Source organism: Pseudochaenichthys georgianus, chromosome 23 (genome assembly GCF_902827115.2).
Source record: "Pseudochaenichthys georgianus chromosome 23, fPseGeo1.2, whole genome shotgun sequence".
NCBI classification, from domain to species: Eukaryota; Metazoa; Chordata; class Actinopteri; order Perciformes; family Channichthyidae; genus Pseudochaenichthys; species Pseudochaenichthys georgianus.
Window position 1 is genome coordinate 12304641 of NC_047525.1, and position 576716 is coordinate 12881356.

Genomic DNA, 576716 nt, shown 5'->3' on the forward strand with positions numbered 1-576716 from the left:
TCATACATACACAATAGTTGTTAACTTTTGGTCTATTTTGAACACATATTACATAAGTCTTGAAACAAATAGAACACACATTTAATTTCCCCCAAATTAAAAGTAAACAAATCAGCCATATTGCATTGTGCCTCACTAGTTCTTTTTGAATTTCTTTGTGTTAAAATTGGGGAACTGCAGCAAAGTTCCTTTTATTTGCACGACAAAAGCAGAAATGAGGAGGAAAGAGTTGCAGAAGTAGTCTTTTGAAAGTTTTGTGTGTCTAAGAGTGAAACATTTTGTATTTAGATACTATTTTGCATACATTGGCAAGACTTGCTACATCCAGTTACTCTGACCAATCAGAATCTCTCTCTCTGTTTCAAGCCTGACAACTTTTTCCATCCCAGCCTCTGCGACAGGGGTCAACAACCACTTCATGTACACAATGCGCGCAAGGCCAAAACAGATGCCCCCTTTAACCCCACACCCAATCATTCTGGAGCTTGCGTGTGGGCTTATACCAGGTGAGCTTCCAGCGCCTGCAGAGAGCATCGGACCTGTGTGGGCGAGCTCTTCACCCTCTCTTCACGAGGCTCCAATCTATGAGCCATCTGCTGTTATCTGCGGAATGTTCTCCGCACACTTCATGGACATATATGTACCAGGGCTTTGACATCTTTGCTATTTTTAGCGCAGGCCCGCCACTGGAGGTTGTTATGATGATGTCAAGCAGGCTTTTTAAAAATAAATCAGATTGTTTATCTTGGGTTATACTTCCTGCCTGCTTTTCATGTTGTGTTTGTTTGTGTGCATGTGTGTTCATCTGGCAAATTGGTTTTATTTTGGGCCTGGGACTTGTTTTGCCTGAAGTATATCTACATTTTTATGGTATTCTCAAAGTATGATCAACACTTTTAAATCAGAGTTTCACTTTGAACTTCATCCTTCTATACTTGTTTAAAGTGATAAATGTATTTTTAATTCTTGGCACAATTAAAAAAATATTGATTTGTCCCCCAATATTATATATAATCTATCCCAAGTGTATTAGGCACCCAAAATCCAAAAAGTGACATTGTACACATTGGTTTTTGTACGGATTCAAAAAAACAAGATATACCATGTGAATTTAAGGGCATTAATATAGATTGTTACCTTTTGCAACCGAGCCACGCCCCCCCCCCCCCCCCCCCCCCCCCCCCTGTTTCCAGTCTTTATGCTAGGCTAGGCTAATCAGCTGCTGGCTCTGGCTACATGGGATATTTAAAGTTCATGAGGATGTTGTCAAACCTAACTCTCGTCAGGAAAGTGAATACGCATATTTCCCAAAATGTCAAACTACTTTAGGGCACCAACAGGCCTGAACTCTGAACATGTTGGTCTGTTTCCAGTACACCAGACAAAACCGGATTGTGCTAGCGTATGTTAATCACATGTGACAGGTGATTTTTGCTCTGTTGTGTCTGTGCTTGAGGCTCAGACATGGGAAAGGGGAAGTCTTCCTCGAGGTGTTTTGAGGCAGTAAAGTAGATTCTGCAAACACCAACACCCCCTCTGCTTCTCCTCCCATCTCCAATCACCCCCACCCCCTCTATCATCCTCCTCTGCGGCTCAGGTAGGAGCAGACTGTTGACAGGTTCCTCATGTGATGAACAGCGTCCGTCGTCACCTTGTCAGCTGCGACACAGACACACCTTGCTGTGAGGCCCATGCCCAGCAGATAACAGGCCTGGATCAAACCCTACAGTAGGTCACTGCAATATGACAGTTTCCCTAAACACCACAATCAGTCATGTTGTTCGGGACAGGCATCCAACCTTGTCCGGAGTTCACGATGCACTTAATTTACATCCCCCAGAAGAGAGAGCAGCATTGTGAAAATTACCACTAAAACTGCCGTGACCCAATTTATACTCTAAATTTAAAATGCATTACAGATAGCAGTCCACTAAACAGGCTCCCTTCTCTGAAACAGAGAACTACATCTTTCAGCACTGGCAGCTAAACCATTGTAAGAGTCTTGATTCGAGGTATATAAAGAATTACATCTAAAGCTCCTTACACACGAAATTGACACCAAAGAACACATCCCGACAGAACGTCGCCTCACGTCGCCTCACGTCGCCTCACGTCGCCTCACGTCGCCTCACGTCGCCTCACGTCTCCTGCGTCTTGGCCATGTGTCGCATTGGAACACACTGCAAAGACTTCAGCCGACGGCCAAGTTGCACGTACGAACTGCGCATGCGCATGTGAGTGGCAATAACTCTCCTTACCAGCAGGCGTCAGTAATGTGTATTCGTCATTCAAAAGAGGCAACAACCGGAAGACAAGACGGCATGATACACAGAGAGAAGAAGAACAGACTGCGTGATATAAACAAACAACAAATAGCATGTGCGTTCCATTTTCACTCTACAACGAGAAGCTCATTGGGCTTTTCCCAAACCTGTGTCGAGAGCTGGAGTTAAATTAATAGTTTGTTTGGGCCCCTCATTTCCGTTTTGCTTCTCATGCACTGATTCGCTAAACTGAACAGCCAATCAGAGTGATTTCTTTGGCCGGCAGCCTACCGATTCAACATGTCGAATCGGTTCAACATGTCGAATCGGTGGCGGCACGGCCGAAAAGACACAACGGTGCAGTGCACACCAATCTGAGTAGGGTGACACGACGCTCATCGACGGCCCGACATCTAGCGACGACGAAAATCGGCTCGGTGTGTAAGGACCTTAACCTAACAGTATGATGGATTGGTCTTCTCTCTTTTCTGCGATGTTACAGCCATCCATCCAGTTTGCTGCAAAAGCTAGTGCTGTTAATACTTTCAGATGGCTGCATAAAGGGTAATAATCATATGTGGGTGGCTTCACTGCAAGTGGGAGAGTAGCACAAGTAACACTTATCTATTTTTAAGCTGCTGCTTGAGGGCTTCCTTTGTGAAGTGTGTGGATGGAGCTTAACTGAACACCATTTCTGTGTGGTATAGGGAGAGTTAAAATATGGATTGTAATACTGTTTGAAGTTTTTTAGGTCTGAAATTGACTGGATTTGTTTTGTTTAAAGTCAATTATTGCCAAATGACCTTCTATGAGTGATAGAATTCCCTCCAGAAATGCGATCCACATAAGATATCTCTGGATGGAGGTTTTATTCTCTGGCTGAAACAAACTGAATATGATTGATGCCAGTCATTGAAACATTGTATTAATTATAACTTGCAGTATATCTAAGGTTTACTAAGGTCGTGGGAGATGAGCACGGTTAGGAAAATAAGATATTTGACACCTGTTAATTGAAACGTGAACCTATCCACATATGAAGAGCCTTGAAGTTCAGCCCATGACAAATGAGAGGGCCTGTGACCTTTGACCTCGGAGAATGCATCCCCTGGGCCTGCACCGCCTGATCATCCACAGGGTTGAGTTCAGTTCACAATGTGTAAGTGGTATTTAAACCTCATAGGGTCGAGGCTTTAAAGTCTGAATGCGGCTCTGTGTTTCCGTTCATGCTTCTTTTCATCAAGGTGAATGGAAATAATGAGGGCAGAGGGTTTCAACGGCTAAATCAAGAACACTAAAACAGGAGAACCAAAGCTTTAAATTGATCTAAGAGCTAAATTGTGCTAATTTAAGAAGGGGAGTATCCTTTTCAGTATTCATGGGAATCATTTCGTGGAATTTATGAAACGGGTGGTTACGTATTGTAACCCCAGTAATATAAGCACAGGCGGAGCCCTCTACTGGACTCTATGGTTACTACTCTCTACCATGCTATGTGAGCATTCACCTACTGAGTTGCATAAACGTAGCCGGCCAAATGGGGCGAGCCTACCTGAATGCACGCGCAGGCCCACAGTATATAAGGCGGCTACGCCTCCTGATTGCCATCATACACCCTCTTCAGCGAGAGGCATAGGAAAGACAGGGCCCCCAGGTAGAGGGCTCTGCCTGTGCTTATATGCTAGGGTTACAATACGTAACCCCCCGTTATATATCACACAGGCTCCGCCCTCAACTGGACTCTATGGGTACAGTGGGTGGAGCCCCGATGTATAAATGCCCTGTCGTCCAACAACATCGACCCATCACACTGCCCCTGACCGGCCTTTGGTTAACAGCCACCGCACCCCAACTTCCTCTCATCCGGTTGTGACCGTGGAGAAGTCGGGGCCGCAGCTTGGATAGAGCACACTCACACACGCTTACCTCGTGTAGAGTGTGCATGGAAAATAGTGAGGAAGGCTCTCCCCGCCCGCCCACAGGCAGACAGGGAGAGTCCTCCAGCCCTGAATGGGGCTTACCGTGCACCATGTTTCCCGGGTCCCTAAGGAGCATGGGGAGAACGTAAGTGCACCATGTCCACCACACTCACACACGCTTACCTCGTGTAGAGTGTGCATGGACGATAGTGGGGAAGGCCTATGGGCAGGCGGGGAGTGTCCTCCTTAATGCGCACCATGTTTCCCGGGTCCCTAAGGAGCATGGGGAAACATAAGTGCATTATGTCCAGGTGGGGGGTCAGTAGGTATACCTGACCAATCAGAATCTCTCTCTCTGTTTCAAGCCTGACAACTTTTACCTACTGACCCCCTCACCAGTCCTGTGTTGCCCCAGCAAGCACTGACGATGAAAAGGAGCCAGACATGTCCAAAGATAAAAACCTTATGAAGGGGCCTGGCGTAGACCAAGACGCCGCCGTGCATATGCCCTCCACACTCACGCCGTTGAACAAAGCTGTTGATACAGCCATAGCATGTGTAGAGTGTGCATGGATCCCAGTGGCTCTCCCCGCCTGTCCATAGGCATGTGAAATACACTCGCAGAGCTATTCTGTCAGGCGTTTCTTGGAGAGCTTTACCGGCCACAACATCCCAAAAGCACACAAACAGCTGTTCAGTGCGCCTAATGGCAGCCGTGTGCTCTACATAATATGCTAGCGCACGCACCAGGAAGAGGAGGTACAATTTACCCTCCCTGGCCCCAATATGGGGTGGAAGATTAAAGCCACCTAACTGAATAGCCCTTGAACGAACTCCTTAGGCTCTTAATAGCAAAGGAGGGGTTCGGTCTGAGTGTCGCCCCGCTACGGTCACCCCGGATCAAAAGACAACTTGGGTGCACCGACAGAGCGGTCAGCTCGGACACTCTCTTGGCCGAAGTCAAGGCAAGTAGCAACGCTGTCTTCCATGACAGTGCTTTCAGGGAGGAGAGCTCCAGAGGCTCAAATGGTTCTGTGACCAGAGCCTCGAGCACCAACGGCAGGTCCCATTGCGGGGAGGAGGCGTGCACTACTGGGCGCTGCCTCCTGACCCCCTGCAAAAACCGCGACATAAGCGGCTGACTGAAGGCTGACCTGCCTCCAAATTCCTCATGGCAGGACGAAATGGCTGCTGCATACCTTAATTGTGGAATGAGCCAGCCCCCTGTCCACCAGTATCTGTAAGTAGGACAGAATGGAGACCAACGTACACGATAGAGGCTTTAGACTTCTTTCTTCACACCATCGCTGGAATACCGCCCACTTCGGCCTGTAACAGGCTGTGGTGGATCCTGCTCTTGCTGCCTGGATAGTCTGAATAACTTTGTCAGACAGTCCCTCCCGTCTCAACCTGTCCCTCTCAGGAGCCAAGCCTGGAGAGCTTGGCCCAGAGTGGGTAACGCCCCTATTGCACCTGCGGTGGAAAGGCATAGAGCAGCTACCTTGGCCATGGCAGGCGGCGGAGCTGACTCCGTCCTGCCTGTTGATGTAAGCCACTGTGGTGCGATTGTCACTCCTCACCAGCACATGTTTGCCCTGTAGTAAGGGTTTGCAGTGCTGTAGGAGCAGTACTACTGCCCGTAGCTCTAGAAGGTGGTTGATGTGCCGAGTTTCCGTCAGAGGCCAGCCACCACCTATAGCTCTCTCTAGGCAGGTCCCCCCCCATCCTGTTACGGATGCACAGTATCGGAGGTTGCCCTCCACTGGGGGGGGGGGGGGTGGTCACCAGACGTCGTTTGTGCCTCTTGGGATCTAAACCACTTCCGGCAAACCACTTCTGCAGGCGAGTAAGTAAACCCAGCGGTACCACGAGGTGAGCAGCCACCATGAGACCCAGAGTCTGCATGATGGTCAAAGCTGTCACCGTTGCCCCCTGTCACAGTCTGCAAACTGCCTGAAGCAGGGATGCCTGTCTGCTCTCTGACAGGGTGGCACGTAGTCTGCCTGCATCGAGCAAAATCCCCAGATACCCCACCTGCTGGTGAGGTATGGGACTGCTCTTCTTCCAATTGACCGCAATCCGCTTGGATAAGTTGGGCTGTGTTTTCCTCTTCCCTGGACCTGGCCATGACTATGAGGTCGTATTAAAAAAAAAACATGCCATTGTTGCGAAGCGGCTGAAGCGCTGTGGTCACACATTTGCTGAACGTGCGTGGGGATAGGGAGTAGCCAAACGGTAGTCTGTATTCGTAGGCTACCCCCTGGAAGACGAAACACAAATACATGCTGTGCTTTGGAGCAATTTTCGACATGAAGGTAAGCGTCCTTCAGGTCGATGGTTGTGAACCATCGCCCCAATCTGATCAACGATGACATGTATAGCCGCATGTCATAATTTCAGCGCTGGTTGTCTTGGTGGTGCCCAGCAAACAATGTGGGCTTCGTAAATAATTGGACAGCATTCTGGGGAAAACCTGGTCTGATTAAGAGAGACGGCATTCATCCTACTTTGGAAGGTGCAGATCTCATTTCGGCAAACATTTCAGGGCTTTGTGGACTTAATCCATGACAAACTTGAGTTGAGACCAGGAGGCGGAGTTGCAGTCTTACACGCTTCTCTGCGCTCTCTCCTAGGCAGTCATCCATAGGAATCCCGAACCCAATAAAATACCCAATATTAACGGTGTGTGTGTCTGCCCAAGGACAATTTAAGGTAAAACCTAATAGAGGTGTCATACATAATAACCTAGTAAATGTAACAACTACTACAGTGCAACAAAACAGGAAGATTAAATGTGGTCTCTTAAACATAAGATCTCTAGCATCTAAAGCAATATTGGTAAATGATTTAATATCAGATTATAATATTGATATATGCTGTCTCACTGAAACTTGGTTGAGACATGAAGAATATGTCAGCATAAATGAGGCCACTCCACCCAGCCATATCAACACTCATATTGCTCGAGGCACGGGCCGAGGAGGTGGAGTTGCAGCAATCTTTGACTCAAGTTTACTTATCAATACTAAACCAAAATTAAATTATACCTCCTTTGAAAGCCTCGTTTTTAGTCTTACGCATCCACCAGGTCCTTATTCAGAATTCTTATCAGAATTTTCTCAGTTTTTATCAACTTTGGTACTTAAAACAGATAAAGTAATTATCGTAGGTGACTTTAATATTCATGTTGCCGATGATAAAAATAGCCTTACTTTTGCATTTAACTCTATATTAGATTCTGTTGGTTTCTGTCAGAGTGTAAATAAACCAACCCACTGCTATAATCACACTCTCGACCTTGTTCTGACTTATGGTATTGAAATTGAGCAACTATTAGTCGAACCGCTTAATCCTGCTTTATCCGACCATTTCTTAGTAACTTTTGAAGTACTATTACGAGACTACAAAGCATTAGTCAAAAGCTCTTGCAGCAGAAACCTATCTGTTAGTGCTATAGCCAAATGTAAGGAAGAGATTCCACCAATACTTAACTCGATAGCATGTCTGCATGTAAGGGAGGAAACTTATACAAAATGTATACCACCCCAAATTGATCATGTTGTTGATATTGCTACAGATGCGCTGCGAATAAAATTAGACTCTGTTGCTCCTTTGAAAAAGAAGAAAATAAAACAACATAGATTAGCTCCATGGCATAATGCCGAAACCCGCAAAATAAAGGATATGGCGTTCCACTAAACTTGAAGAATCTCGTTTAATTTGGCATATTACTCTCAATGAATATAAGAAAGCACTGCGTAAAGCGAGAGCAGCCTACTACTCTTCATTAATAGATGAGAATAAGAATAATTCAAGATTTCTTTTCAGCACTAGGCTGACAGAGAGCCACAGCTCGATTGAGCTCGATTGAGCTCGATTGAGCCTTCTATTCCCATAGCACTCAGTAGTAATGATTGTATGTGCTTTTTTAACGATAACATTGTTACTCTTAGAAACAAAATTAATGACCTCTTGCCTTTGACCAGTATAGTGTTATCAACAGCTCCCGGAAACGTAAGTTCTAATATTACACTAGATAGTAAACTAGAATGCTTTTCAGCCATAAACCTTGAACAATTAAATTCAATGATTCTCTCTTCTAAACCATCAACGTGCATGTTAGACCCAATTCCAACTAAGCTGTTGAAGGAAGTTTTACCATTAATTAGCACTTCTTTATTACATATTATGAATATGTCTTTATTATCAGGCTATGTTCCACAATCATTCAAAGTAGCAGTGATAAAACCACTTCTTAAAAAGCACAACCTCGATCCAGAGGTTTTAGCCAACTATAGACCTATTTCTAATCTTCCGTTCCTCTCAAAAATTCTTGAGAAAGCGGTCGCAAAACAGTTGTGTGATTACTTAAAAAACAATGATTTATTTGAAGATTTTCAGTCTGGCTTTAGAACACATCATAGCACAGAGACAGCTCTGGTTAAAGTCACAAATGACATTCTAATAGCCTCAGACAAGGGACTTGTCTCTATTCTTGTTTTGCTCGATCTCAGTGCTGCATTTGATACTATCGACCATGATATCCTATTGCAAAGACTAGAGCACTTAGTTGGCATACAGGGAACTGCTTTAGGCTGATTTAGGTCCTATCTATCTGAACGCTCTCAGTTTGTACGTGTTAACGATGAATCTTCCACGCAAACCAAAGTTACCCATGGAGTGCCACAGGGCTCAGTGCTCGGACCTATTTTGTTCACATTATATATGCTTCCGTTAGGCAATATTATAAGGAATCATTCTGTAAACTTTCATTGTTATGCGGATGATACTCAACTATATTTATCAATCAAACCTGATGAAATTAATCATCTAAATAAAATTCAAGACTGCCTTAAGGACTTAAAAACGTGGATGACCTTAAACTTTTTGATGTTAAACACGACCAAAACTGAAGTTATTGTACTTGTACCCGAAGAATCTACGAAACAAATTATCTAAAGATATACTAACTATGGATGGCATTAATTTGGCCTCCAGTGAGACTGTAAGGAATCTTGGTGTTATATTTGATCAGGATTTATCCTTTAACGCCCACATAAAATCAATTTCAAGGACCGCCTACTTCCATCTACGTAACATTGCAAAAATCAGGCATATCTTGCCTCAAAACGATGCAAAGAAACTAGTCCATGCATTTGTTACCTCTAGGCTGGATTATTGTAACTCTTTATTATCAGGGAGTACCAAGAAGTCAGTCAAGTCGCTTCAGCTGATTCAAAATGCTGCAGCTCGTGTACTAACCAGAGTTAGGAAAAGGGACCACATTACTCCTGTTCTGGCTGCCTTACACTGGCTCCCTATAGAACACAGGATAGAATTAAAAATTCTTCTTCTCGCCTACAAAGCCCTTAATGGGTAGGCGCCATCTTACCTTAAATAACTCATTATACCCTACTGTCCTATTAGGGCATTGCGTTCCAAGAATGCAGGGTTGTTGGTTGTTCCTAGAGTCTCTAAAAGTACAATGGGAGCCAGAGCCTTTTCTTATCAAGCTCCACATTTGTGGAATCAGCTTCCAGTTTGTGTTCGGGCGGCAGACACCCTATCCGTTTTTAAGAGTGCGCTTAAGACCTTCCTTTTTGATAAATCTTATAGTTAGGGCTGATTAGATTCAGCCCCTTGTTTTGCTGATATAGGCTTAGTTTGTCGGGGGACATCTTACTTCTTCCTTCTCTCTGTCTATACCTGTGTACTCTCATGTTCCGATTAACCCAGCTTCCCCAAATTTCTTTCTTTTTGGTGTCTATATACGCCGGGATCCGGAGTCATGGATGATCCTGCGGTCCTGTGTCCTGGATCGCGAGCCCTGGATCGCGAGTCGTGGCTGTGGTCCTGGATCATCGGTCCTGGATGGATATCCTCGTAGATTCATCTTCCTATTATACACACATGCATTTCCAAACATTTGGACTACCTATGTTGCAAATGTATTATCTTTTCAATTTACACACGGCATCTATTGCACGTCTGTCAATCCTGGGAGAGGGATCCCTTCTCTGTTGCTCTCCCTGAGGTTTCTCCCATTTTCCCCTTTAAACTGTGGGTTTTCTCCGGAAGTTTTTCCTTGTACGATGTGAGGGTCTAAGGACAGAGGGTGTCGTATTGTCATACTGATATTCTGTACACACTGTGAAGACCACTGAGACAAATGTAACATTTGTGATATTGGGCTATATAAATAAACATTGATTGATTGATTGATCGCCCGGCTGCCGTAGTTCCAGTAATTGGTTTACATATGGAACTTTTCGCAGGCAATGTGCTGATTCAAGCTGCGAAGATCCAGAATGGGTCTGAATTCTCCTGTCTTCTTGGGAACCAGGAAGTGCATGGAGCAAAGCCCCTTTTCTCTGTCCTGAGAATGCACACTGTTAAAAGGAAACCTATCTCCTCCTGGATGATAGATTTGCCTGAATGGAGGAGGGACGCTGCAAAACTGGAGAGAGTACCCCAGTTTCAGGTTCCTGTCCGTCCATTCTGTCAGACAGTACACAGCTGAGCTGTGCACGCGGCACGCTCATAATGCCGTCGTCACACAGACGGTGAAATGCATCAATCGGAGCTATTACACTAGAGGAGGTGTGTTTTCTTACAACAACATGCGATTTTCTTACAACAACATGCGATTAATAAAAGTCCGTCTTAATGTCGCTGCACCCACATAGCGCTTTGACAGCACTTCCTGCGGTTAATCACACTCACATGCACGCGCCTACTGGCTGCCTCCTTTACTGGAGTTACAACTGGGGCGGCGAGTGGGGAATTGTCTCATAATCGGATGAAGCGGATCTTGCCGATTTCAACAAGACATTATGGGGAAATGTGAAATTGTGGAGAGAGATGATTCTTACTCTGGGATAAATGCAATCGTTTTTACTGAATGCATTTTTCACACACACATCACTCTAGGACTAGAGTTACAATATGTAACCCACCGTTCTTCTGCAGAGGTCCTTGAACGCACCGCGGCCACTCTCACGGGGGCCGCGCGCCTTCGTATTAACGCTCTGTTTCACATTCAACGGTGAAACGCATTAATCGGAGCTATTATACCAGGCAAAGTGTGTTTTCTGACAACAGCACGCCGGCAATGGCATCTCTCGAACCCGCACAATGCTTTGACAGCACTTTCTGTGGTTTATTCCACTCACGTGCGCGCGCCCAACTGCTGCTCCCTTTACTGGAGTTTACAGCGGGGTGGCAAGTGTGGGACAGTGTTCTGTCCTCTGAGGACTACTCCTCATCCACGTGACCAAGGAAATCGATCCAAAGAGCCCTTCCGTATACACGGGTCTCCCAGGAGATCATCACGGTCTTTTTGGAAAGTGCCATGCAGCATGATCCCCCAGGGACATCACACGGCAAGCCGCGGCGGCCACACCGTAGACTAAACTATTAATTCGGCCGATGCTGCAGCCAAATAATCGCTCTGATCCGGTGAGGTGGGGGCCTCTTGCGGAAGAGCAATGATCGAGACGCCCAACACACCAACAACCGTGTTTATTTGCAGCCGCCCTGTCACGCGGCAGCGGGGCAGAGGCTCTCTGCCCGGCCTGCTGCCTGCTGGGAGCAGATGGGCTGCCACGCTCCGCCGCCATGGTCATCACCTAGGGGGAAGTACAGACCTGGGCGGTGGACTTCCATGGACGCCGGACCCTGAAGTGCCCGACAACGAGAAGTCCTCGTCATCCTCCTCCCCGGCAAACGGAGCCATCCGCCCCGCTGGAATAGCGAACGTGAATGGCACCGCCTCGGCCATATCCTGGTCCCCCAAACACTCGAAGCAGAGGTGGTGGGGATCGGCGCCCGCTAATAAGCCAGGGCACGAAGGACAGGCCCGGGTATCTAGAAGTGGCGACTTCATGAAGATAACTCTTTCTTCTTCTTTCAAAGTTTTACTTTCTCTGGCAATTGTTGCTCGCTCGCTGAAGAGAAAAAGGATCGCAGTCGGGAGGCGTAGCCGCCTTATATACTGTGGGCCTGCGCGTGCATTCAGGTAGGCTTGCCCCGATTGGCCAGCTACATTTATGCAACTCAGTAGGTGAATGCTCGCATAGCATGGTATATAGAGTAGTACCCATAGAGTCCAGAGGGCAGAGCCTGTGTGATATATAACTGAATTAGTACCTATTAACTAGAACTCTTAATACAACCAACCAGGCTGTTCTCTAACGCTGTACTCACTAATGTCAACCAAAAGTAGTGCACTATAATTTGTATACAACCTATGTAATTGTGATCCAGGACGCACATGGCTGCCTCTTAAGAAGTCAGTTGATATATAAAGCAACACAAACTCCACAAGGAGGTGGATTGGTAAAAACACAACACTGTCTGTGATGCAGGAGACCATTGTTTTATACATTCTACCCGCAGGCACCTGTTTTCTGATGACCCTAATGCACGTTACCTGCCTAGCAACAAATGGCAGTGAGACCAGGGGGGTATACTGCGAAGCAGGATTTTCGCTTAGCCGGCTAAATTCAGGGAAAACTCCGGCTTTCCGGTCATCCGAAGCTGGTTCTCTTTTTAGCAGGCTAGATCTCCATGGTAATATATGCTAAGCAGCTAACCTGGTCGGGACCAGGTTAGGTTGCAGGCTAAGAGCTCAACTCAGTGAAAGCACCGCCTGCTGACCAATCAGAGCTCAGTGTGCGGAGTTTAAAGCGATCAAGTCATATTACAGGAGAAAGGAAATACAGAAAAACTGCCGTCGCAGGAAAGACGGCCGGCAAAAATCACCGACTGTGTGAACGTGAACATTAATAGAATATCACCTCCCATCTTCAGAGCAATCTGACTATTATAACATTAGCGTTAAGAAAGCTTACTTAAATATCGGCCACAACATAAGTAACCGGATCAGAGTACATTAAGTACAGTCCGCGGCATATCACTTCATAATGTATCACATATCTCCTTATCTGAGTCAGCTGAGCCGTATCTGGCCGTGCAACACTCACAGTGTCACATACTGTATGCAGAAGTATTATTTTAAGCAACACATAAGTTGACGAAACACTCGAGACAAATGTAATTAAAGTCAGATCGTGTTTTAGACGGGGCAGTGATATCATAAACCTGTTAATGTACGCATTCAAACACTTTTTCTTTTACCAGCTGTATTCACCTTGCAGGTGTAGCTATGTGGCTTTTATCCTGGATAAAGTGTTTAAGTCATGGATGTTTAAAGTTTAACTTCTTCATTTTTGACTAGTATTAAAGTTCACTTTTCATTCAGGAAGTATGACGCTGCGCTGTCAGTGCGCTTCTCCATGTTTGTGATTAGTCGAATGCTCCAGATACCACCCCTTTCATGTGAACGCGCACCTAACTAGATAGGACACGGCTGGCTTGAGCGATCCACTTGATAACCAGCGTCGTAGGACAGTTTAGCGAGAGCGCGTATGTTTTGGATTAGGCCAACCGGCTAACTCAAACATATCCAGGTTAGGTTGAACCAGGTTCGCAGTATAGGCCCCTGGTTAGCAACTAGCTTGTGTACAAAGTGTACCATTTAGTAGCTAAAGTGGCAGCTATTTCCCTCAGGAGTTGGTGAAGACGAGACAATGTATGGAGCGTAATTTCAATTAAAACCTTTATTTATACAGATAAAATCCCATTGAGATCATTGATCTCTTTTCCAAGGGAGACCTGTTCAAGTAGTTCCACATGAAACTGTAAAATGTAATGTTGATTTCATCAGGTAAACACCTACACGATTCCAAATGAATGCTAATGCTGTATCTGTTGGATATAAACATAAGCAAATGTTTGCTAAAACATCATAAATATATATAGCAGATATATACATATCTACTATATATATATATCTACTATCTAAGGTAATAATAATAATAATAATAATAATAATAATAATAATAATAATAATAGAATCGAAAGGCTGTTAGGGGAAGCAAACCAAATCAATTAATGCAGGTTTAAAGGTTAGGTTCACATTTTTTAAAGCCTTTGGTAGGCCTACTATAAACTAAAAAGGCTCTTTCCATGGCAGATACCCAACACATTTGAGTGGATTCAATTAAATATTCTTCAGCTCACTTTAAAAGGACACTTTAAGTGGATACCGCCATTACAGAAAACCTCTTTTGTAATGTACATATGGAAATGGGAGAAACGTTTTATGATACATTTTGAAGCTATCCGACTAATAGTTCCTGTACGGTAATTTGTAATCTTGTTATCTGTTTCTTTACAAGCTCCTCCACAATCTTGTTCATCAGTTTAAACAGATAAAACAAGATCATCTTCATCCAGCTGGAACATGATATTTATGTTTTGACAGCAAAAATTGATGATATTTATTTCCATGGCTTGCTTGACCGGAATGATTCATTGTAGCTTTTAGCACTAGCCTATTACAGGCATCATCGCAGCTCCAGATTTTGGCCTATTATTAGCCTCTTTTCTCTAGGAAACAAGGTCACTCAAATAGCCTTGTCTTATTAGGCTGTCACTTTTCATTCGGCCTTAAAGAAATCCCATCCCGAAATGAAATATGTCTGCATCATATACTATATATAATTCCACTGTTTATTTGCACATAACACCGTCCATTCGAATTGGGTTAGCACAATTTAAACATCCATTGTTATCATGCCAGCATAATGGCCTGAGATTGAAAGAAGCATGAAGGGATGCTCCAGCTGTACAGCCCCTGCTAAGTGAAAGCGGCGGCCCTATTTCTGTCCAGGGTTGGAGCTCAGCTGTCGTCTGGGAGGAGATCACCTCATGAACACTCCCCAACCCTGCCATGCCCTGTACCCCAGTTTCTGCTGGAGGGCGTCTTTACAAAGACATAACCTCATGTTGCACTGTCTGTCATGAAAATATTAATATGAAATAGAAGCAACATCCAATAAAACGAGGTGTGTCTCATTTTTCCAGTGTAGTATTGCTGCATTCATTTGGAGCCACTGGGTCACACACATGGAAGCTGTTGAAATAAATCAGACTTTAAAAATTCTGCTGAATTTTCATACAGATATTCATATAGAATAGAAGAAGCACTGAATTCCAAAAAAGGATCTTATCAAACTTGTCCAGTGTAGTTATACAATGCTGTTTTGATTTAAATTCATGTCACCACGGGTCCCATAATATTGAGGATATAATCCAATAGTTTTCTATTAAAAAAAACTGCTAATTGTTTCATAAAATGTTTCATATAACACAGAAGTTGGTCTAAAATCCAATAAAAAGGGGTGTGTCCTATACTCATCCCCTCTACTATGCTGCATTGATTTGGAGTCACTGGGTCACATGGCATGGAAGCTATTGATATGAAATGTGACTTTTCATCTGAATTTCAATTAAAAATAAATAAATAAAAGGTAGACTAACATTCTGTAAAAATACGTGTGTACTACAGTACTTGTCCAGTGTAGTGCACAATCCTGCATTTATGGAGTTCACATGACATCAAAGTTTTGGGAAAAATCTAGACTTTTTAATAAAAAAAACAGCTGACGTTCAATACAAATCTAATAGAAAACAGAACAAACATTAAAATCCAATAAAAAGAGGTGTGTCTTAGAAGCATAGTGAAGCCAAAATATATTTTTGGATTTGGAGTCATTTTTACTAACATTTTGAATGCATTAATTTCACCAGAGTACTCCTTCCACTTTTGTTGCCTGATTGTCCTGGGAAGGAGTCTGCTTCCTTATTCCACTCTATACTTTTTGGAATAATGTGGAATACTTTGACAGTGGAAGCCCTGAGCGATTTAGGATGGGGAGGCGAATAACTATAAACATGCAGTTAAATGGAGGCCTGTTCCTCAATAATGACATTCAGGGTTGAGCCCAGTGCAGCACGAGATGTCACCTTGGGGCTCCATGGTTAAACTGTTCTTAGAAGAATATTTTTATATTCCATCTGGCTTTGCACTGTCTGTAGACTTGCTAACTCTCACCTGATACTGCAGGCCAGGACAAGCTTTTGAGTCCACCAGTGACTAATTGAAAGTGTCTGAAGGGCTAAGCCAGCACTCTCAGGGCAATTCTCAACATCACTTTTTAGACATCCTCAGATAACATCAAAGCATGACTATTTCTATCTGTTCGATAGCGCTGTTGTCTGGACCCGTAAATTGGGGAAAGAGATGAGTGTGTCGGTGTCGCAGGCGCCAACAACAGGCATTGGGCGACATGGGAGCATGGGAGCAGAGCTTCTGTTTTCTCTCAGATGGGACTGACTTGTCCACACTTCAACAGTCACCGCTCTGTGAGTGCTGCTTGTCTGAGTCACCTGCATTGACTTGCTGCTGGATATGACTAGATACAGCAGCTATATGACAATGAATATCGTTTTGTATAATGGCTTCTGAAAGGGCTTTTAATAAAAAAGCCTAAACAGACACCAATTGTTTTGATATTCAATATATTGTTATTTATGGTATACATTCGGTAAACTTAATTTCCTTGGCCAAGTTTGGCCAAATAGTGTAGTTAACAAATGCTGAATTAGTTTAATACCGTAATTAAACACAGTGTTTTTGTTTAATAAATCAGGTGTTCACCAACTGCAATTGAAAAAACATTAAAATGAAGAAAAACTAAATAAATTTAAGAGTAGCCTAAATAAACCAAAAATAATAATCTCCTATATACATTTTATTTTATTTTAATGTATTGGACCATTGTAATCCTGTTTGTAATCCCCATTTTATTTAAAAATGTAATCTGATTAAATCTTTTTTTTAATTGTAACTGTAATGGAATACAGTGACCCTTTTTTGTATCCTTATTACGTAATCCTGTTACATGTAATCCGTTACTCCCCAAACCTGTATTTTAACAGACATCTATGTAAATTGTAACTATTTTCTTATCTAACTCTTGGTAAGAAAGCAAGTATGCATATTTCCCAAAATGTCAAATGACTGCTTTAATTATGTCAATAATTATTTGACTCAATCAACATTTTATAAGACTAAACAGACTTCTACTGTAGGTCAGATATAGGCACTTCCAAAATATCACATCACCTCTTTCCAGCTGTCTTTCCAGAACACTTGACTTGGACACCTCATCTGGTTTCCCAAAGCGCACCACAGAACAGTCCCTTCGGAAACACTCAATTAAAGCTGTAAACACAAGCTTCCTCTAAGAGGGATCGGTCATAGGTGCCCAGGGATCTGATGGTGAGCCACTGAGAACTGACTACAATGACATTACTTTTATATCTGTCTGTGGGTTTTAATCAGCTCGCTCATGTATGTCTCAGTGGCTGAAGACAAACACAGAGAGTGTGCCGAAGTGTATCTGTTTCACTGATACACTTGAGTCACTCGTTTATCCTCTCAAGGATCAGAAACAACAGCAAAGAGTCATCGCAGATCATAGTGAAGGGTAATGAAAAACAGGAGTTTGTGAAGTAGTCTCATGACACATGTACTTTCAGAGGTGAGGCTGATCAATTGTGATTTTCCTGTGTTGTTTAATGTATTTCCTGCATTCAATCAGCTACAACAAACATTAAAAAACTTGTGCATTCTCTGGCATAACCACATTTATTTGCACTGATTGATTTAATCTGCAGGAAATGTGGCAGAGTAATTTTACTGACAGTGTCCTGATAATTCAATGTAAGGTTAGTTAATTCACTCTCTAATCCAATCTCCACTCAAACAAGCCATAATGTTCTGTATATCTCTGTAGGAGGTAAATACAGCCGCTGAGGGGGGGCCCCAGGATGCATAAACAGGATGCATTACTGTACATCCAAGATATGCGTTACAGCGTTAAGTGGAGTATGCGGATATACATTGAAGAGTTTTCATGCCTTCAGTGAGAGGCCTCTCTTACATAACTATGTTAAACACACTGTAGATTTGATTGGTTGAAAACACCTGTAGGAAATATTCAAATCCATTTTAAACTCTTATAGTTTGATTTCTAAATGGATTCAAACTGTTTTTTTAGGCCCTGAGCTGCACACAATACCTTATATTTACAAGCATTTTTGGTAGGGCCGTATCATTGTTTCATTTTAATCGTAATAATTAATTTGTGTATATTTCTGACAAAACATATGGATGTGATATTATTTTAGGGGACAAAGCTTTGGAGAGTTTATTTAAAATGTGCTCTGAATCTGATTTATTTAGATGGATATTTAATCTGATGTTTGTAGCCTCCATTCTTGAAACCTGCTATTTAAAAGCTACTTATATACAATAACAGGTTAATGCAGGATGTGCCAAAATATGAATAGGGCACACATATTCAGAGGCCAAAATAATGATAAGATAACTGTTGCAATATTTATTTTCCACGGGTGTATGACATTAATAATTGAAATGATGTGTTGATATTTAAACATTTGAATTAAATAATATATCGAAGCAAACTTTTGCAACCACTCAAGCAAAAAGATAAGCACTGCTCTTTGTTCTGCAAGTAATAATAAAGTCTGCAGCTCTAAAGACACACAAATACCTACACAAAGTACACAGTCACTGCGTTCAGAGCTGGATGGGGCCCACATGGCTCTCCTTGTGCTGTCAGTCACTTTAAGGTTGGCCCTCCTGGGCAAACAGCAGCTTACACATCAATTTCCATCAAACCCTCTAGTTATCAGCTCGCTCAAGCCTCTGGCCAACTTCTTCCTGACACTGATGCTGTTGGTGTTCCACCATCCCCCTGATTCAGAGAACAACAGTCATTTCCCATTTCTGTTACATTAGAGTCAGTATCAGTGGAGCTGGTCGTCCTCTCTCTGTGTGCTGGCTCAGAGTCCCAGTTACTGGCTATAAATTATTCAAATGCATCCTCATTCAGGGTCAGCAACATGTGGAATGGTTCCGAAATAAGAAAATGGGGATTGAGTGACTTCAGTCAACGGTTCATCACAGCTATAAATATTTTTGATGACGATTTGGCTTATACAGCTTGTTAAAGAATGATAACTTCACGTTCAGTAGGTGGGTGGTAATCAAGCTGCATCATTTACACTCTTTGAGATGTCTTTAAATACAAAAATAACATTATTATCATCTGTAATGACACTTTGAAGAAAGAAAGGGGGCTGCATGGCTCACACCACTTGCGTATGAGGAGGCAATACCACACTTCCTGCTGAGTACACATGAGTGTCTGCCAACAATAACACGTGGCGTTGCCAAAATAAAAAACACTTTATGCCTGGTCACCTTGTTTTTACTCCAGGTTGAGTTGGACCACCCCGGTGCTCAAGTCCACTAGAAATTCCCCGCAATTCAAATGTTACCCATCAAATCATTACAGGTACTTTGTGGTAAGAAGGCTCTCCCACAGAGAGTAATGTGTTTTTATTAGGCGTATATTAAACATAATATGACAAAGTTGCAATATAGCAATTTCATTTCCTATTTTCATCAGTTTTATTGTTGCTATTATTGTTTCTTTACGTAAATGTGCTTTTATGTGTCCTGTCTGGGTGTGATATGTGTTAATGTATCCTTTTTGATATCAGATTTTGCACATGAAAATAAATACTTTTTTTACATGCAAAAGTAGATCTCTGAAATGGAAAGAAAGAAGATACAGCAAGGCATGTCTATTTGAAAAACCCTGACATAACTAATAAAAAAGCATATTATAGGCAGAAGGGATGCACATTCCTTTGAATCACTAGAAATGATAATGTGATCTAAAAGATTGTGACAGAAACAATAGAAACATTTGACACAAAAGCAATAACACAATTTGTGATATGGAGATACAGTCTTTAGTTTCTCAACAGTTGTATTATAAGGTTTGGTTTTTACTAAGAAAATTAGAGCTTCCTTTATAACATTGTTTGCATTAAATACTGTATAAGAGCGGGTATACAATACATTTGACAGGCTTGATGGAAGAATTAGAAGGCCTTCATATATTGAGTTTCAGAAAGATAATCTCCACAAAGTCAAACATCTCCGGATAAAAGTAATCCATCTCCTTGACAACTGAGCAACTCGGAAAGTAGAAAATGAAATTGGACCTTGTGTAGAGATTGTGGGCAGCTATTGATATATTGTATATGATGATAGCAGATGTTATTATTAGGAGAAGCCTGTTGATATGCGTTGCTTTAGTTATATCACAGATGTAGTAAACATGTTATGGTTGAACTGAGGGTGAACTTTTATTATGTACCCCCAGTAATATCAACAATAGCCTATAAAAAGGAGCAGATAGGAGATGGTACAAATATTTGAAACTGTATGTAGTGTTTACAGTGCCTCCCTCTCTACAATAGCAAGCTAGTTGAATATTATGTAATACATATTTTCAAGTACCCTTGTCTTCTTTGGTGTACACCGTACGGTCCATAAGGGATTACCCTGCTGCTCACTCTCTCTTCATAATCTGTTGATGATGACGTTATACTGCAGCTCCTGAGCTCCAGATCTCGCGAGATTATGGGAAACAATCCAGACGCTCTCTCTCTCTCGGTTTCCCCCTCCTCCCCAGCCCTCCCTTCCCACGCCCCAGTGCGCTGTGGGATAGTGGCACTATAAAGTATATCCTCTCTCGGAGAAAGATAAGAAGCCCGAGACAGGAGGGGGATGAAGATGGCGGACGCCAAGCAGAAGAGGAATGAGCAGTTAAAGCGCTGGCTGGGCTCGGAAACGGACCAGGAGCCTCCTGTTCTGAAAAAGAAGAAGACGAAGGTGAAGTTCGATGATGGCGCCGTGTTTCTGGCTGCCTGCTCAAGCGGCGATACCGAGGAGGTGCTCCGAATGCTTGACCGGGGCGCTGACATCAACTACGCCAATGTAGACGGTCTCACCGCCCTCCACCAGGTTAGTGGTAGCCTGCTGTATGTGTCAACGTCATTCACTGGCCCTGCCGATACTATAAAGACATACATATCGTTTTGCTGCTAGCAACTGCTTGCTCTGGAACACCTGTCAAATGGAAGCCATTCTCATCCCGTTGTTTACCTACCTAGCACAGCCGTCCTTTTCGACGCAGAGCAACGTTATAGATGACCACAGGGGCTACTCTGTGAGCTTGGTTGTGGGATTTCTAAAGTCATAACAGTGCTAACTGTGTATGCAGTTTTCAGAGAGCAATCGACAGTAAGCAACAAAGTTAAACGCTTCGCTTTCAGAACTACTTTTGCCCCAGTAAACTTGCCGGAGCTATTATATCCCCCATCGGTGGGGGCAGTCTAATTGCTGTACTGCTGCACTTCAGATTGCAACGTTGTGTTATTTATGTTGTAAATTGTATGGTTCATTGATATTGTTGGCTAAAACTAATTTCGGGTGCTACAATCCTGTCATGCTATGAGTTCAACGCAAATGTTGTCATTCATTGAGACACTGGTCCAAACAAAAATGAAATCCAGAACGATGGCTATTACCTGGCTAGCAGTAAAAGTGGTTTTGTTGATAAACCCTCCACCGCGACTGCGGCTAATCTCTGGAGGAAGCATAAGCTAACTAGCTTTGGATGCTTACAACGTCATTCGATTACAGTCTTATTTTATCCTTTCACAGCCTTTACTGTATGCGACATTTACGTTATATAAACACTGTGGACAACAGGGTATGGTATATGACTTCAAATGTCATTAAGTTGTTCATTATGTTAGAAGAGTATGAGCCAAGCGGAATGTATGCTAACGCTTCATTAGCAGGGCAAGCTAGCTGTCGATAGCTGTTTTGGAGATTTAGCCCAGGTTAATTCATTCGTTAGCTGGCTTGAGAAGCGACGTCAGCGATTATCGTTTTGTCTCCAAGTTTAACATTCTGTGACATTATAGTTACGAGAACATATGAGTGCCAAATACGTTGCTATTTGGCTGGAATGTCAGCAGCTAAGCTAACTATTTGCCCGCTGCCTACGGTAGCTGCGTTTACTAGCCTCTACTTTCAAAGCCGACTAATGAAAATGGCAGCCTGTCTGGGCTTTCGTAAGTCAGTTACACTGTGTGTGAGTCAGATACACCTAGTTTTAAAATGCCTGTCCATGGATAGGATTATTATGGTTTATAGAAGGTGCAGTAAACGTTTCATAAAGAAGAGTCCTGATGTGGCCAAGTTGCAGTCAGTGATGTGTATTACTGTACATACAACAGAGTAGCTTGACATAATTGTAATTGAAGTCATTATGAACAAGTCAGTTTAGTTAGGAATTCCTGTATTGTCTACTACTTGATTCTTTATATGCTTTTCTCTAGATGTTAGCTATTCTCTCTACCATTTACTGTTAAATAATTGGTATTATCCAGGAAACTATTACTGTACTGTTATTACATTTAGTGACAGTTGTTCTACATTAAATATATAAGTATAGTATATCAACACTATCAGCATTTATATACATACACATTTGAAAGGGATCTTTTAACTTGTATCTGGGGGCACAGGCTACATAGCTGCTTTTATTATGAACAAATCTAAGTTCTAGTTATTGCAAGATTACATGTATTCCACATGTACCACATTTCCACAGTTAAGAAACTTCCTCCCCCTATTTATTTGCATAGCAAGTGCTTGAATGATCTTTTATAATTAATTAAAGGTTATTATTTAATTACAATTCATATTAAATGCTTTTTTATAGATTTCTAGTGATGTCACCTTATGACTCATTTCTAAATGTCCAGTGTAATGCTAAGAGCGCCACCTTGCTAGACTTTGTTACACCTAATAAAAGTTTAAAAGCCAGATTTCTGAAATGGTTCATCATAAGCTTTATCTTTAGTTAGTGAGTTGATCTGTATTTTTCTCAGTTTGCTTTTTAATGTTGTTGTTAAATCAACCATCATTTGTGCTCAGTCAGCTATAATGAAACTTTGAATAAGCATGGCCTCCCCATGCAAACTCATTGGGTGGAAACACTGCCTTTTTTTGGGCTGATGTCCAGGGATGAGCTAGAGTGAGGAAAGACTTGCCGCTCTTCACACCTAACCATCTCTGGAGACAAGTAGCTGCCTGGTGTGTTTTTGTTGTAGGCCAGCTTGTAAACCTGGGGTTTTGAGATCTAATAAAAACAATTGTAGAAGATGAGGGGTATCTGTTTAAAGTCCTTATCCAGAATGTCAGCAAGGTCAAGGTAGTGATAGTTTCCAAAAATTCAAGGTGAAGAGAAGAAGGACAGTCAGAGGCATGCATGGGATGTCTTTTATGATAACTTTGTTGTGCTTTTGTTTTTAAAATACAGATCATACATTCATAACACGTTTTTAATTGGATCATTTAAAGTGAACTGCCCTATTCGGTTGTACGACTGACCTCCTGCTTTGTTGTGAAGTGTGTCATGTTGTTGCATGAGGACTCACCCCACTCTGGGTGCAGCGATATCACTCCCAGTGCTAGTGACCGGTGCAGGGTTATAAATAACCAGCGCCACCAATTCTCCTAACTGGTTTTCAAGAGATGATACTAAGTTTGGGTATGACTCAGAGTCTGTAGCTCTGCTTTGTAGTGCTGCCCTGGCATAAGCTCACAATAAGGCCAGAGGTTGTTCCTTTATGCGAGGCATGGGCCTTCTGTCACTGGAAAAATGACTTCTTTCAGAAGGACCCGTAAACATGTTCCCGTCTGTTGTTGTCTCTACGATGTGATTCATGATTGTCATTACAGGCCCGCTTGCACATATGGACGCTGTTAGGGATAAGGTTTGGAGAATTCACCAATAATAATCTGTGACTTCACTACTCTTTGATCGAGTTAAGAGCTTTATGTAGCTTTTTGTCATTTCCAAATCAAATGTCCCTTTTGAGATGTGATTGACTGAGACAGATTGGTTCTCCCAAATACAGACTGCATGCACTGGATGGTAAAGAGTATACAAGTGAATGGCGGGTTCAGTAGACAAGTGGAGATTCCAGATCTCGTAGGCTAAACTCGTCTCAGAGAGTAGCATTCCTAGTCCTGTCGTGCTAGCCCATGCATTCCTCACATGACAGTCGCTGGAAACCATGGCAAAGAGAGAGCAGAGCAGACATTCCTCAGCTGTCACCTCAACCCCTCCCCTCGAGTCCTTCTCTCTCTGGCTTGCCTCTCCCCATACAATGCCAAGGCCCAGCTGACTGTTGCCCACTAAACTCCATCAAGGCAATTAGTCCGGAGGTAACCAGGGCTTGTCGCTTCACACAAGAACATCTCCACCATGACCCTCACCTGAACTTTTTGTCTTTAGCATGCATGGCCTTTGCTGATCCCCTACGACCAAGGTGACAAGACTCAGCCCAGCTTAACAAGTCAGAGTAGGGTATTACAATGCCTTTGCTCTGTTGACATTACACACCCTCATTATGGCCCTGAAGTCTATGAACATTATCTCGCACTGTCTCCATAACGACGACTCGGCGAAGGTTGCTAGTCACTTGTGTTGGTGGATTTGCATGTACAGAGTGGGAGTTGCATAACACTGAGCAGAGAAAGAGTCTTTGGCAGCGCTCAGCAGTTTGAAATGAGAATCAGTTTCATGAATTTAGCAATGGAATAATTTTAGAGCATGTGGTGGAAGATGATGAGGTGGCTGTGTTTCTTTTTTTTTTACAGACCAGCATCAGTCATATTAGCACATTACATAATTGCTGTGGGTCTCTCATTACAGCCCCAACCCTGAGATTCTCAGCTGTGCCTGAGGATCGCAGTTGGCCAGTGAGAGGAGCAAAAGCAAGTGCGTTTGACCTTTTACCTTGCTGAGGGCATAATGGCACCCTCTTACAGTCCCCAAACCTCCTGTCTTTCTGCCTGAGGGAGAACATCCCTCTATCTCATGTGCTGAGGCCCCTTGGCCGAGACAAGCAAAGCATCACGTTGTACCACCGATCTTACCTGTTTCTCTCACCTGTTTTGCTAGCCCATACAACAGGTTAGTGATTTATCAAAAAAGGCTTAATCCACAAAAACAAATGTTACAGCTGCCTGCTGAATAACTCCCAGATTCGATGACTTAAAGATTACCTAAGATTACATTTTTTGAGGGTGAAATGTAATACACACAAGGCTCTTATCATCTTGTGGGGTTTATAAGGGTGTATAGCATGTGGCCCAACATGAACCCAGATGACGAAGAAATGCTCTTTTGCATGAAGATTTGAATGGGAATCCTGCTGATATTTGGACATTTACATAAAGTATTAATATACTGAATTGCAGTCTTTCAGTCGATATGTTGTCCATTGTTCAAGTGTCATGACGTTGTTGTGTACAGGTTACTTGCAACCAGGATGCTTTCAAGATTCAGAGAAGACTGTGTGTGGATCCAGCATGCCTGTTTCTTTTGTTGGATTTATGCAAAGAAAACCAGTACCTCAGCTGCTGCTTCTATGCTCTAACTAGCTGAAGAGTAATTGCAGGTAGATTACCTTTTTTAAAGTCAACTTGAAAAGGTAAACTGCATTTAAAATAATGGCTTAATAAAATGTAAATTACTCTAGGCTGTAACAAGATCTCGCTGCCCAAATTCCTGAAGACAGTACGAGCATTAGATATCAGTCTGCTTTAGAAGATGTCTGCTTTCACATCTCTTTTCTTGCAAAAGGTTTCTGGGTTCTTTGTTATGGTTTAAGGCCATCTTACAGTAGCAGCTAGTCACTCATGCATTTCTATCCTATTGCAGAATACATTAAAATGCAACTTAATAATTCATGCTGAGGAATCTAGACCGTCTAGATTTGATCGTTCTTTGTTTAGTTAACTGCCAGTCCTCCATGCAAATTATTAGCAATTGTCACATCATGCTGTAGTTATTAGAGATGTCCCGATCACGTGATCGGGGATCGGAGCCGATCACGTGATTTTCAAAAGATCGGAATCGGGAGAAAAAATCGGACATCGGGAATTATTTTTTATTTATTTTTTATAAAATATATTTTCTTTTATTTAATGTTACAAAACAAAAATGACCATGTTCACATCTTAAAGTCATCCTGAGGACTTAGTTTTGGTTTAAAATTACACAACATCATGTATGTGTTGCTTCTTTTGGGCTTGTTTTCAGACCTGGTTGCTTATTTCTCTGAAATCTGGCAACAGAGTGGGCGCAGTGTCCAATAGTAGCAGAAAGCTAACGAGAGGCTACGTTCAGCTGGTGACTCGGGAGTCGGGACAGAGAAAATATCAGGAGTTTGGAAGTATTATAAAATTGAAAGCGAAGGCAGTGTAACAGCCAGATGCAATGTTTGCAAGGCAGAGGTTCCGCGTGGTGGAAAGAACAGAGCTACGTTCAACACGACCAATCTAATACGCCACCTGAGAAACAAACGCCAACAACAACAGGACGAGTACACAGCGGCCACTCAGGTAACGGCACTGAAACAACCAACACTTTCAGAGACTTTTAAAAGGAAAGAGAAACTGCCCCAGAACAGTGAAAAGGCCAAAGAAACAACAGCCAAGATAGCTGAATTCATCGCGTTGGAGGACCAGCCGTTATCTGTTACCTTTTTTTTTCTCTTAATGCATTGCATAAAGATCGGATCGGGAAAAATCGGTATCGGCAGATTGTCAAAATCAAATGATCGGAATCGGATCGGGAGCAAAAAAAGCTGATCGGGACATCCCTAGTAGTTATTGTTTAGACAGGAGTTATGATTGTGCATCATTTAAGGACATTTGGTTCATATTTAAATTCTAAAAGCAGGAGCCTACACTGACTCATGTAATTTGGTTGTTTTCAATGCAAACTGGAATAGAATAATTTGTATTCAGATACTTTGTGCACTTACTTATTTTAATGAATGATCCACTCTCCAAACAGCATCACAGCTTTGTAGGTTCAGTAGTGGAAACATTATTTCATCAATCATTTGTGAACCACATGAACCAAAACAGGTCTGGCAGAAATAAGTTGTAACCTATCAAATGAGATCAGACGGATGGTAGGAGCAACATTATGACATCAAGAGAGAAAACATGTCTGGATCAATATGGATTAAAGCAACTGAAGAAACGGTAAGATGGAGGAGAGGGAAGTTTGATTAAGGAATGTTATGTTCGATTTTCTGCCAGTATCAGCCATTTTACATTTGAACAACAATCAGAATCAGTGTTTTGTGACCAGTACTGAAGTGCTAAAATGTGTGTTGAACTTAACGCAGCAAGCACCCGTGGGTGTCATGTCCCTGTGAGCTGCTTTGGGGGCAGTGCATTTGTCTGTAGATTCACAAATAGGAGATTAGCATGATGTCCTCAATTTCCTTCTTACATAAAAGTATAATCTTACATAAGTAAAAATGAATTCCGGTCTGCAGTGAATCACTGTAGCACTATTGTATCTTCGGTATGCTGCATGACAGATGTTACATTTTGAATTGGAGCCCGAGAACATGTATATATTACCCGAGTATAATTAGCAGGTTGAGCTGGCTCGCGCAGTTTCATTCAGCTTTCACCAACCCCATAATCAGCAGCAGGAAGTTCTTGTGGTGTTGTGCACGTCAATGCTTCGCAACATGCCTGGTCATCTGCTGATTGTGACGTGTTGGTGTTTTCTTTTACAATCACAATGAGAACATGTATATGACTTTTGAAAATAGGTAGCCACAGTGTAGGCAAAACAGGTTGAAAGGATAATCTAATGTCTTGCGGTGTAGTTTATTTGTAGTATTTTATAATGTAAATCAAATGTTCATATTTATGTCCAATGTATTAGACTCGTAAACCAACACAAAGAGTCTAAAGCCACTGAATTGTGACATGTTACATGGATACATGAGTATTGTGTCTTGAGTGAGGTGATGTACGATCTCATATTTATTTTCTTTCTGTTTGCTCAGAAACTAAACATGAAGCTGCCGTTCACAGGAAGGACGGTACTGTAATTTACCTCTAAAATTTAAAATCATGCATATCTCAGTTGATTCTGGTCTACATACGTCTCCTATTCAACTCTATATGACACTGCTGTGATAACGCATAGCAGGGATAAAATGCCAAAGGCATCCCCACCAGAGGATCTGGAGCGGTAAGGGTTCTCTGAAGTATGTCAGACGAGCGTTGCTGCAGGTTGGAACTGGTTCACCTGGGGTCGTATGGAGAATTCCTCGGAAGAGAAAACCTGCTGCCACGTATATGATCTGTGCTGACTTGATGGCAAATCTATGGATTTAAACTTGACCTTGCCCAAAAGCACATTGTTGGGTAGTTTTTATTTTTTTATTATCAATATCCCACTTACCTTTTTTAGCCAGATGGAATTGACTACATTCATTCACAAAATATTTTCTTTTTCCCCTTTCTGTTGAATGTGTTTTGTTAATGGCCACTATTTATACCCAAACATAATATTTTAGTTCTTATCGTGGCAAGGTTCATGTTGTTGAGAATTAAAATGCAAGCATAATTGCCTGTGAGACTTTTGTTTTGGAACGGGTAAAATGAACCTGCTATGTGGCTTAACAGATAAATGCCCACCACTTGCTTTGCTGTCTACCCCCACTTTTTCAAGCCGTGCATAGTATTGAGCTGCCGTGAAATGTTTGTGGGATGACTTCAGCTTGTTTTTCCTCCCGCCCCGTGGCACATAGTGTCTGTCTTCTACTTCCGCCAGGTCTTCTCGAAACCGTACTGCTGTTGTTTGCTTGGCGGCAGTCACATGTCTCACGCTGAGTGTTTTTTATGAGCTGTGTTTTTGAACTGAAAACACCTGGTCACAGAATTCCTCATTGTCTTACAGAGCAGCAAGTACAATTAAGTCACAGAGCGCATCCATTTGTTGTCTGTGGAAGGGTGAGGTTACATTCTTTGCATTATTCTCAAAATGGCTGCATATTCAGCTGACGAAATTTGCCCATTATACACCGTCTACATGTTGTGTTGTTAATACTCAACGTTTTTATTAGGGATGGCATTATCTCATTGTTGCTTCCACCTGGCATGTATATCACCAGTAAACCTAATATTTTACTGATGCAACATTGGCTTTCAAAAGCGAATTCAGCTGACAAGCTTTTACATTGCTGCATCTCAAAGTGTAAGGCTCTCTTTATACCTGATTGGCATTGATTTTTGTTAGCGCTGAGCCAGGAGTGGACATAAGATTGAATGAACCTGCTGCTTTCCATGATGCTACCCCATTAGTGTTCTTGTGAATAAGCGCATGCGAGTGAGATAAATAGCAGTGTCAGTAAAAGGGCCTGGACCATGACAGCCTGAGTACCTTGGCTCATGATTGAAACAGCCTTACATAAGTATAGCCTCTTTGTTAGCTTGTGCTTTTTCTATTAGTATGTCTGTTTTTTATGTTTGAATAATCCACATTGTTTTACACCTTGCTGCCAAATGTCCCTCGAGAAAAATTAAGATTTTACTGGCTAGCTAAACATTTGTCTTTTACTAAACTCAACGTTTCTTGTTGGCGCCATACTAGATTTTGTTGACGGAATATATTATTCATGAGAACTCTTAACAATATACTCTTGATACAAGATATGAACTCACGTTCTTGATTGAAATCAGGTCTAGTGGAAAAAAAGCCTTTTGTTTATCAAAGAGAGGCTATACAAATCTTACAAAACCAATTGGAAAGTAAGATGCAGTGAAATGTATGTATTTACAGTGCCCTCAAACAATATTTTATCACCATGTTTTATAGAGCATAAATGTCAGGTTGAGACGTTAATATGCAAATGAATAATTAATGAACCACAACCATTTGTGCTAAAACACAGTCAATGTACAATCCTCAAGGTCTAGGCCCCTGGTTGTTTCATAATTGATTGAATGTATACATGGATTATCTGATACAGGGAAAAAGAAAAAATCCAAAGGAAAACCTTTGTTTCCAGCATGGGTCACAGATTTAGTAAGACAAAGGAAAATACTTGGCATTCAACGTAAAACATTTATACAAAAACAATCACCACCATTTCAGATGAATAACAATTAATGAACATGTTAAATGTACATGCTTGAATTTTGCTCCACTGTGCAGGACTCTTATTTAGTGATACATCATAGTTTTCTGTCTCCTATCAGAGTTTACTAACTGACAAAGTTTGTGCAACATCATTTGTCATCTCTCGGCCACTCTGTTAGATTTAAAAACGCTGACATTGATCATTAAAGGTGGGGTAGGTAATTTTGGAGAAGCCAGCTCGAGTGCGCTAGAATTTGGAAATACACAGCCGGAAGAAATCTGCCACTTCCTTACAGAGCCCCTCCTCCAACACACAGGAACGCGCACATGACCAATGAGGGCACGAGATAAGTTTGTGCACAGAAGGAAGGCTGACAGGCAGGTAGGCCATCCAGTTATTTTAGCCGGGCCGGCTAAAATGATTGGTCGTGCTTTTTACAGCGCCACGGCTTCCACAGATGAAATGTTATGTATTTTTTTGTCAAAGCACTTAATATATTCATTGCTATTGGGATGTTAAGAGCATTCCATGGAATATAACAAAGTGTTTCTGAAATAAATTACATACCCCACCTTTAATCAATTATGTGTTTTAACCGTCACAAAAGTGAACTTGCCTAATATATATCCATCCATTGTGTGTTGTTCAGGTTGTTGCTCTTGTGCTGTGCGTTTTCAGGCCCAGAGCTCGGGGAGCTCGTCTTTCCTTACTGAGGTAGTGATAGTAGGAGTGGTCAGGGTGTTGGAGATTTCAGGCCAGAGAGGAACAGGAAGTGGCTGTTTATTTTTCTCATTTCCTCTTTGAGGCTCCACTAGTGAGCATGCTTCTTCCACTCCCTCTGCCTTCATATCTGACATTACCCTAACATAGACACATGAACACAATGTAAGATGAAGCTATCTGCACTGCCTTGCCTGATGATTGACATGAAAACAGGCAAACAAATATGCATCCTAAAAGTTACTTATATGGAGCAGCCTAATGTCTGTTTTGTAACGGTATATTATCGTCTTTTATTTGAATATAATTTTATGAATACAATTTCCCTCCTAGTTGAGTCTTACTCTGGACTGAAGTGTTTTATATAGCTGCACAACAGATGAAAGCAAGACAAATAACCTTATTGACAAGATACATTTCCAAAATATAAAGTAGATGTACAGGTTTGTTCTGCTTCTTTACATATTAGCACTGTGACTAACGTTCATATAATTTTGTATAGATGAGATAATATAATTGACAGATCTGTATAACTGAGTTTCTGCAGGAAAAGTCAGGGAAAAACACTACTTTTATATCAGTTTATTAAAGATGTGTCGATACACAAAAAAAAAAGCATAGAAATCTTAGTTGGCTCAGAACAAAACAGCCAATTTGTCAACTAAGAAGTGGCAGCCCTATTACATGAGGCAGATGTTAAAGTAGACATTACATTATAATCATTCTATTTTAGTCCAATCAAAACTGTGAAATGAGTCTCTCCTTTGTGACTGCATACTAGTGGTTCAGCATTTGTTGTGATGCATTGAACTTTTGTGATCCATATTTGTGCTGGTAATGGCTGTAAATGAGTCGAATGCCTGCAGGGCAGACCCTTGCACCCACATACTATCCATTTAACCTCTTTGGCTCAGAGCTTGTTGGCATGAGTGATGGGTGCCAGTACACTGGGGTAAGAGGAGGGGGGTGCACTGTGGACCAAACTCGATGCCTCTTTGGTAGATCGACTGTCAGTGAGTGCTGACTGAGCTTTCTACTGTCCTCAGTATAGTAGCTTCCACATAAGGGTTCTATTATATGGAAATATCAACGGAGGTTGTATTCTCCCATCTCTCCGCGGCTATCTGACCTCTCTTCCCTCCCCGGTGCCCCTTCTCGCCTTTGGACCCCTCACATGGAAACTCATTTGGCTCTCAAGTGGGGCTATTGTTTTGGCATCGAGCAAAGGCCCAAGTGAAACATACAGTTACGATCTTGCCGGCATCCCCCCCCCCCCCCCCCCCCCCCCTCTCCCTCAATCCTGGTCTGTTTTTTCCATGGGAATCCCAGGGCCATATATGGTCGTCCTCAGTAGCAGCGGCAGCAGTTAGGGCAGTGAAGGCTGTGTGTGCATGTGTGTAGTCTGGTTACAGCTCCCAACAGGCCTCATCTAGTGGAGGGACCCAGCTGGTCTCCCCGCAGCGCTCTAACCCTCCCCCTCTTACCCTCTGGCCTCATGAACCCTGCCAATAGCACAGGAGCTGCGAGCTCTTTGTCTCAGGCGTAAACACACAGAGGTACACCTTTTTTTTATATAGAATGAAAATTCACACTAAAATCTCACACAATTATACATGGACTATTCCTTATTGAATTGCTTTTTTATTAATGAATGTATTTCCACTATGATTATTCTCTTTTTTACCACATCTCTCATTGTCTGGGCTGATCAGTCTATCGCACACACACATGCAAATGCAGACAAATAACGCACTCATACTTACATGCAGGCGGTAAGAAGGAATTCCTTTTGTGGAAGTGGCTGTGCGCCTCTGAGCTGATGACGTAGCCCATAGGAGGGGCCAAAGCGCTGATGCCTGAAGCCCCAAGGCTAGGAGTATTACTTATCTGGGAATTTCTCCACTGGTATGCTAGTCCAGGGCCTCACTGCTTACTGGTTCAGCTGGTTGCAGATAGAGTTGTACTAGTACAAGAAGGGGGAAACGAGTAAAGTACAAGTGAAGAGAGAGAGATGCCAGTTTTGAGCTCTCGAAGACGCTATTGTTTTGTAAACATGGGTGCTTTCAATGGGAGAAAACTGCTCTTTCCATTTAGAGGAAAGACAAAATTAGCTTTGTTGCAAGCGCACATTCTGAAAGCCCACAAGCTTCTTTTTTCCCCTCCATTTTGTACATGCAATGTTTGAGAAACATTACACCACAATGCCTAGATAATGTTTTGGCTTTCCTGACAGATACTAGAGGATTTCAGCCCTCATCCATCTCAACACAGCAGTTTCACTCCCCCCACATCCCCCAGAGAATACAACTGGAGAGGGCTTATTGAAAGCACCAGGTGATGGCAAGGGATGGCACACATTAGTAAAGTTTATCATGTTTTCCTAGAGAGAGTGCTGGTGATATCACCCTTCTCCATGTGCTGTGTTTTTAAAAAGGCACTGAGTTTGCTGTGGTTGTTTAGTTGCTTTGATCCCAGTCAAGTCCTGATTACATTTGAAGGGAGAGTTATTCGAGCCTTTTGCGGTTAGGGGCTTTAAGCAGCTGTTACCCTTCTCTTTGATAATCTCTTGTTTGTTGCTGTTGTACTTTTACATTTAGCGAAAGTAGCTTAATCCACAGACATCTCTTTGGGGAGTCTTGGTTGGAGCTATTTATTCAAAAGAAAATACATTTTTCCTTCTAAATAGGGCTGACAGGTCGATGTCTATGGATTATCCTGAGGAATCTGGACATTGTTTCTGGAAAGACATGTCACTGAAGAGTTGAGTATGACAGTATTCAATGATTTAGCACTACAAAAGAAATTCCATTGGCAAATAAAGCCCGAACCTATACTATAATGTGCTAAGGTTTAGATGCTATCAGGGAAAGTGTGTAAAAAGTGTTCAAATGTATGCTCAGGGTAAAACTCACTCATGTACATTAAACATCTTCAAATGATGTGGATACCTAGTTTCTGATGTCTTATTTCTATGTACACTGATTTATCCTGCAATACAGGTACAAAAAGCACAAAGCAGTAACGTGCATTTGTTTAACACATGGGTGTATTATTGTGTTTCCCAAAACTGTATAATGCTACGTACATCAAAGACTACATCATAGTTGCCTAGATGCCAGCATATGCCATGCCATGTATAAATGTTTGACTGAATAAAAATAGAAGCAACTGATTCACCGGTGAAACCTTCCAAAAGCTTCATATGAACTATTTTGGAAATGTGTCCATTAGACAAGAGTCTATTTGGGCTTTTTGAGAATAGGTGACACTGACTTGTTTGTTTTTGTGCTGCTTTAATTGTATTTGTCTGCATGTTTTTCTATGTAATGGCTATGATGGCCCCTTTTTCACAGACCTACAGTCTGAAATACACTTTTTGATTTTTTGATACCTTGCCACATGAACACACTGTTGGGTGTTAATGATGGCCATGCACCGTTAACACTGTCATTTATTGTAGAATAAATGCTAACAACACTATGGGGTAAGCTAACTGCCTGTGCCACTGGGTTCCATGCCACTCAGCAGTAAATGTGCAGGAGCCTGACAGCAGCTTTCTGCAGGGTGCCTCGAGTTGGCCGTCTCAGTGTGCTACTAAAGGAAGTCAAGGAGGGGAGGGGTCTTCAAGTGTCTCCTTGATGTGGAGTGCTGCTAAATGAAGCTCGGTGCTCTCTGCCTGATGGCCCCGAAGATAATAAACCTACCCTTTAATACACACACAGTAGCTATAGGCCTTTACTATAGCATGAATAGACTTCCTATTTAAAGTGTTGTGTCTGGGCTGTCTGACTTCGGAAGTGAAGCATGAGGTGCAGAATTTATGCATGTTGGTTTTGTTGCTTATTGGTTGAGCCACTTCTATTAATCGTTGCAGCTTTAGATGTTAGCCACATCTACATTTTTCATTGGATATGTATAAAAGACACCGGCCTTTTTACTGCAATAAGTGGAAGTTACTGTACTGTGAATTTAGAACACATTAGTTACAGTTTTGGGTGGCTTACTATCACCCGCTGGCTCCTGTATTTCTTTAAGTGCAGTTTGTTTTGAATGATTCAAATCGAAGACAGTGGCACCCACATGATCACATAACAAGACACCTCTTCTTTGCCAGAAAAGGTCATGAGAATCTCTCCAATAACGTGTAAAAGTCATGCCTGCAAGAGATTAAAAAGAAAAAAGATACCTCAAGATACTCATTTCAACTTTAGTTTTTTTGTATGTTTTCTCACAGCAGATTTTCGTGCTGCCTTTAGGGGCCATCCGAGCAACCCCTGGGTGCTTTAAAATGAAGTCCTTTCTCTATTTATTTAGGTTTCTTACAAAAGCCTGACAAGGCCTGAACCCATGTTCCCTTTTTGGCTTTGTTGTCATGGCAACATACCGGCCTCCTTTCTTGGGTGCTTGTCATGGGTGCATTTTTGGGTCCGCTCCGAGAATGGCTTAGCCCATCTTCTTTTGCAGCACTGGTAGGGAGTAGGGCTCAAATTCCTCCATATTATTTCAGGATTAGACTGGTGCATACGATGGACACTGTATTGTTTCTGGCCTAATCTTCTCCATATTTATCCCCGCTGGCTTGGAGAGGTTTATTAAGTTAATCTCTTGATAATGTCTATAATCATCCCCACACTGGTGCAGTTAATTGATGGGGTGTTTGAAATGGGACATATGCACATTGTTCTTCCTTGTTTTATCTTTCTGTTTCTGAATTTGTTATCCAATTGCCGCTCTCCTTTTCTTCTTTTTTTAACAACTGAGGCATTTATATATATATATATATATATATATATATATATATATTAGTGCTGTCAAAATTATCGCGTTAACGGCGGTAATTAATTTGTTGAATTAATTGCGTTAAAATATTTAACGCATTTAACGCATGTGCAGAATGGCCCGCCCCATACGTGCCACCAGTGGCAGCGCCAGGGTATGGCTGGGGTAGGCTACAACCATACCAAGAAATGGCTCAGCCCCACCATGAAAAATGATGTTAAAGTAAGCAAAATAAAGTCTGCCAACTCGCGCGGAGTAAATTGCACAGACAGCCGTTAGTAAGATTGATTTCAGTAGCCACGGTTTTGAAAACTTTTGTCACGTAGTGATCGTCTTCTCAATAGAACATCTTTGATAACGGCGCGGTGTTGTTGCAGGAAGTCCCGACGGAGAATACTCTTGCTGTAGTACAGGGCAGAGCCATATAATAGTAATAGTAATAATAATAATAATACATATAATAGTAATAATATGGCTCTGGTACAGGGGTGCACATAACTGGTACGCAGGTTATGTGCGTAATCTGAAATGCGTACCGTCACTTGTGTCACAAAGCGCATTTGCGTACCGACGTACTTGTGAAGCTTTTCCAGAAGGCGGTTAGATCACCGGACGACAGAGTCGGTCTCCGTGTGCACAGACAGGGCTGCTGTTAACGTCGGTCTGTACAACGGAACTGTGCCAAAACTACCCCAACCGGCTGCGGAGGGAGACTCCCCCCTTCACTGGAGAACTGCGCTAAAACAGCTGATTTCTTCCCCCCCCCCCCCCCCCCCCCCCCCTCTGTCGACTTTCCTGAAGTACCCCCCCGTTGATAGAAATCAACACGTAATGAATTAAGACCCCACGGTTTGATGATTGATAGGTGTGTGGGTTGTCTTTCATTTTGACATGCAGAAAAATGTTATAATAAACATAGATACTGTATGTTAAATGGATATATCCGCCTTCTTCCATTTATCTTTACATTCCCATAACAATATACATAAATAAATGGAATATTTTGGACATAGTTCGAATGGTGATTAATCATGATTAATTAATTTTTAAGCTGTGATTAATCTGATTAAAAATTGTAATCGTTTGACAGCCCTAATATATATATATATATATTAGGGCTGTCAAACCATTCGAACTATGTCCAAAATCAGCTGTTTTAGCGCAGTTCTCCAGTGAAGGGGGGAGTCTCCCTCCGCAGCCGGTTGGCGTAGTTTTGGCACAGTTCCGTTGTACAGACCGACGTTAACAGCAGCCCTGTCTGTGCACACGGAGACCGACTCTGTCGTCCGGTGATCTAACCGCCTTCTGGAAAAGCTTCACAAGTACGTCGGTACGCAAATGCGCTTTGTGACACAAGTGACGGTACGCATTTCAGATTACGCACATAACCTGCGTACCAGTTAGTTATGTGCACCCCTGTACCAGAGCCATATTATTACTATTATATGTATTATTATTATTACTATTATATGTAATGGCCATATTATTACTATTATATGGCTCTGCCCTGTACTACAGCAAGAGTATTCTCCGCCGGGACTCTGCAACAACACCACGCCGTTATCAAAGATGTTCTATTGAGAAGTCGATCACTACGTGACAAAAGTTTTCAAAACCGTGGCTACTGAAATCAATCTTACTAACGGCTGTCTGTGCAATTTACTCCGCGAGTTGGCAGACTTTATTTTGCTTTAACATCATTTTTCATGGTGGGGCTAAGCCATTTCTTGGTATGGGTGTAGCCTACCCCAGCCATACCCTGGCGCTGCCACTGGTGGCACGTATGGGGCGGGCCATTCTGCACATGCGTTAAATGCGTTAAATATTTTAACGCAATTAATTCAAAAAATTAATTACCGCCGTTAACGCGATAATTTTGACAGCACTAATATATATATATATATATATATTCAGCATTTTGACTGCCTTTTATTTAGAAAGATTTGGCTTGATGACGTGTTAATGTTTTTCTATACCAATGTTACGTTTTTTCTTTTATAAGGCATGTATATGTTTATTGTTGTTTCAGGCTTCCTTGGGGTGCATTACCTTAGGCGCGTTCACACCAAGTACTTTTCCCAGGAACTTAGTTCCGACACCTCCTCATCACGCCACCGCTCCCATGTTTTCTTTTGTGTTGCCATAAGTTAGTCTCTCTCCGTTGGTGCGCTGGGCTAATGCTAATGCGAGCAAATAAAATGTCGGCTTCACAAACCTTTTCAGAGTTTTACAGGGCGTGGTTTGTAATTCGCCCAGCCAATCAGAAATGTGAACCTTTTTCTCCCCAGGAAAGTCCCTGACTAAAAAGGGGTGAAAAGGTTCGCAAAAAAAGTTCTAGTTCCAGATCTTTTTGGTGTGAACGCAAAATCCCAGGAACTATCAGAACTATTCCTGGGAAAAGTACTCCGGTGTGAAAGCGCCTATTAACTCCGGATGGCTAGGGACTACTTTCTCTTCCCTGCTTTTTCAATTGAGGCAGGTTTTCCCTTGACACCTATAGGCTGACCACCCAGTAATGTCTAGCTTTAAAAAAAAAAAAAAGTGTATGTGCTCCTGTCAGCATATACTAGCTTATAAACAAAGAAGACACATTTTGTGATTCAGAGCCAATGTTTTGAAGAGTTGGAAACGAACATGGTAGGAGCAGTCCTGTGTTGTGAAATAAGATGCTAAGTGGTCTGTCACTACCTCAAGGGTCAAATGCGTTCCGTTGAAGCATTGCAGTAGATCCTGCTACACAGTGCTTTCCTACTGTAAACCTAGAGAGCCTGTCATTATGTTTCAGCCTTACATCACGGTTTAATGTGACGTGATTCACTTAATTTTAGTCTCCAGTGGGATATTGCCAGCAGCGCTCTCTCAGGGAAAACGGTGTAATGATACCTACTTTATGTGGATTATGGATTTTCTTTTTTATTGAATTTGACCTTTCACTTCTTATGACCACTGAGTTTTCAACGTTTCATAACAATGAATTTATAATTAGGATTTTCTTTTTTACTGCATTGTTGCTTCACTGCAAACCAAATCCCAAAGCCTAATGGATAAACTGTTGTTTTTTCCAGATGCTGGTCCACATAATGTACATTAAACTCAATCAATTAAATGGAGCGTCCTGTGTCCATTGATTAGGTTACTACTTGCTGCTATGTCAACTTCCCAGAAGCCTCGGTTTCCATTAGAGACATCTTTATCGGAGAGTCAAGGCTGATGCTCTAGTCCTCTATGGAAAACTGATGGGATACATGTCTAACATGCAGTGGAGGAATGGAGTTTAGCAAAGCAGTATCCTGTCTCAATTAAATTCAGGTTTTTTGTAAGTCTACTATACGTGTGATATTGTTTCTCCAAGAAGGAATACAAGTATAGGGGACATCATCAGGTGTATAAAATGTCAGAAAATAGCTAAATATGGCCATCCAAGTTTTAAAAGTCCAAGGTAATGTCTTTTTTTTAATGTCTTTTTTAACCAGGAAAAAAAGCAGGAAGTATCTATTCAAGAAGCTGAAAGGGGTATTTTTTGTCATTTAAGCATGCAAATTGGTTTTCAATTATAAAAAATGCTTTGCATCATCGACTAATCGCAGGTCTAATGTAGAATATTCTGTATGTGCTTGTGTGATTTAACGTAGGTTTGTTTTATTTTATTTTGTTGCCTTTGTTTTTTATTCCTTGCAGTACCGTCCATCTTATTCCATTTATGATTTACAAGGCATCTTCTCTTCTCCCCCCTCTCACACACACAGGCTAAACAGGTTTAAATGTCAACGTGTCTGCTCGAGAGTGAGTCATTACATGTCTGAATGTTTGACTACGAGCACCACACAGCTCCTATATGTCATTCTGGGGCTGATTGGAGTGTGAGAGACAGGATTAAGCCCCAATGTTTCTTAATATAACTTAAATTAAGGGTCAAATCCCCTCCTCTGAGACGCCTGACACACTCCCTCTGCGTGCTGTCAGATATACATACCATTTTCTTTGTAGATTAACATGGATTTAAATGCAAGTGTGTTATCCCCCCGTCGGCAGAATATTTGGAGGCCGCCACCATTTTAGAGGAATAAAACACAGTAAACACCATGATACTTTCTTCTTTTTCTCGTCCCTCTGGCTACTACACTGTGCATACTCTTGGCACCTGTCAGCCACACACAATTACAGCCATTAAGGGATTACCTTTGTTGGGCTGTAGTAGTTGCTGGGAGGGGCCAGTGGAGCCAGGCTGGTGACGCACTGAAGGGGGAGGTCACCGGCAGCACTGAGTTCGCCTTAAGGGGCTTGTTTCCATTCTTGGAGAAGGAGAAGACTTTGAAGAGATAATAAGTGTGTGGGGAATGACTGAGGGGGAGGATTTAGGTAAGGGCAAAGAGGACAGTTCTCAGATGAGGCAGAAAGCCGTAACAATCCTTTGTTTCAGTCCCATTTCCGCTGTGCTTTACATGTTAGCGGTACCTGCTACACTAATTCAAGACTGAGTGATTTAATGCTTTGTGTTGCATGAATCACCCAATGTCTTTCGTAACAAAAATGTATTTTAAAACACGGCAAGGAATGGCCCTCCTGCATTTACACAAATATATAACCAGTCAGTATTGTGTATTTATTATCCCAAAACAAATGCAGAGTGCAGACTATCCCACAATTTAAAAGTGATGCAAATTGAAAACATTTCTGATTGAAATAATTTAGGATTTGTATTATGTGTTATTTCGCTTGTCTGAGGAGAAACGAAAGACTTATAAGAAAGTCTATACTAAAAAGGTAGTCACTGACTCCCCTTGCTAAACAGCCAGAAGGATAGCTTCTGTTCACATACTGTCTTTTTTGCCAATTCATCACCCAATGGTGCCACTTCATTTTTTTTGTTTCAAATCCCTCAAGGAAATGAAAGGCTTTTTGAATGAATTTTCTGAAGGACAAAACATAAATGTGAACAAAGATTTAAAAACAACTACCTTATCAAATGTATCCTCATAATGAAAACGTTAAATGTGCTAAGAGTGACAAGACATATCCTTATTAGTAGTCTTGGGTGTCCTGATACTTAATTTGACCTACAGGTCTGCCTTTACTGACATTACCAAAATGTGTTTTTGGATGTGAACCACAAGCTGCCGTGTGTTGGCACAGTGTAACCACATATGTGCAATTAGCACGCCACTTGACATGACCTTTCACTTGTCGTGAGAGTTGCAGTACTGTCAAATGTAATATCTGGCATAGTTGTCCGCCCTGTAACAAAGTCTGATGAACCCAACCTGTTAACAAGTCAATCTGCACCTGGAGGAACTCTGTGCCTTCACACACACACACACACACACACACACACACACACACACACACACACACACACACACACACACACACACACACACACACACACACACACACACACACACACACACACACACACACACACACACACACACACACACACACACACACACACACACACACACACACACACACACACACACCACACACACACACACACACACACACACACACACACACACACACACACACACACACACACACACACACACACACACACACACACACACACACACACACACACACACACACACACACACACACACTGTCAGATAAGCTCAGTGAGGCCTTTAGCAGGCACTCTTCAGCTCTGGCCATATACGGCGTTGTAAACGGCCCAAATTTGGACAAGGATTCCAGCCAGATAGTCGTGTGCCCCGAACGTGAGGCCGCTGTGTGTTCATGTGTATCTGTTTCCCTTGTCAACGCTTGTGTTGTCATAGTAACCCCAGGAGAGGAGCGAGACAGTCCAGGCTCAGTGGTGAGGGGATTGGGGTGGCAAAGTTTGGTTTGGATATTGCTTAGTGGCAATTGGTCTTGGATTTCAAGTGTTTATTTATTTCAACAGCTGCCAGTCAATGAAAGACACTGTTGTCTTTTCATTTCCATACAAATATGTATGCAAATGTCCATCCAACAAGATAAATGTATTCTTCAAAATATATAATCATGTTTTTCTGGATAACAGGAGTAGTTGAGTGGTTGGCAGTATTTCCCAACAATAAAAAGGGTTTTTACTCGAGACATTTGACACTAGGGCAAGTCCTTGGCAGCATATGTTTTAGGGGAATTGTCTCCTTCATTATACCGGGAACCAGAGAAAAGGGACAGGAAATGTGGGACTGGCGATGACCTGCAACAAAGATTCATGGTGAAACCTGAACAGTGGAGATATTGAGAGAACATGTTTGGGTTCCTCCTCGGCCAACTGAATGCCACCAGAGACATTTTGCTTGGCTTTACACATTGTTTTTTCATTCATTATGCAGAAACCTATAGATATAACAATCAGAATACCTTTATTAGTCCCACAGAGGGGACATTTGCATCGTTACAGCAGGAAAGAGCCACATATGTTACATATGTTAAAAGAAAAGTGCTAAGTTATGATATATAAAAAAAAACCTTTTCAAAATACAAATCCTGTAACAGTTCTTAGGATTTAGCAGCCAGGTATATATTACAGTTATTAATGGCATATCAGTGTTTCCCACAGATCTGAAATATAATTGGGGTGGGGGGGATTTGAGGTATCGTGCAACAACATAAACCTTTCTGTCGGTCGCTTGTTAGCAGACCCTTCACGCAATGGGAGAGCACACGGGTACAGGCAGGGCCCATAGTGATAGCCCTATAGTTTAAATCTACTACCCACAAATAAACATATGGACATGGGTTACTATTTTAAACTAATTGTAAATGTATTTAGGAACCTATCCATGTGATTTTAAGTGGGGGTGGATCTCAAATCCTCCAAGGGGGTCCGGTAAGATTTATTTTTAAATGCATCAATCTGGTGCATTTTGAGGGGAAAATAAAGAGACTAGATCTATGGGACCACCTATATGAAACAGAACTGTATACATTTCAATAATCATAAAATTATGGCCATAACCAATAACATACCATATCCAATACAAAAAACATTGAAACTTGTTTATTTATTTATAGTTGTGAGTGTGTCTGTACTCCTGAATCAGCCTCTCCTGTCTCGCTCTTCTCCCCCCTGCTCCTCTTTGAGGCAGCAGCAAAGACTAGTTTTAGCTCTCAACAAGTTTTAAAAGTGTATCTTACCTTTTTTCACCTAGTTAACTTTATTTTATTCATGCATATTTTACTAATCACTACCCTCTCAAATGGAAATATGTGTTTACATAAATGGTGACCAAACCGTTTGAGACCCTCTGAGAACTTTGACTAAGTTAACTATCTAAACACAGAGAGTCCATTACCTCACCTGAGCTGAGGTTATCCCGAGCTTGAATGACACACAGAGACCAATCAAGGGCTTTGATTTATGATCTGTATGACAGTGGCCATGTTGGCAGGCCACATCATGTAAACAGCCAGTAACCCTGTGTGAGGCAGGCCCACATTTGCGCAGCGTTGCGTTCACAATACATTAAAGAGAAATCAAAAAATCCTCAGGCCAGTAGGCCACTTAACAGGCCAAGCCATCGTGAAACCCCCCGGTCCTCCCGATGGCCAGTCTGGGACTGGGTACAGGAGGAGTAGAGCGAGGGATCATTGTCCACAAGTTAATCGATGACATCGTGGTTGCAAACGAAAAATAAAAATAATAATGATAACAACATTTTAAAAATACCTAATGGGTCGCGAAATATACTTGGGCGGCCGTTAATATACCTGTGCGGCCCGCCCAAGTATAGTTTGTGTGGGAAACCCTGCATATATGTATATGATGATGTATGTATTGCACATAGTTTGATGGTATTTAACAGCAGCAAGTGTTATACAAACAATGACTGTACAAAACTTGCTTGGTGCAGATTAGAACTTTTTAAATCATTGTTTGCCTTTCAAACCTAGGCTGTTTTGTTTCATTATGTAGGTAGAGTCACAGCATCTCCCTCTTTATATGTCACCGAATCCAAAATGAGATCCCCCCCCCCCCCCCCCCCCTGTATGTATGTAATCTGACATGCCCTCTGCGAAAAATGTAGTGAACCTTTTTTCAATGTAGAGCTCTAATGGTTTTACTTTTATTCAGATTTTCCTTGAGGTGCTCCAAATGTCCTCTTTCACGCCCTCATGTCTTTATCCAAAAGACTGGTGTACATTCTGAAGGCTGTCCCTAGAACAAAAAAAAAGACGCATATTCTAATAAAGGAAGGAATAATGGAGAGGAGCTCATTTGGGGGGCAACATTTGCTGGCAAAGAATGTTTTACTTTTGCTTAAACATAGATATTATCACACGAAAGAAATGTGTTTTTAATGTGCAGTTCAATGAGTGATAAGCAAACGCAGTCTTTGAACATTTTTTAAATATTTACTTTTTGTATGAAGCAGCAGTAAATAGACACAACGCCTCCATCCATCAGCAGTACTACGATATGTGGTATTTCAAGCTCCGTCTGCAGAAATAGCCCAACAGTTCTGAACGCTCATAGCAATGCTTTTTCAATGCAAGCTGATTGTAACCATCCTACTGACATAAGCTCATGTATTTGCACACACACACAACAAGGGCAGTACCTTACTCACCTTTTTCTTTTTTTCTTTTCTTTCTCAGGCATGCATAGATGACAATGTTGACATGGTTACTTTCCTGGTGGAGAACGGAGCTGCCATCAACCAGCCCGACAATGAGGGCTGGATCCCCCTCCACGCTGCAGCCTCCTGTGGATACCTGGACATAGCAGAGTGAGTATCAAGAGGCCAGTTTATTCCGTTGCTAAGAAGCAGCAGTAGTATCTGTTTCATCATGTTTGGTTTCAGTTAGCTAACCCTTACATCCTTTTTTTTTGTAACTGTAGCACTCTTCATTGTTGCTTTCAGAGGTCCAGCTGCTACTATACAATTTATTTGGATTGCAGTGCACAAAGTGACACAATGGCCGGCACTGCTAGGCTCCAGCTGAGGTCTACACTCTCCTGTCACCTCTCTAAGACCCCCATTAGTGACCTCTGTCCTGTCTCTGGCAACAGATTGTCTACTAAGAATGGCCTAGTCTTGCAATGTCAAACCCTTTAATATAATCTTGTTTTTACCTCAATTAAATGTGTGCGCATATTCAGCATTTGTATCAGTCAGGATCATTTGAGCTCGCATGGCAGAATCAACCAACATAAGCAATTGTTCTCCGTAGCACACAGTTCTTGTCACATTTTGACTGCAGCAGCGGCCCATCTGATAGCTCAGATATAGTTAGTGATGTAATCAAATATGGAGAGATCAGGCGGCTATATCTGGAATCAAGCTCTAGAGTTTCACTGTAGTATTCTCTTGCCCCTAGTCCTTTTCAGGTAAGAACTCTGCGCTCAGGGCACAGAACACAGAGATGTTATCGGAGTATATTTAAACAGGCTGAAGAGCTCAGTTGTACTCATTGTTCAGCACATAGGGAGTGTGCTGTGACCTGCTTTACTTCTGTGTTACATTACAGGAACATGAAGATGTAGCCTTCCTATTGATGTCTCCCAAAGAGACTGAATGTAGGAATATACACACCCATTTAGAGATTCTTTCGAGTGAAATTCTCTGAATCTCTGTGTCCAGTAGGCCTCATGAACTCTGCATAGGCACTGGGCTAGTTTTACAGAAAACAAGAAGTTTTTTGTTGTCGCATAATGAACGAAAGGGCAAGTGTTTGGCCTGAAACTGGTGACTAATGGAGATATCATGTCATGGAGAGAAACTCTGCTGCTTGTGTGGGTGGTGCGCTCTCAGTAGACACATTTTAATCCCAGCAGGACTCTATCTCTAAGCTCCCAGTGTCACCACAGGTTAAGGAGCCCACAGTCAGACTCCACACCCCAAACCATCAAGTACTGCTGTTATATAGGCAGAATTGAAAGTCCAATTAAGAAGATATAAAACTTTGTAGCGTAACTGCGTCAGTTGGTTGCCATTTAGGGGGGGGGGGGGGGGGGAGTCGTAAGCTCTGAGCCCATCTCAAGTGGTGTCGGCCTAATGAGAAGGACCCGAGTCTCACCACAGCTTAATTGGAAGCAGCTGAAGTCAAGATGTTGAATGGGTGAAAAGGCCTTAAATCTCTGCTGGGGGGAGGACACAAATATAAAGCGTTAAATCAGTAAGGCATGGTCCACACACATATGTTTGTATTCTTTCAAACTGTTTTTGCAACTTAAAAAATGATAATGATATTGCTTGAAAGGCCAATGAGCAGGTTCTCACACTCTCACACCACAGAGACATGCAAAAGGTGGGTTTTCAGTGACCTAAAAATGCCATGTGGGTGTGTACCAAAGGCCAAAACGCATAGAAGACGCCAAGTTTTGGAAAAAAATAGTTGTTGACTTGCCATTGAATGCTGTGTTTGGTGCTTATTTTGATTGTCTGCTTCCGTTACGGGTTTTAGGGTTCAACTCCAGGTCTTTAAAAAAATTATGCAGACAAAGACTTATGATGTTTAAACTACATCACCAATAACATTTCCACAAATTGCCCGTTCATGTAATTGGGGTACACTTTTCGCTTGGGTGAACTCCACTTAGCACCTCGTAATTTGTTAGGAGACCACCTAGTTGATCCTGAGTCTTAAAATTCAGCACTAAAATGGGAATGAATGCTTCCATTGCATGTAGTAGCAGTTATGACTTACTAGATGGTAGTTTTTTTTAACAAACAGCCACACACCTATCGGGATTTGTGCCACTCCTTATTCATTCTCCTCTTTTTATTTATTGTTTAGGTGTGGCATGCTCACTCTGTTTGCACAGCCTTAGGAAGACCCTCTGCAACTTAAATACCAACATGTGAGCCATTTGCAAACACATATTTGAAGATGTGCTTTGGTTATTTATTTACCCTGTGCTACACACGAGCAAAAGCTTGCGGCCTTTTCTTTCATCCCCCACAGAATTTTTTTTCAATGTTGTTGGGAATTTGTGACACGCAAAAGAGATGCAGACTGTAATGTGTGGTCAACTAATGTTGGCACTGAACCAAAAGTAACATTAAACAGCTCCTGTCCTTCAACTGTTTCCTCATCAGAGGAAGTGACAGTTGACTCTACCTACTTCCTTTTCACCCAGACAGAGGCTACAGTTTTACCTCAAACTTTTCAGTAGAAAAATCGACCAGACTACCTCTTTCAGGAAAAACACCACTTTGGAAAGTGTTATAAGGATGTCTATATACATATCATGCAGGGTCCTATGTAAAATGTGTGTGTGGTTTTTGTAGGTATCTCATCGCCCAGGGTGCCAGTGTAGGAGTTGTGAACAGTGAGGGTGAGACTCCGCTGGACATCGCAGAAGAGGAGGCGATGGAGGAGCTCCTTAAGAATGAGATCAACAAACAAGGTACAGTATTAAAGACATCTTCAACTCTGCTGTCTGGTCTATGTTTGACTGATGGGTCTCCTTTCTCTCCCAACTCAAAGTATCAAAAAAAGTGAGTGAACACCTTGGTATTAAACCGTATCTTATATAACTACTTGGGTTTGGATATTTTCACCTGAAGTCCAATACTCAGTGTCTTCCACATTTTAATTTAAACTATAAACAATATTTTATTTTATTTTGTAGCTGTGTTGTTGGTTATGCAAGCTGTTAAAATAAATGTACCCGCCTGTTTGCCGGTTGAGAACAGTTATTGTTTTGTTATGTACGAGAATGTTGTCCACAGAGTTTCCATCGAGTGTCAGTCACCTGCTGTTTTGCACTTGCTCGCTGGAATAATTCTTACATAATATAGAATAGTGATCCAGCTGTGAGCACTCAAAACTGATAAGTCAAGTTTTTCTATTCTGGGATGGGGCATTCTTAAGATAATGAAGGCCCTCCCTTATGGTTAAGGGCCACGCACACACGTGTCAACTGGCCACAGGGGTGCACCTCAGCTCACTATTTGCCTTTTTTATAAAGATAGCTTTACATTACCATATTGTATGCTACATTTTACGAGTGCTCTGATCTGCTAGCAGTCGTTTTTTGAAGATTTTTGTTCTCAATAGTTTGATCACCGATCTTCAAAAAGGCGCATCAGGAGAGCCTATCAGATGACTCCTGAATCCTACATTTTAAATGTTTTCAAAACTCAATTCTCCAAGAGACACACACACCAGCAATTGTTGGAATCGTCCCAGAAATACTGATCTGAGCAACCTTACTACATTTATATACATGGTTATTGATGGAAGGTGTGCAACGCAACTGTGCACAGGTTTCCTATCATGAGAGCCCCATTAGAAATGTGTATAAGCACATTTCATTATGTAATATACACCATAATGCCTCCTCTGCAATCATACTTTTTCAAGTGTATTGTGCTCTAATGTTTACTTTCTAGTATCTGTAGCAACCCTTAAATACACATTCTCCCTGTAACTGTCAGTCTCCTCAGAGTTCTTTAAGTCGAGTGTTTAAAAGCACACGGCATACAGTGATAATTACACCCACGGTGCTGTTTGCATATTACGCTCCTGGTCTGTGTTGTATAACGGCGGTGAGACATGCAATCAAGCGAACCTCAAGTATCTTGGCCAGCGGCAGTTGTCAGCCTTCATTTGAGATCCCTGAGTGATGTGCTGCGCTGCCTCCTATAAGATCACTGACAGACCCAAAACCATACTTCATTTTCATTGTTCATACACTCATCAAAGCCAAACTACTGAATACCTTTTCATTATGTATTCAAGTTTGAGCTTTCTTTATTCTTCAATGCAGGCTTGCGTAACACTGCTTTCGAAGACACAACTTCAGTGAAGAGTGAATTTGCAATAATCCTGGCCTCAGGGCAGCTGCAGACAAACCGCAGCTCAGGCCTCTGTGTTCGAGGAAGCAGGCAGCATTATGCAACCGGCTGTTGTGTAACGCTCCTGTATGATTGTAATGTGATTTTCTCCTCTCAAAGACATACAAGTCATGGGGTTAAACTTATTAGTAAGTGGCCATGGTTTCTCCTTGGCTGGGACAACCTCTAGATCCTCTCCTTGACCCTGATTGGGTCAATTGACTGGACAGCCACCCAGCCTCCCCCTCCCCTCCCGTTTAGCTGCTTAATGAGAGCTGCTGAATGTCCTTGTAATGGGCTGAAGGTGGACAATCTCATTAGGGCTGCACGATATCGGAAAAAAATGACATTTCGATTTCCCCCCCCCCCTGCGATATATATTGCGATATGAGAACATACAGGAATGGAAGAATAGACCGTTTTTTTTCGCAAACCATCCTTTCTTGAACTTTAATGCTATACAATTGGTATTTTTGTAACCATATTTAACCGCATGAAGGATTTTAGTCACGGACGTCTGGATCTTAAGTTATCAGAGCAACAAGCTGAGCTAGCTCGGTTAGCAGCGCCAAACTGCCCTGGAGAAACACATGAAACTACTTTATTCAGTGTTTTTACCTTTTTAAGTTTGCTTTGGAGATTTGATTGTGATTGGTGGTTTGCTGTGCATGCGGAGCCTGCATGTCACTCACTCAAGTACCCCTGACATGAGAGCCGCGCAAGTTTTCCTTTTGTAGCAAGCAGCAACAATAATTGTAACATGACGTGTTTGAGTTTATTTGCCTACTTAAAGGTAGGGTATGTAAGTTTGAGAAACCGGCTTGAGATACACTTGTTATATTCCATGGAATGCTCTCAACATCCCGATAGCAATGAATATCTTAAGTGCTTTGACAAAAAATCCATACAAAAAAGTCATCTGTGGAAGCCGTAGTACTGTAAAAAGCACGACCAATCATTTTAGCAGGCCCGGCTTATTTTGTGCCCTCATTGGTCATGTGCGCGTTCGTGTGTGTTGGAGGAGGGGCTCTGTGAGGAAGGGGCAGATTTTCTCCGGTCGTGTATTTTCAAATTCTAGCGATCTGGAGCCGGTTTCTCAAACTTACATACCCTACCTTTAATATCACAAGTCCTAAAAAATGTGCACGTCCTGCGATGTGAATATCGCGCATATCGCGATTATCGTCACGACACGATATATCGTGCAGCCCTAAATCTCATACATGTTTCCACATCACACTATGGCTTGTAGCGAGAGGACACAGGGTTGACTTGTGTTACTGACATTATTTACCTTATCTCAAAAATAGTTGTTTTGCCCTTTTTTCAAAAAAACAATACCTCTGAGAATCCTTGTAATGCTTCAGGCTAGATTTCTGTACATATATTTCTCCAGAAATACTGTAGGTATATTGAGGTGAAGGAGGAGGAAGGTCCTTTTTAGGTCTATTGCATTTTCTCCCTATCTTCTCGTGTAGGAGATGTGCTGTTCTCTTGTAAATCTCATCTTTGAACCGCTGCCAACTCCTACACTCGGCTCTTGTTCTGTAGTCCTACTTAGAGACCATTAGGCCCCCGGCTTTTTATAGACTCAGTGTAGGCTACTTCCCAAGAGATCACGGGACGGATCTCTACCTGGACGTCTCCCATTGCCTACATTAACTGAACTGCCATAAGGAGGTTTAAGGTTAATTTCACCACATAGCATTTATGCGCTGTACTTCCTCCTATTTGTAAGAAAATACATCCCAACTCAGTTTGAATTATAGCATTTCTGTGGTGTCCCACCTTTAATGCCGGTAATTTAAGAATTACACTTTATATTCCTGGCAACGTATGTTCTTAATCCAACATTTAAAATGATGCATTTTGAAACCACTGCCCTACTACACCTAACGAAGCTGCAGTTTTGTAAAAGTTTGATTTATGATTCAGATTTGTATACCCTTTTTTTTTTAAATAAAGGAATGTTTACATTTTATGACGTGGATTACTAAATTACAGCTACTCTGATCAGCCACCCATGTTGAGGCAATGGTTCAAGCTGGGTTTGAAATGTGAAGAATGAAACTTGGAAACCAGTCAAACATAAACTCAGACACTGAGTCATCTTCTTCCCATTCGTTTTCACTTTTTTAGACTTCAGCCCACTAATGAGAAACATGTCCACCAGTTTAAACAAGTCAAATAATCCCAGTGCTTTGTTCAGTTTAAGCCAGTGTGCTGTAAAGTGGATTGTCACTGATTTTGAGGCCAATTGTCAAAAGATTGAAAGAACAAAAAGCTTCTAGCAGGTGTCTTAGTGTCTTTGTTATGGCTCAAGTTCCCTCTTCGTGCTTAACAGACCTTCTTGTGCTCATCTCCAGCTAGCAATGGCCAAACCCCTGAGTAGAGGAAGACCTTTCCTCTTCCTGGCCTTTTCTTAAGCAGAACTCGCAGACACAGATGTCCTCTTTCATTGGTTTAAGAGCTTGAAGCAATCTTTAAGCTTTCTTGAGTGTCAGGAAATGAGCGATGATGTATCCTCGGGAGTAGAATAAAAAACCTATACAATCAGCTGAAGTTCTGGCTCCGACCCCAGAGCTCTTCTTGGATCACTGTTTATGTAGTTCAACACAGTTAACACTCACGCAGCAGTACATTTCAGAGCGTCTCGTGTTCCAGCCAGGTATCAACAGGACAATACCGGCCTGTTTTCACTGCTGTACTGCACGCAGCTTATGGCTTAGACATATTGACCCACTTAAACGGCTGAGGCCTGCGTTTTGCAGCCACTATTTCTTCGACAAATTGACAGAATATTGGCACATAACCGTTTGCTAAAGTGCTTTACAACACCCTCTAGTGTTTAGAAAGGATGCCAGAATAATATCATGTCTGTGTTTCCTCTGTTGAGCCTTAAATGAAATGGATAACATTAATGGAAGCACTGGGGTTCACGGGTTGAATCTTGTGTAAAAGACTGTCATAATTGCGGTATCATGGTTCCCATGTGTCCTGGAAAACCTGGAGAGCAGTTCATAAATGTTTCAGTCGTTGAAAACACATGGGAAAGGTAAACCTTGTTGCCATGGAAAATTATTTCAACATTTGCTATTTTCATTTGGCTGAGAATCAACTACAAGGCTCTTTAAGTGTTACTAAAAGGGAGTAGTTATAATATAGTTGGATAACAATTAATGGGAAAACAACTATATGTAAGTTAAAGACTAGCTAATTGCTTACTTTTTTTCTTTGCTGGCATTTTATCTTTAAATGCTGCATTGTTTAGGTCAAACTGACACATGACTTAATATATTAAACTTTTGTTTTGCTAGGGTATTTGCTTGATTCTATGAATGAATCTTTCCTCCTTTCTATGCATTTAAGAAATTATTTTTGTATATTGTAGCCAAAGACTACATGTCTTTCAACAGACTTCCATAAACAATAACATGGTGGTGTTTTTCCTATCCTATCCTATCCGTCTACTAGGTAGATCCTCAAAAAAGATGAATAACTTGCTCTTGAAAACCAAGCAAATATTTAACTCATGGCTTTGCATTGAACTATTTAGGTTATCTCTCAACTGTGATCATTATTGAAAATCTAAAATAATGTATCCAAAACACTCACATTTTAATCTAGATGTAAAACGAACATTTTCCTTGACCAATACCTTGAGTGTGGCATGTACACGTTCCTCCATTGTCTGATCTAGGAGTCACAGCTTGTTCATGAGTAGCAGGTAATCCTCGAATGCCTCGTTGACCGTCTCTCTCTCTCTCACTCTCACTCGCACTCTCTCTCTCACATCAGGGGTGGATATCGAAGCAGCCCGGAAAGAGGAGGAGCGGATCATGCTGAGGGACGCCCGGCAGTGGCTCAACAGCGGCCAGATCCAAGACAGCCGGCACACCAAGTCCGGAGGAACGGCGCTCCACGTTGCTGCTGCGAAAGGATACGTCGAGGTTTTAAAGTAAGCTTTTGATTTCACAGGTAGAAGAAAAATATAACAACCAACTCTTCTGTTACACAAAGCCCTAACTGTAAGTCTCACTATATAATTGCTATCTATGTTAAGGCCTTGTGTCGTGTGTTTCCTTCGTTAATGCCAGACATATCTTGGTCTATGCATCTTGTTAGTGATTTGTCTCAGTGGGTTGTTAATAAGCTCCGCTGCTCGAGGAAAGGAACTGCAGCCACCTGTCCATCTGGTCTGGGAACCTAGCCAGCACACTTCATACTGCCATAGAAAGCTCTTAAGATCTCCGATGACTCAAATATACACAAGACAGCGATCTAAATGTTTCCCCCATCATAACACATTTTGCCAACCTCATTCTTTTCCAGTTTAGGGATGATTTAAGATTATCAGATTATGTGTTTTGGTATCTCATAAATCTGACCCAGGGTTACAATGCTGACGTACTTCTAAAATCCTGGACTTTATCAGCACCTTTTTTTACATATTATTTTACAGAGAGCAGAGAACCAGATTTTCAAATTCTAATAAACTTGTTTTTGTCTCTCCTTCATCGTGCAGGCTTTTAATCCAAACCGGGTATGATGTAAATATTAAGGACTTTGATGGCTGGACTCCTCTCCATGCATCAGCACACTGGGGCAAAGAGGAAGCATGTCGGATACTGGTGGAGAGTCTCTGTGACATGGACCTCATTAACAAAATGGTGAGCAAATGGAACAGTCATGAGTCCTGTCATTAAGAGATGTGCAATCCAGATTTTAGATACATTTTATTTCTTTCCCTCAGGGTCAGACTGCTTTCGATGTAGCAGACGAAGATGTTGTGGGACACTTAGAAGAACTACAAAAGAAACAGAATCTGGTAAGTCATTATTGTAATCTAATCAAATATACATGTTATTTTTTACAAGATTGTTTTGGTGTCTAATATTGTATGCTTTCCTGTCTTATCTCCTGTTGTATATCCTTTTTTTATTTTTATATTCCAGCTGATCGGTGACAAAAAAGACGTTAAGAAATCTCCTCTGATTGAAATGCCAACCACGGGGGATAACAACCAATCACTGAAACCAATCAAGAGGTATGTGTTTAAAGATTTATGGTGATAAATTGAAACTACTGACTTACTTAGTGTGAGGATTACATAAATATAACTAAATACGAGGCATAACTAAATACTACATTCTCTATCTACGTCTTGTTTTCTCCCTGTTACTGAATAATGTCCCACACTGATGCTGTAGTTCTGTACTGACGGTGTTAAATGTATTTGTTGCAGCAAAGAGACGCTGCTTCTGGAGCCAGAAAAGAGCGCCCTACGCATTGAGACCTTAGAGCCGGAGAAGGTGGATGAAGTAGAGGAGGGGAAGAAGGACGAATCGAGCTGCTCCAGTGAGGAAGAGGACGACGAAGATTCAGAGTCGGAGACTGAAGCAGGTAATGTGTTTGAGGGTAGTATTCAGATCCAGTACTAATGCCATACTGTAAAAGTATTCTGTTACAAGTAAGTACTTGGGTAAAAGTAAATAAGTGCAGTCAGCAAAATGTAGGAAAGTATTAAACGTAAAAGCAGCCAAGACAGAAACGATTTAAAAAAACACAACTAAATAACTCAAAATATTCAAATACATTTGAAAATAACTTTAATGTTTGTGGATGCCAATTAGTTATCTCTCAATTGGCTAGTTGATTAAAGGACTTTGTTGGGTTTCTATAGTCTGTTGGCTAGTATGATATTATATTGTATAAACTCTTGCGTTTTTAATGCAAATGTAAACTCTTGTCTTTTTAACTAAAGATACAAATAAATGTAGTAGATTACAGCATTGCGATGTTTCTATAAATTGCAGTGGTAAAGTACATTGACGTATAAAAAAACCATTATGCAATTCAAGTTTATCAAAATTGAACATAAATGCAATACTTGAGTGAATGTACTTATAGGGGTGCAACAACTAATCGACTTAATCGATTAAAATCTGTATTGTCTTCATTGTTAGTTTCCACATGCCTAAAACAACCTCAAGCTAAATCTAAAAGTTGATAAATAAGCTAAATAAGAGCGTTTGAGAAATTGGGCAAGGCATAATAGTCCGAATAGTCGATTAGTCGTTTCATTCATCGATAGATTAATCTATTATCAAATCAGTCGTTTGTTGCAGCCCTATGTACTTAGCAGTTTGACTTATTTTAGACTTCAATCAGTTCTCCAGACTTAGAATTGACTGGTTGTTGGTTACATTTGTATTTCATTCATTCAGCTCTGTCTTTCGATGTGTGTCACCAATAACAGGTTCCATACTTGTTTTGATTCATTGTTGTTTGACTCTCGCTCATTTCTCCCCCCCTCCAGACAAGAGCAAGCCTGCAGCATCGGTGAGCAACAGCACGACGCCCGCACCTGCCGACATCACCGTGTCGCCTCCAACCAGCCCAACCAACCAGGTGACAACCCCCCCCTCACCGGTGAACATGGTGCGACCTGGTGGACGAGCATTTATCATCCTCCCCTGCGCCGACAGCTGCCACAGTGCTGGCTTCAAAAGAAGCAAATTGATTTTTAAAAAGCCCTGGAGTAAACTAGCAGCTGATGTGATCATGGCGCTCCCATCAAAACACCAAGAGCAGTATCACATCAACCGTGTTCTACTGAGACACAGTGGTGCCTCACTCGATACACAAATCAGTGTAATTCACCATCTAGTTAGTTTTTCTCCAACTTGAACGCAAACTCCATTTCACAGCTGACGGGAGATAATGGGGATTTACATAAATGAGTTTGCCGTTCACACTCAGGGGCCATCACAGCAATAGTTGTCCCTGCTTGTGATTTGCTCTTCATGTCGCAGTACAATGAGCACACACTGCTAACAAATGTCACGGAGGCCCTGAGAGTGACATTTAAAAGTAATTGTTGGTGGCGTTGAGGGCAAACACTGCAACAGGCTGAGCAGTGGGGATGCTTAATGGCCATTATTCTGGATGATGGTAACAGTTCATCATAAGACGGGAAACCAGGAGGCTAAGAGTGGTTTAGTTTTTAGAAATAAGGCTTGCATGGGAGTGCTGATTTCCCACTTTTGAGTCTGCTGCCCTCTGCTGGCAGGATGAGGCCAAGCACTTAACTAACGTTGCCAAAGTGGACACATGTGCTTCAAATATCTTGAATTTAGCCAAAGGATATTGTATTCCATATATTGTTGTAAATACTCATTGATATTATTTGAAATATTTGTCAAATTATATTCATTTACATTCACAGATATAAAACGGATGCTATAAATATATATGGTTGTATTTAAAGATTGGAACCGTATTGATACTATTTAAAAGTGAAGTAATAAAATAGTTTATGAGATTATTATATTGTCTTGGGCAAATTATTCCCAGTGAAATAATATAATGCCCATCCCAACTAGAAACTTTAAAATCTACCTTCATCCCCCTCTCATTCTTTTGTATCTTCCTAAACCTCTCATGTATTGGATACACAAAAGCGCTGACGCCCATTCCTTAAGTTATTATCATTCCACACTCCTGAATGCAGCCTAGATCTCTTTTTCAAGGGAGACCTGCAGCATATAGATTCCACATGAAACATAAAACAATAAAGGACATTATACATTATATTTACAGGATACATAGTTATAGACATTTACAAGTGCCCATTGTATCAGCAAGCATTTCATTTACCCTAGCTTTAAAAACATGCAGAGGTACACAAGTAGGCCGCCTCTCCAAAACGTCCTAAATGTTGTTTATTTTCTCCTGCTTCTGTTCTTGCGATGATCTCCTTGTTCCAGTCCTCCTTTGAAGCCTAGTGCTCACACATCACAATGTCTTCTGTCTAACAAGAGTGAGCAAAACATTAACAACGTCCAGTTTCGACACTACCAAATGTTTGTTGGACCGGTCACTTATTCCAGCTGAAAACTATACCGGTAGCCCCCCCCCTGGTTTGGCAGTAAGCATTGTGTGGTGTGACTAGGTCTTACAAATCTGTCCTTGCCATGTAGTGTGTTTCTTTTGCTGCTGCTTCGGTCTTATTCTGGCTTTTTTCTGTCTCAACCTCCTCCCTGCCCCCCCCCCCCCCCTCCCTCCGCGTCTTTCTCATCCTGGGCTCTTGTTGGTTGGCTTTAGTTTGATTGTGTTACTCCCCTCATGCCTGTGGCGGAGCCAGGCTGTCCTGCATTGTGGCGTCAAGGCTTGCGCAAAACTGGCATATCTCTGTTGCCCAAAAAACTGATGGTGAGGCATTGGTGTGCACCGGAGTTGTTCTCTCATCCTACATGCACCTGTGCACAAAATTAAAGTATTTTACACCTCCCCCCGCCCCCTTCTAACCACCCTGGTCTGATCCAGGCGACGCAGAATGAACCCTCTAACGCTGGCGTCCACTCATAAACCCTCCATGGTGTCGTTTTCACTTGTAATCAACAAATGCACTCTCCTGGTCGTCCTTCACCGTGTGTCTGTGTGGCGTCTGTGTTCTGTTTGGTTGCTCATGACCATGTATGCATCTTTAGATAGTGTATCATGTGGCCAAACCTGAAGTCCATCAACCGGAGCCTAAAAAACCAACATGTTTGATCGGTTTACTCAGAAATAACTTTTAGTATTGGTCGTCGTTATGATCTCTTAACTGGCATGCCCGTCCTCAGCCCCTGGAGATTAATCCAAATGGTTTTTGACCTGATGTGTTACTCACCAATATGACTCAAAATCTCCTAACTATTTAAATGTATAGAGATTTTAGCTTTGCATACTTAACCCCCTGCCCCTTTCCTCTCCCTCTCAGAACCCTCCCCCTGCCGGAAAGGTCACATCTAAGGTGGTGGAGGACGACAGGAAGGACGAGTCTCCTGCGTCGTGGCGGCTGGGTTTGAGGAAGACGGGCAGCTACGGGGCGCTGGCGGAGATCACGGCCACCAAGGAGGCTCAGAGGGAGAAGGACACGAGCGGGGTGATGCGCTCTGCCTCCAGCCCCCGCCTGTCCTCCTCTCTGGACAACAAAGAGAAGGTCAACTCTAGTATAGAATGTAGAAATATGAAAATGCTGTACCTTTTTTTTTTTTATGAGAGCTCACTGAAGACTTGTATCCCTTGTTTGACGGTTTCACTAATGTTGGTCCTTTTTTGTCTGCAGGAAAAAGATAAAGGAACTCGGCTTGCTTACGTTGCCCCCACCATCCCCAGGAGACTGGCCAGTACTTCGGACATCGACGAGAAGGAGAACAGGTGAGACCTTTGGGCCTGGCTCTGTGCTAACATGCATTGGTTTGAGCGGCTCCTGCTGCCCACTGCTGTGTGTTGCAGGCAAGATGCCTCAATGCTATGCATGCTGTGTTGGCCTTAGAAACTGGCTTTCATTAGGATGTTATGTTTAGTAAGACAAAGAAGGGTAGATTTCATACAGGGTAGACATGTATCTACATCAGATCTGTTTGAGGAAGATTGAGGTACTATTGCAGTGTAATCCCCAGGGACTCTACTGCTCTGATACGTAGTGGCTCGTACACCCGGCGACGCTGGGATGATGACCTGAAGAACTCCGAAGGAAGCGCCTCCACCAACCGAACCCCCACCTACCAGCGCAGGTCAGCCTCTACTGCGACACAAGTCCCATCCCCCCTCCTCATCAGAGCTCTGCTCCATCTGATGTCATGTGTTTATCCATTATGAGGTGGACTTGCATAGTATTGGAACTAATACCACTGTGTAGGAAGCATTGATAGTTGTTTATCAGTCACCTACTGTACATTTGGCTCAGATTATGTCATCAGAGATATGCACGTACATGCTTCCATGCACAGCAGCAGCTGCTGAGAAAGCACCTTTTCTCTATCACTGCCACTGAGTGTGTTGCATGACTGTACCTGTCCTGTCAGGCCACTGAGTCTTCATAGCATTACTCAGTATGACATTTTAACAGGCCTATATACCTGTCTGACTACCAGATAAATCTAATTCTTAGAGTTGTTAAAAACCTAGACATGGACTCAAGCTGCATGCATGTCATATGGGGAAATCCTGGATCCATGATCTATCTTAAAATCTCTAAATATTCCTAGTTTTTACCTTAGAACTTGACTGTTCAAGGTGATTGCAATCATCACAAATCTACAAAAATCTTCATTCATGAATTCTCCAAACACTCCTGACAGTTGCTATGATTCGACCTCTATCCCCATATGACATGAATGCACAAATAGTGTGTGTATAAGCTTAATACCCCTTAAATATGTATGTGTCCTGTACTATATCTGTTTGTGTGTGCGCCTCCACCGCTAACGTGCCTCTCTCGCTCCCACCCGCCTGCCAACACGCAGCACGTCCCACACGCTAGCACTAGGGCGGAGCGGCAGCACGCGGGACGTGCCAGCCAAGTCTTCGTCCACCTCCAGCTTGGACCCTAACACCTGTAACACTAAACCCTGGCAGCCACCCACCTCCCACTACCAGTCTTACAGCATTTACCGCAGGTATACCCGCCGCCCCCCCCCACCAGGGCACCGCCGTCTCTACACCCTCCTGTCCTCTCTGACTGTCCGTGCTCTGCTCACTGCCTACCATGAGTACTGTGTTACATTTAATGTCCATATGACAAGTCTGCAAACCTTCAATGTTGATGATATGGAGGAATAGTACGACAACCCAGTACTATCAAGGAAATTATGTTCAGATCAAACATTTTCTGAAACAGTAGTATTTTAAATGTGCCTTTTGAGAGCACAGGTAATTTTTTTTCTGTTTTATTATTTTACTCAGCCGCCCACATAATTTCTTAAAAATTGGGGCTTAGGAAGTGCCTTCTGTGCTTCTTTTTTTTTTACAAGCAGATATCCAAATACAAAACGTATCAGGCCGCTTTGGCTAAAAGTAAAATGTTTCTTAAAAATGATGTTGAAAATTGCAAGGTCAGAGTGAAACTCTTCAAGAAAGGTCTCATTACTTGATACTCAAAAAAGATATATAATTTAAATCATGTCACTGGTCATTTATGAACAGATTACTTGAACCATTCTTGGCACAGCTATTGGCTTTGCAAAAATAAAATTGAGTAGTCTCCAAAAGACTGCTTCTTTTCACAAAATGTGTGAAAAAAAGTTATCTCTAAAGCTTCCTCTAGTCTAGAGGGTTTCTCAAATAATATATAAAGTGTCTGTGAAATTTGGGTATTTAAATAATACATGCCGTGCAGTCATTAGTATCCGCAGAGGGTTAGATACGAAATACAGCTTTCAGACTGACTGTCAAACCTCTGCTATTAGAAATGCAATATGTGTCTGAGAAGTGTGAAGCAAATAACAGAAAAAGAGTGCTTACATCGAATAATCAACTAATTATCTCTACAATAACTTAGCTAGATGCTGTGGTTGTTAACATATCGGTATTTGTATTCTGCTCTGGTTCACTGGTGACCCTGATGTGTCCATGTCTGACGTTTTGTCCGCCAGCGGCTCCTTTGGCAGAAGGAACGAGGACTTGGGTTCCTCGACCACCACCTCGCCCTCTTCAACCACCAACACCACCACCACCACCACCACCACCACCTCTGTTACCTCGCCCACAGGCCATCGCGGACTGCTCTCCAGCCTGGGCTCCTCCTCCACCCGCACTGGCTCCACCAGTCTCACCAGCAGGTAATCAACAGCTTGTAGATATTCCACTAGTTATAACTCAGTTTTTTTTCCTCGGAGAATGTTTATTCCATTTGTTCTGTATACACACTACAAACAGCATAGAACATTAATACACCATAGATCAGGTATAAATAAGACAGAATTACAGAATTAATATATTACAGAGCATTATTGACAATTTTATATACTATGAATGAACATATATGAGTATGCCGTAGAAAATATAGATTTATAAATACAGTCCTATTTAGGAAAGAAAATCAGCAAACCGTTTTCCCCACCTCTTCAGAGATTAAAAAAAGGGACTTAATGAAAGATTGTCCTGGCAAAACACTTATTTTCACCTGTTCTAATGTCATGGACACAGGTGAGAAAACAACTTGTATAAGTCTGGACCACCTTCATTCACCTTCAAAGTATTTTATGCTGCAGTACCTGACCTCCACAGTGGCTGCCAACAGACATGTGGCCTCATTTACAACCACACATTTATGTTTTATAACAAAGCCATTGAAACTGGATCCCTCAGTTTAAGCACGTTTCTTGTTCTGTGTGAACAGGTACTGGTCAGAGGAGAGTGCAGACAGGGAGAAGGAGAAGGAGTCTGCCGCCGTCATCCCTACTATAAACACTGGCTCCACGACCACCTCGTCCTCCACCACCACCACCGCCACATCCACCACCACTGGCATTGTCACTGGCTCTGAAAGACGCAGGTAACGCATTAAAAAGTCTACAAAACTCATGTATATCCAAACTATTGTCTCACCTTCTGATATGTCTTTATACATTTACTAAAGGCAGCTCTAACATATTTTGGCACTAGCATTAATATTGTTCCATCAGTCAAACAGTTATCCGGATGCGCTTCCTTTGTTTGAGAACAGGGTGTGTGTGTGATCTTGAACTCTGTACACACAGACAGACAGACAGACAGACAGACAGAGAAAGTCTCTCTCCTCCTCCACAGTGTGACAGAGGGAGCATGTATTTGCACGTGTGTGGGGTCGAGTGCACGTCTTCCTGTAGCAAACGCTGAAGTAAGCCACCTGTCATAGTTGGAGTGAGGCGGGACTGTTTCAGAGACTGGATTGCTGCAGTGACTTTTCCTTTAAAGGGAGGAGGGCAGAAGCTGCACATTCTCCTCAAGGCCGAGGCTCCAAATGCGCTGAATGAGTTCATGATTCAGTAGTAGTGAGGAACACTGACACAAAGGGCTAGATTAATTTACAGTTTTATAACTCGGAGCCTTTTGAGCCTGGTACTGTTACAGCAAAAGGTTGAATGCAAACATAACTGAATCCTATTTCACCACAGTAACTTTAAGAAGGATTAAGAGTTGTTTTAGGGCACAAATGTTCTTCATAAATCTGCACTCTTACTTTTGGCAAGTGGAAGCCTACATTCCGTCAGCTTTGGCCACTCGTAGTGCCTTATGATTTTAATATATTAACTTAGCAGTAATTATTGTTTAAGATAATAGTTATTTTCTTCATTTCCCGGCTAGTTCATAAATGAAAGCGGCCATCTTGCTGATCACAAGCTACCTTAAACACATTTACCAGATATATTAATAAAATACATTTAAACAAACATATTTGATTGCACTTTCCCCATCTCAACACTGATCTGATTCTGGATTGAAGTATTTATGCTTTTATTGCCAGATGAATTAACCCTGTGTGTGTCCCAGGTCATACCTGACGCCAGTGCGAGACGAGGAGTCAGAGTCTCAGAGGAAAGCTCGCTCCAGACAGGCTCGACAGTCGAGGAGGTCCACCCAGGTTAGTTCATTTCAAAGTGTTGAGCTCGTTCTTTTCCTCCATCCCACCAAAAAAAGGCACACTTTTTGGTACCAATAAGTCTCCTACGTCATGGTGACTTCTAGTTGTTCCTGGCCATGTGTGTTTATATGAATGTTGTCACACTGGTTGAAATGCCATGTTTTGTGTACATAGACACCACTTAACATCCAGGCCTGTACAAAGAGCTGACTGTTTTACTAGCTGACATTTATAGGACAACAAAGAACAAATTAAACATTGTAAATCACCAGCTAGACTTTTCACTGCACAGCTGCTAGGAGCTTGGTTTGAATAATACAATTATGTTTATAAAGGTCTAAGTCAAGCCAATAATAAGAATTCTAGAGATCAAAGATCATTTGGGAAACCGTGTTCATACTTTTATGATCTAACTCAAGAACTGTTCTTAATTTGGCTTTGAATTAAATGTTATCTATTAGGTTTAATTCATTCCTGTCTTAATTGATTTCTGTTGGTATTATGTTTGCTTTTTTGGTTTCGGCAGCACTTTATTTTTCCTTCTGTGTATGAAAAGTGCTATGTAAATGAAGTTTAATTGACCGATGTTGTATTGCGATCTCGTTCCAGGGTGTAACTCTGACTGACCTGCAAGAGGCTGAGAAAACCATCGGCAGGAGTCGTCCCCCAAAGACCCGAGAGGAGGAGAAGGAGGAGAAAGAGAAGCAGGACAAGGAGAAGCAGGAAGAGAAAAAGGAGATGGAGACTAAGGAAGACGATTACCGGTCGAAGTACCGCAGCCTCGAAGAGGTACATCTCTGCCCTGCATGTAATAACTTCCACACCCTGAATATTTGACTACAATGTCCCTCTAACCGTTCGCCTTTCTCTCTACCAGCGCTACCGGCCTTCGTCTTCCTCCTCTACCTCCGCCATTTCCTCGGTCAGCACTGCATCCACCCCGTACTCTAGCACCGGCTTGTCCTACAGCTCCAGCTCCCTCAACAGGCCCAACAGTCTGACGGGGATCACCTCCTCCTACAGCCGCTCCTCCAGAGACACGGAAAAAGGTCCGTACCATTCCCATCAGAATACACCTCGAAATCCGCTATATGGCCTATTAAATTCCTTTATTAACGATAGTTATATATCAGTGGCGAGCCCTCTCTGAGGGCCTAAGATATTCTACAAGATAATATTTAAAAACATTAAAAAAGAAAAGAAAATTAAAATATTTATTTTGTTCTACCAAAATAACTTGATTTCATTGTATTTAAAATAACATTTCCAAAGAAATAAATCCTTCGAATCTGCCTGTTCAGTTTCTGTTTGAATGTGAAGGGTTAAATAAAAGAAGCTCCGTTAGCCGTCTCTGCGAGTTACTGTGAAGACGGGAGCTGATTGGTGGTCCTGCTGTAAATTCACAGAGGGCCCGCTATAGTAACTGAACGAGAGAGCAATGTCAAATGACAGTACAATTGACCAATCATCAGTGATGTACCTGAACGCGTTCAATGAACGATCGTTCATGAACGCGTTCATATTTTGGGCGAACGTGAACTGAACGTACTGTATTTCCGCTAGATGAACGTAATTGAGAACGCGTTCATTCTCAGCGCTGTATAACGGCGTTCAAAAGTGCGTTCATTCTCAGCACTGTATTATAACGGCGTTCAAAAGTGTGCCAGATTTCATATGCCTTTCAGCCGAAAACCCAGTTAAAACACACCGTAAACAGGCTTCAAAATAATGCGGAAAACCACCCAATCTGGCAACAGCAAGCTGCCTGTGACACGTACGCGCCTGTCACCCCTGGCTGTCGCACTAAAATATAAATATACTAAATATATCAGACTCCTCACAACAAACAATGTGGAACCGCGGAACCGGCGAGCATTGAATGAATGAATGAATTAGTATGGACGAAGCCGAGAGCAGAGCTCTGCAGCAGCACTCGCTCAGAGTGAGACTCTACGGCAGGGGTGGGAAACCTCCGGCCTCCGGCCGTATACGGCCCGCGAGACAATTTGGTACGGCCCTCGAGGTAATTTATAAACACACGCAAAAAATAAAAAAATGAAACAAGCGAGTGCCTGTTTTTCCTGGCCAAGGTCAGGGTCCTTGAACACAACACGAGCCTAACGTGTCATCACGTGGTATATATCTCGACTGACAGGGGTGCAGTTCTGACGGAGAGCACCAGAACGCCACTCCAGCACTTCAGAAATTGCAGTACCGATAAGTCCATACACATGCCGCAGTTTCTGCGTGTCTGTGTCTTTAGTTGAAAGCCCAGTGGCGATCTGCTCATCTGTCATACAGTCAATAACTTTGTTGTTATCATTAGCATCTGGTTAGCTAGCTATGCTAACGAATATAAGAAGCTTTGTCTACAACCAGTGAGGTAAAGGCCCATCTTTATATGATCATTATAGTTATAAAAAAAATAAGAGAATAAAGTAAACAGGTATAAAATACTATATGACAGTTATTAATAAAGAAGAATACAGTTTGAAAGGGGAGTGATTTGTCAAATATCCATAAATTAAAAGAAAATCTGCTTACAGTTGTGTTTGGGTGTTGAGAGATGTGTCCATAGATCTCCTAATGTTGCTCTCAAAGTGCAACAAATCTTCCCAGGGGAGCATGCCCCCCGGACCCCCCTAGAGGAGGTTAGGTCCCCCCCCACTTAAATCATGTTCACATGGATAGGAAACTAAATACATTTGCACACATCTTGTGTCCATAAATTATCTTTCTGTTTTTGTGGTCACGCCACACCCTGCACGTGCATGCATACGCGAGTCATGGTGAGATATCTGGATTAAGAGGTTGCTTTTTCTTTGCACAGAATGAAATGAATGGGCTGTGATTTTAGTTTTTTTAAGCAGAGGTCAATAACTTGTACGGCCCTCTGAGGATATTGTAAACATTGAAATGGCCCATTAACATCGTACAGGAGACAAATGATAGCTCGCAGCAACGTATTGAAAAAAGAACGATGAACTATAAATTAGTTCATTTTTGAAACCATGAACTTTAGTTCAACATTTTGAATTATGAACTATGAACTGAACTAGTTCATTTTAAAATGTGTGAACTGTGAACTGAACTAGTTCATGTAGAAAGTGAACTTTCCCAACACTGCCAATCATCTTCCCTCTAAATGGGTGGGTTTTATTATCGCAGACTTTATGACAAGTTCCACCCGCTGTGATGCTTTTCTTGTTTCCATAGCATCAACAACTTCCTGTCAACAGCGTAAACTCGCCTTCAAAATAAAAGCATGCCAAATTACACTTAAGACATACAACTGCAATGAAAGTAACAAACACAATGCAATATCCTTTTCAATTTCAAAGAACACAAATTGGGTTATTTACAGGTGTTGTTTTGTGTGTTGAGGGTCGCTTTCATTGATGCGTTTTGCACCCCGGGCCGTTGTTTTGATAGTCCGCTGAAGTATACGCTGTGACTAATAACATTTTTTTTTTTTTTTTTGAGGGAAGGGTTGGGGGTCAGAGGGCCTAGGTCAGGGATGGGCAAATGGCGGCCCGCGGGCCGCATGCGGCCCCCTCCTCCTCTTTGTGCGGCCCTCAGATTAATTTATAAACAACGTAATTAATAAAAAAAAAATAATAATGTTTTTACTTGTAGTACTGATACCGTCCACTAGACTCCTAGTTACGTCGCGAGCTGTGTACATGATTTCAAATACCGCAAAATAATCTGTGACGCATTTGTGTGTATTTTGTTTATTTCCCGGGGAAACCCTCACAAGAAACACCGGCTGTTAAGTTGCCTCTTGTAATTATGCCTTTACAAGCAGAAAAGTTGTATTATCATTTGAATTTGGCGAAACAAGTTTAGTTTTCTTAAAACCAAGACTTTGTTTATTTGAAATCAGATGAAAACAAACCCTGCCGTGTTATCTATGATTACTATGCTTTTCATTCATAATTTCAGCGGGAGGGAGGGGGAGTGGTGCTGAGGAACAGCAGAGTGCGGGCTGACAGGTGTCTGTGTTGACATTCCCCTTATTGTGGAATAAGGGGAATGCAGAGACTGGCTACAAGTGTTTCAGGTTCAAGTTAGACAACTAATGTCTGGGGTAGTGTTCATGACTTCATGTGTATGTCATCTTAATGGTTAATCTCAATACACACACATTTTCCGTGCTTTCCAATAGTTTAAAAATACTTTTATTCCACTGTTTAATAACCTGTTCAATACAAACATGCCACTTGTAAAAATGAAATAACATTTCTGTGAACTGATATTTGTTTAGTGAGCTTATTAGGGGATGTTCCCATTTTTTGGGGATGTTCCCTTTGATTGTAAAATGTCAATGAAGATGTCAGACTTAGTATATTTGTTAATAATTACATACAACACATGGAATTGTTGTGTGTGTGTTCCAAGTGAATCTGCGGCCCCCTGGTGGCCAGTACATCAATTATGTGGCCCCCACCACCATCAAAGTTGCCCATCCCTGGCCTAGGTATACAAGTCATGGCTCGCCACTGTTGTATATACACACAGAATGCAGATTAAAGTGCTTTAACAATTGCACATAACAGTAGACAAACACAAAATATGATCTTTAATTCAATTTAGGTTAAAACATATAAGCACAAATCACATGATTTCCAAAAATGTAAAATATCCACACAAAAATAAATAAAAATACAATCAAATAATAATTAAAAAAAGATTAAAATAATTTATTATTAAATAAAAAAGAGCCATTTAAAGAGGATACCGCTAATTAAAGCATGTTTTATACTATGGATTAGATTTAAAATGTCTACAGATGAAATGGTAAAAAAACTGGTTTTGGAAGATGTGTTCTAACCAACACATTACCTTAACTATCCTGAAACAAATATTTATTCAGTGCTATTCTCACCAATATAAAGCGATAAAGGCGCAGCATGTGGACTTGTCTGGTGTCAGTCTCCACAGGTTCACATTCACATGGGCAAACTGCCACATGCTGACCAAGTGCATCCAGACAGAAAGGGATTGGGTTGTGTCTCAAAAGAAGTCACTCTTCTCTTAACAAATAAATCCATGAAGCATCCCTGGGAAAACAGAAAGCCATTTTAATCTGTTCAACTGACGGAAACACTGACCTCTTTGTTCTCCCACGACCACAACCGTTTCTCTTTTTTTCCCTCTGAACTCGAGCCAAGTCGAGTTGTTGTCCTGAATGTGCTTTTGTGAAGTGAAATCATGCCTTATTTAACATTATCACGTTTAATCCGTATTGAAATTACTGTATGGCTATTTGCTTACTGTTGATACAAACATTTTGCTCTTGTAAAATACAGAAGCAGAGGATTTATGGCAGAAACAGATATCAGTTGTCATTTTAATATTATGGGAGAAATATCACGTGTGTGTAGTTGACCTGCTGTCCTTCTACTTGATTGGACAGAAATGGACAAAAGGGAGGAGGAGAAGGAGGGAGAGGACAAGTCTCAGCCTCGCTCCATACGGGATCGCAGGCGGCCCCGCGAGAAGAGACGCTCCACCGGGGTCTCCTTCTGGACCCAAGAGGTGAGACACTCAATGACAGGAGTTTCAATTTGTATTCGTCGCATTCTTCATAAGGGGCAGCTGCTCGCAACCCTCAAATGTTCTCTTTCATCATTTGGACGTTAACCCTTTTATCCTTATTTTGTATTAAAGGGTGACGACCCTGACCAGCAGTCAGACTCGGAGGACGGCAGCATCAAGGGAGAGCCACAGGTAACTCTCTCACACACACACACACACACACACACACACACACACACACACACACACACACACACACACACACACACACACACACACACACACACACACACCAGGAAGTAGGAAAAAAAATACTCAACTGACAGCCAAAAGCAAACTTACCCTTTGGCTTTTCTTGTGTGGCTTGACCTCCGTTTGATTCTTGCCCTTCTGCATTTCCTCTCTATTCTCGTCTTTCCTCTCGTCTCATCTCGTGAAGTCAAGGCCAAGCGAGTCTGGCAGTCTTTGATATTCAGCGCTCTGCCCTGTGCAGGGATGATTTCCTCCCCTGCCACTTATCTTTCAGTCTCACCCTCCGATGCCTTTGAATTTTCTTTACATCTTCGGGTGATTGACTGGGTGACCTTGAACACCAAAAAGTGGTATCAGACATGGATCAGTGGGTTTTAAAAACATGCAGACATGCAAAGGAGAGGAAGTCTGGGTCACTTGGGTCAAAACACACACGTAACAAGATGGTGGAGAGTTTTTCAGATTTGGAGATGATATTTAAAACTGTTCAACCCAAAATGTATGCTATTTTGTGCTTTTTCTTTTTTATACATGAACTCACTGTTGATGTCAATTTGACCCAGTGATGAGCTAAGTTAACGGGTAAAAAAGGAATTAACCGGTCTTCCAGTCCCTTAAATAAAAAAAAGCATATATAAGCTCTTATTTAATTGTGTTTATACTATCCATGGAAGAAGCAGCATGGGGCAGAAAGGGCAGTGTTGTGGAAATATTGCTGGCTGCTGAACATCCTGTTTAAATGGGAGTGTCTTTTAATAGCAGACAGTAGTCGCAGCCTTCAACCATCACTTTCAGCCAGATAGTAGAGAGGGTGGAGCAGCAGCAGCAGAGCACTGAATAGGAAACAATTATCTCTTCATGGAGATTGGAAAGCGAACAGGAAAAGCGTTTGAGTCTCTTTCTTTCCTGCCTGACACTCATTTTTAGACAACATCACCAAGACTCAACTTTTAAATCTCTGAGGATGCAATTCAGGATCATTTTTGTAATTCATTTCCTAGTCTTGCAGTAAATGGAGGCACACTGGCACACTTTAAAGCTCCAGGGCTTCTTGACTCAGATGGTAGCGTTGTTGTGTCACCGCCCTCTGTCCGCCTCAGGAAGCTCACTGTCATTTTAGAATAGCTGGAAGCCCCGCCCTATCTGACGCCCGGCCCCGCTCTGAGGGCCGCTGCTGAGGCTCTGCACAGCGGGCCCGGAGACGCATCGGGCACTTAGCTGCTAAGGCGTGTGTGTGTGTGCGTGTGTGTGTGTGTGTGTGTGTGTGTGTGTGTGTGTGTGTGTGTGTGTGTGTGTGTGTGTGTGTGTGTGTGGTGTGTGTGTGTGTGTTGTGTGTGTGTGTGGTGTGTGTTGTGTGTGTGTGTGTGTGTGTGTGTGGGTGTGTGTGTGTGTGTGTGTGTGTGTGTGTGTGTGTGGTGTGTGTGTGTGTGTGTGTGTGGTGTGTGTGTGTGTGTGTGTGTGGTGTGTGTGTGTGTGTGTGTGTGTGTGTGTGTGTGTGTGTGTGTGTGTGTGTGTGTGTGTGTGTGTGTGTGTGTGTGTGTGTGTGTGTGTGTGTGTGTGTGTGTGTGTGTGTGTGTGTGTGTGTGTGTGTGTGTGTGTGTGTGTGTGTGTGTGTGTGTGTGTGTGTGTGTGTGTGTGTGTGTGTGTGGCAGGCAGAGTCTGAAAGTATGACATTAAGTTTCAAATGAAAAACATATCTCATTTTATTCTTCTACTTAGTTTTGCTGTATGTATCTGAAGGCAATGTCTGCGTTCGGTTTCATTAAGTGTTTATTTTTCTTCTGTATCCACATGATCATATCTTTCATTTTTGTTTTCCTACAGAGTGACAGATTGTCCAGGTATGGTTTCCCCTCTTTATATTATTCTATTTTGTATTATTATCTTTTATATGCTGTCCGTGTTATAACAATTCTAATTGAATTACATTTCTGTCGCAGGAACGAGAGCAGCACTTCAACCTTAGATCGCAACGACACTCTTTATAGCCGCGGCTATGGAGAGAGTCGGAGGACATACTCTAGCCGACTGGACAGAGACGACACCACTGACTATAAGAAGGTGTGTAGTGTATTTAAAACGCTATACAAACTGCTGCTAGAGATCAGTTGGGTTCCTGGTTTAATTCTGAAGACTGGCAAATGATACAAAATGTGTTTCTTTTTTAATGCAATTGATTATCATTGCTCACAATCCGTAGGCCCGATTAACATATAATACCATTAAGTATTATTTTACAATCACCCTTTAATAATTGATAGCTCAGTCTAAAAAGTACCAAGTGATACAACATTTTAAAGGGACAATGAATATTTGTCTTATCTTTAATGATATATATCAAATTGTTTTGGTGTAAGTGTCGGAGATAATGACAGTAAAGATGTCGGCCTCATAAAGACATTTATTAATAAAAACAATCCAATAAATAGCAAGAGTAATGTAAACAAAACGAGTTCCTGCTTTTGAGCTGGACAGCCCCTTTAAGGGGACTGAGAGAAGTTTGGATTTGCTACCCTCAAAATGTGGAATTTACACAATACTAGGTATTTACAAATGACTTGCCTATTACACCTGCTGACTGTCTTTGTGTATTTCCTCCCTGCAGCTCTACGAGCAGATCTTAGCTGAGAACGAGAAGTTGAAGGCCCAGTTACGTGACACAGACCTGGAGCTGGCAGACTTGAAGCTACAACTAGAGAAGGCCACACAGGTACACTGACCTCACACCAATTCAGATCTATCGTAATAATAACACAATTCCTGATGACTGATGTTTTTCCCCTCATTGCAGAGGCAGGAACGCTATGCCGACCGATCACAGCTTGAGATGGAGAAAAGGGTAATGACAGTTCAATAACGCAACTCACAAACAAATGTCCTTCTTACACCATGACTGAAAACATGATTAACTTCTGTCTCTCAAGTTCATCTCTAATAAACACAGAACTCAGATCTCTCTGATAAATCCCTGCTTTAAACATGATGGTAACTCCACCAATGGGTTTTTATCTGAAGGTTACAAGCAGGCCCCAATTTCAACTGGGTGGTGGTATGATCTTAACCTGACTCTTTGTATCAGTCTACTCTCTGCTGCTGTCTGCGTGTCACACATGTAGTCGGGGGGGGGGGGGGGGGGTCAAAGGGACTTCCTCCCTCCTCTCCACCCAGAACACCCCTCCCTTCTCTCACCCGTTTTAAAACCTAAGAGGCAGCGTGTGGTCACCTCTTCTCAAGATTGCTTATTTTGTTATTTTTGCGTGCGTGTTGAAGTGTGTTTATCTCAATGTATGCAGGACGACTGGAGACGGTCGAATGACTGTTGAAACAACTTGTGCATGCGTGTGAAATGACAGTCAAAGCATGTGTGTGTTTTCATCATTTTCCACTCATTCAATTATTGACATCTTCAGTTGCAGATGTGTCGCAATGAAACCCTACATTTGTAAAAATCCATCCATTACTTTCAAAACCCATCCTCCATTTGTCTCTTATAGAAGAGACAAAAAATGACATTCTGTCCATGTTCACGAGTCATTTACTTAGCATCCTTAACTACCTCTAAACATCTACGTCCCCATCCCTTGACTCATTCATTTCCTTACATATGAATTATTTCTACATCACTGAATATGTAAGTGAACTGGCTGTTGCTTGCAGATTCCTCACAAGACATGCGTGTGTTCCAGTGTGTGCTGTCACCCACCCTCACCATCCTCCACACCTTTCTGTATGCAGTGTGTCGAGTGTGCTTTCTGCTATCTCTGTTCAAAGTCCTGAGTTAACCTGCCTTTCCTCCGCCTGCAGGAAAGAAGAGCTCTAGAAAGGAAGATATCTGAGATGGAGGAGGAACTTAAGGTATAAACACACACATTATATGTTCTGTTCATGTACAGTGGGGGTTTTAGAAGATAGGAGTCTATTAGGAGTGGTGAGTCACCTCAAATGCCATGGTGCGTAAAAGATCATATGCAATTATTACAGACTTGATTTATTTTCATGGTTTTGCCTTTACTCTAACAAGGAATCTATCCTCCGGGAATGTGAGCAGATCAGCCGCCTTCCCGTAACTCAGCAATTCCCATCTGGAGTATTATAATAGAAGTAATAGTGGGTTATCTGGTTGAATACAGAATTGTATTTTCCTTAAGATACTCTGTATGCACATTATATCTTTTCCTAAGGAGCCCCTTGTGGATCACATTTTTGCCTTTTTAAATTTAAATGTAATAGATTTTTATGGCATAGATTTTGGCAATGGTGTAAGGTTTTTTTATTCCTTTTTTTATAATTCCACCTTGACTCCTATTATTTTTGAGGCACAAGGGTGAAGCAGGACAATCGTGATATGGTCAGCTGTTGTAATCCATGTTGACATTGGGGGGGGGGGGATAATGTATTAAATTCTAGTAAGCAGGTGTTTACCAGAATGGGTTGTGTCGCTGTGATTACAAAGTGTGTTTACTTTTAGGCAGCTCGCTGATCTTATCAATTTGACCTACAAGCATCATGCTGAGGCGGAAAGCTCTTAATCATTCCTTCGGTTTCCAAAAATCTGTCCCCATTTTCTAACAATCTTCCTTTTCTGTTTCCCCTCTCTCCTTCCTCTCGGCCCCTCTTCTTCTCTATTCATTTATACTGTCCTGTCTTTCATTAAACCTTTCCCTAACCCCTCATTTGTTTATTGAAACTTCCTTTTTCTGCCATTCTGTCCCTCTCTTCTCCTGTCCTCCTCCTCCTCTCTTTTTCTCTGTCTTCCTGTGTTGTGGTTGTCCCCCCCCCTGCAGAACCTCCCCCAGGTAAAGCAGGTTCAGGCCCTGCGGCAGGTGAAGGAGCGGCTGCAGGCTGAGAACCGGGCCCTGTCCCGCGTCTTGGCAAAGCTCTCGCAGTCCGCCTGCAGCCAGCTGCCCACCGTCGACCTCTAAGCCACGTCCGTTTGTCCACCACCATCTCCTCCTCCTCTTCCTCCTTCTTCTTCCTCCTCACCTCCCCCACCCAACCCCATTCTTCTCATGCTCCATCCGTGCTCTGCCCGCTCACATAGACAGGCAGGTGTCCAGCCGCCCAAACATCACTGGTTTTCTAAAACTCCCCTTTCCAGACCCCTCTGCCTCCCCAGAGCTTTTGGTTTTCAGATTGGGGAGGGTGCCTTTTTCTTTTTTTGGTTTGGAGTTTTTACAACAGGACACTCTCCTTTTTACAGTACACAGCTGGAAGGGGATTTTCACACATTTCGTCATATTAAAAACAACTTTAATATGTCAAACTAACTAGAGAAAAAGCTTATTTAAGTACAATTTAAAGTTGGGGTAGGCAGTTCTCTGAAAAATGCATCATTCATTCATTTAATTTGTATCGTCATCCCTATTTTTATTCTGATCCTGATGCAGTTTTCTGAGAATTTATATTCTGTTTTTTTAGCAAACTTCTGTATAGCCGTACTATGGTGTAGGGCTCTTGCTAGCTATAATATTTGCATAGCATTCCAGAAAATGAGAGAAAGTTGCTAATAGTTTAGCATTTTGCTAACCGTAGCCGTGAGCTAACCACAGCTCCGCCCCTTTGTTTACATTTAGCAGACGAGTTAAACTTTTAGCGACTTGTTCCCTCCATTTCTCCAAATTGCATTGAATCTATTTTTATACTCCTCTAAATAGTCTTCCAGCCAATCGGAATCCTTCTCTCTGAAATGACCTGTGATTGGCCTGAATCCCCCTTCACAGGCTGTTTTATTAAAGATGAGAGGGAGGAGTCTATTACTTCGTCTCTACTATATTTACAACATGCTCCAAGGTGTTTTAGCTCATTTAAAAAAGCTGCCTCCCCCAGAGTTAAAGCCGACCGGTTTCTAAATGTACTTCAAGTTTTATTATAAACAAACGCACCGAGTACTGTGAAGGAAAGTGTCCTCTGTGTAGTTTCTGGTATTGATGCTTCCATTAGAGGGGGCTCTGGTTCAGTTTGGCTTGACCTGGCTTCTCTGCATGAAGTGGCTTCCTTTTTTATGCATCCACTTTTTGTCCCAAATCTTCAGGGAATGAAATGTTTTTCTTTCTCCCTCCCACGTTTGAATTTGACAGATGACATGAACAAATGTTAGCCGCATTGTGCCCGATCAGTATTATGTATCAAGTCAAGGATATACTTCAGATGATCACTGAATAATTTAAACCTACAGTTGATCATCTCCTGTAATCAATGAATGCGTTTGTTTTAAAGGGGACTGAATCTTTTGTTGGAGTGTCACTGATGTAATTGATTTCCACCACAACACCAGTTAAATATACATATTTATAACCGCCTGGTTGAATATATATGTAATGCAGCTTATACAGGTGAATTTAAAGGAGCAATTACATTTTTTATAGGAGATATTATCCTTTCTTTCTCTACTTTTTCCAAAATCAGCAAACCTAAATTCAAAGTCAGAAGTGTTCATATAAAGTCTGTACACAAATGCATCACTATACACATCCAAGGAGAGTGCTGTCAGTCTGTCATGACAAGTGAAGCATTACTGTAGATGCTGTGGAATCAGGGAGGTGTCGTGAGAGGAATATAAATATTTACCTTTTGCCTTATCCAGTCTGTTTGTTTGTTCATGTGAGCACTTTCGAACAATACTGGACCAAACCCTTTATTTTCTAACGTGTCATTTACCTATTTGTAAAAAAAAAAAAAAAAGAGTTCCTCCTGACACCCGGCAGTTTAAGATAACACACAAAGATGTCACACAAGATGTCACATGTTCTGTACGCTAGATCAAAATAAAAAAAGCTCTTTTGTTTGCTTTGTATGTGTGAGCAGCTGTTCAGATCCTGCATGGCTTTCTCAGGATCTCTGGCCTGTGGTGTGCCCGCTTTTTTTTTTACTTCTCTCTATCTTGACTCGGAACTAGGAGGTCAACTTTTTTTATTGAAGGAGAAAATAAAACATGATTGATGCCGTGTGACTCCAAAGATTTGCTTTGTACTCAGGCTGCAATTAACCGTTTGTGAAACTGGTTTAACAACAGCTGAATGTGTGGAGACTCGTCTAAGCCTTCTCTTTCTGTGTCTCCTCCTCCCTTCCCTGTTTCCTTCTTATTCCCTTTCAGACGCTCCCAGACTTGAAAGCAGACAACCAGAGACTAAAGGACGAGAACGGAGCGCTCATTCGAGTCATTAGCAAGCTTTCCAAGTAGAACAGACCCCCCCCCCCCCCTGCCCCAGTCCTCTGCACCCCCCCCCCAGTCCCCCATGGCAGTGACTAATGGAATTGCACATTTAGATATTAATTGCAACAGACATCAGAGACAAGACTCCTTTTTTTCCCCCGTTTTATCTCCTCGCAGCTCTTTATCTCCATTTTGCTCCTCCTCCTCCACCACCTCCACCACCACCACCACCGCAGCAGCAGCAGCAGCATCCATCCATCCCTCCATCACTATTACCCATAGAACCACTGAGTTTACAGAGCAAACGGAGTTGTGTGATCAGCATGTAAAAGCATTGTGGGTGGGGAAGCCTGAAAGCTATTTAACCAATAAGCCTTAGTTGTACATAAAGAGAAAAATAAAAAAACACTTGCAGCGATCTCTTCTATCTCTCTCTCTCGCTGAACGACAGATATTATCCAACACTTGATTTTATTTGTGCCACACTCTCTCTCTGATGTAATTATCTTTATTTTGTGTTTCCTCTCCCTGTGTTAGTGTTGTGTGCTGTGCAGTTTCTCCCCCCTTCCTTTTTAACCCCCTCAAAGTGCCACTTCCAAGCCTCATATCAGCTCCTTGTGGCCCCTCATTTTTACATTTTTACCCCCTACACACACATCACCAATGCACACCCTTTTTTGTTACCTCTGCGTGTCTTCCTCCAAGAGGGAAAAATGTTGAAATCTCGCTCTAGCGAAACGAGGCGGACCTGGTGGAATTTAAGCTTTCACTGTATGTGCAATATGCATTTCTTCTTCTTTTTTTTTTTTAATGATGAGTCCATCACAAGTAGGATTTTCACTCTTCCACCGCTTCCATCGCTCACCTTCCTCCTCCTCCTCTTTTTTGTTTTGTTTGTAGTGTAGTCAGTTTATACTCTGTATTCTCACTTTGTTTTTAGCAGGTACTGAGTGATGCTGTATATACCTGTATTTGTTTGAGAGCAGCACATGGCATGCATTTATGGTTCCCGTCTGTTACTATTAAAAGTATACAAATTCCAGAGGACAAAGAGGTGTGTTTTTAATTATTTGATAGTCTAAAGACATTGGATACAGTTCAGTAAAGCCTCGGCTGGCAGTGTTCAGTGATTTCCTTCTTTTTTTTCCAGTTTAAAATAAGTGTTCACATGAATTGTGAGATTTAAAAACAAATAATCGCTTCACTACATTTCACTTTCATTGTATTCAGTATCTTGGAAGAGTGCTGTTAATTTTGTTTCCGATTTTTTTTTTTTTTTAAAGCTGTAGTATTATAGCCAAGGTGTTGTCACTAAAAAAAAAAGAATATCTTAGGTATCGCTAACCCAGTTTTACAAATGTCTACATGCACTGTCAATGCCATGTGAGGAGTCTTTATGTCAGGTTTAAGCAACGCCACCATCACATATTCCATGCATCTGAAACATTTTATGCATTTCAGTGGCCTTTTTTAAGGATATTTTAGTAAAAGAAGTTTTAAAAACAAAGTCAATGCAGGCGGGCTGATGACCATCTGCTCTGGTTTAGACTTTTTGTTTTGTTTTTTTCTTATTTTTTTCCCGTCATCTTGTAAAATAGGTGTGTGGCTTAATACATGCAAGCTGTGCTGTGACTACCAACCACTGAAGAGTTCATTACAAAATAAACTTGTACATTGTAAAGTTCCCACGTGTCATTTATTTACTAAAATGTTTATATAGTATACTGATTTATTTTTGCCTTAATTAAATGGCTGAGTTCACCCATTTTCACAATTTGTGTGGTGAGTTATCCTCGAATGTTGGGAATATCTCGTCTCATTGATTTTGATTGGGTGGTTTATATGTGCCGTTTGTTTCATTTTTATGATGTCATCTGTGAGACGATTGTATTAGATTTATTCAGGATTTTAAAATCACATCTGTTTAATTTAGTTTTGTAGTGTCTGTCTTTATAATGTGTTTACTAACTTATTTCTTCCTTTCTTGAACAGGATAAAACAGATGTGTGGATCTAAGGCTGAAGCTTTATTGGTTAAATTCATTTGAAATAAAATGGAGAGGAAAAATCAACCTTTATATCTATTTCCATAACAATACAATGGGGATTAATATAATGTAGATATTTTGTTTTTGGACGACTTAAATATCGAAAGGGAGCAAAGAACCAATTCCCTGTTACACCATCACACCAGTAGATGGGGCACATCTTTACAGACCGTCAGTCTGCACCGAACATCATTTTACAATCTTTCACAGTTACAGTGGAAGGCTTTCTTGCATGTCTGAATATGTAAGGTAAGGATGTTATACTGAAACAATCACATTCATATAAATTGGCTTCATCAGCTGCATATTAGGCAAGGGACATAAACATAAATGTGCATTACAATAACTCAAAACTGAGGGCATGAACAGAAAACTAAAATATGTTTTAAAGCAAATAAAAAAAAAAAAAACGAATGCAAAACAAATGGTCACTCAGGAGTTAAGGTGTTTAGAAATGTGTTAAATGTATGGCCTTTTTTACTTTTGCACAATTTAATAAATTACATTTCATCAAGAAAAGCAATACATACTGGGGAAATGATTTTAAAAAAGCATTCTACATCAAAAGTAAAACTCGTAACATTATTTATACAGCACCTTAAAACTGAGGGAGCAGGATACACAGAAGGCGATATAAAAAGGAAAGTCAAACAATGAGGCAAGTTACAATTTTAAAAAAAGACAGAAAATAACATGCAGGGAAAAGACAATGATAACGTAAAATAGATACTTTTTCTTTAAATGTCATTAACAACGGACGTGGCTTAGAGGTCGACGGTGGGCAGCTGGCTGCAGGCGGACTGCGAGAGCTTTGCCAAGACGCGGGACAGGGCCCGGTTCTCAGCCTGCAGCCGCTCCTTCACCTGCCGCAGGGTCTGGACCTGCTTTACCTGGGGGGGGGGACAACCATAACACCGGAAGACCGAGAGGAGGAAGAGTAGGAGGACAGAAGAGAGGGACAGAATGGCAGAAAAAGGAAGTTTCAAAAGGATAACCAAAGCAAGTCAAAATGGATTTAGATTAAATCAAGAGGACACCAATTCTACGACTCATTTTCTCTGGCAGGTTGTTCCAAAATTCTAAGGGGACTGATGACAAATCCACGGTCAGATTCAAACTGAGAATCAGCCAGAAACAGCGCATCTGAAGGTCTCAGACTGCAAACCGCCTCATATGCCGCCACTAGTTCTGCTATATAGTTTGTTGTTAATCACAATAATACTTAGAAAGTGATCAGTAGGCTACAATCTTAAATGTGAAGAGGAGCCAGGATTAGGGTAATGTGTCTGGAGGTACAATGCTGAGTCTGTTCTCCCTGAGTTTAAATCCCTTCAGATTCTTGGTATTCTTACTCAACTGTAAGTCAGGTTCCTCATCAAGTGATTTATATGACAGCGATAATGGAAGTTTAAGCTCTTATTTCTGCTTGTTTCACCGGGTGTGTCCTGCTCCTGTGATGTAGAGCTCCCCCACTTTCAGATTAAGTTTTCAAAATAAACGCTGCTATCTGCTATAATTGCTCCGAGACATGCACAAAAAAAAAGACTGTTCTGTTTTTTCGTTGCCTCAGCACGTGGTTAGGAAATCTGGTTCGTTTTAAATGTGACATGGACAAGCTTCATTAACAATCCCTGAACAGAATGTCTTCATCGGGTCAAAAAACTACTTTTTGACACATTCCTGGCCTTATAATGAACCCCATTATTATAGGAACAAATGGTTTGAATACATGCAGCCATTTCTTGTTGTTTGGCAGACTCAAAGGAAACTCTTTGCACGTGAATTTGAATTCAACTACAGAATTACTTTTAGTGTCATAGAAATCACAGCAGGAGTATAATGTGTCTTTCCTGACAGCAGCTCCACCATGAGATGACGCGCTGTGCTTTTCTGAGCTGGAAATCATCCATAAAGAAGGAATTAGATCGCTGTCTCACACACAGACACTCACTCTCCTCTTCTCCTGCTCTTTTTATTTCCACCACGGCCTAATCTGCCTCTCTTATACCGTAAAGTGCAGCAGGCCAAACAAACCTCCTTCCCCAAAATGCAATTTTTAAACACACCACAGATGAGACTTAGACACGCAGGATAAGCAAATACCCCTCAGATTCGAGCAGAAACAGCAGCAGGGTGTCTCCCTCGCTGACAAACAATGACAAATCGTGGCGTCCTGATGAAGTGACAGCTCGAGTCTGTCACTGAAACTAAGACGAACCCTCGGTGGGAAAAAAGAAGGGATTCAAAGCAGCGGTGGATCTGTGAGGATGGGTTTAGCGAAGAGGAGACAGCTCTCTCTCTTTGTTGTGTCAGCAGCTGCACTGTGATGCATCATGGGTAGAAGAGGTCACACAAGGAGAGGACAAATGACTGTATAGTGCTAAATTATATACCAATTAAAACAGTGTGATTACTGGTGATGACTATTATTGACTATGATTATAAAATACCGTACATTTTATAAAAAAAGAGTCAAAAGTTGAACATTGAGGAGTCTTACAAAATGAAAATTATGACAATTTTGATGAGTAATTCATTTTTTCTGTCAATATTGTGACTCCAAATGTCCATCATAAACTTACAATCCATTATTATAATGAATGGGCTGTTTTGAAACTGTTTCCAGCTCCCAATGCTTTTCTACTTTTATGAAATGCTGGTTTAACAAAGCAAACAGCTATGGGACGTTACCATGTGTTGGGGGAGTTTACAATGACACTAATTATAAAGCAGTTCCTGGTTTACTAACTAAAAACATGACTCCTCAGTCTCTCTCTCTGTGTTGAAGGATTCATAATATTCCTAACCTGACTACAGTGTGTGGTAACTGCAGACATAACGTCGGGGAGGCTCTGGAGAAACATTTCTTGAATACTTAAACTATTGGATAAACATTTTCACGTGGGCGTGAGCTCCCAGCGTAGACTGCTCGCTACACAATTACCCATAATGGATTTTGACTGAAACATTACTGTCAGATAAATGAAAATGTGTGAACGCAAGAGTGCCCAGCCATTACACTGTTATGTTAAATATGAATTTCAGATTACTTGGCATTGCTCATTTAACAGTCGAGCAGGCAATACATTTTCACCTCAAACGTGATATGTGTTACAAAACGCATGATATGGCTATTGAAGAGCATTTAGGATTAAAAACATTAAGTCGAAACACTTACTTTAGGAATGTATCTCTGGGATGGGATTTTTTTGTGTTGGCATGGAAGGAAACCCTTATCCAAACCAGTGTGCCTTCTCACAATATTTGCCTTCCTCAAGAGCAGACAGAAATATGCTGAATATGTAGCAGAGTGACCTAAGTCAATAGATCAGGGTTTATTTTTAGGAAATGCGCCTTACTCCCTTTGCTCCACCCAAATGTTCTCATTATCTGCAACAGGGTTGGATGGGTGTCACATTTTTTGGCATGTGCAGCAAATAGCAGGCAAGAAAGCCTCTTTCACATAAATAATATCGTGTTTGTTTTTATTCAATAATTGTTTCCATTTATTTTGTTGCAAGTCTGTGCATCAATACAATAGTACACGTAAACAGTACGAATAAATAATAATAATTTATTAAAAACAAACAAATACAAAAAACCCAAAAATAAGGGAGAAATACATTTAAAATAAGAGGGGTCGGGGTGATGGGGCTGTAATGATGCCTTTAAATTCATAAACATCCACATTAATCATAGAAAATTACATTTTACACACATATACACAGTGTTTCTGAATCAATATTATTTACCAGTCCATGATGCCACTTCCTGTTTCAATCATATTTTGAAATAGCACGGCTAATTTAATACAATTTTTCCAATGGAAGTACTAGTTATAGTTTTTTTCCATGGCTGGTTGATTATTTTATGTATTGTAGTTTTGGCTGTATTTAATTTAGTTTTGTATGCTCTGTAACCATTTCATTTCTTAAAAAATACGATAAAAGAATGTAGTCCGAATATTCCATTGTGTTAGTGATGTTTTTCTTGTTTGCACCAATTATAAAGTATGAATTTTCCTGCTAGAAAAACGACATATATAGGTGTTATTTGTATATGGGGAATACAGTGACAGTCCTTAAAGTTGGTGTACACTTGGCTGCACTCACATCTAACACTATAGGGCTGATACCCTTTACTGCAGTTAACATATAGTGCTTTTATCCTTGCATGAAATGAGTTTTCTTACAGTAAGCACCTGTAGGAAGGTTAAATTGGAGAAACCTGCTCGTACAGTGAGGTAATGGCACAAATATTCAGAGACTGAATATTTGTGCAGAATGTTGAGTTAATACAATGGAGCTTTGCATCAGTGAGCGGCGCTGACTTGCAGTAAATTAGATTAATTATGTTCCCACTAAACTGGGGTCATTACGCAGGAGAGCTGCAGGAGGGAAGGAAGCGGTATGAATGTTTTTTAGTTAAACTGAGATGGAAAATGATATTATTAATATTAATATATTTTTATTTGAATGTGCACTCTTCCAAAACTGTGAAAATTACTTCAGAAAAACACCAATAATAGAACAAGGTAAATTAACGACTTTTTATAGTTTACGTAATATGCACTATAAAACCATGCAATTGCAGACATACTATAATGAAAAGCTCAAAAGTATGATAAAGTATGCTGATATATAAATCACTGTCTTTATGGGAACAGTACAGACCTATCATAACATACTTTAAATGTCTTAAAAGTACCACTAATAACTATAGACACATGAAAAAGCCCATGACAGTGACTATATTTACGTGCTGAGCTCGGCTGTTGCTTCGGCTTCAGTCGGAAGTGCTCGGGTGTTTTCGGTATCACCCGGAGCGACGGAGGGCAGAGCGAGCGAGCTCGGCGCTCGAGACAGCGCCATTCATCCAAGAGGACCGAGAGCACACCTGGTCGGACCGCAGAGAGCAGTTCAGCGTCTGAAATAACTTCCCACAGGTGAGTTTCTACCTGACGTTTCACTTCTGCTCTTTCTTGTCAACTTTTGCACACTTTGGTGAACTTTTACGCGGGGAAATATCATCAGAGAGACACAGTTAGGTGCAACTTCTACGCATTCAAGCTAGCAGCAACTACCTGTTAACCTGACGTTAGTGGTTAAGAGTAACGAGGTAGAAAACAAACTTATCTGGAAAAAGAGCTGAAATACAAAGTTTTAATTGTCGTGACTTTGTTCTCTTTACCTGTCAACAGCACCCCGGCTAATCACTTGAGGAATGCTGTGGCATTAGACCCGAAACTCCATATAAACTTTAGGTTCATTCTCACCAACTTTTCGATAAAGGGATAATGGCAACGGGTGGATTTAAGTCAAGCGCCACGACTGACTTTTTGGAGGAGTGGAAGGCAAAACGGGAGAAAATGAGAGCCAAAATGCTGGGGGACATAGCCGCAGCGACTGGTGCTCCTCTGGTTGGCAATAACCCAAACAGTAACCGCCACACCGAGCTCACCAATAACGGAAACCCGGAGAGAAGCGCCTCTGCTGGGAACTGCCTCCCCTCCTCCTACACGGTGGCTCGGTCCTCCTCCGGCACGGCTTTAAAGAGACCCGAGGAGGAAACGCACCACCCCGCTGCCCAACCTGCTGCCCAACCTGCTGCCCAACCCGCTTCACCCACCCCGCCGGGGAGCAACCTGAAGAAGGCCCCGCCTCAGACGGAGAAGGATCAGTGCGCTTACCCGGACTCCAGCCCCATGGCTTGCATTGACAGTGACAAGGGAAGCCCATCGCCCAGTAAAGTGAAAGAGAAGAATAGCTCTGGCCCCAGTGCTAGGAAGGGGAAAGGACAGATCGAGAAGAGGAAGCTGAGGGAAAAGAGGAGATCAACAGGTGTTGTCAGCATACCATCAACTGAGGTGAGTCCTGCAGCCATTGTTGTATGTGATATTAATGTGAATCTCCTGCAGGGAAATCCCATGTTCTCCACCTGAAGTTAATGGATACAAAACAGATTCATTTTGGCAGGTTTATGGCTTACTTTTACTCTATTGGATGTTGGGTCAGATCTACACAAAGTGGGATAATATGACCAATGTGGTGATAGGGGTGGCTTTCAAATGATTACAAAGACCAGGTGACAATTGTTTGCCATCTTAAGTACATCTAAAGTCAGAACACCTTAAAAGTTGCATTGAGAGTAGTAGAGCATGACTGAGATTTGCTGAGCCAATATCAATATTAAAAGAATGTAATAATCATTTATCAGCTGCCAATAGTTTTTAACATGACATACACAAGCGTTCTGGATAAAAACCCTTACATTTACTTGATAATAAAAGTGTGTGCGGAGTGGAAGATTTTGCAGTTAAAAAGTTCATCTATGATTTGTATCATCATATATCATCTATGAACCTGTCAATCGTTTTTTTTTTAGATGACTGTCAGTATTTTAGTCTATATATTGAAATTGATGTTGGTTAAGTTTCTGTCAATTGTCTACATGATGAATGGTCTAATCTTTTGAGTGCTCAACACAAATAAACAGTAAATCCAAGATAAACAAGACTAAACTATGACTAATATTAGAAGTGTGTGGTGTGGACAAGCTTAATTTGAGATAGCCTGTCCCCAATGATTAATGCGTCTTTTTAAATGTATCCATTTACCTGTAGGCACTACACACTTGTCACGTTAGTCCTGCGATTTCTTATTACTTATCAGGTGACATGTATGTAGATACTGATACAATTGTGATACGCTAACTTGAGCTGATAATATATATTTCCCCTGTCAGTCAAACAAAAGATAAGTATGGTCCATTTACCTGTCAATCATGGCTATAACACCACGGCCAGTGTGTGTTCTTATGTAAAGGAAAGTAGAAAGAAGGCCAACTGATTTATACTAAGTATAATCTTGTCCAAAAGGAATTATGGGCCATGTGTTTGGATCAACGTGAAAGATTATTAGTAAAATGTAATTTCCTTGGGTTTGCTTTGTTAGATTTAATTATGTGTACTCTAAAGGGTTATTTGTTACTACTGCTTTTCTCCTTCTATAACTTTAACGTTTCTTGGCAGCAATTCTAACAAACATCTTGGGACCTGTTTGAAAAAAATGTCTCACTTAAAACACATTTTTCCTTGGAACCTGCGTGTGTGTTGTAGACGTAAATAATTAAAACCCAAGTAAAGCATTTGTTTTCCCACAAATTCTTCAAATTCCTCCCTTACATGTGTCTGGTCTAATCGAGCCTCTGTAGCAGGAAAAATATAAGCAGCACTCATTAAGGGGAGGGGGAGGCAAAACCAAGGGAGGCAGGGGTTGTCGACTGGTGATGGAGGTGTGTGTTTGTGTGTATGGGAAGGCGGTGTTGGGGCTTTCATTGTTATTGAATTGAAATCATGTCACAGTGTTGCCTGATTCTTGTGGTTCTGATACGGAGCCTGCCAACAAGCACTCTTGGCGAGCACTGTGACTCTGCACACTCAAATTATACCAGCATTGTTGGAATAAATGTTTTTTCATTAAGGCGATGGCAGTGGCACTCTTCCCGCATCCCCTTCTCTTTTATTTGATAGCCACCTAGAACTAGGTGCCCTCGAGGCAACTCAACTACGAGTATCACCCTTTTTTCACTTGGCGCTCTACATCCTGTTATTCGACGCTCTGCAGGGCTGTTTGAAAACTGGTCAGCAGCCAGGCTGTGATGCTGGGCTTCAGTACTCAGGTCTCAGGACCGTGCCAGTTTTGTTAGATCGAGCCCATAGGCAGCTGATTATGCAGTAAAGTGGCCGAACACACGATTACTGGGGCGGAGGGGAGGTTGGAAGAAATCTGATGAAGTTCGGAGCTGGATTGTGTGAGAGAGGCCGAGGGAAAGAACTAAACGTATCTGATCCACAACTTAATGCTTTGGTTTTAGGACCGTTTGTTGAAATGTCCCCATCTCATGAGACAGCTCATTATGTGAGATACACTCAGTATGTTTATATGTTAGCTCTACAACTAATGATTATTTTCATTAGCAATTCATCCGTCTATTTTCTTGATGAGTCGGTTTATTAGATCTCAGAGAAAAAAAAAATGTTTTAAGTTGACTAATATGTGCGGCTCTGTTACATGTGCAGTAGTGTAACGGTTATGATAAGGCTTTTGGGGCGTTCCTCCATTATCTCTAAGTGCATCAAACATTTCAGAAACCTGGATAATCCCTTAACCTAATATTGATAAACCCGATTATGCTAGTTTGAATTCTGAACAGCCATGTGTGCAGCTCTCTTATCAGTTTTATAGTAGTCTCTAAAGCAGTGTATGATTTGTAAAAAGAATGTAAAAGTCAACGATAATACATTGGTTGGATTTTGGACTTTTGTTCAGACAAAAGAAGCAGTTTGACAACACTGGAGATCTTCCAGAACTTTGTGAAATCTTAAAGATCAAATGATAAACCATTAAAATAATTGGCAGACTTTTGCAACAGTTCCACTGTTACATGCAACACTTCCGCATTTAAACCTGTAGCTAGGTGAAGCCCCTGACTCTAAATAACAGCTCAAGTTTTATACGTCCACTTTATTAATGGAAGCTTTATCTCTCAGATTTTCTTAAACTGAGAATCTGCCAGCTTTGGAAATCAGAAAGAAACATACAAATGCAACAACTGGCATCACAGCAGAGATGTATTCCTTTTGTCAGATGCTTCCTCTCTCCTTCGGTTGCATACAGAGGACCAAACTATGCAAATGGAGACTCTCCTCACACAAGCCCTCTTTGTGATTTGAATGTGAGCGGACAGGTGTGAAAAGAGATGCATGGGATTATATCCCCGCTCGTTCTGTGCAGAATAAAAGCTTTAGAGCGGGGTTTCAGAGCATCAGGGGAACCCAATCTTTCCCTGTTGAGGGTATAATGGCCTGATAACAGCTCCTGCTTTACTAGAGAAAAGACACTTCTGCAGAGCATCAGGCATCAAGGTGTTTCCTTTCTCTCACCCTGCTCTCTGCCTCAAACTGGAGGCCATTGTTGTTTATGCTGACCTTCGACCTGCTCACAAAATGCTTATGCAACAGAGGAATGTGGAAACGAGTGATTTTAGAGAGATTGAGCATCTTTGAAATGTTGGGTTGTGATGTAAGCATGTTTCCAGAAGGGCACACGATTTGTACGACCTCGCTGAGTTATGAGTTTGTGGTGGGACGCCGGAGTCAGGAAGTGTGAACTTTGTTTTCATGTAGATGGCTGGATGTGCCGTAACAGCTTTTTGTCTGCAGCGTCACCCCCCGAGAGGTCAACAGGTTCAACATGCAATACTGTGCCGTGCGCTCAGGCAGTTAACACTCTGGTGATGGAAAGACATGCAGACAAGAGGGGTCCTTGTCCAACCTGATTCTTTGTTCACATGTTCATGTTATGTTTTACATAAACATATTAACCTCTAAAACATCGCCTATGCTTTGCCGCCAAGCTCCGCTCAAACCCTCTGCACTTTATTTTAGGTAGTGGAAAGCCGAAAGTTTCCAAATAAGCCAAATATAATCTGCTGAATTTTACACATTTGTGGGGTGGAAGCTTTCACTTAGAATATTTATTATTCTGTTTTATGATAATGTGCAGCCATTAAAAACATGTGTTATTGTCAGAAAGCATAAATAATTGACTTTTATGACCGTAAAGATTATTAAGGGAGTAATTCAAGGGAAAATATGTTATTTTTTGTCCCCTTTTGACAAGTGTAAAGCAAGCTCTTTTTCTAAATATTTAGATTCCCTATAAAGCATTCTGGCATTTAAAAAAATTTGATTCATTTCTTTCCAAAGGAGAAATAAATGAAGTCATTTTACAAACATGTTGCCCTTTTCCAGCGCTTTGCATGTTGTGTGAATGTCTGTTCAGGGTAATGCATCTCATGTCCTATAATTGGGCTCTTTGCATCGTTGAGTTTCGGCATCAATTCTTTCCTCTTCTCTCTTAAAAACGGGCTGCACTGATATTATTATGTAAATCCCCCATGCCTTGTGTGTTTCTGCTCCAGTTCAGCGGGGGGTGGAGTTGTACTGTATGTTGAAGGAAGGGGCATGCTGAGAGCAGAGACAACTTGGATCCTGTTTTAACACCGTTGCAGACAAGGCATGGTTTGACACTGGTTTAATGAAATGAGCGCTAATGTGTCTGTCTGTGTTGCCTCTCCAAAAAGAGCAGCTCGATTGATGAGAAATGAAACTCATTGTCATGGGAGGCCTTCACTACTACTGCTGCTTTTCAAGCCCCCCACCGTAATGTTTAAACCCACATATTTACTCTTTTGCCACATTACTTTATATCTGAAAGTACAGGCATCTATTTTCGTTTTTAAAGCTTTCTAAAGATGGTTAAACGTTGTATATTAAAAGATTTAAGCAACTAACTGTCCGTGGAACTTATGATATAACTTGAGACACCTTGGTAACAATCCAAATCATTCTCTTTGTGACTTGATTCACTCCCTCACAGCGGCTTGTTTATTAGACAGAATAGGCTCTGAATTGCACAGCTGTCTAACAAAATCCAAGAATGTGAATGTGCATGTGGTGGAGTGTGTTTTGCTTGATGTTAAACCCTCTCCAAACAAGGTCACATCATTACAGTAAATACCACAGGGATTTTATCATGGACTTCGGGAAGCATGGAGCTATTTAGGCAGGGTGTTGTGTTTCCTTCCCTTCTCTTGTTAGTTAAACAACAAGAATGCTACATTCTCTAATTGAAACACGTGTTCTTTAAAGTGACATATCCAAAGCCAGTAGCCCCGGTTCCCGAGAAGACCATTTTGTTTGTTTGACTTACTGTATTGAACTCTGGATTGTTTACGAGGCCCACCGTCACTGGAACATTTTCAAAGGGGTGACTAATGGAGATAAAAGTCCCAGTTGAGCTGTTCTGTGGAATTTAAGGGAATTCCAAAGGAAAAGGAAAGAAAAGGAAGCGTTGTCTGCTTCTGCCATGAAGTCTCTGCTGCCTCGGTCTCTTTCCATGCAGATACCTGGGAGTCTCTCAGCGCCTCATAAAACACGCAGCACCAATTTAATGGGCCGCGGCACGTGGTTTTGTTCACATTGTAAGAACGTTACGTAAACTTCAGTTCCAATTAAAGGGACCCCTGACTAGATGAGTGTCCATTCTGCTGTCAGGTGGCGTCTGATTACAGGGTTAGAGCCAAAGAAGCTGTCAGAAGGATTTATTGGTATGTCTAGTTAGTTTTCACTTGTGGCAATGTACTACCTCACTTTGTTGTTGTCTTGAGAACAGCATCAAACATCAATACTTTGTCGGAAGTGATCAAGATCTGTCTGTAGCACAACATATCAAGAGTACCGTCTCAGAAATCCCAATTTAACGAGTTTAGTATTTAAAGAGTATTCTTGTAAAGCTAATTGTCCTTTGAATACATTTTGATAGGTTTGTCTTCCATTGTTTAATGACCAAATGTAGAAAAAACGGTTTGTTTTCCTTAATATATAGCCTTATACTCAGATGACACAAATATTCAAAGTCCGAACTTCTCTATTGCAGCAAAACTGTGTTTGATATTTTCTGTTTGCACACAAAGTCCAAAGTCCTGTTCTATCCAGGTCACTGCTCTTCAGTTACGGCTGTTTAAGAACTATGCGGAACAGAGTGTAGATTATTACTTAAGAGAAATGTACCCCCTGCACAGCATGCTCAGGAATGCACAGTCATGCAAAGCCTGAACTGCCTCTGAACGCTGACGTCGCTCGCTCTAATCTCGTGTAGAAGAAGTGAGAGCCTCTCTATTGCCTGCAGGGCAGCCTCACTCTCCTCACTCAGTGCAGCTCAGCAGTTTCTAGCTTTTAGATCTCAAGTGTCCCAAACTCTGGTCAACTAAGGGTCATATTTTGAACTTCAGCATGGAGGACCACTGAAACGCTTTCCCAACCAAAAAGCTTCGGGGCTCTGCGTACGACAAACTCGCTCAGCTAGTATTTGACACTATTGCTGTCTTTGTGGTTAATCTTTAACTGCCCACTGTGGACATATGCAGGATATACAAGCTCGGCATTATTTAACTATCATTGTGTCGGTGTCAACTTGAAATTCTAAAAGAAGCCCCTAAATGGAGCACAAATGACAGAGCCAGTGGAATTTGACAGATGATAAAAAGACAGTCCTGAATAAATAGTTAAACCCAATGTGCTGTAAATATTTAACCAAATCCACTTTGACTGTTGTTTCTGTGGACGCAAAACAATGTCCTCGTCTCACCCTGGATTCAGGCCATTCATTTGGCGATAAAGTTTGATTTTGATCATCTTCACTCCGAAATGTGACACCTTTTCGAAGAGTTAATTTGCTCATCTTTCAGAGCATCTAAGAATATTCAAGTTCTTGTATTTTTATATACAGCATTCACGCTGAGAACATTGACACAATATATTTTGGTGTGCAATGCTGTTTGAATTCTTACTGTTTGGGATTTGAAATGTCTTTGTTTTTCGGAGGCATGCAGAGATTAGTTTTTTTCATTCGGCCTTTTGGAAATAAGTCTCCCTCTGCTGTACGTTTGTTGGGGATCATTCCCATTCGGCTGCCAGTGTCTCGTTAGTTGAAACACACACACACACACACACACACACACACACACACACACACACACACACACACACACACACACACACACACACACACACACACACACACACACACACACACACACACACACACACACACACACACACACACACACACACACACACACACACACACACACACACACACACACACACACACACACACACACACACACACACACACACACACACACACACACACACACACACACACACACACACACACACACACACACACACACACACTGCAGGGGGTGTTAAGCAAGAGAGGCCTGGATTAGAGGTGTTGGTGAGTGTAAATTGTGATTTTGTGTCAATTGTAACCTATGTGTTGGACATTCCTGTGTGCTCGCTGACCACTGTGGGGAATTCGTGAGTCGGTCCTAATCAGGCCGCACTGCATGATGAGGCATTTGGCAGCCAGTCTGTTTGTATTCATTAAAGTGGAATTACTCGGAGAACCCAGACTCCGCTTTCCCACTCAGTTTAAAATCTGCTGCACATTCAGTACGCCTGTTCCTCACTTTTCAACACCGTCGTCTATGCTCTGCTCTGGAGGAAGAAATCTGACTTTTGTTCTTTACATGTACTACCTTACTTTTGAAATAAGAAACAACCTAATCTTCCTCTTATAAATCACATCAGAGAGAAAACTGAGTCTACCTGGGCTAATGTTATATATGCACATCATTATAAGGAGGTTTTTAAAGCAACTGACACAGCGTCATCTTGGGAAATAAAAGCTCATTTCAAAATGTCCAAATGAAAAATGGCCACATTTAGGTTGAAACTGATAAAACTAGGAACTGGAAAGCTCAAGTTAGAACATTTTAATCCAGTCATTTGCATGTTTTCAAATGCTAGAAGTTATCAAATGCATCTTCCTGTAGCTTTGGTCAACATCTGATCAATTATGTCTCAGTTATCACTTTCGACTCATTTCAAACATCAGCTATAATCAATTATTCAAAGCAGTGCTGGCTGAAATGTGCTGCTGCCACAGTTCTCTGCTCACTCTGCCGTTTTACTGCATCAGGGACAATAAGCCTCAGTTATATTTGTGTGAGTGAATGCACACCAACAGCCTGATTTGTCTGCAGTCTAACAGGTTTCACGAACTCTGTGTTGTGTCACCATGGATCTCACTCAAACAGCTTTCTCCTGATGATAAGCATTAAGCATGGTTTCACACGTGTTACCAAACCTGCTTCTGAGGAGGGTAAAAAACATCACGGTCCTCCTCTCGGGTAGAAAGGGAAAGCAAGAGACTCAGACGGAAACAAACTTAATTTCCACCGACTGCAACAAAGATATTTCGATATTGAACCCAAATGGTGCTCTTGGCACTTTTGTTCCCCTTGAATGAAAACAAATAGCATTTATTAGAACAAGACATATGAAGATTCATGCGGCAATTTACGCCAAAGTGAGACTATTTCCAACAGCAGCACATTCATTTAATTCCCCTACATTTAGACAGCCTGAATATTAGATAGATGTTCCCCTCGTGGCTGTTTACAAAGTTGCACATAGGCCACAGAAAGTTTCACTTCAAAAGGGCACAGTATTGGAAACACAGCTCTGAATAACAGCCCAGGAATGCAGGTGAACTCTAGAAATGGAATAAATATGTGGCTTTAAATTGCCAAACGCACGAAGCCTTGATCTTTAAGCCTTTATTCCCAACAAAGAAACCTGGAAGCTGCTTCGGTCTGGAGAAGCGCCTTCCTATTATCAAGCCTCTCTACTTTCTTTGTGTTTGTGCATGCTGTGTGATGTGGTAATGGGGACAGTGTGCCACGTGACACACACAGCTGGAGGAAGTGATCTTGTACTGTACCACCTACACATGCCTTGTTTCTCATTCCAGCTCTTTTACTGACTAATTGCTTTTATCCTTTTGTTTTGAGGCTCTGTTTCCTTCTGTAATGCCATCTTAGCACAGCATTTATTAACCCTTTATAAGGACAAGTGGTAGCCGGCAGTACTCAACACCGCAAATAAACTAAGAAACAAAACAAAAAACAAAAAAGACATTTTTTTTAATAATAATAATAACTGGGATTTCTATAGCGCCTTTCAAGGGACCCAAGGTCGCTTTACAGGAATAGGGCAAGCACAAACAAAACAAAACAAAGGTCAGACAGACAAAACAACAGATAGATTTAAGGGCCGAAAGCCTTGATGAACAGATGGGACTTGAGGGTCCTTTTGAAGGCGTCCAGTGTGGGAAAAAAGCCATTTTATTTTCCACAGCATAATACAAATGTAAAATAAGATTGCCTGTGCTACAATTACAAAATATCAGTACAATGTTCAGTATCTGTAAACAAACTTTGCTCAAAAAACGTTTAAAAAATATCTAATCTAATTATAAAATATCCCTCTGAAATTGGAATGCAAATATAGTGCCCATAACTCAAAATATCCGCTCATGAGAGTTCAAGGCCTCAGAACATGCAAAATGACGCTTTATAAGTACCTGAAATCACTAATGCAGTACTTAGCGGTAATGATGCCTGGACCAGTGGATAAGTGAACACCTGGGTGTGATTTTATTTGCAGGCTATGCGTGACGTATAGCCACAGTTGACGCCATGAGACTTTATGTTACATTGAGATATGAGGATGGTCAACATGGTGCTCTAGCAACAGACACATACATAATGATCAGTGCCAAGTTGTCACACCCTCTTAGTGAACAGTGCGAACACAGCGTCAGGACAGTCATGAGTCTTTCATTGCTTCAATACTGTACAGCAGCGCAATGAATTGTCTTGGACAACCATTTCGGTTTTAAAAAGACAAACAGATCTTGTGTTTCACAAAATGTGTGTATTAGTATTAGGAACTTTTTATTTAAAGCTAGCATTCACTTTATTTGAGTTTATGTAAACTTGTCAAAGCTATGAAGAGGGTACAATCTATAAAAGGGCTACATTTGCTACACTTTAAGATACTACACTGTTGGATCTATTAAAGCACCACAAACAGTCTGAAACTACAAACAAGATGCATCACTTCTAGCCTTCCTTCCTTCCTCAGATGACAACAATAACATCATGGATCATCAGAGGTTTGCAATGTTTTTGAGAAAGTCTGACTCATTGTTTTTCTTTACTATTGCTGCACTGCTGGTTTTGATGCAATGACTTCCCTGATATGTGGGTGTTAACCTCCCGTTGATAATCAGGTCATCAGAGGTTATTGCTCCAGAATGTCCTTCATGTTGACCGAAACCCATTTCTAAACAAGGCATGCACCAAGGGTTGCAAAAGCTGTTATTAATTTATCTTGCCTCTCTGACATTATTTTGTCAAAGTAAAACAAAAAATTAATATTGCAGCCGAAAAAGTTTTTCTACAGTGATGTAGCTCTCCTTTTATACACCGTGTATTCTGCCCTCACACAGATCACATCAGAAAGGAAGGTCAAGGCGCAGAGCAGGAACTAGACACTTTGATGTGCGTTAACTGTGAACTCGGACCTTCACACATTGGCCCAATCAGCAGCCTTCTCTGCTCTCACAAAGCTGATAATGATGATTTAAAGTGTTGGAAAAACAACAGCACTAACAGCCTTTACCCTTTTTAAGGTGCTGCATTTTAACCACTTAACTAAGTATCATCTATCTGCTTTGGCTCTTTGACACAAACATGAGCACTTCAGATCTGTAATGTATTGGAGCGTCTTGTATTTAGACCGTCAGTGAGTGGCAGACAGAGCATGTCATTTCCTCACTGTTTGTTTACTCAAGGGTCTGTTGACTCAGCCCTTTTCATTTTTCATCTTCAAAGCTTTGTACTGTAAACTGTCTATAAGCAAAGATCCCAGCAAGGATATATGTCATACCCCAGGGGAAACACTCTTGGATTATATGCAGTTTATTCTCTGAATATTTCCATCTATGCCATTTTTTTTCCCCCTGCTTTCTCCCCTCACTAAATAGCAACATATTGTATAATTGTTTTTGACTTGTTGCTGTCCTGCAGAAAAACTTTAAGTTTTTAGACAAGTTGAGGCATTTTAGTAATGCAGTTATATTTATCATTGTGGTCTCTTGTAGCCCCTCTCCTCTGTGGGTATTAGCCTTTGCCTGTGTTGTTGAAGGCCTCCTAAAAGATTCATAGCCAATGAAAGGTCTCGGTTCAGCGTGACGGATTGGATTTTTTCATCACAAGCTGCTCCTTTATCCTTCTTCTGGTATTTGGCCTGCAGATGCATATGGTTTGTTTTCCCTTTTCCCTTTGTTCTCTCCTTCTCCAATTCTAATAAAAACCCTGCTTTCCTCAGCTATCTCCTCAAACAGCTCATTATTAAATCAGACCACGATGCTGCATGCACCCATAGTCATTCCTTCGCAGATTGCTGGCTTCGAGCTCATAAGTAAACAAGAGGTATAGTTGTGTGTGTGGCCTGTGTGCCCCCTTTTCTCTTTCTCCCCTGCTTCAGTTTTCCTCCTTCCTTGTTTTTCACCATTGGTCCAGTCGTCTAATGTGAAGCTGTCCAGGGTAGGATGAATGGCCTGGCATCACCAGCTGTATCTGTCCACTGGGCTGGATTTACCTTCCTCGCGTCAGCCTGAAAGGTCGCACAGTCAAGTGCAAACAGTCAAGTGCAAACAGTCAAGTGCAAACAATCATTGGACTGAAATTATTTTTAAACAGTTTGTTTTTGTAGCGCAACAACTTCATGATTTTAATAACATGCATGACAGTTCTTTAATATGTGATGTTCAAGTTGGACAAGGTATGATGTCTACATCCAAATAGACCTGTCTCAGTCATCACAAAGCCATTTGAGCCACTGCAGATTGGGTCTATTCTCTCTCTTCATTATGTGATTATTGTGCCTCAAACAAATAGGAAATGACCGATTGGTGGCCACAAAATAGAGCACAGTTCTCTATAAACTCCCTTTTTCCTGTAATAAGGCTGTATGCTAACATTAGTGCTACTCCCATGATGCCATGGCGTGCTGCCAACCAACCAAATAATTCAGTTTGATCGTCATGGTAGTGCCTGGCAGCAAGGGCTGCATGAGAAGTAAGATTCTAAGGAAAGCTTTGGCCTCTAAAGATACCAAATAAATTGTTTGTTGGAATTGAGTCTTGATTTTTAACCCCTAAAGTATTTCTGTATCAATTTATTTTCATATGGAAAACTGCATTCTTCCAGTGAACTGTTTTATACATTAAATTGAGCCCTAAATAACATTATGATCAATCATGAGAATGCTGTGTCATCTTTAGCTATTGAACGTCAACATTTTCAGTTGCCTGTTACTTTTATATTTGATTATCCATTGTGGAAGTAGATTGTTACTGTTATGTAGATAACTTTCTCAATCCTGTCTTGTGCCTCCACCAGGAGAGAGTGTAGTCGCACTATAAAAATATATCCAACCTCAAAATCTGAGGAATCCATTTCTGCAGCTTACAGGAGAGCAGCCATGTGATGTACCCGCAGTGACACGTGAAATAGAATTTCCTTATTTGCAGGGCTTGTTTTCTCACAGTAGCAAGGTACTTGAAACACTATGTACATACTGCATGCTTCTCTGCTGGTAACCGGTTTTTCATTTCATAGCTCATGTACTTGTGTCATATCTCATGCTTGTCTGCTGTCAAATGGAACTGTAAGAGTATACTCATGATTTAGAGATGATTCAAACAGGCTGTAACCTTTCCCAGCCCATGCTGTTTGTTGCTGGTGGGCGAGTTCAGACTGTGCTTAGCATGACTCACGGTCTGGTTTGGTGTCTGCCGGCAACACAATGGCTTCTGTACACAATAGTCCAGCCTCTCTCCTGCTGGAATGCAAAACATGCTTCAACGGTTTCCGATACTGTTTATCGGAGGATTGTGTTACTCGGCAGGCAGGCAAGGTGCATTACACATTCTAAAGACGCTAACAGAATGCATCCTTTTAAACTGCTCAATATGGCACGATATACAAATCATTAAAAAGGCCAGTACGTACAGTAAGTATCAAAATAGACCTTCATCAGTACACTCCGATTCACAGATGTATTTGGCTTTTAGTGTAAGTTTGACATGTCATGAAATGAACCTTGGTAAAGTAAGAGCAGTTAAGGCTCACATCTGAACACAGCAAAGAAAAGACTGTCATTGATCAAAAGAGAATACACTGGAGAGAATAACAGTCCACATAATGAATGAAACAAATACCTAGATGTTCTCATGTTTTATTATATCAGTTGTATTTCTTTTGAAGTTGAAAAGGATCATTGTTTGAACAGGAAGCCTAAACATGAGGCAGGTGTCGGTGCCTGGAGGTGCGGCTCCTCAGGGACCTGTGGAACATTAGTGTGATTATTATGGTGGTACAGCCTGAAGAAGCAGCCAATCACATGCCACCTGTCAGGCTTATCCTCATGTGCTCAGGACTTCCTATACTTACCATTTCTCCGGGAGACTACTTCTGGGTGTTTCAGTGGCTGTTGACTTCCTCTGAAACACCAGGAGAGGTAATGACTCGCCTTTGCGGTGTCACATCACTCATGGCTGGCTCCTCAGCCATCTTTATCGCTACTCCACCCTCCTCCCACTCACTCAGAGTTAATGGGAGGCCTGTCGTTGGTGGGAAAGTGTCCACCCTCCACTTTGAAGTTTGTCCTCCCTCCATAGGAGTTCTTTAAGGGGAGTATTCAGGTTGTCTTTCTGCGCGGTGGAGAGGAGGATGTAGCTAAGAGGGAGGTTATGCAGCAAGAGCCATGCTTATTGTGCATCATCTGAACACCTGCCATACAAATCCCGATTACACATGGTGGGAAATCGATTTGCCCCCGGGATCACTTCCATAATGTTACAGTTATGCATGAGCTGTCATGCAACTGAATCTTTTCACATGAGCCGCAATGACATACGTCTGCCAATTTTTAATCAGTTGGATCATTTTGGATTTCTTAGACAAGTCGCATGCTGTGGGATTTAACGTCTGGATTATTATTTTGAGCAGGAATCAGGCATGTTGTGTGACTTGACTTATTGTGACAAGTGTCTGTTGGAGATCTGCTGAGAGCTGTGTGTGAGCGAGGTGCTTTCAATTAACCTGGCCGTATTTTCCAGCCAACTTCCTCATTTGCATGCAAAGCTCTGCGTCTCTCTCTGTCTCTCTCACTTGAAGCTTAAAACTGCACTTGTGACGCTTCAACGACCAGATAAAGAGCTTTAGTCCTGAATAATTAAGAGGGTGTTATCAGCCGCCTGTATTTATAATTTATGTTGCAGGTGTTGTAACTGAATATTGTCTCTCAGGAGGCATCGCCTTTTCAAACTTAAGAAAGTTCTTTACAGGTTCGCATGGCAGAAACTCTTCAACATCATAACTAGGCGTTCAGTAGAGATAAAGGGGAATATGTTTCTCTCAAAATTGTTTTGCATAACAAACATTGGGCTCAATGGGCTGGAGTTTAGACTGAGGGAATGCCTGAATGCACATTCTTCTGCTTTGTATGCTTTGTCTTCTCTTTCTCCCTACATGCCCCCCTCCATGCCCCGATGAGCGTGTGGGCTTCTTCCAAAGATATCCATTATCGAAATACTGAACTAATTCTCCCACTCAATCTCTTGCTTTCTCTCTTTCTCCCCATCGCCCTCCTCTTCTCACAACTACTGTCCTCGTTTTTCTTCTTCTCTTTACTCTGCTGAGCAAGATAAGACACAGCGGAGCGCAGGGGCGCGGAAGACTGTGGATTGACGGCAGCCATTTCTGTCCAGCGGCCGAGAAAAAGCAGTTAATTTGTCCATTATAATTCTCCCAGAGTCTCACGAGGAGAGCCAGCGTTCTCATGAATAACAAACACTGACTTTCTGCCTCTCTGCTTTCTCACCTTAGAGCTTCAGGCTGCTGATGAAAGCCCCACAGAGTTGATGGCACATTTCTGGGGTGATCCTCTCTGTGGGATAGGCTTAAGAAAAGGGAGCAGCGGGATGAGCATGTTCGAAATCTGCCTGCTACAATTGAACAGCAAATACAACAACGATGCAGGATGTTTAGCCTCAGGCAGTGCAGAGGATCCCTGATATGCTTCTCACAGGAGGAAGTAGCCAATGTGGCATGCACAAAGCTTTATTTAAAAGACTATTGGCCTCCTTTATGTTCAAAGGCAGTAATGCCGCTAATTCTCATGCATTTGTCATGATATCCTCTTTGTGTTGCCTAATCCAGTTTAAAGGAGGCAGAAATAGCTCTGTGGCTTTTGTAACCTGACATCACCACCGCTTTTTGATTCTCAAATCAAAAGGTAAAAACTGGCGAATAAGCAAAGAGAACTGCATGGACGCAGATGGAGGGCAGGCAGTGATAATATATATCCCCATCCTTTCCCTTGTTTGTATGTAAATACTGGGATGAAGCAATGCCTTGAATCAGCCCTTTTAACTAGAAGGGAATGGAGAAGGAAATGTTATTGTTTCTCTGAGCTGCTCCACTGACTGTGTGCTGGTGCACCGGGTGGGTGGAGTGGTCAGGAATGCACTAATCACGCTACTGTGCTGCCCTGCCCTTGCCAGCCACATTGCCTTTTGTCTCTACTTGGAAAGCACAACAAAAGAACTTGCAAGGTTTCAACCATTTAGTTCTTTTTGTACGAGTTGTGGGAGAAGGTGGATACAGGAGTGGGACATGTTCTTTGTCTGGGTCTTCCAGGAAGAAAGGATCGCCCCGTTCTTCCCGATCGTATGGTGCTTTCTTCTCTTGCTGTGATGGGAATGTTGTGACACATTCAGTAATCCAGGCCGAGCTGTACCAAAGAGAATGAAAGCTCACATTCACTTCGCTCTACTCTCTCTCAGTTTCTAGAACTCCTCACCTGTCCCAAATGTTGTACAACATCTGCAGAAAGCAGCTTTATTCAGCATTAGTTGCGACTCGTTGTTTCTCCTGCAGTATGCAAACTAGGGGTGTTGTCAGTGTTGTCGTAGGGGTGTGTCGTTTCTACGATGCATCGTGATGCGGACGTGGACGATTCTGCATCGATGCAGGGACAGAACATAATCGATTATAGCGTAGTAACGTTGCTTCCTGATCTTCCGGCCGCGCCTGGACAATAGCATTTTTTTTTCCTGTCACACGAATAGCAAATTGGTCGGTGACGCAAAGATCAGGGAACAGAAGTGACAGCGGCACAGCGCCTCCCAACACGGAGCAGTCTGCTGTATCCACCAACACAAGCACCAGTCCAGAACCAACAGCAGAATGACTCGCTCTGAATCGAGCCGTGTCGCTGCGGCTCAGAGACACACATCACATGTCAGGTTTTTTGAAAACACTCGTTGTCGTCATGTCAGGTTTTTGGTGGATTTAATCAAGTCTTGGATTGCAGAGTATGAATGTCCTCTTGCTATTTTCAGTTGATAAATACTTGTGTAAAGTTTGTGAAGGCAGGAGGAAAGCTTCCGCAATCACAGTCTCCTCTCTGTTCCTCCAACCCCCCCCCCCCCCCTGATAAGAATGAGTGACAGGCTGATAGTAACCTGATAGAAACTTTATTATTCACTTACAGTAATCACTGATTGAGATGATGATGCTAATTTAATCTCCTACATTCATGGGATTAATGTAACAGTAAGACAGAGAATGTAAGTGAGCACCCACATGCACTATTTTAGTTTTGATATGCTGCTGTAAATACTCCTTTTGTCTGCTGTGTTCAGACTCAAGTCCTGTGTGTGATGCCACATTCAGGACATTCAGTGTCCTTTCTTAACAGAAGACTGTTGCTAGAAGCTGCAGCTAGACTGCAGAAGCATTAGCTTTTTTGTTTTTGAGGATGGAACAACTTCACACACAGATATAGGGAGGCTAGACCTCTACAATTAGTTTACTTTGGTTTATAATTTAATGTCAAGACATTTATGTTATTGATTTCTGACACACTTTCTAAATAATAAAAAGGGAGTTCATATTTATCTTACTGCATGTATTCATTGATGAAAAAGAAGCCATGTGCAGTAATATAGAAAATTGAGGATGCAACGCATTGTTATGCATCGGGATATTGAATCGAATCGTTGACCGGATAATCGTAATCGAATCGTGAGACCAGTGAAGATGCACAGCCCTAATGCAAACAGAAGCTGGTTGTTTTGTAAGTCCTTGGTGTACCTACCTACCTAAAAGTATTTAATAAGACAATAAACAGTTAGAAACTGCACACATCTTCTGCACAGGAGCTGCATGCTTTGCATAGCAGAGAGAGTTCCTCGTATTGTTTCCTAGAACATGATGTGCTCTACTTTCCTGCAGTATAACTATACTTCTACTCCGGTGAATTGATATAATGTTGTAACCAGTTGCATTCTTACAAAAATATATCTTAGACTGCACATGGTTTGATGGTTTGGCCTGAAGGCAAGCCAAGCACATTCTTCATTAGGCTTATGTTATTTCCCTCTAGTGTATTTCTCTGATTTGTTTCCATTTGCAAATGAATGATTGACAGCGGAAACACAGACAGCAAAGCTTTGAGGCACTGGGAACTTTCTGAATGTTTTGCTGAAGGCACAGACATCAAATTGGCTTATTGCTATTTTGCAGTAAGTTAATTGTATTTGTTTTGATTTGCATATTTGGTTCATGAAGAAGCGAGCCATCCACTGATTAATTTGACATATTAAGTCCCATCACAAATGCTATAAGAGTTTATTTTATTTTCCAACACGTTGTTTAAGTATCTGAGAGTTTTGTTGCACAGACAAAGTTCAGTATTACATTAATCTTCCATCTGCAAACTGAAGTGCTGCCCTACTGCCAAAATTGAAGGCAGTTGATACTTCTGTCATTTCCAGATTGACATTGTGACAGTAAAGCGACTGACAATAGGGGAATTACACCCACAGATTTATTCAACAGTTACACTGCTATTGAAGGTTGGTTAAAATCAGCGTTGTGTGATAATACAAAATAATACAATACAATGTTTCTGATTAGGAAACGGAGTTATTTTCTCGCAGATCAGGACCTGATTGGGCTGTTTGTCTCTTCCTTTCCAACTTGTAAAAACCCAGAAATGTTTCTTTTATTGTGACAGTGACGTGCTGCTCTTGTTAGTTACTTTGAATCGATCAATCATTTGCCTGCTGAGCTGAATCCTTTAATCTCATTATCAATGTAGTTTAATGACCATTGAAACAATGACCTCATTCATTAAATACCTGGCCCCTGCTGTGTGATGTAGGGCCTCCTCCCTAAATCCGCAGCAAAATGTAATCCATTTCTCTAGTGTAGGAAGTTTCTCCACTATTAAAAACCCTGCTTGAATATCTGCATTATGTATGTGAATATGTTATGGATGTTTTATTACTTAGTGGATTTATTCTGTGCCTGAAATTAGTATCTGCAACTCGGATTGAGAGGATTGCTCATGTACATGAACGTAAAGCGTAACTCTATTTTGCCAAGATTCATAATTAGTTAAGTGCTTCCACAACAGCTATTTTATGCAAGCCAACAACTCAATGATTGAAGTACAAACAACCAATTATTGTTGTCTTCAAAGTGCCACTTCTTCTTTGTCTTTCTCTTGGTTTGCTCCTCTCTTGGTTCATATTTATCAGACTTAAGAGTCATTAGTGTTAACTGGAAGGGAAGATTAAAGAAAACACAAGTACAAATGCAATGTCAGAGCAAACTCACACTCCAGTTCCCTGTCCTCTTCAACCGTCTGGTACCAACATGTATTAGATTACAGCTGAGACAGTGTCCGGTAACTGAGGATTCACTTTGTATTTACTGCTGATTGGTGCTTTGTGCTAATTTAATTTGATAGCATCGGGGATTTACAGCATCTATAAATACATGAAGCTGTGCACAGAGTATTTTCATGTAATAGAACACAATCATATCAACTGTGTGGAGAGCAGGACACATAAAAGCATACTTCTGAAACAAAACCAAATATAACCCAGGTAATTTTTCCAAGGAAGGCTCCAAAGACAACTTCATTTGATGGAGAATAGTAAAAACATTGGTTAGACCAAATCCAAACGATCTCTGCTGTGTTTGACTTAAAGTTAATCCCAATAACAAAACTGTTACAAACACTAATCACTGGCTACATTTGTTCAACGTTAAAGTTAAGATATGTGACAACAAAGCCTTTATGAAGCCTTCAAAAGGGAATATTAATGACTAAAGTTGACGTCAATGTGATTCTGGAAATGTCCTGTGATGACTGTGTTTAGGAGCTTTGCCTAATGTGAAGATACTATCACGTCATTTTCCATAGAACCTGCTTAACCAGTTTGAAATGTGTGTAACTGCCGCAAGTTTCTTTCCAAAACGTGCTGCTTCCCTTGTGTTTCTCACCAAGCATGTTAGGATATGTAGGTGACCTGAGCCAAGAGTCGAGATGTTTTGGTTTCTACAGTCGACATTCGATTTTGTCCACAGTGAAATCCATTTAGTTGAGTTTCATGGTTGGAAAGATTGCACCAGACTGTTTGCCTTGAGGAGAGCAGATGGTAGCTTGAAGTTTTCCTCAGCGAGTTATTACCCTTCAGGGTCGAGGAAGGAGGGCTTTTGCAAAGTCAGCCTGCTTGAAAAAAACAGACCCCTGCCCTAAACAGATAAGGGCCCGTTTTGACCCCATTAATGCCGGGAAGGATGTAATCTGTGAGGAGAGGGAGAGAAGGGCCGCAGGCATGCAGCACTAAGGCTGCGGCCACACGAGGACGAAAACGGCTAAATGCATAGGATTAACGCAAATGCAATCGCAAAAAAGCTTCCGTCCACACGCAATAGTTATCCGGATAGAGTCTGTCCACACGAGACCGCTCCGTTTAGCTCCAACCGCTGGAGAAGCTGCAGTACATATGTAGGAGCCTGTACGTGGCGCTGTAACTTCCTCCACAAAAGCAGCGAAGAAGCATGGTTGTCATGGTTGCCCTTCTGTTTATTCTCCGCGGTGGGGGCCGAGGGAACCGGGCAGAGTTTTTCGCCAGTCAACGTGTATTAAAGTTTAAATCTTCCGGACAAAATTAGAAAAGTGCCGGTCAAAGGTCTTCTTTGTTATTTATTGAGCTTTAAAACAAATGAATTACGACTCTATATAATATAATAATAAAATACACGGAGCCTCTCTTTTTCCTCCTTCTCTTAGGACAGCGTCAGTGTCTGTGTCATGCAGCAGCTCATCCAGTAATGAGTGACCCGGCCGACTGTAAAAATAAACATATTTATAACTAGTTTAGGGAGTTTGAGAGGTAATTAAAATAGCTAAGGGTGATGATCTGACTTGAAGTGTGTGTTTTGCTGCAGCGGGAGGAGCTGCAGGTGAGCAGAGCTGCGTGTCTCCGTCCTGTCAGATTAGACTTCACTCGCGTTTAGGTCCATATCGAGAGAAAGATAAATAATCTGAATTCTGTGTGCAGTTTACTTTGACGCGGGGGTGAGCAGCAGAGGTGGGGAGAGGCGCGGCTATTGCCTCATCATTATCAGAAAATGATCGTATAGGGCGTACACACGGAGCCGTTGGACCCCCCAGAGCGTTGCGTATGCCGTTCTATCCACCTTGGGATCCGTTATCGTTTCCTCAGTCGTTTAGTGCCGTATTCGGTCGTCCTCGTGTGGCCGAACGGTCTATATGACACTAAACAGTAACGCAAACGACCGTTTTCGTCCTCGTGTGGCCGCAGCCTAAGAGGCAGACCATTGTTACCTCAAGTGGAAATGACATAACATAATCATAGGGTACACACACACCACACACAGTTTGCCGTGTCCCAGTTTATGACTTCATAGGAATTCTGAGCAGGTTGAGTCAACACTATTTGAATTTACTCAAGGACGTCACTATGCATGCCAAAGTCAAACAATAGTTTCGGCAATGGTGAGAACTTTTCCCGTTTTATTGGCAGAAACCAAAGTCACCTTTTTGAAGCCAGTCACATTTTGCATTTTTCCTTCCACAAAACCATAATTTATAATTAAAGTAACGGATAAAAGGGGGGGGGGGGGACTCAGGACGATGGACAGACATACAACAATTTTCTTTGTAAAAGATACAAAGTGTACAGAATAGAAAAGTGAAATAACAGTATTTAGAAACGGAATGACAATATTAGCTAAATAAAATGCCAACGTAAAAGAATAATTTGTATCAGATAAGACCAACTCTGTACCACAGAGAGCCGTAATGCATTCTTGAAAACTGCATAATCAGTATCTGAAATGATATATTGTTATGCTGTATATTGAAATTGAGACTGATTTTGATGGAGTTCACACCATATGCGCCGCCGCAGGGCAACTTTATCTGCCTTTTATCATCCCTAACCAACAACGAGCATCGAAAGCTAGAAGATAATTGAACATGTGTCTTTTGTGCTTATATCTCGACTTGGTTAAATGCCAATCTCTGCAAAACGTCCTTTGTTTGTACGGCATGCAGAGAGCCCACCAGTGCACAAGAAAAAATAATTCACTCATCTCTGCTGCATTTCTCGTGTTTTGATATGTGTCTGCAGAAGTAAGATAAGACTGTACCTGCCAGTGAAATGACTCTGCTGTCTAAGTCTGTTTATTGTGAGGCCTTAGATAATATCTCCTCACTTATTGAACACTGGTTCTGTTCAAGGACCAGCAGCCTGTCTTGTCGTATTGATCTCCCGCCATGCATTGCTTTCAGTGGAAAGTCAACACGATAGTAGCTCTCTTGGCTTTGACAAAGTACTTTATATTTCACTCTACTAACTAGAACATCTGCAATGGGAAACTCCAGTTTGGCTCGAGTGGTCAGTGGCCACACAAGATTTAACGTTCCCCCAGATGTCATTTTCATGTTCGTCCGCTGTACAGAGGGGAAAGAAAGGTTTATTTTCCTAAGTGTCTGCTACTCATCTCTGCTGGCGAGAAGAGCGGACTCTGGAGAGTATGGTGTAACATGCCAAAGCAAACCCACAGAAACTTGATGAGCGTCCCACTGCCGTAGCTCTGGGGATAAACTAGCAGTCCATTGAAATTCCTCTGATATTGGAACCTGGCTCGCCGCTCAGTGCTGACTGATTATCCTTTCCACCAGAAGTACAGGCTCACACTCGCACGCACCATCACGGCTTTGGCTCAATTCAAAACAAAAAACTGCTGCCCTTATTTTTCATGTCCTTTATCTAGCTTATGTCCTGCACATTATTATTCTCTATTCTGAAACTCCATTTAGTGGTAAACTCAAATTATCTGTTTCTTTTTTATTAAACCATAAGCCTGGTTTACTTAAGGAGGGAACTTATTAAGAAATGGACCCAGTTGAGCTAGATTGTTTTAGAAGAAACCTACATTTTGAGTTAAACGGAGGCAAAACTACAGCTACTTATATAAATATAAACAATTGGCCACTTTGGACAACATTGACTTTTAAAGTGGATTATGCTCCTGTTAAACAACTCCATGTTATGCTTCATTTTCATTTATTTCGCTTTTTACATCCCGATTATATTGTTTTGTTGTTGAAAAAGTTGACGTATTTTTTATAGCATCACATCTTTTGAATTTAGTCGAGCTATCATTAAATGTTCCTGATGGAAGTCCACATGCCTCTAGCTCATGTCGACACATCACTTTTACAACCAGAGTAAATTAGTCAAGCCCTTATGGACTCTCTGTAATTGTCTTGGTTAACAAAGTGACGACAGGGTAAGAAATGCATACTTATGGTCTTAAATGGTACCAAATGGTTTGGGAATGTGTTGTTGAAGTGAAGTTATTGCCTGGCTTTCAGGCTCAACATGTGTAAAACTAAACGAAGCACTCCATTAACATCTTATTTTATTATTCATACCAATCATTACAAATAGGAACTCTGAGGCTGTCATTCCCTTCTTTTATTTTTATTTTAAAGTTTGATGTATCCATCATCCAGCTTCAATTGCATGCACCTGAAATGGCCCTTTTCTCAACAGGAGGCTTCATGAATAGAAATGAAAAAGGGAAATGGGATTGCATGCTGGCAGAAGATGGTGGCTTTAAATAGAACTATTCCCTGTGTTTTCCACTCATTGTTTTTCTTTCTAAGGTGTGTCAATCACAGCTACAGTAGTCCCAGAGGCCCCTCGCCTGCTGCGCTGTGCGGTAGGTAGATGGTATTCAGTCTGCTGTTTGTTTGGAAGAGCAATTCCTACGGGCTATAACCGGGTTCAATGGGAATTCCACATATGGGTTCAGCCATGCAGGTTGTCATGCAATATGAGGCACATATGGGAACTGAAGGTCTGATATTAAGAGGCACTTAAAATGTGGCATCAATCTTTTAAGTGATTTAATATCTAGCACATTTTGAGTTTGGCATGGGCTGGAGTACATTTTGGATTCCATATAGACAGATATATCCTATCAACAATTATAGCGACAACTATCTCAACTCATCCAAGGAAATGTCATGTCCTGGGATTGATCGTGCTAAACTGTATTTCCTCCCACAATAAAAGATCTATAAGCAAATAACAGAGGGTACAATGTACACTAGAACAGATGGATTCAGTTGTTGTGGTGTAGGAGGACCTCACAGTTGTTACAGATGTTTCCAGTTAGTCTGAAATGATACATTAATAGACTAGTTTTACAGGGCGTCTCTTTATGTCTACAAACAGCACCTTACTGTATACTTGTTGCATTCCCCTGTTAAAGTTCTTACAGCTATAAAACGGTGTATACTGTGACTATAATGGGAAACTATTTTAGATGTATTCTCTTATTGCTCACAAGACAAAGAAGACACTTTATTTTCTATAAAGCAGCCTAATCCCATTGCTGCATTTCATTTCACTCAAACAGCCCTCGCCAACCGAGACGTCTAAAATAATTGAATTGTGACCAGCTCTAAAGCTGCAGGGTATGCTACTTGCCAGAGGTATTTATGTTGCTTCTACAAGATACTGTTTCCTTAATTAGGCTGGGATTTGAGCTTAGAAATTCCTCTCCAAAATGCCAGACCCAGCAATCTCATGAGCAAATCATCAGGAAGCCATTCTTCTCAAATGAATGGGTCAAGGCTCTGAGCAAACAAAAATACCTCATCTCTCTGGCATTTTGAGCGGAACATAGATCTTTTGGGGTTGCTATTTGATTGAATGCTAAATGTGTCTGGCCTCTGTTGTTAAAGAGACAACATTCCCTTCGGACTTAAAGTATGTACATTCCATTAGGGCTGCTCGATTATGCCAAAAATCATAATCTCGATTATTTGGGTCAATAATTGATATCACGAATATTAAAAACGATTATCCATTTACTTTGAAAACATCAATTTATTGGAGAGAAAAAATGTGAACAGTATGTTTTTAACAGTTGATTACCCTGAACTTTAAGTATAACTCAACTGAAAAACCAAACAAAAAAAATTATAAAAAAAGAAGTAATAATACAAATTAAAAAATAATCGTTTTATTTCGATTACGTTGTTTTCGTAATCGTTGCAAGCCATAATCGTAATTGCGATTAAAATACGATTAATTGAGCAGCCCTACCTTCCATAGGAATGTTTTTACCAGCAATTTGTTTTAAATTGGTGCCAGACGTTTTCTGTAGCTAAAAGTATGCTTTGATACTTGGACGTAACAAAAGCACAAATAAACTTGGAAATTATTTGTGCAATGGTTATAAAAGTAGAAAGTCACAGGCACTAATCCTTGGTCGGCGGATCTGATTGTCCATTAAACTGCCTAATTGGTTCAGTTTAAAAGGTTAATTCTGGGTTGATTCTGTTTGGCAATGCCCCCGAAAGTGGCATCACATGAAGCCTTTGAGCAGGTTGCAGAGGTGAATAGATTTCCAGGTGATATAACAGACCCAAGGCCTTCTTATTGGAGAATAACTGCATACAAATAGTTCAATTATGTGCTGCTTGTTATTTGAAACGGGTCTGTAAATCTAATATTGAACTGCTTCTAATGTATGATCATTTAACCCTCTGGAGTCTAAGGGTATTTTCTCGAATTGTTGATGTTTTCTTAAATCCCCTTTTTTAAATGTGTTTCTTCTCACATGGCACCCCATGTGTTAAATATCAAAATGTTCAGGACAATCTCTGGTATTGCTATATATGCAAATTACTCACCTTAGAGCACTGTTTGATGAGATAAGTAGCTCAAAAGCTTAAAATGTTACATCCGATTTTCAGAAAATCTTCAAAACTCTTATGAAAACACAAATTTACTCATGTGATCGAAATGTTTTGGTGTTTTAGATTTGGTTACCAAAGTCTTAGGATCACAAAAGCAGTGAAATATTTGAATTACACTGTATATAAATGTGTAATTCATGTCTAAAATGAAAAAAAATGTATTCGAATTTTGAGTAAAACAAGTGTTTATCACTCTACTTTCACCACAGCAGGGACTGAGATACATCAGGACTGAATAATGACTTCATATTACATACCAAGGTTCATGTGATGTGTACAAATACAAATTGAGCATTCAACCTTTTTTTTTCAACCAACAATTTATTACATGAATATAGAACAAGACAATCTAAAATTAGATTTTGCATCAACAACATTCTTTGACATGAGCAGACTGCAAATGCGTACCGCCCATTCAGCCACACCTGTGTTTTCCACGCTGCTTGTTGATCTTTCTCCTGTGAAACTCCATAATGGCAGCATCTGAGTTTGCCCGGAGATGTGACACGACCGCAAACCGTTTATTGCCAGGTGTGTCGTTCAGGTGTTGGTCGGGAAACAGGATGGTTAAGCACTGCCATCAGGTGCCCTCAGGCCGCTACTGCTCTCCAGCTGCACGCACGCACACGCACGCACACACGCACATTATAATCATTCACTCAGCAGGTGCAGGCCGTCTCAGTTATAGTCTTTGTGCTGTGCAGAGTCACTATTATTCCAATCAGCAAAGCATTTCTACTTTTTGTCTTAAAATCTAAGACAAATATTCTGCCCCACAGCACTTGAGTGTTCTGTGCTTCTTCTTATGTTTATGTTTATGTTACCCAAAAGCAAACTTCTGTTTTGGTTTTATTGTCAAGGTTATTCTCTTGTTTATAGATAAATCTATTTATATAAAGCCGTTTGTCCGATACAGGGATTGTGCAAACCTTTTGATAAGGGTTGCATTCTTGCAAGCTTTGAGCCCCAGTATCAGATAGGTGGGTTATTTGCTTATCAAAACAAAGGTAACTTTCTACATTTTGGAGGATGCTTGGCAGTATTATTCTATAACAACCCGACAATGTGTGAAAGCCATTTGCACTGTGGTTACTGCTGCCACTTTCATAGCTTCCTGGATGCTGTGGACCTGGCTGTACTCCTGCCCAGCATGGCTGTGGTTCTTTTGATAGGTCTGTGAAACCTGAATAGTCCCCGAGTTGTTTGAGCCATGAATGAGTGCGAGGCCTCGGCCAAGAAAACCCAGCATCAGCAGCCAAAAAACACACGATGGGCTGGCAAAACGGCAGCGAGCACTGACTGGCTCTGAGCTCTTGTTCTCATTAGAAAAACCCAATCGACAGAAAAACAGCACAGATGTCTGCTACTCGAGTGTCAAAGCTCAACAATGGCTAAAGACATGCTTTCTCTTTGTGAGGCGGCCATCGTGAGGAGGGTCTGCTTTCACAATACTTCTCTGTCCAAACTCTCGGCTTGTTTCTCCTCTGACAAATGGACATGCTCAGTCCATGCCAGGTTGCAAGGCAGACCAGGGCCAACACATTAAAGAGGCTGTGTGGGTAAAGTAGAAGAATGTTCTGGAATACCAAAAATAGCCCATTGTGCTGTGAGATGGGCAAGGATCGGCTGTTCACGTGACGAGATACCAGACATTCCAAGGAGGACGTTTGGGGAGAAATGGAGGCTCCAGGTCAGGGTTCACTTTGTCGTCTGCTGATAAAATGCCTATGTGATGAGCAGTTATTAACTCTGAGGAACAATATGCCTTCCTATCCATCTATGAAACAAGTGCAACATGCGCACAGTCGGACCGTAGAGGACATGCTTTACAGGTGGTGCTCATACATGATCTCAATTCATTACTCTGGCTCATGGTTTGATTTGATTTTCAAGATATCCTATCATATTATGCTTGTCAAAATTACTTTTCTTTTTTATATTCATGCTGATCTTAACCTTGACATGTTGAGAAAGCTCGGGGGAAATAGCTAGTAAGTGAACATTGCATGAATACTTTATGAGAGAGCCTGCAGTAAAGGGATGTCAGGAGATTGAGAGGTGCCTTCATACATAAAGCACCAAGATACCACGTACCAAAGAGGGAAGAGGCTGAAGTGTGATATAAAATACAGCAGAATGTTGGATCATGCCTCTTATTTTCATCCTTCTTTCTCCTTTTTGTATGATGTCACTTGTTTCTCCTATGTCCTACCTATATTTGGAATACGGGCTGTAAGTAGAAATTGGGTAAATCAGTGATTTGTTCTGCCACAAATGCTGCTAGAAAAGTCAAAGTGTTTCGAAGACCTCATTTGTGCAGCAGCTTGTTGGGACTGGCGATTTCCTCAGGAAGGAAGAAGATGTGGTCATTCCAGTGCCGGGGAGAAAACGAGATTAGGGGTTAGACAAAACATAGGACCCACTTCCCCCTCGCGGCCTCCGTATGGCACACAGCAGGCGACCAGTTATTACTGCTGGTTTGCAGGAACAGGATTCATTACCGGGATGCAGGACTCGGGAGAGGTAGGCGGGATAAACGCTCTAGCAGCAGTCACCCCCGGCATGCCCCTCCCCTTTTCTATCTGGCTTGAGTTACAGATCTGTGGTCGGGACACACAGATGTAAAAGCTATCTTTCCAAAAGGCCCAAAGCTCTTGTCCCTGCTGAGGAAGAAAACAGTTATTACTTAATGTCAAGTATTAAGAGGATGAGCCTCAGTAAGGGCATTTCAGAGTCACTAACCCTTGTATATATTTAAACCTCTTAAGCTATTGACTTTCTTCCTAAATATACCCTTGATATAGGGTTCATATGGTGTTCTTTTTAGGTTTTGGCTTAGTTACTTCAAGTGTACGAATGCTTTCAAGTCAGCCATAGATTTATATACACTAATTTGCAGCATAAAAAACACTATGGCTGACTCCAAGCCGCATCTTCTGCATTCAGAATCAAATGTAGCATTGTTTATAGAGGTAAGGCTTGAGTAATACGGAAAAAGATCAATAGCTACTGGAGAACTAAGCCTGCTCTCAATTTCCTGGGATAAAACAGTTGATACCTGGAAGAAACAGAATACAAAAACAGGCTTTCTTCAGGTTTAAGGAACTGAAAGCAACGTGTTTGACTCCCACACTGATACACTTTCCTTATTTCGATCTTTCTTTTGTACGTTTTTACCTCAGGTGGATCCATGACTAAGATTTATTCACATGTGCTGTAGAACACATTGTTGAATATCCCTTATTATGGCAGGCCAGGTGTAGAGGTGATTCGTCTCGAGAGGCATGAAATGGCGTTTGAAAAACAAATAGATTTGACATTTTCTTCGCAGTTATGTAAAACCAATCTGTTATGCATAAAGTCAACTACTAGCTAAATATTTATCAGGTATTCGAGGCCTAACCATGTAATTACACAATTATCCATGATCCTGAATGATTTCATGGCATTAACCATAATCAGTAAATGTCTTCCATTAGCTATGTTTCACAATGTTACACTTCCTGTCATGAAACCCTTCATTTTGCTGTTAGACTCATTAAGTGACGCTTAAGTGCAACTTTTAATGTCACCTGCCTCTTGATTTCACTTCCTTCATTAAGCACTTAGGATCTCATCCAGAGCTGGATCCTGCTTTGAATTCATAATAATTGTTTTGCACCTGAGGCTGGCAAGAAAAATGCTGCTGTCATCAATACTGATTAATTGGATAACATTCAGCTATGGAGCTTTTACAGTGCAGTGGTGTTTTAAAAGCTTAGTAAACTACCGTTACTATAAAAGCCGATCAGTTTGTACATGCAGAGGTGTCACAGTCACACAACTATTATGGTCTGCTGAGGGTCAGAGGCACAGTGTGGCCTTCAATAAGCCTGTGTAAAGCAGGCAAAGGTTATTGAAGGTCTTCCCCTGAACTATTATAGACTTCACTGTTTGTAATCCACGTTGAAAAGCTCTCTTAAAGGAATGGTCCACTCATTAGATAATTAATCAAAACTTCAGTATTTAGTGAAACATTATGTTTAAACCATACCCTGAAGAAATCAGCGATATTCCCCGGTAAATAATGATTTTATAGCTCTTTTTTATCAAAACCTGTATATTCCGTCTGGCCACCGCCATTTTCAGTAGTCACGTGATGGTCGTGACGTCATCCATGCGTTCACTTTGTCAACACACGGAAACATGTCGGAGTATTTGAGTTCGGACTCGTCAGCAGAGGAAGAAGTTTTGACCAATGTGAAGAGATTGGATGGGGGAATTCAGCCATAAATATCAGTATGACAATACGACACCCTCTGTCCTTAAACCCTGACATCGTACAAGGAAAAACTTCCGAAGAAAACCCACAGTTTAAAGGGAACATGGGAGAAACCTCAGGGAGAGCAACAGAGGAGGGATCCCTCTCCCAGGACGGACAGACGTGCAATAGATGCCGTGTGTAAATTAAAAAGATAATACATGTGCAACATAGGTAGTCCAAATGTTTGGAAATGCATGTGTGTATAATAGGAAGATGATATAAGATACTATATGTATGCATGTAGTACCACCCTTGCTAGCGATTCCCTCTCTAGTTTAGCATACTCAGCTTCGTTGTCCCTGGCCATAGAATCACGATTTTATGGGGCCGGAAAAAACTGGGGGGAAATACACACTAGCCGGTACTACGCTATATGGAAAGGCCACCAAAAACTGTCCTGGCCTGGACGCTAAAGGACGTTAAAACGGGGCTAGCCGCTGCAATGGAAATGCGCTATAACATTACCTTATTCTTACTCCGCGCACTACTTCTGCTCCTCCGTCGCTTCACACTTGCAGAGGGCGATTTCTCAACTGGCCGAACTGGTGTCCTGGTCGGTGATGACACCAGAAAGACCGATGGTACTGCATCTCCATTAAGTAATGGTTGTTCCATAAATCCCATGTTATGTTTGATCATACTCTCAGAGTAGTCGTCCGGATATTTGAAATGTTCGCTGCATACATGAGCCTGTAAATCTCTCGGTTCGGGCCGACCACATTTCGCTAGCCACTGCCTCCGAATGTACTTCTTACGCTTACCTTTTGCCAACAGATGGAACCGAGCATTCCGTGGATTGTTCCTATCAGAATTGTGGCAATATTTCGCGATACAGTGAGGCATATTTGAAGAGAGAAACTACAGTAAATAACATGGAGATCAACGTGTCTTCGAAAACCAAACGCATGGTTTACGTCACGTCCGGAAAATGGCGGCGCCCACAGTGTTGATGTTATTTCGGTATATAATCAGTTTAAAATCACTGATAATGTCGTCGGATTAAAAAAAAAAAAAAAAAAGACTGGCAGAGACTGGTCTGTTTTATCGGATGATAATTATTTAAAAATGAGTGTCATGAGCATACCATTCCTTTAAAGAAAGCTTTTTGAAGGCAATGACTCACAGTTGAGTCCTTAACCCTGATATCGTTATGAAATCGTCATACAAATGTTGCAAATTAAATATTTACGACTGCTATTTTCTGCATATATTCCCATATGCTGAACCAAATATGTCTGTTACAGCCCCGTATTGGCCTGCTAATGTCTATAAAGTATCAACATTGTGATATATAGATAACCTCTTACATGTTGGATATTGTAATATTGCATCATTGTGTTTTTCTTGTTTTAAAGGCTGTATTACAGTCAAATGGTGCACTTTTTTTAAATTAACCACATTTACCTTTACCCCCTTTAAATCTTAAAATCATTAAATCAATGTTACTTCTTATCAGCACCAATGGTCAACCCTAGAATATCATTCCAATCAATCAACAACTTTATTAATCTCGCAAGGGGCAATTGGTTATGAGCAGCAGCTTATGTCATGTACACAGGCAGGAACATACAAGAAGAAAAACACACGGATACACCCGGGAGCACAGATGTGGATAATTATTATAATACACTATACATAGTTCAAAGAATCACAATAATAAATAAATAAATAGATAATCAAGTTAAAAGCCGTTTCAAGAATTTAAAAGTTTGAGTGCAGAAGGGATGAAGGATTTAGAAAAGCGATTAGTCCTTTGAGCAGGTAGAGTATATCTTCGCCCTGATGGCAACAGACGAAATTCATGTGAGAACATGACCTGGAGAGTTCAGAATGCTCTCTGCTTTCCGCAGAATCTGTTGGTTACAGAAGGAATTTAAGTCTCTCTGTTTCACGCCGATGATCTTGGAGCAGGTTTTAACAATGCTGTTCAGGCTGTTCCTGTCTTTCAGTGTAAGGCTATGGAACCAGCAGATAAAAGAAAAACAAATAAGGCTCTCAATGAATGCTTGGTAAAAACGACAAAGAATGAAAGGCCTGACAGAGAAAGAGTTCAGTTTGCGAAGAAGGTGCATTCTCTGTTGACCCCGCTTCACAATACACATCAAATTTGAGGTGGTCATCGAAAATGGTGCCCAAGTATTTGTATGATGTGACAATTTCTACCTTGTCATTGTGTATGATGCACTCCTTAGGAACATCCTTGTGACGTCTAAAATCAATGATCAATTCCTGGGTTTTAGAGACATTTAAATCCAGAAAACTGTCATCGCACCAGGAAATAAAATCGACAAGAGCACACTCGTGGCCTGATTCTGAGCCGCTAAGGAGGGACAAGAGGGCGGTATCATCAGAGAATTTAACCAAGTAGCTGTTGTCTTGCATGCTCCTCCATTTATCAGTGTACATTATAAAAAGTAGGGGCGAAAGAACGCATCCTTGAGGCGAGCCCGTGGAAGTGATGACCGAGTCAGAGAGGCGTCCATTGACAGACACCTTCTGCTCTCTATTAGTTAGAAAGTTTAAAATCCATTAAAAAAAAAAACAAAAAAAAAAGACATCATCGCGATGATCCGTCTACAGATATTTATTTTCATATATTGTTGCCCTTCATGCTGCAATCGGCTGTACTACGGTTTATTTTTTATTTTTCCAATATCGGTATCAAGGTATTCGGTCAAAGATACAGTGAGATATGGTTTTCTTCGAGGAGGTCGCAGCGTGGCGCAGCGCAGACGCTCCTGGTGCGTTTAGGGGGTTATCGTCGGCTCTAGTCTTAGACTTCTTGCCAAGGCCAATGTCTCTGAGCAGAGGACTGAGTGGGGGCCGTGTGGTTTTCTGTGGATGTCTGCGGTGTGGAGTGTAAAGTCCTCTTTACACAGAGTGAACCCCCCTCAAAGCTGCATGTCCTCTCAACCCTGCACGACACCACTCTTTATGAGCTCCTTCAAAGTGCTGATCGTTCCAACCTACTGAGGAGGTCACAGACCGGAGAACATGTTTTGCTAACTATTTGGAAGGCCGTTTCCCACACTTGTATTGAAGCTTTTTCAGACGGTCAGAGATCTGGGGCCCGCCCTTGCTGAGCCTGAGTCCTGCCCTCAGGCCTCGGCCACGTCTGACCCATCCAGAGGAATGCTGATGCAGCTATCTCAGGGTCAGCAATCCCTGTTTGTTTTTCAAAAGCTTTTTTTTTTTTATCTGCTCCCCACGTGTAAAGTGGACTCATTTTGAGGTCTGGTTCAGTTGGAGTGAAAATGAGGGTCAAAAAGACTTCAAGTTCAACTCTACGCCTTCACTTGATAAACACATGGATTTGAAAGAAAGCAACCCGCGGCTGTGTGGCCAACACAAGCTTTGATTCTTTTCAGAATGGCTTGTACGCTGTTTGACTCGACTCTGTCCCCAAACAACCCTTTCATAAAAGACCCTGTGTTGCAATTCTGGAGCTTAATCAAATGAAAGGGCATGAGAAATAGAAAAGAGTGAAACCAGACTATCAGGATGATAAATCTTGAATAGAAAAGTGACAATGTGCGGCCTCACTGTAGCAATGTTCAGCTCTAAACTATTTTTTTATTAGATATTTGATCAAATAAGGCCAGGAATAAATAACCTTTCACTTCTAAACCTTTTGCTCAAACTATACCAGTAACATCTTAATGATATTTTAACAAAAGAAAATCTTATTTTTTGTAAGTCAACATGAGTACAAATCTTATTTCTCTTGTCAGAAATAATTATAATAACTTTGCCACAGATCAGTGGCGGTCCAGTAACACTTTTTGAGGCTGTCATATATGATGTCTCACTCCTGCTCAGTTAGCACGCCCCCCTCGCCCGGACACTGACCTTGGCAGTCTGTAGTTTGACATTAATCAGCAGCAGCTCGGAGGGGGGGGGGGCGCACTTTGATCTGTGCCATACCTGATGCAGCCTGTCCGTATTGATGTCTCTGCCGGTGACTCGCTGACTCGCAGTCCTGGTTGAACATGGTGGACATCAGGCTGCTCTTCTCTAATAGATCATCTTAATGAAGTCACTGTGCTGTGACCAGTGACAGGTGGTTAATACACACAAGTCATTAGGCCGGCTGCATATATATATATATATATATATACAGTATATTATCTACTATTATATTACTGTATGTACTCTATTTAACCTTTCTTATTTTTCATGAAGAAAATCAGCAACTCTGTCCCGGCACAATCCTGCCATGTCTAAGTGTACATTAAGTTGACATGAGCCTTTGACAGCCCATCACTTTGAACCTTTGTTATATTGTGTATAGCTTCAGGTCTACTGTCACACAATGTACTCGGCTCACTCAAATTAACCACAGCATCCCTTTGACAGTCACTTAAACGGCAACTCTCCGAGAAGGGGAGTTAAAGCAGACTGCCTGCTGTTCTGCAGACAAAGAACCTGATGCCTTCAGATATCTGCAGCCAGCAAAAGAGCATCATAAAAGATGACTGATCCTTTTCCAACCACAACACACACTCCAATAGAGGTGAAGCTCCAGATGTATCTTCTTTAATTCTTCTTGTGCAGAGTGACGGACTTGACTCTGGAGTTTGGTGCAGAGCAGACCAGGATCTGCGTTTGACTTGTTTCACTAAAGCAAACTCTGTTGTGAGTTCCTGACTCTTGGCCCTGCTGTAAACAGGAAGCAGAGACAGTTCTGGAAAGCTGGCTGCTAACGCTCATCTTTTTAATCTCTTTGATTTGGCACGTATCTTCATAACAAGAACCCATGTTCCTCAAGTTATGTGTATTTACTTTAGGCTGTATTTCACATTCATAACCTTAATTGTAGTTCATTGGTGGGGCAGTATACATGATATGATTAATTAACATGCTATTAAGTGTTTTGTATATTGTTAATCAGAAAGTTCTGGCGTGCATTAAAACGTGTCCTCGTGTAATCAGTTGAATCTGGGCAGCATGCACCAAACAAAACAAATGTAATTCATATTGAGTGTAAAGCCATAAAAGACATTCTGCAAATATTGCTATAAAGAAACAAAATACACTACATGACATACAATACAAAGTGTGCTTTCTTTTACAAGCTTTAGGAGAATGATCTGTTAGACGTGTCATTAAAAACAATGCTTTGTATCTCTGACACTATTTATGTTCAAAGTTATCCAATTTGTTCTAACTCCCTTTGTTTGGATTAAATCTCAACAAATCCCTAAAACATTTCAAGTCCAAGCATCCTTCCACACGTTCCCTGCTTGTGTTCATGCTTCATGGTAAGAAAACTGCCATAAGAATCCACAGACCCATTCTTATGAATTCAGGGGCAAAAACATCCCTTATATGGTTACACTCGGACCCCCTTCCCTTTTTTCTTCTGGAATAGAAGAAATGCAAAGCAATTTGGAATACTAGCAAACAGACTGCATGGCTATCCAACAAAAACTTTGAGATTCCCAATTCTGCGTTTCAGGCCAGTTTTCCCATAGCAGAGGGGTTAGTCACTGTGCCATTTACTTTGTGTTGACGCAGACAAACCTCTATTTCATTTCAGTTTTTAATCTCCAAAACCTCTGCCATTTTTTACCCACATATTGTGAGTACACGTTCAAATGCTGAGTGGCAATGCAAGAACACCTCATATTATGCAAGTAATAGTATCTCTGACATAAAAAGGTGATCATTAATGCAGTGCTGGTTCCTTTTAGTGTGTCCACCCCTGTGCACATGCATGTTAGAGATGGAGAGAGGTGGTGAGTGAATTTAGGAGGAGAGTGCTAAACTCTGAGTCAAAAGAAAAGGGCAGCTGATAACCCGTTTGGCAGGAAAGGACTGCATTCCTTGTTAACCTTGTAAGGCTATTTTTACCACTAAAGGGTCTTTTGAGCGGGCACCTTTTGTTCGCCCTGCAGCATGAAACAGGAAAGACTGGTTTGCATTGCAACCCTCTGGGAGCTTGGCTCCAATCTCCGTCTCTCGTCACGATCCAACCCTCCATCCTAATGCTGATCTCTGTTTACGCAATGAATCTTCAGGGCTCCCGACACATGAACCCGGTAACTCCGCTGCACAGTTCACTGTAAAGTAATGCAAATAGTAAGCTGAGGCTGTGCACATAATTCACGATAAAGCTAAGATTACAGGAAGAAAAGTTGGACGTTTTCCCAGGGAATGTGAACAATCTGTGCCTAAATAATGAAAGCTAATTCCCCACTCGTCTGTCCAAGTTGTTTGCTCGGTGTATGTTTGTATATGTATTTCATTGTTTTTTCAAGGGACATTCCTCTGGTCAGAAATCCCCTCTGACTGTCCCCAAGAGGGGAAAGGTCCGCAAACAGGCCGATTTCCTGTTGCCTGACCAGAGAGTCCATGTAGTGTTTGAGCTGCAGCTCCTCAGGGATTCCTGGCAGTGAATGTGATCATGTCCTAAGAGGATTAAGAGGAGACCCTGGCTGCAATGAGCCAGAGGTCAACATCGCTGTGATGGTGGGAATGACCTCGTCGGTCACCACACATCTGTCAGTGTGCAATGTGTACTGAAGTGACCAAGCAACTGTCGTCAGGGACCTGATTTCTTTGCAGAGTGTAAACAATACATTTGATTTCTCAATACAAAAAACAAGAGAAAGACGTTGAAGACAATCCTACAATGTTACGAGATCCCATGTGCATGACAAAACTAGAAGTGGGAAAGAGTATCTCAGTCAGAATTTATTAAATGATTAATGGGAACTTCAATACACACAGCTGTGCATCTTTGTATGCAAAATAATAAAAAAGAAACTGAAACGGAAACAGTTGCATGGCAAGAAAATGGGAATGAAGACACAAAGCGAGTGCAGATGAAAAAACAACTAACTATTTAAATATGCAATTAAATGAAACAGCCATATTTCAAATACACTCTGGTTAGAAAATAAATGATATAACCTGCATTTAGACATAGTTTTTATAGTAATCTTGGGCCTCTTTTACAAAGGCAATTTTCTTTGAACACAGTAAATATCATGGTGTCCCATTTCACGAATGATTGCTGACAAATGTGCAAGGCCCAAAGGGCTTCGCATGCTTATTCATGGGCTGCCGGCATTAGTGAAATCTGCCAAAACTTGTTCTCCGATTTCTTCTGTTTTTTCCCTGTAAGCTGACTTCTTGTGTTGCCTGTGAAACATATTCTCTGGGACTGTACTCGAGCCACCAGAGGCTGATCAAAACTCATCCATCATCTTCATCTTCTCTCAGAGCCTGGATGAGCTGGAGGATGATGACGCCGTGGAGAAGAACAGGAAGGAGGAGGAGGAGGAGCTGGTTCAGGCCAACACTTTCCAGAACGAGGCCATGGCGGCTGACCCCGCCACCGGACACTTAATGGTAAGGAATTACAAGACAGGAGGTAGGAGGACAGAGCTGCGCATCTTTTCTCACCTTTAATGGTATCTAGCTGAAATGTCAGCCTCAATACAGTGAAGATTTAATATAGAAGGGTCCCATAACATGGTCTTATTTTCCACCACACTCTACACAAGCTAGATATTGTACATGGTTACTGCCAAACAGAGGCACTGTTGCTCAGAGAGTTTGTGTGACAAGCTGCAGTGATGCAAAACCCTAAGGTGTCTCTGCGTTTCATCATCACTGTGAAATCGGTTAAAAGAAAAAGAAACATATCCTTAAATCCTCTTAAAGCTACTAGGAGAGACTCACACTCCCATGTTAGGTTTTTGGTGGTGTAATTGTCTAATTCCTAAGGCTGTTGGAACATACGGAGTGTGACATAAGCTTGAGATGTGTCTAAAGCAGCTACTGTTAAAGTGACTCTATGGAGAAATGGATTTTCATTGTATCAATATTAGCAGTGAGATGAATTTCCCTTAATTTATTAGCTGACTGACAAGCAATACATTTTTATAATCAATTATTAGTTTGAGTCATTAATGGAGCACTATCTTCAGCTTCTGCGGTGAAATATTTGCTGCTGTTTTCTATCCTTGTAAACTGAATATATTTTGGTTTTCGGGATGTTAGACAGATAACTTAAAAAAGTCACCCTGCGCTTTATAATTGTTTTAAAACCAAATGAGTAATACATTATGCAAAATACCAATTAAGAATTCTAGATAATGAAAATAACAGATTCAGAAACAAGTATCCGGTCTTTCACACTCTCACATTCTTTGTGCAGCTTCACAAGGTCCAAAGCCACATCAATCCAACATTATTTGCGAGTCAGGGTTAGTGTGCTTTTGTATAGGGTGTCTGGTTCTTAGCAGTGTGAATCAGTTACTGTTACAAAATAAGTCTTTTAATCTTGGCAAGCTCGTGCAGAGACAGTCTGCTCTTCCTACAAATAAGTCCAGGAAGTGTCTGAGGAGTAAATCAATTAGTAAAAGTAGTTCATATTCAAAAGTGCATTGGGTGCAATTTCAAACTCAACTTCAAACACACTCAACTTCCAACACACGGAGGGATTTCCAATAAAGATTTGAGCACACGCAGGAAATGAAAAGCATCCAGCTGTGTACGAACGACTGAAACCTCCTCTCAGTTTGTATTTCGGTAAAACATCGTCTGATTTACATGAAAAATGTTATTCGAGAGGAATGGAAGAAATCAAATGGCTGCTCCACACAGTGACAGCTCTCATGGATGCTGCTCAGAGTTCCAGATGGATCGGCTGTTCTGCATCAGCAGGGCTCTTTCTGATTCAGGCTGGAACCGTCTGAGGCTGTTTACTCGAAGCGAGGGGCTTGTGTATGAAAAATATACACAAACACCGCACTAACAGGAAGACTGTGACAGCACCTGCTGGGATGTAGAAAATAAAAAGCAGAGGATTTGACTCTTTACATAAGGTAGTCTAGTGAGGAAATAAACAAGCCATTCTGTGGAATCCGTTTCCTGCAGCTTCTCCCCTTCCCGAGTATTTATAGTAGGGATGTAACGATATATCGCGGTAAATAAATGTCTCAATACCGTCGTGAGCAGTGGCGGCTGGCGGAAATTATTTTAGGTGGGGCTTTTGAAATGGTGAATAAACCACACAGGGAACATTTTGAGAAATGACCCCTTAAATTATGACTTCTGGTAATGTTAGAGATATGAGAAGACTGATCAATACCTCCATAATCTTCAGTGTGGTTAGCTATGAATCTTCCAAAACTTCCAAATACCTTGTCCTGGACATAGTTTCTACAGTAAACTGTGCAACAGTACAGTAGGTCCAAAGAAACTGCAGAACACCGGTTCTTTGGGAACACTCAAATGATTTAATTCCCATTTAAAATCAGGAGACTAAATACGAACATTATATGCAGACACAGACGTGGTTCAGAAACACAGAAATATTAGAAAACAGACCATTAAGGCAAACAAATCTAGTTTGATGGATGCTGTCAAAACTCAACTATATACAATAATGTGTGTGTGTGTGTTTATTTATCGTGATAAATAAATATATATATATATATAGGCACATAGTATCTGACCCCGGCTGTTTGAAGAGCAAGCATGGGAAACAAAAGACAGCGTTTACCTGTTTGCATCCAGCTAGTCACACACGCAGTTACAATCACACTCCCTGCAATTTACATGATAGATAGTTTAGCTTCTCACCATCATTTTCTGTGGCCCACTGATGTTAACTATCGTAACTGAAAGGCTGCCTGTCAAACGTAAACATTCAGCCACGTGACTCGCAAACTCTCGCGAGAGTTTTACACAAGACGGATCCTTTCTAGCCATAACCAACTCACTGAGTTTTTGTGTGTCTAGTTTCGGGGTTATTTTGCTGTTCTGTCCTCCCTGTCGTTAGTTTCCCTGGTGTGTCTAATTGTCTGATTGTGTTCACCTGTTGCCCTTGTGTTTCTCATCTCGTGATTACCCCTCCCTGTATTTAGTCTCGTCTCTTCCTGTGTTGGTTCATTTATTTGTCGTTCATGTCTCCCTTCATGTTGGTCACAGTCCCTTTTTGTTTGGATGCTGCCTTGTACCTATTCATGGATTCATGGAGAATGAACCAACCTCTGTCAGGGTTGGTGAAAAATAGGACCCAAATACAGAATGAGGAGGGAAGCAGGTTTCAAAATGGAACAAAAGGCGAGCTTTATTCACAAAAAGCTGAAAAAACAAGAATCCATGACAAGGCACGAGGTAGCATCCAAACAAAAAGGGACTGTGACCAACATGAACGACAAATAATGAACCAACACTGAACACAGGAAGAGACAAGACTAAATACAGGGAGGGGTAATCACGAGACGAGAAACACAAGGGCAACAGGTGAACACAATCAGACAATCAGACAATTAGACACAGCAGGGAAACTAACGACAGGGAGGACAGAACAGCAAAATAACCCCAAAACTAGACACACAAAAACTCAAACCCTGACACAGACTGCATCGGGCGCTGACATTGCTGCCCTTTGAGCATCAGATCTGACGACTCTGATTGGCTGAAATTATGTTTCGGCGGCATAGTTTACAGATAGCAACAGTTAGCAATGTGTTGGCTGCTGCTGCTCTGGCTGAGGGCTCCTTTCTTTGCGCCTAGACGAGAGAGGGTAATGATACGCTCCGGCCAGGCAGGAAACATGACTTATCAGTAACTTTAGACATCGTAACACAATTTTAAACAAGATTTTATTTTGGATTATACATTTTACTGATACCAACTATATAATATTTACCTTTTTTCATTAAAAATAAAAAATATATATTTTTTCAATATATTTTTTATTTTATTTTAAAGACCATCAAACATGTGAGAAGAGTGGGGGCGGCGCCCCTATGGGCCGGCCGCCACTGGTCGTGAGACTGACAAAATCTACCGCGATTTTATTTAATTTAAAAAAAAAAAAACCAGATGGTCCCATTGAGATCATTGATCTCTTTTTCAAGGGAGACCTGTCCAACATGGCAGCAAGTAGGTTACAACATGAACATAAAACAACAGATAACACAAAAGGACATCGTATTTACAGGGCTACATGTACACACCTAGAGACATTGACAAGTACCAACAGTATATTTATATCTCGCCCTGTCAATAAGCCTCACCTTCTTGGCAAAAACTGTATTGTTTTTGAAGTGGTGGAGAGACGATGCACAGTTTGACCCACTGCTGTTACCCATGGCCAAAGCATATCTCTCTGTCCCAGCAACATCAGTAACAAGCAAGAGAGTTTTTTCCACAACAGGGGATTTTGTAAACGCCCAAACATCCCAGCTTCTACCTGGAAATGTGGACATGCTCATATTCCTAAAAGATAACCTTGATGATGCTGAGTGAGTGAGTTAGAGTTGAGTTACTTGAAAAACTAAAGTGAAACTTGATTTATTCTATTGCAGGGTCTGATTATTATATTGTTGACACTTTAAAATACTACTATCCTACTAAAATGCTGTACAAATCAGATGTATTATTTAATAAAGAAAAAAAAAAAAAAGAAATTCACATTTTCTTTTCCTCTTATTTTTCAATATCGCGATAAATATCGTACCGTGGACTTTTTATTGCGATATTATCGTACCGTGAGTTTTTGGTATCATTACATCCCTAATTTATAGTGAGAGATTCTCAACATCTGAAACTGAACATGTCCATTTATGAATGCCGAATCTATTCTCACAGCATGTCGTCTATCGCACACCAGATGTGGTTTAGCCTTTAGATGTCTCACTGTCACTCATATGACATTCATAACCTGCTGGGGGTCCGGTGCCAGCGTGCTCATAAAGAGGCAGTCTGGGAGAAATAAAGAAGGTCCAGTGTGGTCAGCAGATTGACTACAGAGCTGTCAGCTTGACATCTGTAAAGATGGAGCATCCCAAAAATGTGCCGCTCCTCTCGGGCCCCATTTATCAACGAGAGACGGAGATTGCCATGTCAGGCCTGATATGATATACGGCGTCCAGTCAGGCCTCTTGGCTAGTATCAAGATATCTGGACAACATTTTTTTTCTAGAAGCTCAGTTCAACTTGTGTTCAGAGCTGTAGGGCTGTTAACAGTCTCAGAACATTTCCCAACACAAACAAGCTGTTACTCCTCTGTTTGCAGCATAATGGAAACACAAAGGATCTGAATTAGTTTATCAGATGTTTTAGATTCTGTAATGATGTGTATTTTCCATCTCTTTGTGGGACATGTGTTCCACCGCACATTCTATCAACAGAAATATGTTTATAATAGTGCAACTTTTCAAATGAAATGAAAGATAAGCCATTTGAATAACCTTTGTGCGATTATGATGGACATTGTTGACATTTTATAAACTCAAGTAAACAACCCAAGTAGGCACAGACATTTTCTGCAAGGTTAAATCTGACAAACTAACTCCTTTAATCTGTTTTAGTTAGTTATAAGTCTGACATTTGAATAAAATACACATCACTGTTCGACTCAATTCTTGATAAGAGATACGTTTTTAGAGAAGTACTCATCTGGCTTTTCATGTCCAGCCATGGCAGCTGTTTATTTGCTTATAAAGTCGATATCTGTGAGTGTGTATTTGTGCATGGACAGGACACACACCTTCTCCCAGTGAGACAGGACTAATGTATCTGATATGTGCCGGTGCGAGAGGCCCTCTGCAGGCATGTGGTCCTGGTTATCAGGCCTTACCTCCCTCCGGTATGCAAGTATTACATGAAACCTGCTTCAGTGATCCTGCAGTCAGACCCATACGTAACATTCCTCGGGATCATCTGCATTTAATGTGGCGCCAGGTCCACTGCAGAGCAATAGAATTTATTTTTGTACCTCTCTATCACATGCAAAACACACACTGTTATCAACCCCCTTCCAGTACTTTTTTAGCAAGCCTAATTATCATTTTTAATTAGCACCTTTCAATCAAAAGAATGTGTGCTAATGCAGAGCATGTTGCCTGAACAGCAGGGAAATGTTCAACACCATCTCTCGGCATTTCAGCCAAGAGCAGCAGCCCCGGTGATGACAGCAAACGCAGTTTCATCGTTTAGCTTGAAACAATATTTGATCACCCTCATAACTGTTGATTCAAGATTGTTAGGATTACAGTTATATAAGCCGACTGAATCGCAATCATATTTATCTTCGACAGGACCGATACCTGCAAAAACACTTAAGCTATTTGGTGAGAAAGTGAACTACATTTGTACAAAACAGGGTCCCTAAGCCACTTATTCAGATCTATTTTAAAACCTTAAAAAGAATATATTAAGAATGATGTCTTGTTTCTTCTAGTACACACATTGCAAGTAATGCTAATGTAAGCAAATAAAATGCCTTTGAATAATACACATGCAACAGATGTACAGGGTAAGAGGTTAACATGATTTTCTGCAGCTATTTGCTTCGTAGACTTCAGATTAAACTTTATTTTTATTTTCAGCCTTCCGTTAATGTTCCAGTTTGGCCTTTTGACAATTGTTTCTTCAGCCAGCATCAAAGGCTGAGACAGTGAACCTAGCATCTAAATGAAAACAGCAAACACATCTCTTTCATAACAATAGACGTCGCAGTAATGTTTGCACATATTTGTCACAAAGGTACACGTCATAAAATGAATTGCAGCAGTAAGCAAAGTAACAAACAACACTCACCTGTGATCTTTCCCAGGATAGGGACTTTCATCAGCATGGTTTGCTGGTTCATGCATAAGGTCTTTTTTTTCTAAATGCCAGTCATGCATGCCTATTTGAAGAGCACCTCTCAATTGAATTGACTGAATGCCTCCAGTAAAATTGTGATTTTTATCAGAGAAACGCGTTCAGAGAAATGTTTGAGTACTTCGCTGTAGGCAGCTGGATGGAAAGCCAAAGATCATCTGTTCATGGAATAAAACGGCATTCCTTCTGAATCTAACAAGCTGTCGACACAAATCGTAGACCCCGTCAAGCTGTGAAAAAAAAGACATTTGTTTGAATTACACATTGAAAGTGGCCTGGAGTGTTCCTTACACTACAAAGAAATGCACATCGTGTAGCAATCTACTCTAGCTCAGGGATAAAGCACTTGTTTTATTGTTGATATTTGTCTCTGTATTCTTACTAGCTCTGCAGCCGGGGCTTATGGGAGCTGTCAGCGCCGCTAAAGCATGATAAATAAAGTTGCACAGGCTTTGTATTGTGTGCAGTGAAGAAGTCGCCCATGAATTACACTGACCTTGTCTCGCAGATACCTATCCCAGACAGGAGGTGTGCACTCTGTGAAACACTGCCAAAAAGCTGCAGCAGTAATGGGATGTTTCTGAAAACACAATATGCTTTTATTTTCAGAGGGATATCGGTGATCAGTTTATCCCTTAGTCATAGAAGTAATAATCAGAATCTGAATACGAGGGGAATTATGTCAACAGTTGATCCATTAACAATAAAATGATCCAGTAAAATGTAAAAATATTTATAAAAACAAGTTAAATAAAAGGTGTTTCGAATGAATAATATAGAACAATAATATAATATATATGTGATGTAATAAAGATATGTTGCTGAATTGCACAGTGTATGATGGTCTGCCATAATTTAGAGCCGTTTGATATTGCACAGTTAAGCCTGTAAGGCATTAATTTGTCTTCTGCTGGTTAAAAATCTAACTTATTTTCTAGGATTTCTTTCATACCAGTTCCATAAGGTTTATTTATTCTCACGCGAGCCACAAGAAGCAGGAGATAACATCACTGTGCTTCAGCTTCAGAGTCTATTCTCAGAATCACATACAAATTGTTTTGACTGTTACAGGATTGGCATCGCCTCACAACGCCTGCTGACCGCTCTGACCTCCCCTCATATTGTTGCTTTGACTATTTCAACCCCTTTTCAACTCGGAAAATAATCAATCCAGTCCACTGACCCTTTTCAGAAGGCAAACAGACTTTGAATATAGAACTTGCCGGATCTTACAAAAACAGATTTATTAAAGTTCCTTGGGACATGTGAAACCAAGCAATTGTTTCCTATGCAGTCAGCCTCCTGTGGGAAACCAGACAACTGGGTTTCAGGTCAATTGTGTTTTCAAAGAATCCTGTTGGTTTTATTCAAGTTACACTGGACTGTGGCATCAAGAGAGTAAACATACATTTGCATATAGACAGCATTTTTTATTTATTCCCTGTGTTCTGTTGACTGGAGGCTTTCATAGAGGTTGACTACTGCTTGAAAACAATATTATCCATTACAGCTCAACAAAAAATGTGTTATGTGAGGATACAGACTTCCATTTTTTCAGTTTGGGTTTACATGACTGATGCATCCCCTTTACTCTAGGATCGGGATGTAGTAGTACTGAAACAAATAGTTCAAAGAATATCAAAAAAAGAAAATGTTGACGATTCATGATTTCAACTTCTTAAATCAAACAAAATATGACTTAAAATATTTCTTTTTACATTTGAAGTCCTTAATCTAAGGGGTTAAAGACATTATTGTCTATAACCCCAGTATGCAAATGCTGGACATCAACCGTGTTTTTTCTGAAGTCCAATAATATGTATTACATTTAATGGGTTTTGGCCAAGTACCGATGACAGGTAGCACCATCTTTCTGTCTTTTACTAAATTCCTGCAAAGACGGATTCTGGAAATACTGAGCAGTGTCAAAACAACTGGCTTTTCAAGTCAAGCCCTTGCAGCTGTTGGATTACACCAAATCCTCAAAAATGTCAGTTTTCTAAAACGGCATCAAGCGCTCTTAAATCCAGCTGTTGCTTGAACCAGGTCAGGTGCTCAGAAGATGAATTATTTATCATGTGACCAGACTGCCCTCTTACTGTCCTCCATCTTAGTAAATCTATCCAGGCTTGAGCTAGGGAGGAGATGAGGGTTCGGTATCTCATCCAGGAGTAATAATAATAATAATAATAATAATACATTTATTTTGGGGGGCGCCTTTCAAAACACCCAAGGACACCTTACAGGGTTACAGATTTACAATTTACATTTACAATTTTACCTTACAAATTAAAACAGTGGATTTAGTGAAGTATCAGCCGGGGTAAGACAAGACAAACAACAGGAAATTGACTACAAAAGGACACAAAAGGACACAAAAGGACACAGTGTACAGATTATAGAGAAATGGATGATATGTCACTGAGACAGAGAGGCTGGTGCATGCTAAGAGGCGGGCACGACGTTTCCTCCTCGCCAAAGCCAACTTCTGATTGTCGCAGAGCCAAGGACCCTCGATCAAACCTGGGACCCTTCACTGCACAAGACCTTAGGAGAGAGGAGCTGCGTATTCCTCTCACACACCTCATTTTTCCAGGGAAATGCTCTTTTACCGCAGGCCATTTTCAAGGGAGCATCACTGCTGTATGATCTAAGCAACCTTTAGATCATACGATAATGGGAAAAGAAGATAAACATGTTGCAAGACAAGATTGCCTTCCACAACTTGGGGCAATAGGGCTCCTGTAGGACTATTAAATGGAACAAAGCTCATCTGTATAGACGCTCAGCAGCAGCGATTCACAAACAGTCACACACAACCTTAAGGCTTTCTATAAATGGGTCTCCGTCCTGATACATTTCTCTTATCCTGTAGATGGAATTCTTTTTTTCCTTTTTGCTGAACCTTCTCCACCCAAGGCAGATGAACACAGCAAATGATATCTAAAAACTCATTCTCATATCTACTGCTTTATGAAATCAGAGTCTGCAGAGCACTACTCTATTCAAAGGATTTAAAGGCTAGTTTTGGTCATCTTAAGTCTTCTTCTTCGAGAATGCAACATATAACATACTTAGCATAAAAAAGGGCAATAGACAAAATGTTGCAGGTAAGGAAAATGCATACAAAAAATATAGAATACATCACACATAATGATAAAGCAAATATATCTTCGTGTAATAAAACGTTCTTATTATTAAAACGTATTGTATTACCGTAATAAAATTAGAATCTTCAGACTCTTCTGTTATTGTTAGGTACGGTATAGGTGATTCTTTCCTTTCTGTTTCAGGAAACCTCCAGATCTGGGAGCGGCCGCCACAAGAGGTGAGTCTTTTTTCTTGTTTTATTATCCGGACACTTAGAGCTCAGTTTATCTGCCTCAGCATCACTAGTAATGTGTCAGGAGGCAGAACAGAGGCCGGGATGAGAAACACACTTTGTGTCATTCCCTCTGAAGGGGTCCGAAGCCCTTTTCCTGATGTTGTCACCGTGGATCGTTTGCCTCCCTGCTGCTCTTTTCATGTTTAATGGCTCAAGAAAGATGCCTTTTATTGACATATTTGAACAGTGGTTGACAGGACACCATCTGGACCTCGTAACCACAATTTGTTCACTGCGTATCTGGTAGGGTGTTTTGAAGAAAAATCATTTGCTTTGAAAGGATTGGAGTCTAAAATCTGTGCTTCATTTCGGCCAAGATTGCACTTGATAAGGGGCTTTCAAACTTCAAAAAGATTGATGCTTGCACCAACAACTCCTCCTTGACAGATTTTTTTTCTTTTGATTTCATAGAATTTACTGTAGAAGTTTTGGCAGAGAGCACAGAAATGGTGGACGAAATGAAATATGCTTTCATCTGCTTCCATTATACTTCCCTACAAATTAAATAGGAGTGACTAAACTCTTGAAGAAAATTGTAGTAATTAGATGAAGCCTCACAATGCAGCCTGTAACACACGAACATTTTAACAAGTGGTGAAGTCCTTTTGAGAACATTGGCGTGTCCAGCATGAATTTAGCTTGTTTTTCGTGAAGCTGTCGCCAAACAACAAAGTTCGGCAGCTGACATTCAGTCTGGCCTGTAGTCATGGCGGCTGCTCTCCTCAGCTGGCCCGGCTTCACATGGACGCTCCACAGTTCTGCAGCAGAAAACCCGCCAGGTGGGCCGGGCAGCACCAGAAGTCTGACAGAGCAACTTTATCGATACGTGTCGAATTGACTCTTTTTTCGAGCCTCTCCTGCTTTAGTCCCTTTATCTTGTCTCTAGATTCAAGACATTCATCTGAACAGTGTGTTCATACTCTCCACAAAAACACCCTTTGTAATAAAATGTCGCTTTTTGTGCAGCTCCGATATATCCTATCATTTGTTAACCATATCTCCTGTTGATATATTGATATGAACTGTACGTTTTTTTATGTCTTACTTATTTCAAACCAACATTTTAATTGATAATATACATGTTTTGGGACCATTTAGTAGTTAGGGTTTGTTTAGTTTTGATGGTATTTGGTTAGAGTTAGGTGTTCTTAGCTTATAAACGTTTCTGTATAATACATGAACTCCCCTATTCTCAACTCCAGCTTATCCGGCTTTCCAATTTCCAATACCTCAATTATGTCTGTATTATTCTGCTTGAATGTTTAACCCTTTGTGAACACAATTTGGAGATAACTTGAGGCATATTCAAAAAGAATCCCCAGACTTGCACATTAAAAAGCAACAACTTTTAGCATAAAGCTGCTTAATTCCAGAGCTAAGACAGAGAAGGGTCAATAGATGATCGAGAAGTAAACCTAGTACTGCTTAATAAATAAGAAATATATAATCGACTTTTACTGTTGTATGTTGAAATGAAATTCTATTAAAATATCTAGGACTTGACATTGTCTGCTTTTTCTGCAGATGAATATGTTTGATAAAACGAATTAGCTCATGCTGCTTATTAGCTTTTCAACCCTTTTTTGTGTGTCTGAAGCTCGTTCTAGCTTTCAATTTATTAGCTAAACTATCTACCAATCATACCTCATCTTGAATAGTTTGGGGGGGTGAGCTATTGAAGTCTTACAAACCAAAATACACCTGGGCCAGCCCTGCCTACTTAACTTAAAGGGGACATATCATGCTATATTTGAACAATATATTGTAGGGCCATACCTATATAAATATATATATATTTTTTCAAAATACCAAACAGATCCTGCATTTTAGCCATGCCTCATTTCGCTCTATTTGCTCTTTCCAGCGCTGTTTTTGCAGGGGGCTGATTCTGTGAGCTGCACCACGCCCCCCTGCAGGAGAGGGGAGCGTGCTCTGAGATCAGCTGCTAGGCTGCAGCGGGGAGAAGAGGGGGAGAAAAAGAGATATCCGTCCTTTGTGTTTTATTCTTATAGAAGTAAGAAGAGAAGTAACGGGGCAGAAACTCTCCTTTTTACGCAGCGGTCCAGACACAGGCATCAAACGGCGACACATATTCAGTTGTCAGTTACTTTGGCATTAGGGCAGGGATATCTAGATACTTTCCAAGGTTTGACATAATGAATTGTGCTACTTTTAAAGCAAGCAACGATGTTTTCAAATCTGTAATCAAAAAGCTCCTCAAAAACACTATCGAAGCAGTTCCTGCCGTTGCTACGTTAGTTCAAACAGTAACAGCGGACTATTTTTCTTAGCGGATGCATGTCCATTTAAATCAATACATACAACTATTTTCTAAATCCATAAAAGCATTTCAATTAATATTGGGAGTCATGTCGTTACTTTGTCGAGAATGTGGCCATGTAATAAGCGGGATAATGTGCACATTGCATAATGTGCCTTCATGCCGATCTAGATCGCTCCGCTTCGCGTCGGGCTCCTGATCAGCCTGTCGGTGTTCTGTTCCCCATAATGACCGCGTCGCTGCACATTATCCCTTACATATGATTATATAGATTCATTATTCATTTGTTTTTAAAGCAGGAGGCGCAAAAGCTTGCCTCGGGGAGGGAGAAAAAGAGCCACAGCGGAGAATAAACAGAAGGGCAACTATGGCAACCATGCAAGGGAAGTCTTCTTCGCTGCTTTTGTGGCAGACTACAGCGCCACTTTTGCGGCTTTCACACCAGCGCTTTTCAGTTTCTAGCTCCGACCGGGAGCTTTTCTGGTTCAGCTCCGGTTTCCCTTTTCAGCTCCCGCTCTGTTCACACCGCCCACTGGCGCCCCAGAGCTGCCCCTGCTGCGTCATGACGTCACCGTTTACATCGCTGATTTGCCCCCCAACGGCAGCCATTACGGCAGCTCACAACAACAACTGCGTCGGGTCGATGATCGTGTTGCTTTTAATCACACGAAGCCAGAATAAATTGAATAACGACTTCTCCAACCTTATACTTTTCTCCAGAGTGCCGTGGTTAATTGTTTATTAATGTGTTTCTGCAGCATTTACCGACCGCTGCAGTGTTGGCTGCTCTTCCACGGGAGTGTATTCTCCCGTTAGCTCCCGGTTAGCTCGCACTGCAGCGGCCGCTCTAAAGTATTCACTGTCCGACTCACACAAGCAGCTGATGCATATCCCCAGTTCCCCTTAGCCTAAGTGAATGTGTGTCCGTCTGAATTGACACTGTTTGGTATCACAACGCTGTTATGAAAGTTTCTCTGGTATAAAACGGGTGATGTTGGCATAGCAACCGAAGAAGCTAAACTGACTACTTGCATCCGATAGCTGCAATAATACAAAACAACACGTCTGCCTCTCTCCACAATGATCGATAACAGTGAACGGATGGTCAGAGTAAGGTACACATAAACAGAATCACACGAAGCCTGGTTAGTGTTGCCTGACTTTATAAAGTGTGTTTATAGGCACTACTGCTTGTAGGCAGGCATAACAGTCGACCCATGGGAGGTGGGTTTAGTTTCCTGCACGCCTCGACGTAACGGCCCGTCCACACAGCGGCGTGCGCTGACGCTTGCCGGCGGGCGTGTCTGAAACTCGACCAACAACCAATCACATGAATCTCCCGCCCCTGACACACAAGCAGCGGTTTGATTGGCTAGAGCTTGTACTGGCATATGATTCAATTGGCTGACGCCTCACCGAGCCATCAAAAGTTGAACATTGCTCAACTTTTGCAGCGAGCCACGCCAGCTACGCTCCACGTCGCTTCCCACGATGCATTTCGGCTAAAAGTGACGTCACCCCATTCAAAGTGAATGGGGAAGCGTCAACGCACGCCGCTGTGTGGACGGGCCGTAAGAGAGACGTAAGCGACATCACCTCTTAGCTCCAAAGCTCTTGCCTCTGGACCGACAATTTTTTGGAGCTGGAAATGAAGCGGATTCCGGAGCTAAGAGCCGGCGCAGCTCCGGTGTGAACTGGAAAACCCGGCGCTTTTCAGGCTCTAGCTCCGAGCCGGAGCTGAAAAGGCACTGGTGTGAAAGGGGCATTACAGGCCTGGCATATGTACTACAGCGTCTCCAGCGCTTTCGAGCGGCAATGGCCGGCTGTGGCCCAACCTCTCATTCCCCTGATAGGTGGAGAATTGACCAATAAGCGGAGCACCCCTTTTGTGACGTAGAAAATAATTAAAATCTGGATCAGTCTGTATCAGATCCGTTACAGCCCCTTTTTTAGAGATTTGGGTATAGAGGAAAAGAGAGAGGGTTGTGTTTTCTGACACTTGGTGAGTTCTCTGACACACCGGGGACACATATTCATGTATAAAAGATGTACAAGAGTGCATTTTGCATGATAGGCCCCCTTTAACTTGAAATCTCAGCAGCCATTGAAATAAAATGCAGTGGCTGGCGTGCACTTGCAAGCCTCCAGCGATAAATTACAATCATTTTATGCAAAGGGTCGTAGAGAGATATAAGTGATTACTTTAGCAGCTCAAAACAGCTCTGAATTGCTTGATGTTTTCTTTATTTTAAGGATTGGCCTGTTGAGGCGGGTTGTTCATCTGTTGTTTCAGTGCTGCATGTCGAGGTTTCCAATGTTGTTTTTGGACAAATTGACACTTGAGTTTGTAGGAGACATAGTTCTACCTGTGGCTGCTGCTGTTATTTGCTCTCCTGTCTGAGCTTTCTCCTCTCCCACCCGCTGAGACTCCCGAGGGCGCATGATTGGCTCAGCCTCTCTCTCCCCCAGACCTCACGCTGCAGGGTGCTAATGGGCCGCGGTGTGATATTTAGTTTCGAGGCCATGGATGTTTAGGCTTAGCTTTATCACCTGCTGTGTGTTGTTTGTGTGTGTGTGCAAACAGGGAGATGTTTCTTGAATCACGATGACATGCAAGGATGTTGGCACGCATGCCATGACACTCTTTTGTGGCTTTTTTTCAGCCTCATGGAGAGGGGAAGCAGTCGTCATCACGCCTTGTAATGTATACGTGTTTGTCCATGCAAAAGCGCTTTGCATGTGTGCTCGTGCCGATAACGACTACCCATGAAGACTGCATGAGAGAGACAAATAATACACACGTTATCTTGGCGTAGGCGAGTGCCAAGGAGAGCGTTTGAAGGACTCCCTCTTGATCATAAATGATGTTCCTGCACTGTGTGGCTCTCTGTAAAAATAAGCAAGACAAAGCCGTTGGTCCTGTAAATGTCACATAACTGAAAAATGCCCCTTCTGCTTGTGTAGTAGAAATGCCACAGTAACCTCAAAGAGGACGGAAACTGAGAGAGGGGAGTCAAGATTTTAATCGTATGTTTACATCATGTGGCTTTTTACTCAAAACCAGGAATCCTATATTCGATAAAGGCAAAATAAAATTATTAAAGGAAGAGGTCTATAACAATATACAGTAATAAATCGAACAATCAAATTGATTCGCTGTGCGTTTTTGTCCACAATAAATAATTGTTTGACATTTATATTTTTGCCTTATGATTTCAGAGGGAATGATAGTTTCATAATTCTCATATTTATTGAAAATCATTTAATAGATCATGGTGTGATTTTTTTCTTTTCTTTTTTGCAGGATCTGTTCAAAACAAAGTTTTTTTTTTTATGTCTCTAGAATATTATTTGTAGACCAAAGTACTTTGTAAAGTTGTCTAATAATGGGAACATCGTAGTTGGCAGATCCTGAAAAGAATGCAGATTGTACAAAGGAGTTATATTTGTCCTTTGTCTTGAAATATGCAGACAGCCCCCTTCAGACAACCCAGTGAAGCCCACTGACGTACAGAATCATTTCATTCCCAGGGAGGTTTTATAAACCTGGCACAATGTGTTCCTACCGGGGAGAGTTGGTAGTTGTGTATTAGTGGGTGTAGAGCCAGCAACTCATTCCAACTTTCCACGTCAATAATAATTGAAATAAGGTCAGTAAGAAAATATACTGCACATGAATATTCTTTCCTCGCTGCCCCGGAATCCGTCTCTAAGTAGCGAGAAGGTGAAGAGGAGATGAGGTTAATGTTCTGCTCGAGCTGCATACAAAAACCTCTTGTTTTTTCCCCACAAGCTTAAGAACAGTGACGCACGAGTGGCCACCGCCATTCTTGAGCCTATTTAAAGTTATAATACGTAAATTGTTTCTTAACCAGAATCCTTTTTGCACCAACATTTCAAATCCTTGATGGCCTTTTCTCTCCAATAATGGAATAAAAGGCACAGGGTTGTTAATAATGCACATCTAATTGAAAGGGCATGCAGAAAATGTTCCCACCTGTTCTTTAATGATGGATGTGTCATCATCCATCCCTCCATCTTCTCCCGCTTATCCGTGGTCGGGTCGCGGAGGTAGCAGTTCCATGTGTCATGATATTGAAGCTTAATAGTGTGGCTCTGATTCCTACCTTTAAACAGTGTGAACACGGTATTGGACAATTTAAATAGTGGGAATAGCCACTAAATGCCCAAGAAAGGTGATGTTCATTTGTCACATTGCAGATTTTTTTACCTTAACTCTTAAATAGAATTCAGTTAGATGGGCACACTTTTATATTGTATTGAATGTATAGAAATATATTCCTAATAGGTGTGAGAGCTCCTCTCTGCCATCAGGAGATATATATGGTGAAGAGAAATAGCAAGCATAGTATTTTTGTGTAGGTCTATAGAGCCTATATTGAATAAATGAACAATCTGGTGCCACTAAATGTTTTTAAAGCTCGGTTGGATGCTACTCAATCGGAAGCTACCTGTTTATGTGGATAATTATGTAAATGATGCTGGATGATGTCCTTTTGTTGTTCTGTTTATGTTTTTATGTTTCATGTGGAACTACTTGAGCAGGTCTCCCTTGAAAAAGAGATCAATGATCTCAATGGGATTTATCTGTATAAATAAAGGTTTGAAATGTAATGAAAATAAAATGGTCTTTTCCTTAAAGATGATTTGGAATTGGGGAAATAAAGTAATTTAATATGACGTTTATCCTGTTCAAAGAATGTTATTTTAACCTTCATTATTAAGAACTATTCAAGAATTAAAACTAAAAAATAAATAATTGAGCATTTGAGTTGCATCTAATTTTGTATTTCTGTTTTTGTGTGTTTGTAACAGCTCTTCAGGGCCGGGTTCTGAGGAGGAGGCGGGGGGGAACAGCAGACAAGGACACAACCGTCACACCAGAGATGAGACTTTAGAGAAGAGGATGGAGGAGCTGGAGGCGGTGCGTCTTCTGACCCTGGGGTCATATTACTGCTCGGTTCCACTCATTTTCCACAGAAACTCAAGACGGTTACATTGTGTTTAAAGGAATAGACTCAGTTTATTGTCTTTGATAGTTTACTTCATAAAGGATGCTATTAGACTTAAAACACAAACATCTTTGCTGATGGGAAGGTGAGTAAGTGTTGGCATCTTATCTTGGTCCGGATGAGTCAGAATACACACTTTTGTCAGGTTTGATCACCTCCCTGCTGTGAGAAGGTCAGTGCTGTTGTTCTTGAGGGTTTGATTGATATTTTTGGAACATTTTGCACACTTGCTGATTATCTTTTAGTTATTACTTTGGCTAATGCGTTTCAGTGATTCATACCACCAGTTCTTCCTGCTGCTTTTAATAAAAATAAGGTTTAATTACGATGGAATAAGAACAAACTGTTCTCTTTAATCACATTTTCTCTCTGTTATTTTTTAATTAAATTATAATCCATAATTTCAAACAGATAGCAAATGAGCAACTCATTACATGTATGCCACGTTGAATTATTTTTTAAATTATATAAATATTCTTTTAAGTTCTTCATGTTCTTAACTTTATTTCCCTGCACTCAGGTGTAAAAGCTGATTTGTGATTCAAAGTGTCAAGCATATATGTGTGTGAAGCAATACAGATGTTCACTATATTGATATCATTTATAACAATTGAACATATTTCATTCAAACATATGTTTTATGTGTTATTCAAAGTCAGCTTCATGTTTGAAAATCAATACTGAGGAGAGTACAGCGCTGCCCTGACATGAACAAAAACATTTGTTCCTTGAACATGCTTTCTTGTGGCGTTTCATTCTCTTCCAGTATGCCCAGTGAGTTACCGTCAAGGTGTCAGATTCACCCTTGAAATAGAAATCCAACCGAAGAAATCACAGCAAGTGAAAGCAGACCTGAAGACGTTCACTGGGTTTCCTTCCTCTTTTTCCCTGTGTGTAACCAAAGATAAATCAACCCCAACCACCACGGAAATATAAAATCACAGAGGAATCATCCGTTATATATGCCTTAACTTCCAAATCCTATCAACTTTTCATTGCCTTTTTTTTTTTTGGAAAGTCCATCCCAAGTTCTGAGAGCCTTTAACAGCTGCACTTTGTTCAGTCGAAATGTCACTTTGAGACCTTTGATCGGTTGCCTGAGTTGTGATTTAATGGCTGGAAAGTGTAGCTCAGAAATCCTCCTCAGTGTTGTTGAAGCGATAACCTTTTACAGTGCAGATATGTCTTTTCCTCCTACACCACTCTGATCTGACACTCAACCCCTCACTGCTGCTACTGCAACAAAAACATCTCTAAATAAAATGTCACTTGGCTGGGTTTCGGAAAAAAGCTTTTTAAAGTAAGAACTGCTTTGACCTCAGTGGCTTGGAAGTATTTCTCTGAGTAAAAGCTCTGGAATCATTTATAAAATCCCATTTCATGCACTTATTTGTGTGCATTGTTTCCCCGGGCGGGGGTGGGTATGTCGAAGGTTGGCTCGTATGACATTGCTGCCAGGTAAATCTCTGAGTCTCCAGCCTGCAACGTTAAATCCTTAGACAATGCTTACATAAGTCAAACAAGTACCAACATGAACAGTATGTTTAATCTTTAGAAACTATATTTCTCACAATGAAACCTGTTCTACAAAGCCAAATAATATCAGACCACAACCCAGAGTGGAAGGAAAGTCACATGGCAAGTTCAGATGAGCTCAGGTTTATTATAGGATTACACAGGAATTTACTTTGGAGCATACGTTAACATAGTAAGAGGAATTAAAGGGGCCCTATTCTGCTCATTTTCAGGTTCATAATTGTATTTAATGCCTCTACTGTGACATGTTTACATGCGTTACTGTTCAAAAAGGGCTTTTTTTAAATTCTCATTCATGCCTGTGCTACAGCACCTCTTTTCACCCTCTGTCTGAAACCAGAGCCCAGTCTGCTCTGATTGGTTAGCTGGCAGCTCTGTTGTGATTAACGATGTCACTATGCAACATAAGTAAACAAAGGAGTCCAATGGAGGCGCTTCAGGTTAGCTCGGTACAGTTCGTACGTGCAACTTGGCTGACCGGCTGAAGTCTTTGCCGTGTGTTCCAGTGCGAAACATGGCCAAGACGCAGGAGACGTGAGGCAGCGTTCCGTCGGGACGTGTTCTTTGGTTCAGTTTGGTGTGTAAGAGGCTTTAGAGAAACTCCCTCTGAATGGAACATTTTGTGACCTTTAACAAAAACCTTTAAGTTGTTCAGACAAGGACATGTGTTAAGAGTCTTTTTAAAAACACACAAAAATATATAAGAGTAAATGTTTACTAGAAAGTAAATACAATAAGAATATGACATCAAATAGTTCTCATTCTCTCCCTAACATACCAACTCTCTGAAGCTAAGTAGTTTCTAACCTCAACCTTGTTGTGAGGACATGTCATAGAGCCAGGTCACATGACGCATTCAGAGAGAAACAGCTAATATACATTTGGCTTGCGTTACTATTAAGGAGTACATGAGATGTATGTTCTTATACTGCGAAGCTGCATTTATCAGTAGTTCCTTTTTAAAAACAAGAATGAATAGAGTTTGCGGTTGCATTTATGTCCCCTACATTAATGCTTTGTACTGCAGAGAGATGCCAGACCTCTACTCAGGACTTTATTATAATATTCTAAACCACATCCCCGAAAAACCTTTTAAAACATGTTATTTTGAGTTTTTCCTTTCATTCAGCAATGCCTCAGTGAAAGTGTTTTGAAACTGACAATAACAGTTTCCAATACAACTGAAATAATTACAGTTTTAAGTAATTGTTTGAACCTTTTCCTCTGTAAAACATATCTATAATTGATGCAATCATGTTGCCCGTGTGTTTCCAGGAGCTGGTCAGAGAGCGCCAGGAGAACGAGCGGCTGCTGAAGGCTCACGAGGACAAAGACGACCTCATCGGGAAGCTGAAGGAGGAAATCGACCTGCTGAACAGAGTGAGTCCAGTGGTGTCTGATATTTTGAGCGCTCCTTTGTGGTTTCATGTGTGGGCGGCCTGTGTGGGTTGAACATCATCATGTGGCATTTTAGTGCACTTTTCTATAAAAGCTTTGTGTTTTTCTACACTGATTATTTATTAGACACAAACAAACAGTTATGTTTGGATCGACACACTTACACGACGACAGCACACATTTTACACAGAGGCATTGTATGTGCAATTTGTATTCTAAAAACTCACCGGAGGTCTGATGACATTTCAGCCTCATAGTTACTGCCTCCCAGTGTTGCATGTAACATTAATGTCTTATTGATTTCTCCACCAAAACCTAATGTGCTGCCTGGTGGATACAAATCTCAGATTGTACATCTCAAGCTAATCTGAAAATATATATCTTTTTGTTTTATTAGGCAGTTCACCTCCCAGGGTGTTTTGACAGATCCTTTTGGTGAATAAATCAAAGAAAGAAAGAGATGGATGTGTAAGAAAGTGTGCAGCTGAAGGCACCGTATTTAACACAGTCTTCAACTTTAAAAAACAATCATTTACTTTTTCAGTGCTGTGAGGTAAAATCTCTCGCTCTACTTTCATTTGATTCACTCTCAGGCAGTGTGTTTTATGGTACTCTCAGAACTAGCTTACAGTTTTCATAGCGTGCAACATTCAAAGAAGTTAATTCAAACCTCACATTCAGTAAGGTAGAGCCTCCAACTCATACTTGCCAACCCTCGCGATTTTCGCGTGAGACTCCCGATTTAATTGCCCTCTCCCGGTTTCCTCCCGGGGTCATATTTCTCCTGCATTTCTCCCGATTTCTGACAAAATCAGATTTACTCACAACTGTTTCCACTCGGACTTTAATACAGCTACACCATTGTTTGGTTTCCATGGTAGCGCGTCTCTTTAGCAGCGTGCGCAACTCAAAGTCTGAGAGGGTGAAGAGTCACAGAAAACTGAACATCAACAACTCGACCCTCTGCTCACTCTTTCCTGTACAACTACAATAAGCATGTTAATGTTAAACTAATACAGCTCCGGCGATCCACTAGCAGACTGACAGAACAAGGGGAAAACATAAAGAAATCTAAAAGAATTGTACACTAGTTTTATTTCTTCATGAATTAGTCATTATGCATTATATTATTAGTAACAATTATTAATTATTCTTGGTTTAAGAATACTTTTTGTGACCTACAATATGAAGTATATTTAATTTTTCATTATGCATTACTTGCATTTTAAGAAATGATATTGTTACAGGTCGTACACAACAAAATGAAATAACCAAATCTACTTTTTAGCATCTCTAAAGAAAAACATAGCTGGGGAAATAAAACACTTTCATCTGTAATGTCCCGAGAACCGCAACGAGGCCAATAAACGTTGCTGGGTTATTATCTCGCCTCTTCAGTCCTCGTGATACACACTGCTACCGCTCTGCAAACACTGAGTGCAATATTGCATCCCGCTGATAGCATCACAGGGACAGGAAGCTGGTCCGAAGGAGAAGGCCTTTATGTAAGGACGGTAAACGTGGTGATAGCCATCAGAAATGGCCCCAAGAGAGGCCCCCGCAAGGCCTGATGGGAAAGCAGGAGATAACAGCTGATCCAGTCTCTGTGCAGAAGAAGATTGAAGCCTCAGTGAAGTTTATTTGGAAGACAAAGAAAAGATAACTGTTGGACTTAAATCTCTTTCTCTTCATATACTGTGAAGAGAGAAGTCCTGCTCTCATCCCACATACATCAGTGTGATTCAATCTTCAAACTTATGAAGAAGTAAGTTGTACATTTGGTATTTTCAAAGGTTAAAGGGCTAGTTCGGATTTTTTGAAGTGGGGGTTATATGAGGTACTTTCATTCATAATCAGTGTGTACCTTCAGTAGAAGGCAAAGCAGAGACCTGCTTTATAAAAAATGTATTTCAGCTACCTAAAAAAAGGTCTGCTTCTCTAAATTGAAGGCAAACCATGTAATAATAATAATATATTTAATTTATATAGCGCTTCTCATCTGCCAAGACAAATCTCGAAGTGCTTATTACTGAGTGTAATACGCTGAATATGTATACTATACATTATACAACCCTACACTATTATTGTTTCATTTTTGGCCACTTGGAGCAGTGGAAATATGGTGAAAAAGCGACATAAATACAAATTGATAAGGCAAACTTTTAGCACAACTATTAACACATTCAGTAGATTAGGAGGAACAGTATTCTTAGTTTGAAACGCCGTTTGCAACCCTTTGCTGAGTGTAAATCCAATATTCTCTCTTTTTAGCACTGTTTTTGTCTCACTAGCTACACGCAGTGTGAGCAGGCAGTAAACAGTGGGTTTTGACATGAGGTCAAAGCAGTGAGGATAAACCAAAACAGTACAATTGCAACCCAGATCACCAAACAACTAACTGAAGCTCATTTTAAGACGCCATAAAGCCAAGGAGAGCCTCAAATTCAGGTAATACCCCTCTATAGGTTCACCACTACAATCTGCATCTTTCACATCGTCACATTGTTATCCCAAGAATATCCCTTATGGTTGCCTTCAACACAAAGGTCTGAAACTCGTCTGCACATCACTCGTCAGCATGACGACACTGACCTCCTCAGTTTGACTTTCTCTCTCTCTGTGCTGTTGATCTTGTCTCAACAGCCACGATCATGATCAGTGATGGAAGAAAACAAAAATAAGGAGTGTCACAACCGAGAGCCTTTCTCATTTCTACTAATTAGAGCTGCTAATGTCTCATTTGTTGCCATTAAGGCTGGCTGTAGGGGGGGGGGGACGCACACCAGTATATTGTAATTGACATGCTATATATAGAAGTACAAAGTGTAAGTAAGTAAGTAAAACTTTATTTATATAGCACCCTTCTCAACACGGATGTACAAAGTGCTTTACAGTACAGTACACAGGACACAATTCACAGTACAACTATAAAATGTAGAATAAAAGGCATAAAACAGCAGCAGGTAATACATAGGATAAAACATACGACAAAACACCCATAATAAAAAAAAAAAAAAAGTGCACATTTTTACCTTAATTTCTATATTTATATTCATATTTTCATTCTATTTTTGTATTTTATTTAACATTATACTTAAACGTCTTCTATTCGTACACATATCTTTATTTTATTTTATATATATTATCCTTATATTGCACAACCTTACTTAAACGTCTTACATTTATATACTGTACATATTTGCATAATTGTTTTGACATTACACCTTAATGTCTTTTGTTTGTATAAATATCTTCATTCTATTTAAATGTATATTATTTTATGACTAACTTTTGAGATGTTTATATCAATAAATATATATATTTGTATTTTATTTAATAAAAAAGTGGAGCAACTGTCAAAAACCCCATTTCCCCAGGATAAATGACCTATTCTAATTGTGATTATTTAACACTGGCCGGAGCCTCAAACGTACGGTGGTTGTTGTGAATATTCTCTTTAAATAATACAGAAAGTATTAACCCGGTTTTGCCTTTTTTTCTCAGGACCTGGATGACATCGAGGATGAGAACGAGCAGCTAAAAGAGGAGAACAAGACTCTGCTGAAGGTGGTGGGTCAGCTAACGAGGTAGAGACCCCCCCTTGAAGATCTGCTTCCTCCTGACCCCCTGCAGCATGTCCTTAAATCGGTTTAATTCTGTCTCTCTGTGTGTAAGAGGTGAAACTGTAAAGTAGAGGAGCCTCACAGCCCTGAGTACATCCCCCCCCGAGGAGGATTTATCCCGTTGTTGGTGAAGGCTGAGTGAACTAGAGGCAGTCTCACGGGATCGATTGTCATCGTATACATATTTAATGTAAATGTATTGTATATAGGCCATTTAGATTGTTCATTTTGGGGGGATATTTTTTTTGATAAGGTCTATAAAAGCAAAGGTAAAATGAATGTATGTGCTCAAAAACAAGCACACAAAGTCTTTTGAAACTTGTATAACGGTTTAATGAAAAATCCTCCGTATCGCAGCCGTCACCCAGGTAACATGAAATCACCAGTGTTATTTCAATTAAGAGCAGTTTTATCAGTGTAACAATGGAGCTTCTTTTGAGGACCAAATTCGACATCACTGCTACTGTACCGTCAGCCAAAGTCTCGCAATACATGTCGGGGTATTCTGACATTTCTATCCAAATAATGTTTTAAAGCTTGGTGCCATCTAATTGAACATGAGTGCTAGAGTTACTTCCATCCAATCATTTCTCGTTAGACTAAATTCCAATTCGGAAATCTACAAATGAAGAAAATTGTATTAAAAATCATTCCAGTTTTAACGTTACCAAGACTTTATATGAATCATGTGCTTTACGCATTTCATTCCTAACATCTGAGTATTATACTTGTCCTGGGGGTCTGACCCTTCTCGGTGTGTGTGTATATATATATATATATATATATATATATATATATATATGTATATGTATATGTATCTGGAATCTTTTTTTAAAGCTCTCTGTAATTGGTTTACAAGTTATGTCTTTGCAATATTTGATAGGCTGCTCTGTTTATGGCATCTAAGATGTGTGGAGTGATCTACAGTGCATTTTTGTGTGTATGATAACCAAATGAACTGAAGGAACATACTATTTGAAATGCATCTCTTTTTGTTTACTCAAGGGAACAGGCTTGGCTGGTAGTGGCATTTTACTTTCTGTATTTAGAGCAAATAATCTGTAGGTTTTAGAAGGCTCTGCTTCCACAAATATCACGTGTTTTGGGGGTAGACGTAATCCCCTCCGCAGACAGTCATCACAGATCTCTTTCCATGACATTATACATGTACAGAAGATTAAGTCATTTAATAAAAGTTTGATTATCTCTCTCAGTCGACTCGCTTCTGTTCATTAAGACTAATTTGATGTGAGGATACCATGCCACTGAGTCGCTAATGCAATGTGACGGTGGCGGGGGGCTCAGTTCCTCTGCCTAACACACACACACACACACACACACACACACACACACACACACACACACACACACACACACACACACACACACACACACACACACACACACACACACACACACACACGATGATTCAACGTGCCAATCACCATCCTGGGACAGAGAGCTCCACAGAAGCTGTATTAGCTTCTGAAATGCAGTCCTTCCCTCAACTGGCAGGACTAATGTCAACTAAGTCTCCAGATAATGGCCTCTTTCAGCTGCAGGCTCTCTATAACCCCCATTAGCATTTTTATGAAAAGTTGTATAGGGTCTGTCATTTGGAGGGCAATTCATATCTGTCTCTAGTCACAATGGGCTTCTGGTTGGCTCCTTACGGAAACATCAAGACATCCTATAGAGTTCACAGAGCGTCTGATCACTCAGGATTCTAGTTCCACTGGGTGTGAGTGTGTTTTGAAGAGTGGATCTCTCTTTTTGTTTTGGATGGTTGCAAGAAAAGCCATGTATGAGACTTGTTTTCATATTGTAATCTTGTTTAGTGTGAAGAAAGCATTAGACTTCACTCAGGTCATGACTTTAGTATTTTGTCTGGTGATTAAGGGGTTTTTACATTCTAAATAGCTTTACCACTTTAAATTCATCAAAACTAAATGATGTGTAACTTTGAAAGGCATATCTTTTATATGATATAATAAACCATTAATGTTTAAATGTATGGGGCCTTTTCCTATTTACGTCATCATATTAAGGCTTTACATAAGAAAACTTATATAATGAGAAAAATGTAACTTAATTGTTCTGGGACGTTATGAGGTCATAGGTTTACTTTACAAATAATCAAGTTGTCTGAAATTAAAGTCTCACATTAACCAGAACAAATATATATATTTCTCATGGAGACACATCGCTCCATATAAGGAGGTGCATCAGTATTGGACATAAAGATATCCTTAATTTTTTTGCAAGTTTAGCATGAAGTATACCAATGATTGAACATTTAGAATACCTTTTTTACTGTGATTAAGTTGTGTGTTGGGGTGACCCAAGTACTCCTGATGAGCGTGTGTTGATATCACTTGATGATGTGCTACAACCCTCCTGTCAACCACTTAGTGGCAAAACAAGCCTTATATGGGCGCAGTGGAGTCAAACCATCATGCTCCTGACATTCCAGATAGTAAATAGCCTGTGGACATTGAATCATGGCTTCCTGACACATTTATCCTTTGAGACCCCACTCAACAGTTGGACATAAAACAGCTGACAGTAACTAAACCACTCAACATCTGAAACAATATGGCAATACCTAAATTAAAACATTGCTTTAATATATTTGCTTATTTTGCTGTGTGCCTTTGTTAGTTAAATGTGTCCTCCACCAATCCGCCATTTTCCTTTCTGTACCATCCAAGCCACACTTACTTTGTTTTGCTGTATGGTGCCTTGCAATGATGAGCATGTGTCCAATCTAGTTTGTTTCTGTATGTTCTGCTGTGAACAGAAAGGTCTTCCTCCTCATCAGATCCTGAGAGGCTGATAGCGGGACACAGATGAGAGGCAGGCCTTATCTTGTTCTTGTCGAGACCCGGCCATATTTCATTATCAGTAGCTCTCGTGCTCTTGATTCTCCGGCCAATCTCCTCCATCTCCAGGGTCTGTGGTGCGGGGAAGCACTCATCCACACGGAGGATGGCGGGGGTCAGAAAGAGGACTGGACATATTTGTTCAATTTCCTCTGCACTATTCCTCATGCTCCACTTTGCCACAGCAGCCTATTTTTTATCTGAAAATGCACCTTTTACACCTCATTATCTCCAAACTAAGTGATATCTGAGGTGACACTTTGAAGGCAAAACCAAATTGAAGTGTCCTGGGAGGAAGGGGAATGATTGTATTCAGACCGCTCATCCCAAGTCATAATGTCACACTGTACCTCCAGCACAATCACTTTCAAGTAAATGTGATTCCTTCTTCTCGCCCCCGAAGTGCTTTTTGAAATCCCGCTGCCAGTGCCGTTTTCCTGAAGACAAACAGCGACGGTGCCGGAGCTGAAACTGCAATAACGAGACTTCAGACGCCTCGCATGCACTTCCCTCCACACCTGGACCACATGTGGATCTGCCCTTTGTTGAAATGCCCTGTAAAAGTCAATGTCATACTAACAGAGTTCACAAACTGAGAGGAATCAACTAATGGCTCTCCAAAGGTTTGACATTTACAAAATGGCATAATTTAACTCTTCAGACGACATACTGAATAGGAGGACAAATGGGTTTGTATTCACCAGAAAGGATAATAAAACAGCTTGTTTTTCTATAAATGTAAAATGATAATGCTACATTGCTTTTGCTTTATTATAAGCCAGGATGTCATAGTTTTAAAGGCTTTATTCCATTTTCAGCCCATTTAGAAGACATTTTGACGACTGACTATTACTTTATCCGGCAGCCATTGCATTATCAGGTGCTCTAAGGCACATCCAAACAGTTTCTATCCGCACCATTTTATCACCACGATTACATAAACATCCCTCTTATGCCTAAATGACTCCTATCTATCCTTAACACCCATTATCCTAAAAAAAGGGATCTATTTGAGACAGTACAACAAACCCATATTCTGCTCCTGTGGTGCATTGGTTTGGATTGTATATCTATATCCCATCTTCTGTTTTTAAGCTTTAGACCAGGGTTTTCCAAACATTTTTCACTGAGGGCCGCATACAGAACAAATATATGAAGGGCTGGGCCCCTAAAGGTGAGGTATATTGCCTCATAAGTTATAAGTTAGCTAAATCAATCAAATTAAGTTCAATTAGGCTAGATACTTGAATATGCTATCACAGCTCTCTATAGGGTTTCATTCATTTTGTTACAAAAAGTGTTGCAGCTTATCCCTTAACTCAGAAGCCTCAGATTGCTTAAAGTAAGGGGAAATAGGAAGGGTATATTTGAGGCTTACTATATAAATAAGTTATTAGGCTTTTTTTATCAACTAAGATTGACTGAATTTATTTGAAAAACTACGTTTAATAACACGTGATTACTGGATAATATATATTTTAGAAGTACAACAAAAGGCAAGCACACATTTCATGTGAGGGCCATTATACTTTTAGAATTTGCTGAGGGCCATTTCAAAATGAACAACGGGCCGCAGTTAGTCCCCGGGCCGTAATTTGGACACCTCTGCTTTAGACTAACTTTGTCCAGTGGAGTCTTGTCCATTGGGCTTGAATAAAGTAGTTCTTATGTGGTAAGGCTTTTATAAAGACGTGGAGTAGAATAAATAAGAATCAATTATCTTCCTGACATCCAGAAATGTATTCTGCTACGGTATAAAAAACTTTGTGAATATAATTATCCAGAGACACTTTTTGATTTGGACTTCCATATTCATGAGGAAGCTGCAGAATAAACACGGAGCACCTCCAGCTGACAGAGTATGCAGGGGGTTGACTTTTCAATGCACTTGAAATGAACAAAAGACAAATATAACCACAGTTCAAAGTCACGGTCAGATTAAGTCACTGTGGCCCCCGGGGTCAAAACTGAGTTGTTGGGGGCCCCAATTAGCTTTCAACACAGAAATATGGAGAATTTTATGGTGACACTTTATTTGACCAAAACCTTAAGGACCATGGATATAGAGAAGCAGTTCCCTGGTTGTTCATCTGGAAAGCTTTTACATTTCCTTTCTACATTTATTTTTTCACATATTTCCATATAATGTAGTTTCTTATCAAAGTAGATACACATCCAAATTGATAAAAACAAATTTTTTGCGTAAAATGTTGAGCATTTTGTTCCTGTGAAAGCGGCCTTTTCATGTTCAAAATATGTTTGTCTACTTTAAATGTGCGTATGCAGAAATTCCGATTAGGTCAGATAATCAACACAATACACTTTTATTACATTTATTTTAGGATAAGAAGTATTGATATTGTTATAAATAACTCTTCAAGAAAGAGATAACATATTTATCATAGGATTCTTTTTTTGGATTTATAAAGAATTAGATTAATGGCCCCACGTGAAAAGTGTATTCAGTTCAATAGACCTGTTCAATTTGTTGTGACACACACACACACACACACACACACACACACACACACACACACACACACACACACACACACACACACACACACACACACACACACACACACACACACACACACACACACACACACACACACACACACACACACACACACACACACACACACACACACACAGGCAGAGGATGACAGACTTGAGTGGCTTGTTTCTCCTTTGGGAATTAAGTCATCTGTTCCCGGAGATCTCTTTCTCAGGGCTCCCGGGGTTGTCATGGTAACGAGATAAGACTTGTGTGTATCCCAATCAATCCTGTAAAAAAATGAAAAAAACGTGTGTCCAATCACATCCTTTCAAGTGAGTGCGGACCCCCCTCCATTGCACATCCACACACAACCCCTCTTCCTGTAAACACCCACTGAACACACACTCATACACACACATACAGGATTTATATAAAACCATCACACTGTGCAGAAAATGCCAATGTATTGACTCGGTGACTCAGACTTACTATGAGAGTGATGGCAAAGTGCTGCTTTACATGTGCCCCCCCCCCACAGCTTCCCAGTGGCTGCTGGGAACATTATTGATGCTCTATCTTTTCACTGCGATCAACTAAGTGAATTGTACGATGATAAACAACACGTTTTATTGTTGCAGAAACTAAACCAGCCAACAAGTCATCCTGAAGGTGGAGAGATTCCCCTCCCAGCATGCATCACTTCCTCCAGTGGGTGGCAGTGTTCTCAGCTCATTAGTGTGAAACCAGATGAAGTCTGTCATGCTTCTGATGTTGTTTCCTGCTGGAACACCCTCATAATTTAACACATAGGCAGAGGAGAGCATTCATTTATTAAATATATTGTACTTTTTTTTTCAATTTTGTATTTAATTATTCATTTATTTGTAGGAAACAAGTACAGAGAAACATTGACAGTTGCAGAAGCATTGCCCAAAGTCCTGTATTCTAATTTCCAACACAAGTCCCCTGATGTGCATTGCTATTTTAAGTATGCATTCAAATGTTACAGTTTAAAATCTTTTATTGAAAACATATAATGTAAAAATTATAACAAATACATTTAAATAGTTGAATCAAATAAACACAAATAATGACTTTTTCGAATAACTTTTCTAAAATCTCGAGCTATCACTGCAGGACATGACTGTTGCGGAAAAAAAAAGTTATTCCTAAAAGTTAAAAAACACGTAGCGAGGGGCAGCCTTACATTTTTGTTAAAATATGTTGAGATTGATGTTGTAGACACTTACATACTTGTAAAATTGGAACATTTATTGACATTGTTAAAAACAACTTCAGGTTGAAGCAATGTGTGTTTTTTTAATACAGAACTTTGCTTTCTTGGTTGTTATGGGATGTGAGTGGTAAGCAGTGTTTGATTTGATGAGACCACCTGTAGTGGAGCTTCTTCTTAGTCGACATTGATGATCTTCCTGCACAAAACATTGATGTACTGTTACATAACACTCCTGCTTCCTCCTGCTACTGTCTGTTAATAACAATATATTAATGGAACACATCACCCTTTTATCCGGCATGTTCCATTATCAAAAACCTCATTTATGCCGCATCTTTTATCTATAATGTATTTATGATTGACTATGGTAATCAGGTTGCACAAGCTACAAAAAAGCTGTTCAGCTGTTGCCACTTCCATAATTCCCCCCCCCCATTTGGTCTTCCATTTTAATAAGCCCAAACCTCCAGAGAGGGAGCATGTGAATCTGAATGTTGTTGATGACTCACAAAGTCCGTGCCAAGCAGAATAGGAGGCGGCTCTGGGGAGCATCAGCAGCCTCTGAAGGTCACTCTACGCTGTTACCATGACAGCGCCGGCCTCCCTCGGAGAACTTGGGAGCCGCTTGTGTTGCGTGTATCGTGATTTAAGAGGGGGAACCTGCGTTGGGATGCGAAAACAACAACTCCTGCTTGGCATGTGTGCACATACAAACATGAAGTCCCCTGCCACCCTCCTCCTCCTCATCATCAGCAGCAGCTAGTCAGTAGGGGGGAGGCAGAGGTGCTCATTCTCTCCTGGGAACGACATACACAAACATTGAGCAGGTCGTTAAAAACATCTATATTAATCGTTCAGTTATATCCTGGGTGACTGGAAAACAAAGTTTGACTACAAACACTCATCATCCATCTGTCACCTACACTTACTCTGAAAAATTCACTGAAACGCGGCCGTCTCCATCCTCTTTGTCCTTCCATTCACATGTCAGCCATCACCACCCACGGCTCTTTGCCCTATCTATGGAAAAACATGTGTTGGCAGGCGGTACACAGGCGGTGTATGGCTGAGTAGGAGTGTGCAGTTCATCCATATATGCATGACCATTCTCATGGCTGCTCACTGGGGAGCGCACTTCCTAGGCAGTCCTAACAAGGCAATTATCCCTGTTAGGTTTCATTTGACTCCTGATAAATGTGCACTTTCCTGCAGGGGTTGGACCTTGTATACAGAAAAACCTCGGTCTCAACTTTGTTAATAGCAATCCTGTAAATAATGTTTTTACATTTTAAATGGGGCTAAGGGAGCTAGGGAACGTTTTAAACCACAACACAAATATGTACTTTTTGTCCACTAGATTAAATATTTTTTAACATGTAGCAACCTTGCATTAATCTAATGATTTACAATGAATTTAAATCATTTGGCCACTGTCTCTTATGATTATGTATATTATTTTAGATTTTGAAAACGTGAAAATACTTTGTTGCAAGTGAACAAGATTCATTTTCACGTTTAAAGAGCCACATGGTTGTGGGTGCTTTAGCACATTAACTTTCAATTGCATTTCATGCGAGTATTTTCTCAAGTTTAATACTGTCAAACACCAAGAAGCAGAAGCATTGACCTGAGGTCCATCCAATTAACATGATGTTGCTTTAATTTTGTGTCAGAGTGTGGTCACCTTCACATGTGAAATCACTTTTTGGGGACACCTGCTATGCTGATGATCTTACTTGGAAGGCAAACACTAAAAAAGAAAATGTGATTTAAATTTATGTTTCTAAATATGCATGCCTGCAGCTGTTATGAATGCAACAATTGCTCTTTTCGTATGGAGCCGGACCCACAGAGGTTTGATATGTGTGCCTCCCTTGAACGTGTGTTATCCATGAGCTGTGTGCAGCCTTCTGTCCTGTTTGTTTTGGTTTCCACAACTATCATTTAATTGCTGCCAATTATTTCCTTGTACAACTGTATATTGTTTAACCAAATACTTTCCAGCTGCTGCATAAAAAATGAACCAAGTGTGTACTTCTGACTGTTTGTGTTTGTATGTGAGTTACTGCGTGCTTCTGTGAGTCCAATATTTTGCTGTGATCCTCTTTCCCTTATTTTTTGAGCTTGCTTCAGTGGAGCGTTGTGAAACACACATTCAGACCCCGCTATGCTGAGTGGGCTTTCAGGAGCATCATGGGCAGGTGACACATGGCTGAAAAGGTCATTCTCCACGTGGTGCTATCCATGATCCCATAATAGCAGGAATCATCCACTGGGCGCATGGTGGTGCTGTATAGATCCAGGAAAAGCTGTATGGCTGGTATGGCCTTCAGAAAGGTATGTGAAGTATTGACATTTAACACAAAGAAAAAGCAAAACAGTCAGCACCCACCTATAACCTTCCATTGTGTGTCTTTTACAACAGCCTGCACATTAAGATTGTTTTTCTCAAAACCATGACAGGATCTTGATGTGTTCTGAAAATCTGGTTGTCACATCAGATGTTAAGATCTCTGCCAATCCACAAGAGACCTCCAACTTTGGCATCCGTCACCATGAAAAAAGGTCATTGTGAGGCGACATATGGGATTGGGGAGACAGAGAGGGAGCAAGAATGGACTGAAGCAGCATATTTTCTACTCTAGTTTACATAATGGCTGGCTGCTAGGGCGATATTGCAGGAAACGTTGGGAAACAGCAGTGTTGATGGTTTTGAAACTCCTCTCCAAAGCCATTAGTGATTAAATAAAGGGTGTAGATGGACTTGTAATGATGCTCTCCTGCATGTTCTCTCTCTCTTTATCTCTCACTTCAACCAGATGAAAGACACTCTCTAGGCTGTTGCTGTGGACATTAATTTACCCTAACAGGCACTGTAAGGCCACTCCACCACCTGCTATTGCACATTTCTGCTTTAATTACGGAGTTTTTTTTTGGTAAGAAATAGGAACTTGAATAATGCAGATTCTGAAATGAAGTGTAACCGGAGCTCGTAGGACCACTATATTACCACTATATTACCAGATTTGACAAACATGTAGCCCAATCAGAGCCTCAGTGTTTTTAATTTGGGATGTTGGATGTTTTTGGCCTTTTGGTAATCCAAGGCCAAACATTTTAGATATCTTTACATTTCATTGTATAGGCCATAGGCCTATAACATGTGATACGTTTTCATCAAAGAGCTGAGTAGTGTAATTTTTTCAGTCTACATCATTGATGTAGCCTATTAGTAGAATGTAATTAAATGTTTTTGCAACTTTATACTATTATGCCACAACTATTCAAAGGCTACATTGCATTTTTTTCTCCACTGAACATGAATTGCATAATTTGTATTATGTATTATTATTTTCAGGTTAATAATCCTCAATTTAAATTCACAAGTTACAGAGCAGTTACAAGCAACTATCAGCTTTGTCAGTGTCAAAAAAATAAAATAATTCCCGCCTAATCAAACTAAAAATAAACTAGTGCAGAAAAACTTGAATGCACCATTTCCTTCCAAATGAGGTGTTCTTTCCAGCTGGTTGATTTCTTCCGCCATGTTTTTCGGACCTTTAATTGAGTGGCTTGCTTGCTGCTCACACTGTTGTTTTTTTGTCATTTAATAAGAACGTTTGAATACTTACAGTCTGAACATGTCCGTTTCTGGAAGAAGTAACGGTGTTTGTGCTGCTCTGTTAATGGTTAGCTTCACTGCTAAACGTTAGCTAATGTTGGCTAGCTAACATGCTAATTAACATCGATGAGTCAAACTAACTTCAACTGTCAAACTCGCCACTTCAAAACGGAAGAAGAGTTTTCCTGTCCTGCTCATGGTCCTGCTGACGTCGTGTTTCCCGAAACATGAAGATGTAAACTGCATCAAAAGTCCAAGGTAAGAATATGCTGCATTTGGTAAAACAATGCATTTTAATAAGACTGAATGAAGTCTGCCATTGAGTGCTTGGCTAATATATTAATTATGTAAGCTAGCTTCGACCTGCGTGAGCTATTTTCTTCATAAACTTGTATGTAATGTATTAATAATTTTCTTGTAGTGGCTCATTTTTGTTGTTGTGTTTGGAACTTATTTTGATGCGTTCATGCTGTTATTTATTTATTTAGTGAGCTTGTTACTGGCAGTTCATATTATTGAGAATATAGAGATAGGGAGTCAGAGGCGGTGCAATGAAGGTGCAAAAGGGAACTTTATTTGAGAGCAGCTAAGGTCATGTTGTCCGGTTGCAGTCTGGGAAGAAGAGTGAGAAGTCAGGAACACATATATAGTAACCTGTCCGTGTGGGAACAATACCCCCAACTGTAGTTCCATGTATGAATTATGTCCCAGTGTATTAATAGGACTGTATAGAAATATAGTGGTTAACTGGCCTGCATGTCAAATGCGTTGGTTACAATTAGTCTTTAATAGTCTTGTTTTGAGGTGGTTTGTCACAGGTTGTTCCTTTCTTTTGGTGATTTTTCTATGGGTTTAATGTGATCTTGCATTTCCTGTAAAACTAGACATGTTTTTTTTTTAACATTAAAGGTGGGGTAGGTCAGTTTGAGAAACCGGCTCGAGATCGCTAGAATTTGAAAATACACAACCGGAGAAAATCTGCCACTTCCTTACAGAGCCCCTCCTCCAACACACACGAACGCGCACATGACCAATGAGGGCACGAGATAAGTTTGTGCCCCGATGGAAGGCTGACAGGCAGATAGGCTATCCAGCTATTTTAGCCGGGCTGGCTTCCACAGATGCAATTTTTTTATGGATTTTTTGTCAAAGCACTTAAGATATTCATTGCTATCGGGATGTTAAGAGCATTCCATGGAATATAACAAAAAGTGTATCTCGAGCCGGTTTCTCAAACTTACCTACCCCACCTTTAACATTAAACATCAGTCTAAGCATACATTACTGAATATATATTTATCAGAAGTTTGCTTGGCACTTATTTGGAAGGTTGTCTGCTGCTTGAGCTGCTAATTTTTTTTGTGAGAAAAGCAAAGGCAAAGAAAACATTGTAAATTGTAAATTGTGTACTCGAAACTCATTTACTGTGCCTAATTAAAATATCTGTAATTGAGAGGCATAATGTGATATTTGCTGCTAATTTAGTGCTTTATTTGCAACTGGAGCAATTGATGTGTGGAAATGATATCTAGAACTTAGTGTACTACCTTGGGAGCCCTACATTTAAAAGAGAGTTGTTGGAAATGTATTCCAGTTAATGATATGGCACACTACAAATGCTAGAAAACCAACCCTGGCCTTGTACACATTTAATTTATTGGCTGTTTATTATTACATGGACACAATGGATATTTTTAGGATTTTGGCAGTTCTCTCATGTATTCCCCATGTAATGTCCATTTTCCGCAGCAGGTGCAACTTGCATCAGTCACTTCACTTAATCATGAGGAAATGGCTTTAGCGGAAAGCATCATTTTGCTCATAACGCCAAAGCGTCGGGATGGACAAATATATTGAGTCGAGTGCTTTACTCCAACAGTTTAGAGCGTGCAGGCTGCGGATTCGCAAGCGTACCTCCATTACTTTTAATTGTGTTGTAGCCAGGATTGCAGTGCATGCTAGGAGATGCATCTATAGCAGGGGTGGGGAACCTTTTTCCTCTCAAGGGCCATTTCAATGTTTTCAACATCCTCCGAGGGCCGTACAAATGATTGACCTCTGCTTAAAAATACTAAAATCACATTCCATTCAATTCGCCTTTCTTTCATGTTGTGCAAAGAAAAAGCAACCTCTTAATCCAGATATTTTACCATGACTCGCGTATGCATGCACGTGCACGGTTGTGGCATGACCACCAAAACAGAAAGATATGGACACAAGATGTGTGCAAATGTATTTAGTTTCCTATCCATGTGAACATGATTTAAGTGGGGGGGACCTAACCTTCTCTAGGAGGGTCCGGGGGCATGCTCCCCCCCGGGAAGATTTTTTTTTTTTTTAAATGTTGAGGTTAAAAGCATCAATCTGGTGCACTTTGAGAGCAACATTAGATCTACGTATGGATACATCTCTCAACACCCATATGAAACATAACTGTAAGCAGATTTTCTTTTTCTTTATGGATATTTTACAAATCACTCCCCTTTCAAACTGTATACTTGTTTATTAATAACAACTTTTTTTTACTGTCATATAGTATTTTATACCCGTTTACTTTATTCTCTTATTTTTTTATAACTATAATGATCATATAAAGATGTGCCTTTACCTCACTGATTGTAGAAAAAGCTTCTTATATTCGTTAGCATAGCTAGCTAACCAGATGCTAATAACAACAAAGTTATTGACTGTATGATCAGTATGACAGATCGCCACTGGGTTTACAACTAAGACACAGCCACGCAAAAACTGCAGCATGTGTACGGCTCCTTATGGGTACTGCAATTTTTGGAAGTGCCGGAGCGGAGCTGCGTTCTGGTGGTCACTGCTCCCCGTCAGAACTACACCCCAGTCAGACGACATATATACCACGTGATGACACGTTAGGCTTGTGTTGTGTTCAAGGACCCTGACCGTGGCCAGGAAAAACAGGCACTCACTTGTTTAATTATTTTGCGGTCTAGATTTCTTTAATTTTTTTCTTTTTTGCGTGTGTTTATAAATTACCTCGAGGGCCACACCAAATGGTCTCGCGGGCCGTATACGGCCCGGGGGCCGGAGGTTCCCCACCCCTGATCTATAGGATCCAAGGACTGCACAGAAGTGGAATCTATAGGATAAGCTCAGCTCTGAGTGTATGGGGATGGAGACTCGGCTATAATGGCATTGTACAATGGCACCTAGCTGTAGGCACAGGATAGCGAGAGCGGCTGATCACGTGATGTCACACATCGCATTTCCCTCAGCCTGTCCTCATCTGCCTTTCAAATGATAAGCCTCTGTCTGCCTCACTGACCACATGTGAATGGAGGCTCTAAACAGGCATAGACGAGTAATCGACTTCCTTTCATCTTTTCTACAACTTTACTGATCTGAAGACTAAAACAGTGATGAAAAAAGTGGCAGTGGAGACAGCCACTCGACCATGAGCTGCATTCAGTAACACTTCCAGCTGACGGCTGCTGAGCTGCATCAGCCCTGCTTCTCTGACTGAGGCCCAAATCCAAACCACACCCTACCCACTTCCCCTCCGTGATGGAGTGAACTCTGTTTGTAGTCACACTCGCAGCTAGGGATGTCCCGATCACCTTTTTTTGCCCCAGATCCGATTCCGATCATTTGATTTTGACAATCTGCCGATACGGATTTTTCCCGATCCGATCTTTATGCAATGCATTAAGAGAAAAAAAAGGAAAAAAGCATTCAAGTTGTCCCTTAAGGTTATTTTTTGTATTTAAATGACAGTACCCAACTATCCATTCTATCCAACATGGATATAGCTTCTTTTTTTCACAGCAGCATTGGATCAGTTCAGTTGTGCAGCATTGGATCAAAACAAAATAAAGCTTATCAGTGGTCCACCACAAAATAACCATGTAAACAAATTGAGTGCAGATAGTGCAGTAACAAAACAAAAATAACTCTACTGGAAAGAGGTAGCTTGACTAGCTTTACAAGTTCACATTCAGTCACAAATAATACAATAAAATAAAAATGTGGCTTAGTGCAGAATTCTAGCCTTAAGACTTAAAGGTGGGGTAGGTAAGTTTCAGAAACCGGCTCGAGATACACTTTTTGTTATATTCCATGGAATGCTCTTAACATCCCGATAGCAATGAATATCTGAAGTGCTTTGACAACAAATCCATAAAAAAATGTCATCTGTAGAAGCCGTAATACTGTAAAAAGTACAATGGCCTACCTGCCTGTCAGCCTTCCATCTGGGCACAAACTTATCTCGTGCCCTCATTGGTCATGTGCACGTTCGTGTGTGTTGGAGGAGGGGCTCTATAAGGAAGTGGCAGATTTTCTCCGGTTGTGTATTTTCAAATTCTAGCGATCTCAAGCCGGTTTCTCAAACTTACCTACCCCACCTTTAACATAACATGAATAAACAAAGTATTATATTTCCATCTTACTGGAGTAACACAATTCAATAGTAATCAGCAGCAAACCACTTTTTGTTATTCTACAGTATTGTTGTTTTATAGTTATTTGTTAATGTAACCCAATTTGTGTTCTTTGAAATTGAAAAGGGTATCGCATTGTGTTTGTTACTTTTGTTGCAGTTGTAGACGGCTATGTGTCTTAAGTGTAATTTGGCTTGGCTTCCTATTTATGGACATGCTTTTATTTTGAAGGAGAGGTAGCGCCGTTGACAGGAAGTTGTTGTTGCTTTGGAAACAACGTGACGGAGATTAACGGAGAAAAGTAATATCTACATATAAAGACGGAGAAAGTAAACTATAACGTTTATGGTTAAGTGTTAGCACCCCCCGAAGAGGCACAAGCTCTTACGTTGATATTGGAGATTTCAATAAATTAAATAAATCTGTTCTTTTCACCACGTGGAACCTCCTTCTTGCAAACATTGCATCTGGCTGTTACACTGCCTTCACTTTCAATTTTATAATACTTCCAAACTCCTGACATTTTCTCTGTCAAGACTCCCGAGTCACCAGCTGAACGTAGCCTCTCGTTAGCTTACTGCTACTATTAGACACTGCGCCCACTCTGTTGCCAGATTTGAGAGAAATAAGCAACCAGGTCTATGAAAACAAGCCCAAATGAAGCAACACATACATGATGTTGTGTAATTTGAAACCAAAAGTAAGGCCTCGGGATGACTTTTAGACATGGTCATTTTTGTTTTGTAACATTAAATAAAATATTTTTTTTAAGGATTCCCGATCCCCGATCTTTTTCTCCCGATTCCGATCTTTTAAAAATCACGTGATCGGCTCCGATCCCCGATCACGTGATCGGATCGGGACATCTCTACTCGCAGCTTAATGAGGCTCCCTCCTTTCAGGTAGAGGGTGTAAATACAGTGGCAAGCTTTGAGACAAACTCCCCTCTCTAGCTGAAACAGGAAATGCCATAATTTTTGTAACAACGGTTTCAAATCAGCATCTCTTGGATTAAAAAATAACAAAAATAAAACCCTACAAATCTTTTATGGCATATATTTTTTATAAACATATTTTTGTTTTAAAATCTGATGTTTATAAGCTGCTTAGTTTTTGCAAAAGTCCGTGTAAATGTACACAACTTTACTGTTTTCTAGACTAGCCATGAGTAAATGATCCTGAGTTTAAACAAATACGAGGTAACCATAAGGTTGTTAACATCTGTATGAAGATATTAAATGGCTCTTGTTGTGCAGTGTATCAGTGAATGTTTCCACGGAACGGTTTGTAAACAGCGTGTTTCATGACGGACGGACACAGCGTTGAGTCTAGTGCTGGGGGGAAACGATTATTTCGAAAACGATTAATCGGGCGATTATTTGATCGATTAGTCGACTAATCTAAAGATTATTTTTCTGTTGTTCAATTCATAAAAAACGTAATGTAAAAAAAAAAATGTTCACGATACTGTGTCTCAGGTAGGGATGCACGATTATCGGTCCGATATTAGGAATTATGACGTCATCCCGATAAACCCGATAACAGTATTAATAGCCCCGATAATATACAATATATTTTTTGGGTAAAAAAAAGAACAAAATACTGCGGTGTGGGTGGATTGGGATGAGGGGCGCTTGTTTTTCACTCGGCTCCTCCCGTTTTGCCAGTACTGTGGTATTAGTGGTTTAGGAAGAGGGGAGTTCTTCACAAATCCAGCGCTCCCTAATACTTCGAACCTGATCAGTCACCTGAAACATCGCCATCGCTACGATGGTGTGTTAAAAGCATACGAAGACAATAATACAATACAAAGTGTGTGTGTGTGTGTGTGTGTGTGTGTAGTTGTGGCGAAATGTCGCTCCTCTGTTTTCATTTAAACAGCTCCTTATATCCGTTAGCGCAGCTAGCTAGCACCAGATGCTAACAACAACAATGCACGTAAGGTCTCTCTCTCGCTCGCTCGGACCACACATACACACACCCTCCCGGTCCTCCAGATGGCCAGTCGGTGCCTGCCGGTGAGCGTGGAAGTGTGGTCTGCCACAAGCGGGCGGCAGGAGCGGGGACTGTCAGCATCAGCTTGTAGATGGTATTTTAAACTCGATGCGCTCTGAAACTACGGGGCGGCCAAGGAAAAAAAATACACATGTGTTAAAATAATTAGTGGCATAAAAATTGTTTTTATTATCGGTTATCGGTATCGGTCTTGAGAAGCAGGAAGTTATCGGTATCGGTATCGGTTTCAAAAAACCAATATCGTGCATCCCTAGTCTCAGGGGATCTTAATATTTAAGAACCTATTAATGTGTTATACCAGATTAACGGAAATAATCTCAGCTAACTGACAATACAAACCATTTTTACCAAAACAAAACACAAGTCTCATAAGAAGCATCTAAATGACCCATGAGCGAAAAATGCTAACGGAGATTGGCACAGAACTCAAGATAAAAGTACCCTTATTACTTATCGTAGCTGCACATACAAGATATCCGATTAAAGCTGAGACTCCACAGATTATGTAGGTATATAGTATCATCACTGAGTGATCCAGACTCGCGACAGGGGAAGCTAATACAGTCATCACAAGACGTACCTTTACAGAGCTTCTAGGGAGATCGTCTCACCACCGTAGCTGTCAATCTGATCAAAAGACGTGTTCAATGGCATTAAAATGAAAAAAAACGCGGCTGAATCTGTTAATCCATAGGTTTTTAACGTCTATGTATAAAAAAATGATTGCATTTATAATCCATAATTCCATTTTTATGTAAAAATCGGAGAGCAAATGCTAGCTGCTAATGGTAGCCACCACAGCTAGCTGCCGCTTTAAATGTTCCAACATAGCCGTTGTGCTTGTGTGATATGCCAACTCCATTTGGCAAAGACTGCAAATGACAATATCTTTGCGTTTTGGACTAACTTTAAAATATTCCCATGCTTTTGAAGACCTAGGGCGAGATGTTTTCGTTTGAGGGCTTCGTGCGCAATCCTGTGAGGTAGCCGTTTCAGTCTCCATTGTGTTTGAAGTGCGATTGCGAACTGCTTGTTGCTTTGGGTGACCCACGTGTGTGTAGCGACGCGTCGACGCGGAAATATGTCGCCGACGATATTTTGAAGTTGACGCGTCAACGTCGCCGACGCGTCGTTACAGCACTAGTTGAGTCCGGTCAGGTAGAGCAGCAGGTGAAGTCAGGACCGATGCAGACTCGCTGTTGGAGGGCTTGATAACCCACTCCCCCTCCACACTCGTTGGTTTGGAACAGCACTTTTAATGTGGCGGACCCTCTGCGCAAACGTAGGGGTAGTTTGTAGGGGTAGTGTGTAGGGGGTGGTTTGGAATTGGGTAGGGATCGACCGATATGGCTTTTTCAAGGCCGATACCGATACCGATTATTAGTAATCAAGGAGACCGATAACCGATATTTGGAACCGATATACATTTGCAGTAAAATCAGAAAATCTTGGTGTCAAAATGTAGAATAACACAAACTCCAACACAACTTCTTTGAAATGCATTTAAGCATAGCCTATATTATGTTTAATGAACTTTTAAAACATCTTACAACTGGTTTCCTCTCTGTGCCCTTTTCTTTAGTGCAGCCATCTGCAATGAGTTAGAGAGACAAGAAGTGGGGCAGCAGGCTGACATGCTTAACTAACAATAATGCTTAATTTATTATATCAAACCAATGCCTGTCTGTCTAGCATAAAATCCCAATAAACTGCTAGCAACTGCAAAACACTATGCTAGCTAATGTTTTGCAAACTATTAAAAGTGAGGCTATTGCAGTAGACCTAACGTTAGACTAGTAGCCTCACTTCTAATATTTTGCTAAACATTTGCTAAATACATGTTGGCTAGCTAATGAGCTTCACATATCAACCTGAAAAACTGCGAGGCTTCACTCGCAGCCCCCCCTCCGCACCACAGTTCCGCTGCAAGACGCTGCACGCTGACTGACTTCCCGCGTCCCTGTGTAACTGGGAAGCTGATAGAATTAGATCAATAGATCGTGCTGTTTTTGCAACTTCAGCATAGGGGATTGGGATGTTTATTGAACTTCGGCTTTCAACTGATTTACCTTCGAAACACATGTATGGCTCTGCCGCTCAGCGCTGCTGCTTGCCTCTGTCTGTGTCTGCGTTCTTCGCACCTGCCTGTAATCTGAGAAGGTCCCGCCTCTATGGCTGGCTCCCGCCCGGAAAATCTTCAGTGTTGATTGACACTTCAGTAATAGCCTATCAGATAGCGCTGTGGGCGGGACATTGCTCGTGTACAGAGAGTGGTGACTGCAGACAGAGAAACGGCCGCATCAGAGCCAAAGTGTTATCGGCAATTTTATAAAAAAAAGGCCGATACCGATAATCGGTCAAATGATGAATATCGGCCCCGATAATCGGCCTGGCCGATAATCGGTCGACCCCTAGAATTGGGCCTATGAAACAGGACTGAGGTGATGAGTGGTGAGGTATCAGCCTTATGAGAAAGAACATTTGCATCCCATTCTTTAGTTCCTTCCTCTGCAGAGCTTCATGCCAAACGTTCACAGATTGGCAGTGCTCAAAGGCTGTAATTTCCACTTTTTACGTATTAGTTCCAACAACATTTCTTTATTTCCATAGGCTACCTCTTCTGCGTATGACATTTCATAAACTAAGCATCTCAGCGTTTTCTCAGCAATTTCCTGTTCACCTTTGGACTGTAGTATACATTTTCATTTCTGTTCTATATCACAGTAATTTCTTTATTTATATAGGGTTGAGAGGCTCTCTGTTGGAAAATGATTTGAAATTATACATATCTTTTACCGTAGTAGTAGATGTCAACCTTTAGCTGAGGCTGTTCTCCTAAAAGCCTATGAATGTGCAAAGTGAAAATGCTCTGGTAAAGTCCCATATCTAAAGAATACTGTAAGTGAAAGAAATTGCTTTATAATCCACATAAAATGCAGTTTAGTCCTGTATGTAATGAGTGTTTCTGTCATGACAATAAAGAATAGGCAACTACTTACTCTGTGCACCATGGGACGCCATCCTTACAAAATGTAAAGGAAGTGGATTTTATGAAAATACAACCAGATCTGGTTGTATTTTGATGTAACTGTGCTGTATTGGATGATAAAACAGGTATTTCTTTGTAATTATGACCACTTGAATATAAAGCTTTTTATATATTTCTATCACACTCTCATTGGACAGTTTTCTTTACGTGTTGGGGCCTTTATCCTACAGTCTGCAGTCTGTAATAGTGTGTATGCAAAGAAAAAGGCTGCTTTGACTCCAGACATCCCATTTTTCATAACCAGAATCAGAATATTCATTAACAAAATGACGTAAAATCAATATACAAACATAAGAAGTTAAACTAAGAATTTGTAATAAAATAAAGATATTTAGAAAAACAGAAGATATTTTTAATAAAATATCAACAAAAAAAAAGAAAGAAGAAAAACTTTTATATGTAAACATATAAGTTTAACATTCACAATACATAAATATCGCATTTATCATAATATATACAGTGGTGTGTACTTTAGCTGCTGATGGTGAAGTAAGTCTTAGTGCCAGTCCTCTGCTGATTTGACACTGTAAAAACATTAAGGAATTTAAGTTTTACATCACAGCTTTTGGATAAAGTGATGGATTTTTCTCTTTCTCTAACTTTAGTTAGCAGGTTCTCCTCTTTTTATTTTCCCTCAACTCTGACCATTGAAACAAAATATCTTTCTAGTGTGGGTTTTGGGTCTGTTAACCGTGACTGATATACCGTGGATGTTTTGATGAAATGACAGTGCCAGCAGCCGTATCGAGCAAGGTGGCATGACACTTCTTCAGAGAGTGGGTGAAAAAGTACCTAATAAGCACATTTCAATGATGATGATAGACGTCTCTGAGTGTTATGTAAAGGCTTAATTATGCATAATACTGTCCAGAAAATGATAAGCTGTCAGTCGCTCCTGTCATCTCTACTGAACCATCCGGTGATGAACTGTTCTGGCCTTTAGAAACTTCTCTGCTCCCTACAGGTGTGTATGGATCTGCTTTGCAATCCAAGCTTTTTATACTTGAGAACACCTTTAATTGTTTTGCTCAAGTTTAAGGTAGTAATCAAAGCATGAATTGCATACTGCTACTTTATAAATGCAAGACCTCTTCTGGATGTTTAGTGCCTTTAAAAAAAAAAATGTGCATAAAAGTTTATAATTTCATCATCAACTTCAAAAGTAATAGAAATTGAAGAAATTCCAGCAATACTAGTGGAAGTTTTCTCCATTTAACCAGCAGTAGTCCGTTTTCTTTGCACCTTGGCTTTTACACGCTTCACCTTGGATTTTGCATTCGTTTTGTACTTGAACACCATAACGCATGCATTCATTATTCAAACACCCTCAAGTGATCCACCTTCAATGTTCTAATTCATAATTCATAAAAGGGCTAATAGTTCTGAACCAGAACATTTCCACCATCCTTGGAAAATAAGTAATTACAATAACCCTTTTTTTCTTTGTGATTGTTTCCGAGTGACTCTTAATCAAAAGTGTGGGTTGATCGCTCATTATAAATTACAGAGCAGGGCAAAGTTGGTGGCCAATTCAAAGGCGAACAATCAAATTAAATATTTTTAGTAATAAATGCCGACTTTTTTCATTTGCTGCGGTGCAATTACACATCTAAAAAGACTGCTGCCACAACAATATGACTGAATGAGCCATTGTTTGAGTGCTTTTATAAATTATGGTTATTTGTTCACTGAATTACATCACTATTTGTCAGAAATATAGTTCTACATTTCCACACAGTAGGTACCAAGAGGCTATTTTTTAGTCCAGTGTAAAAATGTATGTGGATATATATGTTTGGATTAAGCATGGTAGCATGGATTAAGAAGATCTAACTCAATACATCCGGAGATCAACGGGATGCTACTTCATTGTTTCATGGTGGGAGCTGTGGATCTGTAACATGCTGTAGCACTAGCCTACAGCTGTGAGACTCCACGTCACGTGACAGCCTGACTAAAAATAACCTTCTCTCCAACACATGATGAGGATGATACCAGCACTAAAAATAGGCCCTCCGGAGGGAAACAAAATGATAGTAAATCATGAGTGAAGCTGTGTCTGCAGTGCAATAGAGAGACGGTTTAATCATTTGGCCGTGAAACAATACAATATCAGCAAAGCCTGTGACGGAATGATTTGCTCTGTAAAACTATTGTTTATTACATGTCAGGTATGCTTGTTGCTAATTGACTTGGTATCTATCAGGTATGCACGCTAATAATTGACTGAGGGAGTGATCGGTAGGAAATGAATCTAGCTGTCACCTTCTATTGGCTGGGAAAACAAAGGCATCATTTTAAGGGGGGCAATTAAGCAGAATAGTGTGCTTACTATTTTATATTAATTAAATAAGACTGTAGAAATATTGTAGAACAGAAACATGCTCATTGTATTAGTTTAAACCCAAGCTTTCTCTAATATCTTACTTCTTCCTTCTCTCTGTCTATACCCGTGTACTCTCATGTTCCGATTAACCCAGCTTCCCCAAATGTCTTTCTTTTTGGTGTCTATATACGCTGGGATCCGGAGTCATGGATGATCCTGCGGTCCTGTGTCCTGGATCGCGAGCGCTGGATCTTGAGTCGTGGCTGTGGTCCTGGATCATAGGTCCTGGATGGATATCCTCGTGGATTCATCTTCCTATTATACACACATGCATTTCCAAACATTTGGACTACCTATGTTGCAAATGTATTATCTTTTCAATTTACACACGGCATCTATTGCACGTCTGTCCGTCCTGGGAGAGGGATCCCTCCTCTGTTGCTCTCCCTGAGGTTTCTCCCATTTTTCCCTTTAAACTGGGTTTTCTTTGGAAGTTTTTCCTTGTACGATGTGAGGGTCTAAGGACAGAGGGTGTCGTATTGTCATACTGATATTCTGTACACACTGTGAAGACCACTGAGACAAATGTAACATTTGTGATATTGGGCTATATAAATAAACATTGATTGATTGATATCTAATTGCTTTTTTCACCCAATAATCCTATCCAAATGTATTCATTTAACTATCATATAAGACAAAGTATATTTGAAGATTTGCACACCTTACAGACTGGTACTAGGTCATATTTTATAAATAAGAAATGACTTAAACAATCAAGCCTTTATGTTCAACCAGTTATTATTATACTTTATTATTTTTGGAGAACAGTGTTTCTGCTCACCTGTATTAACTGGATTTTGACTAGGAAAATCTTTTTGAAGTTCGAAAAATGTAAGTGTAAATGTCTCCCATTAGGCTGAATCATTACATTATTTGTGAACATATTGTAGTGGACACGTTGAACGGCAGCTTTCATTTATTTATTTAATCTTTACAAAACGTTGCTATATACACATTTACACCTGTAATTATTTTACCTTTGTGTCCATCACAGAAGCTAGATGAATTAAGAATGCATATTTCAAATATTTTGGAGCTAAACTGTATGACCAAGATCCTTAGATACTGTAAGGATTAACTTAATGTTTTTCCTCTTTATTCATTAGTAGTAGTGTAGTGTATGATATATGACATTACATATTGTCAAGACTTAAGGACCACAATTTCTTTCTAACACTTATGGTATGAAATCGACAATACACGCATTGACTTATCACATGTATGGGGGTAATTTGTTGCCCTTGGGTAAGAAGAGAAACTCGAGAATGCAATTCCTGAAGAAATTGCTAGTGGGAATGCTTTGTGCTGAAAAGCTGACGCTAAACTGCTATGCTGAAATGTAATGTGTAAGAAGAAAGTGAATCATTTAGATTCAAATGAAATGTGTAAGAAGAAAGTGAATAATTTAGATTAAAATGAAATGTGTAAGAAGAAAGTGAAGAATTTAGATTGAAATGATACATGAACACTGGGGGCTTGAATGTGTGATGAGAGAAGAAAAGAAAGTAAAAAGGCTTGGAAAAGCAGCAGAATATTTGAACCGCAAACTTCGGAACTAAGTTGATCTGTCGCCATGGCAACGGCATTTGATGACACCCCATAATACGCTCAGATGCGTTAATGGCTGCATCGTTACCAAACCTGTGAAGTCTTGGGCTGTTTGGAGTAATTTCACTGAAGTTATGAGAAAACCGTGTTTCAAGGCGAGCATTTTGTTGACATGGCAACGACATTTGAAGAAATCTCAAAACTGTCCCGGAGATGTCTTCACGGCTGGACTGTTAGCACACATGTGAAGTTTGAGCACTTTTTGAACATTTTCATAGGAGTTATAGCGACATAATGTTTTATGGCGAGGGATGCGTTTCCATGGAAACGGCATATGGTGAGATCTCAGATTTGGCGTAGAGCTGTTGAGGCATGGACCGGTGATATACAAGTGAAGATTGGGGGACGATTGGACCGTGTCCATTGGACTTACAGCGACATCCTGTTTCATGGCGAGTGGTCTGTCGCCATGGCAACGGCATTTGATGACACCCCATAATACTCTTAGATGCGTTGATGGCTGCATCGTTACCAGACCTGGGAGGTTTTGGGCTGTTTGGAGTATTTTCACTGAAGTTATGAGAAAACCGTGTTTCATGGCGAGCATTGTGTTGCCATGGCAACAGCATTTGAAGAAATCTCAAAACTGTCCCGTAGATGTCTTCACGGCTGGACTGTTAGCACACTGCTATCTGAAGTCTGCTGCTCTGAGCATGTCAGTTGGAGTGATGACATCATCGTGTTCCATGACACAGGTGTTTATATTTGAGCTAAGGAGGCGTCCAGAGATCAAAGGTTTCCATTGTTCTGAATGAGAGATAAACCTCTTACATATGAACATTTTGTGGAAGAACCGTAACAGATATCTGTGAAATCTCAAAACGTGAAGCATGTCAAGGAAGTTGAGTATCTGAAGTGTAATTTTTGTGTAGTCTCGGGTTAATAATGTGGCCTTTTTGGCAGTTTAACTAAAGGTGTGCGGCTGCTACCGTGAGGAAATATCAGCCTGAAATTACAATGGGCTTTAATGGAGGCATGTTGAAAGTTGTTGTCACTTCATGCCCTCAAGAGGCATTTTGTTTAATTATTTTTGCTTAATTATTTGTAATTTTTCAAGCTACGAGATGTTTTCCTACGTTTGTCATGATACATTATGTCTCAGGAATGTAGGGTTTGGGAATTATGGCAGTTTAAAAAAAATATATGAAGGCAAATTTCAAGATTTTCTACCCTCTAGCTGTGACATCACGCACTCTAGTTAATGTTAAAATCTGAAGAAAACCTCTTTAACAAGGTCTGAACAATGTTTAATATCTCTAAAAGTAAGAATCAGATTTAAAAGTTGTTTTACACGAATAATGTCAGAAATATGTGTAACATTTTAAAGTTAGAATGAGGTTTCTGAGTGAAAGTATGAATGAACAGTTAGCAGTTGAAGTCGCATGAAGATTTGTTGAAGTTGAAGAATTTCTCCATTGACTTCAATGTTAAAAATGTGATGCATTATGGGATGTATCTCTGGAATTATGAAAGTTATGAATGAGAAAAGTAATAGCAATCGATTCCCGACCGAGCTGAGCGTTTTGATGTTTGAACGGAGTTTCTGCGATGTTCAATGCGGGAAGAGAAGAGGGCCAAAATAAGTCGGTGGAATAATAATAAACTTTTCGTGCGTAGAATAACAGTTAGTTGGAATGCTGTTAATAGCATTCCCACTAAAATATCCTGTGTATCAAAGGTCAATTCACATTAGTGTTGCACGGTGTACCGATACTTGAAAGGTACCGCGATACCCTTTCGTTAAAAACGGTACGATTCCTCCGTTTCATTAGTATCGGTACTTTAAGAATGACGAGGAAAAGTACTCCCGTGAAAAAGCGCCGTTTTAATAAGAGCCGCGTGTGTTCAGCGCTCTGCTTCCACTCCCTGCACTGCAGCCGTGCCTGCAGTCCCGCTCCTCTCAAGCACGTTCTAAGTCCCTCCCCTCTCTCGTGCACGCGGCCACGCGCTAGCTGCCAGAGCATGTGAGAAAACGAGAAGCATGGCTGCAAGTGGGAGTGCAACTGCCGCTGCGCCTCGGCTTGTTGACAAAAAAGACGCCAGAAGTCTGTGAACGGGCCGTTCAGGTGTTCAGAGCAGAGCTCCCTGTCGGAGCGCAGAGCGTGATGTGCACTGAAAAGTGTTTCTGTCGCAATATTATCGTTGAGCAAACTTAACTAGCAAACTAGCATTACTATCTGCTAACGTTAGCTTTAGCCTTCGTTTTCTATTAGTCTTTTTCATAGGCTATAAACGGAGGTGGTATAAGTATATATCTTGTACTTGAGTAAAAGTAGAAGTACCCGGGTCTTGTACTTGAGTTAAAGTAGAAGTACCAGAATGTACGAACAATCCTGCAATCAAAATGTTCCTCAAATAAAAGTACAAAAGTATTATCAAAATATAGTTAAAGTAGCGACAGTAAAAGTAGAAGTACTCGGGTCTTGTACTAGAAGCACCAGAGTGTAGGAATACTCTGTTACAGTAAAAGTACTGCATTCAAAATGTTCCTCAAGTAAAAGTATTAAAGTAGCGACAGTAAAAGTAGTCATTGTGCAGATTGGTCCATTTCAGAATAATATATATGATGTGTTTTATAATGATTGATCATGAAAGTGTTCTCAAAGCTGGTGAAGGTGCAGCTAGTTTGAATCTTGTGGATTTACTCCAAGTGGAACTAAAGTCTGATTTAACACTTGGTTATATTTCACATCATTCATCTGTGAAGTAACTAAAGGGATTAATACATGTAGTGGAGTAAAAGTACACCATGTACCTCTGAACTGTAGTGGATTAGAAGTACAAAGTAGCAAAAGAAACATTGAAATACTTAAATAAAGTACAAGTATCTCAAAATTGTACCCAAGTAGTACTTGAGTTTATGAACTTAGTTACTTTACACCAGTGGCTATACAGATAGAAAGACTAAGCCTTGCACAGAGGCATGAAAATACATTTTCAAAATGCTCAACAGTGCTGCCAAAATGTTAAACTCACTGCTACACAATTAAAATAAATGCTTTTATATATATTTATATTAGATGTGACTCTTTGGCGTTTCTGTTCTTAGTAACACTGCTGCTTTAGTTGTTCTGACTGCTAAAATCATCTGTTATTCCTAATTTTAAAGCCGATATTCCGTGTTTCCCTTTTTTTAAGAAAAGTATCGAAAAAGAATCGGAATCGCAATTCTTGACTTGGTATCGGTATCGAAACCAAAATGTTGGTATCGTGACAACACTAATTCACATTGTATTGAACCATAGTGCTGCGTATCAGTGTTTCCAACAGCAGTGGGGCAAACAAGTATTTAGTCAGCCACCAATTGTATAAGTTCTTCCACTTAAAAATATGAGAGAGGCCTGTAATTGTCATCCTAGGTATACCTCAACTATGAGAGACAAAATGAGAAAAAAAAATCCAGAAAATCACTGTCTGATTTTTAAAAATGTATTTGCAAATTATGGTGGAAAATAAGTATTTGGTCAATAACAAAAGTTCATCTCAATACTTTTATATACCCTTTGTTGGCAATGACAGAGGTCAAATGTTTTCTGTAAGTCTTCACAAGGTTTTCACACACTGTTGCTGGTATTTTGGCCCATTCCTCCATGCAGATCTCCTCTAGAGCAGTGATGTTTTGGGGCTGTCGCTGGGCAACACAGACTTTCAACTCCCTCCAAAGATTTTCTATGGGGTTGAGATCTGGAGACTGGCTAGGCCACTCCAGGACCTTGAAATGCTTCTTACGAAGCCACTCCTTCGTTGCCCGGGCGGTGTGTTTGGGATCATTGTCATGCTGAAAGACCCAGCCACGTTTCATCTTCAATTAGGGCTGCAACAAACGACTAATTTGATAATCGATTAATCTATCGATTAATGAAACGATTAATCGATTATTCGGATCGTTAAGGTTTTAACTGTACTACTACTTATATCGATACTGCTTATCGATCCGGTCCTTTTAACGATAGTATTAACGGTTCTTTTGACAAGAAATAAGGTAAACTAACTAAACAAATTGTGAACAAAACTAACATCGCTTTTTATTTTAATTAAATGCATAATATTTCACATCAAAAGAAACAACAATGTTTTAACAAATCATATTAAATAATGTGATGACAGAACTGTAAACAGAATAGCTGAAACTTTAACAAAATAAATAACTCAGTTACCTCTAATCATTAACCTATGTTTTTATAACCGAGTTAACTCTGTGTGTTGCTGCTAGCATACATAACACCTGACGTGGAAACGTTACTCGTGGACGGGGCTACAGAGCTGCTAGAAAGACAGTGGAACCCGGTGCATTTCTCCGTCTGGATCTGGAGCACTTTTGCTAAATGTTTAGACAAATTGCTCATGTTACCGCCCTTACATGATAAACTGTTATTGCACTTTTGGTAACGAGCATTGTCCACATTGAGACGGCTAAAGTTTAACCACACCTCGGAGCGCGTTCTCTCCGCCATCTCCTCCGTGTGTGTGTGTGTGTGTTGCATGCATGTAGCAGCTGCGTGTGTGTGTAAACTGCCCCGCCCCCTCGCAAACAGGCGGGGGAGAGATCTCTCGTCTGAATTGGGAAGATCGAAAATACAGTATAGACGCATTTTGTAGTCATATTGCATATTAGAAACGGAGTTGGTGACACTACGACTGCGATATAATGTTTATGTTGCAATAATACATATGACATATGTTTTAAATGTCTCCTGTACCGATAAAAAAGAGCGATAACGTTGGAGCTTAACGTGGTGTAGAACACATGTGATGACGTCACCAACGAATCGAAGACTGAATTAGTTGCCAACTAATTTGGTAATCGATTTTAATCGATTAAGTCGATGAGTTGTTGCACCCCTATCTTCAATGCCCTTGCTGATACATGGCCCCATTCATTCTTTCCTTTACACGGATCAGTCGTCCTGGTCCCTTTGCAGAAAAACAGCCCCAAAGCATGTTGTTTCCACCCCCATGTTTCACAGTAGGTATGGTGTTCTTTGGATGAAACTCAGCATTATTTCTCCTCCAAACACGTCTAGTTGAGTTTTTACCAACAAGTTCTATTTTGGTTTCATCTGACCATATGACATTCTCCCAATCCTCTTCTGGATCATCTAAATGCTCTCTTGCAAACTTCAGACGGGCGTGGACCAGTGGCAAGCGGTCAGGGCCCTCTCGGCCCTCTGTGAGGGCCTAATATATTCTAAAAAACAATATTTGAAAACATAAAAAAAACCCATTTTTAAAAAAAAATTTTTTAAATATTTTGTTGTTACATTTTTCATTAGTTTTACCAAAATAACTTGACTTAATTGTTTTTAAAATAACATTTCCAAATAAATAAATCCTTCGAATCTGCCTGTTCAGTTTCTGTTGGAATGTGAAGGGTTAAATGCCGTCTCTGCGAGTTACTGTGAAGACGGGAGAGCTTGGTGGTCCCTCTCTACATTCACAGAGGGCCAGCTATAGTAACTCAACGAGAGAGTAATGTCAAATGACAGTACAATTGACCAATCATATCTTCCCTCTAAATGGGCGGGCTTTATTTTCGCGGATTTTATGACAAGTTCCGCCCGCTGCGAGGTCTATGCAAGTGGTGCAGTGACGCGTCCTAAAACCCGGAAGTAAGCTGCGCTCGGATTCTCTCGACAAAAGAGCAATGGGATTTCTCCATAGGATTTTGGAAAATAGCTTGTAATAAGGTCTGTGGGAAACGAATCTGTTAGATAAATGCACGTTTTGTTCAGCCGGATAATATCCACATGTCTACCCTACTTTTATTATTTTCGAATCTTAAATCTAATCGATAGATTTATGATTAGCATAAATTCGTTCATGATGGCTCACTTCAGTGATAGTGATGACATCGTTTGCAAAATTATTAACCGAGACATTTTCAAGATTGAGTTACAATGATAAACTGGAGTGGCAAAGGATCAGCTGCATGACCCCGCCATCAAGTGCTTCATCCAAAAGGACAGGAGGATGGACTTTGTGTTTAAGTGATTTGACCATCAAAGGTAGGCCAAGTCATTTTCAATGCGGGCCGCCGTGCCGACTTAATTCATTTGTAATTGTTACTTGGCTGTGGGTGCCCTGTCATGATAGGTGTTTATATAAATGGTGTTGTTTTGTGTGGTAGAGGGTCGCTCTCATTGATGCGTTTTGCAGCCCGGGCCGCTGTTTTGATATTCCGCTGAAGTATACGGTGTGACGTAATAACTCTTCTTTTTTTTCGAGGGAAGGGGGGTCAGAGGGCCTAGGTATAAAAGTCACGGCTCGCCACTGGCCTGGACATGTACTGGCGTAAGCAGGGGGACACGTCTGGCACTGCAGGATTTGAGTCCCTGGCGGCGTAGTGTGTTACTGATGGTAGCCTTTGTTACTTTGGTCCCAGCTCTCTGCAGGTCATTGACTAGGTCCCCCCGTGTGGTTCTGGGATTTTTGCTCACCGTTCTTCTGATCATTTTGACCCCACGGGGTGAGATCTTGCGTGGAGCCCCAGATCGAGGGAGATTATCAGTGGTCTTGTATGTCTTCCATTTTCTTATAATTGCTCCCACAGTTGATTTCTTCACACCAAGCTGCTTACCTATTGCAGATTCAGTCTTCCCAGCCTGGTGCAGGTTAGGGGTGCAACAACTAATCGACTTAATCGATTACCAAATTAGTTGCCAACTAATTCAGTCGTCGATTCGTTGGTGACGTCATCACGTGTGTTTTTCGCGCCGTTAAGCTCCAACGTTATTGGTCTTTTTATCGGTACTGGAGACATTTAAAAAATATATGTCATGTATTATTGCTACAAAAACATTACATCGCAGTCTTAGTATCGCCAACTCGTTTTTCTAATATGCAAAAAGACAAACAAATGCATCTATGATGTATTTTCGATCAGACGAGATCTCTCTCCCCCGTCTGTGTGCGAGGGGGCGGGGCAGTTTACACACACGCAGCTGCTACATGTCACAGAACACGCTCCGAGGTGTGGTTAAACTTTACCCGTCTTGATGCTCGTTGCCAAAAGTGCAATAAGAGTTTAGCATGTAAGGGCGGTAACACGAGCAATTTGTCTGAACATTTAGCAAAAGTGCACCACATTCAGACGGAGAAATGCACCGGGTTCGACTGTCTTTCTAGTAGCTCTGTAGCCCCATCCACGAGTAACGTTTCCACGTCAGGTGTTATGCTAGCAGCAATACACAGAGTTAACTCAATGATACACACATGGGTTAATGATTAGAGGTAACTGAGTTACTCTTTGTTTTGTTAAAGTTTCAGCTGTTCTGTTTACAGTTCTGTCATCACATTATTTAATACGATTTGTTAAAACACTGTTGTTTCTTTTGATGTGAAATATTATTTATTTAATTTAAATAAAAAGCTATGTTAATTTTGTTCAAAATGTGTTTAGTTAAAGGTGGGGTAGGTAATTTTGGAGAAACCAGCTCGAGTGCGCTAGAATTTGAAAATACACAGCCGGAAGAAATCTGCCACTTCCTTACAGAGCCCCTCCTCCAACACACACGTTCGCGCACATGACCAATGAGGGCACGAGATAAGTTTGTGCACAGATGGAAGGCTGACAGGCAGGTATTTTGATTGGTCGTGCTTTTTACAGTATACTGCTTCCACAGATGAATTTCTTTTATGGATATTTTGTCAAAGCACTTCAGATATTCATTGCTATCGGATGTTAAAAGCATTCCATGGAATATAACAAAAAGTGTATCTCGAGCCGGTTTCTCAAACTTACCTACCCAACCTTTAATTTAATAATATATGTATTTTTGAATCAAGTATTCATCTTTATTGTCTTCATTGTTAGTTTTCACATGCCTAAAACAACCTCAAGCTAAATCTAAAAGTTGATGACTAAATAAGAGCGTTTGAGAAATTGTGCAAGGCATACAGTAATAGTCCGAATAGTCGATTAATCGTTTCATTAATCGATAGATTAATCAATTATCAAATTAGTCGTTTAGTGTACCTAGGATGAAAATTACAGGCCTCTCTCATCTTTTTAAGTGGGAGAACTTGCACAATTGGTGGCTGACTAAATACTCTTTTGCCCCACTGTATATTACCTTGAGGGCACTTAACGTAGAGTTGGCTGATCTGTCACTGGGAGGCAGCCATATTGGCTCCAACAGGTAGACGATGTGCTCTCAGGCAAACATGCTAGCCCCATTTATCAAGCACCTGAAAATGACTGGACTGACACAGGTCGATGTATGATCAAAGATGTTATCATGTGTTGGTGCATGGCTAGCCCAAACATCTTCGGGGCTGTGGGGGAAACTTCTGAAGCAATTGGAAACAGGACTCAGAGAGACACAAGGAGAGCTGGAGCTTTGATGGCAAACACTGATGGTTTATTTGGAGTTACGGTCGGAGAATTGACAAGACAGGTGGTGTGTCACAAGTTGACACAGCGGTTGCCAAACCAATTCTGAAGAACTCTTCTGCAGCTTGAGGTTTTAACTAGTTCGGAGTGTAATAATCAACATTCTTTATCAGTGAGACTAAACAATTATGGACCCTGAATCTAACTAGAGCTCTCGTCCATAGAAAAGAATGTGCGCCAGGGAACTTACATCCCTGAACAGTAAACTACCTTGTGGCGGCTTGTGCTCTGTCATAGACTGGCAACAACAATGCGCCCAAGCTGCTCCTCCTTAAGAGAGATAGCAGCAATACCCAAGGCCGTAGAACTATGCCATGGGAAAAGAGACAGTAAAGAGAGAAAACAATGAACTGGGTCGAAGGTTGAACACCTAAGCAAATGATTCCCTAACAGGGGCAAGTCTGGCGATAAGGTTTGTTGGAGGTCTGGATGCACCGATGAGAGGAAGGGGCTCCCCTTCTACTTGAATGACCCCTAAAAGGATCTGCGGTGAAGGATGAGCATGTTGCCTCTAGGGATGGGTATCGTTTGAAATGTATCGTTTCCGATTCCGGTTCTGTTTATCGATTCCGGTTCTTATCGATTCCAGGTTTCGATTCCAAAATTGTAAAAGAAAGAGGTCAAACGTTTAGACTACAAAAATATCTTTATTCTTTTAAGCTTTAACTGACATTTTTACAAATAAAAAAATATACATTCAATACAAATGTATTGCAAAATAGCTGTGCTTTATTTGAACTGAGCTATGCCTGTGGCAAGCTATTAACAGGCATTGCACTGTGCCTTGTCTTTTTCTTTTTTAGTGTAGTGGAGCCTCACTTTAGAGCGTTTACCGTGATCCATCTTTGGTGTTATGAAGTGACTGAGCTCGTGAACTGTCTATGGGAGGGCGGGGGGAGCCTCGCTGCGGGGCAACTGTGGACCTCTGTCACCTGTCAGCACAATTTACATGATGCCGTTTAAAAAAATTAAAGGCGGTGCCGGCCGTCAGCAAACCGAGCCGGCCCACTGCCGGCCCGCTGACTAGTGTTAATTTCGTCAGCTTTTTTTAATTTAGTTTTAGTCTTAGTCCTCTGTTAAATGTCCTTTTTAGTTTTAGTCATATTTAGTCACCTTCATCCTGTTTTTATTAAGTCAAGTTTTAGTCGACTAAAAGTCGGAGCATTTTAGTCTTATTTTAGTCGACTAAAACAGTAACTATTTTAGTCAAGATTTAGTCGACTAAAGGTCTGAGCATTTTAGTCATATTTTAGTCTACTTTTTGTCAATGAAAACTGTTGTCTTTTTTAGTCATCAGATTATATAGAACATTTTAGTCAAACTAGTCTTGAAAATACCAATAATTTGTCATTTTAGTATATATAAATAAATAAGATTATATCTTTAAAACCTGAGCATGTGCGACTTTATGTCCCAAAATACAGCCAACACTAAAGATACAGGCCGGTCTAAATATTATTACAGTCAGTGATGCGCTTATAGTGTATTTAGAGAATTACTTCACCATGTCTCAGCTTGAAACTAATCTCCACAACTCAATTTTGCCATAACAAAAGAAAACCATTAGTAGGCTCAGTGATGAGAAAACATTACAGGACTTTTTTCCCCCTCAGGATTCTAAGATTTGTAAAGTGCAAAAATTGTTGTCTTTGTCAATTTATAAACATTAATGACTTAAAATGTCGATTATATATTTTCATCTGCTACCAATTAAGATGTCAGAGAGGGAAGAAATATTGAGTGACAATCCGTCAATTCCTTTGAGGCTTAGTCTATAGTACAGGAGTGGCCAACCCGCGGCTCTTGAGCCGCATGCGGCTCTTTGCCCAGTCTCATGCGGCTCCTCAGTTCATATCGAAGTTTTTTTTTTTTGCGCATATGTATCCCAGTTCACAAAGGGTTAACAACACACAAGTTCCAGCCCAATCGTTACACAGAGTTTTCAACAAATAAGTGCTTTAGCCAATCAAAATGCAGATCCTGCAGTACTGGAGGCGGGCTTTACTGCACTAGCGATGTGACAGTGAAGGGAGAGATCTGCTTCCGATTGGCAGAAATATAACTCGATAAAACTGATAACTCAATATAATGTTGTCAAATCAAAACGGTAACAATTTGCAGTTATATATATCCCGGAAAGCTGGCTACTGGCACAGAAGGGCTCCCGAATTTGGTGATTCGTGGTAAAGAAATAAACAAGAGAGAAAGTGCATCTCTGTCAGCAGGGCTTCTGTCAGTCAGAGGGTTAGGTAAAAGTTGAGATGTCATGTGAGGAGAATTAACAAAAATACACTATTTACACAATACAATATTTATTTTCATTTATTTTTAAATGACTGTCATGAATCTGTGTGTGAGATACAGACAGGGAGAAAAAAGTCGCAAAGATCGCAAATGTGCCCTTTCATGCATTTGAGTCCCTTCCACATCCTCTGCACATTTCAAGAAGCAACATGCATATTAAGATAACTACTTTTTTCAAATGTTTTTAACTGAGAGTTTGTGTGTGAGACACAATATTAATGGTTGACTATAACTGGCCTCTGGTCTTAATATTGGTAGGAGAGGTTTAAGTCAATTTCTGTCAATATCATGGACTGTGACATTTATAGGAAATCTGGCTGAGCGGAGGTATGTGTTTCTGTATGTGAGTGTGTGTCAATTATTGTTCATTTTTAGATTTTCATTTTGTATGTGTGAGAGATAGAGAGGAAGAGAGTGAGGGAGCACACAGAAAGGCTGAGAGCAAAAGAGAGAAGGAGAGAGAGAGAGGTCGGGGACATAAAAGGGACAATAAAAGGCATGTGTGCCTGTGTGTACTGTATGATGTGGCTCTTTGCAGTAACACAGGAAAATTATTGGCTCTTTACCTCTGATTGGTTGACCACCCCTGCATATTTCCAATAAAATTAGGTGGAAATAGCAGGTCAATGAAGCCACGGCACTGGAGCCTCATTGTCCTGTTGTAAAGCAGAGGCCACTTCCACTGGGACAGCAGAGAGAACATGACAAACTCCACTGGGGCGATTGCCAAGAGACATCTGGCTGCCTTCAAAAGCGGAGCCTGATTCTAGGAGAAATAAGTAACTGATGACCTCTGACAGTAATCATTCACAGGAGAGGAAGTGAACAGTGGCAAAGACGATAAAGTGCACCTCTATTGATTTCCTTTTCATCTAAAAAAGAATAATTGTGATCACTTGCAATGGTTTTACACAAAGACCTGGCTGTGAGTTTTCAGCCTTCAGCTGCCATTTTTCAACAAACGGCATGTTTTCTGCAAGTTTGAATGCAAATAATAACAATTTATCAGGTGCAACATAATCAAGGTGGAAGAACATCATTGATTTCCCTTGTTGCTGTGATTGAGAATCAGTGAAGGTGTGTGAATCTTTGTCATTCGAAATGTACTCTAAGCCAAATGGCCCTGTAATTGGCATATTTTCCGTGAATATGTGGATGGAGAGTTTAAGTGATGGCAGGGTAGGTACAATCAATAGAGAAAGATTGGTCCACCCAACAGCATACAAAACGTTACTTAGAGCTGTTTACTTGCTACAGATCTGGGAAATTGGCAGATAGATTAAGCTCTTAATTTGAATCTCAACAGGCCTATTACCCAGACTGCCTGATAAAAACATCCATTGATTATGTCCAGTTTATCCATGTTTCTCAATTGCAAAAGCCACATTCTAATTAGGTATTGACTGCGACATGATGGACAAATATTTGTATAGGTTTGTTTCTCATATATTTTGATAAAGAGCATTTCCTTTATGAGTAATCGTGCTTAATATTGATGTGATTTAATATGCAGCAGCATTGACGAGTAGATGGCCATTTGTTATGCATAGCATTTTCTCCAGAGTATGACCAGGCTGTGATCTTTCAGACAGCCGGTGTCCATAAGTTGACCATGGCAGTAATTTCCATCCAGCTCTGTCAACTGTCTTTTCAATATCATCTTGAGATGAGTAATTTTTTCAAGGGTGGGCTTGCTTATTTCTATGCAGATTCATCTGGCATCTTCGTGTCCTGTCACCTCTATTTGTCACCCATCACGTCTGCTCTCCACCACCATCATCTGCGCCGGGTCTAGCCTTGTCACCTGGCCGTTAACAATCAGGCGAGCTGACAGCCGCCTACCACTTACCCAGCAGGCATTTTCTCTACATACACATGCATGATTTGGAAGAAAGGTGCAACTTTTAAGCCCAATCTTCATGCTTAACCACGCACGCACGCACGCACACACACACACACACACACACACACACACACACACACACACACACACACACACACACACACACACACACACACCACACACACACACACACACACACACACACACACACACACACACACACACACACACACACACACACACCACACACACACACACACACACACACACACGCACACGCACACATCTCAACCTCAGGTGGTGTGAGTGGGCGAGGGGAGAATGGGGAGGGGGATTGCAGGGATGACAAAGTGGTGCATGTGTGTCACATCATCCATCAGTCTGTCACAGGCTGTCGCCCTGCTTCTCTCAGAGATGCTGTCGATCTGTAAACAAGAGAAAGAAGCACCAGGCTTCCCGGGGCCCTGTGTGTGCAGACAGTCAGGGCAGGGCCCGCCCGGCTTTCCGGGGCCCTTTGTGTGCAGACAGTCAGGGCAGGGCCCGCCCCTCCCTTCATGAATCAAGGGTTGCGTTCCAATAGTCCATTTAGCTTAGGAACCTTCCTAACCAAGTGAAATGACCCAAAAGTCCCTCAGTGGCAGCCATGATAAGAGTGCCGTTCCAATTCTCCAAATGAAAGGAAAGGAGGTTTTAAACTTCCTTTATAACCTCCTTTAGCTTAGGAACCACTGGACCTACCTAACCGAAAGGAGAGGAGAAAATGCTGCCCCACAATGCATTGCAGCCGCAGCATTTGCCGTCACTCAACAGTCGGCCGTTCACGGAAACAACCGATTATGACCGAGAAATGATATCATGAAAGTTACGGTGCTTATTAAGCATTTTAAAACGTATGTGGTAAGTTGCCAAAGTGCTTTTTTCTGAACGTTCATCAGTATTATAATCAAAAAGAGAAATATGAACGTGAATATGAATATGAACGAAATTATCAAATAAAGTCAACATCTCACAGTTTTTACTGAGCTGTGTGGAGTTTGTTCAACTTTTAAAAGATGTTTGAATGGTGATAGACACAGTGATAGATGGTAAGGACTAACGTTTATAATAAATACATTTGTATTGATTTTAAGATATTTTCATACAATCATACGTATTGGGATCATTTGTATTAATGTGGACCGGAGGGAGAGGGTGACGAGCATAAGTTTCACTTTCCTTTTTTATTTCAATTCCAACTTTGGTCATGAAGAATATGTTTCTCTGTTGTCCACGTTCATAAAGCAAAGCAGCAGCATCAGAGCACGGTGCAGAGTCTCTAGATGAGTTCACAGTAGTCCGTGGTTCTTATTAAACATCCATGTTGTAGTCCGCTGTATAGAAAACTGTGGTTTCCATAATTTCCCCACAGCAGCAGACGCACATTCATTACGTCCGCTGGCGCATTATAAACACGTCGGATAGTGAAAGTGCATTCGGATTCTCTAAAGTACCGCAGTCTCTTCTCCTAAGTCCTTTTTGAATTCTCCTATCCACTATCCCTTAACCCCGTGACGTTTCACTCAGAGGTCAAGGAATAGGAGATAGGGTTAGAATTTAGGAGCTGATTTTTGGATTATCGGAACGCAACCAAGTTCTGGCAGAGCGCTGATGTCACCAGTGGGTGAAAGTGGGGTTTTGATCCACACAGCCAGGTGTGGATGGCTAATGCCTTTTTGAGGAATAGACTGGTACAAGAATGAGTCCTTAAGAGTTAGCGTTTTAGCATCTCCGAGTTCCCTTGTCTGGCAGTCTATTATTTTTTTTAATGAGATTTTGGTTAGATTCCTAAAATCAGATTGGTGGTAAACACAAGCTTTTGAGATTTTTACGTTTTTTTCTACTACATAAAATATGTCAGTAAATACCCCACAGTTGCACTGCTGAAGCTTTTATGTTTCCTTAAAATGGCGGTTGTTGACTAGAGGCTGAATAAGACTTCTAAATGTCATCAAGCAGAACTTTAGGAACTTTAGGATCATTCTCATTACCATAGAATGTGATAATGAAATAATCATTTTGTGATTTATTTTTTTAAGAAGATGTGTACCTGTTTGTAGAAAGAGACTTATATTGTTATCTATGTAGCACCACAATCTTCCATTCAACATTGTTCTTCATGTAGTTTGGATATTCCACTAGTCCATATTGCAGTGTCAATACATTTCCTGTTGTGCATAATACTAAGTTATTATTTATGTGGAAGTGATGACACTAGTTAGATGGATTGTATTGATAGTAGGGATCGACCGATATGTCTTTTTCAAGACCGATACCGATTATTAGTAATCAAGTAGACCGATAACCGATATTTGGAACCGATATACATTTGCAGTAAAATCAGAACATCTTGGTGTCAAAATGTAGAATAACACAAACTCCAACACAACTCAACACAACTTCTTTGAAATGCATTTCAGCATATATTATGTTTAATGAACTTTTAAACATCTTACAACTGGTTTCCTCTCTGTGCCCTTTGCTTTAATGCAGCCATCTGCAATGAATTAGAGAGAGACAAAAAGTGGGGCTGCAGGCTGACATGCTTAACAAACAATAATGCTTAATTTATTACATCAAAACAATGCCTGTCTATATAACATAAAATCCCAATAAGCTGCTAGTAACTGCAAAACACTAGTGCTAGCTAATGTTTTGCAAACTATTAAAAGTGAGGCTATTGATTTACAGTAGACCTAACGTTAGTCTAGTAGCCTCACTTCTAATATTTAGCTAAACATTTGCTAGATACATGTTGGCTAGCTAATGAGCTTCACATATCAACCTGAAAAACTGCAAAGCTCCTCTTACTCTTCAGTAATAGCCTATCAGATAGCGCTGTGGGTGGGACATTGCTCTTGTACACAGAGTGGTGACTGCAGCCAGAGAAACGGCCGCATCAGAGCCAAAGTTTTATCGGCAATTTGATAAAAAAAAGGCCAATAACGATAATCGGTCAAATGCGGATTATCGGTCGACCCCTAATTGATAATCACCTTTGCTGGCTGAGCTCGGGTGTCTGTAAACTAATTGGCTACTGATGGCCACATTCAAAATCACCCCAGCATCCTCTCATCACTCACTGAGCCGAGCGCTATTCTGCTCTATGTTGGAGGGTGGGGGAAGGGACTCCTTTATTGGCCCTCTAATTATTTTCCCCACCACATGATTAATATTGTCACTTTGATTTTGTTCTGTGCCCATTCAATGAGAGACTCTGTGACAAAGGACAGCGCTTGTACAGCGAGGGGTCAGCAATATTTGCTCCCCCGTCATGTCCAGGCCTCAGAGCCACCTCTGTCCTCCAGGATGGAAGGTCTCAGGGCCCGGCTTGTGTAGTGCTAGCTGCCTGGTGGGGGAGGCTGAATGGTACAGAGCCAGAGCCACAACAGGGCCAAACTAATGCTGAAATGGACCAGGGAGGTTGCAGCTGGTGTTCCTGTTGTAGACGATGTCAGGGTGCCAGTGGAGCCCATCCAAACCAAGGAGCTCTTTCATATCAAGACAAACTGCTATCAGGGCCAATTGGCGCTGCACAACCCACGGCTCTCAAGGACAAGAGGTTTAACTTTGGCTGGAATTTTTTGTTTTTGGTAGACTGATACACGGACCTATTATCAGGCATTGCACAAAGGTAAACATTGCCCCATCAATACTGCAGTCAGTCTATTGAGAAGGAGAAGTTAAAGAACTTAGTTTTCTGAAAACATTCAAACTCTGCCTTAATCAGCTGTTAAGAAACTAGAATACATTAAAATAGGTACAGATCAAAATATTCAAAATTAAATCAAAAAGGATCTTGGCAAAGTTAAGTTATTATAAATCAACAGCAATCAAACCGAGTAAAGATTATTCTTCATTTTAGAAATGGCAGTTTTAGGTGCACATATTTGGTACAGTGTAAAGGGCACCCCTAAAAAAATATACAATTTCATATATTTTTGGAACATTATTTGTACCTTATGTGTATGTTGGGTATAGGATATGGTCACAATGTTGTGAATGAAAAAAGGATTCGTTACTATAAACGGACTATTGATTATTGGATTCCCTTGATAGAAAACGTGCAGAGGAGGATGACATTTAAGTGCAGGTGAAATAGAGATAACCACAGAAGCCGAGTATGTGACTGGAAATAGTCAGACTCTCTTATTTTTGGTTTTAGAGGGGACCAGACTGATGAGATAAAACAATTACATGAAAGAAGATAAAGAAATAGATTGCCTTATGCAGAATGATTTACACTGATATACAAAACAATTTTTTTCGGTTACAATTTCCATTTACCAAGACTTAAATGTTTAAAGAAGCAAAAAAAAAAAGTTCGTACCATCATCCCACCAATTATACCAAAGGTTAATCAGCCCATGGTTTGGAATTCATTTAATTCCTTTAAATTCTACTTCTGTCATTGCTTTGAACCGATAATGTTTGTCATATCATTTTTGATGTCCACACCAAAATTTGTTTTTGATACCGGTGTACATTTGAATTTGATTTATTTGCCTCATACTGTATTGGCATTGTATTACTTTACAGCAAAACACATTTTTAAATCCAAGTGCTTATTAGTTTCCATATGAGTAAATGAGCATAAAGGATCTAGCTGTAATTGCATTCAATAATTAAACCAAACCCACGCTGACACCACTCTTTTGATTTAGATTTATAATGTATAATAATTAATTACCATTCCATCCATCCATTATTTATACCCGCTTATTATTTGCGTAGTGTCGCTGGGGTCCCGCCTTTGACTTCACATTCAGTGATCAACCCTTTCACACCCACAGGTGTTTTTTCAAATATAAAGTCAACATCGGTTTTACCTGCATGGCAACACCTCATAAAGCTCCTCCTGAATAACTGCTCACCTCACATGTCATGTTTTCATGAGAAAACACAGGAGAGAGAGCTCTATTCATTCTGCTGCAGGTTTCTGTCTGACCTTTGAGTGCAGCTGGGCGCTACTTATATTCTGATCTCTTGTGCAGCCAATGGAAAACATTGAATGCGGCCTGGGGTAGCTAGAAATGGCATTACTGGTAACCTCCATATTCATGAATCAAGAGTCACCTGATAACTTTTCTTCTAAATTCTTAAGTGGTTAATTTCCTGAATGGGAGCATATATGTGACTTTTAAGGGTTTAATGACCATAGTATCTATATATGATGGAGAAATATACCCGACCTGGTTCAAATCCGACCCGTGGCTCATTGCTGCCTTAACATCTCACCTCCATATAAAAAAAAAAAGGCCAAAAGAAGAATCCTTAAGCATACATTAATACAATCATCAACATTAGAATGAACATTATAAATCAACTCGTATGTATAGCTGAATCATTCAAAATCAGTAGTGTTGAATAGCATATTGGATCTGATTTTGTCTATACTCACTAAAACCTTTCCATTGGTGTTGAGGTCAGTTTGACAACATATTCAATTACTCTAATGAAACACTGTCCTTGCAGGTGTGTTGTGTGGCTGTTCTCGGGGGAAATCATCTTCCCTTCAAGTTCTTGTAGGGTGGTGTGTGTGTTTGTTCATGTGCAAGGGCACGTCACTACTATGAACTCACACACAGAGAAATGCTCCCATGGATACTAAGATCTGAGGGACGGGGATCTTTTTGTGTGTCCTTGAAGGTGACGGGTTCCCAGAGGGGCAGTGTAACACAAACGGAGCATGTTAATATGTGCAGAAAGGGTCATCTTAGGTTACACACTGTTGCCCAACATCCTTTGGCGTCTCCCCACTACCTGTCCAATCACAGCCAAGGAATCAGTGATGCAGTGTCCCTCTTACTGGAGGGATTCCTAGGAACTGCCGTGTGACGTTGCCGGCTTAACACCCCTGAGTCTCTCCTGTCTTTCTAACACCTCCTCCTCCTGTTCTCCGCCCCCGGGTTTTCTGTCTCTCAGACTTTCACGATGTGCATCCGCCGCTTTGGTTTGAACAGAGGGGCGATCTAGCGCCATCCAAACTGCTCCCACAAGACTGGCTGTATAGACGGCAGACAGAGCCATCATCCAGCCCTCCCTCTCTCCTCCAAACCAAGCTCCACCTCTCACTTTATTCCTCTCTCTCCCTCTGTTTCTCTCCAAGCCTCACAGTCACACACAAACATACTCTCTCTCTTCTAGACTCCTTTCTCCTACTCCAGATGCGCGTGCCTCCTGGTCAGGGCGAGCAGATTTGGAGCTGAAGGTGTGCTCTTGTTGCCAGGTAGGAACCCAGCTTTCCTTTTTTGGGCAACCCCAGAAGTTACAAAGAAATGGGGTGTCCCTTGTTGTTTGTTGTGGGTGTGTTTTGTGGGCAGGTTGGAAGTGTGTTGATGTATTGATGACATAATCGGGAAGGGTGGGTGCTTCGAAGGTGGCACAGGGGAAGTACACTTTGCTACAACTCCCAGCCCCTCTTCATGACACACAGTTTTTGGCGCCCTTTTTTCCCCGCACCTTTCACAGCCATGTGCTACAATTGTCTTTTAGCTTGTTTGCTTGTACACTGGTGTAGGTACAGGTTGGAGCGCAGCTGGTGTTATCAGATTGGCGGCAACATATAGAGCATGTCTCTGGTTGCGAGGGGAGACCACGGTGTGGATGTGTGGGCGGATGGAGAGACAAGGAGAGGAGGGGTGGTGAATGGAGACAGACGAGCAGCTGCTTTCATCCCATAGAAGCTAATCCCTCCGTTTGTTCACCTCTCTTCATCAGATAAAATGGGCCGGCTGTGTCTCTCATGCCCTGTCCTTTTTATCTCCACTATCCTCCATCCTTCAATTGTGATGGGTTTATCTCGGGAAAGGAGGAAAGAGGCAAGCTATTGATTGGGAAATGAGCTGTAATGCCATTTGAAAATGGACCTCCCTCTGTCTGTGACTTTTTCTCCAGCATGCGTTTGTTCCTCTCTGCACCTTCTGCTTAGTCTCTTAAACAAACTCACCAGCGATAATGAGTACCTGCTCATTGACACAATCCTGTAAGCTGAGGAATCTATACAATGATCAGATACCAGAGCCACTTAGTTGCATACCCAATATCTCTGCTGCTGTTGTGATTGGTGGGCACCCTTCTTCCTGTAAAGGAGGCTTACAGTATCACCTCCCACAGGTTTTCTGATAGATTGTCGAATAGCTACTGCACAGCACACATATAATGTGTGACTCCTTGCTCTCTGCAACCATGTCAAGCATATCCGTGGTGATTGTAGCGTGGCTTTGCTGACAAATAAGGTATCATAAAAGACGGGCGGCCTATCACCTCTCGCCTGCTCTAGGATTACCTAATATCTCAGGAGGCTGGATCAGCCAATGCAATGGGAGAGAATAGAGAGGCAGGGGGTTGGGTTTGGGGTTGCTCAGGTGTTGCTGTTTAGCCTCACACTCAGAATACATTAGCTAGGAAGCTCCCATGTGTCAAGCTGTTACCAGGTGACAGAGAGAGTGAGAGCAAGGCAGCACTCTATGCTTCCCCCACCCAAATCTAAATGACCCCTCAGCTCATTTCCCAAGGCAGAGCTTATGTTTACATACTCTCTGGGAGCTTCTGCAGATGCTCCATTTCATAAGCACTAACTGAATCAGAGCTGAGGCTGAGCACGAACTGATGGATGCAGCATGGACTGTTGGCTGGCAATAGCCTTTTGAAACAGGCAATGAGCATTTCTTATGTCCTTGGGTTCCGGGAGCCCTGACCGGTTGTCATAATTGCCCAGGACTTTTTTTAAAGTTGCGTGATAAAGCTCAACAGATTGTGAATTCCTCTTTTTGGCTGTAAGAGCTCAACACATCATCTCTTAATGTTATTTACACAAAGACTCAGAGAGTAGGGGCAAATGTTGACCTCCAATTTAATCACGTGTCAGCTGTCACCCGAGGTGTTGTCTGCTTGTATCGGGCTTGTTAAAGAGCTATTAATGAGTAGTACAGGCCCTTAGTCCCGAGCCTGATGTTCGACAGACGCCCACCTTTCACCTTGGCTGAAAAATCTTTACCTTATAGCCAAAGGCAAGGATAAAAAGGGCATCTGCCAGTATTTCTTTGCATTTGACTGAAGCCTCTCATTGTTAAACAGTTTATTGCTGTAGAAAATGGATAAAGAGTGAAAGGAGCACAAGTGTAACTGAAGCAGCAGGTCAGAAAAATAATGCAGGAAGTCTTTGTTTTTGCTCTGGATAGAAAATACAAAATGGAGGTTATAAATAGCATCTCTCTTTATGATTTGACCTTGTGTGGCTATTTGGTAGTGGGTGCCTGTGAGGAGGGACGTGCCCAGATCAGTGACATCGTTACCAGACAGTGACACTGAGTCATTCTGCTGGAGATGCATGCCTCTGGGCTAGTTTTCATGCTCTAATGCTAGACTTGTTTTCCTTATAATCACAGTCTCCTTATCCGTGTATCACATAAGGCTGATTAAAGTCATTGTTCACTAAAACTTAGACTATTTTTTTACGCCTAGTTGAGAAGTTGACCTCCATTTTTCAACAAGTAATCATGCAATAGCATCACTTTAAATCTTGTGTTAACAGAGTAGTGCTCATCAGAATTTTTAGAAATGATTCTTTCTGCAACTAATTAACATTTGAGGGGGCAGCCTTATTATCATCATAATCAAGAGCGGATAACAAACAATGCATAATGATGTGAGGATGTATTACAGGATTATCATGTTTTAAAGAATTCAGGAAAATATGAATTCATGATGTCCTTTTGGATTTGATCAATGATTTGCACTACAGTAGGATAAATACATTGCTTGAATACTGTAAAAAATATAAATATGCTCAATATAATGGGGGAAGTAATCAAACGTATCTTTAAATGAGAACAAAAGACACAGCAGTCAATCATAAATCAATCTGTCCTTCAAATTTCAAACTTCATATATTCAGTAGCAGAAAGAGAGGAGTTTCTTTCTCTGTACAAACAAAAAAAATGATGTAAACATGCAGCACTTCTGAAATGTAACATTTATATCATTAAGCATGAAATCTCCCTAAATTAACTTGCTCAGTGTTTCAGTTCCTCCAAATAAACATGGCTGCACCAGTAGCGTGGGGTGGGGGAAAATGTAGGGGAAGCCAATGTTTTTGGGTGGGGGGGGGGGTGTTCAATAACGTAACCAGATGAGTGATTACAGCGCCCGGTAACATTTGACACACATTTGTATCATACAGATGCAGGACTTGTACACGCCTGTTATCTAAGCAACAGGTCCGCACGCACTCTCCAGCTGAAACTCTCTCGTCTTAAGCATTTTCTTATTAATTTATGCCAACCTCCCCCCACCAATGCAATACCAGCCGCTCAATGCGCAGTGCAGATTCGGTAATTAATAAATAAGAAGCATTCATTCACAAACTAAATCAGGAGACCTTTAAAGTGTTACGTTCACATCAAAGTATCAGTATGCGTTGTGTTGATAATGGACTAGACCCGCCGAGTCAGCGTAAAGTTGAGACGATCTCTGTTTAATGTCTGAATCTGATAACAGATAAAATGATCAGTTTTACATACATTTCCCTCAGTGACTCCTCTCATTGCTTGGAACGTTTACAAAAAGGGAAGAGGAAACGTGAGGGACACAATATATACAAAAAGTAAAATCACAAAGAAAGAAATGAAAGTCCTCACAACAATAAACTCCTGAGCACAGCTCTCCGACCTTGCCAGGTATTTAACATTCAATAAAATGAAGAACACAGAATAAAATAATATAAAACACAGAATGTGTGTGATTATACAAAATTAAATTAAATAAACCCCACTGCATATGTACATCTGTTACACTAACACACACGGCAAGTGCAGCAACAGTCCTCGTCTCTGTAATTAGTTCAGTCCGTAGTCCAAAAGTAACACAAAAATCAATGCACAATAACCAACAGAACCACATCAGAAATTGCACACATAGCTACATGGGCAGTTCAGGCAACAGGTATGCACAGAGAGAAAGGGGTGTGCATTTCACTCATCCTATTTGAAGAGGAAGGCCATTCTCCTGTCTTTCATGGTAGCGAAGTGGTCAATAACAATGTCATAGAACTTCCCAGCGGCCTTTAGGTCCTCCACAACAACAGAGTCAATGGATATTGTGGCTAGGTTGACAAGTCTGTCCTGTCCACACGTGTTCCTCAGATACGTTTTGATCCTTTTTAGACAGGAAAAGGAGCGCTCTGCTGATGTGCTGGTGGCTGGTATCGTTAGCATGAGCTGGAGCAGCTTGTAGACCTCGGAGAGTGTGCCCTGCTGTAGGTCATTCTCAATAAGAAGCTGTATCAGCTCTCCTGGTGGCTTGTGAAACAACCTGTTGTTGTACAGCGTGTGCAGCAATCCTGACGCGTCCAAAAAGCTTTAATTTCACAGCACAATCTATATGATTTTTAGATTTACCGTGCCTCTCAATTGCCCGTGACAGGTTGGCAAGGTCGATGAATCCTGAAGTTGCCCAAGGATTGTTCAGGGAGCACGAACCCTTGTCAAAAAGAAGACATGGCCAGCAAAATAGACGCTGAAGTTTAGCGCTTCCAGTTAGCCACTCCCTGCGGACATAATTGTCCTCATTGAACGTCCGATTAGATCCCTTATTCCTCTGTGTACACAGCTCGAGTGTGGGCGTTGTCCTGCCATCTGCTTTAATTTTTAGTTGCTGCTGTAGCGGAAGTTTAGTGAAGTTATGCTTAATTAAGTACGCCAAATCTCCTCCCTCCATAATGCTTCATTTGCTTGATAATTTCTAACGGCGGTGATGACAGTTACAGTATTACAATTGATGTTGATGTGATTGGATGGCAGTGTCCAATCAAATCGCCAGCCGCCCCTGAAGGGAAGCTAGAGGCGGCTGGCTTCCCCTGGCATGGCCCTGAACAATCACAGGTTGGCAGGGGCATCATGTGGGCCTCATCTGATTGGTTAATCCCTCAATTTTTTTTCACCAAGGGAAACTAGATTCTGCTGGCCTCCTCTCTCAACAGTGAATGCAATCTACTGTTTCACCATGACATCTAGAGGGGCGCTGTTTCACTCTTTGTAAAATACTCAATGAGAATGGGGGAGAGACGGAGAGACGGTCCGGCAGGAACACACATGAAAGGAGAATTACAGAAACAAAACAAAGTGTTTTTATTTATTTATTTAAATTATAACTACAATCCGAAAAAACAGGGGAAGCCTGGCTTCCCTTGGCCTCCGGGAGAAAATGCCACTGGGCTGCACACAGTTTTCTAGTAACTGTTTGTTTTCTTCTTGGGAATGAAATATTGAACATCGCCCGTTAGCAAGCCGGCATGGCATCAGTGGGTGAGATCATTTTCTACAATGTTGTTTTGCACATTAACCACTGCATTGTCTTTGGATATCAACTTATTGTGCGCATAAACACTTGTTATATGCTTTCTATGTAACACTTTACAATAAGGTACACAAAATGTGCTTAGTTACTGAGTAGTGAATAAGGAACGACTAGATCAGGGGTCGGCAACCCCTGGCACGTGTGCCACCGTAACCAGTGGCACAATAGGAATAAGTGGAATAATAATAATAATTCATTTATTTTATATAGGCGCCTTTCAAGGCTCTCAAGGTCGCCGTACAAACACATAAAAACAAGATACACAATACCTAACACCAGCATAAGAAACATAAACAAGACAATGCAGTATATAACAAATCAAATAAATAAAACAGAGGATGTGTGATGGATAACGATCAGGGTGGATATGCGAGTGTGAAGAGATATGTTTTGAGGCGTGATTTGAAAATGGGGAGAGAGTCAGTGTTGCGGATGTCAGGTGGGAGGGAGTTCCAGAGGCGGGGTGCAGAGCGGCTGAAGGCTCTAGACCCCATGGTGGTTAAACGGAAGGGGGGTGCAGTGAGGCTGAGGGAAGCAGAAGATCTGAGTGTGCGGATGGGTGTGTTGATGTGCAGGAGGTCGGAGAGGTACAGAGGAGTGAGGTTATGGATGGCCTTAAAGGCGAGGAGCAGAATCTTAAAAACGATACGGGATTTGACGGGGAGCCAGTGAAGTTGCTGAAGAACAGGAGTGATGTGGTTAATGGAGGGGGTTCTGGTGATGATGCGGGCGGCAGAGTTCTGAACCAGTTGAAGTCTGTGGATGGATTTGAGAGGGAGACCAAAGAGAAGGGAGTTGCAGTAGTCGATGCGGGAAGTGACCAGGGTGTGAACAAGAATGGCGGTGGTCTTAGGGTTAAGGGACGGGCGGAGGCGGTTGATGTTGCGTAGATGGAAATAGGCAGACCGAGTGATATTACTGATGTGAGATTTGAATGAAAGTGTGCCGTCGAGGATGACACCCAGACTCTTAACCTGAATAAGTGTGCAAAATCTAAAAAAAATCTTTTCGGATCCTGAACGAGACCGCCGCCAGAGCGCATCTCCCCGTTACCTGCAGAAGGAAGCCATGCACGCAACGAAGCCCCGCTCTCTTTAACTCCAGGCGACTTTCTGCCGCTTTCCTCCGTGGTGCAGTGCTGATCGTTTCACCACAGAGGAAAGCACTTCACAAATTGCAGTACCCATAAGGAGCTGTACAAATGCCGCAGTTTTTGCGTGGCTGTGTCTTTAGTTGAAAGCCCTGTGGCGATCTGCTCATCTCTCATCGAAATAATATGCTACACAGGGGCGGACTGGCCATCTGTGTGTTCTGGAGAATCACAGAACGGACGATCGTCCTTATCATTATGCCGTTTAAACAAATTATTTAAATTTGTTTGTTAAATTCGGCATCATGTAAGTTGCGCTGACACACTGCACACTGCTTCCCCGCAGCGAGGCTCCCCCTGCCCTCCTGTTGACAGTTGATGAGCGTCAAGCTTATATAAAATAAAACAAAACCCAAAGCTGCACTCTTCTGCACTTTAATTGAAGAAGAATAAGAAGATTCAACTTATTGTCATTACGTAGTACAGGTACTATGTAACAAAACGGTTTCTCTGCATTTGACCCATCCTAGTGTTAGGAGCAGTGGGCTGCCATTATGTACGGCGCCCGGGGAGCAGTGTAGGGAACGGTGCCTTGCTCAGGGACACCTCGGTAGTACTTGGTCTTTCCGGGACTTGAACTGGTGACCTTCCAGTCCCTAAGGACTTCGCCAACACCACTAATTATGGGCAAATTTAAAAAATCCATCAAAAAACAAGAGAGCATCAATGTTTTAACGGGTCACAACCATACTTGCCAACCTTGGGACCTAAGAAATCAGGAGCATTTCAAAACCACAGCGGGGGGGGGTGCTAGTGGTACGTCGGAGGTGTTAGATTAACATTAACATGCTTATTGTAGTTCTGAGTGCAATGCCTTGCGGCCTGTAGCACCATCCTCTTGATGGAGCATATATGTGTGGGCTGGACCAGGAAAGGAGTGGGCAGAGGGTCGAGTTGTCGATTCTTGTTCTGTTTTTCTGTGACTCTCTAGTTGCGCACGCTACTAAAGAGACGCGCTACCATGGAAACCAAACAATGGTGTAGCTGTAATAAATTCCGGGTGGCAACAGTCTTGTGTGTAAATCAGATTTTGTCAGAAATCGGGAGAAATGCGGGAGAAATATGACCCCGGGAGGAAACCAGGATAAGGCTATGAAATCGGGAGTCTCCCGCGAAAATCGGGAGGGTTGGCAAGTATGGTCACAACTGCAGGTGACTCGTTATCAATAGAGTATGTGGAAGAATGGACATCTCCTATGTCATCTGGCATTTATTCTGAGGACAACAAATACACAATGTCCTTTAACATCCACATTGCACGTCACTGCTCACGTCACTGTCATAGTATATATATACACATATTACAGAATCGCAGAATAACTATGAAATTGCCAAGATAACATTACCGTATTTTCCGGACTACAAATCGCACCTGAGTATAAGTCGCTCTTGTCAAAAAACGTGTCGAAAAAAACCCATATATAAGTCGCTTCGGTGTATAAGTCACATTTATCCACTGAAGTCTTTATCCTCTGTGTCGCTGTGAAGGTCTCACTATCACCGAGCTAGCAATCCATCCAGTTAAACACTTTCAAAGAAACTCCAGCACAGATGTCAGCTTTACTGAAGTTTAATGAATTGGTGAAACTGTAAACACAATACAGACATGGCACACTGTTATTAACTGCCCGACTGACTGAGCTGAATAAACAAAATAATCCACACAATGAGCTTTATACAGTCGCTGTTAAACACTTCCGCCAACTCCGGTGTCGATGAAGCAGCATGTCTTGCTCCGGGCTGTGCTCAGACTCTCCATCAGAATCAGCTCCGATTAGACCTTTCTGAATCCCGACAGGATGGTGTCGGTCGTCACTGAAGCCCATGCTGTGTCGATTCATCCCAAAACATCCTGGAAAGTCACGTGACTTTTTTTTCTTCGCTGCTACAGCAGTTTTCAGTTATCACATTGTATATTGTGCCATCTATTGGCCGGAGTTTGAACGCAAATTCAATAAATAAGTCGCTTCGGAGTATAGTCGCAGGATACAGCCAGACAGGTAAAAAAAACGCGACTTATAGTCCGGAAAATACGGTATCTTTGAGTAACCAAATATAATACAAACATACCTGAGGACAACAAACACACAAGGTCCTTTAACATCCACGTTGCACGTCACATCACTACAAAAACAGAAGACAGGAAACTCAGTTAGTACAGAACTCATGGTAAAATACCCTTATTACTTATCGGATCTGTACCAACAAGATATCGATTAGCAAGCTGAGATTCCACAGATTCCAGAAATATAAGTATCATCACTGAGCGATCAGAACATCACACAACGTAGCTTTACGGAGCAAACATGGCCAATTTGGCTTATCTTTTGCTGTTTCTGATCAAAAGTTGTAAATAAAAAACATCTATATTGATTCTGACTCTTCTACATCCAACTCACAAGTTTATCATTACTTTGCGAAAAAAGATTATTAATTTTCCCTGTTTAGAAGTGAAGATGAGTCAATTGTTCTGGGAATGTCATTTTTGAGCCTGAGGCCTGAAAAACAGGCTCGGGGCTCAACTGGTTGATGAATAATTCATTAATACAGTACCCCTCAGTCTGTTTACCAATAACTAACCATCAGTTCTTCAATCGCAGTCACTGAGGAGTTCCTCATTAACTAACCATTAACTATCTAGTCATTCCTTATTCACTACTCAGTAACTAAGCACATTTTGTGTACCTTTTTATTGTAAAGTGTTACCCACACATTTCAAACGCACTGATCATTTCTGTCCAAAATCTCATTAGCTGCTTCTTGGCAAAGCTACTCCGAGGGAGAATTGAGATTGAACTTCTCCAAGGATTTTGGTCATAGTCAACCTGATAGAAACGATTCAGTTATGAGGACAAAAAAAGAATGATTCCACCTCATTATCTGTTTAGTTTGACACTAACATCAGCGCCTTGCTTATGAAAAACATTTCACAAAGACCACCCTAGTTACATCATGAGTAAAGTAATAAGGCACTAATTGGAAAAGGTCCACCACACAGCTTTTATTGCTGGGCTATAAAAGCTGTTTTCGAGGCCTGACACTGATAAGCTCATTATCTTGGTCTAAGTCCTGATTTCAAGCTCGGTGTTTGACAGGCTGTATAGAAGTCAGGACTGCTTGATCTCTGTAGACCCACCGAGATAAGACTCAGATTACATGATCAATCCACTCGCACATCATCTCACAAATACACACATTCACATTGTATTGACACAGCTTAACAATGTCACATACATATTCATTACAAAAAGTTTTTCTTTACATCGTGTTATTTTGTTATCGTTTGAGCCAAAGCTATCAAAGCAAAAAAGTCCACCTGCCAAGCTTTATGAATTTAATACAATTCGGCTCCATCACAAAGCTTTTGTGACAGTGCGGCATCACATGGTGTAAAGAGATGGACATTTGCTCCCAACGCAATTTGTGCGGATGAACCAAAGCTTTGTTCAGTTCAGCCAAAAGCCCATTCTTCCAGCTGTATGCAACTGCATTCAAACTCATATTTGTCTGCTGCAACTTAGCCTTTACAGTTGCCGTTTAAGTCGCAGTGAGTCGGAAAGGATCAGCCCCACAGCGTGAACAATGTCTAATGAAGCCAGTCAAAAAACAAGTCTGTGTTGGATATACTACGTCTGCCTCAGTTTGCAGTCTGCTTAATTAAATACACATAAGTGAATGTAATCAGAAATGGCAGAATTAATTAATGTTAAGAAATAGTTTTACTGGATGTTATTCATTGAACCCTTTCATTGTGTATTTAAGGATTTTTTTTTATTTCCTGGCTTTGTCTCGACTGTCTGTCAGAGAGATTTTCATTTACAGAAGTTATCTTGGGTGTACGCGTATAGCGATGGTGGCGGAGGGGAGCTGTTTCATTGTGATAGGTAAGGATGAGAAAATGGTTTTATGGCAAAACCTCTAGTCTGAGAGCTGTAATTTTAAAATCTCCTTTAGGGGGAAATTGCTTTTGCCCTCCAACAATTTTTTAATATCCTGATTCATACTTAGTGCTGGTAGAAGGCATAATCTACCCGTAGTATCTTTCCTGCTGCTGCCCGAAGGTGCTGTGGGGGGAAGTTATTAGAGATTAATACCATCTGGGTGTGTGGGACTACTCAGGGACACGAGCCAGCCCTGCCCTGTGTGCTCCTCGTCTGTCCTCCTGAGCCCCCAGCCTCGCCTCTACATAGTGGGCGAAACATCCCCTTTGCTTGATGAAAGACTAGATTAATTATTACTGAAGGGCAGGCAGTATAAAAAAAGAGGCCCTGGAGGACAATTTCAATGTTTCATGAATGTAATGAGTCGTTTTAAAAAAAACTCTCCCTGTGCTTACCTGAAACGCTCATGCACATCCACCCAGCCCTAAAGACACATGGGGGCATCCCATGATGCACCTGCAAGACGTGCTGATATCAAGGCAGTGACTGACTGGGGAATAAAATAGAGAAGGAAGTGAACATCACCCCCAGGGTAATGTCAGTCATAACCTTACCAACTGCTGTTCTTTGTGTAATTGTCTTTTTCGCCCCCATTGTTCAGTCTTTTTGTCTGAAATGATTAGATTAGAGGTGCTCCACTATTTCCCCATGTTGATTTAGCCTCTTCACTTTGGCAGTGTTAGTGTCAGCATGGAGATGAGCCTGGAATCTAAATGACTAGTGTAGTGTCCATTCTTCAGCATCTCATTCATGACTTTGCAAGAGTAAAACAGCTGCCATTTTGCTAATAATTGGGTAATGTGGGCCGAGTATCACATAGTCGAACGCATCAATTTTAGCAAAAATTACACATTCACTACTCAAATCATAATGCTGAGTCTAATCTGAGGCAGAAAAGGCTAATTGTGGTTTTACAGCCCAAAAATGCACCCCAGAATATTTCAGCACAACAAGGGGAAACGGAGTAAGGGATGTCCAAGTAAGTCTTGCTGCTCCTGAGAACCCTTGGAGGATTCATGAATCATAAAGCTACACGACACCCAGCAGTGTGTGCAAGATACAGTGGCACGGAGGGATACACAAAGCAATTAAAATTGGTGACACAAATGACCTTGGTGGATTTAAAATGTGTCACAATAATTCCAACATGTGCTGGAAAGCATGAGTAGTTGTCACAGATATACAACGTATTGCCTCTTTCATTGCCCATTTCCCTGCCAAGAGAGTGCAAATTGGACTGAAGAGTGCAGATTTTTCAAGTGAATCACATCACTGTATACTCTTGCTACCAATCAAGGTCATTGCATGCCAATTAAATTCACTGTGGATGGATTGGACAGAGTCATCGTACAAAATGATTGTTGCAGCCATTATATTTTCAAATGACCCTTGTGTGAAGATGGTTTTATTCTCCTCTCTAATCCAGCCATGCAAGTGGCATAAACTGTTGAACCAGTCCTTATTTCCTCGTTGGAAAGGAAACCCCCTCTTACACTATAGCTCAGCCCTGCTGTGGAAAAGAGATTGCGAAGGAATGCCGAGAGATAAGGAAAGAGGCATTCCTCCTTTCACCCCACCTTTTCTCATCTCCTGGCCCGACAATTCTCCATTACTGTTAGTCGAGCAGCATTTGTGCCCTCCGCTGCAGACCGCTGAGATTTGCCTCTGATGCAAACATCCTTGTTTGTCACCATGGCAACCAAGTCTCCTGCCTGCTGTAGGTTGTCATGCCAGCCGCCTCCCCCCTTCTCTTCTTCCTCAGCCATTAGCACTGTACTGTAGATGACACGTGCGAGAAGATGCCTCTACCCGATCGGTATAGTTATCCTCCTAAGCTGCTCTCATGACGTTTCATTGTTTTCCATGCTACTTTTTGAGGGGGCCCTCTTTTTCCAGCAGCTATATACAAATATGTTGCATAGTATTTCAACCCTCAACTCCAGGAATGTTTTCACTTGAGAGAACTGCCAACCAGCACAGCCAGATTCAATTAGTGGTATAATAACACAACCAGCAAAAGCCCACAGCTCAAAGACGGAGAGATATAACAGCACGCGGCCTCAATTTCCACTCTTCTTGTATACTCTACAAACCAATTCATCCTTGAAAAATTGAGCAGTCTGACATGTTTGGGGCTGCCATGAAGAATGATGCAAGTGTGGAGGAATAAAGGTTTGTGCTGTGCAGAGTTCATCCTCAAAGCCAAGCTTTTCTGGGGGGCAAACACAGGCCTTTCTTCCAAAACATGTCCACCCAGTCTTACGACAAAACACTCATTACCACAGTGCCATGGGCCAACACGGCCCACATGGGGATAATAACTAGGCATCTGCTTGAATTTGATGTAATGCTGGCCTACTGGGTAGTCTGGGGTCTGCGATAGAGCAGAAGTTATTGTGGTCTACCCTCCTGTTATGTCCGGGTCAAATCTGACCGATTTACTACTTTCATAACTTTTTTGTTTTACATTCGATTGCATTAAGGCTTTATGATATCCTTCACAGTAGACATTTGAACATATACAATTGCTCGATGTAGTCCTGCCGGAGTGCACCGGAACGAACGACACACACACACACACACACACACACACACACACACACACACACACACACACACACACACACACACACACACACACACACACACACACACACACACACACACACACACACACACACACACACACACACACACACACACACACACACACACACACACACACACACACACACACACACACACACACACACCACACACACACACACACACACACACACACACACACACACACACACACACACACACACACACACACACACACACACACACACACACACACACACACACACACACACACACACACACACACACACACACACACACACACACACACACACACACACACACACACACACACACACACACACACACACACACACACACACACACACACACACACACGTTTTCCCGCTCTTATGTGCCCATCCCCCCACATGGATCACACCTGGCACACGCAATACCTGTTCAGTGTCTATTCTTTGTATATTTACTGCAGTTTTTCATATATACCAGTAGTCGGATACAATATTTACAGTTTGAAAGCGTGTTAAATGACATTTGGTGATGATTAATGGTTTTTGTGTTAATGTAATAGCAGTTAAAACAGGACCGGTCAAATTTGACCGAACACCAAAGTAAGGGGGGGAAACATACAACAGGAGGGTTTCATTTCATTTCATTTCAAACCTTTATTTAATGAGATTGGTTCCATTGAGATCATAGATCTCTTTTTCAAGGGAGACCTGCAGCATATAGGTTCCACATGAGACATTAAACAATAAAGGACATCATACATTATATTTACAGGATACATTTACATAGTTATAGACATTTACAAGTGCCCATTGTATCAGCAAGCATTCCATTTAGCTTAGCTTTAAAAACATGCAGAGGAATGAGATTGCTCAGTTTAAATTATTGCTGAAGATTGTTCTAAGCAAGTGGAGCTGTGCACATAAAAGCTGTCTTACCTGAGACAGTCCTTTCTCTTGGCACATCTAACAAGACTACATCATGCGATCTCAGACAATAGCTGCTTGCAACTCTCTGTGTGATCAGAGAGCAGATATAATACGGGAGTTTACCCAACAAAGCTTTATAGATAAACGTGTACCAATGACTGAGCCTCCGTACAGTAAGTGATGGCAAACCTGCCTTGGCATACAGGGTACAGTGATGTGTAAGCGCTTTACAATTTGTGACAAATCTCAGTGCACTGTGATAGGCGGCATCTAACTTGTTCAGGCAATTGGCAGGTGCATTCATATACAACAAATCACCATAGTCCAGCACAGGTCAAAAGGTCACAGTGACTAGCCTTTTCCTGGCCTCAAGCGAGAAACAGGACTTGTTTCTAAAAAAGAAACCTAGTCTAACCATCAGCTTTTTAAGCAGGTAATTGACATGAAGTTTAAAAGTAAGTAAAGCTGTTTGACTCCTGCACTTTGCTGTTTTAGCTAAAGCATTTGAAGAAACCCTACGTTATTCACACCTGAAGGTTCAATGGGATTTCTTCAATGCAGCCTTAGTATAAACTTTCCAATATTTTTGAGATAATTATTATCCCTATTGACTGCTCTTTAGAGAACTGAGAGCTAACACCATCATGATAATGAGTGACTTGTCTCCCTCTGTTGGATAGGTTGGGCTTGAGGAGCCATTTTGCTGCTGAGACATTTCAGAGATTACATTTGCTGTTCCTTATCTCCTAAATTAACTCATTACCTTGATATCCTGCTTTCCCTTCCTGGGAACAGATTGGCCTTGAATTTCTATTCTATAACACATAGGTTTGAGCAAGCTCTCTGATTGGTCAATAGGCGTGTTTGATTCCATGATCAAACAACGATTAAATAGAACGTGCCTAATCACAAAGTATCCAGTGGCCTACACACGCCACTAGCCTACCGAAACTACTTCCATGAGCCTACATCGTGTGATTTCCATAGCGATGTTTAGCGACACACAGCCGTTACACTGTTATACATTGTCTCTCGTTGGAAATCGGTAGCTACAAAATGATTTTAAAGTTAATTTTGATTTGTTGGGGGGCCTCAGTATTGATGAATGGTTGGACATGGACACAGACCACAAAACCAACGAAAGATTTGCGTCAGAAGCACCTGCATACAGCGGCTGGCGGAGGCAGGGTTGGAGGCCAGAGAAATCATGTCCGTTAGTGGACATAAAAACGAGTCATCGCTTCGCAGCTACTGGGCTCCATCTCTAGACAACAGAAAGATGTGGAGCAACGCGCTTTTTGCCGGTCCGGGACACGCCATGAAACGGCCACTGGAGGAAAGCTCTTCCTATAACGTAGTCCTACCCGTGAACACCACAGCACCACCTGCAAAAAAGTCTGGCATGGAGTTCATGGAGATCTGTTTCAAGAATTGCACTTTTAATGGCAGCATGAACATCCACCTTCATTCTGAACCCAAAATGTTTCAGCACCATGGACAGCCTGATTTGATTTGTTCCGCTAATCCCACACAGTGATTACTCAGATATTTAAATAGCCTAATTCAAGAATTGTTTTCAATAAATTGTTTTTAATAAATTGGTTAATAATATATTATTTACTATAATTATATCGATAACTGTAAGCGGGGTAGCAGGAGTGTTCGATTGATCGGCTATCGTTACCATGGGAACTACTTTCTAGGAACTACTTTCTGACGGAGATTAACTCAAGCAGTTCAAAAAGGCGCTGGGCGCTGTTCAAAAATGGCAGCCCACTGCTCCTAACACTAGGATGGGTCAAATGCAGAGAAAGAATTTCCCCACGGGGATTAATAAAGTATATCCAATCCAATCCAAGCAGAACGCGTAGGTTTGGGAGCAAATTAGCCCACATTATGAAATTATTTTACGATATTGTTGATTACAATGATAGTTTGTGTAATAGAATCGCAATCATACACTTGAGGCCGTTCTCGAACGTCATTATTGGTAGGACAGTACTGCGGCAGAACGGACTCTCGTGTATGATTGCTTAAATGAAACATGGCTGTCCCCTCACGTCCCACACGGACAACTAGATGAATAAACTTGAGTAGGGGGCGAATACTAAATGAGAAGACGAGAGTGGTGGCAAAATATGAATGCTGTCCATGTCCGTCTGTGTCGCCTCTAAAATGAAATTCTTTCAACTGTCAGCAGGATTTTCCAAAATCATAAAGCTATCCTGAAAAATGTGCTGGCGCAATTTTGCAATACCGACTGACAAGCCAACTTTAGCAGATGGCTAGCATCAGCCACATTGCTATTTTAATGTGAACTATTCTTCCTCCAGCAGAATGATGAAATGCTGCATGTTTCGAGGTTTTTCGGGTTTCAGAGATCTACATTTCTGATCACTTTGGGTCACTTTTTACCCAGCTGTCCAATCACTTTGGAGGAGGAGCCTCATTCGATTTCTTGGTTTTGTATTTATCAGAAATTTCATTTGTTTTGAATTGTTTGTCAGGATAAATGAAGGAATTTACAATATTTAATTGTAATATTGTGCTATTGAGCCAATCATTGTCATTGCAGGGGAAATATCTTTACTGTTACGGCCCGTCCACACAGCGGCGTGCGTTGAAGCTTCAACGCTTCTGCCCATTCAATGGGGTGACGTCACGTTTCGCCGAACTGCATTGTGGGAACGAAGCGTAGATTTGCTCGCGTTGCTCGCGATGAAAGTTGTTCAAATGTTCAACTTTTGAAGCTTTGGCGGAAGCGTGAGCCAATCGAATCATATGCCAGTACAAGCTCTTCAAACCGCTGCTTGTGTGTCTGGGGTGGGAGATTCAGGTGATTGGTTGTTGGTCTAGCTTCAGACATGCCCGCCGGCAAGCGACAACGCACGCCGCTGTGTGGACGGGCCGTTAGTGTGAAGGTGTTCTCCCTGTGTGCATCATAAAAGTGGAAGTGTGGCAAGACAATATTTTTCCGTGGGCCAACAAATTGGTGAGCAATTTCTGTCCCTCAGAAATAATTTCTGCAATAAGGGCCTGGAGGTCAACTTGTCAATTAGCATTGTCATTCTATATCTGCTGTACTGTTGCGAAATGGCTTGAGGGGTACAATGCGCAAAACACTTCCTACTGTCTAAATTGGGTTCAATCGGACCAACCAGGCAAAAACATCTCAGTCCTGTCAATCACAACCTCTCCTTGAAGCGTACACTAATTGCATATGCAAATTGCCCGAGATTATGAGTTTGCACTCGCTGTAGGGTTTGGTGATTGCGAGTTGCGATAATGATGGATTTCCTCACATTCATTTCTTAAACGCTGGTAATGAAGAGGCAGCCACTTACAAATGCGGATTATGCATGCACTGTGCATTGGGAAACAAGCACAAGCACAAGCATTCCAATTAGAAGTGGCTGAATATTGTTCAACCTTAATGTTTTGTATTTCTGAAGAAAACATGTAATGACTGGTCACTTAAGCATCTGTTAATCCAGGGAAAAAGATTTGTTAATATGCAAACATTACTTTCGGTGCTTTGAGTGACACAAACAAAATGTCTATCACATTAGTTTTGTTAGACTAGAGACCAAGCTAGAGTAAGTTAACACTTTAGCAGGAAAAATAATATTTGTTTTTCTTTTTGGCTCACCCTTTAACCTGTTAAACCCCATGCCCCCACAACACAACAATATTCACGAAACTGTGTCTCAGGGCTTCTTAACATTTAACAACCTATTCATGTGTCATACCCACTTAACGGAAGAAACTCAGCTAACTGACGATATGATTTTTTTTTACCTAAACAAAACACAACTCTAACGCCGAGCGTCTGAATTAGCACTAAGCTAAATAGTGCTAACGCACTTAGCACATAACTCAAGGTAGCGATCTTTTATACTTCATGCAATCTAGGGCTGAACGATTAATCGATTTTAAATCGAAATTTTAAATTATGCGATTATCAAATCGCAAAGCCTGCGATGTTTTTTTCTTTTTTTTTCTTCTTGTGTGTCAGTCATCCACACCAATCAGAAGTGCTGTGCTCCACATGTACCATTCATTGTTAACCAATCAGAAGTGGCCCATGATAGAAGGTGATAGACAGATTGAGCCAATCACCTGCCAAGTATTTTTTTAAAGTGCCTGCCCTTTCCCAATGGCTTCCATTGGAGCTTTTCCTAGATGGTCAGGTTAGTGATGCTCCATCACATGTTTTACATCTATTACAGGGTGAATCTTAAACTGAAGCTTGACTTTAAAGCAACCCAACGGAAGTTTCATATAAGTTTAGTTCTTTCACTCGTAGCTCGGGCTGCGGGGGTGCTAGAGACGGGAGCACGTTGATACGACCTTCCTAGCCGGAGATATGGCCGCATTTTACAATAAACTTCCGTTGGGTCGCTTAAAAACAAATATCGCAAATCGAATTTCAATCGCAATATCTGTCAGAAAAACCGCAATTAGATTATTTCCCCAAATCGTGCAGCCCTAATGAAATCTGCACAAACTAGATATCATATGAAAGCTGAGATTCCACAGACTCCATGGATCTGCTTTTCCTCATATTTTGCTCTTGCTACTATGTGGCTTTGAATTATTTCAGTCTGGTGTGCAATGTACTATTTCCTGGAGGACAAAGCGTGACAGTGACCATGGCTGCTGGTGGAATTCTTGTGGTTATTTAGACTCAGTGGGGGTGCGTGAAGATTAAATGGGTAACTACATCCCAGAAAACCACAAAGTACAACAAGAACTGTTGCAGGGGAGCAGCAACAAAGGCATCCGAAGGAAAATGAGGATATGGAAGCCATGTGATCAGTTGGGAGGTAGAGACATCCTCTAAGCTCAGCAGCTGGTTTTCTTTAAAAATAGCTGACAACATGTTAGCACTGAGATAACAACAACAACGAGTCATGAACAAGGAAAGCTAAAACTTCTCCATCAGGCAACACAGATAATTGTGTTTACCAATGTGAACAACTAGACTCATTCAGTTAGCAGGACTATTACACCAAAATCAATCACACACTTTTTTTGTGGTAGAAACATGTGAAGTGTCCATCGGCAATACTATTTTCCAAAACCCAAAATCCTTTCTATTTTTTTTTTTGTATAATTCGATCTGTATCCCTCTGGGCATAATGGGCCATTTCTGGCATTACAAATACACATTTGCTATTCTTAAAAAAAGGAATGGAAAATTCTATTTTGGAGCATCTCACACAAACAGTCCTGCAGCGCCTCTGGACCTGATCACAGATTACGAGAGGCTTCAATCAATAACTCCTGTGCCGATCCTCCCTCTCTGGCTGGCTAACATGCTAAGAGGCAGAAAGATCCAAACACAGAACAAATAAAGGCAGGTATAAGTAGAGAAAGGCACGTTTTAATAAAAGTAAATCTGTAGTAAACCAAATTAAACACACAACTAAAGAAGCAGACAGACCAAGACAAAAACAGCAAAAAAACAAACAAGGAACAAACCAGAATGGCACGAGGAACAGAGGAAGTTAATCAACAAGAGAATACTCGGGATAACCCAGGGAATAAACACTGGAAATGTGTAGAGCAGATTCACACCAGGGAAATCCTCGACGGGAAATATAGAAGACGAGACGGAAAGACTCGTAAAGATAGTCATATATAAAGACAGGACTGATCACATTGACAATACACAACTAAAGAGGGTAGGTAAAGACAGGGTATTACAAATAGGTGGAAAGAATAAGAGTAGGGCTAACAATCACAAAAGACAGGAATAAAAAACAGACATGGAGAGAGGGAGAATGAAACATCAAAAAAGAAGGACAAAAATGTCTCTAATGGAGCTCCGAATGATCTACCAGGGGATGTTTGCTATGCAGATTCGGAGCAGCGGGTGCGATGACTTATCACAGCCACTATATACCGATGTCATAAAGTTTGGCAACCAGCGAGAGCCAAGTGCTGTGTAACAGACTCTCCCATCAACACCTTCATCTGTTCATCTGTAAATACCTAAGAATCAGACAAACACGGATAGCTCAGTGAGAGTCCACAACTTAAATAATAATAATACAATCCTTCATCCCAGCCTGTTTGAAATATTATTTTGTTTTGCAAGGAAAAATTGACGTGTAGATGATCAGCGCTAATTAAATGTCTCGCAATTAAATGTCTCGCAATTAAGTTTTTAAATAACCTGTGAAGAAGTTGCTGAGCGTCAAAAACTGCATCATTGTTGACACATTACTTTCTGAGGAGCTGTTAACATCTCTTAATTGGCCTCAGTTCCACATTGGTGCACACAGATTTCCATTATGCTAACACCAATGACGCTATAACTTGAAAAAGCATAATCAGAATACTGTGCTTTGATCAGCAATTCACTTCTGACCCATCTTGCGGTAAACATTTATTCGATTGGTTGGGAGTCTTTTCAGCAGAAGCTTGAAATCCCAGAAATGTATCGCATCAGGCAAATTAAGTTGCTGTTTGGCTTAATTTCCCATCAGTTGATATTTGCAGGTTGTGTGAGCTGTTTATAGTAAAAAGTAACATCCTCTGTTCTCGCATCCTTACTGAAAATCACCAGTTGATGATTGCTCACGTATCTCAGAGGTTTTTCAGTAAATGATGTTGTCCCTCTGTGTTGTCCTGCCGTCTCTTCTCTGTGTACAGTAAACACAGCCACTGACTCATGACTCTATCCCCAGCTTTGGGGTCACTACATCCTAACTTGCTCTCTGTTTACCCTCAGTCTACCTCCTATCCCCTGCACTCCTCTTTGCTATCTCCCCCTGCCTCACTTTGTCCACCAGTCTCTTTCTCTGCGTAAAATACTTTTTACACACAAATACTATTTATAATAGGATTTGGTGAAAACAGACAGCCACAGGGCAGTGTCTGGCTCATCGAATTTGTAGAAAAGAGCTCCAAATGAATACATTGAGAGCAGGGAAATAAAGAAATATCCTCACTGGGGGTTAATGTAAGTCATTTATTAAATTGCTGTTTTCTCAATTGACCTGCTTTACCAACTCTAATGTTTTTACACATGGTTTTTGAGCTTGTGCCTCTGAGGCATCATTGCAGATTTCTTTGAATGACTGGAAAACAGGCCATATCTGTGTTAACATAACAGACATAATATTTATTGAATGTGACTCAGATTCTCTAACAGGATTTGGATCATTGGGGGGTCTGCACAATTACCCAGGATTCAGAGAATCCTTCTTTCTTGATTTTTGTGTTTCAAATCCTTAAGCCCAGTTTCTCTTGTAATCTTATTCAAAACAGGATTTGGTGTGGTTTAAAGGCTTAAAGGGCCAGTGGTTGCTGTAATCTGATACAGCCAGTGAACTAGTCTTTTAAGGCGAGCGTGTCAAAAACATCGTTTTTCAAGTACTGGTCAATTTTGAGATTTTGTGCTATTTTGATTCCATAACATGTTTTCTTTCAGGCTTTTGGAAGGAAAACGTACAAAATACACATTTAAGTGTTTATTTTACTATAGTTTGTCTATTTGCGTCTGTAGATTTCTCCTAAATTCACCAAAAGTTAGCATTCTAACGTAACATAAAGTACCGCGAGTGCACCATGTCAACAGAGGTATCGCTGTAAAGCTGTGTCTCTCCTGCACAATCTCATCGGATTCAAATATGGTGATTTCCTTTGTATCAGCAACCAATCGTGAAAGCACAAAGGGGTCTTAAACCAAGAAACGAAATCTCATTGGCTGGTGTCAATTTCTGACAACGTGATTCGTTCAGATGCGTCACGTAGTGTGCTAAAACACTTCCTGGTTAGCTTTCCGCTAGAAATTGAAATCTCAAAATGGCAAAAGAACGGTGAAAAAAACGTTCACGGAGAAGACGACAACAATTGTCACTTGCACGAAGCAAGGTTATACAAAAAACAAATGACCCCGAACATGAAATACCTTCACGGAGTGCGTCGATGCGCAAGCTGTCATCCAAAGAACAGGAGGGTTTAGCTAGCGCCTCAGTAGCACGTAGAGACACCAAACCTTCCAGTTATATTCATATCATTATTATGAAGGCTTTTACAGAAGGGTTTGTTCATATATAATTCATAGCCTGAGTTATACAACATTGTATACCTAAAAATATGGCGGAAATTGATATTTTAGGGCTGTTGACAGTATTTTCTGATTTATGGAGTGATAAAAAGAGATATCCAATATCCCTTCTGTAAAAGCCTTAGATACTAATATGACTACAAAATGAAACAAGAATTTTGAACCTGGCTTTATCCAAAGTTCAGATTTCGATTCCTGAAATGTGTTAAAATATGTGCATATTTAATGAGATAATGGATAATTTGCATATTTAAACATGATATTTCAGAAAACTTGTAATACAAAAGACAATTGCCTTATTGTAAGTAATTAACTGGAGACATTTCTAGCTGATACCTTTAAGTTAAAAAAATTACCCTATTCACCTGGGGTGTCTCGCCTTAAACGTAAAATCGATATGTTGCTAAGTATGCTTGGTGTTGGCTCTTGGTGGTGTGCCAGCATGTGGATCAAAAATGAGGCCTTGCTGTGTTTGGTTTTATTTCAATCTTGTAAGAGCTGCAATACTTTCTCACTCCCTATGTGGTTGACCTCCACAGGCCTGGAGAGGCCTTCTGTCACGAAGAGGAAGTGTGGTAATGACATTGTGGGATGTCGTTACCAGGGAAAATAACCTTGGCTGCTTTAAATGCTAACCCCACCAAACAAGCATTTATTATCTGTGACTCAGAGCAGGTGATAATATAATGCTTCATATACATTAGTGTAATATATGCGTACTGATGGGTCCTAAATTGAAGTAAGAGCTGAATAAATGAGCAGATGGGCATAATGATGGTCTGCACAGGGCACCAGAGAGGGGTCGCTTAATGGTTTGATGACTAGGAAAATTATGTGATTCTAATCCCGTAAAAAAAACTTGGTAGATGTTTTCCTGTCTTGATAAATCGGATTTTCACCTACTGTCGTCAAAAAAGAACAAATGGGAAAATATCTTTTAGAAAAATAGATGTTACCCCTTTAGTTCCAACAACTTAAAACAATGATATTAGAAAACTTGCAAGCTGTATTGATTTACGTCTTATCTTGACATGAAATGAAAGAGACAACGAGATAATTAATTGGATGTCAAGTTCATTGTAAAGGGTAAAATGCCAAAAGGGTAAACAAACACTAGTTTAGAACGACTTTGGTTAGCTATATACATACAAGCTTCAGACGTTCACCAATAGGGTAACAAATCAGGAAAGTATTGTTAGTGTGTGTTAACCACAGATCTTATTTCAGAAATCTAATCAAAAACAAATTAAAAAACCATTGACTTCAAGATGGGGGAACCCAGAAGTGCTAAAATGCTAACTTGTTTCCGGGTTCAGGAATTATTTACTACACCAATGAATAAGAGGTAGGAACATAGTCATATTCAGCACCACAGTCTAAAGGACAGCTCCCTTTCTCGCAGCAGCAAACTTAACAAAACGTAACTTTGTAATGGTTCGAGTGTTTAGACCCCAGCTAGTCCTAGATCCTTTCTTCTGCACCATCAGCCAGGGTGTCAGATGTTTTATTCAACACAGCTGTGTGTATATTTAGATCCTGGCTGCCTCATCAGAAAGAAGGGAGATTTGTTGTGTGTGTGTTGCGGGTCTCCAGAATAGGGTCACGATTGCTCCATGTTTCCAAAGCTGCCGGACCACCGCAGGCTAACATCAAACAACCAGAACACCTGTTTTCAGACAGAGTTCCTCGTTCAGTCGCTGCTCAGATGAAAGGAGCGGAAAGTTTACGACTCAGGGGGAATTGCAATGACATCAAAGCCTTAGCATTGTTTAAATGGCGGAACAGAGTGATTTTCAATTGATTAACTTTTCGGGGTCTGTGTGTGATGTGAAGTTTTTTCCAAATTCAGACAGCTTGGTTTGTGATGAATCAAAACTGCATTTGAAGCGCTTTTTGAGATTTTTTATAGCTGAAAAAGAATATGTAATACCTGTAATGTGTAGAAAACAAGGGGTATTTTGGAAACTGTATGATTGATGACAAGATATTACATAATTACTGTGAAGTATTTTATTTTGTATGTGATTCAAAGTCTCGGTGCCTAGAAATCCAGGTTCTATCAGTGTGGAGTTTGTAGGTGTAATTAATTACACTTTATTTAACAAATAAATTGTAATCATGTAGGCTAAAAAATGTATCCCTCTGCGTTTGTTGTTCTGGTGTTGTTTGTAATGTAGTTAAGTTCAGCCAAAAGACACATCAATAATCAGATCTTCCAAAATGTTGCATCATTTTCATCTTTGGACCAAGTCTCATGTATTCCAATTTTAGTAACACTCAAGTCATTTCATTAATACACAAAACGCCATCTACAGTGGGGCAAAAAAGGATTTAGTCAGCCACCAATTGTATAAGTTCTCCCACTTAAAAATATGAGAGAGGCCTGTAATTTTCATCCTAGGTATACCTCAACTATGAGAGACAAAATGAGGAAAAAAAAATCCAGAAAATCACTGTCTGATTTTTAAAGAATTTATTTGCAAATTATGGTGGAAAATAAGTATTTGGTCAATAACAAAAGTTCATCTCAATACTTTGTTATATACCCTTTGTTGGCAATGACAGAGGTCAAACGTTTTCTGTAAGTCTTCACAAGGTTTTCACACACTGTTTCTGGTATTTTGGCCCATTCCTCCATGCACATCTCCTCTAGAGCAGTGATGCTTTGGGGCCGTCGCTGGGCAACACGGACTTTCAACTCCCTCCAAAGATTTTCTATGGGGTTGAGATCTGGAGACTGGCTAGGCCACTCCAGGACCTTGAAATGCTTCTTACGAAGCCACTCCTTCGTTGCCCGGGCGGTGTGTTTGGGATCATTGTCATGCTGAAAGACCCAGCCACGTTTCATCTTCAATGCCCTTGCTGATGGAAGGAGGTTGTTACTCAAAATCTCACGATACATGGCCCCATTCATTCTTTCCTTTACACGGATCAGTCGTCCTGGTCCCTTTGCAGAAAAACAGCCCCAAAGCATGATGTTTCCACCCCCATGTTTCACAGTAGGTATGGTGTTCTTTGGATGCAACTCAGCAATCTTTCTCCTCCAAACACGTCTAGTTGAGTTTTTACCAAAAAGTTCTATTTTGGTTTCATCTGACCATATTACATTCTCCCAATCCTCTTCTGGATCATCTAAATGCTCTCTAGCAAACTTCAGACGGGCCTGGACATGTACTGGCTTAAGCAGGGGGACACGTCTGGCACTGCAGCATTTGAGTCCCTGGCGGCGTAGTGTGTTACTGATGGTAGCCTTTGTTACTTTGGTCCCAGCTCTCTGCAGGTCATTGACTAGTTCCCCCCGTGTGGTTCTGGGATTTTTGCTCACCGTTCTTGTGATCATTTTGACCCCACGGGTGAGATCTTGCGTGGAGCCCCAGATCGAGGGAGATTATCAGTGGTCTTGTATGTCTTCCATTTTCTAATAATTGCTCCCACAGTTGATTTCTTCACACCAAGCTGCTTACCTATTGCAGATTCAGTCTTCCCAGCCTGGTGCAGGCCTACAATTTTGTTTCTGGTGTCCTTTGACAGCTCTTTGGTCTTGGCCATAGTGGAGTTTGTAGGTGACCAAATACTTATTTTACCAAGGAATTTACCAATTAATTAATTGCAAATCCTACAATGTGATTTCCTGGATTATTTCCCCCCATTCTGTCTCTCATAGTGGAAGTCTACCTAGGATGAAAATTACAGGCCTCTCATCTTTTTAAGTGGGAGAACTTGCACAATTGGTGGCTGACTAACTACTTTTTTGCCCCACTGTATATACTTAATAACTTCCCTTAAAGTGGACCTATTATGCTATATTTGAAACATATATTGTAGGGCCATGCCTATATAAAACATGTCTGTGAATTATTATTTTTTTAAATACCGAACAGATCACCCATTGTAGCCATGCCTCATACTCATACTCATGCTCATACCCCTCTTTTGAAGCCCTGTTATAGAAATGCAGATTTTGGGTCCTTAGCTTGAAAAAAAGAAAGAAGAGGAGGCGGAGCTAATGCCTGATCAGAATTCTACCGGAGATAAAGTTAAATTCGGTTGTGATAAAACGCCAAACTGTTTAAACCACGTCAAGGATTATTTCTGAAACAGTATGGAGCTCAAATGCTTTTTCTCTTGCAGGTTTACCACAAGGTGAGTTCCTTTTTTTATTTCCTGCTTTTTAAACGCATGTGCTCTCTAGGACAGGAGTGTTAGCGAGGCTTGCTAATGTAAACAAAGACGAGATTACGTCCAAAACACGTCAGGCATTGTTTCTGATAGCAATTTTCTGTGGGTCCCCCGCCGAATTGACGTCAGTTCGGATGGAATCTGTATCTGCTCGTTGTACACCCGTTTTTAAAAGATTTGGATACGGAGGAAAAGAGAGAGGGTTTTATTTTCTGACGCTGCGTGAGTTCCCCGACGCACCGGGGACACATATTTATGTATAAAATACATCACAAAGTGCATTTTGCATTATATGTCCCCTTTAAATACAGCCAGGTAATTTTTTGCTGAAGGAAATAACGTCTTTAGTACAACACACATCGGCAACCTCAGTTAGGGTTTAAATGTCAGCAATTGAAGCCTGTAGCACACACTGGATGGTCTCCACAGTCAAAGTAAATGTATACTGGCGGACCTGTGCAGGTCCTTAGCTAAGTGAAATCACTCTGAAGTTACTAGGATAAAGCTTTTCTCTTTAGAGTCTACCTGAGTTAAAGCTATATAGTCAAAATAAACTGCAGACCCCTTCTCATCCATAGAGGACCAGCCTCAAAGCCCAATGCTGAATTCTTAAGCCAAAGAAATGTCAACATTTCCATGTTGTCACACACAGAGAGAGACAGGCACTGGCTGAATTTCACGGTCATGTGTTTGAAGTGCACCCCCCTTGAGAGAGAAGATGGCCTTCACGCTATCTTTCATTTCCTTTTTATTCTTTGTGACGTTGTCAGCAAAGTGAAGAGAAGCCAGTGAAACTGTTGAGTCTTATAATACCAAACTAATATCGAGGCAAGCAAATGCACATAATGATTTAGTGGGCACCATCATTTGCTTCTTGAATACATGGTTGCTAAGGTACTACTCAATAAATGAATGTGACCTGTTCTAACAACAAAACAATGAATTGCACATTTCAATAAAATGACACCCTACTGTGAGAACATTAATAACATTTACCAAACAGTGCATTAAAGAGATAAAAAATAACTCCACTTAGTGAAATCAGTCTTTGTTCCATTCCATTATTTGTTATGGAATATTTCCATATCAGGCCCCGAAAGACAAAAGATCAACAGTGTTTTGCTGCACTGATGATGAGTTTGTTTGAGAGGATTTGAAAATTGAGCAAAGACAACCGAGCATGACATGTCATCGCATCAGGCAAGATCTCTGCAGTGGCCAAAACATAAAATGCCCGCTCTTCTTTTAATTCACCATAAAATGATTTCCCTCCCCCCTTTGTAGAGTCTCCACTGAGGTTAGCAGCCACGGTTCCGCAAATATTCATTAGGCGTAAATACAAAATCAGAGCCATTCTCTGGCACAGGTCACCTTATGCCCTATCAATTTGAATGCAAGGCATATCCGTAATTCATTCTGCTGCAGTAATGGGATTGCACCACTGTTGTAGTGGCAACCTTCAATAACTGCAACTCCAATAATGGACTGAACCCCTTTCATCCTCAGCATGCCTCACACCAACATCAATGGTAATGACTTTCATCAAAGTGTAAAAATACTATATCCAGGCCGTGCATTTCTCTCCTGACATTCATTAAGTCTGCCTTTAACCAACCTGCAGATCTTCTTTGTACTCCTGCCTCACATATTTCTGATTATAAGAAAGCATGTGCAGTGTGGGATGCATTCAAATGGAGTTCAGACTATACAAGGTCCTATTTTCAGTCAGCTTCTGTTGCACAATTCAGTCTACTCTACCTCTTTTTAGTAATCGGTATATTTTTCAAGTGCAAGATGTCCCAGTAGATATCTTAGACGATACTCTTAAAATAAGAACTCAATAATAATAATAATACACTTTAAGCACCTTTTGCTTAATACATAACGTTTATTAAAGTGCTTTCACATAAAAACAGAAACCTTCAAACTCTTAAAGAAAATAACCAGCAGCTAAACAGACTTTTAAAACAATGATAGTAAAACACACACACATAGATAACATAAACAACATGTCTTAATTCCCCGTTAAAATCGCTCTGTTGTTTTAAAAAGGCGGCGGTTCAATCAGTATCTGAATATTGCTATTGACCTTCAAAATCAAGTTTAAACAAATAGTAATAAATAATATAATTTTTGTGCAGAATCAATTACTTAAAGATAGTAAACAAAAACAAGCAGAATGCTTATCATCTTTTTAGAAAATACTCAATAAATGTTGATATTTGATGGCCAACAACCTTACAGAGATGAATGTAATGTGTTGGCTTGTCAGGTCCACTATGCCTCAGTTGTCAGAGATATCGAGGTCCTGCCAAATGTGCAAAGGGAAGAAATGGAAGACAGAGTGTCCATGAGCAGGTGATGATGAATTACGCGGTGGAGGGTTTGATTAGCTTTTTATCTGCTCACAGGACTCTTGGGGATGTTCTGAGATTGATGAGCTGCGGAGAGCTAACATGCCGTTGTTTATTTGGATGCTACATACTTGGCTACAGTGCAGTGTGCCTCAGAGAGGGGACCAGCAAAGGCTAATCTGTTAGTACGCATTAAACAGCCCTCTGTAGTACACTCATATATCTTGGTGATTTTTGTAATTTTAGGTACGCTGTACAACCATACGATGTAAACATATAAGCAGCAGTTTTGTGAATCGAATCTGTGTTTGAAAACCAAATGTTTCCTTCCCTAATCCCAGGATGCTCACCTGGAAAGGGCAAGGGAGTGTTTTAGTGATGTACATGTATGTTGTAGTAATCCAAAAATCAATGCGTAAGAACATTATTGATCTTCCGCATTTAGTCTCATGATGTTCAGGTGTTATCTCTGCTGCAATATAGGGAAGCACTTAAACCAGGCCATTGATTTTCTTCAAGGTTCAAGGTCACCTTGAGAAACACAGTCTTCATGAAAAATAATCCAGGGATATGATGCAAGATGATGATTGAAAGCAGGTTAAAGATATACTGTAGGGAAATAAATGCCTTTGAACACCTAAAGCTTATTTACAGTGAGCCAGAAATAATGTCAAGATAATCACATTTGAATAACAAGCTTTGAAGGAAAATATTGGCAAAAAAGTCCCTTTTGGAATAAAGAAACTGTGTTGAATGATAATAATTAATCGTACAAACATTAATTTTAGACGCAGTGAATCTTAAAGAAAAAAACATGAATGACTTGGCATGAGTTCATACGAAGCCTGCAATGAGCACTCTGCCTTTTGAATACATGCTTAATTGTGTCATTAACATAATTGACAAACATGGCTCTCACATTCATATTTACTCAAGGACTTTCTGGTTGAATGAATCTATGAAACATGAGGAAATGTACATATGTTAGAATTTTTGGAATGTAGAGTGAATATTTAGCATTGTTTTACTGGTCTTTAAATTGACCCAATGCTCCCAGAAGCCCAATTGGTAGCACTATAAGAACATCTTTCAGAGATTTTTTTATTGATCCTAGGGCCGATTCATCCAAAAACTCAAATTAAACAAAATGTATGAAAAACAAAATACTTTTTCCAAATACATTTGTCGCGAGTAAGAGTAATAGTGTTGTGTCTTGGCGGTGTATTTTGAGTACATACTGATTAGAAAGTAGGGCTGCTCGATTGTGGCAAAAATCATAATCTCGATTATTTGGGTCAATAATTGATATCACGATTATTAAAAACGATTATCCATTTACTTTGAAAACATCAATTTATTGGAGAAAAAACATTTGAACAGTATGTTTTTAACTTTAAGTATACTTCAACTGAAGAAAAGAAAAGGTAATATTATAAATATAATCGTTTTATTTCGATTACGTTGTTTTCGTAATCGTTGCAAGCCATAATCGTAATTGCGATTAAAATACGATTAATTGAGCAGCCCTATTAGAAAGGGGGAGCAGAAAGGGAGGTGTAATGTATTTACATGTTTCTGCTGAAGGATATGACCCAATATTTGTGCATTCACTGCCTTAATTGTGTAATTCTAAAGAGATACAATCAAAAAGGAGAATAAATGCTGGTTTTGAAATGTAGCAATATGGCAGAAGCACCCTCCACTGTGTGTGTGTGTGTGTGTGTGTGTGTGTGTGTGTGTGTGTGTGTGTGTGTGTGTGTGTGTGTGTGTGTGTGTGTGTGTGTGTGTGTGTGTGTGTGTGTGTGTGTGTGTGTGTGTGTGTGTGTGTGTGTGTGTGTGTGTGTGTGTGTGTGTGGTGTGTGTGTGGTGTGTGTGTGTGTGTGTGTGTGTGTGTGTGCAGTTTGTCAACATCCATTTCCTTCACTTAGGCCTAATACTCTGTATTGAGCAACAAGCAGGCGAGCTCCCAACAGAAGCCAGAGCTAAATAACCATGCCTAATAAAGCCTAGTATTTCCAAAATGGGAATCAGTGCATCCCGAGTGTTTGAAACTGTCGGGCTAATCTGCGTTTATTAGTTAGATAAGTCAATGTGCAGACCTCACATCTCCTCATAGATTTACCCAGACAGGGTTCATATGCTGGTAAAGTGGATATGGATTGATACTACTCACAAAGGCTGATCACAGACACATATGAGGAGAGATTATAACCCTCTGATCACTGTAAATACATTTTAAAACAAGTTTACTGTGGATTTAAAAAGATTAGGATGCATCTTGCAGAATCAAACCTGACAAGGTTTAGTTCATATACCACCTTTATAGTCTTTAAATACTGTTTTTTATTTGTATTCGTCATATGGTAATATTTCATAATTTCAATTTACATCTCAAACCAAAAAGGCTTTTTTTTGCGTCAAAAGCATTAGTTTCAGCCTTAATTGTAGGTGTTGTATTTTAAAGAGCATACTGTAATTAAACTAATAGCTAACTTAACAATAATATTCAATTTCTTCACTTGAGACAGTTCTACCTTATAATTTGAGTTCAACTGGTCATTTGTTCTGCATTTGCACTCCTTGTCATGTTCTTTTTAGATTAATTGGCTTGTAAAGTTCTTTCTTAACATTTTTAAGAAATATACTTTATTTTGTACTTTTCTCGTAATTGTTTCCGTTCTTGTGCTGCTTCAACAGCTGCACTTTCCTTCTGGCTTATCTTATCTTAATATGAAAACAGCACACATTCATCACAAAATAAAAGACATTTAAACTGTGCAAGTGTTTACTACAGCTAAGTTGGCAGCAGAAGCAGCAGGATCTTCCCCAGAGTCTGTGGCCTATGGGTGTGATTAAGCAAAGCTCAACACTGGCATGTATTCAAGCAGTGCATTTTGACTCCGTCTAACTGTTGGTTCATGTTCAAATTGGTCATGTTTATCATGCCCTTATTGTGGTTTTCAGTCACGCTGAAAATGACTGGCTTCTTTATCATAGATGAATTTCAGCCCTGTTGGAATTTAGTTCCTGCTGAACTGATAGATGGTCAAACAGAGAAAAAGCCTACTTCTGAATTGCATGAAAGATTGGATTTCTTTGTCTATTTGATCTGGAGCTCACTTGGCTACTTGAAGTACGTATTGGCCAGTACAGACTTAAATGCTTGATCTCACTTGAGAAAAGCTACGTTTCAGATATAAAATTGAACTTCTTTAAGAAGACTCTTTCAAAGATGGCTTATTTGGTGCATGCAGACTAGTGTCACAGTCCTTGATTTATTTGCAGATGCTGTTTTAGTTGACTGTCAGTATACGTTTTATTGTTTTCTAATCCTGCACTTTCTCATCTCAGCTGTTACAGTTTAATGTTACAACAGTGCTTTTTGGTTTCTTTAACATTTCAGTTTTTAAAATAACTCCTTTTCATTGTGTTGAAAACTTCCCAGAAATGTTGTATCAGTACCAAGCTGATTTGTCTGAACTTGTGCCCAACTCTTTTCAGAACATCCGTGATAAGAAAGCTAAGTAGTCCCTGAACTCAACCTTTTAGCGAGGTGATGAAAATGTGCTTCTCCTACTTTTGATGAGCACCAAATGAAGCCATGTTTCTTTTAGTATAACCCACTTTCAATTTCCTGTGGTATATTTTTTGTGACACCACTCCACAGAAGATGTAGTTTTAGGTTGAAAAAGAAGGTTAGCGTGTAACACAAGATCACCCTCAAAGTGCTTAGTGGTGGGATTTGATGTTGAGCACAACCCATTTTCAAATCTAACCAGCAAAAGCTGCTGCTATGGTTTCTTTCATTGGGCTATAACCGGACCCCTTGACCCATAATATAATAACATAATACAATATTCATCAGGCAGCATGCTGTTGACAAACTCGTCGATAACCACACTATTAATAATTGAAAAGTGCAGACATTCAATGCAAACATAATGGCAAGGCTCCATGCATTGTGTAGCAACGTGTCAAATTAAGGTGTTTTCACTGCCTGTAGGAAATAAAAAAAGATCATTAATGGGGTTTAAATGATGCATACAAGCCTGTTTTTTTTGCGATTCTTGTTACACATACAGTATACCCCATAACATTAAAAATACAAATAAAGTGAATAATGGATGCAGTAAACAGACATTATTATAATTACCCGAGAACAATACTATCAAACACATAAATATACAAAATTAGTGAGAGTATTTAAACAATTTTCTTATGGATGTTAAACTGTCAATAGTTTTTAAAAGTTACAAAGCTGTTATCAAGAAGCTTTAGACTTTCAAGTCATTTCTTTAACTAGAAAAGGTCGCACCTAGAGCCTTTCCAAAACATTTAAGAATTTCCCCCATATTTTATTTATCAGGCATCAGGTCTTCCTTCAATAGTAACACTTTTCTTTCGCTCCCAAAAGACAGATATTGTATCTTAAGCTTGAAGAAAAAGCATTTTATTAAATTTTTTGTTTTAATACACAGTATATATTTTTTTGGCCATAGATCTTTGAGGATGAAAGAAAGGTATCAGTGGAAGGAAGCTGGGAAATACGTCCACATTGAAACAGTGGTCAAACCCTTCACCGGTCTCCTGTAATTCTTATGACTGCTGGCCAGGCCTGTCAGCATTTATAACCCTTACAGTCCGTTGTGACGTCCGTTCTCCTTCTGGGAGAACATGGGGGGGCGGTGATATCAGAGATCTGAGGTGCTTCCAGTTCACCACAGGCAAGAGTTTTCTCCACCCAGCCCGCTGCTCTCCTTTTGGCTCCAAAAGTATCAGTAAAAGGGCAAAGCATCCTCTGCTGCCTGCCGCGTTATTTGCTCTTTCTGCTCGCTAAGATCCCCCTTTGACCTCCAGTCACATTCCCTTCTTCTCAACTGAACTCCTGCACTTTTCATTTATACTACAATATGCGCTGTTCGCTATTTAAAAAAATATATTCCTAGGAGGATTTTTATGCCTCTGAGCCATTGACAATCGCTGTGCAGTGGTTCTTCAAATCTGATACAAATGTAAATTTTTCCTCAAGGAGAAACTGATTGTGGTCAAGGGTCAATATGACCTCAGGTTGATCCTATTCCAGAGAATGCAATATTTCAAGAAAGCCTTTTATCCAATGTCTCCATTCAACTCTATGGTGTACTGTATTTCCAAAGCACATAATCAATATGTTTATTGAAAAAAAGTCGTATTAGTCTTACAGCAATTGGGGCCAATCTAGGTAAAACAGATTCAGCCTTTTTACTTCCCTGTACTGTATGTATATTGAATTTACCAAATCATAGCAGACTATTATGAGAAGGATTTTGAAGCAGAGATTATGCAAACAATATGACAACTAAACAATATAATCACGTATCCCAAAATGTGGTAGTTTCAATGTCTTGAAACTATTTACTGTGCTGATATTTCTCATGATACCAAAGCTGTGATAAAGTTGCATCCATCCTTATTTGACTGATGCTATACTTTCTACATGTGTCCCTGTTAGTAAGCTGTTCTCTCTATCCAGGGTAATCTTTATCATTTGAACATGGATCATTTTCATTCTGATATCAACATTCTGAATCCTAAACTAGGATGATATTACCCAGCACCCTGGATATTCAATCCTAGCGTTCATTGCAAAATATGTATTGAACAGGGGCGAGCCGTGACTTTTATACCTAGGCCCTCTGACCCCCCTTCCCTCGAAAAAGAGTTATTACGTCACACCGTATACTTCAGCGGAATATCAAAACAGAGGCCCGGGCTGCAAAACGCATCAATGACAGCGACCCTCTACCACACAAAACAACACCATTTATATAAACACCTATCATGACAGGGCTCCCACAGCCAAGTAGCAATTACAAATGAATTAAGTCGGCAGGGCGGCCCACATTGAAAATGATTTAGGCCTACATGATCAAATCACTTAAACACAAAGTCCATCCTCCTGTCCTTTTGGATGAAGCACTTGATGGCGGGTCATGCAGCTGATCCTTTGCCACTCCAGTTTATCATTGTAACTCAATCTTGAAAATGTCTCGGTTAATAATTTTGCAAACGATATCATCACTATCACTGAAGTGAGCCATCATGAACGAATTTATGCTAATCATAAATCTATCGATTAGATTTAAGATTCGAAAATAATAAAAGTAGGGTAGACATGTGGATATTATCCGGCTGAACAAAACGTGCATTTATCTAAGAGGTTCGTTTTCCACAGACCTTATTTCAAGCTATTTTCCAAAATCCTATGGAGAAATCCCATTGCTCTTTTGTCGAGGGAATCCGAGCGCAGCTTACTTCCGGGTTTTAGGACGCGTCACTGCACCACTTGCATAGACCTCACAGCGGGCGGAACTTGTCATAAAGTCCGCGAGAATAAAGCCCGCGAAAATAAAGCCCGCCCATTTAGAGGGAAGATATGATTGGTCAATTGTACTGTCATTTGACATTACTCTCTCATTGAGTTACTATAGCGGGCCCTCTGTGAATGTAGAGAGGGACCAACAAGCTCTCCCGTCTTCACAGTAACTCGCAGAGACGGCATTTAACCCTTCACATTCCAACAGAAACTGAACAGGCAGATTCGAAGGATTTATTTATTTGGAAAAGTTATTTTAAATACAATTAAGTCGAGTTATTTTGGTAAAACTAATGAAAAATGTAACAACAAAATATTAAAAAAAATATTTTAAAAAAAATGTTTTTTTTTTACGTTTTCAAATATTGTTTTTTAGAATATCTTAGGCCCTCACAGAGGGCCTAGAAGGGCCTAGAGGGCCCTGACGGCTCGCCACTGGTATTGCATGATGACCGAGATACTGTAGCCCAGAGGTGCCCAGTACGTCGACCGCGGTCGACCGGCAATGCTGATATGTTAAAACATTGTTGTTTCTTTTGATGTGAAATATTATTTATTTTATTTAAATAAAAAGCAATGTTAATTTTGTTCACAATTTGTCAAGTTAATTTAATAATATATGTATTTTTGAATCAAGTATTCATCTTTATTGTCTTCATTGTTAGTTTCCAAATGCCTAAAACAACCTCAAGCTAAATCTAAAAGTTGATTGCTAAATAAGAGCGTTTGAGAAATTGTGCAAGGCATACAGTAATAGTCCGAATAGTCGATTAATCGTTTCATTAATCGATAGATTAATCGATTATCAAATTAGTCGTTTGTTGCAGCCCTATTATAGTTATCCCATGTATAAATAAAACGTGTTATTCAGCAACCCTTGCAATTTGGGATTTTATTTTTGGTTGGTAGACCTCTGTGAGCTGGTCATTTCAAAAGTAGCTCACCAGCCAAAAAAGTGTGGGCACCCCTGTAGCCCCACCTGCTGTACAGGAACATACAATGTCCACCCATGTTTAAGACACACACAGGGGAGCAGGGGAACACATCATGGCTTTTTATTTTTGAGGCTGCATGCTTCTGCTCCTCTTCTCTGTAATTAAGCATGCAACTGGCACATGGCAAGTTATTTCTACTGTGGAGTGTGTTGCCCAACTGCCACGGATCTTCTGATTGGTGCAACTGCATTTTTCTGGGTCAGACGGTGGATCACACACACACACACACACACACACACACACACACACACACACACACACACACACACACACACACACACACACACACACACACACACACACACACACACACACACACACACACACACACACACACACACACACACACACACACACACACACACACACACACACACACACACACACACACACACACACACACACACACACACACACACACACACACACACACACACAGACACAGACACATATTCTCTTTCTCTCTCAGACACAGCCAAAAGCTTCCAGTGAGGAAGGTGATGTGCATTATATGCCTGGATTCTCCTCTTCCTCCCCAATCTAAATATAAACATGACTCAGAGCCAGCGATGGCACTTGCACTGATTCGAGATGGCGGCATACCTTCAGTTGGTCTTAACTAACTCTGACAGTTCCAACCTTCAAGGATACTTTTTACATCTTGCTTTGATGTATGGTTGCTTCTGCAGAGACACACCCAAGCTTTACAGTATGTTCCTGTCTGTCAATGATAATTGCTGTTGCTTGGGAATAATCTATAGGTAATAAACAGGGCGCTGTCAGCTGTTGTGTGCTGCTTAGCTACACCCTGGGGTGGTGATCAGGTGGGTGCTGTTAGGAGATTTGGTAGACAACTTGTCCACTTTCTTAAATCTCCTCGCGTTCCTACAAGCCGTTATCTTACAGGAAGGAAACCCAGAACCTACAAGTAACCGTTTAACAATAATCCACTTTAATGGTAATATACAATGCAATACAATCAAGTACAATCAATACAGTACAAATTACATACAGTTCTGTGGGATCCCACATTTACCTGATACTCACGTGAGCCAGCCAGCCAGCCAGCCAGCCAGCCAGCCAGAGGAGAAAGAGACCGAACACAGCGGGGTTTCTGTCTATATCCCTCGCTGACCCAAGGAGGAGTTATCTGCGCCTCCCTTCCAGACCAGTGATTGGCTGCCCAAATTATCATCAACACCCCACATCTTAAGTCCCCAATCCCAGTGGCTCAGCTTCCTTATCACAGGGATCTGAGATGACTATGTCAACTCCACACCTTCCCCCTCTTCCTTTGTCCTCACAAAACCACATGTTAGCAGGCCCAAAACCAGCCCAGTTTTCTACACAAATCATTTTCCCTTTTTAAGCATCTTGATAGTTTACTAACCTGAATACATACAAATATTTCTTTACAATTCCCTCTTTTGCACTCTTAAAAAAGAGAGTGCAATTTACACAAGGCACTTGCAAAAAACTGCATCCTTGTCTGCTGAGTCTCCATACTTTTTATTCTCAGTGTCCACAGTGAAGGGCACTCCGTCCAGGCTCTCGTTGCAGATGACGCAGCGGAAGCAACCGGGGCGGTAAGACTTCCCCAGGGCCTGCCGGCCTGCATGTCCATGATTAGATGTCCACCTGCGTTGCACTTGTCTGCAGACTGCTGGAACCCAGAGTACAGAAAGTCCTCTTCACAGAAAACCCTTCCTGCGTCATAGTAGAACGCCTTCCCTCTCAGCCTTCGACTACAGGCGCTGCAGGTGAAGCAGCTGTCATGGTAGAGGCTGCCCATAGCTTGGCAGGCCTGGCTGGCTCCATACACCGTCTTGTTGCACTTAACCCACACTCCTGTTTCAGCGGAGAGTGGAGTCCCCTGTGCCGTCCTGGCTTGCCGTGTCTTTGTCCCCTCTGATCCGCTGATGGCGGCTTCCGAGTCGATGCTGAATAGATGTCCTCCCGATCTTCCTTCTCCGGTCCGATGATGATGCCTCCCGGGACGACTGCTGGATGGACGATGGATGTCCTTCTCCTCCAATCCGCTGATGACAGCCTCCGAGTCGACCTCCCTGATGAGAGCCCGATCCGTCCTGATGTCGTCTAGGGTCCTCGCAGGTGTTTTCCCCCGCCGCACACTGGCTCCGCACAGTGGTACCAGTTGTCCCCCTTTTGGCATCAACAACCTGTGTGGAGAAATCTGATACAAATCCCTCAAGCCTACGCTCCGGGCTCTGGGGCCCTCGGCTGTTTAACCCAGTGCGTGGCAACTTGGAGCCTGTTGGTGGGGTATCTTAAAACAACAGACGTGTGTGCACAGGTTTTCTAAATTAATTGTGCTGCTTCAGAATCTTGGACTGTGCCCACTAAATAAGAACCCCAACATCTTTAGGTAAACTAAATAACATATTTCAATAGCTCTGAATTTCTGACAAGCATCTGTATTTATTTTTAAATGAAATCCCTGAGATCCCATTAAAAATCTAAAAATATGATTTGAACTGCTAATGTTTCTGGTAAAGAAACACACTAATCTTATGGATTCAAAAACAACCAAAATCACAATACTAACAAAGTGAATGGCTTCCTGGTGATACTGCTTCTACCCGTCAGTGCTTAGATATTATCCCACTGAAAAAATGAATACAGAATTCCCACCAACTGTCATCAAATGTCTTTCTAAATGTAGATGAAATGTATATCCCCATAATGACCTAAACAATAAAGTCTATGGCTTTTACTTCTTTACCAGACTAGTTACATGATGTTGTCCAAATTACATTGTGTCTCATTACATTACTATGTTTTAGCTTAACTGTAAATATGTTCTTTCTACATTTCAAACCTCAGTTACTTTAATACCTGTTGAAACATTAGTTGACACATTACTCACCGGTCAGCCTCTCCAGTATTTCATTCTGGACTTACATCTCTCTGGTAGCCCCTTGGCCACTGATTCTCTACCTGTGCTACCTGCTGTAACTCAATCAATACTAGAGACATGTCAACAGTCACCAAACAGCCTCTTATCCCCAAATATGGAGCAGGTCAATTCTAAAACTGTCAATCAATGGTCAGATTGAACAATGGAGTTGGGCAGCAGGTTCCTTTCAGTCCCTAAATGAAAAATGTACATTGTAAAGTTTACACTCCCCCTTTTTTACACATTCTCTCATGTGTAAACAAAAACCTGTATGGGAAGAAAACCTTCAGGTCATAATGGATTATAAGACAATACCAAACATTTTTCCCAGTAAACACTTGAGAGTGTTTCTCTCCATCATTCAGTCCTAAAAGAAACAGAATTCCAAATTTCCTAGTTTGAGTTTCACATTCTGCAAACAGCCACCTCCTGTGGGAGGGAAACATCATCAACCAGATTAGATACGGTTTCCCCTTTTGTGAAATGTTAGGAAAGCTCTCATTTCACACATTATTATCACACAAAAATAATGTGTTAGTCCAAAACATGCTTGATTAGTCATCGTTTCAAATCACGCAGTTGCACTGATCAGGTGCAGACATACACACACTCACACTCACACTGTCAGGTTGTAAAGTCAGGTTTGGTCAGGTTCACCGCAGAGTCAGTCATTGACAGTGCCTTCCCAAGTTACCCTGTCGGTCAGTTGGTCTCAGTCTTTTTGGCCATGTGTTGTGCTCTGCAGAGACTTTGATGTTCCAGCACAGGCCAGCATCCTCCGTCTATACAAATCTGTATATATGGAGCGCCATCATTTATTAATTCACAATTACAACTATAATGTTCAAGATATCTCCAACCCCTCCTTGCTGTTTCCCACATTCCCTGAAAAGTGTCTAGCCAAAAAAATGTCACTTCCTTATTGTACTATTACTATTACTGCAATTCATTTACACCTAATTAGTATTAAAATGACTAATAGATCTATTTCAGAAACATGTGTACATCACTATCTTGTGTAAAAACATTACTAGGATCTGTAAAGCTCTACTATTTATTCCATAACTCATTCTATCAATTTATCTTCAATTCTGGTGCACTTAAAGAACAATGTTACCCTCTTTCACAGTGCGTGGAACTCTGGGTGTCTGAACATGAAACCAGTACCTCAAATTGAAATACTATATTTTGTTTAGAACCAGCTTTCCCTTCAACATGACCTATATAAATAAATATTTATCTGATCTTATAGAGCTGTTACTAAAACTCTCCCTTTGAACTGATCAATACTGTAACAAATTAAAACACTACCAAATTCACACACGAATAAAAAATCCAGTGCATACTTCCTTCATGCCCCCCCCCTTTTTTTATCAGTGTGTATTAGACTGATTTTCCACTTCCCTTTAATAGTTCCCCTCTTTTCCGCTATTTTTATTTACCACTTGACTAATTTATGGGCCATACATCTTCTTATCTTCACTTATTTATCAAGTCAATTCAAGTTCTTTACAATACATTAGTAGATACCTTGTGGAGTCTTCACAATAACTAAATCCCCTCTAGGATATGAAATCCATTCATCTTCAAGCAGATACTATGTCCTTATTTATGTTTTGTTCACGATAACAATGGTATAACAACCACATGTCATCCATTCTGGTCCACCTAAAAACCAATGTTAAACTCTTTAGCAGTGTGTGGAACCCTGGATGTCCGAACATGCAACCATTCCTCCCTCCTTTATCAAGGATTTAAAAACAGAAGTCATTTCATATTTCCCATGGTAATAACTATGCTACAATGGTGAAATCAATTATTTAGATTGGAATACTATATCTGGCTTGGCACCAGCTCTCCCTTTAACATTATTCAAACAGATAAAGATTTGTCTTATAGAGTGGTTCCCAAAACTATCCCACTACTTTATTCACACGTGAATAAAAATGTCAAAGAATATTCTGTTAACCTGATGAAAAGATTGAAGAATATGGTTGTACTTTGTCATGTGGCCCCCTTTAACCCTCAGTGTGTTCTCATTTTACTCTAATAGTTTACTGCTATTTTTAATTTAATAAATCTTTCTGTCTTTACGTATTTATGCTTTAAATGTGCGTTTTGTGAATAAGTGTGTTTATGTGTAAACTCACTCATTCCCGTTTTCCTTTTCTCCTCCTCTGGTTTTCTCAAGCCGTGACCCCGGCCTCCTCACTTCTAATTGACCATGCCAACTCCTCTGATTCTGTGTTCTCTTCAGTCCCTCAGCTGTAACTTCATCCGCTGTCAGCCATTGGCCCAGTTACCTCTGCATGCCCCATCTTGCACTGCTTTGCATTTTATCCCCTCCTTTACAGTCTCTCTGCTGTTTTTATGGAGGGCAGATTCTGCTCTCATCTCCCACACTTTGCTCTTGTGCTCAGCTTGGAACTTCATGGTCCTGTCTGAGGGACTGATGAGCGTAGATCTCTGCCCGTCAGCATGCTGTCTGGTTCTGGATGCCACAGGCGGAGATAGTTCTGGCTGCAGTCTTGTTGTTGTCGTTTCAGCTCTGGTTCTCTGTCTGTTCGATGGAGAAGGAGGAGTTTCCTGTTGGGTTAGGTCTTTTGTCTGCTTGGAGGGTCGGGACCGTAGCCTTTTCTAACTCAGAGGGGGAGTCCAGGTCTCGGGACGCATTACCTATAAAAAAATCTAGCACACTGAGGTTAAATAAATCCAACCCTTTCCACTCTTTGTAATCATACTATCTGTCTTAATTGTTAAATGCCATCTAAACAACCTAATTGATGTCTACAAATGATATTACAAAAACCCACTCTAAAAATTGTTTCATCCATTGCTACATATGTACCCAACATAACTCTTTCAGGAAACCATTTTCTCCTATACATTGAAAAACGTACATGTTTCCAGCATCACATATTCCACACACCACGAAAGAGCATCTACATATTTTCTCCAATATTTTAAGCTAGTTTCTATAACAAGATTATCACGTGTGACATAATAATCAGATGTCTTGTTTGCTAACCAAGAATATTAAACTTTAAAATGTCTTTTGGCCAGTTGAGGTCCTGCTTACTTCATCCTTAAACTCTACTTTAATTTGAAACCAAAAAAGGTCTTCCTTCTCCACCATGATCCTATCTCTATATCAAAGTCCAGACAAACTGATGATTTATCTTTATAAACCATGAGGAATGACTCATAAAACACTATTCTCCCTTACTTCAGTTCTAAATCAAATGAGCCAGACAGGAAACCCCCTTTAACCACTTGCTTATCCTATTATTTTGATCAAAGTGGTGTTACAAGCAGGTTAGATCTGTAATGAATTAAAATCAATATTTAAAGACGCAATATAAGTTAAATATATTGTTAAGGTAATTACTGTTTTATTGTGAAGGCATCTCTGGCGAACAGCGGCCTTTGGCTTTTATTTTGAAAGGCCGTTCCGGAACAGCCGTGTTCCTAGAAACACGGCAAATTGACAATCGTTCCAATGCATTAACTATAGTCGTGAAAGAGACAAGGAGGGGGAAGGCGTGTGGAAGCAAGCAATGAACTGAAAATGCCACCAATCCTGTTTTAACGTGATGGCGCACATTGAAAACCTAAACGCCTTGTCATAACTGACAAGCGTTCAAAAACCTTTCTGCTTATCCCTTAGGCCACTATTTTTGTCTTATTCATAACCTAAAAATACAATTGTGATGAATAGCTTGCTTTTGTATCATTACATTTACCAACATAAAACAAGGTCTGTACTAATCAACAATGACAACCCACAGACAGCTCATTTAGTTAAATATACGCAATATATTGACTTCGCTTTTATTTATCTGACTTAATTAACGTGCTTCCCCCCCTTTCAGCCACTAGATGGCAGCAGCAGAGCACAAATTAGCTTCACTCTTCTGACTCAATGTCTGATATCCATAGACAATGCTCATACAGGTTATTTAGGTAAAAATCACACAGATTTATTCCCCTTACATTTTGTCCGGCTTGATAACGTGCTTCATATGTCGTCACGCAGGACTCTCTGCCTACCTTGCGATCAACGTTATGTTTACGTCAGCCTTTCAAATTAATTTTTACAGACAAGGGAAACGGGAGCCGGTCTCGTCACAATGTAGGTGACGTTAGCGCTCTCTCCCAAGGATTTAACAGATAAAAGTCCGCTGACACTTTCGCTTATTTGGTCTTGGACTCTTATTTTACCCCCAGTTATAAACGGCGGACCGATCTTAAATATCGATCATCCAGGTTACGTCGTGTGGGACTCACACCGCACATCCCACGAACTGCACCGCTCCTACGCCACTTCCGGACTAAACTACCTGAAGATCCACGCTAAACTGCTCTAATTTCTTGTTACGCAGGACTCTCTATACCTGACGATCAACGTTCACGTGTTATATATAACTTTCCTAACATGGTAAAAAAGATGCATTGTATACTCCATTCAAACTTCAAAAACACTCTGAAACGCCTACAGACAATCATACATGGCCCTGCTATTGTCCGAGGCGTCTAAAAGTGCTTGTTCCCGACCCAGTGTGGTCCTCTGAATCCTTCCACAGCCCTGTCTACTCGGAAACGTCGGAGATCACCATTTGTTAGGAGATTTGGTAGACAACTTGTCCACTTTCTTAAATCTCCTCGCGTTCCTACAAGCCGTTATCTTACAGGAAGGAAACCCAGAACCTACAAGTAACCGTTTAACAATAATCCACTTTAATGGTAATATACAATGCAATACAATCAAGTACAATCAATACAGTACAAATTACATACAGTTCTGTGGGATCCCACATTTACCTGATACTCACGTGAGCCAGCCAGCCAGCCAGCCAGCCAGCCAGAGGAGAAAGAGACCGAACACAGCGGGGTTTCTGTCTATATCCCTCGCTGACCCAAGGAGGAGTTATCTGCGCCTCCCTTCCAGACCAGTGATTGGCTGCCCAAATTATCATCAACACCCCACATCTTAAGTCCCCAATCCCAGTGGCTCAGCTTCCTTATCACAGGGATCTGAGATGACTATGTCAACTCCACACCTTCCCCCTCTTCCTTTGTCCTCACAAAACCACATGTTAGCAGGCCCAAAACCAGCCCAGTTTTCTACACAAATCATTTTCCCTTTTTAAGCATCTTGATAGTTTACTAACCTGAATACATACAAATATTTCTTTACAGTGCTCACCTGGTGTCTGCAGAGGCAGGAGGAGACTTGGCTCTGCCCCATCACCTCTCTCTCTTTCTCACTCTTTCCTTCACTCTGGTTGGTCTTGAACCTGTTGGGTCTGACAGGAAATGGAGTAAAAGAGAAATATATCAGATCAGATTTTTGCTGTAACTAAGACTAAAGAAAATGGTAATTGAAGGCTTGTTTAGAATGTTGCAATGATGATGTGACAGAGAGTTTGCATCGCAAGGGCTCCCTATACAAATAGCAATTTGATTTTCCATTGGATTTTGGGATATTCTGGAAAGTAAAATCTTTGGCCCATTCTGTTCATCAGGATTATCCCCTATATAAATACAACTTTCCTGATTTATTTAAGCATACTTATTATCTCAAAAAGTACAAATCTAGCATATGGTAAACTACAAATCAGGGTCACATGACTTCACGTCACAACCGCTAAGCTACAGGCAGCTAATTTTCGGCGCGTTGACATTAAGTATTCTCATTTAGGACTTTATGAAACCTAGAATCTTTGGACAAACACAAGTGGGATATTTACTGCCGTCTTATATGTTGTAGATCAAACGTGAACATCTCTTCAGCTTGTGTTAACATGTTCCAAAAACCTTTGACTTAGAAACCAGGCATCTTTGGTATTAGTGTGAGGACTCATTGCAGCACTCCATCCATTAAGATGGACCAAAAACATACTTCTTACCTTATATTTACCCAATTGATAAAGCTGTTCCCTAGTACTCACTGTAACACTTCTTATCACAATACTTTATTCCAGTAGTGTTGTTACTGGTCCCCTAAGAGCCACCCAGTTTCAGTCTGACCTGTTGCTCTGACTGCTTTGGCACCATATCGATCATCTCAACACCAACAATGCCTCATTGGTCATCGTTTCAACCTTGGACGTTTTTTTTATTTTCTGCACTTTTATCACCTCCATCCATCACACTTCATGCAACACATCCCTTCTCCCGGCCTCACAAAGTAGAAAGATATAAAGAGAACAGGTTTTGATGAGTTTTATTTCATCTTATCCATCTGTACTCTGGCTCAGGTCAGACTTGCGCTGTTAATAACTTTGTCAGAATTTCCCACAATATGAAAGAAAACAGACTTTTATGTTAAAGCTCATGGTCACAATGTATTCGCCTACAGCCTCAGTGGGTGAGGTCAGGTTGTTCACAATCCAGGCGGACTGGACTCCGCAACTGAAGCCGCCTGAAGGAACGAAACCTTTAAAGTGCTCTCTGTCACTTTACATTTCCAGCTAACATTGCAGGCTGCAGAGCCAGGGACACACGGGAACATTATCTTCTACTTAAAGCAGAAAGCCTTCAGGCTAAGATAAAGTTCATAGGGTTGACCACGAGCGTGACACCCTGTTCAAGTTTTGTTAAATACAAATTAATTACAGCATGTTTAATTATAACCTGATCACATCAAATACTTCTGGATTACATGTCTCATGTTTATTTGCCTTGTCCTTCTCAACTGTTTATTCTGCTTTGTCTTGCCTTGTTAGAAGAAAGGATATTAGGAGATGATTACATCTCTGAATTACTTTTGGATTTGGAAAGATAAACATCAAGGGTGAGCAGATGTCCTCCATTCTTGGATGTTACACAAGATGATACACGATGAAGGTGCTTCTTTTAAAGGCAGATGTTGTGCTTGGTGAGACTTGCCCTTCTGATTTCTTTGCATCCAATCGATGCGTCTCCGGTCAAACTGTTGACATCCACCGTGTCTCAATCCATTCGATGAGCAGAGACCGTAAAGCAGGGGAACTTTAAAAGGCGAATTCTGAAATAGAAATGTACCAGAACAGTGTGTTCAAATAAGAGACGATGAATCAGGTATATCTACGTGTACAGTGATCACACCTTCGTCTGAGTGTGTTACTTAGAAATTGTGATGTCTCTGTGTGTGTCTGCATGTTGCCACATGAATAATTGAGGACTATCTGGTATACACCAAGCTGACGTGCATTAATGATGTATTCTGCACTGCGTGGTTTGTAGTGTCCTCAAAGATTTCAAGAACAAACCGTTGAATATGATTTTCTTTTGGGAACATAACACAGCCCCCAGCCCCTTCCTCCCTCCACCTTCTCACTGGTGTAGCGGTGCAATCTTCACATGCAAATATCCTGGGAGGTGGGTGGGCAGTTGGTGTGGCCAACTTGGGAACACAAATTACATTTGCATGTGATTTGAGTGGAACACACTGCTCAGTGAGAGCTGCTCTGCTGGAACGAGTCAGCAGAGAGACTGATTGCACTCCTCGGTTCCTCTCTTCAAAATACTTATTGTTTGTCCTTACTCTTACTGTCATTGTCTCATGGTTTGGACTTATTCGGTCACACGTCAAAGTCCAGTTCATAAGGTTTACTTAAGGGGAAACTAATGCAGTCTCCTACGACTACCTTAAGGACTATTGTGGAACTTTAAACTGTTTTAAGGAATGATGATTTGACTTGAAGGTAATTTTGTCGTTTTTGATGCCGTTGACTTAAACTGTAATAAGTAGGGTCATTATAGCAGGGTGCACTGGAGCCAACAACACTGGCAACCAATGACTGATGGTTTTTCAATCTTGTGTTTTTATTTGTTACATTACTGGCTCGTAAAGCCTCAAATCTATTGTAATATAATATGTATACTTACAATACATTGCAAACATATAATCCTGGTTTCAATGCCGTAGTGGAGACACTTTTCTTGTGAAGAACACTGAGTTTAAATCTAGAAAAAGCTGATATCGTCTACTGTTTTTTCAAATTAAATGTAAATCACAAAATATGAGATGTAGATAAAAGCTGTTATCTGAATATTAACATACTCCCTATTTTAAGACATGTGGATTGTGCATGTCATCACAATTTAATAACTGACATTTTACCCAGGCAGTGTAAATTGAATCTCATTTAGTGCTTAATTGTTATTTCAAACCATTTCTGTCACATATGTACTAGGGCTGTACCCGAATATTCGACTATTCGAATATTCGTTCGTTGGCCAACTATTCGGGTTTCAATTTCATTATTCGGATATTCGTTTTTTGTTTTTTTTCCAAACAAAAAAATATTTTTCAAACAAATTAATATATTTTTCTAAATGTATGCTATTAATAAAGGCGAATTGCCATATTCTTATACTATATTTATACTTTTGAATTGCACTGTTAAAATGCGGAAATATATACAATCTCAGCCTGTGCTCCTGACATTGCGTTCACTGTTCACAGTCACGAACGCAAACGGCACGCTTCACCTCGCTTCACCTCGTTTCACCCATAAAATGCCGAAGACTTCAGCTGTGTGGGACCATTTTAAATTGGACGACGGTAAAAAGAAGGCAGTGTGCCAAATATGTGATAAGAAACTGGCCTACCACGGTGGCACAACAACTCTGAAAAGTCACCTGGATGCTGTAGCCTAGCTTAGCTTAGCTGTTGTGAAGTTGCCATGATGAAGCTGCTTTATCCGCCGTTTAAACAGTAACGTTAAACATGATAAAAACGTGCACTTACTTTGCTTGGAAAATAGTTGCAAGCAAGCAACCGAATTGTTTTTTTATATTAGTTTTTTAATTTGATCAGCATAGTGAAAATAATAGGAGTAATGTGGGAACATCTGGGGCTAAGGCAATTATTGGCATAAAGTTGAGTAGCTCAGCCTAATAATACATTGTGGCCATAGGTGCATCCCCACGCATCCCAGCCATCAACATCCTCAACAATACAGCAGACCCTACAGTTAAAAAAAACGATAACGGAGAAAAGAAAGATAGAGATAACAGATGCCATAGTACATTTCATCGCTATGGATATGAGAACCATTTACATAGTCGAAGGCGAAGGCTTCAGAAAATTAATGAAGAAGATGGAGCCCGGCTACACTGTCCCCAAACGCTCCAGTATTTTAGATGCCATGTCTCTGAAGTACAGCGATCACCGAGACCAAATTGTAACTCAGATTGAAAACTCAACTGCCGTAAGTTTTACAACGGACATTTGGACCTCGGTGCGTTTGGAGGCGTATATGGCTGTCACCTGTCATTTCATAACTCGCGAGTGGAAACTCTGTAACTTTGTTTTGGAAACCAAAGTAATGGAAGTAAACCATACGGGAGTAAATATTCAATCAATCAATCAATCAATCAATCAATCAATCAATCAATCAATCAATCAATCAATCAATCAATCAATCAATCAATGTTTATTTATATAGCCCAATATCACAAATGTTACATTTGTCTCAGTGGTCTTCACAGTGTGTACAGAATATCAGTAAATATTGCAGAACAGCTTGGAGAAGTGGCGGACGCCTTTGCCATTCCGAATTATAAGCGAGTAGCCGTTGTCCACGACAATGCCAGCAACATGAAGCTGGCAGCTGAAATATGTGTTTTGTATCTTTGTTTGACTGTTCAGGTTGTAAAATGTTATAGACGGAATGTGGAACCAGATTTGGTCCCCGGGTGCTGCGCTGGGTTAAATGCAGAGGACACATTTAGTTGTAATGTTTGCGAGTACTGATACAATAAATACATATAAATCGTAATAGTATGCTCTATCTGCGCTTCTGCTTAACAGCGTGTTGTCAGGTGTCTCGGATTCGGAGCGTGTTATGAAACCTTTTGGGGAAAAAAAAAAAATGTGAAAAAAAAAAATGTGAAAAAAAAATGTATTAAAAAAAAAAATGCAAATCTCTCCGCACCGAATATTCGCTGCTGATTACTACCGAATATCCGGAGCCCGAAAAATGGTATTCGGCCCTAATATGTACATGCCAGCACTGTCCAGCACAGACTGGTCCACACGACACAACAGGCCACCTTATGTAACACACATCTCTGCTGGAAAAGGAGCAGCCAATCACAGCCTCCCTCAGAGCTCATCACCTTTTTTAAATGTATTTATTTAAATAAGATTGTCTTTATGCATGTGCAGTAAGCATAATCAGAAGAGTCATTTCACTTTCCAAGTAGTGGCGGGTACGTTTTTATTAGGCACTAATTAGTGATCAATATATGATTTTCCAAGTGAGGGGTTTGTTATTGCTCCGGTAATTGCTTCTTATGATATTCTGAGTTGTACATGGAATGAGACTAGGTCTGAAGTTGTGGGCTGACAACAATGGAAGCCTTTGCTTATGCATTGGTAATGAGAAATTGCAGTCCACATTTTAGCATCCCATATGGACATGAAGTTCCAATTAAAAGTGGAAATGAAGTGACCTGAAATGAAAGCATTGACTGACATTGATTATATGCACGATATAATGCCATTGAAGAACCAATTTAACACCCACATTCTAAATTAGCGTCCTAATATAAGAGACATGATAATCAAAATGGTACAGGTTTGCATACAGATGCCCAATGAAAGATCTGTGGACATAGTGTTTATTATGGCCAATTGACAGAAATCTGATTGGGTCCTTCATATTTCAGTTACTTATCGAATTGAATGTAACAAATCAACAATGATTGTAACTGTACATTTGTTTAAAACAATCTAGATCAGTGGTTCCTAACCTTTTTTCCCAAGAGCCCCCCCAAATGACTCCTGTTGGAAGTTGCGCCCCCCCCCCACACACACACACATAAGGGGGGGGGGGGCTGCAACAGCGGTAATTAAAGTTTCAAAATCTCAAAATGCTACAACTACTGTCACAAACTGGATGAATGTGAAGTATTTTGTTAAAGGAGGATGAAAGCGTAATTAAGGGGCACGATTGGAGTGACTTTGATGGTTATTGGACTCAGGATTAATTCATTTGGATTCCCGCTGTATGAAGAAATGAAAGGACGCAATTCACAAAGGGATTAAACTGTTTGAAACACATGCTCAAAGTAAGCCGGATTTTGCCGATGTGTTTATGTGAATTCAAAAGTCGTAAATAATCTACAAAATGGAGGAGACCGATCTGATCGGAGCAACTGTGACAAATAATCCAACTGAAACCGGCATGGACAATGACTATGTTTTAAAAATGCGCTTATCCAGACAAGCCCGGTTTGGACACTTAACGCGCAGAAGAAACACTTATATTAAAGAAAAAATTATACATTTCTGTCTTTTTATGCCTACAATAGCTAGTAACTTGAATTTGTATTCAAATTAATTAGTCAATTATTTTTTATATTTTATTGTAATGTAGAGACAAGGCTTTTAGTGACAATCATGTATTGCGTTACAATTATATGTAAAATAAATAAATAATCTAAATATGATATTTGGCCTCAAATCATCTGAGGCCTGGCGCCCTCCCTGCGATCTTTGCAGGTTGGGAACCACTGATCTAGACAATAATGCTTTTCAACATTGAATAGGTAGCTGATTCACACAAAGGCTACATTTGATTATGCTGTGTGCTCATTTCACCATTAGCTGTAATCTAAATTGTGTTTTGTGAATTCCTGATTCACTTTTATTGAATGAAGCACTGTGAGGTGATGAAAATGCCTGAAAATCAATAGGTCGAATTAGCATATAATTTCCTGCAAACAGCAGCTCATATTCAGAAACCTTCTCCTAAATGTTGCCCTTTAAAGGAAGCTCTGTTTTCTTTTCTTTTGTGCTGCTTCAATCATCAAAGGATCACCTACATCTTATTTACTATGTCACAGAAATAATTCAAAGGTAATCACATATGAATAACAAGACTCAAGCAATCGAATAAAATATTCAAGGCTTCTCTGCAATTTTGAGTTCATTAGAAAACATTTTCTTTTAAACATTCTTTTAGGAACCTGGCCAAAACCTCTTGCTATTTTGTGGCAGACAGAAATGATGTTCCCTTGGTAACAATACATCAATCAAATCCTGATTCAGTTATATTTACTGTAATGATGCTGAGAGATCCCGGAAAAAAATTAGATTAGTCAGTTTTCTGCAAAAAGTAGCTCAGTGTTCACTAAGTTTCTCTTTCGCTGTTTAGAGAAAGCGAAAAATATATATTTTTTCCCATTAAAAAATAAAATAAAAATCTGCTTAAATAATGACCGAGGTTTCTCTAACGCAACCTGCTGAGTCTCTCGGCCTCTTCTGCAGCCCTCTGCTCTGTTAATGAAGGATAATGAGCGTGAGCAGGGGAGGTAGTGCCTTTCTGCCAGAACAAAAACAACTGATTAGGCCAAGCAAGCTGCGTCACCAACAGGATGACGGTCGGCCACTAATCACACTGACTGGTCTTTTCGTCTTGCGTCAAACTCCAGAGGATCAGATTTCACCTCTGAACGTACTATTACCTTTTCAATCTCAATCATAGCTGTGGCTTGAAGGCTCCCAGAATCTGGCCTTTTCATACGTCAATACACATTCATACAGACTATGCCAACTTTGATTGCTGCCCATTTTCATTGTTTGTTTTTACTGCTTTTTATTAATTCTACCGTGTTGTGTACTGTTTTTATTTTGTTCCATGTTAAATGCTTGTAGCACTTCGGGATATGAAGTGCGTTATACATTAAACCCATTATTATTATTATTACTATTATTTAATAACCTATAACAGCGACTACCCCCTATTCTTTTCAAAAGAAGTAAATCCTGGGTTGAAGCTTTCAGAGACCATGGTCATTTTTGTTCAGTTTGACATCCTGGACGTGGTGCTTTGACTTCTCAATGAAACGTAAAGGTCATGACATTTTTTGAATAGCTTGACTCAGAAAACTGAATATATTTGCACCCTGCTGGCTTCAGCGCTATCATAGACTGGAGGTGGAACAGGCCAATCACTGGCACTGGACTCAAAACCATATGTACTGTCCACACTTGAGAATGTAATGAAGTCGTCAAGGTGACTGATTGCCTGTTTCGCATTCTCATTTCCCCTGCTGTGAAAACACCTTTCACATATAATTATTATGCACATGAGTATTTTATCCTTTGTGGAATATGTATGTTTTATCCTAGGCATTACACTATATAATGCACTTAGGCTCTTTGTTTTGGGGATACATTTTTCTTATGATCAGAAATGTTGGTAACATTTGTTTATTTGTATTTTCAGGTACAAATCTATGAAAAAAACACATGTTGTATTAACCATATGCTCCCATCACATTTCTCCCTATTCTATTCTGCAATATTAAGGATAATCTTTCCTTGAAGGTCCAGGTTTATTATACTCTTTTCACTAATATATTATAGGTCTCAGATATATACAAAACATGTCTCTGAATCATTTGGCTCTAAATACCAACAGACCGTGCATTGTACTGTAGCATGCCATACTGTATATACCCCTCTGTTTCAGCCCTGTTCCAAAAGTGCTGATGCTGTGTCTGTAGCTTTAAATGCTAATGGTCAGAAATACATGAAAAGGTGGATTTTGCATAATAGGTGACCTTTAATACTAAGGAAATGTTCAGTGCCCATTGTTTTTACTGTATTGTCCTCAGTGGGACTAATTCAATGTGTCTGTCCTTTGCTGCCAGCTGCCCCAGTCAAACCATGCTCTCATCAAACAAACCTGATTAAAACAGACTAACCTACGTGAGTGCTGGATGATGCAGTGTGTGCGTGAGTGTGTGTGTGTTTGTGTGTGTGTGTGACCTAATGTCCTGACGTACAAGAGGACCTTCAGTTAACCATTTAAATACTGACAGAGGAGCCACAAATGAGCATGTAGGACACTGAGGGTCACAGACAGCCCCCTCATTGACATTCCCTTGGTGTTTTTTAGTTGGAAACATTTAGTTTTTCTGTATCGAGAGGGAAGAGTCTGTTGCATTATGCACTATATTCAACTGGACCTTGAACATTATTATGCCTACAACTTATTATTCTGAAAGCTTAATTTACTCTAATGTCAAATTGTATTATTATTTATATAAATTGCAACAAGACAGTAGATTTCATACATTACTTAAAGTAAAGTCTTGTTACAAAGGTCCAGGCCAGAAAAACAATTATTACAGTGACCAATAACTCTTTAAACGCATGACTCTTCAATAAAATCCCTTCTGCATGACTGACCCTAATAGTGTAGAACACTTAGCTTATTAATAACTTGTGTCACACAAAGACCATTCTGCTCATCTGAATAATGGTCATGTCAAGTGGCTGTAAGGTAATGACTGAAAACCTGCACTTGGCAGCTTCTAAAAAAAAAATCTAATTGTCTCATTGTAGTGTGCATGCACTTTAAGGGAAAGGGAGAGGAGAAATAAATGTGTGCCCGGACACAATGAGGTATCTTGTGTGGAAACCACATTTCATGGGAGCTCATTAGACAAGCCACTTGAAAGATTCCCAAAGAAAGAATTGGCGAACAGGATGAGCACAACATTGGATTTTCTCTCCTCCCTTAAGTACAAAATACCCGGCGGCACTCAATCGGAAACTAATGAACTGGATCTGGATGTGCTCTATGTGGTGGGGATCAAATAAATGCAGCCACAGTAACAAGGGCAAACTTCGCTCTAAAGGTGTATTGGTTATTTTCTACCGTCCAGTCTAGAAATGAAAAGAATAACTAAGCGTCATTGGGGAGTGTATTTAAATGAAGTCTAGTGTGTGTGTGCATGCGTTTCAGGCGATGGTGGGCGATTCATGCTTATCATAAGGTTACAGTTGCTCATTTCAAACACTAAAAACTGGATTTTCTATAATAACGCTTCAGTTGAACAACAATTTTCTTCTTCTGTTCCTTTTTGTTTTTAAAGCTTTCACATCTGAGGCAATAACAAAAGAAATAGGCATTTCTTTCAGTAATGAAATGCCTGTGATGGAGTCAAACACCAAGAGTCCTTATCGTAATGCAAAAATACAGCAAAGCAATATGTGAGCAACTTAATTGAATGGTTTTAGAACCTTCTGACTCTAGCTGTTTCTCTATAGATAATGTTGTATTATTTTAAGATATTTTCAGCAGACATAATGGAGTTTTATAGCATAACATGTTAGGGCGATCGGAAAACTTCAGCTGTAAAAATATGTCATTCTCAACCCTGGAGTTTCCCCTGATATTCATCAACATAATGGGACTTTTCTCTTCCTTGACCAACCAACAATGGATCAGAATACAATGCAGCGATAATAAATAGTCAGGCTTTAGTGTGAGGCACTGTAGCTCTATGTTCCGCACCCTCAAGTTAACCCTGAAGAAAACAAATTCAAGCCAGTATGACAATCTCACTAAAGTAGATGTTCTCCTCTAAGTTTGTGGAAACTGTAATGATGACCACAAAGTGCTTTTTCATACTGTCCATGAAAGACAATTCCTGTAATGTTCTGAGCATCAAAAAGTGAATCAAATAAATACGTACAACAGTAGTTATATGTTTGGCAGCACATTATAACCCAAGGCTGTCATTGTAAGTACTCCTAAACTTTACAGCTGATTTAACAGCCGCCTGTACTTTGTATATTTAGGTTCACCCGAGCAGTACGTCAGGTGTTAGTGCTCCTTCCCAAAATGTCCCAACAGAGATCTAATTTCCTCTGAGCAGATGTTAAACTTTGGGCTGATACATCCCTTCTCTGACTCAATCAGTGGAGCATACTAATGAGTGTTGCCTAGCGACCGTTAAAACAGGGCCGGTAAAGTCAGAGTTGGCAAAAAGACTCCTGCTCAGCAAGATCTGTTTCTTTTCTTCTCAACTTGCTATTCATGTGCCATCTGCTATCAGTAACAATGGCAGTTTTACACATTGACATCAGGGAGGTTGTCTTTAGAGCTTCACGATTCAGAAAACATAACTAATTGGGATTATTATGACTGATATTGCGATTACGATATAGCAGGATAATTTTGCATCGATATTAATGGAAACATTTATTAAAAGGATCGTGAAGGATCTGTACCAAACATATTTGGTTTGATACGTCTTTAGAAAACGTTTTTTAGAAAGATGTGTCTGCAGTTTCAACACATATTTAGCCTAATTTAGTCCATTTTGCATTTGAAAATGTTTATTATTGTGCAGCCATACATGAAGTTGTCTTGTTCTGCCTCGGCTTAATTGCGTTGTTCACCTTCTGTTCAAAGCATTATCATGGAGGCTCTAGATAAATGTGAAGCCGGTCATTTATAAATAAACTATGGATAAACGATAGTATTTCACCCTTTGTCTCTTTTCTCATCCTGAATAATATCCTGCTAATAATAATATATTTTCTGTCCATGCAATCACACCAGTTGATTATGACCTGAGGGCCGGACGGTATATGTTTTATAAATGAATTTTACAATGTGGCACTTCGGAGAATTATTATCACTGAAATTGTAGTCTCATTACCACACATTCAAATATGGAGGAAACCCTCATGTTGATTTCCACAGAGATCTGTCGAGGCGAATGAGCAAAATACGACTCAAATTAGCCTCAATGGCAGATGCTCCACATTGGCTTTGCACCTGTGGAAGCCAAATAATGCGATCTGATTGCATGATTATCCCGAGTGCAGACTCTGAGTGCTGTCATTCAGTTTGATTGTGTTACATGAGAGGATTGAGTCCTGATCAAACCTGAGCAGGGAGGAGGGAGAGTTCAAAGAGAATCTCATCCACTTTCTAGATTGGCTCCTATTGTGTGAATGTATAACATACATTATCAGCAACCAAGGTTTCCACACTATCTCGCAGTCCTAAAGGTACAGTAGTGGCACTTCAACATTGTCTTTCCTTGCATTATGGATCCCGGTTTAACCCTACAGTAAGAGCATTGCCTTAAACAGCTTACCCTGAGAAGATGCTCTATTTCAAATGTAACTTTGTTTGATTGATGTTTGGCTCAAAGTGGGTCATCCTGAGCGGGGAGGTGACCGGTGGTCATGGTTGTCTCTTCCAATCAACTGTGTGAGGCTTCAAGTTATGCAATGTCTGCTTACTTTTTAACTCCCACACTAAGAGGGAGTCGTGTGTCTCAGGTGCAACAATGGATGCTAGGGTTTCTTTGAACTTTATTTAGCTTTTCTGCCTTAAATGTCATGCATCCGTTATCTAAAAGACAAAAGAATAACAGAAACACAGATACACTGGGGGTTGACGTTAAAGATGATATTGTTTCATAGCAGTTTGAGAGACAGAATGCAAGACTAAAGAGGGAGAGAATGTTTCAGGTTCAATATTGATTTATTGTGACATATTTATATATACATATTTGCGTGACATATTTGACATATTTAGGCCTAATAAGTTAACAATTTACAAGAACCTATTCACATAGATGCAAGATCAACCCTCCCTCCTCCTTTCCTCCGGCCAAAGCCCACCAACCAACCCCACCTGGTCTGACCACTCATTTCTTCACAATATTCAAAGAAAAATAAGTAAAAACGAAAGGGATAATGAGGAAACATTATTTTAAATAAAAAATGTAGTTACAGGGAAGGATAACTGATAACATTTTGAAATACAACAGGCTTTGTTTCTCGATTTAATCTCGAAAGCTGGATACAATTAATAAATGAAACAGTTACAAAAACACTGATACGACAGAAATATCTGCAAACATGAAAGCTGTTTGAATCTTAACTTGAATATATAAGTCATCTAGAAAGTGGATGAGATTCTCTTTGCACTCTCCCTCCTCCCTACTCAGGTTTGATCAGGACTCAATCCTCTCATGTAACACAATCAAACTAAAGTAAAAGCTACTTGAATATACAGTATAAGTAAGTAGCTTTACTTAACTTGAATATATAAGTAAAGCTACATCTCCTTTGTATAGTCTCAAGGTTAACCCTTCAGGTCATACATGATCTATTCATTGGGTTGTCATTAGTCCATCTTGCAAATGTAGGTGTGTCTTTACTTTGCAACCGTAGAGCAATGATGAAATCAATCAACAAAACAGGTAAGCCATTGGTTGGAGTTGAACTAACTTTGTAAATAAGGAAGGTAAAGGGTTTTGTCCTTCAAGGGCAAAGCACAGGAGAGGCAGGGCTTGCCAAGGCTGTGTCATCATCATGCAGGGATGTTATTATGCTGTCTGATTTGAGTGCCAGCTTCAAGGTCATCCTACTCCACACAGACGTCATTGAAGTTTTTGTAGCACTCAATCAAACTCAAACAACATTTCATTTATAGAGGAAAAGCATTTCTCTTTATTTACTCAACCCTTAATAGGTTTGACCTCATTTACTTAATGCTAAGGGCTCACATTTGCTCCATTCATCTGGGATGCAGCAGTGTTCATGATGATGGCTCTAAGGTTCTCGCTATTCTCTGTCTCCATGAGTGGAACATATCTACAGTTTAAAGAGTCTTTCCGAGTTCTGCTAATTAAATGTCCCTTTCTGACCAATCTAAGAGCCTTTACAGGAAGATGATCAGAATAAAAATGGGGTCAAATTCATTTTGAGGGTGTTTATCGACTGTGCTCAAAAGTCCTTTAGTGGTTTGAGAATTAAACATATGTTTGCCATAGAAACAAATCTGCACAATCAGAGTGACAAAACCGTTTCATCAGCTTATATTACCCCTCTAAACAATCACACCAAAGCCATGGATCGACACACTGAACACGCCTGTTTCACAGATTCCTGTCACATATTCATTTTACATTCACATGCATCCAGCTTTGATTGTTACTCTTGCACGTTAGGCTTAGGAAATTGGCAAAAATGCAATTTATTGTTAGATGTCATGCAGTTTAGTCCAATGACAAAGAGACTTGTCAGGCAGCATAATGAGTATGCACAGAGCTTCTCTTCTTTCCCCACTCTACTGCGTCTGTAGCGGCGTGATTATCAAATGTTTTGATGTCAAGAGAGAGAAATGTTGAGTGACGGGCCTGCCCTGACTGGAGCAACAGATCATACAGTAACTGACAGCAGAGATCCATCCTTCCTCCTTTGCACAGAAAATAAAGCAAACAAAACATTTCATTATTCTTCCTGCCTCAACGGACCAGGGGCAGAGCAGAATTGATGCGCAGAATTGAATTTGGCTCGTCCATTCTTATGTGGTTTCACTGTTGTTGGAGTTTGAAACTAATACCTAAGAGACCTGCCCTAGTGGGGAAAAAAACGGTTCAATGACAAAGGGTTGTTGATCATGCATGAAATATGTGAGAAAACTTCTTATTCTATTCACATAATCAGCATCGAGAATATATCTACCATTTTAGTAACGCTATAAACGCTATCTTTTTGTGGTTTCAGCTGAAATAAGTTATAAGTTTTAAGTGAGACTTAGGGTGCATTCACATGCATTCACATTCTTCATGCCGATCTAGATTCCTCCGCTTCGCGTCGGGCTCCTGATCAGCCTGTCGGTGTTCTTTTCCTGCTTATCCATGAGACGTTCTGCAGAGGAGGGGCGTTTCACCGACGACAGGTGTTCTTACTTTTATGTAGCTGACGGAGAATTTTTACTTTACATGACACTGTTCAACACTTAATTCTGCTTTACTCTTTAACTAAACAACCGCGGATGTCTTGAAAGACTCTTTCACTAAAGATTTGTTAAGATATCCGCGTTCTTGTGACACGTAAATACTGCGCTTCCTATGTTTTGGTGCGGACTGCGTTCACACCAGCAATGAACCGCTCCAGAGTTCGCAAGCAAGCGCTCCGAGACCACCTATTTTAGCGGATCAGAGTCCGGTTGTTTAGTTCACTTAAGAGGTCTCGGACTGCGTTCACACCGACCCAAATGAACCGCACCAAGCGGCTAAACGCACCAGGGTTCGATTCAACCGGACTATACAAGGCAGGTGTGAACGCACCCTTAAAGTTCATGGGGATTTTGTCGTGTTAGTCATTACCCCTATTTTTGGGTTTATAAGCACTGTGAACAGTTGTGGAAGAAGTATCCAGATTAGCAACACTACATTGTAAACATAAGCTATTACAAGTGAAAGTCCTGCATTCAAAATGTTACTTAAATAACAGTACAAAGAAGTTTACAGTGAAAATACTCAGGTAGGTAGGTATAAGTAGCTTCAAATGGTTCTATAGTACAATATCCAATCTTTATTACAGACTCAAGGTCCATATCACAAAAAGACAAAACACTCATCAATAAATAAGATAAAAAGCTAAACACAAAACAGATAAAAACAAACAGATAAAAACATAAAATCAGTCCAATCACAGCGAGCAAACACATGCTCACCGTCTGTAGAGGCTGTTGCGCCAATGTCTCCAAATCATGGAAGAGAACCGGGTAGAACTCTTCAGAGGGTTAATTAAAATCGAGATAACATTATTGTCCGAGTCTTCCAGGCGACACATGAATCTGTACATTAACTTTCTTAAAAGTGCTTGACAAGTAGGTACCCGCAAGTTAACAAACAGCTGTCTGGCACTGTGCCATCTCGGTACCCTCAGCAGCAACCGTAAAGCATCGTTGTATGCAACTTTTAATTTTTGCATGCTTCTAGCCTTGTAGTTACTCCACAGGTGAGCCATGTACAATGGTGTACAGAAAGCTTTAAAAAGTGATACCTTGACATCTACAGAGCACTTGTGAAACTTCCGCATTAATATGTTTGCCTGGGCATACAGTTTTCAGCGTTGTCTATGGATGTCTTTGTCATCTGTGAGATCATCAGAGATATAATGACCAAGGTACTTAATCTCACTGCACACAAGAAGAATGTTGCTACTGAGAATAACATTAGGAAATACAGCCTTTTTATCCACTTTACTTCTCACAATCATGATGCTACTCTTCTTGGCGTTATACTTAATATTAAAATCAATGCCATACTGGTCCTCAGAAGCTGTTGTAAGCCAGCACTGCACTACAATACTTAAAGAAATATACTTTATTGTATTTTGAAGGCCTCCTGGGTCCGCTGTTTTCACATTTACTTTCATGTTGCCTGGGAGAGATTCAGACGTCTTTTCTCTGTGTCTCTCTCTTCTAAAGCTGATTTTAAATATCAGTTTTACTTGGAGTCTACATCTGAGATTCTGGCCAGGATATGCGAGAACAAGCATCAAAGGCTACCTGCCTGCTTTGGCCAGATGGTGCGTTAAAGATTGAAAAATAAGCTTGACCTTCATTGACCACAGCTTGTTATAATTGGGAGATGTTAGGATGTCCTTCTGTTATTTCTCAAGGCTAGAGTACATTTATCTTGGATAGACTTTTCCATCAGTTTGAGTTGTGTGTACTTTCAGATTGTAGGGGTGTAACGGTTCACAAACATTTTGGTTCGGTACGTACCTCGGTTTTTAGGTCATGGTTCGGTTCGGTACGTTTTCGGTACAGCAGAAAAATTATCACAAAACATAAAATATGTTTTTGTTTTTTTTAATTATTATTAAACTGTGAATAATGTATTCACTCAAATGAATACAAAATATAATAAAATAAACATTAAGGTGCAGCATTTCGATGAACTGAAATAATCTGTATTTGAACTTTACTGTACTAGTACTCACAAAACATAAACTATTAGTTTTGGGTTTTTAATTATTATTAAACTGTGAATATTCACTCAAATAAATACAAAATATAATAAAATAAACATTAAGGTTCAGCATTTCGATGAACTGAAATAATCTGTATTTGAACTGTACTGTACTAGTACCGAAGCAGCCAGTTTGACATTATGACTTGCTTGTCATTGTATTTTCATGTTTTTTTAAAGAAAGATGAACTTGTCCACATTGCTTGCCGAAAGGGCAGATCTGCTGGCACTAACAATGTCTCCTGCTGTGGAGAACACCCTCTCGCTAGGGACAGAGGTAGCAGATACAGCCAGGTAGCGCTTTGCTAACATGGCAACATAAGGATATTTGGCATTTGTAAAAGCTTTGGCTCGGTCTAAACTGTTTGCGAGTGGTGGAGGCTTAAATGCTAGTGGGAGTTGGGTTTGCACTTCAGTCTTTTTTCTTTTGGTACCAGTGATATTCACGTTCGGGTGATGCCTTTTCAAATGAGTGTGTAAGTTTGATGTATTGCCAGCCGCGTAACCAATTTTAGTTGAACAATGCCGACAAACAGCTTTGGTTCGGTCCACCTGTCTTTGTCCGTCATCCTTGTACGTAGTTCTGCGAAACCAAAATGTTCCCAAACCGGAGACTTCAATGATGCTGGAGGATTTTCGAGCTCAACTTTATCTGCGTTCGCCATTTCGACAGTTCCTCAAATTACTGACTAAATTTGAACGCATCCCTGTGACCAGCTCTCATAGTATGCCTCTCGTCCAATGAAATGACTTGGTCGCTCTAAGACGCGTTGAACCCAATGTGAGCAAATTACTCTGAATGCTGCGACGCAGCACCTGAGATTACTTCCAAAAAGTTGTTCACGTTCCCAATTTTTTACGTTTAACATTATATTCGTTCGGTACACTACGGTACACGTGTGTACCGTAGAACCAAAGGGCCCGTACCGAATAATTTCGGTACGTGTACCGTTACACCCCTATCAGATTGTCACTACTACTACTACTTAAAATATTGAACAGTTTGCTGTGTGTCACTTGAAAAAGGTTTGCCAAAATATGCTGCTTGAGAGCTTTTCCATGCTAACCTCTGGGTCAGCCTACAATAAATAGCCATTACTGCACTACTCTTATTAGCTCAACCTAAAACATTTGACTATAAAGTTGCCTTTACTGCTAAAGATTCCACCTTTTAAGAATGTGTTCCACTCTCTATGGTAGGCACAGTTGTCATCATCATTTACAACCAATATCTGGCATTCCACATCAGCCCTGTCCGACATGTTAACAGCTGAAAAACAGGGGGGATGGCAGATGGTGTCATACGGCAGTCTCATTGCCTCCCACATAAATACAAGTGCCCTTGTGCAAAGGGTTGGCAGGATGGAGGTGTCTTCATCTTCTGGGTGTTTGCTCGCAGCATGGTTGGTCTCCTTCTGCCAAACTCTTTTAGCCAAATTCAAGTGGGCCTTAGACGTGGCTGTAGCCGAGGCTGCCTGTCTGGTGGGAAAGAAGCAACCAGCATCATGAAAACAAAGGAAGTGGCTCCATCAACGCAGAATGATGGAGGCTCTGTCTTCCCGGCGGTAATATCTCAATGCCGGATATTGGCTTTCTGTCCCTGCCGCCAAACAGAGAGGCCACCATTGTTCCTTAAACATTGGTCCCCTCAGCTTCTTATTAAATAGATTTTAGATCTAATTTTGAGTCCAAGCTTAATATTGTTTGTCTCCTTCAACAGACCTATTCCATATGAGTTTTGCAGTGTTGTGTACACTGGAGAATATTTGACGTGTTGTCTAGAAGAGCTAGATAAATGGACACTGGGATGGTCTGTTGTCGTTATTTCAATACACAAGGAATGCAATATAGTCAGACCAATGGCTACGATGAATAAGCCAAGATAATGTATTCAGGCTTTGAAATATTGTATCAAAAAAGGCCTCTTTTATCTATTTTTCTACAGTTCATGCATTAAAAGCAAACATAAAGAAATACAAACTCTTTTGTGATATGTGATATTTATTAATTTATTTTTCTGTGATGCTTTAATGGCTCCGAACACAAAAGTGTTGCCCACATTTGGATGGGAACTCTACTATTTAAATTGTAATGAATTCAAGCTATCACCATGATGTTCTTTTAATGACACCCATGCACTCTCAACACTCTTTAATCACTATCACATAACAAACATATCAGATATCATATGTATTTACCTTAAGAAATGAATTTTTTGACAAAAAAAAAAAAAAATTAGCTTTCACACTGAAGAGATCCAATGTTATTTATTTATTCTACCTTGCTGACCTTTCTCTTCCTCAGACTCAAGTGGAAGCTTTGCAGCACCAATTTAGCAGCTGATGCTGTCCCATTATGTAATCACGTGCACTGACAACAAGTTGATAGACATAAAGAAAAACAATCTACCCAATACAGATGTTGTCTTTATTGGTTTTTACTAGAGCCGGGACTCGATTAAAAAAAAAAATCTAATTAATTAGAGGCTTTGTAATTAATTAATCGAAATTAATCGCATTTTTAATCAAATATACATATTTGACCTGAGAACAGTGAGAAGCAATTTTCACATGGATTTTACTCCAAGTGGTCTACAGTCGGGTGCAGTCCAGTGAGCCAGGGAGTTGGTTATTTTCTCAGACGTGGACTTACTTATCCTGGCCCTGAAACCAGTCATCTGGTTGAGTGTGGGTTGGGTCAGGGTGTGGTTCCTTGCACTCGGAGTCGGGCTAACGTCCACGCTAGCTGCTACATGCTTTGCATTTAGGTGATACTTTAGGCTTGATGTGCTGCGGTGATATGCAAATTCTTTTTTGCATAATTTGCACACAACCGTGCTCTTGTCGACGCTTCCATCCGTCCGTTTTTTAAAACAAAATGTCCCATCCACGGGGCCGACCAAAGCGGTCTCATCAGTTTGTTCGTTCATGTTTGACTATTGTTCACCTTGGTTTGTTGTTGTTTGAAGTCCCATGCTGAAGTCATGAACGTTAGTTGGTGCTCCAGTAGAATCGGTACGCATGAAACTCATCCAGTGAGAAACGTTCCGCTGTGCAAAAATAAGTGCGATTAAAGTGTGATTAAAATGCGTTAATTTTTGTGTAATTAATTAATCTTAATTAACGCGTTAAAGTCCCGGCCCTAGTTTTTACATAATTCCCATCATAATATTTGACAGTTAATGCAACAGAAAGACCTGAATTACCTCAGAAAGGACACATAATGAAGAGACGAGGACACTCCAGTCTGATGAGACTGATGGTTTCGTTCACTAAACAAGCACTGAAATCTCCGCCATAATAATGTTTGAGCTCCCCACCAGCATGCTCCCTGGATGAATGTTTGCCGCTGATATTAGTGTGTAGAAAGATAGCATCACATATCTCCTTTCAATACGAGAGCAAAGCATGGAAGACAGCCTACCAAAGTTGGGATGGTGCAATAGCTATGTGCAAAAAGAGTAAAACACATAGATGTTTATTTTGGAAGTTGTTTTCCTGTTAATGGCTAAATATGTGTTAAAATATCATATTGATTGAAGTATTGTGGAGCAGCAGAGATATAGCTGCATAAACAGACGTTAGAAATAATGATGGAAAATGGTCATCCCCTCCGATATGGTGAATCATTTAGCAATCAGTCAAAGATATCTCAGTAAGGTATTTATTCTAAATCCCTTTGGCCTCATTTCAACTGTAACTATACGCTGCTTTGCTCATTTCAATTTAGAAAGTCATTGTCTTTTAAATATATTGAGATGTTTAAAAAAAGCTGTGATAAATATGTTTAGTCTTTTATAATAGTTGATGACATTTTTTTAAAGTATAATTTTTTTGAATGCCCTAGACTTCCTTTTTCCATCTTCCTGGGAAGGTTTCTTAACCAGCTTTTGAAGGGCTCCTGTAGGAGGACATATGGTGATTGCACTGTCTCTCTCTTTCTCTCTGCTATGCACATAGATAATTAGCATTCAACTAAAGTATAGTGAAGAACACCATTTTGGTTGATTTCAGGGAATTTCCTGCTTATGAATTTAGTACAGACATTTAATTGTATGTGTGTGTCATACAGTGAAGTGTAGCTATATTGCCCTTATACTTGGGATCAAGGGTGTTCTCTTGACTCCTCTACTGTAAACATAGACATGTCCTCAGATGTCTTAAGGCCCTGTTCATCTAGCTCACTGTGTTTCAATGACTGCCAGTGATGCTGACTGGTGTCCCTGTGCAATTGAGGACTATATTTGGACCATGTATCCCAAGGTGTTTGTTTTTCACTGTTGCACACTCATGAAACACCTTTTCAGTGAAAGCAGAGAGTTGGCTTTCAAAGCCCTCCTGCTGTCTGCTGGAAAATATCAGCCTCTAATTAGCTGCTGTTTATATCTTTCACAGCATCATCTTTTGGAAGGCGGCAAAATATCAGCACCAGAGCTGGTCTGCTATTAGCAATCAATGGACAAAACGTCCTCGCTCTCACTGTATATTTATATCCACAGAAGAGGGGATCGGTAAATCATGCTTTTATCCACATGTTGGCAAATGTTGTGTTTTTAAGCTGCAACTAGAATCTCTTTACCCTGTTTGGTCGGGCGGTAGACAGAAACCCAACCCCTTGTGGCGGCCTCAATTTTGTTGACTTACTGTAGAAGGCTGAAATTGAGCATGAAGGTCAAGTGTTTGTGAGGTTATGTGCGTGTTGAATGGGAAAGAAGCACATTTGCGCCTCTTTTATTGTGAGTTGAAGAAGAAAAATAAACTTTTGGAGTTCAGACTCATATTTGCCAAACGTTTCTTAGTTAGGCTCATATCTGTAAGCATTAAGAGAGAGAAGTTTTGACTTTCTTATCATTTATATAGGTTGTCTGTTCTATTTACCCATCAAAGTGGCCTGACATACTGCATATTGTTTTTGACTGCCTTATACATCTGCAGAGGATATAGTTTGTAGTATCAATGATAGAAACCTGAATGGTTCAAACTAACTCAACTTAATGATTTCTGCCCTGTTTCACTCCAACTGTGCTTCTAAGGTATACTTTAGGCCAAAAGGGAGACATTTTTGGCCTATAATTTATTTTTAAAGTAAATGATGAAAGACAAAAGATCAACGAAGGTAATAATCATTTACAAAGTTTCCCATCTGTCTATTATGAATGACATTATGTTCGTGTTTCTTGACTGATGACATCTGCTTGAGAAAAATAACTTTTATCTCTCCCTACAACAAGTCAACACTTCTTTCTACAAATAAATGTTTTTTAGAAGGGTGAAACATATCCTCTCAGTCCATCAAAAAACATGTATGTCATAGTGAATTATTTGATTAATTATTATTGGATATCATGCCACCTCTCTGGAGAATCAGCCTAAACTTCAATTAGACTGAAATGTAAATGAGTTATTACTTGTTAACCACTGTAAAGTCCTGCCTTCAGGCGCAAGTAGTTTTTATTTAAAAACGTTACATAATCAATTGAGATTAATACTGGACATCTTTGTTAAAAAGGCTCATTGTCCCACTTATTCTTTTTCGTGGACTCATTTGACACTTTTAATTACACAGTGTCTGGATACTTCTGGAAACTGACATCATTTTGTTTATTCTTTTAGTGGACTGCCATTTGGAAAAGAAGACAGGAAAGGAAGAACCCCTTCATCTGAAGAAATTGTAAGTGTCTAGCCATTTGCAATCATTGAATCATGTGACCTGTGTGTATATAAGGGACACTATAGCATAGGTCATTTACAGCATGCCTCAGAATACCCAATCTCCCCCAATTGTATTTGTAAAAGTAGCCTGATTACATTTACCTAAAGGAACATCTTAGCCTCCTGTTGCACCCTGACACACACACACACACACACACACACACGCACGCACGCACGCACGCACGCACGCACACACACCATCAATCAAATCAGTCAATCCAACAGGGAGTCAGGCTGCCTGATGGCCTATGGTCTCATTCGAGATGCAGACGTTGTCCTGTTGCTTCCTTTAATGAGATCTGGAGGCGTGCAATCTAATATTCACCACCGAGGCTCCAACATGGCCCCCGAGCCTGTAGCCCAGAAGGCTGTGTGCTAATTCAATGGAGTTAAGTCAGCTGTGATCAGAAGGACTGGAGTGGTCATTCACTGAAAAGGATGAGAGGCTTTTTTGGTACCACTTTACAATAAGACTACCCTTATAAAGGGTTTACGAATAGTTTGTAATTCATTTATTAATTAGGTTGTGAACACTTTATAAATCATTAGTACGCTTTTGTAAGACATGAGATAAACAGGGCACCTGTGACCGGTTGCTTGCCAAATAGTGAGCCCACATTTATCTGTACTGCTAAGCCTTATATTGACTACCTAGCTTACTTTTATAACTGCCAAAAGGGAGCCTTATTGTAAAGTGTGAAACACATCACCATCTATTGATGAGTCACTAACATTTATAACTAATGAAAGGGTGAGAAATTCAGGACTCAAAGTAATGACTCTTTAGTATGACTGATACACATTACATTTCATGTATACACATATTTAAACATAAAAGCTTTTCTCAGACATAAATGAAATACTTGGTAAGACGTACTGTAATGGTACTCAGACTGGAAAGGCTTTGTGTATATCCTTGAACAAGCATCCAAGCAGTCCATCGGGGCAAGCTTAGCCAAGCCAAGATGACCATTCAAGAGAACCTTGAGGTGTTTCTCCAACAAACTCTCTGTACGGACATGTCCTTTGACGGTCAACCTATAGCTCTTTCTATATGTTGGATATTAATGCCAGTCTGGGGGTTCACAAACCACCTGCTGTGGTTTATGGTATAGTGGTTGTACTCCATGTTACTCAGCACTTTCCTGTATGCCCTCCACTCATCATTAATAATGCTACTTCCTGACTTTACATGCCGTCTAATCAGAGGGACAGGTGGCATCTTGATTGTTTCTCCACTAGTTTCAACACTAGTCTCCGCCTTTTGTCTTTAACTCCCATCATTCCGAAGACCCATTTCTTCCTTCTCCAGGTATGTCCAAAGTGTCCACGTGCATACTAACACAAAAATAAATCATAACATAATCTTAGTTAACAACAAAATGCACACAAATTACAGTAGCAAGTGTTGCACATCCTGTTTCAAAATGCCATACTTGTGTATTAGGTGAATTGTATAACATAATTTAAGGATAATTATACAGTAATGGTCTATTGATTTAAAAAAAAAAAAAAGATTCCCATTTACAAGAAAGCCCAGTCTATAACTGCCGAACATAGGAACTGGGTACAGTACCTTCTCCCGGACACAAATACTCAAATAAAAATAGTTTATTGGTGTTACCAATGCTTACTATTTATTTGATACCAATATGTAGGGTGTCCGCGGGGTATTAAAAGTATTATTACATGGCTTAGTTGAATACTCGATTCTGATTGGTCAATTCAGAACACGTGACACGTTGTTAATACCGAACAGACAGACCGCTGTCAAGGACTTATTGACCGTTGTTAAGGACGCTCACATCTTCAGAAAGAAGTCCGGTCGATTGAACTGTATACAGTTGGGCCGAAAAGCAAACTGCATGCAGTTTGCTTTTGGAACTGGGACAAGAAAAACTGCGGAGAAGTAACGGGGCAGAAACCCTCCTTTTTACGCAGCGGTCCAGACATAGACATCAAACAGTTACTTTGTCATTAGGGCAGGGATATCTAGATACTTTCAAAGTTTGACATCATGAATTGTGCTACTTTTAAAGCAAGGAGCGATGTTTTCAAATCTGTAATCAAAAAGCTCCTCAAAAACGCAAGCAGGTCCTACCGTTGGCTTTTCAAACTGACAAGAGACGCTGTAACTGTTTTTCAAATGTAACAGTTTGAAAAGCAAGCAAACTGTCTGATTGTCTTTAGTTTTTCGCTGTCGTGTGAGAGCAACATGGAGGATTTTAACATTCATTTTAATATATTTGGAGAGCACAGTAATTTGGAGTAATGGTTAGTGGCTGATGAGTCCCCAGTGAAGAAAAGAAAAAGACAAGAGGGACAAGAAAACAGCGGAGAAGTAACGGGCAGAAACCCTCCTTTTTACGCAGCGGTCCAGACATATACATCAAACGGCAAAACATACAGTGTGCAGTTACTTTGGCATCAGGGCAGGGATATTATTAGATAGAGGTTTGACATCATGAATTGTGCTACTTTTAAAGCAAGCAGCGATGTTTTCAAATCTGTAATCAGAAAGCTCCTCAAAAACGCTATCGAAGCAGTTCCTGCCGTTGCTACGTTACTTCAAACAGTAACAACGGACTATTTTTCTTCGCGGATGCATGTCAATTTAAATCAATACATACAACTATTTTTTAAATCAATAAAATCATTTTCTAAATCCATAAAAGCATTTCAATTAATATTGGGAGTCATAACGTTACTTTGTTGAGAATGTGGCCATGTAATAAGCGGGATAATGTGCTGCGACTCGGTCATTATGGGGAAAAGAACACCTTCATGCCGATCTAGATCCCTCCGCTTCGCGTCGGGCTCCTGATCAGCCTGTCGGTGTTCTTTTCCCCATAATGACCGCATCGCAGCACATTATCCCTTACTTAAAAGTTGATAAATCAATTTTAGCGAAACTTAAGGCTACTAAAAAGTATTAAACGGCATTTTCCAAGGTATTAAGAAGGTCCACAGCAACAACAACATGAAACACCCTTTAATTTACTGAAACAACATGTCGGGAAACCCCCTCAAGGTGGCCCCATGCATAGCGTGCCATAAAATGCTGCTTCTCATTTTAAGTTTCGTTGCCTTGCTCAGTTCTGTGGGGGGGGGGTTATCTGCTGGTGGACTACCTGAGAGATATACAGCAGGAGAACACGCCGTCCACCGCGGAGAATAAACAGAAGGGCGACCATGACAACCATGCTCCGGGGTCTTCTTCGCTGCTTTTGGTGTATTTTGTGGCGGCAGCAGCGCCACTTACAGGCCTGGCATATGTACTACAGCCTTTCCAGCATTTCCAGCGGTCTAGTGTGGACGGACACGATAATGAATCGAATGCGTGTGAACTAGGGGTGTAACGGTATCCGTATTCGTCCCGTACCGTCACGGTTCGGACGTCACGGTTCGGACGTCACGGTTCGGCACATGCAGTCACACGGCGAATACGCCTTTTTTTTTTACGAGTGGGAAAAAACTCTGTCATTCAGGGCAGTATCCACTACAGTATATATAATCCAGGGGATGGTATTGCGCCTAAAAGCTGTTTGCCAGCCGCCCTTAAACAACAAATGAAGAACAAGAAGAAACAACAACAAAACGAACTAAATACAAGAAGAAGAAAAGTTAGTATGGCGATTTCAGATAACACACAGGCGCTAGAACCCACCTGCTTCTTTTAAATCAGCTGTGTGGGAACATTTCGGTTTCCCTGTGGACTACAATAACGATGGAGTGTGCGAGTGGTGGATCGGAAGAGGATGGTGTGTCGGCGTTGTTCGATAGCGGTGCGGTATGCTAATGGGAACACACGCCAAACATGCTAAATCATATCAGAAGGCATCACCCAGATTTGCCAATCACCGGAGCCCGGCAAAAGACAACAGCAGTTCAACAGCTGATCCCCGCTGTTTTTAATAAACCAAGAGACATGAAAGCCGTGAGACCAAAATAAATAACGGAAGCTTTTGGCATAATGTTTTTCAACGACTTTGCGCTCTGGAAACACTTTCTTATTATTTATGATGTAATATTTTCAAGACATTCTTTTTAGTTTTACAGCTTGGTGAAACCTTTTTGTTTGACATCAGCCATTATAGATAATATGGCCATCTGAGTGTGTGGTGCTGTTTGTGGTTTGTTTTATTCAAAATGTCAGAGTTCCTTATTTTGAAACTGAAACTTGCACTACTGTTCAAAAATAAATAACAACAAACCTGGAATTACGCATTTGGGACTTTTTTTTTGCTTTTTCTTGTTGTACCGAACCGTACCGAACCGTGACCCCCAAACCGAGGTACGAACCGAACCGTGACTTCTGGGAACCGTTACACCCCTAGTGTGAACGGAAGACTTTTTTGCGTTTGCGTTTTACTGTATGCGTCCTCGTGGGGCCGGGGTCTAAGCCAAACTATATCCGGTCACAGAGATCTGCTATTTTAAAGTAAGGTCAACACATATCGACCCTAAATATAGTCTATATTAAAAACGAGAAAAGTCTTAACATATATATCGTTTTTTGTAAACGTATGACAAATGTGTGAGGGTGATGACGTCAGAGCATCGTCCTATGTGCCGGGCTTAGCCCCGGACAGCCCCAGCATTACCCCGCTGAAGCTCACCAAAGTTTAATATATTTCATAGTTCAAAGTTTTGTCAATTGTTTTGTGTATTGGTCAAATACTGGTTTCTAATGGTTTCTGTGGAGTTTTACTGGAATGAAAGAGCACAGAGTACAGAAGCAACAAAGCAGCATACTGCATTAAACCTGACCTTCACAGAGAGGTTGAAGTTCATGTGGAGAGGAGGCTTCAGTAGTCTGTCTGGACTCTGTTTAGTTGTGCTATCTTACAATCAATATAGTAAATGTGACATAAATTGTGTCGCCAATGTAACCGGTTAGAACTCGAAGTTGCGATGAGGTCTTAAAATGTATGGAAAGGGTCTTAAAAGGTATTAATTTTGACTTCAGGATTCCTGCATATACCCTGATATGGTAATACAATTAATACAAATAACAATGTTTGGGTTCGTTCTTCAGATATGACTGTGACGTTAACGTGCAAGCTCAATAATGAACTCTAGCTCAACCAATCATATTGTAATATCTAAGTAATCATCTTGACATATGACATTAATGTTTGTAATAGACACACATCTTATTGTGAGGTTAATTTCACATACACTACGCTGTTCTTCAACACTACTTTGACGTTAGCTTGTCTACATACTCGAGCATAGCACATTTAAATTAACCTTATCAATGCATAAAGTTACCTACCTAATAAAATATCTCTCTAACTTACAAGAATTACCTTATTTTACCAACCTCAAACAGAAGCCGTTTTATAATAAATACCTTATTAGCCCACTTAATGCTTAACACTTCTTTATTACGTTTTAACTTGGAGGCTACGATTAGCATCGTTAGCACAGATGTAGCTACTGCTTGCTTACTACATACTAACCCAAGCCTTAACATTCATTAACGTTAGCTGACTAAAAACATGAGCAACACATAAATAAAGTACTCGAATTTCACTTACCGTAAAACTGCATTCATGCACCATCTGTTTTAAACGCGGAGCGAGTCACAATAGTCCGATATAAGCAGGGGTGCACATAACTTTTTTGCCCTGGTTCTCAAAGGAGCACGTGGAGATGTTGCTTGGTGCTCATCCTTAAAATGAAATAAACCGTAACTTTTGAGGGGGTCTTGACTTTATTTGCCAGACACACGGCACTGAACACACATGCAGAGGTGAACACAGAACACACATGCAGAGGTGAACACAAGACAACATTAGCACGACCAGTAATCCTACAAGCTGTCTACACTACCCTCCTCACTGTTCTCCTCACTGTCTTCCTCTCGGTCACACATGGTAGCTGATGATGTAGGCCTACTACTTTCTCTCTGGTTGAGTCTGTGATTAGCTGCTGGTTTTGGGTCGAAAGTCTCTGTTGTCATCTTAGACAAGTGGATGTAATCAAATAAGTATGTGAACATAACCAATAACCTACCATAGCCAATAACAAATGAATGTAACTTATTTTATTTGTGTTGTTCATTCATATCTTATTTTACCTTAACATTTATTTATTTATGCATTTTTTTTTTTATCTCCAGTTTTAAAGGATATCTTTGGTTAATGCCCTATAGTATACATTAGAATGATTTCAAACCTGTTTATCCCAATAATTATAAAGGAGTGCCTTGGAAATATGTGTTTACATAAATTGTGACCAAACCGTTTGAACTTAGACTAAAGTTAAACACTCAGAGTCCTTTACCTCACTGAGGGGGGCACAACAAATGCAGGACGAAAAAGACAGTATGAAGTAATTGCGCATACACCTAAGAAAACAATGCAATACAGTTATTGGTATTTGTTTCATTACATATTATTATACAGTATGCTTACCTTTGTGTGCTGTTTGGGTCTGTGGGACCCGTTTTCAGTGTTTACTGAAAGAAAATGTATGCAATTTAATTATTTGAACCTGCTTTATTTGGGGGTGGACCTAACCTTCTAGAGGGGGGTCCGGGGGCATGCAGCCCCAGGAAGATTTTTTTTTAAATGTTGAAGTTAAATGCATCAATCTGGTGCACTTTGAGCACAAAATGAATGTATGGATACAACTCTCAACACTCTGAAAGAGAGCTGTATACTTTTCAATAATCAAAACATCTTTAGAATATGATCACAACCATTAACAAATCATGTAAACTAGTTTATTCTTATCTTATGTTACCTATAGTTAGTATTCTTTCTTTTTATTTATGCATATTTTACTAATTACTCTTCTTTCAAACTGTTTTTTTGTTTTACTGTCCTATAGTACACATTGGAATGACTTCTTGATTTTTTACAACACATTAAATAGATAAAGGTGTGCTCTCTCTAGCTCTCTCTCTCGCTCATAGAGGCTGTGTGCTCCTCCGTGGCGATGACGGCTTGCGTTAAAAAACACATATTTGTAAAGTGGGGGCTATTGAGGGCTTGCGAGATACCGGTAGCTCGGGATCGACGTGTTGGAGACCCCTGCTCTAATGGGTCCGACTAGAATGACAAATATCGTTACTTCCGCCTATTCCGTCAGCCAAGAAATCGTTTAATCATTTTTAGGGGGGCCACAGGGGGGTCTAAAGTCAGTGTTAGGGGGCCCCTAGAACCGCCCCTGTTCTCTCTCTCTCTCTCTCTCTCTCTCTCTCTCTCTCTCTCTCAAAATGTTGGTACGCAAATGCGCACCAGTGATGTGCTGCCCTGGATATAAGCATGAAGAATAGTCCACAAGGCACCAGCACAACAAACACGGCCGAGTTCAAGTTATGTTCCCCGGATGAGTTGAGCAGGTTGAGCCCCTGTAGCTTCACGGAGCTGCTAGCAGACAGGAAGCAAACAACAGCAGTCACTGGAATGACCTGCCACTCAATGTGACCACGTCCTCATTTATGCAGAACTTTAAGGCTTAATATAACTTAAACAAATTATAAATGGTTGTAACTCATTAATAAATGGGAATGTGTTTTACACTTTACAATAAGGCTCCCTTTTGGCAGTTATACATGTTGGTAACTCATAAATAAATGGTCATAAGTGATGCCAAGAAACATCAAGATGGATGGGGGGGAATCAACTCAGTGAACAACAGATACCAAGGATGCTGGCTGATGAAGAAGATGAAGTAAGCTAGGTAGCCAATATAAGGCTTAGTCATCTTGCCAAATAGTGAGTCTGTGTTGATGTATGAAAACTACGTTAGAACTGGTTTATAAATGGTTCTTAATGATTAATAAAGGGTTTACAACCTAATTAATAACCTAATTATAAACCCTTTATGAATCCTTTATAAGGGTAGTGTTACGGCTGTTGCCTTCCTGGTCGTCTTAACTGTGTTAATCTGTGTGATATGTAAATGAACTGTGCGGTTGCCCTGACGTCATTGGCTGCCATCTCCTGGTCCGCCCCCTGAAGATTGTGATTGGAGCACGCCGGGTCTGACGCACTCCAATCGCAGCACACAGATGGCGCACACCTGCTGGAGATGACTACAAAGCCTGGGGACAATCATCACTCTGGAGGCTCTGACATGTGGACAGACGCCTCTCGCTACTTGCTCTTAGAGAATTCTGTTAACTGTGGTAAAACTTGTGTGATTAGTAGTGTCTAGAGTAGCTTAGTTAGAGTGTATAGTAGCTTAGTTAGTGTCTTCGATTAGCTTAGGATTTTGTGACTGTTGCCTTTAGTTTAGCTGTGTTTTTGTACAGACTCTTTTTGTTATTTGTACCACTTTTAAAGTGAGGTTTTCTTTTGTTTCTTATTTAGTGTATTAGTGTTTATTCCCTGTATGCAAGTAGACTCCTTTATTAGAGTCCTCATTTGGTTTGGTTACTTGTCAACCTGTGCCCTTTTGGCTACTTTGTTTGTTCAGGCTGCGTGCCTTCCATTTTGTTTACCACTGCTATTTAAAATAAACCATTTATAATTATACCAATTCCAACTGGTGTGTGTTGCATGTCCTCATCCCTAGTGGGGTCGTAACAGGTAGTCTTATTGTAAAGTGGTACCGCTTGTTCTATACATGATAGCCCAATAGCCCACATTGGTGTTCACTCTTTATTTAGTAGACCCGACTGGACTTTGAAAGGAGGAGCTTCAGGGCTGAATTATCTTAAAAACCAACACCGGTTTGCCAACAAAAGAATATAAAGCCTGCATATAAATAGCCCACAAATATGTTGCTGAGGGAACATTTTCATAACAAACATTTATGGAAAAAAGCTTTTAGCCACTGTTGCCCTACACTCTGCAACAGTCTCCATCTCCGTGGACATTTCTAGAAAAACAAGACATAGTACTGTGAGAGTGAGAAGCTTAATAAAAGTGAATACAAACACATTTCAAATCCAGACACTGCTGGCCTTGAAAATAAACCTAAATTTACTTCACTGGTTGAAACTGCATTCTGTGTGTTAAGTTTTGATTCCACTCTCATAAATCATAAATGGTGTTGAATGTCTTTAGGGAAGCTTTGTTAATGTATTGAATTTTCAGACAAATGTGGAAAAGCAGTTAGGATTGTTTGAATAACGTTACAGTGGAGTAGGGTTTTCTCTCTATGCCACAAATTGAGTTTTTCATCACGTATTTACATCATTGAACAATGGTGTCCACCCAACAGAATGTGAGACTATTGTTGTCTAAATCTAGTTTGTGTTTTGTTTTAAAGCATGTGTTTGTAGTCCTATCATGTCAATGCAACACAGACCTGGAAAGTTGGCGGAAGGTGGCCAGATGAATAGTGTAGGGCTCAGCAGATTTGCATTGTCCTATAAACCAATACATACAAAATAAAAAAGAGAAACAAAATTATACAGGGACTTAATATAATAATTAATTAATAAATAATTAATAGATTGTTGAAAATGTTTAGTTCAAATAAGTTGCAAGAATAAGTTACTTTACTTGATAATATAACAATGAAATGGGTTCTGCTGTCTTCACCATGTTTAGTTAAACCATCATTTTAATTGTATTATTCCTGCACCTTATAGTACCCACATTACCTCTTATATGGGGATTGATGAATACCAATTAACACATTATCTGTTATGTTGCATGACAATTCTTCTTTACCTTTAGTACCGTTTTTTTGTTTTGCTTGGTTCCTGATTAGAGGCCTTTATTTCCAGATATTTCTAATTAACACTGTCTGATTTGACGTAGTGGAGCACCCACTCCTCTCTGGATGATGGAGCTTCGTGCGCTCTCACTGCTGTCAGCAGTGATTGATGCACTGTGCACTTCCCACCTTCACTCGCCAGTGTTCACTGCTGTTTACGCCTCATACCTGATCTCACATCCAGAGATGCCTCAGCCTCCTCCTATTAGGAGGCGTATTAATCATCCTTAATGCGGGTTAAATTCCCAGTGTAATATGGTTCCACATTTTGCCTGAGAAAATAGCTTTTGTATCTTTTTTTACATTAGCAACCACTGCGAGTCCCCAGAAACATGGCCTCCTGCTGCAATCCTCTGTTTCCTGTGGTTCAAAATACAAAACAAAACAAAAAAAGGTCAGAATGCTTTGACAAAATTATCCATGTGAATAAAAGACAAGCCCTAAGTGCTCCCAGCATCTTAATGTTGTTGTTTTGCAGTACTGATTTATTTTTCTATCGCTTATAGTAAACATAATTTATAGGGAGCATTTAAAAACCTTACCTCCCATTTAGTAATTTGTTCGTGTAGACAGCAGGGTTTGTTAATGTTTTGCTAATTTGCGTGTGTTTTGAAGAGATTGACCCAGAAAGCTCTGTAACCTGCTGATATTTTCAGTGTGCATAAACAGATAGAAGTATGCAGATTGAATAACTTTACACACTTTAAGGACTCAAAGATGGCTGCTATAGAGACAGTGCACATTCACTACACCACAATGGTGTTATGTGGTTTGTTGTTGCACAATAAGTACACACAATTTAAACATGAAAAGTTATGTTGTTCCTTGTTTGGTTTGGTACTGTCTAATTCAACGTAATAGCTCTTAGCCAAGTTGATGTGATTTTTTAAGGGCAAAAAATAAATTAAATAATCCATAGTTACCACTTCACTGTGACGTAGAGTAAGCATTTGTGTTACTACTGGCGCACACAAAAACTGATAGGACCCAAATGCACGACTCCAGAAAACAGATGATTTCAAAAAAGGTTTTTACTGTGGTGATAAGCAAGGTAATCCATTCTCAAGGTTCAAAAACGATCTGGCACTGAGCACAGGGAACACGCAGAATAAATACACAAACAAGGAACTCTAAAGGTGCAAACAATAAGGGCGGGGCAGGTAATCAGGTCCGTGAGCATAGTGGACGAATTACCTGAAAATGAGAAAGGAAATGGCAAAGTAAAACAGGAAATGGCAGACAACAAAAAGGGTAGCAGACACGGACTTAAACTAAACAGAGAAATAATATTAACAGATCTGCCGAGACACAACAGTACCCCCCCCTCTACGGCAGACTCCGGACGGCCCAGAGTCCTGTAGATTAAGCCTGAAAAAGTCCTTTATAAGCTTCTGATCCACAATAAAGCTTGCGCGTACCCACGACTGATGTTCTGGACCGTATCCTTTCCAGTCTACAAGGAACTGTCGGCCGCGTCCTTTCTTCCTGACTGCTAGCAGTTTTTTGACGTCGTAGATCAGACCGCCGTCTAACATCTGGGGGGGAGGAGGAACCAAACGACTCTCCCGAACCGGTTTGACTTTGGCAATGTGTGAAGCCACACATAGGGGTAGATCTCTTGTAGATAGCCAAACCTTCTGCCTGGGTCTGTAGGCAGGTGCCGGACGATGATGTCGATCTGCTGCCCTCTTCATGCGAGCAGCACTCTTCAGGAGAATCTGGCGAGCTCCTGCCCAGACTCTGCGACACCGCCTCACCAGGGCATGTGCTGATGGTACAGTCACTTCCTTCTCTACTTCTGGAAACAGAGGAGGTTGGTAACCATAGGCGCAGTGAAAAGGGGAGAGACCCGTGGCAGATGTAGGTTGGGTGTTGTGGGCATACTCCACCCATATCAGCTGCTTGCTCCAAGTTGTGGGATTCTGAGACACCAGACACCGTAAACACGTCTCCAGTTCCTGGTTGATCCTCTCTGATTGACCATTAGCCTGTGGGTGGTAACCAGATGTGAGGCTGGGAGTGGCTCCTATCAGGCTGCAGAATTCCTTCCAAAACCGGGAAACGAACTGCGGCCCACATCGCGAGGAAATTCATGCAGCCTGAAAACATGAGACAAGAGTGCTTCTGCTGTCTCTTTAGCAGAGTGCGATTTGGGCATGGGGATAAAGTGAGTCATTTTAGTAAATCTATCAACAACAGTGCAGATGGTGGTGTTACCTGCAGAGGGCGGCAGTCCAGTGACACAATCTAGCGAGATGTCAGACTTGAAATGGACAAAGGTTGCAGTAGACCCATAGGAGACTGGGTAGAGGTCTTATTCCGAGCACAGGTAGTGCAGGCTGCCACATATTCAGTAACCTCCTTCTCCATTTTAGGCCACCAAAACCTTTGCTTGATCATGTACATAGTTCGTTTGATACCTGGATGACATGTTAATACAGATATGTGAGCCCAGTGAATCACGTCAGAGCGGACAGATGGGGGAACAAAGAGGCGGTTAGGGGGGCCACCACTGGGTACGGTTTTTCCCTCTAAAGCTTGATTTACCTTAGCCTCAATTGGCCATATCACCCCTCCTATCACCTGAGTGGGCGGTCAAATGGATTCGGTCTCCTTGGAAAGAGCCTCTGGGTCAAAAAGCCTAGATAACTCGTCTGGTTTGGCATTCTGTGAGCCAGGACGGTAGGAGAGAATGAAGTTAAACCTATTGAATAATAAGGTCCATCGTGCCTGTCTGGAGTTTAACCTCTTAGCAGTGGCGGCCGCCCCACCTCTTCCCACATACAAAATACAAATAAAAAATATATTTAAAAAAAAATATTTTTTATTTTTATTTTTAATAAACAAGGTACATATTATATAATTGGTATCAGTAAAATGTATAATCTACAATAACATCTCGTTTAAAATTGTGTTACGACGATGTCTAAAGTTACTGATAAGTCGCATGTTTCCTGACTGGCCTTGCCCATGTGTCATTACCTTTATATGTCTATGGTCATTACCCTCTCTCATCTGGGCGGTAAGAAAGGAGCCCTCAACCTGTGCAGCAGCAGCCACTAGCAGCTGACTGTTGCTATCTGTAAACTATGATGCCGAAACATAATTTCAGCCAATCAGCGTCGTCAAATCTGATGATCACTGGGCGTCAATGTCAGCGCCCGGTCCAGTCTGTGAGTAGTTTGGACACTAGTGACTCGTATCCGGTGGGGTGACGCAGTATGGCAGTAGTTGATGAGGATGGCTTCATGTGCAGGTGGAGTCTCCGGACCTCGGTCCCCGCCCAATTCCGTTCAAGAGCTAATCTCCAATCCTTTCAAAAGGAGAAGTTTAGGAGATAAACTGTTGCTGGAAACTTTGATTATTTTGAATATGTGGCCCTTCAGCTGAAATGCTCCTCTCAAGCTCTGTTCCTAAATATCTATAGACCACCCAAATACTGTGCAAGCTTTTTTGATGACTTTACTGAACTGCTGTCTATAGTGTGTATTGACTTTGACCGTCTAGTCATTGTTGGTGATTTTAACATCCATGGACCCCCATGGACAGAGGGGAAAAATAACTGTTTTGTGTTCTTGATAGCTATGGACTGACTCAGCATGTGACGGAGCCCACGCACAATAAGGGGCGAACTCTGGACTTAATTATCTCAAAGGGTCTGAATATCTCTAAGGTTGTGGTGACTGATGTTGCACTCTCTGACCATTCCTGTGTTTTCTTTGAGAGCTCTATTTCTGTTCACAAAAATGTTCAAAAAGAGATAACCACAAAGCGATATTTAACTGAAAATACTAGGGAAATGTTTACTCAGAATTTTTCTTCCACACTTGCCCCTGCTAACATCTCAGTAAATGAGCTAGTAGATCATTTTTAATTCAAAAATGTTATAGATGCCATTGCTCCAACTAAGGTAAAGGAAGTGTCTGGCAAGAAAATATCTCCATGGAGAAAGGCCATGACCGTGAAAACAGAAAAAAGAGAATGTCGAAAAGCTGAACGCAGGTGGCGAAAAACAAATCTCCAGGTTCACTTTGAAATCTATAAAGAGAGACTTGGCCTTTATAATTTGGAATTGAAAAACGCACGACAATCATTCTTCTCTGACATCATTACCAAAAACAAAAACGCACGTGTCTTGTTCGCTACCATCGACAGACTAACTGACCCCCCAGTGTCAGTAGCCTCTGAATTTCTATCCACCAGGGCGTGCAATGATTTTGCCTCCTTTTTCACTGACACAATTCAGAAAATCAGACAAGCAGTCAGTGCCTCTGCATCAGGAACAGCAAATGTGTTCTCTCTGTGTCCACTTAACATCAATTCAGACATCATGACACAATTCCATCAGATTAATGATAAAAACCTAGAGGACATTATACAACTTCTGAATTCCTCCTCCTGCTGCCTTGATATTATTCCAACAGGATTTTTCAAAGATGTTTTGCCTTGCATGGCCTCAGAACTACTTCATATAGTAAACAAATCTCTTCACTCAGGTGTTTTTCCACAGGTCCTGAAAACTGCAGTCATTAAACCGCTCTTAAAAAAGAATAATCTAGATGCTTCAGTAATGAACAATTACAGGCCCATATCAAACCTCCCATTTCTAGGTAAAATCATTGAAAAAGTTGTTTTTCAACAGTTGAGTAATTTCTTGCATTTAAATAACTGTTTCGATGTGTTCCAGTCAGGCTTTCGTCCAAACCACAGCACTGAGACTGCTCTTGTAAAGGTCTTTAATGACATCCACTTAAACACAGACAGTGGCAGAACTTCAGTGTTAGTATTTGTTAAGAATGTCACGAGGCTCAGGACCCAAATGCACAACACCAGAAACAGATCAGAATTAACAAGGTCTTTTAATTAAGGTCAAACACAAAACGCTCACTTGGAGGATCAAAAACTCTAAACCAAAAAACATCTACATGACTATCAAAAATATACTTCACACGATCAAGGGATGACTGGCAGGCTTGACGAGACGAGACGAACTGACACAAGACAAAGGGAGACACAGACTATATATACACACTAGGTAAGGGGACACAGGTGGCAACAATTAAGGGAGGGGCTGACAATCACACTGGTGGGAAAAACACACCAGGGCAGGAATGCTCTGAAACGAGAGGGAAAGGTTACTACAAAATAAAACAGGAAATCACAAGACAAGGCAAAAGACAAAAGGACTGAACTAAATAAATTAACTTAACACAACTGTCTAGACACCACAGTACCCCCTCCTTTACGGACGGCTCCGGACGGCCCAGCGAGTTCAGGATGGCTTTTGTAAAAATCCTTTATCAGGTTCTGGTCCACGATGAAGCTAGACGGGATCCATTCCCGCTCTTCCGGTCCATAACCCTCCCAGTCCACTAAAAACTGCTGACCCCTTCCTCGTTTTCTGACCTTCAGCAGACGCTTGACAGTGTAGACTAGACCTCCATCAATGAGCCTGAGAGGAGGGGGGGGCTTGGAAGTGGGAACCATTTTGCTTTCCTTGACCGGCTTGAGTTTGCTTACGTGGAATGTTGGATGAATGTTGGACTCTGAGTGATCTAGGCAGGCGCAAACGAACAGACACAGGGTTAATACACTTTTCCACAGTGAATGGGCCTACAAATCTTGGTGCCAGCTTCCTAGAGACTACGTTCAGGGGCAAGTCTCTGGTGGATAGCCACACTTTCTGACCCGGTCTGTACACAGGTGCAGGACGGCGATGCCGATCAGCCGCTTTTTTAATGCGGGCCGAAGTCCTAAGGAGGACCCGACGTGCTGAAGCCCAAATGCCATGACAGCGCCTGACCAGTGCGTGTGCCGAGGGAACCATGACTTCTTTCTCTGTCTCTGAGAACATGGGAGGTTGGTAACCGTAGACGCACTGGAACGGGGTCAATCCGGTGGCAGAGGTAGGCAATGAGTTGTGGGCGTATTCTACCCACGTGAGGTGTTTACTCCAAGAAGCTGGGTTTTGGGACACCAGGCACCGGAGGCAGGTTTCCAGTTCTTGATTCAGTCTCTCCGTTTGTCCATTTGATTGGGGATGGTAGCCGGAAGAGAGGCTGACAGAGGCCCCGATGAGGCTGCAAAACTCCCTCCAGAAACGGGAGACAAACTGAGGACCCCGGTCTGACACGATGTCCCTGGGAAAACCGTGGAGACGACAAACATGGTGCAACAACACTTCAGCCGTTTCTTTGGCCGATGGCAGTTTAGGCAAAGCAATAAAATGTGTCATTTTAGAGAATCTATCCACCACCGTGAGGACGGTGGTGTTACCTTTGGATTCTGGCAGTCCGGTGACAAAATCCACTGAGATGTCGGACCAGGGCCGACTGGGGATAGGCAGCGGCCTGAGCAGACCCATCTGGGGCCTGGAAGAGGTCTTATTCCTGGCGCAGATGGTGCAGGCGGCCACATACTCCTTGACATCCTTCTCCATAGATGTCCACCAGAACCGTTGCTTGATGACGTACATGTTTTTTTTTACCACACAGTTTAGTGGAAGGACGAGCTTTGGTTCCTTTGCCGAGGGTTCAGGATCAAAAACACGAGAGAGTGCATCTGGCTTGACATTTTGTGAACCGGGTCTAAATGACAAGGAAAAGTTAAAACGAGTGAAGAACAAAGCCCATCTTGCCTGACGTGAGTTCAGTCTCTTAGCTTTTCGGATGTACTCAAGATTGTTATGATCCGTCCAGACTATGAATGGTTGCTCTGACCCCTCCAGAAAGTGTCTCCATTCCTCAAGCGCTGTTTTGACTGCCAAAAGTTCTCTGTTGCCTACATCATAGTTGCGTTCAGCAGGTGTTAATTTACGTGACAGAAAAGCACATGGGTGAAGTTTGCTGTCCTTGGCTGAACGTTGTGACAACACAGCCCCAACTCCATCATTGGAAGCATCCACCTCCACCACAAACTGCCGTAGTGAATCAGGAGTGATGAGAGCAGGAGCAGAGGTAAACCGTCTTTTCAATTCCTGGAAAGCTTTGTCGGCCTGTAGAGTCCACAAAAACTGAACATGGGTTGAGGTGAGTGAGTGGAGAGGTGCAGCTATGGAGCTAAAATGTCTTATGAAACGTCTGTAGAAGTTAGCAAAACCGAGAAATTGCTGTACCTTCTTCCTGTTGGTGGGTGTGGGCCAATTTGCGACAGCACTGACCTTGCTTGGATCCATCTTGACCTGGTCCGGAGCAATGATGAAGCCCAGGAATGAGACAGTGGTCTTGTGAAATTCACATTTCTCCGCCTTCACGAATAGTTGGTTTTCCAGAAGGCCTTGGAGGACCTGGCGGACATGCTGAACATGGGACTCTTCATCAGGAGAGAATATCAATATATCATCCAGGTAGACAAACACAAAATGATTCAAATATTGTCTGAGCACGTCATTCACAAGAGCCTGAAATACAGCAGGAGCATTAGTTAGCCCAAATGGCATTACTAAGTATTCATAGTGGCCACTGGGGGTATTGAATCCAGTCTTCCATTCGTCCCCCTCCCTTATCCTGACCAAGTGATAGGCATTCCTCAAGTCAAGTTTAGTGAAGATCTTAGCTCCTTTTAACAGTTCAAAAGCAGTGGAAATGAGGGGGAGAGGGTACCTGTTTTTTACCGTTATATCATTCAGGGGAGAGTAGTCTATGCAGGGTCGGAGGGATCCGTCTTTTTTACCCACGAAGAAAAATCCGGCGCCAGCAGGAGATGACGATGGACGAATGAGGCCCGCCTTCAGAGATGAGTCAATGTAATCCGTCATAGATTGTCTTTCAGGACCAGAAATTGAGTATAGACGTCCCTTGGGAATGGGGGCACCTGGTAGTAAGTCAATTGCACAGTCATAAGGTCGATGAGGAGGCAACGTAGAGGCCCGAGTCTTACTGAAAACCTCCCTCAGGTTGTGGTAACAGGAGGGAACATTGGGCAGGTCTGGTAAGTCAGAGGCATGGTCATGAGTTACTTCCTTCGTCTCCACCTCACTACCTGAAGTAACCCTTCCTACAGACAGCCCTTCAACTTCTCCTGGTGAAACCAAACATGTATGATTACATTTTCTTCCCCACCCCTTCACCCTACCAGAACGCCAGTCAATGTGAGGGTTATGTCTTTTCAACCATGGGAAGCCTAAAATCATAGGGTGTTGTGCGGAGTCGAATAAATGGAATGTCATGAATTCTGTGTGGGTGTGATTTATGATAACCTGGACGGGTTCTGTGTGGTGAGTGACTTGAAACAATAATCTTCCATCAAGGGCGCTGGCATTTAAAGGTTGAGCTAAGGGCATGGTGACAATGTTCAAGCTTTTGGCAAAATTCCAGTCCATAAAACTTTCGTCTGCTCCTGAATCAATGAGAACCTTCTGTGTTAAGGTTTTCTTACCTAATTGTACTTGGATAGGAGTCAGCGTACGAGGAGAGTAGTCAGAAGTTAGTCGGCTCACCAGCGCCCTCCTCTTGCCTGGGGAGCCCCGTCTTTTAGTGAGCAAGCGGCCATCAGGTGTCCACGATGCCCGCAGTAGAAACACAGGCCCTGGCGGAGGCGCCGTTCCCACTCCTCCAGTGAAAGTCTTGCTAGGCCAAGTTGCATGGGTTCCTCTGATGTGGTGGATGGCGTTGTCAAAGGAGGCTTGATCCAGACCCCTGGAAACGAATCCTCCCCCATCCGGATGCCACGAGGAGGCCCCCTGGAGCTTGGTGAACGAACTGCAGGATGTTCTCTTTCTTTTTGTCTATCCCAGAGTCTATTATCTATTCGTATAGCCAGAGCAATCACAGAGTCTAAATCTTCTGGAAGATCTAATGGGACTAAGTGATCTTTGACAAGGCCTGAAAGTCCATTTACAAAGGCGTCCAGCAAGGCCAGATCATTCCAGCCACTGTCTGCTGCTATTGTCCTAAACTCTATGGCATAATCAGACACTCTTTGATTTCTTTGCTTGAGTTGGACTAGAGCTTTAGCCGCTTCTCTCCCTGGTGCTGTACGATCACAAATCTTTTTAAGGGAATCAGTAAACAGTCCAAGTGATCTGCAAAGGGGAGAGTCTCTAGCCCATTCTGCTGTAGCCCACGCTGCTGCTCTACCAGTCAAGTGTGTTATCATGAAAGCTATACTAGACTGGTCTGTTGGAAAAGCAGAAGGCTGATGTTGATAATGCAGGTCGCATTGGACTAAAAAAGGACGACAGTCACCTGAGTCACCGGAGAATTTCTCTGGAGATGCGAGACGAGAGCATGAAGAAGGAGTAGGTCCTTGGATCACAGCCTCAGGCAGGGGTGCAGCCGCGGAAACAGTTTGAGATCCAGCTTCCAGGTGGGCAAGGACACGAACAAGCTGATCTGCCAGGTGGTTTACTTGGCTGTTCACAGATGTTTGGAAGCTTTCTTGACGACCACTCAATTCTCTCACTCCCTGGTCAATTGATTTCAGCTGGTTGTCATGCTGAGACAAAAGCGTGCCTTGTGAGCGCAGAGCTGCTCTGAACCTGTCTGGGTCGGCTGGGTCCATTCTTTGGTCAGTTCGTACTGTTAAGAATGTCACGAGGCTCAGGACCCAAATGCACAACACCAGAAACAGATCAGAATTAACAAGGTCTTTTAATTAAGGTCAAACACAAAACGCTCACTTGGAGGATCAAAAACTCTAAACCAAAAAACATCTACATGACTATCAAAAATATACTTCACACGATCAAGGGATGACTGGCAGGCTTGACAAGACGAACTGACACAAGACAAAGGGAGACGCAGACTATATATACACACTAGGTAAGGGGACACAGGTGGCAACAATTAAGGGAGGGGCTGACAATCACACTGGTGGGAAAAACACACCAGGACAGGAATGCTCTGAAACGAGAGGGAAAGGTTACTACAAAATAAAACAGGAAATCACAAGACAAGGCAAAAGACAAAAGGACTGAACTAAATAAATTAACTTAACACAACTGTCTAGACACCACAGTATTATTAGATCTCAGTGCTGCGTTTGACACTGTTGACCACAGCATATTACTAGACCGACTGGAAAACTGGGTGGGTCTTTCGGAAACAGTTCTAAATTGGTTTGAATTCTACTTAAAGGACAGAAACAACTTTGTTTCTATAGGTAAATACTAGAGCTGTCAGTCGATTAAAATATTTAATCGCGATTAATCGCATGATTGTCCATAGTTAATCGCGATTAATCGCAAATTAATCGCACATTTTTTATCTGTTCTAAATGTACCTTAGAGGAATATTTTTCAAGTTTTTAATACTCTTATCAACATATGAGTGGACAAATATAGTAGGCTATGTCACATACACACAAACTTTTTGGCCCCCCCACTTCTGAAATGAATCCGGCGCCGCTGGAAAGCAGTGTTCACCTTTTTGGAAGAAGAATATCAGGTTGTGCGGAGACACGTACCCACAAGATGGTTGAGTCTGTGGCCTGCTGTCAAGAGGCTACATGACAGCTGGAGAGCTATCAAGAGCTACTTCTTGTCACTGGGAGAGGATAAGTGCCCAAATTCACTGTGGCAGCTGTTCAAAAATGATGAGGATGGTGATGGGAAACCCCTAGAGCTACAGGTGTACCTGTCCTTCCTCAATAATGTGATGTTGTGCTGCTATTGGAGAGAGAGGATGGGACCGTATGTGAGCTATATGACATGATGCTCACTCTCAAGACAAAGCTCCAACAACGACAGATTGATTCCTTCTTTGGAATGGAGACCAGTGCTATCCTCCAACAGTTTCCAGACCAAAAGGCAGCAGCAATCAAACATGATCTTTCCAAGTTCTACCAGGCTGCTCTCAACTACCTTGAGAAGTGGTATGACTTCACAGACAACAACTACCAGAAGAATGTTGCAAGCTTGGCACTGAAGAGCAAGTTCACATTCTCCCATCTCTGTGATGCAGTGGAGGTCCTACAGATAAGGGGGAAACTAGACATGGATGAAATGTATGATGAATACTGTGTGACTTTGCCACGCTAGCAGGACGTTGTGGAGAGAAGAACTCCTGTTGTGGAGAAGTGGTCCACCTTGCTTCAAGGCACAAACACACCAAATCTGACTGCGGTGGCATCCTTTCTCTTAAGCATCCCCATCACTAATGCTTCGGTAGAGAGAGTGTTTTCCCTCATTCAGCGTGGACTGACCAGCTGAACCGGTGCTCTGTGGAGCTTATCAAGTCTGAAATTCAAGTCAAGACCAACTTTGAATACAGTTGTAAGGAATTCTACACCTATGCACTCAAGGAGAAGGCCTTATTGGAAGCTGCGCGCTCAAGCAAAAAGTACAAAGTCAAGAAGAGCATCTAAGTTAAGATAAACTTTGTTTAGAATAAAGACTAAGAGTAGGATATTGTGGGCCAATGTGGTGTTAGATTTTAATACGGTGCTGCTATTCTTGTCTTTCTGTTTCACTGCCAGGTGCTTTCCATGGTGCTGGAAGTGCATAGCCTGTGTCAGAGTCCTGCACGGGTCTGATTTTCAAGACCCGCTCCCGCCCCGCACCCGCAACGTGCAATACCGAACCCGCCCCGCTACCCGCACATATTGCCAATTAGTTCCGCAACCCGACCCGACCCGTCGGCACAAGATCCGCAACCCGACCCGAACCCGCATAGCCTAGCCGATATATGAGTAGTGAAAACGTGCAATTATTAACACATGCAGTTGCATATTTGTCTCAAAAAGCGTGGGATGTTGGTTCTTTTCTCCATCTAGGATGACACCAAAAGCCTCCCAGACGTTGGATTTCGCTCTTGAGGAAGTGTTATTGAAAATGCTGTATTCTCCACTAGAGAGCTTCACCTCAGCCATTTCGAATGTGGCGCGCACAGCAGCAGATTGATGCGCTGCAGAGGTTATGATTATGCACGGTCCCGCGGGGGAGAAGTCTGAGGATTTAAACATTAAACTAAATTATTATTATTTTAATATATTTATTATGCAATACCCGCGACCCGACCCGCATCATCTTTGTTTTACCCAGAACCGAACCCGGAAAAAAGCGTTTGAAAAAATACCACCCGCGAATCACCTTTTTTGCGGGGTACCCGACCCGATGCAGGACTCTGGCCTGTGTGGGGGGGGCCACCTGCTGTTGCTGTGACAAAACTGAAAGCTATTTTATTTTATGTATTATTATGTTTTTGTTCCCTCCTGGCCAGTTTTGATTTGTATTTATGGTTTTATTTTATCTATTAATTTATGTTGTGCCTACTTTTACAGGTAATACACTAGTTGAATTAGGAAGATACATTTCTAAACACTTGAAGTGAATAGTGCCTGCTGCCTTGGTTAGCCTTAGTTTACTTGTTACTTGTTACTGCATTTTGACTGCACTTTCTGCTCTGTTGCTATATATTTGTTAAGTTTTTATCTGCACTGATTAGTGGATGCTGTTGAATAAACCAAATGAAACGGAATAGAAATTCATTTTGTCCCACATTGTCCCACACAAACATACTCCTTGTCCCACATTTGGTTTGTTGGGACCTGGTCACCCTAGTTGAGCCTGAGAGCAAAGCGCTGCTCTCAGGGTTTGAGAGAGTCCATTTGTTGGCCAGATCGTAATGTTACGACTGGGGCACACAAAAACTTATAGGACCCAAATGCACGACTCCAGACAAAAGATGATTTCAAAAAAGGTTTTTACTGTGGTGATAAGCAAGGTAATCCATTCTCAAGGTTCAAAAACAATCTGGCACTGAGCACAGGGAACACGCAGAATAAATACACAAACAAGGAACTCTACAGGTGCAAACAATAAGGGCGGGCAGGTAATCAGGTCCGTGAGCATAGTGACAAGGTAGGAGACGAACTACCTGAAAATGAGAAATGGCAAAGTAAAACAGGAAATGGCAGACAACAAAAAGGGTAGCGGACACGGACTTAAACTAAACAGAGAAATAATATTAACAGATCTGCCGAGACACAACAATTTTCTATTGTACAGATACAAATGTTTAGCTACGATTTTTTTAAGGTGTCATTAAATGCAATTTATAAATGTGTGGGTTTTTTGATCCAAACATACAAGATTTTAACACAAAAAACTAAAATAGTGAACATGATTAACAATATACCCAGTAAATATCAGCAAGTTAGTACCGTTCAATGCACTGCTGTGGTAAAGGACAACCATATAGAGCTGCTAGCATGGCTGTGGACTCTTGGTCTTGTTTCTTTTTAAATGCTCAATGAGTCAAAAATCGCAATAACACCAATGCACATAGTATTAAATCAGACATTGATAAAGATAATGATAACCCCAGTTAGGTTTAACCTTGTGTATATGTAAAGTAGGGCCTACAATGGCCTAATCAGAGGTGAAAAGATAACCCCCTATTAGCATTTTCTAATTAAAAGGCTTCCATTTAAGTAATTATTTCATTTTTGCTAGCAACGTTATATAATCACGATTCCCACAGCGGACTGGACCTTTTTCTGTCATTTGGCTGGCAGCACAAAATGCTCAAGAGTGAAGGTTAGTGTTTAGCCATGTTTCATTTCTGAGGGGACTGACAGCACTTCCTGTTCTCTCTTTTTAATCTAGCTGTGTTGCTATTTCATTTCCGGCCTTTTCCGGCCTTGCTCATTCTATCAGTGTGATCTTGCTATTTGATAATGGTTGGGTGACACCAGGCAGACACAATTTCGTGTCATTTGCAGACTTGGGATTCTGTTTCAGGCACATGCTCACTGTATTCCTGTGCAATAACGGACCATTACTGTCGTTACCTTTTTGGTGATCGCACTATTTTCCAAATAAAGTGTAAGCTAAGAACTACTCGCTCTTGCTTGTTGCTTACAATAAGTACATTCGACCAGGAAGATACAACCTTGAAGAAAACAGAATCATATAGGTACATCAGGTTTCATAGAGCCAAACATTTCAAGTGCTACTCAACTTGATTTATTTTAGGATATGCAGCAGTATACAAAGGCTGAATCCCACATTGATGGATATATATCATAATGAACAAGGAAATGGAGCAACCACAACATAAACTGGAATTTGTCTTGAAAGAAGGCCCCAATAAATGTCAAAACTGAAACCCTATCAAGAACATGCAAATAAAATAAAAATATTGATGCATGCTATGGAGCAGTGTATTGTTAGTGTGTTTATCACTTGGGAAAAATACAGCATCAAATGTATACAGCTGTATATAAAGCAGTGCATACATTATTTGAAAAAGGTCAGAAACAGCATAATATAATTTATTGCAACTGTATGCTCATGTGCAGAACAGTTCCTCACTGACTGTGGCGTGCGCTCGAGGCTGCCACTCAGTGTTTAGTAACCATCAGACGCGGTGTCTTGTCTCTGTCAATGCAGCTCTATGATCCTTTTAATGGTGGAAAAAGCTCCCCTCTGGATAAGCTTAAGAGCAGACAACACATGAGGGAGGATGGCCTGGTGCATTCAAAATGGCCACAGGGAAGCCATTTCCCACAATGCTCCAATTCCCCTGGTTCCTTGGTGTCGATCTGTCCTTTGTGAGCCAAAGTGTCTGAGACACATTGCGGTCACCATGGGCTGGAGGAGATATGACAAATACAAAAGACAGACCCTGTTTGCTTCTCTCCCTTGAGAGAAGAACGTCTGGCTCATTGATATTGTCTGAGCTTAGCCGTCAAAGACACTTTTGGTTTATTCACAGCACTGTCAAATTCATTAGTTAAGTTTCACTAAGGTAGCATACATAGATGCTAAAAAAAGAGGTCTTATAAAGGTATGAATTATTTTAACTGTATTTCATGCAGTAATTCTTGCATGGATAATGAGGAACAGTTCAACAATCCATGCTGAGCAGCAGGCTAAATCCATTTAAATATACAGTCAACTTATTACAAATGTGATATTTTAATTCAACATCTCAAATGTTAACCTTGAAATAAGACTTGTGAGAGATGTCTCAGAGTCTCACACTCATGTCTTCCGTGAGGCTCAAACCTGCTTTCTCTTGTTACATCAACATGTCATCTGTTGTACCATTTCTTTCCCACCATCAAATTTCACCTCACATTTCCTTAGCAGACATTATTCAATTGACTAGGCGAAGGGTGTGTTTTTAGAAATCTAATGTCCTTAAAGAAGCCAATAGACAAGCACAATATTGTCCCCCAACGTGAAGTGACATGATATTACATGACAGTTTTTAATCTATTGATAGGTCCGTTTTCCTAACTTAACTATCATCTTATAAATGATTCTACGACCTGTTTACCAACTATGATTTGCTTGAAATAAACCAAACTAAGTACACTGCTAATGTGACTGCACTGCACCCAGTATGCTTAGAAAACATCAAACATATGTGCGTACAACACTATTTCTTTATGGTTGAGAGCCTGAAAACCGGTAACTGATTACTGAAAACGGCAAATCTTCTCATGTACCAAAGGTGGCAGAAAAGATTGAAGGCATCATATTAACAAATCCGTTTCATTTTAATCTGTTCCTTGACAGTGTGAAATATCTGGGCCGGGGAAGCATCTGAAACTGCTCTTAGATCAGCTTCTGGTGACTCATCAAAATGCCTGAGCCCAAGGCACTTTCAAACCGAGTCAATGTCAATACTAAGAAACATTTGTTTGGTGTAGCACCACAGGGAGGCTAAAACATCTGAGTTTTGGGAAATGTAATACTGTGAGTGGGCGGGTATGGTTGTGTGTGGGTGTGAGGTAAAGACTGTGGTTCATATCTCTGTTTCAGCTCTACAGGGAGTTTTCTATTCTTTCTGTAGGGGGATTAAGCTGTGGCGGGGTAAAGACTCAAAGACTAGAAGAAGGCCACTCTTACTGCCTGAAGAACATACCGTACAAATAATGCTCTAAACAATATCTGCTCTCCACATTTCTCTCTTTTTTTTATACAATTTCTGTTTTAAATATGATAATAGTAAAGATAATGTTTGACATCCCACATTTTTCTTACATTTCACAAAAACCCTACTCAGACCTGGTATTGTGATACTGAGAACACAACTCTAAGAACAGATGTGAATGCACCTAAGATGCATTGAGGATCCGTTGAAATCTGGTTGCATTATTTTGGCACTGTATTAGCAGCCTTGCCATATTGCAGGACCTCCTATTTAATTGACGTCAGCTGTGTGGGAAAAACAAGGGGTTCAGAGTACAAAGCTCTCTGTTTTTATTTTTGAAAGTTTTTCTCATGGCACAGAAAATAACGAGAGTGAATTTTGTGTTTTGGATGTTATTTACAGGCTGTTGGTGATGTGTCGCTCTCCTCGTTCCGGGGCTCTGCACAGCTCTGACACCCCGCGTCTGCTTTTATCCCCAGCCTTAGGTAGTGAGCGAAATGTGAATCCATTGACAACGTTCATATATATAATAACCTTACATTTTAAGTTCATAAAATCTAATGAACTTAAAATGTAAGTTCATAAAATGTACCCAAAGATCTAAAAAGGCATCACATGCTGATGTCGAGTAGAGAAAAGTAAATCCATAGGCACATAGAAATGACTGAAAGCTTCCTTTGATACTTTATATGATTTTTTGCAAAATAAACTACTATGATTGTACACAAAACACACCAATAAGAAAATAGAGTTTGTACAATTGTGTACATGCTTATTTACATATAGACAGGAAAGTAAAACCCTATCATAAGTGGTCACTTTGGATGTATGTGGAGACGCCTGCTCATGCCCGGTCAGAACAGGGCTTAAGATACATTTCGTAGTTTTCTTAATGGTTTTATTCATCTTTTGGAACTTTTCCTCCAGTTGTCAGTACCACTGAAGTGTGACCAAAGTTTGAGCTAAGCAGACTTTTGGACATCTCCTGTCTGCAGGCTTCTTTACATTTTACAACTAATGGATTGATAGGCTAACTCTGGAGCAATTGAGCTGCCTCTCATCTCCAGTAAGGCCCATCTCTCCTCCTCTGTGATATAATGACCAACAGCGACGCTATCATAATTGCGCTGAATTGTGTGTTTAGCAAACTTAATCTGGCAGGGTAATATTTGAACAGACCACCGGGGTGAACTCAATCATGCTGATGATGCCGCTTCAGCTCGTGATTTTGCATATGCCCAAAAACTGTCGGATGGATTAGTGCGACTGGTGGAAATCATTATCAGTTTTAGACAGGGATTTTCTGATTTGGCTGTTTTTCTCTCAGTTTTCATATCATGTATAATTCGCTCCTCTCGGGTGCATCCCACGAGGTCACTCTGTTTTTGTCTTGCAGATGTCTAATTCCCTTAGTATTGAGCTGAATGGTTGAATGGTTCTGGCTCTTGGTTGTTGTTTCAGCGTCTCGTAATGTCTGGTGGTTCCGCACCAGTTTGGCTTGTGATGAGGGGCCTCATTTATAAAGGGATATACACTCAAAAAATGGCGTACGCCAGTTTCTACGCAATGTTTGCGATTTATAAAATACTAACTTGACGGGAAAACATGCGGTCCTCCACGCAAACTCTAACCCATGCGTACGCACTAAGCACAAAAACGGGAGAGACGAGAAACTGCGACACCGTTGGCAGAAGGAAGAATGGAGAGAAATATGTGGAAATAATACCATAAATAAAATGTTACCTCTCATTTATCATATATGAGGAATTCATTTTCACAAATTGATTAAAGCCAATCTTAAAATGATTTAACAAACGCCTATTTGTGACTCCTCAGTGCACACAAAAACATAACTTGGAGAAATAAATAAATACGGATGTTATTTAAAACCACCTCGAATATGTTGTGTTAATGTTATGAAATGTTTTCTCATAAATGATGCGGTAAGCAGGAGGACAGAATTACGTCTAAATTGACGCAGTTTTGCATTTCTATAGGTTGTAGATACGAGCATGGTTTTATATAGGCTTACTATCACGTTTAATCGTGTTTTATGCCGTTTGCCAAGACTTGATAAGTCGCTCGTTAAACACAGTAGGTATGGAAACTAAGAACACCATATGTGGTCAATTGTACAGCTAATATAACACAACACATTAGTTGTATTTCCTTTAACTGGTGGATATAGGGTTGCTGCGGGGAGGGGGGGGGTTGAGATGCACAGGCTGCAGTGGAGACGCTGCGCACGGCTGATCGACAGCTGGGACACAAACCACCAAATACAAAAAAATTATTCAGATCCAGTCGTCATGACTCCACTCCGGAGGGATTCCCCGATCACTTCTTACAGTTTCTTATAAATGAGGCCCCCAGCAAGGAAAGTGCGTACGGCACTTCCTACGCCGGTTTCCCTTTATAAATCACAATCGACTCGAAATGCGGTGCAGCTTTTGCGGACTCCACGTAACGCCCATATTTGCCTATAAATAGTCAAAGAAACGCCCATTCATTCATTCATTCATTCATTCATTCATTCATTTTGACTGACTGCATGAAGAAGATCGCAGGAAATGACGACAGAATAGCTAAAAATAAGACATCTCACACCGTGTCAGATTGTGGTTATTTTGGGGAGGTCGAGATAAATCATATTGTTTGGTGGATGCCGTTTGAACCAGAGTAGCAGCATGGAGGTCGGGTCGTCACCAAAATAAATAAATAAGTGGTCCGAAAAAAGTTAATGACAAAAAAAATACACATAGCCTTCCTCAGGCAGTGTGTTTGTACCGGGGACTGGAGACCCCCCTTTAATTCAAACTGTAAGAAATGATCGGGGAATCCCTCCGGAGTGGAGTCATGACGACTGGATATGAATTATGTTTTTGTATTTGGTGGTTTGTGTCCCAGCTGTCGATCAGCTGTGCGCAGCGTCTCCACTGCAGCCTGTGCGTCTCAACCCCCCCCCAACCTATATCCACCAGTTAAAGGAAATACAACTAATGTGTTGTGTTATATTAGCTGTACAATTTACCACATTTGGTGTTCTTAGTTTCCATACCTCCTGTGTTTTACGAGCGACTTATCAAGTCTTGGCAAACGGCATAAAACACGATTAATCATGATAGTATAAACCATGCTCGTATCTACAACCTATAGAAATGCAACGGCGTCAGTTTAGACGTAATTCTGTCCTCCTGCTTACCGCATCATTTATGAGAAAACATTTCATAACATTAGCACAACATATTCGAGGTGGTTTTAAATAACATATCCGTATTTATTTATTTCTCCAAGTTATGTTTTTGTGTGCACTGAGGAGTCACAAATAGGCGTTTGTTAAATCATTTAAAGATTGGCTTTAATCAATTTGTGAAAATGAATTATTCATATATGATAAATGAGAGGTAACATTTTATTTATGGTATTATTTCCACATATTGCTCTCCATTCTTCCTTCTGCCAACGGTGTCGCAGTTTCTCGTCTCTCCCGTTTTTGTGCTTAGTGCGTACGCATGGGTTAGAGTTTGCGTGGAGGTCCGACCGCACATTTTCCCGTCAAGTTAATATTTTATAAATCGCAAACATTGCCTAGAAACTGGCGTACGCCATTTTTTGAGCGTAAATCCCTTTATAAATGAGGCCCCTGAACAGGTGGAATGCATGATTGGAGGAAGGTGAAGTGATGTTTTCTTCTCATATTGTTTCGTAAGAACGCTTTCTTCATTTTGAAGGTGTTAAATGGTGTAGTCTTTAATTTTGTACGATTGTTCTAGAAAGTTTCCAGAAAGAACCATGCTAAATACTAGTGATGGTTGAAACCAAAATGAACAATGATAATAATTAATAATAAGAAATATTAATAATATTAATATAATAATATTAAAAACCCTGGAGATCAACAACTTAATGCAGAGTCAACAAAACTAGCTTAAATATCTCATAACTTTTGTCTTTATTCATTTTACTTATAGAAAGTACCAGCAAGGACACATGTAAATAACTAGGAGGCAAAATAAAAAATAATGATCAAAGAGACACATAAAGTACACTTTTTGTGTCTTATTATCATTTTGTGACCTGTTAGATTTGGAAGATCCAACACTGTTCTAGTTGTGAGATTAATTTGTCCAAAAGTTACTCCTACACTAATCTTCTGTTGTTAAAGAAGAGACAAAACAAATGAAATCTCAGTATTATTATGCTTAGTTCCTCCGTGTATCATAACAAAGACTTAAATGACTGGCTACTATTATAGCACCATTAAGCAAAACTAATGGACTCGTAACTAACAACCTGAAAGGTATTTCTTTTTCATTTCATGGTGCGGCCTCGGATGTAGCTGGGTCTCTGTGCTGAGCCTGGGAGAGCAAAAGAGATGTCTCTGTCTAGCTGACGGCAGCCTGAGCCAAACCACCCAGATGCCTGCTTAATGCTGCATAGTGGGCTCTAAATTGAACATGGAAGTATAATTCTGGGTGTCTGTTTGTTGATTTTAAATCACCGGTGAACCTTCTGCCTGTGCGGCTTCATCAACGCTCCCCCACTTCAGAAGGGATTTTTAATTCCTCCCTCCTGTGGCTGATGCAATTGTTCCAATAGAGAATGAGGAAAATATTTCTATGTGGTATCCTCTGTGCACTATATCTGTCGAGACTACTTCACAAAGTCTATTTAGTTAATGTGTATCTTCATCATTAACACTACAAAACTAGGTTTGCAGTCGAGTTGCTAGGTAACACGACGCCTCCTAAGACTAGGCTGTTATTTCTGAAAACTACGTCAGGTTTTTTCACTCCTCTAAGAATAAACACTGTTCTCACAAGCTGCTTTGTTAGACAGACACATTGAGGAATCCGGGCAAAATAAAGCTAAAATATCATCATCTAATTTATCAAGGAGAGCGAATATGATATCTCAACATACAGAAACCTACTGTAGATGTGAGAACACAACATTTAATTGAACCTAAATACCTTGAGCAGAACATAAGGGACACGCATCGCTCTCCTAAACATACTTCAGTGCAAGAACACAACATGACACTGTAATTGTTGCAGAGTGATGTGAATGACGCATGTGATGTGAGCCTCTTAGGTAGAGTCCAAACAAATTCCTGAGTGCTTTTCCCTCAGGAGGATAAAAGCACCAAAGCCCACTCTGCCCCTCTGGAGTAATTGTCACAGTGGGAGTCAACTTGCCACCGCAGTTCCTGTGAGCCGGGCCTATCTGCACATCGGCAAACTTTCGTGCTTTCTTTTTTAAGCCCACCCAAGTACTCATCTTGAAAAGGGAACAAAATGACAGCATTTAAAGTAATTTTTCCGCTGCTTTCTTACTACAACCATGTCCCACTTAAAGGTGAACAAGCAGCAGGCGTCTTTCAGGGCATCTACTCTCGGTAATAGCAGTGAGGCAGCAGGAGCAAATACAAGCTCAGTTTGGCCCTCAGAGGCACGGACGAGAAGTTGCTACACTCAGTCACGATGTTGAGTCAGTTGAAAAAGAAAAAAACACTTTCAAAGTGAAAGCTTATTGATTTAATTTTTCCACCAAAAGACATGACAGCTGGAGAGCTATCAAGAGCTACTTCTTGTCACTGGGAGAGGATAAGTGCCCAAATTCACTGTGGCAGCTGTTCAAAAATGATGAGGATGGTGATGGGAAACCCCTAGAGCTACAGGTGTACCTGTCCTTCCTCAATAATGTTGATGTTGTGCTGCTATTGGAGAGAGATGACGGGACCGTATGTGAGCTATATGACATCATGCTCACTCTCAAGACAAAGCTCCAACAACGACAGATTGATTCCTTCTTTGGAATGGAGACCAGTGCTATCCTCCAACAGTTTCCAGACCAAAAGGCAGCAGCAATCAAACATGATCTTTCCAAGTTCTACCAGGCTGCTCTCAACTACCTTGAGAAGTGGTATGACTTCACAGACAACAACTACCAGAAGAATGTTGCAAGCTTGGCACTGAAGAGCAAGTTCACATTCTCCCATCTCTGTGATGCAGTGGAGGTCCTACAGATAAGGGGGAAACTAGACATGGATGAACTGTATGATGAATACTGTGTGACTTTGCCACGCCAGCAGGACGTTGTGGAGAGAAGAGCCTGTTGTGGAGAAGTGGTCCACCTTGCTTCAAGGCACAAACACACCAAATCTGACTGCTGTGGCATCCTTTCTCTTAAGCATCCCCATCACTAATGCTTCGGTAGAGAGAGTGTTTCCCTCATCAGCGTGGACTGACCAGCGGAACCGGTGCTCTGTGGAGCTTATCAATCTGAAATTCAAGTCAAGATCAACTTTGAATACAGTTGTAAGGAATTCTACACCTATGCACTCAAGGAGAAGGCCTTATTGGAAGCTGCGCGCTCAAGCAAAAAGTACAAAGTCAAGAAGAGCATCTAAGTAAGATTTAAACTTTGTTTAGAATAAAGATTAAGAGTAGGATATTGTGGGCCAATGTGGTGTTAGATTTTAATACGGTGCTGCTATTCTTGTCTTTCTGTTTCACTGCCAGGTGCTTTCCATGGTGCTGGAAGTGCATAGCCTGTGTCAGAGTCCTGCACGGGTCTGATTTTCAAGACCCGCTCCCGCCCCGCACCCGCAACGTGCAATACCGAACCCGCCCCGCTACCCGCACATATTGCCAATTAGTTCCGCAACCCGACCCGACCCGTCGGCACAAGATCCGCAACCCGACCCGAACCCGCATAGCCTAGATATATGAGTAGTGAAAACGTGCAATTATTAACACATGCAGTTGCATATTTGTCTCAAAAAGCGTGGGATGTTGGTTCTTTTCTCCATCTAGGATGACACCAAAAGCCTCCCAGACGTTGGATTTCGCTCTTGAGGAAGTGTTATTGAAAATGCTGTATTCTCCACTAGAGAGCTTCACCTCAGCCATTTCGAATGTGGCGCGCACAGCAGCAGATTGATGCGCTGCAGAGGTTATGATTATGCACGGTCCCGCGGGGGAGAAGTCTGAGGATTTAAACATTAAACTAAATTATTATTATTTTAATATATTTATTATGCAATACCCGCGACCCGACCCGCATCATCTTTGTTTTACCCAGAACCGAACCCGGAAAAAAGCGTTTGAAAAAATACCACCCGCGAATCACCTTTTTTGCGGGGTACCCGACCCGATGCAGGACTCTGGCCTGTGTGGGGGGGGCCACCTGTGTGCTGTGTGACAAAACTGAAAGCTATTTTATTTTATGTATTATTATGTTTTTGTTCCCTCCTGGCCAGTTTTGATTTGTATTTATGGTTTTATTTTATCTATTAATTTATGTTGTGCCTACTTTTACAGGTAATACACTAGTTGAATTAGGAAGATACATTTCTAAACACTTGAAGTGAATAGTGCCTGCTGCCTTGGTTAGCCTTAGTTTACTTGTTACTTGTTACTGCATTTTGACTGCACTTTCTGCTCTGTTGCTATATATTTGTTAAGTTTTTATCTGCACTGATTAGTGGATGCTGTTGAATAAACCAAATGAAACGGAATAGAAATTCATTTTGTCCCACATTGTCCCACACAAACATACTCCTTGTCCCACATTTGGTTTGTTGGGACCTGGTCACCCTAGTTGAGCCTGAGAGCAAAGCGCTGCTCTCAGGGTTTGAGAGAGTCCATTTGTTGGCCAGATCGTAATGTTACGACTGGGGCACACAAAAACTTATAGGACCCAAATGCACGACTCCAGACAAAAGATGATTTCAAAAAAGGTTTTTACTGTGGTGATAAGCAAGGTAATCCATTCTCAAGGTTCAAAAACAATCTGGCACTGAGCACAGGGAACACGCAGAATAAATACACAAACAAGGAACTCTACAGGTGCAAACATAAGGGCGGGCAGGTAATCAGGTCCGTGAGCATAGTGACAAGGTAGGAGACGAACTACCTGAAAATGAGAAATGGCAAAGTAAACAGGAAATGGCGCAGACAACAAAAGGGTAGCGGACACGGACTTAAACTAAACAGAGAAATATATTAACAGATCTGCCGAGACACAACAATTTTCTATTGTACAGATAAATGTTTAGCTACGATTTTTTTAAGGTGTCATTAAATGCAATTTATAAATGTGTGGGTTTTTGATCCAAACATACAAGATTTTAACAAAAAAACTAAAATAGTGAACATGATTAACAATATACCCAGTAAATATCAGCAAGTTAGTACCGTTCAATGCACTGCTGTGGTAAAGGACAACCATATAGAGCTGCTAGCATGGCTGTGGACTCTTGGTCTGTTTCTTTTTTAAATGCTCAATGAGTCAAAATCGCAATAACACCAATGCACATAGTATTAAATCAGACATTGATAAAGATATGATAACCCAGTAGGTTTAACCTTGTGTATATGTAAAGTAGGGCCTCAATGGCCTAATCAGAGGTGAAAGATAACCCCTATTAGCATTTTCTAATTAAAAGGCTTCCATTAAGTAATTATTTCATTTTTGCTAGCAACGTATATAATCACGATCCCACAGCGGACTGGACCTTTTCTGTCATTGTGCTGGCAGCACAAAATGCTCAGAGTGAAGGTTAGTGTTTAGCCATGTTTCATTTCTGAGGGGACTGACAGCACTCCTGTCTCTCTTTTTTAATCTAGCTGTGTTGCTATTTCATTTCCCCGGCCTTTTCCGGCCTTGCTCATTCTATCAGTGTGATCTTGCTATTTGATAATGGTTGGGTGACACCAGGCAGACACAAATTTCGTGTCATTTGCAGACTTGGGATTCTGTTTCAGGCACATGCTCACTGTATTCCTGTGCAATAAACGGACCATTACTGTCGTTACCTTTTTGGTGATCGCACTATTTTCCAAATAAAGTTGTAAGCTAAGAACTACTCGCTCTTGCTTGTTGCTTACAATAAGTACATTCGACCAGGAAGATACAACCTTGAAGAAAACAGAATCATATAGGTACAATCAGGTTTCATAGAGCCAAACATTTCAAGTGCTACTCAACTTGATTTATTTTAGGATATGCAGCAGTATACAAAGGCTGAATCCCACATTGATGGGATATATATCATAATGAACAAGGAAATGGAGCAACCACAACATAAACTGGAATTTGTCTTGAAAGAAGGCCCCAATAAATGTCAAAACTGAAACCCTATCAAGAACATGCAAATAAAATAAAAATATTGATGCATGCTATGGAGCAGTGTATTGTTAGTGTGTTTATCACTTGGGAAAATACAGCATCAAATGTATACAGCTGTATATAAAGCAGTGCATACATTATTTGAAAAAGGTCAGAAACAGCATAATATAATTTATTGCAACTGTATGCTCATGTGCAGAACAGTTCCTCACTGACTGTGGCGTGCGCTCGAGGCTGCCACTCAGTGTTTAGTAACCATCAGACGCGGTGTCTTGTCTCTGTCAATGCAGCTCTATGATCCTTTTAATGGTGGAAAAAGCTCCCCTCTGGATAAGCTTAAGAGCAGACAACACATGAGGGAGGATGGCCTGGTGCATTCAAAATGGCCACAGGGAAGCCATTTCCCACAATGCTCCAATTCCCCTGGTTCCTTGGTGTCGATCTGTCCTTTGTGAGCCAAAGTGTCTGAGACACATTGCGGTCACCATGGGCTGGAGGAGATATGACAAATACAAAAGACAGACCCTGTTTGCTTCTCTCCCTTGAGAGAAGAACGTCTGGCTCATTGATATTGTCTGAGCTTAGCCGTCAAAGACACTTTTGGTTTATTCACAGCACTGTCAAATTCATTAGTTAAGTTTCACTAAGGTAGCATACATAGATGCTAAAAAAAGAGGTCTTATAAGGTATGAATTATTTTAACTGTATTTCATGCAGTAATTCTTGCATGGATAATGAGGAACAGTTCAACAATCCATGCTGAGCAGCAGGCTAAATCCATTTAAATATACAGTCAACTTATTACAAATGTGATATTTTAATTCAACATCTCAAATGTTAACCTTGAAATAAGACTTGTGAGAGATGTCTCAGAGTCTCACACTCATGTCTTCCGTGAGGCTCAAACCTGCTTTCTCTTGTTACATCAACATGTCATCTGTTGTACCATTTCTTTCCCACCATCAAATTTCACCTCACATTTCCTTAGCAGACATTATTCAATTGACTAGGCGAAGGGTGTGTTTTTAGAAATCTAATGTCCTTAAAGAAGCCAATAGACAAGCACAATATTGTCCCCCAACGTGAAGTGACATGATATTACATGACAGTTTTTAATCTATTGATAGGTCCGTTTTCCTAACTTAACTATCATCTTATAAATGATTCTACGACCTGTTTACCAACTATGATTTGCTTGAAATAAACCAAACTAAGTACACTGCTAATGTGACTGCACTGCACCCAGTATGCTTAGAAAACATCAAACATATGTGCGTACAACACTATTTCTTTATGGTTGAGAGCCTGAAAACCGGTAACTGATTACTGAAAACGGCAAATCTTCTCATGTACCAAAGGTGGCAGAAAAGATTGAAGGCATCATATTAACAAATCCGTTTCATTTTAATCTGTTCCTTGACAGTGTGAAATATCTGGGCCGGGGAAGCATCTGAAACTGCTCTTAGATCAGCTTCTGGTGACTCATCAAAATGCCTGAGCCCAAGGCACTTTCAAACCGAGTCAATGTCAATACTAAGAAACATTTGTTTGGTGTAGCACCACAGGGAGGCTAAAACATCTGAGTTTTGGGAAATGTAATACTGTGAGTGGGCGGGTATGGTTGTGTGTGGGTGTGAGGTAAAGACTGTGGTTCATATCTCTGTTTCAGCTCTACAGGGAGTTTTCTATTCTTTCTGTAGGGGGATTAAGCTGTGGCGGGGTAAAGACTCAAAGACTAGAAGAAGGCCACTCTTACTGCCTGAAGAACATACCGTACAAATAATGCTCTAAACAATATCTGCTCTCCACATTTCTCTCTTTTTTTTATACAATTTCTGTTTTAAATATGATAATAGTAAAGATAATGTTTGACATCCCACATTTTTCTTACATTTCACAAAAACCCTACTCAGACCTGGTATTGTGATACTGAGAACACAACTCTAAGAACAGATGTGAATGCACCTAAGATGCATTGAGGATCCGTTGAAATCTGGTTGCATTATTTTGGCACTGTATTAGCAGCCTTGCCATATTGCAGGACCTCCTATTTAATTGACGTCAGCTGTGTGGGAAAAACAAGGGGTTCAGAGTACAAAGCTCTCTGTTTTTATTTTTGAAAGTTTTTCTCATGGCACAGAAAATAACGAGAGTGAATTTTGTGTTTTGGATGTTATTTACAGGCTGTTGGTGATGTGTCGCTCTCCTCGTTCCGGGGCTCTGCACAGCTCTGACACCCCGCGTCTGCTTTTATCCCCAGCCTTAGGTAGTGAGCGAAATGTGAATCCATTGACAACGTTCATATATATAATAACCTTACATTTTAAGTTCATAAAATCTAATGAACTTAAAATGTAAGTTCATAAAATGTACCCAAAGATCTAAAAAGGCATCACATGCTGATGTCGAGTAGAGAAAAGTAAATCCATAGGCACATAGAAATGACTGAAAGCTTCCTTTGATACTTTATATGATTTTTTTGCAAAATAAACTACTATGATTGTACACAAAACACACCAATAAGAAAATAGAGTTTGTACAATTGTGTACATGCTTATTTACATATAGACAGGAAAGTAAAACCCTATCATAAGTGGTCACTTTGGATGTATGTGGAGACGCCTGCTCATGCCCGGTCAGAACAGGGCTTAAGATACATTTCGTAGTTTTCTTAATGGTTTTATTCATCTTTTGGAACTTTTCCTCCAGTTGTCAGTACCACTGAAGTGTGACCAAAGTTTGAGCTAAGCAGACTTTTGGACATCTCCTGTCTGCAGGCTTCTTTACATTTTACAACTAATGGATTGATAGGCTAACTCTGGAGCAATTGAGCTGCCTCTCATCTCCAGTAAGGCCCATCTCTCCTCCTCTGTGATATAATGACCAACAGCGACGCTATCATAATTGCGCTGAATTGTGTGTTTAGCAAACTTAATCTGGCAGGGTAATATTGAACAGACCACCGGGGTGAACTCAATCATGCTGATGATGCCGCTTCAGCTCGTGATTTTGCATATGCCCAAAAACTGTCGGATGGATTAGTGCGACTGGTGGAAATCATTATCAGTTTTAGACAGGGATTTTCTGATTTGGCTGTTTTTCTCTCAGTTTTCATATCATGTATAATTCGCTCCTCTCGGGTGCATCCCACGAGGTCACTCTGTTTTTGTCTTGCAGATGTCTAATTCCCTTAGTATTGAGCTGAATGGTTGAATGGTTCTGGCTCTTGGTTGTTGTTTCAGCGTCTCGTAATGTCTGGTGGTTCCGCACCAGTTTGGCTTGTGATGAGGGGCCTCATTTATAAAGGGATATACACTCAAAAAATGGCGTACGCCAGTTTCTACGCAATGTTTGCGATTTATAAAATACTAACTTGACGGGAAAACATGCGGTCCTCCACGCAAACTCTAACCCATGCGTACGCACTAAGCACAAAAACGGGAGAGACGAGAAACTGCGACACCGTTGGCAGAAGGAAGAATGGAGAGAAATATGTGGAAATAATACCATAAATAAAATGTTACCTCTCATTTATCATATATGAGGAATTCATTTTCACAAATTGATTAAAGCCAATCTTAAAATGATTTAACAAACGCCTATTTGTGACTCCTCAGTGCACACAAAAACATAACTTGGAGAAATAAATAAATACGGATGTTATTTAAAACCACCTCGAATATGTTGTGTTAATGTTATGAAATGTTTTCTCATAAATGATGCGGTAAGCAGGAGGACAGAATTACGTCTAAATTGACGCAGTTTTGCATTTCTATAGGTTGTAGATACGAGCATGGTTTTATATAGGCTTACTATCACGTTTAATCGTGTTTTATGCCGTTTGCCAAGACTTGATAAGTCGCTCGTTAAACACAGTAGGTATGGAAACTAAGAACACCATATGTGGTCAATTGTACAGCTAATATAACACAACACATTAGTTGTATTTCCTTTAACTGGTGGATATAGGTTGGGGGGGGGAGGGGGGGGGGTTGAGATGCACAGGCTGCAGTGGAGACGCTGCGCACGGCTGATCGACAGCTGGGACACAAACCACCAAATACAAAAAAATTATTCAGATCCAGTCGTCATGACTCCACTCCGGAGGGATTCCCCGATCACTTCTTACAGTTTCTTATAAATGAGGCCCCCAGCGAGGAAAGTGCGTACGGCACTTCCTACGCCGGTTTCCCTTTATAAATCACAATCGACTCGAAATGCGGTGCAGCTTTTGCGGACTCCACGTAACGCCCATATTTGCCTATAAATAGTCAAAGAAACGCCCATTCATTCATTCATTCATTCATTCATTCATTCATTTTGACTGACTGCATGAAGAAGATCGCAGGAAATGACGACAGAATAGCTAAAAATAAGACATCTCACACCGTGTCAGATTGTGGTTATTTTGGGGAGGTCGAGATAAATCATATTGTTTGGTGGATGCCGTTTGAACCAGAGTAGCAGCATGGAGGTCGGGTCGTCACCAAAATAAATAAATAAGTGGTCCGAAAAAAGTTAATGACAAAAAAAATACACATAGCCTTCCTCAGGCAGTGTGTTTGTACCGGGGACTGGAGACCCCCCTTTAATTCAAACTGTAAGAAATGATCGGGGAATCCCTCCGGAGTGGAGTCATGACGACTGGATATGAATTATGTTTTTGTATTTGGTGGTTTGTGTCCCAGCTGTCGATCAGCTGTGCGCAGCGTCTCCACTGCAGCCTGTGCGTCTCAACCCCCCCCCAACCTATATCCACCAGTTAAAGGAAATACAACTAATGTGTTGTGTTATATTAGCTGTACAATTTACCACATTTGGTGTTCTTAGTTTCCATACCTCCTGTGTTTTACGAGCGACTTATCAAGTCTTGGCAAACGGCATAAAACACGATTAATCATGATAGTATAAACCATGCTCGTATCTACAACCTATAGAAATGCAACGGCGTCAGTTTAGACGTAATTCTGTCCTCCTGCTTACCGCATCATTTATGAGAAAACATTTCATAACATTAGCACAACATATTCGAGGTGGTTTTAAATAACATATCCGTATTTATTTATTTCTCCAAGTTATGTTTTTGTGTGCACTGAGGAGTCACAAATAGGCGTTTGTTAAATCATTTAAAGATTGGCTTTAATCAATTTGTGAAAATGAATTATTCATATATGATAAATGAGAGGTAACATTTTATTTATGGTATTATTTCCACATATTGCTCTCCATTCTTCCTTCTGCCAACGGTGTCGCAGTTTCTCGTCTCTCCCGTTTTTGTGCTTAGTGCGTACGCATGGGTTAGAGTTTGCGTGGAGGTCCGACCGCACATTTTCCCGTCAAGTTAATATTTTATAAATCGCAAACATTGCCTAGAAACTGGCGTACGCCATTTTTTGAGCGTAAATCCCTTTATAAATGAGGCCCCTGAACAGGTGGAATGCATGATTGGAGGAAGGTGAAGTGATGTTTTCTTCTCATATTGTTTCGTAAGAACGCTTTTCTTCATTTTGAAGGTGTTAAATGGTGTAGTCTTTAATTTTGTACGATTGTTCTAGAAAGTTTCCAGAAAGAACCATGCTAAATACTAGTGATGGTTGAAACCAAAATGAACAATGATAATAATTAATAATAAGAAATATTAATAATATTAATATAATAATATTAAAAACCCTGGAGATCAACAACTTAATGCAGAGTCAACAAAACTAGCTTAAATATCTCATAACTTTTGTCTTTATTCATTTTACTTATAGAAAGTACCAGCAAGGACACATGTAAATAACTAGGAGGCAAAATAAAAAATAATGATCAAAGAGACACATAAAGTACACTTTTTGTGTCTTATTATCATTTTGTGACCTGTTAGATTTGGAAGATCCAACACTGTTCTAGTTGTGAGATTAATTTGTCCAAAAGTTACTCCTACACTAATCTTCTGTTGTTAAAGAAGAGACAAAACAAATGAAATCTCAGTATTATTATGCTTAGTTCCTCCGTGTATCATAACAAAGACTTAAATGACTGGCTACTATTATAGCACCATTAAGCAAAACTAATGGACTCGTAACTAACAACCTGAAAGGTATTTCTTTTTCATTTCATGGTGCGGCCTCGGATGTAGCTGGGTCTCTGTGCTGAGCCTGGGAGAGCAAAAGAGATGTCTCTGTCTAGCTGACGGCAGCCTGAGCCAAACCACCCAGATGCCTGCTTAATGCTGCATAGTGGGCTCTAAATTGAACATGGAAGTATAATTCTGGGTGTCTGTTTGTTGATTTAAATCACCGGTGAACCTTCTGCCTGTGCGGCTTCATCAACGCTCCCCCACTTCAGAAGGGATTTTTAATTCCTCCCTCCTGTGGCTGATGCAATTGTTCCAATAGAGAATGAGGAAAATATTTCTATGTGGTATCCTCTGTGCACTATATCTGTCGAGACTACTTCACAAAGTCTATTTAGTTAATGTGTATCTTCATCATTAACACTACAAAACTAGGTTTGCAGTCGAGTTGCTAGGTAACACGACGCCTCCTAAGACTAGGCTGTTATTTCTGAAAACTACGTCAGGTTTTTTCACTCCTCTAAGAATAAACACTGTTCTCACAAGCTGCTTTGTTAGACAGACACATTGAGGAATCCGGGCAAAATAAAGCTAAAATATCATCATCTAATTTATCAAGGAGAGCGAATATGATATCTCAACATACAGAAACCTACTGTAGATGTGAGACACAACATTTAATTGAACCTAAATACCTTGAGCAGAACATAAGGGACACGCATCGCTCTCCTAAACATACTTCAGTGCAAGAACACAACATGACACTGTAATTGTTGCAGAGTGATGTGAATGACGCATGTGATGTGAGCCTCTTAGGTAGAGTCCAAACAAATTCCTGAGTGCTTTTCCCTCAGGAGGATAAAAGCACCAAAGCCCACTCTGCCCCTCTGGAGTAATTGTCACAGTGGGAGTCAACTTGCCACCGCAGTCCTGTGAGCCGGGCCTATCTGCACATCGGCAAACTTTCGTGCTTTCTTTTTTAAGCCCCACCCAAGTACTCATCTTGAAAAGGGAACAAAATGACAGCATTTAAAGTAATTTTTCCGCTGCTTTCTTACTACACCATGTCCCACTTAAAGGTGAACAAGCAGCAGGCGTCTTTCAGGGCATCTACTCTCGGTAATAGCAGTGAGGCAGCAGGAGCAAATACAAGCTCAGTTTGGCCCTCAGAGGCACGGACGAGAAGTTGCTACACTCAGTCACGATGTTGAGTCAGTTGAAAAAGAAAAAAACACTTCAAAGTGAAGCTTATTGATTTAATTTTTCCACCAAAAGAATGTGGAGAAATTGCTACCTTATTCCGTTTTGTGTTCAAACAATTGATTTTTCTTAAGCTGTTTACTGAACGCAGCAGAAAGCCAGAACTGAGTACATTTTCATTTCTGTTTGATTATCGTATAGATTATTGTTTTTGCATAATTTAACATAATGGCACATTTTCCTTACGTTGTGCAGCCCTGCTTTCCGTTCCATGCGCTGTGTGAATTCTGAGCTTTGTGATCTTCAAGAGACAAAACCTTTGTGACCTTTACTTCCTGAAATAACATAATTAAAACTGACATCATTCTCTTGGACCATTTTATAGTAGTTTGCATGTAAGGGATGAATAATGCATCTTTTTATTTAGAAAAATGCCAGGAAAGGAAATATAATTAAAAACAGAGAATATCACTACAAGTCGCTGGCATTACACAGGTGCATCCGGCTCTTTTGCTGTCACCATGGAGACGACCCCCCTCTGGCCTACTTTAGTTAGCCTGCCCTTCCAAGCACATAAACATGAATGCAGTTCACACAGTGCTGCGCAAAAGCACACACACCTGCTCTCACATCATGATTTACATTCTGCTGCGATGAACCTGAGGAGGGTAGAATACATGATCTCTTCAGACATTTTCGTCATAACATCTACTTATCACCCGGTGGGCAAAAGGACTCGTACTACAAGGTTGTTCATACATGATGCCCATGAAGGTCATAACAGCTTTATTTTTGTAGCATACTTCATACTACAAAGGCTTTACAATAAAAGTGAAAAAACTAAAAAAATCAGCAATTCAAAAATTAAAAGAATATATTTGTTTTATAAAAATGTAAAAATAAATTGATGTGTACAGTGTCTCCCACAGAATAGGCCCCTTAACCTATTCGGGTGGTCCCCCCCTAAAATAAGATGTAGACAACGTTCTTGTAGCTCTGTGTTGCGTTGTTAATAAGTGAAACACACCGGAGTTGAGGATCTGTGGGGTTTATTCTCCCAAAAATATAATTTAAAATGTAGGCATTTAGCAGACGCCTTATTCCAAAGCGACTTACAATGACCAATTACAGGGACATTCTCCCTGGAGTAACCAAGGGCTAAGTGCCTTACTCAAGGGCAAGTGGTGTTCCAGGCAGGATTTGAACTCGCAACCTTACGATCATCAGCCCACCTCACTCTATCCATTAGACCACACACAAAATAAAATAAAGTAATAACAATAATAATATATATATATTTGTTATCAAATCAAATCAAGTTGTATTTATATAGCACATTTATAAACGATTTTTGGTCGAGCCAAAGTGCTGTACATATAAGCAGCTGTATATCTTGACTGAAGTGGTAAAGGTGTTCCTTGATGTTATCCTAGATCTTTTTTCTTTAATGTTATAGCCACCTTCCCTCCTCACAAAGTGGCTGTTTAGGGTCCCCGGGCCAGTGTGAGGCTTCAGGCATGTGTATGAATAACAATCATGTTTCTTCATGCAGCTATAAGAGTATTTCCTCCAGTGGATGGATAAACCATTGTGGGACATGACAGAGAATGAGATAGGAATCAGCCATCCTTAGTCAAGATGGAGCCCACTCTCAAATGGCGGTCTGCCAACCAAACGCACAGCCATCTCTCCTGCTCCGGCAGCTGCACAGCACACCAGACACATGTCCACATCCATCATGATCATATGTGACCTAAACTGGTCTTCTCCATGAACAATGTCTATATGGAGGCAGTAGTACACAGGTAGTGACACTGTAAACATTGCCCCAGCAAGCATCAGCCTGTATATCAGCATGTAAGTACTTAATGGGAATACTCACTGAGAAACGAGATTTTAGTGTAGCATTGGAGATAAACCTTTGCATATGTTGTGTTGAGGTTTGAGTGGTAACTAGCTGCCATACAACATAAATATCTTTAGGGACTCCATGGCATCTTTCAATCCTTTTCCCTACAATCGAAGCTCCTCCTGACACATTGTGATTATAGTATGTATAGAATGTTTAATGATCAGTGTTAGAGTCAAACCAACGTACACCTTTCTGCTATCATAGTTACTCACTAGAGCACACACATATGTACCCATCCATGATTGAAAGTGGTCCCTAACATCCCCCTTTTATTACTGTTTAACAAGAATGTGATATTGCTTCAACATAACCAGTTATGTTGGCAATTACATTCCTTACAAAAGGAATTTACAAATGAAATGTGTGTGTTCATAGAAGACAGCGTTGGCTTGAGTGACACAGTTGGCTTGTATCCACTGAGTGGGAATGTAGTGTCATTTGAGGACCCCTACATAATAAACACAATACAATGAAATAACATACAACCAAAACCGATACTGTAAATATACGTACTGTATAATCTTCAACAGCCTCCTTAAAAATTGTAGTTATTTGAGACTCACAGAAACTCTGAATCATTTTGCTTCCAATGTCCTCAGATACCTGAGAGCTGCATCTCATCTCCGAAGTTTCTCCTCCTCACTGACAGCGAGTCACCCCCAAAGTACCTTGACACAGTGAGTAAACAAGGCTGCCTCTGTTCATCAGGGTAATCTTGTTTGCTCAGAAGGCAGCAGCACACTGCCACAGGGATAAAGCCCCACGCTGGAGATATTGTGATCCGCTTGTTCATGCCTTTAAAGGAGACGGGGTAGAGTGGTCTTGCAGTCGGGCATGTGTGGACACAAATCTGCGCTATGCTAACCTGCCAGGCTTCATCACAGAAACTCTAGGAGGCACAAGTGAAACTGAACAGACAGAGACAGAAAAAGCACAAAATAACCACAGACTCCGACAGCTCTGTTGTTAGGATTTAAGATGGCCTCTAGCTTGAATACACAAGTTAATGCATTGTGTGCGTATTACTCCAATGACTTACCTTTTTGTTAAAACTAACCCCTGACTGCTGTAATTTGAAACACTGCCTCCACATGTGGCGAGCTTAGCTTTCAAAGTGATCTCTGGGGTTCATAATTACTCTCCCAGTGAGCCGCCATCAGAAGCAGAAGGAGAGTATTGCAAATGTGTCACGACAGAATAACTCATCCGCCAATGCCACAGCTGCTGCAGAGTATACATTCTGCCCAGGTGCAGCATTTCTCCGCCAAAGTCGTGCTTCAAAACTCTTCGGTGTGAATAACCGCGGACCGGGGTGATGGTAGATACGGGGGTAAGAGTCACATAGGAATAGGAGTTTTTCTTTCAAAAACACAAGTCACATGAAAACTGAATGACGCTTCTGGGTCGCAGCAAAGGGAAAAAGACGATAAATAGATAGAAGGAATATAGCAAGAAAAGGACTCGGATTGGAACAGAGTCTTTGTGTCTGGCGTCCTATTTTGAAATAGTATAATCCTCACTACCTGCTAACTTAATTATTTCACTAGGTTTCTGTTACAATTTTGAGTTAAGTGAGTTGGAGGACGTAACAAAATAGCTGTTTGATTAGGCTGCCATGATGCCTGGAGACATACTGTACAGAGGCAGTGTAGTTTAAGCTTTAAATATCTTCACAGTTTGCCCAGTGGAAGTGTCTTGCTTTGAGCAGATGGTAATCCTGGTGGAGACCTATGCACATAGAGATCTGCCTTATGTACATGTAAAGTGGAGCCTGGTTGTTGTGAAGCATGGCGGTTGCTAAGCACTTCAGTTACTGTTAACTGTTTGGAGACACATGGATGGTTTGTAAAGACACACAGGCTTTCAGCATGAGTCTCCTTATTAATGTACAAAGTATATGCTTTTAATGACTTGCAATATGTCAAATATTATTAAGAAAATACAATCTTTACCATCATCTTTCTGAAGTTATTAAGCAATACACAGTTTATTTGTATTTCTTTGTTAGGATCTAATGAAATTCCATAAACACAATTCTGTTTTGACACAAACAATTCAAAACTAAATTGAAGGAGAAGGAGGCATTAATATCAGCTCATGTAAACTGGAAAGCTATGCAACCCTTTTTAAGAACGGCATTCTTTCTGTTTCTGTTGTTTCTTGCCAAATAAATCTGGATTTTAAAATTAAAATACTCAAAGTTGAGCATTATATCTTCCATCAAACCAAATCCTTATTTGTGCCTGGTGTAAAGCATGCATACATTATACATAACACATTCTGGTGTTTTAAATCACACCCAGTTAAGTGTTGAAAGTTGTTTCTGTTGAGTCTCCACATCACTCAAACATCTGGACCCAGCTGACATATCTGGGGCTCTGCTCTCCGCCTGGCTGCCTGTCAGAGAGGAGAAACACTCTTTTGATTGACAGGTACAACTCTTCAAGGTCAGCTTGCTCTACAGCTCGTCCTCTCAGTGTAGATTACTGTGGTAATATCTCTCCTGTCGAGTGTCCCCCCCCCCCCCCCCCACTGCTTCTCAGTCTACGCTCAGATCTAAAGATTGTGTCCTTGCCTCCTCATCATGTCGTAGCATAAGCTACCGCACAGTTTGTTGAGCATGGAGATTGGGCTGTATGTCACATTGCCATATCTCCGAGGCTCATGTCATTCCTGCTGGTGATATCAGTGGTTCTGGCTGAGGAAAGGGAATGGGATGTGGTTTCATGGTTGCAACATAACACATTAGCCACATCCGACTCGGGTCAATATTTTTCATTGGATTTGCATAATTTCAGCTCACTTTTAACAAAGATTATTATCAAATGATCTTTTCTTAAGTCAATTTATGATCAGAATCAGAATTCCTTTTATACAAAGGGGAATTGACATGGTTACATCAAAGTAAAGATATAGACAAAAAATAAAGTGCATGCATATGATAATTAAAATAAAAAGAAGGCAGCCAGTAACAATAGTAATTTGAACTAGGTACATACATATTACACATAAGTGTTATTGAACAACAGTAGTATCATAGTCTTTGTTTGACAGAAAGTACCTGGGTGGAATTAAAGTAAATCTGTTAAAGAAGTGTCAGCTTCATAGTTGATTGAGAGCCCTATGCATCCAGGGAGATGGAAAAGAGTGACCAGTGAATGAAGAAAAAGTGATGAGCAGAAGGATTGGAGGAGAAAATGTGAAAGAACACAGCAGGAAACAGGAACTGTGTTCTATGAGCCTCACAAAAGGACTTGTACAGATGGCTGCTGAAAGCCACAAAGGCAAATAGTCGGTTGCTAGCGACTACTATCACGATGACATGCTCATTGTGTACTCATCATACTATTTGTTATGCATGCATATTTAGCAGCTCATTTCAAATGGGTGACGCATCATTGATTCGTGCACAGGATTGTGTTGTGACTTGCCTGCACTCTGTATGTGATTTACATGTGAGAATAGCTGGAGAGTGTTGAGGGCAGCCCATCAGTGCCCAATAGGATGCCATTTATGATTAATATGAGATCAAAAAAGGCCAACATTGTAAACAAGCATAACATGTTGATCTGGTTTGTCACTATAATTCAAGGACACATTAGAAATTATTTTCATATAAAAAAGTCTGGATGGAAGGATGGACAATGGACAGCTTTACTTTGTAAAATGCTACTAAATGCAACTCAAATACTACAGAATGAGAAATATATAATATTAAACTATATAATATAAATATAATTGTATATTTAACTACTTTAGAATTCATAATGGCTATCATTTGTTACTAGTAATTGGAAGTTATGAAATCAAACGCAATGCATTAGAAGTTGTATTGAATGTGTCTAGTGCTATTTAAAATGGAACTGTTTTACTTTTCCACTTTCCATCCTAATCCATGTTTTCTGATGAGGAATGACAGGTGCATTGGAATATGAATGAATGCCATGCCTGCAAATGATATTCTTTTATACTCCCCTCAGAGAGGTAAGAGGTAATGTGTGTGTCAGTTGGCAGTTAAATACACTTTTCACAGTGTGAGGGGCAGAATAACAGGGCAATCATCAGCAGTCATACTGCAGTCACTCAACTTCAGTGCAGAGTGGTCTTTATAGTGTCACCTCCTACTGTGCTGCCGGACTATTTTTCTAATGTGTGGGTCGTTAAAGCAGGGTTTTTTAATTGATTTTGATAAAACATGGATATTCATGTTCCCCAGAGGATCATTCAGATTCAACAAGTGAGCCAAGATACATCGAATACATGAAAGAGCTTTGACGTTAGGTATTTATCCGTTTCAGAATTCTTCAAAACTACTGCATCTCTGAATCTCTTTAACCAAAGCACACACATTAGGCGTTCTATGTATTTTTTGTAATATTCTTTCAACTTTGCCATTTAAAGGCCTGCCTACCACTTTAAAAACCTCTGATTTAGGACATTTATTTACATTTCACTCCAACCCATATGTAGGCCTTAGCTCACTCTTAACCAACAAAAAGGTCAACCAATGCTGGGGGTTAGTTATAGTCCCTAGATGATGAGACATATTCCTTTTGGCAACTGTCTGAACTTTTATTAGGCTCTAGTATAGTTCATGATTTACCAACAGATATGGTTGGGAAAAGTTATCTTGAATACAAACGGCCAGATTTAGATCATTTTAAATTGTACACATCCACACATCCAGCATTTCAAACGTTTTTTAAATGCCATAAAACACATATTTTTTCTCTTACATTTAAGAAGCTTTAAATCAACTAATTGATTAATTGACTCCAGCTAATCAGTTGAGTTCCCCCCGTTTTTTTTAAAGGATTGTGTCGTGTTATCAGCCTTGAACAATAGGACAGTGAGTGCAGACAGCACCCAGACCCCACACCCCCACCTGGGCTGCACTGTAAATCCTCCCACACCTCCACAGCAGGCAGCCTCTGTCTGGAGCAGATCCCCAGCTGCTCTCCGTCCCAGGTTTCCATCACACGGATGCTCCCCACTGGCAGTTCTCTGAATATGGCCAATTGTCTGTGAAACCAGTCCATCGATAATGGATATCTACCACTCCACCGCGGACATGCAAGCAGTACTGCGGTGATGGAACAATAAACAGGGGGAAAAGATGTAGGCTTATTCATCTGTCTCTGGATCCAGCCCACTGTGCACTTTGATTCTTCAAAGATTTCAAATGTGAAGAAGGCCCTTTGTCTTCTGTACCTGCAGATATTTCTTTGAAGTGCTCCCTTTCTGTTAAAGTGTTACCTCTATATGCTTGTATGTGCAAACCAACTTGGTAATGAACCTGATATTGAATCCGATTGAGAAGTGAAAATGTTGCCATATTCAATCCCAAATATCCCAAAACGGATACAGAGTATATTCGACAAGCAACCCTTATGCCTATTTTATGTTGCTTATGTTGGCTTTTTACAAAAGAAAATCTCGAGCAAGCATCCTATGTGGTGATGACGATTTATTATACCAAACAAAGATTTGAAGACATTTGTGTGTTTGTATGCACCACATATACCAAAGCAAATTCCTTCTATGTGTAAACCGATTCTGATTCCGATTTCTTCAAAGAACCCTTGGAAGTATCTCAGGACCACCTGGAGCATTGCGTGATGAATGTTTTTCTTTAATTGTATACCAACGACGCACTTCTCTTCATTTCCATCTCCTTTAGATCTGAGTGGCTGTCGGTGAGTGTGGAGGAAGCATCTAAAGACACACGGCAGCAGGCGTTGTTCAAAGGTAAGTCTCTGTTGTGTTTGTTCCAATATAAACATGACGCTAATATCTACGGTGGAAGTTCTCCTAATCAGTTTCAAGCCAATGTAAGCATCTTTGCTCCTTCTGCAACTTTTATTTTCCACATCTCAACTCCATTCCTTTTGTTGAAATAGGATTCTACTATGAAATTCTTTATATTAATAACTTCTTTATTGTTTTATAGTTTTCTCACATTTCCTAATGTAACACTAGTTTCCCCATGTCGACGATGTAAGTTTCTCTTAAAACTATTCAACTGTTGTCTTGCACTGACGTGATGGTGTTCATGTTTTATGTTACATTGAGAACTTTAATGGTCCATAAAATGTTTTGTACCCAGTGGAGAAACTTGTACGGTGCATTTCAAAATGCAGTAAAGTAAAATGACAGCTTTGTGGTGGCATTTGAATATTATATTTTATATTCTAAGGATATATTCCTCAGAACGTAGGCATACCTATTTTAAACGGTGTGCCACATGCTTTTCTTCACAATCCATTTGGATAAAAATGCAGCGGCACGTGTGGGAAAAGTTATTTTCTCTTCGTGGAGTTACTGAAGCTTCTTAATTGCTTATTTAGCTACTTTGATTAAAGCTTACTTGACTGGAACATCCTCAGCCCAAACGCAGAGTTTACAGTAAACCCAGAAAGAGGCTCACGCTGTGAATATATGAATACAAATGAGCAAGTCTACTTTAACCCTAAAGCACAATGCTGCTGCTGCTCTGTGGACTAATGCTCTGTCAAAGAGAGTGTTTCTACCTGTCCAATGCATTTCGGTTGAATAATATCTTATTGATTTTCACCTAATCTCAGAGGGAAATACAATCACCGTACAATACATCCACCTGTCATAGTACAAGCCGTGTTATCAGGATACAAAAAAAGATGAATCATTTGGCGTCTGGGACTCTGATGGCTACTGTTTCTCAGGCTGAATACTAATTTACTGAGGCGGTGTGAGTGATTCTGGCCTTGCTAAATCCTGTTTTATTTTGTGAGCGTGGAGCTCAGCCTCCTCCAGGCCTGTGAAGGTGGAGGACGGAGCCGACTGGGGACCCAGAGAGCGGTCCAATTTTTCATCCTTATTGCCTGTGACATATCCAAAGTGGGAAAGTGCTATCCACGGAGAGACAGAGGAAGGGGAAAAGTGAGACGCTCGCAGCTCAGATGGACTGGGAGAAGTGTATTTCTTCTTCCTCCTTCTGTAGTCCCCAATTGTCTTTGCTTAAACAATGCAATTCACCAGGGCAGGCGAGGTTAAACTAAGAGTCCCAGGGTTCCTCACTCGTGTTAGTTTAGCCAGAGAATACACGTGGGTTTGAAGCTGACAAACAGAGAATAAAGAGTCTGTTAGTGTCTTACTCCATGACACTGACTGAAGTCACCCTCTAACCCCGTCTTTACAATGGCTTTCTACAGGCTTCAGCTTCCATCAAATAGCATTTGTTCTCCTGGGGATGCCCATTGACTTGTGATACTTATAAAACTATCTGTGTAAGGTGTGCAATTGAAACATCTCAAGTATAATCCAATACCAAATGCCGTATTGTATTTAAAAAATAATAATACAAATCTGAATCACCTTATTCTTTACAGCACTCAAATATACAATAATATACATATTTTGAAGAACTTATTTTCAATGGATTATTTTGTTTACAAATGCACATGTATATACTATTGCCTTTTTTTAAGTAAAGTTGTAATTATAGCTTGATTTTGCTTTTTGGTGTGGTTACTACTTCTGTAATTTTATGCTGTAATTCCGATCCTGTGCGTCTGGTAAATCATGATTTTGATCAGGTCCTTGAATACCAGTCTTAAAAATTGTTTTTGTGTCCTCGTGAAAGAAGGAATCAAGTGTCTTGAGATCTGTTTTTTTAGGAGTAGGTAGTGATGGGAGGGCCATGAAAGGCACTCTCAAGGTGACTCTCTTTAGGGGGGTGTGACATCAGACAGCGTTTGTGACTGGGAAATGTTCCCGTACATAGATTCCCCCCACCCCACCCTACTTTGCTTTCATTCTCACGGCTAAGATTAAGATCTCTTGTTGTAATTATTGTTCTGTGAGGCGGCCTAATTCTGCCGAGTCGATAGCATCGCAGCCGTCAGGTGCCATAGCAGATATCTGGCAGCAGCTCCTCATGTCCTCTCCATGTTCCAGTGGGCTGCAGTGGAAGGTAATGGCAATGATATGTGATACACGTCTGCTGATCGACTGGCTTCTGGAGAGCTGCCAATCCACCCGCTTCCCGCCAGTTAGCGCAGAAAAGATGATGAAAACAACTGAAAAGAGACAACAAAAATAAAAGGACAACCCCGGCGTGGCTGACATTTTAAACACCTAGTGCACAATAAAGGCATCAATCATTCCGCACAAGAAACATATGGCTGTCCGCTTTCCCCCCCAAACACAGGTGGTAGACAGACAGTGTCAATTCTGCCTAATGAGCAAGTGGGCTGCCATGTTCTGTATGCTATGTTTGGCACAGAAATATACACGTCCAACTAGACTTACTTCATTAGCACGCAGACAGAAAATGATTGAGATTTAATACAATATGATATTGGTAATACTATGTTGTCAGATCAACTCTGATATTTTTCTTGAATCAGAGCAGTTCCATTTGCAACTAAGGAATATACTAATGTTATTAGATATCTGTCAGTCATTGTGAATAGGTTGCTAATGTACACCCCTGTAATTATGTTGTGTGATGTCTGTTGTTTTGATGTGTAACCAATGTGCTGCAGGTCTCCCTTGAAAAAGAGATCGTTGATCTCAATGGGATTTTCACCTGGTTAAAGAAAGGCTACAAACAAACAATCAAAGGACAAATAAGACAAGAAACAAGACATTTAACATACAATTCAAAACATTTTCGAGACACTTTAATGACATTTGATCTAGGAATGAACTAGGATTACCGGTGCACAACATGAGATTAACTTTATTTAATTGTGGAACTTTGTATCTCCAATTTGATGTTTACAATTCATAGTTTGGGCTCAAAGACGATGATAATATATGTGTACTGTATGGTAGAGTTGATTAATAGAGTCTCTCGAAGGGTTGACCCATTTTTGAGCAGATTTTCATTTTGCTGGAGCAGTTTTGACATTTATACGATTGCAATACTGAAGAACACTCAAAGTGACCTATCAAAGAAGTGATATGTAAAAACAAGCCAATATCTTTTCAAATGTGAGGATTGGCTACTTTTATTTGTCTTACGCCAGAGAATAAACTCTACCCCCCGGTCATCACTACCAATAGCAAAGCATGTATTTCCAAGAGGAACTACCAGCTTGAGACTCTGATGTGTTTCCTTCACTCGGCAGCAGAGTAGTATCACTCATCTAGCTTCCTGCAAAGAGGTGAGTTCAGATAAGAGAGGCCTTTATTATAAAGCTTGAATGAATCAAAGGGAATGAAAAGAGGGAGAAGTAAATGAATGACCTAAGTGTGTAGAAATGACAGTAAATGAATCACATTACTGGTTAATAATAAGGCTAATATCACTTGCTAACAGTGTAGGTCTGTGTCAGCGGGGATGCTGTGTGTTGAGTGTGTAGGTGAGTGCGATGTCACATGTCAGTGTGCATGTGTGTTTGCACGGCTGCTCGTGCAGGATGTAGGAAGGTTTGGGATGCTATCTTCCTTCTGCAGCTCCTGAATGTTCTCAACTGCTGCATGTTAATGGTGGGTGACTGTCACACAGCGCAAGGTTGAGCAATAAATGAATTTAAAGTAACACACTCTAAGCTTTGCAGGATGCATTTAGTACCTCCTATATTAACCAGGGACGGTTACCTCACTGAAATGCATTAATAGATAGAGTTGTGATTAATTTGCTTCCATTTCTCTACAATTAAAGGTAATTAATTGACTGCACGCTCCCTATTCTCCCTCCTTATTAGCTTTATGGTTATTTTAATGGATGCTTTGCATTATCATGCTGGTCATTTAGATGTGCAGTGGATGTGAGATTACATTTCTGCGTGTGAGTTGCTGTTGGCGTGTTTACTGTGTATGTCAGTTTGGAGGAGCGAGTGATATCCAATGGTGGATCGTGACTTCCCTCCCCGTGTGGGAGTGCTGCTACTCCCACATCTCTCTCTCTCTCTCTCTCTCTCTCTCTCTCTGTGTCTCACTTTCTTCTCTCCAAATCCACTGGTCTTTAACCTCAGCTCATTTCTCACTTAACCACAAACCTACTCCGAGGCACAACTTCCATCCACTAAAGAAATGGTAAGTTAGCCGTGTGATTGATGCCTGATGCAAGTTCCACTTCAGAAAAGCTCATTTCCGTCATGCATTGAACCGTAAAGCACGCAGCTTGATCTCTGCAGTGCTGGCATTATACTGCTGTGACCGGGTTAACAACATACTGTACCTTGAGCACTCACACTGGCATGGCGTTTTCCATAATGTGCGATAAGAATTGCACGAGGTATGTTTTATGTTAATGGTGGGTGACTTAACTGAGAAGTACATACGTTGCATTATGCATGTGATACCTTCTCATGATTTCAATTTATATGCTAAAGCTGTGAGGGTAACCGCACAACAGGTGAGGCTTTCTGATGACAAACACTTTCTGCAACTTCTGATATTCCTCTCTCCGACCTCTGAGCTCTGTGTGTCTGGCCAGTAACGGGGTTGCTAAGGTAATTTAATTACCAGACCCTCTACGAGCAAGGGTAATTACTGCTCACAAAATCCCCACTAATCTCCCCCCTGAGTCCCCGACACACACTCGGGCCGGGGCTCTAACGGGCAGTGCTGACTTCCTGATCCCGTCCCACGAAGGGACCTTCCAAAAAACACAATGCTGTTCCTGTCAGCACCAAGATGCTCCGTAGTGTCTGGATCTGTGTTGAGATGTGTACTCTGCATACTGTACTGCGTGTGTCTCCTTCACTACAGAGGGCTCCAGTCATCAGTCCCAATACATTCCTCTCACGTTGCTCTCTCCACCTCATGTGTGGGACTCGAGGGGACTCTCAGGTCGAAAAGGCCACTCGTCTCTCCATCAGAATGTCGTAATTGTCACGGCTGCAATGAATGAGACGTGACCTCTGTGAGGGAGAAGAGGAGGAGGAGGAGATAAAGGATGATGCCTGCTGGGTTTATGTTAAGTTGAAAGTAATTAACAATAATGAAGTCAGCTTATGAAGCCTGGGTGTGCATGTGTGTCGCATGCTTTGTAAAGATCCACACTGTACATTGTGTGTGCATGTAATACCTTCCAGCGACCACGCATTTCACTACAGGGTGGATATTCATTTGGGGACACATTCATCGATATTTTCTAATTATGTATCAATAGGTGGCAGGTTATCACAAAAACACTTGTTGAGTTTCTTTTTAAACGAGTCTCCAGAGACCTTCACATCCTGTTTAATGCAAGAAACAGCCAAATGATTGAGTTGATATATATTTTCCAATAACAAGATCCAATGATGGACCCGCAACATATTCCATGACATCAAATGCACACCACAATAATGTATTTTTCCTCTGCCCCCTTTGTACCCTCAGATGCCAGCCCAACATCTGTGTGACATCAATGGGGTGGGCAAGTGTTAGTGACCCCAGCAGGTGTTGTGTCCTGGATGTCTGTGTGTGCGTGTACAGTACGTGCAGCATGCCGGTCATTGAGAGGAACCGGGTGGTGGTGAAAGGAGCACCTGTGTGTATTGAGTTCTCTGAATAGCTCCATATTTGAACAGCCACTTAACCACCGATAAAGCTGTAAGTGGTTCATGGCAGCATCCTGGGGAGAGCAGGAGACTCAACGAGAGCGTCGGCTGTAAATAGGGCTACTCTCCTACATTTGGTGGTGCATTTCTCTGTCTGGTGGCCCAAATCTATACGTGAAATGAAGGGGGGGGGAACACATCATGATTTTTACAACCCGATGCCACAAAAGGTAGTGACATATAGTATATGCAAAGACTGATACGAAGTTAGACAAGGGATAGTCATTTTGTAAATCACAGCCAAGTGTGCAGAGTGATTGGTGAAAGTGTGTTCAGTATTTCCGTGGTGCATATTGGTTTCACATGTGTGCGCACACACACACACACACACACACACACACACACACACACACACACACACACACACACACACACACACACACACACACACACACACACACACACACACACCCACACACACAGATCAAATGACATTAAGGCATTTGATTCATGAGCATTTGAGTTACACTTTGTCAAATACTTGAAACAGACTTTTTTTAATAAGTAGTAGTAGTAAAATCGACACCTCGATGACCTTTGCTAGCCCGTAACTTACAGAGTTCGAATAAACTCAATGGTCGTCATTGAGCAACATTTTCTTAAATGTTTCCTTTTTATTTTCTCTGGATCTACTTTTAAGGAGAAAAAAGATAAGTCCAAACCAGATGCACCAAACATCTGTGACTGTCCACCCATGGACCTTGTTTTTCAGGCATGATGGGCAATCTTTTCAGGAAATATCGCCTGTTCCTTTGCACACTGTACATACGGTATACTGCGTTGAACGCATATAAAGATACACTCACAACTCTTTGGTATTGAGAAATGAAAATGACAAAGGACGTCATTGATTCGCATTGTTGTCCACATGTTATACCATTTAGATTTAATAATATGTGTTTATTTAATGCAAAGACAAGAGTTTGTGTAGTTGCGGAGATGAGTGACAATTGCTACTTCCTGTTGTATAACCCCTCTCTTAGTGGTTGAATAAGTACAGTTATTTTCAGTGTGCAAAGGTGCCCATTCAAATGCTCCTGACATTTGGGAAATTGTCCTTTTTGTTCCCTCCCTTTACTTCACCGCCTTTTTCCTCTAAATGCCAGCCCACCCTATTCATTCCTCTTTTCCGCCCGTTGATCCCTCTCCCCCATTTCCTTTATGCTCCATCCGGCTTCCCCTGACAGGCTCCACGTATCACAGAGTTGCTTTTGTTACATTCTCTGTTCATATGCCATGTCCATTTCTATTGAAAGGGCATGACAGTTTTTTCACATGGCTTAAAAAGTGTTGACTTCTCCTGGATGGAAAAAGTTTTTTTAAAACATAAAGTACTCATGCAACATTATAAAACATATTTCTCGTCATTGTGACAGTGTAATCGTTTATTTATTTTATCAATGGTTAATAAAGTCAATCATCATTTCCATGTGTCATGTGTCAATCAAACCACCATTTTCTGACACCTTTTTGTATTGATGACATTTGAGTTTTCTTTCTAAATAATTCAGGCACAAATTCTAGCAAAACAAAACTGCTCTTTTTATTAAACTAAACGGCAAATCCCAAGATACGAGATATACAAAAAGACTGAGAATGAAATGGATTCTAGTACAGTGTGCGCCATCACTCTCAAGGTTTCTGTTTTATTACCGAATGATTCCCTCTAGCAGCAAAGAGACATTTTACAATCATATTCTCTTGGTTATTTATGAATGCTGTGTTAACATACACAGATAAGTGCTGGACCTTTGCAGCTCAGTGACGTCCGCTGAAGGCTATCATCTGCAACCCGAGAAACAGTTCAGTTATTAGCGATTTACAGCCGCCTTCATTTCTTCTGTTTAGAAAGCCATTACTCTGAAAACAACAACTTCCTAAGCTGTTCACTCTTTCTCAGAGACAGTGTTTGGCCAATGCTATAATGCATCTTCCTGCCAGTTTACATTTGCAAGGGAGAACAGCTGAGAGGTGTTCCATTTTCAGCCCCTAAGCTGTGATAGTGGATAGCCTCTGCAGTGGGGTAGTGTGTATTTGGCAAACTTTGTTTAAATAGTATTCTCCACAGCAAACTGGCCTGCTCTTCACAGCAAGGTCACCCTTATTTCTCTCACCATTAGGGTCGAACAGTAAGACTCCTTGGCCACAAATCCGCACTGGCCACAAATCCGCACTGGCCACATCACCTAACCCAGCAATTCATCCCCCTGTGGTCACAGAGCACACACAGCACACACAGCACACACAGCTCACACAGCACACACAGCACACACAGCACACACAGCACCAGTGAAGAAAGGCTGTTGTCCAGAGCAGCTGACTGAGCAGAGAGCAGGCAGGGTGTTAGTTGCTAATCATTAACACAGACTGCCTGTTTGCTTTGCCTCTGCCCAGCTAAATGTCTGTTAGCTTTTACGTGTGTGTGTGTGTGTGTGTGTGTGTGTGTGTGTGTGTGTGTGTGTGTGTGTGTGTGTGTGTGTGTGTGTGTGTGTGTGTGTGTGTGTGTGTGTGTGTGTGTGTGTGTGTGTGTGTGTGTGTGTGTGTGTGTGTGTGTGTGTGTGTGTGTGTGTGTGTGTGTGTGTGTGTGTGTGTGTGTGTGTGTGTGTGTGTGTGTGTGTGTGTGTGTGTGTGTGTGTGTGTGGTCAACAGGGCCTCACTGCCCTTTATTTACCCGCTAGCTCTCTCTGTAGACACACATGTGTACATACCATACACACATGTAACATCTGTCCACGCCCGCGGCTGTGAGTCCCTCTGAGTTACACTTTGCTGCAGACTTCCTGTTCTCTCGCAGCTCACACATTAGCGTAGAAGACAGATGTATCGTAGAGGAGAAAATGCCAACTGTTCACTTGCCTCATCATGAATCCGTAGACAAAACGAGCAGACACAAAGAACTCGGTCGGACATGCTCCGATCAATTGGATTTGATTAAAATACTTCTGCATGTCATGCCAATAAAGCACCATTAAATAACCTAACCTCCATCAAGTTACTCCACCGTTTGGCCGGTTCTTTCCGCTGCCTCTCCACCTTTGCCTCTGCATCTGCTGCCCCCTCTCTGGGACACCTAAGGGGCCACATCTGGACAGGCAGAGAGTCTGAGGGGACGCCATGCAGCTCCTCCTGGCAGTGCATTAGCATACACTTACTCTGGGAATGCCCTTCACTATCTGTCTGAAGAAAGGGACGTGAGCAGCATCAAAGACACCAGCGGGACCCGAGGAGAGACGGGAATAGATGGAGTGAGACAGAAGGACGGGGGGAAGATTTAAATGACACTTATTCATCAATCACACCATCTGATGTTATACGGCTTTCACAGTGGACTTATCTAAGAGGGAATACTGTCTGAAATGTTCCACTAAACACAAGTCAGTTTGCGAATGCACATCTTATAACAACTTCAATTGATATTTATTTTCACGGAGCGGGAGTTGAAGGAGAATGTCAGAAAATAGTGAGCTGAGAGATTGGGGAGGTGTGCATTTTGTCTGACAGAAGAAGGGCAAGCAAGGATGAGATAGAGGAAGAGAGAACTTGGGGGAGGGGGCTGGAGAAGGAGGGCGGGAAGAGAGGAGGCGAGTGTCACAGAGAGAGAGAGAGAGGCAGGGAACAGCGAGCAGCTCGTTGTCGGAGCTGTTGACTGGGTGCTCGAGTGTGTGATCGCGAGTGCTTCTTGAGCCGCTGTGTGTGTGTGAGAAAATAAAAGGAGGACACTGCTTGTTTTTTAAAAAGCCTTTTTGTTTCTTCTTTAAGTGTCTCATCGAGCTCCCTCGGTGAAAGCAGAACTTGTGTGAACCCCTTCCGGGGATTGTTAAGAAGGACAGCGTGCTGCCAGGTAAGAGACAAACAAACAACAACAGAGGATAGCACTGTGGTGGTGATGACAACATGGTTACAGTCACATGAGAGCTCTTGGTGTTGCTGCTGCTTTGAAATGTCATGGTTGAAATGGAGCTGCTTTTGTGTGTGTGCACGTGTGTGGCTCGCAGGAAGCTGGACTGTAATTGTGACAGGAAGAGTCATTATGGAGGAGGTGTACTGTACTGTGTTTCTGACTGCAGCTCATCCAGCATGGCAGATGTCGGAGCATATCAGATTTACAATGACAGGGTTAGTGGAGAGGAAGAACATCACATTTCAGAGATCAGATCACATTTGGAGAGAGAGTGAAAAGACACACATGTGCAACAGTTCCTTCCCTTCATATAGTGATGGTTAAACATCTTCATAGAGATGACGAAGATCGTGTTTTGTACAGTAGTGGAAAACTGGTAGCAATTTTGGTTTGTGGGAAATCCAATGTGTGCGTGTCCACCTTTGTGAACGCGTCCTGGCTGGTCGTGGCTCCACAGCTGATGGGATCCGTGGCATTAGCTCCAGAGTGTCAGCTTCTCCTCGGGCTCAGCATGGCAGCAGTAAAGTGTGTGGAAAGAGAAAGAAAACATTCCGTATTAGTTGTGTCTATAGCAAGGCTTCCTATCCATGGGCTTGCTTTCTTTGTCATCTCAGAAGAAGTTAGACAGTAATGGAATCACTGCGCTGTTTGTCATGTCCTCTTTGTCATCTGTTATCTCTCCCTCTCTCTGGAGTGTACTTCTCTCAGATTCAGCCGAAATGAACTCGTCCATCTCTTCCTCTCCATTCATGCACGCTGACGGACAGTAGTGAACACAGTCTACAGGTCCAGAGGCTGAACAAAAGCTTCTCTGTCCCGAATAACATTTGCCCTTTTCTTTTTTCTTCTTCTCTCATTTGGGAACATGAAAGAGGTGGTGCATTGTGGGGCTTCAAATAGCCCCTGTTTATTTGATCCCGTTGTCTCGAGCTGGAACCAGCTATGAAAGCCAACAGGCGGCTCAATCTTTTCAAACGCAAAACTAATTCAGTTGGATTTCAGTCCCATTTTGACTTCATTTGTCCACCGCCTTCCCAGTCCTTTATTCTCCTAAAAGGTTCATTGAATCCTATTCACATCCACCGCACAATGTTCCAAGGCTCCATTGCAAGTGTATTTCTACATCCCATAGTGGACCTGAACAATATACACCTTTCGTATTGTTACCATTAGATTGAGAGTGTAAAATAAGTCATTTACGTAATCATAATGCATTCATTTGTCTTGAAGGACACATCCTTTTATTGTTACACAGTTTGCTCACTGGCCTTGTCGTGTGATTCAACAACTGCTCTGTGTGTGTGTGTGTGTGTGTGTGTGTGTGTGTGTGTGTGTGTGTGTGTGTGTGTGTGTGTGTGTGTGTGTGTGTGTGTGTGTGTGTGTGTGTGTGTGTGTGTGTGTGTGTGTGTGTGTGTGTGTGTGTGTGTGTGTGTGTGTGTGTGTGTGTGTGTGTGTGTGTGTGTGTGTGTGTGTGTGTGTGTGCAGCTGTGAGATTTCCCATTGCGTTAATAAGTGTCTCCATTCACACGGCCCATTGACACAATGTTTTGTTCATCTAACGGGTGGAAAGCCTTGAGTGACACATGCTCTACGGTGCTGTACCATCACCAAGTTAAAACGCTGTAATCTAGGAAATACGTTGACCTTCACACAACCTTGCAGTGTTACAGTGGCTGTTTGGTTAGGTATTAGGGGTGGTGACAGTTGAGAGTAATGACAACTCTCATATGTCTTATAGAAGAGAAAGGGAAGGATTGAAGTGTATTGACTTTATATCTGTTATATCTTTTGTTATTTATTTTCTAAATGCACTTGCTTTTCTTTCATGTAAGTGACCGGATCACTCCATCCACACACGTTACAGTTCTCCTGCCCAGGAAGCTCCTTCCAGTCCGTTAGATGCAGTCCGCGTTCTCCGTGACTCATTGTCTCATTCACTCTGATTGGCTGTCTTTCTCACTCGGGGGGGAAAGACAGGACGCAGAGTGCTTGGCCTCTCGTGAGCAGGGTTCAGCCGTTCTGTTTCACACAACATCCCTCTCAATGCTCATTCACAATGTGCAGGTTTGAATGCCAAAACACAGGCATAAAGTCAGGGTGAAAAGGGTTGGGGGAATTCTTTTGATCTCTCTCTTTTGTGTCCGTATGCAACTGCCTGTGACATTCCCACAGTTCATCAAAACACTCATCCAGCCCCAACCACAGTCGTGTCTTATATCCATCTGTATGCAGGCCTCCTTACAGCACTCCCCTTCTTTGTTGATGACGCTGTCACATGTGACAGCTTTGGAGGAAACAGGTCGTGGAGCTCCTGCCTGCTGAGACATGTTTGCCTCTGACAGACGGACCCGGCAGAGACCAGGTCCAATCTGCTCCGCCCAGTAACCCTGCCAAGAAAAAAAATCATATTTTCCCCCCAGTGGGCAAAGCCTCTGTGCTCACGCCACGCAGCGCTGTTTCAGAACCATGGACAGCGCTCCCGCTCAGAGGGGAGAAGTGGACACAAGCAGAGGAAGGAGCAGTTCAGCACCACCTCTTGTGGACAGCACCAGGAATGAGTCTTGGACCTTGAAATAAGTCAGCCATTCTACTTCCAGGTTTTTTCATCTCGAAATAAATGGTTTTTCACATGTGGTTAGAATCTTGAAAACAAGTAAATGTCTGTGGTATGTAACGAAGGCTGAAGAGATTCTCATGTTTTGTTATATATCATGAAATATGTCAGTAAATATCCGAATGAAAACATTTTGTGAATGTCTAAAGCCTCAATGTGGCTCAGGTCAGTTGCTAACAAGTGGCTTGATAAGACACATCATCAAATACAAATCCAGCTCACAGAGTCAAGGCAGATACAGTACATGACGACTGATAGATCCATCCTTGTGTGTGCAGATATTCATATGGCGATTAGATAATATACCAAGGGGTTTTACATTTTGGTTGCAGAAGGCATTGTTGCTGATAGGAGCAGGCAAAGCAGTGTTTGAATATGTATCAGTTTGAATCTATTTGTGTTTACGAACCAACACTGACTGTCAGTCGAGTTTGCGGGCAACAGTGTTCCGCCAGGTAGCCAGAATATCAAAGCTTACTGACAGGATGTGTGCTTGCCTTCCACAGTGCATGCAGTTCACTGGAGCGTAACGCCTCTGTTTGCTGGCAGTCAGGTATACAGTACCCATTTATATCTGCGCTTTAAATACTCTGTAGACATGGCACGAAAAACTACAAAACTATTATTAAAATGTGTATTGAAGGCAGTCAGCTGACAGGTATACGTTTTATTTATTTCTACTATAAAAAAGGACTTTCTAATGGAAATTCTGTTTTGGAGAAAACCTCTCTCTCTGTCCCGACTCCAGATTCAGCAACTGTTCTCCATTCTAAAATGTCTCTGCTTTTCCCTGCTCAGCAGCAGTGCTTTCTACCCAAGACGAACCCATTCCCATAGCAACATGCTTCATTTCACACTAGAAATCATTGGGAGTCAGTTATGGCTTTGAAGAACCGTGATTTGAATGCATGGTTTTAGTATGTACATACGTGCAAAGCATGCTAAGATCATAGTCTATGATAAGACATATTGTACACTCATCGATACGATAACGTTTTTTTAGTTATCTGGGGCTGTGTGTGCTGCAGCTGGTTGCAAGTCACCCGGTTTCAATGAATTGGATGTATCTTTCATCTTGTGTGTAATAACGGTTAACACAGTAAGAGAGTGTGAAATCCGACGTGTTATTTCTGTACAGGCTGTTGGATGAAAGCGCACTGTACACTGCTCTCTGATCAGCGGTGATGGCGCTCACAGGAAGTCTTGATTGTAGCCACGTCATTAACACACTTAGAGGAGCTGGAAAGATAAATGGCTGCTTCTGTTCATGCATGTTCCCTAGCACACACACACACACACACACACACACACACACACACACACACACACACACACACACACACACACGCACACGCACACACACACCGACATGCAAAAAAAGGCTCAGCATGACATTGATTTTGTGCCTCGCTGCATGTCCCCCAAGTACAGAGGGTCTCCGGCCCCCTCCCACAGAAACACTAAGAGCTGCACAAGTCTCACCCTGAGGCTTCTGTTATCACCACCTGTCACTCCTCTCTCTCTTCTGCACCCCCATACACATGCCCCCTAATTGAGAGGGCTAATAACCAAGCGGGGTCATTTGTATATGTACGCATTAGCATAATTGAATAGGCATGAGTTAAGTGTTTTCCGCTGGTGTGTTAATAACATGGTCTGAGAAAGCACATGCATGTGTTCGCCTGTTTGTTAGGCTTGCGATGTCATGACTTGGGAGGCATCCATCCGTTCAGTCTCCTCCTCTCTGTCCTGCCTCCATTTCTTCCCTTAACTGTCAGCGCCAGAAATCTAAGGTGTGGTTATTATGTCCTTGGCTGTGTGTTGGCCAGAGCTAATAAACGGGGCTCTGTACCAGTTTGAGAACAGGCATATGTGGCCGCTTCGACAGCTTTCAGACTGCTGGACAGTGAACATTTCTCTGAGTCAACCACACAGGGAATGTTCCCCTCTGAGCTGCCCACAGAGGTTTCTTCTGCATCTGCTAGTTCCTCTTCAAGTCCTCCCTCCATCATTAAACCCTGCTCCCTGCAGATGAGCCCTTATGGCAGGAGGTGGGGCACATGAAGAGTTGAGTGCCTCACGGGAAGAGAGGGATCAATGTAGCAGGGTGGCGAGGATATCATTTCCATCTCGGTACGCCGCGGCTGTCGTCCTTGTCACTTCGATGTGTAAATCAGGGTGCTGTCTGCTGCGACCTGAGCGGAGAGAGGAGCAGCTTTGTGCCTCCTCCTAACGGCACAGAAGAGACCTCTGTGTACAGAGAGCTGACAGCGCCTTGAAAGTGCACATTCTTTACAGCACTCAGTGGAAACTTGAAAATAGCACACATCAAACATATTTAACTGTTGCATAGCAACAACCTAGTTTTGTCAGTAGTTGAAGCATCAAGCAAAGCCTTGTTTTGTGTTAGACAGAATGTGAGATAAAGGTAATAGAAAGGTGTGGGAAAAGGATAAGAACTATGAACATCACTTTCATTAGTTTCATGATCATAACATATTGAACTGAATCCTGTCTTCTATTATACCCAATGTGCCCAATGTCTTCCTTTGCTTCACCTGGAAGGACGTTTTTCAAGATCCAAAGTCATTGATGCAAAAGTTTCAGCCTTTAAACCGATCAAAGTTTAAATGAATGGAAAGACATTTCTACGATATCATTCCCTGGGTCAGACGGATGATGAGCAGAAAAGATCCCTACTTTTTGATAAAATCACATCAAAGTTCAAATTGAGATTATTTAAAGACAAGAAAAGTTTGTACGGAATATAAACCCATTAACCAGCCCACAGGATGCTAGCACTGTGGAGACTTTTGTGGACACACAAAACAAACTGTTCCTCTGAACTGACCTTCATGTTTGGTGAACAAAAACCAATTTCCACTTGTTGCCCTCCTCTTTTGTTGGTTACTGTTGCTCAGAATCTTAGATGTTCCCTGTAACATCAAGGACAAACCAAAGTCTTTGTCTTGCACTCACGCTGCAAGTGTTTCTAAAGAATGTGATTTCCAGCGGTTCCCTTTTTCTATGTCCCAGGGCTGGTGGTGTCACTATCTCTCCGTAACCTTCCAGTCAATCCTGGTTTGCTGCAATGAAAGGATCCATCATGTTAAAAGGCTTTCACAGGAAGAGGCCAGGGGGTTATCTTCAAATCAGGCATCTTCTCCAAACTCTGTCCTTTGGTGCATCGACAGGCCCTGAAGGAGAGCAGGCTCGCTAAATGGAGGGCTAATCTCTGCTCTTACACGTCCACTCAGGAGTGTATTATCAGCTGGCAGTGGTTCTCAAACTTTTTTCAATAATGTACCCCCTTTGAAAAAAAAATTCAGCCAAGTACCCCCTGATCAGCACAACAACAATTTGTTAGGGACAACATGCCTATATCAAGAGGTACAGCACAGTGCTGCACCATCGGTGTCTGATTTATTAAAACAACAACATTGTAACTGAGAAACACTTGAATGCTACATTTCAAATGTTTACAATCCATCACTAAATTCATGGCAAACCAGTTTTAACATCATGCAATAACAATGAGACGACATTAGTTTCATTGAACTGATATTTTTAATAAGTTGTACTTACAATGTAGTGAAACATGGGCTTGTGCTTCACTGAGGACCTTTGTCATTCTGACAGGGAGGCCACTGCAGTTATTACACTTCACGTTTTGAAATATGTATAACTCTGTTAATATAAAACCCACACTGCTCAAACTTCGTTACTTTTCCTAAAATTGGTATATTTATTTATTTATTTTGGGGCGTGGGGAATGACGAGAAAAAAATATATGAGCATTTTATGAGCATGGGATTTTAACCCCTCATATAAACATATGCATAATGCTGCGCTATACTTTGCGGCCACACGCCGTTGTCAAGCAACGCTTATTGTTTAGGTGTCCTTTGATAAGCAGGCAGTCATATAATTAACAAGAACTAGCTAGATAGATTTAGACATAGACGCGAGTGAAGTCTAACCGGACACGAGAGAGAGATCAGAGAGCCGATCAGCTGCTGCTGACGGAGAACACGCAGCTCTGCATGATCACAGCTCCGTCCGCTGTGACGGATCGTTGAGCCGAGCAAAATACACTAAGAGTTAGACCTAACACACTTAGCTAGTTAGTCTACTCTGGAACTAGCTAAACTAGTTATAAATATATTTATTCTTTACTGTCGGGTCACTCATTACAGGTTCAGCGAGCTGCACGAGACTGACGGGCTGTCAGGAGAGAGAGAGGAAAAGAGAGCACCCCGTTTATTTTTCCCATTTTATTATCCAGAATTACTGTAAACCTTTGAATAAAGTAGTTAATCTACTATTAGTAGTTTGTGTAAATGCATTAATTATGTTTTTTTTTTTCATTAAAATAAAATAAATCTCACGTACCCCCTGCAATACTCCAACGTACCCCTAGGGGTCCGCGTACCCCCATTTGAGAACCACTGAGCTAGCCCATGGAGAAGACCCACTATGGCCAAAACACACTTACATGGCTTGCACAGAAATAATTAAACACCCATGCAAATGAGCACTGCACTCATGTGCAAAGCTGGGATTCATGACTGCAAGTCTGAGGAAGAAAGAAGCGGCGGATACATTTGACAGCTTTTCAAGTGTCTTCCTGCTCGCGGGTCATGCACAGTGCTCCGTGTGTGAGCGTAAACTCACCTTTTACCCTGCATAAGTTTGGTGAGGACTTGCACAGAAGCAAGGTTTGAAAGCCTGATGAAATGCAATCAGTGCCTCCCCCCCCCCCACCCCCACTTGCCCATAACACATGCACTTTGTGATGAAAGCCAGGATGAAGTCGCAGAGACATAAAAGGGTAATGTTAAAGCAGTTCTATTCCACTTTCTTCATTCCTTTATGTCTCCGCCCGATTTCACATCACCTGCTCTCAGATCAGAGGAGGAAGGTGGAGGTGTGTGTTTGTGCGGAGATATAGCGATGTGTGAGATGACTGTGATTAACGGCACTGAGCTGATGCATTATTCATCTGTCATCACCTTCACCCTCCGCCAGAAGTCGTGACTGAGTTTTCTTTGGGGGTGTAGCGAGTTGTTCCTGTACATTTGAAGCCAAAATCTGCTCTTCCAGCAAACATATGGTGTTAATCATCGTCTATCATCTCTCACACGGTTCATTGTGTGTTAAAGAGCCTCTGACACGAGTTCCCCCATCATCCAAACCCATCAATTTGAGTAAATATTGTCCCCTTGAAAATTGTTACTGAACTCATTTTGGATATTTGTACTTTGATAACCATTAATCTGCCTTCAATGTTGACCATTTTCTGGATCTTCTCGGGGATTCTTCAAGTCCCGCCACATTATGTGTGACGTCATTGCGGGCACAGCGCTCCAGCTGCACCGTCCAGGATCCCAGCATCTGCATGTAAACCTTTATATATATACAGTCAGATGTAAACGCACGACGGCGCACACAGCAGCAAGCTCAGACAGCGATGACAGGTTAATGTTGAACGTGTCTGAGAGCTCATATGAGGCTGAAGGATCGGTTTATGTTGTATCTGTTAGAAGTTTAGGAATGAGGTGCGTCAATATGGGCGATCATATGGTCATGTAGCCAGTGGTGGAATGGGACTACAAATCATCCCGGGACTCTCGACCGGCCCACTTCGGTACCGCTAGTAAATTGTCAACGGGGGGAGTGGGGGGTGTGCTAGGCAAGGCAAGGCTAGTGACTTATCCGACCGGTCCACTTCGGTACCGGCCCATCGGGATTCAGCCCAGCCCACGTAAACTGTCAACGGGGGGAGCCTCGCTGCGGGGAAACGGTGGACCTCGTGTCCCGATCGGATTGGGAATAATAATAATAATAATCCGTGCATTTTATCCATTAATTTCCCCAACATTGTGGTAAAAAAAACACACGTTTAATCCATGTTGTTGGTGTACTACTACTACAAAAAGCATCGGTTTGTTTTCTCATCAGGAAATGCAGACCGGCTTCAAACAAACGATCATTTAATGTATCATATGTTCGCCCGAATTAACGTGAAAGCACTAATAAATGTAGTTTCATCCACTTTAGTTTACAACTACAAAAAGAATCGATTTTGTTTTTATATCACATCCGACGGGAGGAAATTCAGCAGCTCTCACTACCGATTTTTAATCCTAATTTGATCATCATCATCATCACCACCACGATCATTTATGTTTATGTCGCCGAATTGACATGAAAGCACTGACACATATGAATATACTGTAGTCAACTTCATTAAAACGTTATTAACGTGCCTAATCTCAGTAATTCACCATTTCTACGCATACAACACACTGTGTCCGTGTTTGGCTCTCTCGCCGCACAGTGAAGCGTTCCCGCAATTGACGTCACTTCCGGCTTCCCCCAAAACTTCAAAATGATTGAAGGAATTTCCCCGCGATGTTTGAAATTATTGATATTTATTGAACGGTATCGCAACTTCAGCAGAAATATTTGTTGTTCTTACAATGGGCTGACTGTTGGTGTTAGGAATGCTTATGTAATTAGTCACTTTATCTCTATACAGTATTTTGATATCCATATTCGTTTTCACATCTCTTTATATCTTGTTTGCTGATTTAGGATTTGATTGAGTGAGTGATTAAACATTTGAATTGAAAAAGCAACCCTAAACTGTTTTGCAAGCATTGGCTGGTTCCTGCTTTAGCGATGACAGCGGTCACCTTGGGCTATGCGTAGTAATGGGCTTTTGATTGAAAGAATGATTACTGGTTTCTTTTCTCAAATTGAACATGGACACCATAGTTTATTGTAATCCCACACACACCTTCTTGCTGCCTGAAATGCTCACTAGAGAACCAGAAATATAAAAGAAATGGCTGAAAGACAATTTCCATTTTCTCCTGTTCAAAACTTCTGAGTCTTCAATGAAACAATGATGTTTGCGATCTGATCATAATGCCCCGAAGGAAATAATGGAGTTCACATACAGGGTCTTAGTCAAAAACGTTTAAAAAAAATGGACTGTGATTTGTTGAAAAGAATACAACACAATTGTCATTCAAAGAGCTTATTTGGGGTCGTGAAGAGATAATTCATTGTCCGTTCATCATTATAGCACAAATTGTTATTATGTCTAAAGGAGGCCACTCCTACAAGGTGCCGCATGCTGATTTACATGTAATGGACATTTTTCAAATTAGTTTTGTCAAACAATCACTGAAAATGTGGCATGTATCATAAGTGACAATATGAATACAACACAGACACTGGCAAGGAAAGGGAAACGAGGGTGCAGGAGGTCAGTGTTTAACAACGGCTCTGTAATTGGAAACACAATGTGAAGTCAGTCACGTTATACCCATCTGAAGAAAGGAGAGTGGATTGTGTGGGGAGCTGAGGTTTAATAGCTGTGAGTGAAAGCACCCTGTCAGTATTAAGTCAGACTAGATTTCTCACAGGTTAGAAGGTTCACAAATACAATACCAGTCAATGTAAATACACAAATAATATTGAGTTATGCCCCAGCTCTTTAGCTTCCATATCCTTTAGTCATAAGGGCTCCTTGATGAGGCTTTAAATCCCTCATTTTGGTTAAGAAAAATCCTTTTGTTCGCAGGCATGCGTTATCTTAGCCATGCTGTTTCTGCAGCTGTCTATATTTACGTAATTTAGCCAAATTCTGTTTGTGTTTACAGTATTAAGAAACGTGGCATGAAACGAGTGAAAGAGCATGCGAATGCACCAGTTTGATCAGTGACAGCTTCTCAGCTCCTCTCCAGTGCACGGCTCTTACCCCTCCTGCATTTCTCCCTTTGGTCTATCAATCACTCCAGCCAGCATCACGGTCTAGTAAGCTTGAATGGCACTAAGCAGGGAATCTAACCTTAGAGACGCAGTGTGGTGCCAGCCAGCTCATTCAGAAATACATCCACTTTTCTTATTCGTTTGACCACTTTATACAGTAAATTGGCTTAAATGTAGACGGACAAATGCAACTAAAGTAGAAGTGAAACATTTATAAATATATAGATGTAGGTTTACAGGGACTTTCAAACCTCCTCATTAACCCCTGTACTGATTTAATTGATTACATTCTGTTTCCTTTGATGTGTGGCTTTAAAAAGAACGCTTGAAACGGCAGCAAACTGAGATCTATCTTCCTTGTTGAGGACGGTCATCGTGCTGGTCAAGGACCTTCCTAGTCAGGTCATTTCGCTCTTAAAAACTCAGACTCTTCTGAGCTTTTAATGCTCACCGGGCACCACTCTAATTGATTACCACATTGATGTTCATTCATCCAGGCCTCTCTGTTTGTCCCTGAGCATCCAGGAGACATCCTATCATGTCTGTGTGCGCATTATTATAACTCTCGCACAGAAACTGAGCTGCATCCTCTCCTGTCACAGCGCTCAGAGTCTTTTGTTGTACGCACGTGTACATTGAGCGTTGTTTGTGGCCTCGAGGCTGCACTGTTCAAGCTGATGGGGGGGGTCAAGGGTTCAGGGTCGACCCTCGGTTGCATTTCCGCGTAAATGAGCGACCTGGACACTGTCCCTCTAATGATTAAATGCATCATGTTGCTTTCATCCCGTCAGTGTGCTTTACCAAATTCTTCCTCTGCACGCCGCTCTTGGATGACAGGAGAATAATGGGTGTTTGGGTCCATAACTGATGACTTTTTAACCAGGAGGTAATTACAATTAATTTCTGACTACACATCTAGATTAGATTGTTTTATGCCTCAGTATCAGCTGTAGTTTGTGTTTTCAGACCAATTCTTTGGAATGCAATCTAATACTTTCATATTTGGCGCTCACTTTGGCTCAAAGAGGAATGTGAGTCAACGGACAAGGTCACTTTGACCTTAAGAAACAGGTTTTTGTCATTACCTCAATAATTCATATTGTACCTGTAATGATGATGTGAGAACTGCAACACCTCTTCCACGCAGACTGAAAAGCCACCTGTCTGCACCTTTGCCAAAAAGTATATAATACCAAAACTCACTTTTGTACGTAAGCACTTATAAATGTGTGTTCCGATTTGAAGCCAATGCAGGAGCACTCACAATGGCTTATTGAAATCTAATGCACTTGCAGGATTCTTGCTTTTTGAGTTTGAATCTTCAGGGTTACAGTAAATGACTGATTGTAAGTTGGTTTGGATTTAAGCGTCAGCTGACTGAAATGTACTGGAATGTAACTTGACTGGTTGCGAAGACGACGTGCAACTTCAAGGAAGCAATTCCATTCCATTCTTCGGTTCATTGAAATGTGTGAACAAGGAATGTCTTTAGAGGGTAATAAACAGGAAGGCTATCCACGTTGATACGCTGCTATAAATTAGAGCTGCGACAGGCTTTCATTTAGTCAAGTTAGTACCTGTTTGCCAAGGGAATGCAGGAGGACGGAAGGAACGGAAAGGAAGAGTAGATACCGATGACAGAAAGGAGACAAAGAGAGGATGGAGAGGTGTGAAACAAACGTTCCACTCAGAAGCTTTCTGCAGCTCGCAGATGGCTGTCCTCTCTCTTCATCTCCTCTTCACAGCATTGTTTCCATCTCTCTGGACCACTCTCCAAGAAACATGAGAGAGTCCCCTCAGACTTCCCAGCCCTTCACACAGTACACACTGGTCGTATTGTGGGCGGCAGAATGTTTCTTTTTTCTTCAGCCAGAAGAGATTCTCACAAAACGTTGTCCTGTTTATAAAATGTACATATTGATGAATAAAGTTAGGGATACCATACCAGGTCAATTCCACCATGATATGAAATGATCACCCTGCTCTGCAGCTTTCATATGCGTTAGTCATTAGCACTTCTTGAAGAGGCGTTAACTAAATAAATTGCATATTTTTGGTTATTTAAATGCTTTGTTCCGGCCTACATTTGCCATAGTAGCCATGCTGTGTCTGCAGCTGTCTATATTACTCTAAGTTGGCCAAAATGGGCTTGATTGAAAGCAGATTCGATCTGTTTAGTTGTTGTTAGGAAACATGTGGCATAAATTGGTGGAAATGGCGGGACTAAGGTACTCTAACCCCCTGATCCCACCAGAAGCGTCTGCTCTGCGCTGCGACCGCGCCGCACTGCGACCACGCCGCACTGCGACCGCGCCGCACTGCGACCGCGCCGCACTGCGACCTCCTCCTGCGTCATAACCCACCAGGCGTGTTTCAAAACGTTGCGGAAGCGGAGCGTCGTGTGTGCAGCCTCGCAGTTGTTGGATGAACGTTCCACTTCCTGCCTGCACTGCGCCGCGTCAAAAATAGGATTCATCCTATATTTTAGAAATTCCTTGCGGCGAGGAGCTTCTGGGACGCTTCGAGCCGCGGCGCAGCGCGGCGCGGCGCAGCGGGTCTGGTGGAATAGCACCCATTGACTAGAGTGGCCGCGATCGCTAAAAACGCCGCAGACGCTCCGGATTAGGGTGGGGGTAACATGATTCAGTTTGGAGTCTGTCCTGCAGTATGTCCTCACTTCAGCAGTTGTTACAGCCTGTTCTTTCCCAAATATTCTTTCAGACATTAATAATCATTGTGCAATTATAAAAATAAATGACCGGCAAGCTGTTCTCCCTTCCACCTCCAGGCTGACGGCAAGAGAACAGAATTCAAATGTATCAACGTTTTCTGATAGGAGTGTTATTTATTATATTTAATATATTCACTGTGTCTGAGACAATTTAAAGCCAAGAACTTTGATTCAACTATTACATTGAACCAAATCACACAGTCCTTTCAAATTTTATTAATTTCCTGACACCCTAAGAGTATTGATTATTCCTCTCTGAATCAGCACTGCACCTTTTTATTTGTGAAATACTAGCTCTGTGTTAACTAGAGTAAGCGACAGGTTGTACAGTATGAATGCCAAACTTGTAGGGCTGTCCCGAATACCATTTTTTCGGGCTCGGATATTCGGTAGTAATCAGATTTTCTTCTTTTTTTTTTCAAAAAAATGTCATAACACGCTCCGAGACACCTGACAACACGCTGTTAAGCAGAAGCGCAGAAAGAGCATACTATTACGATTTATATTATTTATTTTTCTCAGTACTCGCATACATTAAAACTAAATGTGTCCTCTGCATTAACCATAGACTGTGTTTAACCCAGCCGCAAGTGGGGACCAAATCTGGTTCCAAATTACGTTTTACAACCTGAGATCCAAAACACATATTTCTGTTATAAAACAATACTTTTAATAACATAGCCGTACAGTAGGCTAACAGTGTAATACTGTTACCGATACAGTAAACATTAGGCTATTTAAATAAATGAAGAACGAAAAAAATAAATGAACGAACTGTATGCCAATAATTGCCTTAGCCCAGATGTTCCCATCATTGCTCCTATTATTTTCACTATTCGGATAAATTGAAAACTAATATAAAAAAACAATTCGGTGCTTGCTTGCAACTATTTTCCAAGCAAAGTAACGTGCACGATTTTATCATGTGTAACGTTACTGTTTAAAACGGCGGATAAAGCAGCTTCATCATGGCAACTTGACAACAGCTAAGCTAAGCTAGGCTAGTATTTACAGCATCCGGTGACTTTTCAGAGTTGTTGTGCCACCGTGGTCGGCCAGTTTCTTGTCGCATATTTGGCACACTTCCTTCTTCTTACCGTCGTCCAATTTAAAATGGTCCCACACAGCTGAAGTCTTCGGCCATTTTGTGTTCAGGTGGTGTGAAACGAGGTGAAGCGAGGTGAAGCGTGCCGTTTGCATTCGTGACTGTGAGTGAACGCGATGTCAGGATCCTGCACAGGCTGAATATTGTATATATTTCCGCATTTTAAACAGTGCAATTCAAAAGTATAAATATAGTATAAGAATATGGCAATTCGCCTTTATTGATAGCATACAGGAAAAATAAATTGAAAAAAAAATAAAAAAACGAATATCCGAATAATGAAATTAAACCGCGAATAGTTGGTCAACGAACGAATATTAGAATAGTAGAATATTCGGGTACAGCCCCTACCAACTTGCAGGCTAAAAAAACACAAACACGGTCAGACGCTTGAGAATATCTCCAATACAAAAGACAGAATTGGTCACATCTTTATTTTAAGGGAGCTGAAATTTCACACTAATTCCCAATGTTCTGGGATGTGTAAGGCTGGCTTAACACCATGCACCATCCTTGGTTTCCATGACGACTGTGATCCCTGTATGATGATCGGATTCCCCACTATAGCTGTGAAAACACTCATCCCGCCTGATCCAAGAAGATTCTAACATGAAGACGAGTGTGTGACGATGAACAGGCGAGTGAAGAAATGCTTTGAGGCTGCAGGTCGGAGAGTCTATTCATACCTCCATATCAACCTCAGCTGTACGGTGAGGAGAAGGAGCCATCTACTGAACAAGAAGGATGGAGGAGGTGTTAGCAGCGCCCGCTAAACAATCCATTTGTGTGCACTTTGTTATTAGAGGAAGAAGAGCATTAGTGGGAAAAAGGAGAGCACTACATGTAATGTGAAATAAGGAGAAGCACCAGGAGCCATTTGGTTCGTGGGTTTGTATAGAAAGTATTACGCTCTTTTTTACAGATAGCCTATTTTGTTTAGTTTTTTCCTAGTATAAAGCAACTAGAAGCCCATTGAGATGTAGGGCACTTTGAAAGCTGCAGTTTGGTTTGTTTGTCAAACCAAGGACAACAATGTCATATAAAATCCTGGGGTTGGTCTAGTTTGTTTTACTTTGGAGAGCCACATTTGATTAGTGCAGCAACTATTTCCGTTACCGATTAATCAGAAGATATTTTTTACTTTTTTTGCAAATAACTGATATTTGTTTTGTCTATGAAAGTAAAATTATTTGCCATTACCTCTTCCCAGATCCACACAGACATCCTCAAATGTCTTTCTTTATTCAACCAAAAGTCCAAATACCCCAAATATTTAGCTAATGACTAAACTATAGATTATCTAAATAAATATCTTTGTTGTCAAACAACTAAACGATTAATCTACTAGTCATTTCAACTCTAGTTGTTGGTATTGACTTTCTTACCATCCTAAACAAAGTGAACTATGCAGTATGAGCAAACTTTTTTTATGTATTTTTTATCCAACCAAACACGTTAATCCTTAATTTTCAAGAGATCTTTGGCTGGAAATAAATACGTTATGAAAGTATATACAACACAACTAAAAGAGAGTGAGAATGTGGGCTACAAAAGATCATATTCCCCGTAAAGCTAAATGTTTTCCAGAAGAAACTGGATAACAGACGATTCAGAGATTTTAATTGCATTCTTTTTGTTTCCAGACGCTTTTTTTTACAAACTGAAGCTGAGACAGGAAAGGCTGGACTGCGTCCATTCTTTTCCCGGCCACAGTCTTTGCCTTTCACATTTCTCTCCAGCTCAGCGTATGACACCTATAGATCCTCTCTCCTTTGCACAAGACAAATGACCTTATTACTGCAGAGGACCATTCCAAATAGGATCATGTCAGGCGTGGCAAACCGCCTCTGAGAAAACACACACCATTGTTTCTCTGGGAAACCATCAAAAGCACATTTTTATATCCAGACGTTTACTAGAGAGCACCTTATGCTGAGGCTGAGATACTGCTGAGGGCATGAATCACCATAATGACGTGTTTCTGTGTACTGACGGAGATATGCCTGCAGGGCTCTGGTTTACAGTGTGTGTGTGTTTGTGTGTACGGGCTTTTGCCCCTGTGTTGTCATAGCACTAAGGGGGCAAGAGAGACAGCCCAGGCACACAATGTTCTCCCTTGTGGGAAATGAGTGTCCACATGCATAATTACAGGATCGGATAGGATTCATTTTCCTCGGTACATACAGACCTGAGGCCCTCTATATTATCTACAGATCACTCGAACTTACCTCGTTAAATAATTAATGTTTCCAGCTGTGTGTGAGTGAGAAGGTGTGATGCTGTGCGAGGATCCGAGCATTTCGGTGCCAGGTTTTTATTTTTTATAATTAGTCTTATGCAATTTTAATTACGGTAACTTTGATGCTTCAAAGGTCACACATCTGAGTCCTTTTTAAAAAGTGGAGCTCATTGATTTGGATCTGAACGGATCCCCTTAGAACTGAAGAGGCTAATGGGCTCAATATATAGCAGCCAATCACAGACCATCAAGCCTGATTGTAATGGCAGACCTTAATGGCTGGACTGAGGCTAATAGACCAATCATGGACATGCAATCAACAGGTGGATTTAAAAATAATCAAATAAAAAAACATGAGATGGTAAACAAACTTTTTTAGACAAAATAAATCACACAATACACTTTTTTATTCATCAACTAACTTTTAAAGTAACTTTAAAAGTAAAATTGTATTTAAAATGTAAAAAATGTGCTTCTATCTTTGTATTTGTCCATATCCACCTGAATATATATCTGACAAAGAAATACATTTTGAGACATCACTTCGGACTTTTAGATGCTTTAAATCATATTTCTACAGACATTTCCAGCATTTCAAAAATAACTCAATTGTCTCAAACTGTCAATAACAACTTGGGTGTTTTTTTGTTGTAAAATATAGAAAGTCTGCTGCAAAAAACAACGGGTAAACCTTCCGGGTGTATATGTCCTTCACAGATTTAGCCCAGTCAAAGTTGTTCTCCTCTGAGAGACTCTCCAGATTATTCACGCCGGGTTCGGCCCCTCGGGTCAGCCCGGCCCCTCACTCAATGTTTATGCAGCATGTCAACACCTGACAGAGGACCCAGCAGTGCTGACAGTCCGTTCCCCTTTGCCTGATCAGTGAGGACTGTTGGCCCTCAGCTGAAGGTCAGGACAGGGCGCGCGCACACTCACTCACACACACACACACACACACGCACACACCCACGCGCATGCACACCCTCATTGACATGATAATCAGGCCAATTTAGGAGCAGATTTATGGAGGAACCAGCAGACATCTGGAGGCAGCTGGAGGATGTTGTGAGTAGTCCAATTAGACAGAAATGTCAGTTTGTTTAAAACGTAGCAGCGGATCATAATATCTGAAGATCAAAGCATTTGCTGAGGATATTCCTGCTTATATTATTCAGACGATCTCATATTTATAAAAAAAACACAACGTGAATGCTCGAATTACTAGTGAATAATCAGAATGTGTCCGATTTGGGAAGCTTTAGTGATGGTTTTACATTAGTATCATTTCAACTAACGGTTATCAATTAATCGTTTGGTCCATAAAGGTCTTTTTCAAAGTCCACAAGCCAAAGATATTCTGTTAATAAGGTATTCAATAGAGAAAAGCAGGACATATCACCTTGTATTCAACAACCCTCTCAAAGCGACAGCAGCCTGTGTAGGGAAACGTGACATCACTGCATCTAGAAGGAAACAATGAGCCAGACTCATTGACATGCATTTCCCCCCCGGCTGGCGTCACAGCCAAGTGCCACCAGATAAGCTCAGATTCTCCTATATGCTTTCACTGCTCATGTGAGAGCTATACACAATGGTTCCCCGTGTCTCGGCTAAGCTCTTTAACAGAGACAAAGCGGTTGTCATTTCTCCTAACACCATCTAATTCCCTTGAATGTCACAGGAACACATTCGGCAAGTGCTGAATGGAAGCAACAGTGTCGAGCTGCTGTTTCCCTATTTGGTGTTTTTTGACCCCTTGGCTTCTGTATATTCTTCCTCACATGATAACATCACAACGGTTGTATTCAGTAGCACACGTTCACCCATGTCCTTTAGTTTTCTAGTTCTCCATGAGGCAAAAGTAAAACGTTGTATTATTACTATAGCAGTGAGTCACAGATCACTACTGCCTTAATACTACAGCTGTCGCTTGTAATCAATCAGCACATCGTTACTGACATCCTGAGTAGATTTCTTTCTCCCCCTCTTGCTTCTCGCTCGCAGTAGTGCCTTCGTACAGGAAAGTCAGTTCTTAGCGATATTTCCCTGCCCTCCCTCGTGAGATAACTAACAGCTTGGTCAGTCAAGGGTTATCAGCTGCAGATGGCTGGAGACAATAAACATGATCAAACATGGGGGTGGGTATTTTGAGGCAGCAAGTCTTACGCCAAGTCATAGTATAACGCTATGATGCCCTTTTTGCAAGTTGTCCTTATTTTCTTTCCCACTCACATCTTTAGGTTTTCATCAGTTTGACGGACAGGTTTAAGGCTAGACATAATGACTCATAAGCAGCCATATGTGATTGAATAGCTCATGAATAACAGCGCAGGCACAGCTTCTATGCCAACTATAAACAATCGGACTTGTGTAATGAGATGTGTGCGCTGCCCCTCAGCATTAATGGCTCCTATAAATCACCTAAGTATCTGACTAATGCTGAGCTTCAGCCTCTCTCTCTCTCTCTCCCTACAGTGAGCCACCTTAAAGTTTCCTGTCCGGTAATGTTGATTTATTCTGTTTACCTGCGTGCACTCATTACAGAGAATGGCCGCTTTCATTTCAGCAGACAACGCCTTGGAGTTGAGGGGCTGACCTCGATCTGTCTCTTTCTTCTCACGGTTTTCAGTGAGCTCGTGCAGGGAAACAACAATTATATTTCACTCAGTTGATTGCTCGGCAGCATATATAATATCGCATGTCGCTTTTTATAGATCCCTGGAAATAAATCGCAGTAAATAGCATCTCCATTTGCGTGATGATTGTGAAGGAGAGGGTCCCACTTCAACTACAATGCTGCCTGATTGTATGCTCCTTAGCATCAGCACATATACCTCGTGCAGGGCTTGCATCATTTAAATCTTCTTCATTCATAGATAATATCTCCAAGAGAGCATTTATTCTTATATTCTCGTCCAGCTGTTAATCCTCGTCTTTCTCCTGATCCCCTCGCTTAACACAGATGGCAAATCTGGGGAACAACTATGCCACTTATGTGCCTTTTTGTGCAGTTAGGTAAAGTTGTGTTGACGTCCCTGATTAGGCATGATGGCGGCTTCTCTGTTGTACTTCAATGAGTGTAATGAAAGTGAAGAACAAGCTGCTTTCATACAGCAGCTGGAAGGCTTAACGTGCAGTAATAAAATAATTCTTTGCTCGACATAAGAGGCGATCCATCTTTATAATCACGGCCAGTCAGAGCTGAATGCACTATCAGCGGCAATTTCATACATTCCATTTGAGCTAATCATACTCGCTCCATTCCTATTTTCTACTTAAGTCAAAGGGACCAAACTGATTAAGGAGATATTGTTAAACAAGCTACAAATCTTTATGAGTCATTCTATTACAAGACCGATATAATACAAGGTCAGACGGCTGAATACAAGAGTTGGAATGTGTCTTTATTTGGTACCTTTCATTTGTCATACTTTCATACATAATAAAATCAATACCTTGAGTTGTTCAACATGATGCTTTATTGAGTATTAACAAATACTCAATAACGTATTCTCCTGCATCATGTTCCCAAACGTGTACTGTAGGCCTGGCGGTCACAATGTGTAACATGTACTGCTCAGACTACAAATGGAAGAGACAGAAGAAAGCACAAAAAGGGAAAACCCTTTAGCGCTTGGCCTTGCCACTCCCTCCTACACTGATCTCAATGGAGCTCCGTAATGGACCAATTTCAGCTCTCAAACCAGTCCCTTCATTCATGTACTCCGGTCTCTTGGCCAGATTGCACAGGCCTACGGAGAGCCCCCCCCCCCCCCCCCTCGCAGGCAGGATACAATGAAAGAAGATGGTCATGTTTCTGGAAAGGCGCAGCAGAGAGCCCACATTATGGATGCTAATGGACTGTTTGTGTGCACGGCTCCCTCCACGCCTCATATTAGTAGTTCTGAGTTCCCAGTGAGCTGCACCTCACTCCCAAGGTCACAGGGGCTTGGTTAGAGAGGGCAGGCCCCCGCTCAGAGTATGTGGGTCCCCCTGGTGGAGCTGGACAGGTCTGAACGCAGCGAGATGTGAGTTAATAAGCTCTCAGGCTGACGGGAGGAGGACAAAAGGGAGCTGCAGCCTCGTATTCAGAGCGTGACGGGGGGGGGGGGGGAAGCATGTGTTGTTAATTAAACAAATGTTGGAGAAAGAAATGTAAGAATCAGAGAAGCCTGAGGGTGAAAATACATATTTAATAACAGCAGTTTAAATGCACTTTATATTCCCATAATTGTTGTTGTCTGTGCCTTTTATATAGAAGGGTTGGAAAGCTATACGGCTATTATGCTTAGTGCTGCTGTGTATTCAAGAAATGGAAGTAATGCATGCATGTCTGTTACCCACAGTTTAATGAATATTTATTATTCTTTATGTCAGACAAACATATATTAGAGGAGCTGTATTTTGTTCATAATTGGTTATAGGAATAATAGGTCCACTGCTGCTTCTGGTGGTGCACAGTAATCCTATCCTAAGGGCTATAGGGAGAAATACAAACAGTAGCACATTGACTTAAAACATATCAATGCACAAGGAAAGAGTGACCATTGGCTGGTATAAGAACTAAGGAACTAGAGCAGGTTTAAGCTGAGTATGAGCAGCGGCGGCGGTATTGTCAGAAATAATTAGTTTATTTATTTGATCTTGATTTAACTAAGGAATCTCTTGAGACACATTATTTAGAGAGAGACATGGGCGAATCGCAGCGTCAATTGCTAACATGAAAACACACACAGTCAGATTATAACATGTAGAGAATAAAACACTACCTGAACAACAGAAACAAAACGAAGAAAAGATAGCCTTGCTTGGTCAAACAATTGTTTGTTGAGTGCAGTGTTTGAATGCCTACAGTATGGCCCTTAATAAACTCTGCCGTGTGGATTATTCCAAGATGAGGGTGTTTAATAAGCAGATGCTTTTTTGCTAGTTAAGAAAAGACTTAAAATAGACTCTCGGGACTTATACAAAATGTGATAATTAAGAATGCCTCACTGTCTTTATTTAATGATTTGAGAATGTACTTGCGAGTTTGGAAAAGTTAGACAATTAATTTTCAGACCTTGAAAAGTGAAAAGCAATGTGTGTGAAAGTGTCATTTTAAAGCTACTTTGCAGCCTAATGCTGTCGCCACACGAGTCCTGTCAGTCGGGGACCAGCAGGGAGGGTTTGGATGTTGGCGTGTTTCTGTGTGCTCTGATCTCCGCTGGGCCCTTGAGTTTGGCTCCGTGTGGCGGCCTCTTCTCTGTCTGATCGGATTGGGCCCCAATTGAATGACACAACTGTTTGCCCAGCGGAGGCCGACTGGCATTAAGCTGGTGCCAAACTGGCTCTGCTGAGACGTCTCACTGGGAGAATATCCCTCCATCCAGCTCCACCTCCCAAATCTCCTGCTGTTTACCAAAAATAAGATTATCACAGCAGCACACCCTGCCTCACATTGTCACGTCTCATAATTTGTATTATCAAATAGCACCCATGCTTAGTTAATTCAATTAAAATGTTCAAGTGTCCTGATTTTAATAAGACATTTAGACAAATCAGGCCAAAACTGACAGGGTGGTAAACAGCTAAAGACAATTGACTGCTTTTGCTTATGCTTCATTTCCTCATTATAGATCTAGTCAGTGCATCATGGGGAGCTGCCAAACGCATTGATAGTGGTGGATTAGCATCCCCTCTAGACTTCCTCTTTGTGTTGTTGTTTAGAGACTTTCCAGCTGCAGCGCTTTCTACCCAGAGTCGGGAAAATGGAAAGCGTCAGGGTAGATTGTTGCCGGGGACGGCTGTCAGGAAGAATCGCACACTGAAGCCGGCGAGCCCTGACATGCCGTCCTCCATAAGAAGAAAGTAATTGGCCCCCTAATTGCTCTCAGAGGTATGTCTCTCCCACCGAGCCAGTTCCCTTCAGACTCAGTACAAGTCCAGAGTCAGCCCTGTGTGATCCGACCTGAGCAGAGGAAAAGGCTTCCTCTTTCCTCCCTGTGCCATGAGAGTGCAGCCGCTCTGTCACTCTGTGTCTGCAGCCCCGTTTATCTCCCTCAGGGGGCACTCGCTTCTCCAGCCAAACACCCCAGTCACTGAGCCGTTCAATCAGACTCGGATCAATAGGAATTACACTTCTACTGGCGATGTAAGAGTCGTCACTGCAGACGCACCTGCACGATGTTGTCTTCAGCTTTAGTCTCTTCAAACTGCATTAAACAATCTGTTACGTACAACTCCACTTCTTTTGTAATTAGAGCTGAAATCCAACAGAAACACTTAAAGACATTTGAATTCTGTATCGGATGTAATTATATGGAACAAAGTCATGGTGATTTGCGTTTTTAGGCTTAAATCAGGCCTTATTCTATTTTGATCTATATATAGACATTTGTATTCATTGGGATAAACCCCTTGAGATGCACCATCTCGTTTTCAAGGGGGTCCCGAAACCCCCTTGAAAAAGTACTAAGTGGTGAGAAAGACAGTTTTCAAATTGGAATGTGATGAGTTTGGCTTCAAAGCCTCAAGAAGGTCAGTTTGTAAAGTTCCCCACCTGGATATACAATGAATATGCATCAGTGTTAACCACATGTCCCCCTAAAACTCAAAATTGTTGATTTTGCCCTGAACACTAAGCATTTTTAATGTTCTCCTTTAATCCTCAGCACGTTGACTTTAAAGAGTGGTTCATAGTTCTGCTCTGGATTTAAGTATGTAGACAAAAGGCTTAAGTGTTTGCAGCATCTGTTAGGCATCATCACGTTCATCATCTGTGAACGGTTGTGTTCTGCATCTCAATGAGCAAGCAAGTGAGTTCATGTTTGTTCTTAGTTTAGAGAAAGGTGTTGATGGAGCGGCTATAGACGTGGGAAAGGTAAAGTCAGAGACTCATGAGAAGCCATGACAGGGAGGTTTTCACTGGTGGGGGGGGGGCGGAGGATTCAAAAGCCTGCTTTGAATTGAGACGTGCAGTGAATTAGGATGTGTCTGTGGTTCTGGGCCGGGCCTGATCCACTGTGACAGGGAGGTGTGTCAGATGCAGTTCTCTGCAAAGTTACGCAGATCAGAGTTTACTTACTGGGTTTCTCTGGAGGCAGGATCCATCTCAAGTGCTGTGTAACTGAGCCGGCAGAGCCAAACAAAGTCACCACTTTGTACAAAATGGCTGCTGAAACATTCTTGGAAGGAGAGGAGTTGTTCTAACTGAAATATGTATACTGTTTTCCACCTTTCTTATAATGTGGGCTCATTACTTGTTGTTTGTTCATGTTTCTGTATGTTGTGTCTAAGGATCCACTGAAAACGACAGGGTTCATCGCAAAGGGTTTATCCTTAAATTGCTAATGTTTAGTTGTTTATTCTACAGGATATAGCCACGTAGAAATGTGCTTCTGCCAAATATTAACTTGATTAGGCCTTAAGCTGTGTTTAAATCACAAAACAGTCATCATTAATTAGTATTTTTTTAATTATTTTGTCACGATGCATACATGTGTCTTTGTTAAGTATGAAGAGCGCCTTTCCTCTACTACAGTAACACGTAAATCATAACTCTGGGTTACTTGATAAAATCAAACTGCTTGTTAGTGTTAAGTTACCGTGACAACAAAGAAAAATACAATGGTCATTTAGCTCCAGCTGAAGATCACTTTCCTCACCGGAGAAGCCTCTCTGCAGCCTCTTCAGCACCAAGGACAGCTCCCTAAAATTACAGATTTAGGGATCATATTATATTAAAAACACACTCAGTTAAATGATCATTACTAAAACTGGCCGTCTTGATTTAAAAAACAAATCCAACCCCACAGACCTCATTTACTTGAATCACAGGACCATGCAGAAGCAGAAGTCAGTGAAGCGTCGAAAGGACATGGGCAGCATGGACGTCTCGGACTCAGCCAGCAGAGATAATTATCATGTGGGCTGTTTCCTGGAGGAACTACCATACGTACCAGATGTTTGGGTTGGAGTCTTGTGTCTGCTTAAACTGAGATCATGATGAGTATGTCTCCAAGTGTCGACACTAGTAGTGAGTGGGTTAGAGGTTAGGTGTCTGAAGCGTTGCACCCGTATGTCTACATTAGAGGCGAGAGAAAGCTCAAAGAAAAGGCTTTGTATGTAAAATCCCAGGTTAAGCTGAAAGGATCAGGCAATTCGTTAACAACAGCCGTTATAATAACACGTAAATATATTTTAAAGTCGTTTTTAAAGCAGAGATCCAAACTTTCAAGCTGTTTCGCTAGTTTCACGTGTATGACTATATATGACTATATATATTGGTTTGTTCTAAGCAATTTAAAGATATCAAATTGCACCGTTTTTATATACCAGACAATAGCAATTGATTCCAGCCGACCTTGTGTGCTTGGAGAAAAAAAAGAGCGATCAAGGGTCAACTTTACACCTTTTAAAAGCTTGCAGGCAGCGATTATATTGTCACATTTATACCCTCTGTATATCGGCAGACATCCATTGTAGTGCTCCGTCTCTATATCGCTCTTTCATGGCCGCAGACTGTATTATTCAAGAGCAATTTCAACCCAATTCCGTGGGCTGTCTTGATATGCCTGCATCGCATCCCATTCTACAGACTTCATACTTGCAGGAATAGAAATATCTTTGATGGTATCAAGTCTGGAGTGTGTGCCATATGGAGGTCTCTGTAGCTAAAGCCCCATAACGAATATGCCATAGCCCATCTCTGAGCTATGGAGAGGATGATATATCAGAGAATGGAATATACAGACACATCTGTCTTTTCGCTCTCTTCCCCTTCCTGCTCCGTCTGTCTGTACCACTGGAGCTCTTCACAACCTGTGGTCACGGCGATACAAGCTCCATGTAAATGACAGAGAGGAAATCTAAAGCCATGCTAATGCAGAGGCTGAAAACGATAGGCTGAAATATTGTCGGTCACAATGCCCGTTTGTTTCAATGTCACCCTCACAATGTTATCTATCAAACTGCCACGACTGCCGACGAGTTGAGTCTCACTCTTCAGGCCACCATGGCACTGTGGAGAATGATTGAGGGACGCACGTTGTGTTAAATGGTAGTGCCAGCAAGATCCAATCTGACAGCTCACTCGGGTTCAAAGATAGAAAACGACGGCATGTTTTATTTTGCTGCCTCTTTCAAAGGTCAAATGCCTCTCACTGGATATCCATCAGGTGCCTTTGTTGTCAGTTTGTGCTGCTGATACAAAGAGCACAGCTTACTTTTATTTCACGACAATTATTAAGCTAGTTGGACATTGAGGCAACAGCAGATCAGTCCATGGGGACCTGGCTTTTGGAGGTTGGTTGTTCAGGTCCCCGAAGTACAGTTCCAGTTTGCCAATTAGCCTCTATGTTTATATAGAAGCTGCCCGTTGCTCATATTACACGGATGGTCCTACACTCGTTTCACTGTGTGTGCTGTGTTCATGTGTGATGGCTAAGAGTGGATACACATCCTCAATTTACATCCATTAAATATTGGAGAGCCTGTGGGCGTATGAAAGGATACCCAATGGGAAGAATGCTCTCTAATGGACGGACAAGGAGAACGGGAACACATCAAAGTGTGCGAGGAAACAGGCAACATGAGGAGATGCATGCATTATGGGTTTAAGTCAGAACGCCAATGTGAAAGCTAGCATATAAAGCGTAATCAGCCTAGTCATCTCATTCTCCCCCATTGTGCCGACGTTATCTATTTCACATCTGCTTAAAATGGCAGATCGGTGACACTTGGACTGTTATTTCCGAAGCTGAATTATTTGTCACCTTCTAATCACACTCTCGCATCACTCCATGACACCTTTATGGGCTTAGCAACCTGTCAGCGTGGCGTGTCTGTGTGATTGTGTGCATATTCAAAAGTAGGGGTTTCATGGATGCTGTGACTCAAATGTGAAATCCGACCGCCAATCTGTTGCAAGTGTCAATTAGAGTCAGGAAGTAGGTGTTTGTGGTGAAGAATATCGTCACCAGCTGATTTATTCCATCACTCTGAATCCGAATGCTGATGTTTGGTGACCTCGGAAATCACCCAAACTGAATTAGGGTCTGATACCGTGTAGTTTAGCCTCTCAGCATATACTCCTGAAACTCACTTCATTCCACTTTTAAGTGGAATCAGATAAGGAGTTGATAAGTTGTTTTTTCCCCTGAAAATGTCAGTAAAAGTTCAAATGTGTTTTTGGGCTACTGCAGGAAAAGGATGAGATGCCTCTACAAAGCTTCAAATAATGCTTCCTGTTGCATTTAGAATCACTTCACAATTTAACTCTCAAAAGATGATACGATACAGGAACCTCAACTTTAGACCAAAACATATGAAAAGCACAGAACAGAAATGATTTTAGATATGTTTTAACGCTGTTATATATGTTACCTGCATAGTTAGAAAATGTGCCATTCCTCTCTTATGCAAAATGCTTTTGAGGACCAGCCCTTAAGAAACAAAGTACTTCTTTATACACATCTCTTCAATAGCAAAATGGTCATCAGTTGTTCAAACTATGCTTAAAGTCCTTATGTCCTCCTCACCCCACCATTGTTGTAATACTGTGAGGTGTGCAGCAACAAAGCCTTTCTAAAGAATGTGCCTGCGTCTGCATTCATAATCAATCGCAGAACAAAATGTATTTTGAATCACTTTTTCCAGCGATAAATCTGATGAGACAGCTCTTATTCCTCCACTTACTCACCCGTTGCTTTTACATTTCTTGTTTGCGCCAATTCAAGACAACATCATCAGTAAACTGCACACACTCCACACTTGAACAGAATGAAAAGGTCAGCTGCCAAGTGTCTGGAAAGAGCACTTGAAGGGCCGTCTGTTTGAGAACTTGAACAGCTCTAGGGACGCGTCTTTTGACATGGACTCCGTAGACAATGACTAAGGGCTATGTCAACAAGTAGGGAGGTGCAGCGGCTCCATCTGCTACGTCAACTGTAACCGAGGAAACAACTAACAAGGAACAGGAAACAAAACCTCCCACTTCCTCTCCATGGACATTTCCCAGATCTACAAACATTTACAGAAAGTCTTTATTTGTAATGTGGGGACTCATTTGTGAAACAACGATGAATAGTGAGAAACTGGATCTGATGACGATACCGAGTTGTTCCATTAAAAGGCTTGGCCAAGGAGAAACTGAAAATATACAATACAAGCAAATCCAAGTATGCAGTCGCATTTGAAGGCACCATCGATACTGCAGTCCACCCATTCTCTGTCCCCATGTATCCTTAACAGCAATACACATCTTTATCTCAAAATGAATCATTCCGATGGCTCCACAAATCCTAGTCGTGAACATCGGTATCTCCTCGACCTTGCATACCAACGCACACTGTCTTAACTCTTATCGGTTATGGGCAGCTTTGCACGTTAATACGAATATATTTTTTGGGGGATAAACTTTAAGGCTGTGTACATTTAGATACATTCATATAAGAGATATGAAATCGCTCACACGTTACTTAACACTAATGACCTTTAGTATTCTATTAGTTGCTGCCTTTTGTATAAGTCCCAACTTCGCAGAATAATTCCCCTCCTGATTACTTGCCTTGATAAAGCGTGTCAGTGTGGCAGTGCCCCGCGGGGGGCAGGTTCTGCAGAGGCAGGCGTGAAAGAGTGGGCAGGAAGCTTAAGAAGGTAAATGAGATCAAAGCGATGTTGTGTATGAGCATGTACTCAAAAACATTATCCTTTCTTATGACAACTAGATGAACCGATATATAATTGAGAGATTATTTACAGAATGAAGTACTCTCTAAAGCCCCTTGGAGTCTATTGCCCTGCTCTAAGGGTCAGTCCTTGAACGTTAAAACCCCACATAGCCTCCCTTTTCGGGTATGACTCACCTACCAGTAGTCGCAGCATGGCCCCTGGCCTCGCCTCTACATCAGACTGATTCCAACAGACACCACTCCCCAGGCGCTGCTATATTAGCCCCGACCCTCGACCCCCTCCCCGCTGCCCCCTCCAGCCTCGCTGGAAACTAAGCACGCAACCAGGGCTAACAGTCGCTAAATGTGGGGGGTGGGTTTTTTAAGATCCTTCAAACTGTATCTGTAATGGGAAACAGAAAAGGAGCCAGTAACTGTAGTGAAATAAGACCGTACAGATCCCCAGCAGTTGCTGAGTGAGTGAATGGTAAGTCATGTGCATTTGAAGGCTAACCAAAGCTAAATGTTTAGATTGTGAAATATGTTCTCTTCTTTGCTGAAGGCTTTGCTTTTTTGATAGAAAATCAGTTAATGTAACACTAGATTGGAATCTGGAAGTGTAGCAATGGTTTGAGAAGGAATAATGATGTTGTATCACAAAATGGAAACCTTATTTATCCCATGAAATAATTGGAAAAGTGCCCGCTTTGTGTGTCTTTTCACCCTTCATTAAATAATAGGTTTATGTATCCCCCTGAGGGCAATTACACCTCGCAGCTCAAACATTGATGATAATAATAATAATAATAATAATAATAATAATAATAGCTTGGATTTATATAGCGCCTTTCAAGGGACCCAAGGTCGCTTGATGATAAATAAAAAAAGCAAAAACAAAAACATTAATGAAGAAGATTTTTTATTAATAAACAAATACATAAATATTAGGTAAAAATATCAATTTTAATACAATTAAAATAAATTGTGACTTCAATAACTTTGCTGTTAAATTGTCTCAATATTGATTTAATCATAGAAACATGATTTAGTGCCAGATTCAGCATCCCAAAGTATGAACTCTACTCTTCACCCTCCTCTCTACTCCACTGCCTCTCATTCAGCCCCAGGCTAACAGACTCATTTTCCAGTGGGTGTGCGATGTTTGTCATACAAACAGACCGAACATATCCACCAACGACTCGGCGGTGTGTCAGAGCTCCTCTGTACAAAGAACAAGAGTAGATGATAAGAGCCGCTGAGTTCTGGGGCCCCTGAGTCCCTCTCCCCGGCTTCTTTTTCTAACTTTCCTCCGCGCTTTGGAAGCAGTAATTGAAAATGGGGGAATCTTTGTGCGCTGGCTTAATAGAGCCGTCATGCCTTTGCTGCAAAGCGGGGTTAATAACTTTGTCCAGTTCCATTACCCCCTGAGATTGGCTCCAGGTGAGTAAGGAGACTGCACTGGACAAGGGAAGGTGGCCCGGGGCCTCCTCTGCCTCCTTTTATCTCTGCAGGCAGCTCACCTAACAATCCTTTACGTGACTTATTATTATTATTATATGCATAAAAGCCTCCCTCCTTGTGTGTATTTATGGTTGACCACAATGTCTGGGAATCCTCTCGCAAATGAGTTTCCAGCAGATGGTGGTGACTGACAGCCAGTCGTTCATTGTCCAGTTCACTAACTCCTGTCCTCCTCATGCACTTTACTAAAGTGTAGCAGCACTGTCAGGATTTCCACTGCATTCATCATTTCAACTAGTTGGACTTTTCTGCCTCTGATGTTCTTGTCAGTTCATTGGGCTGAGCAGGTTTCATATGTGGCTTGTGTTTGCTGCCAGTAGACTCCATAAAAGATGTCTTTTTCTTGTTCATGTGATACAGCAATGGCATGGCAATTGGTCTGCTGCTGATGGAGAGAGAACAGACGGGAAAGAGGGAGAGGAATCTGAGAGTTCATCCGAGGTGGAGGCTTCATACGTGAATTTCATTTCATTTTCATTTCAAACCTTTATTTATACAGATGAATCCCATTGAGATCATTGATCTCTTTTTCAAGGGAGACCTGCTATGCTCCAACAGACAGCTACGCTTGAATGCACCACGTAGTCATGTTCTTGGATGTAGCTTTGGTTAACTGAAGGGCTGCCATTAGGGAAGCAGATACTTAACACTCCATCTGCAAATGTCCATTACTTTTTGTAGTTTGCTTGTAATCTGAGAAGAAAATGACTTTTTCTATTCTTATTTTATAAGTTTATTTTATGTAAATTAACACAGAATTTAAAATACAGCAGTTAAAACATTGATATTTGTGTGAGATGTAAAAGGAGCTCTTCCTAATTCAAGCACTTCTCAACAACAGGACGTAAGATCTGAACCCTTTATAACACGTTAACAATTCTGCCATAAACTATAGCACATCGTTTCCTTATCAATAACCTTTTTATTAAGTTTCGACAATGCATAATCAAGGTTTGGCATTTAGCAATGTAAACCACATGTATATATGCATATACAAATGAGACAATGGTTTGTACTGTTTATATGTACAAAGATAAAAAGAAAGAACACCGAAAAACCCAAACAATGACTAAAATAGTTCCCTCCATCCACTGCCAGTGAGCCTCAAACACCAATATTCATCAGAAATGTTGTTAAATGAATATATTTGCTTGTAATACATACAGTATGCATATACAAACATGCAACATACACATATACTGTATACACACACATACATATACCGCAGATAAGCTATACCAATAACAGATCGTTTTACCGAGTGTACACATAGTTTTAAGGGCAGACCTGCAGGGCACTTTACTTCTAAGTATGCCACATGCAAAACAAAATCCCATTCAATAAAGATTACTTGAGTCATAATTGTTGGATAACAAAATGGTCTATAAAGCATGGAATTACCTTTTAAATCTAATTTATCAGCTTAATATCTCCCCAGTTGGAGCACGCTATTGTGCATGCATCTCACACTTCCAGCACTCCCTTTGGATCAAACAAGTGTCCTTTATATTATTATTCTTTTATCCAGATCTAAAAAGGCCCTACCTACGTTTCCTCCTGAGGATACTTTAAACAGGAATAAGCTTTCTTTAAACCGTAAATAAACCTACAAATAGTTTAACATTTCTTGGCAACTTACCGGTAAATAATCAAGACGGTTAGTGTCATAAAGCACATTATATGACTTCATTAGCAATTCATTATTGTGAGCGGAATACAAAGGACTCACTCTGGATTCAAATCAAAGTGTGCTTCAGCTGCTGTAACAGAGAAGAGTCTTCATTTGTGTCTGACTCTTTAGTCAGAACCCTGCTATTGATCCTGACTATTGATCTCTGCAGCACGGAGGCATTTGTGAGTCTCTTCATGCTTTGACTAAACATTAATGACCCTCTACTGTGAGTCTGCTCCTGTTTAAAAAGTAAAAACTCCGCCTTTACTGAAGTCATTGACATGACCAATTTACTTACTTCACTTAGAGAATGGTTCGATTATTTGATAGCAGCTTCTCGAAAAAATAACGTTTCAACAAATGTATATAAATATATTTAACTGATTTATGAAATTAGACTTTTCTTATTGACTCAATCCGATGTTCATCTGGTGCCTGTGCATTCATGAACTCAATTGGTATAAATTGGTTTGACATATAACAACTGCCAAACCATTTCCCCCCCGACAACTAGCAGATCATTCTTGATAAAATGGGTTTAATTGGTCATTTACTGGGTGATTAACTCATGAAACCCAATCAAATAACAAGAGGGACATTATATTGGCAAAAGGCCATCTGTGTTAGGCTCCCCTTACTGTACAGCACGGTTCAGCTGTGATCTATGGGATGTATTGAGTTTGGTGACGGAATGGGCATTAGACCTCGGTTGGGCTGATTTTTGGCAGGTGTATTACTTCCTCAAACAGTGCGAGATGTAACACCCGGCACACTGGAAAATAAGCCAAAAGTGGAACCAGTGAGGAGCTTAGCAATCCACATGATACCTACATGCTGTCCAAATCTGAGCTCAAGACAAGGGGGGGCATCTTCAACATCTCCAAATATGCTCAATCGATCCATAAGTGGCGCAGGGATGACATACTTGTCTAGGCTGACCCTGGAGTTAGCATCACGAGGGCTCCCGCAACGAAAAGCAATGTTTTTTTTGTATTGGATTTCGGAATATTGCAGAGAATAAGATCTTTGATAAACACACGTCTATGATGCTTACACATTTCGATCTGCAAGATAATCTCCATATGTTAATACTAGTTTTTGAACAGTTTAAACAGAAACAAAACGTAGGCTTCAAGAAGGGGGAATCAGATGTGGTCAATTCCAACTCATTTGATTAAAGGACTCATTCCTGCACCACTCCATCAGCTTGATTTAAAAAGACAAGGCTGTGGAGATCCATTGATGGAGGAGACCAAGGAAGGGGAAAAGCAACATGAAAGGATGATGGAGGAGAAAGCAGCAGGAGGATGGACGGAGGGAGCTGACCTAGTTAGATATGAAGAGAGAGCACCAGAGGAAGGTGGAGGGAAGGAGGTGAGAGGAGGGAGCTGTGTGCCTGCCTCCCCCGCGGGGTGGGGACCCGCTGGGCCATCTGGCGGTCCTGTAATTGGGTTGGGACTTTGCACCTGAGCGGCACACCTACAGAGAGATGGTCGTAGCAAAAAATAGGAAGCGAGGAAGCGGCGGTGTTTTGTCCCACAGCGTAGTGAAGGTGGAATAACTGTGATGGGTTGGATTAATTCCCACTGTAGTGACTACTAAATGTATATCATTTATTTTCTAAAATAGGCATTTTGCCACACAGGGCTGCATGAACAAAATGTGTTCATGTGCTATTTTGACTGATATTGCGATGACGAAATTGATGATATGTACTAAACAAATATGTTTTCTTTAGTCTGTATAATACAATTTATAGGCTTTGATATTTCAGAATGGTATTTTAACATATTTAGCCATCAACAAATATTGTTTCCTGCAATTTCAATATGCAATATCGATAAAAATACTATTAATTGTGCAGCCCTACCCACAGTTCACTACGTTTAAAGATAAAATCGACATTTCATTATTAGAGAAGAAGCTACTAGTGCAACAGTAAGAAGAAAGCACAGCCATTTTGTGCAACAAAAAAAGAACATTATTCAAAGCTGTCATCCATAAAAGTGGCATTTACATTAGTGTTGCAGTGGATATACGGTATGATTACATACTGATGACTACTCTCTGAAAGGTAAAAAGGTCAAGGAGGCAGTCAGGTTCTTCCATAAAGATAAATAAGCTCTGATGCACTCGCTCTTCAAGTGGACCGCCTGCTGTGAGCTGCTGCAGACAATGGAGATACTATGTAAGTTGTCATCTTGTGCTTGAAGAGGCAAGTAGTCATTAAGGTGCCAATATGAGCTGAATTACAATGTTTCATTTTCGCCCCTGATGTGATGCGAGCAGCGTACCGACTCCATGGGTGTTCCTCCACACACACCATCGCTTTCTTTGACATTTTGTTCGGAGATTGAGACGCATCAGCCGTACACGATCCTTAAGAAAAAAGGAAATAAGCTTGGAGCATTATTTTAATTCAGATGCACATTCAGAAAGGTCTCTGATTCTCTGGAAATGGTATCATTTACATAACAATTTGCCCCCACAAGCTGATGCATTCTACATGGTAATTATTCCTATATATGAAACATCTTTGTACAAGCTCAGTGAACCACCACGTTTGCATTTGTATCCCTCACGTCAGACAGAAGCTCGTTAGGAAATATTGAGTGAAAGCCTATGTGCGCCCCCCCATCCCGGCACGATCAATTATGTTTCTATGGAGGAAGCCTCCCACATGCACTCTGCAGAGCATCATTGTGCTCCCTAAAAGTCCTCGTGTGTGTTGAAGTATCCCTGTCATTGCCAAGCATGCCTCTTAATGGCTCATCCCCCACACTAACCTTGCAGCATTTCAAAGGGAGTCCAAAGGGAGGCTGAGTGAACGTGGACATGCGTAGGCGTGTGAGCAACAAAGGGGGAGGTTGAGAGGGCCGAGGTAACCAATGACAGCGTTGTTCACGGCAGGAGAAGGTTCATTGCCACTCTTTACACAAAGTGAAATCACTATTACGTTTTTCTTTCTAAGATTATACTTCTTCATTACTGTAGTGTTTCTCTCTCTGGAAGAATGTGTTGCAGCAGTTTAAAAAAAATATCTGTTGGTGACAGACTGAGATGTTGTGTTAGCGAAGTGTTAAAATCACAGCTGCAGAGCGCGGTGAGACAGTAAGCTCTCGCAGTATGTTGGGAAGCAGCAGCTAGTTATCATGAAAAGATGTTGGCAGAGTTGAGCACCAAAAACAAGGGATTTCAACTTTATTTCAAAATGCTGATTCTCCCAAAAACACAGTGTGTCAGTTCAATGGAGCTGTGTGCTGAAGTGACATCTCTACACTCATATAGAGCCTTGGAAATGATTTAGTAAGTTACACAGGATAGGAACCACTTGATTATTCTGTTAGACAAAATTAAAGCAGCATCATATTTGACATAGTATCACATTTACAAGTATCGAGTTAAAACAAATGAATGAATAGTGTCTGAAATAAAATGAGGCACCAACTGTTTTTCTTTTCTTTTTTTATCAATCAATGAATGCTAAATATGAACTCTACTCTCTTTGCATTACGGACCGCTGCTCAGAGAAATCCAGACTTCATGATGATCAGTTTTCAAAATGTTTAGACATTTAATACAACAATATTTAGGTTTATTTTTGGGTACACGTAACACAATAATGCCATGGAGTATTTAGTGTCATAGTTATCCTTTTTGTTAAGGCAGTATGGACATATTGTGGAAGCTGTATGTTCTTTGTGAAGTGATGATAAGCATGCGCAAAATAGTAAACAAATATGACTGTATCCACATAAACACACACACACACACACACACACACACACACACACACACACACACACACACACACACACACACACACACACACACACAGCACCGTTTAACATTACTGATACATGGTTTCCTTCTTCCCCCTCACAAAAACACCTGAATGTAAAGTAAACACACCTGCTGTGTGCAGAGAGCAGGGTGTGATAAGATATAGTACTCCTTGAAACCTTATTTACTGACTTCCCGAGCCCCGATGTTCAATTAAGCCGGTAGCAGTGCCAGGATGTGCTGCCTGTGTTGTACAACAAGAATAAATAATAATGGTATCTTTGCTCTGTGATGCTAATCTGGAGTTTAAGCAATGAGTGAGTAGCTTTGTTCTGAATTCAGCGGGCTGGCCAATTCATCCTGGACCCCAGCTGATGTTTACCCAGCCTGAGCCAGCAGCTGCTCACACGCTCTGCCTCCGACATGCATCTGTCACAGCGGCAAGGAAAATAAATCTAAGCCACTCTGTTTCCCCTCCCTCCTCTGTTCAGTATCTGCCTGGCTGCCCAGCACCGCCACCATGACCGAGGGTCGGAGGGAAGCACTGGCGGCGCCGGCGCCCGACTCCACCACCGCCTCCATATCCGGCTCCAACATGACCAACACCGGCCCGGGCACCGGGGAGAAGGACGAGGACTTCTCCAAGCTGAAGAACAAGTTCATGAATGAGCTGAACAAAATCCCATGTAAGTGTGACTAACTTCTCGAGGATAATTGTGATGCGGAAACAAGTTAAGAAGCAACTTCTTTGACCATTGATTTTGCATAAATGCCCCAAGAAATACCGGTACTCAGCACATGGCTGGAGTGCAACATTTGTTTAACTTTTGTTTAAAGACATAATGAAAATAACATGAAGAGATGCAAAATTACACTAGTTTTAACTTAGATTCATTCAATCAATTCTTCATTGGTGATAATACGTTTAGTTTTACATAAACTTGAGCAACACACTATAAAGACTGCTTAAAATACTCTTGCAACCCTAGTGAATTAATTATACAATAACTGTAATATTGATCAAATACTATCCAGTAGGAAAAAAAAAAACCTTGACTCAATTTTATTTCTGTTCATTTAAAAAGAGGGCTTTATATATTTAATATTTAAAACTTGATGTTATACTACTCTGACCCAGTTCGACAAAGTCAAGTCAAAGTCAACTTTATTGTCAATCTTTCAGTTTCAGAGATCGAAATACCGTTTCCCACAATCCCGAATATAAAAATTCAAATATGTATAAAAAGATGTATAAAATATGTATATCCTACAATCAACAGACACATTTATACATGTTCACACATTAAGATAACAAAACACAGCAATCAATATACAAAATAACAGTCACTTCAATGTCTTTGGGAATGTACATTAGTACAAGACTGTCCATAGCAACGTAAAACTATGGATTTGTCTGCTCAAACGTCAAAAGAACAATCCTTCACTGAGTATTTCAAACATTTCTATCAAATAAATGTATAATATAACCCACCCTGCAGGGTTGACACCTGTCACTGAAGCTGTTTTCTCTGTGATATGTCTATAATTACACTCCCTGTGATTCACACCACTCAATCCACTCAGTGTGATTTTACTCTGACCATGACTCAGAAATTATTCATGTGCTAAAGAACTGGTCGATGACGCACAAGACAACAAAACCTTGAATATTGAAAAAAGACATTTGAATCAGGTGAAATAAAATAAGTTAAATGCAATGCTGGAGTCAACAAAATAAATGTAATATTTCAGGCATTAAATAACTTCTTGAAGTATTAAACACGATAAATGATGCATAACTGGCTAGCCAGACAACTTAATCTTCCATTTGGATTTCACCAATCCGAGCGCATTTTCTTTTGAAAGACTGAATAAAAAAGATCAACAATGTTTGGTATTGTTATTCAGATACAGGGCTTCTAAGGTTGACGTGTTCTTTACCTCTCTATTGCAGATGTGTTGCTACTCCCACCATATCTAGCAAGGCCTGACAACCCTTTTCAAATCATCTGAAGTATTGACATTGCAATCTGGAGAAGAAAAACATAATGCGGTCTTCTTTTGTGTACCCTAGGCTGAAAAGTCATCCGAGAGCTCCCCAATGAATATCTGTCTGTTACACAGGCTCCTAAATTACTGTTTTCTCACCTCATCCACTCGATCAAAGGCAGTGTTTGCTCCCCAGTGCTGCCAAGTTAATAATGAATGCCCAAAGACTTGTTTACTCCGTGGAATATCGATACTGTCTGGAGAAAGTCAGGCAGCGGATTTAACGAGGAATATGCAAGAGGAGACGCTGCAAGCTCAGCCGATGCTCCAGCAGGAGGTTTTCTGCTGGGCTTATAACCCAGTGTAAGCCCTGCAGGCTTTGAGGCTGGACGCAAAAGGCTCTCTGACTGGACTACGTTTTTGCTGAATTTCTGTCCATCAGGATCTGCAGGACATATCTCTGAGCCGGGGATATAGCCTCGGCCTTCGTCAGAAAACCAGCAGACTTTATCTCAGCCTTCCCGCTCTAACTGTCTGCCTTCTTTCATTTTTCGCTATAAACAGTCCCAAAGATAAAGTTTGGTGAAATCATGAAAATAGTTTTTTTGCTAGGGTTTAAATATTCTATTCGATGAGCTGCAGGTCTGTAAATAACAATGATTCACTTTTTTGTTAAGAATTTCTCAATGAATCTGTTCATTGATATGAATTGTCTATGAAATGTCTGAAAATAATGAAAGAAGGCCGTCATAAGTTCCCCGAGCTTGAGCTAACTTTTTCAAATTGCTTCTTTTTTTTTTTTTTTTTGATCACAGTACAAAACTGTATTATGTTCAAATAACAAAGTCACTAAATAAAATAGCTCCGGCAGAAAAAGAGATAATGCACCCACTATGGGAACCAGATTCAAACATAGTAATTGTAATATGATTGTGTTGCTTGAAAACAATCATTCCTTCTGCAAAAATGTCGGAGTTGTCTAATCAATTTGCGAATGATAAAGCCATCCCAGTCCATAGGAACATGAGCACACACACACACACACACACACACACACACACACACACACACACACACACACACACACACACACACACACACACACACACACACACACACACACACACACACACACACACACAGGTCCGACTGTGTGATCACACTAAACCATTTGGTTCCTTCTCTTTGAGCGGAGAGCTTGCCTCTGAGGGAACCAGCGTATTGAATGTCTTAGTACGTTTTCTAAACACCCAAGGCTTTACTTCCCGATAACAATTAACCTCTGAGCACAGAAGTGTTTGATCCATGACTGCTGGCTCCGCCAGCCATTACTGCAAATAACACACACAAGCATTGACATTTAAGGGAAATAAATATTGGAGTTTCTTTTTTCAGGGGCTTTGTGGTCTCAGGCAGGCAAAGGCAATGAAACATTTTAGAACCTGCAAATAGATAGCATTGAAATCATGTTTCCCCTCTGGTGGTCATAGTATGCATAATTTAAGATAAGAAAACTTGAATCTTGCATTGTAAAAAGTTACATTTTTAGTAATCCATTTGATTTGAATTCCTTTGTTTTTAGTTTTTTTTCTGTGTCCCACAACATGACATATACAAGAAAGTGTTATCTTGTGCACTCTGGGACAACATTTTAGGACGGAAACTCTTTTGGGACTGACTGTAACATGACGCAAAGGAAAAATACAGAAATATATGTCAGAGCCTGAATGTGTCACAACTTGTTTGACTTTGTGGCGGCTCACAGTCAGCAGACAGTAAAGAGGATTACGGTGGAGGATAAGCAGTGGTCTGTCTCTTCCTGCCTGCTGCTCTGGCGACACGCCTGGCTGTCCACTCTCTGCCCTCGCCGTGCAAAAGTTTGCCTGCAAGGAGACACCATGAGGGGCTGGTCAACTAGCAGCCCCTTCCCTCCGAGTGCAATCATAGGTCGACTATCTTCTCAGAGAGTTGTTCAGCTTTTCAGAATCAAAAGTAAATGTAAAATTCAGATATATATGCTTACTCCTTGTGCTGGAGCTTGTATAAACATGATTAACTTTTCTGCAATTTGCCATAGTTTTCCATCCGTGAATATTTAAAAATAGTAAAATACGACCAGTTTGTCTTCCTTTTGTTTAACCAAGTTCTTTTAGCGCTTAAACGATATCTAGCTTTTGGACAACAGCCATCCTTATGGAAAGCTCAAATGTCTGACCCCTTTTGAGAACATTTTCTACACATTCAAATGGCAATTTATCCAATAGTTTCAGCCTCAGACGTGGGGCTGGATTTAGGTTCTGCTGTAACAAAACAATTTTGCAATGTGGGATCAATAAAGAATACCTAATGTAATCTAATTATCTCCCAAAATTGCGTTCCCCGAAGTTGATGCCTACATGTCATGTTCCAAAAACTCCACAATATAGCCAAATTAGCTGAACTAAAGGTGTATAATTAAATCATTCACTCACTCTGAATATGCCGTTGCTCTGAAGCTATAAAAAGAGCCGTCCATTCTTCTTCAGGCACCACATTAATCTGCACTTTTCTCTGTGCCTGGAAATTACAATCAGTGCTCTTCCACCTCGTGTTATTATCGGATCTATTGTTGTTAATCCACATAATGTACTGTTAATGTAGTGCCACTTCACTCATAGGATTTCCAGTAAGTGGGTTTTCCTTTTCAAGTAATATTCAGAATAATGGACCGCTCTTTTTTTGGTATAAAAGGAGAAACTTGCACACTGGACTTTTTTTTAATACAGTATTATTATCATCAGTTTCTATGTAACCAGTTGCTCCAAGCTGCTGTCATACGGTTCTCTTAAATCAGCCACAGCGGGGAAAGGGCACGGACAGTGATGCTCTCATAAGCATAACAAGATATAATGTCAAGGTTAATTGTCCAACAGGGTCCTGTCACATTGGGTTAGTGTGGGCTGCAGGAAGTGGATATAACCAAGATGCAATATTACACCCACTTACAGCGTACACACCCTTTGAATTCATCCATCAACCTCCATCTAGTTCATAAAAGCTTTCCGTCAAATGTAAAGTGCTATTTATTATCGAGAGGAGGAGATGTGCAACAGAAATTCTCTATAAATACAGAGTTGAGTAAGAGGAGAAAACCTAATAAGACTTGAAGCAATCTTTATGACATTAGTTTGACAAATTAATCATTGTCAGTGGCAAAGTCCAGAATCACAAATGTACTTTAATAGCTGAATACAGTTCCCTCTATCCTTGGACCCAAAGTAGAAGCAAACAATGTGGAAAGCCCAAAGGCAAAGTTGTAGAAAGTATAGTGCAACGAATGTGACTCACTGTACTTTGAAGGTTTCTGACGGTACGTCCACACAGCAGCTTCAGAAGAATCTTCCACCGCTTCCAACGCTTCTCTGCCCATTGACTTTGAATGGGGATGACGTCACTTTGCCTCGCTTTTCGCCGAACTGCATTGTGGGGGAGCGAAGCGAAGATTCCCAGGATTTCCAGGATTCAAAAGTTGAGCAATGTTCAACTTTTGAAGCTGAGCTGGAAGCGCCAGCCAATCAAACACGTTTATGCAAATCTGACAGTAGAAGCGCTAGCCAATCAAACCGCGTGTAAGCAGGGAGAACCAGACCGCAGTTCATTTCCTCATATTCCAAACGAGAAATTACGCTAGCAAATCACCCGGTTCTTTACGACCAGAACTATTAACGGGATACAAACCGGAGGAACCAGGCATGGAGGGAGGTGGCAGAGACAGTGGGTGAAACTGGTAGGTTTTCGCCTGTTTGGGGAGTTTATATATATATATATATATATATTGCTCGCATAAAATCCCCGGGGTTTTTTGCTTTGTATGTCGGGGGCGGGAGATTCATGTGATTGGTTGTTGGTCGCATTGCTCGCAAAAAATCCCCAAGCTGTCAGACACGCCCAGCTCCAAGATATTCAAGATTTTGAACAAAGCTGCTGTGTGGACGTACCGTTATTGTTTAGTGCTCCGACACCATTCAGTTTCAATGACAGCGCGGAAAAGCGATTTCATCCTTGAGGAACAGCCAACGTTTTCATCCAAGCCCCCAGGAAGTGCGCCGGAGTCTGATGAGAATATTCCTTGTGGCCAAACGGTGGTACTACACTTCCTTTAGGTTGCTGGGCCCGGAAACACTTTTTCCCATTGACTTACATGGGGAAAGGGTGGTCTGTAACTCATTGGATAATTTTTTTTAAACTAAATAAACAACCCAGTATGAACACTTGTATAGCCCTTATTAAAAACATTCGTTCCTCAAGTTGTAAAAATGTGCTAATAACGTTATTCTGAGAGTTATTTCCCTCTGCATTATGAACGCGCATCTAACCCACGGGACCGCGCCGCCCGGCACGTTCATGTTACGTGTTCAGCACTACATGCGTTTATCTCAACCATACAGTCTATGATCTCAACCCATGGATGCACAATAACAACGGACCCATATCGCCTTACTGCCAGCCCACGGAGCTGTAATAATGGATATATTGCACATGTTTGCTGTAATTCATCATTTGTAAAATATTATAGCCTACTACATGGGCTGTATGATGTAAATCTTGTACCGTAAATGTTGTATTAAATAAAGTTAATATTACCGACGTTAGATTAACGTCCCTGTAGCTTATTATTGCACTAAGAAGCTTATTGCACTGTATATGTATATATATATATATATATATATATATATATACAGTGCAATAATTATTTCATGCTAAATGAAGCTCTGTTGGATATCACTAGATCCTGTTACAGCGTAATATAAGTAGCCTACATAACGATTGATGTGTACATTAGCATAATTACTAGCTAGCCGCTAGCTGCTAACTGCCGCCTCGTTAATATCAAATCCATCATAATAACAATCTATTACCATGCTGTCATGAACGCGCGGTGCTGTTACGTGTACGCAAATTGACGTGCTTGATGTGAACGAGCATTTTGGTTAAAGTTGCGCATGCTCTATGAGTGCACATACGGGTACTTCTCAGGCATGCCGGGTAATCTGTGACGTTTCACTCTCTCAAAAGTTGGGCCATTTTATCATCATGCGCTCATGAGCAACTCTCATAGGAATGAATGAGGCCCCGCCTCCCACGCTGTATCCAGTTCTTATTATACATCCATGGTTGGGACGGGTGGCGCAGTGGTCTGTGCATCTGATCATCGGATCAAGGGGGGTGCTGGGGAACTCCAGTTCGAAACCCGCTCCTGCCGCCACTGCGTCAGGCCGTTGTGTCCTTGGGCAAGACACTTCACCCGGATTTGCTCCTGTGGGTATTGTCCACAGTACATGTATGATACCAATGTGTACTTGTAAAAGCGCCTCGATGACCTCGAGTCGTGAAGATGGACGGTGTGGCGCAGTGCACTGTGCAATGATCATCAGATCAAGGGGTGAAACCCGCCGCTGCTGCGTCTGTAAAGCTGTTGTGTCCTTAGGCAAGACACTTCACCTGAACTTGCTCCTGTGGGTATTGTCCACAGGGACCATTGCATGTATAACAAATATGTGTAATGTGTATTTGTAAAGCGCTTTGAGCACTGGAAAAGCGCTTTAATAAATGTAAGGAATTATTATTATTATGGTTTCATCATGCGCAACCCACCCATTAGAAGAACTCCATTTACCACGCCATGTAGCTCTGCGGAACAAGAGATTCGTGCTCAGAGTTGAAGTGCAGTTTGTGTGCTACCCATAATCCCTCTCGCTTTCTCTTTCACTTTTTTTAACTCTATTTCCCTGTCTCAAGAGAGAGAGAAAGAGAAAAGACACTCACACAATGTAGTTGATTAGAGGATGCTTTTATTGCTTTCTGGGACTCGGGTTTCTTTAATCAAGGAACACAGAAGGGCCTTTCACTGGAAGACGCACGCTTGATGAATAAGATTAGGGCTGGGTTCATGCATTGATTTGCACTGTAACTGGCTAATTTAAATCCCATCAGACGTCGTGAGCTTTGATAAAATGCAAGAGTTAGTATAGAGTGACATACAGTAAGCATTTTGGTTTCATGGAATAGAGAGGTACCTGTGTGATTTCTGTTATAAAAACTTCTATTTGGTTTATCTGCAGAATACTTTCAAGTTTTAAAAGGAAACTGTCAGTTTTGGATGGCTCATTGTAAACGAGTCCCATCCAGTGTCACCTCCATCAGCACAGGGCTCCGGGGCGAGGCAGAAGCTGTAGATCCTGAAGTTATTTTAGAGCATCACTCACTGTTTTTCCTTGGAGGAGAGTGCTTATTGATTTTGTCAACAGAGCATCAATTTCTCTCCCCTCTCTCTCTCTAACCTCGGACCTTGGCGAAGAAACCACAGATGAATGCTGGCGAACAAAAACCCCAGAGAGATAGAATGAAATATACTTTTCTGTTTTGATGGGTCTTTTGGGGGGTTTTCAGATAAAGGTCTTCAAATAACTTGGCTAGACTCATCAGTTGCATAGTTGGATTTATGACCACTATTAGGTTTCTCCCTGAAAGGACAAATAAATAATGCTCATAAAATTGTCTCATTTGTTTGTTATTCGTCTCTATTAAAATGGGGGATGGGCTACCAGGTGTTTGGTGTCTGCTGAGTAGAATGACAGAGCAACGATTATGACTGCTGAAGGGAGAAGTCTGTTGCGAGTTCTCATTATTTTCCATCTGGACTTTATGTTGTCTCTCTACTCGCTACTTAAAGCAACCAACTTCTCCCATCGCTGTGTTAGTGTGTAAGTGTGTGTGTTGGCTGTCTGTGGCTGAGAAGGTGTGCTGGGATGGCAGCAGACATCACCGAGTTGGAGAGACAAGTATCTGACAGGTGGTAGGTGACACAGATGATGGCTGGTTGTGTCATTTCTCCAGTCAGGTCCACACAGTGCAGCGACAACATATGGTGGAAGGAGATACAGTTGCAATTGCAATTATTCAACCCCCATTGCACATTAGGTTTATTGGATAGATATACAATGTCTTAGCTGTTTGCAGTAAACAAATTACACAAGAACTGTTAGACATAGTGAAACTAATATTACAGGGTTTTTTATCCAAATGCAACTTTTAATGACTACTGCAGTCTCAAAAGTATTCAATTGAATAATTTCGATTGCAACTGTACGACTTATATGCTTCTTTTAAGGTCTTAAAACCAGCATATTTACAGCATTGCAGCTCTTCAACAAGACCAGAATTTAGTTTCCTAAAATAAATATATTCAAATGTTACAAAGAAATTGTGATTTTAGCAGGAACTGATTGATACATTGTCATAGACTAATAGTACTTGCATAAACAGAAATTGATAGAAAGTTACAATTAACATAAAAATGTAAGATGCATTGTAAGGAAAACGATTAAGAGTTATACATTTCTACTTATTAGAGTTGTGTTCAGATGTTTTGGGAATATTGACGTGTGAAGTTATTGCAGTGAAGATTACTGGATATGAAGTTAGGGCGGCTACTCTTCAGGTGAAATGTGAATTATAGCTCAAAGACTACCTTCCCCCAAGCAACTGAAAACACCATCAACAAACAGCTGGCCTTTGGGGTAAACACATCACAACAAAGTGGCATGGTCCAAAGTCAAAGAAGACATCTAGTTATTTTAGGTGATCCTAAATCCAAAATGTAGCCGAAAGGTAATAACACCTGACAAGCTGTGTGAGTAGTGATTGGTCGGGCCGGCTCAGTTCTCTGGAGGGTTCAAATGAAATGTTTTGACAAAGGCATTATTACTGAGAAATTGATTGAGAGATCACCACATTTTAAATGAAAGAGACCCTTTCACTATACTTTCTGCTTGACTGCAATTTAACCGGCGAAATTGGGCTTTTCTTTTTAGGATGAAAAGCTCCGCCTCTGAGAAAAGGATTTTGTTTAAAACGGCAGTGTATCTGTAAGAAATTCTAAGCCTTGAATCCCACACAAAAGAGCCCTTTCATACAGCTTTTTAAAGGTAATGTAGGAGCAGGGAGCATGTGAACAATGTGTGTCAAACCCTGTGAATCTGTTTGATTTTCCTGCATCATTGACCTGTCATGGTTCTTTCACTGTTAATGCCTCTAAAGCCCACCCTGTGCAATTTTCTTCACTCTCACTTCTGTGTTGCCGGTGATTGCCGTGAAAGTGTCAGCCGTCGGAGAATCTTTTGTTTAAATGGCAAGTGGAAAATGCCAACATCTGTTACTTCCACTAAATTGGCTGAAGCTGTTCAGTCGGGTGTTGTCCTGCGACTCAGGTCCGATCGTTAGGAGTCTGAGGAGCTTAGGTCTCTCTCTAGGTCGTCCTCAGACGAGCCCTCCATCGTCGCTTCCAGTCATCCCGGTTCTCCATACATCTGGCCAGTTCATTGGTACTTTGTGCTCCTGCGTCGTTCTTGAGTACGTCCACGTGCTGATCCAGTGTGTGCCAACCCTGCAATCACACACATGTTCCTGCCTTCATCTCACTTCAGTCAGTTGCAAGGCAAGGCAAGGCAAGTTTATTTATATAGCACCTTTCAAGTGCTTTACAAAAAACGAAAGACATTAAGAAAATGGCATTTAAAATCAGTCATTAAAAAGAAAAGATAATAAAATAAATGAAAGAATAATTCCATCAAATTGTGCTTTGGCCCAGTTTAGAGAAAAGTTGTTTCTTCTCTGCAATGTTTTATTTCTCCCAGAATTGTAATCCAAACGTCTTCCTGTCTGCTCTTTCCACAGTGCCATCATGGGCCGTTGTCTCCATTGCCTTTGTGGCTATCATTCTGGTGTTGGCATGCTGCTTCTGCGTCTGCAAAAAATGGATTTTGAAGAAGAAAAACAAAAAGAAGGGCAAAGACAAGGGCAAGAATGCCATCAACATGATGGATGTCAAAGATGGAGCCAAAACCGAGGTAAGGCTTTGAACTTTTGTTCCTCCAAATTCAGAAACACATTTCTTCTTAGATAATACAAGCGTACGGCCAAAACGTTTATTTTTTAATGGATCCTCTGTGCATTACTTTACGCTAAAGTTAAGGATTATTTTCTCAACTATGGCCAATAATGTTTAGTTTTATTACATTTTGGGCTCTGGTCTAAATACTCTTTTAAATGTTTTTTAATGGTGTATCATGACAGATGTTATTGATCACATTTGCAGTAAGTCCATCAACACACTTTAGGTTATGTTTTCAACAACAGTATGAAACTAATTTTACTAATTGTCGAAAACATCCTTATTATTTATGAAACTACACTGCTGTATGTATTTTGTATGTCATATTTGGTAGTTGTTGCCAAATAAATACATACAGAAATAGATATTTTAACATTTTATTAAACAATAATGCAGTCTAACTACATGAGAGTTAATGGAAGCCATTTAACTGGCGATTTCCAAACTCTCTTTTTTCTCCTAATTTTGTGTTCCTGTGAGTCTTTCTTTTTGTCATATGAGGACCTGCTCACATGTTGAAGAGTGTGAGTAACATTTGCCGTGTAATGAAGTGGTATCCACCCTGAGAAATGACATCACCAAACGATAAACAAATAGGAGGCAATGTAATTAAGCTCTACCTTTTAACTGAACCGAACGGAAAGCAGTGAAACCCTGACACTTCAAATGGAGTCAGCACACTAATTGCGCCAGCGGAGAATCATTATACCCCCGTCCTCTGTGGAATCATGTACAAAGAGTGTTTAATTTGCTGCAACACCTCTGCTTTGAGAGGTGGATTCAAATGTAGACACAAACCAGTGACACTGTTTTCATACTTAATGATACGGTAAGGAAGTATAAATAAGATGTTAATAGCTAAACACTTTATTCATTTTACAGCAAAGTCAATCAGATTGCCGCGGTACAGCACAATTGACCCTTCATTTCCAATATTCTTGCTGCCTTAGAACTGTTTTTTTTTCAATTTTCAAATAGTCATTAATCAAAATGAATAATCTCATCTCTGAGAATGGTGAATCTGCCACTTCCGAGGCAAGCGGTCATTTCTCCTGGTGGGCCCAGACTCTGGTGTGTTAACTCCTGTGTGTGGTTGTTTTAATTTGTGTTTCTTCCTTCTATGTCCTCCTTATCTGTGTTGTGTCTGATGACTGTTCGGGATGGTCACTGGCGGTAGGTTCCCAATTGCTGTTGGATCTTCTTAAGCCTGCTGCTCTGATGTTTTCTTTTTATAGCCTCTTGACAACAATTTACTCCCATAGAACCAAATATATGTAACTATGCATTCAGTACATGTATATCTACTGTATATATGTGTGTACAACCTGCATATGCACATATATATATGAATGAAAGAAACACTGGGTGCAATGCATTGACATTTGACAAGGTTGAACCATGCTGATTTTGTGCCAAACTAAAGTCTGCTGCCTTTTGAATCTTTAATTTACATATCAAACGAGTGGCGTCGAGCTAACGTAGAATGATTGAGAGGCTCTACAAGTAAATAAAGAAGCTTTTGACGTGCAGTAGGATTTGCATTCGCATCTGTCAACCCGGGTGAAAATAATAATAGATATCCTGGAGAACAGATGCGTACAAATTGGATTAACCTCATATAATCATGAAAATTACCTGTTTGATAAATCAGGGGATTTCATTTCCTCAATCATTTTACCCTGCTTCCTTTTTTTACGTGTCCTTAAAAATACGAAATTTCTGATTTTTGAACAAAAGGCAGAGACCAAAGTGGCGCAGCAGAAAAAATCAGATGCAATCAGTGTTGTTCAGCCTTTTGCTTTCACATGAGCTACTTGACAAACTAATAGGAGCACCTACCCCCCACTGCTGGCATGATGCTTCTAGCTACCATCGGCGTAGGGGTTAACTTTAAAGCTTCAGGGGTTATGATGACAATGCGACTGAATGTCTTGAGGGTGTAACCAGAGTTATGGGAATGGGGAATCTCATGAGAGCACTGGTTTGTTCAGAGAATGCTCTGCATGCCTAACAGAAAGAGACATCTTGGAAGGCAACTTTTGATGCTGAATGAATGACCTTGAGAGCTAGTTTTTGCCTCTTCAATCGCATGTTGGTCTTAAAACAAAGTCCTCCACCTCCACCCCTCCTTCACCCCCACCACCTGCTACCCTTACCTCAGTGCCAAGCTAGCCAAAGGGCAGTGGTGGAATATGTACTCACATCCTTTACTTAGGTAAAAGTAATAATACCACAAATATGAGTATTAGCATCAAAATATTATTACCAAAACTACACTACTCACTCAAATGAATTGCCATTTTTGGTATATTATGAACTGTATCATATTACTGGTTTTATTTGTTGATATCATTTTAATTATGCAGCTAGCGAAGGTGGAGCTAACTTTAATGACTTGTTATTCTGCCAGGTAACTTCATCTACTGTACCATATCATATTTCATCAGACAATTTTTTTATATTAATAATATATAAAATCTAAGAACAAGTAACATACAAAATGTAAATAAGTACAGTACTTGATTACATTAACTTAGTCACTTTCCACCACTGCAAAAGGGAAACTTCACTTCTCACTGCAGACTCTTCCCAGTTGATATGCCTGAAATAACATCAAACTTTTCCAGAAGTATCTTCTCTCCTTCTTTCTGTCCTCTCTCTACCCTCCTCTCCTTCTTCTTCTCTGGTGAAATCTTCCTCCCTAGACAGACACACCCAAAGATTAATAGAAGAGCATCACCAGGGGACCAGTCGAGGGGCTTTAGTGCATCACAGAGCATGTCCTGGTGTTAACTGCTATGATTATTTAGTGCTTGCTTCCCCTCCCCTGTTCTCCCCCGTACACATCATAAAACAAGTGGCAGCTTTTACAGGAGTAGGTCCGCTGGCAGGACCTGGGCAGGAACGGCTGGCTAGGTGCTAGCGCCAGCGACAAACAGGCGACACTGACTCTTGGTGGGTGTCTCCTTCAGGCCTTGAAGGATGAGGAGGATGCAGAGACAGGGCTGACTGAAACGGAGATAGAGGAAGAGCCCAAGGAGGACCAGAAACTGGGCAAATTACAATACTCCCTGGATTACAATTTCACCGAGAATACGGTAAGGCTCTGTTCTCCAAATCTCTCTGTGTTTGTCGTTGTTGAAAGGTCCTCCTTCGTAAGTATTGTCATACCAAACTTCTCACCGGGTCCAACGTTCATCTCTCCAAAGATTAAACAGGACCCAACCCAGGTGTTGCACAACATTCTCCTTCTGCTGTAAACACTGTTCACACACTGAAGCTTGAGAGCAATCTCACAGGGATTTCATGGTGGTCGACTTTGTGCGTTTGCTACTGAGCTTTGTAAAAGATATAGCACACTATTGGGATTTACAGTAGCTTGCCTCTGGTTTTGTTTGTTCTTTGCTTTCTACATGATTGAAAACAGCCCCTGCAGATACCCATCTGCTTCATTCTTCCAGCGGCTGAGTTTTAAAAAAGCCGAATGAGGAAGCACATCAACTTCCTGGCGCCAGATGTTGTGTGACAGATAATAGACACGGTGCGTGAACACGGCGCTGTCCCTCACCAGGCTATTAGAAACACAACTGACAGCCAGAGATTCGACAGTAACACTGCTCCTATACACACTGGCAAAGGTGCATCTCGCTTATCTGCACGAATAAACTTTGATCGGTACAAAAATGTTATCATGCAGTTTGTGTGCCCTTCAGATATCAACATTTTTAGCACTTAACCTGCGCAACATTCATCGAAGCACAGATTGTAGAGTCATAATGAAGCTAATAACCTTCAGCACCATTAGTGTTCAGTCAACCATTTCTTTTGTGGAAGTATTGAGTCATTTTATAATATATGATGTGGACAGAATTACATTTTACAAAGGGACCTGTCATTTAGTGGGAGGCCGCTACAGGTCTTGATTACACTGGTAATAAGCTCCACTGTGGAGTGTAATAATGAATGGATGACAGTTTTCACCTTTAGTGGCAGTAACCTGGGAGCAGTCGTGCGCGTGCTGTTCCGACTGCCTCTGAATTTAATGAAGCTCACAACAGAAATACCTAAAACCCGGGCAGGCAGCTGTTAATCTGACCCGTTTACACTGACAGAATCAGGCCTTCAGGACATATATATATATATATGTTTTTAATCCCCAGGCTTTGATGCCTACACTATCAATGCTAACACTATACAAAATAACTGACACAAGTGATTGATTTATTGCATGGATGAAGTTTTTTTTTACATTTTCTGTAGACGTGGCAGCTGAGGCAGAACATTTAGCCAGGGACGATATTAAATCACAGCTTAACACTAAAATGGTACTTTCCAGTGTTTCCATGATTTATTTGTTAGAGGAAAATGTGTTTGAACCAGTGTCCCTAGTAATGATTGTCATATTTGATGATTACAGGACAAGATTTAAAGCCAGAGTATTCTTGATATGAAATGTGTTGTACAGTATGACTCGTTTAAAGGCGAAAGTGTTCATATATTTACAGAAGGATACACTCAAAGTGATGCCAATTTATCATAGGAATTCAGTGCCAGTGCATTATGTACTATGCACTTTTTGAAGTAGGCTGATAAAGGTTTAACCATCATATTTGAGACTTCAGTTTGAATCCCATTACAAACCAAATCTTGATATATTTTCTTTGCCCCCGAAATATCTTTCTCCGTAATTTGACCGTTATTAGAAACCTTTCCTAATTTAAAGGACACCTTATCTGTCGTGCAAATGCAGTGTACATAAAATTAAATAAGATACTGAGAGATAAAAGTCAAACATTTTCTTCATGTAATGTGATATGCAGGGTTTTTCAGGATTGTCAGCTATAAATCTTCTGTCTTTGGATGGGGTTGTGAAATGATATTGTGTATCTTCTTATTGCGGCTTTGTATCCTGTTTATTCTGAAGAAATATGATGTCAACTGTAAGAGGGAAATCCAAGGAGCATGTCATGTAAAGGTGCTTTTGGATCCCCAGAAACTATGTGACATTTGGTGAAATTAAATTAAAACTAAAAAATTAGTTAAGCATCTGCCCTAAGCCCTAATAAGTCATAGGAATTTCTTAAGGGATTTGCCCTTTGTAGCCTGAAAGCTCAGTAGTTAAATGTTCCAATCTGCCAATAAATAAGTGGCAAACACTGGGGTGTGTGTGAACAGAGACTGAGGCAGAGACCTGCAGATTAATGTCAGGTCCTCATGGCAAAGAGTCTCAGCTTTGTTTCTGTCTGTTAACCACCATAAATGGCTGCTTCCCCTGGTGTTGATGACTCCAACACTAATGAGACAAAAGGTTTTGTAAAAGATCCAAATCACTCGGGGAGCAGCGGTGCGGCTACATCAGTCAAATACACAGCAAATGAAGCACAAAGAGCCCCCTCAGAACAGCAGGCGGAGGATTATAATGTCATTCCTACTTTCAACATCATTACCATAGTCATTGCTCTTTTTCAGGTCAAGACCAGGGCTATTGCATTGTGTCCACTCAGAGTATTTGAAATCAGTCATTAAGAAGAAATTAGTTTATCTCAGATGTTCCCCCTAGACAGTTTATTCTAGAAAAGAAAACCAATCCTTGTTTGGTAAATATGAGTCAGGTCAATAACTATTAGTCGTCTTTGGAAGTGTGTGTGAAGCGGTCACAGCAGAGTCATGATGCGTTGCGGGACAAAGCAGTCCGCGATAACCTGAATTACCATCCTGAACCCATTCTGGTCAGCGTGCTGCTCTCACTCACACACACACACACACACACACACACACACACACACACACACACACACACACACACACACACACACACACACACACACACACACACACACACACACACACACACACACACACACACACACACACACACACACACACACACACACACACACACACACACACACACACACACACACAGAGGCGTTAATACTCTCTGAGTTACACTGAATCCCACACACAGATGTGCAAACACACAGCAACAGGTATTTATTTTAGTTTTACTCTCAAAGCAAAGATGTTCAATAGTGAGGAGTTAATAATAAAGGTTTAGTTAGTTGGTTATTTGACTAGTAACTATAGTGCTGGGAAGTGAGAAGAACCACTGGTATGTTAGCTGTTTTTAAACAGCTAACATACAAAAATATGTATCATTCATTTAGACATGTTTCCTAAATGTCATTTCCTCTGTATTCAGCAGACGATGGTATAGAACTGTGTGAATTTGTAAGAATTCTGTTGCATTATATTTATTGGAAAAGAAGAAATGCAAAGGAGTAAGCAGCTGATCTTTTAAAAAAATGGGGTTGACATGGACAAGATTATATTTGTTTCCGTAGTTGGCACTATTTAGAGGCCGGGGACGCTTCACTTTACATTAAATATTATTGAAAAAAATGCCTCCGGAGCTTCACTATGGTTCAAATGATTAATTGAGAAAAAATAATCGATCATTTAGTTGACGTTAAAAGCTCTGTCTTCAAAGTGTTGACCTCACATACAAGAAATATTAGAGTTTAAATAGATGGTAACAGCTGGAAAATGACCATGTAACACCATATTACTCAGTTGTTGTAATTGAAGGGGGCTTTCCAAAGTCACTTCCTTCACTTAACTACATTTTTGAGAGAATCAGGATGAGTAAGTGAATGACATTAGACAAACAAATATTTGGGTTATGGAACATTTTAAATGTAGTCTCTGCTTGGTTTGGGAGCAAAGGTGTTTTGAGGTATAAACAGGATTTGAGTTGAGTTGGACACAATCAGCTGAAGTGGCTAACTACATTTCCAACCACGTCCTGCTTTTATCTGTCTTCTGAAGCACCAGTGCCTCTGCCAGTAAAGATCATGTGACTTTCTGTCCCCAGAGTCAGAACTAAACATGGTAAAGCAGCGTTCAGTTATTATGCTCCAAATATCTGGAACAAACTCCAAAGAAACCTGCAGGTCCGCTGCAACTCTGACTACTTTTAAATCCAGGCAGAAGACTTTTCTTTTTGTCGCTGCTTTTAATTGAACTATTCACATCTTAGACTGCACTGTAACTTTTATCCATGTACTTTTTCTTTTAATGTTTAATTGAACTATTCATATCTTAAACTGCACTGTAACTTTTATCCATGTATTTTTCCTTTTAATGTTTATTTTATTAGCTTTTCTTTTTTATGCTTAATGTCTTTCATTTTTTGTAAAGCACTTTGAATTGCCTTGTGTTGAAAAGTGCTATATAAATCAACTTGCCTTGCCTTGTTGCTGATGGATGGCTTAAAATCAAAAGGACAGCATGTGAGGATTAATTGCTACACTTAAAATGCTAGAGCCACTTAATAGCCCTAAAAGAAAATGGTGACGGAAGCTAACAAGATTGTACAGTTTAATTGTGTTTACCCTTCGAGGCATGTAAGAGTTCCTGATAAGCTACATGCAGATGTACATGTATTGAAGTTATTTTTATGTCAAAGGGATCCATTGAAATCTTGACAGTCTCATTTCAGTATTTGCAGAAAATGTTGTGCTTAACCTGGGGATCATTAATAATAATGAATCAATGAAACTCCATCCTTTCCATGATATTCTCGTGTCGTGTTCACTATTGTGTGGTGCCTGTGTGTGAATACTGTGTAAGTGTGTGTGTATGTGGTACATTTACAGAAACTCGCCTCCATCTCATGAAGACCTTTCCCTACTGGAATCACACCAACATCTAATGCAGATCTGTGGTACTTTATACTGTAAAATAAGAGTATAATTAACCTGTGCCGTGCCCCTGATTTTGATAAAACTGTCTAGCTTGTGTTGGTTTCCTTACTTAAAGACAGAGATGAAGAGAAGGGTCACATAAGGTCCATTTAGTCAATTTGGGTTATATATTTTATTATTGTTATGTAAACAAATAAATTGTCTGGGGAAAAGCTGCTCTGATGGCAGAAATAATCTCATTAGTCCAATTAAACATTATTGCGTGAAAGCAAAATACCAGAGTTCTTAAAAGCAAAATACCAGAGTTCTTAAAGCTCAAACACCAACACAAGCCAAGAAGCAAAGCTAGAACTGTGAATGTAATAGAAACATTTAAGAAAAAGGAACAACACTGGTCTAAATATTGATACCAGATCCAGAGGTTAGCTTAATAGCTTAGCTTTCTAACCTAATGGCCCAGCCCCAGTATGACACTGGCAAAATCAAACCAATCGCAACTCTATGTACGTTTACCTTTATCGGCAGGAGTCTGCATTACTTGAGTTGGGAATTTTTTGTCATAAGACTCTTTCCCAGCTTAAGAATGGACTTGAATGCTGAGGCCTGTACTACGAATCCAGTTCAACATACCCTGGATATGTTTGAGTTATCTGGCTTAACTAACCCAAAACAAATGCGATCTCGCTAAGCGGTCCTACGACGCTGGTTATCAACTCGGTAACTCTGTCCGGCTATTAGCGCGTTCACGTGAAAAGGGCGGGGTTAGCAACATTTGACCCATCACAAACACGGACAAGCGTACTGACAGCGCAGCGTCATACTTCCTGAATGAAAAGAAAACTATAATATTAGACAAATATTAAGAAGTTACACTTTAAACATCCATGACTTCAGGATAAAAGCCACATAGTTGCAGCTGCAAGATGAATACAGCTAGTAATAAAAAAAGTGTTTGAATGCGTACATTAACAGCATGGGCGGCGCCAGAGATTTTCTGTTGGGGGTGCTGTGGGGTAGCTTGCCGCTTCATAGAGGTTTCACAAACATGTAGGGTTTCCCATTAATGTAGCTATGGGCTACAGTGAAATGTTCTACTGTAACACTCCCCACGCGCACATACAGTAGGCTACACCCACGACTGTTACAATGAAGGCTCGATAATCAGCTCACGGCATATAGGAAGAATAAAGTGCTATTTTTTTATAAGTGGGGGCGGACCAGCCTACTAAGGGGATCTGGGGGCATGCTCCCACGGGAAGATTTTTTTTTTTAAATTATTATCTGGTGCCCTTTGAGAGCAACATGAAGAGATCTATGGATACATCTCTCAACACCCATATGAAACAGAACTGTAAACTTTTTCTTTATGGATATTTTACAAATCACTCCCCTTTTAAACTGTATTCTTGTTTTTCTGTCATATAGTATTTCATACCTGTTTTTAATGTATTCTCTTATTGTTTAGCCTAACTATAATGATCATATGAAGGTGTGCCTCGGAAATACTTGTTTACTGTACATAAATGGTGATCTAACTGTTTTGAGACCCACGGAGATAACTTAGACTAAAGTTATATCTACACACTGAGAGTCCTTTACCTCACTGAGCTGACGTTATCTGACAGGAGAGGACTTTCCTTTCACTTAGTTGTAGAAACAGCTTCTAATATCCGTTAGCGCAGCAACAACAATCTTGCGCTCTCTCTCTCTCTCTCTCTCTCTCTCTCTCTCTCTCTCTCTCTCGTGTGCTCGTGCCACACACACGGAGCCGAGCTTGAATGACACACCCAGAAGTAGGCTACTTGTACTGTACTGTATTCAAATTATGAATTTCACATATATATAAAAAACCCATACATGTATTGGGGTTGCTTAGAAGTTGCTAGGCCAATTGTTGGTGTTGCTGCAGCAACTGCAAGCTACCGCCTGGCGCCGCCCCTGATTAACAGGTTTATGATATCACTGGCACCCCGTCTAAAACATGAGTGGATCTGACTTTAATTACATTTGACTCGAGTGTTTCATCAACTTAATGTGTTGCTTAAAATAATACTTCTGCATACAGTATGTGACACTGTAAGTGTTGCACGGCCAGATACGGCTCAGCTGACTCAGAAAAGGAAATATATGATACAGATGTGATGTGATATGAATGATAATGGGACACATCGACGTCTGCACTCACAGTGCCGCGGACTGTACGTAATGTTACTTTGATCAGGTTACTTATGTTGTGGCAGATATTTAAGTAGGAGCTTTCTTAACGCTAATGTTATATTAGTCAGATTGCTCTGAAGATGGGAGACTGTGATATTCTATTAATTTTCCCGTTCACACAGTCAGTTGATTTTTGCCGGCCGTCTTTCCAGCAACGGCAGTTTTTCTGTACTTCCTTTATCCTGTAATATGACTTTAAACTCCGCACACTGAGCTCTGATTGGTCAGCAGGCGGTGCTTTCACTGAGTTGATTGCAATCTAACCTGCTCCGGAGCAGGTTTGCCGTTCAGCATACGTTACCATGGAGATCTACCCCGGTAAGAAGAGAACCAGCGTCGTACAGTAGGACCAGAAACCCAGAGTTTACCCCGAAGTTACCTCGCTAAGCAAAAATCCGGCTTCGTAGTACAGGCCTCTGGCCTGCACTTGATTCATTGTTGTTTAACCTGCAAATACCTCCAAAAACGTTTTCTTTTGAATGATGCTTGACAAAAAAACTCCACACACTGAAAATGTAAACGTTGGCTTTAGGAGCAGGTCTGCTTCTGAGAATGTCTGAAGCATTTCAAAATCCTAACATTGTTCTGTAAGAAAAAATAAAACCATCAATCTATAGTTTATGTCTGTAAAATGGACTCACCCTCAAAGAGTTGGTTATTTATTTGCCATATTGCAATAACCAACTGGTGCCATATGTCATTGTTTCCTACTTTTTTCATATAGTATGTTTTCACTGGTAGCAGCACACAGTTACCGGTGCCTCTCTGCCCTGGTTGGCCTCCAGATTGCTGCTTGATGGCAGCCTGATAGCGAGTTGATTGACTGACTAGCTGTTCTCCTGAGAGGCTTCTGAGTAGAGACTCTTGACTGGCAGGTCAAGCAGCCCCCCGGCCCCCCCACTGTGGTTATCAATTATCCGCCCTATGTGAAGAGAAACAGTCCTCTCATTCCTGCTCTGACACATCCTGACCTTTACACACTCTCCAGCCGCTGTCAGCATTTGCACACATAACCTTTAAAATTGCTGCAATATCCTCGAGAAAATGACACTAAATCATCTTTAAGCCACCATTAAAATTAATTGATTGCTAGTGATATCAGAAGACAAGACAATGGCCCTTAAGGTGTTAAGATTTAGAAGTAGGGCTGAACGATTTGGACAAAGTAACTAACTGTGATTATTTTGACTAACATTGCAAATGCGATATGGTTCACTATATATTGTACGGCCCTAAATAAGAGATGGACTTTCGTTTTAAACATATATCTGTAAGGATGTTGGTGAGATGAAGGATTTGTTACAGACATTTGGATTAGTTGACAATCTGACATGCCGTCGCTCACTTTTTTCACCCTTTGTGTTTCACTTTTAGCTCATGGTGGGTATCATCCAGGCTGCCGAGCTGCCTGCTATGGACATGGGTGGAACATCTGACCCATACGTAAAGGTCTACCTGCTACCGGACAAGAAAAAGAAGTTTGAGACCAAAGTCCACAGGAAGACCCTTAACCCTACCTTCAATGAGCAGTTCATCTTCAAGGTACATCTTCACTTGCTTCTGCCTGATGCTCGAAAAGCTTTGCTCATTTCAAGTCACTTTGTTGTAGCTGGAGATCTTTTGGTTCCACTGACAATCTGATTTGCATGCAGCCGTGACTGCTGGGAAGGTGTGGAGACAGTAACCAGCTGGCACATTAACACGCTCCTGACAGAATATCTCTCACACACACAGTTGCACACACACACACACACACACACGCTGAGGCTCAGTGTGATTGGGATTAACACAGGCAGATGCACCGCTACACCCTGGCCCTGCCTCGGCCATAATAGATGCATGGCTGTCGCTCAGCTGTGGAAAAAGTTTTGTTATTCACCCAACAGTGAGAGCGCAGGTGTTTGGTGTTAGGTTAAGCATAATGTGATGTGATGTGATATCCATCTCAATACAAGGCTTATTTTTGTACATATTTTTCATAATGCTTGATTCTCTATTCTTGTGTCGTAACAAGTCCTTTCCATTTAATACCTTTTGTCCCAAAATTGAAGAAAAATCATGGATCAAAAGTTCCCACCTGTGTGTTAGCCAACCCAGGTTGCAAGCCTGATAACGGTGGCCTTTCGGTGGGGGGGCTGGAGGAGTAGTGATTGGTTTGGAAACAGCTAAAATGTCACCATCCACCCACTCTGAAAACACACACACCTGACTCTGCTTGGCATTTAATTCTGTGTTGGACTAAATGTATGGAATTGAATGTTTATTTTAAGTCCTTATACAACAGAACTTATGATATTATCATGTCCTAAATATCAATGCAACAAATCAAGGCTTCTCCTACTGTCAACAACATGTTTACATAATAAGCTTTACAAATATTAGAGTATTGAGAATGGATTGCATTACATCCCACATGTGTTCCTGGTACGTCAGGATCATTTTTTGATTTTGTTGAATTATAAATAAGTAATGGCCGAGGTTAAAGAACCAAATTATGGATATAGTGTTTTCTATGTCCTCGTAACTGGTTGCTCGAACTTGATATGTTAGCCTAGCCTGCTAACTTAAAACGTTGACGTTGAATTACAGGAATTGTTACCTAAAAGCACTTCTTATTTAGTCAATCATCATTTCATCATCATATTGTCGTGTTTAATGTTTTTTTGTTCTATTCTCAGAGCGCCTCTTTATTCCAACTTGTCAACGATTAGCGCTCCTTTACAAACATGACACTGTAAATGATGATGTGAGGCGGTTTGTCTGCTTTTAGCCCATTTTGATCAGTTTCTGTTGTTATCATCTTTAGGTTCCCTACGTGGAGCTCGGTGGAAAAACACTGATAATGACGGTGTATGACTTTGACCGCTTCTCTAAACACGATGCCATCGGCGACATCAAGGTGCCCATGAACAAAGTGGACTTCAGCCACGTAACGGAGGAATGGCGGGATCTGATGAGTGCTGAGAAGGAAGAGGTAAGACTTCTGTGGGCTGACACATACCAAAAGTTCAATCACCACCAAAGAAATTTCAAATGAGTACCGTACTTTTCCTGCATATAAGCCGCAGCAGCTAAATTGTCCGTCTGTCTTGCTCTCGTTCTGTCTCTCGGTTCCACTTTTACTTTGGCGCGCTACCTGTCTCACTCTTTTCCGGCCTCCAGCTTTTCCTGCTGGAGCCCGCCGCTTAAAGGTGGCGGGCGCGGACCGGTCATAGAGCCCATAGAGTTAAAGGTGGTTAATTTTACCTGTAAAATCCATAGATTTAGGAGGTTCCCTAGTGGCCGTTAGCTGTACAAAAAAAATGGGGGAAAAAGTCGCGGCTTATAGTCCGAAAAGTATGGTAGGTTTGAAATCCTTTTGTGACACCTGTCTCTTTGTCAAGGCTCAGATTTGGCAGCAGCTGCTTCATTATTAAGACATTTTATTATTGGTGCTTGCATTAGTGATATCCCAATGATTACTTTTGCTTTGTTGAGCAAGCCAATTATGCTCGAACAACATGCCTGAAGTACTCCATCTCTCCTTGAAATGTCACTTAATCAGATGTCCACACTTCCCCTTCAATTAATAGAAGTGTGACTTTCCAGGCAGCAGTTCAGGAGATTCAATTTTCATGGTAAATGTCATGGCATATAGCACATGTTGCCAGGGAAACCTCATTTTTAGCATTACGGTGGTTAGATGTAAAGGTTAATTATAGCAGTGTCAAATCGCTGCTGGTGTTCTTTGAGTTGAAGGGCATCAGTATACTTCTTTCGTCGATTGTACAGCTGCACCTGATGATTCTACGCACGGCTTGAGACACAGGAGTGATGCTTTGCCGTGGTAAAGCTAAGTAGAGAGGAGAAGCAAAACAAAATGCTGCCTTCCACCTTCAAAAACATTGAAGCTTTCATTGTTACATTCATAAATCTTATCACAATTTGGCTCCGAACAGTAATTATGACTGCATACAAGTGATGAAAAATCCATCTCTCCTCTAGCTTTTATGCCACATTGTAAAAATCTGCAAATTAACCTGCCACAGTCAAAAGGACTCTTTTGACGCTCGGCAGCGCTAGCTGTTGATGACTCAATTTAAAAGCACTTCATTTCCAATAGTTAAAAAGAGAAATTCACAACCAATAGCCTCACTTTAAAATCACAACTTGTCATTTTTACTTTTGTGTTTGTGCAGCCAGGGTGTGTTGGTAAAAGCCAGCTTTGTATACAACCTAAATCCCAGCTGTGCAGGAACCAATGTGTTTTCAACTGAACGGTAAGGCCGAAGTGCTGAAGGATAAGAACATATTATTAATGATATATGGGGAAAAAAACATCATACATGTATGAATGGGCATTTTATTGCTTTATTCAAAAGTTAAAGGTGGGGTAGATAAGTTTCAGAAACCGGCTCGAGATACACTTTTTGTTATATTCCATGGAATGCTCTTAACATCCCGATAGCAATGAATATCTTAAGTGCTTTGACAAAAAATCCATAAAAAATGTCATCTGTAGAAGCCGTAATACTGTAAAAAGTACAACCAATCCGTTTAGCCGGCTGGATGGCCTACCTGCCTGTCAGCCTTCCATCGGGGCACAAACTTATCTCGTGCCCTCATTGGTCATGTGCGCGTTCGCGTGTGTTGGAGGAGGGGCTCTATAAGGAAGTGGCAGATTTTCTCCGGTTGGTTATTTTCAAATTCTAGCGATCTCGAGCCGGTTTCTCAAACTTACCTACCCCACCTTTAAGAGAATAGAAGTGACAAGAAATGAGGAGAAACTTAGATTGGATTTAATAAACTGCTGACGTTGTTGCTATTTAAGGTCATACCTTTTAACAGAAATACATATCTCTGCTCTTCCTTTTCTTATTTTCTGTGAAAGACTGGATACTTTTACCTCATCAGGCCTCTTTTTATATTTAAATATTCAAAGAAAACAGTCTGAGAAGAGAAATCACTCTCCTACTGAGCTGTTCACAACCCCTTGAATATGTGAAACATGTCATTCGGGAGACAAGCGTTTTTCTTTAAATATATACAAAGAAAATAAAGCATTGAGAAAGCATATCAGTCCAAACGCACAAAGAAAGAGAAGTTCTTTCAGGTTTAAATCTCTTAACAGCAAGCTCAGTGAAGATTTAATACACCAAGGTGTCACAATTCTCTTTATCTTTAAGGTCAAATATGAAGTAAAAAGCTTTAGAAATGCCCTTTGAGTTGAAAAGGCAGCAGTTGGCCTTTTACAGTTCATTGTAAACATTAAAAAACGATAGTTACGGCTGTAACTACGGTTCTATGAGTCCCGGATGACCGCCAGAGGCGGTGCTTTAGCACTGGATATGTCCATCGCGCGCGCATGCGCAGCTCGAGTACCAATAACAACAAAGTCACCTGTGACCCACGTGACACCGGCTATATCAGCCGGTATTGTCAGAGGATCTGTTCCCCGAATCTTCTCGCGAGCACACAATAATTCTGAGTGACAGGGAACTCTGGCGGTCATCCGGGACTCATAGAACCGTAGTTACAGCCGTAACTATCGTTCTATTTCGTCCCTACTGACCGCCAGAGGCGGTGCTTTAGCACTGGATGACCTATACCAACAATGTCATGAAGAATCCAAGCCCTTGCTCACCACTGGAAGCAGCGGAGCTCGGCAAAAGGACCACGCCCAAAGAATGGGGAGTGGCGACATTGACCTGATGACAACTGGAGAATGTGCCAGAAGACGCCCACGACGCCGATGGTCTCCAGGGGCACCCCTCTCAGGGCAGCCCAATATGTTGAGATGCTCCTTGTAGAGTGGCATCTCAGCCTGGTGGCAGGGGGCCCCGTAAGCCTGTGAGATGGTATCGACAACCCAGTGGGGAAGCCACTGGTTAGAGGGCCTAACCTCCTTTAGTGCCGCCAGGGCAAACTCAAGAGTTGCTCCTCCTGCCGTATACAGGCAGTAGCCTTGATATACGCCCTTTGGGCACCCCCCGGGCACAGCAACTTCGATGTGCCGTACTCCTGAATGTCAAAGCGTGCCAGCTGGGCAGGCTGATTGAAGTGAGTTTGTGGAAGGACCCCGGGCGGGAATGCCACATTTGCCCAAAGGGCAACGCATGAGAGTCCCACCTCGGGCATGTATTGTTTATGGAGAGGACATGCAACTCCCCGACTCACTTCCCTGAGGCTATGGCAAGCAGAAATGCTGCCTTTGTGGGCAGCCACCTGAGCCCCACCTGGGCCAGGGGCTCGAAGGGAGGAGGTGATAGGGCATCCGGCAGCAAGGGCAGGTCCCAAGCCGGAGCCCTCGGGGTGCAAGGGGGACGCTGCCGTAAAGCCCCTCTCATAAAGAGGGACACCGACCTGTGGCACCCCGCCGTGGCGCCGTCGACCCGAACATGTCGGGCAGAATCGCAGCCACATAAATTCAGAGTGGAGTGAGAACGTCCACTATCTAGAAGGGACTGTTGTCTAAGCAACAATGTACATGCTGTCCCCAAGGAACACGCACATTCTTGCCCCCCAGTTGGGGTAGAAAGTGCGTGAGTGCAAGCTGCACGGCCCGAAGCTCTAGCACGTTGACCCGGCGCGCACTCTGCTGGGCAGACCACTGACCCTGAACGGTCCTGCCCTGCCGCACTGCACCCCACCCTGAGAGACATGCACCTATGGTGATGGTCTCCTGGCGGGATGGGATGGCGCCCATGGGCACGCCTACCAGAGATAGGCCCTGCCCCTCCAGCGTGACGGAGAGTGGAGCAATGCTGCGACACCCTGACTTCACTGTGCCTGTGCCACTTGGCGTCCAAGTGAAGGCTGTTCAGCCACATCTGCATGGGGCACAACGACAGCGGGCCTAAGGGCCCAGCGGCCGAGGCAGCTGCCAGTCTGCCCAAGGGCCGGAGGAACTGAATATAAGGCACCCTCTTGCCCGGCCCACGTGGAAGTAGGCATCCCTCGGTTGGGAACCACTCCACCTGTGCGTATGCAGTAGTCAGCATATAGAATGGCAGCACCTTCAGGAATCTGTTGATTCCTCTGAGGTCCAAGATCGGGCGAAATCCGCCGACTTTCTTGCTCACGAGAAAGTATGCCGAGTAGAACCCCCTGGCTAAGCAGAGGGTCTTACTGGGTTGATTGCGTCCTTGGACAAAAGGACGGACAACTCTTGGCCCAGAGGTAGGGCCCCTGCCGGATCGCTGACGACTGTCAATTAGACCCAGCCGAAGGCTAGGGGCCGGAGCTGCGGTCCGTACCCCTGGGTTAAGGTGAAAACCACCCAAGGGACGGAAGTACAGACTGCCCAGAAACTGAGCTGCTGCTGGGAAAGCAGCCACCGACCACCCCCGGGATTTCAGAGCCCAGCCCCCCGGACCCTGGAGCCTCTTGGGGGGTTCCGGTCAGGCTCTGGGGCACGAGGCCACCTGGAAGGCGGGCGACATGGGGCACGAAAGTCATTGGGAGGCGGTTGAGTGGGCCGCTAAGACCTCTGCAGACCACCCCTGTAATCCAGCGGCTGAGTGCGGCTGCTAGAGCGGCCCCTGGGCCTGCTGGGAGTGGGCACAGGTCTGCGAGGACCCGAGTGCTGCTGCCTGGTCTGCCTAGCTTGGGCGGCACACTCCAGTGCCTCCGAGGGCAGCTGATCTAAACAGCTCCCCTGGCTCGACTGGTCCGCGACGGAGGACTCTCCGTCAACCGGAGGAGGTGCGTCAGCCGAAGGAGGGGCGCCAACCGAAGGAGGGGCGCCCACCAAAGGAGGGGGGGGGGGCCAAGAGGCGACTTCATCATGCCCCTATCGGCAGCTAGCCGATCCACTTTAGAGGACAGCCTATTTCTAGTCCTTCTATTGGGGGGAGCACACAAAGCCATCGCTCCCTCAAGTCGCCGGGAACGGCCGAATTGATCTGGAGGAGTACGTGACAAGGAGAGGTGTCTGTTGGCTGCTGCCAGACGTTCCACCTCAGTGATTCGAGCCACTCTGAGCACCCGAGGCATGCAGCTACAGCTCATGCAGGCGTTTACCGTGAGAACCTCCCTCAGATGCTCGAATTTCGTCCCCACTAACCGCCAGAAGCGGCCGAGGCAGGAGGGGCAGCGGTCGTGGCCGTCCTCGGGCTCAAGAGAAACCCTACAGGCGCTACATGAATGAACCATTCTGTGGGTAGCCAGATGCAGCGTAGCCGTAGTGCGGGAACACGCCTTCACCAGCTACCTGCTTAATGGAAAGAGTAGAGCGTTGCTGCTACTCGCCGAACAGAAAGAGGGATGTAATTACACCCACGTTACGGCAGAGGGAGCGGGAGCGGGATCACTGCCTTCACCTAGCTGGATTAGTAAATAAGGCAGTTTACCAAGAGCGGGGGCGAAAACACTGCCTTCACTGGCTGAGCTAGAGGCGAGTGCCAGATGCAGCGTAACCGGGAGCGGGTGCGGGAACACAGCCTTCACCAGCTACCTGCTTAACGGAACCAGGCAGTTTAGCGTCTACCAGGAGCGGGGGCGAGAACACTGCCTTCACTGGTTAAATTAAGACGAATGCCAGATGCAGCGTAACCGGGAGCGGGTGCGGGAACACAGCCTTCACCAGCTACCTGCTTAACAGAATAAACAAGGCAGTTTAGCGTCTACCAGGAGCGGGGGCGAGAACACTGCCTTCACTGGTTGAGTTAGAGACGAATGCCAGATGCAGCGTAACCGGGAGCGGGTGCGGGAACACAGCCTTCACCGGCTACCTGCTTAACGGAGAAACAAGGCAGTTCCGCGTCTACCAGGAGCGGGGGCGAGAACACTGCCTTCACTGGTCGAGTTAGAGACGAATGCCAGATGCAGCGTAACCGGGAGCGGGTGCGGGAACACAGCCTTCACCAGCTACCTGCTTAACAGAAAAAACAAGGCGGTTTGGCGTCTACCAGGAGCGGGGGCGAGAACTGCCTTCACTGGTTGAGTTAGAGACGAATGCCAGATGCAGTGTAACCGGGAGCGGGTGCGGGAACACAGCCTTCACCGGCTACCTGCTTAACGGAAAAACGAGGCCGTTTGGCGTCTACCAGGAGTGGGGGCGAGAACTGCCTTCACTGGTTAAGTTAGAGTCGAACGCCAGATGCAGTGTAACCGGGAGCGGGAACACAGCCTTCACCGGCTACCTGCTGAACGGGAAGAGTAGAGCGGTGCTACTACTCGCCGAACAGAAAAAGGGATGTAGCTACATCCGCATTACCGGTAGAGGGAGCGGGAGCGAGCGCACTGCCTTCACCTAGCTGGGTAAAATAAAGAAGCTAACAGTATACGCAAGACGTTAGCCGAGCGGCTGCTGCTAACGATCAAGCGAGATCAAGTCAAATAACACACATGTTTAAGACCAGATAACTAGCTTCTAAAGAATAGAATAGCACAGAGCCGTAGTTACAGCAGTAACCATGGCCAGGGCTCACACGGCATCTAACCGTAGTTACAGTAGTAACTATGGCCAGTACTTACACGGCTTAGCACCGTCGTTACAGTCGTAACTCTGGCCAGTACTTGCACGGCTTGGATACTTACACAGCATAGAGCCGTAGTTACAGTAGTAACTCTGGCCAGTACTTGCACGGCTTGGAACCGTAGTTACAGTAGTAACTATGGCCAGTACTTACATGGTTTAGAACCGTAGTTACAGTAGTAACTATGGCCATTACACGGCATAGAGCCGTAGTTACGGTATTGCCTATGGCCAGTACGTGCACGGCTTGGAACCGTAGTTACAGTAGTAACTATGGCCAGTACTTACGGCTTAACCCCGTAGTTACAGTATTAACTATGGCCAGTACTTACACAGCTTGGAACCGTAGTTACAGTAGTAATTATGGCCAGTACTTACGGCTTAGAACCTTAGTTACAATAGTAACTGTGGCCGGTGCCTAAAAGTGTCAGCCAACGGCTGCCCACTAGACAATATAATATTGGGAGGATGAAAACCTCCTTAATGGCCATACATGCAGAGCACACAGCACACACAGTGAAGATTGTTCTCTGCATATCGTCCTAGTGCTAGGAGTCTAGTACTAGGAGCAGTAAATACCACGATATAGCGCTACTGCAACCATACCATGCGTTTACCGGGAGCAGCAGCGAGAGCACTGCCCTCACCGGCTGAGTTAAATAATGAAGCTTAACCGTACATGCAAGGTGTTAGCCAAGCGGCTGCTGCTAACAATCAAGCAACCAAGTCAGAACACAATGTTAAGACCAGATAATTAGCTTCTAAGAAAGAGAACAGCCCGCATAGAACCGTGTCTGGTTACAGTAGTAACCGCACATGCCGAGCACACAGCACCCGCCGTGAAGATGTTCTCTGCATATCATCCTAGTGCTAGGAGTCTAGTACTAGGAGCAGTAATACAACGAACTAGCGCTACTGCAATCAAACCCTATGCTACAGGGAGCGGGAGCACTGCCCTGAGTTAATAGTTAAGCTCAACAGCAAGGTGTTAGCCAAGCGGCTGCTGCTAACAATCAAGCGACCAAGTCAGAACACAAATGTTAAGACCAGATAATAGCTTCTAGAAAATAGAAAGTACTTACCTTACTTTCTGCATCTAAACGAAAAACGGGTTTAAAGTATGACACTCTTGGCTTTCCATACTAAATCGAATGAGGGACGCAGCCAAAGCTGGGACTCAAATGCTAATGATAGCTCGGGCACAACGCCACAAGCAGAACTTTCAAAAGAGCATAAGGGCAACTTTATGGGAGAGGAAGCGGGAACACTGTCGTCACCAGAAAGTCTAAGCCACAAACAATAAGACGGTAATCAGGACAACTTGGCTGGGAGCGGGTGTGGAAACACAGCCATCACTAGCAACAAGCTGACACAAACCTGTCTGTCGAGGCTCTGCACAGCCGGCGCAGCTCCTGGAGGACGCGTCTAACGACCCGTAGCTCCGACTGTCAGTCGCGAAGCTTCACGCGGCCAGCTGTTTGCAGAGAAATCCCTCCGATCAAACGTTCAAGCCTGAACGCTGTAGGCTACGAAAACGTAGCCACGGTACCCTCGCGCAGCGAGAAGATGAAAAGGAACAGATCCTCTGACAATACCGGCTGATATAGCCGGTGTCACGTGGGTCACAGGTGACTTTGTTGTTATTGGTACTCGAGCTGCGCATGCGCGCGCGATGGACATATCCAGTGCTAAAGCACCGCCTCTGGCGGTCAGTAGGGACGAAATAGAACTGTAATTACTCATTGGCCACTACCTCTCTCGCTGGCCTCCAGTCGAGCATGAATCAGTGTTGATTAAAGGCTAATGTGTTTATTTATTGGTTTTTGTTGTGCAACTACTACAATATTTAGGGGGTCTATAATGTTTAGTTTATTTAATTTTTTCGACCGTGTAAAACCAAAGAAAATACAAATGAAACAAAAGGTGATACAGACATGATACAGAACTATACAAATGAATGCAATAAAAAAACGAAATATGTAATTAATAATCGAATAATCTGTTGTATCATTGTCTGATATCAATAAGCAACAAAGCTTTAGCTAATTACACGTCCGAAAAGGGGTCGGAAGAAGTTCAAAACACACTCTCTGCAACCATTATCAGCACACTCATTGTGCATGATTGGAACTCGATAAAAGACTCCTGGAAAAAGACTAAGTGTGATAATCAAGTCCAATTTGACTCTGATTACCATTTCCAATGAAAGTGACCACATGTGTTACCTGAGAGGGAGTTGTGTGTGCTCGTCGTGTTGATAAGAGAGATGGCGAGAATCTGAATGGCTCTCTGTTCAGCCTGTGAGGATGAGGCTGTGTTTGTGATGGTGGTTTGTTTGAACAAGTGAAGTGATTGCAGTTTTTACAGCAAAAATAATGAGCGGCAAAGAAAAGTGAGAGCCGATATTAGAAAGCATTCAAAGCAAAGCGAGAAACCAAATCCACAGCAGAAAACATGCAGGGACTTCTCGTACAATTGATCGGCTGCGACTATGACTCACAGCCGCAGTGTGACTTGAAGCATTGCATTTGACATACTGTGTATTTTTGTACACTTCTTAAAGGTTTTGATGTGAGTATGGCGTAACCTAAATGTATAACACTTTGCCTTTTCTTCCTTTTGGATTGATATTGGTGCATAATGATGAATGTCTTGATTGTTAATGCTTGTTCATTCAAAGACTCATTGAAGTCCACTGATTGCCATTCATACTGTATACCACTTGCAGAGAAGAGTTATAAGAAAACATGAATGTATAATAAACCAAATCCATATATAAGATACATTATTAGAGTCTAATGTTGTCTACATTATATTATAACAAGAGAGTACATATAATGTATTGTGTTATGTTTTATTTGTATCGTGATACAGTATACAGTCAATCGTAAATTGTTCCTGTCATTAGGTATTTTACATTATTTTGTTGAGGTTGCCATCAAATTAATCATTTGATATTATCAACCTGCGAAAATTATTTTAGCAATTTAAATGGCAGTAGGAGTAATAGTGTGTTTGTTGTTTTTGTTATTTGTCTCAATTGTTTTCATAATTTTTCCATTTATTCAATAAGACAGCGGACATCTGGCTCAAATGATTATACATAACCTTGTTTACAGCTTGTCCTGCAGACCATTTCAAATATAGAGAAATATTGTGTACGCATATTTGCCTATTCATCTTTTTCACTTGTATTGCAGACTTATCATATCCTCGAATGAAAATGTGTATTTCTAGCAGTTTTACACTAACCACCAAAAGATGTGTGTTCCATGCATATTCGACAGAAAACAGCACTCTGCATAGAAATGTATGCACTTATGTGAATGATATGCATATGTGCACCCTTATACAAGTAAACACTGTAATGTATGTAAACAACTCTACAACCCACTGTCAATGTACTCTGGTTAAACCGTTAATATCTTTACTTTTTTAAAAGACACACTATCAGCTCATTAAAAGTTATCCTTCTGATTCACGTGAATATCGGCACATCCAGCTTGTTGAACAGAGCTTCAGGTTTGGTTCACTGAACAATTTCTACCGTGCTTTTGATGGGAATTTAGGAGCTATTTCTATCACCTCGCCTCTCAGTGATGCAGTTAATGTGGATTCAGTACTTGCTGTGTAAACAACAGTCCTCTCCTCTGCCTGTCCAACAGCAAGAGAAGCTGGGAGATATCTGCTTCTCTCTGCGGTACGTCCCCACTGCTGGCAAGTTGACTGTGGTCGTCCTGGAGGCCAAAAACCTGAAGAAAATGGATGTGGGAGGCTTGTCAGGTGAGAACAATTACCATAGCCTGTGTGATTGCACACTGACGGTCCCTCTGACAGGCCTTTTGTCTCTAATTATACATGCACTGCGGCACTCTCCTACAAGGTTATTTTTTTAACAACCGCCCTAACACATCACTGGTCACGATTAAAATGTCAAGGAAAAAGACATGGCGTAAGCCTAAAATGTTTCTACAAAAGTCCAGATGGAGAAGAAACTGTAATAAAGGTTGTGTAAAAGGAACACACATGCCACCCAGCAATGGTAGAAAGTACATTTACTCAAGTACTGCATTTAAGTACAGCTTTGAGGTACCTGTACTTTCAGTATTTTCTTTCCACTACTACAGTACAGTACTTGACTACATTTTTGAAGGTAATATTCTGCTTTTAACTTTGCTATATTTAGGTGTATATAACATAGGTGTTTTAGACATTAAGATTTGGATTCAAATCATTTCTTGCTATTTTCAGATCCTTTACAAAATATATAATAAATCAATTATTTCAAAAAATATAAAGTACATCTATCCAAAACAAAAAATAATCATTAGTTGCTGTAATTTAAGTAATCTAATGACATAGTTTGCATTGCACACTTAATACTTACTTTTATACTTACTTTTAATACTTTAAGTACGTTTTCCTAATAATACTTAGATTCCTTTAAAATGTAATGCAGGACTTTAACTTGTAAGAGTATTTGTGTTGTTTATGTTTTTGTATTTAATGTAAAGAATCTGAATACTTCCTCCATCACTGGGACACACTAATGATGAGAGCCTAAGGAAGACAAGATGTTGAGTAAAGAATGGACCCAGAAGAAAAAATAATCCTATTCCTTCTGTGGCGTTCCTCCAACCGTGCGACCATGCAGCATTAGGATCAATAGATGACATTTATCACAATACAGTCAGGTCTGAATACCGGTCTGATGTCATGGTAACTGAATGTGCCGCAGATGACAGCACAACAACATGGAGTCAGTTTCCTTCAAAGATGGTCTGTTGATTCATTAAGGGATAAGAACTTGGTAAATCACTGATGGGACGAGCACAAATTCACAGATGAAGTCTTGTACCTTGTTTTTAACATTTTACCGTGAGGTGCAACAGAAGGATTCTCCTTTTTTACCACATGAAGAGGTGAAAACGGTGCATATTAAACTGGATTTTTGAAACCACACCTGGTTAAAAGCTACATTTCGCCCTAATCTTTGTTCTACTTTCCCTATGTCTATATCTTTTGTAATTGTATGTTCTATATTATTGAATTGTATGATCTTTTTTTCTAAGTCACTTATCATAATACTTCACCCCCTTTAATAAAGCATTATAATACCACTATAATGCCATATAATGTGATCACAAGTTACTCTAAATAGGTGCTCTGTAGCATTATAATTAGGAAGGAAGATATCATACCTGCAATTATAAAAAATTAAGATGCTTGATCTTATAAATTCAAATAAAATGTATTTTGATTTGTTGTTATGATTATGATTGTTGTTATAAAGCGTTATGAAATGTTTGGAGGACATCTCACCACTCTTATAACATACTATAAGCAGATTGTAATGAATGTAAACTGTGTTCATAATGCATTTTAGACAGGGGCTTCATAGAAAGTGTTAGCATTGTTATAGCTCTAAAAAATTAATATATTTCATTTGACGATACATGAATAATCAGACACTCGCACAGACATCAAGAGCCCTACATGCACACACTCAGAAACACAAATGCAAAATCACACAATGACCCCCCCCTCCTCTCCATCCTGCCTTTCCTTGGACTTTCTTGAGTGGTTTCATTTTAAAATTCCCCGGTGTGCACTTCCCCCGCCTTCACTCTTTCTGTTGCAATCACCATACACCTGGGTCCAATTCTTCCTGCCTGACAGCCCAGTCCTCTATATAAGCCCAAACGTCATACTGTACAGTAACACCTGTTAAAAGCTCACAGCTCCCTTTCATCTACTAGACCAGTGCCAAGCAGCCACCCTCCTGTAAAAAATAAACCTTCCTCGGCTGCCATTTTATGCTACTGGCATTAGCTCATCTGCATCATGGGGTTTTCAGTCATATCGCCTAACCAATATAAAAGGTGTTAATGTGTTCACTTGGAAGGCCAGCTTCCTCTCAAACAGAGACGGGAAATAGCAGAGAACCCAGACAGTTTGACACATACTGTATGTAACATTTAATTATATTTTTTTGTATCAGTGTGATTACAGGGGGAATTTTTAACATACGGTTATAGTACAATACATGTTTTTAATTACACACATCCAGAATATACTCTGAATTACAGTTTGTGTTTTGATTTCCTGAGTTGCAACTGCTTCTCTGCTCCGAGATTGGACTTAAAAGTGGAGCAGATGGATGAAATAATGGGCAGGTCTGTAATAACAATAATTAGCCTCCATCCACTGGGCGTCTTAAGGAGGACGACATGTAATTGATGGCCTGGGATCAGCCTTCTCCTCTATTGTTATCCTGTTTACCATGCCTAATTATGGCTCGCAGAGGAAGATGTGGGTATTATCATTAACCAATGTATAATCAGAAATAATTCTTTTGATTGTCTCCTCATGAAACATCCCTCCAAATCTTCCTCCATGCTGCGTCTCTCACAAAAACAGACTTTGTTCATTTTAGTTGAAAAAGTACAGTTGATTTTTTTGTTTGGTGCTGTTGTTAATTGATGCGCCGAGCAGCATACTGTTTAGCTGTCGTCTCAAAATAATCCCAGCCTCATTGTAGACAAGTTGATTTCCTCTCTGTTCCGTAGCCGACACCACGGCATTACAATACATCTCCATTATGTTGAGTTGTAGGCAATCAGAATTCAAAGAATCTCGAACTCCAGTGGGCGGTGCATTTTACAGTTCTGCCAAACAGACTAAAGACTACAAAGTGAGTTATAAAGGAGATGAATTGCCGTAGCAGGCTAAGTCATCAACACGTCTTTCAACCGCCCACGGATGTATGGTGTTATTCTGTGCTAAGGGTAGTAAGAATTTCACTTAACGCTGTTTAAAATGGTGCATTTTACAAGCCGCCGTAGTGTTTCCCCTGGCATAAAAGATAAGTCAGGCTCACAACTGTGTCGGACACAGAGGCTAAGTGTCTGTAAGCAGAATGAGGACATGTGGGTTTATAGAGGTAATGGAAGCAAAAGTGTTTTGTCCCACCTTCTTTGTACCTCTGAAGACTTCCCAGGGCTGTGAGGCGAAACATAACCGATAATGGCTCCACTGTGGGAGAGGCTATCAAAGCACACAGGCGCTGGTGTCGCTGCATGAAGCCACACTGCCCCTACCTGGTGCTAAAGTTCACCTTCAAGCCTCTGGGCAGCAGGGCTTATTTGTTTTGGTCGTACTCACAGGTTAACTTTGAGGCAGTATTGAGATAAACCAGCCCAAAGAGACGGAAGCAATTTATTAGTGATAAGGAAATGCATTACCTTTTACAATCATCAAAATATAAATAAACTAAATAATCAACTATAACATTCAATTATAGGTGGAGATATCCAGCAGCAGTATATTAGTCTAAATTAGCTCCACTTTTATTAGCTGTGATGGACATTAATGCATCAAAAATCATAATCCGGTTATTTATTATAAATGATTCTGAAATGGGCCATTACACACCAGAAGTACTTTTACTTTTGCCACTTCAAGTATATCTTCATGTCAATACTTTTTGGAGTATGGTTTTGAATGCAGGACTAGAGAATAAAGAGTATTTTTACAATGTAGTATTGCTACTTTTCTGTTAGTAAGAAATCTTCCAGAACTGGATGTACATAATGAAAAGCAGATGAGTTACAGGAACATGTATATGCTCCTATAACAATAATATTCTCTTGAAATGTCACAATGATGTCAGTTTTCATGGAGGTGGTTTATGTGCATCCGAGAAGATTTCCACTGTAAATTGTGTTTGTGTGCCATTCTACACTGATATGAGTGTGTAAAACTAAACCGACAGTTACCCCTGGATTCACCAACCATGGCAAATCCAAACTGATGGGAGGAAAGCTGAGATGACAGCCAGGCTATATTTAACCCTGCTTGTATTATTGTTCATTTGCCAGCGCTCGCAGCGGCCACTCTTATGAACAACATTTTGAAGAAGGAAAATAAATGTTTCTTGGGCATAATGTATTTTTGAATCCCTGCCGGGTAGACACCACCCTCGCCATCAAATTACACCCATGAAAGTCTCGCATAAACATACATCTAAACACAAATAAATAAAAAACAGCAGCTGTGCAAAGCTGCATCAAAAAGTAATGACAGTCTATTTGGCCTTGTTTAAAATGGATACTGCAGTGGGGATGAAAGTGTTTTTGTTAGTTCACGCTGCCGCTGATATGGCTCAGAGCTCATCACTTATCCAGAAACCTGCCTCCAGCCTCCCGGGGGAAATGTATGGACCGCTGATAGTGCATCGCCTCATAAAACTATGGCCAAGATCCAGGACTCGGCTGAGTAACCCTCAGGATAGTGAAGTCGAGCCTCTGCGCTTTATACATCCGTGAATAAGCGCTGTTGCATCAGGAGCGCTGCCATTCTTCCATGAAATGGGACAGATTACATCCGTCTGGGATAAGGCGGTATAATGGGCCGGATATGAGGTACGGCGAGCCTCCAAAATCTCAATAATGCCAAACTCGCATCTGCTGGCCAGAAAGATAAGGAGCAGTGATGAGGAGCCACAGGTGTGTTTTCTTTTCTTAAACCGGAGAAAGGTTATCTTGCATAATCCTATTCAGCTGTTGTACTGTGTGTCTTCAAGCAAAGTCACCAATATGAGAGGATCCTTTACATAAACTGAACATGTTGTAGCAGTCACTGTCGTAGCAATATCTCCGCAAATAGTATACAATGCGATAACACCCTCCAAGAAAGTGCAATTGTCTTGTTTTAAAGATCCCATGTCATGCTTTTCCGGTTATTACCCGTCCCCTTGTGTGTTATGTAGCTTTTTATGCATGTAAACGGTCTGCAGAGTCACAAACCCTCAAAGTACACCCTGTAGCGAGTAAAACTCTAACACAGAAATTACCTGTCTGTGTTGCCCCAGAACGCCTCGTTGGAGATTTTAATTTTCCATTTTTTTCTTCCTGGTCACAGTGACGTAACGACGTCCAAATGGACCAATTGGTCCAAATGGACCAATCCGTGGAGCTCTTCACACACACACACACACACACACACACACACACACACACACACACACACACACACACACACACACACACACACACACACACACACACACTCACTCACTCAGCCTTATCTTTTCCCAGCCGTGCTACTCCGCGGAGTTTCGCCGGCACACACACTCGCTCAGCCTTATCTTTTCTCAGGCTGTGAGTGTGTGTGTGTACTCAGGCTGAGTTCTGCGGTGTCTCACTGTCTCGACCCCACGCAGCACCCAGGAAATAACACCAGTAATCCAGCTCACACTGTCCGCTCTTCAAGCCTCAAAGGGCGGAGCAGCGAGCCCCGCAACGTCCCTCCAACACGGCCCCCAGACCCCAGGTTGCTAACAAACGCCATTGTAACACATAAACACTGATGTTCCGCTGTAACGGTGGTGGACTCATCAGAACAGACTGGGCGAGCTGACCAATCAGAGCACAGTGGGCTCATAGGGAGTAGGGGGGCGTTTAGGACAGAGTGAATACACATACTATACAGAGATGCTGTGTGAGAAACCAATGTGAGTTTGGGACATTGAACAATGTAAATCTATTCTAGTAGACCTCAACAATGGAATTATGATCAGTAGAAATGGCCATGTCATGGGACTTTTAATATATATGTTCCCTTACTACTAGCACTCACTAGCTCTTCCCTGCATTGCAGGACAGATGCTGCTGTTTCTATGTCTTCTACATGGATCATTAACTGTTGATGATGATTTGCCTGGGACATGAACCTTTAGTCTCACTCTCATTGGAACATTTCATACCACTATTAAAGATCACTTTTACAACATTCTCATTTTAATATGAGGCTGTCCTTTTTCTAGTGTTAACTTACTAAGCAGACATTATTTCAGCCAGCAAATGTGGGAGTCTTTGACTGGAGATATGAAGCCTTGTTTTGTCTACCATTGTCTTCAAGGACCTTTTGTCAGGAAAAGTCGGGAAACTTCAGAGTGGTAAATGTGCCACGATTGAAACCCACAGATGTGACATGCACGAACAGAAAGCTTGACAAGTCAATGTGACAAATGTTCACATTAGACCCTTATTACCTTTTACTTGTTCTCAGCCTTTGTGCTTGACTTTCTGTAAACCTCTGTGAACTTGATGAGACAGACTTCAGCCTACGCAGGATTACTTTTAAAAAAGAACAAAGCAGTTCTATTAGCAATTAAAGCCACCTGTGGCTGATCAGACGAAGGAAACCCTCAGAAACTTTACTCATGCAGACAATCCAAGGGAGGGAAAACGTGACAGCAACTGATTCGTGCAAGTTCAGTGCAGAAACATTACAAAATACTTTAGTTTATAACTTAAGTGCAAAGAGTTCTCAAACTAAAACTTTGATCCAAGACAATGATTTCAATGATAAAAGTATGGAGGTTTCAAGTGTTCATATTTCTGTTTTAAATGTACTAGTTGAGGCTGGAGAACTTCCTCATATAGAGAGGGTTGGATGTATTATGGCCTGAGCACACGACCCTCATTCACTGTTTTTCCCGCCCCAGCTCTCCAGCTCTTCTCAGCAGGAAAGTAATTATAGACGCCCACTCTGAAAGGATCCTGTTACCTTTTCACTCATGTCCTCTATTTATTCTCTCTGCTTTTCTCCCTCTTACTTTGTGTGTTTTTTTTTCTCTGTATATTCATAATAGATGCCTAAACGTGTCTGGCAGTCTAAAATCATGTCCATATCCCCCTAAATTTAATAAAAGATTAATGGAGCTAAGCTTGTTCCAGTTTTTCCATTGCTAGAAATCTCATAATGTTCCAGCTAAAAGGGAGATATTTTCCAGTGTGGGCAAAAAGCAAACAAAATAATCAAAAACAGGAACGTTGCTAAGACTTTGCGCATATTGGATCCAAGGAGAAATCAAAATGATCAGATCAAGCAGTGTTGCAACAACTAATTATAAGCTCTGATTCAAAGTCTTAATCTTTATTCAACTGATGCACAGCTCTAAGGTTCAGTAGTTAGGGGATATCGCCAGCCTAAGGCAGAGGACTACCTCATTAGCAACTTTGAGATTATTATGGTTATTTGTTTTTGTCTTTCTCAAAGCGCTGTGTTATCTTAAACGATAAATGACGTTAAATGAAGTGTTTTGCATTATGCAGCGTCCACACGGCGGCGTGCGTTGAAGCTTGCAGGTGGGCGTGTCTGAAACTCGACCAACAACCAATCACATGAATCTCCCGCCCCGGACACAAGGGCACGCGGTTTGATTGGCTAGAGCTTGTACTGGCATATGATTTGATTGGCTGACGCTTCCGTCGAAGCTTCAAAAGTTGAACATTGCTCAACTTTTGAAGCGAGCAACGCTCCCACAATGCAGTTCGGCGAAGCGTGACGTCACCCCATTCAAAGTGAATGGGCAGAAGCGTTGAAGCTTCAACGGACGCCGCCGTGTGGACGGGCCGTTCGTTTTCCCCCTGTAGTTGGTATAGCTGCCATGATTGTGGGCCGAGATCATTTAGCGTCATAAGGCAGCCTTCGCATGTGGAACCATTCAAAATGTGGTCAACATTGTTTACACTGCAAACCCCAGCCAATGTTTTATGTGTTCATTTATCGCATTTAAATTGATTTATTCGTGATGAGAAAAGTCAGTTTTTGCTGTTTTCCTCACAACTAAGCTGTAAAATAGTGTTGATTAGCTCAAGATATGATGAGCATAAAGTGTGAAAAACACAAATTGTATTGTCTGTGAGGGGAATTGGAAGCAAGCATACAGTAGGTGATAAGAAATCAGCCATGCTCGTCTATTAATGCCTTGGTTACAGAAACCTGTTTTCTTGTATACTTGAAGAAATCAAACCACTGCATAAAGTTGGAGGTGAAGTTGACACGTTGCACTTAACCAGCTTAGGTTTGAGTCGTGACATGTCACCTTAAGGCATGATTGTCACGCAGCCCATATTGATTGAATAAGTAGGTGATTGATTTCTCACTTTCAGCAGCAAACGTTGTATTCAATGGGGAAAGAAATGAATGAATAAGAAGATTGCATGTTTCTTTAATCAGAGTTATCATTGAATCCTCATGATCCTTTTGATGCTTTTTGAATGCCTCTGAAAATGATTGGAACTTATTACATTCTTCTACTGCCCATATCTCAGATTCATAAGGATCTCTTTGATTTTCCATTTGAACAGCCTTACCTAGTCCCTTTTAATGGTCCGATCAAAGCGTGTTTTTCTCTATTTGAAAAGTTGATTGCTGCTCTTGTGAGTTTTCCCTCCGAGCCCAGAACAAAGACACTAACTCTCCTCTTCTCCAATTTAGTGCTGATGACAATTTGGAGGATGTAAACAAATCAGCAGGAGTAGTGTAACGTCATAAACGAAAGCAATTGGCGATTTGCTGTTTCCCCGACACACTCAACTGATTGCAACAGACTGGATGAGGATGAAGCGGAGCACTTGTGGGCCACTTGAGATGGCATTCGGACAGACGAAAATGAGCCTCTTGAATTGGGAAGGTTAACTGAGTGATGTAAACACAGGCCTCTCATCATGGCCATGCTCTATTTATAACAACTCCCTGTTTATAAATCCAACATTTTCTCGCTGAAGGTTTTTAATCAATATGTTTTGTATAAAAACGATGGATAAAATGTCGATAAAAGTGGCGATCTCAGAGAATGATCACCCAGCTGCAGTTCCTCTCAGCTCATTAGTGTTGTTTTCCAATACAGCAGCCAGCAAATACCTCTGATAAATCCACTTAACACTACCTGGCCAACACCAAATGGCAGACAGACAAAGCTAACAACTAGCTTCTGAACATAGTGGAGCACTTAGCAGCTAAACAAGTACACAGGAGTCGGTGGAGACCAAACACAGAGAATATTGGAATGAACCAGGAAACACAACTTCAAATGAAAGGTAATGTTGCTGTGTGTCTACTGGTTGTGTAAACGAGCAACTGTTAGCAAAAGTGTTGACTTATTCCACTTCCGTCGCCCACAGAAGTTAATGCTGGATTAATGGTTATGATCTCGTATAGGACAGACTAATACATAGTATAGTAATACATAGATACATAGTGTCTCAAAACGTCTTTGAAAAAGTGAAATGGAAACAAATATAAAATCCTTTTTAACTTTGTATTCTCAGATCCATATGTGAAGATCCACCTGATGCAAAACGGCAAGAGGCTGAAGAAGAAGAAGACGACAATCAAGAAGAACACCCTCAACCCTTACTACAACGAGTCCTTCAGCTTTGAAGTCCCATTTGAACAAATCCAGGTGCGTTCTCCTCCATTTACAGAGCCGTTTCTGACAACTATAGCTATAATAATAATAATAATAATCCTTATATTTATTATAGCGCTTTATCAATGACTCTCAAAGCGCTTGTAATGTGCTCTACTGTACTCTAGATAAATGCTGCTGTTAGAACTAGCAAACATTTGTCTGCAAAGAAACAATTGATAAGTGGAAGCTCATTTACCAAATAATTAGTTAAGAGGCTTTTCATCATTACAGAATGATCAAAGCCACTTTAGTCTATATCAGCTGCAATTTGACGAGCCAATTGCTCGCGGGCATTATTTTCTGCACACGTTATTGCCTCTTGCACGTTATTCAGAAATATTTGTTGCATGTCTTAAATGTGCTACATTTACATTTCTTATCTTACCAGGTTGATCATTTAACAATGTGAGTGCCACAGATTGAATTATAAACGTGTGTATTGAACCTGATTCAAGTGCTTATTTTTAATTACAGACTTGCTCCTATAATATAACCTTTGTCTTGATGTGAATATAAATACAGTTTAATTTGATCAACTTATCAGGCAGATTTGTTCCATCTTGTAAAACAAGTTATTCACACTGCTTGAATAAAGCTGCAAGTTAACCACCATTATCTGCAGAGGGGGAGTGTGGAGTGACCTTGGGACTATTTTCAGCAATTAATCTAAAGGTTTTAATTGTCTTGTAGCTTGTGTGGGAATTGCACACAGTTCTTTTAATTGGTTTATTTCACTAACAGAAGATTTGTTATTGAGCGAAGACCATCTTAGTACACACACGATTAGCTCTGCATCACTCAGTAACAATATTCAGATTCATTTGTTTTGATCTATAGCCTCTAGCATACTAACTTTTTCCCAAGACAAATATAGTGTGAAACTGTGTCTCTAATGAATTTTCAGATGTTCTTAGCATAGTACATTTGAATATACAACAGTTAATTATAAATTATAATATACATTTTACAAGCCAAAGCACAATGCTTAAATAATGCAGAAAATACATTCAGAAACATTGCAATATATGTATTTATTGTTATATATACTTTGCCCGGAAAAGGACATGGAGGAGGAGAAAAGATAAATGTTTGTCGATGAGGAACCACAAAAGTCTTGTTAGGTAGCACAAACGTTTTTGGGAGAACGTAAGAATTGTACCTACTTTTTTTTATATACCTTCAAACTTCAAACCCTCACTTTGACACTCGGTAGATGGATAAACTGTTATTTATTACATTAGATTGTTGATATCAATCTGCTCATTTCACTCTGGGATAGAAAACTAATTAGCTTATTTCCTCAAATATGAAGCTCTTGATGAATTGAATGTCTGTTCATGATCTCATTTTGGTTGGTTAATCAATCAAAGCAAGAGGAATATCCTGACTGGTCTGTGATGGCTAACAAAGGAGCCTGCTAATTCCCAATCAAAGAGGGCTTTGATTCAATTAGCTATTTGAAGATCAACTGCCCCTTTAAAGACCAACTAACCCCAAGCAGCCACCTGGGAACCTTATTCAGTATTTCATTTCATGGCGTATTAGGCATGCTCTTTTCCAACAGGGGCTCTGAGCTCGTGCAGGTGGCAGTATCCCTTTCAGTGTAGCGCTGGATCGAAACATAATCAGAGCTCTTTGTGCACTAAATCATATTCAGTGCCAGAGATGGATTCCCAGGTCCCGCCCCTTTGAATAAACACATGCCGAGGCTGCGTCTCAGACCTCTGAGTAATCAAACATTCTGCTGTGTTTGGCTCCTGCTCTGAAGCCTCAGTTACTGTTAACCAACACTAAGGAGCACTTAATTTACTGCATTACTCTACTATTGGTGTATACGTTGTTTAGTGTATCATAACTTTTAGACACACAGATCAAACCACTAAGGATTTAGTAGATCTTTCTCAGGATGTTAGTCTGAATCATGTCTTATTCATCTGTTGGTCATCTTGCAATCTACTTATTTATCTAAATAGTTATCACCGCAATAAACCGTAATTGATATTGTCTTAGTGTACAACATTTAATTTAATATTCTGTTCTTGTATATATCATATTCTATTTACATGTATATAGACTTCTTGCACTATTTTGTATTTTTATTTTATTATGTTGCTCGGTTGGAGGAGCTCGGGTCATAGGATTTTCATTGCCATTTCTACACTGTAGCTTATGTGCATATGACATTAAAACCTTTGAATCTTGAAATGGTGCATATCTAATAGAAATAATGTAATTCATAGAGCATTATAATAAGCAAAAAGTTACTAAGTGTTTACAATACTACATAACATGAGAAATAAGAGACACATTTACAAGATCAAACACACGCAATCTTCAAACAGGCAGTAAGTACTTAAAGGTCCCCTATTGTGAAAAATCCTCTTTTTCATGTCTTTTATACATAAACATGTGTCCCCTCCTTTTTGTCATGATCCATTTATATAAAAATCGGTCTGAAAATGAGCTGATCAGATTTTGGCCACTTTATGATGTCATAAAGTGGCCACCTTATCACCTGAATCTCCTCCTAGAGCACCATTGTGTTCTTTTTAACCAATCATCTCACAGAGGGGGCGTGGCGAGCGGCTCCTTATTTTCATCTAAAGTAACAGACAGAGAATCAGCACTTTTGAAACAGGGCTGAAACAGAGGGGATTGTGGGATGCTGCAATGATCTGTTTGGTGTTTCGAGCCAAACACTTCAGAGACATGTTTTGTATATATATCTGAGACCTATCATGTATTGATGAAAAACAGTATAATAGGGGAACTATAACAAAAGGATGCCGGTATCAGTCCATATGCCGATGACACCTCGATATATGCTTACATTCCCTCATCTCTCCCACTCTTCCTTTTCCCACAGAAAGTGCAAGTTGTTATAACTGTTCTGGACTATGACAAGATCGGCAAGAACGATGCCATCGGGAAGGTGTTTGTGGGCCTGAACAGCTCGGGGACGGAGCTGCGCCACTGGTCCGACATGCTGGCCAACCCCCGGAGACCCATCGCCCAGTGGCACGTGCTGAAGGTGGAGGAGGAGGTGGACGCCCAGCTCTCCACCAAGAAATAGGCAGGGCCCTTTCAGCACCTGCCTTGTAGTACTCTATAGCCTGTATGTGTAAATACCTCAGTGATATATGGGTCCATCCTCTCTGCTTTATCAATATCAAACACAATCCTAGTTGTTCAATCATCCCTCCCTCTGCTTTTTTTCTATCAGGTACTTTTCTCACTTTCTCTTGTTTTCTGTTCCTCTCTGATCAGCAGTTTTCCATCTCCACGCCCTTTTTTCTGCCCCAACCAAACGCCCCCTTCTTTTAAGCAATATGATCTGTATAGATAGCGCATGACTGAAAGAAGTTATTGTACCACAGTTGTATATATAAGTATGCAGACAAAAATTATTTCTAGTTTATGTGTTTGTATGTTGTTACCCGTTTCCTAATCTGTGTATATCTTGATGTTTTTAATAAGATGTTCTATTTTAAATTATGTAAATTCAGATATAGAGGAAAGCCAATATTATATATCCCAGGATTTAAAAATGCTACCTTATTACCTTATTGCATTCCAGAAAAAAGAAGAAGAATTACAACCTGCAACACACTAGTGGAAATATATTCACACTGTAAAGGAAAATGTCTGGCTTTAAGTTCAGCAAAGGATCATCACAGAGAACACATGAATATATACACACTAAACTCCAAATACAAGGCCATGGTTCTGAGGGGGGAATTATGCTGCTGGAAATAATACAAGCACATGATTTCTTACACATTTTTGTACTTATTTCTCAATCAGAGGACCTATATGTTTAGCTTGATGCACAATGATTCCAGAAAAAATTGTTAATGCAAACCAGTAAGCATTGATTTCTCCATAAATGGCAAGTGAAAAAAGAAACAGGTCCTAGTTTAAGGCAGTTGCGCACTAAAACTGGCTTTTTTTCTTTGCCAAAAATGGAAAATGTTGCCTCCAAAAAAGAAAACAAATTCCCTTCAACCCATAAAAAAGACCCCAAGTGAAAAAAGCACCAAGCTGTAGCCATTGTGTCCTTAAGCTCGTTCAACAATATTTTGTTAACTGTTTACTTTGAACAGCCTTGGAGTTGTTGAGGGTAAATCGCATTGAGACTGGACCGTAGACAAGGAGTTGTGACTCTGGTTTAAAGAGGAATCTTTTTTAGAGCAATTCAACGTCTTGACTATTTTTCGTAAACTGCATGATTTTTTTAACAACCTTTACTAAAGGCTGGGAGGGGGAGATCTACTGACACCAGCGGCTGTCTCTTCTGATACGATCCCCTTGCCTTCAATCAGACGAGAGGAATGGAAAAAGAAGAGCGATGTGTAAACATTGGGTCAATGTACATGGGTATATTGACCGAGACGAGTTTCTAAACACTGCCATTTCAGAGGTGACTTATGTAAAGACCCTCTCTTCATGCACACTCCCACGCTAGTGGTTGTAGCTTTCGGGAACAATGTCTTTGGCTGCAATGGTGCCCTGAATCGCAGTCTTAGCTTTGCGTTGCCTTCTCACAGTGACAATAGAGCTAGCCATGTTTTACTGCCAATTTTAACTTTATGTGGCTGGTGTTTTGCACTGGATGTCTTTGACCTAGATTGTTTACTTCAGTTTATGGACAGTTGTTGGGCTGGGTTTATTTCAGGACACCTACAGGGGGCAGAAGAACTCTGCCTGCTCGATCGGCTTAAAAAAAAAAGAAGCAATGATGACAAATCACGTTTCAGCCAACAGTAGTGTTTACTTATTGTTGGCACAGGAATACATCAAGAGAATGAGAAATAATGAGGTAATAATGGTCTGCGTGGGCTATTAGTCCATCATGTTCTTTACTCGGGTCCAATTAGCAAAGGAATACGTTTTACTCCATGAAAACCATGAAGTCTCTTATCTTGGAGGAACCTCTTGCATATACTTATACAGCTTCAGGAGGACTTTCTAAATGTTTTCAATGTTACTGTGTAGTTGATAGCACTATTATGAAAAAGCTACTTGTCATTCCCTAGAAGTCTCTGAGGACTGCTTTGTGTATCACTGTGACTGCCGTGTGTGCTTAGAGATGTAGACTTATCAGTAGGTAGCCAAACCAGTTTGTTCTGTAGTGATGTCGTAGCGTTTAATGCCATTTTCCCTTCTACATGCAGAGAAAGAGAGTGCGTGCGCGAGGCGTGGTCCGACTGCACGTGTCAGAAAGAGCGGGAAGACATTTTATCTGAGCGGGTCGCTTCACACAGCATTTTGTTAAGCACTGTGCAATACTTGTATGTTCATCCCATAGTGTTAACGTGGGTGGCGTTGCCCGAGAAAAAAGATTCTAACCCCTGAGGATGATTCTAGTCCAGAGAGATGTTTCTCCTTTCCAGTGAAATGGTTAGGACACAGCACACGTAGATTCAGCTTACAGGTTGGAGCTTGACACCTGTCGACCCCGGTTTAGGGTTTCCACCGTTTTTCGCTGGTTCGTTTTCTCTTCTTGCACACAGTTCCAGCATCAGAAGTTTCAGGGAGTATTAGTTAAATACCAAACGAGATTCTACATTTAGACATCCCCTTAAAATGCCATGTATATATTTACATAAGCGTGTCAAAAATTGTATATCTAGAATTAATATAAAGTGACATGAATATGATCATTCAGCCGCATATATCATTTTACCCATCCATCATGCATTAACTATATCTCGTCATTTTCAATATTTATTTTTTAATTGTTTAATGCCCTGTTGATTAAAAAAAAAACTTTTATATTTGAGATGAAAACTCTGAATGTACAGTATGGACTGTGTTGGTGTAGATTACTTTAACAGTGAGATTAGATGTACTTTGCACTTTCTGTTGTAAAGAAAAAGTCCCTTTGTTTATATTTTTTAACTATTAGGAATTTATTTCATAACCCTTTGTGGGTAAAATCTCCCCTGTCTGATTGCATTCCAAAATCATTGAATATACTTCAATACAGCTGCATTCCCAATTTATCTTCATCCAAGGGATTATTTTATTTGACATGTTTGACATATTTAGATTCATGAATTCCAGTACAGCTTCAGATTTAAATGAAAAAAAAGGATTAAAGTACAAGATACAGTAAAGGCTCTTTAAAGATGACCAAACCAATTGGATATTAATTCAAAAAGGTTGTACTGACGGAATAATCCGATGAAAGCTGAAAGAAAATCTGAATTGAAACAGAAATAAACATGTGTAAACATATCAGGGAATTCAGTAGCGGGCAGCATTGCAGAAACCATCAGATTTCGAGGTGTGTGGAAAACCACAAAGCCATTACCTGCAATGCTCCTGTTATTGCAATTTCCTTCCAAAGTATGCATGAATAATCAAACCCTAAATTCTCTTGTAAAAAAATCCCTTATCAAGAACTCAAGATTCTCTCCAGTGGCACTGATGAAAAGCCACACTGACCTTTCACTGACAAAGCTGTGTAAAGTATTAGAATCTGATGCTGTAGAAAGATCCTAGTTGCCTTTGTGTATATCAACTGCCTGCTTGAGTATTTTGTGCGTGGACATTTTCTCTGTAATCTTGTAGAACTGTTTGGAGTGTTTTTTCCTGCCATATCGCTCGCGGTGACTGTGAGCCGCTGACAGTTATATTTGCTGTGTATACCTTCATTTTTTAGGTGTTTTACAGTTTTGTTTCACTTTGTGTAGTGATTCACTCTGTGGAGTTTTCTGACTGTTGTTATATAACTTCATATACACAAATGATCAATAAAAATGTTTTATTTCCTGTTGATACAGAAGCTTATCATGTCATATTTTCAAAGTATTCATTTGTGTGTCATAAGATATTGTGACAGCCCTTGATTGTAGATTTGATTTGCAGAACAAGTAAGTGTGAGTCACTTCTACCGCAAACTTCAGTCACATCAAATAAAAGTGCCTGCATGACAAATTCACTTGTAATAATAATAATAATACGTTGTATTTCGAGGCGCCTTTCAGGACACCCAAGGTCGTCTTACAGTGCATTTAAAAGTTAAAACAGCTAAAACAAAAACGGAACACAATTTAATCGAACCGACAAGGCAATACAGCAGCTTAAAAGCATAAAACAGGCAAGACAAGAGTGTGGAGTGACGGAGTGAGAGGGGGATCTGTGATAGCAGGTTGAATGTATTGTAGAGTGAGTAGGCCAGTTTAAACAGGTGGGTAATGCGGATGTTTGCTTCTAAACACTTTGACTTGGCTTTAGTTTAAATCCTCGAGACCTGTTCACAAGTCGCTACTGCCATCTAAAGGATGTAAAGGAGCATACCACACATTGGCAAGACAATATATTAAACAGATTGTTTTCCATTTTGCTCTGGGCACAGATCAATTCATATGAGTGAATATTCACTGACATCTGCTACAGCCAGCGAACAACGTTTGTCCTTCCCCCATATGCATTGCGCCACATCGATGTGTATTAAAGTTCGATGTGTATCAAATTCGATGCTAAGCGCACCCGGAGGATGTAGATGTATATATGTTATGTATGCTGTTGCTGTAAAATAAGGTTAATTTAGCTGTTACAGCAAAACATCTCATTAAATTATCGTAGCTTAAAAACATATTATTTCACACACACATACTGTAGATCTACACACAACCAAGGGTGTAACTTTCGTTTGAGAAGTGGGGGGGGGACACAAAACAGGGGGTCCTCCGCAATGAAGTTCTTGATTTAATTCCATTTCCTGCCTTTCTACAGATATATTAGGGACTATGGTGTTAACTAATCCAAGAAAAATGTGTAGTGTATACAATGAGTGCGCACACTTATCTAGTATCCTATCCATGTGGACCTGTTTTGTTTGTGATGACCTCACATCTTCTAGGGGGGTCCGGGGGCATGCATCCCCGGAAAGATTTGTTTCTTTAAATTGAAGTTAAAGGCATCAATCTGGTGCACAAATTAAGAGATTTATGGATACAGCTCTCAACACTCATATGAAACAGAACTGTATATATTTCAATACTCCAAAAACCATTCGAATATTCTCACAACCAATAACAAATCATTGATATACTCCTCTCTCCTATCTTTATTTTACCTAGTCTGCATTCTTTATTTTTATGTATGCATATTTTACTAATCACTTCCCTTTTAAACTGTGTTGTTATGTTGTACTGACTTATAGCACACAGTGGAATAATTTATTAACTTATTTTGAACAACTATATTAAATAGATGGAAATATTTTTCTCTCTCTCACACAAAATGCTCTCGTGCCACACACACACAGACGCTCCTCCGTGAGGATGACCGCTTGCGTAAAAAAAAAAACACATTTGAAGAGTGGGGGGGGGGGGGGGGGACACACAAACGGGATTTTGAAAATCACGCCCATGCACACAACCACACATATATTATTCAGAGGGTTTTTATTGAAGCTATGTGTGGTGTAACTAGTATAACCCAAGACTCAATAAGTTGTTATGGCTGACAGTTGTTTTTGTGCCAACATTCAAATAGGCTTATCAAAGCTGCTTGACTATGGGCTCCAGTTTTATGGAATGTCCAAAGTCATTTGGGACCCATGTATAAAACTGTCCCTAATGTTTGGCCCCGTAAAATTCCCCACACACTTCTCCCTTTATTCTGATACGTTAGAGGTTTTATTTGTTATTTTATCTACCATGAAGCTTTATTTTGAAAATGCAGGCCTGTCATGTGGAAATGACGTCCAGCTTCAGCTTTGTCAAATTAACCGTTTTCATACCGGAAGTTCTGATTTGTCACTAGAAAAATGTAAAGACCTTAATGTTTCAGAGATAATAAACAAATAAAAAAGTATCTAATTTGTAATTTAATATATCTATTGCTAAAAACGATGTGTTAAGTGTTTTTGTTTTAAAATAATGAAGCATTATTTTCCGAAAAAAATCTTTTATTTTCTAAACAGTGACCGGAAGTGTTTATTGGCGCCAGCTTACTTTATAGTTTGACAGCTCGTACTTGCTGCGCACCATCGTGACAGTAGCTGTAAACTCAATTGCTGCTGCTTTCTACATTGACAAACAAACCGTTGCATTTACCAAAACTGCCTGAAAATGCTGTCCTACATCATTGGTGTAAGTATATCTTAATAAGAAGTAGCTAGGTTTATTGTACTTTAACTAATTATGTTGCATTAGCTAAAGCTAACGGGAGCTACCAGTGAGTTTTCCTTACCAAGTTAAGTTTGAGGCTGGGGCTGCTCTGCCCACAGGAATTTCTATGACTCATTTCTCCTGTTTTGGATTAAACAAATTGGCTTGGCTTAACTAAGACAACGCCCCAAATATATATTAAACATGTGATAGCTTCTGCTAGCTGCTGGTGGTCTGAGCTGAGTCATTCTCCTGATTTCTGACCTTTGTCACAGTTGATCCGAGGCGGATTTGACAGCATCGTCAACTTAATCTTCAGACTTCTGTTCAGGAAGAGTAGACCCGCTCTCACCTTAGAGGACCCCAACATTAAGTATGCACTGCGGCTGCTGGACAAACAGGTAACCCGTCTGAATATCACCTTCGCAAAACCTGAACTCTTTTTATGTACAAAATCCAATGTTTTTCTGTTTACACACGCAGCCGGTGTTGCTCTGTCTGCACTGACATGCTTTTTGTTTCTTCTGCAGATTGTCAGCCATGACACCAGAAAGTTCCGCTTTGCCCTGCCTTCCTCTGAACACATCCTGGGTCTTCCCATCGGTTAGTAACTATTGATTTAGCTGGTCTGAGTTTGTCTTAAGATTGTCAGGCATGTGACAGTAGTCACCCAGCAGCAGGCTAACCAGCTTCCCCAGGTTAGCTTCACTGGGTGACTACTGTCACATGCCTGACTATCTTAAGACAAACTCAGACCAGCTAAGACCAGCAACCATGTAACATTTATGAAAATAAAATGTATAGGAACACAGACAGACATAATGGCAAGTCATTTAATTATATCACATCACAAATAGGTTCACAAATAGGTTCAGTAGGAAGAAGATAAGGCAGAAAGAGAGGAAAGGCAAAATGCTAAGAAAAAAAGAGCTTCACATACATTCTCATGGTGTAACTTAACTTAAAGGTCACCTATTGTGCAACATCCACTTGTTCATGTCTCTTCTACATCAACATCCCCTCTGTGTAAAGAGACTCTGAAAGTTTCAGGAAAAAAGATTCTCTCACTTTTTGTCCTAATCCATTTATATCAAAATCTGTCTGAAAATGAGCTGATCAGATTTTGGCCACTTTATGGTGTCATTTGGCCCCACCTTATCATCCAGCAGCATTTTTATTTATTTATCATTCAAAAAAACGTATGTATTGAAGTAACTTGTATAATACAAAGGAGACCCAGAAAACCATCACATCTTGAATGTAGAACCAGTAAAAGCTGAGCAGTTTTGTTGGAAAAAGTACTCAAATAAATGATCAGTTTTTAAAATGGTTGCTCGAGATCACATACTTTATGCATTTAATGTTGATTATAATCTGAACACATGCTGTGAGTAATAACTCGTTGTGTGTCTCCTCTCCAGGGCAACATATCTATCTGTCTGCAAAGGTAGACGGGAAGCTCGTAGTGCGTCCGTACACTCCGGTGTCCAGTGATGATGACAAAGGCTACGTGGACTTAGTGGTGAAGGTAAAGCCTTTTAAGAAAAGTTGTTTCTGTATATGGTTAGGTGTTGTTTTGTTATCCTAAATGAGTTTCTCTTTTTTGTCCAATTTTTGACAGATTTACTTTAAAGATGTTAATCCTAAATTCCCCGAGGGTGGGAAGTTGAGTCAGTTCTTGGAGAGCCTCAGGATCAATGATACTATTGACTTTAGAGGCCCCAGCGGTCTCCTGGTGTACCAAGGCAAAGGTAACAGGAGGTCAGAAGTGATGTTTGTTACTCAGCTCAGCTGCCTGATCTGATGCTCTAACTCTCCCTCAACAGGTGCTTTTGCCATTCAGTCAGATAAAAAGTCCCCAGCTGACATGAAGACAGCCAGACATGTTGGGATGATCGCTGGAGGAACAGGTAAACTCCTACACTCGTCTGTAATGGTGTTTCTCAGGGAGTTGTTCAGCAGATCCTGACTCATGTCCGACATACAGTACTGTCACTTTTTCCTGACATTTTTTACATTATTTATAATGGCTTTTTTTCTGCATGCTATACTATGCCATTTTTTCTGACCTTTTTGACATACTAATATGCTGTTTTATTACATTTTTCGATGTACTATAGCAGGTGTGGCCAACCAGTCAGAGGTTAAGAGCCACATTTTTTCTATGTTACTGCAAAGAGCCACATCAAACACACAGTCACTGATACCGCTTGTTTCAGTTTTTTGTTATGGTTTTCTGGAGACAAGATTTCAACGTCACTGATGCATTTTTGTGGCATTGGGATATATATTTTTTAAATCCTCTGGAGCAGAGAGAGGAGCTGTGGATTATTGTTGATTAATGCATCAGTGTTTCTTAGGGTCAAAAACACTAAACTCACAACTTAAAATGAAAGCGTTTAGTTTATTTAATAAAAGAGCACATGTTCAATGTGAAAATGACAGTGACAGTAGTTATAGATTATTTGCAATTTGGTGCTATATATATATATTTGTGTTTTTTAAACACCTTGAATTTCAGGGCGCAGCGCCCCTCCACGACAATGGTAGGGCAAACACTGGATAGTGTTAAATCAACGATAGGTTCCCCCCCCCCTCAAAGGTGATTGGTTCACTGCATCGCAGGCATTATTGTGATTGGCTATTGGGCCACATCAAAATTAGACGCGCTGTCATCCTCTCATACTGACACCACACATACACACGTAGCGAGAGCCGGGACGAAAGTAACACGGGACGAAAGTAACACGGGACGAAAGTAACACGGGACGAAAGTAACACGGGACGAAAGTAACACGGGACGATTTTATCCGAGCCCAAACAACTTTGACCGGCCAAATTACGTCAGAATGATCAGCATTCAATACTTAACAGACCAACTAAATATCAGGTTTAACTGTCAGGAGTAGCTAGTGTTGTCACGATCCCAACATTTTGGTTTCGATACCAATTCAAGAATTGCGATTCCGATTCTTTTTCGATACTTTTCTTAAAAAATGTAAATGTAATTATTGTGCTTTATTTCACACCAGAACCATAACACACACTTTTAAACAATGAGAACGATAAATAAAATAAATGACAAGAATTCGTATTAAATAAAATTAATACATTTCTTACAGACAGGCCTCGTGGTGTCCGTAGGCTTGCCCTCACTGTCAGAGATATCGCTAAAATACTTCCAAATTTCTGTCAACAAGTCGAGGCGCAGCGGCAATTGCACCACCACTTGCAGCCATGCTTCTCGCTTTCTCACATGCTCTGGCAGCTAGCGCGTGCACGAGAGAGGGGCGGGACTGCAGGCACGGCTGCAGTGCAGGGAGTGGAAGCAGAGCGCTGAACACACACGGCTCTTATTAAAACAGAGCTTTCTCACTGGAGTACTTTTCCCCGTCATTCTTAAAGTACCGATACTAATGAAACGGAGGAATCGTAACGTTTTTAACGGCAGGGTATCGCGGTACCTTTCAAGTATCGGTACACCGTGCGGAGTCAGTGTCTCTCCCCCAAACTCACACATATACAATTCGATTTTCATTTAATTTCAAACCTTTATTTATACAGATAAAATCCCATTGAGATCATTGATCTCTTTTCCAAGGGAGACCTGCTCAAGTAGTTCCACATGAAACATAAAAACATAAATAGAACAACAAAAGGACATCATCCAGCATCATTTACAAAATTATCCACATAAACAGGTACCAATAGCTTCCGATTGAGTAGCATCCAACCGAGCTTTAAAAACATTTATTGGCACCAGATTGTTCAGTTTCCATTTAATTTGCAGACTATTCCAAGACAGAGGAGCTGCGCATCTAAAAGCTGTCTTCCCTAAGACAGTCCTAGAAGTTGGCACATTTAATAAAACCACAGCATTCGATCTCAGGCAGTAGCCACTTACAATTCTCCGTGAGATCAGGGAGCAGATGTAGGATGGAAGTTTCCCTAACATGGCTTTGTATATAAAAATGAACCAGTGACGGAGCCTCCGTACAGTTAGTGAAAGCAAACCAGCCCTTGCATACAGGGTACAGTGATGATGGGTTAATGCTTTACAGTTTGTCACAAATCTCAGAGCACTGTGATACGCAGCATCTAACTTGACCAGGCAATTGGCAGGTGCATTCATATAGACCAGATCCCCATAGTCCAGCACAGGTAAAAGGGTCACAGTGACTAGCCTTTTCCTGGCCTCAAGCGAGAAACAGGACTTGTTTCTGAAAAAGAACCCTAGCCTAACCCTCCGTTTTTTTTAGCAGGTTATTGACATGAAGTTTAAAAGAGAGACAATCATCAAGCCAGATACCAAGGTATTTGTAACAGGCAACAACTTAAACTATCTAAAACAGGCTCTGGTGTCTTTTTTGCTTTTGAAAAGAGCATTACCTTGGTTTTATCCACATTTAAAAGAAGCTTTAATTCAGAGAACTGAGTCTGAATAGTGTTCAAAACAGCCTGTAATTTAACAACAGCCTCTTTAATGGAGGGACCTGCACAATACATAACGGTATCATCCGCATACAAATGTAAAGTAGCTTCATCCACATTATCACCTACACTGGTAATATATATGGAGAATAAAAGTGGTCCTAAAACAGAACCTTGTGGTACACCATTAGAAATGTTTAACCATTCAGAAGACAGTCCATCAAAATGAACACATTGGGACCTTTCAGAGAGGTAGTTCACAAACCACCCCACTGCAAGGCTGGATATGCCTATACTGGCTAGCCTCTGCTTTAATATGAGATGATCAACGGTGTCAAATGCTTTGGAAAGGTCAATAAACAGAGCTGCACAACTCTGCTTATTATCTAAAATACTAGTAATGTCATTCACCACTTTCATTGTCGCAGTGATGGTGCTGTGTTTCTTTCTGAAGCCTGACTGATGTTTAGACAGGATGTCATTTGTACATAAAAACTCCTTTACCTGTTCACTCACTAGGCGTTCAAGAACCTTAGCCAGAACTGACAATTTAGAGATTGGCCTATAGTTATTTAAAATAGTTGCCTCCCCTCCTTTCAGTAAAGGCAAGACATAAGCAGACTTCCATACTTTTGGAATTGTGTTCGTGCTGAGGGAGAGGTTAAAAAGAGAAGTAAGAGGTGGAGCAATAAAATCTGCAGCTATCTTTAAAAAGAAAGGTTCTAAGTTGTCCGGGCCAGCCGGTTTCCTAGGATCTAGCTTAGATAAGGCTTCATGAACAACATCAACAGTAAAAGGGGTAAAACTGAAAGGGTTTTCCAGATTTAGCATAGTGGCCCTGTCCGATATAGGGCCAGATGCTGTGGTAAGGCACGGAGGTAGCTCATTACGGATCTCACCGGTTGATATCGATTTTATTGCTTTCCAAAATTTCCTAGGATTATTTAGGTTTTCTGTGGTAACTGACAAATAGTACTTCGACTTTGCGCTTTTGACATTTGAAGTGAAGCTATTCCTTAGCTGCCTAAAACGCAGCCATTCTATCTCTGAGCCTGATTTCCTAGCCTTTGTCCAGGCCTTGTTTCTCTCATGAAGGAGACTAGACAGCTCAGCAGAAAACCAAGGATTGTCTCGTCCCTTTACTCTAAATGTACGCAGAGGTGCATGTCTATCAATGATCTCCATAAAACCAAGATAAAAACAAGACCATGCGGTTTCCACATCAGCACACAGATCGATTTTACCCCAATCAAAATCAAACAGATCATGCACAAAACCCTGCTCCACAAAATGTTTTATGTCTCTCTTGATGATAATGCGAGGTTTAACCTTTTGGACCTTAGTGTCCCTAATTGTGGCTACAACACAGTGATCGCTCAGATCATTTGCAAATACTCCCACAGAAGAATATTTATGGGGAACATTAGTTAAAATGAGATCAATTAGGGAGGATTTATTAGGGGACCTAATATTTGGGCGAGTAGGACTGTCCACAATCTGAGTAACATTCAAGGAGATACAAAGGTTTTTAAAATCCTCTGACACTGCAGTTAACCAGTCCCAGTTAAAATCTCCAAGTAGCACTATGTCCTTGTAGTCTAGTTGTGATAAAAGATTTGCTAGTGAAGACGAGGAGTCTTTGACAGCTGAGGGGGGTCTGTAACAACTCACTACCATGACCTGTTGACCCTTTGCCACTTCTATATTTAAGGCTAAAAATTCAAATTGCTTACTGATCGATTTGGAAACTAATGTGGTTACACTGAACTTATTCTTAACATAAATTGCAACGCCACCACCTTTATTAGGCCGGTCGGTACGATACACATTAAAACCATTTAAGGCAATGTCAGAGGCCAAAATAGACTTATTTAGCCATGTTTCAGATAAGACAATGACGCCAGCGTCAGTCGATTTTGCCCAGATACGGACAAAATCTAGTTTACCTAACAGACTGCGCACATTCAAGTGGATGAATCCCAACCCAGACCTAGCTTTAAAATCAGCAGGAGTAGCGATCTGACTACTACTACTGGGCGGACCAGGGTTAGGTTGTACATTTCCTGACAGTAATAACAAAAAAAAAAAACAGGCATCTTTTCCTCTTAAATGACACACATACATTGTCATCTAATTTAGAAACACCGGAAAAGTCTGCGAGAGTGTGATTAGAGCTTAAGAAGCAGTCCTGAAGAACCATCAACGCAGGAAAATAAAAAAGACAAACATATTTTGTCGACCAGATTGACTGTGACAAGGCAACCGGTAATTGTTTGAGCAATACATCCGAACCTTTGCAGGGGATGCCCACTGCGGGTGGCAGAACAGACCTGAATCCAGTAGTCTTCTCAGAATGACTAGAGATCTTCTCATAGTCCAAAACAGTTAACAGGCACAGCAGAATCACGATATGGGCCATTTTCCCAGACCAGCACAGCATCCGGATAGGCGTGCAAGCAGGCCCGAAATGTGGAGGCGCTCCGTTCTCCGTTATTGTCATCATACAAAGTACAACATAATTTCTTTGGCAACTCTCACTGCAGTAAAATATATTTTCGACATACATACAACATAATATGCTGTTTTATTTTATTTTATTACTATACTATGCAGTTTTCCCTCATATTTTCGACATACTATACTATGCCTTTATATAAAACTTTTTTCCACATGTTATACTATGACTTTATTTCCTTATATTTTGTACAGAAGAAACCATCCAATTAGTTATTTCATGACATATCCGGCTTTTCTTTATTGGAACAAAAGGGAACACAGATATCCACATCAGGCCAACTCTGAAAATGTGATCTTCCTGTTTTTGTATTTTTTTCCAGGCATCACTCCGATGTTGCAGATCATCACCGCTGTGATGAAGGATCCAAAGGACCAGACGGTGTGCTACCTGCTGTTCGCCAACCAGGTGGGGCTCAGCCAGGGTCACATGATGAAGTGTTGCTATAAGTGATCTGTTTTCCTGTATGAAACCTTGTTCTTCTTGCTCTCTCTCAGACTGAAAAAGATATTCTGTTGCGTCCGGAGCTGGAAGAGATCCAGGTGAACCACCCGGACCGGTTTAAGCTCTGGTTCACCCTGGACAGAGCACCTGAAGGTAACATGCCTTTAGACATCTGAGAACATGTATCATTTATTTTATATTTAAGGTTTCGCTCATAACAAAATGTGAAGTACAACTATAAAGGAAAGTATAAAATAAAAACATTAAAAGTACCTCGAAATTGTGCTGAAATGCCGCACTTAATTAAACGTAAACTACAGTATGTCAATGTTTGAGTCACCAATACAAGATGCATATATATGTACACAGATGATGAATGGTTTTAACAGTTATAAATGATACTGTCTTATATCAATATAAAGCTAAATAATAAAGACCCAATATCAATAAAGGCAACCACATGTTATGTATAATTGCAGATAAACAATGAATATAAAGATGTAAAAACAAATACCATAAAATACATTGATATGTTTAATATAATAAATTAAACACTAATATGATTTCATATCTAACCATTTACAACACAGCTTAGCTTTACTATGCATTAATTGTGAGAAAAGACAACAAAGCCGACCTTGTTGGACTGATGTGTTGTTGCAACATCATTTAGATCAACGGGTGGGAATGTCTTGCATAAATCACTCGAAAGAAAATAGGAGAGAATAAATAAAAAAGATTCTATACTTTGCCAAAGAAATATGGTATGACATTAAAATATCACGAAAAAAATGTCAGTATAGAATGTTAAAATAAAAAAAGTCCTATTGTGGTATTTGAAATAAAAATTATCGTTAGGTTTAGTATTTTTTTTTAAGTAATAGTATTATTTATTAATAGTATAGAATGGCAACAATCTTAAAATGATGAGGCATAATCTGGTATGTCAGCAAAGTCAGTAAAAAGTCATAGTATGTCGAAGAAAATCGCTTTAGGGTGTTGATATATTGTTAAAAAGAGATTTGAAAAAGTTTTGTATCAAATATTATATCAGAAAAAATCCTAGTCATAGTATAGTATTTAGAAATATCTGAAATAAGTAACAACATAAAAAGTCATAGTATATCACAATAGTAACATTGCTACATTGAGTTGTTATAAATCTCTGAAACTTCCCCTTTGTTTCAGACTGGGAGTACAGCCAAGGCTTCATCAATGAAGATATGGTGCGGGAACACCTGCCCGCCCCAGGTGACGAGACCCTCATCATGATGTGTGGACCTCCCCCCATGATCCAGTTTGCCTGCAACCCCAACCTGGACAAAGTGGGTCACTCCAGCAGCCGCAGGTTCACCTTCTAAACGTCTCATTAGAGCATCCAGTTATCATAATCTCTCCTCAAAACATTAAGGCACGCACAGTTACAGTGGTTATTGCACTATATAGACGCACTATTTATGCCATGCAACGTTCACCATGAAGCAGAATCACAGCACGGATCAATTCATGTAATCAGTAAGTGGCACGGAAGAGGGAAAAAGGTAAATATTAAGGCTTGTAAGGGTTCAAAAGTAGTACTGTAAGTAGAGAAGATGGATCATGAAAGGAGACTGTTAATGATGTGATTCCAAATGATATCAGAGTTGAGGTTTAAGGGATGTTTTCTGAGTGCCTTAACACTTGCAAAGCTTTTTATATGCACTGTTTAAGATCACTTCATTTATACACGATTGTATTGATTATTCCATTGAAGCTGTTGCACCTGTGTAAGAGTTAAACCTGCCCTCTGTCTATTGTCAAAGATGTCAATATTTTGCTAAAACATGTTCCCTAACCTGTTCAACGGGATGTTGTAACATATATGTCTTTGTTGCAACAGTTGCTACTTGTGTTTGGATATGCAACATAAAGAAAAGAAAATGCTACTGAATTTGAGATGCTTTGATTATTTTTTATCAAAACTGTGTTGTGTCTTAAAATAAAGACAAAGGAGGTTATGGCATTGGAGTGATCGGTCGCATTGGCTCCCTAATCCTTTTTCGCTTTTAAACACATACACCCAGACGTCTGTTACTTTTCTTACTTGATAAGTCATTAGGAGTGCCTCAGTAACTTTTTCGTTGTTGAAATTAGTAAAACTCACGGCAGTCGCGGCAAAAGTCAGCAACAAACTAAACTCTTCAGCTCGCAAGATAAAGAGGCTAACAAGATGGCTACCAGTGCTTCGGAAGCTAGCGAGCAGCCGCTAACACTCGTTATGCTAGTCGGAGAGCTTGAGAAACAGGTGAACTTACCGCTTCCATGAACACCGCCCTGGCCCCAATCCAAGCCTCTCCAAAAGATCACCGACACCGTGGCCACACATACTGCCACCATCACCGGGATGGAAACGTCTCTCAGCGCACATTCAGATGGAATCACTACTCTATATTGTAGACGTATTGAAATCCAAGTTGGAGACCGTATTGAAATCCAAGTTGGAGACCACTAATCAGGTGAATGACAGATTGCAGCTGGCGGTGGAAGACCTGCTTTCACGTTCCAAACGACAGGGGGGTTGATGCTCGTCTCTTCATGACTACACTGTTCAAGCAGGTGGTCGGAGACCCTCAGCTGGAAACCTTGGAGCTGGACCGTGCACATCGCAGTCTGGCTCCGAAACCCGCCGCAAGGTTCCCGGCCACTCATTGTCCGCTCCCATAAATATGCCCAGAAGGAACGTGTGCTGCTGTGGGCTAGGAAATTCCGGGATGTCTCGTACCAAGGTCATCCCATCAGGATCTTTGAAGATTTCAGCGCCACACTCGCCAAGAAGCGGGCTGCCTTTAACAAAGTGAAGTCGCAGCTCTACAAGGAGGGAATACGCTTCGGCTTACTCTACCCAGCCCGCCTGCGTGTTACTATTAACGGACAGACTCGCATGTTTGACTCTGCGGAAGAGGCAGAGCGTTTCTATCAGGTTCATAGCAGTAAGTGAATGATCAGGACTCTCTCCACATACCCCCTATGAATCTTGTTTTTCAATTAAGTTATTTTTATTTCTATAACCGAGCTGAAGCTACACGGACATGAACGTTAAAGGGGACCTATCATGCAAAATGCACTTTTGTACGTCTTTTATACATGAATGTGTCCCCAGTAGGGGTGTAACGGTATTCGTCCCATACCGTCACGGTTCGGACGTCACTGTTCGGCACATGCAGTCACACGGCGAATTCGCCTTTTTTTTACGAGTGGGAAAAAAGTCTGTCACTTAGGGCAGTATTACACTATATATCATCCAGGGGGCGGTATTGCGTCTAAAAGCCAGCCGCCCGTAAATAATAAATCAAGAACAAGAACAAAACAAACACAATACATGAAGAAGAACAGTTAGTAGCTACGGCGAGTTCACACAACACACAGCTAGAAGACCCACCTGCTTCTTTTAAATCAGGTGTGTGGGAACATTTCGTGTTCCCTGTGGACTACAACAATGATGGGGTGCGAGTTGTGGATCGGACGAGGACGGTGTGTCGGCGTTGTTCGACAGCGGTGCGGTATGCTGGTGGTAACACATCAAACATGCTCAATCACATCCGAGTTAGTCTCAGTCCCCAGCGAGAGGGTTTTCTCGACGGCAGGTGACATAGTTACCACCAACAGATCTGCCCTCACTACTGACAACGTAGACAAACTCATCTTTTTGAAGAAAAACTTGAAAATAGAGTAAAGCTTGAGTATCTTTATTTAGGCATAATGGCACTCACAAGTTAATTACACATGTTAGACATTGCTCCTAAAGGTACAGATTTTATTTTGTTTTATATTTATCATTGTATTTATTTTATATTTTGACATCAGGAGATGTTATACAGTTCTGTATTGCCTTTTATTGATTGTGATTGAAACACTTTCTTATTTATTTTAATATTTTCAAGACATTCTTTTTAGTTGTACAGCTTATTGTTTTGTTGTCTTTTTGTTTGACATCAGCCATTATAAATAATATGGCCATCTGAGTGTGTGTGTTACTGTTTGTGGTTTGTCTTTAACTGTGTAATACAGTTAATGATTCCAAATGTTAGAGTTCCTTATTTTCATACCAAAACTTGCACTACTGTTAAAAATAAATAACAGCCAAAAAGAAATTACCTTTGGGACTTTCTTTTGCTTTTCCTTGTTGTACCGAACCCGTACCGAACCCGTACCGAACCGTGACCTCCAAACCGAGGTATGAACCGAACCGTGACTTCTGTGAACCGTTACACCCCTAGTCCCCGGTGTGTCAGGGAACTCGCCAAGTGTCAGAAAACACAACCCTCTCTTTTGCTCCATACCCAAATCTCTAAAAACGGGGCTGCAACGGAGCTGATACAGATTTGAAATATCTCTGACGTCAGAAAAGTGGTGCTCTGCCTATATGGCCAACTCTCCACCTATCAGGGGAATGTGGGGTTGGCCATTGCCGCTCGAAAGCGCTGGAGACGCTGTAGTACATATGCCAGGCCTATAAGTGGCGCTGTAGTCTGCCACAAAAGCAGCGAAGAAGACTTCCCTTGCATGGTTGCCCTTCAGTTTATTCTCCGCTGTGGCTCTTTTTCTCCCTCCCGAGGCAAGCGTTTGCTCCCGCTGCTGTAATTCAATGCAATCCCTCCCCGTCGAGGCAAGCACTGTAATTCTCTCCGGTTCGTCCACCAGCAAACACCCACCTCTCCGCCTCTTCCAAGGAACGAGGGGACCGTGCGGCAGACACAATTAGAAAAGTGCCGGTCAAAGGTCTTCTTTGTTATTTATTGAGCTTTAAAAAAAATGAATAATGACTATATAATCATATAAGAATAAAACACGGAGGACGGAGATCTCTTTTTCTCCCCCTCTTCTGAGAGCCCAGCAGCTGATCTCAAAGAAAGCTCCTCTCTCCTGCAGGGGGGCGTGGTCAGCTGCATCTCATTTGCATTAAAGCTACATCATAGAATCAGCCCCTGCAAAAACAGGGCTGGAAAGAGCAAATAGAGCGAAATGAGGCATGGCTAAAATGCAGGATCTGTTTAGTATTTTGAAAAAAAAACTTCACAGACATGTTTTATATCAACCCTGTCTCCTAAAAATTACGTTCCCACAGAACTAAACTGCATTCTCAATTACGTTTAGCTAGAAACGTATTTACTCCCACGTTACGTTTGTTATGAACGTATCTCAAATACGTTTATTTTCTACATATCTTCTAGAAACATGTTTTCTCCCAGGTTACGTTCCTTATGAACGTATCTGAAATACGTTTATTTTCTACATATCTTTGCCATTTATTGTCTTGCTTATAATAATGATAATTAGTTATTTATAAATATCATTTTAGAGCACACCTTTGAAATCGACAATCGGGCTCGATATATGGTTAAATTAAAATCAGTAGGCGAGGCTGTAATTTCGCCAGCTGTTACTCTCATGTGCGAGGCAGAACATAATAGTTTTAACATGCCAAAAAGCTGCTGTGTCGTTCATTGCACCTCGAACATTAAAACAAATCCAGAGTTACGTGTTTCTGTACTTCCTCTAAGAAGAAAGGACAGTAACAGAAGAGCTCTGTGGCTTCAGGCTTGATCGCCGTTCAAATGACAGCGTTGGTTTCCCCAAAAGTGGGCGGGGCTGTAAAGTGAAGTAGATTTTACTGTCATCTATTATTCAAAACCATTCTATTTATTCTAACGTATTACATGCCAGTGTTTTATCTTTTTATTTATTTGTTTTTATTTTAAATCGTATAATGTCGGACTTTTTTTGTCGTCTTTGAGGAAAAGAAATGGGGTTTAGAGATTCAAAATACTGAAATCTGTATTTTTTAAAATCTCTTCCTTCTAATTTGTTATTCTTTTCTAAATAACACACTGTTATTTACTCAACAATAGCACACAATTATCCTTGTTTTTATTTATTCGTTTAATTCTATAATCTTGGGCATTTTAGCATGCTTTTTAGCCGTAAATAAAGTCACCAGAAACAGACGGGACATTTCGAGATTTAGGATGGCCCAAGACACTACACTACCCATAATCCCCATCTATCGTTTGGGACTACAGTCCCGTTGACAAACCCCGTGATGTTGCGCCAAGGTTACGCCGAGCGTCAAGCTCTTTGAAATGGAACGAAACCACGGCAGACTATTCAAAACTGGACTCGAACGCCCCACCAGAACTACACATGCTGGCTATTGTGTTTCGCAACATGTTCTCTATGGCACGTCTCTACTGGGAATTGTAGTTTTAAAAGACGTTGAAGTCGAAGTTGACAGTATTAAACTGTGTACAGCCCTGGAGGTTTAGGCGATAGGAAACACATTGGTGTGTACACATTTAAAACATGTAATTACTAAATGGGTGAAAATCGCTTGTATCCATAATGGGCAGCATTAATATATACCCACACGACAGCTCATTGTTACTTTGTTATTCTACTCCACTACAATTCAGAGGTTAACCTGGTATTTTTACTCCACTACATTTAGTTTAGTTACTTTGCAGATTCTGATTAATGATGTGGAATATAAACAACCCTTAAAGCAGACTTTAGTTACACCTGAATACAATTCAGGGAAGGTGATTGTCAAGTGGCAACAATCAGGAGAGATATTTGATAGTTGGTGCTTGAGAAGACTAAACATTTATCTGCAGATCTTTATAAAGTATATTCATTACTCGTTATTCTCTACTAATAGTTAATTAAAAACTGTATAATGGCTATTTTGCATATCCCTTTCAAGATTTCAAGGTTTTCTAAGGTGTATTGATCTTATACACAACTTGGGTCGCAGGTTCCTCAACAGACATCTATCAATATGTGTGTACTGTATACCTCCACCATTAAACTGTCATATTCTGCACATTTCTTATTCTATCTACATACATAAGAGTATAATTAATGTGTATAATATCATTTAAAATAAGTGTTTCAACATAGTTAACATTGCAGGAAAGCAATATTTTAGACGTTAAGTACTTTGTCAGGCTTAATATTTATCTGTAGATAGATACCCCCAGAGCTTTTTTCTTGTTTAAAAGAAGACCTTAACCTAAAGTATTTTTTAATGTGTTAATAAAGGTTAATTCTGTTTTGCACATCCTCCTATTAATATCTTTGAACATCCAGCACTAAACTGTTTTATTGTAGAGATCACTTAGTATCTTCTTGACTTTTTATATTCTATATTTCTATCATTGACCTTCTACTTTCCCCCTATGAAAGTATGTACTCTTAATATTGTTTTGATCAAATAAGATTATTCAACAAAAATAATTCAATAACATGCTTTAACCACTAGGCGGTGCACACAAGGTACACACAGCATACTAATAATAACTTTGTATTATTAGTGTAGACACTTATGTATAACATCTGAAGATGTGTAATTTTATTCATGTTTTTACATAATTTTACAGGATATTGCTATACTATTTCTCTTGTTTTACTTCTTCACATTAATATCTGATTTGTAAAACATCACAGACAGAAAGGCATAGGCTATCCTTCATTTAATAGTAAGCTATTGAAATTGTGATTCCATAGATGTGTCTCCCATCACCCAAATCCCCTGACTATTCTCTCAACTCAGTATTTAGATTCTTATATTCAAAGAAAATCAGTAATATCTTTAAAAACTACAAGTCCTTTTTTATCAGCTGTGCACCGTTATGGTGTAAATATAACCAATATACCAATTGGATCAAATATAAAAGTCAGCCGAATTACTATTGATACTGCAAGGAGACGTATTTTGTGAAAAGAAATTGAAGATGTTGTTTAATTGTTGATATATTTATGATCCACGTCAAGTATTCAGTTTTGGCAGCAGTTCTCCTGTTTGTCTCTCTCTATAAATAAAGAACTACGGCAGATATGTAATATTTAATGCAGCCGAACCGTGTATTACAATGCCGTTATGTGATGACTTCCAAAGAGAAAAGCAAGCACACTCTGAATTAGGTATTATTTTATTTTTCGTTGTCGGATATCATATCTCCATATCATATCAACACCATATCCCAGCGTGCATTGCGGCTAAAACATCCAATCAACAAGCTTCAAGCTGAGGATCTTGGGTAATCAGTTTAGTGGGTTTGTGGTGTATCGCTCAAAATGTCCCGTCTGTTTCCGGTGACTTTATTTACGGCTAAAAAGCCCAAGATTATAGAATTAAATGAATAAATAAAAACAAGGATAATTGTGTGTTATTGTTGAGTAAATAACAGTGTGTTATTTAGAAAAGAATAATAAATTAGAAGGAAAAGATTTAAAAAAATACAGATTTCAGTATTTTGAGGCTCTGAGCCCCATTTCTTTTCCTCACAGACGGAAAAAAAGTCAGACATTATACGATTTAAAATAAAAACAAATAAATAAAAGATAAAACACTGGCATGTAATTTACGTTAGAATAAATAGAATGGTTTTGAATAATAGATGAGAGTAAATCTACTTCACTTTACAGTCCCGCCCACTTTTGGGGAAACCAGCGCTGTCATTTGAACGGCGATCAAGCCTGAAGTCACAGAGCTCTTCTGATACTGTCCTTTCTTCTTAGAGGAAGTACAGAAACACGTAACTCTGGATTTGTTTTAATGTTCGAGGTGCAATAAACGACACAGCAGCTTTTTGGCATGTTAAAACTATTATGTTCTGCCTCGCTCATGAGAGTAACAGCTGGCGAAATTACAGCCTCGCCTACTGATTTTAATTTAACTATATATCGAGCCCGATTGTCGATTTCAAAGGTGTGCTCTAAAATGATATTTATAAATAACTAATTATCATTATTATAAGCAAGACAATAAATGGCAAAGATATGTAGAAAATAAACGTATTTAAGTTACATTCATAACTAACGTAACGTGGAAGAAAATATGCTTCTAGAAGATATGTAGAAAATAAACGTATTTGAGATACGTTCATAACAAACGTAACGTGGGAGAAAATACGTTTCTAGAAGATATGTAGAAAATAAACGTATTTGAGATACGTTCATAACTAACGTAACGTGGGAGAAAATACGTTTCTAGCTAAACGTAATTGAGAATGCAGTTTAGTTCTGTGGGAACGTAATTTTTAGGAGACAGGGTTGTTTATATAGGTATGGCCCTACAATATATTATTCAAATATAGCATAATAGGTCCACTTTAAATTAGACATTACTTGCAGCTCCCTGCTAGGCCAATAGAGGTCACTGCTGTCTCGTTTGTGGGGGTGTGGACTGGGGAATGACTGCAATTCAGCTGGGGATGTATATGTATAATTTATTATAAATGTTGAAGGGAAGCCAACTACACCGTAGTTAACCGGAGGTGTGCAGAATAGTTCCTGCGTGCTCATCTATGTTATAGGATGAGTTTAGGACAAGGTTGTAGGGTTGTGTAAGAGATTCAGACATCTGATCTCGTTGGGGTGTGTTTCTTTCTTTCTCTTTTTTCTCAATACGGGAGGAACTTTTTTCATTAATTTCCGATGGCACCGATGATAACAACATGCCCTCACGATGGCCTTACGAAGGGCAAAATTGACACACGAATTCAACACGAAAATGAACCTTCGCAAGGTCCTTCGGCAATTTGTTGGCATGCCAAAGATTTCCCCACCGCTCGCGAAGTTGCTGCCGGTGTCAGTACCAGATGTGTTCGGGCTACCAGATATGTTCGGGTGTATTTCCGTCGCAGCCGTCATCCGTCATATCCGTCTATTCACCTCCCTCTGCTCCCAGCGCTCTGCTGCCACACACCGGCTTCAGGTTTTTCAGGTTGTTATTTTGTCATTATGTTTCATGTTTTATTTACCTTTTAGTATTTTGCAGAGATGGAGTACTCGAGTCCTGGACTCGGACTCGAGTCGGACTTGAGTGCTGATTTTCGGGACTCGTGACTCGACTCGGACTCGCGCACTGATTGACGCGACTCGGACTTGGACTCGTGAATTCTCACACAGGATGACTTGGACTCGGACTCGTGAATTCCCCCCCCCACGATGACTCGGACTCGACTCGTACATTGACGCTCCGACTTGGACTCGGACTCGAGCACATTTTCTCTGGAGTCTGATGTCCTCTATCCTGTATGGCGAGTTCACGTACTGGGCCCCGCTATTCCAGTCTAGAGATGTCTACAGACACACCCCGCATCATGCTGTATGCGTTCACACATTCTGCTTCCACATTGGAAAAGAGCAGCGCAAAATGCTCGTTATGTGGAAACAATATAGAAGAGAAGGCTCCGTAACACATTACTCTAAGGATCGAGTTCAGACATATAGGCTGTCTTGAACACTATCATCAGAGTAACGTGATCTAATCAATAAATAAAGATTCAGCCGATAACGAAAGCACATACTTAACATGCAGAATGACATCATTTTGCATGCTAAGTAGCCATCTGCTTTCTGGGGATAAATCTTTATCGGTAAACTGATTTAACCCGTAAAAGTTCCTTCAAAATAAGAGTCCCGATCTTATTACTATCAAAATAAAAGTGCAAAACGAAAACTTTACCATAGAAAAATATTGGCATACAAATATAATCACTTCTCTAAAAGGTAACTCATTTTAAATATAGTTTATTTATATATAATAATAATATTAATATTAGAAATATAATAATTGTAGCCAAACTCGCTTCACAGCAGTTCAATAGACAGGATAACAGCAATGTAGAGGAGCAGCTACATTTCAAAACATATATCCACGAAGATTAATACATGAAGACTTGTGACTCGGACTTGACTTGGACTCTTCTTAAGTGACTCGGAATTGGACTCGGACTCGAACACAGGTAATGATGACTCGGACTCGACTTTGACACTCCTCGGGTGACTCGGACTTGGACTCGGACTCGACTACGACTCTCCCTTGGTGACTCGGACTTGGACTCGGACTCGAAGAGTGGTGACTCGAGGGTGACTTGGACTCGTGAATTGGTGACTTGACTACAACACTGGTATTTTGATATAGTATCTGAACTTTGGAGAGGAGTTGGGAGACACACGACACATCAAATCACATCTACAGATCAAGACAAAGCGAATGGAAGTACTCCCATACTCCTAGCGTGAAAATGTTTGTGAAAACGTGTGCACTGCAAAGTCTCCGAAAATCCTAAAAATAAGCTCATATTTGAATTCCCCATAAAAAAACTAATCATTCAGTAAAAACAAGGCCCCACTGATCATCTACTCTCTGAGACGATTCCAGGGATGTCTGGCTTGAGTTTCTACCACCAGGGTAAGTGGACAAAAGTGCCCAAGATCAGCCTCTTAATTTACCCAGGGCCTCGTGCTTGGCTTTGGGCATGAAAATTCAGGAAACTCCCCTGAGTATTTTATTAAATATCTGAACTTTGGAGAGGAGTTGGGGGGCACACGACACATCAAATCACATCTACAGATCAAGACGAAGCGAATGGAAGTACTCCTAGCGTGTGAAAATGTTTGTGAAAAACGTGTGCAAAGTCTCTGAAAACGGAGCAGTGGCTGTGATGCTAGCTTTGCGGCTAGCGGTTAGTTGTTGTTGTTGTCTGAAGTTGTTGCTATGGAAACAACATGACGGAGAACAAATTAATATCTTCTATAATAACGAACAAAGTAAAGAATGAAGTGTAGGCTATGCCTGTTTGAAGTTGTTGCTATGGAAACAACATGACGGAGAAAAAGTATAATATTCTACATATAATAACGGACAAAGTAACGAATGAAGTGTCGGTATGTTTAAATGTTTGGAATTTGACCATCATGGCCCTCTTGAGTTGCCGTAAAATATGACGGAAATACACCCGAACACATCTGGTACCACACCGGAGCCTGAGAAACTCCACCGGCGGTCATACGATGACTTAAGATGCCCTCACGAATGGCCCGATGTTGCTAGGATCAGAGCCGAATTTGAACATTTCCTTTATCATGTGTCCATCTGGTTGTTTTATTGCACAACAAAATCATGTAAACATATTATGTAAATAACCCAATTTGTGTTCTGTGAAACTGAAAAGGATATAATATATTATTTTGAAGGAGAGTTGACCGGAAGTTGTTGTTGCTATGGAAACAACATTACGGAGAAAACGTAATATTTTCTACATAAAGACGGAAAAAGTAAAGAACAAAGTCTGAAGATATCAGTACAGTATCATAGTACTGTAACATAATTGTTTTTGTTACTTTCGTTGCAGTTGTATGTCTTAAATGTAATGTAAATGTTGCCTTCGTGTGTGGTTCGGGGCCATCTTCGTGCGAAATTCACAATTCCATATTCGTGTGTCCATCGGGTATCAACTTCGGGACAGTGTGACCGGGGCTTTACAGACTGGTGTCAGATGGAAGTGCGGTCTTGTGGCTCCATCTCTTTATCGGCGTTAATTTATGCCCCCCTAAAATCATATCCTGCTAAATGCGTATCCAACCCGATTGTACAATCTACTGTAAAGATTTGGAGGCAATTTAGACGGCACTTTAAAATGGTTTCCCTGCTAATGCCCATTTGTAATAATCATATTTTTCTTCGTTCATCTCTTGACCCAGTGTTCTCTTTGTGGAAGAAGAAAGGTTTGGTTTATTTCAAACAACTTTTAACATTTTTCTCTCCTTTGATATTCTCAAGACTAAATGTGACCTTCCAAACTCTCAGTTATTTAGATGTTTTCAAATCCGAGACTTTGCTCGTTGTAACTTCCCCAATTTTCCTCATCAACCACCTGATTCACTCATTGATACAATTCTATTGTCCCCTGTAGTCCGTGGAGTCATTTCAGCCATGGGGAAGTTAATCTTATCAGCATTATAGTCTCCTTTAGCGACTAGGAACATCTGGGAGAAGGAGCTTGGGGCTACCTTTTCAGATGAATGGTGGCAGGGGGCCCTAGACAGAGTCAACTCTACTTCATCTTGCGCCAGACTGACACTGATACAGTTTAAGATCCTACACAGATCACACCTGACCAAAGTTAGACTTAGCAAACTGTTTGACACAAGTGAGATGTGTGATAGATGCTCTCTCTCTCTCTCTCTCTCTCTCTCTGGCCAACCACACACACATGTTTTTCTCCTGTCCAAAGCTGCGTTCATTCTGGTCCTCTTTTTATGATACACTCTCGAAGGCCTTCAATAAGCCGGTGGTTCCTAGTCCTTCAATTTCTATTTTTGGTGTCCCTGAGGAATTTCACTAACAAGGAGAGCAATGTTATTGCTTTTGCTTCACACGTATTTTACTGCAGTGGAAGGACCAGAAACCTCCATCTTCTCAGTCGTGGTTGAAAGACGTAATGTCTTTCTTATACTTAGAGAAGATTTAGTATAAGGGGATGCTCTGATACATTTAGCAAAACCTGGGATCCTATTCTCTCTTTTGTTAATTATATTCCTTCTTTAGGGGATTAGATAATCCTATTACTCATTAATGTACGCTGTAGCTACTATTTTGAGACTGGACGGTTATAATGCAATGATAAGTGATTGTCTCCCTTGGCGTGTGAATGGTCATGCAGCCCAATGTGCATTGTGCAACAGTGTTTCTTTGTATTTCTGTGCTTTAATGATATCCTCTTGTATTTTTTATTTACTTATTTTTGCTCCTTTTATATCGTATTGTGACACTTTTCGGTTTTGTTTTGTGGGGGGGTGGGGGGGGGTGCCATGTTTGTTGTAAAAAAAATGTCAAATCGGGTGATCTTATGTCAACAGTTTATGTTTAAGATTGATGGCCCAATAAAAATACTTGTGGACATTTTTTTTTAAAAAGACGAAGAGATAAAAATAAGTTTCTCGTTTTTATTATCAAAATTTAAAAACAATGACTTTGGCATTTCATATTTACTTTCAATCATGAATATCTTAAAGGAAAGTTAGACATGTGGCAAAAAAACAAAACAGGATCAATACACGTACAATGTTTTTGAGCTTGGCATAAAGACTGGAAGCAGATTGAAAAACATCTGTTACCAGCCACTAATTATTTCAGTTCTAGGAAGACGTAACTATGTTTGGTGAAAAAGCCTTGAGATTCATGTCAATATATAACATTAGAGAAAGCCAACCCTCCAGTCTTTATGCTAAGCTAATACAGAATCCCAAAACTGTTGTAGAAAAAAAAGAAATTCTGCTGTAAAAATAACAACTTCACGTACCATAAGAAAAATTACTCCGCGCACTTGAGTACGACACTCAAAATAAAAATGGAGAAATAACAAGTATGCCTACTTCACTCAAAATGAAACTCACATGCTTGAATAATTAAAAAGGATACATTGGCATTTTCACTTCATGCATTATATGTTTAATAAATATATATATTGTAATAAAAGATATGGCTGCACTTCTGAAGGACGAGAATAATGTCAGGGTGGAGGTCTAGCATGTCTACTACAAAGGTGGGGGGGGAGGTGGAGGGGTTTAGATTCTGGTTGGCACAGTTTGATCTTTTCTAACAAAGCGTCTCCATCAAACACCGGAGATGTGATCGTGTTCTGCAGCGTCGACAGATATCTCGTGAAAGAACTCGTCTTCCTTCAGCATGCTCTGAAACACAGAGAGGTTAACGGTCAGTTAAAGCCTTCCAGTTTGTCATTTCCTGCTGCTGTTTATGTCGGGGGGAGGAAAACCAACCATGGGTTTTTTTGGGTCAGCGTCTCACCGTCAGATTGTTGATTTCCTCAGAAAACTCTCCGATCTGTCTCACGGTCCCTTCAGAGTCTTCCATCTGCAAAATGCACACAAACAGAGGGTCAGCAAAAAGCCAAAGCAGACTCAAAACTCTCCAGTAATCAGAAGTGAAGTTTTCTCCGTACCTGCTCCAGGTGTTCGAGGGGCTCCTCGTAGATCTGGCCCTCCATCTGGAAGCTGCTGCTCTTTGGCATTTCCACGTTCATGGGGCAGACGTACTCCTCGCCATCGTCATGGCGTTTCTTCCTCAAAGTGCCGAAACCCCCGAATGACAGGTGTCTAGGCTGCAGGAGGACGATAAGCAAGTTGTTGACATTTATTTATATTCAGTACAGACATTTTAAGTAGAGCTGGGGCGACTAAAATAAAAACATTTGAATGTGTGATTATTTGCAAAAAATAGGCAGTTCAATCTGTACAATACGCATTACATTTTTAAATGAAACAATCCATTTGTATTCATCAAAAGCACAAAATGACCCTAATCTGTCATTTGAGTGAGATCAAATTTATTTGTGGAAAATCAGTTCTGTTGGTAAATGATTGAAGCTCCAGTGTGTGTGTGTGTGTGTGTGTGTGTGTGTGTGTGTGTGTGTGTGTATGTGTGTGTGTGTGTGTGTGTGTGTGTGTGTGTGTGTGTGTGTGTGGACAGCAGTACCTTGACCTTGGCGGTGGCGGTGAGCACGCAGTAGTCGGGGTTCTCCAGACAGTCCTGTTTGAGTCTCTGCGCCTCGGAGCCGATGAGCAGGTGGAAGTGAGTGGCCAGGTGGCGCCTCAGCAGGGTTTTGTTGGAGGGGATGTTGAGCAGCAGGGCGAGCGCCTCCACGTTGAAGCGCGGCTCCAACACCTTCAGAGCGTGAAGACATTTCAGAAAACACCATGAGGAGAGGTCAGGAGGGAGACTAAATAAACAAGTGTTGTGTTTTTCAACACCTATGACCTTTTTTTATACATTTGTTTTTGTTTTTAAAGACATCTGTAGCAATATTCACCCTGCCCCCAGTTTGGGCTGTTAGTAACATTTCCTCTACACCTGCTGTGCCCCCCCCCTCTCACCATCAGACCTCCGTGAACACCGCTGCCCCTCAGATTCGGGGCGTATTCGGCCAGATCCACGGAGCGCAGCCACTCCATCACCCTGTGGTTGGTCCACTGGGAGATCTCTGCTGGCGTCATGTTGTTCTGGGGGGGGGGGGGGGGGGGGGGGAGTCCGGGGGGGAGAGTCCGGGTGTCAGGGGGGTGCATACATGTGAAATAAAACAAAATGAGGGAGAGTCTGAGTTGAGACTTCCGGTACCTCATCAGAGGGCCGTCTCCTCAGACAGTTGGGGGCGTAGCCGTTGAGGCGGAGGACCTGGATAGCCCTCTTGATGCTGAGGTGATGGAGGACACTGCCCACCTTCAGAGACAGCAAGTCCTCCTGGGAAGCAGGCGAGAAAAAAAAGAAGGCATTATTGTATGGTTTATTCAGTGGGAAAGTTCAGCCAGAATATAAAATAATGATTAACAACCTTTCGTCCAAAAAAAGGTTTCCTGTCACTTTCATGTCTGAGGGTTTCATTTCTTCCACAAAGGCTCCAGGGCTACATGACAAATGTTTAACCCTTGAGTCCCACTTTGATGTTGTTCCCTTTCAGGACATCAAAGCTACTTTTAAAGAGTGGAAAAAGGCCATAAGTAGTTGAATTAACGTTATGTTGCACTTCCACAGAGTTCAATCTTTTATCAACTTCAACCCTGACTATTCAAGTCATACATGAACACATCCAAAATGATTGAATAATTAAAAAGTCATAAATCTCCCTAGTGATCCATCAGCTCACCACTGTCATGTAGTGCAGCATGCAGCCGTCAACACGAGCCTCATCAAAGTGACTTTTGTACTGCGGGAGGCCGATGTCGTCCAGCCACCCTGAAGTAAAAACAGACATTAATGTAGTCTGGATGTAAAGCTGTGGGGACAGTGCAGTCGTCAGAGAGTGCCACACTCACTGGTCACCCAGTTGTAGTCCAGTCTGCATTTGAGGTAGTCGTCCTCGGAGGCCAGAGCCTGCAGAGCCAGCTGCAGCTTCTTCCTGTGGAGAGGCTGCTTCATGCACAGCTCCTGATCCGGGAACAGGAACACAACGTCACGCAGGGAACATTTACAGATACAAACATCTCAGAGTATCCCCGTCCTCCCCTTTGAGTTGAAATGTTGAGGAACATGCCCAAGTGCACATTTTGGATAAAGAAAAACTAAAGCTGATATTTAATTGACTAATTAAACAAACAGAGATGTCCTACCTTCTCCAGGTCGTGCTGTGAAGCCCGCAGTAGTGTCTGTCCTGATTTGATCCAGCTCTGCCCCGGGGCCACATACAGCCCGAGGCCCTGCTCATGGAGCCAGGCACACACGTCCTCTCTGCTCCAGCGGGAGAAGGGGACGTCCACAGCACTGAGGGGACAGAGAGGGGTACTCATCACAGTGTATCCAGTGGTTGAGAGAGCAGAGACAGGCCTCACATGTCTGACGCCTGTCGGACACCGACCTGTGTTTGGACTCGCGGGACCAGCCCAGCCTCGGGCCGGCGGTGGCTCGGACCCCCCCCCTCCTGAACTCCGTCTCTGCATCATCCAGGTTGAAGGACGTAGAGTGACTACGCTTTAGTCTGCAGGAGTGTCACACAGTATAAATGACAGATACAGTCAAGAATCTTATGAAATACTTTAGATAGAGCTGACACACCCTTACCTGCCGAAGAACTTCATGAAGCCCTTGGACTTCTTCTTGGTTTCAGGTGAGCAGAGAAGAGCATCCTGAGGTTTTTTAGGAGGAACGCCAGCCAGGTCCAGATGATCCGTGCCTTTACGTTCCGTCTCAGCTGTGAAAAATAATCATAATAAATAACCAGAATGGACCAGATCAGAGTTCACAGAATAACAACTACAGACGCACCACTACGACACAATGTTAACACACTAAAAGAAATACAGTTTAACCTGAGCTGTACCGTCCATGCAACTAGTAAACCACTACCAAGGAGAAATACATATTTAAGTGGAAAGTTCCATTGAAACGGCTTCATTGCAGATGGTTTAAAGTCATGGATAAGGGACAGCTGGATGCTTCAGTGAGATCATGGAGAGAAACCTCACCCAGGGCAGGATACAAGAAACTCTGAGAGAGAAAACTATCAGTAATTCCCAACTTTCAGTAGAGTTTAAACTAGTTTAAGTCCATACCATGGTTTTTTAATAATAATAACTTTAAGAATTGTTTTTTTCTTCTTATCCAAAAAAATATGTATCGGACAAGAAAACTACAATTGTTGCATCTCCAGAAAACCACGACTGAAACAAACTCAGAATGATGAGGTTTGAAAGGTCAGAGAGATGGGAACCACTGATTTAGAGCAAAGTGGAGGGAAAGCTGTTCAGCATGTGACTCTCGGGTTCACCGACAGTAGGTGAAATGGTCACAGTGTCAGAACTGCAGTTACTTCACATCCAGCTGTTTAATCCAGAGTAACATCTGCAGGCTGTGCTCTACCGTACCTAACGCAGGAGCACTGGCACTCCGGCTGCGGTCTTCACAATTCAACCAGCAGTGAAACAAACACCAGGATCAGAGACGAACATCAAAGTGATTTTAACACCAAAGGAAATGTGATAACTTTCGTGGAAATCGCAGCGTCAGTGTTACCCAGGTTTGGAGAGCTGGCGGTCTGTTTGCCTCCTCGCAGTTTGAAGAAGCTGCGGCCGAAAGAGGAGCGGGCCTTCTTCGAGCCGAAGGTCTCATCACCGGCTCTGATGGGAGACGAGGAACCCAGGGCTGCTTTGTTTTTGGCCTAGGAGAAAAAAGAAATACAAAAGGTAGAAAAGTTACTAACTATTATTTTTATGAGCCAACCAACATATTATCGGTAACTTGCACGCTCTCTAACGGCCCGTCAACACAGCGGCGTGTGTTGACGCTTCCCCATTCACTTTGAATGGGGTGACGTCACTTTTAGCCGAAATGCATCGTGGGAAGCGACGCGGAGCGTAGCTGGCGTGGCTCGCTGCAAAAGTTGAGCAATGTTCAACTTTTGAAGCCTCGGCAGAAGCGTCAACCAATCGAATCATATGCCAGTACCAGCTCTAGCCAATAAAACCGCTGCTTGTGTGTCAGGGGCGGGAGATTCATGTGATTGGTTGTTGGTCGAGTTTCAGACACGCCCGCCGGCAAGCGTCAGCGCACGCCGATGTGTGGACGGGCCGTAAAGCATTCAGAATGTTTAAAAAGTGTATCTCAATTAAAGGGAGTGTAAAGGATTTTAGATGACATTTAGTGCAATAGTTTTGAAAAGGAAATTGTATTATTCCTTGTATATGAAAATATGAGATAATTAAGAAACAAATATATATTCATATATATATATATATATATGTACACAATTTGTTTTATTTGTTGGTTTTTTCCTTTTCTTTTTTACAGTGTAAAACTATAATGAGAACATTCTACAAAATAATGAATGTAAAAAGGGTTGGTGTAATTATTTGTTGTACTTAATAATATTGCATTGCAGGACTTGTATGAGTATTTCTACACACATTGTTCTACTTTTACTTAAGTACAAGTTCAGAGTTCCTTCCCACCTCTGTTTAACCTTCATATTCTCGCCTGATACATAAATGTAGTTGCACCGTTTAACCACCAGGTGTCAGAGCAGGATCATCTCTCACAGTGTGTCCTGTGACTGGAGACTCATGGAAGAAACTAATAGACTAATAGATTCAAATTCAATTGGATAATATGATTATTATGTTGGATTCTTTAACTGCAGTCAACATGTTGACGTGCGAGGTCACCTGACCTGCTCGCTGCTGAAGGCTGAGCTGTCCGGCTGTGGGATGTCTGAGGAACTGAAACAACAACAACAACAATTATTTATTATAAAACAAACGTACTGAAATATCCTCAGAATCAAGTATAGTTGTAGAACTGAAACTTTGCAGACATATAACATAATGAAAAGGTGAATCACTGGTGTAAAAACTACTGAAATAAAAGAAAATGAAGTTAAAGAAAAGTGTACTGACCTCCCTAAAATGCTTTAATGCTATTTAGCCGTCTGTCTTGTATAAAAGAGTGAATTAAGGCATTTTTTTTACATGATAGACAAACATAAATAATCTTCTTTTTAAATACATAGCCGACTTTTAACCTGGGCATAAGTCTCATGAGACATAATGTAGATAAGAGAAATACGATTGAACTATAATTGGTTGATTGAACCGAAGCTGGACTTTAAACAACTAGCAGCTGTTTCACTCAAAGGAAACTGTATCATACAGAGCATATTCTTACAAAGTGTCCCATGGCTTAGGAGAAACTCCAGAAAGCTCAAACAACATCTGTCAGAATGAATGGATATGTTGTGCAGATATTTCTCAGTTTGTATTCCGCCCCTGAGACTAAATGAAAGACAGAGGAAGTATATTTCAGTGACGCTGAGATGACAGTGTTACCTGTGGGCCGCCTGTAGCTGTCGCTCTCTGTCCAGATCATTCATCTCAGACAGGACTGCTATACAAGGGATGGACTGAGACAACACAGAACAACCGGATTAAATAAACATATTTTCCCAGCAGCAGAACATGTACACAGCCTGACAAATATTAACCCCGATCACGAGCTCTGAATTCCTGGGAGAAACCGCTCTCAGGGTGGGAGGCAGACATGGAGCTTTTCTAAAGGAAGTCTGCCGTCTGGGGTTCATCCTGTGTGAAAAATTGTTTTGACAGGAGGTTGTGTTTACCTCTCCAGAGCTTCTTCCTGCCTCCCCTCCCAACGCCAGCGAGTCCTGATCCACCTCCATGGAAACAGAGACCGAGGGATCATCTGCGATATCGTCGTAGTCATCTTCCTTCAGTGTCTCTGAGAGAGGACATGTAGGACAGTCAACGACAATGTGCTGCAGATTAAGCTACAATCACCTTTCTAGGCTGCCTTAAAAGTACTTAAATGCATATATATATATATACACATATATATACTATCCTCTTCTGCTACTGTAGTATTTTAACATTCTAAATCAACCAGAATATGTTATAGTGTGTATTCTTTGTGATACATGTCTTTTCTACTGCAGATATGTATACATTTGCCTTTCATTTGTATTTTATTGTGTTAATACTTTATTTTAAATATTGTAATGCCTGAACACACTGCTGCTGTAATAAAATAATTTCCAAATTTCGAATTAATTAAGTATTATCTATCGATAGTAAAACCTTAATCTTAAAATGTCTTATTTGATGATTGAGTACAATGTTACAAGGCTCTGTTGGATATGTAGACATGATGTTTGCTATTATTTACGTGAGGTTGTGAGGCCTTTAAAATAAAGTGCTGAAACTTCATTAACTATTCATCGTAGTAGTTACAGGAATGCAAATTAGTTTTACAAAAATAAAGATTATTTTCAATGTGTATGATCTTTAATCACACTGACCTATGATCAGCTCCTGCACTTTCTTGCTCTTTGTGAGGGACTCCTCCAGCTCCTTTATCCTTCGTTCCTGAAAATAAACAAGCAGTTAACCCCAAAATCATCCTTGGAATATCCATGACTCACCCGGTGTAACCTTGACTTCTTAGAAAAGTTCTCTCACATGGCTTCAGCATGAAAAAAAGAATTAAATAACGGAGAAAATTGTCTAGGATAGCCGCATAAACAATCCTCGCTAAGACAGCAGAGTGAGATTGTTTATGTAACACAGTCTGAGTCTGTTGACGAGTCACCATTTACCTCCACTCTTTGCTCACCGTGGAAGCGTGAAAGCATAATGAACTTTTATTCAAAGGTTTCAAAAGTTCAGTAAAACAAGTGATCATTTTGGGTGTGAAGTATTTCTCGATGAATCAAAGCGACTGCTCATTTGTTGCCTCATACCACAGCGTCGCATCACACCGTACCTTCACATCGTTGGCCGACGCCAGTGACCCCAACACCCTCTTCATGTTCAACACTTCAGTGTCTGTGAAAGAAAAAAGATACTTAACTTGTGGAACCTTTTTCAACCCTGGCTCTGAAAGCAGATAACAACACAAGTGCTCAAAACAGTGAGCTATAGCTCTGGTTTCTGCTTGTTTTTGTTAGCTGCAGTGAAGTATTGAGTCGATTATCAACACAACTTATCAAAAACAAGGACTGTGTTTTACTACAATTAAATACGAGCCAACCACTAGAGAATCTAATCCAAAGTCTTTTCATTACATTGAGATAGATAAGTAAGGATCATTAATCAATCAGAATCCAATTTTGAATGAAATCTTTAAAAAATATTTCTCCTCTAATTCACAACAACCAAGAAGCGGCACTGACTACATGTATTTGATGTTAACGGTGTCTGAATAAACAACCAGATGACCTGCATCAGATGTATAATCACGTGTTTACAGGCATGGTTAAGAGACTCCCTTTGAATAAATGGCATTCCTCCACCATCAGAGCGGATGAGATAAGGTCAGCCGAGGGAGGGAGGAGTGAAGCAGTCAGAATGCTAGGTATGTAGCCTATAGAAGCAGATAAGGAGTTGGGTAAGAACTAGGGATGTAACGATACCAAAAGCTCACGGTACGATAATATCGCGATAACAAGTCCACGGTACGGTATTTATCGCGATATTGAATAATAAAGGGAAGGGAAAAAAATTACAATTTTTTTTCTCTATAAGAAAAAAATGTTTTACTCGGAAAATGTTTCTTTATTAAATAATAAATCTGATTTGTACAGCAGTAGGATAGCAGTATTTTAAAGTGTCAAAAATAAAGTGACAGTAACAGACTGGAACAAGAAAACCAGTGTTTTTGTACCTATAGTACTACCAAACAGAGCATTTTCTTTGTGCCACTGCATCGCACAAATAAGGACATTTAATAATCAGACCCTGCAATAAAATAAATCAAGTTTCACTTTAGTTTTTCAAGTAACTCAACTCAAACTCACTGGTCACTCACTCAGCATCATCAGACAGGTTTTTAGGAATATGAGAATGTCCACATTTCCAGGTATTTATAAGCTGGGATGTTTGGGCATTTACAATATCCCCTGCTCTGGAAAAAACTCTCTCGCTTGGTACTGATGTTGCCGGGACAGCAGTGGTCGCGTTAACCGATTATTTTATTTAACAATGACGGAAAAATCTGAAAGCAGTCTGTCATTTTGACAGATTAGAACAAACTCGGAACAGCGCCAACGTTTCCCCGCAGCGAGGCTCTGGTGTTATGCCGTGTTATGCATTCCCTCCAAAAGGAAATGATATCGTTTCCAAAACTGACTTTGCCGTACAGATCAATACATGGGGTTTTGCTTTACGCTGTGCGCGCTCCCGCGAGGTGCAAACTGTGCATTGTCTCTCCACCACTTCAGAAACAATACAGTTGTAGCCAAGAAGGTGAGGCTTATTGACAGGGCGAGATATATATATACTGTTGGCACTTGTCAATGTCTCTAGGTGTGTACATGTAGCCCTGTAAATACGATGTCCTTTTGTGTTATCTGTTGTTTTATGTTCATGTTGTAACCTACTTGCTGCCATGTTGGACAGGTCTCTCTTGAAAAAGAGATCGATGAACTCAATGGGACCATCTGGTTAAATAAAGGTTTAAAAAAAAAAGTGATTAAAAAAAATATATATATATGTTTTAAATCGCGGTACATTTTGTCAGTCTCACGACGGTATTGGGACTTTTATTTACCGCGATATTCGGTATATCGTTAAATCCCTAGTAAGAACTAGAGCTTCTAATCTCCTCGTTATAGTTCAGCTTGTCCGTGAAATGTAAGACAGAGAAAAAATAATGAATTGGGAAATCCAGATGAAAGCAACCATTATTTTTACAGAGGATGCTGGAGGGTCTGGTGTTGGTGGAATGTGAAATGTCTATTTGTCTAATCCTCATAAATGTAATATTAGACTCTGTGAAGCAGCCAGATAATTATTTGAACAGCCCCCACCTCCCTCTCCTCCCTCCGCTCTGTTGTGGCTCTCCAACCTCAGCCTGCTCTCCTCCTTCAGCCTCCTCAGCTCCGCCTCTCGCTCCTCCAGCTGCGTCTGCAGCAGCAGCAGCTCCTCCTGTGAAGCAGAGAGTGAAGTCATGGTTCTGAAAGTCTCATCACATGATCTGTCAATTCAACTTGGGTAGATAAATGGATACATTACATTTGAGTTTGTATTGCCTTAGAAACTTTAGACACATATTGCTAGACACATTCCTAGCCCATACAGTAGGGCTGCTCAATTAATCGTATTTTAATTGCGATTACGATTATGGCTTGCAACGATTACGAAAACAACGTAATCGAAATAAAACGATTTTTTTATTATTATTATTTTTTTTTTTTTGGTTTTTCAGTTGAATTAAACTTAAAGTTCAGGGTAATCAACTGTTAAAAACATACTGTTCACATTTTTTTTTCTCCAATAAATGGATGTTTTCAAAGTCAAAGAATAATCGCATTTAATAATCGCAATCACAATTATTGACCCAATTAATCGAGATTATGATTTTTGCCATAATCGAGCAGCCCTACCAAACAGTGATAATAAAAGGTACAAACAGGAAAAAAGTGAAGGACATGACTAATAATTATAAAACAGTGAATCATTATAAACATTAGAAGGCACAAACGTGTTGTTTGTAATATGAATGTTTAGTCTTTAGTACTATAAAGAATGAAAAAAGATGCCCATCACAAATTGTCAATGGTAATGTTTTAAGATGGCTCGAAAAAAAAATCCAAGACACAAAGATATTTAACTTACAATATATTAAACAGACAAATGTAGGTATTTCAAATCGCCGGAAGTTCATTAAGAGCCATGAAAGACATACTGTATGTTTTAACCATAGTAAAACTCGCCCTGTAATTAGTCAAATGTTATGTATTTAGTAAAACTAGTTATTTAACATAACATTTGAAAATAAATGTTAGTCAGTAGTGCTGTTAGTGATTAAGTTAGTGCATTTCTGACCTCTATTAATCACACTGTGGTTGTTTGTGACACAAAGCTCATACTATTCACTAAATTCACTCAACTGTGGACACACTGAAACACTGGACACAAAATTCTGGCTAATATTTAAAGTACCGATTAACAAGATGTGTACTTTATAATTGTAGAAAGATACCATGAAAAGAAAATCGTACTGTTTATAGTTGTAGCAGTGACTTTAGCAAACGATTCACTAAATAAGTTATTTCAGTTTGCAGGTGTTAACCCAAAAAAAGGGGTTGTTAACCAGGTTCTGATCATTTAATCGGTACTGGTGAAGCACTTACAGCGAGCGTGGTGAAAGTCAGGAAAGCAGTGTGCAGCAGTGGAGGAGAAGAAGCAGGTTTAGAGCATCTTAAGGGCCAGAAAGGAGAAGAGTACAGACTGGAGATCAAACCTTGTTCACCTCATCTCCAGTGAACCGCCCACTGTTCCGCTTTGGACGCTTGACAGGTTAGCATGTAGCAGAAAGATGTTAAAATCACATTAGAAAAAAGGGGGAGGAAGAGAAGCATTTGGTAAGATAGGAGTAAAGACAGGAAGCAGAGGATCGATGTCATGGGGAAGATCACAAGGTTCAAACATCTGATGATACATTTGACTATCTTCAAATTGAATTCAGATCTCCTGTCATAGCAAATGTGAGCGTTTCAGTGATTTTTAGCACACTCACTTTGGTAGCTTTGAGTTTCTTCTCACACTGCAGTCTGTCATTCTCTATGTCAGTCACCCTGAACCGCAGGTCCGTTACTTCCTGGTACAAGCCCTGGGGAGGAGAGAGAAACTCCCGTCACCGTTTAAAGCCTGCACCGCGGGGGGGGTTAATGGAGACTGTGTGGGAGAGAGTTCACAATTTGTTTTAACAGTGGGAGAATTCCTGCCAAAAGCACCAAATATTAGTTTCAGACTGATGTCCCACCGGAGGGAATTTGAGAAGCTGAGTCCACACATCACACATCGAGGCAAATCCTGGACTAAAGGGAAAATGTCGGGTCACTTACGGTGAAACTGCTTTCATCCCAATCAGCAACAGTGTTTGGAGAATCTTTCATTTGAAAGTGTATTGTTATTTAGTACTTTCACATCCCTATGCAATCAATTTAAACTGTGATGTCTAACCTGTATCCATTAGTTAAGCTTTCTGTGCCATTTAGAAATGCCATCGTATGTGAGTGAGTGAAAATAAATACAGTTTCGAAGGTTAAAATGAAACTGCTTCTTGAGAAGGCCACAGTCAATTACACAAGGAAAATAAAAATGCATTCTCTAAGACTGTCTCACATACCCATGCAATTCATTCAATGTGTTGCTGCTGTGAGGGTACAATACATGTGTGCATGCAGTGTGGGAGAATAATGTCCACCAATAGCACACTCATATGTGACCTGCTCCATCGAAATCAGTCGCATTGACCCGAAGACACATTTTGAGTTGTATACACTGTTGGAAAGAGGAGATTCCCAGCTTTCTAATGATATCAGGATTGTTTTTGTACTCCAAATATTAAGCGAAATATGTCACATTATATAATGACTGTCACCGAGTCCTCATTTTGAGAAAAAGGCCTTTAAAGTTTCCTCTTCTCTGGAATCCATCGATCTGATTGATTATTAGTGGAGCAAATTATCAAAATACTACGAAGGGAAGATATTTTCGTTTGGAGGGGAAGCTCGCGAGAGTGTGTGTATACGTGTGTGTGTGTGTGTGTGTGTGTGTGTGTGTGTGTGTATTTTTGCGTTTGTGTGTATTGTGTTTGTTTCCCGGGGAAAACCCTCACGAGAAACACCGGCTGTTGTTATGCCTGCTGTGACGTTAAATTACTCCGTTCTCCGCTTGTAATTATGCCGTCACAAGCTTCAAAGTTATATTTATCATCTGAATTTGCAGAAACAAGTTTAATATTCTGAAAGCCAAGACTTCGTTTATTTGAAATCAGATGAAAACAAACTGTAACGGACCCTGCCGTGTTATCTATGATTACTATACTCTTACATTCATAATTTCAGCCGGAGGGAGGGGGGGCGGCGCTGCTGGAAGAGCAGATTGCCTGTCTTCGTCCCTTTACAAGCTTCAAAAATGTATTTATCGTGTGATTTTGGAAATAAAAGTTTCATATTCTGAAAGCCAAGACTTTGTTTGTTTAAAATCAAACAAAACACCCGAACCCTGAAAAAATAGTTTTTTACGTAAATCCACGTTTATTCTGAAATGAGCCGTTGAGACTTCCGACTGATTTCGATAGAGCGGGTCACATATGCTGTTTTTCAGCATGCTGACTTTTCTAGCAGTAACACACTTAGAATTACAGTCACTATTGTGAAGGTGTGTGGAAGTTGTGGGTTACATCTGACCGCTGCCTTTTGATATAGCCTTTTGTTGAATCAGCAACAACGATTGGTCATCCTGCACCCTGTTTGCAATCTAAACTAACTTTGATACTGAAACAAATAGATCTGGAGCATTTTAAATAGGATTTCTAAAGCTAGTTCTGATTGTAAACATAATGTGAAGTTCAGGGGCTACCATGGGGCTGAATGCTGTTTTCTTTAGGATTTGATTTAAAGTTTAATGGGAGCTAAATGGAAACAAAAAGACATTCATGCAGTTGCATTTAATTTAGTCAAATCCCTTGAGAGCTTTATTGTCTGGAAATACCACATTCTATTACCAGAATATATGTCCCAGCTAGTGGACAGAGTGTATGGAAACTATAACTCTCACACACTTTGAGCCCCTCCGGAGGGGAGAGGGGGAGAGTGGGGGGTAATGGCAGGAAACAGCTGCAGGAGCACAAGGGCTGTTTAAGCCCCTCTGTAACCCTTAAAGAAGTTCACCCTGCACCACATGACAGAGAACAGAGTCCTCCAGTGGAGTGCGACAGACCTTTGCGACTTTAAAAACAATGAGTGGGTGACTTCCAGGATTCAGAGTCAGACATCACATGAAAAAGAACTTCGGCTATCTCTGCTCTATTTATCATAGCAGTACACAGCAGGGGGAGGGGGTTGTACCTCATTCTCCCTGTGGTCTCTCTCCACAGCCGTCAGCTTCAGATTCAGACTGGACACCTCCGTCATCAGCTCCAGCTTCTGCGTCTCCAGAGTGGACCGGGTCAACAGCTCCTGTGGAGCAAGGCGCATGATTGGTAAAGCAGAACATATTATGTAGAGTAGAGGTGCCCAGTACGTCGACCGCGGTTGACCGGGCAATGCTGGTAGATCGCGAGTCATTCATAAAAAAAAAATCCAGCTCCGTTAAAATAGACAAAACAGGTTTTGATCCCTCCTCCCTTGGCCTCCCTGCCACTTAATTCAGGAGTTTACTTGATTGACAGAAAAAGAGACCTATCACTTTCCAGTCTGTTAACCCAGAATGCAAAGCGATACAAAATCAGTCAAGTGCCGGGAAAACTCTAATTAAAGAGACGAACAACAAAATGAGTGCGGGACCGAGCAAAAAGCTAAAGACATACCACTTCCACCCAGAATGGGAGGAAGAATATTTGTTTGTGATGTCACATTCAAAGGTTATTTGCCTTATTTGTAAAGCAAGCGTCGCTCTGCCAAAGAAAGGTAACGTGGAGAGGCATTATCGGAGTGTTCACAAGGCATATGACAGCGACTTCCCTCCGAGTAGCGAGTTTAGAAAGAGAAAGGTCATGTATTATTGCTACACAAACATTATCTCGCAGTCTTAGTGTCGCCAACTCGTTTCTAACATGCAAAAAGACAAAAAAATTCGTCTATGGTTGGTGTATTTTCGATCTTTCCGATCCAGACGAGATCTCTCTCTCCCGTCTGTGTGCGAGGGGGGCGGGGCAGTACACACACTCAGCTGCTCCATGCAGCAACACACGGAGGAGATGGCGGAGAGAAGCGCTCCAAGGTGTGGTTAAATGTTACCCGTCTCGATGTGGACAATGCTCGTTGCCAAGAGTGTTTAGCATGTAAGGGCGGTAACACGAGCAATTTGTCTAAACATTTAGCAAAAGTGCTCCACATCCAGACGGAGGAATGCACCGGGTTCGACTGTCTTTCTAGTAGCTCTGTAGCCCCGTCCACGAGTAACGTTTCCACGTCAGGTGTTATGTATGCTAGCAGCAACACACGGAGTTAACTCAATCATACAAACATGGGTTTATGATTAGAGGAAACTGAGTTACTCTTTGTTTTGTTAAAGTTTCAGCTATTTTGTTTACAGTTCTGTCATCAGATTATTTAATACGATTTGTTAAAACACTGTTGTTTCTTTTGATGTGAAATATTATTTATTTAATTTAAATGAACATTTTATTTAAATAAAAAGCAATGTCAATTTTGTAAACAATTTGTTAAATTAATTTAATAATATATGTATTTTTGAATCAAGTATTCATCTTTGTCTTCATTGCTAGTTTCCACATGCCTAAAACAACCTCAAGCTAAATCTAAAAGTTGATTGTTTGTCTGAGTTTGAGAAATTGTGCAAGGCATACAGTAATAGTCCGAATAGTCGATTAATCATTTCATTAATCGATTATCAAATGAGTCGTTTGTTGCAGCCCTATTGTAGTTATCCCATGTATAAATAAAACGTGTTATTCAGCAACCCTTGCAATTTGGGATTTTATTTTTGGTTGGTAGACCTCGGTGAGCTGGTCATTTCAAAAGTAGCTCACCAGCCAAAAAAGTGTGGGCACCCCTGATGTAGAGAGATCAAAGTTTTGGCACGGTCTGGTAATAAATGTTTATTCACAAACAGTTACAAATACATGTACTCTTAGGCAGAGTAGAGATGTGTGAAATATGACATCCCGATACGCTACCAAAAGCTTTAGAAAAGTGTAAAAAAAACACCTAACCAAGCACCGTAAAACCTATATAAACAACTAAATGGCCCTAACAGTTGTATCAGTCTAAACGTTGTTTTAAATAGGATAGATATAATAAGTCACTTTACAAGGAAATATAATGTTACAAATGAAATGCATCATGTTTTTTAAGGCCTCACATGTTGCAGCAGCTGTTCAGTAGCATTTAGTTTCTCCTGATGACGGTCAAGGCAGTTTTCCAGGTCCCGTATCTTTTCACCCTGCACCTCCACCTGATCCGAGAGAACACTGACCTGCACAATGGAGATTCATTGGTAACAATCACACCGAGCACTCAGAGATCACATACTGTCGGTCAGGGATACTCAACTGGAGGCTGAGGGACAGTTTATAGACCAGCGTTTATGATATTTAGCTGATCAAATGATCAACTATAAAAAGCCCATAACTTAAATCTTTCAAAGATTTAAAGCTTAAGGATCCTTCCCTTTCCAACTAACCTGCCCTTTGAGTGTGAATGAAAGGGCAGGTAAGTGTTGACTACCAGATTGCTGGTTTTGCGATTTCAAGGGTTTTGTTGACATTAAGAGATAGGCAGAGGAATGCTGGCCTTGAGTGTTCATTTTATGAAACAGCTGCAACACAATTTGAGCTAGAATGCCTTCAAAATAATAGTCAGTGGAATAGTATACCCACAGCTATAAATGTAGACTTTTACTCTGTTTACTTTATCAGTCATCATTTTTGTATTTGATTGGTCAAATCAAAATTAAACTTTTTTCAATATTTTTTAGTAAATTCCCAATCTGCATTGAAAACTAATCGTGTGTAAACCGTCCATCAATCTTTTCACCAGATTCCTTGAATGTATGTTGATTAGTTTCTGAGTATTCTGTTAAATAACAAATAAACAAAACAAACATACCAACAAAAGCCACGAACACAACCACTTAATTGCGTAATCAAGAGCAATTATTCTGCTGCCTTGAAGCTACAATGGAGAATTGTGCCCACCGACCTGAAGAATAAGACACTCTTTGTCACTCTCCACTCGTGACAGATGTTCTTGGTAGATTACTTCTGAGCCGTGACCGTTCGTCTGTAAGGAGAAACAATAAGTGTTGATTCGGGTAATATGAACAAACTGCTGCATTTGTCGCATGAAATAGATCAGAGACTTCAACTGTTTGTTTAGTTTGAATAGAAAAGAAGGGGGTTGTACTTTATCTGTCATGTTGTAGTGCGGGTGTGAATGAGGAGTCCTAATGAAAATACACACCAGCCGAGAGACACATGGTATTCTCTTGGATAAAAAAACAAATATGCGAGTTGGGTTTTCAGAGGAACATGTGAGGGTCGATAGTGTTCTCACATGAAAGTGATTTGCAAATTCAATCAAAAGTCTCCAGCTCACGAGGCTGTGAGGGAAGAAAAACAAGAGCCCCCGTCTGCGTCAACGCCATGGAAACTATTTGCAGGAGGACTCCTATAGGAACTCCATCATTCATGAAGCACGTCATAACAGCACTTCTAGAATAAACAGAGTCCCGGTATAGGCAATGCAGAAAGATCAAGAGATGCAACGCAGATCAGAGCATCATTCGTAGCAGGCTTTCTTAAAGAAGTGACGCCTGCAAAGACGCTGATGTTATCCTCCAGGCAGAAAAAGGTTTGGAATGACAGTTTGTTTGGAGATCTGCAACATGTTTACTTTCGCTAGGTTGAAACAATGTTTACCGATGGTGTATCCTCCCGCTGATCATAAATGAAATTTGAATGCAAACCCCCCCCCCCCCCCCCCCTACTTTACCCCCTCCTGGCACAAGTTGGCGTAGCTTGAGCCAATCCTTAAATGGTCTCTCGTGTAACTCTTCTCTCCGAATACTAATTAATAGTTTAAAATATGAAAGCACTTTAAATCTGCCTTGTGTATGACTTGTGCTATAAATATGCTTGCTTTGACATGCAGTTTTAAAATGTATTCACGTGTTTGTGTTAGTTCGTGGATGGTTGTTAGCTTGGGATCGTAACTGTTATTGTTTTAACTAAACATCTGACATTTTTGGCTGTATTAAATCTGATCTGGCCTTCAAGCAATCACAATACACTTACAATAACAAATGTAATGCTGCTGAAGAGAGGGAGACATTTTTCAAGCATTAAAAACACACAATAGTCGAATTCTTTGTCACGAACACATGCAAGAATATACAGTATGGCACTTTATCATTGTTTACCAATCTTCCCTGCAGCCACTCTGCCACCCCCTCTGCAGTGGAGTCAGGAATCTGACAGCGCAGGTTGTCCTTTTCCTCGTTGTCCATGAGCTCCAGCATCCCGCGCAGGTCCTCCAGCAGATGCAGCACCCGGAGGCCCCCCAGGAAAGGTGAAGTGGGCGACTGGCAGTCAAACAGCCCGTTATTGTAGTCCATGGCCTTAGAGCCTGGAGAGATTCAACCCAAATCAAACAGTGAAGTAGTCATTGCATCACTTCTCTGTGGGCAAAGTGTAATACAAATGGCAAGCATCAACAACAACAAAAGAAAGGATGTACTGCCAAAGCCACATTCAATGCTAATATGTTGGTGGGGGTGTGGTGGGAGCAGGATGACTATTCAAAGCTATACATATAAGTGTTTGTGTAACTGTGTGTTTACAGAGCTCTTCTTCTTGTGTGGGTGCCATTAACAAAAGCAGAGCATATCAACAAAACCCTGTGTGGGTTTGTGACAAGAACTTGGGCATGCAGAAATATGCATACCCAATGTTTATTCCAATTCATTTGTATTCAAAAAAATGTCCCATGAAAACTTCATGGGTGAAACTACAAAAGGCATTTCATCTATTTGATCATTAATATTGACTTTAATCAATCAGGGATTTTTATTATAGTTCATTTCCCCTGAGAACATTCATTTTTTAAGTGACTCAAATGTTACACATAGGATATTGAGCATCTTTTAGCAAGAATTGTACTCCAACTTATAAGTATTCTCTTTATCCCTGTTTACACAAACATACACGAACATACTGCGCAAGCAAATGTTCTAAGGTCTTCTATTACAAATCATGTGACACAGTGGGTGTTTCTCAATGTTGAGGACGCTTCCTTGGTAGGACATGTCTTCCGAGTCAGGTCCTTCAGAAGCGAGGCAAGAATCCTTCCTAGCCTCGGAAAACGAAGAATGGTGGAACAGGCTAACAGGTGTGCGTCATATGCGAGGCCCCGCCTTAAATGGAGCGCAATTTCTGCCAAAGATATTGGAAATTGGTCCGTGCGCAAAGCATTGTGGGGATTTTAAGACCGGAGGATACACATGTGCAGCCTCGAAATTTCCCGCAACAAAGGACGCCGGCCTCGGTAGAATTCCAAGGATTCTGGACATTGGAACAGTCCTTCGGCAGGACTCGATGACGCAGCATCCTTGAAATAGTGGCTCTGGAGGAGCCTTCCTCGACATTGAGAAACACCCACTATGTGCCGATAAGGAAATGAAATCTTCCTGCTTATCTGAGGAAATTACATCATTTACATTACAATCTGTTTTTCGCTTAGAAACAACATGTTGACTGAACTCCAGTACAGTTTTTCGTGTGCTGCTGCCTACTCTGCACCATCTGTCATTCGTCTCAAATGTCAGCCGTAATGAAGATGTCCAACGACCACAAAGAGGGAGCCAAATAAATAAATATCCGAACAATCATGGCTTCCTCCCAGTAGCGAGTAGTGTGGCTCGGTGAGGGCTGTGGTTTCTGCAGAAACAGTGGGGATGTCATGTGATCAACTGCCTTGCTCCCATTGGAAAGTTCAGCGCTATAATTACACACATCAGTGGAAAAGTGGGGACTCTGAAAGTGAAGCCTGCTCTGCTCATCTGCAGCTGAGAGGCCAAAAGTTCCCAAGCAGGAGTTTTTATTCCAAACTCAGAGCTTGAATAATCATTAGTTTCCGTCATGGCGGGGACAATGGAAACTTCATTTAATTTCTCATGATGGAGGAATGCAGTGGAGGCAGAAAGGGCCAGTGACCCAGCAGCACAACTTCAGCATTATTTGAAACGTTTCTATACATTCAGGGGGACTACATCAAACTGCAGGTAGAAGTGGAAGGAGAAGGGCACATTGTGTTACCTTCCACGGGACATAGTATTCCCAGCTTGCAATTCAATGGTTTCCAGATGTGGCTAGACCCTATGCCATGCCCACTTAAAAAAGTGCTATGGTCTTTACGTCCAAGTGTACAATGTGGTTACCTGCTATGATCCCATCCATCTGCTCCAAGGCTGCTGCCAACATATCGCTGGCATCCGACATCATCTTGAGCTCAATGAATCTGAGAGAGAAAGAAGAGAGGGACACGTAAAAAAAGGACTAAACCAAAGCTCTCCGACATTAAATTCCACCATTTTTTTAAGATAGTAAACTGGATATTTTTGGACTGTTGATCAGACAAAACAAGACATTTTAAGACCCATTCATGGGAAAAGGAAATGTAGATTCTAACTGTTTTCTGACATGTTATAGACTAGACAGTTAACTCTATGTAACTCTAATTCAAATCCTTGTGAGTTCCTATTTTATTGTATGTGTACTGCTCAGAGCACTGCTCTTCTCCCACACAAGCATCAGTTTTAAACAAAGCCTGTCTGCATGCTTTCACATTTCCTTATGAAATAAACATGATAGTGTTATCACTAATCCTGTTGGAGTACAAGCCCTCTTTCTTCTTTCTCAAATGACGTCTGCATCAAATTAACCCTGCACTCTGTGCCACAAAAAACAGGCTCCCTGAGAGACAAAAAACAAAGTGATTGCCAGGACTTATTACCCAACAAGCCTTATTTCCGCCAGTACGGCGGTCACGGGTGATCACGGGCAAGCCCCTAACTGAAATAATGGCACTATGTTCCCAGGGGCCTTGTAGGAATGGCATGCCCGGCATCTCAAACCTCCATAACAAAGTTGAATCCACATGACGGCTGAATTCTTATCAATGCTCTCCTTTACTTGCACCACTTATCAATTGAAACTCAATCAGATGTAAAGTGGTTGAGATTGTACACAGTACTGTATGTGGAGTGCGCAGCTAAAGCTCAGAACTAACAAAATAATAAACAGTGGCTCTACTTGTTTAGAAGTCTCATGGTGAGGGGGGGGGGGCTTGCAGGTTTACTTCATTTCCTCCCTTTAAGGGGTCACAGGGTCACACCCAGCAGGGTAAAACATGTGCATAAAGAGCGTGAATAAAGCAAGGATGTCAACAAGGGGCCTTAAGTGCTTGTTGCTAAATGTTTCTAAGACCTCTTCATACAGACTGTTTGGTATTACTACATAATACTCCACGAAAATATTCTGGTGATTTAGTCAACAAGATGAACACATAAATATTTTGTGTAGCACTTTTAAAACATTACAAAACAGGATCTTGGTCGATAAGCATACCAGAAAATACCTTACATTTAGGCTGCGGCCACACGAGGACGAATTCGGTCGTTTGCGTTACTGTTTAGTGTCATATAGACCGTTCGGCCACACGAGGACGACCGAATACGGCACTAAACGACTGAGGAAACGATAACGGGTCCCAAGGTGGATAGAAAGGCATACGCAACTCTCTGGGGGGTCAAACGGCTCCGTGTGTACGCCCTATCCGAACATTTTCAGATCACTGATAGTGATTGCGCAATAGCCCCACCTCTTCTGCTCACCTCCGCTTACCCCGCGCCATTGCTGAAGTGTTTTGCCACCAACAACAACAACAATGGCGGATCGCAGAGTTGCTATCGTGCTCCGGACGCTATTGACCATGCTACAGTTGTTTGTGCAACATCTACAACAATAATGATGATACAATAGCCCCGCCTCTCCCCACCTCTGCTGCTCACCCCCGCGTCAAAGTAAACTGCACCCTGAATTCAGATTATTTATCTTTCTCTCGCGAGTGAAGTCTAATCTGACAGGACGGAGACACGCAGCTCTGCTCACCTGCAGCTCCTCCCGCTGCAGCAAAACACACACTTCAAGTCAGATCATCACCCTTAGCTATTTTAATTACCTCTCAAACTCCCTAAACTAGTTATAAATATGTTTATTTTTACTGTCGGCCGGGTCACTGATTACTGGATCAGCTGCTGCATGAGACAGACACTGACGCTGTCCGAAGAGAGGGAGGAAAAAGAGAGGCTCCGTGTATTTTATTATTATATTATATAGAGTCGTTATTCATTTGTTTTTAAAGCTCAATAAATAACAAAGAAGACCTTTGACCGGCACTTTTATAATTTTGTCCGGAAGATTTAAACTTTAATACACGTTGACTGGCGAAAAACTCTGCCCGGTTCCCTCGGCCCCCACCGCGGAGAATAAACAGAAGGGCAACCATGACAACCATGCTTCTTCGCTGCTTTTGTGGAGGAAGTTACAGCGCCACGTACAGGCTCCTGCATATGTACTGCAGCTTCTCCAGCGGTTGGAGCTAAACGGAGCGGTCTCGTGTGGGCAGACACTATCCGGATAACTATTGCGTGTGGACGGAAGCTTGTTTGCGATTGCGTTTGCGTTAATCCTATGCGTTTAGCCGTTTTCGTCCTCGTGTGGCCGCAGCCTTAGAAATAATCCAACAGCTTTCAAATGAAATGTCACAGTTCTCATGGGGTATTCAGGGTGGAGGAGTGCCACAGATCCAGGTCTTACAGGTTGATTCAAAACCATCCCTTACTCTCACCGGGGTGGACGCTTCCCCCCCTGAGAGAAACCTAAATCTTGTGCCTGATGTTGTTTGTTGAGAATCCAAATATGTGTTCTCACTGTGTGAATGCAATACAAACAAATGGCATGAGGAGAGAGACACCAGTGTGTGCTATCTTCTGCTCTACTTAACTATTGTGTACCGATTTCTGGTCACGATGCAACCGCGGGGGAGTAAAGAAGGGTAGGGTGAAACATTTTGAAAGATAAAACAAATCAAAAGTGTGAACCATAATTGAGGCTGCTCTCCTGTCGGTGTCTAGTGGTAAAAGCCACATCAAAACTGGCATTATGAGTTTCATAGAAATCCAATTTAGTGGAAAAAAGAGCATCTTACCAACCTACGGTACTTCGAAATACTGAATTGGTTTTATGTTTACGCTTAAATGTAATTACAAGTACCTTCTGCTAGTCATGCAACAGAAGATTGCATTGCAACTCAGGTTAACTAGCCTGTCCATTCACTAGATTCATAAATCCAGGAATTTTTAAAATGCCAGGCTGAGTTGTTTCCACTTCTTTCACATCCTTGATGATCCATTAAAAACGTTCTGACTAAATGAGAAAAGCCAACAGAGAGTCCATCTCCGTGAAGAAGTGTGTGCATGATGACTGATAGCGCCAAAGTGTAGGAGTGAGCAATACACACATTCCTGAGCAGGTTACTTATCCAAAAAAACAAACACAGCCTGGTACTGCTGACATCCCTGCTGACCTCTGCGACCTCCCTCCCTCCTTCCTTAAGACTCGGGCGTTTGGAAACATGGTCTCTTATTTGGACTCAATACTAAATCGTCCTGGTGCTGTGAACACCCAGGATGGTGCTTTAATCAAACGCAGAAAATGATTCCTAATCAAAGCACTAAAAGAAAAGTTTGCTAAAAAAAAAGGACCAGCTGTTTAAGTAAATACCATAGTCTTTCTTTAAATTTAACAATACTGTATATATGTAACCAATTTTAAATATTTAGTTATCTTCGTCCAACTATTTTGATAACAGCATAATCGTTCAAGTATGTGTCTAGAAGAAAGTATGTTACTGGCAACCATTTTAAATATAAATGTTAATGTAAAAGCAGCAATTTCTAAAAGGAAGATTCCCTGCAGTTATATAACACTTTAATCCTTGGGTTTTGGATTGACAAAACAAAACATTTTAATTTCTATTCTCATCTAAATCTGTGAAGGAATTGTGAATTTGAAGGAAAGTCTTTCAACTCCAAACAGATAACTACTTTGGAGAAAAATGATAGATGAACAGATGACGTATTCTGAAGCAGATTTTTCTATTTAATTCTGTTAAAGACAATATAACTTAATATTAGCTAACCTTAGGTTCTTGTGGGTTGAGTTGAAAAATGTTGTTCAAAAGACATAAAGATGGTTACAGCTTTTTCAAATGGACTTTTCACAACATTACATAGTAATCTGTATGCACTCAGTTTGAGGCTCACAATTCACTTAAAGCTCTATTCCAAACACAGCATTCAAACCTTTTATAAATGCATCAATGCCACCATTCTGAAAGTATCCAAGTGAAGTCAAATTTCCAAATATATTTTATAGGAAGACAAATCTGTCGGAAAGTCCTACCTACTTTGCTGCAAGGTGGCTTTAACAGCAACCAGATGTAGAGAGAGAGAGAGGGAGATACTGAGGGGGAGGGACAATGCTTTTGAAAAGAAAATAGCCTGGGATAACATGACCATTCTGAGTGATCTGGCTCTGAACACACACACACGGACGCATATATTCACACACACACGGACGCATATATTCACAAACACACGCCTCTGCTTGTGCTTCTAACACTACGATAGCTTACTTCCAGCTGTGGCACAGATGTGCATTTCAGAATTGAACTGCCTCAGAGTAGTATTAAAAGACGCATTAGTGTTTGCTAGTACAGTAACTGGTCATAGTATAGTGCAAGACATTGCTTGATTCTTTCCTCAGTTTAGCTATCAAACATATTACCAAGAGAAATATGACTTCCTCACTGCATCCAGTAACCTTGTGTTTTCACTTATGGCGCATTTCCACTGCAGCGGGTAGCCCCGTTTAAGCGTCCTTAAATCGTCCTCAAGCGGCCAGGCCAGGTTTTGGTGGCCCTTCCATATAGCGTAGCACCGGCTAGCAGGTACTTTTTCCGGCCCCATAAAATCGTGGTTCTATCAGGCCAGGGCCAGGGCTGAACTAGTGACGTCAACACTCTCGACTGCTGATTGGTCAGAGAGAATCGCCACAAGATCGCGAGCGAGATCATCCCTAGTGTCGCATATATATCTAGAAGCAAGCTTGCAGCATTGTTATACATAGAATTTTTGTAAACGGAGGAGCTACAAAACTGGCAACATCAAAGAAAAGCACACCATGGTCGACCGAGGAGGTGACGACCTTCCTACATCTCATTGGGGATGATAAAATCCAGCGGGAGCTCGAGGGAACAACTCAAAATGTGCCCCGCCTACACTGCATTGCTACCCCAGGTCCTAAACGGTAATGGACATGCACCACGGCCTCGGACGGCCAGCGAGGCAGCCTGAGTGAGGGTGCTTAGGGACGCTTAAACGGGGCTACCCTGCTGCAGTGGAAATGTGCCATTAGCTTTGCTTTCACAGTTGCCAAGATATTGACCTTTCTAAATTCTATTTACAGCCAATAAAAACAACATTGGATCATTTCATAATTTAGTTTCCTGCTAGCTTTAACGCTTCTGCCCATTCACTTTGAATGGGGTGACGTCACGCTTTGCCGAACTGCATTGTGGTTCCGTCGCTTCGCTTTGCTCGCGTTGCTCGCTTCAAAAGTTGAGCAATGTTCTACTTTTGAAGCTTCGACAGAATCTTCAGCCAATCTAATCATATGCCAGTACAAGCTCTAGCCAATCAAACTGCGTGCTTGTTTGTCCGGGGCGGGAGATTCATGTGATTGGTTGTTGGTCGAGTTTCAGACACGCCCACCGGCAAGCTTCAACGCACGCTGCCGTGTGTAAATGTAAATATTTGTATTGCGAATCGATTTTTTTTCAATAGTGGTTGATCAAATAAAATGTAGCAATAACCTCAATTAGTTGAAGTACAACAATAATAGTTACAGTACTATCTGGAGAGGTAACACAGACATGAAGCGTGACTTTTGGAAATGCAATCCAGCAGTCAAACACCATGCGTTTGTTTACATTTCCTCCAAAGAGAAGGTTCAGTGGACTTTTAGTTTTGGCTGCTGCGAGTGAGGTCAGACTGTTTGACAGAAACGACAGCCCAGACTTTAAACTAGTGCAGCGGTGGCCATATTGAGACCCTGCACAAACAACTCTTTGTCCTTCAGAGACTCACATGATACCACCGCGACATTGAACCCAAGCTGTTGCGGTTTTTCCATGCGGCCCTCAACTACATCATAGTCAAAAATCTCAAAGGAGGCAGAAAATAATAAAAGAGGATTGCGTATAGGGGCAGGAGGAACTGAGTAAGAAGTCACCACGCAACTAAGTTTCACTGCCTTTGTCATCAAGGTCTCAGCACAGAAGCATAAAGTCTTCCTTTAGGGCATAATGTGACAGTTGTCGCTGTAAACTAAGCCTAAAATATGTAAAGAACTGAAAAGGCAAATGAGGTCTACAATAGTGGCAACAATGAATGAAACTGTAAATACAGAGGCATTCCTACAATCAGGAAGACCGTCACTCAGTCCTGTCAGGAAGCATTTCCTGGCACACTCTGGAGAAATGACTTCCTCTAAGTCAGAAATGGCCATTTCCCAGCACTGACTGCTCCAACAAAACTAAAATCTGAAATAATTTAAAAGCCACATCTCATATAAAACCTGGCCTTTTCATTATTTTCCTGTGCGATACTTTTTTGATTAAGATTTTAATTTAATTTCAGAAGCCTGTAAACACCCCAATATATCATGACTCTAAATTGACACCTCCCTTCTTTCAAAATACACTTTAGAGTACTCTACCAAGAATGCAAGGAATGCAACCATCAGGAAATAAGGGGCATGATATAGAAAGGCCTACCTCTATGTATGCAACACTTCGTTTGTAGAGAATTCAAAATACATGTTGATTCATCCAAATGAGCTGGGAATACAAACTAAGGCTGATAAAGAACTTTAAGTCACTGAACAACAAACAAATGCCGGTTGTTTGATGAAACAAAATGATGTGTGCTAGGAGATTAGATCTGTGTCTTAATGAAACATCTCAAAGCAATGTGAAAATGTGTTTCATTAAGCATAATTTCCTGCAGCCACATCAGATATGGCTATGCAATCAAGTGTGAAACAGCTGGAATTTCTGAGCAGCAAACCGTTAGCCATGAGTGTGACGAGATACAAATATGGTTATTGTGAGAGAAGGAAATAAAATCCTTTGTTATGCTTTCCTTTGCCCGGAAGCTAAGACATCAGCAGACGCAGACAAGAGGGCTGCCAGCAGGTCATGCAGAGCCTCAGGATGGAGCTTTTTCCTGAACAACGTTATACTACAGAGTTGTACCCCAAACAAAGGCTGCAGCAGCGTGAGATGGATCATGAAAGAAGCTGACACTGGACCAGAAGGACCTTTAAACTGCAGGCTTTGTGTAGGCTTCTGCTGCTTATACAGTCAATCTGTGTGGGAGCCAGACTGGAGGTTCACCACAGTGACTCATCACTTGGCTTGTAGATGTATTAACATGTGATGCATTAATTAGCTGCGGTTAAATAAAAATAAAAATAAGTGTTCCCATAGAAAGATAGCATAATTCATTCAACTGGTGAAACTATAATGCCTGAGGGGATTTCTGAGGGAATAATATTTTTTCTCCATAACACATTTTTAAGTACAAAAAAATGTCGGATTACAAACAAGAACATTAATTTAAACTGTTAATAAAAGCACAATTAACAGCAATAACTGCACGTTACACGTATGTCTCCACAAATAACACAGTAAATATTGTACGTAAAAAGTTACCCATTTTAATAACTATATGGAGGATACTCGAAATACTGACAATTGAAAACTAACTAAACTCTGTACGTCACGTTAGCTAACACACACATTCGTATCAAGCTAGCTACGTTACGTCCAATTAAAATGAATAAGGCGTTAATGGTCACACAATTAAACTAGCAAGACCAACCAAACTTGGACAAACAAACCGTTAAAACTAAGCCTTAAGTTTAAAGTTAATTTAAACTTCGGTTAAACTTACATTTTTCGACCAAGTGTAATAAAAAAAAAAGCAGCTTTACTCCAAATACTTTGGGACTTTTCACAGGAGCTTCATGGTTAGCGTTCACCTTCCCATTGCGTTTCTCTGTGAACTGAAGTTTTCATCCAAACCAAGAGCCATGTCGCGCGACGTCAAGCTAATAGGACAACTTCAAGGATACTTCCGGTGAGTGATGCTTTCAAAATAAAAGCACAAAATGCGACCAACAAATTAATTGTAAGGGTTCCAAAGTAATTCATAAAAAGTTATTATACCTGAAGTATTAATAACAAAATGTTTTTTCAGGACTGTTCAAACAATGCAACAATGTAAGGACATTACTTGTGATAAGGGGTCACAAGCCAAAAAAGGTTACGAACCGCTGTCTAGCCAAATCAACCAGATTATCTATAGTCTGAAATGTTTGTCTCACTATGGGAAGAAGTACAACATTCTCTGTAAATGGACATTGAATATGTATGTCTTACTCTCATATACTCTTTTCTCTGCTACTTATGCACTTTGATAATCAGGTCTCTAAGGACTGAGTAAGTATAGGGATGAAAGTGTCTGACAGTATAATAAGGGTGAAAAAATACCAAGACAAATGAAAAGAAAGAAGGAAGACAACTCAATTAGTCTGCAGCCATACTTAAATTGTGTCAATGTTTTAAATGTTTATAAAGATGCTGCATTTCACATCTCATTATTTGCAATTGTTAAGGTTTGATTTAATTTGTAGAAGAAGAGGTAATGACCATTACCATAGCCGCGTTCACACTGCGGTACTTTTCCCACAAAGGTTCATGCGAATTTAGTTCATGCGAACTCTTTAGTTCGCATGAACTAAATACAGATCGCGTTCACACCAGAAAAAGTCCCTGGGGGTGGATTAGGCAAATGAAGCCGCTGACGTCACTTCTTCTTCTTCTGCTTTGGGTTTACTGGCAGACCGCAAATCACTTCACGGCGTATACTGCCGCCCAAAGTCCCCGACCGGAAGTCCCCGGAGTTGGGGACTGGCTTCAGTAGAAGCTGCTGGGAGTCTCAGCAGCTTCTACTGAAGCCTTCCGAGTAAATCGCCAGAACGCCGACACCTCCTCATCTCCACCGCTCCCATGTTTTATTTTGTGTTGCCATAAGTTAGTCTCTCTGCGTTTCTGCGCTGGGCTAATGCTAATGCGAGGATAATAAAATGGCGGCTTCACAAAACTTTTTGGGAGTTTTACGGGGCGTGGTTTGCAATGCGCCCAGCCAATCAGGAATATAGCTCTTTTCTCAAAAAAGAGCCGCTCGAAAGTCCCTGCTCTCTAGCAGGGACTTTCGAGGGGGTAAAAAGGTTGGCATGAACTACTTTTAGTACCGGCTCTTTTTGGTGTGAACACGATCATGAACTAAATTCGCATGAACCTTTGTGGGAAAAGTACCGCAGTGTGAACGCGGCTCATAAAAGGTAAGCACAGGACAGGATCGTTATTATTATCTAATTGCTATTGTGAAATGAAACCGAAAAATGGAGTAAACAAAACTATCGAACAGGTAAATGTATCATAGTTTCAGTAAAGAATGGCTGTTCTAGTTTTAATCGTGTTAACAATAACCTTTAAAAATAAGTTAAGTGATAAGTAGGGTCAGCAAAAGAGTGACAAGTGCTTGTGTGGGTGGGAGCAAATTGATAGCAAAGCACAGGGTGCAAATTAAAACCCTATTCTTAGCGACAAAGGCCATAGTCATTTTCACTCCATTTAAGAATAATCACCTGCTGTGTTTTCTCTGTAAATCACCTGCTGTTTAATTTCCCTCGCACAGCCTCTCTGCTCTCCCTCAGAGAGAGGTTGATGAGGGGTGTTGAGATAAAAACGCAGACAGTTTGACCAGCAGGTGGAGGTAGAGGTGTGTTCATGATCTCTGGAGGCCATACAACACAGCCGTCTTTGTCTCATAATACATCAAGAGGATGTACCTACTACAGACATAATGATACAGAATGTCCCTGAAGCAAAACTAGTTTGCTTCTTTACTGTAACCTGGAGAAAAAACACTGGTGTCTGATTTAATGAGCCTGAGCACTGACTCACTAAGAAATAAAGTGATATTGGTCGTAAGACAGTATGAACTAAATAGAGACTTTTGTGTCATTAAATGTTTCCATACAGTGTCTGACACATTCATATTCCAAGTGTTTGCACTTTCTTTCATCAGTTCCTTCGTCCTTATTATAAATCAATTAGGCTGCGGCCACACGAGGACGAAAACGGCTAAACGCATAGGATTAACGCAAACGCAATCGCAAACAAGCTTCCGTCCACACGCAATAGTTATCCGGATAGTAGTGATGGGTCGTTCGCGAACGATTCGTTCTTTTTGAACGAATCTTTGAAGTGAACGAGATGAACTGATTCCTCCCACAAAACGATTCGTTCGCTGTTCGCGAACGACGAACTTAAAGAACTGGCGGAAACAGTTCAGAACTGTTTCCTACAGTGTAGCTACTGTAATCAGAGCCTGAGCTCCGACACACACACACACACACACACACACACACACACACACACACACACACACACACACACACACACACACACACACACACACACACACACACACACACACACACACACACACACACACACACACACACACACACACACACACACACACACACAGAAGCGGGACATCCTCCTCAACCTGTCCGCAATAAAGAGGACGGATACCTGAACCGTAGCGTCCAGCTAGCTTAGCGATAAATACACACATCTTTGTATTCTCCTCCCCCTGTCGGCCCTAAAAGCTTCAGATGGTGGATACCTGAGCTCCATAGCGTCCCGCTAATGTGAAAAACACACACAGCGTTAGCGGGACATTCTCCTCCCCCTGTCGGCACTAAAAGCTTCAGAGGGCGGATAGCTGGGCTCCGTAGCGTCCAGCTAGCTTAGCCGCTAGCTTAGCAATAAATACACACAGCGTTGTATTCTCCTCCCCCTGTCGGCCCTAAAAGCTTCAGATGGCGGATACCTGAGCTCCATAGCGTCCCGCTCATGTGAAACACACACACCGCGTTAGCGGGACATTCTCCTCTCCCTGTCGGCCCTAAAAGCCCTTCTGTTTATTCTCCGCGGTGGGGGCCGAGGGAACCGGGCAGAGTTTTTCGCCAGTCAACGTGTATTAAAGTTTAAATCTTCCGGACAAAATTATAAAAGTGCCGGTCAAAGGTCTTCTTTGTTATTTATTGAGCTTTAAAACAAACGAATAACGACTCTATATCATATAATAATAAAATACACCAAGCCTCTCTTTCTCCTCCCTCTCTTCGGACAGCGTCAGTGTCTGTCTCATGCAGCAGCTCATCCAGTAATCAGTGACCCGGCCGACTGTAAAAATAAACATATTTATAACTAGTTTAGGTAGTTTGAGAGGTAATTAAAATAGCTAAGGGTGATGATCTGATTTGAAGTGTGTGTTTTGCTGCAGCGGGAGGAGCTGCAGGTGAGCAGAGCTGCGTGTCTCCGTCCTGTCAGATTAGACTTCACTCGCGTTTAGGTCCATATCGAGAGAAAGATAAATAATCTGAATTCAGTGTGCAGTTTATTTTGACGCGGGGGTGAGCAGCAGAGGTGGGGAGAGGCGGGGCTATTGCCTCATCATTATTGCTGTAGATGTTGCACAAACAACTGTAGCATGGTCAATAGCGTCCGGAGTACGATAGCAACTCTGCGATCCGCCATTGTTGTTGTTGTTGTTGTTGGTGGCGAAACACTTCAGCAATAGCCGCGTTCACACTGCGGTACTTTTCCCACAAAGGTTCATGCGAACTTAGTTCATGTGAACTCTTTTAGTTCGCATGAACTAAGTACAGATCGCGTTCACACCGGAAAAAGTCCCTGGGGGTGGATTAGACAAATGAAGCCGCTGACGTCACTTCTTCTTCTGCTTTGGGTTTACTGGCAGGCCGCAAACCACTTCACGGCGTATACTGCCGCCCAAAGTCCCCGGCCCGAAGCCCCCGGAGTTGGGGACTGGCTTCAGTAGAAGCTGCTGGGAGTCCCAGCAGCTTCTACTGAAGCCTTCCGAGTAAATCTCCAGAACGCCGACACCTCCTCATCTCCACCGCTCCCATGTTTTATTTTGTGTTTCCATAAGTTAGTCTCTCTGCGTTTCTGCGCTGGGCTAATGCTAATGCTAATAATGCTAACGCGAGGATAATAAAATGGCGGCTTCACAAAACTTTTTGGGAGTTTTACGGGGCGTGGTTTGCAATCCGCCCAGCCAATCAGAAATATAGCTCTTTTCTCACAAAAGAGCCGTTCGAAAGTCCCTGCTCTCTCGCAGCGACTTTCGAGGGGGTAAAAAGGTTCGCATGAACTACTTTTAGTACCGGCTCTTTTTGGTGTGAACGCGATCATGAACTAAGTTCGCATGAACCTTTGTGGGAAAAGTACCGCAGTGTGAACGCGGCTAATGGCGCGGGGTGAGCAGAAGAGGTGGGGAGAGGCGGGGCTATTGCGCAATCATTATCAGTGATCTGAAAACGTTCGGATAGGGCGCACACACGGAGCCGTTTGACCCCCCAGAGAGTTGCGTATGCCTTTCTATCCACCTTGGGACCCGTTATCGTTTCCTCAGTCGTTTAGTGCCGTATTCGGTCGTCCTCGTGTGGCCGAACGGTCTATATGACACTAAACAGTAACGCAAACGACCGAATTCGTCCTCGTGTGGCCGCAGCCTTAGTTCCTTGGCATCATTCGAGGATCCACATGGAGCATATAGCGATAGAACAAAAGTGACTGTCAGTTAACTTTTATGCTATAAAGTTGAAGAACACCTTCATAATTAAAATAACAGTGTTTGGATGTATAATAGGCATAGAACTGAATCAGAGGATTATAGGTGGATAAAGGCTAAGCGACGTGCGTTTTTGTTTTATTTTGTGTTTCCAAAACACCATGAGACTAAAAGTATAACATTTGGGATGCAGTCAGATACAAATAATTATATCCAATAAATCCAGTCCAGTTCGGATATTCTCATTTGTTCCATATTTGAGGTCTTTATAGTAAATTGTGGAAACCATTGGCATTACTTTTATATTTAAGAACATGATGCTAAGAATCACTAATGAAGACACAGGAAATAATGTATATAACGGAATTCTATAGTGCTATTGACTGTAACAAATGGAATAGAATCTGGATCTGAAAAGTTATACCGGTGTTGAAGTGCCCTTAACCTTCTTTACTTTTAAAAGGCCAGCAGGGGGCTGATTGCAAAAATCATTTTTAATGTATAGAAGTCTATGAAAAAATGTACTTGATTTATTAGATGATTAAGCAATTACCTAAAGAGTTTACGCTTTCAATTACTAATTTTCTTTAATACAGCATGATGTTCATTTTGTAAATGATGGTCTTATTTGAGAGAAATAGTTAAGCAGCGCAAGGCGTGGCTACCTTGTGTCCATACAAAAGGAAGTGATTTGAATGAAATGAAAATTAATCAAAACATTGTAGGACAAGTTTTTCAGCCCTATATCTAACACTGAATCTTAACATTTTCCAATTATGAGTTTGGAGATTAAGGTTGTTACTCACAATATATATTTCATACAACGAGTACACTCTGCTGCAGGCACGTGCACACAGACATCAAAGTGGGCTTGAGCCCCTGCTCTTTTTCTTCCTCCAGAGAAAGTGCCCTTTCCCCCCCCTTTTTTTAAATGTTTATAAATGAATATATATCTACTGCTGTTTGCGCACAGTTTCCCTTTCCAAAAATATATTGATTGAATACCCATCCCAATCTCACTTTAGAGTCCCATGTTATGCCGGCTTTTCTTGGCTTATTTTGAAGGTGAGTGGTGATGAACAAATTACAAAAGTGCCAGTGCCTCGAGTTTACAGCTAATTAGCTAAAAGACAACAAATATTGTTAACTAAGGTACAGTAGGCTACTAGCTAATGGATAAGTTAGCTCAAGGTTTAGCTAAGGTAATTTATCATGGGCATACAGGCTAATGGTAAATAAAGGTAAATACACATCTGAGTTGACAAATATGACATGTGGGGTACCTCAAGGCTCCATCTTGGGGCCTCTTCTCTTTAACGTCTACATGCTGCCACTGGCTCAGATAATGAAAAACAACAAAATAAGTTACCATAGCTATGCGGATGACACACACATTTACGTAACAATTTCACCAGGAGACTATGCTCCAATTCAAACACTGAGTAAGTGCATTGAACAAATCAATGACTGGATGTGTCAGAACTTTCTCCAATTAAACAAAGAAAAAACTGAGGTAATGGTTTTTGGAGCCAAGGCAGAACGTATAAAAGTTAGCGCTGAGCTTCAGCCTGCAATGTTCAAAACAACAGATAAAGCCAGAAATCTAGTTCAATCAGGAGAGACATGATGTATGGAATACATATTTATTATTGGTCACATTATATCAATGGAACATAATGATGACGGTTCATCACAAATGAATGAATGTTGTTTTGGCGATTAGGCCCAGGTTTTAGTAGGATATCAATCGGGAAGGGAAGAACCATTTCCGATGAACCCCCCTGGGTCTAGACACTGGTGGTGGTGATAAGTGGTTAGGTCCGGTTGGAAGGGAGGAGGATAAGCTTGGCCCTAAGTTGGAAGCAGGAGGCGAAGGGGTGGAGGAGGGTTGCGCGTTGACACCTGGAAGACAGCTGATAGAACAGGGGAGAGCATATATAGAGGGGTTAACAGGTGCGATGATTAGCCTTGTAAATGGAGGGGCGTGATAGGTTTAGCTGAGGAGAGGCGCTCCCTGTCATTTAGATGCAGGGAGCAAGTATTGCCATGACGCGCAATACGGAGTGTTAGGTCTTCCTGTCTGAACTTGCGCTAAGCTTCATTTCAATCAGGAGAGACATGATGTATGGAATACATATTTATTATCGGTCACATTATATCAATGGAACATAATGATGACGGTTCATCACAAATGAATGAATGTTGTTTTGGCAATTAGGCCCAGGTTTTAGTAGGATATCAATCGGGAAGGGAAGAACCATTTCCGATGAACCCCCAAAAGAATGAAGGATGAAGTACTGAATGTGAATCTTACCTTGCGGGATGCAGCGGAAATCTATGGATGAAAAGGAGAGGTTAATACATGTGAGGATTTAAGCGACTGATGCCTCCCGGGCATCCTTCCTGGACGTACAGGGCTTCCCGGCCGTACGGGGCATCCCGGACAGACGGGGCATCCCGGATGGGGCTTCCTGGACATACAGGGCGTCCCGGACGTACGGGGCATCCCGGAGGGGGCATCCTGGCCGTACAGGGCGTCCCGGACGTACGGGGCATCCCGGGTGAGCGGGGACTACCCGGACGCACCGAGCGACCCGACCAGTGCCCCGGGTGCCCGGAACGTGCGAGGCTTCCCGAATGTGCGGGGTAACCTGACTTTAGCAGGGAAACATAATACGGACCGGAGGTTTCACGACCCGGACATACGGGGCTTCCCGGACGTACGGGGCATCCTGGACATACAGGGCAACCCGGACATACGGGGCATCCTGGCCGTACAGGGCATCCTGGATCGTACAGGGCATCCACACGGGGCTTCCCGGACGTCCGGGACCAGGATGCCCCCTCCGGGATGCCCCGTACGTCCGGGGCATCCCGGGTGAGCGGGGACTACCCGGACGCACCGAGCGACCCGACCAGTGCCCCGGGTGCCCGGAACGTGCGAGGCTTCCCGAACATTTTTGCGGGGCAACCTGCTTTAGCAGGGACACATTATACAAACCCGAAGGTTTTACAGCCTGGACATGCAGGTTTAAATATGCAGAATTGAACATGAGCCGTGGGGCAACATACGTGCTGACATGCTAAGAACCACCACCAGTTATATGCATACGTACCAATTTGTTTAAGGTTGGAGAGACCTTTGGATAGCCAGCACGGCATTGAGGTCAGGGCGAATGTAGGATGAGAAAGCGGAGGAGGACCACCGTCCGAGTTGTTGCAGGGATGAGGACGAGACGCCTTGATTGGCAGCGGAAGTAGCTGCGCCTATTCTGAAGGAGTGCCCCGTGTGTAGAAGGGGTGATAACCCGGATTTAATAAGGACCTGTTTTAAGTAGACGTTGAACTGTCGTCGTGTTAAAGGAAAATTCCCTGAGATGAGGAATAATGGCGAGAGGGGGTTCGAGGTAGGTCTAAGCCGTAGGAACTTGATCATGGCCTTATAAGGGCAGAACTGGGAATCGATGCGGGCGGCGATGACGGAGCAGGCGCCGCCGCATTTAGAGTGTTTAAGATATAAACTAAAATGGCTAGCGTGAAAGGATAAGTCAGAAAAGCTGACGTCTCTATTGGAATCGAAAGTGAGGGAAGCGGTGGTAAATTCGCCTGGTCTAAGAAAGGCATAAAAAGCTAGGAGAAATAGAGCGTCGAGTAGAGCATCGATATAAGGGGAGAATACCCCACTTCTAAGCTTGGAGACCATGAGGCGTAAAGTGGAGAGTGTAATAGGGCGTCTCCGGTCTGAAACAGGGGGAAAAGTTTTAATGAGACCTTTGAGGATGAGTTTGACTGACTGGTTTGTGAACAGGCTGGGAAAGCCGGGATCGGAACAGCGAACGTTAAACTGAATCCCCGCTACGAGGCCCCGGATGTATTGAGGTTTGAGGTGGCGATCAGTGGCGCAGTAGCACATGAAGGCACACACGGTGGAGATGAGAACAGGTTTAAATGTGATGCCTACGGAAAAGCAAAATGTCGCACACGTTCTCCAAGTGAATCATATGTTTTGAGGGTGGACGCGCTAAGCCCTTCCTCATAGACCTGCTGATTCGAGGTGCCTTTCTAGGGGGCTTCTATTTAAGAGAGAGAGGAGATGCAGGGGAGGAAACCTGACGGGTTGAGTGCTGGCTCCTGGGCAGAGGTTCCGGAACGTCTTGTGGGCTGACTGCAGTAATCTATGGATGAAATGAGAGATTAACATGTGGATTAAACAATCTGCCGGAATCACTGCCGGGCTTACTGTACATCATAAGATGCTGACCCGAAGGTCGACGGCCGGAATCAGCGCCGGACTTACGAGAACGCTACCACTAAACAACGGCCGGAATCGCTGCCGGGCTTACTGTTCTCTGCTGGGCTTACTGTACATCATAAGATGCTTGACCCGAGAGCCACCGGCCGGAATCAGGCCGGGCTTACGTACTACCACTAAACAACGGCCGGAATCACTGCCGGGCTTACTGTACATCATAGGATGCTGACTCGGAAGTCGACGGCCGGAATCAGCGCCGGGCTTACGTGAACACTACCACTAAACCTTGCCGACACGATGGTCGATGACCTGCGATGCAGGGTTAAACATGCACAGATGAACACTACCACTAAATGTATAAATACCAGGAAAGAGAGATCTTGGATGGCCGTCTGGTTGTGGTAGGGATGAGGAATAATTACCTTGATTGCGGCAGGGTTGCTGCACCTATCCTGGACGAAGCCCTGAAATGCTATTAAGACACCACCACCAGTTATATGCATGTTTACCATAGGTAAACAGAGATCTAGGATTGCCGGCACGAGTCGATGTCCGGGGGAAGAGGGAGATGTAGACAATGTGATGCAGCTGTTAGCTTGAGTACAATGAGACATGAATGTTATACCCTGGCTTATCGTAAGCCATGTGAGCATGAACCAAATTAAATGACAATATGCGCAGCATAAAATGGTGTATGCTTAGTGAACACTGAAACATGACCCATGATATGGGACTAGCTTAATTAGCAGTTTAATTACGCCACGGTGAGACATAGATGCACTTGATTGGGTGATTAGACTGTCTTCTATCATATTACGTGAACTTCTCTTTCTCCCTGAAGAAACTCCCCAAAAACCCCACGGATGGGCAGCATCCGTGAATAAAACGAAGACTCATTGAGTGTCTGAGTGAGTAGATACGGCCGCTGCTAATGTGTGGCGTTAATGCGGGTGGGGGGGGGGGGGGGGGGTTGAAAGATTCTTTTCCATGTGGTTCCTGCGCGAGGTACTGGCAAAGCTGCGGTTGCGCCTGGGGCATACAGACCTCGGATGAGCGTCCTTGCAGGACTGCAGATGTGGAGGAATGTACGATATGGGTGGTAGCAGACGTTTTCGTTAAAGTTATGATAAATCTCTCGTCTTGCCTATGCTGCACCTGACGGCTTTGACTATTATTCCCGGAAAACAGCCCAACAAAATAAATACTCAGTTACCTCTAATCATTAACCCATGTTTGTATAATTTAGTGGACTCTGTGTGTTGCTGCTAGCATACATGACACCTAACGTGAAAACGTTACTCGTGGATGGGGCTACAGAGCTGCTAGACAGTCGAAAACGTTGCATTCCTTTGTCTGAATGTGCTGCACTTTTGATAAATATTTAGACAAAAGCTAAACTCTTATTGCACTTTGGCAACGAGCATCTCCACGTCGAGACGGGTACAGTTTAACCACACCTCGGAGCGCGTTCTCTCCGCCACCTCCGCAGAGTGCTCCGCTGCATGGAGCAGCTGCGTGTGTGTGTAAACTGCCCCGCCCCCTCGCACGCAGACCGGGGAGAGAGATCTCGTCTGATCGAAAATACATCATAGACGCATTTGTTTGTCTTTTGCATATTAGAAATGAGTTGGCGCCATTCATTTCAGTTAACGCTGTGTTGAAGCTTGACACTGCGTTAGTTACTGACCATTGTAATGGGTAGTAATTACCCGACTGCATTAGTAATGCAAGTAATACGTTACTGAAACTCCATACTGTGACACGTTACACCCAACACTGCCTGGAACTCACCTTACCCTGAACTAAAGGTAGCAATGCATCGTATTGAACTTCCTGGGGGGGGGTGACTCTCTGTCGTCTCCCAGGGCAGAAGCAACACGCTTCGGGTTCAATAACCCATTTTATCGGAAAGACTGGAGAGAGGCGAGCTCTTCTTGGGAGGTCGTTGCATTTATTTAGCTCTTCTGTTTCGTAAGATCACAGAAATTCCTTTTTCTGCTGCCTTGTTTACTTCTAGAAAACATGAATTCCGCTCGCTCTACCATACCATGCCCAGCACACCTGCACGCGCCACGCCCCTCTCTTAAAGGGGTAGTGATCTCGCTTTGCATGCCCCGAATGTCATGACAATATAACGAAACATCTCGTGAATTTGCTGCAACTGCCTCTTGCCAGCGCTACCCTGACGCCTGTTTTAGAGGTGAGGCGCAGAAGGAAGTAGCTCCAATGGGATGTAGCTTAAGCCCTGCCTGCCTGCCTGCAGGAGGGGTTGTGGTTGAAGCCAGAATGGGTAAAGCTTCACGTGCGATGAGGACCCGTTCCGCGTGAAGCCGGAAGCGCCGCATTTGAGCGGCCATGAAGCCAGTGATACCCTCTTGAGAGACTGAAGGCGTACGTCAATTGTTTGGGTGAAGTAGCCCGTTTCCATTAAACTGGAGGAACTTCCGTGGAGCCCGATTTCCTTGTCTTTTCCTCCCGCGTCCGGGTTTGCGGGGCGGCCGGCTGGACCCGCTAGCCGACTGGGGAACGCCGCCTGTAGCTTAATCCGCCAGACTGCGGAGCTGATGAATAATGCCTGGAGCTGGGACGAAGCCCTGCTGCTGCTTGCGCGTTGACACCTGGAAGACAGCTGATAGAAGAGGGGAGAGCATATATAGAGGGGTTAACAGGTGCGATGATTAGCCTTGTAAATGGAGGGGCGTGATAGGTTTAGCTGAGGAGAGGCGCTCCCTGTCATTTAGATGCAGGGAGCAAGTATTGCCATGACGCGCAATACGGAGTGTTAGGTCTTCCTGTCTGAACTTGCGCTAAGCTTCATGTGTAGTCATGGACTCTGACCTGAGTTTCAACAGTCACATTAAAACAGTTACTAAATCAGCCTACTATCACCTAAAGAACATATCTAGGATTAAAAGACTAATGTCACAGCAGGATTTGGAAAAACTTGTCCATGCTTTTATCTTCAGTAGACTGGACTACTGCAATGGTGTCTTCACAGGTCTCACTAAAAAATCTATTAGAAAGCTGCAGCTGATTCAGAACGCTGCTGCTCGAGTCCTCACTAACACTAAGAAAGTGGATCACATCACTCCTGTTCTGAAGTCTTTACACTGGCTTCCTGTGTGTCAAAAAATAGATTTCAAAATACTGCTGCTGGTTTATAAAGCACTGAATGGTTTAGGCCCAAAATACAATTATGAACCATCCAGATCTCTCAGGTCTTCAGGGACTGGTCAGCTTTCTGTCCTCAGAGTCAGAACTAAACATGGTAAAGCAGCGTTCAGTTATTATGCTCCAAATATCTGGAACAAACTCCCAGAAACCTGCAGGTCCGCTGCAACTCTATACTTTTAAATCCAGGCTGAAGACTTTTCTTTTTGTCGCTGCTTTCAATTGAACTATTCATATCTTAGACTGCACTGTAACTTTTATCCATGTATTTTTTCTTTTTATGTTTATTTTATTAGCTTTTATTTTTAATGACTGATTTTAAATGCCATTTTCTTAATGTCTTTTGTAAAGCACTTTGAATTGCCTTGTGTTGAAAAGTGCTATATAAATAAACTTGCCTTTCCTTGCCTTGCTCTCGGGCTTCTTTAAGTTTCCCCTTTAATTCTCTTTGAGCTGATCTCAGTTGTATTGCATCGTTCTTTCCATGGAGGAATGCCTCACGAGTGCCTATTGTCGGACACTTTTTTTCACTTTTCCCTGGTTTCACTTTTCCCCGGCCTAGTGCCGGTGCTCTGGCGGTCGGTTCCTCCGAACTGCGGGTTTGACTCTGATGGCCGGGAGGGTGTGCTGCGTTGGGGTGGGGGACTTCCCCCACTCTGCGTGTCTCTTCCTTCCCGGGCCGGCCGATATGTACATATATATCTATATAGATAATAAGTGTCAGTACGATTTTATTTTGTATTTGCGTGCATTTCCTGTTCGGAAAGTGGCGCTGCGGCTGTACTGATAGTAACAACAATACAAGGTGTCCGTATATATCTATTCTTTCACACACACATACGGGTATTGGGCCGAGGGCGACACCGTACTTCCGGTATCCGCCGTTTTACGCGAGGTGCAAGCAGCCGTACACCGTCTAGGTGTTGCTAAGCTTCCTGTACTGAATATCATAGTCTATTGCCTTAATCAATATCTAGTCAACTCTAAAATACCACATATATGCAATGGCATGATAATATTATTGTGACGAGTGGGGTATTCACCTGGTGTTTCCAGAAATTAGACGTAGATGCAGCCAAAATCGACGAAGGCCACTGTCGTGTTTCCATACATCTGCAAGCAGTCTGTAAGGGCAATCCGACAACCCACACAGCTCTAGTTTACGCTGGTAACGACCTAAAGCACACCCCTCAAGTCCAGAGATGTAATCCGAAGACATGCAGCGATTTCTTCGGTCGTTAATTCAGAAAAAAAACCTAGTGCGCTCTGCCTGGCTACGTTAGCTCGCTGTTTATATTTGCACTTCCAGGATATTTGCACCTCCAGGAAAATGGCGTATTTATATATATATATATATATATGGCGCATGTTGCATTGTGGGTAGCTCGTGACATCACTGTGTGTGAAAGAATATATTATAGATATATACATATGTATATAATAAGTGTCACGATCCGTCACGATCCGATTTTATTTTGTATTTGCGTGCATTTCCTGTTTGGAAAGTGGCACTGTACTGATAGTGGTGATTTTATTTTGGAATTATTAGCGTGCACTTCCTGTCCTGAGAGTGGAGGTGTCCTGAGAGTGGAGGTCTGCACCGGAACTGTTCTGAGAGTGGAGGTCTGCAGGCAGACCCCTCTCGGAACTTCCAGCTGGTGGCAGCAGGTCCCGCCTCGGCTCCGCCTCTTTGCCCTTATTTGGAGCAGGCTGGAACAGGCGGGAGTTGAACTCTGACGTCACTGTCGAGCCATTAGTGGCCGACTCCACCTACTAAGGGCTTCTCGGCAACTCTGCAGAATCCTATGGGTGACGTCACGGACCCTACGTCCATTTATACAGTCTATGGTTTAAATAGCAGCATTTGCCACGGAAGGCGAGTGGCATCTACCGTAAACCTTCTCTTACTCTGGCATCTTGTGGCAACTCCCGTTGAGCAGCGGCAGATGCCTCGGCAAGTTGTGGCATATGCCGGAATTACTTGCCACTGCCTGCAGATGCCACGAAATGAGCCATGCCCTACTGTACATAAATGAGCAAAAACCTGTGAAACTGTCTGATGCTGCGGTTCTGGCTGACGAGTATGTCCTCACTTACAAGTCTGTCTTCGGTGGGAGGGATAGCGTGCAGGCCCGGTTTTGTGACAGCAAGGTCAGGGAAAGCTCCGCTGCCGGAGTGGTGGCGCGGTCCAGTGCTGAAAGTGACCCCCCTGTCACCTCGGAGGCCCCGATCGCTGCGGAGACTCTGGTGAAGGTTTGAGTCTCATTTGTCACACTTGCCTGACGCGCAGCGGGCAGATGTACTGGAGCTGATCGTGAGGTGGAGCGCTCTGTGTCGTACCGCTCCGGGAGATTCCACCATCGGAAGGGAAGCACTGGCTATGGTTATGGCTTTAAACCACTATAGAGTGTTTTTTTTTTTGTTGAGCACATCTGTCGACTTAAAGTCGATTGTTGTGATTGTTTTGTTTTCTTTAAAAAAATCAGGTGCCCTGATCCGCCCCTGGCTCCGCCTCCCCCAGGTGTCCTAATTGCATTCAGCTGGGGACGACTTAAAAAGGGAGAAGCTGGAGGAGAAGAGTCTCTTTTCCTGCCCTGATGCGAAGGGAATACGACCGTGGATTTCCTCTCACCGCGTGTGGATTTATATATATATATATATATATATATATGTTGCTGTATTTTTTTTTTGTGAACTCTGGAGGATATTAGTATAGGTTTTTTGCGGCTTTGTTTCCTTCCCAGTAGGCTGTGTTTGGACCTTTGGGTAGAGGAGGGAAGTCTGGGTCCTACGGCTTATGGTGTGGCTGGCCCAGGCCCCCTTCTTCTTTTTTGTTTGTTTTACGATCCTCCAGACTTGGTTCCTTATTGCCGGTAGGCATGCATGTGAGTTACGGCTGTGCTGAAAATAAATGCCCGTCGATAACTAAATTCTGTGTTTGGCCGTGGTTGTTTTTATGTTGCGGGTCTTCCCACGAGCCACTACAGCTTGGTAGAGGGACGGGACGTAACACTGCTCTTGTGCTTAGTGAATACTAAAGAAGACCATTGTCTCTGTGTTGTTAACTGATTATTTTGTAGAATTCTGTTGAGTATTAAAACTATTGCCGTGAGTGTATTAAAATAAATTGGTCAGTAAGTCAGAGATGTGCAACTATTTTTAACTTTTTGTTTTATAAACACTTTTTTATAAATGATTATGGGAAGTGTTAGAGAATATTTCTTCTCTCTTCCTAAGTGTCAAAGAATAATTCTTCCTTACTCCTAAGATATTAACATTTTCTGTGTGTTGACATTTATGATCAGCCCTGCTCGTTATCTTCCGTAAGGAATATGATAATGCAGTCGTATGTTGATACTATAAGTTTTATGGCTTGACCTAGCGGACATGGGGGGTTTTACGCTAAGCTCCACAGATGAGAGAGACATCTCCTGTGTCTCCAGATGTTAACGCCCCATCTCCCCAAATATGTTGTTTACTCTCTCTGAACTAGTTAAAAGGTCTATCGAGAGATATGCTGGTCAGAATTGACATGACAACCCACCTGTGCAGTCAGAACCTTTTGCTGCTGTGACTTGTGATATGAATTCTCCGGCCGTTGACTTGTAATAAACATCATTGTTTGACATCAAAGCTCCAACTCTCCTCATGTCTCTCTGAGTCCTGACTCTCCATTGCTGCAGTAGTTTCCCTTACAGGAAGTGCCCTTTTTCTCACTTGAGCAGCCGCCCCCCCCAAATGTCTGTGCACGTCCCTGCTCTAATATCAGCCTCAGTGCCTCTCTGCCACATCAGTGTCAGTATGTCTGGTGCTATGTAAGGTACATGAGGACACACATGACTTTCATAAGCACACATTGCTTTGAGCCTCAGTCTGAGGGGACCTCTACATATAGCAATCATAGCTTAAAAGTAATTAGTATATTTGTGTTCTCCAAGCACAGCACTTGCTACTGATGAGATCCTGAACACCTACTGGAGTTGATTGCAATTATACACATTACTCTGATCATTTGAAGGGACACCCTGCTGAAAACTTGAACTCTGCAAACGGCTGTCTGTCTATGGCTTCATAAAGTGTTTTGTATCCAGCGCATCCCCTGGAGACAACATCCCAGAGCCTCCTATCATACACATCAATGCTTATAGTGGCTATGGCAACCTTCTTGCTTGGAAGGATCTTGAAAACCCTGTCAAAAATGTGTAATCTTTTTTCATGAAGAGAGAGCCTAGTCAACCAACATGTCGGAATTGATGTCAAGTTGTTCGAGGTTGAAGCCTGAGGTCAAGTGTTGCACATTGATGGATGTGAATTCACTCAGGTTGAATATATATCGAGCAGAGCTATACAATTAATCATATTACCTAAGCCTCTGCTATTTCTGAAAGCTGGGTGTATTTCCTCTACGTGGAGATTTGTTTTGTAAGAAGTGAATCTCACATTGGGCTCCTTTCCTGTAGCAGTGTCGGTTCTTTCAAGGCAAACACTTTATAAAAATGTCCCTTGAGTCTATGATCAATAGGCAATACAAATACTGAAAACAATCATTATGTCCTTTTTTAAAGACATATTGTTGGGTAAATATCAAATCCATGGACAGCTGGAGAGAGACAATCCGTATTTGAAGTAGGGAGTCTATAACCACGAAAGCTCTACAAGCCTGAAAAAGGATGCATGGACAAGTGCTGTAAATCCAGACCCTACCTTTCTAATAATGGCCTCTTATTCCTCTTTTTGCAGCTACTGCTTCAGCTCTCCTTTTATGGGATGCCTTACTTATTATTTACATTGCAGAAGCTGTGTTTTTCTTCCTGGAGGAACATGGAAATAATATACATTGCAAAGTGTTATTGCAGATAACAAGCAGTTTAAAACCACACACCATGTCCAAACCCATGTACTGGGTACAAGATATGCCTTATAGGGAATTGTTTTCAGCTGATACAGATAATTACCCGCTTCCCATTATCAAGATAACTGATGATTTTCACATTTTGAGTACATGTATTTTTCAAAGATGTTACAAACCTGTGGTTTTAGGCCACTCTGTAGATTAAGTCCCTTTGCCCGGGAGTATGTGGGAGTAGAAACTCACTCTGAGGTAACTTTGGGATTTTAGCTTGTCGCAGACCATTTACATGCACAAAAAACGATATAACAGGAAACATCCCCAAAAAGCCTAATAGGGCCACTTCAAAAGATCACAAACAATTTTAAGATACACACTGCACCTGCTGTATCTGAATGGGTAAATGCTGGTATAGCGGCCAAAATCCTAAAAATATAAGAAAGAAATCAAAGCAAAGTGCCGCTGAGGCACCCGTCAGCTAATCTTACGCATGGGAAAGAATCAAGATCCGAGCAAAAGTCGTTTCAGTGCGATTTATTATACACACATCAAGCCTTTCTCTTCCTTCTTACCCGATGGTAAAAAACCATAAGCCTACCGTGTGCGCTGCTCACTACCACCTGTTTCCCATATTTATAATGAGCAGGTATCCCCTCCCCGGTGCCCAAAGGCTGCCTTTACAAAAACAGAGGCATAGTACAACTTATTTGATAAACTTAAATAAGAATTAAAAGAATGATTTACTATAAACAAAAAAGAACAATAAAATAAATGGATAACTATTAAATAATATAAGCTCCTAGATATGGCTTCATCAGCTGGCTTGTAAAGTAAATGGATGCAATATGGCTTTGCATTATGGGCCAAAAACCCAATATATGCTGACTCTCGAGTTAAAAGAGCTTCTTTCAGTTCTAAGTGAGAATGCAGAAAGTAAAGAGCAGCCCCAGTGACAAGACTCCAACTTTCCCTGTCAGAGAGCCCACAGGGTTTGCCGAGATCAATTTAGAAAGGATCAGTGATCCGTTCATTAGCCGAGAGAAGCGAAGACACCGACACATTTATTTCATCATCGAACTCCCTGCTGATGAGGGCGGGAGATCACATTCCTTTGTTATGGCTTTGTTCATTATGTAACATACCTGACAGGGTGATCATTAATTACATTGGAGCTTGGGCGTTATGGTTCCCAAGGGTCCTGAATCCCCCTCTGTGACAGCTTAAAATCCATGGTTTAATGGGTATTCATCATGGCGCTTCAAATCACCATGCTTTATTTTTTATTTTTTTATTATCTGAAATGAATTTTATCCCAGAGTGTTCATGATTCAAACTCACCAAATAACAACTGAGTGATTTTGTATGATGATTATTCATTTCTTTGCACACTGAGCAATCACCCAGCGTGCATAACATGTCGTCTGTATGGAGATACACAAAGAGCGTGCAGGATTTACATGACTAATCTCATGTGACAACTGATTTACATACTGTGACAAGACACTAGCAACCGCTCACTGCAGGCACCGAGCACATTTCTATTCCTCAGCTGCTGAAAAGAGTCATTCAGCTCCTCATATTGCTCATAAGTCATCCCCTCTGCCTCCTACATTCAAGTTGTACTAACAAAAAAGGTAACACAACACAAATAGCTTTGTCCATCAGCCGGGGAACGTCTCCTGACATCCAATAATTACACTGATTGTCAGAAGGCTAATGATAGAGTTGCGGCTACCCTGTGGAGAGCCAATTGAAATGTTGCACTCAGATGTGGAGAGAAGCCACGGCAACATGAAGACAAGAGAGAGGGAGATGGACTGCAAATGAGCTGAGTGCCAGTGACTTTCACTTGACGTTGTCTCAACAGCATTTCAGCTCCAGAGAGAACACAGAGGAGGACAGAACAACTACCTGCGGTTCCAAACAGAGCACTTTGACGCGGGGGATGGCAATTGAGGTCTTCAAAATAAAGCCAATTGCCTTTACACATTTTCTCAACAGCGTTACCAGAACTGAATAAACAAATTACGTTTTTCCTTTCTAAGGGAAATTGCTTCTTTCAATTATTACAATTGATCATGACATTTTACTCAACACCATCATGGTAGAGATTTGCAATAGCCTCCGATAGCTTTTCAGGAAACTGCAACTAAAGAATAATTACTTTGAAACTGTCAAACCACAAGTAAGGTCAAAGCAAATGACTGAACTACATTACAATCAACTGAAATCTCTCAAAAATGCAACCCTTAGCTTTTCATCTTCATATTCAAAAACATGTTCTTGTATTTATAACTTTTGCAAACTCTTTCCTGAAAGTAAAATGTTCAATATGTGCACTTCAAATACGTCCAGATACAATTTTACTCAACCTCCGCTCCAATTTTCCATCAGGTCACAGACATATTGTAGTCTGGTTTGAATGTTGAAAGTCAACAGTGACATGAGGCAAGAACTGTTTACTTTTTAAATATGTTTACCAAAAACACACTTCCTCCCTCGACCAAAGTGCTTTGGCAACAGATACTTCACTCAGGATATGACCCACAATGTGAAAGGCCAACACAGTATTTAAAACAACTTGAGAGACTTGAGTACTTTTTTGAGTGTGCTGCTTGAACATGAAAGGTCAGATATGGGCCAATTGCTTACTATTTGACTGTGACTTTATTTTTCAAAGAAGGTTCTACATTTCTTAGATTTAGTCTCGGCCCGAAAATGTGAGAAATGTGCAGATGTCACGATGGTTTGTATCGTGACATCCTCTTAACGTTGAGTGGCGCTGCTTTGTTCTGTGTTCTAGTCAGGTTGTTATTGAAGGTTGTGCTTCATATAATGAGCCGCTCTGTAAAAAGGTTCGCATGAACTACTTTTAGTACCGGCTCTTTTTGGTGTGAACGCGATCATGAACTAAGTTCGCATGAACCTTTGTGGGAAAAGTACCGCAGTGTGAACGCGGCGAATGGCGCGGGGTGAGCAGAAGAGGTGGGGAGAGGCGGGGCTATTGCGCAATCATTATCAGTGATCTGAAAACGTTCGGATAGGGCGCACACACGGAGCCGTTTGACCCCCCAGAGAGTTGCGTATGCCTTTCTATCCACCTTGGGACCCGTTATCGTTTCCTCAGTCGTTTAGTGCCGTATTCGGTCGTCCTCGTGTGGCCGAACGGTCTATATGACACTAAACAGTAACGCAAACGACCGAATTCGTCCGCGTTGTGGCCGCAGCCTTAAGTTCCTTGGCATCATTCGAGGATCCACAATGGAGCATATAGCGATAGAACAAAAGTGACTGTCAGTTAACTTTTATGCTATAAAGTTGAAGAACACCTTCATAATTAAAATAACAGTGTTTGGATGTATAATAGGCATAGAACTGAATCAGAGGATTATAGGTGGATAAAGGGCTAAGCGACGTGCGTTTTTGTTTATTTTGTGTTTCCAAAACACCATGAGACTAAAAGTATAACATTTGGGATGCAGTCAGATACAAATAATTATATCCAATAAATCCAGTCCAGTTCGGATATTCTCATTTGTTCCATATTTGAGGTCTTTATAGTAAATTGTGGGAAACCATTGGCATTACTTTTATATTTAAGAACATGATGCTAAGAATCACTAATGAAGACACAGGAAATAATGTATATAACGGAATTCTATAGTGCTATTGACTGTAACAAATGGAATAGAATCTGGATCTGAAAAGTTATACCGGTGTTGAAGTGCCCTTAACCTTCTTTACTTTTAAAAGGCCAGCAGGGGGCTGATTGCAAAAATCATTTTTAATGTATAGAAGTCTATGAAAAAATGTACTTGATTTATTAGATGATTAAGCAATTACCTAAAGAGTTTACGCTTTCAATTACTAATTTTCTTTAATACAGCATGATGTTCATTTTGTAAATGATGGTCTTATTTGAGAGAAATAGTTAAGCAGCGCAAGGCGTGGCTACCTTGTGTCCATACAAAAGGAAGTGATTTGAATGAAATGAAAATTAATCAAACATTGTAGGACAAGTTTTTCAGCCCTATATCTAACACTGAATCTTAACATTTTCCAATTATGAGTTTGGAGATTAAGGTTGTTACTCACAATATATATTTCATACAACGAGTACACTCTGCTGCAGGCACGTGCACACAGACATCAAAGTGGGCTTGAGCCCCTGCTCTTTTTCTTCCTCCAGAGAAAGTGCCCTTTCCCCCCCCTTTTTTTAAATGTTTATAAATGAATATATATCTACTGCTGTTTGCGCACAGTTTCCCTTTCCAAAAATATATTGATTGAATACCCATCCCAATCTCACTTTAGAGTCCCATGTTGATGCCGGCTTTTCTTGGCTTATTTTGAAGGTGAGTGGTGATGAACAAATTACAAAAGTGCCAGTGCCTCGAGTTTACAGCTAATTAGCTAAAAGACAACAAATATTGTTAACTAAGGTACAGTAGGCTACTAGCTAATGGATAAGTTAGCTCAAGGTTTAGCTAAGGTAATTTATCATGGGCATACAGGCTAATGGTAAATAAAGGTAAATACACATCTGAGTTGACAAATATGACATGTGGGGTACCTCAAGGCTCCATCTTGGGGCCTCTTCTCTTTAACGTCTACATGCTGCCACTGGCTCAGATAATGAAAAACAACAAAATAAGTTACCATAGCTATGCGGATGACACACACATTTACGTAACAATTTCACCAGGAGACTATGCTCCAATTCAAACACTGAGTAAGTGCATTGAACAAATCAATGACTGGATGTGTCAGAACTTTCTCCAATTAAACAAAGAAAAAACTGAGGTAATGGTTTTTGGAGCCAAGGCAGAACGTATAAAAGTTAGCGCTGAGCTTCAGCCTGCAATGTTCAAAACAACAGATAAAGCCAGAAATCTAGTTCAATCAGGAGAGACATGATGTATGGAATACATATTTATTATTGGTCACATTATATCAATGGAACATAATGATGACGGTTCATCACAAATGAATGAATGTTGTTTTGGCGATTAGGCCCAGGTTTTAGTAGGATATCAATCGGGAAGGGAAGAACCATTTCCGATGAACCCCCCTGGGTCTAGACACTGGTGGTGGTGATAAGTGGTTAGGTCCGGTTGGAAGGGAGGAGGATAAGCTTGGCCCTAAGTTGGAAGCAGGAGGCGAAGGGGTGGAGGAGGGTTGCGCGTTGACACCTGGAAGACAGCTGATAGAACAGGGGAGAGCATATATAGAGGGGTTAACAGGTGCGATGATTAGCCTTGTAAATGGAGGGGCGTGATAGGTTTAGCTGAGGAGAGGCGCTCCCTGTCATTTAGATGCAGGGAGCAAGTATTGCCATGACGCGCAATACGGAGTGTTAGGTCTTCCTGTCTGAACTTGCGCTAAGCTTCATTTCAATCAGGAGAGACATGATGTATGGAATACATATTTATTATCGGTCACATTATATCAATGGAACATAATGATGACGGTTCATCACAAATGAATGAATGTTGTTTTGGCAATTAGGCCCAGGTTTTAGTAGGATATCAATCGGGAAGGGAAGAACCATTTCCGATGAACCCCCAAAAGAATGAAGGATGAAGTACTGAATGTGAATCTTACCTTGCGGGATGCAGCGGAAATCTATGGATGAAAAGGAGAGGTTAATACATGTGAGGATTTAAGCGACTGATGCCTCCCGGGCATCCTTCCTGGACGTACAGGGCTTCCCGGCCGTACGGGGCATCCCGGACAGACGGGGCATCCCGGATGGGGCTTCCTGGACATACAGGGCGTCCCGGACGTACGGGGCATCCCGGAGGGGGCATCCTGGCCGTACAGGGCGTCCCGGACGTACGGGGCATCCCGGGTGAGCGGGGACTACCCGGACGCACCGAGCGACCCAACCAGTGCCCCGGGTGCCCGGAACGTGCGAGGCTTCCCGAATGTGCGGGGTAACCTGACTTTAGCAGGGAAACATAATACGGACCGGAGGTTTCACGACCCGGACATACGGGGCTTCCCGGACGTACGGGGCATCCTGGACATACAGGGCAACCCGGACATACGGGGCATCCTGGCCGTACAGGGCATCCTGGATCGTACAGGGCATCCACACGGGGCTTCCCGGACGTCCGGGACCAGGATGCCCCCTCCGGGATGCCCTGTACGTCCGGGGCATCCCGGGTGAGCGGGGACTACCCGGACGCACCGAGCGACCCGACCAGTGCCCCGGGTGCCCGGAACGTGCGAGGCTTCCCGAACATTTTTGCGGGGGAACCTGCTTTAGCAGGGACACATTATACAAACCCGAAGGTTTTACAGCCTGGACATGCAGGTTTAAATATGCAGAATTGAACATGAGCCGTGGGGCAACATACGTGCTGACATGCTAAGAACCACCACCAGTTATATGCATACGTACCAATTTGTTTAAGGTTGGAGAGACCTTTGGATAGCCAGCACGGCATTGAGGTCAGGGCGAATGTAGGATGAGAAAGCGGAGGAGGACCACCGTCCGAGTTGTTGCAGGGATGAGGACGAGACGCCTTGATTGGCAGCGGAAGTAGCTGCGCCTATTCTGAAGGAGTGCCCCGTGTGTAGAAGGGGTGATAACCCGGATTTAATAAGGACCTGTTTTAAGTAGACGTTGAACTGTCGTCGTGTTAAAGGAAAATTCCCTGAGATGAGGAATAATGGCGAGAGGGGGTTCGAGGTAGGTCTAAGCCGTAGGAACTTGATCATGGCCTTATAAGGGCAGAACTGGGAATCGATGCAGGCGGCGATGACGGAGCAGGCGCCGCCGCATTTAGAGTGTTTAAGATATAAACTAAAATGGCTAGCGTGAAAGGATAAGTCAGAAAAGCTGACGTCTCTATTGGAATCGAAAGTGAGGGAAGCGGTGGTAAATTCGCCTGGTCTAAGAAAGGCATAAAAAGCTAGGAGAAATAGAGCGTCGAGTAGAGCATCGATATAAGGGGAGAATACCCCACTTCTAAGCTTGGAGAGCATGAGGTGTAAAGTGGAGAGTGTAATAGGGCGTCTCCGGTCTGAAACAGGGGGAAAAGTTTTAATGAGACCTTTGAGGATGAGTTTGACTGACTGGTTTGTGAACAGGCTGGGAAAGCCGGGATCGGAACAGCGAACGTTAAACTGAATCCCCGCTACGAGGCCCCGGATGTATTGAGGTTTGAGGTGGCGATCAGTGGCGCAGTAGCACATGAAGGCACACACGGTGGAGATGAGAACAGGTTTAAATGTGATGCCTACGGAAAAGCAAAATGTCGCACACGTTCTCCAAGTGAATCATATGTTTTGAGGGTGGACGCGCTAAGCCCTTCCTCATAGACCTGCTGATTCGAGGTGCCTTTCTAGGGGGCTTCTATTTAAGAGAGAGAGGAGATGCAGGGGAGGAATCCTGACGGGTTGAGTGCTGGCTCCTGGGCAGAGGTTCCGGAACGTCTTGTGGGCTGACTGCAGTAATCTATGGATGAAATGAGAGATTAACATGTGGATTAAACAATCTGCCGGAATCACTGCCGGGCTTACTGTACATCATAAGATGCTGACCCGAAGGTCGACGGCCGGAATCAGCGCCGGACTTACGAGAACGCTACCACTAAACAACGGCCGGAATCGCTGCCGGGCTTACTGTTCTCTGCTGGGCTTACTGTACATCATAAAATGCTTGACCCGAGAGCCACCGGCCGGAATCAGGCCGGGCTTACGTACTACCACTAAACAACGGCCGGAATCACTGCCGGGCTTACTGTACATCATAGGATGCTGACTCGGAAGTCGACGGCCGGAATCAGCGCCGGGCTTACGTGAACACTACCACTAAACCTTGCCGACACGATGGTCGATGACCTGCGATGCAGGGTTAAACATGCACAGATGAACACTACCACTAAATGTATAAATACCAGGAAAGAGAGATCTTGGATGGCCGTCTGGTTGTGGTAGGGATGAGGAATAATTACCTTGATTGCGGCAGGGTTGCTGCACCTATCCTGGACGAAGCCCTGAAATGCTATTAAGACACCACCACCAGTTATATGCATGTTTACCATAGGTAAACAAAGATCTAGGATTGCCGGCACGAGTCGATGTCCGGGGGAAGAGGGAGATGTAGACAATGTGATGCAGCTGTTAGCTTGAGTACAATGAGACATGAATGTTATACCCTGGCTTATCGTAAGCCATGTGAGCATGAACCAAATTAAATGAGACAATATGCGCAGCATAAAATGGTGTATGCTTAGTGAACACTGAAACATGACCCATGATATGGGACTAGCTTAATTAGCAGTTTAATTACGCCACGGTGAGACATAGATGCACTTGATTGGGTGATTAGACTGTCTTCTATCATATTACGTGAACTTCTCTTTCTCCCTGAAGAAACTCCCCAAAAACCCCACGGATGGGCAGCATCCGTGAATAAAACGAAGACTCATTGAGTGTCTGAGTGAGTAGATACGGCCGCTGCTAATGTGTGGCGTTAATGCGGGTGGGGGGGGGGGGGGGGGTTGAAAGATTCTTTTCCATGTGGTTCCTGCGCGAGGTACTGGCAAAGCTGCGGTTGCGCCTGGGGCATACAGACCTCGGATGAGCGTCCTTGCAGGACTGCAGATGTGGAGGAATGTACGATATGGGTGGTAGCAGACGTTTTCGTTAAAGTTATGATAAATCTCTCGTCTTGCCTATGCTGCACCTGACGGCTTTGACTATTATTCCCGGAAAACAGCCCAACAAAATAAATACTCAGTTACCTCTAATCATTAACCCATGTTTGTATAATTTAGTGGACTCTGTGTGTTGCTGCTAGCATACATGACACCTAACGTGAAAACGTTACTCGTGGATGGGGCTACAGAGCTGCTAGACAGTCGAAAACGTTGCATTCCTTTGTCTGAATGTGCTGCACTTTTGATAAATATTTAGACAAAAGCTAAACTCTTATTGCACTTTGGCAACGAGCATCTCCACGTCGAGACGGGTACAGTTTAACCACACCTCGGAGCGCGTTCTCTCCGCCACCTCCGCAGAGTGCTCCGCTGCATGGAGCAGCTGCGTGTGTGTGTAAACTGCCCCGCCCCCTCGCACGCAGACCGGGGAGAGAGATCTCGTCTGATCGAAAATACATCATAGACGCATTTGTTTGTCTTTTGCATATTAGAAATGAGTTGGCGCCATTCATTTCAGTTAACGCTGTGTTGAAGCTTGACACTGCGTTAGTTACTGACCATTGTAATGGGTAGTAATTACCCGACTGCATTAGTAATGCAAGTAATACGTTACTGAAACTCCATACTGTGACACGTTACACCCAACACTGCCTGGAACTCACCTTACCCTGAACTAAAGGTAGCAATGCATCGTATTGAACTTCCTGGGGGGGGGTGACTCTCTGTCGTCTCCCAGGGCAGAAGCAACACGCTTCGGGTTCAATAACCCATTTTATCGGAAAGACTGGAGAGAGGCGAGCTCTTCTTGGGAGGTCGTTGCATTTATTTAGCTCTTCTGTTTCGTAAGATCACAGAAATTCCTTTTTCTGCTGCCTTGTTTACTTCTAGAAAACATGAATTCCGCTCGCTCTACCATACCATGCCCAGCACACCTGCACGCGCCACGCCCCTCTCTTAAAGGGGTAGTGATCTCGCTTTGCATGCCCCGAATGTCATGACAATATAACGAAACATCTCGTGAATTTGCTGCAACTGCCTCTTGCCAGCGCTACCCTGACGCCTGTTTTAGAGGTGAGGCGCAGAAGGAAGTAGCTCCAATGGGATGTAGCTTAAGCCCTGCCTGCCTGCCTGCAGGAGGGGTTGTGGTTGAAGCCAGAATGGGTAAAGCTTCACGTGCGATGAGGACCCGTTCCGCGTGAAGCCGGAAGCGCCGCATTTGAGCGGCCATGAAGCCAGTGATACCCTCTTGAGAGACTGAAGGCGTACGTCAATTGTTTGGGTGAAGTAGCCCGTTTCCATTAAACTGGAGGAACTTCCGTGGAGCCCGATTTCCTTGTCTTTTCCTCCCGCGTCCGGGTTTGCGGGGCGGCCGGCTGGACCCGCTAGCCGACTGGGGAACGCCGCCTGTAGCTTAATCCGCCAGACTGCGGAGCTGATGAATAATGCCTGGAGCTGGGACGAAGCCCTGCTGCTGCTTGCGCGTTGACACCTGGAAGACAGCTGATAGAAGAGGGGAGAGCATATATAGAGGGGTTAACAGGTGCGATGATTAGCCTTGTAAATGGAGGGGCGTGATAGGTTTAGCTGAGGAGAGGCGCTCCCTGTCATTTAGATGCAGGGAGCAAGTATTGCCATGACGCGCAATACGGAGTGTTAGGTCTTCCTGTCTGAACTTGCGCTAAGCTTCATGTGTAGTCATGGACTCTGACCTGAGTTTCAACAGTCACATTAAAACAGTTACTAAATCAGCCTACTATCACCTAAAGAACATATCTAGGATTAAAAGACTAATGTCACAGCAGGATTTGGAAAAACTTGTCCATGCTTTTATCTTCAGTAGACTGGACTACTGCAATGGTGTCTTCACAGGTCTCACTAAAAAATCTATTAGAAAGCTGCAGCTGATTCAGAACGCTGCTGCTCGAGTCCTCACTAACACTAAGAAAGTGGATCACATCACTCCTGTTCTGAAGTCTTTACACTGGCTTCCTGTGTGTCAAAAAATAGATTTCAAAATACTGCTGCTGGTTTATAAAGCACTGAATGGTTTAGGCCCAAAATACAATTATGAACCATCCAGATCTCTCAGGTCTTCAGGGACTGGTCAGCTTTCTGTCCTCAGAGTCAGAACTAAACATGGTAAAGCAGCGTTCAGTTATTATGCTCCAAATATCTGGAACAAACTCCCAGAAACCTGCAGGTCCGCTGCAACTCTATACTTTTAAATCCAGGCTGAAGACTTTTCTTTTGTCGCTGCTTTCAATTGAACTATTCATATCTTAGACTGCACTGTAACTTTTATCCATGTATTTTTTCTTTTTATGTTTATTTTATTAGCTTTTATTTTAATGACTGATTTTAAATGCCATTTTCTTAATGTCTTTTGTAAAGCACTTTGAATTGCCTTGTGTTGAAAAGTGCTATATAAATAAACTTGCCTTTCCTTGCCTTGCTCTCGGGCTTCTTTAAGTTTCCCCTTTAATTCTCTTTGAGCTGATCTCAGTTGTATTGCATCGTTCTTTCCATGGAGGAATGCCTCACGAGTGCCTATTGTCGGACACTTTTTTTCACTTTTCCCTGGTTTCACTTTTCCCCGGCCTAGTGCCGGTGCTCTGGCGGTCGGTTCCTCCGAACTGCGGGTTTGACTCTGATGGCCGGGAGGGTGTGCTGCGTTGGGGTGGGGGACTTCCCCCACTCTGCGTGTCTCTTCCTTCCCGGGCCGGCCGATATGTACATATATATCTATATAGATAATAAGTGTCAGTACGATTTTATTTTGTATTTGCGTGCATTTCCTGTTCGGAAAGTGGCGCTGCGGCTGTACTGATAGTAACAACAATACAAGGTGTCCGTATATATCTATTCTTTCACACACACATACGGGTATTGGGCCGAGGGCGACACCGTACTTCCGGTATCCGCCGTTTTACGCGAGGTGCAAGCAGCCGTACACCGTCTAGGTGTTGCTAAGCTTCCTGTACTGAATATCATAGTCTATTGCCTTAATCAATATCTAGTCAACTCTAAAATACCACATATATGCAATGGCATGATAATATTATTGTGACGAGTGGGGTATTCACCTGGTGTTTCCAGAAATTAGACGTAGATGCAGCCAAAATCGACGAAGGCCACTGTCGTGTTTCCATACATCTGCAAGCAGTCTGTAAGGGCAATCCGACAACCCACACAGCTCTAGTTTACGCTGGTAACGACCTAAAGCACACCCCTCAAGTCCAGAGATGTAATCCGAAGACATGCAGCGATTTCTTCGGTCGTTAATTCAGAAAAAAAACCTAGTGCGCTCTGCCTGGCTACGTTAGCTCGCTGTTTATATTTGCACTTCCAGGATATTTGCACCTCCAGGAAAATGGCGTATTTATATATATATATATATATATATGGCGCATGTTGCATTGTGGGTAGCTCGTGACATCACTGTGTGTGAAAGAATATATTATAGATATATACATATGTATATAATAAGTGTCACGATCCGTCACGATCCGATTTTATTTTGTATTTGCGTGCATTTCCTGTTTGGAAAGTGGCACTGTACTGATAGTGGTGATTTTATTTTGGAATTATTAGCGTGCACTTCCTGTCCTGAGAGTGGAGGTGTCCTGAGAGTGGAGGTCTGCACCGGAACTGTTCTGAGAGTGGAGGTCTGCAGGCAGACCCCTCTCGGAACTTCCAGCTGGTGGCAGCAGGTCCCGCCTCGGCTCCGCCTCTTTGCCCTTATTTGGAGCAGGCTGGAACAGGCGGGAGTTGAACTCTGACGTCACTGTCGAGCCATTAGTGGCCGACTCCACCTACTAAGGGCTTCTCGGCAACTCTGCAGAATCCTATGGGTGACGTCACGGACCCTACGTCCATTTATACAGTCTATGGTTTAAATAGCAGCATTTGCCACGGAAGGCGAGTGGCATCTACCGTAAACCTTCTCTTACTCTGGCATCTTGTGGCAACTCCCGTTGAGCAGCGGCAGATGCCTCGGCAAGTTGTGGCATATGCCGGAATTACTTGCCACTGCCTGCAGATGCCACGAAATGAGCCATGCCCTACTGTACATAAATGAGCAAAAACCTGTGAAACTGTCTGATGCTGCGGTTCTGGCTGACGAGTATGTCCTCACTTACAAGTCTGTCTTCGGTGGGAGGGATAGCGTGCAGGCCCGGTTTTGTGACAGCAAGGTCAGGGAAAGCTCCGCTGCCGGAGTGGTGGCGCGGTCCAGTGCTGAAAGTGACCCCCCTGTCACCTCGGAGGCCCCGATCGCTGCGGAGACTCTGGTGAAGGTTTGAGTCTCATTTGTCACACTTGCCTGACGCGCAGCGGGCAGATGTACTGGAGCTGATCGTGAGGTGGAGCGCTCTGTGTCGTACCGCTCCGGGAGATTCCACCATCGGAAGGGAAGCACTGGCTATGGTTATGGCTTTAAACCACTATAGAGTGTTTTTTTTGTTGAGCACATCTGTCGACTTAAAGTCGATTGTTGTGATTGTTTTGTTTTCTTTAAAAAAAATCAGGTGCCCCTGATCCGCCCCTGGCTCCGCCTCCCCCAGGTGTCCTAATTGCATTCAGCTGGGGACGACTTAAAAAGGGAGAAGCTGGAGGAGAAGAGTCTCTTTTCCTGCCCTGATGCGAAGGGAATACGACCGTGGATTTCCTCTCACCGCGTGTGGATTTATATATATATATATATATATATATATGTTGCTGTATTTTTTTTTTGTGAACTCTGGAGGATATTAGTATAGGTTTTTTGCGGCTTTGTTTCCTTCCCAGTAGGCTGTGTTTGGACCTTTGGGTAGAGGAGGGAAGTCTGGGTCCTACGGCTTATGGTGTGGCTGGCCCAGGCCCCCTTCTTCTTTTTTTGTTTGTTTTACGATCCTCCAGACTTGGTTCCTTATTGCCGGTAGGCATGCATGTGAGTTACGGCTGTGCTGAAAATAAATGCCCGTCGATAACTAAATTCTGTGTTTGGCGTGGTTGTTTTTATGTTGCGGGTCTTCCCACGAGCCACTACAGCTTGGTAGAGGGACGGGACGTAACACTGCTCTTGTGCTTAGTGAATACTAAAGAAGACCATTGTCTCTGTGTTGTTAACTGATTATTTTGTAGAATTCTGTTGAGTATTAAACTATTGCGTGAGTGTATTAAAATAAATTGGTCAGTAAGTCAGAGATGTGCAACTATTTTTAACTTTTTGTTTTAAAACACTTTTTTATAAATGATTATGGGAAGTGTTAGAGAATATTTCTTCTCTCTTCCTAAGTGTCAAAGAATAATTCTTCCTTACTCCTAAGATATTTAACATTTTCTGTGTGTTGACATTTATGATCAGCCCTGCTCGTTATCTTCCGTAAGGAATATGATAATGCAGTCGTATGTTGATACTATAAGTTTTATGGCTTGACCTAGCGGACATGGGGGGTTTTACGCTAAGCTCCACAGATGAGAGAGACATCTCCTGTGTCTCCAGATGTTAACGCCCCATCTCCCCAAATATGTTGTTTACTCTCTCTGAACTAGTTAAAAGGTCTATCGAGAGATATGCTGGTCAGAATTGACATGACAACCCACCTGTGCAGTCAGAACCTTTTGCTGCTGTGACTTGTGATATGAATTCTCCGGCCGTTGACTTGTAATAAACATCATTGTTTGACATCAAAGCTCCAACTCTCCTCATGTCTCTCTGAGTCCTGACTCTCCATTGCTGCAGTAGTTTCCCTTACAGGAAGTGCCCTTTTTCTCACTTGAGCAGCCGCCCCCCAAAATGTCTGTGCACGTCCCTGCTCTAATATCAGCCTCAGTGCCTCTCTGCACATCAGTGTCAGTATGTCTGGTGCTATGTAAGGTACATGAGGACACACATGACTTTCATAAGCACACATTGCTTTGAGCCTCAGTCTGAGGGGACCTCTACATATAGCAATCATAGCTTTAAAAGTAATTAGTATATTTGTGTTCTCCAAGCACAGCACTTGCTACTGATGAGATCCTGAACACCTACTGGAGTTGATTGCAATTATACACATTACTCTGATCATTTGAAGGGACACCCTGCTGAAAACTTGAACTCTGCAAACGGCTGTCTGTCTATGGCTTCATAAAGTGTTTTGTATCCAGCGCATCCCCTGGAGACAACATCCCAGAGCCTCCTATCATACACATCAATGCTTATAGTGGCTATGGCAACCTTCTTGCTTGGAAGGATCTTGAAAACCCTGTCAAAAATGTGTAATCTTTTTTCATGAAGAGAGAGCCTAGTCAACCAACATGTCGGAATTGATGTCAAGTTGTTCGAGTTGAAGCCTGAGGTCAAGTGTTGCACATTGATGGATGTGAATTCACTCAGGTTGAATATATATCGAGCAGAGCTATACAATTAATCATATTACCTAAGCCTCTGCTATTTCTGAAAGCTGGGTGTATTTCCTCTACGTGGAGATTTGTTTGTAAGAAGTGAATCTCACATTGGGCTCCTTTCCTGTAGCAGTGTCGGTTCTTTCAAGGCAAACACTTTATAAAAAATGTCCCTTGAGTCTATGATCAATAGGCAATACAAATACTGAAAACAATCATTATGTCCTTTTTTAAAGACATATTGTTGGGTAAATATCAAATCCATGGACAGCTGGAGAGAGACAATCCGTATTTGAAGTAGGGAGTCTATAACCACGAAAGCTCTACAAGCCTGAAAAGGATGCATGGACAAGTGCTGTAAATCCAGACCCTACCTTTCTAATAATGGCCTCTTATTCCTCTTTTTGCCAGCTACTGCTTCAGCTCTCCTTTTATGGGATGCCTTACTTATTATTTACATTGCAGAAGCTGTGTTTTTCTTCCTGGAGGAACATGGAAATAATATACATGCAAAGTGTTATTGCAGATAACAAGCAGTTTAAAACCACACACATGTCCAACCCATGTACTGGGTACAAGAATGCCCTATAGGGAATTGTTTTCAGCTGATACAGATAATTACCCGCTTCCCATTATCAAGATAACTGATGATTTCACATTTGAGTACATGTATTTTTCAAAGATGTTACAAACCTGTGGTTTAGGCACTCTTAGATTAAGTCCCTTTTGGGGAGTATGTGGGAGAGAAACTCACTCTGAGGTAACTTTGGGATTTTAGCTTTCGCAGACCATTTACATGCACAAAAAACGATATAACAGGAAACATCCCCAAAAGCCTAATAGGGCCACTTCAAAAGATCACAAACCAATTTTAAGATACACACTGCCACCTGCTGTATCTGAATGGGTAAATGCTGGTATAGCGGCCAAAATCCTAAAAATATAAGAAAGAAATCAAAGCAAAGTGCCGCTGAGGCACCCGTCAGCTAATCTTACGCATGGGAAAGAATCAAGATCCGAGCAAAAGTCGTTTCAGTGCGATTTATTATACACACATCAAGCCTTTCTCTTCCTTCTTACCCGATGGTAAAAAACCATAAGCCTACCGTGTGCGCTGCTCACTACCACCTGTTTCCCATATTTATAATGAGCAGGTATCCCCTCCCCCGGTGCCCAAAGGCTGCCTTTACAAAAACAGAGGCATAGTACAACTTATTTGATAAACTTAAATAAGAATTAAAAGAATGATTTACTATAAACAAAAAAGAACAATAAAATAAATGGATAACTATTAAATAATATAAGCTCCTAGATATGGCTTCATCAGCTGGCTTGTAAAGTAAATGGATGCAATATGGCTTTGCATTATGGGCCAAAAACCCAATATATGCTGACTCTCGAGTTAAAAGAGCTTCTTTCAGTTCTAAGTGAGAATGCAGAAAGTAAAGAGCAGCCCCAGTGACAAGACTCCAACTTTCCCTGTCAGAGAGCCCACAGGGTTTGCCGAGATCAATTTAGAAAGGATCAGTGATCCGTTCATTAGCCGAGAGAAGCGAAGACACCGACACATTTATTTCATCATCGAACTCCCTGCTGATGAGGGCGGGAGATCACATTCCTTTGTTATGGCTTTGTTCATTATGTAACATACCTGACAGGGTGATCATTAATTACATTGGAGCTTGGGCGTTATGGTTCCCAAGGGTCCTGAATCCCCCCTCTGTGACAGCTTAAAATCCATGGTTTAATGGGTATTCATCATGGCGCTTCAAATCACCATGCTTTATTTTTTATTTTTTTATTATCTGAAATGAATTTTATCCCAGAGTGTTCATGATTCAAACTCACCAAATAACAACTGAGTGATTTTGTATGATGATTATTCATTTCTTTGCACACTGAGCAATCACCCAGCGTGCATAACATGTCGTCTGTATGGAGATACACAAAGAGCGTGCAGGATTTACATGACTAATCTCATGTGACAACTGATTTACATACTGTGACAAGACACTAGCAACCGCTCACTGCAGGCACCGAGCACATTTCTATTCCTCAGCTGCTGAAAAGAGTCATTCAGCTCCTCATATTGCTCATAAGTCATCCCCTCTGCCTCCTACATTCAAGTTGTACTAACAAAAAAGGTAACACAACACAAATAGCTTTGTCCATCAGCCGGGGAACGTCTCCTGACATCCAATAATTACACTGATTGTCAGAAGGCTAATGATAGAGTTGCGGCTACCCTGTGGAGAGCCAATTGAAATGTTGCACTCAGATGTGGAGAGAAGCCACGGCAACATGAAGACAAGAGAGAGGGAGATGGACTGCAAATGAGCTGAGTGCCAGTGACTTTCACTTGACGTTGTCTCAACAGCATTTCAGCTCCAGAGAGAACACAGAGGAGGACAGAACAACTACCTGCGGTTCCAAACAGAGCACTTTGACGCGGTGGGATGGCAATTGAGGTCTTCAAAATAAAGCCAATTGCCTTTACACATTTTCTCAACAGCGTTACCAGAACTGAATAAACAAATTACGTTTTTCCTTTCTAAGGGAAATTGCTTCTTTCAATTATTACAATTGATCATGACATTTTACTCAACACCATCATGGTAGAGATTTGCAATAGCCTCCGATAGCTTTTCAGGAAACTGCAACTAAAGAATAATTACTTTGAAACTGTCAAACCACAAGTAAGGTCAAAGCAAATGACTGAACTACATTACAATCAACTGAAATCTCTCAAAAATGCAACCCTTAGCTTTTCATCTTCATATTCAAAAACATGTTCTTGTATTTATAACTTTTGCAAACTCTTTCCTGAAAGTAAAATGTTCAATATGTGCACTTCAAATACGTCCAGATACAATTTTACTCAACCTCCGCTCCAATTTTCCATCAGGTCACAGACATATTGTAGTCTGGTTTGAATGTTGAAAGTCAACAGTGACATGAGGCAAGAACTGTTTACTTTTTAAATATGTTTACCAAAAACACACTTCCTCCCCTCGACCAAAGTGCTTTGGCAACAGATACTTCACTCAGGATATGACCCACAATGTGAAAGGCCAACACAGTATTTTAAAACAACTTGAGAGACTTGAGTACTTTTTTTGAGTGTGCTGCTTGAACATGAAAGGTCAGATATGGGCCAATTGCTTACTATTTGACTGTGACTTTATTTTTCAAAGAAGGTTCTACATTTCTTAGATTTAGTCTCGGCCCGAAAATGTGAGAAATGTGCAGATGTCACGATGGTTTGTATCGTGACATCCTCTTAACGTTGAGTGGCGCTGCTTTGTTCTGTGTTCTAGTCAGGTTGTTATTGAAGGTTGTGCTTCATATAATGAGCCGCTCTCATTACATGGATCAAAAGAAAACCTACAAGGTCAGGGAAATCATTTGGTATGATTAAGATGCTGCCAAAAAGCATCATTAATTTATGATCAAAAACAGCAATGTGGGAATCTGAAAGGCTTACAATAACTCAACCTTTTTGACAGAAATCACGGCTATTGCTTATAGACGGTGGCTCTACAGCGTGTTGGGTTGGTTTCAGGCTTTCAAATAAACTTGCGTTAGGACTGTTCTTAATAGAGAAGATAGGGAATTTGAAATTGAGGCAGTCAAAACTGACAATGTAAAAATATTTTTTTAAATAATTCACTTGGTGTTAGTAGTGGAAAGTACATTTAATAAAGTACTTGTACATTACTCAAGTATTTTACCTTCTTTAGCATTTTTCTCCACCAGATTTTGTAGACATATATATTTTTTGAATACTCTACTTCATGCATTTGACGGCAAGCTACTTCATAGAATTAGATTATAAACATAAGATGTAAATCAACAGAGAAATTCTAATATATTATTATAGGTTAAACTACCCAGCAGTATGAAATCATTAATTGTAACTTCACTACGTGCAACATTAAATGGTTTAACACATTGCTAATTTAAATTCATTAATTATATATAAAGGACTCTGAAATAAGCAATACTGCATGAGTACTATTACTTTTGGTACTTTTATTGTGATGTTAATACTTTTATTCAGTAAAGGAAGATTTTGAATGCATGTTTACTTGAACTTGTAACAACCTATTTCTATACTACTGCTTCCACCACAGCTTGGATCCTTTATCTGCATTCAGACCTTGTTTATGTGTGTACCTGCTCCAGTCTCTCACTAATTGGATATTTTCCTGCGAAAGAAAAGCATCTGCTCGGTTTATCTCCTGCCAGGTGGAGAGCAGGGGAACCTAGCAACAGGCTGCAGCAGCCGAGCTCGTCTCTCAGATTATCAACAACACACTCACACACATGTGAACACACTCATGAGCCTCACTCAGCTGGGTAGACAGGACACTGTGTGCCATGGGAAGCATATTACACACCACATTGACCTGGACACATTCCACCCAGTTGATCATTCCAGCACAAACCCCCAGATGAGCATAATTTGGCTTTGTTAATGTCTCTGAATTGATCACATTTCCCATGACACTGTGTGGGTTAGAGGAGCTTGACAAAGCCAAGCATGTCTAATAAAAAAAAAGCACACAAGCAAATGATTCATCTGTTAACTGCGTCCTTTTGTGCTCCAACCAATTATGCACCAATCAAGCCATTTTGTTTGTTTATGGTTGAAAGCTTTTATCGCTCGCTCCCTTGATAGAAAACACAACCTGGACGGAAACAGATAAAAGATGTTCGTTTTAGTCGTTGCCTCTTGGCACAGCAAGAGGTTTAGGGACAATTGGGAATGATTCAAGAGTGTTTTTTTTATTGAATTATTATTGGATTTGTAGGTAGAATGTTTTCCAATTTGATGTTCTGCGGTCAAAAACATTTTCAAAAACACTTTTGTTCACACTTCAGTAACAAAAGATGTTTCTGCAAAAGCTGGTAGAATCCAGAGGTCAAAGTACTCACATTCTTTACTTCAATAAAAGTAATACTATGTGTTATGACCATACAGTCTATGGTTATGACCCTGGGTCATTAGGTCATTTTGTGTGTGGATATTTTCCTTCCTCTGTGAGTGTGTGTGTGTGTGTGTGTGTGTGTGTGTGTGTGTGTGTGTGTGTGTGTGTGTGAGCAGGTGGTGCCCGTTAGCTGATTGGCTGGCTTCGACATGCTGATTGGTCCACCTGAAGAGACAGGAGCATTTAACCTGCAGCCATGCAGTCCCTCTGCCCTCTCTCTCATCGACCTCTCCTACTCCAAACTGTGTGTCTGTTGTAGAAGATCTGATCTGTTGTTCTGTGTGGCTAAAGTTACCGATTTGTCCATCATTGTAAAGCTAAACTAATTGAATCTGTCTTGAAGACACGCTTTGATTTATCTACTAGGAGTGCGAAACATTTTTCTTTTGTTTAAATCCCGTTTTCTCCTGTTTTTCGTTAGGTTCGCTAAGAAGCCTATATTTTATTTTACTTATTTTCTTAGGCAAGATTTATAGCTATATGCAAAGGTGTATTTGTTTGTGTGGGTTTGTCTCGCCTCCTTTAAAACATGTAATTAAAATGACCAGAGGCATTTTTCTGTCTCATTGACCATTTCTTGGGAGTGGGGAGTGTGCAATTTTGTGCTGCTCCTACAGTAGGTTCCCCTAGACCTGGGCGTAACACTATGATCTTTAAATACTTCATTATTACAATTAAGAGTCCTGAATAGAACAGTTTACTTAAGTAGAAGTACACAAGTAATATAAGCAAAATTAATCAGAAGTAAAAGTACTGGTTATGCAGAATTTGTTTTCTTTGTATTGTATTAGAACTGTGTACTCACTACTCACACACAAATACATTTCATATCATGTATAATGTTGCAATGTGTCAGTTTAGTCAATTGTAGTTATTTTTTTCAAAATAATTTGTATATTACGTAGGACTTCAATACTGCATAATTTCATGTAAGCATGTGACTAACTAATGACAGAATGTTTAATAAATAAAGTAGGAAAAGTACCTTAGTTGCATCAAACATTTTGTGGAGTAAAAGTACATGTAGCATAACATTTAAATATTCATGTGAAGTAGAAGTATACAAGCACAATACTTGAGTAATTTACTTTCCACTGCAGGTAATATAATTTCCAATAAACAAATACTGCTTATTTTGTTCGTTAAACACAGTCTACCACTGATTTTAGTAAAGTGCCAGCTCAAAATACTGTTGTGATTCTTTTCTGATTCACAATTTTTGAAAATACATTGACTGTTTTATACTGACTTGGTGTTTTCTCTTGTGTGTTGGCAGCAAATTGTCTTTCACTCTGACACTATCACTCCTGTGAAAGTCTTCTTCTCTATTTGGCATCTAATAAAACTGTCTTAGGAAACAAGTTTGATGTTTCTAAGTTTAAATGTACCTTCAGGATGAGGGCACTCACTCTGTGAGCGAAAGCCGCTCTGATTCAAACCCTTAATGTATGCTCTGGTTCCCACACGCTGTTCTATTTCTGCTGTTTGCATTCATTATACCAGTAAACCGACACCCACACCAAACTGTGTGAGTAATGGATTTGGATGAAGAACAGGAATGAAAACATCGAATGTTGTCTGTGTTTTTGCCAGAAGGGGGTTGGATTGAGTAAAGTATGAACAGTCATCACATACCGGCATCAATCAGCCGTTATTATTCATCCTGATCACGAAGCAAATACTGATTTAATTATACTTCCATATCCCGCAAAGACAGTAATTAAAGGCAGCAATACTGCAACTGTGAAGGATATTAAGAATAAATACAAAAAAGTGTTTCATTTGGTTTCTTAAACAATTTTGCAAATTATAATCACAGTGTTAACATTATCCAATTCCATCATTCAAAACCCTCAAGTCAATTAATGCAACTATTAGCAGTCAATGTACTTAAACTATGAAAGTGAAAGTAGTCATTGTGCAGTAAAATGCTTCCTGTCAGTGTTTTAAAGTTAATGGATTAACATAATAACTGATCAATTGAACTATTCATATCTTACACTGCACTGTAACTTTTATTCATGTGTTTTTTATATTAGCTTGTTTTATGTTAATTATACTCTCTTTGCTTTAGAATGACTGTTTTTAAATGCCATTATAATGTGCTTCCGCTGCGCAGTTTCTTATTGCTCTTAACGTCACTTTGAATTGCCTTGTGTTGAAAGGTGCTATATAAATAAACTTGCCTTGCTGCTGTAAAAGGTTGTGCTAATTTTACTCCTTCCTACACTGTTGGGTAGTTTAACCTTCAGCAATGCATCATATTATATTATGTTATTATATGTTTCCAGCCTTGCTTTACTGAGAGAGTCACAGGAGTCTCTAAAAACTTTTCATGAGAAAAACAGCCAATGTTTTGAAATTGTAAAGATGCATTCTCCAGTGGATCCAAGAGGGTTTTTGAAAAGATTTCGAACTTTAAGAGTGAGACTTATCCTAAAGGAACATGTCATCCGTTTAGTTCATTGCAAACATTCAATGAACTGTAGGGGAGAAAGTAAAGTATCTACCTCTGAGAGTTGAGTGGAAGAAGCTTAGTAAAGTTCAAATAGCTAAAGTTTGTACTTAGTTGCATTCACTATGCTAGATAACAAGAATTGTTAAATAAAAAAAATGGTAATATTAAATTATTAAATATGTGATCAGATGACAAAACATTTAATATGACAATCATGAAAGGATGTGATTACAGATGATCCTTCGAGTGGGCGATTCTCAGGAGAAGACTGCTGTTGTTTAAAGCTTATCCAATTTATTCAATTAGCGGTAGCCTAATATGCTAGCAGTGGATGAAGTGATATCCCCACTTCACTCTCTAGACCACACCAAAACGGATCAGCGAGGCCTCTCTCTCCGCCGCTGACTGATGAGATGTGGCAAGATTCTGTCATAGATGTGATTATGTTCATATTGAGCCTCCTCTCGGCTGTCTGTCGGACTACAGGAGATCACATTACAGCCTCATCCTGGAACATTTGTCCTCCTTCAAACAAGAGACTCTTCATATCATGTGTCTATGTGAACGGGTACTTGAAGGTGACTGCCAGCTTTACACGTCTTGTGAGGGAGGAACCGATGAAACCCTCCTCAGAGACGTGACTGATTATATTTATCATATATATATATATATAACGGTAAGAAAATCCAAGAAACTGCAGTGTCATGGCTGAGAATTGGAATATGGATACAGTGTATATGGAGTGTATATGACAGTTAAAGTTCCTCTGATCAATAGTTTTATTAACAATGGATGAGGATTATGTCTCTGTGAATGTTGTGTCTTGTTGTATCAGAAACACATAATCCCCTGACGGCACGTTGGAGCATCTTCCTGCTTATTGTTTTGGTTTCACAGCCTCCAACTTTATGGTTTCAGCTTCAGGAGACAGCTGTTTCCAGACAAAAAACTCTAAGAACCCCACTGTGCTCAAAACCAAACAGCAGGAAGACAAAGTTTGTGACCAGCTGGTGAGGAAGTCAAACATCTAGAGCCACATACTCCCCTCAGGGGACTATAGCAGGAGTCTTTTATACACAAATGTTTCCCCTCTGTGTTAAAAGATTCTAAAAGTTTCAGGAAAGAAGATTCACTCTCTTTTTGTCCAGATCCATTTATATAAAAACCTGTCTGAAAATCAGCTGATCAAATTTAGGACACTTTGTGATGTTTTATCGGGTTGAGCAACTATTAGCCAATAACCGACCAAGGTAACCTCAGCCCACCTTATCACCTGAATCTCCTCCTAGAGCACCATTGTTTCTCTTCAACCAATCACTCCGCAGAGGGGCATGGCCAGCAGCAGCTCATTAGCATTTAAAGCTATATCTTACACTACACTGTACATTATTTTCTTGTATTTTATACCTGTCTTGATACATTGTAGCTTTTAAGGATTATTTTCCAATTGTATAATGTGTTTATGTGGCACCAGTGTTTCCCCTATATACAAATAGCGGCGGCGCTATTTGCTGAAATATGCGCTATTGCTGAAATATGCGCGCCGCTGCTAGGGGGCGCCAGCCAGGTACCAACAAATTGTTTTGATTGTTTGTTATGTGGATTTGTAGTATTTGTGTTACTGTATGTTCAATAAAGGTGTATTTTTGCTAAATCTTGAGACATTGCCCTGTATGTACTGGCAGGGCCGATCTTTGGGCGCCAGATCTGGGGGGCGATGCGCTGGTAGCTCTGGGAGGGGAAAAAACATTTTTGACCGTTGGCGCTCATCCTAATTTTTGGCCTTGATGTAACAACATTCATAATTAAGTAAATGTAACGCCCTTTTCACCCCGGTTATGCTTTTCATTTGCCCTGTAGGATGGGTGCTGTAAGTGATGAAAGTGGGGGATGTTGGCTTATCAGGCGCCGCAGCTCACAGCCAAAGTGCGTGGAAGAGAGGGAGCGAGTGAGGGAGAGAGAGAGAGAGAGATGGTGCACCGGTACCGGCGCTGTTGTTATTAGAATCTGGTGCTAGCTGCGCTAACGGATATAAAAAGTAGATGTTTCTACAACCAGGGTGGAGGAGAGCTCTCCTGTCAGACTGAGAGGCTCAGTGAGGTAAAGGACTCTGAGTGTTTAGATAGTTAATTTTAGTCTAAGTTATCTCAGTGGGTCTCAAACAAATATGTGTTTACAAATTATGTAAACACATATTTCCAAGGCACTCCTTTATAATTATTAGGATAAATAAAAACAGGTTTGAAATCATTCCAATGTATACTATAGGACAGTAATCAAAAATATCGTTTAAAGTTGGAGAGATACAAACATATACATAAATAAATGTTAACTAGGTAAAATAAGATATGAATGAACAACAAAAATAAAATAAGTAGCATTGCACACAATTTAAACCAATCAATGTTGTGTAATTAACAAGGATAATCTGGTGTTTTTTAGTCGATGAGTAGTGCAGATATCACTGTAAAATCAATCGACAGTAAGAGGAATACTTACTTCCGGGTGTACAATTCTCCGTTATCCAATGGGAATGGACGCTCACATTGCCTTTAAGGATAGTCGACACAAAAGAATGCCGTGCTCATGAGCGTCAAATCCCGCCGCAGATGGGAATACATTGCAATCAGTTGAAAGCTATTTGCGTCCCTCTATGACGCTGAAGGAGCCTAGGAGCGTCACAACTGGACGCCACGGACACTGACCAAACGTCGCTCCTGGACGCTTAGGGAGTGAGAGTGTGTTGTGTTATTGGCTATGGTAGGTTATTGGTTATGTTCACATACTTATTTGATTATTAAAATGTAAACCGATCGTTTTCATGGGTGTTTAGAGTTGTACCCCCTAGATCAGGTATCTAGCAATTGTGTGCTCAAAGTGCACCAGATTGAAGCATTTTACTAGAAAATGTTCAAAAAAGTCTTCCGGGGGGGGGGGGGGGGGCATACCCCCGGACCCCCCTAGAGGATGTGACGTCCACCCCCCAATTAAAACATGTTCAGAAAATACTGAATACATTTGAAGCCATTTTGACGTATATTACCTATGTCAATAAGTTTCTGTTTTTGTAGTGTATTTGTCTTTTGTAGAGATTTTTCATTTATTCTTTTTAGCAAATTGGCTAGAACCGGCCCTGGTATAGGCCTCAAGAGCCTTTCTTGTGCTGGAAGACATATATAAACAAATTGGCGGGGCGCACTTCGCACGCGCACACACCAAAACATTTCACTCGCTCCGCGCTCGCATTATGCTGGGCCCACGTGCCTTAGCACCGCTGCTATGACTCCATCCTAGGAGAAACACTGGGCACTATTACTTAATGATTGTGAGCTTTTTTGTAAATCACTTTGAATTGCTTTATTAATAAACTTGCCCTGCCTAATATGATACTTGTGTTCATGAGGTGGTAAGAAACATATTTCCTTTACCTTACTCACCCCAACCAGGGTTTAATTAAATTAACAAATGTGAGCACAAACAATGATTCACCTTTTGCAAAGTCATTTAGTTTAACTTTATAGTGTGTCACGGCACTGGGAGTACTGGCTTAAAAAATTTTTTTTTGATATTTGTATATCTTTGGAAGTAATAACTGCTGGAGTGTTGGAGTTGCTAAAAGGCCAATCAATAAGAAACTTGCTAGTCAACAGGGATCCAGTCCTTACTTGAACTGCCGTTTATATCACCTGGTATTCATCTATGTGCTTTAAAGCGCTTGCAAATATTCAAATTCCGGAATGTTCCACATATAAAGTGCTGGCCATGATTCATCCTTGTTTTCAATAACATTCAAGCCATTTTTGTTACAATATTTAAAACCCACATACCTCTTGTGACCTCCGAAGAGGACCTATTATCATACCAGGATCACAGGTTCAAAGCTACAGGCGAGCATGGGTTATGTTCAATGAGATGAAAGCACTCCTTGCACATTTCCTCATTCAAAAAACGGTTGAAAAGAAAACACTTCTTTTTTTGTGTGTGCTCACGTCAGGAACATTCACATCACAGTTAGACCATTTGGATGTGAGAAAGTTGGCAAATAAATACTTTTCTCTGCTCATAATCAAAATTGCTCACTGGGTATAAGTCTTCATTGTACCCGTGTGCAGTGCTTGATGTGTTTTTGTCTAATCCTGGAAATGACTGTTAACCATATTATACAAATATTTAAATGTCCCATCTGTTGGACGAATAAAGGTCTTCTGATTCTTTTTTATGCATACAGCTCAATTAATGGATCCTTAAAAGAGATTAGTTCTGCTGCATCTGTCATTTGGGATGAATAGAGTATGCAGTATCTGATTTTATCAAACATATTCTAATATAATCTGCCTCATGATCAGTGATAATGAAAAGTCAGCTGTTGTTTTTTGTCCTTGTTTGCCTTCCCTTCATTTTGTTTCTTGGTCTTTAGATTTATGTGTGTGTTGTCTGTTATGGCTGTCCTGTTTCTGGATTTATCTCTGACCTTTAATGTCATTTTGAGTGCAGCCTTCTTGGACAATTTGTACAAAGTGTAAATTGAAAACAAAAAGCAGTTTCATCAGGTGTTAGGCCTGTGGGAGTGAGATGGCCACTGAAGCTCTTCTGTACATTTTTCATTATTTCCCCCCACAGAGCAATAGCAATGAAATGAAAGGATAGTGAGGACAGTTAGGCTTTCAATAAAAGTAAAAACGCCAACGCTGTCTTAAAATGCCTTGCCATTGACTTTTCCCTTCGTTTTATTGAACTAAGTGCTCAGGAGGAGTCACTTTTCACTCTTAATGTTTAGAAAGTGTAGCTTTGGGGAAATACAAACACAGTCCAAGGCTCCTCCAACAGTGCAATGTACAACATACTTAACACATTAAAAGGAACAATAGTGCAAGTGAGATTAATACTGATTTGTGATGTACATACATTAGTGATATACTAATTTAAGTAATGAAAAACAAAATGACATAATAAAAAAGTGAAAATAAAGCATTATTTTTTCAATGTGAAAATGATATGATTTATTTGGATATCAAAGATTATGGATTATCAATGTAATTGAAATGGATTTGAACATGGATTCTTCGAAAAGCGAGTTTCCACACTTTCTAATTAAGACAAAGTTCATCAGGTGTGCATCCTCTCCTGTTGTTTCCTGGTTGCTCCACTCGAAAACAAATCAGGTCTGAGCATACCGTTGATACAATTGGACATCTGCTCACTTCCTCTTTTTGTTCTTCTACATCCATCACAGCCTCCACCACCCGAACCATTAATCGGACCTGAGAGAACTTTTTGATGGACAGGCAGCCAGTTGTCAAGCTAATCCTGGTGCCTGCGATTCTCAGTGTGTTGCTGAAGGCGTGTGTGGAAATAATGAGCCGGGATCCTGTCTGTGACCTGGAGCTGCACACTGCCATCCTCTGCCCTTCTCCCTCACACACATCAATGTTAGCAAACACTAGCACACTTTTCTCCTTCATGTATAATTGCTTATGAAGTATCTCTGGAAGCTTAGTAAGCCATTACATTATTGCGGTAAGAGGGTAATTACAAAAAATAAATATGACAGAGTACAGCATAATCCCATTAACTCAAGCGAGGTGTATTTATCTTTTTAGACACTCTGTAGCTTAGGTAAGATATGAAGCTATATTTATATCCTACAGTTGGCTGCATGCACACACACATTAAGTCAATTAATGCACGGGTGGTGCAGGAGTAGAAAATAAAATCCTGTAATTACAGTCTGAGAAATCACTTAGGACTTAAACTCACACATTATGGATGTTATCAGGCTGTTTTATTGCCATTAAAGGGTGGTTATCATAACACTCAAATCAGTGCTATACATTAGTAATATGTTTTGTATTCACTTTAAACGTGATTTGCTCGTTGCTCCACGCCATGTTGGGCGCAGAGCCTTGTGGTTAAAACAGCCAGTTTAATTCTGTTTCTATGGTTACCTCCCCAGCTAACAGGCACCAATTTATTCAGCTGTCATCCTATTGGTTGCACGTCGAATGGTCAGTGGTAAAGAGGTCAAAGTTGAAATCATTTGAGCTTTGAGCACAGTGCTCGCGACATTTTCGAGCGGTGCGCAACACTTTTATTGATTCAGTCACGTTATCTGTTTGATACAATTGTTAAAATGACTTGTGATTTCATTTTCTTATTTTTCAAGAGGTTGGGGTGGATTATAGTGTGAATTTGACAGCATGCACTGTTTGCAGCCCATTTCCCAGAAGTCAACATTGGTTTCTTTTAACCATAATCACAATCTTTCTCTGACCTTTACCAAAAGTTTTAGATGACAAAACAATTTCACAGCTAAGTCCATTTAGCAGCTGTTTTTGACCTTTGCATCCCATCACATGATCTTCCTCATCAGATGGAGTAGCTCATTGGTAGATGTTTCCATTTTCCTGAGCACTGTAAGGATTGAAAGGTTGCTCTGCACATGGTTGATCCACAGGGCTCATTTTCTATTTGTTCTGGAGCTTCCAATAGTAGTTTTTTATGTTTTTGATACACATTTTCTTTATCTGAATGTTGAATTCCAGACAGGAAATATGGGGAGAGAAATGCACCAGTTGTGTACTTTTGCAAAGAAATAAGAAACAGTTTTGTGGTTTTGCTATTTGCCATGAGAACTTGTTGAAAGTAATTCAATGGTGATATGGCGATGCATTCAGATAACACATTGAAAAGGGAAAGAAACACCTCAAACCAGAACGTGAGAAATAAAGAAGGCAGCTGTATATGATGTGCTGAAAGTCTGCAGAACAAATCTAGCTGGAAGTTCCGTGTGTGTGTGTGTATGTGTGTGTATTTGTGTCAGAGGAAATGGTGTCATAGAGCTGAACTTTAAAGGTGTCTGCTGAATGTCCCTTGAATCAAAGTACAGGCTTTTGTATGAGGGGCCGTGTAGGCCAACATTCAAACTCACCTCGCACACACACTACTGAAAACCTCTGGCCTTGCACACACACACTACTACGTGAGGTTAATTTATAGTTGCATGTGTGAGGTTAATTTTCAGTTGTTTGTGTGTGAGGTTAATTTTCAGTTGTGTATGTGTGAGGTTAATTTTCAGTAGTGTGTCTGTGAGGTGTTCAGTAGTGAATGTGAGAGTATTTCAGTAGTGTGTGTGCAAGGCCAGATGTTTTCAGTAGTGTGTGTGTGAGGTGAGTTTGAATGTTGGCCTATACGGCCCTTCATAGTTTTGTGTTTCATTCACAACTCAGTCAAACAAAGGCACAGACTGCATGGACAGGGGATATGAGGATGTCCAAAAACAACATATTTTTCAAGAAATATAGGCAACGTACTCTTTATTCAGGTGTTGGGAAATCATATGCTCTAAGCTGTGTCAAAGTTACACTTTAAAAGACAAGAAGTTACCCTATTTTTACATCAATTCCCTTTCACATTTGTACATTGACAATTGTAAGCTCCTGAAATGATGTTAAAACAGTAAATACATCCATCTTTAATTTGTGCCTGCTTATGTAACATCTGGGGAAGCTGCTTTAGGGAAAAAATGAACTGTTAAATGTTCAGAAATTATTCAAAATACCACATGAGATGGCCTTTTCATATGCCGCGCATGAAATGTGAAATTGACCCGAGTGTATATGCTGTCTCAGGACTGAAGCAGCTATAAAGGGAAGAGCCAAAGGATACTTCAGCAGCCATTGACAGGCTGCCATCCAAGTGACGCAGGAAAACCTAAGGCCGAGCCTTTAAAGAACTGCAGAGTGGAAGTGTTGCTGGCCTCCGGTCTGTGAGTCAGAGGCTACTACCGCTTTCAGCTATTGATAAAAAATAGTAGCATGAGATGAATCACTGCCTCAACCTTCAATTATCAATACTGCATCGCAATATTCTACCACTAAAGAAACAACTGCTGCAGGAAAATAGGCACTAAATATAATTATTTACAGATTCAGCTTTTGTTTTTTTCTGCTTATTGCATTGGAATTAAGATTGTTATCAAATATTATGTTATGACTTATTAAATAAGGATATATAAGGTATTCAAATCCAATCTTAAAAATGATATTTGCAGCACAGTTTGTAATTGTATCAATTACTAAACACATACTATGTTTTCTTATAGGCAGGCTTACACTTTAACTACCAAGAGGGGTTAATCAGGGGTTAAAGGTCAATTAACTCTGGTCATGTGTGCAAATTATAATGACAAAGAATAGATCCGCTTTTCACCACATAATAATAAAGAATTGTAATTGAAAATTAGCCAAAGTCTGGAATATCTCCTACTGTATTTGATGACATTTGCAATGTTTTTCTTCTCTGCAGATGATGTTTCAGTACCACCCGTCACATTTATTGGAAATGTGTAGCTTGTCACATCAAGTTGGGGAGTGAGCAGCTGCACCGATTGGGGAAATTCAGATGAGGTTACACCGACAGCAAAGTTATAATTGTACCATAGTAACATGCTAATTTGTCAGTAAAACACGCAGAACTGATGTGACACAGTATACTAAATACTTGGGTTTATCTGTAATGGTGCGTAAAAAGTAAAGCTAAAAAAATAACTAAATAGTGTTTAGCATTCTGATTGTGCTGCTTGGTGAAACGTTAAGGGATCAAGTGCAATTCATCCTCGGGGTGTGCAATAATTGTTGTACTTCTGTGCTCACATGAGCTATTTTGAGTTCATAAGTGGGCCGTTTATAATTTAAGTGCAAAATGCACTATGATTACCTGGATGGTGAACAAATAACGGTTGAAAGTTGAGTGTGGAATTCTGGACCACACTTGCGCTTTTGACTATACTTGTGTGGAAAAGAAGACGAACTTTATTGAATGTATTGGATTAATTGAGCAGTCTACAATGATTTGGTACCGCGAAATAACGTCGCTAGCTAGTTAGCTCACAACGACAATCGTCACTTCTGGTGAGGGCAGCTTGGTGTGATTTGAGACAACTACATATTCAAAATTCACGGTGTTCACAGTGCACATAATGGCAGTGTACTAAAAAAAGAAACAAGTTTATTTATATAGCACTTTTCAACACAAGGCAATTAAGAGAAATGCTACCCTCTGTTTAGCACACGCCATTTCCATGTAGATATTTTGAATAAAGAGTTTAACATTTCTCTCTTTTTTAAATGAGGCAAGTAGGCTACTATCTTGAGAAATGACTACCCAATCAAATTCAGGCAGACAATCAAAGCTCTGTAACCAAATGAAAATGTCCCAGTTTGACAGGCAGCCATTAAAATCCTTAACAACATTTAACTTTTCAGATTTCCCCCGGAGTTCTGTTTGAATGGCTTAAAGGAGCATTTCACAGCTTGACAGGAAAGACAACAAAACAGGTGTTTTCAAAGAGAAGGGCAGTTCACTTATAAAAGCACACGGGCTACACGTAGACATCAGCAGGACATGCAAGATTTCTTTCATCCCAGCAGTCAGGTTTTACCGAGCTGTCTAGACACCGGCTGACCTTTCTGCTGCAGTCCATGTTTGGCTAAATCACAAGGTTTTTTTTAGCTTGTTTGTGCATAACGTAAACTGAGTGGTTACTAACCTTGACCTTTTTTCCGAAATTACTCAAACATTCTCCTGTTTTTCCCATCAATTTTGTTACGTTTTGAATTGAAAAACAGTTACTAATTCATAATGTATTCAGTCATAATTATTATATTTTCTTGAATTATCACTTACTGTAGAAGGAGAGTGACATTCGCCAAACTATCATCAAGAGCAAACTTTCTAGACTTTGCTTCTTTGTTTGTCGAGTGGGATTTGTGCGTCTGTTTGTCGTGTGATGTTAGTGTCAAACACCTCCAGTGCTGCGACACAGTTGGTCCTCTCCTGGCTCAAATCCAGCACTACCTGCCCATTTTCCCCGAGGAGTTCTCCCTCCCTGTCAACATCAACAAAAAAACACCATCACAGAATTATTGCAGCATTTCACAATTTGAAGAAACAGCCCCGTTACAGCCATAAAAGAGCAGAAGAATGGCAGAAAACCAACACAACAAAATGGCCATGTTGGGTATTATGATTAGAGGCATGTATTCAGCAATGTATACACCTACACATCTTTGATAAGCAAGAAAGATATAAAGATTGATCTACATTGTTGGTGTTAGCAACACACAGATTCAACCAGAAACACATGTTATAATGTCAAAGCTATTAGCTCTTTATCCCCAACGAGAAATTATGTAATAATAATAATAATGGAAGGCAGGGGTGGTGTTTACACATGGGTTTATCCTGCAGTCATTCATGAGAGCAGTAAGCCTCCAGGAGATTTAGTACAACATTACCAAAGCAGGGACTAAGACGAGCGCCCACGCTTTACCCGTTGTTTAATCTGCGGATTTCAGAAACACCTATCAACATTTCATATCCAAACTGAGCCCTTTTAGGTCAGCTGGCTCTGTTTTCTCACTCAATAAATGCTCCCAAAAACAGCAGTGTACATCTTAATCTCAGATGGCAGAGTTGTTTATATTAATTCTGTAATTTATATGAATCAGGAATTCTTATTAAGACAATTGTAAGGAAATCTCTCATAGTAGATGACATTTATTGCAATAAAGCTGGCTTAAATGTCATTTCTGGTCACATGATGACAGAAGATTTCCACAACAAGCTATATTTACACATCCAGCACAGACAGAGCGATATTAGCATATATATCATACATTTTAAAGTAGAAAAATACAAGGTTTTAATTTTGCTGGTATTATGAAATACATATGGGATGCACAATGTAATGGCTGTACATGGCTAGCATTGTTTACTTTGGTTTCCTTTACTCCCCAATTTCACACAATTCTGTCTGCAACTGGGTACGATCTACTAGGTTCAATTTATGTCAGAAAGCTGTGGAAAACAACATTTGCAGGATGTGTTACCAACTCTTATCGAATAAAAGTAGCTAGCACTGGCTCAAAAGTCGCTAAAGGTCGCCATATCTCCTTATAGCTTTGTCTGTCAAGCACTGAGTAAATCCTGTTATAAAGGTCATATATAAATAAAGTTATTATAAGTACATGATCATTTGCATATTGCAACATCATCACACATTGTTTGCAGGAATATTTGCAAAAAAGAAGATTGAGTGACCCAGTGCTAGTTCCTAATAAACACATTACAAAAATAAAAGATTTTACCTGATGACAACACCAAATAAAAATGTATGTTTTTACAACTTATATTAAAAGGTCACCGATTGTGCAAAATCCACTTTTTCATGTCTTTTATACATAAATATGTGTCGCGTCTTTGTTAAGAGATTCAGAAAGTTTGTAGAAAAAAGATTCCCTCTCTTTTTGTCCTGATCCATCTAAAAAGCTGTCTGAAAAGGAGCTGATCAGATGTTGGCCACTTTGTGATGTCAAAACTGTTTAAGATAAGAAGTGCTTTATTGATCCCAATTTGGAAAATGTTTGCATTGCAGCAGCATAAAAAGACAAGGCATTGTACATTAGAGAAATTAAAAGACAAGAAATAAACAATTCAAAATGTAAACATGTCAAATAGAAATAAAATAGCATTGAAAAAGTAGAAAAGTGTATTGGGTAGTGCAACAATTATCACCTGAATCTCCACCTAGACCACCATTGTGTTTTTTTAAACCAATCACTTCACAGAGGGGCGTGGCCAGCAGCAGCTCATTAGCATCTAAAGATACAGACAGAATCAGCACTTTTGGATCAGGGCTGAAACAGAGGGGTTTAAGGGATGCTACAATGATCTGTTTGGAGACCTATAATATATTGTTGAAAAAGAGTATAATAGGGGACCTGTAAGGCAGACACAAGTGTGTGTATTACATTTCATGGCAATCCAGCGAATATTTCTCAATATATTTTACTCCGACTACACTAGACCTCATATTTCCCTTCATTCTCAACAGTATTGTGATTACTAACAATGTGCAGTATAAGTATGAAATCACAAAAAAAACACCATTAAAGAAGACTGCTAACAATTTAAATAGTTATTGAAAATTAGTGTCGGCTGCTAGACAATACACATAGATGATCTCTTTGCTAGATGGATTATTCCACAGTCATGAGCCCAACATGTCGTTCAGAAAGTGCAGCGCTTAGAATCTAATCAGCCAGAATCGGCTCACAGCTAATGAATGCGTTCCTGCTGTGTTCAAATGAACAGCGCAGTATTCCCAGTTGCCACTTACATGAATCGATGCTCATTCTACTGCACAAAAAGCTCAACAAATCAGAGAACAAACAAATGAAATTGCTATTCAAAAGACCTGATTTGATCTTTACACTTGTCTGTGAATGGACAATGAACCAAAATGCTTAACATATTTGCAACACGTTTAACACGTTTGTTTATGTTACCTATACAAAGTGCAATACAACAAAAACAATTATATCACTGTTCACTTTGTGATGTATGGGGAACTCGATCTCTCGCACTTTCTGCGGTTTATTCCACTCACGTGCGCGCGCCCACCTGCTGCTTCCTTTACTGGAGTTACAGCGGGGCGGCGAGTGTGGGACAGTGTTCTCTCCTCTGATGGATGAGCAAGAAGCAGCATAGGCCAAGCTGTGACTTCTCCTCATCCACGTGACCGAGGAAATCGATCCAAAGATCCCTTCAGTTGACACGGGGGCTCCCAGGAGATCATCACGGCCTTTTTTTGGAAAGTGCCACGCGGCGTGATCCCACTGTGGCCAGGGACATCACACGGGCAAGCAGCGGCGGCCACACCGTGGACCAGGATATTGATTTGGCCGATCCTGTGGCCAAATAATCGCTCTGATCCGGTGAGGTGGGGGCATCTTGCGGAAGAGCAATCAGCGAGATTGCACACCCGTGTTATTTGCAGCCGCCCTGTCACGCGGCAGCGGGCCAGAGGTTCTCCGGCAAACTGTGGGGTAGAGCCGGGACGCCAATACGGAAGTGCCACACACTGCAGTTCATACATGGGCCGCTAGGGACTGGCTGCAGAAAGGAGCAATTTCCATAGACCCCCATGTTAAAATGCCCAACTTTACAGCAGAAAAAAAAATGTTTCTACCCATGGATGCAATAAATATTATTTTCGATATAGTTAGATTCCACCTTCATGATTATACATCTGTGAGTGAATTGTTTTCTAACACAACCCTTTTATTTATATTAGGTCTTAAAGTGTTTGCATAAATTAGGGCGTGGTCACTTTGATTGACACGTACATGCCTCACTGTCAGCTAACAGCAACTTGTCCACTCTGCTAGGCTACAACCAGAGCCATATAATAGAAGAGTTACGACAACGGAAGTCCAAAAACGGTTATCGTCACGTGGTTCATGTAGACAAGGATCGTTCCCCGGAAGTTCATGGCGGGCAATGTGAATGCATTGATAACAGGAGATAGAACTACGATTTTTGGTAATTATTAGTGAATAAAGGTTTTGATTTGCAATATTTATACAACAAATCGATATGTGTATGTATTTACATCAATATGTTTTAAAAAATATCCCAATCGTTCCCCGGAAGTTAGCGCCAAGGCTAGCAGAGCTGTAGAGTTGCAGCATAATAGACCGTTCGTGACGGACTTTTAAAGGTAAGAAGAAGTTTAAAGATTTATATTGCGGATATTATCAGTACATCTGATTCAAATTAACATGTGTATTAAAGGATGTCAGTGGATTATCCCTAAATGAGTAGACTTAGGGAACGTTTACAGATAACAGATTAAGCTATACCGAAGCAAGTTAGCAACAGACGTTGAACAGCCTTTTAATTGTAAATTCCATTCTCTTAATGTCATTTCGTCCAACGTTGTTGAATTAGAGAAGAGGGGCTTCTAAACGGGATTGTATGCGGGGGTGGACGGAGTTAAATATTAGATAAATATAACTTTGGTGCGTGTAAGAGTGAGTGTTTTTAGCAGAGCCATATTGTGTCCTTGTGATTATGTTGATTATTACCTGTCTGTATAATGTTGCAGCTCAGCTGATTTTGGATCGATGGCAAAGTGAGAGGGACTTAAAGAGCCTGTGACACGGTTTTCCCCCATCATCCAAACCCATCAATTTGAGTAAATATTGTCCCATTGAAAACCGTTACTGAACTGATTTTGGATATTTGTACTTTGATAACCATTAATCTGCCTTCAATGTTGACAATTTTCTGGATCTTCTCGCGGATTCTTCAAGTCCCGCCAAATGATGGGTGACGTCATTGCGGGCACAGCGCTCCAGCTGCACCGTCCAGGATCCCAGCATCTGCATGTAAACCTTTATATATATACAGTCAGATGTAAACGCACGACCGCGCACACAGCAGCAAGCTCAGACAGCGATGACAGGTTAATGTTGAACGTGTCTGAGAGCTCATATGAGGCTGAAGGATCGGTTTATGTTGTATCTGTTAGAAGTTTAGGAATGAGGTGCGTCAATATGGGCGATCATATGGTCATGTAGCCAGTGGTGGAAATCATCCCGGGACTCTCGACCGGCCCACTTCGGTACCGCTAGTAAATTGTCAACGGGGGGAGTGGGGGATGTCAGGGGCGGCGGGTGCTGTAGATAGTAAATGTAAATATGTAAATATTTGTGTCACTGCATCCTGGTAAAATACAAATATAATGTATAATGTCTGTGTCTTTGACATTAGCGCTGCAAGCCACCTGTGCCCTGTACTACGAAGCCAGTTCAACAGACCCTGGATATGTTTGAGTAACAAACAAACTAACAACAACAAACTAACAAACGAGATATCGCTAAGCGGTCCTACGACGCTGGTTATCAACTCGGTAAATCAAGCCAGGGTTTCTCTCTCCAGCTGAGAGCGCGTTCACGTCTAAGACACGAGTGTTTCGTCAACATAATGTGTTAAATAATACTTCTGCATCCAGTCTGTGACACTGAGTGTTGCACGGCCAGATGAGGCTGGAGAAGCTGACTCAGATAAGGAAAAATGATATATTATGATATTATATGATCGATGATCTGATTGATGATGTAATATGAATGATAAGTGCAACACGTCGGCGTCTTCTCTGCATACGGCAGTTTAAACTGTATTTCCTTTATCCTGTAATATGACTTGAGAGATTTAAACTCCGCACACTGAGTTGATCTCTTTTCTATAGACGCCGGAGGCGTCAGGTAAAAGAAGTTATTTAGCCTTCTCAAACCTGAGCCTCACGCGCCGCCTATGGGGGATGTGCTAGTTACTTATCCGACCGGCCCACTTCGGTACCGGCCCATCGGGATTCGTCCCGATGGCCAGTCCGCCACTGCACCCAGCCCACGTAAATTGTCAACGGGGGGAGCCTCGCTGCGGGGAAACGGTGGACCTAGTGTCCCGATCGGAGTGGGAATAATAATAATAATCCGTGCATTTTATCCATTAATTTCCCCAACATTGTGGTAAAAAAAACACACGTTTAATCCATGTTGTTGGTGTACTACAACTACAAAAAGCATCGGTTGGTTTTCTCATCAGGAAATGCAGACCGGCTCAAACAAACGATTTTTAATCATCATCCTCACTCATCATTTAATGTATCATATGTTCGCCGAATTGACATGAAAGCACTAATAAATGTAGTTTCATCCACTTGAGTTTACAACCACAAAAATAATCGATTTGTTTTTATATCACATCCGACGGGAGGAAGTTCAGTAGCTCTCACTCCCGATTTTTAATCCTAATGTAATCATCATCTTCACCACGATCATTTATGTTTATGTCGCCGAATTGACATGAAAGCACTGACAAATATGAATATACTGTAGTCGACTTCATTAAAACGTTATTAAGGTGCCTAATCTCAGTAATTCACCATTTCTACGCATGACAACACACTTTGTCCGTGTTTGGCTCTCGAAGCGTTCCCGCATTGACGTCACTTCCGGCTTCCCCCAAAACTTCAAAATGAGTCAAGGAATTTCCCCGCGATGTTCGAAATTATTGATATTTAACGGAACGGTATCGCTTTTTCTTTTTTAAACTGACGGTTCGAGATTACTAGTAGCCCAATATTTCATTGCACAACAGTTGTTGGGATGGTGTCACAGGCTCTTTAAGTGAGTGTGAAAACACAAGGTAAGTTTAATACTACTGTTTTATATAAGTAAGCATACTAAACATGTATTCTATCACTGTATTATATAAGTAATCTTGTTAGTAAACTACTGTATGGCAGGTGGAGGGCCAGTGATGTTACAGGTGGAGGAGCAAAACTGCAAGACTGCAAACTCACAAGACAGAGAAATCAAAGGTTGTTCTCCAGAGAAGAGGTTGATTTCACTTCAATTTTTTATTTCATATTTTCTAAAGATGTGGAAATGGCAAAAAAAAAAACTTGAGAGCTGTAACCAAGACAACTGTAACAACATGAGTAGAGAGCCACCAAAGTTTTTCAAGTCCCTCTCTTACTCCATTTTGCCAACCCAAACTTCCAGGTACATGACGGGACACCTTGCTTGTTTTTGTTGTTTGCGCTCCTCTGGCTGGGTGCTGGCAGGTGGAGGGGCAGTGATGTTAGCTGGTGGAGGGGCAGTGATGTTAGCTGGTGGAGGGGCAGTGATGTTAGCTGGTGGAGGGGCAGTGATGTTAGCTGGGTGCTGGCAGGTGGAGGGGCAGTGATGTTATGGGTGGAGGGGCAGTGATGTTAGCTGGGTGCTGGCAGGTGGAAGAGCAATGTTTAGTCCAAATATTTCCATTGCAACGGTTAATGGAAATGATTGCAGCTGTGGATCTGTTTGGGGGTTGCTGGATGTGGTAGCTTGGCTGCTGTTGTTCCTTTTCACCTTTTTGGATTGGCTCTTGCTTCCAAAATGGCCATCTTTTAATTTAATTTTTTTCCTGTCATTTCTGATTTGTTTGGCCTCAATTCTCAGCCTCAGCCGTATGAATCTTTTTACGAGTTTTTGTTGTACTCCACAGCATGACGGAAGCCTGCTGGAGAGGGCCTGAGCTTCTTTCTCCAAGACACTTTCTCCTTCATGCACAAGCTGCATGAGGGAGGAACCAGTCTTGGTCCTAAATAGTTCCTCAATTTGGTGAATGAAGTCAAAGGCTTCTTGGGAGGGATGACAAAGAGCACCTGCCTTGAAGTCTTTCAAGTCCACTAACAAGCTGTTGTCACCAGAAGGACTCTCATCATGGTGCTCTGTTGCAATTTTGCATTTTTCAGATGCTGGCAAACTTGATGATTGTGTGGACCATGTAGCCTGCAAGATGGAAGAGAATACATTTCTCAGTTGTTGTGAGGTCAGGTGCTGCTGCTCTGCTCACCGCCATCAGCTGTTCCACTCTGACTGATGGAGTGATTTTTGGCTCCCCTGTGTCCAGGACGTCTGCCAAAAAGCTACTGTGGTCTTCCTGGTAGCTCCCAGAGCTGATGGTGGTGAGGAACTGCCCCACAGATATGATTCTCAGTGCATGATGGAATTCCACTGGAGTTGGGACAGGATTTGTAGACCTCACACAGCTGAATGTATTTTCAAGGCAGTCTTGTGTGAACCTTGACGTTAACACAAACCTGTGTCCTTGTGTAAGCATCTTGTAGCCTTACTGAACACATTTAGAGCAAGACCAACCTTCATCTCATCAAAGTGACTTGGCTCGATGGCTGCAGCTGAAAGATGGGGAGCTATTTTTAAGGCCATTCCTTCCTGAAAGGTCAATAAGTCCTTAATGGGGACCACAGAAACCTCGTTAGAAGGGAGGTTCTCTCTGTTAACAACATCCTCAGGAATTATGAAGACCTGCCCACGGACAAGGGCACTTTTTAAATTTTTTACCAGATGTGGGACATCGGGCATGAAATAGAGCTGCCTGTCTGGTTTTGCTGGATGTGGCACCGATGTTTTATTTTGGTCCACCCCAAAGGATTTCCACATGGCTCGGTTAGGGCTACCCATGTCGGTGGTGACATCAAGCACATGTAGCCCTATGGATGCTGCCCTCTGTATTATATCAATAATGATTGGCCTGTACTCTGCTCCATTGGTAGAATTGCCAGTATAATGATATGCCACTACTTGCTTCCACCGTGTTGTGTTTCCAGCCAACATAAACACACAAGCATGTGTTGCCACCCCTGTGTGACCTGGAAAAGTCACATCACCGTACAGTTTGCCTGTAATCATGTCTAACTCCACACTTGGTATGATTGCCATTTCATCCAAGGTCAACACACACTCCCTTTCAAGGTCTGTCAATCTATCTGCCTTCAATTTTAGGAAATCAAAGGCCTCTGTCAACACACCAGGCTCAAACTTAACACATTGCATCCTTCTTTGCAGTGTCCTTCTTCCTGGAAGGGGAATCTTCAATTCCTGCAGAGTTTTGTAACCCGTTGGTCCGCTCGCAAAGCAAATTTTTAAAGCCTTCTTAATTGTCTCATTGCTCCATTTCATCCCCTTTGTGGTTAGTCTGCCTAATGCCTTCAGTTGGTCTTTTGAAAACGTTTTCTTATATTTCTTGTCCCTAATTTTCATTGTTTTCTTGAGAGCTGCATTTTCCTTCCTGATTTTTCTTAGTGCAGCCTTTGCTTTTTTGGTGATTCCTTCTTGGCTCTTTAATTTTCGCTTTAATTGTTGTAATATATCTGTTTGACTGGCTGCTGGTTCCCTCGTATGCTGACTGGCTGCTGGCTGACTGGCTGCTGGCTGAGTGGGTGGTGTCCGCCCTCCCTGTCTCTCCTCACTAGCCATGTCCTCTCTTTCTTCACCCTCACTTTCCTTTCTCTCAGTCTCCTCATCCCTTCTTCCCTCAATCTTTGAGACTAATGTAAGTAGAAGACATGGCACTGTACATTTTTGAACATTTTAAATATTATACCACTGTTTGTTACTAAGAGTTCATACTTATTATACCTGTCACCTTTCACACTATAGCTGTGATCATGAGCTATGGGCTTTGTAGATACAGGTCCCGGGGTGAATCGTGGTGCAGGGGCCCTTCTCTTTTTGACCACTGGGCGATGCACGAAGATGGTGGGTATAGCCTCTGCTCTCAGCCTAGTCTTGCCCTTTTTTGTCTTGACAAACTGGTCCGCATCAAAATGTGCCTGCGGAGTGACTTGAGGTTACTTCACACACAGAACAACTGTGACTGAATCTTGTCTGTCCACATACATATTCCATAGTGGTCGAATACACAGTATTAGGAAACACTTTATAATTACTGGACATGTTATACTCATTACATAATGTATATAAAATATGACCAAGAATGTGAGACAACTTTATAGAAATTCATATCACATCTGTTACTGATGCCATTTGTCATACTTTGTTAAACTCACAAATAATAAAGTTCCATAACTTCAGTTGGGAACAGAGACCACACCTTATCTCCCCAAGGCAATTTCCCATCCAATAGGTGTGCTATATAGGTGTGTATACCCTTTCTCCTGTCTGTTACTCCCTCTTTCAGCACAAGAACCAGAGGGGGATTCAATGGAGCCTGAATACCTGCACTGAGACCCTCACCCTGCACCCTGAGTCTCAACTCTGTGTTTTTCAAGCCTTTCCCTGTTTTTTTGTATTAAACAAAACATTAAGCATTCCCAATGGTGTGGTTTTCGTTTTGTGAAAAAGTACAAATGCAGTGTTTGTATATAATTACCTCACATATTTTGTTGCTGTTGGTCATTAAATTGCTCCTGCTGACTTGAGCCAGCCATTTTTTCCTCCGCTCTGTGTCAGTGGGGAAGCCGTACATTCGTACTCCTTTCTCGGAGCGATTTGAGCATCCCCAGGCAGCACAGCAAACCATGGTGGCGACTAGGAGGCAGCACAGCAAACCAGGACAACACGGAGGAAAAGGCACAGACAAACTGCATGATATGCTATTCAATGTTTATTGAATTCCATGTATTTGCAATGGATGTTACCATGGGATTACTGAAACTACCATGAATTTAAGAAAATGGTAGACATTAATCTAATCTGAATTTTAAAGCATTACTTTAGATCCCCTCCCTCTAAATATATCAGCAGGTTGATCGTTGGTTTGATCTGATGTCATCTCGCCATCCAATTACAGCCCTGAGCAGGCTCAAAATGGAGGAGTACCAAAAGACCATCACCTTCCACCAGAACATCGTCCATCTGTTTCGTGGGATAAAGATAGGCCAAAAGGGAGGTTGGAAGCCTGTTCAAACAGGGGTGATAATGGCAACAACATCAATTTTGGCCATACAAGAGGAGATGCTTACACAAGGACACAGGTTTGTGTTAACGTCAAGGTTCACACAAGACTGCCTTGAAAATACATTCAGCTGTGTGAGGTCTAAAAATCCTGTCCCAACTCCAGTGGAATTCCATCATGCACTGAGAATCATATCTGTGGGGCAGTTCCTCACCACCATCAGCTCTGGGAGCTACCAGGAAGGCCACAGTAGCTTTTTGGCAGACGTCCTGGACACAGGGGAGCCAAAAATCACTCCATCAGTCAGAGTGGAACAGCTGATGGCGGTGAGCAGAGCAGCAGCACCTGACCTCACAACAACTGAGAAATGTATTCTCTTCCATCTTGCAGGCTACATGGTCCACAAAATCATCAAGTTTGCCAGCATCTGTGAAAAATGCAAAATTGCAACAGAGCACCATGATGAGAGTCCTTCTGGTGACAACAGCTTGTTAGTGGACTTGAAAGACTTCAAGGCAGGTGCTCTTTGTCGTCCCTCCCAAGAAGCCTTTGACTTCATTCACCAAATTGAGGAACTATTTAGGACCAAGACTGGTTCCTCCCTCATGCAGCTTGTGCATGAAGGAGAAAGTGTCTTGGAGAAAGAAGCTCAGGCCCTCTCCAGCAGGCTTCCGTCATGCTGTGGAGTACAACAAAAACTCGTAAAAAGATTCATACGGCTGAGGCTGAGAATTGAGGCCAAACAAATCAGAAATGACAGAAAAAAAATAAAATTAAAAGATGGCCATTTTGGAAGCAAGAGCCAATCCAAAAAGGTGAAAAGGAACAACAGCAGCCAAGCTACTACATCCAGCAACCCCCAAACAGATCCACAGCTGCAATCATTTCCATTAACCGTTGCAATGGAAATATTTGGACTAAACATTGCTCTTCCACCTGCCAGCACCCAGCTAACATCACTGCCCCTCCACCCATAACATCACTGCCCCTCCACCTGCCAGCACCCAGCTAACATCACTGCCCCTCCACCAGCTAACATCACTGCCCCTCCACCAGCTAACATCACTGCCCCTCCACCAGCTAACATCACTGCCCCTCCACCTGCCAGCACCCAGCCAGAGGAGCGCAAACAACAAAAACAAGCAAGGTGTCCCGTCATGTACCTGGCAGTTTGGGTTGGCAAAATGGAGTAAGAGAGGGACTTGAAAAACCTTGGTGGCTCTCTACTCATGTTGTTACAGTTGTCTTGGTTACAGCTCTCAAGTTTGTTTTTTTGCCATTTCCACATCTTTAGAAAATATGAAATAAAAAATTGAAGTGAAATCAACCTCTTCTCTGGAGAACAAACTTTGATTTCTCTGTCTTGTGAGTTTGCAGTCTTGCAGTTTTGCTCCTCCACCTGTAACATCACTGCCCCTCCACCTGCCATACAGTAGGTTACTAACAAGATTACTTATATAATACAGTGATAGAATACATGTTTAGTATGCTTACTTATATAAAACAGTAGTATTACACTTACCTTGTGTTTTCACTCTCACTTAAGTCCCTCTCCCTTTGCCATCAATCCAAAATCAGCTGAGCTGCAACATTATACAGACAGGTAATAATCAACATAATCACAAGGACACAATATGGCTCTGCTAAAAACACTCACTCTTACACGCACCAAAGTTATATTTAACTCCCTCCACCCCCGCATACAATCCCGTTTAGAAGCCCCTCTTCTCTAATTCAACAACGTTGGACGAAGTGACATTAAGAGAGCGGAATTTACAATTAAAAGGCTGTTCAACGTCTGTTGCTAACTTGCTTCGGTATCCTAGCTTAATCTGTTATCTGTAAACGTTCCCTACATCTACTAATTTAGGGATAATCCACTGACATCCTTTAATACACATGTTAATTTGAATCAGATGTACTGATAATATCCGCAATATAAATCTTTAAATGTCTTCTTACCTTTAAAAGTCCGTCACGAACGGTCTATTATGCTGCAACTCTACAGCTCTGATAGCCTTGGTGCTAACTTCCGGGGAACGATTGAGAGGCTCCACGATACGCCATTGCTGTAAAAAAGTGGTCCATTGGAGTGAACGGAGATGTCGTAACTCTTCAATTATATGGCTCTGGCTACAACCATAGAGGCTACAACGTTAGTTAGTCATAGTACTGTACTTGACCCTTTAGCTTTAGCCGTGTTCGTGGTGATTGTGCCTTTTAGGGAATATTGTTACAAATACCAGACAAATGTCGTGCTGTGCACGTGCTGTGTCGTGCTGTGCGATTGAATGTACTAACAAGAAGTCTAAAATGATAATATTACCCCGTTCGCAGGTGTTTGTGTGCTTGGTAGCTTAGCTTGTTACTTATTAGCCAGCTAAGGACGTAACCCTTCATGCATACATATTAGGGCCGGGACTTTAACGCGTTAATTAAGATGAATTAATTACACAAAAATTAACGCGTTAAAAAAATTAACGCATTTTAATCGCACTTATTTTTGCACTGCGGAACGTTTCTCACTGGATGAGTTTCAGGCGTACCGATTATACTGGAGCACCAACTAACGTTCATGACTTCAGCACGGGACTTCAAACAACAACAAACCACGGTGAACAATAGTCAAACATGAACGAACAAGCTGATGAGACCGCTTTGGTCGGCCCCGTGGATGGGACATTTTGTTTTAAAAAACGGACGGATGGAAGCGTCGACAAGAGCACGGTTGTGTGCAAATTATGCAAAAAAGGATTTGCATATCACCGCAGCACATCAAGCCTAAAGTATCGCCTAAATGCAAAGCATGTAGCGGCTAGCGTGGACGTTAGCCCGACTCCGAGTGCAAGGAACCACACCCTGACCCAACCCACACTCAAATTATCACACTATTCTTGTCTGTCACATACTCTTCTTGTCTGTCACATAAGTGGCGCAACTGAAGCGGTATTGCTCTAAAGGGAAATTATTTTGACCGAAGATATTTAGATTTGCCGGCTAACGGGAACTCTGACGGGTGCTTCGCGGATGCGCTCGGCTCCTCTCGACTGCTGCTCGGGTCTGCTCGGTCAGCTTCCGGATGAGAAGGCATTCGTTCGACCCACAGGGCCATCTCCCAAAATCCTTAATGTCATGCACTTGGACTGTAGACCACTTGGAGTAAAATCCATGTGAAAATTGCTTCTCACTGTTCTCAGGTCAAATATGTATATTTGATTAAAAATGTGATTAATTTCGATTAATTAATTACAAAGCCTCTAATTAATTAGATTAATTTTTTTAATCGAGTCCCGGCTCTAACACATATACATTTTAGTTTATGATTCAGCCTTGGGTAAGACTTTTATAGTCTATGGCTATGACGCCCATAATGCTAAACGGGAGCAAATGTTAATAGGGGACCCAATTATCCCAGTGGTGGCCGCCGGAGCTAACGGAGCCGCAGGGGGCTAGCTCCAGCCGGCGTCCCGGAGCTAGCCCCCTGCGGCTCTGTTAGGTCCGGGCGGTGGAATCCATCTTTTCTCAACGTGTGAATGACAAGCATTAAGAATAACAAAATATAGCTAATTCTCTTGCGGATTGTCTCATTTGATTATGAATGTAACGTTTATATAGGGGAACTACACTGTTAGCAGTAACTTGGTATGCATGTATTTCATGTTAGCTTAGCTTCTTAGCCTGAGCTAGCTCTGTTTACTTCCTGTTCGGAGGCAGCAGGTCCCGCCTCGCAGTGTTGCCAACTCCATAGTAAGGAAAGTAGCTATTGGCTGTCCAAAAACTCGCCAGAAGTCCCTAAATGACGTCATCGCCTAATTTGCATATCATGTAATGGCGGTAAAATAACGTTCCACCGGTTCCACCCCCTTCAAGGATCAAAACTTGAGTAAATCCAGACGACAGTAGATCAGAAATGTCTCTATTAGACAAAGTAGAAATAGTTGTAGTAGTTTTTAGTATAAATATCCCTTACAATAAAGGTGTCATCTCCAATAAATGGCTTCAACCATCCTTTAAACTCCGGGTTTAATTCCCACTCCTTTCTGTACTTTTGTGAATACAGTTTAGACTGACACGATGACCTACGTGGATGTTTAGCTTGTCACAGAGAGGCACACACAGTGGACGAGGTGATTAAGTGACTGAATCTGTCTCGATGCGGGAGAGTGTGGCTGTCTCCTCTCTGCTCTGACTGCAGCTGAGCTGCTGCGGGAGGCAACTGTGAGTCTGCGCGCCTGTGAGTGCTATGGGAGGGCTGAGGGGCTCACGGCAGCTCGTTAACTGCTGAACAATACGCAGGGTTGCCAACTTTGGGTACCTGGCTGGAGTGAGATTTTGATATCATGGGTTTAATTACACATATGCGCACTAAATGACTGCTATCGTGTCAGTAGTGGGACCTTAGCATATATATAGGATATATAGGATATACAAATACACAATATTGGATACAGACTATAAAGGGCACAACATTTCATTCACTAATGAAAGTCAAACGCATGTTTGTTTCCACTGTTTTATTGTGTGCCTGTCGCGATAAGCAATTAATTGACTTATCGTACGATAATAACTCGATAACTTTTCTGACCTCAATACATTGCCATTTACATGAGGATGTGACTAGCAGTTTGAAAATATGTACTTGAATGATTATTATTATATATTATCATGATGTCAGTGGTCTAAAATGGTCATACAACGGTGCCGACAATATTATCGTTTATCGCACTCTCACTCTCATATACTCTTTGACTCTATTTTGCCCTGAAAAAACTTTTTCATGCTGCTTCCCTGATGGCTTCCACAGGATTGTAGCTGACATCCTCGTGGATTCATCTTCTTATTACAGACACATGCATTTCCTAACATTCGGTCTATATGCTGTAAAATGTATTATCTCTTCGATTTACACACGGCATAGATATTGCACGTCTGTCCGTCCTGGGAGAGGGATCCCTCCTCTGTTCCTCTCCCTGAGGTTTCTCCCATTTTTTCCCCTTAAACTGTGGGTTTTCTCTGGAAGTTTTTCCTTGTACGATGTGAGGGTCTAAGGATAGAGGGTGTCGTTTTTCTCATACTGATATTCTGAACAATCTGTGCTGTTGTATTTGCTGTAAAGTGTCTCTACTGTAGGCTATTTTTATTATATGTACAGCACTTTGGCTCGACCAAAAATCGCTTATAAATGTGCAATATAAATGTGCAATATAAATGTGCAATATAAATGTGCTATATAAATCAAACTTGATTTGATTTGATTTGATTTGGCCTAGTAGAACAATAAGCAGCAGACTTTTACTTTTTATAATTTCTACTGGATCTTAGATCTGCGCATGCGCAATACGGGTCGGGGATTGACCAACCGGCTCCCACTGCTCTGCTGTCTGTTAAAGTTGTGAAGAGTGGTGGGGGCGGATCGACAGCTTGGGCAGCTGTCAACTCAACATTGTAAATAACCAACCAAAAACGATCGCCGGTTCATTTTGTTTTTGGCGTGAGAATAGTTTGGGCAGCGTGAGAGCGTGAGATTGAGAGTGAAAGCGTGTGTCACACGCCAGATGCGTGAGAGTTGGCAACCCTGCAATACGTGAGTCTCCAAACACCAGAAAAGTCCCAAATAACACCATTACAAGTCGTTAGATTAGTCGTTAGTCGCTTTTGACAAAAATAAGTAGCCGGACGGTTTGGAAAGCCGCCAAATTTAACGCCAAAGTCGCCAAGTTGGCAACACTGCCGCCTCAGCCCCGCCTCAGCTCTGCCTCTTTGCCCTTATTTGGAGCAGGCGTGATTAGACTCTGACGTTGCTGTCAAGCCGTTAGTGGCCGACTCCGCCTATTAAGGGCTTCACGGCAACTCTGCAGAATTCTATGGGTGACGTCACGGACACTACGTCCATTTATATATACAGTCTATGGTTTTGTCCCACAATGCTCTAAACAGCTCAATAGGCACACACTGTAGACACTAATTAGAAGAACATAGACTAAAACAGCAATGTACAGACGCATCAGATGATTAAACATGATCTTAAAATATATTTTATATATATTTTTTGCATTGTTGTAATCATTATTTGTAATACTTTCTGCTGACACTAGGTGGGGCTCTGCCCCTAAGTCGCCACTGTTTGTACCTACATTGCACCTCCTCCGACTCCCTATCTCTCGGCACTACATTAGTGACCCTGATGTAGTCTCGCGAAGTATCCGAGACTCTACCGAACACGGAAAAAGTTTTTTCTCGAAATGCCGGTGCGCCTCCCACGGAATGGCTGAGGACGTCGCTGGCCATTTCCACATTGTCTCGGCACTGGAAGACAGCAAGCCTTCCGACTACACGGAGACGATGCACGACCTGCTGGGTAGGGAAGAACCCGACTTCTACCGCATGGGGCTGTTTCTTCGGGACGTGCAACTGCACGTCCAGGCTGCGCTAGCTAACGACAACTAGCAGCTAACCACAATAGCTGACGACGGCTACCAGCTACCGATGGCTGCCAGCTAGCGGCTAACGGCTAGCTGTTAACGGCTAGCTGCTAACGGCTATCAACCCTTTTGAGCTTTTCCCTGGTGCCTGAGAGGAGGTTCGCCATGTCTGGTCGGCCTCGTGTGGACCCTCTCGCCTTTTCACCACCTCGACAACGGTTTCGGACGTTGCCCATGCCTTCATCGGCCCGTGGGTGGCACGCTTTGGGACCCTGCCTGGCCTCTCCTCTTACTACGGCTCACAGTTCGCCTCGACGGCGGCTTCAGACGGCGTCCCGTCTGACCTCATCTGGCCTCACCCCTGTCCACGGCTCCTTCCTCCCGGGGATGCTGCTCCTGCACCCCGGGGACATGGCTCCTTCCTCCCGAGGACTTTGTGCCCGCCGCCGCTGTGCCCTCGCCTGCGGCCGGGCAGCGCTCCTTCCTGCTGGGGACCACCGGGTTGTTCACGCCCGTCGTGGCTCAGCGACCCTGCTTTCTCCGACTGGCGGGTGAGTTCTTCGTTCTCCGCAACGCCTACTTCAGGCCCGCCCCCGGTGGGGATGCCCTCGCCCTCGTTAGGGCCCCTACCCTCTCCTGCGGCCCCCTTCAGATGGCCCGTTCCATGGCCTGGCCCTCACCTGCAACCCCGCCCTCCTCGGCCCCTGTGGTGCTTCCTCCCAGACACGGGGATTGTCTCCATGGTTGAATTCTGGGGGGGCTTGTGTGGTGACCACTGTATTACATAATTCAATCTAGGAACTACATGCTGGGGGTATTGTTCTGCCCGGACACTATTGCTTACTGTACCTCCGGGGTATATACTGTGTCCTCCTTCCTTTCGCTTTCTCTTGTCTTCCCGGGCTGTGACCCGACAACATCTGCATTTCTGCTGCTCATTAAAGCCAGCTTTGTACCTCCATTGCACCACCTCCGACTCCCTATCTCTCGGCACTACAGATAACTCTTTCTTCTTCTTTCAAACGTTTTACTTTTCTCTGTCAGGAGTTGTCCTGCTCGCTGAAGAGAAAAGGATGACAGTCAGGAGGTGTTGCTGCCTTATATGCGTGCGCATTCAGGTAGGCTCGCCCTGATTGGCCGGCTACGTTTATACAACTTCAGTGTGTGAACGCTCGCGTATCATTGATGAGAGTAGTACCCATAGAGTCCAGTAGAGGGACGGAGCCTGTGTGAGATAGAACTAAAGAAGTCACATGATCAGCCTTCTGTTAATGGAGAAGAGAAGTGTATTCCTCCTAACAGAATGTTAAAGTGTACTGGCTGTAAGTATATATCTTTATAATGACTATAATACAGCTAACAACTATATGTTATACAGTATACAAAATGGTGGTAATACTATTAAACCAACTTGCAGCATGAACATTATTAGATAAAGTATTTTTTGAAGAAAATGTTGATCTTAAATCACATTTTGGTTCATTTTATTTAAACTATTGATGTTAAACACCAACTGTGAATTGTAATAACATTAATCCAGCCGTATAATCAGGTCAAATGTTATGAAGAAATACGAATGAGATACTGTATCTGTCCACGTCAAATGTAGATAGTTTTTAGTGCTAATTAGCTCAGATGTGCATGCTAACTCGCTAAACTATGATGATATGCATTATATTGGCTAATCAACTTTTAGCTAATCCTCAGTCATAACCATGGCTGCAGATTTTAAGTCTTGTTCTCCATCACAAAGTAATTATCATCATCATCTTCACCATCATCACCATCATCATCATCATCATCATCATCATCATCATACACACAGTACTGTTGCACTATAGTTTGCTAATAATAAAACTCCAGTCAGCTAACACGTTCTCCATAATCCTGTCTGTGGGTTTCATCAAAAATGTAAATCATTTGCAGGCACTTTTCTCTCTTGTTTTTCATCTCACATACACTGAACAAAAATATAAACGCAACACTTTTGTTTTTGCTCCCATTTTTCATGAGATGAACTCAAAGATCTAAAACGTTTTTTATACAGTATACACAAAATAACCATTTCTCTCAAATATTGTTCACAAATCTGAGAAAATCTGTGATCGTGAGCACTTCTCCTTTGCCGAGATAATCCATCCCACCTCACAGGTGTGGCATATCAAGATGCTGATTAGACTGCATGATTATTGCACAGGTGTGCCTTAGGCTGGCCACAATAAAAGGCCACTCTGAAACGTGCAGTTTTGCTTTATTGGGGGGGTCCGAAAACCAGGCAGTATCTGGTGTGAGGGGTAGGGGTAGGGTTAGGGTTAGGGTAATGTTGTGAATCGAGTGGCCCATGGTGGTGGCGGGGTTATGGTATGGGCAGGCGTATGTAATGGACGACGAACACAGGCCACTCGATTCACAACATTACCCTAACCCTAACCCTACCCCTCACACCAGATACTGACTGGTTTTCGGACCCCCCAGACCCCCCCAATAAAGCAAAACTGCACGTTTCAGAGTGGCCTTTTATTGTGGCCATTCTAAGGCACACCTGTGCAATAATCATGCTGTCTAATCAGCATCTTGATATGCCACACCTGAGAGATGGGATGGATTATCTCGGCAAAGGAGAAGTGCTCACGATCACAGATTTTCTCAGATTTGTGAACAATATTTGAGAGAAATGGTTATTTTGTGTATATAGAAAATGTTTTAGATCTTTGAGTTCATCTCATGAAAAATGGGAGGAATAACAAGTGTTGCGTTTATATTTTTGTTCAGTGTATACATGTTTCACCAACATAATGTAAGAAAGAAGGAGGCATTATTGCCGACTAAAATCTGATCGAAAATCAAATAAAAAACAATTCTGAACAATGCCCTTAAGGGAAAACATGTCAAATAACCCCTGAATACAGCTGTCACCACCAAATATCCTCAGTTTAGAGCCATTTGAAAGCCCAGCCAGGATTGTAGACGTAAATTGATTTTGTCTGTCATGTCTGTTGCAGCTTAGGGCTAACCCTCAGTGATGTGACACAACCATACCATGGAGAACCACTGGATCTCTTTGTGAGACTTTCCAGTGCAGAATATACCCCCCAGTGGCCCTAAATATCTGACCCTGTCATCAACAATTACTTGAATTCTGAAATTATGTTTCTGTTTACGTCTGTGTGATGCCCCTGTGGGTTCATCTGGAGAGGGTGTGGCTGTGCTGTGTCCAGCCTTGATTGCAGTAACTCAGGGCACCTGGGTCTGGTGCCCTGCAGCTATTTAAAGCCTCTCTGCTCCTTTCTGTCTTCCCCTGCTTTTTCCAACAGGCACCCGATTCTGTTGGGTATGCTGTTTGTTACTTCAGTTGCTTTACTTTGTGCACCTCAACACCCTCACTCATACATGTCCATGCAACCCTCACCCTGCATTTACACTACTGATACCACTGACGTCCACACCTCATGCTTTACTCATTTTGCACTTTTTTAATTATATATGGTGTGTCTCCTCTTTGTTCTGGCCTTTTGAGCCAGGTCATAACAGTCTGTCATTCCCTTCAGCTGTGGCCAAATGCTTATGTAACACAACATACGATACATGATCATCAGCGCTGCTCACTCCCTCGGAGAAATCAATTGGCCCCGTCGCTTCTCGCCATGCCCTTTCCGATAGCTCGATCCTCTTTCTTCTCAGTGGTGTGTGTTCTGTTGCCAGTATGGGCGAACAGCGGGAGTCTTCTTCATCGTTACTAACCAGTAAGGCTCAAGGTATGAAGCTTATTCTTTGTGAAACATGGCAGACAGACACAAAAACTATATTTATCTAGATTCTAGTCTTCAATCTGGTGGAATACAGGTCATTTGTATTAAGGGCAAATTCCTGTCAAACATATGCCATTGTAATTTTCTCTGGATGTTTCAATTTGGACACATTTGACGCACATGCGACATGACCATGATTCCCATCCCGTTGCGCTTCGCTGCACAAGGCAGGCGGGAAATCTATTAACCTTTAAGGCAGCAGGAGAAGCAGCGAGGGAGCCACTGCATCTGAATTCAAAAGGTTAGTGGAGATGTGAAGTAATGAATCACGAGTGGAGGGGGGATTGGGTGGCGGAGGGATATCTAGGAAAATAAACACACAGATTACTCTGGAGGCTTGACCGAGTGTTTGTATTTAGGCTCTGGTGGATCAGAGGAGCTCTCAGAGGTTCCACCTTTAACCTTGTTACTCCAGATTGTCCACCAGTGGGTTGTTTTTATCTGGCATGCCAATCCCTATGGGCTAAGGAATCCTGGGATTTAATTATGGTTCATTCAAGATACAAGTAGTGTGATTACAACACTTTGAATCACTTGAATGAATGAAAGCTGTACTCAAAAGTGTGTCTTTAAAACATTAACTTCACATTACAGAGTTTTCAACAGTGTTGTATTGCACATATATCTTCTTTGCCTAATATAGTGTAATGTAGCTATAGGAATTATTACATTTGTATGAAATTGGACATTTTAAGCTGAAGGGAAGATCAGCAGTCATGTTACATTGCACAGGTAAGGACACATGTAAGAAGTTAAAATCAAATGCTGTTGTAGAAAAGCAAGCTGACCTTTTTTTATAATTTCATGGTACACAAAGTCATAAGAAGGTAATGCACAAAGTTGAGCTCAGTGCATCTTCCACGGTCTCCACACACACACCTGTGGGAATGTGCAGAGATTACTGATTACTCTCACACTGAAATCGTCTATTCAAAATAGACAGAGTCCATAGACAGTTTTTGACATTAGAAATAATCACTTATGTATCCAAATGTATTTCAATTGCACTTAAACAATACATTTGTGTGTGGCACTTAATGCAATTTATGTATTTATATAGCTTGACTTGGCACCCTGTTCTGGTCTATGGGAACATTTGTACTGTGCACATAATGTTTTGGACATTTATTATTGACAAAGTGGTATTTACTCTGTGCTTAAGGCATACTTTCGCTTTGCATTTTAATACAGAATGCTAAGTGTTTTGTTTGGGCTTTCATTGAGTGAATGTATGTCTATGGATTTAATAAAACCCTGAAACCTGAGACTAAAGCGAATGTAAGTTTCCTTCTTTTCCTGATTAACCGCAGCTTTTATACACAATGCAAAATGAAAACTGCTAATTGGTGGGGATACATGTATTTACCACATGCAAAAAACATATAATTTGGCTTAAAGAAGAAATTAAACACACATATTGATTCAGACAGATAAATAAATAGCTGACACCTGAATTAAGAACATGTACAGTAGGTGTTTCTGCGCCAGTTGAAAATCTGCTCAAGGATTGTAGGTGAACCTTTGAGAGAACCCTACCAAAATAACATATTGAGGCTGGCCAAAAACATAATCTCTGACCCCAAGCGTGTCCTGAACTTCGAATATGATTTGCTACCATCAAATCTGAGATACAGGTTACACTGAAACACTCTTTTGTACAGTTAGAGTTGAATCCCAGATCAGATCAGATTGAATAGTTTCTCTCCAGTGATTGTAATGTCATGTTAAATGTCTGTTTCCCTGTTCATTTTGTTAATATGTGTCCTTGTGGATGTTGCAAATGGAGCTGCTGTAATGCAAGAACAATTTCAGACTCGATCTGACAATAAAAATAAAAGTGTTATCGTATCATATCGAAGCCAATCATTCTGATAAAATTAGAAATAAACGTGACTAACTTGCTGAGCATACATATGTCGTCATATTTTTATTTTTACAGTTCGTATCTTACGAAAAAGTTGCTCCTTATCATTCTCCCATGAATGTCCAACAAATCGTGCTAATTTCATATTTTGGACAACTTTGTTTAAAAGATTTTGATGGTTAGGGTTAAATAACAACCCTCATCCTAACCCCACATCTACATGGTTGTTTGACATCAGAATCTTCCACTCTTTATACTTCTTGGTAAACAATTACATGGATTATTGATTTCAAGGGATAAATATGTACATGATTTACAGCGCACAACTTTTCCTGTATTAGAACAGCATGTTCACAAACATTCAGAACCATAAGCAAAGCCTTCTTCGCCCTTTATTTATAGACGGCTTATTTTTTCAATTAACCTTGTCAGTGCATTGTGTCTCAGCCAGAGTAACATTAGACTGGATAAAAAAGTGCTAAACCATCCAGGAGAGAAAGACATGTTCGTCTTCCAGCAGTGTGTGCAGGCAGAGTTATGTGAGGTCAAATGTAATTAATCAGAGTGAATATAACAAGATGCCTAAATGGAAACTTGCTTCTGTCTGTGTGAGTGAATATCATTATTTTAAAAGTCACAAATATAGTTGAATTAAAGTTCCCTCCATGGTGTCATTACAATATGAGAATTTGTCTTTGCTGTGGATTATTTCTAGGTCCAACTATGGAGGCCAGAAGCAAAGACATTTGAATGTTTAATGAGGAGAGTAAATGTCTTGATCCTCTGTGGATCCCCGCCAGAGGACATATTAAACATTTAATGAGATATTTCATTGATAGCTCTGCATACCTTTCTGAAAGGAAGTCATGATCTCTAACACGTGCGGGCAAGGATTCAGAAGACATGTCCTTGCATTTTATGACACCCTGTGTGTAGCCATGTGTAAAACAGCTAGCATTACACCCAGTGATGGTGCAAAAGCAATCAGAAAGGCAATTTTTTATGTGTCATTTTGGTAATAGACAACGGAAATACTTTAATGGTTTTTGAGCCATGAGCACACAGCTAGATTCAGGAAAGCTGAGTTGGAGTCCCAGAAGGACAGAATTATTTGGAAGAGAAACACTTGTTGTGTCTCGTCAAATATGTTAAGTTATGTTTATGTATTTTGTCATTTCCTGTTTTATTTTGTATTTACTTCTTGTCTTTCATTTCAGGCCCCGTTTCTTCTTTTGTTATTTCCACCACCTACTCTGTTAAGAGGGATTACCTTGAACTGTATTAAATAAATATACTTTTTTTACATTCAAGACTTTGTCTCTGGGTCGTGCATTTGGGTTCATCAGTTTGTGTCGAGGTCCTGACAACACTGCGAGAAAACGCTTATATTAAAGACAAATTTCGCACTTTTCTTTACAACATAATTCCAGAAGTTCAGATATACAAAGAGGTTGAATACAATACTTTTAATTCCTTGCTTCATCCACTACAGTGTGCAGTGTTGTTTGTGATGTATTCAGAGAGCTACAATTGAAAGTCTCCTTCAGTCTTACTCTTTACCCACATGGGTTAACAGAAAATTGCCCACGGCTGCCGTAAACTCATTTAGAAACAAGCTGCAGATCTACTATCATCATGCTGAGATGTGCTCTTCGCAATCCGACTCTAAAGGTGACCTGTGAAGTGAAATCAGTGTGTATTTTTTCCCACAGTTGGACTTTTCGCTCCTTTCTGCTTCGAGGCATCCACTCTTTTAAATAATGATCAGGTAGAGAGCATAAAGGAGCTCTTACAAGGGAAGCCTTGGGCTGCACATCATTTATACGAGGGGAACACATTTATAGGCTTGTCGGCTAGGATATTTTAATAGCATACCATTTGCATAAAAAAATAGAGGTTGAATTGAATGTATAGTTCTTTTGTACCTTTTCAAGTAAGAATCTCTGAATTTTCTGAAAAAAACATTGTATAACACAAAAGGAAAAATTGAGTAAACTACACATGCACACAACTGTGTGAGGCGCATGTTATTGACTAAGTCTACAATTTGATCCAATACGTTTTATGATTGTTGCCTTGTCGGCCAAGTTTTACGGATAAGTCTTCTTAAAAGCCACTTTTTATACAATCTGATGCCAAGACACTAGCCAGGTTTACGAATGGTAAATCTATAAAAGTGTCCACATGAGATCAAAATAAAAACAAATGGATGAAAACTAAACTACTTTTTTTTTCTGTTGCCGAGTTAACACCAGTGAGGACTGTAGCATCTGCAAAATAAGTATAAATAGTACTATTGGTCAATTGTGGTTGGTGGCGGAGGAATCAGTTTAAATTGCTTTGAAAACAGCAACAAAAGTAGACAGTTATATTACCTTAACAATGAAAATAAATCACCAATTTAGAACTTGTTTCTTGCAATATGGTACTTTTTCCTTCTGTCGTTGCTATTCCTGTCTCCCCACCTCTCAAACCTCTGACCCATAAAAGTCTGAGAGTGAGATAAGGAAGAACCCAGCTCGTTAGTTTTCACATCAGTGCCCAGTCCATCCCCCAAAACCATTACCCCGAGTCTGATGATCCGGTGCGATAACCCGAGACTGAAGCGTGTCTCTGTTTAGCTGCGATTACAGTGTTATCCCTGCCTCCTGCTTTAGCCTTTTGTCCCAGGTGATGTGCTGATGAGCCGCTGCTCCCTATAGGCATGCTATCTCTGCAGCTCACCTAAACACAGGGAGCCGACAGCACACAGCCTCCCCCCCTGCAGGGAGCCCAGACATATTGCTTTACTACTATGCCCTTTGCCTTATGTGTGCCTGAGGCAAAAAGAATCAACAAGTGATCTGGAGTGTGGAGTTGAACAGATAAATAGACTTTGTACGTACTGTATTTTATTGCAGAAAAATGCAGGTGTCAATTAAACATTGTCAGATATACATTATGATAGCATTTTAAATGTTTGTTAAATGTGCAATTTGTGCAACTAATTAAAAAAAAGTAGTTGGATGGGGATTATTTTACCTAATTGTGACATTGGAAATAAAATGTATTGCAACATTTATGATTTTTACATAGGATTTTATTTGATTGCTTAATTTATTTAGAAATGAATGTGACCTCCTTGTAGCCTACATATGCTGATAGCTTAATTTGTCCTCGTAAGATATTGTTATAATTATGCCTTTTGTGGTTGAGGTACAAGCATTATTTCAGAAGAAGACCAGGTCTACCAAACATATGAAAAAGTGGATTATATTAGAGGTTTAAATGAAAATCACATCAACCGATTAATGATATTTCACCTTTTTCTAGTCAAACATAAAAGAACATAATGTTTCAATGCATCAATAACAACTGATTTTCACTGAGTGGAAAATGGTTTTCACATCATGTTCGCCCATCACAACAGGTGCTGCACTTTGCACCACAGGCGTTGTGTAGCGCAACTCCAATCTAAAAGACATGGTGAATTTTAGCCTGTTATTCAAAACTACCCAGCCTTGATATCACCTTTAATAACCTAGGCTTAAATCTAAAGCATTCACAAAGCACTTAAAGCAGAAGGAGAAGAAAGGTGTTTCAATATAAGCTTCATTCACAGTTCTGTTTCGTAGTGTGGGCGAGGGTTTATTAACAGGTCATGCAGTTTGCAGCTGGGGGGGAGGGGGGTTTCAGTGTCGATGATGTGGAAGTAGTTCTGCTGTCATGTTTGTTTGGGTGTCTGGCTAATGTACCTCAGGATTGTAATAAAGACGCAGAGGCCTTTCGACTTTATCGAGGGATTAGGTGTTCTGTCTGCTTCCCTCATGAGATTTGCTCGCAGGAAGAGGACATCGAAGTCATTGTCATTTCTCTTTTTCTGTATAGGGGATTATCTGATTTAGTGGTTTATCTTCTGAAATGTCTCAATCAATAGCCCTGTACTATATAGCATATAGCAAATATTTGTTTTGAAAGGGTGACTTAGCAACATCTGTACAGGGAGTACAGATGGAAAATAGCCTTTTCTTTACAGAAATGTCAATTAATGTGCACTGTCCCTGGTAACTAAACTTATACATAAAATAAAGTAAAAAGTATTGTGTCACTATGCCTCTTTTTTGCAGTGTCATTTAAATTTGCCAGCATCATGTTTAACCAAGCTGACCACATTGTATTCCATGTAAGACATCAACAAAACAATAAAAAGTAGATTGAAAAGGACACTTGAGGTGCATGCCCGCGGTTTATTCTCCGGAGGATCACACTGAGTTTGTCGTGAGGCTCTCCACATCCACAATCTCTCCACCGCGAGAGATTAACACTGTGGTTCGCTCTAAATTGTGTTTAATTATAGCTCTGAGAAATCCGGGGTGGGGGGGGGGGGGGCTGCGAGTGTCTCCAGTCCATCCCGGTATCTATCGAACATCCAGGTAACCATGACGACAGCTCAATCAAAGACTTACACCGCTGAATGTGGATTCATCTCATGACAGAGGAGTGGAAAGTCTTCAGCCACGATGATAGCATAGCAAGGGAAACACACAAAAATATGTGCCAATGCTCCACAGAAAAAGTGAGAAACTAGAAATATATACCTTTTATTGTACAATATAAAATAACAATTCATGTTAGGGTTCAAATACAGCTCTCAGGAGGAATATTAGATGAGACCCAGGGGGGTGAAAGAGTCATGAGATGTGATGTTATCATCAATGTGGAGAAGGAAAAAAAAATGCCATGAATTATACAGAAACGTATTTCATTCCCATTTCCTGGTAGGAGTGAATGAATGTTCAACCAGGTATTGATTAGTTAATACGAAAGAGAATAAATTATATGCAAAGCCCACACGTGTGTCAGGGCGTGGGAGGGCAGAGCACGTCTAGTTTAATTATAAATGATGCTTTAATTCATCCTCTCGTTTCACGCTAACGTTTTTATTTGCTCACTTTAAATGGTAATATAATATCAGAATTAGAACCAGAGTACTTTATTTATCCTAGGGGGAAATTGGGTTTTGCAACAGTGGCTAATCTATTGATTCTCAAGGTGTGGCTGCTGATTGTGAGTAGGTCCTATGGGAACATGTGATGATGATGTCTTCATGTTCCGTCATTTCAAAAGTGAAGAAGCGGCAGCAAACAGCTGTGTTTTGACAATCAGAAGTGAACAAATCTTGAATAGCCACCGCTACATTCAGCAGAACATCTCTGAAACCTTCCCCGCTGCAGAGCCTTCAATAAGAAAGAAATGGCTGCACACTGCACACTGATTATCATGTTTACAGCGACAGCGTCAGACTAGCAATGAAAATCAGTGCTAACTGAAAAGAAGGTGGAAAATGTTGAAAGTAGAGCAGTTACATTCACTTGTCCTTGTACTGCTCTTGTGCTAAACACAAGAAAAGATCCCTATGCCGCTCTAGTAACACATACTTAACATTCTATAGAGATATTCAACACAAATAATAATGTGTATATACTATATCCACTTAAATATGAGGGGTTTTGTGTTCAACGGATCTCAAGGTAAAAGATTACTAGAGTTTATCACGGGTCCTGATGAAAGGTTTCTGTCTGAGTGAACTTTCAGTGGATTATATATTGCCTGCTGAGTCGCCTGAAAAACAGCCTTGTTTACTGAGATGTTTGAGAGAAGGGCTCGCCATAAGTCTTTTGAGAGTCACTCCAGTATTTATGCCTGGTTTAGAGCCATGCAGACATACTGTGGGACAAGCAACATGAAATGAATGTGATAAATAAGGGGAACTGAGTCTGAACACAGTGTAATAATAATGGCATGTCTATGAAAGGATATAAACAGCCCTACATAACCAATGACATGGATGAAGACCTTTAGCTATACTGTAAAAAAAACAACGTAAAATAACGGTCAAATGACTGGCAGCAGCGGCTGCCAAAGAAAAACCATTAAAGCAAAATACTTTAACTGAAATAAAGTGCAAAAGCAATTAATATACAGGAATTACTGTAAAAGAAACAACGTAAAAAAACGGTCATAATGTTACAGATGTTTCCTCTCTTTTCAAAGTCCATTGTCTTAAAATGTTACATTCAAATAACTTAAAGGGGACCTATCATGCAAAATGCACTTTTTGATGTCTTTTATACATAAATATGTGTCCCCGGTGTGTCGGGGAACTCACGCAGCGTCAGAAAATAAAATCCTCTCTCTTTTCCTCCGTACCCAAATCTCTAAAAACAGGGCTACAATGGAGCTGATCCAGATTTGCGTCCGATATGATATCGGAAATTTGGACCCACGGCACTATCAGAAAGTTGCTATCAGAAACAATGCCCGACTGTTTTGGACGTAATATGGTCGGTGTTGACATTAGCATCGCTAACACTCAGAGCTAACCTGTACTGGAGAGCATGTGTGTGAAGAAGCAGGAAATACAAAGGAACTCACCTTGTGGTATAACCGGCAAGAGAGAAAGCCTTTGAGCTCCATGGCGTTTCATCACAGCAGAATCTGCTGGTAGAATCTCCCGCATGAGCTCAGCTCCCTCCTTTTTTTTAATACTTTTTTTTTTTTTAAAGCTTTACTGTATACCCAAAATCAGCACTTTTGAAACAGGAAGTGAAATAGAGGGATACGAGGCATGGCTAGAATGGGTGATCTCTTTGGTATTTTGAGCAAAACACTTAGACATGTTTATTATATATTTGTTTATATCTGGGACCTATGCTTTTGCCTAAAAATTGCATGATAGGTGACCTTTAAATAAAGTTCTGATGAGAAAAACTGTTTAAAAAAAAAAAGACAAAAAAAAAGACAAAACCTAAAGTTCTACAGGGAGAATACTGTTATTTTACAGCTTTTTTATAACATTTTCCAATCAAATATATTCAATAAAATAGGAAAAGGAAAACAATTACTCTGAAAACTTAAAATATACAAATATTTGTAGAATTATATACTTGCTATAATCATGGCAAATTAAGCATGTTTATTTAATTTTGTATAATACAAAAAAATGCCACAACGTTTGTTTAATTGCTCTGAACTCTTACAAACTAGTGTAAATAATAACATAATTTGGAGGAGTACCTTCAAGTACAAACATTTTAAATCACATTAAAGATCATAGTTTCACCAAACTCAAGTATTTTTTTTAATTAGGAAAGACGCTCATATATTAAATATCTTTGATATTAAACTTTTTGGATACCAAATATATTAGTCAGCTCATGCTAGTTTCTGAAATACAGCTATTTTATCATACTTTAGAGTCTTAACATTAAATCTATTAATACATAGTCCCATGTGCCCAAAGAGTAACATTATATGATAAGAAAAACACATCTTTTGACCAAACTATTACGCCAATGTTCCAGGGCCTACTTCAGGCTGTAAGAAATAGATAACAAAAGGGACAAGATGGAAGACAGACCAAGAGAGCCTAATCTTCTTTGCAGCCTTTCAATAGTTGAATAAATGGAAATGAATATTGTCGAATAGTCTATTATGACACAATGTCACAAACAGAGAAACTCTGTCTTAGTTGTAAGAAAAAAATACTCTTTTTTCAGCTGCTTCTTTGTAAGTTGGATTTGTACGGCCTCAGTGCAGTGGGTACTTAGCATTGTGAGAAATCAAAATACTGAAAAGATATATGACACAAACGAGGCCAATTGAATTGAAAAAGTAGTTCAAACTGTACACCTTCTGTATCATTAAACCTTCACCAACCACTACCTTTTCTTTTGTGAAGCAGCATACCTTCATCTGCTTTAAAGCTACTAAAAAAAACTATTTCAAGGACCTCGCCTTCTCTAGTAATGAGGAGAATTAGAGCCATGCAGCCAGATGGCTCCACTGTTAATGTGAATTAATAGTGACTGTAGTGAGCAGCCTCTGGTTAATGACTTCACCCGAGGGGTCCTGAGGGCCAGCCAGGCAGAGGTAATTGTTCCGAACATCCCAGTGAGGCGCTCTCAGCATGATCAGGCAGCGCTTACCCAGAGTGCAGACACTCCACCAACTGTGGTGAGTGTGTGCACTCCTGGGTGAAACAGAGATAAAGATACTCAGAGATGATACCTACATTCATACAGGGTGACTAAAAAATATGTAATTTACATCGAGGACAATGCCGGTAAATTATGACATTACAATTCATTTAACTGAAAATATATATATATATAAGGGAGACTCTAAGAAAGTTCTTAATCTATGATTTGTTTTTTTCTGTGTTTTTTTGTCAAGGAACCACACAGTAAGGTAGGATCAACCACAGCATAGACAATAAAGAGAATTGCAAACGTCAGTCAAGAGGTGTAACAGTATATTTCATATCCTTATTCTGTCCATTTAATTGAATTTCCTGATGAACAAAAGCTAATCACCTCATCCAATTCAAAACAATGTGTCTTCGAAGTCTGGATGCTTATGATAATAAGGCGATTATGGGCGAAAATCGACTATTTTCTTACTGCTAAACCTAGGTTCAGATCATAATTTGGTCAACCACTGTTCAAACAAAACAAGAGCCTGTGGTGTGATTGAAGCAAAATGAGTTTCTTTCTTAGATGTGTGACCTGAACAACATTAATTCTTTGCTTGCAATTGTATGACCTTACATTCTCAGCGAATAGCAACATTCTCTTATCTTAAACGTACAACTTTAATCTCCGATTTTTTCTAGGAAAATTTGAATATTTCCTCTTATGATTCTGTCATTTTCATGTAATTACTTTCCTTAAAACCGGGTTGTAGCGACAGGAAACAAGTTGCAGTTGCATTCAATATTATGCTAATAGGAAGCTTGAACGCTAATTCCTTTACATTTTGTTCCTGTTCGGATGTTATAAAGTTGAATTAAAATAAAATCACATGTACAGATGCATCAATATCAGAACATGCTTTTCATTTTCATTGAACTCCACCACTCATTTGACTAAGAATCCACAGTTATGTCAGACGCTCTTTAGCCACAGCAGTGCTATGCTAACTGCTAGCATGCTAACATGCTCAAAAAGGCAACGCTATCACGTTGATGTTCTAGCAGGTCTACCATGTTCAACCTTTTCTGTTACAACGATTATTAGAAATGATATTCCTCAATTAGCCTATTGAGCTGTTATGTGTTAACAGGTGGTATAAGATACATTTACTGTATAAAGAAATGTATAGGACATTACATGCATTATAAAATATTGCTTTCTTTCATAGATGCGAGTATAAAACAAATCTTGCAGATAATGAGAAAGAAAAAGGAGAGTGTGTGCAATTTAGACCACTGACACCAGTGTTTCCATAAAGACCTGCTGTGACAAATGCATATATTAGCATTAATTTGCAAGGCAACATGGAGTGAATGTAGGGTAACTCATTATTTATGAACAAATATACAGGAGAATATAGGCACCGTATCTGTCTCCATAGTGTGTAGCTGAGAGCACAAAGTGAAAGATGACTGTTGTTGATGTGGGCGCAGACCAGGCAGTTAACCTTTAAATGGCCTAATTAAAGCAAAGAGCTATTAGGTAATCCGTGATTAAATCAGACCTGCTCCGCAAGGGGAATGAAAGATGTCTTTTTAACTGACTTTTCTTTCTTTAACAGGTGGCGATTAAATGTATTTCATTCTGCTTTGCAATGTAATTATGGATTTTATGTGTGGATTCATTCCAATACACTTGCTATAATTTAGTCTTTTTATAACCAGTGATATAAGAAGTACTGACCCTTTAATTCCCTCTGAGTTCAAAATATAAAAGGTAGACGAGAATAGTATACATAATTGCTCCTTTCACAGCCATTTTTTTATATTATTCCATTTTCATCCAGATCAAATACATGTAAGAGCATTTAAATGTTCTAGTTGGTCAATGTGGAGCCAATATGCAATGCTTGGTCAAATAGATTTTATTTATACAATGATTTTCCAGTCTTAACGCTGATTCAGAGTGCTTTTGCAGAGGCTACCATACAAGCTGCTCATCAGGAGAGATTAACAGTCACACATACTTTTACACAGCTCCGGAGCAATTTAGGGTTCAGTATAGAGAGGCGAAGTCCCTCCCTTTCCGGGAGCCTCCATGGGACCCCGGAAGCGTAAAATTATACATTGAAGTCAATGGAGAGAGAAAGGTTATCTTTTGATCCCGTTTGAATTGTGCCACGAATGACACATATGATGTTTGTCAATTTAAAAGAATATTTTGCAAGTCAAAAAAATTAAAATGTGTCGTAAAACTGTGAAGTTACAATTTTTTTTGTGTGAAACCGCTGAGTGAACTACAGGTCTCTTGGTCTCGCACAATACACGTCACCATCACAAAGACGGCCGTCACGTTAGCAAATTTCACCTGTTTCTTTCAGAATGAGAATAAAAGTATAAAACGAGGTGAACATCACTACAAGTCTGGACACGTTGAGAGCTGTACATACACGAAAGGGGAGTTAGTCGGTTCTGTAAGAGCAGCGGGACCGGCTTTACAAGATGTTGGTGAGTAATATGAGTGCAATGTGTAACGTTAATGTCAGCTAGCTAACATTAGCTAACAAGGTACACTAACGTGTTTTGTTTCAGTAACTAGTGTTCTCCTTTAGAACTTCGTGGTCTGTGTGTACTGTGGATAACATTAGTGTTCACAAGAACAAGGTAAACTCCCGTGTTTTGTTTTAGTTGCTCTTCAGATTGAAGCGGACAGTTTTATATCGACTATACTGTATGTGTGATCTCGTTGTGTCATTTGAGTGTATTTGCTGTGTGTAGATTCAAGGGTTTTGGTTATCTTGTCAATTTGTTTGGTTATCCAGGCACAGCTGTGCGTGACTCCCTCGGGTACACTGGTATGTGTTTTCCTAATGTAGAGAGCATTGATTAATTAATAAACTACACACTGAGTCTAGATCCTGACCAAATCCTTTTTTATTGTTGATCAAATGTTTTTCAAAAATGTATTCATACACATTTAGAAAAATACAATGTACAATCGCAACCAGTACAACACGCATTACAAAAAATACAGAAAAAACAAACAATAACAACAATCAGACAAAACTATGGAAAAATAACCCCTCCCACCCCCAGATCCGGACCATCCTTGTATTATTGCTCATTAAATCTATTATAGCATGCTAACAAACATGGTACTTACTTTATTTGTACAGATCTGCATGGGAGACGATGGCGCGATGCAGAGCGCTGTCTGTGATTGTGCACGGGGGATGTACAAATGCAGCCACGCTGCAGCATTGGCAATATGTGCCATGTGGCAGATCGCTCCACAGATGTTGAGTGCCAGTGGAGGAAGCCTGGCACTTCCAAAGTAGTCCAGCCGGTGTCTCAACTCTACCAACAGTGAGAGGAGACATACAACCCACTGGCCAGAGACATCGCCACTCAGGATGTAGACTGGTTCAGGTCTGCAATGAGGGGCGCACAGTGTGGCATGGCATGGCTTTTGTCACCTGAGCCAGAGCCGCGGCCTCAACATCAGGCCATTGTCACCGTGCCGGAGCTGGTGAAGGGGCATGGGGGTCGGGGGCTTGAGGCAATTCTTGCCTCAATGCGACTGAGCAGAGACCAGCAAGCTGCCATCCAGACAGCCACCGGAGGACAGCGGACAAAGTGGCAGTTACACAGGCGGGGCAGGTTGACAGCCAGCAAGTTTGGTGCTGTGCTGCGGTCGGGACTTTCATCCACTCCATGCGCGTCCCTCATGAAGAGGGTGCTTGGGGGGTACAACTTGGACGGAGTCATGGCTGTCAACTGGGGGGTTGTAAACGAGGCCGAAGGGGTGAAGGCTTTTGTGCAGGCCTATCAGGAGACAGTGTTCGAGTCTGGTCTCTTTGTGAGTGAGTCGGTGTTTTGGGAGCATCCCACGATGGACTTGTGCAGCCATCTGCCCTGCTGGAGGTGAAGTGTCCACCATCATTATATAGGATATATATATATATATTTGTATACATATCTGTAAATTGTATAATTTTATTTGATTTAAAAGTATTTTTGATCTCTGTCTATAAACACAAACTGAGTAAGATTGACAATAAAGTTGACTTTGAAAAATATATATATTCTTTATGAAAATAGTTGACTGTTGGAGAAATGAATCCAAATGAAACGTTGGACTGAACTACAACTACGCCTTTAAATCTCTACGGACTGTTTTTCAGTGGGATGGCAAGTTCCTATCTTTAAACATTTATTAGTTTTTTCTCAGAACAGATTTGATCTTCTGAAGTTAATTTAACTTAACCATGTAAGGTCATTATTAAAAAGGTACAATCAATTTGTTTAGGGTTGAATAAAATAATGATAAACATTTCATTTGGATAATTTACTGACAGAATAAGAAACTCAATGATGCTCTACTCACCTGTTCCTTTTTATAAAGTGAAACAGTTGAAACGATAGATTTTAGTAAACTTAAAAACAACCTTCTCCAAAAGCTATCAAGGAATATACCGAATACTTGTTTTAGAACTTTATTACATATTTTTATATAAATAGTTTGAGTGATCCATAATTGACAGAAGCTGGTGTTTACACTGACCTGTTACTCATATATTAATGTCTTTGTAACTTCTTTAAACCACTACCTCACTCATTTCTTTCATTCATCACGGTTCAGTAAACTAAGTGACACATGAACCAGTTTAATAATTATAATAACGTAGGATTGCAACTCTTTGAAACTGTAGGTGGCTCTTAAAAGAGCCGTTGTGTTTGGGTGTGCTGGTCTCAGGTCAGTCTAAGCCCTCTCTCCGCAGATGCGGCGCGCCAGCTGGATGTCCTTGGGCATGATGGCGACCCTCTTTGCTTGGTTCATCTTACTGGGGGGGCAGCTACATGGATGTCGGTGCAGTCCACAATCATTGTGCAGTTGAAGGCAGAATGAATTTATTATTGACTCCGAATGAAGCACAACTTCATGTCATACAATACATTGACTTTGTTTGTAATTGTGTACAAAAATAAAGCATTGATTAGCAAGCAGGACCTGCAGGAACAGAGCACGGTGATGGATGGAGCTGGGAAGAGAGAAGAATAAAGAAAACAGATCAACTTCATTATCGGATATTAAAAATTCAATTTCAAAACAAGTTGCCGCTCCTACAGTTTTCTAGTATGTAAAGATGATTTCACATGACCTATGCAAAATATCACACTCAATACATGTGTGTCTCTGGGCAACACACTCTCACTCCCTAAGCGTCCAATAGCGACGTTTGGTCAGTGTCCGTGGCGTCCAATTGTGACGCTCCTAGGCTCCTTCAGCGTCATAAAGGGACGCAAATAGCTTTCAACTGATTGCAATGTATTCCCATCTGCGTCGGGATTTGACGCTCATGGAAGCACGGCATTCGTTTATGTCGGCTGCCCTTAAAGGTAATGTGAGCGTCCATTCCCAGGAGTAAAGGATGGCAGAAGACACTACACTACCCAGAATCCCCAGCTATCGTTTGGACTACACCATGTGCTCTTGACAAACCCCGTGATAGTCCTCAAGCTCTGTGATTGGAGAGTGTGCTCCGAGGGTTAAGCCGATTCTCGAACAGCACTTGAAATGGGATGGAACCACGGCAGACTGTCCAAAACTGGATTTGAACGGGTCCACCCCTGTGATAACATTACATTACATTAATTGATAAGCCTGAAACATGCACTTGTCAAGGTTCGGAGGCACATTGTGCAAATATGGCAGTAGCCATCGATCAGCTTAAGATAAGATATACTTTATTGATCCCAAGTTGGAACATTTGCGTTACATCAGCATGTGTAACAGTTAAATATGCAGTTGTGTTTATTTGAAAATCATTTAGTATAATCACACAAATTCTGTGTTTTATATTCAACAATTCTGTGTTCTTTATTTATTGATTGTTCAATACCTGACAAGGCCGGAGATGAAATATCTACATACATCTATAAGAGTATAATACATTATGTATAATATCAGTTCAAATAAGTGCTTCAACATAGTTAACATTGCTGGAGGTATGCACACATATTGATAGATGTCTTGTAATGCACTATTGAGGAACCTGCAACCCAAGTTTTTCATTCAGTGCAGAACTACACCACAGTTGTGTAGGCCTATATGATATGTCAATAAACCTTAGAAAATCTTGAAATCTTGAAAGGGATGTGCAAAATAGTCATTACATACAGTCTTTAATTAACAATTAGTAGAGAATAACGAGTAATGAATATACTTTATAGGGATCGTATTAATATCTAATAATAAAAATATTGAAATTCAATAACATGCTTTAACCACCAGGTGTCTCTTTATATCATCTGTGCACCTTTATGGTGTAAATACAGCCTATCTACCAATTGGATCAAATATAAAAGTGAGCCGAATTAGTGTTGATACTGCAAGGAGACGCATTGTGTGAAAAGAAATGTAAGATGTTGTTTAATGGCTGATATATTTATGATCCACGTCACGTTTTCAGTTCCTCATGTTTGTCTTCTCATCAGGGCTCTATAAATACAGAACTACGGCAGATATGTAATATGTAATGCAGCCGAACCGTGTATTACAATGCCGTTATGTGATGACTTTCAAAGAGAAAAGCAAGCACACTCGGAATAAGGTATTATTATTATTTCGGTCTGTTTCCGGTATTTGTTAATGACGGTGTGCTCTGAGATGTGAGACTGGAATTGCACAGGGGGGAAATAACGTAGGCTATCTTTAGATGTGGATTTTGTTAAACTAATATGTTTAGGCTGTGGACCAACACTATACATTGACGGGGAAGGGGGTAGCAATAAAGATAACACCATTAAACAGTTACACAACATAACAGAAATAATATCGATAGCAGCGTCCCTAGCAACCACCTTGGTAACAATGAAAACGTCGCGATTTCCTGAAGTAATCTTCGTAATAACTAGCAAACTAAAGATCATGTACATCCACTGCACACATAATCTGAAATAACAACTCATATTTCTTGCATCAAATGACATCAAAACGCATTTTAATGGCCAAACTAACTTTAAAATAGGCATTTTACACCTAGAATAAAACGAAGTTCGGCCATGTTTTCTTTTTCTGCAGGGAGACATTTGAAGATCAGGTGACATAGACGCCAGCCATCGGAATGAATGGTGAAAAAAACGGGGTTTGTCAAACAGAGCACATGGTGTAGGCCAAACGATAGCTGGGGATTCTGGGTAGTGTAGTGTCTTCTGCCATCCTTTACTCAGAAAACATATTTGTTTCTCCGAATCGAAGGGGAAAAATGCAAAAGCATTGTACACAATTTAAACCAATCAATGTTGTGTAATTAACAAGGATAATCTGGTGTTTTTTAGTCGATGAGTAGTGCAGATATCACTGTAAAATCAATCGACAGTAAGAGGAATACTTACTTCCGGGTGTAAAATTCTCCGTTATCCAATGGGAATGGATGCTCACATTGCCTTTAAGGGCAGCCGGCATAAACGAATGCCGTGCTTCCATGAGCGTCAAATCCCGCCGCAGATGGGAATACATTGCAATCAGTTGAAAGCTATTTGCGTCCCTTTATGACGCTGAAGGAGCCTAGGAGCGTCACAATTGGACGCCACGGACACTGACCAAACGTCGCTATTGGACGCTTAGGGAGTGAGAGTGTGTTGCTCTGGGGGGTGCATTGTGCCTTTGATGTATATAAATAATATACCATAACCAAATACTATTACGTACAGTGGAAATCAGGTTGCCAGAGCAGGTCAGTCCAGTGTGCATGTTCCTCAGGGTCTCAGCAGTTACAGGTGAGGGAAAGAAAATAAAAGAGAAAAAGGTCAGTAACAACACTTTAAAGTAACAACACAGTAATCACTCAACTACTGTCTTTCCAACAAACAGATTGACTCACTATCATCACAATGAAACACGTCCAGAAGAATGGACCACAGATGGAAATTAGCTATTAGCTATAATCTGGCATATTGCATCTCTTCTCTTTGCTGAGATTAATGTTTTTGTATGCATGGTCCTTCTATAAATAAATACATGTCATGCAAAGCTGCCTGCCTGCCTTCCTTCGACTCTCCCTGAACTGCCTGATCTTTTAATGTTCAATGTTAACCATTTGAGCAGATAGCATTAAGTAGAAAAGATCGCAGATGCTAATCTGCCGTTAGCCTACCTCCCGCCCCCTTAGCACCTGGTGGAGGGGGCGATAGGCTCCTCTTCAAATGTTTCACAAAATACTTACCATCATGACTACTCTTACTGTTTAACATTTGGGTTCACTTCATGTTAAGGCTAATACAAATGACAAGGCTAAGTAATGTGATGCTAACTAACGTGCTCGCTACTAGCTATGTAGCTAGCTTGACTGTGTTCCATGCACAACATGTGTATTACCTGATATGTTTGGTCCAACGACTCCTGGTCCTTTCATCAGACGGGAATCGATAGAACGAGCTATGATCTATAAGTATGATCACTTATGTGATTACAACCTGGTACAAAGCACACAGGCATCTTGTAAAAGTGAATTTATTTTTAGCAATCTCCTATTTATTGGAGGGAATAATCAGTTATGAGATCTTCTTCTTCGCTTTAATTACGAGTCGCAACCACTTGGAGCATTATCGCCTGTGACATCACTTACGCGAGCCAGAATGGGATTTGGGATTTGTAGTCTTTGTAGTCGCGTATTTTTCATAGTCTTATATTTCAACAGTTTTACGACAAAATGTGACTTTTTTGACATGGAACTTATTGTTTAAGATTGACAAACATCATATGTGTAGTTCGTGGCACAATTCAAACGGGATCAAAAGATACGTGTTCTCTCTCCATTTAATTCAATGTTAATTTTTCGCTTCCGGGGTCCCATGGGCCGGAAGGAGATGGGCGTGACTTCGCCTCTCTATTCTGCCAAAGACCCAGGGCCGCCCCTCCCTACAGGCCAATCACGCAGGCTGCATGGGGCCCCGCCTTGCGCAGAGGGCCTCAGCTGCTGTGCACAGTTCTCCATGCAGTTCTCCGCGCACCCCCTGCTGACACGCGAAAGTGAGTAGGTGACAAGGGGAGCCCGTCTGTAACCCGACACCGTTGCAATGAATCGACATCTGACCAATCACGGCTTTGATATGGCCACAAGTGCAGGTGAAGAGATGTCGGTGAAAAGACAGTAGGCTTGTTTGAGACACATTGCGGCTCGCCTCGAAAGTAGACGAGAGTAGCCGATCGCAGCCGGGGGAGGTGTCAAAAAGCTCGTCTTAAGTCGGACAGCTCGGACTCGGAGTCGGCTTGACTGGCTGGGTTTGCAATGGCGGAAATTCCATTTTACCCACTGTAGACAAAGGTGATCTCCATTGCTTTATATAGGTTTGTTAATTCAGTCATGATGATGAACCACACCAGTGACTGGGTTCCATAATTAGAAATGCTCCTCCCTCTTAATGTTTGCAAAACTGATAGGTGGACAGGCTACAAATGATCAGTTCCTTCAGATCCGCACACATGAAGCTTTATGAGCATGAATTGAACAGACCTGCTCCTGTGTTAATTCTTTAGCTGCCACTTTAAGCTTTATCATGTGTACAACATGGATGTAATTTGATTTAATCTTGCCATTTTAAATGATGTATTCAATAAATAAGGTTAAACCAAATCATTACATTACAATAGATTTTATTTTAATGATTTGGTTTAACTTATAGAGAAACTTTATTGTTATTGCACATATTGCAGGTACTGAGACAACGAAATGCAGTTTAGCTTCTAACCAGGTGCAACAAGCAGTGAAGTGGAAAGTAATGTACACAATCTACAGAATAACATATAATGAATTGAATGATGAATAAACAGTGGGGTATGAATACACTAGATATCAGCCTGTGAGCAGTATGAACAGTGTGTATGAATATGCTAAGATATATAAAGTATGAAAACGGTAAGCAGTATAGTATAAAATATATAGATATTAATTTCATGATGATAAACATTGTGGAACAATGATGAAAAATGGGAATGGATGTGGCGACGTAAAACTGACACAAAACAACAACAAACTTTTGCCAGCCAATTGGAGAGCTTCATCAGCAGCACGTGGTAAAAACCACCAATGAGCGCTCAGCTCGAGATACCAGCGAGCCGTTTCCCATCAAGCATTTCGCTTCCGCAGCTCGTGGAGAGCAACTGCGCCAACTCGCCTCGCCTCGCTCTCAAGGCTGCGGGCGTCTTTGTCCCGCGAGATTTCAAAGTCTCATGTGGGCGAGCCTCCAGAGCAAGTCGGACAAAATGACTAACCATCATGCAACGCACTAGCAAGACGTTGATCGCAACTGCGCAGGTCTGCGCAGGTCTTGCTTGTCTCAAACAAGCCTAGTTTCAGTCCGGAGGAAGCAAGAGGGAAAAAAAAACAAAAACATGAAGAAACTAGAGCATCACTCGAAGGTGGGTTATTGTATGAGTCAAATGTACAACTTGCGAATGTTGTATAAGTCAAATGTCAAACTTTTGCCAATTGCCATATTAAAGGTGGGGTAGGTAAGTTTCAGAAACCGGCTCGAGTGCACTAAAATTTGAAAGTACACAGCGGAAAAGAATCCGCCCCTTCCTTCAGACTTCCTTACAGAGCACCTCCTCCAACACACATGAACGCGCAATATGACGTCAGCTGGTCAGCAGACTGGTGAAAGTGGCCACCTGTTGGTGTTGTTCTTATTATACATCCATGCTGGCGAGTCATTGAAGTACTGCTGCAATGCACGCCCAATGAGGGCACGAGATACATTTGTGCGTGCACGAGATGGAAGGCTGACAGACAGGGCGGATTGGTTGTACTTTTTACAGTATTACGGCTTCCACAGATGACATTTTGTTATGGATTTTTTGTCAAAGCACTTAAGATATTCATTGCTATCGGGATGTTAAGAGCATTCCGTTTGTAGCAGTGGCCGCAGAATAAATATATTAATTTAACAGTTTGGTTTATTTACATCTTCCTTAACATATAGCACATACATCTGTTTACATTACTCATATTCATATATTACATATAATCAGTATTTAATTCCACTGTACAGTATTTCATTTTAGTCATCTTATTATATTTTACATGCACACACTTTACTTATTCATGCAGTTTTACCATTGTGTCACTTGCACTATTTGTGTTTATATATTTTTTTCTTTTTATGTCTTAAGTTTATTGTATGTTGGAAAAGGGCTTAAGATGTAATTGCCAGTAACTACACTAAAGCTATTGTACCTATGACAATAAAGCAATTGAATCTAGAGTCTTTGTCCAATGGATTGTATTAGATATTAATAATGTATCATGACAATTCTCGTAGAAATGAACCTGCAGAGCTATATCATCCTGATCTGCGTCTTTACAAAGCTTGTTATAGCAAATTTCAGTTAATTGTTTAGGTGCCCCAACTACTTCAGACTCCATAACAATGCTTATTTTTCCAACTCTCGTTCCAAAATATATATTAAATTATTAAACGCTTTCTACCGCTTCTCAACACCAGTTTCTTATATTTAAACAGCTCATTGTCTTCTCATTTCAACAAATATATTGAGCATGGAGGCAACACTCTCCGGAGTAAACACAAGAAAATAATCCCTGTCATGTTGCTTTTAAATCTGGCTCTCACAGACAACAAATCCTAGCCTCAGCGGACTCAACTGTTGTGAGAATAATCAACAGAAAAACAATGTTTTTAGGGAAGCCAGTGTCATTAAACCGCTAAGTAACACATTGATCTAGCCCCACACAACGTCCCTTTGTGGTTAAAACAGGGGAGGAGGGAATTAAGAAATACTGAAAAACAAACAAGAGCAATCATCTCAGTGAAGCCATAAGAGTGTACACACTGCTCTTTAAAGACACACACTTTTATTCTGCTTTTCTCTTCCACTTGGGCGTGCGTGACACTAACAGGGGTGGGGACTTGCTCTCTTCAACAAGTTGTGCTGATGCATTCATATTTCTGATCTAATCGCTGTATCCAAATTAATTAAGTCAGCTGGCTGTTTTGTTTGTGGCTGCTTGAAGCCACCCATGTTCCCGCTCATGAATGTTAATGATTCAATAATTTGTCCCTCACAGGCTTCCTTAATGTCAGCTGGCGGTGGCTGGCGGCCGGGTTCGTAAAGCTTGTCTGTCGCCACAAGGAAAATCAGGAGCGGCCATCACTGAAACATCACATCACTGGAGATGACAGACAGCTTTCTATTTAATTACATGTTAGTTTCTGCCAAAAGAAACATGCTGGTGAAAAACAGAAGTAAAAAACACACAGTAAAAAAAATGGGGTATTGAAGTATTTCATCGCCGGATGCTGCTGATAAAGGTTAACAAGAAGATAAGGAGAGACTCAACTATGCTGGCTTTTTACCCTCTTGTGTAAGTACAAGAAACTAAACATTATGTGCTCTCAGTCGGAGATAAGGATACTTTCACACTGCAATCTTGGTGTCCAACTTCCCTGACATTTACCATGGCATTTCACCTTCTCTGTCCTCTCACTTTGAAAACAGAAAAACAATGTTTAGAAATAGAGATAACCTTTTCTTTCACAGTATTACTCAAGAAATACACATATGTTTCCACGAGCAAAATTACTGATGGAAATGTGTTTGTTGCGTCTTACACAGATCGTAGTTGGAATAATTGCAATTGCAATTTCATGAGATATACATGTATGGATTTAAAAAAACTAACCAATATTGCCAAAGCATAAGATAGAGCACATCAATACACATGAAAGTTAAACGTGTTAAAGCAAGAGAACAAAAGTCAAGTAAAATGGTCAGATATCCATACTAAATAATCATTTTAAGTGAACATTCAGTGGGAGTGGAGTTGATGTTTTTTTCTCCTGGGGACTAATTATTGAACCAATTGACCAAGAACATTTATCTAATCAGTCATCTGCCAATGGAAGGACAAAGGTTCCAACGTGTCGCTGGGACAGATTCAGAGAGGATTTAGAGAAGTAATAATCCAAGAGACATGAAGAACAGCAAAACGTTTCAATCAATTTGAATTCCATATTGAATAATTAACCTAAAATAACCTCTACTGAAGCCATCAAAATCACCTCATATTTGATTAATGCAAATGTAAGGTAACAGCCTTGACAGGCCACTAGGTGTTGCTGTTGCGCAGCAAATTGTTGTGTTTTGTCCATTGTGGGACACCGTATTTCTCTTGTTCTGGGTGCGGCCGCCATCTTGGCGCTAATGTTTATATTCACTCCGCAAAAGGTGAGCCGTGTTAATGGCGGCAAATAATTGTACACATTATTATGTTAAAAACGTCCAAACATTCCATTTATTTAATTAATGGGTTAGTTTAAATGTTTATTTACCCGTTTGTGTATGTTTGGGAGCAGTGTTGGGTGTAACGCGTTACAAAAGTAACGGAGTTACAGTAATATATTACTTTTTGCTGTAACGAAGTAATGTAACGCATTACTAATGAAATGTGGGTAATATATTACCCGTTACAATGCTCAGTAACGCAGTTACAACACATTTTAACCCGAAATTAAATGGTACATAGCGAGACATTCCGACACCAGACAACTTGTGCGGGTAGATTAGTAAACCTGGTGTTTACCCTTCAGGCTTCGCGCCGGGATCTTCGGGGCAGTTGAATGTTATTCACCCTCTATTCAAAAAAGAGAACGGAGCGAAAAATACTAACAACAAATTGTGTCAGGTGCGCGTGACCTGCTCCGCTGCGCGTGCATCATTTCCAAAGTGCTTCCACAGCAGTGACACACATCTGTGGATAATCATTTATACGAAAATGGTTAAAGCAACCATCACTAAACGCCAGCACCACTGCATCTACTGCAGACCGTAGCAACAGGTCAGATGGGGACATCACGTGACCCTCCGTTGTGGACACTAGCTTACTCCCGCCTGACTCGCCCCCGGAGCAGCAGTCTTCATCGCCCGAAACACCGCCACCCCTCTGCGGCCCGCAGGTGCCAGCCAGGATACCACGGCAAAACAGAGCCTGCCCAGGTATATCTAAACAAGTACCCGCCTGTACAGTGGGGTTAGGCGGTCATTTTGCAGCTCGTGGTATACAAATAGACAAGGGCTAGAATATGTGAAAATAGTGCCATATTCTGCCTGTTGAAATGTTGGGTCACAAATAATGCATACAATAGCACAGATGCCTTCACCACGAATGGCTACAAAAAGATCTCATATCCCAAGCTTATCAACGAGCTAATGTTGCAGCTGAAATGATCTCCAGGTCACAAATTCAACCTCACATGATGATGTGATACCAGTTTTCAAGCACAGTAAATATTCTCTTCCCAGAGTATATGATGGGACCAAGGTGATGATTTAGTAGGCTACATGGTTTTAATAATACTTTTGCTTTTCAATGTTTGCCATTTCAAACCATGAGCTGGTTCAAATAATATTTGCCTTGATTTACAATATGTTCTCATTTGTTTTATCAGTAGCTTTGAAGCTTTTGTGCTTTTCTTTGCCATAGTCCACTTTGGACTGTATGAGATATTTCAGGATATATATTTCACTTTTAACTCACTTGAAATGTTCTCACTTGCTTGGTTTCAAAACATAACAAATGCCATAATCTGTTCATTGGGACCATCAATGCTATTTCTCATTGCTGTTGCCGGCCACTATTGCTCATGTAAACCTACTACTGCTGCGCCCCCTGTAATCTCAGAGGCACCCTGAGTAATTTTGTTCTGGAGCCGGGCCTGCACACGGCCATATACTAAACACACTACAGAGCCCATTCCGTGTCCTGTCAGTGTTTACTTCCTCTCTGCCTTATTCTGGTGATTTATCTGACGTCCAGCGCTCCGTCTTTTAACCTCTTTTCCTGTCTCTTTCTGGATCCTCCTTAGCAACCTTCATTATAGTCCTTGACAGTGGTCTGTGCTGCTGTATTAACAACGTGTCACATGTTAAGAATTTACAATCAGAATGGAGTATTCAACTAAGCCGTGTAATACAAGGTGTTAGTAGCCTTAAGGGCCTACACAGTTGTTATGCTATACCACATCGCCTTTCACTGGATGTATAATGAGCTGCACTAAACTACATTTCAGCATTTAAAATACCTAGCCATTCTTTTGCGGTTATTTTGGTGAAAGTAACTAGAAAAGTAACTAAAGTAGTGTAACTCATTACATTTCAGAGACAGTAATTTTGTAATGTAACTTATTACTTTCAAAAGAGAGTAATAAGTAATATGTAATATATTACATTTTCGAAGTAACTTGCCCAACACTGTTTGGGAGTGAGATGTTTATGTTTTGTCTGTTCATTTGGTTATTGTCTTGGTTAGCATGTAGCTAATGCGCTAATGTTTATATTCACTCCGCAAAAGGTGTGTCAGAAGAGCTGCCACTGTGAAGAATAAATCGCTACTCAGCGTCTCCACCGCAATCCGATCTGCTGTGTCCTGTTTTCCACCCCTCTGCATAACATCCCATCACCAATAACAAACACAACGCAGAGTCCCATGGTGTTCAGAGAGGCTACGGGACATTTGGGTTACATCTTTGGTGCCGTGACCCGGATTGTGGTGCTCCGAGACTGCTGAGAAGGAGAGACTGATGGCAGTACCCATTAATTACGAGCTGATATTGTGCTTGACATTATAATTTGTATTGATTGTTTTGACTCATTACAATACACTAGAAATAACATGGTAACCGGGGCAACCATGGGCGGGCAGCAAGATCCCCCAAAGCAAGTAAACAAATCAATTGGTGGAAAAGAGGGCACCCCCTTAGTAGGCCCACGGAACGAGGGTGAGGTTGAAGTCAATGGAATGAAGTGCAAAGCTCTCATCGACTCTGGCTCTCAGGTAACCAGTATTACTTCACAGATATTGGTGCAACCACCCTGCCCTGCAGAACCAAAAGCTGCAGCCTTCTAAAGTACCCATAGAGGGTGCAGCAGGTCAAAGTGTGTCCTACTATGGTGTCCTGCAAATTGACTTGAAAGTGCTGGGAAAAGAGTTCAAAACTGTGCCTGCTTTTGTTGTCCCTGATTCTGATTATCGCTCCTCTGTTCCATTGCTTGTGGGAACGAATGTCATTCGGGCCTCGAGGAGTCACCTTCAAGCAACCTACGGCCAGCAGTTTCTTCAGCGAGTCAAGGAAGACCACCCGGAGTGGTACACCGCTCTACTGGAGATTGGCAGCACCGACCGTGAGGCAACAGATGACAAGGTGGGCCCTGCTGTGTATACCGGGCGCAAGATTCGAATTCCCGCAGGAAAAGAGAAGGACTTGAGGTGTGAGATCAAAACAGGCCCACGGAGAAAGACTTATACTGCCCTCATTGAAAGCAACTCCTCCTTGCAGCTTCCCCAGGACCTCTTGGTTGCCAAAGTCCTGGCTGATGTAAAGAAAGGCTGCGCCCAGTCAGAGTGATCAACCTGTCCCAACATACTATTACTATTAAGCCACACACTCACCTGGCCAATGCATTCCTGGTGGACAATGTTGTGGAATTTCCAGACGAAAAGCTGAGTGGATGTCGCAATAATGGGAGTCAGGAAGTCTGCCTGAGTCTGGACCAGGTAGTGGTGAGTTGTGGGGTGGACCTAAGTGAAGCAGCAGTTGAGAATGAACACCAGCGCTCCCTCCTTAGAGATCTTGTCGAGAGGAACATAGGTGTTTTCTCCAAGCATCCCATGGACTACGGCCACACAAAAACAATGCAGCATGACATTCCCCTGGTTGATTCCAAGCCCTTCCGGCTCCCGTATCGCAAGATTCCGCCTTCACAGTGGCAAGATGTGTGGAAGTTGTTGATAGAGATGGAGGCGACAGGAGTCATCAGGCCTAGTAAGAGTCCATATGCGTCCCCAGTGGTGATCGTGACTAAGAAAGACGGGTCATTAAGGTTGTGCATTGACTACAGAAAGCTAAACTCCTACAGCACGAGAGACGCATTTCCCCTGCCCAGAATAGAAGAGGCCCTGGAGGCTCTGGGGCAAGCAAAGTACTTTTCTACACTTGACCTCACATCTGGTTACTGGCAGGTGGAGGTAGCGGAACAAGACAAGCACAAGACAGCATTCAGCACACCCATGGGGCTGTTTGAGGCCAACAGGATGCCCTTCGGACTGCAGAATGCTCCGTCCACCTTCCAGAGGCTCATGACCTGCTGTTTTGGGGATCTGAACTTCACCCACCTCTTGATCTACCTTGACGACCTCATCATCTTCTCCAAAACCTTTGATGACCATCTGGAGAGGTTGCAGCTGGTGTTTGATCGGCTTCATGAACATGGCTTAAATAGATGAGAATAAGAATAATGCAAGATTTCTTTTCAGCACTGTAGCCAGGCTGACAGAGAGCCACAGCTCGATTGAGCCTTCTATTCCCTTAGCACTCAGTAGTAATGATTTTATGTGCTTTTTTAACGATAAAATTGTTACTCTTAGAAACAAAATTAATGACCTCTTGCCTTCGACCAGTATAGTGTTATCAACAGCTCCCGGAATCGTAAGTTCTAATATTACACTAGATAGTAAACTAGAATGCTTTTCAGCCATTAACCTTGAACAATTACATTCAATGATTCTCTCTTCTAAACCATCAACGTGTATGTTAGACCCAATTCCAACTAAGCTGTTGAAGGAAGTTTTTTCCATTAATTAGCACTTCTTTATTAAATATTATGAATATGTCTTTATTATCAGGCTATGTTCCACAATCATTCAAAGTAGCAGTGATAAAACCGCTTCTTAAAAAGCACAACCTCGATCCAGAGGTTTTAGCCAACTATAGACCTATTTCTAATCTTCCGTTCCTCTCAAAAATTCTTGAGAAAGCGGTCGCAAAACAGTTGTGTGATTACTTAAAAAACAATGATTTATTTGAAGATTTTCAGTCTGGCTTTAGAACACATCATAGCACAGAGACAGCTCTGGTTAAAGTCACAAATGATATTCTAATAGCCTCAGACAAGGGACTTGTCTCTATTCTTGTTTTGCTCGATCTTAGTGCTGCATTTGATACTATCGACCATGATATCCTATTGCAAAGACTAGAGCACTTAGTTGGCATACAGGGAACTGCTTTAGGCTGGTTTAGGTCCTATCTATCTGAACGCTCTCAGTTTGTACGTGTTGGCGATGGGTCTTCCACGCAAACCAAAGTTGGCCGTGGAGTGCCACAGGGCTCGGTGCTCGGACCTATTTTGTTCACGTTGTATATGCTTCCGTTGGGCAATGTTATAAGGAATCATTCTGTAAACTTTCATTGTTATGCGGATGATACTCAACTATATTTATCAATCAAGCCTGATGAAATTAATCATCTAAATAAAATTCAAGACTGCCTTAAGGACTTAAAAACGTGGATGACCTTAAACTTTTTGATGTTAAACACGACCAAAACTGAAGTTATTGTACTTGGCCCGAAGAATCTACGAAACAAATTATCTAAAGACATACTAACTATGGATGGCATTAATTTGGCCTCCAGTGAGACTGTAAGGAATCTTGGTGTTATATTTGATCAGGATTTATCCTTTAACGCCCACATAAAATCAATTTCAAGGACCGCCTACTTCCATCTACGTAACATTGCAAAAATCAGGCATATCTTGCCTCAAAACGATGCAGAGAAACTAGTCCATGCATTTGTTACTTCTAGGCTGGATTATTGTAACTCTTTATTATCAGGGAGTACCAAGAAGTCAATCAAGTCGCTTCAGCTGATTCAAAATGCTGCGGCTCGTGTACTAACCAGAGTTAGGAAAAGGGACCACATTACTCCTGTTCTGGCTGCCTTACACTGGCTACCTATAGAACACAGGATAGAATTTAAAATTCTTCTTCTCGCCTACAAAGCCCTTAATGGGCAGGCGCCATCTTACCTTAAAGAACTCATTATACCCTACTGTCCTACTAGGGCATTGCGTTCCAAGAATGCAGGGTTGTTGGTTGTTCCTAGAATCTTTAAAAGTACAATGGGAGCCAGAGCCTTTTCTTATCAAGCTCCACATTTGTGGAATCAGCTTCCAGTTTGTGTTCGGGCGGCAGACACCCTATCCGTTTTTAAGAGTGCGCTTAAGACCTTCCTTTTTGATAAAGCTTATAGTTAGGGCTGATTAGATTCAGCCCCTAGTTTTGCTGATATAGGCTTAGTTTGTCAGGGGACATCTTACTTCTTCCTTCTCTCTGTCTATACCCGTGTACACTCATGTTCCGATTAACCCAGCTTCCCCAAATGTCTTTCTTTTTGGTGTCTATATACGCTGGGATCCGGAGTCATGGATGATCCTGCGGTCCTGTGTCCTGGATCGCGAGCGCTGGATCTTGAGTCGTGGCTGTGGTCCTGGATCATAGGTCCTGGATGGATATCCTCGTGGATTCATCTTCCTATTATACACACATGCATTTCCAAACATTTGGACTACCTATGTTGCAAATGTATTATCTTTTCAATTTACACACGGCATCTATTGCACGTCTGTCCGTCCTGGGAGAGGGATCCCTCCTCTGTTGCTCTCCCTGAGGTTTCTCCCATTTTTCCCTTTAAACTGGGTTTTCTTTGGAAGTTTTTCCTTGTACGATGTGAGGGTCTAAGGACAGAGGGTGTCGTATTGTCATACTGATATTCTGTACACACTGTGAAGACCACTGAGACAAATGTAACATTTGTGATATTGGGCTATATAAATAAACATTGATTGATTGATTGATTGATGGCTTGAAGTTAAAGCCTTCCAAGTGCCAGCTTGTGAGAAAGGAAGTGCAGTACTTGGGTCACTTGGTATCGGCGGAGGGGATCAGGACAGACCCAGAGAAGATCAGCCGGGTCAGGGACTGGGTGAGGCCCACAAACAGGAAGGAAGTGTTGCAGTTCTTAGGGTTTGCTGGATATTACAGGCGGTACGTTGGTGGCTACTCGAGCATCGCTGCTCCTTTATACCGCCTGACAACTGGTGACCCCAGGAAGAAAATAAGAGGAAGGAAGACAAGTTTGGGTCCTGAGCTGCCCTTTTTGTGGACTACAGAGTGTGAAGAAGCCTTTCAGTCCCTGAAGCAAAAGTTGACGACTGCTCCAGTACTGGGTTACCCGGATTACAGCCTACCTTTTGTGCTTCAGACCGATGCGTCGGGACAGGGGCTGGGTGCTGTCTTGGTTCAAGTCCAGGATGGAGCTGAGAGAGTCATAGCCTATGCGAGCAGAGGCTTGAGCCCGGCCGAGTCGAGGTATCCGGCACACAAACTGGAGTTCCTTGCTCTGAAGTGGGCAGTGACAGATAAGTTTTCCGACCATCTCTATGGGCGTCCATTCTCTGTCCAGACGGATAACAACCCCCTCAAATATGTGATGTCCTCTGCAAAGCTGGATGCTACCGGTCAGCGATGGGTGTCTCAGCTGTCTACATTCCACTTTGACATCCAGTATCGGAGGGGACAATGTAATGCAAATGCAGATGCCCTCTCCCGTATGTCAAACCAGGAGGTCACACAGGTCCTACAAACCTGTCCTCAGCGGGTGGGGATCAATGTGAGAGTGCATGGGGAGACACAGCCCACACTAGAACCAGGAGGGCCCCCTGATGAGAACACTGCCGCAGAGAACCCTGACTCACAAGACCTTGGGCCGGGCATGTCAAGTGAGCCCTACAGGGAGGTGGGGACGGAATCCCTGCCTGCCATGACAAAACAGGAGATCCGTGTGGGGCAGAAGGAGGACTCTGTCATTGGCCCCGTCTTGCACTACAAAAGTTTGAACCGGAAACCAAGCCGCAGCGAGAGGGTCAGTGGTGGTGGGCAGGTGTGCCTTCTTTTAAAAGAGTGGAGGAGGTTAATGGTGAGGGATGGTATCATGTACCGCCACATCCAGGACGGCCAAAGGGGAGTAGTGGAGCAGCTAGTATTGCCAGAGAAACTGCATACAGCAGTAAAGACTGCTCTCCATGATGATTCAGGGCATTTAGGATTTGAGAGGACGTTGCAAATGATAAGGGAGAGATTCTACTGGCCAAGAATGTTTCAAGAAATCAAGGCTTGGTGTGAGCAGTGTGAAAGGTGCTGTCTCCGGAAGACCCCTACTGCAGGCTCCAGGGCTCCCCTGGTCAGTATCCACAGCAGTGCCCCAATGGAGCTGGTGTGTGTGGACTTTCTGACTCTGGAGAAGTCCAAAGGTGGCATAGAAAATGTGCTTGTGGTTACAGACCACTTTTCCCGCTACGCCCAGGCCTACCCGACAAAAGACCAAAAAGCCTCTACAGTGGCTAAAACACTGTGGAAAAACTTATTTTGCCGGTTTGGGTTCCCTGCGAAGCTGCATGCGGACCAAGGGCGCAACTTTGAAAGTACAGTTGTGAAGGAGCTGTGTAAGTGCACTGGCATCAAAAAGACTCATACGACCCCTTACCACCCACAAGGCAACGGGACCACCGAAAGGTTCAACCGGACCCTCATGAACATGCTGGGGACCTTGGAGCCACACTTGAAACCCCGCTGGCATGAGCATCTTGACGCAATGACACATGCCTATAACTGCACACAGCATGATTCAACGGGTTACACACCATACTACCTGATGTTTGGGAGACATCCTAGGCTCCCAGTGGACCTGATTTTTGGGCTTTCCACCGCAAGTGAGCCACGTGGATACAGTGATTATGTCCAAATTCTCTACGACAGTCTGTCACAGGCATATGCACAGGCTAATCAAACCTCTCGGCATGCTAAGGCTCAACAGAAAAAGCACTATGACAGAAAAGCAAAGGGTCAAGTCTTCATACCGGGGGATAGAGTCCTTGTCAAAGTATGTCATGTGGAGGGAAGGCAGAAACTGGGAGACAGGTGGGAGGCACGTCCATACATTGTTGTGAAGAAACAACTCAACACACCTGTATATGTGATACGATTGGAGGACAGCGAGAGAGAGAGAGTGGTGCACCGCAACCTCCTCACACAGTGTATGTTCCTTCCAGTGGAACGAGTCAGTGAAGTGATAGGAGAAGAGGTTGAATCGGATGCAGCAGAGGACTGTGAGATCGATCATACAGAGGAAGTTGAGGAGAATGTGGGACCTGGGACACAAGTGGTACACGATGAGCCCAAAGAAATGGAGGAAGTAGATGTGGATGAAGGACACATGGATGAAGGAGATGAGGAAAGTACGACTGTGAGTGACACCAAATCACTCGACAAGGCTCCTAGGAGAAATCCACCAAGAAATCGGTGTGCCTCGAAGAGACAGTCATGTGAGTCACAAGTCCTGAGTTCGGAAGAGGACCAGAGGAGGAGAGAAAGGGGATGGAAGTTGTGGCAAAGGGCCAAAGCAAGTAGAGAAGCAGGACAGGGGTGACACAATCAAGCCACAACATTCTGACTGTTAAAACGTATAACACGCACACATTTTTATAAGACACTCATACATACAGAAAGGTTATTTGTTTCTCTTTAACGGTTTAAATTGTTTGTGCTACATGGCCTTTGTTGTATTTTGTTTGGCCTGATGTCTGGGACGCCATCAATTAAAGAAGTGGTAGATGTAAGGTAACAGCCTTGACAGGCCACTAGGTGTTGCTGTTGCGCAGCAAATTGTTGTGTTTTGTCCATTGTGGGACACCGTATTTCTCTTGTTCTGGGTGCGGCCGCCATCTTGGCGCTAATGTTTATATTCACTCCGCAAAAGGTGAGCAGTGTTAATGGCGGCAAATAATTGTACACATTATTATGTTAAAAACGTCCAAACATTCCATTTATTTAATTAACGGGTTAGTTTAAATGTTTATTTACCCGTTTGTGTATGTTTGGGAGTGAGATGTTTATGTTTTGTCTGTTCATTTGGTTATTGTCTTGGTTAGCATGTAGCTAATGCGCTAATGTTTATATTCACTCCGCAAAAGGTGTGTCAGAAGAGCTGCCACTGTGAAGAATAAATCGCTACTCAGCGTCTCCACCGTAATCCGATCTGCTGTGTCCTGTTTTCCACCCCTCTGCATAACATCCCATCACCAATAACAAACACAACGCAGAGTCCCATGGTGTTCAGAGAGGCTACGGGACATTTGGGTTACACAAACATATTATGAATTACTGCCTGAACTAATAGACACATTCTCTTGCCACTGGTGCAAAAATAAATGGGTCTAAGAAGGTGTTGGCATTGTGTGAAAAAACCCACAACAACTCCAAAGTAAAGACATTTTGTAATTTGCCCTCCAGAAAGATACGGGATCCTTTTTCCTCTAAGTCTATTTCTAAATCAGTGTTGCAAAGGAATCTTCGGACAATGCAAATTATGAAAGTGTTTACTGCAAAACTCCCTGTATAAAAATACATATTTTAAAACAGATGGGCTCATGTCATCACACTTTCGACTGTCCCAAAGTGAAATGGTGCTTTGCTGATTTAATTGTGAATCTGTTTTGCTTAAGATAATAAGAATTGTATGCTTTCTTTTCTTGTTTACTTTGAGGGGATGCAGGGGTCAAGCTACTGTCATGAGAGGATCTGATGAGTTTTGTTGTTGGGTTTTAGACTGTTGAAACAACAAACGTACATATTCACTGGAACTTGTCTCTTTTTTTTATTAGATAAAATGATTTATCAATATTTGCAGGAATGTCCCTTTTCTACCATGGTTTGTTTCATTTACCAATATATATTTCCCTGAACTTCAGTAAAGTTTCCTTGACTCCAACAGACATAGTCGTGGCTGATCAGAAAAATACTAGTCTGATGTATGGAGAGTTGTAACCATAACATTTTCCTATAATTTATCTTAACCGTACTTGTTTTGACGAAACAATACATTCATGATTACTGTATAATGTAAATCAGTCCTGATGATAATTGCTAATTTACATTGTTAAGAGGCATGTTTAGAGCTCTAAATGTTCTGTTCCTTCTTTTTGTTTGGCAGAAATACCAACGGGTCGGTGTGGCAGTGTGGGCTGCAGTGATTACTTTTGTGTTTGCAAGTTAGCATTAGCATAATCACACGCTAACCTTTAATCATCCCGCCCTCCCACTTCCAGCGTCCCAATACGTAACCTGTAACTGCCAATAAAATGCATTTTAAAGTGGAGCTGATTTTCCACCAGGACGCCAATCTCCCAGCAGCATTTTTTTTCTATCCACAATGTTCCTCTGGAAATAAACAGAGGACATAAACCCAGACACAAAGCTAATCTCCTAGACAGTTTACTGACAATGTATTTCAAGTAGTGTTGTCTAGGAGACAGACTCTCCTCGATTCACATCTCTAATGTCAGGAGATTCGAGGCTGGGAATGAACCACCAAGGGAAATTACATACTCTCGGGGAGAGAGATGCATCAATTGTGTTGAATACACAAAAGGCCATGTTTTTGCATAATTTCTCGTGGATATGGACTTATTCGTGGCTGCAAAATGCCACAGGTGGCTCCCAATCAGATGTTACAAAAGTCCATCTGTGTCCCAAACATCACCTTCCAATGCAATAATTACATTATAGTCCACACAGCACACAGTGCCAAACTGGTGGCTGGAAGCACATGTGGTTCCTATCAACTCCATGATATTTACTTGAAATCTGTACAGCGGATGATTAGTTTGCCGATCTGTTGGTTAATTCCCAATTTGGGAGGTCTGCCAAACTGATTTCTGGTTCTGGCCTAGTGATGTGTGATGACAAGTGATACATTGCTCTTATGGGAGAGTGGGATTTTTTTTTCACCATTAAGGATGTTGTGAAATACGCAGGTGATGTGCTGAATCATTCTAGCGGTTGCCAAAAAGAAAGAATCCCATGGGGACAATAAAGAATATCTTATAATAGTGCAAGTTGATTATATTTTTGATGGGCTGCGGGTCATACAAAACAAGTAACATGTAATTTCACTTTGGACTCTGAAACATTGTGACATTGACATTTCATAAACCCAATCATCATTATTCTATTGATAAAGAAATAACGGAAATAATTGTTGCCATACTTTTCAAAGGATCATCAAGGTCCACAAAGACCAAGAACAAATGAATTAAATGTCACTCTACCCTATCCAAGAGATGTCAAGATATTTCACTATAAAATACCAAAACAATTGTAAAAGACCAAAATATCAGGGGAATTTGATTAGGATTCAACATGTGGGGAATTTCATTATCTATGTAACATTTTTGGCAATCTATCTCATAGACGTCAAGATGGTGGATCAGTTATTACTCTGACCTGGTGGTGGAGCTGAGGATCACTGAGGTCATGAGGATTCATCCTATGGGCACCATGAAGGTGTGTACACATTTCATCCAACAGTGGATGAGATATTTGACTCGCAATGTAAACCTCGAGAAAACTAAGGAGATCAGCCCAGCTCAGAAATAGAGATTGAGATATATATATTGAGCTTTTCTACCAGATGTTTTCTTGTTACATGCTATCCTGACTTGTAATCTCCAGGAATCCAAACACAGAGCTACCATGCATAAACTGAATGCAGACATGTAAATGTGTCAATCTGGTTATGCAAAATGAGTTCAATGAGTTGAACGTAAATCGGCAGAAAGACACTCCTGTTCCACACATGCTTTGACATTCATTTAAAAGGGGATATATCATGCAAAATGCACTTGTGTACGTCTTTTATACATGAATATGTGTCCCCGGTGTGTCAGGGAACTCACCAATTGTCAGAAAACACAACCCTCTCTCTTTTCCTCCATACTCAAATCTCTAAAAACGGGGCTGCAACGGAGCTGATACAGATTTGAATTTTTCTGACGTCAGAAAAGGGGTGCTCCGCCTATATGGGCAACTCTCCACCTATCAGGGGAATGGGGGGTTGGGCCACGGCCACGGCCATTGCCGCTCGAAAGTGCTGGAGACACTGTAGTACATATGCCAGGCCTGTAAGTGGCGCTGTAGTCTGCCACAAAAGCAGCGAAGAAAACTCACAGAATCAGCCCTTGCAAAAACAGGGCTGGAAAAGAGCAAATGGAGCGAAATGAGGCATGGCTAAAATGCATGATCTGTTTGGTATTTTGAAAAAAAAACTTCAGAGACATGTTTTAAATAGGTATGGCCCTACAATATATTATTCAAATATAGCATGATAGGTCCACTTTAAAATGTTGAACATACATACAGTGGAGGAAATAAGTATTTGATCCCCTGCAGATTGAAAAAAAATCAGATATTTCCTTTCACATAAGCTTTAAAAAATGCTAAATCGGGAGCTTTGTCAAATATGAGGACATGGAAACTATAGGTTACTTACGTAACCCCGGCACTCGGAGTAACATGAAGTGAGATGTCTCACTATGGGATGCGCCTCATCGCGGAGCAAACAGAAGCATCAATCTCATTACGCCAATCCTGATTGGCTGGTGATCTTGACGTCAGCGTCAGGGGAAATCACCCCCTATAAGTAGCTTGCACCACAACGCATGCGTCATTAAAAATAAGCACCTCTTCTCGCTTCACCATAGCAAGGAGGGCCGTCTGGTGAGACATCTCACTTCATGTTACTCAGAGACTGGGGTTACGTAAGTAACCTATAGTTCTCATTCATAACACTCCGTTCGATGTCTCACTATGGGATATTGTAGCTCCCGTATTGCCAGACGAGCTTATCTCGAAAATCACCGATCAACCAGAATTTAACAGGTAGAGTCCCGACTCAACAAGGTGCCCAGCACTGCTCGGGCCACGCTTGGAGCGGAGACGTCTAGCCTGTAAAAGCGGACAAAAGTGAGCGGCGAGGACCAGCTCACAGATGTCTTGGATGGAAACACCCTTGAACAAAGCCCAGGATGTAGCCAGGCCCCGAGTCGAGTGAGCCCGCAGACCCGAAGGTGCTTGCAAATTCTGACTCGTATAGGCCAAAGCAATTGCCTCCACAATCCAGTGTGAGAGCCGTTGCTTAGTAACAGGCTTGCCCTTGTGAGGGTTAGCCCAGGACACGAATAGTTGGTCATTAAGACGAAGCTCCTTTGATCTGTCCATATATGTGTGTAAAGCCCGGACTGGACACAACAGATCCTGCTGCTGCTCCCCGGAGGAAACCAGTGGCGGAGGAAATGCCTCAATGTCAATTGGGGTACACGAACCAACCACCTTTGGTGTAAAGGCAGGGTTGGGCTTCAACAACACTCTCGTTTGCCCTGGGGCGAACTGAGTGCATGAGGGATGTACAGACAGTGCATGCATATCGCTGACCCGCTTGGCGGATGCCAGGGCCAGTAACAGCACTGTCTTGAGTGACAGATGTTTCAAGTCAGCTCCTTCCAGGGGTTCAAATGGGGTCATTCTGAGCCCATTTAAAACCACTGCCAGGTCCCATAAGGGCACCAGCGACCTGGAGACAGGGAGGAGCCTGCGAGCTCCCTTCATAAAACGGCAAACCAAAGGGTGTTGGCTAGCCGTCTTACCCTCAAAGCCAGCCAGGTACACCTTGATCGTGGAGAAAGCTCTGTGTTTATCGATCAAGTCCTGTAGAAATGATAAAATCACCCCGACAGGATATTGAAAAGAGATGTGTCCTTCTTGAAGGCACCACTCCTCAAACACCCTCCACTTACAGTCGTAAAGAGACCTGGTCAACACATCCTCACTCCCAGGTCGGCCTATGTTGACGTTATGTCAAGTCCCCTGTGTCGGCTTTTTCCAACGCAAGGAGGGGGGCCTTAGCGTCCATTTTCAACGCAAGGGGGGTGCCCTTAGCATCCATTTTCAGCTTTCCGGGATGTCCATATGCTTCCATGGACGCTCATGGAAGCACGGCATTCGGAGTAAAGGATGGCAGAAGACATTCTGCCATCCTTTACTCCGAAAAAATATTTGTTTCTCCGAATCGAAGGGGAAAAATACACTACACTATAATCCCCAGCTATCGTTTGGACTACACCATGTGCTCTGTTTGACAAACCCCGTGATAGTCCTCAAGCTCTGTGATTGGAGAGTGTGCTCCGAGGGTTACTGAGCCTCGAACAGCACTTGAAATGGGATGGAACCACGGCAGACAGTCCAAAACTGGATTTGAACGGGTCCACCGCGTCCCCCCCTCCCCCACCCCCGAACTACACATGCTGGCTATTCTGTTTCGCAACATGTTCTCTATCTATGGCACGTCTCTACTGGGAGTTGTAGTTTTAAAAGACGTTTTCGTATTTCCCATAATAAGAAGTTGCCAGTTTGCCATTACACTGTGTACATCCCTGGAAGTTTAGGGGATAGGAAACACTCACATTTAAAACATATAATTAATAAATGGGTGAAAATTGCTTGTGCCCATAATGGGCAGCATTAATATATATACACACATGCCAGCTAAGGTCAGAAGAGCTTTATTTAACAGCTGGTCTTATGTTTGTGACCCCTCCTGTTGTTTATTGATAACATTACATTACATTAATTGATACGCCTGAAACATGCACTTGTCAAGGTTCAGAGGCACATTTTGCAAATATGGCAGTAGCCATCGATCATCTTAAGATAAGATATACTTTATTGATCCCAAGTTGGAACATTTGCGTTAGATCAGCATGTGTAACATGCAGTTAAATATGCAGTGGTGTTTATTTGTAAATAATTTAGTATAATCACACAAATTCTGTGTTTTATATTTAACAATTCTGTGTTCATTATTTATTGATTGTTCAATACCTGACAAGGCCGGAGATTAAATATCTACATACGTCTTATAAGAGTATAATACATTATGTATAATATCAGTTAAAATAAGTGCTTCAACATAGTTAACATTGCTGGAGGTATGCACAAATATTGATAGATGTCTTGTAATGCACTATTGAGGAACCTGCAACCCAAGTTTTTCATTCAATGCATAACTACACTATAGTTGTGTAGGCCTATATGATATGTCAATAAACCTTAGAAAATCTTGAAATCTTGAAAGGGATGTGCAAAATAGTCATTATAAACAGTCTTTAATTAACTATTAGTAGAGAATAACGAGTAATGAATATACTTTATAGGGATCCTATTAATATCTAATAATAAAAATAATGAAATTCAATAACATGCTTTAACCACTAGGTTAAATCAGCTGTGCACCTTTATGGTGTAAATACAGCCTATCTACCAATTGGATCAAATATAAAAGTCAGCTGAATTAGTGTTGATACTGCAAGGAGACGTATTGTGTGAAAAGCAATGTAAGATGTTGTTTAATGGCTGATATATTTATGATCCACGTCACGTTTTCAGTTCCTCATGTTTGTCTAGAAATCTTCTCATCAGGGATCTATAAATACAGAACTACGGCAGATATGTAATATTTAATGCAGCCGAACCGTGTTTTACAATGCCGTTATGTGATGACTTTCAAAGAGAAAAGCAAGCACATTCGGAATAAAGTATTATTTTATTTTTAAAAAATGTTTTCGGTCTGTTTCGGTATTTGTTAATGACGATGTGCTGTGAGACTGGAATTGCACAGGGGAAATAACGTGGGCTATCTTTAGATGCAGATTTTGTTAAACTAATATGTTTGCGCTGTGGACCAACACTATACATTGACGGGGAAGGGGGTAGCAATAAAGATAACACCATTAAACAGTTACACAACATAACAGCAATAATATCGATAGCAGCGTCCCTAGCAACCACCTTGGTAACAATGAAAACGTTATGGACGCAATTTCCTGAAGTAATCTTCGTAATAACTAGCAAACTAAAGATCATGTACATCCACTGCACACATAATCTGAAATAACAACTCATATTTATCGCATCAAATGACATCAAAACGCATTTTAATGGCCAAACTAACTTTAAAATAGGCATTTTACACCGAGAATAAAACGAAGTTCGGCCATGTTTTTTTTTTCTGCAGGGAGAAATTTGAAGATCACGTGATGTCAAACAGAGCACATGGTGTAGTCCAAATGATAGCTGGGGATTCTGGGTAGTGTAGTGTCTTCTGCCGTCCTTTACTCCGAAAAAACATTTGTTTCTCCGAATCGAAGGGGAAAAATACAAAAGCATTGCACACAATTTAAACCAATCAATGTTGTGTAATTAAAAAGGATAATCTGGTGTTTTTTAGTCGATGAGTAGTGCAGATATCACTGTAAGGGGAATACTTACTTCCGGGTGTACAATTCTCCGTTATCCAATGAGAATGGACGCTCACATTGCCTTTAAGGACACAGTCGACACAAACGAATGCCGTGCTTCCATGAGCGTCCATAGAAGCATATGGACATCCCGGAAAGCTGAAAATGGACGCTAAGGCCCCCCCCCCTTGCGTTGGAAATGGACTCTAAGGCCCCCCCCCTTGCGTTGGAAAAAGCCGACACAGGGGACTTGACATAACGTCAACATAGCCGACCTGGGAGTGAGGATGTGTTGACCTGGTGGAGGAAGCTCTCGCACTCTGAATAGTGTTTATCACCTTTTGAGGGAGTCCCACTGTATTCAGATTGTACCACTAACGGGTCAGGCCCATAGTGCCCCGCGCTCTGGGCGTGGGTGAAGGATCGCACCCCCCGCCTGAGACAATCTGTTCCTGCGTGGTGGGGGCTGCCATGGCTGCCCGCACAACAGCTGATATATCTCCGCCAGCCCGTACGTTGCGGGCTAGGGCGGAAACATCAGAGTAAGTGTGTAGCTTTGCTCCTTCACTCTGGCCAGAGTTGGGGGTAACAGAGCCAGGGGTGGGAATGCGTACAGAGGACCCGGGGGTCAATCGTGTACGAGTGCGTCCCCGCCTAACAGTGCGTTTAAATCGTGCATTAAAGAGAACAGCTGTCATTGAGCATTTTTTCTTTATGCAAACAGATTTAACGCGGCTCCGCCATAACGCACCCACAGCGGACTCACGATCCTTGGATGTGGAGTCCAGTCTGCATAGAGTGGTGCACCTCTGGACAGTAGTTCTGTCCCGAGGTGCATCACTCCCGGTACCTGTGTCGCTCTCAGAGAGAGGAGACGTCTGCCGCTCCAAGGGATCAGTTTGTGTGCCAGTGTGTGTGACTGGAGACAACGCAACCTCACTTGGCGGTTCATACACGATATCGTGTTGTCTGTCCTCACGAGGACATGGTGTCCTCTGAGAGAAGGCTGGAAGCGCTTTAGGGTGGGGAACACCGCTAAAAGCTCCGGGTAATTTACGTGCGCCCGCTGGAGGTCTCTGCTCTAGAGACCTCTCACCGGGCGACCTTCGTAAATACCCTATCAGCCTGTCTGACATGCGTCTGTGGTGACCACCTTCTGTGAAAGGACAGCACCCGTAGGCGCGTCCCGCACTAGAAAAGTCGGGTGTAGTGCCACTATGCATTACATAATAACCAATACTCTCCGCACACCGTGGGTTGACTCTCTCTGGGCTTGTGAAAACAGATAAAGTATAACTGTTTTGAGAAGCCCAGGCAGATGTCGTGAGTATCTCCTGCTGAGATGTCACGCTTACGGCTCCAGCCGGCACTGCGCATGCGCGTGACGGTGGTGCCTTCACAGCCACAGCCGGCACTGGCATGCGCGTGACGGTGGTGCCTTCACAGCCACAGCCGGCACTGCGCATGCGCGTGACGGTGGTGCCTTCACAGCCACAGCCGGCACTGCGCATGCGCGTGACGGTGGTGCCTTCACAGCCACAGCCGGCACTGGCATGCGCGTGACGGTGGTGCCTTCACAGCCACAGCCGGCACTGCGCATGCGCGTGACCGTGGTGCCTTCACAGCCACAGCCGGCACTGCGCATGCGCGTGACCGTGGTGCCTTCACAGCCACAGCCGGCACTGCGCATGCGCGTGACGGTGGTGCCTTCACAGCCCCAGCCGGCACTGCGCATGCGCGTGACGGTGGTGCCTTCACAGCCACAGCCGGCACTGCGCATGCGCGTGACAGTGGTGCCCTTAAAGCCCCAGCCGGCACTGCGCGTGGCGGTGGTGCCTTCACAGACCCGCCAATAATCCGTCTTTTGAGAGATGCCGTAGCTGCTCTCAGAAGGGGAACAATTGACAGGCTGTTTATTGGCTTCATTGATTTTCTTTTCATTTTTTTGAGCTGCGCCCTCGGCCTGGATGCGTCAGCGGCAAATGTTTTATGACAGAGGAATCAATCAATGTGTGACATGTGTTTGTGCGGACTTGAGGATGGTGTTTAGGCATCTCTCGAGGCGGCGGGAACACATTCACGGAGGGGAGAAGGAGGGGCTGTCAAGCCGCTCGCTTCTTCTTCCTCGACTGCTGGCCGGTTAGCAGCGAGGACACATTCAGGACCCGTTCAGTCATTGTGGACTGAAAGCGGTCCGCCTTTGCTGGCAGCGTGGGGTTCCATGGGCCGAGCCTCTCCATTCCATCGCAGTCCAGGGAGGAGGCACCCTGGATTGGGACCTTGTTGCTGAAGGGCCGGTCTCTCCACGAGACCGACACTTCATCCAACATTTCTGGAAAAACCGGGAGGAGTTGCCTCCCTTTGCCCGCTGTTTGGGGAAGATGCTTCCCCTCGTAGCGGGACCTGGAGGTCTCCTTGGCCATTTCAGGCCACGGAACATTGAGTCTGACCGCAGCGCGTTTGCACACGGCCTGCAGGTCCATGCTCAGACCGGGCGAAGCTGGTGTGCTGTCGCCCGGGAGAGCAGCCTTCGCTCCAGGCTTTGCAGCCTGGGCCGATGACATGAAGGTGTCCTCTTCTTGTTCATCTGACTCGGACAGGAGGAATGCCAGGGCGTCCTCCTCATCGTCCTCCTCATAATCCAACTCGAGGACATCCTCCGCGGGTGAGACCATGGTGAGGTCTAACCGGGAGCCCCAGCTTGATAAAGCGCGGGAATCCGTTCCCACGTGTCTTGTCGTCACCGGGTCCCGGCCTGCCAGGGCACCGGTTCTGAGGCCATCACTGATAATGAGCCCCAGACCGACACGGAGAGGGGTTCACTCTCTGTGGCGGCCCCCGTGTCCTGACTGCCGGCCGGCGGGTCCATGAATATGGGGAGGGTCCTGTTCCGACAGGCTAGCTTGACAGGCTAGCCGTCGGCGGAGGCTCTTGACTGTGAAGCGGACACAATGTCCGCATGAGCCGGGGTTATCGATAGCGCCTCGGGCGTGTTCCAGCCGGAGGCAGGACGAACAGACCTGGTGTGTGTCTGTGCCCGAGATCTTCAACCCGCAGCCGCAGAGTCGAGCCACCGAGTCCCTGACTCCTCTGGTATGAGGGAGAGGGGCGTCCATCCTTGTCGCCTCGTGGCGTGGAGAGGGCCCGCTCTCGACAGGTGGGACGGGAAAAAAGGTATTACCACCTTGTCCTTAATCCGGAGAAAATGGACGGTGTGGGTCTTTTATTCCCGGAGAATACTGACTGGTGTGGCAGTATGCTCCTTTTTTAATCCTTTTCCCCTCCGTGGGGAAGAGAAAAGAAAAACTTCCTCGCTACCGTGGTGTCGGTAGAGAGGGAGCGAGCTAGCAACAGGTGTGCTGCTAGCTTGAAAAAAATCGGACCTACCTTACTTTCTCGTAGAGAAGGGCGAGGTCGATTTGTAAGTACTAACAGCGTTAGTACTACCGTCTTCCTGCGAAGCAGAAGGAGTAGCCGGCTAGCGCCCGTCGACCGAAATAGTATTTTGGGTTCAGTCTGTGGACAGTGAAGCTTGCCCGGCTACTGTGAGATGTGCTCTGAAGCGAGAAGAGGTGTTTGAATGACGCATGCGTTGTGGCGCAAGCTACTTATAGGGGGTGATTTCCCCTGACGCTGACGTCAAGATCACCAGCCAATCAGGATTGGCGTAATGAGATTGATGCTTCTGTTTGCTCCGCGATGAGGCGCATCCCATAGTGAGACATCAAACGGAGTGTTATGAATGAGAACTAAAAATGTATTGCAAGGATAAGGACACATTTGTGTCACATGCATGTGAAAAGGCACAGAAACCACTCAAATCAGTAATATTTCTAACTGTGTGGTTGTTCTTAATGATCACCTGGCTCTGGCTGGATTGCAACAATTACTTTCTCCCCCCTGCTCCTGTTCTATTCCTTTGTTGAAATCTTTCCTTCAGGACATGCATTGACCATGTAACCATGGTTGTGTTCGTCAATCTTTCATAGCAGCCGTTGCCTTTTTTTTCGCCAAAGAAACTTCCAGTTTCCCTTGGCTACGTTTTTTTGCCCCCCATTGGCACACAGTGTACGATACATGAAAAGCACCATGTGAAAGAACTGTGCACCTGCAGAGGCAAAAAGTTACCACAACATGTAAGCACATTAAAAGTTATAAAATACCTTGTTTTCATAAGGTTATCACAATCCAAGCCAATCCTTCAATGACTTTTTAACTAAATCAACTTTAACCTTGAAGACAATTGTTAAGCATATATGCATCTGTGGTTATATTTAAAATATGAATTACAAAAAACATGACTTATGCAACATGTGCCAGACGAGAGCTCTTTGGATCACAAGCTGTGAGCAATCACACAGTGATAGACTCAAGAGTGCAAAGGATAATCATTGCTTTAAAAACATTAATTAAATCGATTTTAGAGAGACGCATTATGGTTTTCCTTTTTTAGACTACATAACTGGTAGAATAATTAATTACAAGAGCTTGCAACCTGGTCCGTAGAGAATTTAGTTGTATTCGGAAAACTCATGGGCACTCAGAACACATTTATTATAATTAAATTACAATACGAAAAGTGATCAATAAATCTAAAGTTTAAACGTGAAAGCCTTACACTGTTCAACACCTTCATCTGAATATGTAATACTAAGTAGTAAAGTTATCAAATACATGGAATTTAATTAAAAGGTATGATATTTGCCTCCACATATGTGCATTTTATAAAATAGCATTACACTTGAGTAAAGTCCAAGTATAGAAATGTTACTGTACAGTAACTGAGCAAATGTACTTATATTCCACCATTGATTATAAAGTTATGCAAGTATGAAAAAATGGTGTACATACAAATATATAGAAAATATGCAATGGCAAGCAGTATCATATGTATTATGCAATATGTGCACACACACACAATATTACTTGCTCATTGATTTTTAATGACACCAGACCACGCATCCAACATAATGAATATGAATACGTTTGATCATTTAGGGTAATGACAAATAAAAAAGGAAAACATATTTATCAGATTTATAAGAAAATGATTGGAATATAATCTCGGTTTTATTGTGTTAACCTATAATGTTTCATTCATGTTTTATCATCTGGTCACACCACGGGACTCACTCACTGACTCACTCAAGAACTAACTAGAAAAAGTAATCCCGTTACTGCCACCAGACCAACAGCACCACAGCGAGCTGATGCGCGTCGCTATTGGACGCAGCAGCAGGTTGGACTCCAGCTCCCCGCCGCCTGTTACTCAAACGCAGGCAGAGCGTGTGGCCAGTCGCTCGTGTTTGCGCGCTGGATATGGATCAGGACCCCGCGGGCCTCCCTGCTGTCTCCCGCGGACGGGCTGCAATCTGCGGCGCGTGAAGGTGCCCAGATGAATCACCCCCTTCCCGGCTCCTCCGGCGGGCAATGGCTTAAAAGAAGAGACATGAGTGTCTGGACGGAGGAAAGCATCACCTTGTGCCAAAGGGCTCTACAAATCATCACGGACCTTTGTCTCACGGGACACGTAGACCGGGAGAAATGCTCGGATATATTTCCCCTGGAGAGCAACATACCAGGTAAAGGAAACGCAGGTAAATGCAATAAAGTCGTTTTTTCTTTACCCAATTCCCTTAATTTAGCACTTTAGTTTGTCCCTTCTATAAGAGATTCATGCAGTTTAAGGAAAAAATAACTCAAACATTAGCTTTCACTTGTTTACACTTTATCAAACCGTTTAGTTGTGTGTATTTTACCGTGTTACCGTATTCTCCACCTGTTACGCATCTTGCTGCAGCTCAGTCCAAACTGATGAGAAAGCAACAAGTGGAAAATAGACAGGCATATGCAATCCTCTGCATTTCTCCCATCTTTCTTTCAAGCTTTAACTTTTTAATCTGGGAATTAACTCAATGGCAGTTAGATTAAAGCTGCATGTATAGGCTGTACACTTTGCATTTTAATATACATCTGAACAGGAAATGTCAGGAGCCGAGGGGAGATTTTTGTGATTCTCTTGATGCTGTGGCTCCTTGACTGAGGTTTTACATGACTTTATATTGTCCTGCTTTATCAAACAGGTGCACATGCTGCCCCCCCTTTCTTACAGCTGGCTTTCTCTCCTTTTTTCTCTTTCTCCCTTGCATGTTTGTCCGTCATATTTTGTCCCTTGCTTGCGTTCTCCTTTCCTGTTTACGTGTCTCTGTCTTCCTCTATGGGTCCCTCCCTGGTTACATGTAGACATCTCTATTAGTCTCCTTGCTGTGGTCGTGGGTTTCTGTGGCCTCGCCCTGTTGGTAGTCTCTCTCTTTGTCTTTTGGAAGCTGTGCTGGCCCATTTGGAGGAGCAAGACTCTGTCAGGTCACGCCGAAAATGGCCTCCATGTGGGTTTCCCCGTGGCGCCTCCACCCCACTCCCCACCGCCCAGCGAGTGCAAGGCACTGGAGGTGGAGAAGAAATACCCGCTGGAGAGGGTGAAGGTGAATGGACGGAGCACGGTCAAGCTCCTGGAGGCAGCCATGAAGATCAGCCAGACGTCTCCGGACATCCCCGCCGAGGTGCAGACCGCCTTGAGGGAGAAGCTCAGCAAGCAGGCCAAGTTCCAGAGGCAGACCACAGAGCCAACCTCCTCCTCCAGGTACCTTACATGAACCCATGGGTGTCATTTATGATGGGGAGGCTGGGGCATGTCCCCACCACTTTTTTAAAGTATAATTTCATGAGAATATGCTCATGTATAATCGCGAGAACAGTTGATCTGTTCACACTTGATGTATTTCTGGGGTTCCATAAAGTACAATTTGTGTAACATCTGTGCAAGTGCTGAACAGAAAGTTGAACAAAGTCTTGTCAAAGTTTCTTAAAGTTTAACATGACGTGCACCTACGCTGTTGTGTAGGGTTTGCGAGATGAAAGAGCTTAACCAGGTGTTCAGTTGCTTAAGGTGTAGCGAGCAAATAGTAGGCCTGCATACATTAGTTTGTTTTCCCCACCAGTGACCTCAATGCATGAACCCACTCATGTAGAAACTCCTTGTAACAACATTTTTTTGTATCTAATGCTGATAAATACAGCGAATTTCTGAACTTGCATTGTTTACTTCCCCAAGCCATTCAACACAACTGATACAGAATGCAACGGTTGCTCTGACAGATTGGACAGTGCAGCCACTATCCTTGAGGTGCTTTGTGTCATGTCGAGCAGCAGCGGCTTTCAAATGACCTTGAAACACTGGCACATGTTGAATCCTGTGAAGCGCTGTGTGACCAGCAGATAAAAAAAACCTCCCACAGGCTCATCAGCCAGACTCCGTGGTCCATCTTCTCGCTTTATTTCAAACCCTATAATCTCGTTAAACGTGTGTGAGTCAAGCTGATGTGGTTGAGGCAGGAAGCAACCACAGTAATTAAACAAGCGGCTCTTGCTCCTCTTTGTTTTCCAGCACTGTGTTTAAACTCAAACGTCCATAATTAGCAGTGCTGTGGGGCGAGCTGTCATCGGTTTCTGGTGAGCAGCACTAGGCAGCTGCGCTCAGTTTCTCAGAGGACGCCATTGTCGACAATTGCTTTGGCTTGTCATAAAAGTTGGGATTTGATTGAATATTTAATAAGACGTGAGAGCTAGGCAAGGCAAGTTTATTTATATAGCACTTTTCAACACAAGGCAATTCAAAGTGCTTTACAAAAAATGAAAGGCATTAAGAAAATGGCATTTAAAATCAGTCATTAAAAAGAAAAGCTAATAAAATAAACATTAAAAGAAAAAATACATGGATAAAAGTTACAGTGCAGTCTAAGATATGAATAGTTCAATTAAAAGCAGCGACAAAAAGAAAGCTAGGGCTTCATGAGTTGTACACCCACCAAGGATGCAGATGTAAAGGGTAAAGATTGCAACACCTACAGTATTAATCCATCAAGGTTCCCGTCGGAAGATAAATCCTGATTAACAGTTATTATTTCCTTTAAATGACAGAGTTCCCTACGGATGCTCTTAGCTCGAGTACCAACAGGTTGAAATAAACAAGGTCTTTCCAAATGTGCAATGATGCCGATTGGGATGCGACAAACAATATTATAAAAGTTGGTTTATGTTAGAAAGCCGATATCCTCACATTTATGAAACCTGAACCAGCAAATTTGGTTTTTAATAAGATTTAATTAACACTCACTAGTTTTTAATCATCATTTGACCTCTAAATCATAAACAGTCTCATCATCTTTGAGCAGAAATAAGTCCTAGCTCATTTTTGTTCATCTCCATAACCAGTAGATAAAAAAAACACACCCCATTATCTCTTCATCTTATTAACCATTTATTTTTAAACATTGTAAACAGGTAGCATTATAGTATTAGTTAAAAAACGAAATAATGTGAAATAAAGAATGAGATTTTTCTAAACTCAGATCTCCAACTTCTTTGTGTTCATAAATGCATTATTGAAAACTGACACAGAAAGCACTTAAAAGGGTGTATCTCGTGTCAAAAGTTGACTTGTGTGTATGTTATGGTTTTAAAAGAATTCAAATGAAACTACTATACTGTCTAGTTAGTATTCAGTGTGTATCGTTTGTATTTCAAGCTGTTCTTTTCCCTTGGGGTATTGGCTATTGGCTCTTGGACAAAATGCTCCCTTCCATGTTGTTGACAATACTAGATTGGAGTAAGTATTCAATTTCCAGCTGTGCTTCTGGTGCCATACCATTTGTGCTCCGGCTGTCAGATTGCTGCCATTATCTTCCTGTCATAAAAGAGGAGCGCCAGTTGCTAGGTGACAGGATTCGTGAGTCAAACACGGCCTTGTTTTCTTTGTCGTTTCACAGAAATGTCCAGCATTCAGGTCAATTGTATATGAGCCCTAATGTGAATGCCTGTAATGTTTTTCATTTTATTTTCCAAAACAAGGATGAAGAAAACCTTAAGTTTGTTCACTTGATGGAGAAAATAAAGAAAGAAGGATTGAATTTACTCAGTTATTAGGGCGTGAGTTTAGCGAAATTCAGCCACTTTTAGAAGGCAAAAATCGACAATATGAAACCCCCAGGAAGACTGTTGGGCTTCAAAGGCAATTTTCGCAACGGATTTACAACCTCCATGGCAGTCACACACATTTTTCATTTAGCTTACTTTGGGAAAGAGGCATCCTTAAATCAAAGGTAGATAGATTTTCTAGTAGAACAGAAATCCACATCAAGCGCTGTATTTATTTCTCTTTACTTATCCATGGACAATATGTGTGGATCGTAAAGTAGGATTGGTAATTAAAGTTATGACTTGCCAACAGGCTTTAAGCATACTAAACAATGTGCCTTTAAATAGTTATTGCTGTAAAGTGTTGGGACTACATATTTCAGCGTTTGTTCAGTGAGTATTTATACTTTTCAGCTAGATGTGCATGCCTCTCTTAACACCAACAAGACCAACCATTTTTGGAGCTCTTCAAGAAAATATGGTCACACATATCATGGGCAGCACGTAATTATGCATGAGGTTTGTCAGATGGGGTTCTTACTGACTAACCATTAGTGCCCATCACAACAAAGCCAGTCATGCACAACACTGTCACTTCAGACATTTACCAGATGCCCTTTACCCTTTCCAACAGGCACAATTCATTCCGGCGCCACCTGCCTCGTCAGATGAATGTCACAAGTGTTGACTTCAGCATGGATAAAGTGCCTCTTCGCCAGTCCTCAACTGTGAGCATTGGAAGAATAAAACCAGAACTCTACAAGCAGAAATCGGTGGACTCAGAGGATGGGCCCAAAGAGCCTGTGGAGACGTGCGGAAAGCTCAGCTTCTCGTTGCGCTACGATTACGAGGAGCAGTCGCTGGTGGTGACAATCCTCAAGGCCTTGGAGCTGCCTGCCAAAGACTTCTCGGGCACCTCCGACCCTTACGTTAAGATCTACCTTCTACCGGAGAGGAAGAAGAAGTTCCAGACGCGCGTCCATCGCAAGAACCTGAACCCTACTTTCGACGAGAGCTTCTGTTTTCCTGTGTCTTACGATGAGATCTGCAACCGCAAGCTGCACTTCAGCGTCTATGACTTCGACCGCTTCACCAGCCACGATATGATTGGCGAGGTGGTGGTGGACAACCTCTTTGAACTCTCTGATCTTTCCAGGGAGGCTGTAGTGTGGAAGGATATTCATGCAGCAACTATGGTGAGTTGGCGTTCACTCCAACACACTGCCAAATCCTGACATATGGGGACACTTTTTTTCTATTTACAGAATATTTCAGATTTGTTTTGCTATCACTGTGTAAATGGGAACTCACTGTTATTACGAAGGTCTTAATATGAAGTATTGCGCTGATTCACTTCTAATAGCCAGAATCCATCAACATTGTCGACAGAAATGGCAGGTGGAACACATTGGCTGATGAAAAGCATTTCCCAAAGCATGAATTATGCAAACACCCACACACATTTTGCAACTGCTGCGTATTCCGTGGATATAAATATAGCAACAGGGAGTAAAATTATCCAATTACAAGATGCATGAACTACAGCAGTATTCTCTCAAGCTTAAAACTATTTACATCAACAAGGGTATTGCATTCTGTAGAGGGAGTAATTTAGTCCAGAATAAATATCTCTCCCACATCAACACCTCATCACTGTTTACTCAAGAGCCTCGGCTTTATTTATGAATGTTTACATTGTCAAACACTGAGCCACTGCCAGGTTCATAATAGCTTCTGTATACTATATTGAAAGCAAGATAATAACTATATAAACAGACTGAGTAGAAATGATTCTATACTTTCTCATGTTGTTTATTTACATTATATATTCTATAGTTGGTGTACTTTTCTCATCTTTGTTTGTATTTTGTTTATGGAAACACTGATACACAAAGCTTACCCACATGTGTTTTTATCTATATAAAAGAAAGCTGAATGAAGGTCTTGGTAGTGGGAATGGATTTCTTTCTTTTTTTACAGTTTAAACATTTGCAGGATATTTAAAATAGGTGCTGATGGATTTCAGCGATATTTGGTGTTGAGTTAAGTAATTTGTTGCGATAAAATATAAATATTGTAGTCTTTGGTGAAGCACTGGACTTTGTGTACTGAATGAGAACAAGAATAATGAAGAATGTGTTTTTTATATTGACTAGGGAGGATGAACATTTGGGTTTCTTCTAGGTCTTAATCATTTCCAGATAAACATATATTCATTCCTGATTGCTCTGCTGGTTTTAAGTATTTAAACTAGCCAACAGAGTATAATTTGCAAAGTTTTGGACAAATACAAATGTTTACCTGATGATGGCGCTGGCTTAAAAGTCAGGAGATGACCAAAGATAACTTTAAAAATGGCAACCCCATGGTGGTGCTAGAGGAAAGTACTGGGTCTTTATCAAAGAACATTGTATTCATCATCGTCTGTTTGGTCCAAAGTAGTGAATCCTCTGACATTGCCACCTTTAGAGACAGCTGTGGCGAAAAACCCAAATAGTTAATTTCACATTATAAACTAGCGACTAACAGCACACAAGAAACTGCAATTTGCAGCCCGTCATGCCGGTAAATGTTAAGTACCAGCTATCAAGATGATTCCTCCCTATTTGCTGACCTGTTTTGACAGAAGGGGATCATTTAAAATGCATTTCTTTTGTCCTCCAGGAGAGTGTTGATCTGGGTGAGATCATGTACTCGCTGTGCTACCTCCCCACAGCAGGCAGAATGACCCTAACTGTCATCAAATGCAGAAACCTCAAAGCCATGGACATCACAGGCTCGTCAGGTAACCCCGCAGCGAATTAGACAGGCCTCACATGAAAAGAACATCAAGAAATCTTACTTTGCTGAACAGAGACAGCAGGTAGCCACTTAGAAAGGATCATGGAGGAAAAAGAAATAATTGTATTCGCAAAAGTATTATAATTTGCCAGTGAAGGCTGTCCTTTAAATGTTGAAACTGATGCATGGAACATTCAGCATTATTTGTATTGTATGTTTTTGATGTTATCATCACATGACAGTAAACATGTCTTCCAGACCCTTATGTGAAGGTCTACCTGATATGTGATGGACGGCGGTTAAAAAAGCGAAAAACAACCACCAAGAAAAGCACGCTCAATCCTGTCTACAACGAGGCCATCATCTTCGACATTCCCCCGGAGAACGTGGAACAAGTCAGTCTGTCCATCATGGTGATGGATTATGATCGGTGAGTGGAGCAGTCGCTACATGTTGTCAACATCTGTAGCACATGCTAATGTGTCTGGAGTCAATACTGTATATACGTATATCTGCATGCAAATGTGAGAATTATGATTTTTGGACTGGTTTTAGAAGGCAAAACAAGACAGACATTCGTCCAAATTATGCACAAAATCCTTAAAATCAACAGGCAACAAAACCATGGACATTCTATAATACAAAAAACAGAGATGAACCTCAAAACCTTGTCATAGTATCTTCCTTTTCTTAATCTATATTTCCTAAAAGCATTCACAAGAACAATAAAAAGAGCTAAAATATAGGCATCAACAACACAAAAAAGCGTGAATTCTCAATAGCAGCGATGCATGATGCTCATGCATTTACACACACACACAACCTTGACATCCATGTTAGCCTCCTCGGGGGGGACAAATGTGGATTGAGTGGGAAAAGTGTTTGATGCTATAGAGCATTGTACCAAACCCAGTTGGAGAGTAACCGCCCACAACCTGTCTGCCATTTGAATTGGTCATCCTAACTACCAGTTAACAAAGTTCTGACATTTAAAATCTCCTCTAAAGTTTGACTGCCTGTTAAGCAGAAGGTTTGTTCAAATGAAGGTCCTTAAATTAGCTTCTGGCTATGCTGCCCAACCTTGAAGAACCTCCGACTCTTAGCGATTCATTTATTTAATCTAAGACAGGTTAAAAATGCATTTTCTTTTAAAAATGCATTTATTTAATCTAAGACAGGTTAAAAATGCATTTTCTTTTAAAAATGGTACTGATTTTCAAGATTCAAGGCTTTTATTGTCATTTCTGCATAGCTACAGTGTAGTTATGACAGCGTTTCTCAAAGTGTGGGGCGCAGAGATGTGATAGGTGGGTCGCGAACAAAAAAATGTATTTAAAAAAAAGAAAAAATTCCAATTTTTTTTTTTACATTTCTTTTCCACATTTATTTATTTTTTATACACTGGTAGAATATCAAAACAACGGCCCGCCCGGGGTGCAAAACGTATCAATGAAAAGCGACCCTCTACCAAACGAAACAACACCTGTAGATAACCCAATTTGTGTTCTTTGAAATTGAAAAGGATATTGCATTGTGTTTGTTACTTTCGTTGCAGTTGTATGTCTTAAGTGTAATTTGGCATGTTTTTATTTTGAAGGCAAGTTTACGCTGTTGACAGTTGTTGTTGCTATGGAAACAAGAAACGTTTCACAGCGGGCGGAACTTGTCATAAAGTCCGCGATAATAAAGCCCACCCATTTAGAGGGAAGATATGATTGGTCAATTGTACTGTCATTAGTCACTGACATTAGTCTCTCGTTCAGTCACTATAGCTGGCCCTCTGTGAATTCACAGCTGGACGTCCAATTAGCTCCTGTCTTCACAGACTCGCAGAGAGGAGCTTCTTTCATTTAACCCTTCACATTCAAACAGAAACTGAATAGCAGACTCAAAGGATTTATTTCTTTGGAAATGTTATTTTAAATACAATTTAATCAAGTTATTGTTGGTAAAACTAATGACAAATATTACTAAAAACATATTTAAAAAAAATATATAAAGAAAAATATAATTTGTTTTAATGTTTTTAAATATTATTTTTTAGAATATCTTAGGACTTAGGCCCTCAGAGACAGGCTCGCCACTGGTAAAAATCTCTCATACACACATGTGAAACGCTCTCACAGACACACACAACAGCGTTGCAGTCGGGAAGAAAAGCAATGTGGAGAGAGAGAGAGAGAGAGAGAGAGCGAGAGAGAGAGAGCGAGAGAGAGAGCGAGAGAGCACACCTTTATCTATTTAATAAAGTTGTTCAAAATAAAGTAAGAAATCATTCCAATGTGTACTATAGGACAGTAAAAAGTTTAAAAGGGGAGTGATTAGTCAAATATGCATAAATAAAAAGAAAGAATGCTAACTAGGTAACATAAGATAAGAATAAACAAGTTTAAATGATTTGTTGTGATCATATTCTAAAGATGGATTATTGAAAAGTATACAGCTCCCTTTCATCTGAGTGTTGAGAGCTGTTTCCATAAATTCATGTTGGGCTCAAAGTAGGGCTGCTCGATTATGGCAAAAATCATAATCTCGATTATTTGGGTCAATAATTGATCACGATTATTAAAAACGATTAACCATTTACTTTGAAAAACATCAATTTATTGAAGAAAATAATTTGAAAAGTATGTTTTTAACAGTTGATTACCCTGAACTTTAAGTATAATTCAACTGAAAAACCTATTTAAAAAATAAATAAAATCGTTTTATTTCGATTATGTTGTTTTCATAATCGTTGCAAGCCAAAATCGTAATTGCGATTAAAATACGATTTAATTGAGCAGCCCTAGCTCAAAGTGCACCAGATTGATGCATTCAACTTCAACATTTAAAAAAAATCTTCCTGGGGGTGCATGCCCCCTAGAGGAGGTGACGTCCACCACCAAATAAAGCAGGTTAAAATAATTAAATTGCATACATTTTATTTTATTTATTTAGGGTCCCACAGACCCAAACAGCACTCAAAGGTTAGAGGTAGCATATAATAATGTTAAAATGTGCTAAATATATACACTGCAAAAAAACAAAAAAGAGGAGTAAAAGTAGCCCCCGACTTGTTTTATTTTTTGAAAGTAACCCTCATCCTAAAAAAAGTTGGAGACCCCTGTTATAGAATGATACATTTGACAATTTTAAGCTTGGCCTACCATTTTATTGGAGCGATGAGGAAGAGGTGGGGCTTGAAAAGGCCCACCTGTTCAAAGTGGGGAATTACAGAAAAAGTTTGAGAACCACTGAGTTATGACAATGAAAATCTTAGGTCACAGGCTCCTCCAATTTTCAACATTGATATAGGTATGAGTTTTACAATGTGGATCAAAATGTGTGTTAATGTGTGTGTTTCACTGCTAACAGGGTCGGACACAATGAAGTGATTGGTGTGTGTCACTCCGGGCCAGAAGCAGAGGGTCTTGGACGAGATCACTGGAACGAAATGTTGGCTTACCCGCGGAAGCCCATCACACACTGGCATGCTCTGGGAGAGGTACACACACACACTTATTTTTATCCCCGACTCCATTTTCCCTCAATCTCAGATAAATCTTATATACAGAGCTTTATAGAAGCTCCTGAATATGACACAGACGATTATGCAATGCAAATAAACAAATCAAATTAGTCAAACTTCCTCCTCCATTCCCATTGGAGAATACATTACATTTTTCTTTGATTTTCTGATTTAAAAACACTAATCTCACCAATAAGCCTGTATTTGTTTTGAATGTTAGAACAAGTAGATCAAATCTGGGGAAAGATTCCTGGAATAACTCAGAAATTGAAGTGATGAACAACAACAAAAATATTAAAAATGGCATTTGCTGTTCAAACATTTGTTCACTCTTACCTTTAAGTTAAAAAAGAAAACTTAAAGAGACCCTGGCCGATGTTCAACATAATCAGCAGCAGACGTTTTTCTCTCGACTGACTTGAGGTATTTTGAACAGTAAAAAAAACAGTAATAAGATACCTGTGTATATACTGTAAGACAGCCTATCCCTCCCCCTTCAAGTGAAATTTCATATTTTAAATGTTATCAATGTCTCTTCCTCTTATGCCACACCCACTCACCATCTGACGAATAGGAAGACACAGGTGACTACCCGTTTTCAGTGGTAAATCTACTTTAAAAGCTTTAGTAGAAAAACTGTGATCATAAGCAAAAACCATATCCTCTGTGGCTCTTGTTAAACATTGATCTGTAAAAAGCACTAGTGAGGAGACGGGCAGCCTTAACTTAGGTTATATTGATTATCTATATCTCTTTTCTTGTGAAAAATAAAAGAGGATTTTACTGGTTTAACAGGTGTCTAACATTTAGGATTGTGAAGGTGAAAATCCCACTTGTGGATCAGTTGAGTTATATTTCTATGTTTATCGTTTATCCCCACTGCTGGAATCTTTTGTGAAAGCCTTAAATCCAAGATCACAGCTGCTGTTCTAGCATTACATTGTATCCTCGATATTCAATGCATGCTTTAGAAAATTAAATTCTTCCCCTCCTTTGGCCAATTTTATTAATATTAACAAAATACACATAAACGGTATCTTGCCACAGCTGATGTCAAAGTTGTTGCCAGTGTTGAAATAACTATTCATATCCTTTATTCAATTAAAAGTGCTTTTGCCTTGATGACCAAACATATTTAGTATGTACTTAACTAGTAGTCAAAGTGAAAGCACTTGTTCTGCAGAAGAATGCCACCCATTTGATTTGTTTTTCATAAGGTTGTGAAAGTGTTGCATGAAGAAGCATTTTTCTGATTTAGATAATGTTCTGATTATTAATGTAAATGACCTAAAATACCTGTTCTAAGTGAAATGATGTGAAATATTGGATAATCTTACACCATTTTACCTCTAACAGTTCTTCTATTAGTTTATTCTTCAGTTAGTCAAATGTGTTAATGCATTTTAATTTGATAAATGAGAGTAGAAGTAGCATTACCTCAAACGGTAACTTAATTTCGGCACTTGAGAAAATGTACTTACAGTTGTTACTTTCCACCACTGGTTGTTGCATACCTCCACTTAAGGACAACATGCATTGATAAGCTGCTTAATTAGCTGCAGATACATTATTACAAAAGGCACACAAAAGAAGAAATGGTCAACACTGCAGTAGTAAGTAATAGTACGTTTACGTCAATTCAACCTTTTTTTGCATATGATCACAGTACATCCTGATGAGGGAACGTACCTGTTTATTTAACACATATTGATGAAAGAAAGCCTCTATATACGTGTTGTGATATCTTACCTTGCAGTGGCCTGGAAGAGCAGCAAGCTTTGAGAGTCAAGGTTCGTGTCCTTCTCCCAAACCGCCGCAGACGCCCTGACAATCGCAGGTAGAGTGGAAACACGTCAGCCCTGTGAGGAAGCAGGCAGTCGCTAAGAAGTTGTGTAGCTTATGAGTCTCTTGTGAGCATGTTGTATGACAATTCATTCTGACGCCTTTCTTGTATGTTTATGAAAAACAAAGTAGTATTGAAATTGAACTCGGGTCCTTCACATGCTCTCTGAGCTGGCTATGCACAGCACTCACTCTCATGCAGTTTAATATTTTTCATACACCTGCTTTGAAATTCTCATCAAGGCTTAACTAGCCAAACATGTTCATAGACATCATGAATGGTAGGCCCCCCTGCAAGAAATCATTGGTGATTAACTTGCAACCTTTTCATAAACTTTTTTTCTGGCTCTAGAGCTCTATTGGGACTTAGCATTTTGCTTTGAAAATGGCACAAAGTTAAAGGGCTACCCTCCTCAATAATACCATTAAAACATAGATAGAACACAGTCAATAAATCCAGTGAGTCTTGATTCAGGTTTTGGCTGAAGAATGAATGTGACTGAGGGTAGTTTTCAGAAGACTTTTTCTCTTGTTAAGTTGGAAATACAATTGATAAAGTTTACATCTAACCTCTGTCTTGCTAATCCAAGGACAGGTATATAAGCCAAGCAACATGATGAAAAAGTCATGTCTTACATTTTCCTTATCATTATTGCTAGCTCTACACTGAAATACAAGAACAATGTCTCTTTCATGGTATGGGTGCTGATTTTTTCTGCCTAGGATAGCTACTTAAGCCTCAGCCTTTTAGCATGATATCAAGTACTGTATGTGGTCATCTGGTTTTTGGTTTGAAACAGACGTATTAAAAGCCAACCAGCGACAGTGGCTGCGGTCTTTATTGCTCAGGAAGTTTGAAGTCACCAAAAAGTATTAATGAAAAGACTATTCGACCGCAGTCAGCATTCAACAATCTCATGAAGAACGTTAGCTTGATTATTTAGCAAGCAGATCAAATCTGCTAGCTAAATAAATCATACCAAATTATTGGCTGTTTTGTCAACCTCTGACTACATTAGAGGGCCTATTGTGAGGAAAAAAACAGCCGCCAATCTGCCTCTGTTTGTCATTGTTCACTGCAGGATATGCTCTCTGAAAATGGAAAGCTTAACACGCAACGGTAGCAAAAGAGAGTGTAGCTAAGCTAACAAAAAGCCAAACAACACCAAAAAAGCAAAGGAGAGTAACACTGATAGTTATCAACTTACTATTTCAAAACTAGTAAGAATAAGAATCCACAATTATATTTACAACAACTGCTCACCAGGTACCAATTCAGGGATTATATAATCCATAAAACATTTGAAAATATTATACATGTGTTTTCCATTAAAGGTGGGGTAGGTACATTTGAGAAACCGGCTCGAGATACACTTTTTGTTATATTCCATGGAATGCTCTTAACATCCCGATAGCAATGAATATCTGAAGTGCTTTGACAAAAAACCCATTAAAAAAATGTCATCTGTGGAAGCTGTCGTACTGTAAAAAGCACGACCAATCATTTTAGCCGGCCCGGCTAAAATAACTGGATGGCCTACCTGCCTGTCAGCATTCCATCTGTGCACAAACTTATCTCGTGCCCTCATTGGTCATGTGCGCATTCCTGTGTGTTGGAGGAGGGGCTCTGTAAGGAAGTGGCAGATTTTTTCCGGCTGTGTATTTTCAAATTCTAGCGCACTCGAGCTGGTTTCTCCAAAATTAACTACCCCACCTTTAAGCCAGAATTGAAGTTCACAAACATTGATTCAGTTTCTCCTTACATGTGACTCATAATAATATATTACTAAGAAACCAACATAGCAAATATAAAAAGGCTGTGTACTGTTACCTTACATGCTATGATGATGCGTCCCCCCCCCACGCTGCCCTAAATATTTTAAAGAAATATTGTTACTTGTAGCATGCCTCACACCTCTTTAAAAAAAAAATGAGGGAAAATAAAATAAAGTAAGAGTATTTCAAAACTTTGTGTTTACATCTGTATATATTTTTGTCAATGGCACTGTTTGTACATATTCAAAAGTGAAATATAAGAATTTGTTGTGAACTTATGGAGGTAGACATCGCAATGTATTTCTATTGTTTGGTGATAACTTGAGAAGCTCAGACTTATTATTGAGTAAGATTTATACACGTTGTTCAATAGTTGTGAACAATTAGTTAAACAGAAGACCCAGTGAAGCCAACTCTATTTTATCAACTTATTCCATGTTTAGAGCTTTGAGCTGTGATTGTTTGCATATTGGTTTTATTATATATTATATCTAATAATATATAACTATATTGAGCCAGAACAACTGCAACTGCTGTCATGATGTGTACAGTTTGTAATAACTTTTGTAACACTTCAAAGTAAACATTTGGAATATGATTTATTGTATCCGTTTCATAGGTATTTTAACAAAATAAAAATAAATGAAGAGTCCCAGCATGTGTCTTTTTGTGTCTCGGTAGACTGAATTCATATTTTGAGTGCTTGTTTTCCTCGCAAGCTTATTTCTAATAAGTTTCTCTTACTTTTTAGGTTTATTTTATCTGTCATTTTTACAAATTTTGTTCATTTGGGTTTTATGGGGGGCAAATGCCAAGTCACATACACTGAACACAAATATAAATGCAACACTTTTGTTTTTGCTCCCATTTTTCATGAGATGAACTCAAAGATCTAAAACATTTTCTATATACACAAAATAACCATTTCTCTCAAATATTGTTCACAAATCTGAAAAACTCTGATAGTGAGCACTTCTCCTTTGCCGAGATAATCCATCCCACCTCACAGGTGTGGCATATCAAGATGCTGATTAGACAGCATGATTATTGCACAGGTGTGCCTTAGGCTGGCCACAATAAAAGGCCACTCTGAAACGTGCAGTTTTGCTTTATTGGGGGGGGGTCTGGGGGGGTCCAAAAACCAGTCAGTATCTGGTGTGACCACCATTTG

General features: G+C 41.3%; 6 protein-coding genes across 14 annotated transcripts; 5 read left to right on the plus strand and 1 right to left on the minus strand.

Moving 5' to 3' along the window:
- Positions 1–20665: 20665 nt before the first annotated feature.
- ppp1r12a (protein phosphatase 1, regulatory subunit 12A) lies at positions 20666–76320 on the plus strand. Of its 5 annotated transcripts, XM_034112421.2 has the most exons (28): positions 20666–20999; positions 44114–44244; positions 46750–46868; positions 52099–52258; positions 52826–52970; positions 53054–53128; positions 53256–53347; positions 53546–53703; positions 54620–54711; positions 56407–56514; positions 57065–57286; positions 57413–57504; positions 57750–57863; positions 58596–58748; positions 59724–59909; positions 60470–60625; positions 61603–61693; positions 62303–62482; positions 62571–62742; positions 67113–67234; positions 67367–67426; positions 69311–69327; positions 69427–69547; positions 70092–70196; positions 70278–70325; positions 71291–71341; positions 72271–72531; positions 74580–74667. In XM_034112421.2, the coding sequence occupies exons 1-27, from the start codon at positions 20763–20765 to the stop codon at positions 72406–72408; spliced, it is 3345 nt and encodes a 1114-aa protein (XP_033968312.1). In that variant the 5' UTR covers positions 20666–20762; the 3' UTR covers positions 72409–72531; positions 74580–74667. The 5 variants fall into 5 exon arrangements, with proteins under 5 accessions (XP_033968312.1, XP_033968314.1, XP_033968316.1 ...); XM_034112423.2 differs by lacking the exon at positions 72271–72531 and having other exon boundaries at positions 74580–76320; XM_034112425.2 differs by lacking the exon at positions 58596–58748.
- Positions 76321–81502: 5182 nt separating this feature from the next.
- On the plus strand, positions 81503–143811 carry pawr (PRKC, apoptosis, WT1, regulator). Its single transcript, XM_034074969.2, has 7 exons — positions 81503–81631; positions 81887–82552; positions 118935–119063; positions 128636–128670; positions 135845–135953; positions 138853–138957; positions 142480–143811. The coding sequence occupies exons 2-7, from the start codon at positions 81983–81985 to the stop codon at positions 142564–142566; spliced, it is 1035 nt and encodes a 344-aa protein (XP_033930860.1). The 5' UTR covers positions 81503–81631; positions 81887–81982; the 3' UTR covers positions 142567–143811.
- A 9084-nt stretch (positions 143812–152895) lies between these two features.
- Positions 152896–395732, plus strand: syt1a (synaptotagmin Ia). Of its 4 annotated transcripts, none has more exons than XM_034074674.2 (11): positions 152896–153097; positions 250939–250996; positions 300531–300598; positions 345878–346072; positions 356091–356263; positions 359280–359405; positions 367605–367772; positions 369037–369204; positions 379353–379470; positions 388809–388942; positions 391818–395732. In XM_034074674.2, the coding sequence occupies exons 4-11, from the start codon at positions 345907–345909 to the stop codon at positions 392022–392024; spliced, it is 1260 nt and encodes a 419-aa protein (XP_033930565.1). In that variant the 5' UTR covers positions 152896–153097; positions 250939–250996; positions 300531–300598; positions 345878–345906; the 3' UTR covers positions 392025–395732. The 4 variants fall into 4 exon arrangements, with proteins under 4 accessions (XP_033930565.1, XP_033930564.1, XP_033930562.1 ...); XM_034074673.2 differs by lacking the exon at positions 152896–153097 and adding an exon at positions 184891–185114; XM_034074671.2 differs by lacking the exons at positions 152896–153097; positions 250939–250996; positions 300531–300598 and adding an exon at positions 309969–310228.
- A 2181-nt stretch (positions 395733–397913) lies between these two features.
- On the plus strand, positions 397914–407473 carry cyb5r3 (cytochrome b5 reductase 3). The gene is made up of 9 exons (XM_034075125.1): positions 397914–398058; positions 398352–398477; positions 398607–398679; positions 399498–399604; positions 399698–399827; positions 399903–399986; positions 405345–405430; positions 405520–405619; positions 406655–407473. Exons 1-9 carry the CDS (start codon positions 398038–398040, stop codon positions 406825–406827), a joined length of 900 nt encoding a protein of 299 aa, XP_033931016.1. The 5' UTR covers positions 397914–398037; the 3' UTR covers positions 406828–407473.
- Positions 407474–419225: 11752 nt separating this feature from the next.
- On the minus strand, positions 419226–447044 carry LOC117439061 (liprin-beta-1-like). 2 transcript variants are annotated; one of them, XM_034074775.2, is made up of 25 exons: positions 446921–447044; positions 439220–439299; positions 437204–437409; positions 435985–436065; positions 435146–435259; positions 433168–433278; positions 430830–430922; positions 429118–429235; positions 427074–427135; positions 426610–426676; positions 425914–426032; positions 425624–425697; positions 424969–425017; positions 423816–423960; positions 422865–422994; positions 422662–422781; positions 422417–422567; positions 422123–422234; positions 421954–422042; positions 421428–421550; positions 421187–421312; positions 420789–420977; positions 420256–420414; positions 420102–420167; positions 419226–419986 (listed from the first exon to the last, which is right to left on the minus strand). In XM_034074775.2, the coding sequence occupies exons 2-25, from the start codon at positions 439281–439283 to the stop codon at positions 419909–419911; spliced, it is 2646 nt and encodes an 881-aa protein (XP_033930666.1). In that variant the 5' UTR covers positions 439284–439299; positions 446921–447044; the 3' UTR covers positions 419226–419908. The 2 variants fall into 2 exon arrangements, with proteins under 2 accessions (XP_033930666.1, XP_033930667.1); XM_034074776.2 differs by having other exon boundaries at positions 420074–420167.
- Positions 447045–561989: 114945 nt separating this feature from the next.
- On the plus strand, positions 561990–576058 carry syt10 (synaptotagmin X). Its single transcript, XM_034112285.2, has 7 exons — positions 561990–562259; positions 562906–563302; positions 566270–566831; positions 568300–568420; positions 568675–568846; positions 571774–571903; positions 573684–576058. The coding sequence occupies exons 1-7, from the start codon at positions 562058–562060 to the stop codon at positions 573753–573755; spliced, it is 1656 nt and encodes a 551-aa protein (XP_033968176.1). The 5' UTR covers positions 561990–562057; the 3' UTR covers positions 573756–576058.
- Positions 576059–576716: the final 658 nt, after the last annotated feature.

Bases quoted from the DNA above. Each gene is read 5' to 3' on its own strand.
- ppp1r12a (XM_034112421.2), top strand. From the start codon at position 20,763: ATGAAGATGGCGGACGCCAAGCAGAAGAGGAATGAGCAGTTAAAGCGC. The intron at 44,245-46,749 runs GTGAGTATCAAG...TGGTTTTTGTAG, and splicing joins GGATACCTGGACATAGCAGA to GTATCTCATCGCCCAGGGTG. The intron at 62,483-62,570 runs GTACATCTCTGC...TCTCTCTACCAG, and splicing joins AGTACCGCAGCCTCGAAGAG to CGCTACCGGCCTTCGTCTTC.
- pawr (XM_034074969.2), top strand. From the start codon at position 81,983: ATGGCAACGGGTGGATTTAAGTCAAGCGCCACGACTGACTTTTTGGAG. The intron at 82,553-118,934 runs GTGAGTCCTGCA...ATCTTCTCTCAG, and splicing joins TCAGCATACCATCAACTGAG to AGCCTGGATGAGCTGGAGGA. The intron at 128,671-135,844 runs GTGAGTCTTTTT...TGTTTGTAACAG, and splicing joins GGGAGCGGCCGCCACAAGAG to CTCTTCAGGGCCGGGTTCTG.
- syt1a (XM_034074674.2), top strand. From the start codon at position 345,907: ATGACCGAGGGTCGGAGGGAAGCACTGGCGGCGCCGGCGCCCGACTCC. The intron at 379,471-388,808 runs GTGAGAACAATT...TTGTATTCTCAG, and splicing joins GGATGTGGGAGGCTTGTCAG to ATCCATATGTGAAGATCCAC. The intron at 388,943-391,817 runs GTGCGTTCTCCT...CTTTTCCCACAG, and splicing joins TCCCATTTGAACAAATCCAG to AAAGTGCAAGTTGTTATAAC.
- cyb5r3 (XM_034075125.1), top strand. From the start codon at position 398,038: ATGCTGTCCTACATCATTGGT. The intron at 398,059-398,351 runs GTAAGTATATCT...CCTTTGTCACAG, and splicing joins TGCTGTCCTACATCATTGGT to TTGATCCGAGGCGGATTTGA. The intron at 399,605-399,697 runs GTAAAGCCTTTT...AATTTTTGACAG, and splicing joins ACGTGGACTTAGTGGTGAAG to ATTTACTTTAAAGATGTTAA.
- LOC117439061 (XM_034074775.2), bottom strand. From the start codon at position 439,283: ATGATGTCGGATGCCAGCGATATGTTGGCAGCAGCCTTGGAGCAGATG. The intron at 422,043-422,122 runs GTGAGTGTGGCA...TTTTTACTTCAG, and splicing joins GGACTACAACTGGGTGACCA to GGTGGCTGGACGACATCGGC. The intron at 421,551-421,953 runs GTGAGCTGATGG...CCTGCTTCCCAG, and splicing joins TGCTGCACTACATGACAGTG to GAGGACTTGCTGTCTCTGAA.
- syt10 (XM_034112285.2), top strand. From the start codon at position 562,058: ATGAATCACCCCCTTCCCGGCTCCTCCGGCGGGCAATGGCTTAAAAGA. The intron at 568,421-568,674 runs GTAACCCCGCAG...CATGTCTTCCAG, and splicing joins GGACATCACAGGCTCGTCAG to ACCCTTATGTGAAGGTCTAC. The intron at 568,847-571,773 runs GTGAGTGGAGCA...CACTGCTAACAG, and splicing joins ATGGTGATGGATTATGATCG to GGTCGGACACAATGAAGTGA.